The following is a 576,716-nucleotide window of genomic DNA, read 5'->3' as shown; positions in this document are numbered from 1 at the left end:
TGGATGTGGCGTCTGGTGGTTCTCAAAAAGATACCAGCAAGAGCCTTTCGCTATGACATGGCTCCATATGCTTCGTGACATGACCTCGATAGCATGCCCAGTAAATGTAAATATGGTCCACCACTGAACAAGCAAAGAATGGAAGCCAAAAACATTTCTGCTCGGGATAATAGCACAAATACACTCATAAGAGTAGACTGCTACTTTTTTTTAATCGTTGCTTCTTTTCAGAAGGGGAAGAAAGGCGTATACAGCATGAGGTCGCATCTTCAGTTGCTGTTGCAGACTGCAAGAGCAGAGACTGTGTACACCATTTTTAACAAGATAAATGATGAAGTGAAGAAGCTGGGTACATTCATCGACAACACAATTGCCTAACTCAACCCTATCTCGCCTGCGCTCTCTGTCACTGTCTCAAGGTGTAATGTGCTGTAAAATGGAGCTTGCTTCACTAAGCCCCCTTTATTAGTTTTTCTTTTTATAGGGTGTGATTTGCACAAATAATTTCCTGGTCTCCATATGTTTGCTATGGGCCAGCAAGCGGGTTTTTCCCGCTCAAATTAGCACCCATACATCAGGGCACAGCTTTGATACTGTGCGTGACACCTTTTGTGTAGATGCACCTGAAGAGTTCTTTTGAAAACTACACAATCCATTTTTAACAAATTACAGTGACAAGAAGAGGGTATGTGAGCAAAGCCTTTGGGATTTGCTAGTTTCCTGAATTAATTTATCATAAAATAGCGATCTGATTTTCATTTATTTTACGAGACAAATGGAACATGCATCAGGTAATAGAACTATTACATGCAGGGTTTTATTCAGTGCGGCCTGTACACAGTCAGTGTTTGTCTACGTGTGTCATCGTAGTAAAATGAAGATACTGTTAAAAGGACACTTTTGAGTACTTTGCCAGGTGTTCATACTGTGAGATCTGGCTGTTAAGTACATAGTACTCATTGAGTAGTTATAGAAACGAGTGAATAGATTAAATATGAATTAGAATAATGGAATAAATTGTGTTTTATTAGCAAACTACTTTGTGACTTTACATTTGAAGATGGTTGATGATTGTTTTAAAGCCACTTTTATAAATCCAGGTCCTTCCAAAGGGTTCACTTACTTTTTCTTGCACTTGTAACTGATCATAGTTACTACATATGCCTGTCATAGATGATCAGCAGCCTGCTGGTGACTGTCGAGAGGCCATCTACAGTATATTGAATGATTAGGATTAGGCATTCCCCTGCTGCTCTGCGGTCCCTAACTGTAAAGTCTCAATGAACGTATGCATTTGGCATGCTGCATCTGGGCCTGTTGCGAACCACTTTGATCACATTTACACAATGACAGTCTTGCATGATCCTACTTTAAGCTGACAGTGCAGAGCCAGGCTCGCATGTAGCTACAGGGAAAAGGCCAGAGAAGAGATGTGGTTTGAATGAGGGCGGATTAGTGCAATGGATAGTGCGCAGTTCAAATGGATAGCGGTTGTGATCTTGAATTATGTATGTAAGTTGCTTGCATGCACCACAGCTGCTGCAGCTCCCCTACACTGATAGTGATGAAATGCAAAGTGACATCGACACAGGGAACGTGCGTGTTACTTAATTGTTTGGGTTTTTAGAAAAGGTAAACACCTGAGACTCTTACAGATGTAAAGATCATTTGGCACAAATGAGAATATGGATTTATTTTTTTTATTTTTTTTGACACGTGATAAAAAATGGGGTTGTTCAGAAAGGCAAGAGAGGGAAGAGTACAGAAGTAGAAGCAAGTTGAATGTCCTCGGACGTCCTTCAGGGATGTCATGGTCATGCCTTAATGGAACGGATATGTCCCTGTAAAAGCTTTCCCTCCACAGGGGCAGAGTAGGCCTCATAAACAGCTCAAGCAGCACTGACAGTGCTTCTGAAGAAAATGCTCACTTTCACTTTAGGGGGAAAGTTTTTATAGGAAGCTTCACAAATTCTGAAGATTTATTAGCTTAGAGCTTGTCCTCTCAGATACTCCATGTGTCAAAAACAGCACTGAGGGATTGATCCTCCTTTTGCTGGAATATCAGTGAAAGGAACTTTGTTTCAGAGGTCTGCCTGGATATTTTCCACTTTGCATGTTTATAGAATAACGGCCTGCTTCGCTTTGATTTGAAACGACCTTGTTCTCTTTAAAACATTCTGTCTTTGTCAAATGATGTGTTGCCCCCAAGCTCACTCTATAAGAATGAGAGGCTCTCTGCATCTGGGCCCATCTCCTGCATCCAGGCAGGGACTGTCTAATCTGGTCCAGCAGACACACAAACAAAATTAGCTTAATGTCCTTTTGTTTGGTGAACTCATCTACCAGCAAATGAAAGAGGGTATGTAAAGTGGTTTTAAACCCTTTCATTTTAAACAAGACACAACAGTCAGGATTACTCACAGTGCTGAGTAAAACTCATCTGCAATTAATGCTCGTAGTCATGATGCTCTTAACAAAATCAAGATTTACATCCATCCACATAAAGCATCCACCACAATGAAGCCAAGAAAATAGTAGAACAGTGAATTGTTTTCATCACTTGCTAACAGCAACAAAGCAGTTGGCGGTACTGGACGGGGAGCCTGTTGTCATGAGAACACACAGTGTAGGGTGGTGAGGAAATGAGGGAGCTCCATGGCTTCATTAGATGAAATAGCAGCAGGGTTTTATGTGGATATAACCAAGATTAATTGGATTCTAGTGATCTGCTCAAAATGTGACAGTGTCATGCAGAGTTACGAGCCCGGCTCTGTTTTAAAGCAAACATCCCACCCTCTTGACCCTCTTACACGACTGACAGGTATGTACTGAAGCAACAGCACAGTCCAAGTATTATCAGTTAGATGTTTTATCTGAATTACAGATTTTTTTTTTACTTCTTTATTTAAAAAACTGTTAGAGCATAAAAGAGAGACAATGCTTACAAGTACAGATTTATTTTTGAAGCACACACAGTAAAAATACATTCTGTGAGCTCAAATGTTGCACAAATAGTTCCTTAAAACAGAGGTGTCCAACATAAGGTACTGGGGCCAAAGGCTCCAAACTGGCCCAGTGGACAGCTTTAGAAATATTTTGAACTTTTAACGGTTTTCACAAGTTTTATAGCTTTTCCTAGTGAGCCATCCATACTGCACCAAATTACAAGGGCATTTTCTGTGATTTAATAAAAATGTTACACTGTAAATTTATAATTACATGATAGTTTGAGCAATGATCTACCAGAACCTTTTCTGTAACTTTTTATCATTTAGTTTCACTGGTCTGACCCACTTCACATCAAAGTGGGCTGTATGCAGCCTATGATGTAACATGAGTTTGACATCCACGCCTTAAAACTTCCAGTTGGGAGCAATCTTTGGGAGCCACTTCCTATTAATCCCATTGCACAGACATTACCTGTAATTCTGCCGAAGGTACATCCAGAGATACAACAAAAGGTCCTTAATGATAGGAATAAATCATACCAAAGGGCTATTACTTACACCAGCTTCTAAACAAAACAAAAAAACACGATTTATTTACATTTTTGCACACAAACTATCAATAATATATCAAAATTACAAGAAAACGATACTAAAAATTCTTCATGGTATCTTACTGGCACGCTGTTTTGCCCAGAAAAGATGGCACCTTTTCACAAATGCTAACAAAACATCAGGAGTGTTCCTGGAGAGCAACATCGAGGAAAAACTGCCAACTAGATGGGGAATACAAGTTTCCCTAGCAACCGGTGGTTGTATCACGTCCAATATGGTGGATAATTCTCAAGGACATTTGCACGATGTGTCATGTGAGAAATGCTCACAGAAAAATATTTTACTACAACTGAAATCTTCTTTTTCTTTCAGCTGCTCCTGAGGGACCTCCACAGTGGATCAGCTGCCTCCATCTCACTCTATCCTCAGCATCCTCTTCTGTCACACCAACCCTCTGCATGTCCTTCTTCACTAAATCCAAGAATCTACTGTGGTCTTCATCTTTATCCCCTGTCTGACAGCTCCATATTCAACAATCTTTGCCCAATATAGGCACTATGTCTCCTCTGCACATGTCCAAAACATCTTAATCTTGTCTTTCTAACTTTGTCTCCAAAATGACCTCAGCTATCCCTCTGAAACTGAAATAAAACCAGTACAAAGAGAGATTTAATTATGTCTGTTTTCCAAACGTCTTTTATCAACACATGGTGAAAATTTATTGAAAAAAAGTATACTCCAGAAAATGTAATTTTAAAAAAACCTTGAACTCCATAAATGGTAAATGGCCTGTATTTATATAGCGCTTTACTAGTCCCTAAGGACCCCAAAGCGCTTTACATATCCAGTCATCCACCCATTCACACACACATTCACACACTGGTGATGGCAGCTACATTGTAGCCACAGCCACCCTGGGGCGCACTGACAGAGGTGAGGCTGCCAGACACTGGCGCCACCGGGCCCTCTGACCACCACCAGTAGGCAACGGGTGAAGTGTCTCGCCCAAGGACACAATGACCGAGACTGTCCAAGCCGGTTCTGGTTTATCACACGAGTGACACCTGAAGTCCAGAGAGCGGGAGTTCTAACATTAATTTGTTAAATGAAATACATTTTCTGGCCCAACTTCTATGTACATGGACTGATTTAGGTGCACCTAACAGACACCTCATTATGTCTGAAAGCTTTTCCAGTATGTTAAAGATCATCTACTGTCATCTATCATGTTATACACTTTACTGGGTGCAACTCATCACATCATTACTCTGAGCCTAAAATATGCAGCAAGCAGTGTCTGCTAAAAGTAAAAATAATAATAATAATCACAAAAAAATCCCCCTCTTTGCACGCCACATTCGCCAAAACCTCCAGTGTCTCAAAAATATCAGTGAGGCTCTAATAGTATCTATCCCTTTATATTTGGAGATATTGCTATATGCTCGTCATGCACATAGCAGGGGTCTTAAAGGACTTGGCTGGAAAATCTTCAGTCCCCCCTGATAACAATAATCTGAACAGACTACAGCTACTGGAGCAAATAAACAATTAACCTCGACAGTCAAGCACAAGGCCATGCAGTCCCATCTGTTCTCAGAGTATCATCATCTTTTCTCACTTCTCTGCTTTTCCTTTTGTTTTTTGTTCTGCCCAGTAAAATGAACAAGTTCCAGCTTTTGAAATTAATTTTCTGAGTGAATAAATTTAATTTTTTCACCCAATTATAAAGTACAGTGCTCATGTATCCACACAGGCTTTGACATGAGTGATGTTAATACTAGATGAAGGTCCTCTTCGTGTCTTTACTACATTTTTTTTGAAGTGCATCAACTTTGTTATAGTTGTCCATAAACTTGCATTGGTTAGGATTTATTAATATTTCCAGTTATTATTGTTTATAGCAACAAGCATCTCAGCTGAGTCAGAATCTGGCCAGGTTAGAGGGGAAGAATAGAGGCGACTTTACCCAGGTTTGACTAAAAATGGAAAGAACTGCTGTGGTAGCTCGACTTTCTATTAAGTGGCATCAAGAGTTTCACATTTTGGAAACATTTCAGTCTTTACAGGAGGGACTGAACAACTCTGTTGAATCGTTTTGGTTTTCTGGTGGTGTATTTAAAAGAGCTTTTTTTTTCAATAAGATTGATGCTTGTGATTTTAAATGGATTAGCTTGATAAATATTGGCTTGCTTGCTACATGGACTTTTCATATAGTGTTATGACAAGGTCATAATATGACCTGCTATCCATCCATGCTTCCCATCCATCCACTGCTTGTCTAGTTCAGGGTCTAGAGCCTATCCCAGCAGTCACAGGCTCACAGGTTGCCAGGCTTATTATTACTTGTTTAGTAATATTTGGCAAGCAAAAATGCATCAACATAATGAGCTAAGATGAATATTAAACATTTTTACTGCCATTATTTTAGCATGCTGACATTAGCTAAACGTTCTACTGTACTATATAGCCTCACAGAGCTGCTAGCATGGTTGTAAACTCTTAAAGATTTTTTTTTTTGACCAGCAAGACAAAGTTTTATTCACTTCAGTCAACCCACAGAGCTCAACAGTGCTGTCATATAGTTAGAAAACTAATTTTGAGTGAAGTGTGATTAATATTTTGATGTGATTTTGCAGCTGTAAAACAGAAAAGTGTAGTTAGTGTAGTTTTTATTGCTACTTGAGAAATTTAACATGCCCTATATAAGTATACTGGAAATGCTGTCAGAATCTCAATTAATTATTTAATGAATCAATGATTAGCATACCTAATTAATTGTGATTTTCTTTTCCACACATAAATTAATAAATAAATGTTTTGACAGTTTTGTTTGTGTCTACCTAATCTGAATGTTAAAACAAAAATGATGCATTTTTACAGAGGAAGAGAAGTGTTTCTAAACAGCTGCCTGGAGCATGACTGATGCATATCCAAATGAGCTGCCTGATTACGAAGACCGTGATCCTTGTAGTTATAACTGTAGTGGCATTAGCTTGAGGGTCTTTTGCAGAGTGGATGTGTTGCAGCTTAGAAGAAATACACAACATTAAAAACAATGGCCCATATTCTGTCCTCAAAAGAAATATTAACGCAAGTCTTTATATAAACTCACCAGCCATTTCATTAGGTACACCTTGCAAGTTGGACCTCCTTTTGAGGTGAGAACTGGCTTAATTCTTGGTGGCACAGATTCAACAAGATGGTGGAAACGGTGCATACTGACGTGACAGTACCACACAGTTGTTGCACATTCATGATGTGAGCTCCACCACATCCAAAAGGAACAATACTGAGTTAGAAACCAGTTTGACATGATTTGAGCTTCGTGATAGCAGATTATCCTGCTGAAAGCAGCCATCAGAATATGGGTCCACGATATTAAGAGGTTAAAAATGGACCAACAAAATAGCCCCCACACTATTCCATCACAACAACCAGCCTGAGCCACTGATACAAGACAGGATGGATCCTTATTGTTTACACCAAATCATGACCCTGCCATTCAAATGTCAGCAACAACTGAGACTCACCAGACCAGACCAGACAATGTTTTTCCCAATCTTCAGTTATCCCGTTTTGGTAAGCCCATGCCAATTTTAGCCTCAGTTATGCAGTCTTACCTGCCAGGAGTTGCACCTGATGCGGCTATCTGCTCCTGCAGGCCACCTGCTCAAGAACCGGTGCTCCCTGGATATTTACCCTTTTTTTTTTTTTACTATTCTTTGTAAACTCTAGAGATAGTTATCCAGACTAATCCCAGTCAATCAGCTATTTCTGGAATAGCCAGACCAAGCAGTCTAACACACACAGCCATACTACATCTAAAATCACTTAAATAACCTTCATTCCCCATTCTGTTGTTCAGTTTGAACACTTGAACATCAGGTTGTCTCGACCATGTCTACATTTGCGTTAATGAGCGGTTGTACAGATGTACCTAAGGAACTGGCTGTGAGTCTAGAATGTGAATAATTTTAATAAGAGCAAAGAGTTTTTGAAAGAAAATACCAGTGAAGGAACTGTTTCACTTTCAGCTTGGTTGAAAAAGTTTGCTAGTCGCTCAAGAAAAAATAAAAAAGACAAGCTGTAATCTCTATATTGTTTCCAAGTGATCGCCATCATGGTGAATTTCTTCACTGATGGGGCCTTCGGTATGCTCGTCAAGTGGCACCACAGCTGTTTGATCTACACAGCGAGATAAAACAGATGCAGTTCCAATTATGCTTTTATGCAATTTCCAAAACGGCACTCAAAAGACATTTCAGTCTTTCATCCTCAACAGGTAAATTCAGACATTCTCCGCGTTTTAGTATGATTTGCAATTCATGTCGTCCTCTACAAGTAAGGCACAATCAGGCAAGAATAACCCAGCACTGATACGAAGCAACCACAGCAGTGTTACCATTTATTTCAATCATACTTTGTAGGTGGAGAAAGCCATGAATTTTTTATTCACCTCACATGTTTAGCTTGTCACAGTGTTCAACCAAATAATACTGGGAGCGTCAAAGTTCATTTAACATTGATTCAAAGAGTGGATAGTTAAAAGTGATGTGGTTTACACTGTGTGGTACTGGGGCACGGCAGCAGGAAATTCTGTGTTGACAAAGTGTGAGGAACTGCTGCAACAGTAGGGCAGGCAGGAAATTTCTTTGTGCCAGCTGCTAGGGTAATTAGTTCCTCGCTGAATTATGCATCAACAGAAGTGTCAAGTAGTGTTAGAATCAGGCAGGTACAGAAAGAGTGGATAGAGAAGAGGTGTCACAAAAACCTCATGAAACCTTGCATACCAGCAACCAATCATGTCAGACTGGACGGCCTGGAAAAGGAGTAACAGAGCAATAGTAGCACCCATGTGAAGATTTAGTGAAATGCATTTTCTCTCAATCTGAGCAATAAAAATCATTAAACTTCAACTGGAAATGAAATTCATTTTTCATCATTCAGTTGGGACATTTGAAGCTGTTGAAGGAAATCTACATAGTTTTCTTCAAACAGCTCACCAAGTGAAACTTATCTGGTCACGATGAAAGGAGAAGTGGTCTTTGGAAAATGATCAGAAATACTTCACAAACCATCGGAGGATATTATGGTAGCTATATCCATCTTTTATAGTGTGTGTTAGCCACACTAGGGGAACTAGACTAAAATTATTGCAACTGTGTGCACTGAAGTCTTGTTGTCTTTTAATGGTTACTTCAAAGATAGGGACCGGGGTTCTGACCACTCGTGGTTAGTTGCCATCTAAAATGGCAATAAAACTGCAATAAGACCAAGTCATTCTGCTATCACTCTGCAATTGAAAGAAGTCAAGTTTGAAATTATACACAGTCAGTTTGTGATATTACAGCAATGAACAAAAAGTCAAAAGTTCCTCCACAAATAGTGATGGATTTGTTGCAGGACAACGAGATGAATCACAGATGAGATTCATTGCAACATGGTAGCAATCTGCTAATGTTTATCAATTACGTGGCACTTATTTGCAAACCTGTGGCAGTCTGTCTGAGAGTGGTTGCAGTCAGTCTGAGACGGACCACAGCTGTTTATAGACCAGTTGCTTCGCGTGTGGCAACCTTTTTAAATGATCTTGTAATTAAAAAGTTTGAAGATTTTTTGACACTCAAACTCTGGACGACCAGTTGGTCACTGCAATTTCTTCCATGTATTGTACACTACTCTTTACTTTTCTTAAGAGTAATGCAGCACTCTAGATTACTTCATTACTCTCTGGAGACAGTTTTTTTTACACTTCTTGTTACAATACTTCAGTGTTTCTCCCTAACATGACTTCACAAAGTTTCCAGTTAACAATACAACATTTAGGCTACAGAGCCACGTGCCAATACAAATCCCGATCCTAATGAGGACATCTGCAAGTGATTCTTTTAGTGTTGAAGTAAAGCAAAGCCGACAACATAATGAAAAGTGTAACAACAGCCCAAAGACACTTGACAGTGATGGTATCGGAGAAACATGCGCAGGGCCGCAATGCTACATGTCTGACTGCTCATCACTGCCTTTTTTTTTTTCTGTAGAAGATCAGGTTCTAACTGATGGGCTCAGCTTGGCATAAAATCACCTTCATCATCACTCCAGGTTTCTTGCAAGCGTTGTGTTAGCATGCTCGCTGTGCAGATGCTTACAAAGAGCTGATGTTGTGCTTAGCAGTATAATGCAGTCGTTTCTGTCGTAGAAGCAGCTTACACATTACTTTTCAAAAGTCGTAGATCCCTCCACCGCTGTCAGCTGATCGGAGCGCAAGTGCGCTATCTTTGTCTTCGTTTTCATTCTATCCACCCTGCATGCAGCTAACTGAACTTTCATCATGCAAGAAACTTCTTAAATAAAGAAACATTACTAAGAAATGTGATGTTGTTAGAGTAACACATTACACATTGTGCATGTTACACTCAACATTGGTCACTAAACGTGAAAAATTCAATGCAATCACAACGAGGTAGCCAGTCTACTTTTAATCAATGGTGACTGAGTAATTAATATACCAAATGACATTTGCACATGCTGCAGCTATTTAGTTATTTAGCTAGTCAATGATATTAGCAATGCATTTTTTTCCTGTTGTATACAGGAAAAACATACATAAACAATATAACAGGGTATTATAGGACAAAAGAGCCACAGATCAGATTGGCAACTATCACCAATTTCAAGTGGATTTTTCCAGTGAACATTTTCAATTATCTTCAGCCTCTTCTCTCTCTGGGTTACATTTTGGCTTCACAATGAGTTGTTATTCAAATCCAGAAGTAATGTGCAAAAATATGTCCAGTTTTACCTTTTTGTATGAGCAATGGAGGCATGTACAAATAACTGCAGAATCATTTCAGTTACCACAGAATTCTAGGTGAATACAAATTGATGAAGATGAATATTTACTTAATGTATTTATTTAATTTGGTTTCTTTGAAGGCAAAACTCTGGCACAAAAAAACTAATAGATGAATAAAACTCTGAACATGGAGTTATATTCTCAGTGGGGTCATGTCCTGTCAAAACCTCTGTGCCTTCTGTCAGAAACTAAGCTATGGCTCTCTGAACATGCTGCACTGCAACTGTGTAAGTGTCAGTCACCTTGGGCTGGGATGCATTGGAAATCACAGAAGTGTGAATAGGAGGAGTCTCCCTTTGGCACAGAACACAGATGGCACAACATTAGAGCGCGCTTTGTGCATAGCCTTCTTATTCATTTTCCTTTTTTTCTTTTTTTCTCCCCGTGAATATCTGATGTTAACATTTAAAGCCTTAAAACACATCAAATCAAATTAATAATCCCACTCAACAGGATTATGTCTTAAGGTTTTATCACAAACAGCAGGAACAAATTGTTCAGTGCAACATCCATTCTGTGCTATCACATCCTATTGCTTGCTATACCATAGTACCAGGGTCTCTTTGCAGCCTAGTAATGTGTCTGCTGAAGTGGAGAGGAGTGATTGAATGGGATAACCTCAAAACTCAAGGACTGGGACTGCTATTAGCTGCTATACTCTCAGAGGAGAGGCATTTCAGTCACTGTCTGCTGAGTTTTTTCCTCAGAGCCAATACACAGACACTGACATGCGAATAGAAAGCACAGGCCCAGACACAATCAACATCGAACAAGCAATAGACAACAAATACTGAATAGATTTCAGCACAAAAAGAAATGTCTAACAAACACTGAATAAGCATGAGCAAACCCCCCCTCTCTGTTTGCTCCCAGTGGGTCATGCTTGTTGATCTAAAGCTAACCAGATCTGAGTTTAGGATAAATATATTCATGATTTCATTTCCATGCATGCTTCCAATTTAAACGCATTAAATATTTAAAGTATCCATGCAGTATCTGGATATGTGGCGTGTCAGTAATATTGAACTCTAACCTGGACTTTCTCGATACAAAATACTGAGACACGGTTACTCGTTCACAGCGCAGGATCTGAAATAACACACAGTACTGTATTGGCTTGGGATTGAACCAGACATCCATCACTTATTCAGCTGGTGACCTTTTTTTTCAGCTACTTGGCCACGATCAGCAACCAGCTGATTGAATTAGCCTTCTGTAAAACATAAACTATACAGACAGCCACATCTGTGACAGGTATTAGGAATGTGGATTATGAAACAAAATATAATATTTTATAGGATCTTAATATATCTGGACTTCTTGTATCACTAAAAGTAGATAGTATTCTTCCATTTCTCTGCTAATCAGTGTAAAAACTCTATTACAGCATCTTCTATTTTCCCTGTAGTAATTTCAGTAAATATAACTGTTGTGAAAGATTAATTACCTCCAACTCCAGCAAGATCAGCCCTGATTTATTTGCCACCTTTTGACATGCATATTGTAAGGTAACTTGGTGTGGCACAGTGGTGTGAAAATCCCCACTGTCACCTTGAATTTAGAGATACAGTAAGAGACACAGATCTTAAAAGTGTTACAGTGAGTATACTCAAATCTATTTATTGTAAAATTTGCTTGAGCAACAGAAGCTCCTTTAACCTGATGAGGAAAATCTAAAAATGTGAAAAAAAGAGTTACACATTACAGTTTGTAAAATTTGAATGGCAGGTCGGACTTTTAATTAACAGTAAGCCAGAACTGGACAAGGAAATTATTGCAATCATTGCATGTCTAGACTGCACAGGGCCCAAGCCCCTGGTTTGTGATGAGTGAGGAATCTGCGAAACTTTATCAGCGGCTCAAGTGATCATCTCTCAAAAAGGATTATCTACCATATTTGAATGATTTGTCTTTTCAGTTGTGAGTGATGTTTGGTTGTTTCTGTCATTGATTTTGAAACCAAACTCTATCTTAACTTGCAGAAGGTGTTTTAGTAGCTTACACTTCACAGCACAAACTCCAGTCTCTGGTGTGTTTATTATGCCTCACCATTCATCTTTATCACGTCTGTAATTTTCGGATGTCATACTTTTCCACTGAATAATTGTTGCCAGTAAAGTATTCCAAGCAGCAATTTTATTTCAATTTGGCAAACCGCATTGTTAATGTACTATTTAATTTAGCTTGAATGTTGACGTTAGTCCTGCAAATGGAGTGTGTTTGTAAGTAGAAATGGATTGGTAGGCAAAGTAAAGAGTTTCTGTGTGTAATCTTTACAGCAGGAATAAGGTATAAATTCCAGCTAAACATAAACACTATCACTTGGTCACTTGAACTAGGTCTTGTTTGTGTCATGAACCATGTAAGACAGTGCATATTTAACTTTAATCGTTACACCGGGTCCTGAGGAGTGCAGATTTTGCACAACGTGGATTTCGTGCCATCAACCACTGCCATTAGTTACAGCTGTACCATTACCTTGGTAATGTGTCTGAGGGCAGGTTTTGAGTTGAGGCTGCTCTGCTGTGCGTGGTAAGTTCAAAGAGGTGAGTGCAATGTAGTTGATGTCACTACAGTTTGGCGGTAAAAACTCACTCGAGGTTGAGATTTCCTGACATCTGAAATGGATCATTTTCATGAGGAAGCTCCAACACATACAACATAATGTGCACTCTTTTTTCAGATCTAAAATAGAAAATGCAATAATGCATTTAATGTAATGTAAGTGCTCTTCTGTTTTATCTCTCTGTTACAATTCAGTATGTTCTTTGTCAGTGATGAGTAATTTAACATGTGATTTTTTTTTATGTGCTTCTGCCTCTTACCATAGCTTCCCTTATTACTACAAAGTACCTAGAATTTAAGATAAAACTGCATTTAGTTTGTGTGTGTTAACTTTTGATTAATAATATTAATATTTTTCAAAAGGAATGAAAAAAGATATATACAGTACCGTACAGAGGTCTGGAACCACCCCTCAATTACTTATTTTTTTTATTTCCAAGGAGCTAAACTGTCTTGTAATTTTTAATATAGTCTTGAGCCAGAGTTGTCCAGGCTTTCTGAAGGTTTTTCAAAGGTTTCTGGGTACTGGCTGCTTTTTCACTCTGTCAGATACAGGTCCAGTCCGTAACAATGAACCAATTTTAAATTGTACCTTCAGGAACTTTGTCATTAGCAGCCTGTTTTAAAACACAAAATTTGAACTCAATTCTTCAGCGGAATCTTTGAAAAATGCCAAAGACACAAGTCTGGAAGGAATAAAATAGTATTTTTATACAAACAAGGTGACTCCAAAAGAGCTATTAGCCAAAAAGTGGCCAGCCTAGAAAACTCCAGAGCAGATAAACAGTATCTGAAAGTCAAGTCCTTAAGTAATAGGAAAAAAAATCAAGCCAACCTGTCACAGGACCTGAGAGATGTACCTTACCCTTCAGTTGATCCATCTGCTGTTCCCCAAAACCTCATCACAAATGGTCTCATTGGAGGGGTAGCTGTTAAGAAGATGAAGCTATTCTTAAGGAAGGGGAAAAAGGGGAAAAGGCTGAGATATGTCAAGAAGTGGACAGAAAATCAGTGGCAACAAGTCTTATGCAGTGATGAATCCAAATTAGATCAGAGAGTGTCTTCAAGGATCTGTGAAACACGCTGGTCATGGTTGGTGCTGCATTTCAGCCAGTGGTGTAAGGGTCAAAAACTGACTGAATTATTAATGCAGAAAAATAACATCAGATTTTGATCGACCATGTAACACCATCTGGAAAGCGCATTATTGAAGCAGTGTGGGATCACCGTGACAGAGAACAGAATAAAAGGCAGCCAACATCCAAAGAAGAGCTTTGAATGTCCTTCAGGAAGCACGGTGAACTATTCCTGAAGACTACTTAAAGGAGTTAAAAGAAAAACTTGTCTGAGAGAGTTCATGCCGTGTTCAAGAACGTTGACTTTCAAGTTAATCAGAATTGTACTAACTCTGCCTTATACACTGCATATCCATTTATCTTTGCACGATTTTCAATAAGTCATTGAACCTATTTCCTGTTTTTCTAGCAAAATATAAAGCAGCAGTGGGTCAGAACTTTTGTATAGTACTGCATATTTAACCAACAGATGTAATTGTGTCACCCAAACTATGTTATTATATTAGTATTCTGCCCTGTGCAAAACTGATTCTTTTTTATCTCCGCAGTTCCATATTATAACAGGACACAGTAGGGGTAACCTTTGGCAGCTATCAGCCACAATAGAGCTCTTTGCCATTTAACAGACGTGTAAACCAGATTACCTGATCATTTAGTCTTCATTGGACAGGCAGTCTGGCTTCTACTGTGTGCTCCTGTAGAGATCTCATTCTGTAAGTGTTAGCGCTGGGACAAGGTCCCAGAAAGACCTGAACGCCAGTGTTAATCTCTGCCTGGGCCCACAGCCCATCACTGGGGCCTGTAATCTAGCTGCGGTGATGTTGTTATCTTTACTGGAGAGTACTCAGCTGCAGCTATTGGCTTGTGCGTGCCGAGCCACTACAGGCTCCTTTTGCAGCTTTCTCCTTTGTTTGCTCTTTGCGAGTCCTTTGCACTTTATTTTAGTTCTATCATTTCCACCTTTATTTTCCTGGGGGGGTTAGTTAGCTGAAATGAAGAACAACTTTTACAACAAGTTTTGGTATAAAAATGTAGTTTTGTTCTCTGCTGTCTTGTAATGATTAACAGTTCTATTTAAAACCAAACCCAAACATTCTGATAGGTTTTCAAACTTCACTCAGGTAATCTCTGACACTTCAGGGATTTGGGAGAGTGATGATGCCAATCCAGCTCATCCAGACATCTCTGTGACTGAATATAGACCCAAAGGTCAAAGGGATGTTGCTTTTTTGTGGTTTTTTTTTAGTCTTTTTCACCTTTTTCATCAGACAAGGGATTCTCCATCATCAGCAGAGAGCCATTAAGGTGTCTCTTGCTTAATGGACTTGTCGGGAATCCATAGACAGGCTGAAGATAAATGGTAAATACTAAAAATGAAGATGGTTAGGTGTGGGAAGATGGCGCAGGGGGGTAGGGGGTTGTCCTGAGTCCACATTGATTCACTTGTCAAATAGTGGAGTCTAATCTCCTCTCCAACAACAAATTACTTCCACATCATCACTTCCATCAAAGCAATACTGAGCACATAAGAGAATGTCATATGCTGCATACTTGTTACTATGTACTTTAAAATATATAATACCTGAATGACATGTAGTAAAAGGCTGAGATTCAAGGCCATTAAACCAATGCCTGCACAGGTTTATGAATGAATGAGAAAGCAGAATAATAGCAGCAATACCAGCTGCCCAACACGGGCTGTTTCTCTTCTCTATTACATTTGAATAGATAAACCACTTCTCAGCAGATGTGGGAATCTCTTTTTGCTCCATGTAAAATGAATTAATGATTTGTTTGGAGTCTATGCTGTGGTGCTGTAAAAAATCTTTAAAGCATGCTTATTTTATTTAAAAACAACTCCAAGGATGTATGTGAGAAGATAAGGGAGTACGGCTTGGCAATGGCTTTTTATGACACTTACGGTCATCTGTGTAGTCGGTTCAGGCACAGAAATCAATATAGAATGCTTGAAATGACATTATTGCACTGAAATTTTAGATTTGCCTAGTCTATTACCTACTACTCCTATTTGAGGAACTCAGTGGCATTAGTATACACAGCTGCAAACTCTCTCCTCTATTCTGCTCTGTCTGCACACAGCATATTAGTGTGCATTTCAACAGGCTTTGCAATCTCATCTCCATTCATCTCTAACTCATCTCTGTTGAGACATGGTCGGTCTGTAATCTCATTTGATCATCTACAAATTCATTACACCGCCTTGCATTGGATCAAATATAGTGGATATAAGAGTACAAGATACAAGCGTATACTGTCAGGCAACTAGCTACTGTCCAAAAGCAAGGTGTCAAACCTGCTTTGCTGCCACACTTCACAACAACTATCAAACATATGTTAATTAACAGAATTGGACGGTACAAAAGAGCACGCGCTGCTGTCTCACTTGGCAACGTTACAAAACATTTCTAGCATTTGCTTATGTGGTGTGACACATTTCTCTAAAGCAAGGTTAGGTTGCCGTACATGTTGTTTTATGTCAGCTGCCAAATATAAGAAGTTAACAGCTTTTTAGTATCATCTGAATAACCTGGCTTCTCGCTCTCTCTCGTCTTTTTTGTTGTTGTCTGTTTGTTTGAAAGCTAAGCCTCACATTAAGTGTCATTTTATTTTCTTCCTTTGCAACATAATTTGGATGTTTACCACTTTAACAGCCTGGTGAATTAATAATGGTTTGGTATTCATTTTTTCCCCCTATTTCATCTCATTTTTAGTTAACAGCTTTTTTTCTGTATTTGAGCCTGTGTCACAGGCTTATAGTTCAAGCATAAATGGACCCAGCAGAGGCATAAAACTCAGAGTACTGTTCAGGTGGAAGACAGATATTAGCAAACAGAGAAGATAATGGCTGAACTTACCACCACGGTTCAGCAGCTTCTTGCCACCCATCAGATACCCAGAACAGTAGATTGTCATTCATTCTTTCTGTGTCTCGCAGTTTCATGTCAGAGGTCAAAGTCTAGTCACCACATCTCCATCACATGTGGCTGCAAATGTGCTATTCAAGTCTGTATAAAGCAGCACTATATGCATTCTGAGTTTGTCATATCAGCTCATACTGACTGCATTGAGTAGGGAAATGGATGAGAAATAGTCCTAAGCAAACAGTAGACAAGGGAGACATCACAACATACACTGATAAGTCATAATTTTGTCGTTGTTTTTCTGCTTCTCTGGTGCAGTAAGTGTGGAACACTTTTCAGAAACTTGCCCACAACACGAGTGGATGGGTTTTGGTTATTTAACATGTCTGTGAGTGAAGCTAAATATTACCTTTAACAATTAGGACTGCCTATTTTTCACTCTTTTATATGCCCTCTGCGTGGATAGCTGATTCTTTCTGTACTCCTTCCTTGCTACAGAATTGTAAGTTATTATTACTTCTTTAGTTATGTTTACCATTAGCTGACAAAGATGAGGATTTTTTTTAGAGCCTTTCATTGAGTAAAAGCAGTAAAACACAGCAGTAAAATTAAACTACCTCACTACACATCAACTGTATCTGTTTTTCAAATTGTACATAGTCCATCAGTATGATATGGATTCATATTACTGCTGCAGACATTACAAGGTTGTACTTTATATTCTGTTTAATGCCCAGCATCACATTCTCTGAAGTCATATGTTTGTAGTGGCAATCCCGTGACAGCTGCATATCTCAGAATAAACAGCTGTTAATGAGTTTAGGAAAAAGGGTATACACTTTGATTTAAAAAATAAAAATGAAAAAGAATTATTCAAATACATTAAAAACAAAAAAATCAAAGTTGAATTAAAATACTGGAGCACTGTGTGCCATGGTTAATATGGTTAGTATCTACTGGGGATTAAAATATTGATTAAAAAAAAGGTGAAATGTTTGTGAAATTGCTTCCTGAACTTGGTACAGTCATTCATTCAAGTGGTTTTTCATACATGCTAATCTGAAACTACTGGCTGATTTAACATCCCCTCTTCATCATCAAGGCTTTCCGTGCTAACTTGTTGAAGGAGTTATTAAAAGTGCTGCAGAAGCTCGTTACTAAAAAAAATCTGTTAAGAACATGAATGACAAAGAGCTTGTTTAATTGCTAATACTAGGTCAGTTAATACTGCGCCACAAATGTGCAGATGGTAACTGATCTCAGAGTAGCAAAAGCAGACCCAGTTGCAGGTTGTCAAGCATGCTATTCTCCCATTAATCTCCCATCAAAAACCAGAGAATTATCTACAATGCACATGTGCAAACAACCAGAAAAGTTGTTGGCCTCTCAGCACATGACCCATGGAACTGACCTACAAGACCTACAATCCTACAACCTACAATGATTTGAAGGGATGATGCAAACAAGTAACTTATTGGACTGTTTAAGATGGATGAGATAGGTCACTTTGGCTTAAATAGTCTATTTTTAGATTTTACTGGACAAACAGTGCTTTCCTTGCTTGCACTAATGGAATGCTGCTACAATCTGCATATGTTAACTCCTCATCATAAATTTATTGATGCATGTCAGACACAGCTCCTGTGGACAAAGTTGTCAACTACGCTTATTAATGGTTATACTGTCAGTGTGGGTATAACATGCTCTTGGTGTCAGTGGGACAGAGATAGTCAGTTCAGCTCCTATTCAGATTTCTTTTAGAGGCAGTCTTTTCCAAATCCTCTATTTGTGAGCCTTGATTTGAGCCTAAGTCATATGGGAATGTCATGCCCCACTTTGACTAATTTTGCATTGTAATTTTAAGTTTTTAATAATATGAGATGTTGACATATCGTTTCATGTTTACAAACAAGGGCACTGTAGCACTACACACTCGTTCAAACTCGTTCACACTCACGGCAAGCTATAATTTAAAATCCTTCATGGAGGATTGTGCATGGGTAAAGTTAGAAAGAAACCTCACAGGGGGTCACCAAGTCATTCAGGGTGAGAACTGGCTCTAGGTTTAAGTCACACTGGGTCAGAGATACTATACTAAAAGTCTCTGCAAAACAGAGATCATTAGTTAATTTCCAGCTTCATGTGTAGACATCTTCAGCCAGCAACTCCAGCTTGCACACTGGGAAAATGCAAATGTGTGCCTCTTAGCTTGCAAGGGCACTTGGAAGAAATATGAGATGGTCTGTTTGTGCTGTAGGTACATTTTAGCTGACAGGCCCAAATGGGCAAAAGCCAAAACCAATCAATAAATGTTCTTTTTCAGATTTCCTACAGTTTCCCTTATGAAAAACTTCACAGACTGGATTCATTTGCAGAGTACCACAAAGTTGAATGTGTGTGCCGGGATGGCTATCATAAATTTTAATTGCTATTGCTGCCAACTTTTAAGGGCCTGAAAGCACAACATCTACAGTAGATGATTATTGTGTAGGATAACAATGTTTCCACTAACTACTAATTCTAACCGCATAAGGCATTGTCTCAAGCTGACAGGACAATACTTTGACCTCAAAAGTTTTGTCGGCAAGTTTTCACCCTGTTGGAATCTGATAAGGCACATTTGGAGGAGTCTAATCTGTGTCTTTAAGAAATGACCATAATTTTGACTTTGTATTAGAAATATAGCTTCAGTTCTTCTTTTTTCAGCTTCCCTGTTTCCTTTAATACTTGTGCATTACTCACTGCAATACTCACTGTTGGCAGTGATGTCTATCATGATTGCATTGTTATAAATTTGCCTATATGTAAATTTAAATTGGAGAGGGTATGTGAAAATTGTCCTTTTTTCTAAAAGGGAAGAAGATTTTTATTAGTCAGAGGCTTGATGACTAAAATAAACCTAAAATGGGGTCAAAGCAAGTCCAAGTTTCCCTGTAGATCTGTTCCTCTTTGTGACAAATAAAACTAGAGGATGTTCACGCAAATTGTACAGATGGATGCAGCAATGTGCAACTTCTGAAATGGAATATCCTTGTAATTGAAAACATAAGTTATAGCCTTTCTTGCCTTTTCTGAAGCCAGAGAAGCCGTTTCATGGGAAGAATCACACTGGCAAAGATGGGGACATGGCTTTCGAATGTTCTGACTGTTCCAATCTAACAGATTAATGAGTCACACAGACCTATGCCAACTCTGCCCCAAGGAAAGGAGGACACATGATGCTCTATATCAATAAAAAGGACCTTTTTCCCTCATTCCACAGATGAAGCGAGATGGCCTGTGAATGGCTGTTTGCAAAAGGGCAAATTTATATTGAAGGTTAGCTCGGAATCTTTAAGTAAAGCTTGTAGTGGTTTTCCATATGTCACTGACTCATTCACGATTTCCATTTGAGCAAGCAATTTAATGTGTAACACAATAAATCTTTGCCAAAGCTGTTGAGACATTATTGAATCAGGAAAAAAAGAAGGGGGAAAAATGCAGCAACAACTAAATGTAATCAAACTAAAGAACCAAACATTATCTAGTTATACTGCTACTGTCAAATCTCATGATAACAGTAATAAGTAATTATGTTTCCAATTTTACCATTAATTAGTAATAGCAATGTTTCACTTACATTTCCACAGGCAAATACTGCAGGCCACAGTATCAACTTATTATATTCTTTATAACATAATTAGAATGATTTCAGATAACGCTCAACAGTAATGTTAGTTGGCATATAAAAATGAACTGTAAGTGTACAAGTGCAAGAAGTAATGAGGTAATGTGGAATCGACATTTTCAAAGATGTGCAATTAATGTAACACAATGGATATAAATAATGGTTACATACATAATCCCTATTTAAAGGTTGTAATATATTATTCACCCAGTGGTGCTACTCTGTACACTCTGATTTAAAACATCTGGTATATCTAGTGGAATTTTGGATGAAATTAAATGGAGCCAAACTTACATGTAAAATTCAAAATAGTTTAAAAAACACCAACCTGTTTTGCCCCTACAGTTATGCTTTCAACATGAAGCTGAATCTTTTGCCTCTAAGCTTAAAGGCTGCACATTTTAATGACCTGAGTTTGAGTTGGGAGTTTGAAAGCTTCTTGTTAACTGTCACAGACAGACATGTAGGGCATAAAAACATGAATATTTATATATATTGTATGACAACCATGTTTATGTCACTATTTCAAGCTCTCAAATCTCATATACTCTAAATGCCCAAATAACGCCCAAAACATCCAAACAAAGTGGGACGTTCATCCTGCAAACCTCCCATCTATGGCTCTTTAAGTCTAATAGATTAACTATTAACTCCAAGCATATATGGTGTTTTTGATGTCCCAGAAGACATAAATGAAACACGTTGCTAACTCATTGCTGAGTATTTTTGCTTTGAAACTTCAGTGTACCAATAAATACATGTCTAGACATACCATGGGAAACTATTGTTGTGGGCAGGGGCTAACTTGTGGAAGCTGGCTATAGGTAAAAGTGTTCATTTAATATTAACACCACATTTTAAACATATTTTGTTTATGTGCAGTATTTTCATTTAATTGAGAGAGTCTCTACTGCTACCCTGAGCCAGCCATATATTTATAGTATTAATTAGGCCAGTAACCACAAGCTAGCGAGACAACACAATAGACCATATAGCAGCAAAAATCAGCTGAAGATTCACAGACTGTAACCCATGTGTTTATTCTGTGTCTCTATTTTACCAGGGATATACAAAGGATTCATCCATGTTTTCAGTTCTAATAGAATACCAACACATTTGCATTGGTTACCTGTGGGTAGGTTACTGATCTGATACAGGTGTTAAATTAATAACCTGAACTCCACACTTAGAAGAAGAAACTGGGCATTTCTTTTACTTGTAAAGCAATATCAGGCTTGACTTAAACATTGCCTTTTGAACTCTGTAAAATATAACAAATGCAAGCAATAGCATCAGTTTACTGATTCTGTAAAATAATAAGAAATCTAATGGAACCAAAATAAAAAAAAGTCAAAACACGTACAACCCCAAATCCAAAAAAGTTGGGACTCTATATAAAATTCCAGTAAAAACAGATGGAAATTTGATAGGTTTTCTTTGTCTAAACTGAAAAAAATGTGCCATTAAAGTAAAAAATAAGATCATTTTGAATTTGATGGTAGTCTAAAAAAAAACTGGAACAGGGCTGCTGTTTTGCTTTTGTTTTGTTTTGTTTTTTTGTGTAGCATCTCTTCTTTTAAGAACAGTCCTTATATTCTGGGAACTGAGGAGACTAGCTGCTGGACTTTTGGGAGAGAAATGTCCTGATCTTGTTTGATATAGGATTCCAGCTGCTCATCAGTCTTGGATATATGTTTTCATATTTTTCTTTTCAAGACACACCAAATGTTTTCAGTTCAGTACTCCTCTACTGCAAAGTCATGCTGCTGTAATAGATGTGATATGCTTAGCATTAGTAGGTTTAGCATTGCATTGCTGAAATATGAACAGTTTTCCCTGAAAAGGACATCATCTGAATGGGAGCAAATGTTACTTTAAAACCTGTATTTACCTTTCAGCACAGATAGTGTCTTTGCAGATATGCACGGTTTTAACACCAGAGGTACTAAAGCATCCCCATACCACCAGAGATGCAGGATTTCAAACTGAGTATTGATAAGAACTCAGATTGTCCCTCTCCTCTGTTTTTTAATGTCCTTGTTTATCCAGGTAAAAATCTCACTGAGATTAAAAATCTCATTTCCAACAGAGACCTGGCAAGACAAATTTTGGCATGTCCCTGAGCACATGCAGTGAATTCCATGACAGGGATCATGCCTGTTTTTAATGAAGTCCAACCCAAGAATTCTATTTCTTTTGATCTCATTACGCACAATTTGTGGGCACAGTTTTTGTTGTTGTTTTTTTTTGCACTGATGACCCTCTTCCAATCTTTACTTCTCTGTTTGTCTATAGGTCCTCTGTAGGGCCCCAAACATGTTAAACCACAACTCCGTTCATTAGTAAACTCTTTTATATTATTTTACATGAACCATTGTTATAGCTTGGACATTCAATGTGTTATACTGGCAACTTCTAGCTCAAATAACTGTTTTCGAGCAGGATTTAAAAAATAAAAATCTTCAGAGACACCATTATACCTTAATCCAAATGTGCGGTAGGATTTCTCATGTGGCACTAAAAGTTGTCTCATTCTGTACCTCTTTGGAAAGCACTTTCAATAGAAACATCCTGATTGCTCTATTCAGCTGGTGGCAATTTTGCATCTCCTACTGAGAAGAGAGTTCAAACTCTGGTAACACTGAGCCATCAGTTTTTAATAATATTATGAGGCATTCTTTAAGGACTGGAAACCACTCTTGATTCTGCAGGATCTGCCTACTATACAAGTGCTGGCTGGGATTTTATTAGTTTTTTTTTTCATCTTAGAGAAAGAAAGGGAGAGAAAAATTTGCATGAGCAGAAATATTAAATACTTAAAAATCAAGAAATCATGGAGGAAAATATCTCGTTGCCTCAAAACCTGGATCGAGCGAGCCTTGAGAAAATCATCATTTATTGATGTCTGCTCTGCAAATATATATAAGTCCAGCAAAGATTTGCGTAATGCAAGCATTAAGAATGGACTATGCCACCACATTAGCCTTACAAAGCAAACACAATTCTTCACAGAAATTGTGGGACAAAATAGAGGGCGTCTGTTTGGTTGTTTATTACAAGAATAATGAAATTCCATGGATGTCACATGACTGAATGTAATTTTTATGATTTTATCCTGACTTGAAAACAATAAATGGGCTCTGGAGTGCATTAATAGAAACTCTGAAACAACTGTCAGTGTCATCTTTTATCAACATGAACGGACTCATTTCGCCATGCGGGGAGAAAAGTAATTATGACTCTTAATTGAAACTGGCAGTGAATTATAGTGAGGGGAGGGGGTTGAAATGGTTTCCTATGCATGAAGTGGAGAAAATAACTGACTGTGTTATCAGACTTAAATCAGAGCTCCAACAAACCTATATTGAAGACACAGTGTGCATGCTGGCATTCCCATTGGAAAGCATTAAATCAAAGAGAAGGTTTTGGTGACGTGAACTCTCTTAATCTGTGCATTTACATCCCAATTTGAGCAGTAAGTTTTCAGGTAATGCAGGTTCAAAATAAGATTTCAAAATCCAGTTGAAAGTGACAAATTTATCAAAATTACTGCATAAGTGTCAAATGAATAACAAACTTTTACAAACAACAAAATGAGTAAAATATCTAAATATCTGTTTGTGTGTGATGAGGTTTACCCTGAGATCCCAGTAAGTAATAACAGAATTAATGGGCAAGATATTGAGAAGGTACCTCTTTGAAATCAAGCTTAGCTAGGAAGGGAAAAAAATCACCACACTTTAACACAACAAAACAAAAATATAAGATGAATAAAATGAATGAAATAGAAGAAATTTAAATTAACCCTCTCAAGGCAGGCGTTGCAGATTTGCAACAAGTAAAAGCTAACAACCTGATTACCCCACATACATATTTTATGAGTTTTTTTTACTCAGAAGTACCACTGCAGGTATTCTTTTGTGCATTAGCAACAAAAACTTAATTTGAGCCTGAGAGGGTTAAAAAGAAAACAAAGATGAATATTATGAGGTTAAATGGTATATACAGGTAGTTTCAGAAGGAGCATCGTCTCTCTGGTTGTCAGTTAGGACATGACATGACATCTGTGATTGACAGCTCTGATGTGTCCGCTGACAGACAACACAGCTTGAGGGTATGAAATAAAAGGAGTCTGCCTCTGTAAAAATTGTTGAAGATCACGCGATTCCACCGGGGACTAATCAGACTGAAAAGTCAACTTTAAAAAATGGCAGTCATAGTTAATAAGCAGAAAATCAAAGTTTTCAAAATGTCATGAACTTCGGACGAATCAGTAAAAATAGTTTTAGGGAAGTTATTTTCCACCATTTATTTAGGATGAATATGAAAGGCCTCCTTTTAGCAAATAATAGTGGTATTCCTCTAAAAAAAAACTGAACCTAATTAATGTATGTCTATGAATCTATGACACAAACTATCTGTGACTGGTATTCAGGGCTTTTGTGGTATCAATTCTTTTTTTTCATGGTTTTAGTGAGATATGTGGTGCAAATGGCCACTGCTTTGGTGTTTTGTGCAGCAGTTTGCATCAATCACTCTATATCAGTGCTGTCATCCCATTTCATGTGACCAGACTGATAGCAGCTTGCACCAAAACAAACAAGCATAGGCTGTCATAGTGAAGCAGTTTAAGGAACTTCAGATAGTCTGACTTCAACAACCTAGATATTTTTTTCAGGAATTTATTGCAAACCCCACCAAAAATTAGAAGACTTAACATTTGTCACTATTTTAAGTCACATTATGTCATACTAATATTATGTATTTAAATGCTAAACATGATATAAAAAAATTTATTTTTTCAGTTATTTTGTCTGGACTGACTAACCCAGTGACAACTCACATGAGGTGACTTTAGCAGAATTAAATGAAATGAAAAAGTATTACTGTTATCTTCTGACTGACCTTACAAATGATTTGTTGTGTCAGTGAATTCTAAATCTGTTTTGAAGGTAATTCCACAGCTGCTCAGGAAAATACTTGTTTGGGAGGGGAGGAATTTTAGTCATCTTTTATAAAGCCTCATGAATCTATCAGGGGGAAAAAGTTTATTTTAAAACATTTTATCATTGAGATGAAAAAGGTCAGGGCTGTTGGCAGGATCGTATTACTCGGGAAATACGTGCTGCTGTGCTGAATCTGAAACTTGCATTAGTTTGCATGTCTGCATTAAGAATCTGGAGAAAGGTCTGAGCTACAGGATGAGACTCCTAACAAGAGCTGTCTAGCAATGTAAAATAAATACCTGTTTCTACTTACTGATTTCATATGGAAGATTTTCCTCAAGAGGAATATGCGTGCTTCTTTAAAAAAACATATTAAACAAGGGCAGAAGTACACCACCAGCAGAATGTTGACAAAAAAACTAGAAGTTATGTAGTTGTCATGGCATCTTTTTGAAAAAGTAGTTGTGTCTTTGGCTCCAAATGACCTTTATAACTGTAATATTTATACTATCCTAAGTATGCTTTACCATAAAAATATGCTTTAAAGTAGTAGCAATGTATTCACAAATATATGATATGTTTGGCTGATGTATTTCTGAATACATAGAGTACTTAAAAAGTATCTGCTCATATCAGCCTTACTGACTGTCACGGTTCTGGGTCATTTTGACCCAACATTTTGAGTTTCTTATGTTTTGATTTATTTTTGAATGATGGATTGTTTTTTGTTTCTCTGGTGCTTTGTTGATTATTATGATAAATCTATGTTTCAGTTATTCTGGTATATTTCTGTATTATGATTAATGTTCTGGTTGTATTTTGTCATTTTGCAGGTTTAGTTCAGAGTCTAGTCTGTCTAGTCCAGGGGTGGGCAACTCCAGGCCTCGAGGGCCTGTGTCCCTGCAGGTTTTAGATGTGTCCTTGAACCAACACAGCTGATTTAAATGGCTAAATTTGCTCCTCAACATGTCCTGCAGTTCTCCAGAGGCCTGGTAACGAACTAATCATGTGATTCAGGTGTGTTGACCCAAGGTAAGATCTAAAACCTGCAGGACACCGGCCCTCGAGGCCTGGAATTGCGCACCTCTGGTCTAGTCCGTGTCTTAGTTAAGTGTGTCTTGTTTCCTGTTGTACTTCGAAGGTTCATGTTCATGTCTGATGTCACTGTTTCTAGCTTTGCTCCCCCAGTTTTGTTAGGTCTCATTCCTCCCAGCTGTGTTCCCCTTCTGTCTCTAATTCCTTGATGACTTCCTCAGTGTATTTAAGCCCAGTGTTTCTTTGTGTCAGTGTCGTACCCTCAGGTCCTGCCTGTGCGTTTCCGTTTTCAGCGTTCATTGTTCTGTTTATGTTTTGTTTCTTACCAGCAATAAAGCTGAGGTTTTTTGAGTTGAAATCCTGTCTCCACGAGTCCTGAATTTGGATCCTCACCTCCGCCTGCCCGCACACAGAGCTCTGACACTGACAGATATTCAATTGAATTCAATTTTATTTATACAGCAGCAAATCACAACAACAGTTGCCTCAAGGCAGTTTATATTGTAAGGTAGACCCTATGATATCATATCTGATATCAATAAATCAGCAGTGTTATAGCTTAAACTATATTTTAAACATTTGATATATGAAATTTACAGCAATCATTATAAAGATTCAAACTTTCTAACCTTTTTATGCAATTTGGAGAAGGTCAAGCAGATGGTTGGATTAATTTTGAGACAGAATGACCCTCTGGCTGGAAATGTTATTAATATATATATTTAACATTTAGCCAGTAATAGAACTTTAGACAACTTAAGTAACTAACTGTTTAACCATCTAACCATTTAGATTTGCTTGAATTAATTTCTATATTCTAGACATTGATTGATTGATCCACAGTGATGTAGGAGAACGCTCTGTTTTACTGATGTTGGACCTGGCTTCTGCCTTTTTTTTTTTTACATTATACTCAACCTTTCTGTGTCTGCTTTTAAATACAGTTCCTCTTCTCATGACTACAAAGTGCCCCAAGGTTCTGTTTTGGGGCTCATATTGTTTCTTCAAAATCTGCTCTTTACCTCTTCAGATTATTTTGAACACTTTTAAGGACATTTCACTGCATGTCTTTTTTTCTCCCCGTTAAATTCAGGTTCTGCTTTTGACTTACAGAGCAATTCATGGACATACACACAGATCAGTGAAGTTTCACATCTTTACATCTCCAGCAGGGCCCTGAGGTTATGTGATCAGGGCTTGCTGGCTGTGAACCAAAGGAGACAGAGCTTTTGTAACAGTGGCCCCCAGACTCAGAAACACTCACCCCCTGAACCTTAGAACTGTGGACTTGGTGGTCTCTTTTAAAAAGCAGATAAAAACTCATCTTTTTTACCTTGTTCCGGTTACCTTTTAAAAAAATGTTTTTTACTTTTTGGTTGTGAAGCACAAGTGTGTTATATAAATAACATTTTACTTAGTTACTTTAGATTGATTTTCTGAAGGGACACAAGTGCTTAAACACAAGTCTACTTTGAGTTGCCCAAAATGTAGCTATAAACTGATAATAATAATAATAATAATAATAATAATAATGATGATGATGATGAAAAAATAAGGACCCAGACAACATGAGATGAAAGCCAAAGCACATGTTTGTATTGGAGTGTGCTTGCGTGTAAGTGGATATGAGAGAACTGGACAACATCAAAGCAGTCAGTAGAAACAGTAAGTGACTGCAGGAAAGTGTATAAAGAGAGAAAGAGGATGTGTGGTGAGTGTTAAAGGTGTTACATACAACATTCAGAAGCCTTGAATGTCACAGTGGATCACCTGCATGTCAAAGCATGACAAAACACCTTGCCTTTGTGTTTCATTTACAAGCTGAAAACAAGAAAAGGAAAAAAAGTCTAGTCACAACCATTAGCCTGATCCTACTATGTAAAATGCATTAAATGGCCAGGAGAAGCTAGAGTAAGATGACACATCTTTGTCTTGACAGTATTTGCTATTGTTTTGATACTCTCCTCTGTTGTGTTTCACCATTATGTGTGGTCTGCTTGTATGTGTCTGCTCCACGAAGCAGAGGAAATGTACACAGTGAAACTGAGCAAAGAGCAAACCAGCAGTTGACATGCTCAAACTGAATGAAACAAGTGCATATACCAGATTTCTTGAACAACATAAGCACTGACTGTGATACTCTGCTAATGCAACATTATTCCATTACAGTTAGGTGACAAAGAAAATACACCTGTAACATAGGTTGTATGTTACAGGTGGGGAGCCATCCAGCCTACTCTACTCCCCCCAAGACCAGCCAACCTGTGGACCACGTTGAAGCACCGGGTGAGTCAGGCGTTGGTATCTTTCATGTGGTGGAGTCACTGCACTGGGGCATGATCTGAACAATGGGTGAATGGGCGTCCCAGGAGATAATAATGAAGAAAGACAACTTCCCACTGGATTACCAGGCACTCTTTTTTACAGTTCTGTACCTGGTTTAATGCTCCAACAGTTTCTGGATGATATACACCAGTTAAGGGGGTTGACCCCTCTTTACCGCTGGGACAACAGCCCCCTGCACCTCTGCTTGAAGCATCAGCCTGCACGATAAAAGTGAGTGAAAAGTCATCAGTGTGGAGCTACACAAAACTATAGGGCTACACAAAGCGTTGTGTGACTTTTCTATTGCATAGAAAAGCATAGCACCTAATTCCATCACCCAGGGATGAGTCTCAAAATGCTGCTCTATGAGTTGGGCAGGGGCAAGAATATATCTGCAAAACACTGTTGCACTGCACCAACATCTGCTCTCTGGGCTGGAGTGAGGTAGCCATTACAGTGGCGTGAGGATGAAATAGGTGAATGGGCATGTCAGGCCGTAACCCATCTCAATCCTTAACCAGGCTCACCAGAGAAGCAGATTCAGCCTCCCTCTAGGCTTTTAAGAAGATGAGGTGATATATCTTTGTTGCTCTAACTCTGTCCACTGCACCATTTCATAGTCAACACTTGCTGTGTGACCACCAAGGGTCTTTGCCACTTGGCGAGTAATTGAGCTGGATGAAAGGAGCAATGCAAGCACTTCATCTAGCCCCTACAGATCCTGCTAACATTCCTGGGCCTGGAGCAAATTCTGTCATGATAACCTCCCCAATGTGTGCATCTTTGTTCTCAGGTCCAGAATGTACTGGATTTTATTCTTACCTGGGCTTGGACCTTCCTGCCAATTGTCTTTCATTACTTCCAACATCCCCCCTACAGCTTTCTGCTGAACCGCAACTCAGAGAGTGAAACTCCTGTTGAAGTCTAGGGCATCTCTTGCACTGCAAACATAGAGGGTCCAGCCAGCAATCCCAAATGCTTCATCCTCATGAACCATGGACTTTCAAGTCTTCAGCTCAGCAGCTCCACCCACCTATCAGTCTAGACGGTGGTCCAAACAGATTTAATGCCCAGCAATTCATACGATTCTTTTAGTGTGCAAGATATGGATGAGGTTCCCTGGTCATACAGTATCTCTTTTGGAATGCCGACTCGGGAGATGACCTAAAACGGCACTTGCGCAGTACTTGTTGCACAGCGCCATTACCTCGAGATATCAAGTTGCATAGATCATCAGAAGTAATACAAAGCAATATCCCCATGAAGTCCATGTCAATGTGTTGAAATGGGACCACCATCAGTGGTAACACAACAGTGCTCTTGGAATGGCTGGCTGCTCACCAGCTGACATTCTGGGCAGGATATGCACAACTGGCACACATCCTACTAGATGCACTGCATCACCACTCTCCTACAACTGAAACAGACCACACTCTGTCACAACATGCTTTTTCAAGTCTAGGGCTTCATGCCCTTATTAGGTCAAAAATACAAGCTCATAAATACTACAAGTAACACATGACATATTACACTGTCATTATTTGGTTAGGGATTAACACCCTCTCCAAACAAACTGCAGAAGCAGAGTATGAAAAATTAAATGCACCGCTAATGCTTGAATAGGAATTAAGATTGTAAATAATGTTAAAGTTAATGACAGTACAGTTAGAAAAAAAACTAAACAAGAATATCTTGTTTGGAAGGAAAAAAGGGAAAAGCCTATTGTCTCTGAAAAGCACTTAGGTTTGGTAAGTTTATTCTGAACAAACCACAACACTTCTTGAACACTGTCCCTGGACAGATAAGAGAAAAATTGAGATATTGGGGCATAATACACAGCACCTTGTTTGGTGGAAAGCAAACACAGCATGTCCGCATAAACACCTCATACCAACTGTCAAACATAGTGGTGGAAGGTTGAAAACAAAACCAGGAGACTGATTCTTCAGAAAGGAAAGAACTGTTACAGATAAGATGATGGAGAAGAAGAATTGTTTAAACTAGAGGACCTTGAGTCTGCTGACAAAAACTGAACAACTATTGTTTTGCTGCACTAGACTTGCTCTCAACTGAATTTCTTTTCACCATTACGTTCCTGACAAGATGCACTTGAAGATTTCGCAAACATTTTTACTTATATTTGAGAAAAAAAGGAATATCTAAGTTCAAACTAATCCCACGAATTTCCGATCAAGCAAATTGCATGCAATAAATAATCGAAAACCTACGTTATATAACCCAATATCATGGTGGTGAAGGCCATAATGTGATTCACATGATTTCTTTGACTCCTTTGCTTTTTTCTCCTAGGCTTAACTTGCCCTGCATTCCCAGAGCTTCCATATACAACCAAATCATCCATACACGGCCCACTCCTTTCCTGAACTTACAAAAACCACATTGTACCTCCATATATTGTGAAATTGATCAAATTCAGTGATTATCACCTGTAGAGGATTAAAGATCCTTCAATGTTTGGATTCCTAAAAGAGTTAATTTTAAGTAACAAGATGTGTAAAAGTGACCTTCAAGACTTTATTAATGAAACTGCTGTCACGAAAGAGCGATTTGTACTGCATCATAGCAAAGACACATACACTTTTTTTTACTCTTTTGGGTTAAGGGTTTATGCTGGAAGATTTGTAAGAACTGATGTCTGACATGGCTTTTAATAGATTTAGCTCCACATAATTCAGCAAAGCTGTGCAAAGACACCCATTTCTTTTTTGAGAACTTGAATGGTGCCAAGTTTGACTTCTTTCCCATTTTACTTCACAGCTGGTACAACAGAAAATGCATATTTTTCTCAGTGGAATGTAGTTGACTCATGTAATGCACAAAGATGCCATCAAAGCCTGTTTGGTTGGGATTCAAAGGGATAGACAGACCCCCCGTGGGAAGCGAAGTCATATGGGAGAAAAGTTAGGCAGCGCCTTTGAAGCCTGAGTAAATGAGGCGCTTTTGCTCATCTGGGGAGTGGAAGAGGGAATCGGCAAGAGGATGCCTGTGATGCAGACAGACATACCTGAAGATGGATCATTTTATAGCAAGGACAAGTGCCATGTCACTTTAACAGCTTCTAGATCCAACAACTCCTGTAGACTCTGAGGTGCAGAGGTGAAGTGAATTGTACAACAGCAGTGGTTTGAGTGAATAGTTTCATGTTCTTTCAAGCAACATTAAATCAAGAACAAGCGAAACAGAAAGCAAAACGGTGCAAGCAGTGAAATATATCTACATTGCTGTACAGATTTTCTGATTTGACAATCTCTAACATTTCTTTTTTAAAAAAAAACAAACAAAAAAAAAAACATTCCAATGTAAAACTGGAAATGTTACCCACTGGTTGTAATGTATTACTATGGCATTCCACATACAATATTTTTCTTTGGGGCTGTCTAGGGCTGTGGTGTAAATTGGCACTTTGAACACCAGGGTGCATGGTAGCAAGCTGCATCTTCACAATAAAAATATGCTGGCCAGACTGCAAGCAGCTTTAGTGTTAATATAATGCCGCCGTGTGGGGATTTATCACCCTAATTGACTGACATTTAGACTTTTTTGTCACTCTGTTGAATTAAACCGCCTCTCTTCGTCATCTCATTACATTTTCACACAGACTGACATTTGTTTGACACCTTGTACATTATGCACTTGGCAACTCTACTGTGATGTCAGTATGAAGAGTTCACACAGGTACTAAATTACTTACAGTTTTATAAAAGAAGCTGTGTTAGAGCTGCACATGACCTTTTAATATTCAGTTCTAACATAAAAGCTCATTTTGTGGCAGGAAGTCAAAACTTACACAAAGAAAGGTTCACTCTGATTAGGACTGTGAACTATTCAGACATACACAAAAAATGACACATTTCTGAAGCTGGTGAAAACAGATGTGGAACACAGCTCACCTGTTAATTAATCCGTGGCATATTGAAGCATGGCTTTTCTAGAAAGTCTTTTGATCTGAGTTTGATTCATAATGAGACTGCTAATCTCGGGTTGCAAAGAATCGTAATATAGAATAATTAGTGACTTCAACAGAAAACATCACTTTACAAATTTACAAAACCATTTAAAATTCATAACAATATTTAGGCTTATGTCAACTAAATATTCAATTTACAGCAAAAACACTTTGTGTTCCCCACTCTTATTTTCGTGGATCTTTTCCAGTGGGACAAATTATCACTTCTTTTTTGTTGAGGGTATAAACTGTGAGATTTATAAGAACTGTTCAGCTCTATTCTATTTATACAGAGCTAAATCACAACAACAGTCGATTCAAGGCACTTTTGTGTCTTGCATGGGTTTTACCACATTTACCTGCATACATTTCAGCAAAACTGTACCAAGATATGGATCTTCTCTAATGGGGTAAATTAGGACTTTCTCATATTACTCTGCTCGATGAGTTGTCTCTTTCCTTACACCAAATGTCACACGGCTGACATTTGGTGTAATTAATTCCAGTTGAGTTTTCTATTTCTGACCAAGCTGTGTCGAACGAAAGCAGGATGGTGCCATTTTATCACCTCTCACTAGCACCTCCTGTTTGAAAGGCAGAGCAGTAGGTTGACAAACAACACTAAACTCTTTATGAGGGGCAATCTACAAAACTCAACCAAGGCTATGTTTGCATCTAGAAATGAGCTTTCACTTGAGACAATAAAGCCATTATAAAGATTATTTTCATTGGTGCTCATCGGAAGTAGACACTGCTGGGGCTATAAACCCAGTGTATGCCATAACCAATCCTTTAAGCCAGCGGTCCCCAACCTTTTTTGCGCCACGGACCGGTTTATGCCCGACAATATTTTCACGGACCGGCCTTTAAGGTGTCGCGGATAAATACAACAAAATAAAACTAGTACCGGTACCGAAAAAAAGAAGATTTATTCATAGCACACGTGAAAAGACCCAGGAAAACCGAGTTAACGATAAAAACGATAACAAAATAACGCTGAAAACCGATAAAAACCCTGAAAACCATACATTTCACACCTGAGCCTCAACTCTCGCGGCCCGGTACCAAACGACTCATGGACCGGTACCGGTCCGGGGCCCGGGGGTTGGGAACCGCTGCTTTAAGCCGTCACTGGCCAAAATAGCAGTTCGTAAATTCATCACGTAAACACTGGTTTTTAACACAAAGAGACAAGGAATACCCCCCAAAAGATTTATGGATATATAACCACAGAAACAGTACAAAGGTGTTGGCAGTTTAGCTGCACCTGAAATAACTTGACTGAAACAAAAGGCTCAAATAATCAGATTACTAGTTAACAATTGAATGACAATGCCTGAGTTTCATGAAGCAAACCTATTGCTTAAATGAGCTTAAACCATGTTGTGATTACCCCAAAAAAGCAAATAAATTAATAAATAAAGCAAAGGCAGAAATAAAGGACACAGGAGAAAGAGAGATGGAGGGCACCGGAAGAACATCAAGCTATCTAGAGTGGCTGAGCTGTAATTTACTTGAGAGACGACAGGCAAGATACAAGCAGAAGTCCCAGACTGATAGCTTCTGGTTATGAGGGGGGTGGAACATCAGTTATCTGGTGGCTAAGTGACAGAGCGTGTTGATTGTACACAACACAGCCACAACTCTTCAAAGAGGAATGCCAGGTCTTAAATCAAAGAAAATCCCTGTCGTTTTTCTTTTGCCCTCCTTGGCAATCTATTTCTTTTTAATATTTCTTCACACGCATACACTCCACCCCTGTATGTTGGCTTGTTTCACACTTTACAAATGATGAGACAAGAACTTTGGCCAGCTCTACTGCACGATGCATTTTTAAACTCCACATGAAATATGTACGATAAGACTGTTTACAACTCACGCCAGACTCAAGCTGCAGAATAATGACAGCGTCGTAAGCCGCATGAGCAAATAGGTAATGTGCACTTATTACAATTTAGTGTACGCTGTTTTCACATGACTACATTAACTTTCAGTCCTCCAGAAACGAGACTTTGAAAGACGTTTTTTGAATAAGCACTCATGAGTAAGCTACGATATCAAACAAAAGCCAGTGTTAACCCAACAGCTACATAGCAGCAGGCAGCAGCTCCCACAGCTGAAGGCTTGAATTGGATTGTCAGTACAGACTTGAAGGAGCAGCAGAGGGCCTCAAGCAGCAATTATCAGACTGGCAGCTGCTGATAACTGCCACCAGACAAAACAGGACCGTGAAATATTACCCCTCTACCCTCAGCTCCCCCCCCCCCCATTTTCACATCGTCCAGTGCACAAAACCTTTGCTTCCACTCCTGGAGCAGACCGAGTAAATGTGCTCTCCCAGGCTTCCCTTTGATGTGACATCAACCTGCTTAAGCTCTGTCTTAATCCAAAATGTTGACAACAAAGTCCAGACATGTGAAGAACAAACGCTACCTTTTACAGTTGGTTTTAAAACCACATCCAGCAAAGATTTAGACAGCTTTATGTAATTTAAAATGCCACAACAGTAGCAAAAAGGTGAGCTGTTCCAATACCATGCAGTGACACTTAATCATAAGCTCAATCATGAAAAAAACTTTTTTTAATTAAAAAAAATTATAAGCAATAACAAAGATCTTAGACAGAAAGTCAGCATTTTATTTTTGAGCGATCAAAACTAATACAGTCCTCATATTTTATGAAAGCACAATAATGTGGATGGCACTGTAAATACTTAGGTGCTTTAGTTTAGAGAGTAGTTTAGAGTTTAGAGATGAGATTATTATATACAAGTAAGTTAGATTTTAACGGTCTGTTGCTCATGGTGCTTGCACAATACTGCATGGGTACAGCTGAAACACACATCCACAATGCTGTAAAGCTGCCTAACCAATTCATTGCAAATGCTAATACCTATCAGGGCTCTAGACTAAGTTTTTGCCATGGGCGTACCGGTACGCCTAACTTTAAAAAGCTAACTTTAAAAAGTTAGGCGTACCGGCACAAAAGTTAGGCGCACACAAATTTTATAATAATTTATATAATATGTGTTTTTCTGGATACACTGTGCTTTTTCAGCATTCAAAGATTGATGACACCGTGTCAGAGCACTGGCTATGAATTTCAGAAGGATCAGGCCTTAACTTAACAGAAAAGTTAGCAATAGTTCTTTTCCTATTACAGCTACATCCACTTCTGTCGTGCCTAGGCTGCTCACTAGGGCTGGGTATCATCACTGATTTCTATAATCCATTCGATTCCGGTTTTCAAAGTCCCGATTCGATTCAACTTAGCCTCAGACAGTCAGAAATATTATAATTCTGGTCATTTATCAGTACTGACTTCATCAGAATTGTGAACATCACAGCAGATGCCTTTGTGTGAAAGTAACTGAGAATAAAACACAGAAAAACATGAAGGAGATTTTCCTGGTCTGGCTTTTTATAGCAGATAACCTTAAAAATATTCTACAATGTTCTGCATATAAAGTTTAAATTTCTTCAGTATTGAACAACAGAAAAAATAGGCTTTCTTGTCCGAGGTCATTTAAGTGAAAAAAAGAAAAAGAAAAGAAAAAGACAGCAGCCGACAGCGCTGTAAACAACGGTAGACTGGTGGGTAATAAGCGAATGAATAATACAGAAAACAGAGATTGGAGACGGGAAACTGTTCTTGAAGTACAGAGAGAGATAGAGAGAGAGCTAGCTGTGCATGAAGTGTGATTTTAATAGTCGTGGAAGCAAAACAGCAAAATTCATGACGACATTGATCAAATGTGAAGCGCAGTTTGCTGCTTCTTTTGCTGCTGGCTCGGTGAATTGTGGTTGGAGAGAGACAAAACCTGCAGCTCAGAATCAGCACAAAAAGACGTAATCACAGCGCGGACCGGACGCATCAGAATCGCTAAGCTCCGACAGCGTGTCCCTCTACGGGCCGTTGGGTGAGAAAGCCGAGAAAGACAAAGTTGATTCTGATGCGTCGGTTCCGCTCCGTGTTTACGTCTTTGTGTGGAATCCGTGTACCTGCTCTCATTTGCTGTTTGGTTGTTGTTGAAATGGTTTTGTGAGCTTTGATCTGAGAATCTGGCGTTTCTGGCAAAACACAGTTATATTTAAAAGTCGATTCAGGATTTAATGAATTGATATCGCTTTATTCAAGCTACTCACCTCCCTCTTCCACCTGCACTTTCAACTGGACCACGGCCAATCAGAGAGGTCCCGCCCCTTACTATCTCTGATTGGTTTAGTCCACGATAGGGGCATAATGTGTGTCTGTTGTTGACCACAGGGAAGGTTGCAGATTTTTTATTTTTTTTTGCTACCCGAACAGTTGGTCGCACAGGTGCAACCAAATATTTTTTTTTAGTCGCACCACTGAAAAATTTGGTCGCATTTGCGACCAAATTGGTTGCACTCTAGAGCCCTGCCCAATGTTCAGAACAAAAAAGAGAGCATCGTGCAGTAGAGCTGGCCAGAGTTTTTGTCTCATCATTTGTAAAGTGTGAAACAAGCCAACATACAGGGGTGGAGTGTATGCGTGTGAAGAAATATTAAGGAGAAATAGATTGCCAAGGAGGGCAAAAGAAAAACGACAGGGATTTTCTTTGATTTAAGACCTGGCGTTCCAAAGTGTTAGGCTAGTGTTAATTCCAGTGACGGGAACTCTTAATGCTTCAGCATACCAAGACTTTTCATGCTCCCAACTTTGTACGACCAGTTTGGGGATGGTCCCTTCCCATTCCAACCTGACTGCACATCAGTGCACAAAGCAAGGTCCATAAAGACAACAGTGAGCGAGTTTGGTCGCCTGCACAGACTCCTGACCTCAACCCAGAAGAATACCTTTGGGATTAAAATTAGAGTGGAGACTGCAAGCGAGGTCTTCTTGTTCAGCATCGGTGTCTGACCTCACAATTGCACTTCTGGAAAAATGGTAAACAAACATAAACACACTCCTAAACCTTGTGCACAGCCTTTCCAGAATAGTCGAAGCTGTTGTAGCTGCAAAAGATGGGCTGTGTCACAAGTTCGAAAATGTTGAGGAATGAAACAAACCAACAGAGGCCCAGGAGAGTGCAATCAAACAATGAGTTTATTAAAACACACGCAGGAGAAGTATGCCGCATCACGTCAGCACACGTCTCCTGCTAAGAATACACTTGAAAATGATTTTATAACATCAGGGTTAACGCCCCTTCTTGCGTCGATTACAGATCAAATACATCGATTACAGTAAAAGGTACAAAAACAGACACAGAAGTTCCTCTTTCTATAACACCTTCCATACATGGCAATAAATTTCAAGCCTAGATGGTCTCTAAGGGCTGGTCCTTTTCTTAACTGGTCTTCTGTCATCTGTTACTAAGTAAACTGAAATGCAGTTAGAAGCTAAATGAATTTCGGGCCTTTGGCCTGGCAGGCTTCTGGATTATATGTGTGTTGTAAGTGTGTATGCTGTCTATCCTTCTCTGCTCCAAGTCACCTACACAATAGATTGTGAAGACATAGCGCTTCACAAAGCTTAAAACCTTCTTTAATAGACTGAGCATCAACACTGAATGAGCACAAACATGCAATGTGTATAAAATAATCATAGCTGCACCTGTAATAAAAAGGTTAACATGGTGGCAATAGCTTTAATAAACATCTTTAATGCAATATCAAGGCTGTAGGATATATTATCAATGCAATGTTAATAATGCAGGTTATATTCTAGCAGTAAAATAATTTCTGTATCTCCACAGCTGACATTATATTAAACCCTGTGGATTAAGAATGAGATGTCAGTCAAGTGAAGGCAGACGAGCAAATACCTTTGGCAAGACAAGTAAACAGATTCAGCTTTTTTTTCCCTATTCAAACTAATATTTCTGTTGCTACTGTTGCACCCAAAACGTCTTCCTATTTTCTACTCTTTAATCCAGCGGTCCCCAACCCCCGGGCCTCGGACCGGTACCGGTCCGTGAGTCGTTTGGTACCGGGCCGCGAGAGTTGAGGCTCAGGTGTGAAATGTATGGTTTTCAGGGTTTTTATCGGTTTTCAGCGTTATTTTGTTATCGTTTTTATCGTTAACTCTGTTTTCCTGGGTCTTTTCACGTGTGCTATGAATAAATCTTCTTTTTTTCGGTACCGGTACTAGTTTTATTTTGTTGTATTTATCCGCGACACCTTAAAGGCCAGTCCGTGAAAATATTGTCGGGCATAAACCGGTCCGTGGCGCAAAAAAGGTTGGGGACCGCTGGCTTAAAGGATTGGTTATGGCATATACTGGGTTTATAGCCCCAGCAGTGTCTACTTCCGATGAGCACCAATGAAAATAATCTTTATAATGGCTTTATTGTCTCAAGTGAAAGCTCATTTCTAGATGCAAACATAGCCTTGGTTGAGTTTTGTAGATTGCCCCTCATAAAGAGTTTAGTGTTGTTTGTCAACCTACTGCTCTGCCTTTCAAACAGGAGGTGCTAGTGAGAGGTGATAAAATGGCACCATCCTGCTTTCGTTCGACACAGCTGGGTCAGAAATAGAAAACTCAACTGGAATTAATTACACCAAATGTCAGCCGTTGAGGCTCAGGTGTGAAATGTATGGTTTTCAGGGTTTTTATCGGTTTTCAGCGTTATTTTGTTATCGTTTTGATCGTTAACTCGGTTTTCCTGGGTCTTTTCACGTTTGTTGTGAATAAATCTTCTTTTTATCGGTACCGGTACTAGTTTTATTTTGTTGTATTTATCCGCGACACCTTAAAGGCTGGTCCGTGAAAATATTGTCGGGCATAAACCGGTCCGTGGCGCAAAAAAAGGTTGGGGAACACTGCTTTAATCCATTAATTCTAATAATTTAAAGTAAGACTTTAAATTAACTAACTAGCTATTCTAGTCAGCATATAATGTGTCTTCACTGAACTTTGACTCTCACTGCATTAAAGGGGCTCCTTGAGAGTGCTGCTTGTTGGCGCCAGAACAAAGGATATCTTTGCTGTCCATAAATGTGAGGTGCATTCATACTAAGTCTATGTTAGCGATGGTGCTGACAAAGGAATGCAGCTTTGACAGATAAAAGATAAGGAAACAAAAAACTTGAAAGGTATTCAAGTTAAAGGACCACATCAGCTGTTGATAGGCATGCCTTGCATATATACTGTATACCTAATTAGTAGTCAAAGTCACTATCAGAGAAAAAGAGCAGATCTTCCATCCAAACCAAATTCAGGAGAGTTGCTCTGACTCCAACAGTCATTATCCCTGGATTTGAAGTTAATTGAACAAAACTTTCCCTTATCTTTAATTTAAAATGAATTGGGTTAGAAGAACTAAAGGCACTGATAAGCTCTGAAGGTGACCTTTCCTCGTCCCATCACCAAAACGATCCTTTCTTTCTTTCTGCCCACTGTATGACTTTGGAACAGTGATAGGAACAAATATTCTGAGCAACAAGCTGTTCTCCAGTAGATATTCAAGACATCATCTACGCCAGGGGTCACCAACACGGTGCCCGCGGGCACCAGGTCGCCCGCAAGGACCACATGAGTCGCCCACGGGCTTGTTCTAAAAATAGCTCACAAGTAAGCTGCATCTATTTTTATTTTTTCTTGCTATTTTTTTAAATCACAATTGCATTGGTGTTAATTTGTTAGAGATAATATATAAAAAAAATGTTTATTATTAAATATTAGATCATGATCTAATATTTAGTGCTAGCTGGTCTCCACGGAAACAGTTGCCGTGAAGACCAGCAAAGGCAAAGGTGAGGAGATGAGGAAAACATGGCGGAAAAAAGGAAGAAAACATATAATTTTCACAGTGAATGGGAGGAAGAGTTCTTTTTCACCACTGTGAAAGATTCATGTGTGTGTCTCATTTGCGGGGCAACTGTGGCAACGGCAAAGCGGCACAACGTGGAGAGACATTTCCAAACGTGTCACACAAGCTACCATGCTAACTACCCAAAGGGCAGCACACTGCGAGCGGAAAAGGCCCGCGAATTAAAGGCAGGTTTGAGCAAACAGCAGTCTTTTTTCACGAGACCGGTGAAAAACTCTCAAAAAGCAACCGAAGCCTCATTTAGAGCTACACATTTCATGATTAAGAAAAAGAAGGCATTTTTAGACGGGGAGGTTTTCAAAGAAGCAATGATGATAATTGCAAAAACTGTGCTTAAAGACGAGAAATATGGAATATGTAATCTCCACTCTCTCCGATGTCCAGCTGGGGGCAACTACAATTGTTAGAAGAGTGTCGGCTATGTCCGGGAACTTGGCCGATCAGTTGGATCAGGATCTGGCAAAGTGCAGTTGGTTTAGCATCCAGTGTGACGAGTCCGTTGACAGCAGCAGTACAGCACAACTGATGGTCTTTATCCGGATGGTATTTGATGGTTTCTCCACAAAAGAAGAACTTCTGACACTACTGCCGCTAAAGACAACTACGAAGGGAGTTGACATCTATAACGCGGTGAAGGAGTTTTTCGCGAAGAAAAAGGTACCGTTGGAAAAGCTGGTATCAGTGACTACCGACGGGGCTCCTGCTATGATCGACCGACATACGGGATTCATCGCTCACTGTAAAGGTGACACAGAGTTCCCAAACTTCATGCATTACCACTGCATCATTCACCAGCAGGCGTTATGCGCAAAGGTGATCGGCTTCGAGCACGTCATGACTCCTGTCGTGAAGATCATAAACAGCATCCGCTCCAGAGCTAAACAGCACAGAACATTCAAGGTGCTATTGGAGGAGCTGTCAGCTGAATATGGTGACCAGTGTTGCCAACTCCTCAGTAAGGAAAATCGCTATTGGTTGTCCTAAAAGTCGCTAGAAGTCGCTAAATGACGTCATCGCCTAATTTGCATAATTGGTCATGCTAATCTAATTGTAACCTAGTTGTTGGAGAGAGAAATAACATCGTGGAAGAGACATAAAGTGAGTAAAAAACGTCCTAAATGCATTTAGAGTTTATTTAGAACTACAAATTACATTTCTTTTAGCAATTATTGTTTTTTTTAATGTCACAATTCCAACCCTGCTCCTTTACCCGGGCTTGGACCGGCAAAAATGACCCGAAATAGGCACTCTGGTGGAGTTACTTTGTATGTGTGTTTACAAGTAGTTTTAAACCTTGTGATCCACAAAACAGCATAAGAGTAAAAGAGTAAAAGAAGAACTGACTGCGTTACAGCACCCGCTGCTTGTTGAGAGTAAAAGCGATACGCGCTTTCACGTCTTTTTTTAGCGACTTTTTTTCTAAAAAAAGTCGCTAAGGGGTCTGAAAACTCGCTAAATATAGCGACAAAGTCGCTAAGTTGGCAACACTGATGGTGACCTGCTACTACATACGGAAATCCGGTGGCTCAGCAGGGGACGGGTTTTGCTTCGTTTTTTGTCACTTTTGGGTGAAATCAAGGAGTTCATGCAATCCAAAGGGGAAGACACATCTCTGCGGGAAGACACATCTCTGCTGGAGGACACTGAGTGGACACTTGACCTTGCGTTTTTAACAGACATTACTGGGAAACTGAACCATTTGAACTGTGAGCTGCAAGGCAAAGGTAAGACTGTTGCTGACATGATAAGTGCTTTAAATGGATTTAAAGCCCAGATGAGCATTTTCTCTGTGCATTTACAGAGAAAAAAGGTGCTGCACTTTCCCTCTGTGCAGATGGTGCTGAAAGACAATGCTTCTGCATCTGAAACTTTTGACAAAGTTGTAGAAAAGTCAAAGGAGCTTGCAAAGAAAAGCGTCTGGACTTCTTTAAGTTTACTTGAAGACGTTTCACCTCTCATCCGAGAAGCTTCTTCAGTTCTAAGGTCGAATGGTGGAGAGTCCCAGATATAAACCTAGTGGGAGTATCCCCCCACAGAGGGACAAAAGGACCCCCTGATGATCTTCTAATCGCCTGAGCCAAGGTGTGAAACTGGGTGTGGGTCCCAATCAGCCAGAGTTTCAGGTGTGTTCATTGTGAAACCTGGCCCCACCTTATCATGCGAATTCCTGAGGTCAGATGGCCCAGGATGTGAGTGGGCGTTAAGGCGTCTGGGAAGGGATCTCAAAACTGGATTATAGATGGCAGAGAGTTGGTGTCGTAAACCCCCGCCTCTGTTCAAAGATGGTCGCTCACAGTGGACATAGATGGCTTCTTTCACTCCTCTTTCAAACCATCTGTCCTCTCTGTCCAAAATGTGAACATTGGCATCCTCGAAAGAGTGTCCTTTATCCTTAAGATGCAGATGGACTGCTGAGTCTTGTCCTGTGGAGGTGGCTCTTCTGTGTTGTGCCATGCGCTTGTGAAGTGGCTGTTTGGTCTCTCCAATGTAGAGGTCTGGGCATTCCTCGCTGCACTGTACAGCATACACCACATTGTTAAGTCTGTGTTTTGGCGTTTTGTCTTTCAGATGAACCAGTTTTTGTCTGAGCGTGTTGCTGGGTCTGAAATGCACCGGGATGTCATGCTTGGAGAAAACTCTCCTAAGTTTTTCTGATACACCGGCTACATAGGGGATGACAATGTTGTTGCGTCTGTCCTTCTTATCCTCCCTCGTTGGTGTCTGGTCTTCTTTTCTGTGCCTCTTTGCTGACTTTAAGAACGCCCATTTAGGATAGCCGCACGTTTTGAGTGCTTCCTTTACATGTGTGTGTTCCTTCTTTTTTCCTTCAGGCTTAGAGGGAACATGTTCTGCCCGGTGGTGTAGGGTCCTAATTACTCCAAGTTTGTGTTCCAAAGGGTGATGGGAGTCAAAGAGGAGGTACTGGTCCGTGTGTGTGGGCTTCCGGTAAACTTCGATGTTGAGTTTGCCGTTCTCTTCAATGTGCACAGCGCAGTCCAGGAAAGGCAAACAGTTGTCCTTTGTGTCTTCCCTGGTGAACTTGATGTTTTTATCCACAGCGTTAATGTGTGCAGTGAAGGATTCCACTTCTTGTGTCTTGATTTTGACCCAGGTGTCGTCCACATATCTGTACCAGTGGCTGGGTACTCTTCCTTTGAAAGAGCCAAGAGCCTTCCTTTCCACTTCCTCCATGTAAAGGTTGGCTACAATAGGTGACACGGGGGAGCCCATGGCACAGCCATGTTTTTGTCTGTAAAAGCCTTCGTTGTATTTGAAATATGTAGTGGTGAGGCAGAGGTCTAACAGTGTGCAAATCTGATCGGGTGTGAAGTTGGTCCTGTCCTCCAAGGAGCTGTCTTCTTGTAGTCGTTTTCTGACAGTCTCCACGGCCTCCGTGGTGGGTATGCAAGTGAAGAGAGAGACTACATCAAAGGACACCATGGTTTCATCTGGATCCAGGGTAAGTTTCTGGACCTTGTCGGTGAAGTCGGTGGAGTTCTTGATGTGGTGTGGGGTGTTCCCCACAAGAGGAGCAAGGATGGTAGCAAGGTGTTTAGCAATGTTATAAGTGGCTGAGTTTATGCTACTGACTATGGGTCTGAGTGGGACAGCTTCCTTGTGGATTTTAGGAAGTCCGTAGATGCAGGGTATGGCATCCCCTGGGTAAAGGCGGTGATATGTAAGGCGGTCAATAATTTTGTCCTTTTCAAAGTCTTGAAGGCAAACTATAACTTTCTTTTTGTAGCTGCTTGTGGGGTCTCGCTTTAAGGCTTCGTAGGTATTGTTGTCACTGAGGAGAGTAGTGATCTTTGTATGGTAATCTGTAGTGTTTAGGACCACGGTGCATCTTCCCTTATCAGCTGGTAAAACAGTGATGTTGTGGTCTTTGCTCAGGGAAGCGACGGCCTTCTTTTCCTGTATTGTGAGGTTGGATGGAGGGACTTTGGCACTGGAGAGCGTGGCTGAGACTTTCATCCTGATTTGCTCTGCTTCTGTCTGTGATAATTTATTAATCCGTATGGCAGATTCTATGGCTGTGATGAGGTCCACTATGGGCAACTGTTGTGGAGAAATGGCAAAATTGAGTCCTTTGGCTAATAGTCCCACTAGGTTTATATCTGGGACTCTCCACCATTTGACCTTAGAACTGAAGAAGCTTCTCGGATGAGAGGTGAAACGTCTTCAAGTAAACTTAAAGAAGTCCAGACGCTTTTCTTTGCAAGCTCCTTTGACTACGATGACCTGGATGACTGAGAACCTTCACAGACAAAGTTGTAGAAAAGTACACTCAAGTCATAAACCGACTTGGTCAAGAGTTTGAGAACAGGTTTTGTGACCTTGATCAGCTTGAGCCATGTGTCTCATTTGTTTCCAATCCTTTCATGAATGTGGACACAACATGCATTGCTGAGCAACTAAGTTCAATGTTCAGCTTGGATGCTGGACAGGTGGAAATCGAAATTGTAATATTGCAAAATGATGTCCACCTCAAAGCCTATCAGGGTGCACCAAACTTTTGGTGCCTTGTTGACACAGAAAAGTACAGTGGTGTATGCACAGCAGCTATGAAGGTTGCCAGCCTGTTTGGTTCAACCTATCTTTGTGAATCAGCCTTTTCTGACATGAACTTCATCAAGAACAAACACAGAACACGCCTCTCTGATGCACATCTGCAAGACTCACTCAGAGTTGCAGTGTCAAGTTATACCCCAGATTACAACACACTGGTGAACAGCATGCAATGCCAGGTTTCCCACTAACAGACAAAGAAAGCCATATTAGATGTTCTCAGTGGCAACATTAGTGTCATGTCAAAGTTGAATTTAATTATTGAAAAACAAATGTGTTTGTTAAGTGTAACATGTGACAATTTGCTTTAAAATGCTGCCAATTTGGTGAAAAGTTCTGTAAAATTTGAAAGTTGATTTTTGTATGTTACATACATACAAAAATAATGTATGTAACAGTGCATGATTTGTTAAAATTTGTTAGTGGTAAGTGAAAATGTTGTAGAAGTGATCACTTCGAAATGTAAATACTTGCAGAGATTTATAGAAATAAAGCGTTGCATATTGATATTTATGTTTCCTACCTTGTTTCCTACTTGCATTCTTTATAATTATGGTGAAAAATAATTAACATAATTAGTGTCTGTACATAGATGAATATCATTAATTATTAATGATAACACATAATTAAGTTAAACTGAGGAAATTTGTTATTTGAGAAGTGTGTGTCAAACTGGTAGCCCTTCACATTAATCGGTACCCAAGAAGTAGCTCTCACTTTCAAAAAGGTTGGTGACCCCTGATCTACGCAGTCACATTCCTGGACTTGATGAGAGAGGTGCTGCTTCTGGTGCATGTAAATATAAATAATAATACAAAAACTCTGCACATGTAAATTTTGGTATTTTGTTTTTAAAAACCTCCTGAAGCTGCAGTTGGTTTCTAGATGACAGAATTACCCAGAATGCACTCAGCAGACCTAGAATTTCAGACCTGAGATATGGCAAGCCACACTCACGATTTCTGCTGATGTTGCTACTTTTAATCACATTTCCACATCTCCTGGCCTCTGCATCTACATGAGACATTGTAATCACTTTCCTCTTTGGTTTACAAAATGACCTATGACATTCCCAGAGACCTCACACCCTCATCTACCTTTAATCACCTGGATTTTCCAACTACTTTCTTCTCTGGTTCCAGTTTTTCTAATAACTCGATTAATATATTTCTGAGTATATGACTCTGCATTCCAGACACTATTTGTATCCACTTCTGTCTGAAAGCTTGTAGCTTCCTGCTTCCTATGAGCCTTGAATATATACATTTATGTATGTAGTGTGTGCATTTATTTTATCTTCATCCCTGGAGTCCTTATTTTCCTATTTATATGATCTATAAGATTTTGATTTGCTATATATCTATATCTGCTATATCTATGGGTTTATATTGTGTGTGATTCTTTCAGCTAAACTCACTCCCCTTTTTCTTTCTGTTTTTTTAAGAGAAAACAAATACTGCAAATATAGTTCAAACAAACTGGAATACCAACCATAATTACTTTTGTCTCTGTGTGTCTGTCTGAGGGGGGGCACGAGAACTCAATTTTGAAATGTTACTACCACTCAGAGAAACAGAGTTGCACATGTAGCCTAAATACCTTTGGTCTAACAGACCTTGATATAGTTCAAATAACTTTGAGTGTGAGAACAATAAAAATAATCACAAAGGGCCATGGCTGTTTTGAAAAAATAATTTAAGATGGAATTATTAAAATTGTATCCAGGGAACAACATCAGATCATCAGCTTGGAGAGGGACAGAGTACATGGAGGCACTTAAATAGTAATTACTGTCAGAAGTACTCCTCTGGTGATGCTGTTGAAGATTTGTAAGGCCTTTTCTGATGAGGTCAGGTCCTTATTATAATTGGTTGTTTTGCTAAAGTATACACAGCTGCAATGCAACAACAGGAATAATAATTAATATACTAAAGATTATTAAGGGTGCACTTCAAAATCAGCAGGACCAAAGTCCTTGAATAAATCAGACAAATAGTCAGCATACAATTAAAGTGTTTTTGTCTCATTAAAGAATCAAAACGGCTCTATTATCTAAGTTTACTGACATCTTAAACATGAGAAATGGCAACCATTCAGAGTAGCTGTGTTGCAACTTATTTAAAAGTATTTAGGTCCAGGCTGTGTTGTAAATTGCAATTCCAGTCATCCAAACTATAATTTGCAGGAAACTAATTTCCAATCATGGATCCCAAATCATCTACTTTAAACGGTCCACAAATGCCTCTTCACATCTTACACTCGATTATTTTTTTTGCTGCTTAGTCAAAAAACAAACAATGTTGATATAGAGAAAGACGTTTTTCTTTTAAAATTTTCACATTTTTCAAGTCAAGGGTAGATGCCATTTTGATTAACATAGCGGTTAATTGTGGTGTCTTATGTTACAATTCTTTATAATGTTATTTCGTGGCGAAACAAACCTGGCTATAGTAATTTAATGTTGGTTCATGTCGCAGTTATGTTTGCGTTTTAGGCAACATTAAGTTGAATCATAATTCAAGCACACAGACCGTCACGCTCGCAGTCTGATGACGAAAATTACATCACTTGCACAAGGCCCATCCTTGACAATTTTGACTAATTTATGAAATTTAACTGCCTGTAGTGGCACACCGCAAATATAATGTGAAGTAACATCAGATTTTGCCGTCTTCAGTCCTCATTAAATCGAAACCCGTCATCTGTGGTAATTCAGTTTGTGATTCTATTCATCATTATACAATATATTTCCTCAGTGGATGATTATACCAATTTCTGTAATATGTTGGAGCTTTACTTCTGAAAACTTAGATGTGAACATCACAGTGAGCACTGAGCATAATGATGTAGTTTGATCCCATGGGCTAACAATGCAAGTTGGAGTCTAAGCACACGTGGTGCTGAATGGGAAACCTCTTTCAACTGTACATTACTTGCACTGACATGATAAACTGTGTCACTGCTTGTGGGGCCTTACTTGTGAATATATTCATCTGTAAATCAAGTTTTCTGGCTTATTTTAATGTATATATTTTCTAAATAATGTTGAACGTGATTCCCTGATTTTTAAAATTCTGATCAAACGTTCACTACTTGTTTTCTCGTGAGATGCATACCACACCGACTTATACCGACTAATTAAGAGGCTCGTGGTGATAAGGCACGTATATCAGGTATTGCTAATCTAAGAAGAGTTACATGGTAAAAAAACAAAAATGTGTTTCTTATTTAGTTACAACATATGTTCTGCTATTACTTGGGTAACTTCTGAATAGTGCCAATCAGAAGCTAAACTTTGGATTTAATATAAAGCTCTCTTCATTACATAAGGCTAAAACATTAGTAAACAGTGAACAGTAAAGGCTTTAACATAACCTGACATAATCAGATCTGATTTATAATGTCGACATTCACACGTTACCCTCACGTACAACAATGAATGGACTCCTAGTGTTTGGAGCAGAACATGCAAATATGTTATATTTATGCATATGTGGTTATGTGGTTGCTAATGTATTCTCCATAGAAATCCTGTAAGTGTCAAATGAAGTTTACTGTGATTTGACTGTTTTTGAGAAAACACTTCCCTTACAACAATGCCTTGGTTCCCTGTGTTGCAAACGGTTATACGATATTATAAACTTTCAAAAATTATAAACCAATTAAGTCTGAAAATGTTTACGGAGTTCCAGTTTATTCACATACAACAAATTAACACGTTTCCAAAATCAGTGCTAAGAAGAGTTTTAAATAGTAAGGGAATAAAGTAAACATAACAGCAGAACTGGAAAAATGGAAATCATTAATGTGTAATTGTGTATTACATACATGCAAATGCCTAAAATGTAGCCAAATGGGAAACTATAGAGAGCTGACCATTGTTTGATTGTGGCTAGGAAAAATAAGTGAAAAAGTAAAACTATTAAAACCCAGTGTGATGGCTGCAGTTACAGCCACACAGTGGTAACATCTACCGAACATCAGTGTTACAATAGAAGCATACATGTTGCACACTTGGATTAAAATGAATTGAAACCAGTGTGGCTTTGTGAGTTCGCCTTTACTGCATCTGCAAATATATACATTGACATAGCACAACGTTACACACTTTTGCAGTCTCACACAACTCTTATAGGCGCACTGCCTTATGGGTAGTCTTTAAACTCAAATCACTAATATTTCTTACAGTGTAACAATGAAATAAACATAAACAAAAGATAGTGTGATCCACCAGTCTATATCTGCTGTGATTACAGCCCGGTACAGGTATAAATCCACAAAAGTGCCACGAGGTTTCCGCACAAACTAATGAATCAGATCTAGCTGCTAATCGTTAGCATCACGGCTAATTCACATCGCGACCAATAACTTATATACTAATGACACATAGTGGGGATTAACGGCAAACTTTCCCACATTCTCTGCAACCCCGTGTACTCATCTGTAGATACATTTTAAGTTATTTACCATCTTGTATCTGCTTACCTGCAAATATATACATTGACATAGCACAACGTTACACACTTTTGCAGTCTCACACAACTCTTATAGGCGCACTGCCTTATGGGTAGTGGCTGGCCTTATTTACTCCCGCTAGAGCTGCTCATTTTAGGGGATACTCCCTCTTGTGGTGTAACGGAGGAATAACTACGCTTCCTGCACTATGTCATTTTTGGAGACTGGGGCACACATTATTTTACCACAATCAAAGAAAATACATATTTGAACAATCAGACCATTTAACTAACTATAATATTGTAACTAAAGATTATGGGGGGTGTCCTGTTTTGTCCACAATGTCTTTCTTGTCCTTACATACACATAACACTAGACTTACATTTTTCTTTCTTTAAATATAGGGTTTAATTTACAGGGTTATAAAATCACATAATACTGTATTCTACAACAAGTGTGCACATTTTAGTTTAGACTGTTATGTATGTATGATTTAATCTTTCTTTGTTTTCTGAGTTACCTCAGCTGCTGCTGCTGCTCCCAGTCCCTTTGTTGATGAGCTAAGAGGTGAGACCTGCAAATTGGGTCATACCACAACTCTGGATCATGGGGGGGGGGGGGGATGGAATTTGTTATGTTAGTTTCAGTTAGGTTTTTGTCTGTTTTTTGTTGGCTGATCAGCCACTTTCCTTTCCATTTAACTTTCCTCTTTGTGAGTTTAGGTAGGTCAGTTTATCTGAGTTAGTAGTAGTGTTTGTTGTCAGCTTTTAAGTACAGTTACTATTACTTTGACCTTACTTCTGACCTCTATGGCCCCAAGATTGAGGTTTTTCCTGTATAATTTAACCAAGTTTGTTTTTTGGGTTAAATAAAACCCCCTATTTTTGGGCTTTAACCTGTGCCCGACTTTCATTCACCGCTGGGTCCATCACACCCAGTGAATCAAGTTTAAGAAAGATGCAGTGATTTGCAAAACACCTCTATAAAAGCTGAAGTTTTGGCAGTTTGCTGATCTGGAGCATTCAGGTATGTGTTAACGCAATGCTGCAATCTTCACAGGAGTGGATGCCCCAACAAATTCACCATAATGTTAGATTGCAATGGTCAAAGAAACTATGAAAAACCTAAGGACTATACCTTCAACTCTACAAACTAAAGTTACAGTGCTGTATCTTAAAGTTTGTGATAATACAATTAGACAGATCAAGTATGGCTCGTTTGGAGGGGTTGCAGGAAGAAACCATCTTCTCTTTAAAAAGAACACAGCATATCACCACGAACACTGTCAGGCACAATGACGGAGGTACCTTGTAGCCATTGATTAGACCAAGTAAAGTATCCTAGAGTCAAATAAGCCACCACCTCTGTTCAATGTTGGTAATTCATAGCCGACATAGATGTCCTCCTTTAATCCTCTTTCAAACCACCTGTCATCTCAGTCAGGAATGTGAATATTGGCATCTTTTGTCCTTCAGATGCAGATGTACAGCTGAGTCTTGCCCTCTTGAGGTGGCTCTTCTGTGTGTTTGTGGAGTTGCTGTTTAGTTTTTTCTGTGTAGAGGTCTCAGCCCTCCTCACTGCACTGCAGACCATGCTGTTTAGCTTTGTCTTCAGAGTTTTCTCCTTGGGATCAACCACTTTTCAACCAAGGTGTTAATGGGTCTGAAGTGTGACTCTTGGAGAAAATCCAAGAGTTTCTCTGACAAACCTGCTACAAAAGAGATGATCATGTTGTTCTGCCTATCATTTTGTTCACCAGGGATTCACTATCATTTGATTTTTAGGACAGAAAAACCTCTGCAAATGTAAAACAAGTCAAGCTGCCTCCTTTTTTTCCACGTTATTAAGAATAATATTAAGAAGAAAGATAATTCCTTTAGTAAAGGAGATACTAGTAAAGCAGATTAAATATTACAGGACTGGTTTCTTTTCTAAAAATGTCCATAATATTTTTGCTCTGGATGATAAATTATTTTCATTATTAGATGAGTGAACAAACACCATTTAAGTATTATCTAAATATCAGGGAATTAATCAATGACTTGATTTAATTTCCAGTGCTCATCAGTCGTTGATTTGTGTTTCAATGAGCATCAAGCCAGGTGAAATCAATTTATGAATGTCATAGTGATTGGTAATACCACTGAGGCATGATGACTCATGAGTGAAAGGCAGCTAATCCTCATTTTCTTTTGCTGGAAGCTTAATGGAGCTCTTCTCTAATTCTATTTTCATTATGACTGGCTCATTTTTCCACATGTCTCATTCTCTAAATTTTATTTGGTTTTCCTACACATTGACTTTCATTTTTCCTCTTCACCTTGATTCTGAGTCAAGTCATCCACTGGAGGATTAGATTATAGATTAGATTATATTGTATCAGCACTATGTATTAACGCTTTTTGATGCCAACATTTTTAAATTTCTGCAATCTGTTCTAATTTCTCTACAGGCTTCAAAGAACTAAGCATTTTCACATTTCTGAACCCATAGAAAAACTCCAAGAAGTTAACTGATGACATAAACTATGATAAAAATCAATAACTGTCTCCATGTTATAATCAACAAGAAGGAAAATGCCTCCAAAAGTCACTCATGTTTATGAGTTAGTTTTGAGAGCCCCTGATCGTGTTTTAGTGTAGTTATTCTCTTGTTTATGGAGAAGTTTTCCTCGGGCACTTTGCTTTCATTCTCATGTGGCATCATTAGCTGAGTAGATATCCCTAGTGTAAACCAGAGAGTGGAAGACTGAATTTAAGTGAGAAAGAGAGACCTTACTGTCACTGTCCCATAGCTGCTTATGAGAGAGTGGGGGCAGGGAAAAAAAATCTTTACGGCTGAGGACTGTACAGTAAAGTCTTCATTGATATCTGTTACACTCTGAGAAAAGGCTAAGAAATGATGAGTAACAGCATAATTTCAAGGTAACAAAAATGAGTCAAGCAAGGTAGACTATGAAACAAAACAAGGTTTTATTAAAAACTTTAACATCAATAGGTCACTATGCATAACAGCCTAAAGTAAAAGGAAAAACACCAGAAAGCATTCAGCTCATTGAAAAGGAAATATTTAAAAATGGTCCAAAGAAAAAAAGATGCTCCTCTGTCAGAAGGAAATGACAGCTACTCACTAATAGTGCAACACACCACTGAAGCTGGAACACTAGCACACACTTTACAATGAGGAGACATTTTTGACACAGCCAGAGCAGGCCCACAGGGAGACTTGGCGGCGCTTCTCCCCAGCTTTTATACTGCAGTGTTGATTGCTGAGTGGAGCCAGCTGTGCACAGGAGAAAGGGGCTGCACCTGAGTCAGTGAGGGAGGACGACCCACCCGCAGAAAACACAATAGGCCTGCTAGGCTGGTGACATTATTGGATGAATTATAGTCAGCGAGACTAATCCAGGGGGAGCATGGTGGTGTGGTGGTTCTTGCTGTGAGGTGATGGTGAGAAGTTCCTATGTTTGAATCCACTGGGTTGTTGGAACCGCTCTGTTGGGAGTCTGCATACTCTCCTGGTCTCTGCATGGGTACTCCAGCTTCCTCCCATGGTCCAAAGACATGCATACTAGGCTAAAGTTAGGCTCCAGCCCAACCACCTTAAACTGGTTTAGCAGAAAAAAATGGCTGGAGACTAATGCAGTTCTTACACTGTAAAACCTGACAAGTTAAGTTAACTCAAATGATTTGGGGAAACTGATTGCACCAATTGATTCAAGTTTTATAACTTAAACAGTTTTGGGTTATTTAAGTACTTTATTAGAGTCCCGAGAACCCAAAGCAAATATGATAATGTAACTCAAATGCATTATGTTTATTTACTCATTGTTTTTAGTATGTTTTAACTTAAACCATTAAATTTGTTGTACTAAGATGCTGTATTTATTCAAACTTATTTAAAGTGTTACATGCTCATATTCAAATTAAGTTAAATTAACTTAAATAGTTGTATTTAAACAACTTAATCCAATTGGGGAAACCGATTGCACCAAATGGTTCAAGTAATATTAACACAAAACCAAGCTATTGTTCTTTCCATTCAGTTTTTATTAACTTTAACTGAAGAGAAAATACAGAATGAATACAACCATACTTTGAGTCATAACCTATGACTGCTAAAGCCATTATCAAATAACAAATAATTAGGCATTTTAAAACATGCGCTTTTAGGGAATTTTGAATGTTTTTTGTAGCATTTTGAAAATCAATTAAATATACAAAACACAAATTTAGTAATGTAGACCTGCTACATAGGTGTACATCATATAAAAAACAATAGTCTAGATGCAATTAGAGCCATAACAATCACAATTTTAAGTAACATTTAGTATAATAATGAAATCACATGCACTACAGCAATGCAACTATAGAAAACAGCTGAACTAACAAAAAATATTCTCAAAAGTATTTGTGGCTTCTCAACAGTTTTGCCCAGACCTCAAATCAAGTGAACTGGCACTCATCACACAATTAAAAAATAAAGCTTGAAAGTATACTGTACATATTGACTAATTATCAGCTATCTTCCAAAAGATTTCCATGTAACTAAAATGTGTTTTTAGAAATAAGCTTAAGATTACACATTATGTAAAGATTTTTTTCAATCACAAACAAAACGTCAAATATGGATTGTCTCCTTATTCTTAGCTTTCTCCACATTGCCTTTTAGAAAGCTAATTACCCTGAACAAATAAAACTATTGAAGCCATTCACAGATAACTGAAAAAGCACAAATATAGTGACCAGTGAAAAACAAACATCATCTACACAAGCTCATTTTTTAGTGTCTGCAATTTTGGTTTTAGTTGCTTTCTCTCATCGTCTAGCTTCAGCAACACTACTTGAATGAACTCAAAAAAGCCAGTACACTTCTCAGGATAGCTCAGATGCAGAGCATAGATTAGCCCAAACAAACACACCAGGGCATCAGTCCATGAGTGATGAGTCATAACAACCTGATCTTCAAGTACTATGAACACTTGGCGTGGTGAGAAAGGAACTCCTCCAGGCACCTCCTCTTCATCGACATCAGCAACCAGAGCAATTGTGGCTTCATAGAACTCAATTTCCTCCTATAATACAGAGTGCACAATTATTCATCTGTAATATCTCTGTTAAAAGTATAAATACAAATGGTCAAGCACCTTTCTTCAGTTTTTCAAATTCTATATATCATAACATGTTTTAAATTGACAGTGAAGGTTCATTTTTCATTCATCCAGTCAAATCAAGGATGAAAGAAGTTTATAAGTCATTCAACTTCACGTCTTCAACTTTCAACCCAAGTCCAGATGACTTATAAACTCCTTTCAACCTTTTTTAAATTCAAATGTGCAAATTATTGTAATACCCAAGTACCTTGCATGTTTTGAAAATCTCTGAAGAATCCTCCTTGAGGTACATTGGTAGGCCGGCCAGAGCTGCTGTTCTAGTTGCATAGATGTCGTTTTTGTCCTAAAAAAAATAAATAAATAAAATAAATGTGTATATATATATATATATATATATAAACATAACAATGGCAACTGCCAAGCAAGCAGAATAATAATTAGTATTTTTAAATACCTGTTTTCCATATGCCAACAAAAGCTGCTCCATCCTTTCACCGACCCGTCCAGTTTTCCTCTTTTTGTAAAGTCCAATCAGCTGAGGAGCATAATCATCCAGTGCAGCATAAAACACATGTGGCAGATTCTGATTGGTGATCCGATGAAATTCAAAGTAGAGCTGAGAAGAATTCCAAAAATATTCTAAGCAAAACACAGCATACTATATGAACAGCAAATGTTATATACATAGTTGTACTTACCTGTGTCTCATGAAAGAGTGCTGGCCATCTGTCCTTGAGCTCTGATACAGGAGGAGAAGTGGTGACAATCTCTTCACGCCGGAGTGCAAAAGTGCGCATCATATGCTGATGAATGAGAGGGATGTCTCTTTCTGCTGAGGTCTTCTTGAACTCCTCAACCATCTCAAGTCTTCTGGTTTCCAGAGACTCCCTTGTTTCTCCAGAAGGATAAGAAGGAAGGAAGTTGACCTCACCTCTCCTAGGTCTTTTAATATTGGCCCTTGGTGAAGCTCCATCTGGGTTTGTTCTGCTGCGCTTTCCAGCATTCACAGCAACATCCATGATGCCAGCTTTAGCCAACTTCTTTCTTTGGTTTCCCATTTTATATCTCAGGCTATTCTTCCACCCTTCCCACCCAGTGTCAGAATTCCTCTCTTTCAGACAGGGATGTTTTCTAACTAAAGCTTCTGCAGCCTTGCCAATTTGTGTTGTACTAGGGTATGCTTTTAGTTTGTAGATTTCTTCCCCCATTGTCTCAAGTATGTTGTGTTTTTGATCTCGTGTCAGTGTAATTACTTTCCCATCTTTATCAAATGCTGCATTACCCTCTCTTAATACATGTTCCACTTCATAAGAAAATGGCGGAACAATAAAAACTTCTGGCCATCTACTAATACGCTCTGGTGAATCTATGGTATCAGTGCTATCAGTCTGAAGGATTGTGTCATCAGTGCTCGTTGAAATCCGGTCTAGCTCAACTAACCTGACAACTTTAACAGATGCTATAGCTGGCAGGTCTTCTATTTTAACCAAATTACACAAGGCATTATCAAAATCTGGGTCATGAAACTGAAGCCGAAAGTCAAAAGTAAAATTTAGCCTAGATTTGATCTCATCTATGAGGGCTTGCACACTGTTTGGACGAGATGGCAAAATAAGTTTTTCAGCGTTATCCTTATCAAGGATGACCCTTAGCTTCAATATTCCTGTTGCCTCCATCTGAATTTGTTATTTCTGTAACAGACAGGTTTCACATATTATAGTGGTATTTTAATGCATGTTTGTGTTTACAGTTATTTACAAAATATTAATTGTGCAAAAATATAAAAACATTTATGTGAATACAAAAAAACTGAATAGATGAATTACCTTTGCATTGGTTCACAAATTGGTGGAATCAGCTGATGTCTCAGTTCTGTTTCTTTAGTCAGACACTGGAATGAAATGGTTTGTTGTTAGAATGAGTTCATTTGCTATCTTGTAAGCAACATGCGGCATGTGGTCAGACAGTTGGCACAGAGATTTTACACTGTGACGGAGACCCCTCTGTTGATTCTCTGCTACTTCATATGAACGCAAGTGCTCAACATAATAAGTGTCATAGTCTTTCAAGAGAAAATAAATGTTGTTTCTGATGAGCAGTACATTAAGAATCTCTTTGAACTCTGGCAATGCAGCATAAGCACCTGTGCATACAAACATGCCAATTGCAAAGTTTGTGCCATTAATTGTAACCTTTTTTGTTGCATATATTGTGTCACTGTCAGCAATACCTGAAATAAATAATTGTGTATCTGCAGGTAATGATGAAATGTACAAAGACTCCATTTTGGATGTTTGCACAGGTGGTTTGAAAAACGTTGATGAGGAAAAATAAAATGCCATCATGCTCTGATGTCTCTCTGCCAAAGTTTTTAGTACATTTTTGTAGTTGTGAGTGTCATGAATTATTTTTTTGAAAACCTTATGCTTTCCCTCAAATCTCATTGTCCAAAGATGAACTAAGGGACCAAAGCACTTTATTAAGTGTGGGTAATGCTCGATGTAATGATGCTTTGGCCTGAATCGAACATTAGGAAACACTTCCTGAAAGAGTTGTCTGTGATCTAATATTTTACAGGCCATGTACTGAATGGTCTCGTCACTAAAAGTATGAGACATGGCAAGCTGAACTACGTCCTTTAAATCCATTAGCACTTCCCAAAAAGTGTCTCTTTCTGGAACTTTGGAGCCAATGAGAAGAGGCAACAGTCTAAGAAAGGCATGATTTTCATGCCCGTTCCCACCAATGGTCCCTCGCCTGGCAAAATTTGAGGGTATTGGATGAGGGCGATCAACTTTGTCAGAATGTTGGTAGGGAAAGCGCAGAATTGCTCTGTTTAAGTCTTCTAAGGTAAAATATCTCTTAGAAATCAAACCTTTTAAACAATGTGCCAACTCCACTGGAACGACACCTTCAAACAGGTCGTGTAGGAGGTCAGGTGGGAAGCCTGTGACAGGATGGAAGAAAGAGAGATGGTCAGAAAGAACACAGGGGTTTTTAACACCATAGTTTTCCTCAATGTCATCATTCTGAAGCTCTTGCACAAGATTATCATGAGCATCTTTTGTTCTCATTACATAATTCCCTGTAACAGCATTTTCTGTTTGGGTGGCATGACAAAACCTACAGAAATATGTAGACCTGAAACTCTCATTGAAACCAGCAAGTCCATGGGCAGCAAGGTTGTCTGCCACAACAGAGTAGACAGTGCCTTTAAGACATTCACCAAGAGTCTCAATGTAGACACCTACTTCTTCAAGAGTTTTCAGATCATTTAAGAGTGGTGACAACATTTCCTTATACCCAAACGTGCGTACATCATTGGAATTGCACAGCAGAGCAAGCTGAGTGCAGTGTAGAGCAGAACGAGATTTAACTGGAAAGTTTGCCAGTGTCCAATAAACTGCAAAGACTTTATGTATTTTCTTTGAGGTACCAAGTGGGTTTGCGATTTCAAAATCATCCACATAAAGTATTATTGACAATTTCTGTCCCTCTTGTGACAGTAGAACATTTTCCTGGTAGTAGGATCCATCACAAAATGACATGAAATGTCCAGGAATCTGTGTGGGTGCTTGTTTAATTTCTTCAAGCACATCATTTTTTTTTAACAACAATTTCAAAGATGTGAGAATAGGCACATACATATAAGTGTGCTTTGACGATTCAATTAAATACTCCACAGGTTTGACATATGGAAAATTTGCTTCGTAATATGATTTCCTCCTCTTTGCTGTAGATAGTGGTCCTTCAGATGTGACACATTTATGTAAAACATTACTATCAGAAACTGCCTGACAAATCTCATCCACCAGTTTGTCCGTATATGTACAGTTGTGCTTTTTCAGTATATCTACAACTGATTTTCTAACCAGAGGTACTGATAACAAAAACAACTGATCAATATGCTCAATAATCTCCTGTGTTGCTCTCTGGGACACATGGAGAATGGTCTGCATTTTCAAGAAAAATCCAGCCAGATTGTATTGCAACTGCTCTTCTAAACCCTCAATTCCACTGATTTCACTGGTGGATGCCACTTGATTGTCATCTGATGACTCTATTGAATCAAGTTGCATGTCATCTTTTTGTTCTACATTTATAACACTTTGCACAATGCCTTCATTGTAACTTGTTGAATTTTGGTGGTCTCTGCATTTGTGGGCATTGAAGGTTGAGTATACATTGGTTTTAAAATTGCAGTTCTTGAAAGGACATGGAACAGTTTCTTTTCGTTTTAAATGCCCCCTCAGATGGATAAACATTTGGCTTTCAATAAATGGCTGCTTAAAATTACACACAGGGCAACAAAATCCATAATTATTCAAATCTAGATGAGAACCGTCTTTTCTTTGTGTGGGAGTGTGCATTCTTGACATGTGTATCTTTAATGAATTAAATGTACTAAATGTACACATGCATGTGTTGTAGAGACAGGGTAAGGGTGAAATTGTGGAGTACTGACCATGGTTGAGCCGATAATGCTTCAACAACATGACTTTTATCGCAGTAGAAAAACTACACAACTTGCAATTCCACATTTTGATGCAAAATCGTTTTAAAATCACCTTTACTGGCTGTCTTTAGTGCAGTGCTGGATGATCTCTCGGCATGCTACTGCTCCTTCAATCGTCAGACTGTAATAACACAAAAGCCATGAGGACAGAAAGCTAGCAGAACAGTTTTTACTTTTAGACTTTTACTTCACTTAAAAACAGTCAACCTGGATAACACAAGCTTTGAAAACAGTAAGATTTATTCTTGCACTACAGTTCATTTTCAATTCAGGTTGGTCAACTACTCTATATGTTATAAAATAATAAAGCAATTTTACACAAGTGAAGTACACAATAGGCTAACCCTTGTAAAGTACAGAGTCAGAAACGTTTAGGTTTGGTGCAGTGCAGCTTTGAAAAGGTAAATTATTTCACGACTAAAATGCCACTAACCATCATATTTAAAATTTGTGAAGGCGAACTTGTCCAGTAAACTCTTAAAATGAACACTAAATAAATCTTCTACTATTTTCACTGTGTCAAAAGTAGGCTACATTTGAACTTGATAAAGTTCAGAGTCAGAAAAGCCTAAACACTGATTTTACCAAAAGTTTAGTGCCATGCAGTTTGCAAAAATTTGACTACTTACCAACTATTTGATTGAAACAAGCCACCAACCGTTAATTTTTTAAATTGTGAAGGCAGACTCCATACAGCGCTAGGCGGGAATTGTGTGCTGGCAAGCTAAGTTACGAGCTACTACAACAAAGTAGTCTGATAAATTGCAACAAAGTACAACTAAAACAAAGCAGTCTGATAAATGTACGTTTTGTATGCTAGAAGTAAGCATTAACAAAAAAACATAAAAATAATGTTTATCTTGTACTTTCCACTCTTGCAAAATTTCTCTTGACCAGACTTGTGTCTCATGGCCGACAAGTCCAGGCAAAACGCTGGGGGCGGGGCTGTGGATGATGACTAATACAAATGAATTAGCACAACTTAAACAGTTTAAAGCAACAGTACTTAAAACATTACTAAAACGTCATGTGTACTTATTACAATAAAGTTATTATATCATATGTATACTTTTGGGTCTACCTAACACACTTCATGAAAGTTACTTTAACTATTTTTCAGAACTGAGTAAGAACAACTTACTTCTTTTAGTAAGATGCACTGTTGGGTTTTACAGTGTAGGAAATTAAAATTGTTGTGACATTTTAAGATGGCTGTGCAGTGGAAGTGAAAGAAAGAGGCAAAGAACCCAGCTGTGAGCAGCATTTCCTTTCAGTTTTCAGATGAGTCCACATTTACAAAATAAAATTTGTCACCTTTTATTGTTATTTGGTCCTCCCTGCTTTAGTCTAAGTAGTGAGCTTAATGAATGCAACCTTAAGCACATATATATCTACAGTGGTCTTCAAATGTGTGAGAGCACGTGAGAATATGTCCATCTAGCAACTAAAGATGTTTTTTAAATTTTCTAATACTTTACACATTTTTACATCACCTTTTTACATGTTCTGCCTGAAATGCTGCATTTGCTACATTTAGATCTGAACTAACTCATTATTCAGCTGTAGATGAGCAACACAGGAAGCAGTGGGTAAGTTTGGGTAGCTCAGTTTGGGCCATTAGCTACTGGATCCAAGCACATATCACAACTGGAAATATCCCCTCCATAGCAAATATTTTGACCAGTGTATATGAAACCTTTTTGCTTTCATCGTGTGTTTTTCCCCTCTTCTTATGAGGCCAGCTGCCCAGTGGAATTAGAACCAATCCACAAATATAATCAAACAGTATATGAGCGACTTTGGTCTTTGCGATGCATTGCGCTCCCTTCACCCCATCAGTAAGGAATATACTTTTTTCTCACATGTTCATCACTCCTACTCTCGTCTGGATTATTTTTTGGTCAGTAGCTCACTGCTGAGTGACATTTCAGACACTGAGATTCACCCTATAGCTGTCAGCGATCATGCTCCTGTATCTTTAACGAACAAGAATAATACTACGCCAAGTAAAAACTGGAGATTTAATACATTGCTGCTTAAAGATGAAGACTTTATTAAATATTTTAAAAAAGAGTGGACTTCATATTTAGACTATAATGACACTCCCGGAACATCAGCTTCTGTTCTATGGGAAGCAGGGAAAGCTGTGATGAGATGTAAAATAATTTCTTTCTCATCACATAAAAAGAAAGAAGAAAACAAAAATATTCAGGAATTAGAAAAAAACATCAAATCCCTAGAGGAAGCCTACGCGTCCCACCAAGATCAGGAAACATTGAACAAAATACGCAAAACAAAACTAGAATTAAATGAGATAATTGATAAAAAAAACAAAATTCTTAGTACAAAGACTACGCTTACAAAATTATGAACATGGTAAGAAATCCGGTCAATTTCTAGCAAACCAGGTAAAAATAAATAAAGAAAAAACAACTATATGTGCTGTTCAAGATTCATCTGGGAACACAGTATATGACCCGAAACAAATAAACAACATTTTCAGGGATTTCTATAAAAGATTGTATTCACCACAAATAAACCCATCTAAAAAGGAAATTGATCAGTTTTTAGACAACATAACTCTTCCAAAATTATTAGACACTCAAGCAATGGCACTGGATTCGCCACTGACATCAGGTGAACTCCAGGAAGCCCTGATAAGTATGCCCAATAATAAGGCTCCAGGTCCAGACGGCTTTCCTGCAGAATTCTACAAAGAATTCTGGACGATTCTAGCACCAGTTTTTTACAGAACGATGTTGGAAATCAAAGAAAAGGGCAGACTTCCATCAAATATGAATTCTGCAAACATTAATCTCCTGCTAAAACCAGGCAAAGACCCTGTATATCCTTCAAGCTATCGTCCAATATCCCTTATAAATGTAGACCTTAAAATAATCTACAAAGCTCTCTCAAAGAGACTGGAGAAAATAACCCCCCTCTTAATTCATCCTGACCAAACTGGTTTCATAAAAGGTAGGCACACTGGAAATTTCTATTTGCAACTTTACACAAATTTGGTTTTGGATCCTCTTTCATTAACTGGTTAAAAATATTATATAATTCCCCAACAGCTTGTGTCAAAACAAATGACCAAAAATCCTCCAGCTTCTGTCTCCTGAGGGGCACCAGGCAGGGATGCCCACTCTCCCCTTCACTGTTTGCAATTTTTATTGAACCACTAGCAGCAGCAATTAGACAGAATTCAGTAATTAAGGGCATAAAATGCAAGAACGTGGAACATAAAATCAGCCTTTATGCGGATGATGTGTTACTTTTTCTCCAAAACTCACAAACCAATATCTCTGGGGTGATTGAATTGATAAACTCTTTTGCAAGAATATCAGATTACTCAATTAACTGGTCAAAATCTACAGTCCTTCCGATTAATTGCTCCTTCCACAATTCTTCTTCTACACCACTGCAATCGGGAAATATAAAATATTTAGGTATTAATGTTTCTCCCAAGCTTGCAGATCTAACTAAATTAAACCATATCCCACTTTTAAAGAAAGTAGAAGGTGATCTGGCTAGGTGGAAATGTCTACCCATATCACTCATGGGAAGGGTTGCCGCTATAAAAATGATGGTCTTACCACAAATAAATTATTTATTCTCAATGATCCCAACTAAACCACCACAAGATTGGTTCAGATCTCTAGATTCATTCATGTCCAAGTTCCTTTGGAAAAATAAACCTCCACGTATAAGCTTAAAAACACTACAAAAGACCAAGGATAAAGGAGGATTAGAACTACCTAAAACTTTCAGCACTACTTCTTAGCCAACAGGCTTCAATTTATCTCAGGATGGCTAAAACATACCCTCTTAGATGTAGAACAAGATGCTAGATGTAGAACAAGCACTTTGCAATAATCTAGAGATTTCAGACCTACCATTTATCAGCTCAAACATCCAACGACATGAATGCTTCAAAAGCGTCAGCACATCACACCACATCAGATCAATTGCTCTGGGCTCCTTTGATCAGCTCCATCACCTAGCGGGGGTGGGGGGTCATAGTTTGGTCCCACCTTCGCTGTTGTGATTGGTGTGGGGGTAGGTACAGGCTTAGGGTGTCGGGGGGTTCCCCAGGAGCATCTTCCTTGGAGGGCTCAACCTGGGGTTGCGGTCATGGCCTATTAAGGGCTCTGTTGGCTCTTAGGTGACGGTTTCCTCGTGGCTGCGTGCAGCGGGGCTAGGGGAGGGTCTGTGCTGACGGACGTGGGTTACTGACCTGGTAGCCTGGCTGCCCCGGGGTGGGTCCGGGACAGGTGTGGGGTTGTGGGGGTTTTCCGTCTCCGGGCTGGGGCCCTGGCTGGGCCTCGGGGGCTTGGGTCCTGGTTGGTGTGTTGCCGGGGTTGTGGGCGGGTGGGTGTATGGGGGCCCAGCCCTGGCGCAGGGTGCCGCCAGTGCATCGAGCCACCTGGGGGGCTCTTTGACTGGTGGGGGAGGTTGTTACATCTTGCAGGAGCTCTCCTCTCTTCAGGAACTCACTCTGCAGGAGGGGGAGATACAGGAGAGGTGGGGGAAGATCTCAGCCTGGGCGTCTATTGTCTCATGTAGTCTGGAAGAAGAGTGGATGACGGGGTGGGTGCAGTTTTCTCTGTGGTGGGGTCGGGTGGGCTGTCCCGGGCTCTGTGGGGCCAGGCGGCGCTGCTGTACTGGGCCCCGGTCCGGATGGGCCTGGGCCCCCTTTCCCTGGCGGGTTGCGGAGTATGGGGGTGCCTACTGGGGTCAGCGGGGGAGCTGGCCCCAGGGAGGGGTCACTTCCTTCCCTCCCCATCTCCAGCTGCCTCCCTCTTCCCGCTCCACCACAATCACCCACACATGCAGGGCCTTGGGGTAAAGGTGTGTCACCAGGGTGCAGGGGAGGCATCCCCCCCCCTCTGTCCCCTTCTGGCTGCCTGTGCCTCAATTTTATCTCACAACTTAGACATTCACATTACTCACACTCTCATAACACATACATATAGGATCTTGGGGGTGGGCACGCTACACGGACTCCAAATTACCATCAGGGTGTACAACCTCACCCCTGGCGTCGTTGCCCACCTCTCAATTTTAAATACACATAGACATTGAGGGCTATCAGGAGGGGCTATGCGCTTACCTGCTGCTCTCTGGCAGGTAGCTCCATGTCCTCCTGGGTTTTAAATGCACCTTAGAACACACATGCATCAACACTACATATGAGCGGGCGGAGGGAGGTTTGGAGTCTTCTCACACACCCGTTCTCTGCGGCCTGCTGGCGCGGGGTGGCTAGGAGGAGGAGTTGGCCATCCGACTGGGGTCTGGAGTGTGGGGCCTCCCTGCTGCTGCGGAGTCGGGGCGGTCTGCATCTCCCCACCGCAGGGAAAAGGGTAACACCACCTGGGTCTGGGTGCAGTTCCCCCCTCCAGGGGCAAGGGTACCTAGACCCGGGGCTCTCCCCCCACCACTTCCCCTGCCAGTGGCAGACACCCTCAGACATCGGTGCGTTGGTGGGTCTTTGTGTCTGGGGATGGGCGTCCAGGTACACATCGGCTCACTCCTTGGTGGCTGCTTATCGGGGCCTGGAGCCTGGGGCTCGCTCGGGCCACTTCAGGGGTGGGGTGCCCTCGGCCTGGGGCTCGGTCACTCTGGCGCAGCTGGCTGCCGGCGGAGATCCAGGGTATGTCACTGCAACCCCCCCCCCCCCGGCTTATGCTCCGCGGCTGCTGAGTGACCCCTCATCTGGGACTCTCGTCAGCTCTTTCTGGGATAGTGGCGTGGCTGCCCCTCTGTTGGTCTTCCTTGGTCTCTTGTGTTCTGAGGGCCTCTGGATGTCTGGAGTTTTGATCTCCTCCATACCTGCTTCATGCCCTGGTGGACGGGGCTGTGGCTCCCCACACCCTCTTACAGATCATTACATGTAGGGACCTTTTAAAAACAAGCGCGTTCATGCTCACAGGTGTACACACGGGTGCTCACACACACAAACTACACCCTTTTTGGCTCCTTCCTTAAAGCACACTGTGCGCTGTCGATCTTACGTGCTGCACAATAATGTTTAACATTTAGTATTTACTGTTATATTCCCATAGATCATCATGATGTTGTTTATTCTATTGCTCTAGTCTTCTTCTGCTTGTTTTCTTTTTTCTTTCTCAACGTGATCCAAGAAAAGAAAAAGAGAAAAAAAAAAGGACACAAAGACAAAGGTGATGAAGCAGATTTTCATTGTCTTTTCTCTCTATCTCTTTTCTCCTTTTTCTTTCCCTCTCCTTCTGTTAACTTTCTTCTGAACTGTTCTTCTTGTTTTTCTTTCCCGTCACCGAGTCCAGTCTGGCCTGATTACAATAACTTAGAATAAAAATAACTAATAAAGATCAAATAAACTATGACAATCATGTGGACCAGTATAGCAAAAAGCCCACTTGGGAAAGTAAATCTGTTGGGCATTTTTCTTGGCCTTCAGACAATAATTCTGATTGCTACAGTGCCAGACAGGACACACAAAAAAAAAAGAAAAAAAAAGGAATTAGAACCAATGCAAACCAAACATGGCCTTGGTTCAGTTACCTCCTCTGCTTACTGTCTAGTTACAGATGACGTTGAAGTATGTTGGTCAGAATAATAATAAGTTTAAACTCCTGTGGTTGTTTAAAATGCGTAAATAAAAGAAAAGACATGCTGTTGTGTCACAATTGATCTGATTTCCATTGCTCTTTAAACAACAGGACTCAGTTTGATCTATTTATTGCTGTTTTCAACATTTAGCTTCTCCGCAGAACAAATAGATGCATTTTAAAAAATATGTTTTTTCTTTTCAAACCATGTTAAAATCTGACATCTGTTTTAGCTTTAGCTGTGTCTGCTGTAGCATCTTTCCAAGTGGAAGTGCTTTTTGGGACTCTCATTTGGAACTTCTTTTTTTTTTTTTTTTTTTTTAAATATATACACAAGAGTATGATTTGTGTCTGCTATGACAGTGTCGCATTACATTTAGGCAGATAGAAGATAACAGTTTCAGCACAACACTAAACAAAACAACATCCAGGCAACACTGCGGTGGCTTTCAAAAAAGTTTCTGTCCAGCAAAAGCTCAAAGAACATCCGTGGCAAGACCTGAACATGTCATTTCACAGATGCTTCCTATCCAATTGCAAACTGACATATTTCAAATATAAGGAGTGCTTCTAATACTTGGATGGAAATCCTTTCCGGTCAATCACGATGTTAACTCTAGAAAACTCAAGGCAGGTTTCTTTTCTCGACATGATCTGCTAGGCCTTTCCTGCAGTCACCGTGTAGCTTATTTGTGTCTTTCTGGATTCAGTTTTGTATTTAATAACTGAAACTGTGCTCTGTTCATTCGAGATCAAGTGGAAAAAAAATTTTCAGAAAGCTTTGGGTCACTATTTATTTGCAATATGAAGTGATTTCCAACCACTTTTGCCTGAATCTGACCAGAGAACAGCCCGTTTCACAGTTCATCCTGCAGCTTCGAACAGCAGCCGTATCATCAATAAACACTAGCAGCCAGTCTCTGCTTTGGATCCTAAACTGCATCTCTCTTTCTCCATACTTTTTATTTCCAGATTATTTGCTTTTCTCTAGCGGTAGCTCGCCTCTCCAAATGTTATTTCTTGGGTCCTTCGGCTCATGGTTAACGTTGTTTTCTCCTTGGTTCCAGTCGGTCTCAGGTCTCGCTAAGTATTCATCACCTGTGTGTCTGACTCAGCTAGTTGCTCGTCCATTTTGCTTTTCACCCAGCCATTCATGTCTGGACTTGGCCTCTTTCTCTCCACCCACCTGCTTGCTCTCCTAGACTGCATCCCTCTCTGGACTTAAAGGCAACCTCTGGATTCACTCTGCTCCAACAACTTTTATTCCTGGAAATCTCACCTGGCTACCCCTCCCTGGGAATCCCTCGTCTCCATGCACAAGTGTCTCAACTCATTCCTTCCGTCTTCAAACAGTATAATCATAACTGCCTCCTCTGGACCTGTGATGATGATAATACTACTTTTCACTTTCCTAGTGATGACTCTCTTTGAGACTTCAGTCTTCCCCTTGTTTACTAGTTGCTCCATGATCCCGTTTCGATTACATTTTTGTGTTTAAGCTGTTTTGAGTCTGCATTTGGTCCAAGGTTGTATTTGTGGCCCTCTGGGCCCATAGATAATTTTTTTTGGTCTCCCTCCCAAACATCAAACATCTGCTGTCCAGGCAAAAAATGTTTGGAGGTGTCAGTGGGCAAAAATTCTCATTTTAAATTCAGGACCAAAATAGGTTTATGGATTATATTCTTTTAATCTACCTCCAGCTGTACCACTTCATATCTCAAGCAAAAGGATATTTGGAGCAAAAAAATTGCATAGAAAACAATATATACACATACAAAACTTGTATTTGGTATATGAAAGGTTTCGAATGTGTTTGTTTGTGTGTGTTTAAATGTGTATGATTGTACAGCACTATACTGAATGATGCAGTTTCACAGTATAACAGCAAATTCTCTAAGCTGTGGACTGTCCCATAAGACTGTCGAAGTGAAATAACAAGTAAAATGCACGCGCACATACAATGTCCCTGCTGCTTGTGAAAAATCACAGTCGATGAGTCAACATTGTTTCCGGTATTTTTATTCTCAGTCAGAATTCAGCTTACCTGCTGTAGCTGGTTTTATGCTGGTAAGACGTGCTGTGGTCCTCTTTCTCTCTCATGTTTAATGTAACAATAGAACATTAATAATGTATTGTGGCTGCTATTTCTTTTTCTTTTTTTAAACTATTATTAAAACCTGAGTTTTTACCTCAATTGTGGTGGGTTATATTTTGTTTGTTTGTTTGTTTGTTTTTTTTGTTAAACCAGCTCCAGATAATGAGTGTATTAACTTTTCCCTTAGATGTGCATTATGTGTTAAATTGTTATTTATAATATTCCTGTGTGCTTTTATGGGAGAGCTGCATTGAAGGAACAGTAAAAAAAACAGAGAAATGAGCTCTATATCTAATCAGAGGAGTATACTATGAAGGGAGTTCAACAAAGTCAGGCTTGTGTTAGCTGGCTCAGGAAAACCTGAGCCAGCTAACACAAAGATAACGGGTACCATAACAATGGTTATATCAACTTTTTCTGCAAAGCCGGGCTTTCTGCTTTATGCTCTGCATGCTCACATAAAAAAGGGCATTTCATGCATTTTGACTTTTTTTTTTGTACAAAATGCCTACTCCAATCAGATATGATCAAATGATGATCATCAAATTGTGATAAGAACATAAAAACACAAAAGTAAAACACTGTTCCAAATAGGAAAAGAGGCTATTGCTGCAGAACATTGCCAATCTTGGGCTTTATTTCACCTATGAATAAATGTTTATTTAAAGTAGAAGGTGAAACATTTAAAGAAAATTATTAAGTGAGGGCACAGTTGCTGTAACCGAAGTTCTTGCCTTCAAATTAGCTGCTAGTATACAACATTGTTTGTTTTTTTTTTGTTTGTTTTGTTTGTTTTCTTTTCTTTTTTTTTTTCCAAATATATACTTTAACACTCAGGAATGATAAGTTCAGCCCTAATTAATTATTTTGATCACTTTTCATCATTTATGACTATATGGATTTAAAAACATTTTATTTATTTATTTTTACATATGCGAGTGATTAGTTTGGTTAAGACAGAACATTTAAAGATGCTCATGTTAATGTAATTTATACATGACATTAAAGTCTGTTAACTTATGGAAGGTGTTTATTAAAGTATATGATAAAACTCAAAACATGCACAGCTACAGCAGGTGTATATTTTCAAAATTTAATTGAAGGATGTTGTACCTAAAATGGAGAGAATGTTGTCTCCAGGAGTTTAGCTGATTTGATTTAGAGCGGCAAGGTATGGTGGGTGTGTTCCGGTTAAAGAACACGGAGGCAGCTTCCAAGTTTAGGAGATTTATTCAGCTGTGGTCTATAGTAACGATACATAAAGCAACTATCAGTACAGCACACATAAAACATTCAACAATCCCAGACATTATTCTAGCACAGAGATAGCACAAGGAACTGTATTCAACACTCACATCTATAACAACTTCAACAATTACACAAGATTTATGATTAGCATTAACTATCTTAGTAGCTTACATAGCGTATTAGCATAGGATAACATTAGCATAGTCACGAGGGAACAAATACACACAATAGCATCTGACATACACAACATCATGTAAACAGAACCCACCTTCTGGCATTCACACACAGCAATAAACCAAAACCCATGAGATACTGGTGAGAGGACACAAGGAAAAAATGCTGGCTATCAGCAGCTACAAAGGAAGACTAGCAGCACATGGCACAGAGTGGTGCATTCAAGGAGTGTCAGCATAGATATGGTGAGTTCAATGACGTAGAACATATCAATTTACACAGCGCAAACACTATCTATAAACAAACCACAACACTTCAACCAAGCAAATAACGTGTAAACAGTGGGCTTTCTAACAGTACCTTTATTTAGACTTAGAATAAAATAGACATTGATATAATAACTGGTTTTTATAACACAAACATTTCAAGCAAAAATTAAAGGAGAGGTCAAACAGCTATTCAGCTAGTTAAAAATTGAATAATATGTCATCTTCCTGTATCGATTTTACATCAATATATCAATCAATGGCAGTGCTATTAAAACATGTGTAACTAATCTTTGTTAGCTGACATTTCTTGCCAGAGATATGGTTACTGGTATTGATCTTTATAATCTTCTGTAAGTGAAGCAACATCTAAAAGACCTTCTAAGGTCAGCATGAACAGTGTGTTTGATGATTCACATCTCCAAAATTGGATTTATAAAGGAATAATTTCTTCATAAGACAAAGGTCTTAGCTAAGGCCACTGTCTTAATACAGAGATCATACAAATGTGCAATTTATGGACCTCAGCAATATTACTGTGCAAGACTCATAATTGCAGAAGTGCTGTGATTTTTTTATTTTTTTATTTTTTTTTTAAGAAAACAAATTGCATTTACCTGCATTTAAAACAAATATCAAATGTAAAACTCCTGAAATCCCATCTGTAGTAATGAAATTTAGTTTGAGCTTTGCCAGTTTCACAAAAGATAAATGTTCTCTTGATATTGCTTGATATAGTAATTTGGCTGTTCAAATATTTGGGACTTCTTTCTCATATATTTTCAATTCATAATTAATAATGTTTCAAAGGGGACAAAAGGCCAGCACAAAGACTTTCTTGCTATAGAGCTATGCTCCTCTTGTTGCTTGGTCTTTTTCAGTTTTGTTTACTTCTCTTCAGTCCATCTTAAATAAGCTCGAGCCTTGTGATGACACCCACGTTTCTGTTTCTTATTAATTATACTAGTACATTTGTGTTTGCATGATGTAGATTTGCATTTGTGAATGCAGTGATGAATTATGTTCGCTGACAATGGCCTGTTGAAGTGCTCCTGGGCCTATGCAGTGAATCACGTCTGTTTTTAATGCAGTTCTTCTTCGTGGGGGCTTGAAGATCGTAGCCATTCAGTACTGTTTGGATCCTTGTATAAGAACATTTTTCCAGATTCATTGAATCTTTCAATATAATTAGATATCTTTTGCTTTTGTTACCTATTTTATTCAAATATGTTGCTGCATTTTGTCATTATATTTCTGTCTTTCAAATAAAATGTAGATTTAATGAATTGTAAAATTTTAAATTTTGTCTTTATATTTTGTAGTGCCCATATTTGTAAATGCAGTTGTATAACTCACATTATATAGTTTACCTGCCAGAGTATTGTTCTGACCTTACCAGTGATTCATGAAAACTTCTCAGTCTGAAGCAGATTGGCAACAGGAGGTGAAGACCACACCGGTCGCCTTTCCTACCAAACAAGACCAGGAAACTGAGGCTATGGGTTTCACAAGTTCACCAAAACTGGACAACAGAAAACATCTTGAGTCTTGATTTGTGACATTCAGCTGCGAGGGTCAGAATTTGGTATAAAGACCATGAAACCATGAATCCAACCCTTCTATCAACAGTGGTGATGTAATTGTGTGAGGGATACTATCATGTCAGTATTGCCCAAAATCTCTGAACGTACCTTGTTGAGTCGATGTGAAGGTAAACGAGGCCAAACCCAATACTAACAAGCTGTGCCTAATGAAGTGGCCAGTGATAATATATACTGTATATTATTGCTTTTGCTCTCCTATTTTGATGTAAATGCTTTTCAAATAAAAAGAACTGTAGACAGTTACATGTGCATTTTTTACTTGCATATGGAGCAGTTAGCTCGCTTATCTACCACATTTTTCTTTTAAAGGAGAAACGTCTTGTATTTGCTCAACATCCTGTAATCCTGATTTCAGTGTTTAGGCCAGAATATGAATAAAACCTGATAAGTGAAATAGAGCTGCCATTTATGAGTTTCCTTCAGAAGCTGTCTCTCCACACAGCTCGGAAAGCCCCAATGCCTACAAACATAGCCAACACATAAATCATGTTTCTGATGCATTAACTGTCAGTCACTGAACAAACTCTTTTGTGCTTATTGTCAAAAAAGGCTTTGCCTACATGGACTGTCTTAACACATTTCATGGTTCAGATATGAATAATAATTGCTGTGGCCAGATCAGCACTCCTGAACAAATGAAGAATGAATGAATGAAGCAGCTCTATTATTAAAGGGCTGTTAAATTTAAATCATTGAATCCGGAGCCACCACTAATACTGGACTACACCTTAGTGTCTGTTATGTAAATTGCCACTTTTTTCATGTTTAATCTGTTGATGATCAGCTGCCACTGTAATATTATTCCGTGTTAATTAGTTAATTCTCTGAAGGTTTAAATGTGCAATGTCCTTGAATGTGTTTTGTTCGCCTTTTGTCAGTGGCCAGCCGAGTGGCCCAAGACGAAGCTTCTCTGGCACTAAAATAGAAAAAGAGGAATACAGCAAACAACAACCAAACAAAAAAGTGTTGGCTTTTCTTTTTTCCTGTCTTTTTTCTTAAAATTATAAAAACACACAGCCAAACATTTCTTTTTCTTTTGTTAGTGGCCCTAATCCTTTTCTCTGCTCATATCATTTAGGCCTTTGTGGGGTCATTACAATATTTACAGAAACATGTGACTTGATTTCCCATAAACTGTACCGTATGTACCATTTAATGAAAAATCCACTTGTGATGATACGATAGTCATTATGAGACTCGGCTAAACTCAGAAGCATCGTTCATATGACTGGAAAGAGCAGAGAACATAATAAACATTTTTGCTTATAAAAATGCTTAAATATCATTTAATCGTTTATTTGATCAGCTTGCAATACTAACAAAGCACATGCAGTCTAACCTTTACTCCAATAATACCAATAATCCAGTCATCTCTTGGCCTTTACTAAACCATTGCAACTGTGTAAGAAAACCTGTCTACTAACCTCAAGGAATTCACTAAGTGGTATCTGCACTGGAGGGATGTATTAGCAGCATTTTCATGTAGTGGACTGTGTCAGGGGAAACGGCAAAGCTTTTTGCACATAAAATGCACTGCTCCACAGGGAACGAAGGAAAAAAGACAAAACAAAACAGAGAAACAAGCAGCCATGAGCAGGGCGGAGTCCCTTGAATTAAAATGAAGTCAGTCTACTTAAAAGACAACAGACCAGAAAAAGAAATGGAAAACTGATATTTATGTTGGCTGTCAGTTAACAAGAAAACCATCATTTGTAGGGTAGGTGTTGTACTAAAGGCTGCTTGCACAGGTATTCACAATAGGTTTAAGATTTATAACATCACTAGAGAGGCAAATTAAGCCGATCCGTTAGTGTACATACACTGTATTTGTTTTATAAAATTTAAGCTAAAAAAAACTCAGTTAATGGAAGAATATAATTGATATATTTATTTAAACAACAAAAAAGACAGATATCAGTCTTTGTAAAAGGTAACCGTGCTTTTATGTTAGAATTCAATGGTGATGCTTATTAAAAGGCCAATTAGAATAATAATGAAAATGGCGAGCACTGATTGCATTATTACAGTACATTTTAGTCATTCCATGCACCCATGTCCATCTGCTCATCTCCATGTTCGGGGGGTAAATATGGAGATGAACAGATGGATGTGGACACATGGGAGTTTATCAATAGTTCTCACTTAGACCTTCACCCCAGCCACCTTTTACACTCTGGCAACAATAGGCCAAAGATGACTAAATAGACTAATCAATCAACAGCTCAAAGTGACATTTTGCCTTTTCTGTACCCTCGCCGCTGTAATTTATCTATTCGTACTTCTGTCGCTCTCACCACACAAGGCTGCAGACAGCCAAGAAGCTGAGGATATTGAGGTTTTGGGACAGGTCTGCCAGTATCTCATCTACCCTTGTTTTCCTTTCTTCCTTTATTGACACAACATACAAAAATGCCCTTTCTCTGCCAGACTCCCCCCTCCTCTTTTCTATTTCTCCCCCACTTGCTTTCACTGAGGCCTAATTACATGGTGGACAGAGTAATCGATACAGGAGAGACTGAAAGTCCCCAGCAGGCAGCGTGAGGACCCTCTTAACTCCCTTCAGTCGACCCATACTTACACTTGTACACTAGCAAGTCATCTTGAGTTTTTGCAGACATTAGACCCAGCCTTGCCTATTCCCATAGTGCACTACATGACGCTTAAACAGAGGAAGTGCATTACACTTTACCCCCGGGCACAGAAAATACACATCTAATGGGGGAAAAATTGTGTTGGGGCGGGGGCTGTTTACGTCATGTTCTTAATTTGTTGTTGCAATTTGCTGAACCCAGAACTTGTGATGAGCCACATTTATTTGTCATGTTATATTCTATAAATGCAAGTTCACAAAATAGTAATCAAACGAACTTCACTGTGTAAAACTTGGTGAAATGAGTCTGTGTTTAGAATAGATATGCGTGAGTGACAAGGCCAGAAGCTTAAGTAACTAAATTAACCAGTCCTTTTCTTTATAGCCAAACTCCCCAAACTGATTGCTTCTATTGACAATGGATCATTAAATGAGAAAACTTTGTCTAATGGCATTTATTTATTTTTCCTTTATAAAATACATTTTAAAAGGAGAATTTCATTAACATGAAGACATGTTTAACATTTCCAAGTCCAGTCTGAAAATATATAAAAAAAGAGAAATGTATGTGCGAAGGACAGTGTTAATTGAAACTGTAATATTTTCAGCATTATAACACATATTAGAAATGCCATTAATTAGCCGTCTTTGTAAAATACTTTTTGCTTCCATGGCAAAGCAACTCGGCCTTGTTTTTACAAGCGCACCTCTAATTAACTCAGGATGACCTTTAATGCAGGCAGAATTTCAATAACAGTCATTTCAAACAAGAAGCTTTAAAAAGTGAAGCGTGATATGCTAAATTTTGGGTAGCAAGGACAGAGAAGAGTATTGTTTTACAGGGCAGGGAAACCTGGTAGCTTCAAATAAATTCACTTGGATACGATCACAAATGTTGTTTCAAGTCTATATGAATCTAACTGTGATGATGTGTGCAACAGCTCATGGTAGGATTTCGTCAGATTATTTGTTATAATGCCCTATCTATAATATTTCACTTTTATGGCTGTAGTGTGACACAGATGTGGGGCATTACGCAGCCGTTATCTCATGAAATTAATGCTTCAAGATACTCAGATACATACGATTATGTGTCTAATTGATTTAGAGCAGGATATATAATACTGTCTCACTGATGTATCGCAGATTACATAATGCGGGATCAGTAATTAATTTTACTGCTGCAGGTTTTAGCCCATGTTGCCATAGAAACTTCAGCCACACTGATTTGCTTTTTTTCTTTTGACTTTTTGTGGTTCCTGTGGTCTATAAAAGTGTTGCCAAGCTAATGTTTTGTACCCATATCTCAAAAGACTGTACAAATGAGGCTGGTGGGGATATCAATAGTTTCCAGTGATTTGGTAACAATCAAAAGCAATGTGTGTACCAAGTTTATGACAAAATTCATCCAGTAAAAAGGACATCCACAATATCGAAAGAAAAAAAACATGCTGTCATATTATAGTTAAAAAAAACACAACAAAACAGGGAGCTGAGACAAAAGAAAAGGCGAAATGCTGGACATGGAGGCTGACAGAAACTGGATCATCCTGAAAGACTTTTTTTTCCCCTCTGGTGTCTAAAACTGGTGTTATTCCTACAATCATTGTTCTGCTTTTCGAAAGGAGTACGACAGTTTTTACTGCAATGAGTGGGGTGTGAAGTAGACACAATGGAGCATAATGATTAGTGATTAGGTTAGCTGGGAAGTTGGCTTGGATACCGATCCCTAATAGAGCTAACACAAAATTTTCTATAATCCTTAAATGTAATTATCCTTAAAAGCAAAAGTAGGGGGTCAGATTCAGCTTACCAGACCAAACTCAACACTGTGGAAGCACATGCCACTAAAAAACAAATATGTGACCTTTTCATGTCCGTGTTGATCGCAACAGCGTTAGGAAGAATAATGACTAGCCAACAAGGCCTTCTCACTGGGGGATCCTCAGGATATGGAGGTTTTTTGAACTTTAAAATTCTTTATGACACCCCAAACCTGTAATTCATAAAACAGAGAAGGCGCACCCCCAAAGCAGGCACACTCTCCGTTTTGTGTTCAAATGCTAATTGTTTGTGAAACAGCCAATCACTAGCTATGATATGATGAGAAATAATCCAGTTTTAACCGGTTTCTTCTGCGATAATATCGGCCCAATTCATCAATGTCTCTTTGTCTATTTTTGGCTCGAGTGATTCCAGTTTTTCATCTCAGTAAATCATTGATAGTAAACCCCTTCCTTCTCATTTGGCTCTCTCCCAGCCCTGGCTTTGTTGTGGGCACATCTTGAAGGCTTAACGTGGGTGTTCTGACACTACAGGATGAGAAGAGAGCACAAAGCCAGAGCTAATTAAAGTAGGCAAACTTCAGCAGCCTTGTCTCACTCTCATTGACCTTTATCAAAACACTGGCATTCATGTCGGGCAAATGCTGGCACATTCCAGCGAATGCAGTGCAGGGGAAGGGGTAAACAAACACAGGCTCATTAGATTGCAACAGAGACCATCCTATCACCCTGGCAATCTTGTGATACTTAACACACATGCAAACACACTCACCCACTAGGAATTTTAGGATGTAGATGGGTTAATGGAACCACCACTGAAGCCTGTAAATTAGAAGTCACATTTCACGTCGCCTGATACAAACAACAAAAAGTAATCAAACAGCTTGAAGTGCTTAATCATATATCATTCATGGCTGAAAAGCTTGTTACTACAAATAATTATTTTTTGCTTCAAATGTTACAAAGACGATCACTGATTTGACACAATCACTGCGTTGCAGACCATTCACGTCCTACCTTAGTTATCGGACAAAATGTAACCCCCTACTTTTTAAAGAGATGCCTTCAAGTTGGACTGGTTTGATAGGCACTTCTTAATTACCATACAGTCAAAGTGTTCCCACAAAATCTCAATAGGATTGAGATCCAGTGCCTGAGCTGGGCACTCCATTATAGATAGAAAACCAGCTGACAATTTCTATCCAAGTAGCTCTTGCATAGTTTGGAGCTGTGCTTTGGGTCATTGTCTTGCTGTAAGAGGAAATTGGCTCCAATTAAGCGCCCTCCACAGGGTATGGCATGGCTTTGCAAAACGGAGTGATAGTCTCATTCGTTGTAACTGTGCCTAGAATGTAAGAATCCTAGAGTCGCCTCTTTGCTGACATTGATACTTCTTTTTCCTGGCAGCATTTAATCAGGCTGCCAGTTTAGCGCTTGAGAGGCATACGTTTCTCAAAGTAGAGATTGATGTTCTCTTGCACATCTTTGCTTTTTGTTCTGGTTGGAGCCATTTGGTGATGTTCAGTGTTGTATTCAGAGATGGGCAGTAACATGTTACTGTAATCCGATTATTTTTGTCAAGTAAAGAGTAAAGTAAGGGACTACTATTGCAAAAAGGTAATTAGATTACTGTTACTTTCCCGTAAGCACACTGCGTTACTGCGTTACTAAACTAACTACCATGATTTTTTTTGCAAGTGTCTCATGACAATGACGTAACCACCATCACAATAAACTAGCTAACAATAGATAACAGTAGATACTTTTTTAATTTCACCTGTTGAGAATGAAAAAAGAAAACAAGCAGAAGAAAACGAGCAATAGAATAAACAACATCACGATGATATATGGGAATATAACTGTAAATACTAAATATTAAACATTATTGTGCAGCACGTAAGATCGACAGCGCACAGTGTGCTTTGAGGTAGGAGCCAAAAAGGGTGTCGTTTGTGTGTGTGAGCACCCGTGTGTACACCTGTGAGCATGAACGCTCTTGTTTTTAAAAGGTTCCTTCCGCCGGCAGCCAGCTGCGCCAGAGTGACCGAGCCCCAGGCCGAGAGGCCGAGGGCACCCCACCCCCGAAGTGGCCCGAGCGAGCCCCAGGCTCCAGGCCCCGATAAGCAGCCACCCCGACACACCTGCGCCAGGGCAAACCTCCGCCTGCCCCACTCCTGCTATACAGGTGAAAATAGAGCAACAGGACCGCTGAGTCTTTGATTTTATTTATTTTCTGCTGTGTTTTACGTGCATCTATTTGAAAGAGTGAGTGTAAACACAAAAAAACATTTTATTTTATATGCTGGAATGTGCAGAAAATAGGTTTAAATGTTAAACAAATTTCTTCCAGTCAGAGAATGTTGCATATAATTTAATGTTTGCATTTTAAAAAATTAAAACTAATAAAACAAGTTTTAAGCAGTGGGGGACTGTTGTTGTTGTTGTGATTATTGTTATTATTATTTGGGGTCTGTGTCGTCTACTGTTCTCTGTCCACATTGGTATGTAGGGCGTGTGGGTGTGTGTGTGTTTGCTTCTCCCTCTCTCTCCCCGGTCCTCGGGGATGTTTTACGGAAGTGCGCGCCGTGGGAAAGGCGTTACCTGGCGACTGTCGTCATCGGGAGTCCCTCCTCACTGTTGCCGGCCCACCTGCAGCTGATTACCTGCTCAGCTGTTGGTAATCATCCCCCCCTGACTAGACAGAGGTATTTAACCTGGGCTCACGGCGACAGTCGACGTGGGATTATTACTCCTAACTGGTATAGTCTGTGCTAGACGTGTGTTCTTGGTATTCGGCTAGCTTGTGGCTAATTGTGGATTTTCCTTCTTCCTCCAGGAGAGTCGAGTGAAGAAGCGAGTTGGGGAGCACACATACTAACGGAGTTACAGCACGGGACGCACTGGGAGCAAGGGACGAGCACTATTGGCAAATTGCACTTTTGAGTGAATTGTTGGACTTACCTGTCGGTTTCACTGTAAATAAAGTGCACTGTGGCATCGCAGAGTCCTGCGTTTTGGGTCCTATTTTCCTCATCCCATGACAGATTGTGCAGAAAAAGTAGACTTGGGCTGAAAAATCTATCGCTTTATTACCTATTCAGGGTGTAAATCCTGTTTTAAAAAGTAACTAATTACTTTTGAAAATAAGTAATCAGTAAAGTAACGGGATTACTTTTTTAAGTAATCAGTAACTAATTACTGATTACTTTTTTCAGTAACTTGACCAACACTAGTTGTATGGAATGCAAGTTTTTCAAAACTAAATGATTACAAAAAATGTTTAAAATGTGTCACAACTTAGGAGCAAATTACTTTTTTTTTTCCTTTTACAAGGGTTTTAAGAACAGTAAGTATGTTTTATTAATTGGCCAAAGAATTCAAGTCAGTGAGCAACCATGCACAAAAGCACGGCCCTGGAAGTGACTGAAGTGGAAGAAAAATAATCAGTGTTATTTATTTCTAATAGTGTTCCGGTTGAAAAAATATTGACTGGGGAGTTTGGAAGGACAAGGAAAAATCAAAATAAAATCAATAATGGAGCTAGGAGAGGGTTCAAACACCAAGCTACCACCAGCAACTTAAACAAATATATGAATAATGTAATGACATTACCTGTAACATTAACATCATAACCACAAACTCCTCTGTACCCTACGGCCTATCTTGATGCGTACCTCCCTGAAATATAACTACACATCAGGTCGACGCCACCCACGACTATTGTGATCGGCCTTTTCAGCATGACAGATTCTTCTGGTGCTTTTTGGCTACTTTTACACCTTCATCATTAAATTCATCAGTGAGAGAATAACAATGATTGTTTCAGTGGCACTGAAAAAAACTGACAACTGAAAGTGGAGACCCAGGAGTGAAAAAAGTCTCAGCATTTTCTCTTCTCCGGCTGGCTCTGGATGTGAATTAATTAAATAACCACACACAAGCATAAATTCCGGCAATGACGTTGGCTACTTACGTAGGTTACATCTTAGGCTCTGCAAAGATCACCTGCAGAAGCTTGAATGTGGCCTAACAGCATATTGATAATGTATATTTTTTCTGTGATATCTCATGCTGAGACTGGACTACATTATGTTCTTCACCACAGATTAAAAAATGTTGCATGTGTTCAACAATAATAGTCCTTTACCTAAACATTTTAAAAATATATATTTGCACTTAACTCATTCGTGAGAATCCCTTTCATGTCACAGTTAAGACCTGGATGGCAACATATGTATTCATAACTTCGCTGTTAGCTAGCAGGTTTCACTAACATTCTTATCACTGCTTAGACAACAAATAAGACAAATAGCAACAAGCACATGAATCATTATATGAAGGGGAAAAAATCGATTCCTTTGGCTTGAAAAAAATCAAATGTTTGCCATGCCAAGCTATGATGTAGTATTGCACCATATTGCATTGAAAACAGTTGGACCCCAGACTGAGCATACAGCAAAACAAGTACACACAGAATTTTTTGCCTACTGGCATGCCAGTCCAAAAAAAATAGAGATAAACACACATAAGTCTCTATGACAGTGCTTTGTTTTATTGAACAGTGGGTAATCCATGAGGACAGAATATTCTGGTGCACATTTAAAGTGTTTTGTACGGAGCCCCGGAGGGGACATGGGAGAAAAAAAAATTAAGACGGAGTTTTGCGAGATCTCGCAAAACTAACTCGGGATCTCGCAAAAGTTTTGCGAGATCTCGCAAAACAAACTCGGGATCTCGCAAAACTTTTGCGAGCTCTCGCAAAACAAACTCGGGATCTCGCAAAACAAACTCGGGATCTCGCAAAACAAACTCGGGATCTCGCAAAACTTTTGCGAGCTCTCGCAAAACAAACTCGGGATCTCGCAAAACTTTTGCGAGATCTTGCAAAAGTTTTAGCCGCATTCTTCCCGTTAGCTCGAAGCTAACGGGAGGTCGAGACCTACTACAGCCGGGAGGAACACTGCTTTCCCGGCACATCGTGCCTCGACCTCCCGGTTGGCTTCGAGCCGGCGTCCGAAGAATGCGGCTAAAAGTTTTGCGAGATCTCGCAAAAGTTTTGCGAGATCCCGAGTTTGTTTTGCGAGAGCTCGCAAAAGTTTTGCGAGATCCCGAGTTTTGCGAGATCCCGAGTTAGTTTTGCGAGATCTCGCAAAAGTCCGTCTTAATTTTTTTTTCCTCCCATGTCCCCTGCGGGGCTCCGTAGTTTTGCACCCTCAGACAGATAAATGTACCTGCAGCAACAAGAATCTATGCAAATTAGAATACTACATCCCATATTTATGTTTAGAAATTAAACTCAGTGCAACAAGTTGAATATTGCATGACCGTGTTGTACTAATGCAATTATCCATCCATTTTCCACATCCTAACCCCTCTGTGGGATCATGGGGTGCTGGAGCATCCTGCAGAGTTAAACATAAATAAACATAGTCCTGTGGGCAATTTAGAATCTCAGATTCACCTGACCTGCATGATTGAACAGCTGGAGAATATGGGAACACCCAGAGGAAATGCACGTAAATACCAGGGACATGTAAAGTCCACCCTGAATAATCCCAGTCAAACCTGATTGTTTTTAAACCATGGAGCATTCTTGCTGTGAGGCTAACCACAGAGAAGAATGTCGTGTAGATATGATTAATGCTGTCGAAACGTAATTTATACTGAATTGCCCACACTGAATATCAAAATAATAAAGGAGGCAGCTCAGAGGGATATATTAGACCTATTTATTTTGCTAGTGTTTTTTGTTTTGGTAATGTCATTAGTTAATCCAAATAACTGGAGATATTAGCATGGCCAAAATATAACAGAGCTGTTTAAAGAAATGGGGAAAATATATATATATGCAGTAGGTGCAGTGTTGGGAAGGTTACTTTTAAAATGTATTCCACTACAGATTACAGAATACATGCCCCATAATGTATTTTTTAACATATTCCGTTACGTTTCTCAACTACAGTAACATATTCTGAACACTTTGGATTACTTAATATATTATCATGCTTTTTACAACTACATGCAAGTATTATTGCTGTGTGATTTATTACTATTACTGAAGACTACTCACCATACCAATACCAACTAGATTTCTTAATATAAATGAGTAACAGTAGGTTGGACATTAGGTAAGGCTGCACTTTTTGCAGCGATCTCGTATAGAAAACTATTCCGCGAGTATATATAACAGACCACGGCGCCGAACCTTAGTAAAGGGACCTCTGGCTATAAACGGTAAATGTAACGGAATACAGTTATATTTTGTATTTTAAATACGTAAAGCCGGTACATGTATTCCACTACTCCCCAACACTGAGTAGGTGGAGATATTTGGTTATTTTATGGTAACACAAACAACTCTTGTTAATGAAATGAGTCACTCATGGGTGTATTTTTTAATTTACTTGAGGAAAAAGTCCCAGGAGTGCAGAGTCTGACAGAAGGAAACGGTGTGTGCATGTTCCTTCTCATTGAGTTCAGGCAGCTGAGGGAATGAGTTACAGCACAGCCTTTCACCTGCATTGTTCCCTCCGCACCTTCGCCTAGACGTCACTCTGACCTCAGCCAGCAATAACTGAAGAGATAACTCACTCAAAACTTTGTGTCACTGAGTTTGAGTCATTCTTTTCAAGCTCCGGAGGTGGCATTTCCAACAATATGTGAGCATTTCAGGAATGGTTATTTTCTGCCTCCTTGTTGCTGTGCATTCGCTCATTTACCAATGTTCTTGGTTAAACTCTGTCAGCTCACATCTTTGGATGAGCTAAACTTTGTTTAAAAAATGGTAACATGTTGATAACGTTCCTCTCATGGGTTATAATTATGGACAACTCTTGTCTTGTCAACATCTTTGCAGGCCTGTATAGTAATATTTTGTGTTCTTTAATGTAAAACATTGATCATTTTAAGATGTACCACTTACTTATTTGTAAGATCACCCTTTAAAATGTTATAAACAAACTAAACGGCACTCACCCACAAAGTGACAGCAGAAGAAATAGAAAAACAGAAAGAGGAAATTAAACGAAAGCCAGATGGAGACACAGCATTACATGTACTTACCAGCCACTTTGTTCAACTGCATGCTAACACAAATATCAGTATAAAATATTAATATAGCAGCAACTGAACACGTTTAGACATGTAGACATGGTCAAGATGATCCGCTGAAGTTCAAAACGAACATCAGAATGGGGAAGAAAGGTGATTTAAGCAACTCTGAATTTTGGGATAGCCTTTAGTGTCAGGCAGGCTGGAGTATTTCTGAAATCGCTGAAGGTGCTTTATATTGTACGGAAAAGACCCTAATACAGCGATAACCTCAACAATCAGACAACCTCCAATGAGCAAGCACTTGGTGACAGTGAGAAGGAAAAACTCCCTTTTAACAGGAAGAAACCTCTGGCAGAACCAACGTCAGGGAAGGGCAGACATCTGCCATGAGCAGTTGGGGGTAAGGGAAACAGGACAAAATACGATTGAGCATTTTTTAAAATGAAGACCTGTAGCGATCGACTCTGGAGACAGTTACTGAATTCTGCTTCTGCCTCAGCATCTGCTGAACCCGCGCTGTGATTTTTACATGCCCTACTGCGCGAGTTAATGTCATTCCCCATCAATTCCACTTTCTTATAACATCACTACTGTGGAATATTTGGTAGTGAGGAAATTTCTGGACTTGATACACAGAAGGCATCCTTTCACAGAACCATCATGTAATTCACTGAGCTCCTGAGAGCGACCCATTCATTCATAAATGTTTGTAGAAGCAACCTGCATACTTAGAAACTCATTGGAAGACCTAAGTTCAATGATTTGGATGGGTGAGTGTGTGTGTGTGTGTATATATATGTATATATATATGTATATATATATATATATATATATATATATATATATATATATATATATACATATATATACTGGTGTGGTGGTGTTCTTTTGGCTCCTCTGCTGTTATTATGTTGCTGCTATACTGCTACCTATCTCGGCAACAAGATCCATAGCCTGAACATTCGTCCATGACAGGCTTATGTCAAAACTATAAATTATTCCTTTCAGATTTGTTTCTATACTGCTGGATTTGATTGATTTAAAGTGTTTTGCTAGCCCGAGAACCAGACAAATCTGAAAGCTCATGTTTCATTTGTTCTGGCACAATGCGTTTGGCTCAGCTCCTGTTCAAACAGATTTCCACATGCCACTTTTTCCATACCAATTTGATCACAACAGCTTATCTATGGGAAACGTTAATATCAATCAGTATATTTGCATGTGTTTTTCTGTCAGAACTACTTCACGTGTTTTGGTAGTCCTGTTAGTATAAAGTTGTATGGGGAAGCACTGTATTATGAACATGCTGAATATTTAAACTGAGAGGTTTCAGACTACTTTGCGTTTGGGCATATGCTGACTAGTATTAAACTTCTTTAAACGTAGTCCTGAAAGTGCTGTAATGTAAGTGGGAGCTATTCAGTGTTGCTTTTTATTTAAATAGGAAACCTTTTGTAGCTTGAAATTATAGTGAGCAAATCATTGATATTTTCTTCTTGAGAGCAAATGTTCACATTACATCCATACAGGAAGGTTTTGAACCGAGGAAGCTTTTAAGCAAGCTTTTAGACAGAGCCAGCATGTCTCTTTGTGTTCCCCATCAAGCTGACAGGAATTCAATAATTCCAGGGTCTCATTAAGTATCGGCAATTTACCGGGTGTAACATGTCTGACGCACATCTGCAGTGAGAACCCCCTTGCACACCAAGTCTGGAGTGCAGCACAATCTGCAGCAGTACCAGCAGTTATTGTTCATGCAGCACCTCACTCTGGTGCCCAGTGCTTCACAATTCTTATTCAGAGAGAGACCTTCTCACAGCTACTGCGCCTGCAATCCCTTTACTTCGCCGCTGACAAAAAAAAGAGAGGAAATCAATGAAACCAAGGATCAATAAGACTCTTCCACTACCAAGGCTATCTTCTTCTTTTTTAAATGATTATGTAAAGTTCAATAGTGAACATATCTGCAATCTGACATTAATTCTCCCCATTGTCGTCTGGAAGGGTACAAACCAAAGCGTATACTAAATACCTGATGGTGTGTTTTGCAGGTATTTTTCTTGATACATCACCTGTATAACAGTAACAGATTTATGCACTTTTTAAGTAATTTGACGTTTAGTGAAACTGCCGTTTGAGCCCCTGATATTCAGACCAGGCATCTTCAAAGTCTGTGATAAGAGAACAAACTGCAGGGGAAAAAATTAGATAAGTTAGTTCAAAATTCTACAGGGTCATATGTTTGTTTTACATGAAGTTTTGTGGACGAGCTTTTATTTTAGAATTATCATGTTACCAATATATCACACTACTTTATTTTAAGACACACACACACAGTATCTGTCTGCTGTGAGTCAACCTTCACAGGTCAAAATTCCTACTTCTTCACTAACATTATCTTGCACTCCTTTTTATCTCCATTGTAGCCCGGCATAGCATTCGTAACTCTTATCTCAGTTACGCAGTGAAAGACGATGTTGTGTCAAAGCTGACTTTATTCGGCTGAAAAAGAAGAAAGGGGAAGATTGAACCGATATTGTTAAAAAATAAATCACATCGTTGCGAGAATAAACCAGAAGCAATACACAAGTCATATAACCCCACATAATGACGCACACAATGATGTAAATTAAGAAACAATAACTCGTGTCCGTGCTTCCATCAGTACGTACGGCTTCTGGCTGCAGTTTTGGGATCCCTTTGTGATCTCACAGAAATAACTTGTTATAGTTATCAATGGACAACATTTTTAGCTTCACCTGATTCACCTAATTAAAGACCTAATCTGTCACACTTTGACAGCATATTCACATTTGTAAGCAAAGAGTTTGTTGTATGTATAAAATCTAAACTAAAATCATGTACTCGTTCACTTTAACTGAATTTGCACTACAGTAGCTTTTGAACCGTATGCTGAGATATCTGTGCACTTTGATCACATTTTTAACATTTCAGCAATGGCTAAAGGAGTCATCAACTGCTAAGATTTACCTCAAAATCCTTATGTTGCAAGGTTTTGAACATTATTCCAGTTATGTTGTTTTCATATTTTAATTATTTTGGATGTGTCATATGGTTTCCAGTGTTTGTATGGCAAAGAGTGTGAAGCTTTAGCTGGAAACACTCCACAGTCAGGATTGCTGTTTGTTTAGGACTGTTGTGCAGTGTACAGGGCATTTGAATGCATCAAAAATGATATTTTCTTTTAAACTGTAATGTTAATATTCTTTCTTCAACTTTCTGAAAAAAATAACTAGGCCATTTAGAATTTGATACTTTTTTTTTTTTTTACTTCGGTATATTGTTCTGCTACAACACACACAAAGACACACACACACACACACACACCATTAGTATAAATGACCCCACTTAAGTTGAGGTTAATTGTTAGTTTGCATATTTGATTAGTAAAGCCATCTAATCATTTTACAGTGTAGGGTAGGTTGTACAAAAATAATCTTGAAAATTAGCCATTAATAATTTAAATAGTTCAGCATTTTGGGATTCACTGAAAAGTTAGAAAGACTGAAGCTTCTGCGTCAGCCAGCTTAGCCGAGCACACAGACTAGAAACAACCTATCAAATCTTAAAATGCTCATTGAGCCAAGACTGTCTCTGGCTGAGGTTTTTGTTCAGATGTGAGAATGAAATCAGGAAATCATAAAAGAATAGGATGTAGCATGTTAAACCGATACCCCTGAAACCACAATTTGTGTCCACGCTTGAAGTCTGTATGTGCATTTAGAGGCTTTTTTGAAAGTGATCACGAATTTACCATTTTTAAATGGGAGTAGTCATTTTAAGTGTATGGCTTCCTACCTCTTTTCCCTAATGTCCTCTTAGTATGAGTTTGGGGGTGTCCAAATTCATGGGCTGCATCCTCCCGAGGCTGCATTTGTAGGCCGATTACGTCACAGCAACGCGACGAAGGCTGTCCAAATTCATGGACTCCTCTGAATGCAGCCGACAAATGCGTCCTCCTTTTCCCCGAATTTGAAGGATGGGTCGGGTGTGTCCTTCATGGCCCACCATATGCCAGAATTCATAGCGCGGCTCAGCTAATTCCAGTTTTCAACAATGGCGGTTTTTAATTTTAAGTTTTTAATATTACTCTTATTACTCTTTCTGGGTCACAAAATAAACTTTTAATATATTTTCAGGCGAGAATGTAGCTCTGTAAACTTAAAATATCTGCTCGGTTTATCAAGATATCACATATTTGCAAAAGTGCTCCAATGTTTACGGAGACGTCTGTTATCCACCAGCTCGAGAGCTAGCTGGGAGCTTGAGGGTCACTAGAGCCGCCGAGAACAGCAAACTCCCAGCACATCATTTTCAGATCACTGCGGTCTTTCGCTACTCAGGTTAAACGTAATATATAAGTCACTTAGACAACCTAAAAATGTTGTTGTTTGGCTTTTTTCAGTATTTTATTTGTTCGTGAGTGAATCGGTTTGGCTGAGATTAAAGTTATTAGATTAGATTAGATAAAATAAAACTTTATTAATCCCCTGGGTGGTTTTCACACAGCTGAATAAACGTCAAACAGAAAAATGATTAAACAGAATTATGAGATTGTCGAGAATTGACACCAGTGTCCTGTTATATTTTAGATAGCAAGGAGCAGACGGCTGAGTTTATTAAACTCCACCGAGACAGCGGTGACGCAAATCTGAAGGCTAGACCGTCCAATTTCACAGCCGTTTACTTCCGGCCTACCCGACCTTCTGAGGACCCGGCCCACGTAGACCATGAAGGCCGGGTCCTCAGGAGGATTCAGCCCATGAATTTGGACACGACTTTTGTCAGCCTTGTGTGATGCATTAAGTTGAGGGTTTTTTTTTTTCATAGGCCTTGAATTAGGTAGATCTGGTGTGTATAATTACAGTTTAATTTGGAAGCACATTACTCTTTATTCCTTCAAAGTTAGAATAACATTTAATGCCAAAGTAACAGTTATCAAAAGTGCCCTATAACACTCTCCCATAATTATATTTTCTACAATGCTTAAAGTCCAGCCATTGTGAACTGAAAAGACACTGTGTAATTTTTTCAGCTTTTATCCCTCAGGGGACTGACTACTTCCCGTGTCTCCTCAGAAAAGCTGTAAAAAGATATGGCAAGAGGTGATTGATTGAATAATCCGTTGCGCCTCTTATCTGAGCTTACTTCATCACTCCATCCAGCCTCCGAAGATAAATCTTCATATCTCCTCACACTAAAAGATGGGTTACAGGTGAAAACAGGACTTCTGATTCTATCTTCAAACCTCTCTCTGTTTCTTTTTAACTTGTCACCCTGGTTTGATTTTCCAGCTGTTAGCCCCTTTTTCCTACATTAAATGGCCTCGTGCAGAGGTTGATTTTTTTCTCATTATGGACATCGAGGGCAGACCATACAAATCAATGTTCGACTCCTCACTTTAACCTTGGGATGTCATTAGTGTCTGCACATAAAAGCTAAGCTTGACTTGAGCTAATTTAGCTAAATGAGGATATGTCCCAGCTGAGATAAAAAGATGAAGGGGAGCCTTAGCAGCATGACATTTCTACCTACATGAATGACTATAGACTCATTCTAAAACACATGAGGCTAAGGGGCAGATGTGACATTCATGATTTGTAACCTTTTTATGCCTTAGTGCTGTATTATGTAAAAATATATAATATAATATATATGTATTGATATGAATGTCACTAAAAATTATTTTCATAAATTCAAATTTTATTTGTCACACACACACAACCATACACAGATTTACACAGTAAATGTAAAAATAGATGCATATGATTTATCAACAGTAATGGATAAACAAAACAGATTTTGTGGTAAATAATCTATTTTAATAACATTTATGTTAAGTTAGCATTAGCACCATAAAGTGGTAAATGAACTGTTTGGTTGAGCACTTTAAAAAATTAAACATTTAATTTCATTGTTTTAATGCTGTCAAGTCACATACATCTGCTCAGTAAGTCCTCTAACACTATCGTATATCAAAAAAATCAAACCTTCCTACCTTAGTTTAATCAAAGACACTTAAAATATGTTGGATGGTTTTTTGGTTTTTGACTTCCTGGTTGGGAGAGGGATAAGAAGAACCAACCGTTTACATTCATAGTGACATCTGGTGGATTTCTTTCAGCATTGCATACCTTAACCAAGTGGCAGATATGGCTCACTTAGGTGTAGTGAAGTTAGGCACTCTTCTTATTGAAATATAGTGACTCAAACTATGCTCGACCATTTGGTTAAGCAGGTTGTTAAAAGCTGAAACACCTTAGGGATTAATTGAGAAGTCAGTGGTGACAATCTCACCCTTGGGGACCAATTTAAAGTGCACAAGCTGATGAATGTTGAAAATTAAAACAAGCATTCTTCCAGACTTGCTTTTCTTCGTGTTATTTTTTCAACTGTTCACTTTAAGGGTCACCACAGTAGATCAGCTGCCTCCATCTCACTGTATCCCAAGTATCCTTTTCTAGCATGATAATCCTCTGCAGTATTTGTATAGTGAAATCTAAATGGAGAAATCAGCTAAAAGCATTTTTTATTCCAAACAGTAAGAAAGCTTCTCGCGTGCCTGTTTGTATCCATTCTTTAAATAGTTTTTTGGCTTTGGCAGTTGTCTCTGGAAGCAGGTTAAACGCTGCTTGTCTACAGGCCACTGGAATCTGTATGGGGGCCAGTGTTATGATGGAAGTGCTTGTGTCACAATAACAGTGGAGTTTGTCATGCTGAAAGAGCAGCAGGCCTTTCGCTGGCCTCAAATCAGTTATATCTGTGCATTGTATAGAAACAGAGCTATTATTAATCGCCAAAAGAGCCCTTTTTACCATGATAACATTTGAGTTTTCTCTTACTAGCTTCTTTTGCCAACATGTGTGAGATATAGAGGAGTTATAGGAATTATAAATACTAAGCTTTCAGAATAGTATTTATTAGACATCACTTGGTTGAATGAAGGTACAAAGTTAATACACCACCTTTTATTTTTTTTTATACCACTAGATACTGATGTTTAGCAATGTCCCAAAGTGCGTAAATTTAATTGATTCCACTGTGATGTTTTTATCTTAGAAATATGTTTAGTATACTTGAAATCAGTGTGTAGGCCTGTTTTCTGGGATCATTAAAGCTGTTTATTCAGAGATACCTGATCAAAGTACAGCCACAACAAACATTAGATTTTATAGAATATGATGCATTACTGTAGATTAAACAGAATACTAAATATTGAAAATGAACCTGAAATATCAGCAGCATGAAGATTGATCCTTATAACACTAATGGGGAAAATCTTTCTCCAGATAAGTACTTTTACTTGGCCCATAATGCAGTTTTATGTATATTTAGGTGTTTTCATAATGTTTTATTGGTAGTTTGGCTAAAGGAGTGGTTCTGAAAAAGTCATCCAACACTTGTCATTGCAGCTAATAGGAAATGTTTAGATGATAAACACAGAAGTAACTGTAATTTACAAATTTTCTACCAGGAAGGAGTGAAGAAAGGTGAAGAGTCCAGCATAAAACATTACGAATATTTGGTAGGGGTGAATGGATGTCATCTAGTTGCCTTTGTGTAAAGTCACCGCATGCCACTGATGTACAATATATGTGCCTTTGTATACAACGTGCATGTATGTGTCATTTTTATGCTATATGTTTTGGTGTATACTTATTTAAATGTGTGAATGTTGTATTTTAAATAAAAGTGCTGTAATTGTGCTAAACAGGTGTGATTTTAATCAGTACTTTACACAAAATAGCTTTGGCTCATTGTGAATTCTGTATGTCTGTATTGTGTATTTATCCACGGAGCTCCTTTTTCTGCTTAGTAACACTGTGGTAGTTAAAAGTGAAATTCCTAATTCTGGATAAATAACACAATAAATCAATATATTAAATAGCAGAATATATTTGTTTCCCCACATTACAAATAGAAAACAGAATAAATGTAACTAAATCTTTGTTTTGTTTTATGGGTTTACCTAATAAGATGGCTCAGATTATGTAAATCCATTTAAAGGAAAAAACATATATCAATGTCACAGTGCGTTTTGATTAAAAACAAATGAACTTAAAACTGATTTTGAGTTCATTTAAATATCGCAGATGTTATTTGACTGCATTTATTTGCAGTGTAACAATATGCTTGGAAAGTATAAATCAACATCTAAAAATCTGTAAATCACATTTGCATCATGGGTGTTTGTTTCGATTTGATTCATACAAACTGTGTCAAACACATCTTATTAGTTTTAAAATAGTGTTCCTACCTAAATGTGTTGATAGTTCTGCAAGAATTTTACCAACATTTTCAAAGGTGCTGCAGTGAAGACCCGAAAGGAAACCTCTATTATAACAGATGAGCCATTTTAAGGTAAAGCAACCAGTAGTAACTAGTAGCCACAGCGTCAGTTTCCTACACATGTAAAACATACTCACCACACAATCACTGTAGCTAAAATGATAATATAAAATTAGATTTGTGTGTGTAAAAAAGGATGCTCTGATTAGCATTGAAGTGATTTGGAAAAAGAGATATTCAGGCAAATGTGTATTACATGTGTATTACACAGAAAAAACTAAAAAACTTTCAACAGTTGTATCCATTGTATCAATTCAGGAATGTCCACTTCCCTAAATTTATGTTTTAATCTGCTGATTAAAAACACAAAATGTACCCAATATAAGCAGCCTGACCAGAAGACATTCACACTCCCACACATGCTCACTCACAGATATTATCACCCCACATAATGAGATGCCTTTCTTCATTTAAATGGTTTGAATGTTTACTTGTAGAGGGTTTTTTGTCACCCATATCCATCACTGATCCATCTCTATTTGATATGTGCATCTGGGTAATCTTGAATCCAGCTGGGGTGCCAATTGTTCTTATTATTATTCTGTGCAGAGATATTCTTTATGCCACCGCCAGATCTGTTCATCACATGGGTGAGCTCCTCCAGCCTGCTTCTTGGCAGAGACTATAATTACAGCCAGAGCAAGTCTTGATCAGAATAATAGGAAATTAAATATTTTAAGAGGAAGGATACCCGCTCTTTAAAGTCTTAATCAATTTTATAGATATTGTCAGGGAATTAAATGAGAGAGATAAAATTAGCATTTTCCAACTCTATCACAGAAAGCCCTCGTTCTCTACAGCCATACTCTAAATACGGAATCACAAATTTAGAAATGATTTCCGATGTAAATGTCTCCATTAAATTAATAGATTTTGCTCTGAAGCAGAAGGTTGCTGCAGGTTTCAAAATCTGTGCATTCATTTTATAAGAAAGGAAAAGCAGAGTATAACCTTCTCAGCTCCTGTGCAAATTCTGAAAACATGCAATTGGGGCCCAAAGGCATATCATGTATGCCCCAAAAAGCGATTTATGCCATAGAGGATTGTCACTAGCTCAGCTGGTTTCTTTTCTTTTCATGTATCATTGTCAACAACAGCATTAAGAGCGCCTATGTTTTCATATTCTTGAGAATGGCTTGTCAGGAAAATGCCAATGAAAATGTGCAGAGAAGTAATCTTCTGAGAGAAGGAAATATAAATAAAGGAACAAACAGTGGACTTTATGAGACTCTGAAAGGAATTGGCGAAGTGTGATGTCAAAACAAAAGAGAATAATTGTGTGTACTTGGCATGAATAGAATTTAGCAATGGTATGTGTATTGTGATTGACTTAAATGCTTGCTGGTGGTATGGATGTGACTTTAGAGTGTTTATGAGAGCATAACTCATGGCTGTGCTTTTATTGTACTCATTCCTGACTAAAATTACCTGCATTGCGTGCATTTCAAAGACTTTTGTGTCACAAAGCTCACACTAAGAGAAGAATTGGAGAAATGAGGGTTATATTGCATTTACAGGTATAATCAGATATGTTTTCAAAGACTCACATGTGAGTATTTTGAGCTTTTGTCTAGATAGGACAGCAATGATGAAAAGTTAACAAAGAAAGTGCAGTGAATTACTGAAAATAGCTAAACAAATAGTTGTCTAATCAAAGGTGTTTTAGTGGTTTATTTAATTGCTATGAATAATGTCAAAGCAAATGAGGCAGTGGAGTCAACTGGTGTACATGATGATCTATACCAGGGGTCGGCAACCTTTCTGATGACGAGTGCCGTCTAAAATTTCCTCAGAAGTCAGTGTGCCATATGATTGCATTAGCAATAAATCTAATAATGCTCTATATTAACAGTTACACACTATATAGAACCACTTTATAGAATTATATTTGTTCGCAGATGTTGGCAGCTATCAGCGAATAGTTATCAGCTATTTTGAAACAAAAAAAAGACACTTTTTATCAATAACAAGAACTCCATAACAGCAAATGAACTGTACAACAGAAAATACAAATGCTATTTGTGGTCTCCTCACAACAATGATAAGAAAAATAAACTGGGCCAATATGGCATGTTTTTTAATACACATGTTAATGTGATCTCTGGTCTCCTACTCAGAGACACAGGTCTCCGAGTGTCCAGCATTCAGACGGCTGACACTCTTCGTGTGAGAGAAAATCTGCTCACACAGATATGTAGAGCAAAATACTGTCAATAAGGCCTCTGCAATGTTCTGAAGACAGTTAAACTTGTCAGGTAGTGATGTCCAGCAGGTGAAAATGAAAGCTCCATGAACACGCACAGCTGTGGATTCCAGCTGCTTCGGTGTTGCATTAACTGGCATTAACTCAGCCAGTTAATACAAGACAAATCTAGCTGCTCATTAAAGATTTCTGGTTTGATCAGAAAATAAAACATTGGTTCATACACCTGAAAGTCCCAAAAACGCATTGTGAATTCTGTCTCGAGTCTACGGATATATCCGTGTATTTCCGTGGTGCTGATGCTGAGCAGACAGCTCCTGAAGCATTTGAAGTGTCGGAATGTGGAACGCTAACAACGTCCCTCTCACCAGTAGGCTAAGTTATTTTTAGCCAATTACAAGTTGAATCTGGTAGTTGGGGTTGTTAGCTAAAATACCGTCATTAAGAAGAGGCACAACTAATGTGTCTATGCGAGCTAATTTGCACCTTTTTAATGCACCTTCTCAGATTAATTCACTGCGTGTCGTGCCCAGGGCTGGACTGGGACAAAATATTGGCCCGGGCATTTAGACTAGAGACCGGCCCACCAGGTATTACAGGAAAAGCCATAAAGCCTTTGAAGGAAAACAAATGCTGTTGTGACAGTGATGTACACTGTCTTGTTGGTATATATATGATTTCTATTCATTTTACGTCAGATGAAAACTTTGGTTGTAAGCTTCAGATAATTATTTAATAACAGCCAGACCTTTTAAATGAGAATAAGAAAGTATTTCTTTGTGCCCCCCTTTCCCTGTTAATGCCCTACCTGGCCCCCCTGGCAAAACTTTGCTAGATCCACCCCTGCACAGTTACTTAGAAAAGGATCCTGGTATTATTTGTCTCTCAGAAATAGTTCATAACTTCCCTTCAACTCATTCATGTCACCTAAAAGGTAAACCTGTTTCTCCATCACCTGTTCAGCTCTGATGATTCAGTAAGGACATCTCCTGGTTTCATCTTCGTGTTTCCCTCTCACCAGATAACCAAAACGATATCATGACCAGCAGCTTTTACAGCTGTGGCTCCAGCAAACCTCAGCTGATACTAGAAATTAATATTAAATAAATTCTAACAACAGCTTATCAAGCCTAAACATGCTGCTGTTGTTTAGCGCGACATCCGGCGGTTTCCTCTTTCTGGCACAAAGTGGGCGATAAATAAACAAGAGAGAAAAGCCGATCAGCTGATCACTGATCAGTTTCATGATTGAAGTAGAAACAGGAGAGAGAGGGGGAGAGAATGAGAAAAGAAGAGGCAGCTGTGCAGCGTAACGACAGAATAACTCCAGCTTTGTGTCTTTTTTTTCATTCTAGCTGAAGTACGGGACAAAGTGTGTTCCTTTTCAGCTCAATACGAAACGCGTGATATTTTCTCTGAATACGAGACGATTCCGTCTTTTTACGGGACGGTTGGCAACTCTACTAACTAACCTTATGAATGAAATAAAGTTCACTATCAGTAACATCATAGCACCCACCCAGCTGTATAGAAACTCTGTCATGCTAGCTAATACGCAGTACGAGTTATTGTAACTGACTGTAAAAAGTCAGCACAACGAAAATAAACTCCACCTAAACTTGGTTTATATCTGACCCACAGAGACTGCAGGTCATAGCTTCTTACCTGAAGTTCAGTTCACCTGACACTCGGACCGGTGCTGCCTCGGGTCTCTGCTCCTCTTGCCTCCCCTTTCCCTCATCCACCTGCTGGCCTCCACCACTTGATAATGTTACTGAATCTGTGGAAGCTCAGCCATAGCCACCATCAAACAACTGAGTTATTTTTACACTCCGGCCAGCATCTGGCCAATCCACCACCTCTCATTGTTTATACCGTTACAAAAAAAATACCGTTTATACCGTTACATTTGCTCGGCCCACCGAGCAAATGCCCGGTATGCCCGATGGCCAGTCCAGCTATGGTCGTGCCATCAGTTAACCCTTCGCGTGCCAGCTGTGGCATGCGTGCCTAGGGTTGCCGACCCCTGATCTATACAGTGCTTAGCTCCAAAAAGGAGGGATCATTTGACAGGTAAGAACTATCGCAATGAGCCTTTTTAAATGTATTCTTATCCTAAATATATCTTATTTTTTTCTATTGGTTGGTTTTGGCCAACTTGTTGTAGCCAGAGCTAGAATGTTAGATTTTTACAAGCCGTAAAAAATAAAAATTGTATCCACTTATCCAAGTTGTTGCTAATACATTTCATGTCTATGCCAGCGTCATAATATCCTGTTAAGACAGAGAATCTGTCACAAGATGCAGGAGGGACTCAGGCGCAGACTGAAATCACAGAGATACGTTTGTTTATTTAACACTCCTCATGCACAGTTTACAGGTGAGGGAAAAGGGGTCCAGTGTCACCAGAGTTCACGAACGGATCAGGAAAGTGAAAAGATTTCTCCATGCGGTTAGCTTTCTCCACAAGGAATCATCTCCCTTGTTCTCGCCATACAAAGTCAACACACTCACGTAAAAGTCCCAGCAATAGATCTTCAGCCTGGCCACGCAGAATCTATGCAGAAGAACAGGAGAATCAACATTCGAAAATACTCAAGGGAAACTCGAAAATGTTGCTGAGCTGGAGTTACACTGACTGGGTTACACAATAATCCAGTGAATGAGGTACTCCCAGCTGCTGCCTTAAGTAGTGAGCTTGAGTGAACGAAGAATCTGAGCTGATCACTTGCAGGTCCGAGGGCCAGAGGCGGGAGTCCGCAATGAACTCTGCCCAGGCAGTGCGTGGTACGCGAGAGAGGAAAAATAAACAAAACATATGTAGCCACACTGGACCAGTGACTCCTTGAGTGATCATGATTCAATAAAAAAGGCATGTGACACCTTAATGGAAACATTTTAAAATAATAATAAATATAGAATAGGTAGGAAGTTACTACCACAAGTTAGTATCATCATATGTTCCTAAATTTATACACCACTATATAGCAGTTTAAAGAATATACTGTCTTTAATGCTGTTTAAGCTACATTATTTACATAGGTTTTGTGGAGATGTAGCAAAAAGTTTCAGTTGTGATCGGACAAAAAAACAACTTTTCTACATCAGTCAGTTTTGTAATTTGTTTATATAGATTGTATTTGATTCGAGAGGATCCATCTTTCCATCATTAAGGCTCACTGGGACATGTGGTAGAGTAGCTGATATAGGGTAGTGTTTACCCCTTAATTTTAAAGCCCTTGATTTGATTATTAACATAATCAGTGCCCCCAAATTGCTCTGTAAGGCAGTGTTCAAATAGGCTTTATTCTTTCCAAAACTGCATCCCCCTAATCTTTTGTAGTAGCGCAGCACTTTTCATAACACATTTAAGTTCTATATTTAGCTTAAAATAAATTTAACCATTTGAAAAAAGCAGACTATCTCTGTTTGATTTATGCCACAGGCCTGTCTGAGTATGAGAAAATTGGACAATTTAACAAATCTCTAAAACACATGCCTTCCTCTTAGGAATGATTGTGTTCATACTATTGATTCTTGCATAGGGCTCAATGAACCTAAATGGATGACATTTTTTACCCTCAACTGCTACCTGCCTATTTAATATGTGTGCAAATGTGGTTCCACGACTAAATTCATTTTCCTTACTGATCTACCTTTCCCATAGCGCGTGACATGCAGAGGGGAGGTGATGAAACGACCTCACTGGATAAACTGATAAATAATAGCCATGGTTTCTCAGCTCATTTCCTTTGATTGACTCAAGCTCACACTTAAAAGGAAATGAACCTGGGCAGGAGTGACAAGCCTATTCAGCATAATGCATTGTGGTCTTCCTAAGACTTCAAATTTGTGCTTGCTGTCTGGAAAAACCACCATCCTCTGCCATAGGAGTGGTTAATGAAGTGTGTTCCTGGGCCCTGGTTGGCAGTTTGACGAAACCGCAGAATGGGGCAATCCTCTTCTCTTCCCTAAAGAAAGGACACGGGAGTAAGATGGCTGTGAATTGCCAGATTTTTCTTCCTGTCAGGAATAGATACGTGGAGGCAACCAACCTTAACCCTGCAGCTGTTTAATTGTCACTCCTTCCTATGCTTGGAAAACAAGAAATCTCTGATGTATGAAACTGTTTAACGTGATCCTAAAAATCTGCTTCTTAAACAAGATGAAGGAGAATTCTGTGTTAGAATTCATTAACCGGCTTTAGTTGAATCCTCTTTTTGGATTGGCAAAATAATTTCAATCATGTTTAGAGTATTTCTAAATGATTGCCCTTTCAATGTCTGCTCTCCTGAGGTTTACTTAGGGGGGTATAAATACTCAGAGAAGAGCTGTGCTTTCTACATACTTCATCATTAGTTGCTGTTTTATTGGTGTATCTTCAACAGAATAGAAAGTTAAGTCTTTGTTTTAATGCACTGGCTTACTGAGGCATGTAAAAGTAATTTCTGCATTAATCCAGGAGAGAAGAGAATTTAGGCTGATAAGAAGCAATCCTACTGGCCCACAGGGTAACAAAGTCTTTTTTTTTCTCTAAGAAATGCTGCGACAAGACAACTCAGTTGACCTTGTGTTAGCAATATTGGAAGATTTATACGTACTATTTATGCTACTTGCACTAGAAAAGGCATTTAGAATGCTACTTGCAATTAAAGGAATCTGCGCATGCCCATATCAGCATACCAATAACATGTGTTATCATTTATAGGACACAATTGAGCAATGCATAGGTGACTACAGATATCAAACTTCTGCTTTTAGGGAATACACAGACCAGCACAATGTGAATTCCCCGACTAGTTGGCAAGTGATTGGTGGAACTTTCTGGGTGTTGTCAAGTGAAATTGGCCACAAAGAGGGAACCAAAAACCTCCTTGTTATTGTTTCTAAGCCTCTGTGACAAAGTACACATACTTCATTACTGTATTTAAGAAGAATTTTCAAGTATCTGTATATGAGTATTTATTTTTCTGACAACTTTTTACTTTTACTCCCAACATTTTAACACAAAAATCAGTATTTCCACTCATTCTACAGGGTGGGCCATTTATATGGATACACCGTAATAAAATGGGAATGGTTCGTGATATTAAAGTCCTGTTTGTGGCACATTAGTATATGTGAGGGGGCAAACTCCTCAAGATGGGTGGTGACCATGGTGGCCATTTAGAAGTCGGCCATCTTGGATACAACTTTTGTTTTTTCAATAGGAAGAGGGCCATGTGACACATCAAACTTATTGGTAATGTCACAAGAAAAACAATGGTGTGGTGTCAATCACCCAGGCTTATCAGATACAAAAACATGTAAAAGGCAATAGCACATTTGTAGTGCTATACCCAGGTGTTAATGTGGGGCAGAATAATCCTGAATGATCCGGAAGAGCGTTTTTTGGGGCCAGATGTCCTTAAGTTGTGGTTGCGACACTTCCCCATCTAGCTAGTGCTACAGAAAAGGAGCCAGGATAAAAGGAGGAGCATTTTAAGTGGCAGGTAATTTCAAAGGCAACCTTTCTAAGAGCTCAACGAACCTCAGCAAGCACACAAACTGTCCCTGTGCAGCTTGTCACGCAGTGTGTTGCTAGCTAAAGGTACAGCTGTTGTATTTCCCAGGGAGAGAAAAGAGTGTTGGATAACTTCACTCAGAGATGGAGAAAGAGGAAATGAAGAAGCGAGGTTAGATTTAAAGGTAAAGACTGCTCAGTGACATTTGTTAAACAGGAAAATTACATGTAATGTCCTCATTTTTAACTCGGGTATTGGATCTGTATATAAAGTGAAGTAATGTTTTTTGATATTGTGAAACATCCTGCAAAACAAACTGAGATATAACAATTCTGTGTTATTCAAAAGGTTGAAAATACTCAGCTGTTTAGTGTAGGATAAACATGTTAGCTTGCTATACTGTGCTAATTTCACAGTAAAGCTCTGCAATGGACTGGTGCACAGTGGCTGTGAAATAAATATCAGTTTGAGATGATGATGCTTAGATTCATTTACTGATTTCAGCCTTTATAGTAGCTGTATACTGTCTAGTATAAAGACAGTACACTGTCAGTCTAGGGAATGGAAATCATTTTTAAAACAACAAGTATCTGTACTTCTACTTAATTAAAAAATGTCTGTATTTTCGCCACCTCTAGACTGGGGCCTTCAACACCAATTTCAATAACTGTAGCTGAACTATCCAAACTGACATCCAGTAGACCCAATGTCCTATTTTTTGCCTTTAGCTAAACATAATCCCAACTCATTTTGCACCTCTAGTCCTAAATGTCGCTACATTCCTTTTTCCTAAATAATCTTGAGCTCACAAAACGGGCCCTCAGCAACCATCAGACAGCTCAAGATTAAGAGTTAGAGAGACTGTCCATGATATTAATACGCTTAATCATATATTTTGATGTGTGAGCAGTGCAAACGTTGCCACTCATTATTCTTAAGAATCTCACTAAAGAGTGACAGAGAATTAAAATGCAACTGTTGCAATAAATACAAACTACTGTAGAGTAAATGAACCACCGATTTTATTCCTGGAAGCTTATCTTTGTCCTGCCTCTTCACTTTTACATTATCCCGAGTTAATAAAAACACTCTGCTATTCTATAGCGTCGGCCGTTATCATATACACCCTTACTTAGTACCTTTAGTCACTAGTGCTTTAACCTCTTGGTGAGAAGAAAGTACAGTAAACTGCTCTTCTGGTGAAGCTACTGACACCAAAATGACATAGTTTGTTTTGCCTGTTTTACAAATAAGCATAAAAAAATACTATTTGGCAGTTAGTTGAACAACATTAAACCAGCATGAAGTAGTAGTTGCCTGATGTTAGTCTTGACAGTAACATGCTGTTTGATGTACAAAGAGTTGAAGTGCTCTAATGATAATGCTGTGGTTCCATTGAATGGCTGTCATTGTCCTCATGGTCACGGTCTTGCTTGTGCTTCACAACAGCAACCACCAGATGAATGCTATTTCAGCTATGCTGGCTTTAGTGGCCCTGAAAGGATCCAGGATCAACTAATCTCTGATTTTACTGAATCCTACACTAAAGCTTATATGGGAAAACAATCAAACAAACAACAAAGCAAACCAAAAGAAAATCAGTGTTCACTGAATTCTAAAAGACTTAATTAACTCATAACATTACTAACAAGTAACAACATAGAATAAACAACAAGTTAATTTGTGTTCCCTTAGATTCTATCACAGTGTGATATTAACTTCCAATGGTTTTAAAGAAACACTGGGTCACCAACATTTATTTATTTAAAATTGTGTAACAAATCTGTTTTTACTAAACAGATATAAAGAATAAAGAATAAGTTTAGAGAACTATGGCCAGTATGTAGAGAAAAATATCTGATTGTATTGCCTTTTATACTCCCTTGTACTCAATGAGAATTTCTCCAGCAAGGTGCATTCAGCAATTCTGTTGAAAAACTACTTCATCTAACTGTTTAATGAAGTGAATGACAAGAAATCTTTAAGCACAAGAACAACAGAGTTCAGTGGCCATTAATCACTGATTCTGTGTGAGTGTGTGTGCCTGGCTGGCCCCTTATGACTACACTCCAGTTACACTGCTGCCATGGGGATGTATTCGAATCGTAACCATAGCACACTACTATAAAAATCTTCAAATACTGTTATAAGAGTTTTGCTGTTTTTTAAAAGAAAATCGAAATCCCCGTGTTTGCAGGGTAACAGAAATGAGTTTATTTTGTTATAATCTACCCTGAAACACAATATACATCATATGTGCGCAATTTTTAAAAACCATATTATTGCCTATATTTTTATCAGCACGGCCACTGTTGGTGTGACAACTACTATCTTGAATCCAGTGCATATACACTTCACAATGCTAATGCATCGACTGACAGTGGTAATATCTTACAGATTACTGTCATTTATAACTAGTTAAAAAACAATTTTTTTTGCCACCCATATAGTAGGTATACTACATGTACAATAAACTTAATTGATATAAATAAATGTCACTAAACAATCAAATTGGAAGTTACATTTAAACCTGTACTCAAATGCAATTCATGTTTTCAAGGCGATTTTTCTACTTTGGGAGAGTTTGGCCTGTATTCAGTAAGAAGCCTGTTTATGTCAATAGCAGCGACAATCCCTAATGATAAGGCCAAGAAACTGCCATAAAATGCCAGGATTACTATTTGTGATCAGCAGGTGTGTCAACATTCTCATCTTATCAGGCCATTTCACACCAGCTTGCACTCCAATGAATATTATTCCACATTATCATATGCTTTACAGATATTGGCCAGTGATATAGATGCTCCTTTGTAATTCCCTTTCCAGCACATACAGATCTCATGAACCAAGATTAGCTGTCTTAAAATTCACTGTTCAGTAAAGTCTGGAATAAATTTAGACTGAATCGCGTTCAGTTTTGATTAAACCTTGTAAAGGTCCAAGAAACACAGACTGGCACAAAGTGATTTTTTTTTAAAAGGCAGTAATGATGCACTTTGGTACAAAAATAAGCCTGTTCAGTTTTATAATGTCAAAAGCATTAGTTGTGTGATTTTTAAAGCTGAAAAATATGGAACTATATGGCATTCTCCACAGATGATTGATACCTATTTGCTGATATGACCAGGGCAAAGGTTTAATGCCTGTGAGGACTCTTTTATCAGGATCCATTATTTAACAGAAATATGAACAAATTAGATAAAAACACACTCTTATGCACACATGATTGCAAATTAATGCTGAAAGTAAACAACTGCTTGCATTTTTGCTTATGCATATGGCATGGTAATCATGAAGGATTCAGATAACAGCAGCTGAAGACTCGGAAGAGGAAAGTCAATCTTTCATCCTTCGTAAGAGAAGGAGTCTTGGACTGCTTCAGAGGATCTTTTGTGATCTACTGACCCAACCTTTCAAGAGAGATTGCACAAATTGTTGGGAGATGCTGGACTAGCATCGGGAGATCAGGAAAACAGCTTGTATGGGATTCAGTGTGAAACAAGATACTCTAAAAATATGTAAAAGCTGTTGTTTTACATATACATTTAAACTAGAATCATAAAGGAGCTAGTTGACACCAGTGCACGTGGTTAGTATTCTTTGAAGCTGTGTGTTTTATTCATAATAAATGACATGGATAATGAGACTAAATCTTTTAGATTTGATAGCTGAAAAAAGTGTTGAAGCCACGTAATTTTTCTGCACATGATCTAGTCCATGTGTGTGTTTCTTGGGAAATTTAACATTCTCGGAAACCGATTTTCCATCCTTTTAGTCCCAGGACTTTTTGATTTCCACTGCAGTAGAAAGACCTGCAAAGATCCAGCAAATTAGTCCAATGAAGCATGAAGAAGCAACAGCTGTTTCTCCACATAATATTTGGTGAGAATTTCAGCACTTTTAGAAAAAGAAAAAAACTCATCCCCTGAACAGGAAGGTTTATTTTTGCTGTGTGATGTATAATATTTATTTGAACATAAGTTAGACCTTGGTGCCTGTGGTGAAAATGTGGCTTTAATGACTCATGTGCAGACACCAGCATTTGGAATGCAGACATTTCAAAGTATTGGAAATCTATTACACACTTTTTGCTTTTCCAAGGTTTGTAATACTAAAGAATACTGTTGCACTAGTACTGATGTCTTGGTGCAATATTAAGACCATAACTGACTCTTGACTGGTGATGGGGTTCACACAGGTAAAAGTGGCGTCGTTTTAACAACCATATAATCCAGGTATTAGAGATACATTTTCAATAGAAGGACATTACAAAGTTCCCTTTCTACCCTGTTGCACAGGAGCCAAGAAATCTTCACACAGAATCAGAAAGTTGGATTAATAAAACACATGTTTGTTAATCTAATTTCACACTTTGGAACGCTTGTCAACTGTGGAAAAGAAATAAGTATTTTTTTAAATACAGAAAATGCAAAAAGAATAGCAAGAATCAGAAATCCATTGATTCAGTAATCCCCGGATCTTATGTCAATAAGGAGAGAGGCAATTTGTTCCAGGCTGTTTGGCCAGGCTTTAAAATCTCGCTTTTAATCAGATTTTTGGCATGTTAATGCATTTCTCATGCATCTTCAGTAGGGTCATTATGTAAGAGTCAATACAATCAGTAATCTCATCCAAGCTGTACATGTGACCAGCTCTTTGTGGTCCACACTCCTACGTTTCATTAATTCCTCTGAAATGAAATTCAGAGTTGCAGTGTCCTTTTCCCTCTCTCCTAATCCAATAACTGTAATGATACAGATTTCTAAATTCAATCAGCTTTAATCTCGGGGATACAGATGCTCTCAATAGGGAGAGAAAAATGGTCCCAGCTGGTGAGTGGTGAAAACCTTATGAAAAAAAAGTAGCTACTTTAGAGAGATGAGGACTTCTGTGTGTTGGATACATTTACTAAAAAGACAAGTTGCGACTTTTTTATTTATTTTTTTAACAATTTCTTTTTTCTGCCCACTGTGCATGATTCCAGCTGCTTCACTGTTTATCAGTAAAGTTAAAAGATTGTTTTAAAAGACAAAAGGTGAATTGTTGATGTCAAACTGGTCATCCAAAACCACACACTTGTTGCTTTACTCTCATAATCAGCTTAACTGAACGCAAGCTATTGCAGCATAAGAAAACGTGATCAATAAAGGATACAAAACAGATTCAGACTCCAAACAAGTCAGTGTTTTCTGTGAAATGGAAATGCAGAATTTCACATTGTTTTGAGGCATAATTGGTAATACTTTCATCTCATTTAAAACCTGATATTGCTTCTGTCCTCCAGGTGTTTCTGTTTAATGATGGCTGAACAGGCCAGAGATTTTGGGCATCTACATACAGGAGACCAGAAGAGTCACATGGATCAAAATAAAGAATTCTGAATTGTGCAATAAAATATGCATTTGTAAATCCATTTACAAATAATTTTTATTGTATATATTTAAAGATTATTATTTAATAATTCAGTTAAAAAAACACTAGTCATAAATACATTCTTCAAAACAAATTATTAATCCATTAAAAATACTTCACAAAGTTCACAAAAAAGAATTAAACTCAATAAAAACAGTTTTGTAGGGTTCTGTTAAAATCACACAAGCATCTGACCACATCTGGCATATATGGTTCTATTTTATACAGTACACTGTTGAAATTATAAACTATATATATTTGATAAAATATGGCAAGTTTGTGTTGTGCTGCAAGATAAACCCTGTTCAAAGGTAATCCTTAGTTTTTATACATACAAGGCCCAACTAAAAGTAGAAATTAAAAAAGAAAACAACAAACGAGTTTAGGAGTTACGAGGACGATTTGTAATCGGTTATAGAACTAACACTCGTGAAAGGGGTCAGTTTCATTTATATTGCAAGAACCTTCGTTTTCTCTCAGCTTCAGTGAGCATTTCAGATTCTAACACTGATTCAATCAACAGAAAAGTCGATTGAATTCAACTGTACACAATGGTTTTCAGTGGAAAAACATTTTATCATTCATCTGTGAGACTGAAGAAGTTACTTGGATGAGTGATAAAACAATTTTCCACGGAAAAAAAAAGGCGAGAGGAACTAAACTTTTGGGCATATCCTTGCTTGTAATTCATCCATCAAGAGGTTTTTTAATATATATACTTTTTTCAGTTGGCGTTTCTCTTATTTTCAGCCTTAGCAGCAGTTCTCAGAAGAAAACCAGTGTAAACTTTCTGTCAATCAACAGAAAAAAAGATGATTGAGCCAGCTGCTATTCTTGGGAGTTGAAGACTAAAACTGAACTCATACAGTGAACTCATGTTAGAGTGGACATCATAAGATGATAAGACGATGATATGATATGTGTATAAAAAAGAAAAACACTTTTCATATAAATAACACACACTATTTATATGAATAATTTACTCTTCTTAAATATAACTCATAAAACAAGTAAAATCACAAATGTGTACAAGTTACAGACTTCCTTCTTCGTAAATTTACACAACTCCTTCTGAGTGATTTTGTGTTTTAAAGGAGAAAGAAATTAGGAGGTAAAGTCGATGACGCAGAGTCAGTCATCACTGAGGCAATCTCTCCTGCGTAAGTCCAGGCGCTGATTTTCCTGTGTGGGTGTCTGATGCCACAAAGCTGACTCAGAGCCGTAACATCCTCCATGACTATGGTATGGAACAGATGTGGGTGTGTCCTCATCTCCCAGAGGAGTCCCAAGATGTTGTCAACACACAAAAATCATTTGAAAATGTAAACATCAACCAAAATATCAGCAGTGATTTAATAACTTTATCACTTCTGTCAAAATGATTTTCATTTACTGTATATATCACAGCATTTAGGGCGTTTATAAGCAAGGCATACAGAGAAAAGTACCAAACTGGATAAATGCTTTCATTATGCATATTTTATATTAATAATTAAATTTCATTATCTGTATCTTTACCAGACATTTGACTGGGTGTAGGTACTGTAGGTGCAGTGGATGCTTAAATTATACTCATTGGAATATACTGGAAAGTCAATGCTTAGATTTAGCATACTGTGTTAAGAGGCTGGGATTTGATGAATTCATAAAACATCCAAGTTTTGTGTATTAATTTTCAAATTGCATTAATAAACACAGCAAGCATGTAAAAAATAAAAGTGAACGTGGACCTTGATCATCATCTATGTCCAGTCAAGAATGAATGTGTGCACGCTCATATTTAACTAAATGAACTTAAATCAATAGTGTCATCTCCAGGTTCTGCAGAGGGCAGTAATATAAGGAATGAAAGAACTGACAGCTATTATTTTAATCACCTTGTCCCAATTCTTTTAACACTAACTAACAGAAAGTAATGTGGTAACATCTGGACTGATGTGTTTACAGACATCATTTTAATCGTGTTTAAAGGCTGTAGGTTGCAGCCACTGGTCTAACACTGTGTATGAATGTAACAGGGCTCAGTGCTGCTTCTAATAGTCTGAGCTGCTTCAAGCTTTATTTGTGAATACTTTAGCTTCCTAAAAGGGTAGCTAGCTTGTACTGCTGCAATGTAATATTTTCAAAAGTAACATGATCTTAAAAGAGCAGGGCTATATGCAGTGATGCTAGCGTTAGCCATGTTAGCATGTTACCTTCAACAAGTGGCCAGTCCAGGTACACAGACGTATACTTGGAGGTTCAGCTCTCCATTTCACTGAGACCCTTCATACTGCATATATCCATGTTTGACAGAGTGTAAATACTGAAGCTGAATGGTCTTTATACAAACCCACACACTTCTTAGCGGTGCAAAGCTATAGGCACAAACCTCAGTGTAGAAAAATCCAGGCATGCAGCCTGTGCCTGTCTAACCAATCAGGGAGCTCCTTACATTGCACTGGATGGCTAATTTGCATGGCTAATTTGCATTGCTTCACGATTTCGGAATATGACAGCTAATCCCAAAGCTAATTCATTTCGGAATATGACAGCTAATCCCAAAGCTAATTCATTTGCTAATATATTAGCTAATCCGCGAGCTAACAGGAAAGGTTAATGGAGGGAGGAAATATGGATTTTCAAGGAGTTAAATGGCCATTTTAAATGTCAGAAATATTTTTTGAAATTAGGTTCTTTTTATCCAATAGCATCTCATTCTTTTTTTATGATTTGAAGTATTGATTAATGGTTATTAACTCAATTTATAATACTGATTCATAAAAAGTTTTTTTTATTATTAAATTATTACATAATAAATTACTTTAGTAATTTTTAAATAAATAAAATATATTTTTTAATTATTAAATGAATTCACAAATGCATATTTTGCTGTACAATTACTATATATAAATATATAAATTGCACAGATTTCTTTATTTCGATGTCTCTTCTGGTCCCTCATATCTACATACCGGCTCAGTAGTTTTGCTCCACATGTGAGGAGACTTCCTTATTCATAAGTCACTCTGATGAAGTGTCAAAAAGAGGTCACTCAGTGGGGGTGTCTTGCAGGATATAATGACTCAGCATCTATGTGACAAACCAATGACCTGCAAAGATCTCCTTTGCACAATTAGACACTGCACAGTTAGAGTGGTTCTACTTACATCCTTTACACAAATAAAGTGCCCCATAAAGACATGATTGTAACAGTGACTGTTACAGCCAGCATCAATGATGCTAAATTAAATTGCGTCATCCCTAATTTCATCATATATCTTTATCTATCATACTTACCCCCCAACATCCTCTTACAGATGAAGTTTTACCATCCAAGGAAACAAAAAAAAAACACCTGTGTCCATGTGCAGGACCTGATAGTGAATTATATACCTTGCATGGTATTCCAAATATAATGTAAAAACAGGAGTTTTTAATGATAAAGAGAATTAAAAGTCTTACAAGACTAGCTCAAGCAAGAAGCAACAATCTTTGTCTTACAAGATTATAGTCACCTAAAAAGATGCACCTGTTTGCTTTTCACAGATAATCTGTTTTACTCTTTTTCTATATGTGAAAGAGCAAGCATGTGGTTTCTGGCCTATGGGATAGCTAATCAGTCTGATTATATGATGACGGAGGTAATGCCAACCAAGTATCCAGTCTAAGAAATAATACGGTGATATAAAGGTGTTATTACACTACATGCATGGAAAGGTCTGTGTTGATCTTTACTGACAGATAAACAGCACTCCTCAGATATTTGAGGACAGTAATGTGCATGTTTACAAGAACACAGCTGTTAACTGATGAGTTGAGATTACTATTAATAAAAAATGTGAAAAGGTCAGGTAGTCAAGTTTATTTAAAATTTATTTAAGATTTTCTACTCAATATTAAAACAATTGTTAGCAACAAACCACAAATTTTTCACAAATGTTGTTGACTGGTTTTCTTCTTGTTTCTTGCCTCTTTCTTGAAAATGCCTTATACTCAAATAGCACTTTTATTTCCTCTTTGCATTTTCTCTGTTCTTTTTTTCCATGTTAATCGTTTCCCTTTACTGTACTGTTCTCAGATATGTGTTTCTCTTTCCACAGTTGTCTGAGACCTCATCATTATGGGATCACTGTTGCTGCTGCTGTTTTGGAAAAACTGTTTTACTTGCCTCTAACTTCCAGTTACTGGTTTGTTCTGTGAAAAGAGGGCTGCACACAGTTGTATCAAATCCGCAAAGGCTGAGGCTCCAGACACTGTGTTAACTAGTTTGGATTAGAGGTTTTCCATCTCTTTGAACAGATATCTGCATATTAATATGTTTTTGGTAACAGAAGCTCTTTGGTTTCCATCTGCAGACCACCTGTCTGAGTTCTATTGACCAATCACATCTGAGAAGACTTTTCTTGCATACAGGGTTAACCATCAGTGTAAGAGGCAAAATAGGCATTAAATTAGGCAACGAACCATGAAGTATGGTCTCAAAACACCAGTGCTTTTTCTGTGCCTTCAAAATTTATCTGCATTTGTAAGGACTCGGGATGTCTATAATGGGTTATTCATTATCAGAGCCCAGAGTTGGGAACTTATTGGGTATTTTTTAATGATGCATTCGTTTCGACAGATGATAAGGTGGCATTTGTTAACATGACAGCACATTAGCTCAGTGGTTAACTTTCAAACCTCACATGCCCCATCTGTGTTTGAATCCAGGGCTTTCTGTGGAGTTTGATGTTTTACGTGTACTTGTGCACCTCTAGTTTTCAAAACAATGCCCATGTAAGCGCACGCCATAGACTGTATATAAAAGATGGCCACCACAACATCTTCCATTGGTTCGTGAACTTTACATTTTAAACCTTTGATTTTAGCTTTTCTGTCTGCACATCTGTATCTTTAAACCTCGACATGCCCGTGGATAGAAAAGAGGATGCAGTGATAAGTTCACAGTTTCCTATAGTGCTTAAACTGCTCTGACAAATCTCACATTCAGAGATGTTTGGTTCAGAGTATACATTTCAGTTGCTAAGTGATTTTGTGCCAAGAGAATTTAAGAAATATGAACAGGTGGATTAGAGTATTTGGTAAAATGGAAAGTGTTTTTTTTTTTTTTCATATCAACACCATCTGTCCCACTGGTTACATTTTTCATGTCTGAGAAGTATGTGACATTTCAAAACCTTAACCTTAAAAGTCTGGATGCTGTGAGTCATGGTTCCTGAGATCCAGTTACATTAAAAAAAGAGATGCAGCAGCGGGGAAAGAAGAATGGATACAGAAACAAATTTAAAAAAAAGAAAACTGAGAGTAAAGCTTAACAAAAATAATAGGTTACTGAATTTTTTCTAAGAAATAACTTTTTTTAGTGTTCAGTTTGTTTTTGAACTTTGCAGTTGGATTACTCTCAGAAAGTGAGCTATTATTATTAATGAAACCAAAAGCTTTCTTATCTTATTGGTGCATGGCCCAGAAAGCTTAAACCTCTATTAATCTTGAATGCACTATCTCCTTTTTCTGCTTCGTCTGTCATCACAGTACCCACGCGATGCTGTAACCTCAACAGTTTTTGGTAAACCTTGAATCCTGCAGTGACATAGTCCATTCTCCGTGACATTTTTTTTTTCTCTTGTAAAATTGAGGAGAGAAAAGATGAGTTCCAGCGACCAGGTTTGGGTTCAAATAACATTCTTTAGACCAGTGCAACTTTAAATGTACTTTTTCAAATTATGTTGTTAATGTGGTAAGTCATGTGTCGTAATTTAATAACAATCTAGTTCCAAAATGTTTACTGGGATGTATGTAGTGGTAGCTTTATTGTAACGTATTTAAGACAGCTATAACTTTGAAAATGAATAGTAGTGTGCATATAAATAAAAACAATAATTTTTAAAAAAAAATAGCAATATATGACCAAAATGCTAAAAGTCATTGAAGTGGCTTTACCCACCAGTTATCTGCACCCCATCACCAGTCAGGCCTACTCGTATCCTTATACAACCTTAAACTTTTCAGTGTCTCAGATACACGTAAATGCTTTTGGGATTTTGGGGAAACAGTGCAATAAAAAAAAAATGTTTGATGCTTTCAAAGGAAGGTGGAAGGATAACAATGCAATTTCACACCTTTATTGCTTTTCACTTTGCTTTTGTGTGAGATTACCGGTCACATGAAACACCCAAGACAGCGTCTCACCGATGAATTAAAAGACTGATTGCACGAGAATTGCACCAGACACGAGGCTTGAAATTCTTGTGCGTGGCTTGCCTTGTGTCGGAAAAAAAAGAACATGCATCAGGCATGCTTGGTGCAGAATGCATTAGCAATGTCTACTCTTTAGGGTCACAAGGGCTATAGATTTAGCGGGCCGCCACCACAATCAGGAGCGCACATCTGCACTGAGCTCTTTGTATTTTCATACACGTCAACTCCTATGAAAAGGAGAAAAAACTACCCTCCAGTAGAGGTGTAAATATATTACAACAACTCCTGCTGAGACAAGCATCAACAGAAAAATGTTATCATGTTTGTTCATCACATTCATAAGATGGAATTCTAAGCTATGCCTGACCTTTTCTTTACTGTTTTCTGCTACTGAGCAGGGTTTTTTTTTTTTGTGGTTATTTTTTCATTTTTCAACTTTTATGTGCCTCACTGAGAACAACCTGTAGTGCTAGCATGCCTGTAATTTACACACCAGCAATTACACTCTGCTCTGTTACCAGTGTCCAGCAGTACAGTGTTTTCAGTAGTTATTGTCATGGAGGACATTCATCGTTAGAATTTTTGGTTTATTATATCAGCTTAACTGTCAAAACAAATATTTAGCTTTCACTCAGAGAACTCAAAAATAGTATGAAATGCTATTTCCATTACAATATAAAATACAGTAAACGACGTCATGTACAGTGGACTTTTAATATACAGGCATAAAAAAGTGAATGTGAGCTACTTGATGAAATAGTTTGATAGGGTACATTGAATTGCTGCTTGATAAATGGGCATTAAACACCCCTGGATCCGGATTCAGTTTGATCTACTAATAACAACTAAAGTGACAGCCCCTGATTAGCCGTATTCACGATCTTTACGCTTGATCCGCTGCAATAATTCAATAAAAAAAATCGATTTTAAGATCAGCCTGTAAGCTACACACTCGTATACACACGGTTAGTTTGCTTTAAAGACATCACTTCGTGTGTCTAAACCATCCTTGACCGCTTCTGCGCGTCGATTAATCAAGCGCATCAGTTTCACGAGGTTTAGCTCCAAAGTTGCGTGTGCCATAAATGTCCGTGGATGCTTGTGTTCGCAGAGGCGCTGTCCACGATACTGCATTCAGCCCCTCCCCGGTAGACATCACGGAGAGACACGTGATACTCTCTGTCTGTGGCTCCTGACAGTCGCTGGATAAGCTCAACAGGGAAACCAGATTGCACCTTCTCTTCCACAAAGATAACTGGATTTTCGCCCCGCGCTTCTTCCCACTAACCACATCGTGGGTTTGATTTTTCTTTTTTTTTTGTAGTTCTGTTGTGTTTTTATTAGCAGAAAATACATTTGGAGGACTGAATATTTAAGGTAATTTTTAAACCTGTGAGATTTTTTTTAGGAGTTAGAGTGAAAGTGGACTCGTCTTTCTCGCTCTCTCTCCTAACCCCCCCCCCCCCCCCCTTTCTCTCTCTCCGCTCTCTCTCTCTCTGTCTTTCTGGCTGATGCTGCGATTCACTTGAAAGCAGATCTTGATGTGAAGGTTTCGCTAAAGAGGATTTGGAGCATTGGATTTCAAAGAGACAAAATATGGACAGTGCTGGTTTAAAGGAGCTCAGTCCGCGGCGCCTTGCATGAAATCGCGTTTCTTCTCTTGTGACAACTATTAAGGGTCCCGTAGAAGTAAAGGTGCACGCGCAAAGGTAATAACAGCGCCTCATATTGTTTACCAAAGAATTGTTGTAGTTGTGAGCGACTCGATAAAAATGCCGCATGGACATAAAATAACACACTTATTATAGTGAGCCCGTTGCAGCTGCCGTGCATGGCAAATGTCAGGATATGGGGCATATTATTGATGAGATGATGACGGCGAAAAGGCAAAATACGTCAGTTCAGACGAGGATTATGCTATCTAATAGTTTAAGCATGATCATTAACACACCGTACTGATCTTCATCACAGTTTCAGTCTATTGATAAGATGCTCCAGTCTGTGGAAAGTGCAGGCAAGTAAATCAGATCTACAGCGGTGCAGCGGTTAGAGTGCAGTGGTTAGTGTCTTTCCCCCCCTTCATCTTCTTTACTTGAAATGCAAACTAATTGCGGACCTTTGGAATCGACTAGCTATTTTTTATTTTTGTTTTATTGCATTATTCTGCTCATTTTGGTATTTGAAGGAAAAGCGGGATCTGGCTCAAAGTCCATGTGAAAAATAGGGACAAAGCACATAGTATGAAGAGCATTTTCTGGGTTCTGACTGAGACCCAGTGGAAGCCCGGCTGGTATGACTTACACAGACCGACCATTGTGCATCAAATGACGCACTTTTTCCTCTTGTTAGGGCTTCAAATGAGAACTGGACGGGGGGAGCCTATATCGGAATGCTGCTGATAAAACGATTGCAGAAGTTTTAACGCGTACAAGCAAAAGTAATACTCTCATTAAGAGAAAGAAAAAACGACGTAAGGCAGCTATTTTCTTATTTGCGTGACCGAGATTTTCTTTATAATTTGTTTTATTAATGCCGACCGCTGGGCGTGATTTCTTTCTATCTTTTTTTCTTTAGATCACAAATTATAGTTTACTCGTATTTCTTTTTCTCTTTAGATTGCGTGACTATTTCATTATGAAAGGACTGCATTTTAACGAGAATATTACAGATATTGTTTTCCTACTTGGTCATTAAGATCAAATAATGTGTCTATTCTCTGATATTGTCAAGAGCTGCCGTTTGCTTCCTGGAAAGCCCTAGTGATCTTAATCTAATGACATAGCTTGTGTTTGTTGTAACAAAGGCCTCACTGGATATAAGTCCCTGACTAGCTGTGCTTTTTGCCTTATCACAGCATTAATACTGGTTTTTGATTAAGGCTTTGACCAAAGTGGATTTGGACATGGATACGGTGAAATACTGATGCTACATTAAATTTGCTTTTCTTTTGCAGAGAGCTTTGAGTCTGGGGACTGCCTTGACAGACAGACTGCTTCTTTTGCTGAGCTTATCAGCCAACGTGGCTCCATATGGCATTTTTTTCTCTTTGCTACAGAGAATGCAGGGTGAAAAGCCCTGAGCAAGGCTTCCAGTTACCCGCCAAAGAATGTTGGCATGATCATGAAGATTAAAGCTGCCATTTCAACTCAAGTGAAACCGTGCACACACTAACTGGCACCAGAAGGGACTGTTCCGTAATTACATAAATCAGACCGAGTGTGCCCAGTGGATATTTGAATCTCTGTCCCTTTGCTCTAAATAACCATGGCAGAGAGGACCTTTAAACAGTTCAAACTATTTTGGCGACAACAGTGAGAGGTTTGGCCAGTGGCCTGGACAGTATGAGGTAATGGTGTTTGCTCCAGGATACAAGTGTTGGCCTGTTGATATGCAAACATATTAGAGTTGTAGCATTTAATCTTTTGTCTTACAATGCATCAGTTTACACTTGTATGTCCATGTAGACAGTCAGTTACATGCCAGTCTACTATCTCACAGTCAACCCAGCTTATTTTTTTCCCCTTAAGCTAAAGTCCTTATAAGTACATTGAATTCTGTAAGTCCTAACTACAGCCCACATAATTTGAAATCAAACAATGATTTCACCAAAGCCACATGTTGCCCATATTATATGGGTTGGGCTGCTCATTTGTTGCTTTGTAGAAATAGGCACTTGTCTAGAATTTACAGGTGCCGAGGGTCAGTGGGCTAGATTTCCAGTGTGGAATGCATGTTGCGAAAGTGAAATGAGCTTCAACATGAAAACAAGGAGTTCCCATGGGCTGCTAGTTTACTTTGATGATGAGGGATTTTGTGACTTTCTAGAGCTCCTCATACTGAATGGTAAACTCAGCCTTCGATTCTCCATCTTCTGTGCGGAGCCTGCGACTGTTGTATCTGACACAGCGGTCAATGACAGCCAATGGCACACAGTCACTATAAGGAGAAACTTTAAGAACACTACCCTAATGGTGGACAATGAGATAAAGTGGGTGGAGGTGAAGTCTAAAAGACGGGATATGACTGTTTTCAGCCATTTGTTTGTTGGTGGAATACCACCGGAATTACGATCTGTTGCACTACGTCTGACATCGGCTGCGGTCAAGGATCAGCTGCCTTTTACTGGATGGATAACAGACATAAAGGTCAACAACACGGAGTCTGTAATGATTAACAGTGAGGGTGTCTTAAATGACCTCTGTGGTACAGCCAACATGTGTCTAAATGGAGGAGTCTGCAGTTTAATTAACAACGAGCCAACGTGCGACTGTTCTCGGACAGGCTTCCAAGGAAAGGACTGCAGTGAAGGTAAGGCTTTGATTTAATCTGAATCATACATTCAGTACAAAGTGTCCAGTGTAGCCTTTACAGTCAACAGGAAGTTATTCATAATTTGGCTGTTTCAATTACTATCCTCCATAAAATCACGCATTCCCTTCCTCTATTTGGCTAAAGCCATATGTTTTCCTTAGTCATATGATGTGTGCCATTGATCTGCAATACAGCTGTTTGGAAAGACTGAATCTCCTGCTAGGCCTCATTAGCAAAACATTCTGGTGTTCTTCATCCCCAAAGGTGTCTGCCATTCTTATCAAATAGGTCTTTAGGGATTAGTTGACCTATGAAAGATCTCCAATGACATACTTTTCAAATGGAAGAGCAGGGGTAATCATCTATGTGCCTGATTGAGTAAACAGGAATGACATCATTGAATGCATACAGTATAAATCTTTCCAGTGATGAGAGTATATTCGATCTAGTATCTAATTATTGTATCCATATGATTTTTTTGAGAAAACACAAAATAAAATTGCAAATGTGAAATAACTGAATTATGACCTTTAGCAGAACCATGTGCAAAATGTATTTATTAATACTAACTGCTAAAAAGTCAACAGGATAATGAAGGAGAATAAAAAAGGTTTTGAGAACGTGCAAACTGATAGACAAAGAGAACACAGGGTTCTTTGAGGTAGCGAGAATACTATCACTCTGTCTAGTCTGTAAGGAAAATATATGAGTGTTCAGAGTATTTAGTGCAATGCTTCCCACAGGTTGGCAGCTTATTGTGATGCTGAGGGGGAGGATGCTTGCTGGTCAGTCAATGGGGGAGGGATTTTAACTGTTTTAAATGTTATTCGTCATGCTCAGTTAAATACAGATGAATCTGAACCTATTTTAACCTATTTTAAATATGGTAATGACGCTCACGTCTAATTTACAATAGATTTCATAAGATCATGTATCTTTATTCAGACACATAAATCTTTTATTAATAATGAGCTTATTAAGGCACTACTGGAAAACTTACTACTGCCACATAAGATATTCTCATCAAATTGCAAACATAACATCTTCATATAGCACCATGCTTTGTGAACAATGTTTTATTTTTCCCTTTAATCGGGTCTTGTAGATGTTGTAGATGGTGTTAATTAAACAAGAAGTAGTACAGCCTTTCACTAACCACATGCACCGACACATTGAATAATTGCTGTAGTTCACTAACAGGCATTTAAGTGTAAATGTTATTTAGTCTACTTTAAAGCCATGACAAGTAGTGTTGGCTGTGTTGCTGTGCTGCAGAAAGAAAATACAAATAGATCCACAATTAGAATGCGACAGTGAATATCTTTAAATATGTCATTATTGTTCCATTTTCTGCTTCTTTCAGAGCAGACTACAGTCTATAACCAAAATTCTTTGATTGTAACAGTGTCATTATGTATTGCTGTAATTTTAATTAATTTTTCTTCTTTTTTTTGCAGTATTGTAAATTACATTTCAGTACATAGGTAGATTTTTTTTTTTATTTATTTAAAAATGAATCCAAAAGAAGCATCTATTCAGGGAATCTCTCATTTGGGTTTATTAATGTGTCTTTGACCATTTTTCTTGCTACTGCGCCAAAAAGAGCTGTGAATTCAAATAGCTTTATTATTTCAGTTTCCCTAAGCTGACGAAAAGCTAGCGATTGTGTGCAGCCATATTTTTTTCTCATTTCATGCTGGATGCAGCCTGACAAAAGGCCCGTCTCGGGGAAAGCTGGGATTCTTTTATACAAAATGCATGGGCACTGATTAAATCTTAAAGTTATTATCTTATCACAGGATACAACTCTTTAACAACAAAAGTAATACATTAGCAAATTAGAAATTACGTTCATAAATTTAGTTTAGCCTTGATACTATCTCTGAAGTTCAAATTTATTGGTATTTATTGGAAGAGTTGATTTATAAAACTCCCAACACACAACATTTGTAAGGCTAATGTGTAATTTGCCAGATTTTTGGAATTTTGGGACTTGGAAGTTCTATACATGGAGACTTCAAATGCGGTATTTTAGAATCCCTGCAAAACAAATCATTAAATATCTTTAAAAACAAAAACAATAGTTTATATAAATTAAAAATGATGATGAACCCACTTGATTCTACCTTAAGGATTCATTCGTAATCTAACATTCCTTGATCTATGTGGTTAAATTACAGATTCATATTCCAGTGTTTAGGGATTAAATAATTACTTTAAAACTGTGTTTGATAATTTTATACAATACATCTATATTTTCTTTGTGTGTGTGTGTGTGTGTGTGTGTGTGTGTGTGTGTAAGTGTCTCATTAGTCGAGAATTCGGGGGAAGAGATTTTAATATGCACAGCAGGGTGGCTACTGGTGTTAATAGTTTTATACACATGCAATAGCTACTTGTTTGTGTTGTTTATTTTTATATGAGCTGCATGAGCGATGAGCAGCCATTATCGAAAGATGTTTGTGTATTAAGTATATCGCAGCAGTAGCAATCAGAGTGATTATAGTGATAAGTTGAAAGCTTCCTAATAATGAAAAATCCTTAAAAATATGTTGTACATACAGCCATACAGGGGCTTTGATGGGGTGAACATAGTCTAATAAGTGTGTCTCTATCTTAGAGGGGAAAATATCTAAAGGAAAAACTAAAAGCTGAAAGCGAAAACTCTTTGATTTGATAGATGGCTACTAATTTTCAAATTTTAATTGCAGAGCAGGGATAATAACAAATAACTTATTAAATTCATGAGTTGTCCTGAATGGAGAATTTGCTATTCCCTTCAATGTAATCCCTTTGAGCAGCTAATTCTGACCACTTGCTTGTTCATCTCCGAGTCATGCTTGACCTCGCTCACTGTGTCAAAGTTGCAACACTGAAAAGTACATTTAATTTTAGGGAGAAAGAAGCAGATGTTTGAGCCAAACGTTCTCCCTGAGATGTGTCAGCGTGCTGCAGCATAATCTAGGCAGTTATAGGCAGTCCTACCTTGGGTAGCAAATTTACAGCAAACAAAGAAACTGACAATTGTCTTTCAGTGGTCCTGACTTGATTCTCCTTTTGAGGACTTGGTGACTGAAGTCTTTTCCTTTGAAGACTGTCTTTATTTTATTCTGGATAATAACGAGCGACCCCACTGTTGTCACCAGTGATGTTGGATACTGTTTGTTTGATATTTGCTCTCCTTGATAGTTTGAGGTTCATGGTGAAATTGCAAATATACACTAACAAGCCCTTCCACCAAGTGCTCTAAGCCAGAGCACCGGAAGCAGTGCATCACTGCACAAGGAGACAACCTTGAAGGGGATGGCAGGGTATCGCATTTGCTTTTTATAGGCAATGTCTCAAAACTTTATAACCCACAGTGTATATTCGTGCTGCAAGTTACTGAACTGAAGCCCTGAAGTTACAAGCACACACCATTTATTAAAAAGTATAGTTTATCATTTTATGATTATAACAATGACTTTAAAAGGCTTTTTTCAAGAGCAGATGCACAACATCATCAGGTAAATATATTGTCTATAGTGAATCCATTGATCTGGTACTATATAGTGGTGGCAACACAGAGGGTTACATGGAAGCCAGATACCAAGCCACAGCCAGCCCATGGTTACTCCACCAATCTTACCTTAATGACACGATTAGATATCAGTCACACAGGGCTTGAGACCAGTTGATGTGAATTCACTGACTGGTTAATAAGTGGTTTTTGGAGGTTGCTAGCTGTTTCTGGATGAAATTGGTTGCAAAGAGAGTGCTACACCAAAAACCTCCTTGCGGTTGCTGTGATCACCCATTATTTGGATGTAAGATGCCGACTTATCTGCAAATACTCTGCATTTACTCCTTGAACAGTAGTAAAACTTGAGACAGTGTGAGGCAAACGTCCCTTCAACTTTTTTTTTTGTCTTGCAACCGAAACATTTCAAACGGTGAAAAGTTTACTGAAAGGTGTTCCATTTTCAGTTTGCATCTCATGATTTCCAAGTGTTTGCAAACGAATCCATTGTCCTCTGTGCAAGCTGCTAGCGACTACAGAAGCCTGCTACTAGCCAAAGCAGTCACAGGGAGGTTTTTGTTGAGGCAGTTAATGCTCCTGACTATCAACAGCCTTCAGTGAACACTTGCCAAAAGTCAGTGGAATACACATTTTCCCTAGCAACAGGTGGTTACCATGTGGTCTAGTTCTGCATAAATATGGTTTTAACAATCATTTCTTAGTGATTGTCAGTAACCACCTGCATCCAGTCAGGGAATACACATTTTTGCCTTGTGACCAGTGGTTGCCAGATGGTCGCCAATTGGTTTTTAAGTCTCTGTGAATGGGGTTTTGCATAAATATATATACACTGCTTTAATATACCTACTCATAAGCATTTAATGATTTAATTAGTGCTAGATTTATTAAATCTGTGAAATTTGAAGGACTCTGGGGTTTCGCAGGTCTATAAACAACAAATAATTGCATAAAACAAACAATACTTATTTGGACTTCTTACAAAGCACATTTAAGCAATAAATATTTAAATAGTGAAAACACATCATTATAATAATAATTTAGGTAGTATTGATGGAAATAGATGCAAGGTCCACGTTTTATCTAACGCCGCCTTGTCCCTATGCAGACTTTGTCACAGGTACATCCTTTCATAGAGAAAACCTCTGAAAACCCTCAAGGCAAACCTCTACCATCACCATGACCGGCTGTCAAGCATTCCACAATGAGATTGGAACACCTGGATTTCTCCTGATGCCTTTAATGGCTAATCTGCATTTAACTAACACACTTTCTAGTTATACTGGCAAAAATTTACCAAACAGTTTATAATGACTCATTCCGCAGATCTAGCCTCAGTTTTCATTTAGAGTTATGTTTCTGGCTAACCATCAAATAGAGGAAATTGTTCTGTTTTATGTTCACAGGTTACTTTGTTTTCTGTTTGCTTCTGAGCAAGTACTGGTTTCAGCATAGCTTTTATACCAGTTCCCTGCAGCTGTTGAGAGCCAAAGTGAGATAAGTAAAACTGACTTAAAACATTAAAGGTGTGGTCTGCGGACCTTATGGGCTTGGCTAGTAACTATATGTGAGGTCATCATTTTAAATGATTTTTTTAAATTTATGCATTATTGTTTCATTTTAAATATCAAAATTTGATTAGGCCAGCTATAATACTTTATAAATAATAACAGATTATTCAGTCTCAAGAAGCTCTAAAGTAAAATAACTGACTTCTACATTTCCCTCACATATGAGTTCAAGAGCTAAAAATGTTAGCTTTTGATGTATCACATCAAGAGGAAAAAACCCAACAAAATCCCACAAAACAAGCAAAAAAACAAAATCTCCCTTTACCTTAAAAGTCTAAATATCAGGTTTGCCTCAAAAAAAGGATTATTTGACATTTACTATCTGATAGCTAAACTACTGTTGGTCCATGCTGACCTCATTTTATATTAACCGTAAGCACACTTACATAGCACACTTACATATAACACTTGATAATACTAACTGCAGTGAAAAATGACTGTAGTGCTTCAGGTTTAACTCCTACTATCAACTGCGCTGAAACTCTATGAACTTGTGTTACTTAAGTCCCTCTGAAATAAAGATTGCTGCACTGTACCTTTGCAGAATAGTATGTTTTGTGGCAAGTACAGAGAATGTTTCCCAGCCATATTAAACACATATGCTTTCTTTCTTGCTTCCTCACCATTCTGAGTTTTAGTGAGGAGGTAAGTCAAAACCACAGCAGAAAATGTGTGCAAGATCTTTATTTATTTATTTAGTTTTTAAATCACACCAGAGATTTAAAATAGTTTTTGAAGCTAGTGTTCTACTGTACTAAAAACACTTCTGGGGAAAAAAAATCCACACACACAGAAATAAAAGTGCATACACTAACATATCGAAATTTGTTCTTAAAGCTTCTGCAAATTTACCTATTGTGCATACATGGATTTATCTATAAAGTACATTGAAGTTTAAAATTTACCCTTCCATTAAATAATCTAAAAGCTGTTGTATTACTTTGATCAGATGAAAGGATTATAGGATTTGCCACCGGACCTGTCAACTCTCCTCTGTCCAACCACAAGTGTGCACATAACTCTCTCTCTCCTGCTCTCTTTCTCCTCGGTCTCTCTCACTCCAATTCACACACTTACAAATGCACACACGCACACAAACACAAATCCCTTTGATCGGTTGAAACAATTATTTAAATGCACTTTTCGATGGTCAGTATGCCCTTTTTGTTTCTCATTAAAGAAATAACATAGATGCATTGCATAGCTCCATATTTTATCCTGATAAAATGGAATCATGTTGTTTATCTCATCGTGCATTAACCAACCATAAATCTCCCCTGGTACAAAAAAAAAGAAAGAAAAAAAGTAGGGCAGACCCCAAGTAAGACTGCACAGCATTTTGTTTGTCACTTTGTGTATTATGTAATTTAAAAGATAAGTCACATTATCCGGGTACAGTGAGTAACTGTGATTGCCTTGCACTTTCATATTGTGATTTTAGCTGATAGCATTGCTTCTGGGCTTCTAGGTGAAAATATAGTTAGACATCCTTGAAACTAATGTCACTTATAGGACAAACAGTCACAAAACATAAGCGCATTTATTAAGCTTCTATTACGTGATGGCGCAGTACCAAAAATGACTGTAGCCTACAGTAACTGAAATAATGTCAAACCTATTTTGACTTTTGAACAATCATCAACTGTGACGGTTTTAATTCACCAAAACAAGAGTGTCAAAACAGATTTGTGCATTACTGATTCATTACAGAAGGAAAGTACTGCAACACAACACACGCAGGAGATACACTATTCACATGCTCATTTAGGTAGAATGAACATGTGAACAATATGTTTTGCTTGCTTGTTTTTTTTATCCATGTCACACTCTTTGTAGCTCTTTTTTTTACCTTAAAATTGAATCCTGGTTATTAGTATTTCAGCTTCCAGGTTCATCCCCTAGATATAACTTGGATAGACATGGCAGTGGCAGTGAAACCTTTCCTGGCAATCTTCCCACAGGTAATAGTGTGATCCCAGTCTGTCTGCAGCCACTGAAAATAGCTCAACGTTACTTGTGTTTATAATACTGTATCAGCTCTAATGAACTGTCTGTGCTGATCTGGAAAGTTTAATTATCAACATAACGTCTAATTAAAATGAGTACAGTTTCCTTCAGTCGATTGAATCACAGGTTAATTTATATGAAATGCATATTTGTGCATTATTTGAACCTTTTTTTAATGAAAAAAAAATGACACTGGTTCTGGGACTAGATCTGTCTTATGCTCGTTTATGCCATATTATTGTCTACTAAAATATCCAAGAAAGATTTCAGATGTGCGGCTCTATCCCGTGGTTACACCAGAGGTTGTGTTTTGCATAACATATGACAGTTGTGACTATCACCTGCTGTAACGTCACTGGGAATAAGCTCTTGTGGTGCATGTGAATGTCTACAGTTGAGATTCTTGCCCGAGACTTTAGAACAGTTTGTGTTTGTTATTGCAGTCCTAATGTAATTACAGTGTTTGCTTTGGTTGATTGCACTGGTGAATAATGCATCGATATGGCACAGCCATTTGCAGAGGGTTGACCCATTCAGCAGAGAAGAAGCAGCAGCAGTTGTGTCTTTGGCAAAGAGACAAAGACAATGAGTTTTATCAACAACTTTTTACCCTTTAATTAGATTTGGATGTATAGGCACCTTGGATTGGTGATAAACACAATGTAAGCTACTAAAGAGTTGGTCTGGTCTGTCATTGAGTCTATACTACTTGAAGTTGGATAGGCTTCTGTGTTTTGGTGCTGAGCAATATTTTAGTGTAAAATCTGGCTGCCCTCTATGCCAGGCCCACTGTGGCAGCAGGTAGGGCAGCTTTTTAACACTATCTATTTGCTTCTGGATGAGGAACTCAATAAATTCACAGTGAAGTTTCTGTTTGTTTTACACTTTGGCTTTTCGCCTAAAGCCCGTACTGCATACTTTGAGCCAAGTTGTATCCTCTTGAAAAAAATTAACATTTTGAAAGCAACAGTGGAGTGGAGAAGTCCATATGGCAATAATGGGTAACTTGATTGAAAACTAGCATGTTATTGAGTATTTAACAATAATGCAGAGGTACACTGCACAATAAATCAGTGAGACCAGAAGATTGTAGTGGTAGAAAATGCAAATGTGCAAATTATGATTAAAGACTTGGTGATACCTTCATTGTTTTTGGGCATGTCCAGACAGAGTTCAGTTCAATATACTTGTTTACACAATACTGCCTTAATGTGGCAAATATCTTCATTTGACATCAATTGAGTTTTGATCAGCTTTAAACAACAACAGCGATTCATTCACATCTATGCGCAGATAGGTGCGTATGAGAATTTATGACGAGCCATACAAAAATACTTTTAAATGCAAATGGAAAATATAAGTAAGCAAATATAATGTATTCAAAAAGAAGCTTGCGTTTGAGACTATAAAAGCAGCACTATCATTTGATCAGTTGATTTATATTAATGGCCCCAATGTGAAAATGCGGTTTAAGAATTCAGCAGCTTTTCTCATGTTCACATTTAATATAGATTTCATAGGAAGATGAATTTGTAATTTGAGTGATCACTCCCTTTCGGGCATGTCTGTCATTGCTTAAAAAAACAACATCAAAAAAAACCCCAACATGTGACTGTACTGTATCTCTGAAAGTGTCATTTTGTCTAGAGGCCTCCTGCAGCTTCACTCAGACAAAAGCAGATTAATAGTATACTGCTGTCTCTGACTCCAAAGACAGATATCGGGATCAAAAGATTAGAGGGATTTTCCCGTAGGATTTTTGCCTTGTTTAAATACATTTGCTCCTGACTGTCAAAGGGTGTTTGTGAAATTCGTTGACACCAAACTCCTCCTTTAACGGGATTCATCCTACAGCACAAATAAACACATTCAAATTTCCATGTCACACACACAGACACCCACACATGCAAACTTGTGTTTAACTGAGCTACACCACATGTTTCTTACAGGAGCATATTAAGCTGGCATATGGAAGTTACAGTATATAAAATGCATAACATATTGCTGTTCTGTTGACATGCAATCACTACCCTGATTATGCAATATTATCTCATATGTGTATGAGATCTTGCAGATATGAGGTGTTCCACACACATATATTTTTTTCCTTATTTTCACCACTGGAGATCTTTTAATACCTCGATGTAAAAATATACTTCAGTTTCCATAATACAATTCATAGCATTTTCTATATAGTCTGGATGACTTGAGCACCCTTAAACAGATATAGAACCAGAAGGGTACTTCTGCCTCTCCCGAGGCCATATACCCTGTCCCACGGTTTTAAAATAAGTGAGCCCAGACAGACAGACAGACAGACAGACAGACAGAGAGAGAGAGGCAAAACTGATCACATATCTCTGCCTTGGTTCTCACCTTCATGCAGGAATAAAACTGCTTAGAAGCAAAACTCTTTAGATTCCAGACCGTAGATGATATTTTCACTTTGAACATAATTTACCTTTGATGCTGCTGGTTGGGTGTCGTCAGTCATGAGCGGCGGCTGAAATGCTAAAAACAAGGCAAAAGTGCTGTGCCGTAATTTGAAATCCATCACTCCGGCGATAGAGGGAAGACAAATCAGTTTTCAGGGAGAGTTTTCATCACTTCCCAAAAGAGAGTAAAGGTTGCACAAATGAACCCATCTTTATGGTAATCCAGTCTACATCATGTGTAGAAGTTCAAGAGGCAGTCTGCATAATGTTTAAAACGTCTTCTTGAGTCCAAAAAAACAAACAAACAAAATGTAATATGAACTACAAATTAAATAAAAATGGGATTCAAATGGTAACTCAGTCAGAACAGATCACTGGTTTACACTTTCACTTCGTGACATTTTTGTATAGTTTTGTCTTTTTTTGCCACTTATAATGGAAAAGGATGTAGCTTAATGTTAACAGTACTAAGAGCTTAGCTGTGGTTAATGCTCAGTGCACTTTATTAATGTTTTTTTTTTCTAACTTTAGCTTAAGAGCCACTCTTCAGATAGGGATTTGCCACACGTCAACAGTGGCAGCTGCGGCAACTAGTTTCTTTAAGCAACTGCTGTGCACATTTTCTTAGAACAGATGCGTAGTGAGCGTTGGCATATCTCGCTTCAGCATGAAGCTATGAGCCCTGTCGCAATAAGTTACAAATATGCTGAGCCTATATACATACAAACTTGAAGTTTACATTAATTTCTTAATTCCTCTGCTTGGACTAATACTCCTGCATCAAAAAAAAAAAGATTGACTCTACATCTGTAATGCTATCCTAGATATCTTCTACCCTGGGATTAAGGTTATTAGAATTCTGTATAAGCAGCTCTGATTATCCTCTTGGATCATTCCAGTCCACAAGATGTAAAAGAATTGAGAGACCCCTGAGCACATCTGCTCGCACAATCCTCTCTTTTCGTCTGTCTCTTTGGAAATATCTGAATTGGACTATATTATCCACCTGCCATCTGCCTGAAGTAAATATGCAGCTAGGCACAATACATCACAATTTGATTGATTAGGTTCTTTTCAAAATGTTACCATTTCGGGAAATTTTCCTCCTCACTGTCTTACAAAGGGTTTGATAACAACACCATCACCCCTCTTGTATCAGCCCAGTAAAGAATATGGTACATCCAGCAGCTACTTAGATTATAGGTCAAACACTGGAATTAGGTTAGCCTGGCTGTATCCAGTGGCACCAAAATCTGTCTGCTTTTATATTTTAAGCTCCTAAAGTTTGTCCGATGTATTTGTGCTCTCTTGTGCCTCCTTCAAGTGCCGTGTACGTTCCCTGACTGTAAGAAGGTGTTATATGACATATTGCAGAGAAGGCATGTCTTAAATGGTACCAAACACTGACAACAAAGTGTAAAATAAAGTGTAAATATAATATGTCTTAAAAGTGTGAAAATATAAGTCCAATGTGGGAATCAAAATCTAACCTCTTAGGCAAAGGTTAATGTCACTCCTGCCAACTTTTGCCTTCAAAGATATCAGTGAATTAACAGATTATATGTTTTGGCTATTTTGAGTTAAAGGGTTAAATGTACTATTTAACCTATTCTGGTCTCTGCCTGTGTTGAGGTGCCCAGTGTCAGCGGGGCGATACAATAAAAAGGTAATATGAACAGATCCTTGCCTGGAAAGCATGCATGTGCCTTGCGAGCATCTGAGATAGTGAAGATATAAATTAGCAACAGCAGAAATATCCACAGCTGTGGGCGCTATCAATTTCCATCAGAGTAGCTGGTCACTCTGCCCGTTTCCTCTCTCTCCACACTTACTGTTGCTTGAGAAGGATAATGGGGTAGAGGGTAAGCCGTGTAATGCCACTAACACTCCTCTGGTAGAAAGATGCATTAGGCTTGGCTATGCTACTAAGAGATGAGCCTTCACTTACATTCATTATTCTTGATTTGGTCTAAATTGTAATTTAACAACAAATTGATCCTGTGGTAGTGCTGACCTTTGCTGCAAGGCTTTTACATTTTCCCTTAAAATGCCTGCGTGACGAGGGATTTTAGAACAGCCTTCCTGCTACTATTTTTCAAATTGACAACTGCGCATTGGGCCGGGAATGGATTTGGTGTGTTTTGTTCTCTGTTATTGGATATGTGGTGATGACATTTAGAGACGAATTTAGGGAGATTTCATAGCTTTTCGTGTTATGTATTGAATGCGTCGAAGCATTTGAGCAATTTTACACATTCACTTTACTAGTCGAGAGAAGTATTAGTCAACAAAAACAGTTGTATAATATGTTCTGAGGCTCTGGAAGGAGATTTGAAAAGAAAAATAAATAAATAAAACTCCCTATTCTACTCTTAAATATTTATCATACACTTGTTTTGGATGTGAAAGAGGTAGAGTTGTCACAGTACTAGAATTTTAAACTCGATATTGATGCCCAAGAAAAATACTCAATAATCATTTTCAATATTATGTGGGGAAAAACAATATTTACGTTATCTAAGCTAGTGCTGTGCCTCTAGGGGGACTTGGCACCATGTTTTTAACTAGAGTTGGTAAGCTAGGCTGCCACTGTTTCTGTCTAGTTGCTGGTACACATTTCTCTGCTTCTTGTCTGGGTTGTCTGGGACTTTAAAAGAAATGTAACACTTTTTAGACACAAATAACTGTGTTATCCTGTTAAATTAATACTGTCTATTAATGTTGGGCATTATTAAGATGGGCAGGACTCACTTGCTGCCTGACATTTGGTGCCTAGCTCCCATTTTAGCGTTTTAGTCATAGCTGCTAGCGGCTTCCTTAATAATAACAGATGGAGCTATAGGAAAACTTTTAAAAGTTAAACAGCTACTGTTAAAGTTTGGGCAGGTCAGGTTAACATTTGTGATAACTGTTTAATACTAATTAATCAATACAATAATGTTGTTCAAACTCACCTCTCAGTATTCCTTATAAACTCCTGTTTAGCGCTAACTAGTGAGGGCGAGGCTGTGTGTGTGTGTGTGTGTCTGCCTGTCTGCAGAGTTGTGGGAAGTTTTGTGTCAACAGGAGGAGGCGAAGATGTCACTGTTGGTATTAGAGCTGGGCGATATAAGATTTTTTCATATCACGATATGTTTTTTTCATTTCAGGCGATAACGATATATATCACGATATAAGCCAAATAACTATATTTGTAAGATTTAAATGTGCCGTTGCTCACAAGTAAAATGTGAAATAATCAGCAGCTTGTTTTGATTTAAATATTTATTTCCCATAATAAGTTCAACAGGGTAGATGTACTTAAGGAACATGAGACTTTTTCAGATAAATAAAGGCAAATATTGCAAACTACACAAAAGGCAGCCGCTAAAGCATTTAAGTTTCAAAATAGAACAAACAAAACAGGCTACTAAATTGTCAATTCCACTTAGAAACAAAATATTAATTCTAAAAATAAATCTTAGTTTGTGTTACAGAAGAACAGACAAAATTGACTAACTTTTTGAAATTCTCAATCTCTCCTTGTTGTATAGCTTAGCTTTTCAAACAGTTTTAACAGTTACTTTAGTCTGACAAAAGCCGAATGACGAATTAGCGCTTCCAGTCAGAGATTGAGCATGCACCACTTTATTGTATTTCCAGACTTGCTTTTGGCACAATTTACAGTGCGCGCTACTCTGTTTTTTGTCAGACTTGAAATAGCCGAAATACCTTCACACTACAGAACTTCTATGGCTCTTCCGTTTGACAATCTCTCCGGCATTGGAACCATCATCTGTTTTCTCTTCGGTCACGCTCTCGGTTGATTTTTCTCTAGTCGGCACACTCATTTCCTCCATTACCCGGGCGGCACGGCGGCTGGCTGCTTCCCAAACAAATACACATGTGCGGCTTGGCACTTGTGCTGTACGTAACAAGTCACGTGACGTGACGCTGCGGCTGTGATTGGTTCGGCTCTGCGCTACTTAATTTGGATTGGCTGTTCTTTTTGTTTTTTAAGAGGACAAGAGCGGCGAGGTCTATTGCAATAGTTAGTTTTTTTCTATCGAGAAAAAGTTATTTCGCAATACATATCGTTATCGTTCTATCGCCCAGCTCTAGTTGGTATCAATACTATTGCAAATGAGTATAATACTACAGTAATTTTTTAATATCGATGGGTATCTCTCTATAGATTTTGACAACCCTAGAGAGAAAAGGCCGTTTATGTAGTACTACAATAAATGGGAACTGTGGGAGCTCAGACACAAAGGTCTGTGAACTACTTGAAGAGGTACTCAGGAAAATCCTATTCAGTCCAAATGGCATCTCTCAAGAATAGTAGATAGTGAACAGAAACCTGTCTTTATTTGTGGTCATGCCCCATCGTAACTTCCAATGTTGGCAGTCAGTGAGTGAGCTCTGGGATTGACACTTTTCACTCTTCTTGTACTGAGTAGCCAACATGCTGAACTTTAGACTGTTGCAGTTTACTGGCATGACATTTGATAGTTCATAATTTTTATATATAGCATTTTTGGGCAGTTGTTTTTTTTTTAAAAAAAAGCAAACATTTGACAGTTAAAGTTCTCTGTGTCTTTGTTAAATGATGTACAAATACCCACAGAATTTTCAGCTATGAGACTTTTTCAGTTTCAGGTTTTCCACAGTGAATATTTGCAGCTGACCTACTTTTTCAAAGCAAAACTGGCACGATAAACTACTTCTTTTTGTGGATATGTAAAATGGAACTGAACGGCTTCATTATGAAATCTTGCGTTCTTAATAATTCATCTTACTGAACTTTATTTAACATATTACTTTATTTAATCACGCTGATGGTATACTTTAGATATTTTACATAATGCTCTTATTTTAGTGACTCTGTCACATCATAACTGACCGCTCTACCCAGTACGCCCAATATTGCGAGACAGAACTGTGTTACATAAATAATGACTGCATGAAATATAAATGCAGATCACTGTGGTGTCATAAAGCAACAGTATTCCGACTTTCACATTTTATTTAGCTGTGATTGTGCATAGTCTTTAGGGCAATTTAGGGCAAATAATATTATTTATTTTCCTGCTGTGGATCATGGTAACAGCAGACTAAATACAGACAAGGAGGTGTGTGGGGGTTGTCAGCATAAGAGCGAGGGCATGCAGTTGAACCTTTACTCAGCCTTCACAATTATGTCTTTATAAGCAGGATCTAGCACTACAATAATGGTTGTTGATTATTATGTCTTTGCAAAGCAGAGAAAAGACACAAAACTGAAAGCCTTTGTAAATTTCTGTGTATTTTGCTTAGTAAGCCAAAGGGATTCCTTAATCATCCTTAATGAGTCCTTAATCATACGTGCAATCTAAAAAAGTCAAAGACAGAAAACATTAAAATGCTGTTTTTCAAAAATATAGTATCCATTTAACAGGTGCACTTCATACAAAGCTAAAACACTGCAATGCTGATGACTGTAAGCACAGATGACAAAAAGCTGATTCAGGCAGACATGATCTTATAAAATTGTCAAATGGCAGAGAAAATGAATTATATCTATTGCTGGATGCTGGGTCTAGTGAATGTGACACATGGTCCTTTATGTGAAGTGCATTGTCACTGAGATCCTGCCAAGACTACTCAGCCAACTGCATCCAGACACACTGTAGAGACACGAGTGCCTTAATGACATTTTGTGCAGCTAGATGACGGCACCTTGTGCGTTGAAACAGTGGACAGAGCATTGTTCGTTTTCCTTTCTATATGCCTCACTTTATATTTAATCAGCTGTCACAGTTTTGAGTTCACAGTCAGGAGGGTAAGGATTCTGTAAAGGGTCAGAATAATGTCTGCAGGAGGCAACGAGAAGAAGAAAATCAATTTATAGATTTATGTCCAATCCTTGTTGCTGTTATCCTCCAGATGTTTTATTCAGTGAGGCATTAACTTGAATAGTAATGTAATTATTTTCCATGAGCCATACACCATGTGCATGATCAACAGCGTAAGACCATCAGCAATGCTGATCGTATGATAGACAGTTGAGTGCATTTTGGTGTAGTGTTACCAGCACAATAGCACAGGGATCACTTTGTCAAGGGGATTAAATGGATTTACGTCTCTGGATTAGAATGTAACCAGCTGGGTACATTTGTGAAAGAAAGTTTGCGTGTGTGTTTGTGTGTGTGTGTCAGAGAGAGGCAAAACATGGCATCTTTTAATGGTTTCTGTCAGCTAATACTGAAGTTAAAGGGAAACTTCTTTTCTACTAAGCACCTTAAGAAACACTGGATCCCCCTTCATGCTTACTAAAGATTTGATTCATTAACTTTGCTCAAACCTTTGGACCAAATTTGCTATGAATAGCTGTTAGACTTGCTCCCAGTATTCAAATCCAGATGTGGTTTAGAATTACATGAGGATAACGTGCTCACATCAGATTTAATATAAGAATATGAAATGCATGCCTCTCAAGCTTTACTTGTGCAATAACTATTAATAATTATTTCTCGAAATCATTTCTTAATTTGATTGTGAACATCATCATTAGAGGAAGGGAATCACTATAATAGTGTTAATTGTGCAGTAACCCCACAGGCTGCACAATCTTTTACAAGCTATCAAAAAAGCAGTCCTCCTGCATAGATCACTCACCGAATTTAAATGTAATGCAACAAAGACTGCTATCACTGTATTGCACACCGCAGTGAGTCAATTATTAGTTACCTGTTAGTTATTGTGGCAAAATGTTTCAGTCAATGTTGGTCTTTGGGGTCTTGACATCAGCCAGTGTTCTTGTTTCTTTCACTTTTCTCATGCAGCTTCATGCTTGCCTTGTCAGAATGCTTTTTTTCAGCAGCCTGCTTCTCATTTTCAAGCAACGTTTTTTGTCAACATACTGCATGCGTGTATATTTTTTAAAGATCGGCTCTTTTCACAGAGGCCACTGTGACATGTCAGCAGAGTAAACACAGATGTAATTGATAAAACGATGGCCCCGTTTAGTGCGCCTCAGCCATTTGTTTGAGCTCTGGCCCATCTGGTTGGAACCGGTCCATAATTAATTTGATTAATTACACCTGTGTTTAGCCTGCGACGGTCCGATCAAAAAGGCCCCTCTGAAAATGGCCTATAGAATCTCATTTATCTAAATGTCCTGTATTTTCTTAAATTTGGAAAGCTTTATCCACATCTGGCTACATTTTAAACACAATCAAACCATTGTAAGGCAAATGCACAGTTCAGTACTGAAGGACAAGGATAAATGAGGCTCTAGTATGAGTTATACATATAATCAAAAATATTTCAAATTCCATCAAATGAAATCAATCTAAATTTTTACCAAAACTGATGTGGTCGTATTATACAACGAGTGAACTGTTTAATTGTGATAATTTGGATTGATTTTGTGTGCATGGTGTCTGATTTGGAATGGGAACCAGTGGTGATGGTAAGTTTGGGTCAAAATAAATCTGGGCAAGAAACCATATTAAAGAGGTAGGAGTTTATTTAGCAGCGGTCCCTATTTGGTCGCATGGTTATTGTAACTGGATTGATCACACAACCATGTTTCTTTGTCTTCTATATATATATATACATTGCATGTTGGTGTTTTCATGATTTTTGGTTAATTTTTTTAATCCAAAGTTAAAAGTCTAATAATTGTGTTCTCATCACATTTTTTTATTTTCTATATTTATTTATTAGATCATTTTGTATCTATCTGGTGTTACATTTTAATGATCAAATATTAAATACTATTGCTATGTATCAGTGATGAATAGTACTGCTGACTGATTATATATTATTATTCTTTTCATAGGAAATGTGTGGGTCCTTACGCATCCTTATGTGATTATTTTTGCATGTTTCCAGTCAAATCATTTTGTTAAACTCATTTATTTCCTTGCTGTTAGCATGTTTTCTGCACTTGTTTGCTATTAGTTTGCTAGCATATACTTCTTCACCTATATCTTTCATTTGAGACCGATTTCACATGTCAGTTTTGGGTTTTTTTGTTTTGTTTTTTTCACTTCCACAAAACTCACATTGTTTGCCAAAAATTAGTGTTAGGAGAATTTCATCCGGGAGGCAATCTCCTTTTGTATTGCCCATATGTGGTCACTGGTCATTGCCTTCACTACTGTGACCAATTCACCTGAATAAGTGACACGAGACTCCACTGCCGGTTCGGAAACCTCAGAGGCATTGCTTTACTGCAGCCGGCTCAATTTATTTAGGTTATTTTCTGTTGCAGCGTATTTCATCACATGCACCGGCTTTTCAGTCAAGAAAAACAAACTAGATTTCACTGAGCTGCTGGAGTAAATAGTTGTTGATACGAAAAGTTGCAGTTCATCATTTAAAAAAAAAACCATCAAATAAAAAAAGTAAAGATTTAACAAGCTTAACAGAACACTATGAAACCGCCTTAAGTTTCAATATAATGGACTTGCTTGATAGAATTAAATTCTTTGAAGTTGTTTCAAATGTTCAAAAGTTCACTCACAGCTCTGTCCTGTATTCCAGGTCAATGCACGGACAAAAACACGTGTACGTGCTTTAGCGTTTCCCCTGCAGGGGTTACAATAGGTCACTTGCATGTGATGTTTAATGCCTTGCATGGTGATGACATGCAATGGCCAGTACTAGTCTGCATGCTGCTTAATGAATATCTTCCTCTTTTTCTCTTTGCCTGTCTGTGCTTCCAGAAGACAACTATAATGAAGGTGGGTATTGTAATTGAAACTGGTTCTATTTTTTTCTAACACATTGTTATGGCTAAGGCTTCTCAGTGTTTTATAAGGGTAACAGTATCGCTGTTACTGGAGTGGTAAGTCTGATTAATTAAATTTTCTCTGTTATTTCTGGGTATTCAAAGAATACTCGTATATCACCATAGCCTTCACAGCCAAGACATTTAAAAATGTATATTAAACGGATCTAAGGGCGTTAAAGGGTCAGTAAAATATCTTATTTAAATGGGTACAAGCACCGATATTAGCATGTCCATTTATTACTCATATCACAGTGATTCTTTTTGCATGAGATTGCAAAGATTAGATTTTTTTTATATGTAGTTTTGGAGAATGGGATTGGATATCCTTTTTAGTTGAAGACCTACCCAGAGGGTTAACTGTGAATACTTGTACAGCAATTCTGTGCCTGCTTTGATTGCCTCATTTAATCAATAGTCTACTTTAGGACCATGTGAATCAGATCTGATACTAGTACGGGCTAGTAGCACCAAATTATTAATCTAAGAAACACTGACAAAAGAAAGATTGAAGCAATTATTGAGCGCAATATTGGCTAAAAAAAATGTTTTTTAATAAATTCATTAAAGATGCACATTTAATAAAGTAAATGCAGATTTTTGTTGACTGAAATCTTTGTTCGTGGTTATCACAGCTCAGAATTTATTTGGTTGAATCTTGTTGGTAAGTATATTGTAATAAAAAGGAAAAGGGCATCTTAATTTATTCCATGCAGACTTTTAACACAATGAAAGCTTCCTTTTTATTAAGCAAGGCTGGTCATGTTGTTTGTATTGAGATTAATTTTAAAATGAGTATTTGAGATGTGAAGCTGAAAGGCTAAGCAGAACACACGATTTATAACAGAAAACTGCGTCAGAAGACATCTTCATCTTTTTTACCCGTATGATTTTGTTTGAATATGAATCAAATATTAGCTGAACGCAGGTCTATATTTGAATAGCGATTGCTCTTTAAGGGTGGTAGGCGGAATGATGATCTTAGAGCACAAAGATCAGCCTGAATTTAAATTTCTGAATTATATCTAGTAAGTGGATGATGATGATGCATTGCAACCTGCTTCGGTTGACTAAATGCTCATCTTGCTGACCCTGTCTATGCATCCTCCTATTTCTCTCCTTCCCACTTTTTCCCTATCCACACTCCTCAAGTAACACAGACATCTGCTCTGAAAGAGATGCCTGCGTGTCAGTGTCACACAGCTTCCCATGATCCCTTGTTCTCTGCTGACTGTGCTCTTGTTTTCCTTTAAGGTCTGGCACACCTGATGATGGGCGACCAAGGTATGAGCTCTGTTCCTTTTTCCAGCGATTCCCCCATTTGTCCCTCTTGCTCCCATTGTGCTCAGAAGTGTGTGTGCGTGCCTGTAACTCTTATTTAACATCCAGGCTTGAAGCTTCAGATATGGGCTGTCAATTCACTTATACTGACTGACCTGGCTAATTTTCACTCTCTCAGTGACTTTTTTTTCCTCCCCATCTTTTCAAGCTCATTTAGCTTTCTATTCACGACTCTGCTGTGTCGCCATTTGTTTCCATCTTTCTTTCTTTTTAATTATTCTAATTTACTTCATGTTCTTTTGTTTACTGGGAATGTGGTTAGAGTAACGAGACACTTCCATCAGCGTCATTTGAATGTAATGCATGGTGGTGGTAAATGGCTTACTGAAATTTTAAGCTAATCTTCATCTGTCCTCGCTCCTGTAATGCATGTAACGATTGTCTGCACAGAGTCTGTCCATTCTGTTTTTGTGATCCTGCACATCTTTATTATGTAGCACAGATAGAATGAGAAGTTTTGGTTTTATTTTTCATCATTATGCCCATTACAGTTACACATTTCCTCTCTTCTGATTGCACATATTTGTAGTCATCAAGCCTCTTGCTCCTGTCCTCTGTCCTTTTCCGACGTGACCATGACACTTATTCGTGTCTCCTCTCCTTTTGTTCTCCCTTTTTGTCTGGAATATGCTTTCTTCATGGACATTTCATCAAATTTCATAGGTAAAAGTAAAGGTACTACCCTTTTAATTCTGAGTTTTCATTGAACTAAGCTAGCCATGTTTGTGACATTATATACTCATGCTGAATGAAGTATATAAAGTCATTGGCATTTTTGAAACTTGCTTTTTCAACCATTAATGAAAGCTTTTCAAGGTAGGTGCCACTTTCACTTCGTGTTCACACTTTTAAGCTGCGCCATTTGTTCCTTTCTGCTTGTGCATGGGGATCATAAACAAGTCTCACATGGGCATATGAACACACTAGTTTCTGTCGTAGTTCCAGTACACCACCACCACCACCACCACTGGGGTAACTACAAGCTTTCTGTTCAAATCATGATTTTCGGGGTTGTGGGTGAGGCTTGATCATAGTGTTGTGGGCCTCCCATCCTGGCTGTGATCCTCACCTCTTCTCCCTGTGGGGTAAGTAGACTTCTGATCTTTCCCATTTGACTCTCCTCCTCAGGGCAGAGAGGGGAAGCTTGGCTTCTAAGGTCCCTACTGAGCATTCAAGGTAAAACTTTGATTCTTTCAAGTTGAAGTAAAGCTGGAAGTTATATAAGTCCTCTTCAGCTTACATCAGTGTAATGCAGTTTAATGTTTGCTAATTAGAAAATAATGTTTAATAATACTTTATAACTCAATTGAAACATAATAAAGACTGATTTTGACAATCAGTCTTTCCTTTTGCATTCTGAAAATACATTTTTTCTTGCTTTTGCTTGACTTTTGTCTTAAAATTGACTGTGTTATTCGTTCTGATTGTAGAAATTCCTTGCAAATTAGTTTGGAGCATTTTTGTTTCTTAAGACCAAATAGAAAAATATCACGATAATGCTGTCTCTTATCATGTACTTGTGAAGCATCATCTAAACAGGTAAGTCTTCCAAGTGACCTTTAGACACACAGTGTGAGGAATTATGTTGTTGGATTTTGTGCTATCAAATGCCATGCTACTAAAGCTGCAGTGCTATTTGTGACCAAACACACATACACACACAAACACACCATGTTCTTATTACAAGGAAAGATATTGCATTGGCTTAAATTCAATTTGTGGACAATTACCTTAAGCCAAACCACAATCCCCACTTGCCTTAACTTAACCTTCAACTAAGTCGTCATAATAAAATGTATAGATTATGTTATGGACGCACATACTCACACAAATAAAACCCACTGTCCATGCTAAATACAGACATTGATTTTTCCATCCGCTAAGGTAAGTCTTTGTGTTTTATTTTCGGTTTTGAAGATGGATGCATACAAATTTGACATACATGCAACATATATTCACTATATTTTTTGTTAATAATAAATCTAGCTCTGTAGGTGACTTCAAAACATTTTTCTAAAATTATGCAAAAAAAAAAGCATCATGTGCATGTACATATAAGGAATTGCGTATGTAGAAGGTTAGTCGATTGCACAAAAATAAAACCCTTTGAGGTATTACGCACTTGATACTGAATTGTGTATAGTGTACAGTATGAGGCTTCTGATACTTTGGTTTTATTACACTGTACCACACACTCAGCTTGGACGTGGCAGAAGGAAAGCCACGGGGAGAGATTGAGATAATGCTGATGAGGCACAAATCTGCCATACGTGGAACACTGCTTCTAATTTGGGCCATGGTTAGCTGTCCCCCGTGTTGTACAGTGTGAAACATAGTCAATCCTTTTACATGCTGTGTGGTAAATCTAAGAACGAGCACAGAGCGACAGTGCATTCACTGTCTGCTATAAGCTTGTGAGAATATTGTGCATTATGTTGTCCCTCCCACCCCTTCCTCCCAAGGTGCTGCTGTGTCATGTTAACTGCTTTATACCCCGTTTCATGGGCAGCCGTTTGAGAATGGGCTTGTGAATGTGCACTGCTTTCAGCTGGTACACTGCCACCGGATTCCTGAAACCTTGTTTCCATCTAGCTCTAGCGAGCAGGGCATGCCGTAGGATAAGTCATAATACACTGACCTACAAATCACCAGGGTATTTAATTGCACTCATCACAATAAACTGCCATGTGCAGCTTAAGAGAAACTGCAGGCTGTGCAGACAGGCTTACAGGTACAACTGTGCTATTTCTAAATTAGTATACTTCTAATGTAATTGCTTTCAGTTTCTGAACATGGAAATGTCTCTTCTCATTGTAGTGTTCACATGCCACAGGTTTTCTGTAAAGTGAGAAAGCGAATCCCTCTGGTAGCTGCCTTGTACATATTGTGCTACATTTTAAATGTCAAATTAAATGGATATTTAAAATACTCTACTATATTACAGAAGCCTGACTCACCCCGGACTTTTAACTGAGTGTCATAGACGTGTAAAGATGACACATTTCTTCAAATAGTAACTTTTGGAGTCACCTCATAGTGTTTTGTTTGATACATGTGAGGTGACTTATAAGATGAATATCAAATTATCAAAAGCGATAATTTCACAGCCATTACCGGAGTTAACAGAGTGTAGATATGATTCATGTCCTCACCCAGTGAAGTTGCCCATTGCTTGGTGGTATTTATAGCAACGACTTTAGAGTTGAACAAAGATTTGCAAGTGTTTTGGATAAATGCTGTGAATCATAAATGGAAAAAAGCCACACGAGACAGAAAAAACTCAAGACAGAAATTTTGCATGTCAAAACCAACATCATAAACGCTAGAGAGGTGCATTAGCTAAATTCAATTCTAGTACCCCATCTAATCTCGCAATCTAGGAACATTTGATAAAAGAATATCTGTATTATTATCAGTATTTTCCAGTAATAGATATAGCTCAAAAGTAGCATATAGTGCTATAAGAGTGTGTTCAGGTCAATAAAAACGGTGCCTCAATTTTTCTGTTTAATTTAACCATCCATTTATTTTAACACAAGTGCTTATTTAGAGTTATTATTGAGAGTTTGACAGTTTCTATAGCTGCAAATGCTGTAAGAGCCTATTATCAAATATGAAGAGGTCAAAGCTTGCATTCGTATGAGGGTATCCATGCTGTGTTTGTGTAAATGCAGAGTGCACAAGAAAACTCTGAAAATGTGGGTGGTTAAGGTGGACTTGGGAATGGCGTGCATGTAATTTACAGACCCCAGCATCGCTAATGCTCCCTCAATGACAGCTGTGTTTGGGAATTATTTAATTACCAAATGCATAAAATCCTAAAACGAACGTTTTGAGTGTAGGAGCGCATTTCAAAAGCACGTGTGTATGAACGCGAGACATCAGTACTGAAAAGAGAAGTTGGGACTCTGAGACAAACTGATGTGTACTTGGGTGTGGATCGTTGAGGACACCGTGAGCGCAGGCCAGTGAAAAATTGGGCAAAAATGCCCAAAGTCGGAAACATGATACAAATTACAGCTAGTATATGCAAAATTATTATTTAATTCTTTTTTTTATTGTCAAATTTGTCAGAAGCTTCAATAAACCCTCCAGTTTAAAGAAGTTGAATCTTCTAGGAATGAATTCATTATTTAGGCTTTACAGGGTTAAGAAATTTGTTTGTAGCATCAATCTCACATCTCAAACTCAACTCATTTTTTAATAATCTTTAGCCATCAAAATAAAATGTTTTGTAATGGATTTTGAAATCCTTCGTTGCCTAACCATGGCTGTCATTTTTACTTCTGGCATCACAATGGCCAGTGTAGCAGCATGTGAAAACAAGGCGGACGAGTGGAATATGTTTGTTGTTGTTTTTTGATCAGGGCCTGCTTAGGGGTTGGGATGGTTATATCTTCCACATTTCTTCTGTCCTTACAGTAAAGTTGTCAGTTTTGTGAGATGACAGGCAAAATTTGCCCATTGTCAACATATTTGTACAGCACACATATAAATGAACAGGTATAGATCAGTTAGATATAGCTACAATTATATTATTCCAGTGATGCCTGAAATGTGTCCTGGGGACCCTGGTGGGTCATCGAGGTACTGCAGGTAAGCAGCAGTAATAACAGAAATTCAGTTTGAAATTACCCAAAGTCTGTACAGTTATATTATTATTTTATTAATATAAAAAGTGATTTTTTTTTGTTTTTGTATTGAAGTTTGTAGCGGCAGGTGGGTCACATATTGACTTTAACACTTTAACTGCTTATGACTCGGTAGCATTAGCAATTTATACAAAACAGTCTATGTTGTTTATGTTGTTTTTAACACAGTTTTTAAGGAACTACATAACGTACTCTTGTAGTTTGACTAGAATGAAGATTTAAGATTGCATGTGCCGCACTTAATTTGTGTTAGCACTAATGGGATAGCTTGTCTACCAGGTTATGTTAATGGTGACATGAATCCAGCTCCGATCCACACAAACATATATATTGTTCAGGATACCTAGTCATCGCATTTAAACATACTGAATACCTCAAGCATCATTTACAATGTACAGGCTTAATCTTAAAAATGGGCATATTTTAGCCCTAACCCATGATCTGTTTCTAAACCTAATCAGGTCGATTTGCTGCGCAACCATAACCATTAGTTTTTGGTGCATACACTAATTAGTCACTAAAAGCAAGCAAAAATAAATTATTATTGAATGAAATCACATATCTATGTTTTACTGAAACTAAAACGCAGATAACAAAATAAACCAAAATGCTAAATACAAATCTCAGAAAATCTCCTTGCAAACCTACCAGCATCTTAAGCCACTGCTACCCCTGGCTGTCATCATGTCAGATGCCAGCAGCTTTGACAAGCAGCTTTGGCAGTATGACATGATATTTTGGGATGAGAGCACAAATATTCATAATCATGCATCAAACTATAAAGTAAGCATTTGTTCTTGAGTTTATATTTGTTATAATGTATGATAGTGTTGACGGAATCATAAGAAAGGCAGGCATGATGAAAAACAATAATATTCAGCGTTATGAACCAAAGGCAATTTAATGCATTATATACTTTCTTATCGTGGCTACAATCAGAATCCATGTGTGTGACAGTGTTGCAATAGAAAGCAACAAATACTTTTTAGATAACATGGAGCAGCATGTCAGAGTGCAGAAATTGTCAAGACTTTTGTGCCTTCTTTATCTGACAGGTTACACGATATCATGCGGTGTGTGTTGAATCAACAACAGATGTTGCCTTTGTAAGTTCACATGAAACCTGGAAGAGTGTCTGTGAAATTCCTTTAGCTCTACTGACAGGATTAGTTTCTTAGACATTAGGTATACAATATCTGTGGCAGTTTTTCTTTTCTTGCTGAATAGACACTAACTTCAAAAATAAGAAAAGCAGGTATACTTTAGTAAAGGTGGCCCTGAGTGTTCATTTCTGAAGGTCTTGATTCATACTTCTCCTGGAGGCCACACTTAAAGTTAATAACACCTTACAGTAAGTGGTCATCGTAATTTCTCATCATGTGAAATGTCAGTGGAAGTGTTATTTGGGATGCGGACTCAGAATTTTCAACAAAGCGCAACTATGTTTGTCTGTAGGTCTTTGCATTTATATATAGCATCACCATCTGGTCTGAAAACCCCAGTCAGAGCCTGACTGAAGCTTATGCTGCATACAAATCACTAGCTCTTTCTTCCAGGCAATGTAAAGTATGCACATTTGAAATTAATTAACTGTATATCTGTATTACACTGTGCTCATTTAAAAAAATTTACAGCTTCTGCAACATTGTTCATGTATTTGCTTAAGTGTTTTAGCATTAACTTTGTAAGCTCAAGCAAATATCCCTGTTGACTAACCCAGATTCCAAAGCTTATCCACTAGCACAGTAAATAAACTATAAGAGGAAGCACGCTTGGTTGAGGGTTCTAGTAGCTGCAGGCAAAAGAGCCCTGGGGGCCGACGACCCACGTGTGCAACTGTTCTATGGAAAAAGAAGTGAGCGACCACTGCAGAGACAGCATAAAGTGGCAGCATGTACTGTATATGCACTGAGTCAAGAGGATGTAACTAGAATTCTGTCAAAACTATTTTCACACATACAGTGTCATCACTCAAGTTTTCTCATAACAACAGTGTGAAAACATGATTAATGCTAGCGGGAGGGTGAGCTAAATGAGTTAAGTATCATCATAATAATTCATTAGTAAGCTATGACAGTATACCTATGTATGTGTTTTTTTCTTTTTTTGCACAAGCAGGTGATGTTCTTTGATTAGAGATTCACAGAACAAATACTGTGCTGTATGTAAATGACCAGGTCATCTTAGAAATAATTAGGTAAAATATGTTTTCAAATCCTCCAATAAACAATGGGGAAAAGTTTACAGTGCTAATTGTTAGCACTGATGCCTCACATCAAAAAGATCCTGGGTTCAAAACCACCATCTGGATGAGGCCTTTCTGTGTGGACTTTGCATGTTTTCCCTGTGTTTTCGTTGGTTCTCTCCGTCTACTCCCGCTTCCTCCCACGATTCCAACACATGCAGTTAGTGCGGTTAGGTTAGCCGGTGATTACAATTGCCTATAGGTTTGAATTTAAAGGAGAATGGTTGTGCTAGCCCTGTCACAGACTGACTACCTGTCCGGAGTGTACCCTGCCTCTTGCCCTGTGGCAGCTGGGACAGGGAAGGGAATGGACGGTCGGTTGGACAGTCAGTTAACAAAACAACAACTACTACATTGCATACATTTTAAAATTAGAGGTAATGGGCAGTAGACAAAAAAAAACATAAAACATAATAATAATAATAATAATTTAATAAATACATTCTTGTAAAAGTAAAACCATCCACATCTGCCTGCTATATCTGCAGTCTCTCTCACTTAACTGTAATTAAGTTTAAAGCCACACTTTGTTAGTAAGGTGCATCTATTATTGACTGTGATGTTAATTAATGCCGATGCTAGGTATAGCTATTAATAAACGTGTGTGAACTAAAATGTAACGATGTAAACAATTTTCTTTCATTTTCTTCTTGAATTTAAATGGACTAGGTACGTTGTTACACTTAGATTTTGTATATACTGTGTTCTCTACACTTAGAGCTTATTTTTGCATGCAAATATAACTGTCTAGACTGTCTGGACTGTCTAGTTTACCTATTATATACACCAACGGTCATCTGTGTTTGTTAAAACCAAGATAATTGCACGTGATGTGTCACAGAAATGGTTTTTACAGCAACCAAGTTGGGGAAACTGACTTTGCACTACAGAGAAAAAGGCCTATAATTGCCTCAAGTGAGATTTGTGTATCTTGACATGGCAGATTGGCAACAGTGCACTAAAGCTCCACAGATTAGTACATTACCACAGATTCTCTTCCTGAAGGGAAGGTTGGAAGAGGAAGAGTAAAGGACCTAAAGCAGGCATAGAGAATGAGCACAAGAAAATGGGCAATGCGAGAGGGCTACTATATGAAAAGAAGAAGCGTGACAAAGTGAGATTGGAAAACAGAGACATGAGACTTTCATAGCATTTGAAAAATATAATGATCAAGGAAAGAAATTGAAGAAGGATCTCTTCCTTTTAAACAAAATTCCATTTCATTATTTTGAGTATATATAATACTTCCATACATCAGACCTGCTTACCTGATTTGCTGACAGACAAGCAGTAGCTTGTCTTCAAGTCACGGAATTGGAATGTGGGAGCATTTTCTCACGTCTCATGCTGATCGTGAATCATAACAAAATCCCAAAGTAGACTTTGAAATAATAGTTATCAGTACGTTTCCCAACAAATATTTACTATAAAAAATGACAAGCATAAATTTCCCTGACCTAAAGAAAGGGTGACATAGAATGTAAAATAAAAAGGTTGGATCAATATGGACAAGGCTCATCTGGCTCCCCAGGTAGAGTGGAAGGAGATCTGCTCCCGATCAATAACGCTGGTCGATGCCGGTGAGAGACTGTAGTGATGAAAAACTCTATTTCTTGGCCCCCAGAAGGAAGTGGATGAATCGTAGCAGAAAATAGATTAAAGGTAGATACCTATACTTCAGCTGTAGACTTTGAAATGCATCCTTTGCGTGGTGGCTTGTTTAGTTGTGTTTTAGCCTTTAGATCTTGGATGATGGGCTTTTTACTGGCCTTCACTGATGGAACGCTGCCAAGTGTTGTTAGAATGTACTGTAAATGGTTTAAAATTACATTTATCCTTGCAGTAGGTACTGTGAAATGAGACCTGCCTAAGTTCTACAAGTTTATAGAGTAATGTGTTGTACTGTGGTGCTGCTTTGTGTTGGTGATTTATGATAGCATAAACCATTGGCTTAACCACCTTCAATGAGATTGCTACCCCACCCCGAACACTTCATTCATCTTCTCCTTTTTACACTTTAAACCCAGAATGTTTCCTTCCAGATGTGTTAAAGACAAAGGATGACTCACTTATATAGAATCACTCTTACAGAATGACATCTTCATGTGTTTTTCTAAGATAAATGTATATGTATTCTCTTTCCATTGGCATTATAGTCATTTAAAGTATGATATCTATGGAAATAAACACAGATGTGATGGCCAATCCCTGATAATGAGAGTTTTGTGTCAAGACTCTGACCAGCTATCTGATCATTGACATACATTTAACCAACACCACATCTGGTGAAAGTGAAAGTGATGGCCTTATCACTAAAATAATCTTTCATTTAAGTAAACTTTTTATGTGGACGCCCTCCTTTTCACCTATTTCACCGATTACTTTTTTAAGTAACGAGTAAAGTTACTATTGCAAAAAGGGTCATTAGATTACTGTTACTTTCCCGTAAGCACGCTGCGTTACTGCGTTACTAAAGCCGTGAGTTTTTTGCGAGAACGTCTCATGACAATGACGTAAGCGAGTGCGACGTTCATGACAACAGCTGTGTGCAGATCAACAATGGATAATATATCGAGTGCGGGAGAGAGTATGAGTGTTCAGCGTTTAAAGCGTGGAGGTACTGACCTTACTTTGAGTTTGATTCCGTAAAAAGTGAGAAAAACATTAGCGTCCGCTGTACAGTGCGTGGGAAGAAAACGTCTTTTTACAGCAAAAAAACCACTAAACTTCCGAGCAAGCACCGAGTGCGCTGCCACGGAATCTTCCACTGACCGCTGCTGCACACCTGCACCAGGGCAAACATCCGCCTGGCCCATTCCTGCTAAACAGGTGAAAATAGAGCAACAGGACCACTGAGTGTTTGATTTTATTTATTTTCTGCTGTGTTTCACTTGCATTTATTTGAAAGAGTGAGTGTAAACACACAAAAACCTATTTTATTTTATGTGCTGGAATGTGCAGAAAATAGGTTTAAATGTTAAACACATTTCTTCCAGTCAGAGAATGTTGCATATAATTTAATTTTTGCTAGATGCATAAAGTGAAAAGATTAAAACTAATAAAACAAGTTTTAAAAAGAGACTTTTCCATTTGATTACATTTTGTATGATTGATTATGCAGAAAAAGTAGAATTGGCTGAAAGATCTATTGCTTTATCACCTATAAAGCAATAGCAATAGGGGATAAATCATGTTTTATCCCCTAGGGGAACTAGTTACTTTTTAGTTCCCCTAAAAGTAACTAAGTAACTAATTACTTTTGGAAATAAGTAATCAGTAAAGTAATGGGATTACTTTTTGGGGGAAGTAATCCGTAATTAGTTACTGATTACTTTTTTCAAGTAACCTGACCAACACTGGCCATCATTACATTATATACATTTTCCTGAGGAGGCTCTTTAAAGCTCTCTTTAAAGCTAAACAGATCTGCCTTCTTTCAATTATTTATTCGTTTAATTAATGAATAAAATGTAAACTTTAATTAGGACTCGAGAGCTTTCACGTGATTGTTACAACATTGACTGAATATTTTTGTCTAGCTGACCAAACCGAAAGTAGATGCCTTTTCAGTGATGCATTGCAAGGAAATGGCAAGGCTCCCTGTGGGAAATTGAATAGTCCATTTCCAATTGAGTGTGCCCTGGAAAATCCATGGGGGTCAGTGGCAATTTGTCTCAGAAGGTCTACACTGAGAGTCATTATGCTCAAGACCAACATGTCCCGAGGGACAAAACCATTCTTTAGAGGGAGAATTGTATTCCCTTTTGATAAATATAAAATATTTCCTTTCTCTTTTTGTGCTTTGTCTTCAAAATCTGTAAGATTTTTTCCCCATTCAAAAAAGAAACCTGCATGGCAGTGTAATGAGCACAATGGAACACTTTTTACTATCATAGTGAAGCAGTTTCTCATTAACCTCCGTTTCTGAGTACCCCATCTTTGTTGAACAAGTTGCTCATGTCCCTTGTATAATTATAAACAAAGTCCTATATCTATGCCACTCCAGTGAAGCTCAGATTACAAGTGTCATGAATTTTAATGGACACAATGTGCTGCGATCAATCATTATAGTTTGCTTATGCTTTCAGCTGGAGGAGAGTGACTTTTAGACAAATGTTTCCTGTTAGGCAAACCTCTGATTTCTTTTTTCTTTGTTGCTGCCATGCAACCTAATTTCCATTCATACCTGATAGTTAGCCACTTGTGGTTTTGTGATGGAGGATCAGAATAATGACTTCCGTTGAGAATGCCGTTAAAGACTGCACATGCATATATGATGATCAGTGCTAATTGACTGCTAAAAGGTAAGCTAGAACGGGGTTACTTTTGGTCATATTAACAAAGCAACTCTTCATTAATGAGAGAGTGCTGGGGTTTTTCATTCCAATTAATTTTGTTATCGTAAATTCAATTGAAAGCAATATTATTGGTCATTAATTATATTGAAACATTTATGGATGAGATAAAATTAATTAACTACCTCAGAAAATATTCCACAACCTTTCTCTGTTTTACTGCATTTCCAAGTAAAACACTAGAATGAACTGTAAATATACGATTTAATATTTATTCATAGTGTTCAGGAAATGAGCAACTTATACAAAATATCTATCTTTTACTTTGACATTTATGTCATAAAGCCAAAAAAAAAAAATCACAATAATCTTACTTCTTAATGGCACGTGATGAAGACATGTTGTTTACAACATGTTTACACCTTTTTTTATTCCTATTCAGACATTTCAGACCTTTTAAGTAATTATTCAGTTCTGTAATGTCTTTAAATACTCTCTCAGAGATTTGTAACAAAGTAGCGTTGAATGATTACTATGTTCAGAAATATCTTTTTTTGCTTTTACTGCTGATGCTTGTCTAAGTAATGCTTTTCACTTGGGGGGAAGTACATGCATTTGCTTCTGTGCTATTCATTTGCCCTTCTCTTTCATTTCCTGCTATGCCTTTTTTTCCTCTGTGGTTCTTGGATTCAAATCACCTGTGCTTTGCCCACATGTCCTCAGAGAGACAAAGAGAGAAAGAGAGAGAGAGAGTTTACACGGCTGCACTTGATCCAGCTCTATCAATGAGAGTCTAGTTATCAGTGCATTTTTATTTGGTTTGTGGATGAGAGCCATCTCAGAGAAACATCAAAATGGCATCACTACTCCTGTTTTTCATTTAATTTTTGTTTTAGAAAGTTAAGAGGAGCATGATGATACTCAGCAATGAATGTAGCTCATAAAATTGGGCCTTAAAAGAACAGAAAAATACATTTTATATCAGCTGACTTGTTTTTATTTTATTTTTTAAGTTATTGTTTTCCCTGTAATTAGATCTGTCCTCTTTTCCTGAAACCTCACAGTGAAAGTGATTGTAAATATACATGTACATGCTTGAAAAATAGAATGATCACTTTGTTTAAAAAAAAAATCACATGGCTTTAGCATTAGCATTTTGAGCATTATACAGATTAGTACATGTCCATGGTACAATATTGTTTGACCTTTTTGTGCTGTTGGCAAACATATGTAAACTGAATATAGTAAAAAAAAAAATAGAAGTGGTAGAAGTTGTTTATATGCTAAAAATAAGTCATTTAACCATTGCTAGGTGGTTTCTAGGCATGTGTTGGCACCATAATATATCATGCCCAGTTTTCTGTATATATTAACTAGAAGTTATTGTTGTGAAATTGAAAAAATTTGATACTTTGAGAAGGTGTTATAGGTGCATAAATTTCAAAAACTGGCGTTATTTGCACGTAGATGGATCCTAGATGGCATGATAATATCAAAATATCTGATATAGACAAAAACCTTTAATGGCTTAAGATGTATCTTTGTTGCAGTCTGGTTTTGCACCTCTTAATAGTTTAAGAGGATTTCACAGACAAATTAAAAAACGTACAGACAAAGCTTCTTCTTCTTCTTCTTATCATTATCATCATCATCATCATTATTATTATTATTATTATTATTATTATTCTACAGTCAGAAGTAAGCATGGATCGTACTTGTATGTACACAAAAATAAAAAACACTTCTGACTTTTAAGGATGACTGGACCCAAGACTGTTGAACTCAGATTATATTAATGCATGACCTCCTTGCTACAAACTAAAGGTTCAGTCCTATATATTTATTTTATTATTTTGTATATTATAGTATACTTTATTATATTGTTTTTGAAGTGTTAGGGTGAAAATCTAAAAGTATTTGCCTTCTCTTTTATTAAAAGAATGGAGAGCAACAAGTGTATCACATTATAGAAGCTGTGTCTTTATGAGTTAAAACTGTTGGTTTCCCTCTAGTGGCATTCACACCTCTCATAAATTATAGAATAAACTCGTGGTTTCATTTGCAGTTATTCCCTTTAGTGCACTAATAACCTATCACGTTTCTTTGTGATCTCAGTTTTAGTGATAAGTGCGTTTGTACAGGCTGAAATTTCCCACAACAATTAAGCTATGAAAGGAAGGATTATATTACACAATCTCAGTTGTATGTCTGTACATTGCAACAAAAGACTAGAAAAATAAGAGCTTAAATCAAGTTTTTTTTTATAGTTTTAAATAGAACTGACCAATTTTACCTTTTATTAATGCTTAATATTGCTCATGTTTCTTGATACGCTGTGCTGTTGTAGTAGGATTGCTTTAGATGGCCTTGCTGTAGTAATTCACTCCCTGTGAAGGTCACAGGGGAGCTGCCAAAATGTCCATGTTCTCATGAACGTGCTAAAGCTCCCAAAGATTAAAGTGGTTGTCTGAATAAACCCATGCTACACCATTACTTTTCAGTTTTGTTCACAGTCAGTTGTTATTTATCCTTGGACTTTATCATTTTGAGTTTATGGGACTAGATTTTTACATTACTGGGACTCAAAGTAGCAACACAGCAAGTCTTTAAATTTACCCTGAAAAGTAAAATAGCATTTGTGGATGGCATCAACTTTGAGATTATCCAGATACAAACAAGGCTAATCATTGAAAATCCATTATTTCAGGTAACACTTTAATCTCTCATAGACCGACTTTTGTGTGACAAACACTTAATTTGCTTTGAGTGCAGCAGATTGTACACTGATGTTTATCATATTTCTTCTATTATGTGGGAAATCATTATCCCTGAGCTCTGCTAAAAAGGGTTTTTTTTGGCATTGTTCTGAAGTGTAGAGTGCTCGACAAGCGCTGCAGTTAGTGCCTGTTAGTTTCACTGCGGTTTTGTAATCACAGGCAAGATTTCACATAAAAATACTATGACATAGTGAGGGTGTGTCACAGGGCCATCCTATCCTAGCATAATTGAGATCACACACATTTTTCCTGCGTGCTAAATTAATATCTGGCTTTCAGGATGTTCACTTCACCCACAGGAAATTAAAAAGCAAAGTTTAATACAAGTTGTCTGCAAAACCACAGAAAGCCAGGGTAATGTTAAAAAAAATCTCCCTTTCACATTCTCTGTCAGTCTTCTCCCCATGTTAAGTATAAACAGACAATAATTTATTCCTGCATAAATCAAGTTTTTAGTTAGCAAGTTAATGTAGATCTTGCATATCTGATTAAACTAATGCCATACTGAACAAAGATCAATGCAGTTTGTGCAAATGCTAGTATAGCTCTATATACATTTGACATACTGTAGCTACACTGTTTTGTTTTCAATTGTTAAATTATAAATGATGATGCTACATCAAGTCAGAATATGTCTTTAGTTTTACATGTTTTCTGTCTTTGAAATAGAAGTAATAAAAGTATGACCATATTTGAAGATCACTTGGCCTGATTGGTAATAAATATATATAATAAACCAATGACTAAATAAATAAGAGGCCGGTCATGTCATGTATTAAACATTCTTGCATGTGCATCCAAGAAAAAGTGAAAGTAATTTATGCACAATAGCACAAATGGTTTGATAATTACCGTATTATGTTAGGAACCCCAAGCAATGTGTGAAAATATATTTTCATATAGTGTAATACACTGTGCTAGAACACAAAAAGAAACATAACTTTAAAATAAATTTAGTAATATTGTTGCTATTCTGCGTGGAGTTCAAGGGGCTAAGCCTATAATGTGCAGATATATGCACATGATGTAAAAACATCTTGGAAAATTGTAAATATTTAAACATTATAAACAACATAATAAGTATAAAGTTTAAAAAATGAAAGTTGGTGTCAAAACATTCATCACATATTTGTGTAGGTATTGACTGAATGTCTTAAATTGGTTGAGTTATATTTGCACCATTATCTGTGATTGTCATTGTCATGTTTCTAAGAGAATAATGCATGTAGCATTTAACAGAGTAAGAGCTGCATTTGCTGTTAAGGTGTAATTCAGAGGCTATGTCAGTGACTAAAATAGGCTTGCAGATAAGAGCTAAGGATGCCTTGCACATCATTAAGTGTGAAATATAACAACACGCCCCTGAGCTGCCTACTGTTCCCCTAGAGAGACGACAGCTAGATAGGGCTCCACACAATAATGGCTTAGAGAGCCACAGACCTACCTTGCTCACATTGCTTCATCTTAAAGCTGCTTTGATGGAAAGTATTGCAGCACAACACTACATGAAGCTTCTTGTAACAAAAGTAGAGAATCCTCAAATGCTGTTTCACCTCGGGTCCGGTAAAGCTGCGATAAACCTGACGGAGTCCTGATTGGCTTCCTGTTCCACCTGATGGTATGTCTACAGAGAAAATCTTTTAGTCAACTATCTGAGGGAACAGAAATACTTCTCTTTTAATCAACTTGGCCCTATACACATTCAGCATTTCACTCCCACTCTGTGCCTCTAAGCGTGACCCAAAGTGTATTTTTACACTCTAAGTCTATTTTCCTGCATTTTACGTGTGTAACTACAGTGATTGTGTATTGGGCTCTGAGTGCTTTTAAAACATGGGTGACCTACAATTCAGTACTGCGTCTGAAAGCATCCTGTGTAAACGCAGACAGAGCACCGAAGCAGCTGCTGCTGCTCTGATAACATGCTGCTCGCATTACGCCTCCAGTATAGACACGGTGTAAATATCTTCTTATACAGGTACAGCAATGCATGAGCCTTGAGCCTACCTTGAAGCAGATTATCAGCAAAATTATTTCCAAGTACTCCTTGAAAAAAGAGAAAAGAAACATTGCATTGGCTAGAAAATTGATGTTTATCCTCTAAAAGGCAGGATTTCATGCATCTGTGCTCCATCTTTCCTTTTCACTCTTATTTGTGTGAAAGGCCTGAGTACTTTGTTGTGAAATGGCATGCTTATTTCAGAGGTACGGTGCGTTTGGCTTTAAATGTTGGCAAGGCGGCATCATTGTCATTTTGTCAGCTTTTAAATATAATCAAATTCTACCTCAGTGAGTCATTTCATTACACACTTGGAACAGTGAAGTAATTAGCTGCAATATAACACATTATCAACAGCAAACAGCCCAAAGACTTTAATTTACTATATACGTGCAGCATCTGTGTTCTCTGTCATGATACACGTAACCCATCTGCACAATTTTACACAAAGACTCATTCATGTCATAGGACCCCTCATAGTCATGCATTACAAAACAAATCAAGAACATACAACAACAACGGACCAAACAAGATAAGCAAGAAACTAAATGCTATTTATGTTGACATCACTGTTTTCCAATCTTTCCAGTATCCCTCCCACTGCAGCACCCTAGGGATCTTCAGATGGGTAAAAACAAGTCTCCTAACATTGTGGTTTTTCAGACTGCTGACAAGCTTTTCTCTGGTTATTAAATCCATTTCTCACTGTCAGTGGAGCTGGAGTAGCTTAGATTTAAATGACAAGATGCTGGTGCTCCTACTGCTCTGGGACCAGTATATACACCGAGGGCCTCAGAGTCCGCACTGTTCATTGTCTCAGGACTGATGCACTGTGGGATTATTGAGAACTAAAGTTCTCGAGGATTTTTTTTTTTCTTTTTAAAGTGACGTTAGGGTTTATAAATGATTTGCCACAAGTAATTCTCCACTTGTGACACAAAAATGTCAAAATGTTTGGATTATGATTTCCTTGCAGTGACAATATTGTCGTTAATTAGCTGATGACAAGCATCATTTTCAATTACAGAGTTCCCATAATAGGGTGCCATGCTAGTGGCTACTCTACAGGGGAGTGTTAGACAATTAAATTTAATGCAAGCTGCATCAGAGAGCCATTGGACTGTAATGAAAGTGGACTGACACCAGTGTGTTTGGCTGTTTGATAAAGAACACACAGCCAAATTGTGGATCATTTTGAGGTTTTACTGTGAAGTAGATCGCTGACGGATTCAGCAACTGACCAAAAGTTATTTGGCCCAGATTTCTTGTAAAACTCTGATAAAGATGACTCAACAAGATTGTAGGTTTTTGACAGTGTCAGTGCACAATGACAAGCACAAAGATATCCAACAAAATAACAAAGAAAAAAAAAGCCAAAATTTGTTAAGGGTTTCCATATTAAACAACCATTTATTGTATGTTTATACAGTCAATGAATATTTCAAATTAAGATCCAATCTCAAGGTTTTTTCAGCATGAACCCAAGTGTTTGCCTTGCATTGTACCCGAGCATAATTTTCACCTTCCCCACTCCCCTTCGAGTCTTCACTCACAGAACACTTAAAGCTTAGTTTATGATCATTGCATTTGTTGTTATGTAGCCAACTGTGACGTAACCAAAGCCCTGCAGCCTTTTAAAATGATGCTTCAGGTTCCCCGGTGGCCGCTGTAGTTAAACATGATAGGTGTCGCCGCAAAGAAATAAAAGCTCTGCGTCAGTGCTGGTATAGGAATAGAAAAAGTTGAAAAAGGAAACAAAGCTATTGATTAGTCTTCTCCAGGAAATGTCATCTTTTCAAACTGCAGCATCTCCGTCTGTATAATGTGAGAATCTCTGAGCTCCTGTGCTGATCTATCATTGAAATGATGGTAAAAGATAGTTCACTTATGTCTTCAACCCCGGCATACCGTATGTGCCAGGTTACAAAAAATTGAGATGTGCCCAGCCAGTCAAAAGGACGTTCAAATGAGTACTTAACACAGCTATTTGCAGGATGCCTGTGTTTTGCAGAAATATTAGGTCCTGTGCTTGGCCATGAGCCACCTCTTCAAGCAGGCCAGGCCACAGTACTCAGTGATCACACTAGTCAAACAAACTGGACTTTGGGGGTCAAATGTGCTCAGACATGATATGCATTGAATTGTGTGATTACACTTTTAGAGTGGATCAGTTGATGGACTGTTCTCATTATCAACCTATTTTTATGCCCGTCCATTTTTCTGCAGTGTTTTTAGTAGCCCTTGCATTTTTGCCTCGAGTACAAAGCAGAAGCTCTCATTTAAATTTGCAAAAGCAGTTTTCTAATCTGTAAAAATTTAAACATTTTAAAAATGTTTTTGTCAAGGACAGCATCGGTCCACGTGATTTAATTGTACCTAAATGAAAAATAACAACACTGAAACCACCACGAACAATAAAACCATTTCACGTTTACTTTCTAGCATGCAAACATAATTAAAGTAACACACACACATATTCACACACACACTAACCCCGCAGTCAGAGATTGATAAGAGGAGAAGTAAGCTGACAAAGGATTTCTAGTATCAGAATGATTGTTATGAACTTTATCTTGAGTCTTATTTGAGAAACAAATGGCCCTGTCATCAAGAACACACCATCTATAATTCTTTGTCCCTTTTATCCATAAACAGTTATTCTGCCTATGCCGGCCTTGGTGCCAGAAGATAAATAAGGGGAATTAATTTATGTCAGGATGACAGGAAAGCACTGCTCTGTTTGGCAGGAAAAACAGAGCAGAGAGTGTTATTAATGACTCGATGTGTGGACTGCAAGGACCACAGTCGCTCAAAAGGAGGTCAGAAGAGAGGGAGGCGAGCCGGGGGGACAGGGAGGATGGAAACAGGGTGCTAACGCAAGAATAAAGGGAATATTCAGTAAAGTGGCAGATGAACTGAGGAAACCAATCGTTGGGATGTTAGAACACCCACCACCACTCGGTACTCTTGCTTGTCCTAGTTTTTAATGTCACCAGCCTTGCACCAATCCTCACCATGCAGTGGTGCAATGTAAATAATAGGCTTTATAGTGCTGACTGGGGAGGCATTGTGTCGAGGCAGCAGTCAGGTCTGTGGAGCCGTGATCTGACCACTTAAACGCAAAACTGTTACTTTTTTGGCCTCGTACAGAACATAATTCATAACTTTGTGTGGAAATTGCCTGTGAAAATTATTCCTCATTAGAGTTCGTTATCAGCCAACAATTGTCATGTCGTTTGCGATATTAATTGGCAATTAGATTCCGTCACAGTTCTGTGTATTCCATCAGTGATCATTTGACTGAGAAATTCACGACTGCGCCTTCTCCTCTTTTAAAACTAATTACAATACTATGAATTCTGGGATTTTACAGTGATGCATTCTTTTCTGTGGCAACGTTAAAACAGTTTTGGTTATTTCATATTTAGAATTCCTGTTTTTGATTGTTTCCGGGGTTTTTGTGTCTTTCTCTTGCTGGTTTTAAGTTGGTGGAGCTTAACGAGAAAAACAGGTATTTCTGTAAAGTTGATCTTTAGGAATCTCAAAACAAACTCAGATTTAAATTTTTTTTTTTTTTGATTTTCTGTAATTATCACATGACTCAATGTCCCAACCACAGCATTAAAATTCTGATTTGTAATATCCATACCTAGACTGAAATTTAAAATACAGCTTAAAATAAACAGTTTAGAAGCTGGTGTAATGAAAGCCATTCATTATTGATTTTTAAAACTTACTAGGAGTCACACGGTCACTGAGGATGCTAGGAATCCAGTTTTCTAGGCATTAATATATAAAATAAAATTGAATATTGAAAATATAATGTGTTTATACACCTCTTTGCATTCAATTATTAGTTATTATTAACTTCTGGCTCTCTTCCACAGCATGTCTTTGTCCTGTCTTCCTCCCCTCACCCCAACCGGTCGTGGCATATGGCCGACCCTCCCTAAGCCTGGTTCTGCTGTAGGTTGCTTCCTGTTAAAAGGGAGTTTTTCCTTCCATCTGTCACCAAAGCTCTTGCTCATAAGAGGCAGTGTTGGGAAGGTTACTTTTAAAATGTATTCCACTACAGATTACAGAATACATGCCCCAAAATGTATTTTGTAATGTATTCCGTTACGTTACTCAATGAGAGTAACGTATTCTGAATACTTTGGATTGCTTAATATATTATCATGCTTTTTACAACTACATGAATGTACTATTGCTGTGTGATTTATTACTATTACTGGAGGTAAAGGGACCTCTGGCTAATACGTTGGGTTCCGTGTTGGGAATTAACATTTAGGATTATCATTAGATGTCAGTCAAGTTTTGAATTGGTATTTGTTTTTTTTATATATATATATCATCCCTTTTCATTTTCATCTGTTTTAATAACAGTGATCTAGAAGTCAGTCACAGTGGTCAAAAAGCAGGTAAAATACAGTTCTGCATTTGTTATAAAGAACGATAAAAGTGAAGTAACCAGAATAGTATTATTCCCTTTAATATTAAACAGGATAGAGCAGGGAATAATGCAATGTAAGACCATGTGTTAATTACCAGAAAGTAATTGTCATTTCTATGCAATGGAAAAGACTAATCCAGTCAAATTTCTTTTCCTCAAAGCAATAATGTTTTCACTAATGATGTCCATTTGCACCGCTGCTAAAGTAAGAGGTTGGATTCCATTAGTGATACAAAGTATCACTAAGTTCACAGGTAGTCTACAAATTGCGGCTTGTGTGTTGTTATTTAGATGACCGGAGATTGAACAGCTACACTAAATGTTGAAAATGGGATATTCACATTTGTTTTTGTTTATTTTTTTTCATGTAGTATATTTCTAATATCAAAATGCTTGCGGTAATAGTGTTGCAATCAACTGTAAACGGAGGCTTTTACTGTGTCCCTGTTACTGTGGTTACCCACATTAGCTACAAGCTGAAAAAGCATTAATTAGACAGGTGAACACAGTTTCACTTACATGTAGTTGTTGTTCATGCCACGCTTTTTAGTCAGTGCATGTTCTTAACAAGTGCCTCATGTGTAAACCACGTCTTTATGACTCACGTATGGAGCAGTTTCAAAATGATCACCTAGTGCACAGAAAATAACAGCGGTGGTAGTTATTTAAATTGTTTTTAAAAATGAAATATATGTTATATTTTCTTCCTAACAACACTGTTTAGCTACAGAACAGAAACTACCATCTTATGGTCCAGTAGTCTAAAATTGTAAACGCATGAGCCTGCGCTCTGCTAATCCTTGTTAGCTTTCAACAGCATCAGTATACCATAGTTACATGTTTGTCTGGCTGAAAAGGTACACACAAGTTTGCAAGAATCCCTTCCAAAAGTTACATTTCCTGTGAAAAACAACAAACGCTGCACCTTATTCAAAACATAGATACTGTGGGTATTAATAATAGATGTTTTGCGAACAAAAAAAGGGTCATCTGTACATGTATCTTTACAGTTTGCATTTTTAAACACCACCTAGTGTCTCTTCAGGGGCAACTGATGTAAGCAAGCATGAGTCACTGCTGGTATAAGAAACGCTGAGACACTGAAGCATCGCTGCTGTAAAATTAGTGTTTTGTTTCACTAAAAAACAAAGCACATGTAAGAAAATAAAAAACGTTTTTGCAAAAACAATATATACCCTAAGACCCCCAAGATGTCAACACTGACTAAGACCATGGAGTGAAGATGAGTTTAAATCAGGAACATTTGGGAAAAAGAGATGATGCAAATATTTATTTTTTCCACATGGTTCTTTAACAAGGAGGTAAACAATCAACAAGACATTCACTGATTCCATGTCAAATACACAAAAGGGATTTGGTAAATAGAGGTTTTTAAAGGATTTTATTTGTCCTGGAACTGCGGCACAAAGTTAGCTGTGGTATACACACACACAATCTCTTTTATCGATGCTAACAGCAGACTCGTCTTATCTTGCTGTAGCAATTTAACTGTCTTTGTATCTTTTGAAATCAGATTGTGGTTGCCTGTAATTTTATTTTGCATTGTCTCTCTTTACCATGCAATAACAACTATTTATTTTGGTTTTGCCAGCATTGAATTTACTCTGGCTTTCTTTTGGAAGGGGGTTATCAGTAGCTTTCATTCTGAGTACAGTGCAGAAATGTAAACAGACCTTTAGCTAATATAGGAAAAACCTAAAGCAGCTGGTCAAACAAACTTGTAATTCTAAATCTGTGTGCTAGTTGTTGTCAAGTATTTGATGTTTTGGGGTTGGTTTTTTTTTTTGTATTTTCTACCCGAGAGACATTTAAATAACTCTCTTTTGACTCTTTTATGCATAAACTGCACAATGAGGGGTGTCTAAACAATTACAGGAAAGATAAGCTTTTAGAGTCTGTCACTGAAATTAATTCTGCTACACTTGTATTAAGTGCTATAAGTGTGGAAACCACTTTGCTAATTGTGCATGGCAGTGTGTGATATGCTTTTTACAATATAAAGGTCAAGCACGCACTTCACATTTGTCGCTGTGCGTGGGTGCGTGCTTGAGGATACCATCTCCGTAGCCTCTTCAGCCATGGAGAATAGCCACACGGAGAATACAAAGTGGCTTACAAAAGCTTGGCTGACCTCACACACATCTGGCAAACATGCATGTGATAGAGGCTTTTTGTGCCTTTGTTCCAAAGTATGAAAGATTGTTTGCGAACACAAACGTGTGACTGACTTACACAAATACGGAACAAATTTGTTAAAGTTAACAAGACTGAACAGTTATTTGCAGACATGACCGCATTTGTTTCCGAACAGAAGAATCTGTATAGTAAAAGTGCAGCCGAGACAGGCTGTGCATGTTTGTGTGTTCACAATGATCTGACAACAGGCACACAGTTTACATACCCGAGATTGCAGGGGTCTTGACAAACATGCGATTACTCCTCAGTAATTAGCTTGTTGGCATCCCTGTGGTTAAAAACAAGGGTGGTAATTATGATGAGGAGGTCTTGGGACTGCTGTCTGCTTCTCTTCCAAAGACACAACTCACCGGGGGATAAGACAATGAGACAGGAACAGGAGGGCATAGAGAAAGAAGGAGGGTGGCATGTGTTGACTGTGTCCGTGCTGTCACAGAAGACAAAACAACTTTGTAATTGCCATGCAAGAAGACTAGACATAGGACACAGATGCAGGAATTATGCAACTGAAAGTATAAAAAAGAAAGTAACCTTTTAAAAGCTGTTTAGTATTTAGTTAGGATGCTGAAAATAATAATAATTTAAACTAATGTGGATTCCAGAATAGACCCAAAATTACAGAAATTCAGTGCAGTTGGAATACTTTTGTTTGTATATTACCCTTTGAATACACTTTTTTTGTTGTGTATGTGAGTTGGATTAATGGCTCACAGTGTCCAGCAGGCTGTGTGGAGCATAGATGTTCTGTCAAAGTCAGAGGGCCAGAGGTTCACTGGGGGCAGATGAAGATCCATCACAGGCTTGACTATTGCTGGTTGGACCACTAGGCCACCCCTGAACCCAGAAGGCCCTATTTGCTGCAGTTGCTTGGCAACCCTTGCTGTAATTAGTCCTGAGATGTAGCGCCTCAAGTCAGATACCCAGTCTTCACTGCTAGGTCAGACTGCAGTAGGAGCAGAGCCACACCTACACAGGCTCCAGCAACTGAAGTGAATTTATATTAGAGCACTAGGGATATTGTCAGCATATGAGCACATGAATCAAGTTCCCTAAATGGCTGTAAAAACAATTTCCTTTTATTAACTTATAAAAAATGTCATTATAAGATTTATATGTGGATAATATACAATAATACACTACATTGCCACAGTTGTGACATGTGACAGAAATGTTTGAAAGAATCTAGAGGCCATGTTGTCCAGACGGGAATTAACTCATGATTGGAAGGGCAAATGAGAAATTAGCTTAAAATAAATTACTATTTCGAGGTTGCTGTGATTTGCATTCCCTAATAGAGGGAAACAGTAACATATTCTTCAAAGAGTATAAATACATCTTTCTGCATGCACATGGAATTGATATTAATCCTTTTGTGTGAGATAGGGACTGCAGAGAGGAAGCAAGAGAGGAGAAAAAAACACACATTAGCCGAGTGAAATGCTAAACATCACTCAACGACTGCCATGTAAAAGTGCAGCGTAAGGACTGCAGCACTCATGCTACATTGCATTTTGTCTTTTTTGTTTGTTTGAGATGTTGGTGACAGTGTCTGGCACTAATTGATACTTCACACAGGAAGCAATGATAGATATGTAGGTAGTCTTGCCAACAGTAATACCAAGTGTTATTAGAAATTAATTTAAAAGCTCAAAGTATCATTACAAGAGTCTGTTATAGCTCAAAATGTATAGTGATGCCTGACACTGCAGATTTCTGCAGTAGTGGCTTTGTTATTGACATTGACTTGTTGGCTTCAGTAAGATGGTATTTAATGCAATTTATAATAGCAACAACTTTGCATTTGTATAGCCAAAGTTACAGTGGCTATATAAATGGTTATTAGACTATTAAAGCAGCTGCTTTGACTGGTAGAGAGAGAGAGAGAGAGAGAGGTCAGAGAGTCATTGAGAAACACTTCACCCTGTTCTGCCAGCTTGTTTTCCATTAGTTTCTATTTTTGAATTGAGAGATTTTTAATTGCACTTTTTTTATACAGGAAGCTTTTGTTTATTAATCTAAATGTGCATCTGATGAAAAGTATAATCCTAGATTTTGTGTAATTCAGCAAAAATATACCAACTATCATAGTTGACTATCAAACTAACACCCATCCATCCATTCAGCCAATCATAGTGGTGCACCCTGGACAAGGCCAACACAAAGAGACCTAAATAAAGGAGACGTATCTTAGCACTATGGAAGAAAGCTGTACCCAGAACAAATCATCGCAAGCAGAAGGAGGATGACAGCTTACATACCTGTGGTGGTATTGGGAGAGAGAGCAGTGGATTTTTTGATCAGATTGTTTAGCACAATCTTGGAAAGTGAGATGATGGCTGAAGAGTGAAGAAAAAGTGTACTGGTACCAGTTTTCAAGAAGGCGGGTGATGTAGTAAGTATAGAGGGATAAAACTGAGCAGCAGTATGACGTTATGCTGAGAAATAGTACTAGAGATGTGACATTTGCTTTGAGAGTGATGATAGAGAAGTATAGCGAAAGAATGTCCTTATGCATGCTCAATCCTTCAGGTAAGGAAATTGCAGAAAGTTGATACTGCTCATTCAGAAGACTGAAGAAGTCACTTGGATGAAAGGTTTCTGCCAATGAAAACGTTATATCCGGATAAACAGAATCAACTTTACAGAGAAAGGAGTTGCACTGTGACTTTGTGGATCTAGAGAAAGCATAAGATAGGGTGCCAAGAAGTGTGGTACTGCTTGAGGAAGTCAGGAGTGGCTGAGAAGTACGTGAGGCTAGCGCAGGACATGTATGAAAACAGGGAATCAGTGCTGGGGTGAACAATAGGAGTGACAGATGGGTTCAAGGTGGGGGTAGCATCTGCAACTGGAATCAACTTGTTTGCAGTGAAGGTGGCCAGGTTAACAGTTGAGGTTATGCAGGAGTCTCTGTGAACTATGATGTTTGCAGATGACATTGTGGTCTATAGTGAGAGTAGGAAGCAGGTGCATACCTCTTTTCTTCAGAGGTATGCACTGAAGAAAAGACGAATCAAAGTCAGTAGAAGCAAGGCAGAATACGTGTGTGAATGACAGGAAGACAGGTTTAGCAGTGAAGCTAGAAGAAGTAGACGCAATGAAGGTTAGATGAGTTTGGGATACTTGGGATAAACCATTCAAAATGTCAGAGGTGATTTATGACAGAAGAACAACAGCAAGTGTAACAAAGAAGGTTTACAAGTAAGACTGGTCATGATATGTGGTTTGGAGATGGTCTCACTAACAAAAAGCCAGGAGGCAGAGCTGTTAGAGGGGATGTTGCTCAGATTTTCACTAAGAGTGACCAGGAAGGGATTAAAATAGGTACATCAGAGGGTTTGTAGGCAAAGTTGGAGAGGCAAGGCTGAGATGGTTTGGACATGTGCAGAGGAGGGATAGTGGATGTTGAAGATGGAATTGCTAGGCAAAGAGGAGGTTTAAGGATGAAGGGGGACATGCAACGGATTGGTGTGACAGGAAATGCTAGGGATAGGCTAAGATGGAAGTAGATGATTTACTGTGGTAAGGCCTAAAGGGAGCAACCAGCTAGGGAGGGAGCTAGACATAATATACCTGTTATACCATAAAAATAGGTGCTCTATGAAAATGGGGAAAATTCTGTATAAAGCTGAGGGTAAATGATGATTTGGACCCCTTGCACATTATACAAAGTGATTTGATCCACTTACTGTAAAATAAAAAATAATGATTGAAGCACCTTTAATGTACCACATAGCCAAACTAATGTACCCGTGCACTGCAAGCTTAATTTTGAAAGGTCGTTAAACACTGAAAGGCGTCTTTAAGGCATTGATGTGTCTTTTTTCCCAGTTCATAGATGGATAACAAGTCATTGACATGGGTTTGTTTGGTAGTAATTCATGACCTGTGACCCATACTGGTGGACCATAAAACCTTAGCAAAGTATCGGGAGGTCAGCCCTGGCTCCATAAATTCTAAGACCAACCATCAGCATTCTCACATAGAGCTGCAATAAAGAAGACACAGCTCATAAAACAGGCCCAGTGGGATAAAAATATTCTTCCCCCATTGATGTTTAAACTATCAATTTTAGATATGACTTGTTGTCCTGTGGCATTGAAATATTCAGTTAGCGTCAGCTTTATTTTTCTCTGCAGAGAGACGCTTGCAGTTTTTTCTGCACCAGCTTTTTGAAAATCATTGTCAGTATACTCGCATAATGTTAACAATACATCTTTTATCTTGTTTTTTTTTAAGTGTGACCTTCACTAAGAATTCCATTAGCAATAGATTAGATAAAGAAGTCAGGTCCCCTGACTTGACTGCTGCGCACTGTTGTTTTTACAGTACATTACTTTCTTGTGGCCTTGTGGCTTTTCAATGTGGTATTGATATCACAAGATGCTTTCTATTTTTAACTCCTTAAAGAGACATTAAACAGATTTCCCACAGTGTCCATGAGTACAGGGCTCTGTGTGACATGAACACTGTGACCCATATCTCTTCGGAAGTGTTACTGTATCACATGGGGAGTTTTGACATTTCCCCATGTGTTCTATTTACTTCATTTTTTTCTGTAAGGCGCGCTCTTGACAGTTCTGCCTTCTTGTTATTTCAGAGCTTTGCGGGATTCTGCTTGAGTCACTTTTTTCCCTTTTCTTTTCTTTTTAAAAGCCCACTTTCTGACAGCCCACATCCTCAAACGTCCTTATGAATTGCTCGTCCACTGGCGAACAGTGACAATGAAAACTCCATACGGAATAGATTTATGAGGGCCGAACCTTAATAAAGGGTGACCCTGAAAACCACATCTGCCATTAAGCTCCATGTCTCCATAATTTACAGCTTGGACTATCTGGGCATGTTCTCAATACTCTTCACTTCAGCGCTTTACATTTTCATTTATATACGGTGTCTGTTTGGTTTGATTGATTGCCCATTAAAAATGTAAGGGTCAAAAATAGACTTGCGGGTTGGATTGTTGATTTATTGCCACGTTGAATTAGGATGTACATTTTAAATCACTGATACCAATGAAAGCTGACTAATTAAAAAAAATCCTAATGGTTCTATTTTACCAAAATATAGAAAATCTGCATTGTTAGGGGTTTATCTTATCTTGTTTCCCTTCTATATTCATTGAGCCCCTTCATATTCCCCTTTGATTTCCCCACTAATGACATACATTAAGAAAAAGCGAAAAACAATGTTTCAGCCATGTCAGTTAAATAGGGGAGAATGTTCTGTAATTCAGAGAGTGTGTTTGTTTCCTGCGGTCCCTGTGGTCTACACCTCCCTGGTGGCTTGCCTGCGGTAACAAAGGCACCAGTGTGGCTCCTATTCCATGTTAGTCCCCTGAGGAGCTTCTTCTAATGAGCTACATACAGTATCCACAGTGAAGTTGGTGCTTTTACCTTGATTTGGGATTTCTCTTCTCTGCGTCTACAGCAAAGTCCTGAGGGTTACACTGACTATAGAAATTGCCATTAGTGCATACATAATGTCATAAATAAAACTTTAGTTTAACATCAGGAAGCATCTTCCTGGAGGTATGCATATGGACTGAAATTAATTATGTGTTTGCTTGATTTAAGCATTTTTTATTGCACAGTTATGTGGGGGTGGTTCAATGAAGTGGAAAGGATCTGCAGATATGGGTACGTTTTGAAGGTGCAGACAACAGCCTTGATACACTGTACTGTAAATCAGTGAAGCATCTGGCTTTCTATAGTAGATCGTTGGTGATAACCTGGTGCAGTTATGCTGCACGCTGGGTATTTAAAGCATTTTCTTGAGATTAGGAAAATATATTGATAATGATATAATGAAATTTGATAATAGATAAAGAGAATACCAACAAGGCCAAATTGCAGGTCAATGACAAAACAAAAACTAGTTATGAATGCATACATATACATATATATCGTCTAAGCATGAGAAATTGTAAATAAATAAATGATATTAATAACATTGCATCCTGTAGAGGTTCGTGAATACTGTTCTTTTGTAATACCCATATCGCTGAGTGCTCTTTTGATTTTTTTCCTCTATGCTGTGGTGAGAAGCTCTTATCTCCACTGCACCATAACCTTCCCCAGAGTGGTCACCAACTAATATACTCACTTGGGTTTAGTCCAGGATAAAGACCTCTGCTCTCCAACTCTCTTGGTGACCACAGGTATACAAAAACAGAGCACTATCGCTCTGCCAGCTCAGCCAGTAAATGGAGAAGACCATTGTAGTGAAGCTTTTAGCCGGCTTCCTGGGGAGTCCTGTCGCCAATGACATTTCTAAATGGACAAACAGAGCAGTCAGGGAGACAGGGGCACTTACACTTCAATTTCTCTTTGTTACCTTTGGGTTTGTTTGTTAAATGCTTCTTTCTACACGGGGAAAAAAATATGTATTGTTTTTTTATTTTTCTCTCAACTTACCGCTTTTTCTAATACGGATCGCTAAAGGTTTATTTCCCTACGTTTATTTTCTCAAATAGGGAAACGAATAAATAATACTCACTTCATTCAGATACAGTTATTCTTTTTTGACCTACTTATTCAAACTTGAATAAATATACAATGAGGATACAGATTATAAAATAAAATAATCGTTTAAGAATTTATGCAGCTGTGCAATAAAGAAGAATTTATTGCACAGCTGAATCTTAATTTGTGCAAATAGTCTCTATTTCACCAAATCTCATAAAGAAACATTTTTTTAAATTCATTTGAGCAGTAGAAAAAATGTTAGTGTGGAGCTGCACCACCGAAAGGCTTTGATATGTGAATAAGTAACAGGTGCATGATAAGCCGACAGAATCTGCATTCAGGTCAGCTGTCCATCCATCCATCCATCCATCCATCACAGGGGCAAGACACAGGCTATAGCCTGGACAGCTCACCACTGCTCAGGGCTAGTCAGAGATCCATTAATTACTATTTTTAATCTCCTAATATGAAATAGCCACATGCAAACTTACCACAGCAAATAAATAAATAAAAAAAAATCATTGTAATCTGTTTATAAGTCAGCAATTGGCAAAACCTGTGCCAGTCCAAGATTCAGTCACATATTTTAGTAACTACTTCTGAGTCTTTAGAGTCTGCTATACTGAAGCAGAAGTGACAAGCAGGCTACACTGGTCTAGTGAGATCATGTCTTTGAAATGTATAGTCAGTGAAGATCGAGCTGTCAATCATCTGTCATACAGTCTACTTGATAACTTTGTTTAAATATTAACTCATGGGTTTGCCTTACCAAAGCTAATGGAGAGTAATTGCTAAGTCTCTTCTTCCAAGCTGCAACCACATGCATAGTTCATTCATAGTAAATCAAATATTATACTACATTATAAGATTAGGCATCTACAGTGAAGAAAAAGCATGAAGGACTATGATTCAATCATTAACTGCATTATCTGTGACTGACCTTTATATTAGTCCCTATTCTCTTTCATATATACCACTAAGATAAGTAGCTGATATATGTATGCACATATTTGTGTGTATATGTATGCATTTTACCATCTATCTTTTAATGTGTGACTAGCGCCTTTGGTCTGCCACGGGGTGTCTTCGCTTTGATGGTATCCTTTTGATTTTGGTGTTTATGATGTTTATCCTCTCTCATATCCACTTCCTGTGCCGATGGATAACAGGGAAAAATATCGGGACGATTATGGGAAGTGAACCAGCAAAGTAATAATCTCCTTATGAATAATAAATTTACCTAATGGTCTGTAGTATCACTGCATATATACACTGGATGACTGGAAACGTAGTGATGGAAAAAGACAAAATGGGATTTACCTGAAACCTTTCCCATGTACACCCTGAAGTGTTGAAAACAGGAAGTGCAGGACTTTTATGTGTGTTATATGCATTTATTTCTGAAGTGCACCGGATACTATAATGATGTCTCTAACTAAAAAATCTCTCGAATATGTCGGTTCTACATCTTAGTGCTATGCCCTTTCCTGCTGATTGTGACTTTTTTTTAATGGTGTGATCATTACCTACTAATAGCTAGAGCTCATGTTGTTTAATTATCATCTAACCGCATTGCTACTTCAGATATTAAAACAGGGAATTGATGGCAAAGAAGAAGGTGAACCTGACATGTCAAACTGTCTGGCGGCCTGCCATGTTGATTGCTGAATAATGCACAGCCAAACCCTGGCTATGTGCTAGAGAAGCACCAGACAGTAGCTCCACTAGCATGCGCTGCTCTGAATAAAATATAGCTGCTCTGCTCTGCTCCGAGTGTGAGTGGATTTTCAAAAGAAGGACATTCACTGAAATCACTTTTGGGACATTGTTTATGTTTGTGACCAGCAGGACACAGCACTTTTTTTGCATGGCTGAACTCCCGTACATTGCAGCATTGGAATCAAATGGCACAGATTGAAATGATGGTTATTGGCCTGAGTAGCCTTCCATGCATGACCGTCCCACAGACTTTTAGTTGCTGATTAATCTGACGTGTTGAAAGACAGTGGTGTCAATGTTTGATTCTACTCGTGTTATCTGTAATGTAGCTAAAGCTCTCAATGGGCTGACAAGATTAGAATGCATTACTGTCAGAAAGCAGGGTGCCCTGGGGCTGCACCGAGCTCGTGGAGTGTTAATGACTCAGACTATGCCTCACTAGTGCAGGGCATGTGCTGACAATCCAACTAGCCACTTGCATCCCAATCAGTTTGGTCTGTTGCAAGAAACACAAAGAATGACAGCTTATTAAACCTGATTGATGGAATGCCATATGTGAAACATTGTTACTATGGGCCATATAACATTTACAGTCACTTATGGCCCTATTGATTGACCATTAGTGATTTGAGATCTAAGATAGATATCATGAGAAAGGTCCGTAGTATGAGTGCTGAAGTGCATCCTATTATGTATGTGTGTTTGAGGCTACTGGGACCTTTTCTGATGCCATTCAGGTACAGGTGCATGACAGCTATTTGTTATAATGAACAAAAAAAGAAATTGTTAACTTTTTGTTACTTGTTTATCTGGTTTTCTTTTAAATGACATCTGAGCGTGTGCTTTTTTTTTCAACTCCAGCCAGACATAATGATGGATGAAGGAAGAATATTGAGCATGTGCAAATGAGGAAAAATAGTTTATGTTGCATAGTTAAGCAAGCGTGTTTTCAGTATTTGCATAAGCATTAGTGAATATGTGCTTATTTTTTCTATTTTGTTTTGGTAGATCCTGTTGACTTTGATGGAATAATTGAAAGGGTCACTCTCTCAGAATTTATTTTTCTGAAAATGATGTCTCATTTCTGCCTTTTATCCTGTCAGTTGTTCCAATACGAGCTGCTTAAATTGCTACATGTTATATTTTTACATTATTTGTAATGTTATAGACAAGTCTTTGTAGAATCACATAACAAGATGTCATTTTCACTGTTCCTATTTACTTCAATTACCATTTTCTATGTATCTACCTCATATGTCTATGCCTATATTTAATCTCTACATGCATCTGTTTTGGGCAGGGAAATATCCTGTTTTTTTATCAAGTCGAGGACGAAGTGTGAATCCTTGAGGATCAGGAGATGGGGAATTAGATCATTCATGCTCAGGTCTCTAATAAGCGCCCTAGGGTAAATTAATATCCAATTAATAGGGACTGCTCTTTTAATAAGGTGAGCAAGAAATGCTGCAAGAGGGAAAATCCTGAAATCCCACATAATGTATATCTTTTCAAAAATGTCAGCCCTCTGACTTTAGTGCTTGATGGTTTGATTTCCGCTTTTCTCTACTGGCTTGCGTAGACATGAGGCACTGGATTTTAAAAGGTCCCTACTGCACCCTCCTGTGTATGAGAAATCCAATACTGTAGACTTTATTTAGTGTTTTTTATTGACCTGCACCTTACACATGAAGCTGGCTTTTTTTTTTTTTTTTTTTTTTTTTTTGCTACAGCATCAATAAGTCATCTGCATGTCTCCATTGGACTTGATGATTTAAATGGTTTTGATATATTTGCAACTCTGAGATTTTTTTAGAGTGTATGGTGGTGACACAGATGTTGTTTAGTTCACTAGTATAGTCTCTGAAAATGGCAACCTCAATAAGCTATTTGCAGCTTTTACACTCAGCATAAAAGATACTGTTGCCAGAGAGATAACGCTTCTGTGGGTGACCCACATTAGACTGCCAGTTATGGTGTGTGGGACAGATCATCGCAAGTCCATAGCCAGTATTGGGAAAAAAACTAGAGTCTTTTTGACTATGACTATGAACTGAATCTTTCATTTAAACACCCACGCACAAATTCTATAGGGATCCAACTGTGGCAGAAGATATTTTATTGTTATACTGTCAAAAAACAATCCTGAGGAAATGTGTTCATGCTGTAATTATGCTACGGTAAATGTTTGGTCATGCTGAGTGACAAACATAACTTCTATAGGTTTAAACTACAGTCATTGTCATTATTATCCAGACAGTGTCATTCAAAAATAAAATATTTTAGGTGATATTTTAATATTTGTTGATCATTTACCAGAAAAAAAAGTTGCTTTAACGGTTTCATTTCTGTACACATCACATGGTTTGTCCCTGCATAATTTGCTGTAACAAAATTAATAACCTTCTCATACATGATTCTCATGTTAAAATACATGATCACAAGAGTCATAACAAAATGATCAGCAGTGGTAAATATTGATATGATTCTGGAAAATTATATAACGTTAACCTGTTACAGAATCCAGAAAGAAAACCATAAATGAAGGTAACATTTTCTATAAAACAATTTAAAAATTAACAGCATTGCCAAATATCTTTGATAGGTGAGCCTATAATGAACTTTATTTACTCCTATATTATTATGTAGCTGTATAACAATCAAAGCCAAATCATCAAGTTACAGACGATTTAGCACGAATGGAAAATGAAGCAGCTCGAGCTTTTTATTTTTTTACAGCCATTCTTCATTTTCTTCTTCTTTTCTTCTTTCTTTCTGTCTCTCTGTTCTCTCTCTTTCCCTTCTTTAGCTCCTCTTGTCAGTGACACACACCTGTTTTCAGATGAGTGTTGAAACAGTAATGAAGAAGAGCTAAGAGATTTTTGCGATGTAGAAAGAGAATAAACTTTTTTTTCCCTTTGTCAAACAAATAAACAAATTAATAATAATAATTCAACTGAAATATTCCCTGAATACTCTTTTCTTTGTTTGTGAGTTGCAGCAGGCCCTCCAGTAGTGATAGGAGCCTGGCTCCTTTATTTAGACCAAGCCAACGTTTCAGGTCATAAATGCACTGTGATGGTGTGCTGCTATAGCTTATTAGCTTATATGGTATCTCACTAAAGTTCTCAACAGCTTTTTGATAATTCTACAGTTTTAATAAACTTTCTTTCCGTCTTGAATGAGACCATCAACTGTACATAGACTGCTGGGCATACACCCAGAATTTCCATTGGATAACCCAGCCCATATTATAAATACATGACGGTCACATTATGCAGAGTATTAGTGCAATACGTTTATCTTTTGCTTCTAAATTTTTTATTGCTTTTAAAATGACATTTCCAGTATGTCTTTCTTTATTTTAACATAATTATCAGTGATATTTACACCAACTTCACACATGTGATTTTAAATGTCTACAGGGAGTGCAGAATTATTAGGCAAGTTGTATTTTTGAGGAATAATTTTATTATTGAACAACAGCCATGTTCTCAATGAACCCAAAAAACTCATTAATATCAAAGCTGAATGTTTTTGGAAGTAGTTTTTAGTTTGTTTTTAGTTTTAGCTATTTTAGGGGGATATCTGTGTGTGCAGGTGACTATTACTGTGCATAATTATTAGGCAACTTAACAAAAAACAAATATATACCCATTTCAATTATTTATTTTTACCAGTGAAACCAATATAACATCTCCACATTCACAAATATACATTTCTGACATTCAAAAACAAAACAAAAACAAATCAGCGACCAATATAGCCACCTTTCTTTGCAAGGACACTCAAAAGCCTGCCATCCATGGATTCTGTCAGTGTTTTGATCTGTTCACCATCAACATTGCGTGCAGCAGCAACCACAGCCTCCCAGACACTGTTCAGAGAGGTGTACTGTTTTCCCTCCTTGTAAATCTCACATTTGATGATGGACCACAGGTTCTCAATGGGGTTCAGATCAGGTGAACAAGGAGGCCATGTCATTAGTTTTTCTTCTTTTATACCCTTTCTTGCCAGCCACGCTGTGGAGTACTTGGACGTGTGTGATGGAGCATTGTCCTGCATGAAAATCATGTTTTTCTTGAAGGATGCAGACTTCTTCCTGTACCACTGCTTGAAGAAGGTGTCTTCCAGAAACTGGCAGTAGGACTGGGAGTTGAGCTTGACTCCATCCTCAACCCGAAAAGGCCCCACAAGCTCATCTTTGATGATACCAGCCCAAACCAGTACTCCACCTCCACCTTGCTGGCGTCTGAGTCGGACTGGAGCTCTCTGCCCTTTACCAATCCAGCCACGGGCCCATCCATCTGGCCCATCAAGACTCACTCTCATTTCATCAGTCCATAAAACCTTAGAAAAATCAGTCTTGAGATATTTCTTGGCCCAGTCTTGACGTTTCAGCTTGTGTGTCTTGTTCAGTGGTGGTCGTCTTTCAGCCTTTCTTACCTTGGCCATGTCTCTGAGTATTGCACACCTTGTGCTTTTGGGCACTCCAGTGATGTTGCAGCTCTGAAATATGGCCAAACTGGTGACAAGTGGCATCTTGGCAGCTGCACGCTTGACTTTTCTCAGTTCATGGGCAGTTATTTTGAGCCTTGGTTTTTCCACACACTTCTTGCGACCCTGTTGACTATTTTGAATGAAACGCTTGATTGTTCGATGATCACGCTTCAGAAGCTTTGCAATTTTGAGGCTGCTGCATCCCTCTGCAAGATATCTCACTATTTTTGACTTTTCTGAGCCTGTCAAGTCCTTCTTTTGACCCATTTTGCCAAAGGAAAGGACGTTGCCTAATAATTATGCACACCTGATATAGGGTGTTGATGTCATTAGACCACACCCCTTCTCATTACAGAGATGCACATCACCTAATATGCTTAATTGGTAGTAGGCTTTCGAGCCTATACAGCTTGGAGTAAGACAACATGCATGAAGAGGATGATGTGGACAAAATACTCATTTGCCTAATAATTCTGCACTCCCTGTAGTGTTCTTCACCAGCCTTTTCTTCAGTTTGATGTAGCTATAAATAATGATGTGTTTTCTATTGTTAGTCAGAGTCTACAAATCACAGATAGATAAAATTATTATTCTGCATACATTTGACACCTGTTTCCACTCGTACACTCTTAAAGGTTTATGCAAAAAAAATTCTTGACACACACTGTGTAATGTTCAGCATTAAACTGGCATAGCCTCAATGTGCAATATTTCATGGCCTCCCACTACATATGCTTCCACTGTCAGAATCATCCTAAAAATGCAGTCAGCCCGAGGAAGTGGTAGATAATATTAAATACTGCAAGGAACCAGGAAAACCCCTGTTGATTTTTATGGCCTGCAAACTCACCTTGAAGCAGGAGGAAATGTACTCGTTGCTGAACTCTGGCAGAGAGCAGAGCAGTGGGGCTATAGGTGATTTGACGCTGTGGGAAAAACACAGAAATGACTGTGGAGTGGCAGAAAGAAGGGGAAAAACAAGGTATTTGAGGTATTCAACAGAATGTTAAAATAGCTCATTAGAAAATATACATTACATCTAGGATCTGATTTATATGGACTAAATCATGCAGAAAAAAATGGAGGCAAGGTTGTTTGTAGTTGCTAATGTAACCCGGGCTAGTTTTTACATGCAGTGCAGTATGTGACAAAATGTAATAGGTTGTGTGTATGATCTGTTAGATCTGTTAGGTCACATGGGACAACTGCTTCACTCTAATATACTGAATACAGTGAAGTGCCAGCTTTTGTACATTTGTTAACAAGTTCAGGGTTAATTAAATTAGCGATGAATGCCTTTTATCTGATACCACTAGCAACAAAAGAAAAGGCCAGTTGTATGTCATATAGGCAGGTCTCATTGCTGTATACTGAAATATGCATTAAGATTTCAGTTTGCATTCACCTTGAGCATGCACTATTACTGCATCATGTGATACATAGTCCACTGTTGTTGCACTATTCCCCTGATCTACAGGTGGTGATATTGTGCAACATATGCAACAATATGTCAACAACGACAAGGTAGAAGACAGGGCAAGCCATGATATCTGTTGTGGAAGTTAAATTGCTTTTTTTTTTTTTTTTTTAGGTATAACTTATGTTGGAAGTTGGAAAATATGATAAACTTTCCCTAGTATCACTAATATATTTCCTTTCTATAAATTTTAAAGGCTGGGTTTTCTGTTGACTGTGATCCTAAGCCTAATGCTTTTATAAATGTAACCATATTTAGCATTACTCAAACATGCTTGCAACTTTTTTTCTGTTATTAGACTCAGCAGGGATTTCCCGGTCCATCACAACTGTTCTCTTTGACTCCTTGTCAACCACCACAGTGTCTGGTTGGTTAGCCAGCAGATGCTTGTCTGCTTGAAGTCCCTCTGGATCTTAGCTCTGCTGTTCTCAACTACTTTTAGCGTTGTGTCCCAATTTGGGAGTTCTTATACATACTCAGTATATGTTTCTGCATACTGTACTGCGCAAACCACTTGGTTATGCATCTCAGGAGTATCTTTGCAAGGCTTGCATCTTGGATCCTATCTGCTGCGGTTAACACTTACCTACAATTGTTTTTCAGGACAGTTCACAGAGGAAATTGTTTCCATTAATAAAAAAATCATCTGAACTTTCTGGATTAATTCATAAAAAGGTAGCCTGGTTACTTATCTGAAAAATCTTACTAGGCTTAAACCAGTAAGACTTACATATTACTTTAAACAAAGAGTCTAAACTGGTGAGTGAGATCATGTCTCCTTCACTTCTGGGATAAAGCTCGATGTCTTCTGTGAGTAGGAGGTCACTCCTCTTGTTGGCTTTTATCTAAACCCAGTGTTTGCAATGAGGCGCCATAGGTTTATGCAGAACAGGGCATCATGGTGGTATATGTAGCACTTACTGGGTGCGGTTTTGCTTTTTAATAGCAACGAGGTCTTGTTAAATCCTGTGGTAAATCCTCCATGGACCTCTTAACTATAGTAGATGTTCAGCGTTGACGTTGCATTGAAGGTAAAAATTCTGAGAGGAAGAAATCTCGATTAAAAAAAAGGTACAAGCAGATTTAATCTTATTTTATTATATAATGCAACGTGTGACAACTGTGCGTTGTTCTTATAAAACTTCTTTTTTTTTAGTTTTTTAATAAATGTTTGCCACCTCCAAAAAATGTTGATTTTCTTTTTTGTATAGCAAAATGCTGCATGTGCAGTCCACTGATGAGAGCAGGATGGGACAGAGCCCGGGGGGGATAGATTAATGAGAACAGAAAAAGGACAAAGAGAGAATATGCATGGGTGCATTTGCTTGTGTGACAGAAGATGGTTGTCAGTGTGAGAAGACAGCTGCTAATGCACACACAGTTGTGTACCAGATGAAGGTGACATTCGCCCTGCAGGGCATCAACAGGTGTTTATGGAACAGATATGAGAGTATTTCTTAATCCTCTCGAGAGACAGATGAGGTAAAACAGGTAAACTGTGTTTCTTCCATGTAAATAGAAAATACAAAAACATTGAGAGTGCTTGGAAAAGCAAAATTTGAACATGAACTTCATAATTGCTGTTTGATCTAGGCGGACGTTCATTCGTTCATTTACGACAGCAGAACTTTTGGCGCATTCGAATTGGCACTCTGTCATCTTGATAGACAGCAGCAGCATCGGATGTGCTCATGAACTGTTCTCTTCAGACTTCAGACTGTTTGCTTCTCTCTGTAAACAGAGTGGAGCGTCACACTGAGCAAACAGCAGCGGCAGCTTCTTTAGACACTGCAGTCTGCAGGTGAGACAGCAGAGGCCAAACAGTTTGAGGAAGCCATTTGACAGAGTAAGACTTTTTAAAATGATAATTAGTGATGTACACTTAGAGGAGATACAGGAAAAAAGACTTCTGGTGATGTTTATTCAGCAAAACATCATTTCAAACAGTGACTAGAAATTTTATTAATCATTCTTTAGACTTTTGCTTGTGGTAAGTCTTCAGACTATAGCACTGGAAACACTATAAAGAGGCCCCTAATTAAATGTATAAATACATGTATGCATTTTGACTAGTCAAATGAGGGCCCAAGCAAGTTACTTATTCACAACCCTAAGCTTATCAACATTAATTCTTGAAATACTGCACTAACTGTCCAACCATTACACAAACACCACACCACAGAATTATGCTGGAAGGCCAGATGGGCAATCCTTACACAGTCTGACAGTAAGCTCGCCATGGCACACACGATGAGACGGAAATATCATTTACATGCAGATCCAATGCCCTAGTCCCGCCTATGACTGCATGCGATGTGATGGATAAGGCATTTAAAGCTGAATGCTTCAAGTCAGTGCCCAGGATTATTGTATAAGATCCTTTCGCAGCAGCAAAGTGTTGAATCTGGCAACAGTGTTGAGAGAATCACAGCTAACCATGTGCTTCTCAATAACAGAGGATTAATATGACACGCATACAGTAATGCTTTTGTGTTCTGGAGAAGTTTCAGTTTTATTTATTCAGAAACTTCCGTCAGATAGCGACGAAAGCTTATTTGAAGTAAACTGTAACAAATTGCTTGGCATTATATTGTTGTGTATTGCACTGAGACCGGGCTGAATTGAATCATATCAAACTAGCTGCCTCGAATATATGAGGTGCTCTGTATTATGGAGTGTGCATTAGGGTGCATATTGAATCTGTCACAGAAGGAGATGTGCGGCGCGCCAGAAGGGAATTAGCCTGTTGTCCAAAATCTTATCCTGACATCTGAATGCTGCTGATGAAGATGAAAACGTTTCCAGTAGCTCTCTTCCTGCAGAATAGCTCACAGATTAGCTTCTTCAGCAACAGAAAAGAGTCACACTCAAACTATAAATGGGTCCATTTATCCAGCGCTTCACTTACCTTGAACATTATTATCAAAATCACAAGAAATTACTATGATTTTCTTTTACACTATGACTTGTAGATGAGCTACAAAGTGAGGGGATTACCTTTTGATGTCTGGTCCAACTCTAGCTGTCTCATACAGTGAGTTTGTACAACACCCAAATGTTATATTATCTTGTTTTAACATGTTTGTAGGCTGTACTGAATCCAGGTTTCAATGGATTACACTTTCAGAGAAGTGACTCATGTACAGTATGTCAGATATAACACTGCATTGCATATAAACCATCAAAGGATGTGTATTGTGTTAGGGAAATTGAGCTAATAGAAAAGGTTAATGTCAAAAACAGCACAATAAGTCAGGCATAGACTGCATTCATCTGTTTCATTTCTTAGACTAATCTCTCCCAAGCTGCCTTTTTTTGGCTTATAGCATTGTTTGCTGCTATTACAGCAACACCATGGCAACATACCACGGGAGGGCAAAACTGCCCTTAACATATTGTCCATTGAAGGATAGTCATAGCATTGATCTTTTAGTTATAGGGACCACCACAGAGAAATATCTGCAAGACTCTTCTAGTTTCAGGTACTTCCCTTACCTTTTATTATTTTCCCATCCTCCATGCCTGCCTCCTCTTTTTACCTCTTCAGGTGTCAGCATTACCGTGTAGTGAGATTCTTTCTTTTGCCCACTGGCATAATGAATCACATGGCATGGCGCTAGTTGGTGGGGTCTTGTCTCCTCTCAGCTGCCTGAGGAGCCATGTCAGATTGATGTACTAGTCACCTAGAGACTCCCTCGCATTGTGATTAGAGCAGCCAACCGTCCACCTCGACTATGGAGGGGCACACCACAGGATGGTTATGCATTCCTTCTCTCTCTCTCACACACACACACACACAAGCACACACAGACTTAAATAGCAAAGGTGATGCAGAAGTCACACGAGCTTTGTCACAGGGCTTCAGTATGTTTGTGCCCCCAGCTATGTTTCCTGATGTTAAGCCACTCATTAAGCTCAAACCCATTCCCCTTGAACACAGCATGCTCCCAGCCATATTTTTTAATTAGTTTATTTAGCCTTCCTTGTGACTCAAGGATGAGACTGGCCTCCTCTAGCACTTGGCTATTCTTTTACTTAACTCTACAGGGGATGGTGGTCTGGCAGGATTTCAAATGACAAGCGTACTAAAGACAAAGGTGACTCAGCGATTCAGACATACAGTAGTGTTGGTGGTAAGGCTGAAATGATCTGGTTGCTGGGTAGCTGGACTGAAACCAAAGCAGATTTGAAGACATAGACAAAGGGCAAACTAATTACACATTTGATCATTTTCTTGTATTTACAAAAGACATAAGTGCTCAGTATCTCTGCCAATCCTTATCTTAATCCTGTGTATGCATTATTTCCTCCTGACATTTTACACTTTTGTGCATGATTCCTCATGACCTTCCTACTTTCAGTGTAATGTTGCAGTTCTTTATGAGCTTTGACTGTTTTTCAGTGGGTTCAAGTTTGTCATCTGTTAAGGTCACGTTTGCATTTAAAAGGCATAACACAGTAAAGATACTCAATCCTGAAGGTAGCCCGCAGCTTAGAAATCATCGCTGTGGCACATTATATATCAGGTGCTGTCAGACAATAGCCAGATGTTCTCTGCTGTTGCTGTTGTTCAACATCATAAGCAGAGATGGGCAGTAATGCTACAAGTAACACGTTACTGTAATCCGATTACTTTTTACAAGTAAAGGGATTACTATTGCAAAAAAGGTAATTCGATTACTGTTACTTTCCCGTGAGCATGCTGCGTTACTGCGTTACTAAAACCGTGATTTTTTTGCGAGAGTGTCTCATGACAGTGACGTAAGTGAGTGCGACATTCTTGGCAACAGCTGTGTGCAGATCAACAATGGATAGTATAACGAGTGCGGGAGAGAGTATGAGCGTGTAGCGTTTAAAGCGTGGAAGTACTGACCTTACTTTGAGTTTGATTCTGTAAAAAGTGACAAAAACATTAGCGCCCGCTGTTCGAAGAAAACGTATTTTTACAGCGAAAAAAAACCCCCTAAACTTCTGCACAAGCTCCGAGTGCGCTGCCACAGGAATGTGAAATTCACAGAGAAACTCCCGGATTCTTCCACTGACATGACGGCTGCGACACACCTGCACCAGGGCAAACCTCCGCCTCCTGCTAAACAAGTGAAAATAGAGCAACAGGGCCGCTGATTCTTTGATTTTATTTATTTTCTGCTGTGTTTTACTCATTTTTGTGAGTGTAAACACAAAAAACTATTTTATTTTATTTTATATGCTGGAGTTGTGCAGAAAATAGGTTTAAATGTTAAACAAATTTCTTCCAGTCGGAGAATGTTGCATATCATTTAATTTTTGTTTTAAAAGATTAAAACTAACAAAGCAAGTTTTAAAAAGAGACTTTTTCATATATGATGGATTATACAGAAAAAAAAAAGTAGAATTGGGATTGAAGCGATTGAAGATCTATCGCTTCATTACCTGTTCAGGGTGTAAATCATGTTTTTAAAAAGTAACTAAGTAACTAATTACTTTAAAAATAAGTAATCAGTAAAGTAACTGGATTACTTTAGCGGGGAAGTAATCAGTAATTAGTTACTGATTACTTTTTACAAGCGACTTGACCAACACTGATCATAAGTCAAGAAAAGGTTTCCAGGGAGAACTTTGCCTTCTATTTCGCAGTTATTAATTTTATCAAGGCAGGTAATTTAACCAAAGCAGCAGCTGCAATCAAAATAAATAAATACAAATGAAGTAAAAAGCATAAAAGTTGTTCCCAAATTCAGATGGTCTGCCAAAAACCCTATTGTGTGACCTTGCTGTCTGATGATTGTATGAATGTTGTTTTCATTCCCATTCAACATTTCCACAACAGAGTTTAATATCTTTTGAAAAGTGAAATTGTTTACATGTTACCTTGCAGTCATATTCATCGTTTTGTTGCTGGCTTGTCTTTCTTCTGTTCTTGACTGACAGCACAACAATGCACATTATTTCCAGCATTATCATTCATGCCCTGTGTCTGCAGGGGTGATTAAAAAAAAAAAAAAAAGAATTGCTATATGCATAGCAGTACTAGGTGGTCACAAACTCCAGTGTTCTTTTAATAAGAAATTGTGATTGGTTCATTTTGTGTTTCCGTGGCCATTTCCATCAAAGGCTTTCTACAGGAAACCAAGGGCTTCCATTACAAGTGACCAGTCACAACCTGTACAGTGCAAAACGTACACTCTGTAAGCGAAACAGCTGATGGATTTGGAAAAGCGACAAAAAAGAAAGAAACAAATCTCATACACCATCACGAGAAGGTATAACAATGGGAAATGTATAAACATGGTGTGAAGTAATAGCTATACGTGCTGTAAAACTGACTATTTTCACACACAAGCTGTATATTTCTGTCACGGACTGCGATGGCAGACCGTGGAGTTGTAGTGAGAAGCGGACCCAAGCGCAGGACTCTGATAGTGAAGATCAATGAAGTTTATTTTACAGTATATGGAAAAACACAACTACGTACAAAGTTTCAGCACTGTGGCTCCCGTGGCAATTCCTCCGTGAATCCCCACCCACACAGTGCAAATGTCCATGAAAGTGAATAACGACAACTCCCAAACCCCAGTTCCAAACCGTGACTTCCCTCCGTGAAAATAAACGCACTCCCCTCGTGACTCCTGGTGGCACACAGACAACACAGCTCAGCAGGATACTCACTATACCAAGGTCTTTCACACACATTCAGTTGACAGCTGTCCTTAACAGGTTTGACGTTTAAGAATCCCGCGCTGACTGGAGCTTAGCCACACTCTTAAATAGGCCGCTCCTAACGAGAATAATCCACTACAGCTGGCTGCAGGTGACGAGCGACAGGTGTGGCTGCCTCCAGTGCAGGAACACTTCCGGGGTCGCGATCCCTCTGGCGTCCAAAACATTTGGAAGTGCGAACATACATAACACACACACAGGGAGACAGAGAAACAGGAGAGAGGCAACAACCAAAACACTACACACGGAAAAATAAACAGCCCTAGGTCCCTAGTTCCAGGCCATGACGATTACTTTATACCCACAAGGCAATTATAATTTAGAAAAACTAAATTTATAATTTAGAAATTTTAAGTTATATCTAATTTCTTTATAACAACGTAGAAATAATAGTATTAGCAGTAGTATTTCTTTTGCTTGTAGATGCAACAAATTATGACAATGTTAGGCATATGTACAAGATGTTTCGCATAGCTGCTGGTTGTTGTAGTCCTTTATTTGGTTTTGATAGACATTAAGGCACAGGCCAGCCAAGAGGCTGCTCTGGGTGAGTAGGTGTGTGTAGTCCCCCTCCTTTCTCCTCCTGTCAGCAACACGCTGAGATGGCACTTTCCCTGCAGACAGAGGGATTGAAGGGATACAAAGTGCAAATCAGCTCCCTATCTCAGCTGGCAAGGGTTCATCTATCTGTCCATCACTCTAGTCTACAAGCGATCTGCCTCTATTTATTCATAAATCCCTTTCACTCTTTATTCATTGCAGCCATTTTGTTTCACAAGGTCTTTGCTGAGGCTTAGACGTGCCGGCACACAGACACACACACACACGCACGCATGCACCTTTTAAGCGTCAGTATAGGATTGCATCTCAGCCGTGGCATTTGCTGAAATTACTCACTGTGCTAAGTAAAGGATGTGATGCAGACTGATGATATGAGAGGAAATAGGGAAATAAATACCAAAAAGGAATCTCCCCGAGTCTTACCGGTGTTAAAGTGCTCCATATCATTATTCAGCAGAGAGGAAAAACAGCATGCCAATTTAAAAGCCCTGTTTATGGACTTCCATCAATTTTATGGCTTCATTTACTATCTGCAATTGAGGTCTGTGACAAGCTGTAAGGGAGCATGACCAGACATAGGACTATGGGGAGCTGTCCTCTTTCTGAATCAAAATAGAGACTGTAAAAACTAACAGACTGTACACAACTATACAAGAAAGTAAATTAGATGGGTTTTTTGCAGAGGTATATTCTTATTCTTTGGTGTCTTTTTTTAAACTCTCTTTTTAACTCGTAAAGTATTTTTGCAGTTTACAGGTGATTTTCTTTATTGTGAAATACAGCAGCAGTATTTCACTCGGATGAGATGTCACATTGTATGATGTACAAGTATTAGATAGGGACTTGTTGCAAGGCGCGGCACGTTGTTTTACAGTTCAGTTTTACCCTGTCAGCAACCTTTTGATATCACAGCTGTTTGTTTTAGCTACGAGAAGGATCTTTGGCCTTGTATGACACGAGAGAATATTTTCTCAGCCATCACTGGCCTGGGCTGGTCATGTCAGCTCAATATTTGGTATGGAATACTCTCTGAACTATAACACTCAACCAGTTGAATGGCTGCCTTTTTGTCTCTTTGCAGTTTGCTTTTTTCCTCGTGTGCATTCTCTTTGCCTCTGTCTGCCTTCATTTATTCTGTTTTTATAGCTGCCAGGCTGCCCTCTTCTCTTTAAGCCCTATTCACTGCACTGACAGTAAGCTGTAGTCTGCTAGGCTGCTGGGATGGCCTGCATGCTAAGCTAGGAGGGAATGGTGAGAACTGAGGCCAAGGCTAACTCGGATGACCTTGCGACTGGAGGCGCAGACAGCTTTCACATAGCCGGAGAGAGACCGGAAGGACAGACGCATTCATCACATTTTCATAAGCCTCTGAGAGCATTGCCATTTAAATCATACTGACCAATGAGCAATGACTTTTAAAGACTTTTGTCATGAGAGACAGCTGGACCTCATTTGCAGTATTTTGCATTATTCTGTGCTGATTTTTCCTCCGCTCTCCTTGATCTCTTATTCTTCACACTAGCGGCTGAGCCTCTGCTGCGAGTAATGACGTTCCTCCCCCTGGCACAACATCACAGAGTCGATCTCTTTTGGAGGATCTGGGGAAAAGCTTGTGCACCCACTACCTTGTATGAAAAAATTCTCTCTGAAAAACATGAATCTGATCTGTAATTGGCCACCACCGTCACAGCAGCCCTGTTTTATGAGCGGGCGTATGATGGAAAGATTGACTTGCTAAACTCATGTCGCATGATCTAATCACATGGTTGTGTAAATAAGCACGGGGGAGGCGCACAGCAAGGACCACCTTGCTCTCAGCAGGGCAAGATTGATCATCTTTTGTTCAATTTTGTAAGGTATTATAATCTTATGTAATGACAGTCTTAGAGAGTGCTTATTTTCTTAACAGGAGTCTTCCCAAAAATTGTATTAATATTATATAATTTATACACAGTGCAGGGTTTAATGCTTAAAGCATGGACTTGTATGTGAATCTGACTTAACCAACAGCTGCTGATATTTTCAGGCTAAATTGCTCAGCTTGTTTGCTGGAAAGTTGGGGAAAAATGCACATAGAAATCCTTCAGAGTTCTTCATTTCTGCTTTTGATAGCTGCTGAAAATGACTGTACTTTGTTGGGACCAACTAAAGCGCTGTTTGAACTTTCAGCTTTGCATTCCCGTCATCGATGTGTAAGACAAAGCAAACGGGTTGCCTTTGCAGTTGCTTGTATAGAGCTTTGATCTTCCTTCATGTAATAAACTAGAAGTAATGTGCACATCATCACAGCTTAAAAACTGTAGAATGCTGTGCAACTTATATTTTTTACCTCATGTGAACTGCAATGGTATAACTGCAGGTGTTAAGCAAGTATGCATAAAACAGCATTTTTTTCCATGTCCATTTCAAATGCTTCAGTACTTTAGTCCAGTAATAATTGTATTACAGCGTTATAAACAAATGTCAGTGAAGTGTAACACACTCCAAAGTAACACATTACACCTAGCAGTGTGCAGAAGAGAAAGTTTGAAGGACAGAGAGACACTTTACAGTATATTTAAATAATAGACAATTCAATCACTGGACACTATTTTTTATATGAGCAAGAAGAGCGTAAATTACTGAGAACAATGGAGGGATTTTCTTTATCCACAGCTGTAAGCACAAACAGATGTAGGCTATTGTGAAAGAATAGGTTTGTAATGGCAAAGATAAGTAAGATAAGCATCTGGGGGAGAAACTGTAAAATATTTATCAGCCTAGTTTTTAACTTTGCATGTTTGATGCTGCTGAAAGGCATTAGCATCCTTCCGGCAGACCGGCAGCTGAACTGACCGAGTCTTGCCCCATATTTCAATTATTGTCCTCCAGATATATTTGTCCATGAGGCCAGCTGAAAGGAAGCAGGACAATTAAATTTACAGTAAGGAACACACTATAAATCTTTCATAAGTGCTGAAATGCACTTTAAATTATCTGGGTCTCTTATAAAAGCCTTTTTTTGATTCAATATCCATCACAAAGTCTCTCCTGGCACTCTATCATAACAGATTGTTCAAGCAGGCCTGTAAATGCTAATTTGCGGAGGGGGCGGGGGTTCAGCGTGTGCTTGGACCCCACTAAAATCTGCTCTTAAGTCACCAAACTAAATCACGGTCACTACTTTTGTGGTGGAATGAATCAAGATAATGGGAAACACAGATCCAGGCTGTCAACTCCGAGGCCATTTTTATGGCTTAAGAACTATTAGACATTGGTTTGGTGTCACTCCTGCTTGACAGACTGCCACCCTGAGGTCACAGGAGAAGGACAATCTTAGCTTCCAAAAAAAGGAGCCGCAGACAGCAACGGGAGCAGAATTTCCACAAATGACTTATTGCCTCTGGCTTTGTATCCCTCGGCTCTCTAAATTTGTTGAAACTGCTTGGCTATTTTAATCTCCGTAAGCATTGTAGTAAATGAGGGCAGACGTCAGTGTGGATTGCCTCCGTAACAGTGCAGAGCTGATAGCTGCTGGTGTGGGTCATTTGGATGTGAAGTCATGCCCTTCATCATGCCTGAGTGCCAACCCATCATGCCCTCTGTGATTATTGCTTCTGCACTTTGCCTGAGGTTCCTGAGGGGAGACAGTTGTCAACAATGTTTGTCATTGTCTGTAAAACACTGCATCTCAGTTCTGTGTGCGTTCATCCAAATTATTTGTTTGGCTCAGGGTCAATCCCAGTGCTGAAAGTTTCTTTTCATTTTGAAAAGGTGCTATTATAAGGTCTCAACCTTCATTGAAGATGGAACAGGCAGTTTTCTGTTTGAAAATGTAAAACGGTATTTAAGCCTTTGTAGACTTTGACATGTGCTTCATTTCAACTTTATAGTAAAATGACAGTGACTATTTTGATGATTATAGAAAAAAATATGTGAAACTCAGGAACACAGATTTGGTTTAGTTTTGGTATAGTTTTCCATCCATTCATCCCTTTTTTTAATCCAAGTCAGGGTCCCAGCGGGGGCTAGAGCCTACCCCATGTGTCACAGGGTGAGAGGCGGGTACACCCTGAACAGGCCACCAGTCTGTCGCAGAGCTAACACATAGAGAAAGGCAACCATTCACACCTACAGCCAACTTAAAATCACCAATGAACCTAATCTCACACGTCTTTGGATCGTGAGAGGAAGCCAGCGTACCCGGTGAGAACCCACACGGACATGGGGAAAACAAACTACCCAGTACCAAAGCAAAGACACACAAAATTAGCAACAGCCCGGTGGACATGGTCCACTTTTAAGCTATTGAGCTTATATTCATCAGGTGGAGACAACTCCAAATGATTTCTAATGTTGCTTCTTGCTTGTGCTTCTGATCTTGTAGATGTGTAAACAAGTAATGATGCATTAACAGTGTTGCCATCTCAACTCAAAAGGTATTGTGTGCAGCGCTTGTTTTCACTGGCTTTCAATTTCAGCTATCCTATTGCATAATTATTTTCCTGTATAGTTTTCTTTCACTGTTCTCTGATTAAGGGCCAAAGTAAAAGCATGCATTTAAACCTGCACAGATTTTAATGGCCCGGGCCGTGTCACATCCAAGCACCTTCTAATCCATCAGCAGCCTTGGCAAAGCACAGGCCCTGAAACTGCCAAACTCTTTTCCGATGACTGACATGTTAACTATAAAAATTTGCAACCACAAATCAGACATGAAGTTTGAACTTTGTCCTTTAAACTTTCTGGGCTTTTTCCCCCCTTTTTCAATACTGTGGTGTGAATGCACTTCGGCCACTGCACAAGCTCATTGACAGCTAAAGCCAGTAAATAACTACCTACATGGATTGATTACCATTGTATCCCATCCATCTCTGCCAAGGCCCCATTGAGAAGAAATCAATACAGTATTCAACATGCATCACTCATATACTATAACTATCAACTAATTGAGTTAGAGGGGACAAAAACAACACATCTATCACCAAGGAAGTCGAGTTCCCTTTGTTTCTTTTTGCGCCTGTACTTAGGTGTTTGATTTTTTTTCTCCCCTCTCCTCTTTGGAGTATTACTTCACCCTTGGTTCCTTTCCGCGTTTGAGGTTTCTGAACTAGAAGCAGTTTAGATTTGCAGTCCAGTGAGATAGTGCCAGGCAGCTTCCAGAGGTTAATGCGGTGTGCTGGCTGTGGGTGCATGGCATCGGTATGGCTGAGTGAACATCACGTTAAAGCACAGCGATGCTAAACTCTGCCTCTCCAACGCACAGCACAGACCACAAATTGGCCTTCTCGCATGAGAACACAAAGGGGGATACAATTGTAAGTAAACAATGCAAAAGACAGATGAGGAGATAAGCTATTATTGTTGTTGTGTTCAGAATCACCTCCAAGCCCTGCGCCTGTAATACCTGAGCAAAGTGAACTCATTTCTTCTTCAAGGGTAGTAAAGAGATAGAGAGTAGCTGGGCGGTTAGACGTCAGAGGGTCGTGGGTGTTAGCTGGCAGAAAATGCAAGCCTCCGTTTGATCCCTGTGGCTCAGCTCCATCTGGCTATGTGCTGACCATGTTAGTGGACAACTGCCACTGCCTCATGGCAACGCAACACTGGCTCATGTATTATAGAAAATAACGTCTTATCTTTTAGTGAATCGGCTCTGTCTTATTAGACACATTGTGTGCTAGCATAGCCAGAATAGCCTGCCAGCAGGGTATTAGCTGTTTAGCTCTACACACTCTTCAGCAGATTATGATTATTTAAAAGCCAGAACACCATGTAGCCGAGTCACTTTGTTATACATATAATCGTTCCACTATGTGCAGATCGTAATAGTAAACTTTTCCATGCTGTTTCAATGCGACTTATTAGATATTAAGCATCAGGGTGTCAAAGAGTAATATTTTTATTGCTGTTACTGGTCGAAAGTAGACAATAACATGATAGTAACGCTGTATAGCAGTATCAGTCTTACTAGGTAATTGCAGAGAAATTATAAGTGAAGGACTTCAGAAGTCAAGAAAGTTTATTGAAGTGTTCTGTGACAGTTAATATAGTGGTTGTCCTTCCCAAGTCCCAAATGAATCAGTGAGATGGGAAACATATCAGCCAATCATGTTTTTACATTGAGACATGCACACAGTAGACTAGCGTGGTGGCCAGAATCTCTTGTTATTGTGTTGAATATATGGATAAGTATGGTTGCTTCTGGTGTTGTGTCCCATATCAATACAGCTAGTTGGAATTAAACCTAACTTTGGGGCAAAGCTACCAAGTATTTTTGTTGTTGTTGTCTTTAATTAGTTTTGACCTTATTAAGTTATGGTTCTTTTCTCATTCATTTAGTTAGGGGTTTTGGTCTTATTAACTCAAAGTAACCGCGGCTCAGGGCGATCGTAGTTCAAGAGTTGGGAGTTCGCCTTGTAATCGGAAGGTTGCTGGTTCGAGCCCCGGCTTGGACAGTCTCGGTCATTGTGTCCTTGGGCAAGACACTTCACCCGTTGCCTACTGGTGGTGGTCAGAGGGCCCGGTGGCGCCAGTGTCCGGCAGCCTCGCCTCTGTCAGTGCGCCCCAGGGTGGCTGTGGCTACAATGTAGCTTGCCATCACCAGTGTGTGAATGTGTGTGTGAATGGGTGAATGACAGGATGTGTAGAGCGCTTTGGGGTCCTTAAGGACTAGTAAAAGCGCTATATAAATACAGACCATTTACCATAATGCGCGTGCCAAGTATCAAGGCTTCTAGGAGAACCTCCGTGAGCAAGCAGCCACTCCAGACAGGTTAAGGTTATAAAGCTGTGTGCTGAAATGAGCAAAGGTACTTTTTTCATTACATATCAATTTTCATTTGCAAGAAGAAAAATATGTCAAATCTTCTTGCAAAATCCACATAGTCCCACTTTAATATTTTTTGTGCAGTGATTTTGAACGGTGAAACTTTTAAAGTTTTCCTTCGTTCTGGTTCCAATGGACAACTTCCAGCCATTTTCTGTGCCCATGGCAGACTGTTAATCTAGTTATTTTCCACTGTAATCCTATTCTTATCTCACTCACAGCTTCTTTATCATATTATCTGAATTCAGCTAAGTTCTCACCTGATTTTCGTGTGTATTTGGAGAAGACCATATGCTATCTTACTCTCATTCCTGAACAAAACGTCCACAGTTGCGAAAGATGTTAAGTGATCTTCCGTGCTAGGGGTAAGCAACCTCCTGCATCCATCCTGTTACAAACGGTGACGTGCCACGCTGATAGCCTTAATGAGCAGTGCCGTGTGCTCCCAGCCATCCCATAATGAAATTTGCTCAAGGCGGAACAGACCGGAGAGGCTTGGCAGAACATTGGGGCATATGGCGGAAACAGCCGTGATTTCCATGGCAGGTGGCTGGATACTGCAGATAGGTAAAAGGCTCAGTCACCCAGAGCTATGGCCCTGATGAAGAGTACTTGAAAGAATCTCCAGAAAGTAACACATGAACATGATCTTTTCACCGTTGTTTCTGACAGAAAGCCAGCTTTCATTAGTGAGTAAGTATATAGTAGCGGCATTATTATACAGCAGGAATGGTTGGATTATATCTATTTATTGTCTTTATCATTTGCAAGGAAAATGGAAGACATTTACGGAGCTTTGTACTTGCAATGAAACACTGGGCCAGAGTGAGCGAGTTTTACGAGGAGCGGAGGAACAACATGATTTAAAGAGGGGAACTAAAATGATTAAGAGTCTACACTGTCCCCTGTTTCTCTTTGTCTCATACGTATTTCTTGAAGACGCATAAAGAAGCACATGCAAGCTGGGGACCTTGTTAGGGGTGTTTCACCACCCTCTAGAGCACACTTCAGAGGAAGACAAAAAGCACCATGTTCTTTTAATTAATTTGTACATTTCCAGGCTTTTATTGTGCAGTGCTGTAGAGATGGAGTCCTTCCCTCTTGAGAAGCATCAGTAGAAACATAGGATCACAAGCACAAATGTGCACATTTTTTTTGTTCTTTTGTAGAATGTGCATTTTGCATACTGTATCTATGTCAGCCTTTGTATATTTATTTGTTACAGCAGAAGGAATAAAATGGAATTAGGCTATGTATGTTAAGAATTATTCCTTTGTTTTTAAACTGCTGAAACAAGGAAATCCCATTAAGTCCCAAGTCTATTCCAGGATAGCACTGTATTAGTTCAGAGCAGACGAGTAAACAGAAACTACACGTGCACAGACTGGAGACAGAGTATTTCTGTAACTTACAGCAAATAATAGCTTTTGTCTTGGCTCAACGAAAGGTTTGTGAAGCTCCCCAAACATCCTCTCATCTTTCCACAATGAAGGACAAATTATTTTTAAAAGTTCAAATGAACTACAATCTAAAGAAAACAACATAAATATTAATGGACTGTCCTAATCCTGCTTACACCTTTTCAAATAACACCTAAGATAAACTTGCAAATAGTTTTTGGAGAGTAAAAATCTAAAAAGCTTTTTAGTTGAATTGATTGAAGACAAGCATTAGTACTTGCTGAAGTTCTTATATTTACTTTACACTACAACAAACCAAGGAATCTCACAGAGCCTCTTTTATCTCTTTATTTGATTAATTAGATAAATTACTTTGAAATCAGTGTTTATACTAACAAGCTAATTACAACGTGTTAGTCTAAACTGTTGCATGTTCAAGTCTCAATCAGATGTATTGAGCTGGATCTGGAAACAAGCACTGACAGTTCACTTTAGCCTTGGGTTGAGTTCAGGGACAGACACAGCCAACAAAAGAAGAATTCAGGAATGGTACAAGTATAGATAAAGATGTTAAAAGTGGAGGAACAAAAGAAGACACACTTGAAATAGGAAACAAACCGATAAAAGTACAAACTCCAATCTACTTCAGCCCAGGGGATAGGATAAATTGGACTCTGAAACATCATATCGCTGTTGGATGAGTCACTCTGATGGATGTGAACCCCCCACTGATCAATTCATAGGACTGACAGGATTGACAGTGACCAGAGAAAAGAGCTGTAACACAGTCAATACTTCTCACGGTATTGCTGCATTGTGATGACTGCTCTCACCTATCACACGCATTTATCCCCATGGTGTAGCTGTTGCTGTTTCCGACAGAATGCAAAACAGAACGTCTGTGCAGACGCTACGGAGCAGATCTATTTGTCACTGATTTGAAGGCTTAGGGGGGCAAAATGCAGGATCATCTTTTTTTTCTATCCTTCTTTGGTGTTTTCACTCCTGATAGAGGCTGATCTTTATCACGCTGCCGTAGCCTTGACTTGTGTCACCGTAACTGGTTACATTCTCCCTCATCACTCAGGCCTGTTGACACCAGAGTGGCAGCTCCACTACCCATTATGAAATGACCTTGGTCTAGTGTCAGTAGGGCCATAGCGCTGCTGAAACAGTAACACCCCAAAGTGAGTAATTTTCTCTCCATAGGTCAGCAACTTTGCCGGCGGACAATCTCCCCCTGTAGATAAAGGCGGTGAGGGGGTCTTGCCGCTAGCAATTGTTAAGGTGATGGAAAGGGGGAGGAGGGTCGGCCATATAGGACAACGCTCTGTGAGCAAACCTTACTGAGGACAGCGGTGTCAATGTAATTAGAGCAATGGACTGATCTGATTAAGCAGACTCCAAAACCAGGGAATAGATTAACCATAGTGCAACTGCATTTTGCAATGCGATCCCTTACAGGGCTGTTTAATTAGTCTATACATTTATTTATCCTCTTACCAGAGTGGATTTCATTAAAGCCCCTGGAGGGCTATTTGATTTGATGCTGAGCAGTAAAGAGGGACCATGATTCCCCATCACCTGCTAAGTGAAGAAAATATGCTTCAGCCTTTGTTTGTAGTGCAGCTTTATTGGGGTGTATTAGCCTTAGAAAAGATGCAGTGACAGTATGAATACTTATCTGACACCCTGCTTTTACCTGTGTTTCATCTGCACTGTTATGGAGTGCTTGGCTCTGGTTCGCCACTGCTAAGGATACATAAGTGTGATCTTACTCATTGCTTGGAGGCTCTGTGTGGGACACAAAGAAGAATGTATTGTCTTTGCTTGCACAAATAGCCCTCAATACAGTGCTGGCTCTACAACAGGCAACTTGTAAGAGGATGTCTGTGAAATGCATAGAGCATGTCCTGAGGAAAATCTGTCTGTGAATGTCTCACTGCGGCGTCACACAGAAGAAACCAAAGCCTATGAAGTATCTAAAGGATACATTTGGGAAAGTTGATGCCCAGCGTAGTGACAAAGAAAATGTTTGGGAAGCCACTACTATATCTTTGTGTGACAACACTGGAAATCAAAAACAAGCAAAACTGGAAAAGCTCTAAATGTAGCAGTGGAAGTTGAAAATTGCCATTCTTTGGCCAACAAGAACAACCAGAACGCCGGTGCTGCTGGTGACCTTGCCCAGCAGCTTGATGAGGTGATGCTGTGATCCTGTCAAGCTTCACTGACCTGCAGCGATTTGTTCACTGGAGCACATTTTTAAACGGGCTATGACGCTGCTCAATGTGCTATGATATGTTGTTTCACCACGGGGAAGCTCGTGCACATAGTCTATTGGGAAACCTCTGTTGTCTGAACATTAAAACTCGGATCACAAAGTACAATTAAGAAAAAAAAAAAAGAAAAAAGAAAAGCTTCCCACGAAACCCAACTGCAGGGCACTCTGTTCCCGTTTTCTTGTCTGAGTAATAAAGAGTGGAGGTGATGTGCCGAGAAGATTTGGTTTAGGTTCAGGATACATTTATCTCAAGTGCCCCTCACTGCACCTGAAAAACTGGTCGTGACAGACAGGCCACTTCGCCAGTGTCAGACTATTGAAAGGCATGAATGAACAATCTGATTTCATTGTGCTGACTTTGGAACTGAAAGAACAAAAAAGTATACTGGCTGCTGCTGTAAGACACGATGCTGCTACCACAGAGACATGTAGTTTCTTTAGACACAGGGTCTTTACAAAAGAATATAAAACTTTTACACTCATACATGATTTGGTAAAACATGGCTTGGTGGAAATATTTTATTTGGTTCCTCCTGAAAGGCTAATGTTACATATTACATTGAAACATGTGGGATAGCTGGTGTTGTATTTGGATCTCATAGTCATAGTCAAGCTCTTGTTTTTGGCAGCTCGTGAAATCCAAAACTGTTTCCGCCAAGACTGATTAAGTACTTTTACTTTTGTTGGATGTCTAAGTGTACTTGACATACAGTAGGGAAACATATAGAGCAATACACATATGTAGTACATATCTAGAGCTAGATTTTTTTTTTGTACTACTCATAATAAAGTTTTTACCAAAAACGATTAGAATATCCAAATGGCAGATAACAATAGTGTAATTCCTTCTTTGTGTGATAAATATTCCATCCAAGGACATACTTAAGCTTTGTGTCTTAATACTGAAGTTGATGTGTGTATTGTCTGGGAAATGAGGGATGAGCAGCGAGGATAAGGATAAGAAAGTGTCTTTCCTGATGTGTCTGGGTGTCTGCTCACTATCAAGGATTCATGGAGTGTGTGACAGAGAGTGGATCTCAGTGGTGAGAGCTGGGAAGACAAGAGCCGCTCTGTACAGAAATCATCCTGAGACACACTGGCAATGTAATTAGCACATGAATTATTTCTGTACAATGACATGCTTCAGCGCCTCTTGACTTTGCTCTTGTCTGAGGAATGCCTCCATGTATATGGCCCAAATTAGACATCTGCCAAATGCCGGTCCTTTACAGTCAGACGCTTCTTTTCTTGCTCCAGTAATCAAAAGTGGACAGTAACCTCTGCAGCTCTCTCACAGCATGCACTTTGGGTCTGTGCTGGCAACCTTGACAAGGTTACATCCAAACTGAGCAGCTTGTTAAAGCGCGCACGGCGAAGATTTATAGCTGCTAGCACATTTCAAATATTGCCCATTCAGACAGAAATCTGCTATCAAATGTTACTACACACCTGTCTGCAGCTCATTGGTTCTCTAGTAAACATTCAGATATTATCATCAGGTATGATAAATTATTGCAGATGGGCTCATTACATTTTTTTAAAGGGGGAAAAATGTTTGTGCTCTTCTGGCCTATAACTAAATAAATGTATAGTTAAATGAAGTGCTAACTATACATTAATATCCAAATGCTTCTCTTTTAATGAGGATATTGATCCCCCATCTCTCCAAGGCTTACATTATTATTCTCTGGATTTACACTGTATGAATGGATTGGCCTTTGTAGATTAGTATTCAGCACGTTGCGCTCCTCCTTCACTGTAATGCTGTTGTGATTCTGTAATAGGCCGAAAGCAAATGAGAGTCTTGGAGCTAAAGTGTGCTGTTCTGTACGTGTGCTCATACAGTGTTTGTTTGACTGAGCGCACGGATATTCATTTTGCATTTGCCTGTCTCTGAGTCTTTTATTTTATTCTTTTTCCCCCCTCGTTTTTTAAAGTCCTGTTAGATTCTGTTGCCTCATGATGCCTCTTGCCATTTTGAAACCTTAAGAACTAGGAAGCCTTCAACACTTTTAGCCGTCCGTTGCTCTGTGCATTGGATAAAAACAGAGTTCGGTACCATCAAGAGATTTTCTACCTTGTCTCTCACCAGCACCATTAAGTCTTCAAGATGGAGCTTTTTCAGGGGGTGAGATATCTCTTAAGCTCACTCCACATAAATGTTCTTGTTGAGGGAATGTGCCAAAACATCTAATGTAATGGTTCACTTCCCGACTGTAACTCCCCCCATTTTTTTCTTCTTAGCCTCAGACATATGAGGATCTATTTTGTCATGACTTTCCTTGAAAAAAGATACAAAATGTGATAAATATCACATTTATCCTATTTTTTTTTTTTTTTGCAAAAATCAATGACATCATGATTCATGGGGACACAGGTTGTTCTGGATAATTGCTTTTTTGTTGTTGTTGTTGCTCTTTTTTGGTTTTCCCAGTGGAATATCTTAAAGGCATCATAAGAGAGGAGATGAGCTCTTATTGTGGTCAGTTTTAAATAAGAAATATTTTCTCAGACTTTCTCTGTCTGACTTTCTGCTGAGAGGAAATTGCAGTTTGTGATGTGGGAGTTGCAGGAGTCAGTGTTGTTATTAGAATTTAATCCAGTTTATGTGTCAAAGGTATTGAGGAAAAGATATTCTTTAGTGTTGTCTTTCTGAGGTGTGCGTGCGCCTGTATCATTTCCATTAGCTGGTGGATGTCTGTTTTCATGCCTTGCAGGAATGTGTGCACAGGTGTGTGCATCATCAAAGGTGCGATGCCAGTTGTGGATGAGGCAGCTTTGTGTCCTCATGGGACCAGATACCAGAGGAGGGCAGCGCGTGCACCTGACTGACACGCTGCCAATTAGAGTGAACAGACATTGACTCTGTGTGTGATTTGGCTGACAGACTGTGAAATGGTTGCTTGACTCTCTGCTATTGGGAAAAAATGTAAAAGATTTCACCGACTACTTTCTAGCACTCTGAAAACACACACATACTATACATCAGCATGAAGTCATATTCCCTTTTCATCTGCATCACATTTCATGCTTTATTAGAGGGCTGAGAAAAATAGTAGCTGTAAAAAAACAAAAACAGGATGAAGTTTTGACCTTCATTTCAGCTTCATGCCAGCAGCTGCAGTGAACACAAATCTGCAAAGAGCATTCTTGTAAGCTAATAGCTTTTGCTTTGAGCTCACCTCCTTGTATCACTCATCCATTAATCACAATGTACAATTTACTTGTACTTAAGATAGATTCAGGGTGAGGTGAGGCCTTTATAATTGTATTATGCTTGAAGTTTATTGTTTGCAATGGTATATATTTTATAAATGCCACCCAGTATGTTTACCACTAGAATAACTCAGTCCCTGCTTTTCACTACACTTGTACAAAAAGAGAAAGAGATCTTGCATGACTCTTTGCTTGCAGAAAATGAGCTACATGTTATATAATAAGTGCCTAATTGACACCTGATTCTGTCCTTAATGACATGAGCGGCAAAGCCAATTATAAGTAAATTTACTATGGGCAAAGTGTTTCTGCGGACTCATGCTAGGGAAGGGGACTCTCTCTAAGCCCAGCACGACATCCATCATACTGTGAATCTAAATGACACTATATGTTAAGCTCACACAGTATGGTGTCTGAGGGAACTTAGTGTGTGGATGTGTAAGCTCACACAGATTTGCACATGCTGGCTTTGTCAGTTAAATGTCTGATAATATTTAACACAGCTAATTGAGGCTTTTCTCTCTCTTTGATGGCACTCAAAACGATCACCAAGTGAAAAAAATACCTTGTAGAAATTGTATTTACATTGCTGACTTAAAAATGAAAATAACACAAGTCAAAAAATATCCTCAAAGAACTCTTATGGGTTATTTGAGTGATGTCTACCTTGGGAGTGGCGAGCAGTTACATTTTTTTACTTCAGTCTTTTGAACTGTGTGATAATCATGTAATAAAATATATTCTCAAAGAATGTAGCACTTCAGAAACTCTTATATCTGTCATGCGGTAAGAGGCTTAAGCCAGCTTGATGACACTAACTTCCTAACATTTTAATAGGATGCCAGACACTAACTTCTGTATCATTTTAATAGGCTGCCAATCAAGCAAGGAAACAGCAAGCGAATGAAAACAGAGTCAAATCCAGTGTCAGTCACCGAGCTTTGCCACAGACAATTAAACTACTTTGGTCTCCACATTGCACGGCTTTGGTATCCTTTTTCGATGGCGCAGCTAGACCCTAAAATTCCACAGGTGCTTCTTTGGAAGTGCATCTTTTCTGAACTCGCTCTGAACCTGAAAAGACTGAGCATTACACACCGAGCTCGTTTTACTTCAGCTTGTTACCGAGAGCTGAAAACGAGTATTTATAGTGGTGTGAGGAAGGTGGGTGAAATCTCTGACAGGGAAACAGTGGTGTCGAGTTTCATGCTATAGTCACAGTTAATGCTGAGGGCTGTCATGAAGAAGATGACACAATTGGAGTTGGGCAACCGTAATTGCTGTGTCTGTTTGAGCAATTCGAAACCTTCTCTACAGGCCCATAAAATTAGTATGAGTCTTGCTTGCTATGTGTCATCTTTCATTTAGTCTCTTTTGACTCTGGAGGACACTCATTATTTGTCATTAATAATGATATCGGCTGTATCGTTTAAAAGCCGTTTGAGTAAAATGTGTTTTCTACTCCCACGTTTCAACTTTTCTGCCATTCTTTCACCTTTACTTTTGACAAATTTATTTTGTACACAATCAGGTCAAAAGTTTCAGTGACTAGATTAATTTGCACTTAAAATCAAAGCTTTGCCTATCGTTCATTTCATGGGTAATTTTTCTCATATGCTGCCAAGCCTGTTTCAGACTGTTGTGTCATGATTTGATGTTGACAGGGAATGTGCTCCCCTGGGTGCGAGCTAATTTAAAAAGCAGCCATAGTGTAGCAGTTGCCAGATTATGTGTCAGAGCAAAGTGACTGATGAGGAGCCTCCTGGTCGCTCGGTCACATGCTGGCAATGTTGTACATATGACGTGCTCCAGCTTGTAAGCCCCTTGGTGCTTCATAATAAATGAGTGATTTGGTTCTACATAGTCAACTTCAATTAAGATTGAATGATACTTTAGAGGCAGTTACGCGGCCTTTACTGTTTTTCCCAGTGAAGCATACCTTGATTTTTGTGGTCGTGCCATGCAGCGCCAACTCTGCTCACGCCTTTTGTAATTTAATTTGAGTGACGGACACTTGCATTGCTTCCATCAATATGAGTAGTTAGTTCTGCACCATATATGCACAAATGTGATGTGACCATAGAGAACGAGATGCCTGAATGGCTGTTAGTTAGCTGCTGTTGATTAAAAGTTGTTTTTTTTGCAGGGACGAGGACAGTTGTACGTTTGAAAGAGATCACAGGATTATGAGAGTGCTGAAGCACAATTATTTTTGTCACAGGTCTTAGATCTCTGACGGATCCAAGAAAAGAAAGCTAAACACGACGTTTAAAATATCCTGCTAATGGAGGTTTTTGCAGTTTCTAAATGTAGTGTAAAATGGGTTTTGGTGAAGGCACCAATATGATGTTGTCTTTTAAAAAAGTGGGATGAATGATGCAGAAAAACACACTGTGACAAGTTTTTACCTTTGTGTCTATTTATGGCCTTTCCCTAGGAGCTTTCTGTTCACTCTTTTCATGTCTTTTTCTGTCCTCTGTTTTCTGAAAAACACTAAAGAAGCTGGCTCTAATTCTTGTTCTCATTCAGTGTTATGACTCAAGGGCATTGATGTGCCAGCAGCTAGCTGTAGTTTGATTGACCGTAGTCTGTAGGTCTGCCCAGAGAGACAAATGGGCTATGCCCAAATACCCAGGAGAAGCAGCAACAAAATAGCACCTTTCTTCATTATTATTGGGGACACTCTTTGCATAAAACAGTCTAATATTGTGACCTATGTCGTAAGTCATCAGCGTTGGGGTTTCTAATAGAAAAATCAAAGTAATAAACGTGACTCCATTTTTTTATGTTATTCATCTGTTACTTTTTTTTTTTTACATTATATTACTCCACAACATGGCTTGAGATGCATTACCACATAATAACTAGTAAACAATGTAAATCTTAGGCTACATGCCCACACACTGGCACAAATCTTTATCCAAATGAAGGGCGCGCACGCGCACACACACACACACACACACACACACACACACACACACACACACACACACACACACACAAACAAATCTTTTTATTGTATTTTTAGTATAACCAGAAAGCTGAAAGCAGTGTTGGTAAAAACCAGCCCAAAGAGCATTTCACATAAAAATGCTGTGTGTTAGTAGCAGTGGATCATTGTTTCTGGCCTGGACACAGTTTGCACTTTACTGTCACAACCTTGTCCTGTCACACAGTAAAAACTTATGTAATGCTCATATCTTCATTCTTCAAAAGTTTTATATTTAGCTGCAGTTTTTTTTCCCGTCCAAACTAACTAAACTTAGCCCAATGTTGTGCAAGTGCAGGATAAAGTTCTTCTATCTGCCCATGGATGAAAGAGCTTATGTAACCCCAATGACATAACTGTGATTAGTAACTTTAGCGTTTTCCAGGTTACCTGAAAGATCTTTAAACACTGCAGCTTTCACTAGCCCAGCAAGGTATTAATCACCACAGCGCCACAAATCTAATTAGCATATCATTACAGACATACTATGTTGAAGCTTTCCCAGTCAGTATTTCTCAGTGCTTTTTACAGCAAAATAAGACACCTTTAATAAAACTATATTTGACCACAAAGCTTGGTTTACCTATAAATCAGCTGGAAATGGGAAAATGAAATCTTGACTCAAGTGTGTGGATGTTTCTGTCTAGGCTTTTCACATAAATATTGGATATTGCAATATATCATAAAGATATAGCAGCATCAATTATCAGACATGTAAGCTAGCCCAAAAACATACATATGTTTACATCTGAGTAACCCAGTTTGGAATGTAAACACCACAGAAGTTGCACATCCTCTGGCCCTGAAGCTCCCTCTGGGCCCGGCCCCCAAACGTTGTAAATTCTAAGCAATGCCTCTGCTATACACACACAATTCATTCTCCATTGGTTAGGGGAATTAACTCTGACTTGAAGGCATGGGGATGTGTGGAGAGAGAAATGAGAATGACCCTAAACTATTGGCTCTATTTGTTATGTGGTCACTGAGCTTGTGAAGCAGGGATGGGTGGATTTAGTGAAGAGGGTAGAGTTCTCTCATTTTCACTGATAGGGAGCGCAGACATAGAGGGAATGACCAAAGAGTGGTGAGATCCAGTCAGCTTCAATTATGGCCCCTTGTAGTTTTCCCAGAGGTGCACTATAGCACGTTTAAGGGGAAATCAATGAGGTGACAAATTGTTGTGGACAGCAACCCCTTTCATTTCTTACATTGTTGCATCCATGACTGGTTGGTACACAAAGCATATGTGTGTGTGTTAATTTGTGTGTTTGTGTGTGTCTGTGTTTGTTTGGCAAGCATATATAAATGTGCAGCCCCATTTATGATAATTGAATGCTTTGCTCCATTTGTTTTTTGGTGCTTTATTTTCTGCTAGTAGCTTTAATGGCTTGTTATCTGTCTAAACCTTTTTTAAATGCTTTCTAATAGGTTTTCACATGCATCACCCACTGATGCCCAATGTCACTTTGTTTTCTTTTTGTCTCAGAATGTTAAGGTTTTTCTCAAGGATGTTTTTGCTATGCCAAATCATATAATAAAATATTATAGAAATCAGTCACTTTGCTGATAGCCCGACGGCCGAGGAGTGCTCTTTTGCTCTTAACAAATCTAGAGCTCTTGGTCATTTGTAAATTTTGATATAAATTTTGATATTAATACCATACCAATGTGTCATTCTTTAACTGCAGTTAGCAATCTCTGTTATTTAGAAGATTTAATAATTTTTGCTGGCACTCTTTGGTCATATTGTTGCTCTTCGGTTTTTGAGTTCCATTAGTCTTTGTCAGTAATTGCTCTAACTGTGCAATCGTCTTCCTATCTAAGGTGTGTGAGCAGGTTTTAATAGCTGATGACCAATGTTGGGGTTGTTACTGAGAATTATTTGTTACATAATACAGTAGATTAAAAAATGTGTTACTATCTTACTATTGTGTCAGATAATTACCAGTTGACAATATAAACCATTGGCTATAGTTCCACAACAGAAAACCCTATTGTATGAGAACATACATACAAAACTTCATTTAGTGTTTGAACACAAAGCTGTATATGCAAAGTAAAGTTGGAAACTAGGCAAAGAGACTTCAGAGCAATCACTACTGTAACACATACACGTGTACAGTAGCTACAATGTTATAAATCCGACTGCTCATCACTGACCCCGTTACTGATTGAAGATCAGGCTCTGGCTGCTTGGTTATGGTTGGAAGACAAGTTTTACTTCACTCTGGGTTTTTTGGTAACTTTTTGTTTGTGCATGCTAACTGTGCTGATGCTTGGATCTTGTGATAGCAGCTAAATTCAGTTGCTGGTGTTTGAGATACAATTTGCACTTAATTGCCCATAACTGGGCTCTTGTCCTTTCATTCAATAAAAAAAGTAACCAGTGCACAGTAAAAAAGAAAAGGCATGTTTGATATTTTTCTTACCTATCTTCTTATCATTTTCTTACTACAGTATAATGATCGTAGATTATGTATGGATACATGTCTGCCTTTACGCTATCTCCTCCTTTTGATGGGTGGGCCAGTCTGAAGAAAACTTTGCACGATCACACATACAAGGATTAATAACATATATATGTTTGTAAGAGAAATTTATCATAAATCACAATTCTTTGAGTTTTTTATATCAGATTTAGTTCATCATCCCTCTGGAAATGCAATCTTACATTCTCCGTTAGCATATATTTTACGTGTCATCTTCAACTTACGTCGCCCTTGCATAATGGTCACCAAAACTTGTGCGTGCTACAGAGTTTTTTAGCAAGAATTGGCAAAAAACACTTTTTCGTAGTGCAGATAATTGAAGAATCTTATAATTAACAAAATGTAATGACCAAGCACACTGCTGTAGCACTACTGATGACAACAAAGCATTTTACACATTTAATTTACATTTTCAGACATTGGTTATTTTTTCTTTTTTTTTATTATAGTAGTAATGTTCTAGGATGTTTTCATGCCTTATTGTTACATACAGGAGTGCCTACATGTAGGCGCTCCTGTATGTAAGTTATTTCATGTATGTAAGTTATTTCTGATATTGCAGATGTACCAAAAAATAGTGTTGTTGTAGACCTCCAATCTTAATCACAGAAAAATATAGTGATATATAACTTGCAACTGTTATCAGGTATGTCAGTTGAATCCTTAATCATCCGCTTGCCTTAATCTAAGTCTAATTACCTCCGAAGGATATTACAATAGTGACATCTGTACAAGGTAAGAAATTAGTGCCTGGGATTCTCTGCCTGCATTCCTTTGGCTATGGTGGATTCTGGTTGGTCATTGGAATGTTAAATAAATATGTCTCTTTTTATACCTTCATTTACAATCTAATTTCAGTGTATTTATTATCAATTCAACATTTTGAGGCTTTTATTTGCATATTTTTTCACACCTTTCCAACAGGCACCCAAGAGAGCATTATATTAATGAAACACATTTCTCTTTCCCTTGTCTCTGCAGGAAAAGAAGAGTTTGTCGCAACCTTCAAAGGATCTGAGTTCTTCTGCTACGACTTGTCCTTGAACCCGATTCAAAGCAGCAGTGATGAAATCACATTGTCATTCAAAACCCTACAGAGGAATGGACTGATGCTGCACACGGGAAAATCAGCTGATTACGTCAACCTGGCTCTGAAAAATGGGGCGGTCTCACTCGTCATTAATTTGGGGTCTGGAGCCTTTGAAGCTCTTGTGGAGCCAGTCAATGGGAAATTTAATGACAATGATTGGCATGATGTCAAAGTAACAAGGAATCTACGTCAGGTAACAGTACAGAGGGTGATATGGAGACTCAGTAAATAAATTAAAACAAATGCACTTAAATCATTACCATCATACAATACATTATTTTTCCCAGACATTGTAATTGAATTGCTAAATTTAATCATGATGGTTTCTGGTGAAGAGTGAAACAAAACCACGAGGGAGCAGGGACATCTCGATATGAATCAGGGCCTGTGTAAAGTTACAGTTTAAATCAACCCTAACTTTTAAAAAGAAAGGTTATAATGACATTTTACCTTTGTTGTAGCTATGCAAAGTTTCTAGAGTCATTTACGTATCAACATGTGCAAAGTAAGACACAATACTGTTTTTGATGTCAAGGGAAAACAAATTTAACTGAACTCAAATTTCAGGGTAGTACGTACAGTATAGTCTGTATTAACAAAAATTATAATATTTGAAAAAAAAAGGGGAGAAAAGGTACAAAAACATTTGAGTGCTTATGTTTGTACAGTTGTGATATTGGTCATTATGAATCTGTTGTATTTAAGCATTCAAATGAACTTGCTAGCACACTGTACTTTTTACTAATATAAAAGAAAACCTTTATGTAGAGCATAGGTAAACCTAGAGTTAGACTTTAAAGCACCAAAATCAAATTCCAGCACAGGCAAATCCCTCTTACAAGATTTATAGACTTTAATGGGCTTTGCTTTATGGTTTTGATTCACCTCCGTATACTCCTAAGAAAGAGGGGAGTGACTTTACATGAGTTTTAGGAATTTGATTTCTTATAAAAATCCTGTTTGGCCTCTTAACACCAAAGGGTGGTACAACTCCTGCAGTGTTGCAGGATATCAGCAGAACAAATTCTAACCTGGTTATGAGATGAGGATATTAATAAGCACAGCGTTTTTGCTTAACAAATATGTAAATAATCCACCTGGCAAGTGCAGATCATGCTGGCCGGAGTAAATCAGCAGAGGTCTGTTAGTGTTTGTTGTGCTGATTCACAGCAGGCCAGCATACACTAAATTGGGTCAGGATGTAGCTCTCTGCAAGAGGCTGTTCATCCTTGAGGATGATTGGAGGGCCCATCAGTTGGACCCATGACCAACCTGAAGAGACAGAAGAGTTGTTGAGGCACAACACTGGCATGCTGTCGGTGGCTTTCACCAGTAACTGAATGCTCAGTTTCAGCTGATGTAAGGGTCACCTGTTGGTTAAACTTTCGCTTTCCTTGAGACTAAAGGTTGCTACAGCATGGGTTTCAACAATCTACCCTCTGGGTTTATTACAATAGCACATGTAATTTCCTCCAGTTCTCTAGGGCCTGACTAGTTGCAGGTGGCTGAATCAGCAGCATGGCATTTGGGATAGAACCCCAGGTGACAGACCTTTGCTACAGGTGTCTTGTGTGCAAAGAAGTACCCACATACCAACTAGGCAGAAGACCTTTAGCCCTATAGATCATAATTAATCATTTCAAGAGTAAGTGGATTCAGCTTCTGGGTGCATCTCGACTTGTAGGTACAACAGCTGCTGTGACAAGACAGCTGGAACTTTGCTTCCAGTTCATTGGATATTGTTTCGTAAATACACACAGGCTCTGCTAGATGATTTGGAAACATTAATCACTCTCACTGGGCCCTAACCCCAACATTATCTAGGTTTAGGAAAGCAGAAAGCTAATAATACCATACTGCGGCATTTGTCTCTGCAAAGGAAACATGGGAATGTGAAATTATTATACAGGTCTTTCAAGCTGAATACCGTAAACCCCTCACCTAATTAATCAAGCTAATTTGCACTGTCAAATTCAAGAAGAGTCCCATAACCCTGGATACATTGCAAACGTTTCAAAACTACTTGTTTCGTTTGCATGGGGCTGCAGGCTTTCGGACCAATGCTTGCCTCAGGGTGATGTACGTTAAGTGTTACCCATGTGCCTGTAGTTGACACGTAGAGACAGTCCTGCACTATATTGATAACTACCCAAAAACGTGGTCGGTTTTGTGGAGCAACAGTAGCAGACTTAAGTGTTAGAAGTGTTAATGCCAACATACAGATCCTAGCACTACAGGACGTTACAGTGGAGTAAGGTTGTGTTCTGGAAGGGTCGTTGAACTGAATGTGTGATGAGAAAATATGTAGATAAATATAAAGATACTTTGTGATGTTCCTACTGTGGGGCTGATTGTACTAGAACATAAAATAATTTTTAGATGAAACAGGTTATTTTTAATTATCTTAACTATATTATCTTAGAATACAATCTTTAAAATAAAAAAGCAGTTGTGCATTAATTTTTGCATAATTCAGTCAGGTTAAGAATTATTTTTGTTATGTACTGATATGTAAAACCTTAGAATTATAAGAGGGAGTACTTTTTCACATGACTGCAGTTTACACCCAAAAATCTCTAGATTTGTTCCTGCTCATTTTGTGGGAAATGTTTATCTTCACCTCAGTACCACAGCTTCTTTTTGCATAATCAGCCAATTGATTATTGACAAACCTAAAGATCTGGCCAGCTTGAACATTCACTGCATTCAAACTGTAAAGAAAACAAAGCATATTGAGTGCATGCTCTGCGGGGGAATCAAAATTGCCATCCTCCATATTCTGTGTCAGGGTCTCCTTTGCTTTGTCTCATTGCAGTAAAGTGATCCTAAAGTTCATCAATAAGACCAAACGGAGGTAAAGTATTGTATGAGCGGTGGGAAGTCTGATACACTGGATTGGTCTCAAGCCTAAAACCAAGTACAAAAGAAGACGAATCCTAATATCAATAGCAACAATAATGATAATAATAATAAAGTTTTAGAAATGGCCTTGGGAATTTTCTTAAGAGGGTCAACTGATGTGCTTTAGGCATTCTTTCGTATGAGCCATGTCTGTCAATCATAACCTTTTGTCGGGACTTGGGTAAGGACGTTTTTTTTTCTGCTACTCAACAGTCTAGTCACATACAGAAAATGGTGCAAAAAAAAAAAAAACCCACCATGAAGGAAATCAGGGAGTTACTGGTTGAGCACTTGCACCTCTTGTGCATTCTTGTTATTTCCTTGGTCTGCTTTTTTCTTGTTAAACTTATTTTGCCCTTTTTTCTCTATGTTACTAACATGCTTTGGAAACAAACTAACATCATTCATGGAATGTTTCATTCCACTACTAACCAGTATGGTTTTTTGCCGTTTGACAATGTACTAACAGTATTGACCATCATATATTATTTGAGTAACAATCGTTATTCTGTTCACAGTTTTTAATTTCCTTTCTCCCCCCTTTTCCACAAAGCACTCAGGCATTGGACACGCTATGGTAAACAAACTACATTGTTCGGTAGATATCATTCTAATTGTTTCTTAGTTTGGGTTTGCCGTGTGTTTCTTTCCTTTCCTTTTTTTTTTTTTTTTTTTTACTGTAGACGTCATTTACAAAAAAAAAAGGAAATTGCGGTTGGTACTCTTCTGCTTACTTTTCAAAACCTTTTTCTTGGTTCATTCATTGGTTTCTCCTCTTTATTTCACTTGTTTCCTGTCCAATTCTGTTTGATCCACCTTTTTAGGAGCATCATTTCGAGCCTTTTGCATCAAGCTGTGGTTAATAATGAGGACCCTCTCCTGTCTGGCTGGCCTGATGCTCTTTGGCTCAGCCAGTTGTATCCCCCATTCACTTTGCATGGCATGCACTTTTGACTACCTGTTGCATATGCCACACTGCCCATTTGTCGACGTGAAAGTGACGGTTGAGCTGTGTTTGTCATTTTGTCTTGGGTGTTTTTCTGATTTCTCTTTGTGGTTTTTACAGTGTCCATCGGCTTGTGCATGCATCTGACACTGTGGCAAGTGTCGAAATACTGATTCTGTATCCCAATCAGGAAAATTGGGAGATTTTTCTTTTTGTGTGCGTGACAACAAAAAGAAAAGACAAATGCATGCATGTCTTCTTTTGTCTCTTACCCTCAGTCATTGTCCTTTAATAAAAGGTATTTGTGCTTTTCATAGCATGTGCTCCCTTTCTAACCTAGTGGCACGTTCTGGTTTCTTTTGTAGAAACGTCTGCTGGACATACTAATATGGAATAATAATAAATAATAACTAACCTAGATAACATTTTACTAACACCATTTTTGTGTCTGCTAAAATACTTTTATGTTGCAGTAGCAGCAATACTAACACTGTAGTATGGGCAGTTGACTAACTCTCTAACTAGAATAGTGTTCCTTTTAAGTCTTGCAGTCGTCCTAACTAATCAAACTGGACAAAATAATAATCAACAAAAACAAGAAAAAAGACAAGCAAACAAACAAACAAACAGACATGAAAATGGGTTTCAGAAAAAAAAAGAAACATGTAGGGAACTCTGACCTAGATTACAAGAAAAAAGGCTATAACATTATAGTAGGCTGTCTGAGTATAGCGTGTCCTTTCCCTCTGCTTTGTTGTTTAGGTAACAATATCCGTCGACGGGATTCTGACCACCACAGGATATACGCAAGAAGACTACACCATGCTAGGCTCTGATGACTTTTTCTATGTCGGAGGGAGCCCTAGCACAGCCGACCTGCCTGGATCTCCAGTTAGCAACAACTTCATGGGCTGCCTCAGGGAGGTAAACACCACTTCTGTGTGAACTCTGAGGCTGGTGGGTGTGCAGGATATGACTGGCTTCACCTTAGGACTCCAAAACAGACCCTCCCACCCACAAGCTGGCCCTATTTCATCCTTAACACCCTGAGTTTGTTTCTCCTCTTTTCCTCACTCTCACTGACACAAACTTTCTCTGACTCAAAATTTTTTGCCTCTTCTGCCCCCTCAGTGCACATGCGACGCTCTACACACATGCACACACAACTATGCTGGGCGCACCACACACCCACACGTATAGAGGTCTGTCTTGGAGTGGAATTTACCTCGGGCTTCACGTGGCTGTCAGCTGCACTTCAAAGCGGAGCGGTGATCCTGAGATCAGGGAGTGGAATTTTTATGAGGAGCACCTGACACGCTTAACACCTCACTATTGTTGGGGAGTGTGCTCTATCAGATTTTATCTTAGCCTAATTGTTTAAAGAATAACATTTTTTCTCTATGCTCGGTATCTGTGGAGGGCTTTCCTAAATGTAACTTAATAGTGCTTGAAAAGCGGGAGCGAAACAAGAAAATAGATAGAGAAATGTACATTAGTTATACGCTCTGGGATGCATTGAATTCAGCACATCCCTGGCCTCCACAGTGCAATGGGCCATTTGAATACTTAATACTGTTTCTCACTCACCCCTTTATGTCTGTATGCTTATAGTGTAATTTTACATTTTATTATAAAATGCAGGAGTTTTTCTAACCAATAAATATGGACTGTTAGGGAATGTTCACAAGCTTATTAAAAGTGTGTTTTTAAGGGAACTTTTTTAGTTAAATACATGTCTTGCAGGTGCTGCAGATGCTACAACAACAGGGGTGGAATTGGTTCACCCCATTTATGGTCATCCACCCCACTGAATTACTCTCTGTCCTCTTGCCAAGCCTGCCCTCACTGTCCTGAGATCCATGTATTGAACTGCTCAAAAACTTTTAAATATGCTGCAGAGCTGCGATAGGGCCTACAAGAAGAGAGACAGAGGGGATTTTCAGTATTTTATTTGCTCATGGGATCATTTAATATTCCTTATTTAGTTTTACCAGACAAATGCAAATGTCAATATCAAATAAAAAGAGATTAAGCCCGCATGATCTAAAGTCCATAGTTAGTTCCATCTACTTGACTTTGATTTTTTTTTCTGACATTTTTAGTACGTTGACAAGCTCTTTGCATCCTCTCATCCAGGCTGTTGAATTAAACAAAAAGGCCCGTCTCAGGTCAGCTTCAGAGTGTGTTGTGATAGAATATGTGTGGTGGTTTAACAGCATACGCTGTGGGACCTGATTGATAACATGTCTCCAAGTGGCATGTTGCAGCATTTGTGTGCAGATTCCAGTCTGAGTTGCCACGCCTGCCTGTTAGTTCTGATGGCAAAACAAACTGTGGTGCAGTAATAGCTCAGTTGTCACAGCCCTAGTTTGATGACAAATTAGTGCAGCACTACGAGTGCAGCACCAGTTGTAGCTCAGACCAAAGCTCCTTCGATGCTGAAAGGTGCCCTTTGTCTTGACTATAAAAAATTGATTTGGGTTTATTGGCTGTATCTGTTGCACCTTTGTCTGCATGAGTCAAGTTCAACGGACAGAGAGGCTGTAATTTATTCCTTTACTTTTTTGAGGTGATGTTTTTTTCCATTTCTTTTTCTATAATCCCTAAAACACTACATTTTGGTTTAGTCTCACGTTGGGATCACCTGGCCGTCTTAGGATCTTCATCAAGATGAAGATCCACGGCAGTGTGACTTTCGAGTGCGAGAATGTGGCCACTGTAGATCTGAGAGGCCTGAGTGAATATACACGTATAGTCTCTCTCTCTCTCTCTCTCTCACCGTATATATTTAAATATACTTTATATATATATATATATATATATATGTATGTGTGTGTGTGTGTGTGTGTGTGTGAAGAAAATATAGTTTCCTGGTTTGATTTCCTCACAGTTAAGTGCATAATAAACTAAGCCTTGGCTTATCTAACTCTGAAGCACCGCTATGAGCTCCATCCACCTGAACAGTTAGACACAGTAGATCTGACTTGGTGATAAACATAATGCTCCATGCAAATACAATCCCATCGGACATGTCCCCATTTTCAGGTGAACGCTTAGCATGACAGCAAATAAAAAACATGGCTAGTGTTTTCCACAGCTGTAACTCATTTGATTTGACCCACTGGAAGCAACAGACATATACAATTACAACTCTTTTGTTATATAAATGTGCGTGCTATTGCAGTAAAAGAGCTATCTATTACTTGCTAACATTATCCTCCAATTAGCAGTATTAGAGCAGCGTGAAAGAGATCATCAGCTGTGCGCTTGACATCTAGAGGTGGCTGTTAAATAGTAGTTCCCCTTTTATCTCTCTTCCTGATGAAGTTTAACATCTTTATGTTTAAAGCCTTTGTTGTCCTCTAAATCTTAGCTTTGTACGAGTATGTCAAGTGTGTCTGGTGAAAAATATAACGGCTCCATTGATGTTTTGATGCAAAATGTTGACATTCACGGAAATGTTAATTAGTTGGAAATTGGATGAAACTAGACATAGGGATCCTAGCTGCTGCTTACAGCTGCTTAGTAGATACTCTTTCATTGTGGGGATTGGATAATGACGGGGTTAGAGCTGTCTTCATTTTTTTTGGACTGTCGCTAATTACAGTGGAACCTACACAGACATATTCTACACAAACTGTAGACCTTAATCAATATTTTGAGTATTCATGAGAAACTTGCTTAAGTGAATTTAATACGCCTCTTCTTGCATTTCAGTGAATGAGAATAAATCAGGCGATTAAGATGAGCTTCATACACAAATGGAGTTTACTAGTTAGACAAACAACAGTAAATAAAAATGAGCAAATTAGAAAATGTACTGTTGCTGTATCATGTATGATAATGAAGCTCATCCATCAGTAAATTTGGTATTTTAATGACATTTAATGGGCTGCTACTCTTTCACTTCTGTACCTTAGCTCTATATCATCTCAAAGGTCACAGTACTAATACATTTGATTTATTTAAGCCTCCTGTTTTATAGTGTCTGAGAACAGTAGCTGAAATTGACATAAATGTTTGGGTTTTTTTTTGATTTACAAATTTCCAACAGTATGTATGGGATAATGGATGCCGGAGCTTGCATGATAAAACACTGCACTAATTTCTTCTTTAGAAAGGCATATCCATCATCTGACCACTCTTATTCTAATCAAACACTCCAACAGGGACTTTAAATCAGCATTTTGCACCACACTTGCAATCAAGTCACTAGTTTAGATTTATCACTCTTCATCTCACATGTCACACCGACTCCCGGGAGATAATGCTGGATAAAATCATTTTCTCCAAACCATTGTCACAGTTGTTTGTCATGTTCAGGTTGTCTCTTGACGGTAGAGCTAAAAGCCAAAATGCATCTCCCACCTATTTACACTTCACCCACTATTCACTTGTTGTGAAGGCTTCAAATGGGTGCAGAGAAAGCAGGATGATGTCTGTGACATTTGGTACCCTGTGGACACAGCTCGTCACGTATAGGTGCAGTGTGACAAAGATTACCAATAGCTGAGGCATGCGATCCTTGCTTATGACACCGTGTCGTGGGATGAAATATCACATGGACATCATGGTGTTTAATTATGCATATTTACATTCCCCATTATATTTATATTCTGCAAACCGATCTTTGATTTGCAGAATATGACTAAAACCTTTTTTTTATTGTGTTCCGTTTCAGGTTGTATACAAAAACAATGACGTGAGACTTGAGTTGTCCAGGCTGGCCAAGCAGGGTGATCCCAAGATGAAGATCCACGGCACTGTGGCCTTCAAGTGTGAGAACGTGGCCACTCTAGATCCCATCACTTTTGAGACGCCTGAGTCTTACATCATCCTGAACAAGTGGAATGCTAAAAAGACAGGCTCCATCTCCTTTGACTTCCGCACCACTGAGCCCAACGGCCTTCTCCTTTTCAGCCATGGCAAACTCAAGCAGCAACCAAAGGATTCAAAGAGTCCTCAAACTCTTAAAGTGGACTTCTTTGCTATCGAGATGCTGGATGGCCATCTGTACTTGCTGCTGGACATGGGCTCGGGAACCACAAAGACCAAGGCAGTCAACAAGAAGGTCAATGACGGCGAGTGGTACCATGTTGACTTCCAGCGAGATGGAAGATCAGGTAACTTTTTAAAAAATCGTTAGCAACATACAATATTTAGACGAATAGCATGCAAGAAACAGTAATAAACAATAAAAGGCACCTGTTGCTGCATCTGTCGCTACTATGAGAGTGCAATACATTTAAATGTAAAAAAAATATGCAACATGGCAAAAAATGACCACTTAAACTGAACTGATGTACTTTATATCAACAAAATATATTAGGTTGCGTGACTACTACTTGACTTCCTATCATGTAGGTGAAAAGGATCTGTAGGCTTAACAATAGTGTTTTCACAGCAGTAGTTTACACCTTCCACATGTCCTGACTTGAAGTACTGTAGCAGTGATGCATTTCTCAGCAGTTTATTTCCTTCGTAGCGCAGACAGTGACCATCTCCGATCGAGATTTCTTAAATAATAGTGCCATAAAAGCAAAATACAATACTTCAGAAGGCTTGAAATTATACAGAGACATGCCACCACACTCCTTTGTGTTTTCATACACATACAAACAAACACCCACATTACATGCAGTTCAGTAGCCCAGCAATCAAACACAGTTTTAATTTTGTGTGTTGTTGTCCTCCAAGGCACCAGAAATGTGCAAAAAGTATGGTGATGAAGTAATCCTCAATATGACTGACTAGTTTAGCCTTCAACATATAAAGTGCGATCAAGAAACACCCATAAAAATCAAAAATACATACTACCTAGCTTAAATTTTCCTCTTCACTTTGTAGAAGTCCCATTACAACCATGAACTGTGGCATCATGTCACTGTGTGCCGGCATACTGACATCACAGGAAGATTTCGGTATCATCAGCGCAACCTTTGTTAGCCACCTATTTACTTACTACGTTCGGTTCTTTCCACTTTCTGAAAATGAAAGTTCAAGTTGAGGGATCACTGTTTCAACACACTGGTGCCGATATAACGTGCATCAAAGAGTTTCAGGTACAACAGGACAGAATGAGACTCCTGCAGAGCGATCTAAAAATAGCAGCAACGCTCAAAATACTTTGGTGGTGAATAAGAAAACTGCCTTGAAGGGGAGATCAGATTTTTATGAGCCAATTCCCAGAACCCTTTGATCACACTGTGTACGGTACAACGCAGAATTCAGAAGAAACTTTAAGAAGGAGCTCTTTAAACGATTTTACTGACATAAAATTATTTTCATGGGGTCATGGACTTGTTTTCTGAAAAACTGAATTATTCATTATTGTACCAGAGTTGGTTCACCACTGAAACTTGAATATTTCTCCACACACTGCCTGCCCTTCCACTTGTTATAATTATTTTTACATATTTATTATAAAATCCAATTGAATAGTGATAACCCAACTTCAGATAGTGGCTACGTGTCACGATTCCAGACACATATTTGCAACAAAATAACTTTGTCCCCTCTCACAATGTGTCCTCTAAGCCCCGGGTCGCCCTGCACTGGTCCCTGTTGATTTGCTTATCTAAGCAGCAATTTGTTAGTGTGAGCTTAGAGCCAAGCCCTTGCAATGTCATGCTGCAAATTAGATATACCCCTTGACCATGTTTTCCACTCCATCTCAAGAGGTGGAAATTAGATTAACTGTTTCATTACCCCCCTAAGCAAGTCTGGGTTGTAGTTCCAAATTGAGCTAGATACAATGTTAAAATAGTGACAGCTTTCACACATTCAGCTCCATTAGTCATTGACAGGTTTGTAAAATTAGCTCCAATACTCTGTTTGAGGTGACACAATACAGGCATACGCTGTAATAAACATTACTGAGTGGCTTCTATTGAATTCACTGGGAGAAGAAAGCTGTGGGTACCTTCTCAGATGACATAAATCCAAAACATTTAGTTGCGGTGCGCCGCACTATAAACAACATTGTCTTGCTAAATTAAATTTTTTTTCATTATGTGTGTAGTAACCTCTGATCATCCTCCCCCATGCAGTGCACACATGTACACACGAACACGGGCACACAGAACCTCGAGCTCTCTCATTGAGCTCTCCACTCACTGTTCTCTCTGTCTACCCTGCCTAAGTTTCCATGGAAACAGGAGGGGGTCTCTCCCAGGACTGAGACAGTTACTGCACAGTGCTGTGCTGAGCTGTGCACTAATGACATTTCAGAATAACTTTTCTTTCTTTTCTCAAGTCCTGCGGATCAACACTTACGTACCGGCCTGTAGAGAGGATGTATAAAGGTCTCACCAATATGACGACTTCCCTTGTGATACGAATAACAACATGGCGAGGATGCTTTAGATACGTGCACACAGTGGCTTCAAATTGTGAAGCTTTTTTCCAATTTATTTATTTATTTCTTACATCCAGGTTTCTATGATCTGTACAAAGCACTGCTGCTTATGGTGTGTAATGGGTTGGATACCACTCCTGAAATGTATATATTATAATCTCTATATATGTATTAACAATTGTGAATCAAAAATAAATGTGCACAATAAATCTCAATTAAAGCTATAATCAAATAAAACAATCATCGTCCTCAACTACAATAGAAAACCTGCAAGAATAAGTAGGTAGGTAGGGAGGGAGGTTGTTCCATCGATCAGGAGCTGCCACCTAAAAAGCTCTGTCACCTCTATTTTTGAGCGAGTAACATCCAAGAGTGGTGAGTTTGTAGACCTCAGTGCTCTGGTAGGAATGTAGGCCTGTAAAAGTTCCGTTAAGCATGATGGCACCAAACCTTTGAGCCTCTTAAAAGAAAGTAATAACATTTTAAACTGGATCCTGAAATGGACTGGAAGCCAGTGTAGGCAGGCCACTACAGGTGTGATGTGATCACACTGCTTCTTTTTACTGGCATTTAGCCACGAGGTTGCATATTTCAGAACAACTCTCTTGGTTACTGCTCTCTTCAGACCACTCTGGGCTACTATAGAAACAGAGCAGCGCTACATGTTGGGCTCCATGGATGACACTCTTTCTTTGTAATGGGCTCATTCTGAGCCCAGAGTTGTCAGACGATTGCTCGCATAAAATGTTGCAGCATAATCTGTCACTGAGGCTGCTAGTGGTGGCCCGTGGTATTATTTTATGCAGCTCATGAGAGCACAGAGGATTCTGTACATTTCATTCATCCACAGTTCATGTCATACTGTGATATAGCAGTATGGTTCCAGCCATTATACCATTATTATCAGAGCTAATTTAACACTGCTGAAAATGATTATTAATCCTACAATCTAGTTCTCTTAATTGAACCCTTTAAATTGTACACACGAGTCCTTCAAGGTAATTTTCAAAAACAACATAGAAGAATTCACCAGTCCCCCGAGAGCATGACTCATCAAACATATGGTATTCTTGGCTTTTCATCTGTGTGTCAGATGTTTTATTAATACACACCACCAAGCACATCACTCATAACAAAAGTGCAACACAACAGCCAGACATAATTATCCGCAGCCCAGTCCTCCGTGTGCAACACTTCCTGCAGCTGTAACAATGGTGGATAATGATCCCTGCCCTATTTAGTTTAGGCAGCTCTTTCTACAGGAAGCAAGCCTGCAAATGGACTCTGGCTCTCAGACAGCATCTTCTAACCCTCAATGCATTAGAGACGCTAAGAGACACTCTGCTTTTAAGTGAGGGCTTCTGGGCCGCAAGTGCTGTGGGTCACTCATCAGAGACATTACACGGACATTGCTGTGTTGTAGCCACACTTCCTGCTAGGGCACACGTGGCGCTACTTCACACACAAACATGCACACGTACACCAAACAAACAGAAGCAGGCACGCACACTCTTATAGATAACATATTCCCTATCCTCACAACCCACTCACGAGCTTCTTTTTCTACAGAGAATCCAATCACAGGGAGAGATTCGGCCGTATCGCCCTAACTGGATTGTAGTAATCCCCTGTCTGACATGTTTTGGGGATGTGTGAGTGGGGTTAGGGGACATCATGCCAAGTTGAGCCTGGCTGCTGATGCAAAAAGTGTGAGAGAGATCTGAGCTGTCATTTGGACCCCTGCCTTCAGGTTTGATGATGGAGTACCACTTACAGGTCAGCCCACAGAGAGGGATAGAGAGAGTAATGTGGTCAGCGCTTTTAAGTTGGCTAGACTGCTGATTTTTGTCGTCATCATTCAGTCACATTTTAGCCCTCTGTATCAGTTTGATCATCTCGTTTGTAATTTCTGTACTCATTTTTCAGGACACTGTTTACCGCTGTGTTCCCACTGCTTTCTTATCTGTCATCATATACACCCCCCATCCTCTTTCCAGGCTTCTTTATCTCCATGTTCTCATCTTGTTCTGTATCTCCTCCTCTTTAATGTTAGCATTCACAAGACACACCCCCTCCTGATATCAAAATAATAGTGTTCAAAACATAAGTAGTCCTGCAGTGTGTATATGCCCTGCTGTTAGGGTAGTCGTCCAACATTACATAGATCCACTCTGCTTTCACATATTCTTTACAGGAGATTGAGAAGTAAATACATCACTCTCACATGATGCCCAGGAGATGTAGATATCTTTCTTCTTCTTCTTCTGCATCAATTTAGACAGATATTCTTTCTTCGTTCTTTATGACTGTAATAAGACTTAAGTGTAGATATCATGAGGTTTAAAGCATCCAATAACTCGATGATGACTTTAACAGTATCACTTTATATTTTACTTTCAAAGAGCAAGGCTTTCTTGTAATTTTTAAAAATGGTCAGACTTTTTGAAACTCTTTCCAAATTTTTCATTGGACATTACCTGCTTTTTCACTCATTCTCAGTCCAGTTCAAGTACCAGCCTCTTTTCAGAGGAATTTCTATTTGTTAAGCCACTTTTACACTGGCCTACGATCTTATTAAAGCGTAAACAAAGACACCAAACTCAAAGGATGGACCGGTGTTGTGTGTGCCAAATTTTAAATTGTATCTTTAGGCATTTTGTTACTGGCAGCGTCTTACAAAAATGTATCATTTGTTCTTATTTCTTTAGTGAATTTGTAGTTGAAAAATGCCAAAGATAACACAGTGTGACAGGTATAAAATAGTATTTTGGCACCAACACCAAAAAGCTATTTGCCAAAAACCTGGCATATTTTGGCATGTGCAGGGTGTCCTTAAAAAAGTTGAGGAAATTGAACAAGTGGAGAACAAAAGAGGAAAGCTTACAAAAAAACTATCTACAGCGGATAAATATTTATCTGAAAGCAATGTGAAACCATAAGAAATGGGAAAAATACAGATCTGACACAGAACCTGAGAAATGCACCTGGACCATCATTTGATTCATCTACTGTTCACTGGAAAAATTAGAAAAGAGTGGCTCTCAAGAAGGGAAGGGAAACAGGAAGAAATTACTGCCAAATTACACAAGAATTGAACTGAAAATCAGCGGCAACAGGTTTACACCAAAGTTGACACTTTTAGTTGTTGTCAGCACATATGAGATCAGGAGAGATGCCCAACAGTGAGTGTCTGCACCCATCTGTAAAAGACGGTGGAGGCTCTGTCATGGTTTGGGGCTTTTCAGTCAGTGGTGTTGGGGATCAAAATTGATTAAATGAGGAAGATAGAAAAGTACCATCAGACTTTAATCCACCGCACAGTATCTGATTGGCAACAGCATCATTTTTCAACATGATCAACGATCTTAAACACATTGCCAAAGCAGTAAAAGCACACCTGGTTAGAAAAGCAAAGAATGGAACATAATGAGTCATGGATTTACCTCAAAGAAGAGCTTTGTATGTCCTTTAGGAAACACGGAGATGGCAAAATATAAAGAAATGAAGGGTGGCTCAAGAATTTTGCACACTACTTCATTCACGAAAGTAATTTTGCAAACCAGTTCCTTCAAATGCCTGTCACAGTGTGGGATCTGACAAAAAAAAAAGTGTTTGCGTGTGTGGATACTTCTCTCGCCATTCACGCTGACCACACTGATGTTCATTCTTCAGCCGGGCACCTGCTCTACTCAGAGAAAAGTTTCCTCGCTAATGAGTTTGATGTAGTGAGCTCGTTAGCTATAACCTGAAGGGAGCTGTTCTGGCTGCATGACGGGTGGCCTATGCCAAGTGTGCAAAGCTTGGAAGTCTCAACAGCTGTGGCTGGAGAGAGCAGGGGCAGTGGGTGGCGGCAGGAAAGTGCAGGAACAGATGCCTGGGGCCAAGACCCTGAGAAAAGAGCTGGAACATGTTAGTGGGACCCGGTTAATCATTGTGCACTAGGTCCTTAGCTGTCTCTCTCAAACAATTTTGCAAAAAGGCTGGCTCACCTTGGCTATGAAGATCATACATGAACAAGTGTGTTATTAGCATAGGGAGTGATTTTTAACATTTTTTTGTTATGTGAAAAGATGCTTCTGAGAAAAAAGGCTTTGATAGAAAAAATAGAAATGCAGATATTTATTATATGTATAATTAATTGTGATATGTACATTCATGCATGCTAATGGTAGCTGTAATGAAATGTGAAATGCCCCATTTAATATCTAATGTGTCTCTAAAAAGTGCCAAGCAGCCCTGCTGAAATTCAAGTATGGCTTAGGGCTTGTTTCCCCAACATAAACACTTTGACTAGAAAAGTAACTTAAAAGCTACACTTCTCTCCCACATACAGTACAAGCATTACAGCTTTGCCATTTAGCCCATGGCAATCAACTATTAGTTCCTTCATATCTGCCATGGCATGCATCTGCCACTCAAAATGCAAATTTTGACTCTATGGCAATTTTATTTTTAAGCATCCATCCGGGCAGTGGCCTGTGTGGATCCTCAGTGCCACGGTATATAGATTACTGGACGAGGATGCGGGCAGTGGAGGCAGCCACCATTAATTAAAGTCCACAATGGTTCCTGCACTGAGAGTAACAGATCCATATACAAATTAATCACCCGGTCTGAGTCCCACAGTAAGGCCTTCCTTTTCCACAGCTTTACAGTCCAGTCATGTCCGCTGTTGTTTACCGTGCTCCAGATCGAGAATTAAACCTGAATGAGAGTGATAAATCATGTTGGGAAACACACATGCTCTCATTGCAGGTTTATGTGTTTGAGAGGCAAACAGAAGGAGAGACAGGGTGGCGGGGGGGGTCGGAGCCTCCAGTCCGTTAATCAAGATCAAAAAGATGGTTACGATGTTTTTTTGGGAAGGGTGGCTAAAATGATAGAGGGGGCAACTATTTTTCTTTTCCTCACTAGTTTCTTTATGACCACTTCTTTATAGATAAAGGAGATTTATTATGGCAAACCCAAGGAAAATGGAGAGGATACTCTTAGGAATCCCAGATTAAACTACTAATAGACTAGCTGCCCTGTGATTAATGCGTCTTATGATCTCTCATCAGTCATTCTAAATGAAGAAAATCCTGACCCTGTCCAGATGGATAACACTAATTAAGTTAATTTCTTCATCAAAACATTTTCAAATGGGTCTTCTTTGCATCTTTGTGGTCCTGTAGGACACACAGTGCCTTTTGGAGGCTAAATGTTTACTTACCTCAAAGTAGGTGTAGCAAAACAATAACTTATTCTTCCTGTATCTTCATTTTTAGGTACCATCTCCATCAACACCCTCCGCACTGCCTACACAGCCCCTGGAGAAAGTGAGATCCTGGACTTGGATGACAACCTGTACCTCGGGGGTTTACCGGAGAATAGAAGGGGGTTGGTGTTCCCCACCGAGGTGTGGACTGCACTGCTCAACTATGGCTACGTAGGCTGCATTCGAGATTTATTTATTGACGGACAGAGTAAAGATGTCAGACGGCTGGCTGAGATCCAGAAAGCTGCCGGGGTCAAGCCCTCCTGCTCTAAAGAGCCTCCCAAACAGTGCTTGAGCAACCCCTGCCAAAACAATGGGATCTGTAGAGAAGGCTGGAATCGCTACGTGTGTGACTGTTCTGGGACTGGATACTTGGGTCGTTCCTGCGAAAGAGGTAAAACTTTGTCTCATTTTGTCTACCCAGCTGTTAGACTGCTTATAATTTCTTTCTCTTAGGCGTAATCTTTGCCAGTGTAAAATGTTGATGATGCTGCACAGCGACCTCACCATGCATTATCTTCTGATGTAGGGATGGGATCATAAAAGTGTGAATATAATTTACATCAAAGAAAAGCGGGAAAAGATTGGTTTAATTATATCCGCCATGGATGTAGTATTCTTTGTCTTTCAAGTTCACGTTGAACAGTGTCAACACACAAAAGCCTGCAGGTGGTCTTTTTGTTATCCAGGCTTATGGTTGAACATCGCCAGCTCTCTAACAGCAGGTTGGTGGTAATTTAAGGCAGGAGAGAAATTGCGGGAGGAGACCGACAGCAACAGAGAAGCAGGCAAAATGAGTCAGGATACGGAGGGTTGATGTTCGACTATGTTGAGTGGCAGGTGACTGATGCACCACCGAGACACTGCTGGTCACGTCCACCATGCACACTTGCCTGTAAATTGGCTGTCTTCTGCTAACCATTTGCCTCATCAAACCACTCGCTCATGACCAGACCTGGTGCAGAATACTTATCCTTCTGTCCTCCAGAGAAGAGAAATAGGGGAAGTGAGTGTCACACCGTGAAACCTTAGGCCTCTATGTCTGACTTACCCCTGATTCTGCAGGAATTTTTCATTTATAGCTGGTCACTTAGAAATTAAAAGAACACTTTTTGTTCTGAACTTTCTGACTAGTGTTTCAAGTTGATAGGGTCGCAAATTATACTAAAAAAATGAATAGTCACATATTTGTCTGATAAAAAGCTATAATTGCTTGAACTTAGCCCTGAGAAAATCTTCCAGAACTGCCCTTAGTACTCTAAAGCAGATTCTTTTCTTCCTGTTTTAGTATTTTGCTGTATTTCTGCAGCTAGCTGAAAGCAACGAAGTACAAGAAATTTTTCTGTGCTATAAAATGTATGAAGAGAATTTCAGGTGTATCTTTAAGGAATTGTGAGATTAAACATTTCTGCATGATCAGCTTTAATTTGCTGATCTTTTTGATCAATGTACTTTCCTTTTATCCACACAGTGAGACTAAGTGAATACATTTTTCCAATTTATAGTTCTTTTATTAAGGAGAACTGCAATATTAACTTTATTAACAGTTGTACATTTTGATTTAATTAATTAGTTATTTAAATTCAGTAAGAAATCATAGGATATTTCCATATTGGTTGAGTGAATTCATAGCTATATACATATAATCATCACAGATTCTAACCTGAAGCAGTAGACTATATATTGGCGTGTTAAGGGATTTATATTGCTGCAGCATGCATAGTTCTGAAATCTCAATGGTGCAATAGTAGCAAATGCATGAAAGCATTTAACATATGCATAATCAAGGCAAATGTCAAAAAAGTGCCCAAGCATGTGACACTGTTATCACAGCGTGATGCATCTTCGCCGAAACAGGAACAGGTTCTCTCATCTGAAAAAAAAGAAAAAAATCCGCTGCGGTTAGAATGCACCACGTCCCACACAGTTACATGTGTCAGCTCCACACGTGCTTTTGCTATTCCTCTGTGCTGAAGTCACTTGCTTCATGAAACAGTATTACCAAAAGTAAAGGGATGTTGTATAGTTGGAACTCTGTTTAGTGTGTGTTTTAAACGGATCTATTGTGAAATGTAAAGTTATCTGAAGAGTCACAGCTTGTCTTTTTTAACCATAACTTGTATGTGGATAGTGTTTATCTGTTGTTTTCTCTCTAACCTCTACTTGTTAGTCTTCTTAGGGCAGATGCACCAAATGTTACGGTGATGCAATGCTTCTAGAAGCAGTATAAACATTTCTATGGTATTTTAAGAAGTGCAGCATCGATAGAAATGACACAAAGTGTGCCAGTGTTTGTAAAAAATAAAAAGTATCAGGAGCAACATGTTTCATCCAAGCCCCACCATTCAAAGGCTACATGGCAAAGGTTCCTGACCTGGTTCCTGTAGTTTTCTTGCTTTGGCTTTGTGATAAATGCTTCCAGTCCATGACGACTTAATTATGAACACTGTTTACACATTAAAACTGACTGGGAAATGAATAAGGCATCAGAAATTAGTCAAGTAGTCAAAAGAAAATTTGGAGTAGTCATTTAAAAACCTTAATTTTGAAAGAAAAGGCAACTATATGTTTCTTTTAGTTTTTTTTTTTTTAAATTCTTTTAATATTGACCCAGTCTTCTAGCAATCGTCTGACTCAGGAAGGCAATTTCTGGTGTGAGTCTTGCCACTGGAGTGGGGAGGGAGTAAGTTATTATGTCCACAAACCAACCACCCCCCATCCCCTGCCTTCCCACCTACATATACACACACACACACACACACACACACACACACACACAAAACCTTGAGTATAAATGGATGACGCTGATTTATAACTCCAACTGCACTTTAGAGATGCTAATGATACTGATGGAAATCTGGCAAATGGCACAAAAACAAAATGATACAAAAGCACATGACACTGTTGTGAAATGAGGCTTGTTTAGTCATGAACGTCTTGAAAGTATGTGGCACGTGTTGCGATGCAGTGTTTTAGTTAGTTCTGAGGCAGGAAATTAATATTTGATTTAAAAAAGGGAGCAAAAAAATAAGCAGAAATAATATGTAGTGTAAAAGAAAATAAGTCAATTTCCATATCTGATGAATGTGTCAGTGAGGCTTGTCTCCGCGCTGCTTTGATTTTCCACATGTGCACGTCGGTTTTAGCTAATGAGTTGACAGGAATTAGGACACAGTACATGAGGGAGGTGGAGTGGGCAAGGGATACAGATCGTTTCTCTTCAGGAAGATAATTACTTATTCAGAGAGCGTTCTTGGGTCCAAAGATATAATCCAGCCTGACTTTGCTCTGAAAACAAAAACAAAAAGCTGAAACAGTTCCACATTAAGAGACTGCGTGTTGCAAAGATTTCCTCCACCGTGACCTTCTGTACTCTCTTTGAACACCAGAGCCGTGTTCTGGGGTCTCGGCTTCTCTGTCCAACTCTCATTTTCTGGCTGTCTCTGCACTTGTGTATGAGACAGGCATTAGCGAGAGTGTGAGTGGGAGCAGTGGTACAGAGGATGGGCTCTGGCGTGCTGCCAGCTGTTTTGAATGCTCCAGATTGCCTCTGCACTGGTAGGATGAAGCAGGCACCAGCAGGCCGAGGAGCTGTCAAAAGAATTACCCCAGCTCTCACTTATCCATGCATGGTGTACCACCCGGTGGCAAAATACAGCTACTGCATATGGCAGAGGAGGAGGACGACGACAAGTGAAAGGAGCAGGAGGTGGATCTTCGGAACACAGCCACGGAGCTATTCGCCCTATTTTGAGACATTTTAATTAAGCAGACAAAGCAATTTTCCCCCCTTGCATCCCAAATGTCTTCCCCTTCATTGTTCCTCCAGTTGCTAATTAGCCCAAATATTAGTCTTGCAGTGTGAGGCTAAAGCAGCCTCCCAGATGGTGTGGTAGGTGTGTTGTAGTACATGCACATATTCCCTAATGAGATTTGACATGCTGGATTCCAGCACTGACAGCACCTGCATCATCTCACAGTGGCTGCAGCTGAACGTGTGCTTCAACATACCCGCAATGGATAAGCTCGGTGCTGAAGATCAGTGTACAGATCGATACATGAGTCTGCTCATTGTACACCAGACATACCTAACAACTTGCTGATTTGCAGTGTAGAGGCTTTGCACTGTGCTTTTACCAATACGACAGTGATGCTATTAGTTCAAAATATATATTTAAAAAAAACTGTATAAAATATAGCAGCCTTACAGCTTCAGGGTACTCTTAAGGGATATATCATTAAGTAGAGCCTTGAGTCTACTGCAGTATATTATTGCCAGCATGTACTAAAGGTGTCTAATACCTTGCTCCAGAGCATATTGCACAACAATACAATGCATTAACTACTTATGTAAATTAGTGTAAATAAAGAAAAACTCTGTTCTTTGAGAACATTTATTGCTTTTCAGAGCATAAAGCCATTTGCCATCGGTCCAAAGCAAAAGCCAAGAGGTGCAGAATGCTATTGCATAATTGAGAAAAGCCCTTAAAGAAGAATATGGCTGAGTGTTAGCATTAAAGCATGTTTTAGCCGTGCCCTTTGACAGCACACTGTGTTAGTCACCATTCAGCACACTTGAATCTAGTCATAATTAGAGAGAACCGGTTGTCCCGCGCCCTTAAGCGATGGACATACATGTGTAGAAAAGTGAAAAACATGGAAGAAGCGTGACTGTACGAGCGCTGGGGGTCCATTTTTTCGAGGAAAATGTTGAGGAATAGCTCTGGCTGAAAGATTTTGATAGCGCAGGATAGACCTTGAGAGATGAGCTAATTGTCCTAACATTCTCAACCGGCTGAAAGATTTTGATAGCGATTGAATGCAAAGCTGTACTACTTGTAGCTTCCATTTCATAATGCACGAGCTGAAGTTGCATATTATCCCAATCTCAGCTGATCTATTTTCCATCTTCGCTCTCATTTCATAGCTCAGATAATGTTGCCGTATGGTCACAGGGCAGCAGATGTGAAGCTGGCCCATGATGCTGCTTCCTCTCTGTGCATACACAGAACATTGTTTCCCTGTCTGAAGAAATCCACTCAGCTTGTAACTTGTTTCCACACTTTTAATAGCCAGTGTGTCTCTTTCGTGGATTGTCTATACTTGGGTTCAAAGACGGCTGCGGTGAAGAAGACATGAGCTGCCTTGAATTATTTATGATATCTCTGAGCCATTTCCTCCTGTTTATTATGGATGTTGAACACAAATTTTCCAAAAGCCTTTTGGCAGTTGTTTTCTGGCAATTTTTGAATTGGGTTGAGTCTGGTGCCCCGATACTGTGGGACATCACAATCCTGTGACATGCAGCTGACAGCTCAGCCTTCCTGCAGAGTCTGCTCTCCTCGGGGGGAGAAAGCAGGAAGAACTGTGTGCCTGTCTGCCATTACCCCACCCCTTGTTAGTAGTACAGGCTTGTTTGTTACTTCTCTGAAAGTGCCCCAACGCCCCCTCAAATCGCTACTTGTTTTCTTGTGAAAATCAGAAAACAATGTTGCATTGAGCTTTACAAGACAGAAAATGAATGCTTGGTTTAGTTTGGTATGCTCCATCTCCCCTCTGACAGCCTCCTGTTGGGTTGGCACAGACAGAAGCTCCGGCTTCAGTCCTCTCAATTTATTTTGATATTAAACATGGGAGTGCCATTAAAAATGACTCGGCTTGCAGGATTGGATTTTTGACAGGTCCTCACTTTGCATTAGGTAATGATTCCCTCACATGTCATCCTCCATTTTTTCCATATCTGTATTCTGGAGCTTTCTTATTTATGACATTTTAGATAGTCCTTTATATGAATTTCAGCAAAGGTGACATCTTGGATAAAATGCAATATTTACTCCAGTTGTGATTAATTTTATCCTCCTATCCAGTGTGGGGAAAAAAGCTGAAGATTATGCAGATGAGGGAAATGTGAAATGTCTTTCTTTTATAAGGGAGCTTGCATAGGTTACATTTAGCAAATGATTCATTTTTCTTCACCCTTAAGGAGACACAATGCTTTACAATTTAAAGGAATATATTAACAAGTTCTCAGCATCATCGCTGCATGTGTTTAGTCTTTAATGTGTTGTTTCGTGCAAGCATAATGGATCTTGTTTCAGAGCGAGGTGCTAGTTCTTTAGCAAGAATTCTATACAGGTCAGCACTCTGAGCTGCCACTCATTGTGCAGCAGTAATACATTTTTGCCATGCACCTAAACAACAGACAGTTGCTGTTAATGGACACTACAAAGCATAATTAAACACTGAGGGAGAATTTTTTTTAAAAAGTTCAGATACTTTTCCTGCAAGTATCGGGACCAGGTGCAAGGTGGTATAACAGTGACACATTTTTCAAGTATTCGAGAAGCTTGAACAGTTTCTCCGCTTTTTCCCTGGCATTGGCTAACAGTTTCCAAATGTAGCTCTTTGCTTTAGCTGCCTGGCAGGAAGCAGACAGTTTAGCAGTGGGAGCTCGTTTGTCACACGCCCCTGTCATCTGCATCATACCCCAGGAGGGCGTGGAGAAATTGGATTTGGGTGAGGAATGTGACGGAGTTATCCCAGGGGATGGATGTGACATTGGCTCTGTGTGACGAGGAAGTGGTGATGAGGTGGTTTGTGTACACTGGTACCCTATCACCCACAACAGTCTCCATCTCCCGTCCCTCAGTCTCACCTTATATCTGTCTGGCTCAACTCTGCAGCTGCAGTAATGGCTTTGTTATTGGGTTATGGTTTAGTTACACTACCGGAAATGTTGTTACAACCTCCTGCCAGCGTTAAACAATCTCCCCAGCATTTCTCCAGACGACCCGCTTAATGCTTTGAGTAAATGCAGTCACCCTGAGCAGAAGCTCGATATTCAAGGTCCATATACTATTACAATTCTGTCATCATTAGTGTTTTTTCCCCTCGGTCAATACCAATTTCTCCTTTCATGGTTTGCCACTATTACATTGCAAATACAAAATACTTGTGGATGCCACTTGTTATGTAGGAGAACTTGGACTTTGAGTTTCTTTTATTTGTTTGTCATGAAGGCTTCATTTCACCTTGGACTGTGTTTTTTAAGCTTAATTATTATCCAAACATGTACTTGCCACTGACTCTGTGATCGAGTCCACCAGCTGAATTGGCACGGGGAAGACAGGAGTCAGTCTTTTGGAGAGAGTTTGGCTTGCTGTCAGCTGTAGTACACAGCAAAATGCGACGCCAGACTTTGACAAGTCTTTACACACTGCTTTTGGGTGACATATCTGGGCACATGCCATTTAACAGTCACTTACTCAGCAAGTTTTTATATTGTATTTATATTTCTAAGAGACTAATTTTAGGATTCATCAGCAGTCAAAATGACTCAGTGTTTCTGCTGTCTGTGAGGCAAGGTAGCTCTAAAAAACCAAAAAAGCTCCCGTCTAAGAAATAGACCCAGACACGCTGACCGTACATGTCTCTGTTCTGTTGAGTTATATGGTGTATTCATTCGTCTTTTACATGACTGGATATTATTACATTTAATGCACTTGTTTCATCAAAACTGAAAGTCGCGACATTAATTAATATCCGCAATAAGGGCATCATTTTAAGCTGAGCTGACAGGCCCGGTCATTGCATTACCATAAAACTGTTACGGTCTATTTTACCAATCACATATCTTTTTTTCTCTCTGCAGAAGCGACCATCCTCAGCTACGATGGCAGCAAGTTTATGAAGGTCCAGCTACCGGTGGTGATGCACACAGAAGCTGAGGACGTGTCTTTGCGGTTCCGCTCCCAGCGAGCCTATGGCATCCTAATAGCCACCACATCTCGGGACTCTGCTGACGCTCTGCGAATTGAGTTGGAGAGCGGCCGCGTCCGGCTGACTGTCAACTTAGGTAATGCCTTGGATGTACACACGCTGCGGCAGATAAGTCAAATTAAGCTAGAAACCGCTTTTAAGGGAACATAGCCATATACATACTCCTGCTCTCCCACACACACTCGGAGCAATTGGTCTTCATTTTATATATATATTGAATAGAAAGAGATGGTGTAAAGACTTTCAATGGGAAGACTCTGCGGCTCTTTGCTCACTGCCAGTCGAGCACACGGCCAGCAATGCCCAGCAGGGAATGCTCACTGCGTGTACCGTCAACAGACTCAGATCATCTTAAAATGTGCAGCTTACAGTGCAGACGCTGCTGTATTCTGTATTTCCAGTTATAATTCATACCAGGAAGCTAATAATTCTTCTGAGGATGGGGGCATTTATAATATTTAGTCATTGCCTAATGTGAAGCAGTCCTTATTTGGGGCCAATAAATACCCTGCACACTTGTTCTTTAATCACTTTATTTAGAAACACTTTTATCATTGTGGGAGGAATGCATGGTCGTGCATGAATATGCGGCTGTCTTAAATGAGTACAAAAAAAGACACCCTCCACCCCTTCCTCTCGCGTGCCTACAGCAAAAACGGAAAACTGAGGACAAATGAAAGAAACACATTTCGTTTTTTTTGTGTGCGCGAATGTGTGTACATGTGCTTATTTGCTCAGAAAAGAATCCAATGATGCCTGTGAAAAGTTTGATATCTCTCAAACAGAGCCTCGGCGCACAAATGATAGCCATCTATTTCTCCTTTCCACTGGCTAAACAGAAATGGGCTCCCTAAGCGGAGCCGTTTAGCGGTGCATGCAAAGTAGACAGCCTGTGTCTGCTGTCAACCACAAGGAAGCATGTGTCCCACCATGGAAGACAACAGCGCCACACACTGACAGCGCTGACAAGTCATATTACTGCGACTACAAAAAGATGCCCTCTGATGAAAACAACAGGCTACGGAGTTTTGTTTTCTTTTGGATTATCTTTGACACATTTCAGGATTTTTTTTTTAGTTTGTCTGTCAGGTTCAGTCCTCGATGCCTGTCTTCCTTGTCCTTCCTTCAAAAAAGCAGAGCATTCCCTGTAAGGGTAGGCTCGTGTTGGTCTCTGGCTGTTTGCGACCACTTTTCTGCTGCGGTTGACAACACATGACAAGCAGGGCCAAATGGGAAGCAGGGGAGGGAGTTCGATCTGGGTCACCTTTCTTAGAGCTCGACACAAACTTAGCCTTAAGAAAGAAAAGAAGCGAAGCAGAATTCAGGAACAGTAGTGGGAGTAAAGTAAGATTAGCTGGGTATTTAGTACAGGAACGCCAAGTTAAGTTGTCACAGTAGAATCAAGATAATTATTTCTTGTTACCGTCAAAGAAAACAGCTGTGTAGTGTAGACTAAAGAAGAGCATTTAGATATTTTACTTAATAAAAATGATCCACATCCCAATTTAAAATACTAAAATCAATCCGGTGAAGAAGACTTCATTTAATATCCGCATCGAAAAATGCACTTATACAGAATGGATGTTTTAAGTATGCTACCACGTGAAATATGAATGTATGAATCGCATATACAGCACTAGAATAGAGTAATAGAGTAGAAATGAATCTGCTTTATATGATACAAGGTGGTTTTGTATAACCTGACTAGATTTTTATTATCACTAAAATGTGCATGAAATAAAAAAAACATGTTAAATGGCTCTCAGTGGAATAGATGTTATTTTATTGTGTTATTATCATTAGTGCAACATCATTCAGCATCATAATATTGGCTAAGGTGGAGCTAATTTTACTTGCTTACTAAAAAGTGGAATATTTTGAAGTAGGGAAACGGGATACAAAAGTAAAGTATCTCAAACTGAGCTTAGGAAGCACTCGAGTACATATAATTAATGACTGTTTTTTCCCTGCTGTTGGAGAAATAAGAATACCATTTAATTTTGAATTTTATCTCATTGATATTAGTTAAAGATGTAACATTGATAAGTCATGTAACAAAGTAGCAAAAAGGGACAGTGCTTTAAAGTTGTCTTGCACGGGAGACACATGGGGAGAGAGTTGGTATACCTTCCAGTTGGCCCTGCATGACCCTGACCAAAATCTGAGGCTCTCATAAGAAAATAATATTAAAAAAGAGAAAGAATTTATCTTGGTGTATGTAAAACATATCTCATGAATAAACATAGCACTGCCATGTAACATCAATTCTAATGGTTAGGTGAAAAATGTGTTCCTCTAAGAGGCCACACTGCAGCACTTTCACAAGTTTGCTGTGCATTAGATCATGTTTGAGAGCATCAGATGAAGGACAGTGTCCGTGTGTGTGTCCCCAGAGGGGTGGACTGTATGCTTTAATGATGTCTGCAGCTGTAACGTTGAAAGATGAATTTATCTCTCATCTATTCTTCCCCATCTAGATTGTATCAGGATTAACTGTACCTCCAGTAAGTTACTGTTCGCCTTTTCTCTTCTTCTTCTCTTAACTCTTAACTGTCCTTTCAGTCCCTAGAAGTGTTGTTTATAGACATGCTTGCTTTATATTTTGCAACTGTTAAAAAAAAACGTAGCTATGATGTTAAAAAACATACTGAAATCTGACTCGCCCCTTGCATTGACATTGTGTGTCATCATACCAAATTCCAGCTGTTGGAAAATAAGAAATTCCTGGAGGGATGGAGGGAGGCTTGAATTAATTACAAACCCAAATATAATAGTCAGCTGTGATTCTACACACTGGGTTGTTTCTAATTAATGAACCTTTTCACTCACTGACATAAAACACGAGGCAGGTATTTTGCACGATTTCTCAGTCTTCTCCTTGCTTTCTTTTTTTTCTTTCTTCTTCTGCGTTTCACGGCGGTTGCAAATTGATGAGGCCATTCAAAGCACAGAGGAAATACAGAGTGTGATTTTATTATTCTCATTAACCTGCCTCACAGAGCAGAAAGAAGGGGATGGAGAGGGAGGGAGAGAGAGCAGATCTTGTTTGTGGGATTCGCTTTGGATGTGTGTGCGTGTTTGTGTATGTGTGCGCTTGAACAAAGAGGTTACATTGCAATATTTTGGGAGGTAAATATCCTTGACATTTATTATTCAGGAACAGTGATGAATTAATAATTACTTCTCTGGATCGTAATACACCTTTTTTTTTTCCTGTTTAATGATTCTGAAGTGGCAGACACTCTTGGTATCGGCACATAACAACAGAAATACCCAAGTTTAAGCTCCATAACAGTGTGCTGGAGACTGCCATATACTGTATAGAAGGACAAACTGTTCTCTGAAACCAAGAGTGTTAGGTCTCTTTGTGTGTGTTTGTGTGTGTGTGCGTGTGTGTTACAGTAGCTGAAGGTCATTGACTGATGAAGAAGTGGAGACTTACACAACAAAACGCCTCTGCACAGAATCACATGATGTGACCTCTAGACATGCTTCTGTGAGCCAGCCCTTCTTAACACCTTTCTAAATGCTAAATAGCATTGTTTGTGCATCTTCAGTGCATCCCTTGTTTGTGTATGCAAATAAATAGCTCTAAGCTCTAATTCCCCCAATCCACTGCTTTAAAAGGTCATTCTTGGTTTAGTGCGAAGACATAATCATCAGCTGTTATGCTAATATTTGCGTTTTTGATTTATTTCTCGTTTTCCTCTCAGTCTGAAATATTCTTAACACTCTATTAATATTCATCAGTGTATTTTTTTTAACATTGTAAATGTACAAATCTTTTGAGATCTATGCATCATGTAAAATTGAGCAGGGAAGGATAATCCTTTAAACTGTGGAACTGCTTAGTGCTAGAAAGCAAAGAGCCATATGGCAGGTAAAATGGTTAATGTAGTTGTTAGCTAAATAAATAATGTAAGCTAAAGCATGTACAATGTTAATCTGAATTCATTTGGGTTTTTTTATGTTCCCTATTCTTTTTAAAATAATAGTGCCATATGTGCAGATTAAAGCAATGCTTATATTGGCATATAAGCTGTAAATGTGCTTAAGCTTCGAAGAAAAGTAGTTTGATTTTGTTAATGTAACGTTATGCTAAAGGCAAAATGTTTGAGTAAAAGAAAAAGAACAAGACGGGGGACAGCAAGCCTTCCTTTAATAGAGCCAGACCTGATTGTGTCACAGGAAAATGTTTAATTGAAGTTCTTGGAAAGAACTTTGCTAAGCCGGTGCGTTTCCACTTATGAAGAGTTAGCATTTAATTCAATTTTTTTTTTTCGCTTGTTATTTTTGTCCCCTTTTTTTCTATGTTAATTAATGTGTCTTGTCAGGCGCTGCGGCTCCGGTCAGCTTAGTGGATGAAGAATTTCAACACCGACTCAAAGAACACATCACTGTCAATTAGGGACCTAGGCTCCCTGGGGCTGCCCAGAGCTGTCTGAAGAAAACACTGCCACTTCGACTTAAACAGTATTAACAGGCACTGAGTGACAACAAGCTGAAAATATGAACTAGAAATATCTTGTGACAGATTGGCTTTTTTGGTCTGTGAGTCCGCTCTTCTATTATTTATTAGCTTGGACTGCAGAAAAGTCACAGTTTAGACCAGGATATGGTGATGAGGGCACCTTAGCGTAATGTGGTCATTCACTTCTGATCTTCTTTAGCAGCATTGCAAGGTACTTTTTCCTCTTGTTAGTCACAACGTTAGTCTTTGTTGTGGCTAATTTAATTTAAATGAGGAGATTGTTAAACACAGATGCGACACCTGTTTTCTTGTTAGAAATCATCATATGTTGGAGAGTGATGTAAGGGGAGCATGCATGCATGCATCCTGCATTCTCAGCCAAATGACTCGCACTAATTTCTGGCATCTACATTCAGAAAAGTAATCAAACTACTTCATTATAGCTCAGCTCTCATCTTACCATAAAGAATAGGAATTTCAACTAGAGTTTAATGATATTCACTTATATTTTATGCTCAGAAAGGTAAAAGGGGGGTATAAATCTGGCAACAAGTAAAGGCAGAGCTGTTCAGGAGGACTTTGGGAACAATAATAGTGTAAATGAATTAATCTGAAAATAAAAAGAGGGCTATATAAAATTACTGGAGTGCGTAGTGTAGTGTTTTCTAAGAAAAGCAACAAGCCTCACATTCTTATTAATTTATTCGCTGCAATATTCTTTAAGTTAAGCTGCTAATTTTAATAAAGTTCTTGCAGGATTCCATAGCTTCTTAAATTAAGGGAAATAACTAATATCCTTTGAAATTAACAGTGTAATAGGGACTTTTCTGTCATGGGAGGAAGTACTTACTATGACATGATTATCCATGTCATTTATTGCTAAACAGTGCTAGTCTCAGTAACGTCGTGGCAATTTGAGCCTTTCAGTATTTAGCAGTTTAACATGAATTCGAAAACAAATCATTTATCATTTTAATAATGTTTCACCTCTGCTTGTACAAAAGCATTTTCACTGTAGCATTGTTGTTACTGCAGCAAAGTGCTGGTTAGATAGCAGGTTCTGTAGCGAGGTATCCTGCTAAAGCTTTCCCTGTCGTGTTGATCTGGTTTTGATATCTCTGTTGATGGTAATCCGGTGTAGTGGCCTGCTGCTTGGTCAGTGACTTCCTCTTTCCCCCACCTATGTGAGTCACAGTGTCGGGGCATGCAGCACCAGTGTCCGAGCTGTCATCCAGCCTGTCAGAGCTGACTGACCGGATAATCACATCTTCTCATGCTGCCCTGTGCCACACTTCTTCACTGTTCCCTTGGGTCTAAAGTCAGTGAGGCAAGGAGAGATCACTGTAGATCCATCACTTTAGATAGATCACCGCCTGTGAGGGCACTAGAGAGCGCTGACTGGACTAAAAGCCCCTTAATGTCTGGCCAGCAGCTGTTGGTTTGGACCACAGATTGTACTAAAGGCAGAAAACAAAACAGGTCCAGCAGTAGTAAATGCTATGCAGGATTGTGCTTTTTGATATGACTGACCTCTTTTCCTCTTGCCTTTCTTTTCTTCTTGGAGAGCAGCAAGAACAGAATGATAGAAGGCAAAGATCAAGCACGCTTTCAAGTCCAACTCCATCCCATTATTTCATATCTCTCCTTCTTAATCCCTCGCCGGTCGTCTGGTCTCAAGCCTGCCCCGGTGTTTGGTGCTTACAGAGCAGAACTGTGTCTCAGATTGAGTGTGTCCCAGTACTTTGGAACCCTCAGATTTGCATACGCATTGCAATGGAGCTTTGAAGATTGCAGAAAAGCAGGAAATAAATAGCCATAAATGGTTCAGGCGAATGAACCTGGAACCCATCTGAAATGCACCGAGCAGTATAGGCAAGCTGTCCAGAGCCTAGGGGTTTTAATACCGTCACTGTGGCACAACCTCATTGGGCTATTTTTTTGGTTATGTGTGCCCGGCAGGGGAACATCAGAGCTGTATAGCAATTCAAGATGATCTAAGAAAGGCTGTATGAAAAAATAATATGCTGCCCTAGTTGGACCAATGTTGGAATTTCCTAATGGAGAAATGTATCCTGGAGAGACGTGTTATTCTTCTGATAAGATCACAGAGATTTGGTGCAGTTTCTCTCATTTTAGCTCTGATTCTTAATCTCTCCTTGAGTTTCTGGCACAGGGGTTCTCTACAAACCCATTAATGACTGCAAGCAATAACACATATGACATGCTATCATATAATATGCTGATTTCAGGACTGGATGACAAAATAATCAGAATATTTAAAATGTTCAAGTGATATTATTAGTAAGCAACGTGTTTCTAAAGACAGTTAGGAAGATGTGTAAAATATACGTTTTAAACAGAATTTCATGCACATGATGTTTCTAATAGATGGAAAGTCTGGATGTTGCATTCATAAATGTGTATTTTACCCCTGTATCATTTGCTTGCGTCATCACCCTCTGTTAATAAGCTGGGTGGCTCTTCTCAGAAGTCAGCAGATGTGACATTTCTGATTTTCAAAAATAATTTTGGAAAATATTGGACTCATCACACAGCTTCACCTCACTCCACCATAAATGAGCTTTGGCTGACTGAAGGTGTCGTGTGTCCATATTTGCATTAGTTGTTATAGAAATAACCTTTTTAGGTGTAGTTTGTGTCTGCTCCAGTATTTCTAAAATGTGATGCTAGCATCAAACACTTTAAAATTATATACAGCTTTGTGCTAAAATCTTTAGTCGCCCCTCATTTCTTTATATTTTTTTGAAGTGTACGATCACTTTGAAACATGAGCAAACATACATAGAAATATAATTTGGAGTTTGTACAATTCTAGCAAGCTTGAAAGTCAGTATTTGCTATGATCACCTTTATTTTTCAACGCAGCCTGAACTCTCTTAGGCAAGCTTTCTTGTAATTTCTTTGAGTAGATTTCAAGAAATATTCTCCAGGCTTCTTGAAGGACATTCAAAGCTCTTCTTTGGATGTTAGCTGCGTTTTTGTTCTGTTCTGTGATTCAATGTTGAATCTGGGCTCTGGGGACGCCAATCCATTACTGATAGTGTTCCACTGTGTGTTTTCCTATCCAGATATGCTTTACTGCATTGGCAGTGTATTTAAGATTATTGTCATGCTGAAAGGTCATTGCCAATCATGTTCTTTTCAAGATGGTTTTGCATAGTGGATCAAAATGTACTTATCTAAACACTAGGGGTGCAACGATACACAAAATTCACGGTTCGGTTCGGTTCGATACTTTGGTGTCACGGTTCGATATTTTTTCGATACAAAAAAATGTTCATGCTTTTTTAATTTGTCATTTATTAAAATTATAGATATATATTTTAACTCAAACGTACAGTTTTTAAATTTAATGTTGCTGAAACAACAGAGTAATAAAAAATAAATCTATCTGATTGAGAAATCACTCATCTTTGGAAAAGAGAGTTTATTACAGAGAAATGGCTCTTTCCAAAATAAAAGCTATACTATACGCTTCTTCTGGGCTATATTCTCAGCAGCATATTAAACATATCAGGTCCCCATAAGGAGAATCATGTGCTAACGGCTGTCTAAATGACTCGGGTAAAGTTTGTAGCATGCGTGCTTGTTGTTTTTGTCTGCTTCCACTTGTCTTTGCACTAGGATGATGTTGGAGTAAATGTGCAGTCATATTCATTGTGTTCCCACTAGTGCTGTCAGCCTTAATCTGAAATGATGTTAACGCCACAACAGGGCAAATCTCCGTTAACGAGCTACCGCGGATCGCCCCGTGCATGGGGCTGGACGGCCAACACGTTAACGAGCTAACTGCGCTAATGTACTAGTTCCCACCCATGTAATTGAGCATTGCGTGGCACATCCGACATACTGTTTTACTTTTGTCCATGACGCGCTTACCTTCAGGGTCATACGTCACATGAAGACCAAAATAGTTCCAAACGCCAGATCTGAATGAGGGTGGGGGAGGTTCAATTTGCCATGTTGCAACGAGCTTAGCTTCTGTCTTGCTAGCTTGCGCTGCGCTCAGTGGATCTGCGCTCGACAGTGCAGCCTAGGCGGAGTAGTCGAACGCAGATCCACTGAGCTCTCAACACAGACAGCATCGTCCGAAGGAAAGTTGATAAAATAAATTTAAAAATTTGTATTGTTCGATACATATGCGTACAGAACCGAAAGCACTGTATCGAACGGTTCAATATCGATACAAGTATTGTTGCACCCCTACTAAACACCACTGGCTAAAATGCAGCTGAAGCCATGACCAAGCCTCCACCGTGTTTTACAAATTGGCAAACAGTAGATCTGTTGAAGGGCCAGATGCATCTCTCTGATCCTGTGTCAGGTCTTTGCTGGATTTTTTTTCTTAAGGACATTCTTTTCAGATCTGCTATAGATAATATTTCAGGTCTGACACGTTTCCTTTTATCCCTTACTTGTCCAGTGTCCAGTGTTCTCAAGATAAACTGTGCACCATGCTGAGAGTTATTAGCAAAAAGCTTTTCAAGAATCACCTTGGTGTTGCAAAAATGTTTTATTTGTGACATTTTTGGTAAATTCAGTTAAACAAATGGTTTGTGTTTTTGAAATACGCTTGTTTTTTTGTTTTTTAGGAGGGGGGCTTTTCGATGCTGGTTTCACAATTCAGTTTTAAGTGGCTCCAGAAAATGTTAAGACACAAGGACTGAACTGAAAATAAATTTTTAAAAAAGAGAAACTTTGAAAGACCTTTAAAAAATCTGGAGAACCATTGCTCAAGACTGCATTAAACAATTACAGGAAAGTCTGGCTCCTTGGAAGTAAAATATATTAACATGATAGGTGGCTCAAAACTTTTTCACAGTCCTGTGTATTTAAGGACGAATGTGATACAATTTCTCAGTTTCAAAATTCAGTTAAATACAAGTTTTGAATGTGTAAATCCTTGCAAGGCAGATTTGCAGCACTATAGGAAACAGCATTTATTGATTTAATAAAGTGGATTCATTAGCTTTTTTAAATGGCATCTGTGCAGTTTCAGTAACCTTCTCCATTTTCCAGAGCATCAATTATTTCAAAGGGTGCTGATAAAAAGCACATTCTGTATTTCCTGTTTTTGTACGATTAGCACGAGGGCTAAAATGGTCTGTTCTGTTGTTTTGTATTTTATTTGATCCTTTTTTTCTCTGCTCGCCGCCAACCACAATGCTTCCATTATGCAGGTGTTTCTTTTTGCATCACTATTTCATTTTATGTGGTGGACATGAGGGAAATCAAATATTGGCCTGCACTGTTGTAGGTAAACAAGATGGAGAGTGATACTGGGTTGTTAAGTGCCTGTCCGGTCATAGCCTTTTGGTAGTTATTTGCTGCCACCAAGTGGCATGATAGGAATTTTAAAAAATCTCAAAAGGAAGAAGACATCAGTCGTATAGAAAGGTTATATTTGTGTCTCCATTTAACTCAAAGCTCACACATTATGCATTCACAGAAAACACTTGTTTGAATATATTACAGCATCTGATTATGGCCTCCCTCCTATTGGTTCAAAGAAAATAGTGTTCAGGGAGAATTCAGAATTTTGATGCTTTATCTAATGGTGCGATCAGTGCTGCAAATGCAAGTCAAAATGTGTTTTTATGGACCATTAACTATGTTTACCTTAATGTTTTCTTCCTCTGTCCAACTACTTCATCCATTCACACTTTCTTCCTTTTGATCTCCCTCTTTCTTATTCTACTTTTATCAACCTCTCTGTTATGGATGTGTGTATGTGTGTCTGTATTAAGTGTGTGTGTTAACCGCTGTTTGGACTGTCCTGCAGGCAAAGGTCCAGAGACTATTTTTGCGGGTCAGAATCTGAACGATAATGAGTGGCACACAGTACGTGTGTTCAGGAGGGGCAAGAATTTGAAACTGACCGTAGATGATCTTCCACCTGTGGAAGGTACCTCTCATCCTCTTTTTATTTGATGTAATGTAGTAGTTTTTTGAATATGTAAACTTAAATAATCCATAACATGCTTTGCTGATCAGGAAAAAGGGTTTGATCATTTTTCTATATAGAATAAAACCTTTTTTAAAAAAAAACCATTTAAGATAAAATGTTGCTGTTTGCAAAGGAAAGTAAAATTTTCTCTATTTTTCTTTTTTTTCACCTTGTTGTTGTTCTTTGGTGCTACATAAATTAAATAAGATTGAATTGAAACAAATGATTTACGCACCACCTAACAAGTGAAAGATCCCTGGTTCGGTCCCAGGAGAAGACTCTAATCTCCTGGGGGCTGCATGAAAAGGGGCATCTGGTGGAGGTTTTTTTTTCCTTAAAGACAATAATTGTGAAGCCATTCTTTAATTTCTTTTCAGAGAGGATTTAAAGTGGATCCTTTAATTGCAAAGCAGCGCCCATTTAACTGTCAGATATCCCCAATAACACCCTCTCTCCCCTTCCCACTTCTGCCGATCAAAGGTCAAATGGCAGGTGACCACACCCAGCTGGAGTTCCATAACATTGAGACGGGCATTGTGACAGAGAAGCGCTTCATGTCCATGGTGCCCTCCAACTTCATTGGCCACCTCCAGAGCCTCTCCTTCAATGGCATGGCCTACATAGACCTCTGTAAAAATGGTGACATTGATTACTGTGAGCTCAATGCAATGATTGGCTTCAAGAACATCATTGCTGACCCTGTCACCTTCAAGTCACGCTCCAGCTATGTGACTCTCACTACTCTGCAGGCCTACTACTCCATGCACCTTTTTTTTCAGTTCAAAACCACCTCCTCGGACGGCCTCATCCTGTATAACAGTGGCGATGGAAATGACTTCATTGTGGTGGAGCTGGTTAAAGGGTAAGTGGAGACTTTGCAGCATTCATTCTGTCAAAGAAAAGTGCTTTGCCTGTAATATATCTTGTTTTGTACCCAGTAGACTTGACTGTTTGATGTCACTGGTGTTTTTTTGTGACGGTTTACACCAAACCTTCACTCAGACACATTAAAAAAAATATGCCTGACATTTTTGCTTTGCTGTTGTTGCTGTCAGTGCAACAGTTGTTATAAAAGTCTCCTTTTTACACATTCTTACATTTGTACAGCAGACCTACCTGCCAACAGGTGCAAAGTCCAGCAAATACTGACAGCAAAAACCATTAAACTGTGCCTATCCAGTTTTATACCAGTGTAGGTGATGTTTATTTAGGCAGTAATCTCCATAAAAATGGATTATGATTTTAATAATGCACCCCTTCCTACACAGGACAGTTTCCAAACAGAAAAGAATTCTTGACAGCTTTTTTTTTTTATGCCTTTACTTCAAATTCTTCTCTTATCACCTCTACGCCAGAATATTTACTGAAAGAGCTGTCGGCTATTGCTGTTCTTTTTAATCTTCATGAAGGCAGAGCAAATACCCAACATAAAAGAGAATCGACTACACACTTATTGCAGCTATAGAATAACCTTCTTTAAAGTAATGCCGCAAGTTAGGCTTTCCCGCGTGCTAAACATTGACGCCATATTTTTTAATTAAAAACGAGCGTGCGAATCTCAAATTGACTGTAAAGCAAATAATTAAAGGATGATTTGCTCAGCGCTGTTCATTGCCCTTTGTTGTTTATTCTACCTGCCAATTATTAACTTCCACTTTTTCAAACTCTTGTATATTTATGTTTTCAAACACACAGCCACCAACAGCGACATTTCAGTATAAAATATATTTATATACTTTTAAAATTATTTGTATCAATGTTGTTAATGTTACAGTCTACTCTAATAAACAGTCTATGTAAAGCACAAGATGAAAAAGCTTTGTATAATTCATGTAGAACACATCTGATATTAGCTGATAGTTAAATATCTTCCTCCAGTTACCTACACTATGTGTCTGACCTGGGGAATGGAGCCCACCTGATCAAAGGCAACTCTAACAAACCCCTGAACGACAACCACTGGCACAATGTTATAATCTCCAGGGACACCAACAACCTCCACACTGTCAAGATTGACACCAAGATTACCACGCAGACAACAACAGGAGCCAAAAACCTGGACCTGAAGGGTATGTACACATACACTCTCTGCAACAGGGCTAGAACGAAATACATTTCTATCCCTGCAGGTACAGTCCATGAATTTCACCTCTAAAGCTAATTATTGGACCTCAGGGTAACTGTGTGCCTTTTGAGAGCCAAAAAGGTATATATATGAAAAAGGGTAATATTTGCAATGTAATATCAGGTCAAATGCAATGGGGATATGGGCAAAAATGTAATGTTTTAATATTTTATTCTTCATTTTAATAACATGATAAGTTTTATTCAATATATATTAGTCCAAAGGACAGCAGTGTCATCTCTCAGCTACAATTTTCTATTTTTGCGAGGATGGTTCTGAGCTGGTTTCTGTTGGATGCAGGTGCAGATATGAAATAGATGAAGCACCGAATAACCTCTGTGACTAGAAATGTGCTATGCAAATGGTAGCCCATTCCCAAATTTATAATTAAATAATAATCAAGTCATTAACCTTAGTTAACTTCTTTTTTATGTCTGTTATTGGCTCTTTTACTCCTTATACTAAGGTAGAAAATTATCCCCAGAGACCATATAGGTACCAATAGGGATGCCTTTCAAGGGTACACCAACAGCACCTTAGAGCATCCCTTCCCTGGTGTGAACCTGTTGTACACCTAATAGGATAAGGGTATCTTATTTCCTGAGAGTGCACTACAGTGTATTTCTTACATTAAATTGAGGCAGCAGTGACCTGGGTTTGTGAATGAAGGTTTGCACCAGCAGGGTAGACCCAGCAGGGGTGTGTAGGAACAATGCTTGGCTCTTACTCATTAGCACCACTTAGGTACCCTTGAGCAAGAATTCCACATTAATCTGTTCTACAGCTGCCATTAACAATGTGCATATGTTCATAAAAACAAGGCCATTTGTGCTCAGCAGACCAACCTTGAATTAAAGTTATTTTAAAGAATTATCATTTAATAACATAAAACAGCTTGTAAGGACATTGGGGTAATTGGTGTACTACCTTGAAGAGTGTTGTAATTTTCCTTATCTGAAATTGTTAATGAAACAGCACAAACATGAAAGATGACAAATGTCTGGCTTGGACATGACCACAAAAAAAAGCCACCCACAAAAAAACATTTAAATCAAGACAATTAGAAAAGGTCTCCAAAGCTAGACATAATTAACCTCATGTACTTTTTCACTTGAATAAAATAAATCACGCAACTGTTACTAATGCCTGGCATGTTCACTTTAAACGCAGTTTAAAAAGCCATCCAAAATATTTGATAATGTTTTTTATGTTCACTAGGGGTCAGTATTGTCATATTTCTCATGTCCTTACAGGTAACCTGTATATTGGAGGGGTGGCTAAGGAGATGTACAAGGAGCTGCCCAAACTGGTGCATGCCAAGGAGGGTTTTCAAGGTTGTCTGGCATCAATGGATCTGAACGGGCGGCTCCCAGACTTGATGTCAGATGCCCTGGACTGTGTGGGACAAATAGAGAGAGGATGCGAAGGTCAGTAGTCTGTCAACCCAATAAGTGAACGCAGTGGGTCGATGATGATAAATCACTGTCAAGCTCAGTCAGTCCAAACTCAGGTATAAATTCAGTTGTTTTTCCCTCTTTATTCAATCTTTTTCCCCTTATTTTCACAAAACCATCTTAAGGGGTCATTGCAGCGCCACGCAAAGCTGCTCAGTATTCCCATTCTCCTACTTGTCCAAGACGAAGACACACTCGTTGAGAAGCACACCCACCGAGGCACCCACACTGGCAACCTGTGGCACATAATTTAACATCCATTAAATGTGTTAGTATTCTGTTAGAATGCATCAAACTCCGACGCTCCTCCACGGGCAATCATTTCTGTTTCACTTGGCCATAATCTGCTTATTCTCTCTGCCATTTTTGTACTGCGAGTGTTATTTCCGATTTTACCCCCATTCTGTTTTGCTCTATGTATACTTGCTGGATCTGAGAGTTTGCCAGAAGCAATCCTTTTGAATTATGTATGAATCCTTTGTTGCATGCATAAATATCATTTGCCCAGTCTAATATGTGCACCATATCCAGAGACAATATTAGATTTATTTTCCAGCGTCAGTCACTTAGTTTAATTTCACAATTCATCCGCTCTTTTTCTATCGAGTGTGCAGCTTCTGATCTTTTTGTGTTTTGACATTACAAATGTAATCAAATTCATCTCCCCGTGCAGGTCTGTCAAACTTGTTGTTTTCTTTTTTTTTCCTCCTACACAGACTCAATTGAGACTCCCAATGGAAATGTTAACACATTTATTAGATTGTGATGGTGGAGTCGCCGTATAACATATAGCTACTTATATTAAAAGTTAGTAATGAATAATGAAACATTCTGGGTGTTTGGGTTTTTTTGTTTGTTTTTTAACAAGTTATCTAAATTTTCCTGAAAAAGAACGCCCGCTTCCTTTAATAGCAGCAATTTCTTGGTATTACTTTATGCTGCTGAAGCCATTTTTGGTTCGTTGCTTTAACAGTTTAGCTTAACCTAGCCTTCATTATACAGTATAATTTTTCCACCTCTGGCTCCTTCTGAAGACAAAGATCCTTCCCTTTGTCTCTCCTTCTTCAGCACTCTGTGTTTTGCTACTCCATCTCTGACATCTTGCCGCTTTTACTAACAGCTGGTATACTTTGCCTTTTCCTTTCCTATTATTTTGCTGACAAAAGTTGCATTGATGAAAGCTGACTTGCAAGGTAGATAGCTTTGTCTGTCTGATAAAGAGTCTGAAGTCTCTCCCCGTGTGCATCTACAACATATCTACCCTCTAACTATCACTACCTCCACAATTTCCACGTCTCAATACAAGATAACTGCCTAGTGTTGCCATTCAACCACCAACTATGTGGAATGGCCTTAAGTCCCATAGGAATACAAGTCTCATTATAATCTTGTATCAGAGTCTATGGGGCTTATGTGTGGATTTGCACTCACATATTGGATGTTGTTTATTGGAACTTTTATTTCCACTGTGGGGTTTTTGATGTTCCCTGATATACATATAAGGGAATTTCTGAGCATGCCTTTTAATGGTTTGAAGAACAAAAATGTATCCTGCATGGATTTCCTCTTAAAATATTCAACTTTTGATCTTAAAGTTGGTCATTGTAATGTCTTACCTATCATTAATCTTATTAAGCCCAGTGTTTCCTATTGTTGTATTCTCACTGTCTCTGGCACTCTATTTCTATTTTGTAAGTAGGAGGTGTTCCAAGCAACAGGACTGACTCTTTCAAGATTTAACACTTACATAAACAGTGAAATATGGCGTGAAACAAACAGAACCACTGGCCAGTAACTAAAGCCAAATACACTTTGAAGTATATGAAGCGCTATTAATGTTATCTGAAACTGTTTTAGGGTTTTGGGGACACAATTTGGGCATTGTTATGGGAATAAAGTAGGTTTTTACTACTCCAGGGAAAACCTTTCAAGAGAGGCACCGAACTGTGCAAAATTCTTCTGCCATCCCTCATTCCTCTATTTTTTTCTTCCATGGAGACAGTGTTTCTTATATTTTTTTCAGTGATCTGAAGCAATACTTCTCTGAGCTTTCTGAATGTCTTCCAACATTTTTCTTTAGATATTGGCTGTCCATTTTTAGGACAATGTGTTTGTTTAATAAGCAACTTTGCACTGACATATGAATCATTCAAGCATGATACAGTTGTGTAGTTTGGTCTACACGTAACTGACTACTTAGCAAGTAATTTGTATCTTTAGACACTTCATTACTAGCGTCCAAAAACATATCATTTGCTCCCTGTTTCTTTAGTTGCATTTATTAAAAACACCAACGATAAGATGTTTTTGCACTAACAAAGGAAATTCCTAAAGAGCTATTAGCCAAAACCTATCACATCTCAGCATGGTGTGCAGTTGGTCCTCAAAAAAGTGGAGGAAACTGGATAAGCGGAGGACAAAAAAAGAAGTGTCAGGACTAAAAAACTGTTTATAGTAGATGAACAGTATCTGAAAGTAATGTCCATTTGACATAGCTAAGAAACTCCAGCAAAGATGTGAAAGATCCATCTGATCCATCTACTGTTCACTGAAGACTGATCAGAAATGGTTTCAGTGGAGTAGTACCTGTCAAGAAGTCATCTTAAGGAAGGGAAACAGGGAGAACAGGTGTGCCGAATTACACACAAAAAGGACTGAGAATCAGTTGCAATGTGTCTGATAAATCCAAATTTGACATTTTTGGTTCAAGTCATCATCATTGGAGGATGGAGGAGTTTAGAAGAGAGATACAACAGTGAGTGTCTGCAACAATCTGTAAAACATGGTGGAGGTTTTGCCATATTCTGACGCTACATTTCAGCCAGTGGTGTTTGCGATCTAGTCAAAACTGATGAAATTCTAATGAAACTCAGAAAAGTGCCATGAGATTTTGAACCACCGTTCAATGCCATTTGGAAAATGCCTGACTGGCAACATTTTCATTTTTCGGCACGACAATGATCCCAAACACACTGCCAGTGAATTACTGAAGCAGTGTGGGATCATCTCGACAGAGAACAAAATAAAAGGCAGCCAGCATCTAAAGAAGAGCTTTGAATGTCCTTCAAGAAGCCTGGAGAACTATTCATGAAGACTGCTTAAAGAAATAAAATGAAAGCTCACCAAAAGAGTTTAGGCTGTGCTGAAGAATAAAGTTGGTCGTACCAAATATCGACTTTAAAGTTTGTTAGAATGGTGCAACTTATGTTTTTGCCTTATATGCTTTATTTCCAGGTATGTTTGCATATGTTTCAATAAATCACTTTTTCCCAGCAAAATCTGGAAATGAAAAGTGGCTTGAGACTCTTGCTCAATTCTGTGAATGTAGTGTAGTAGAAATTCTAGATAAATGCACCATTATGTGGATAAAATGAGGGAACGCTGCAAAGTTCTGCACTCCCAAATTAGATAATAGAAGCCAGGTTGTCTGTTGAGGGCCTCCACAGAGGCAAACTCACAAAGACAAATCATTGGACTCCAAACACAATCAGACCTTCCCAAAAGGTCAAGCTCACTAAATCTGCTGCATCTACCATAAAAAGGTCCCTCACAAATATTTCATCAGATTTTATTTTTAAAACATGTTAATACATATTTATTTATTAGTGTTAGAAATGAACGTCACCGTTTTCTCAGCTGGGATTCATGCTCTGCTACATCAGCAGAAGTCAGATGAATTGGAATTCTTAAGATGAATAATTATGTTAATTGTTTGAAATTATTCTAAGTATGCCATAACACATCTGTTTACTTCAATCATAAGTGAGTCAGAAATGAGGATGAATTGCAGATGTGATTTATTAGGGATATTATAAAAGATTTAATAGGCAGTATAATATATTATGTACAATGTAGCGAGAGGAAGTTTTTTGCATTCAGAGAAATATTTGACAAAAGCAATCAGGAATTCATTTCTTTTTTCATGTTGCTGAATGCCCTCTGCTTTCCCCCCCCTGCATTATTCAGCCTTGAGCAGGGTACAGCAAATGCTGAAACTATTAACCAGTTACCATAGCTACTCTTGAATCAGAAAAGGAGCTACTGTGGCTCCAATACATGAAAAAAATGTGTAAGAATGCGATTGCCATTCTGCAATTTTCCTGTTTTTTCAATCTCTCATGAGTAAATAAATAAAAAAACAGCAACAAAAAATAGCCCTCCTCAGTGCATTGATTATAACTAAACTATTAAAAAGTGCTCATTTTGTTCCGATTGTATGTCATGAATCATAAATATAGATCCTGACATTGATAATACTGTTAATGTGTAAACTTGCTAGAGTAACGTAGTCTAAATACAGATTGTTAGAAATTACAATGTCTCATAAAATACAACATTTACACATTAACACTTGGCTTCACACTCACATTTTAACACAAATTGTACTAACGGGGAGTCACGCAAACATAATAGCCTCGCAATGGACCTTTTTTTCCATATCAGGTAAACACAGGTGCTGCTGATGTCATGGAGAACGGTTCTGTTGTTTTTAGGTAATTATTGCTTAATTAATGTGATTACCAACACCTGTGCTTGCCTACTCTTTCATGTCAAAGTGGCTGCTGTGAAAAAAGTGTCTGTAGAGGCCACACAGCTGTATGCTTCTGGAGAATGAATACACTGGTGGTAAAATGGAAATAATCCACAAGCATGAAGATTAAACACTTTCACAGGAAGCACCAATACAGTGCAGTTTAAAAGTACACGGACCTCTGCACCTTAAGAAATGAGCGTCCTTGCCCTGCGGTGGCATTCACAGCTGGAGATGTTGTGCATTGTAGTTTATCAGACACACGACGGTTAGGTATAGCACACTGAGCTCATTGACAGGTGATGATTCGGAGAAAAAATAGAATTGAGTGGATTAAATTGCTGTTATGCATTAAATGTGACTATACGGAATAAAATAATTAAATTACTAATGGAAGTCTAACTCAAGCGTTAAAATTATTTACATTTTTATCATTTTTGGTTGTGTGTGTTTGCCGAATACAGTTGAGTTCGCTGCCTTTTATCGCAGGGTTTGTACACAGCTAATATTCTATGTTATTTTGTGTGTGCTTTAATATTTAATTTCACTCTAGAGTCCATAGGTATTTATTAGTATTAAAAAAATTGTCCTCACCAGATAGCTGTTTGTCTCCATATTCAGGTCCCAGCACTACCTGCCAGGAGGACTCATGTGCCAACCAAGGTGTGTGTCTTCAGCAGTGGGAGGGCTTCAGCTGTGACTGCAGCATGACGACATTTGGAGGACCGCTGTGTAATGACGGTAGGATTCCACCTTTACTTGTTCTCAAAGCTTAAAATCCCTCTAGTTCTTATTTGAAAGTCAGAAAAGAACAAAGCCATCATTACTTGTTGGCACGCTTTTTTTAAGCCCCCCAATACTATGATGATGTTTTATTTTTCACCATTTCATTTCCTTGTGTGAGTCACACAAAAATAAAAAAGCCCTGTACACATTTCACAGTATTAGACAGATAATTCATTCCATCTGTTAACCTATTTGAACGCGGCCAAGAAAATCTTGGTATTAGACATTTAAAGGTGGGTGTTATCATTAACAGGAGCGCCATTTTTATCCCTTGCTTTCACACAGCGTTCAGACTCAGGCTCATTATTGTTTCCTGTTTCTGTTCTATATTTGTGTCCTCACGAAGCACGTCGTTTGCCAGAAACTTGGTGTACTTGTTTTGTAAACTCTCTGGGTTTGTAAACCGTGCTGGGTACTATAACTAGTGACTGATATGTCAAAACGCGGTTAGAATGAATCTCGGCACAGTATTTCCGTAGCTCGGCTTTGAATAGGTTGTCTTTCACTGAGGGCGGCGACAGCTGTTGCAGCTTGGCAGGGCAGAAACTTTGACACATAGCATTTGACAGTTCGGTTAAAGCTCATTAAAATTTGAGATTTGTACCACTAGAGGGAGCAACGCACATTGTGTTCTGATAAATAAAACATCAACAACAAGCTAAAGACGTAAACAAATACATCATGAGCTGAAAACAAATAACAGCGCTTGTTATTTATTGCAATTGTACTGGAACGCATTCATACATCAGCATTACCCCAAATAATGCATTTGCAACCCATAAACGCTCGTATGCCCACCCATTAAAACTTTATCTGAGCCCCATGATGTGATTTAAAGTTCCATGTTATTAATCTCTCTTAAAGATGCTTAAATGGACTTTTGGTTTTGTGCTCATTAATGTTAAGGTTTCAAGCGAACAAGGGTAATGTCTCCTCCACCTTTTGAAAATTGGGCTACTTCCTTATGCAAAACATGCATAAGGGATTTTTGTTTGGTCATTATTTTCTTCTGCAGCAGTTCACACAGCAAGAGGTGAATGAGCAAAGTGCTGGAGTGCATTAAGGAGAGAGGAACGGAGTGGGCACTCTGGAGATGACACAAAAGCAGAGGAGAGAGCACCATAAATGTTAATGCATTCTGTTTCACTTCTAGCTGCTTGATAAGACCCCTGTCTTTTGTTATCAACTGAAAGTGTTAATAGATTCTCATGCAGCCCTATACCTCCAACATATCTGCAGCCAGAGATAAGACTAAAAGGATTCTTCTGTCCATGATATGTTTGAGTATAAGCTCGCTGTGAACCTGCGCCTCCTTTGCTTGTTCTGTTCTACCTTCCATTCTTCGGGCCGTGTTTGGATCAACAGAGGAAGTAGGGCTGTGCTGGGGGCATATTTCTGCCGGTGAACTCCGTGTGAACCTAACTTGTGCGTTAAAAGGAAAAGAAATCCAGCTTGGAACGTTATTTTTTCTCCTTTTCTTCTGTCATACATATTCATCCTGTTCTGACCCACAGAGCTCATTGACAACATTGGGAGCAGGAAGACTCATGGGGCATGTTTGCATATATTATATCGGAGCAGAACTGCTCTACCTAAGTCTAGTTACTGTAGCTAGTCTCATTATTCCTACTGACCTGACAAAGCAATGGGATGGATGAATGTGTACATCCAAGGGATTTAATATGTAACCACAAAAACATACTTTCCAAGAAATTTCTTTCACTACAGATGAACTGAGCTAGTTCTCAGAATAGCGACGCAAGAGAGCCCGGGTCTGCTGAAGGAAATATCTGTGAGTGAGAAAAATGAAGCCTGAGATGGTCGGGTTTTATCTCTGTTGATGGATTGTCATGGGGATATATAGAAGGGGGGAGGGGGGGCGCAAAAAGAAGGATAGCAGCATTTCTGAAGAACACATCACTTTTTTTTACCTGATATATTTGCATAAGCTGAAATGCAGGCAATTTACAACAAAGCACTGGGCCTCTGTGTAAGCCACTTACTTGGGGAGCTATGTGCATTTCTAGATATTTCTCCAATCTTGCCTTATCGCAAGGAAGGGAAAAAAATCACCTAACAGCTCCTGGCCCCATAATATTCAGCCAGGGTGAATTGTACATGTGTGACAGCATAATACCACAATGTTTAGTTTCTAAATATTTAGCTTACAAGCTGAAAATAAGCATCATTTTGATCCCAATACTTTGTGCTTTTGTTGTTCATTAACTTTTTCATTACTCATTGTAATCATTTTTAAGAATAAAATAAATTTTTATTTATTTATTCTGAAGTTTTTCAGCTATTAAATGCAAAAAAAGGTTTTTTATTGTAAAACTGAAAACTGGAAGATAAACCAAGCTATTAAACAGTGGTTTTATACAATTTAATTAAAGTTACAATGCATCTCTTGGGCTTGTCCATAAAAATTTTTACTTTTTGACTTAGACATGCTGCTTTACAGCAGACTGATTTGTTGTACTGTAACTGGTACGATTGTATCTATCCTACGAAAACGTCCATCCCTCTGAAGCTGCACATAGAAGTGGAAATATCAGTCACTTGGCATAATTTTTAAGCAAATGAAAGACATCAATAGTGGCAACACTGATGTCTTAGTTGGCAATCTTACATTCTTATATTTGAAGGGTGTTTTAGTCCCATTTAGGATGGCATTGTGTATCAAATTGATTCAAATTGGTTCTTAAGATTTGAATCACTAAGATGTCTGAAAGCTTTGCTAACACTGAATGTGTGGCTTGTATTGACATCATACATGCAGCACTTTTTTTCACAGTATAGCATCATTTCTTGGCTGTGCTTTCAGTGTTTTATGATAAAAGTATTTCAGCTTCAGAACAGCTCTGTACCTTTCGCTTCTGAATGATGGGAAAGATGATGAAAACTCTCTTCAGATCTTCTCTTTATCGTCTCCCAAACACTGATGTGCCAGTATTTTCTTTTTTCCCTTTCTTTTCTTTTCTTTTTTTTTGAATGAACTGTGGACATAATGCCTTAGAATTGTATTTATAGAACAAATTATGACGACTGGATACCTACAGTCGGTGTAAAAAAAATAAAATAAAAAAATAATCAAAGCGATGCTTTCGAAGATGAATCAGATTCCTCTCAGAAAGTCATCCATGCAAAATGAGTTATGATGGCTGTGAATGGTGTTAAGCATGCATTTGGTCTTATTACTACAAACTGTTTTGGTTGCCAGCAGGAATGAAATGGCATTTGGAACATATTTTCTTAAGTGACCCTGACAGAAGAGCCAGACTGCATGTATCTGTGTGTGGTGAAGTCATCGGGGGCGTTCTGCACGTTCAAACAGATGCAGATAAGCAGCCAAAGAAAAAGATTGTAAGAACTTTTTTTAAAGGCTTGAGCGTGAGTCTTCTTTGTAATGGGATTTTTTGGGATAATGCTCTCGTTTCAGTTCAGAAGCCGGTTTAGTGTGTGTATGCGTGTGTGGGTGGGACTTAAAACTTTAGTCTGGAACTCCTGAGGAAGTGTGCCTGTAGTGGTCAAGCATCTGAGGGTAATGTACAGAGACAAATAGATTGGTGCTTGTTGTTTAGCTAAAGTGGGTTGTGGAGAGGATACAGCAAGGGGTATGCCTGGCCTTCACGTGATTTCCATCTTGCTTGGTTGCTCTTCTACTCTGTCCTGTAGCCAGAGCTATTAGTGCCATGTCAATATTGTATCAACAATGGAGACTGTATGTGGGTCTAGTCTCCATTGTCTCTGCCCAAGGGGCAAAGAGAACCCCCCACCCTCCTCATTTGAGCTGTAATGTGTCTAAGTCAGTGCTCGTTCTTGTGCCTTTGTAGCTAGAGAATAGTCTGTCTGGGCCCCAAGCGTGCCACCGGATTGGTCGGATTTTATTTTGAGCACATGCAAAAGTAAAAGTATCCTGTTTTTGTTACATGCTCCTCCTTCATATTGTCTAAAGGCAGCTTCTTTGCAGCACGCACAAACTCACACACTGTCTCTGAGGTGTTGCATCACTCTACAGTACAAAAGCAAGAATTCAAATAAATATTTCAAAAAGTCTTTCAAGGTTACAATGAAAGAAATGTAAGAAAAATCATAAAATGAAAGAAACTAGCCTGTAAGTTTTGTTGGGATTCTCTAGTGTTGCACATTTCATAGTTATATTAGTCAGCCACAGCACGAGGGATTTACATGAACAGTCTCTTCTAAATCTTCAAGAAAATTCCTGAAATTGTTTTGTTCTTTAAACAGCGCTCTTTCGGAGCAGTTGTGTTTGTTTTTAAGATTTGTCATGCAGATAAACACACATAGTCAGAAAGCACCACAGACAGTTTGCCCTGTTCCTTTGTGCTGGCATGCAGGAATTATACCACTTAGTTTTATTCCAATCGATACAAGGGGACACCCAGTCCAGCAGTGGGGCCAGGGGGATATGAGGTACTGGAGTTAACAGCCTGCTGTCACATGGAAGTAATTTTATCTTTGCCCTGGATGTGTCTTTTAATGCAACTCAGAGAAACAAATCTATGGGTCTGAAAATATTTGGGCTTCATCTGTATTGAACGCTTGGCCTAGCTTTGAACAGCCATTGTGCCCCGAGATATAATAGAGGCAGTCTTAAGTGCCTCTGTGTATTCACTTGGGTAGCCATCCGCTCAAATGTGCATGCATGCTTGCAGGAAGTATAGCACAAACAATTGATCGGTTGTAAGGCAGCAGGAGGCTTTTCAAAAGTTAGAATAATAAAAGACAAATCTGAGTTTTTAATGGGGAACAAATCTTTATACATAAGAAATAAAAGGATACATGCTTATATTTACAAATATTACTGGATTTGATCCATTTTTAGCAGTTTTAGCATTTTATGAGCTGCACCTTATTTTGTGCTGCTGTAACAGGTGAGTTTCCTCCAGTGTGGCATTAATAAAGTCTATATTAATATTTACGGATCAACAAAGTTTAATTATGATGTATATATCTATACATTACCAATGGTTTATAACAGCAATTTATTAGAGGAATTGTGGGTGTACTCACCTGCTCAACCTATCTTTCCCTAACGAATAAATCTGCTTGTATTTGATTTTTCTATCATGAAATCCAACAATGAACAATGATCCTACTTTATAAGTGGTCTCTGCATTAGAGCTCCCAGAGCTACTGGCTCCGTTCTTGTATAAAATACCTATTAAAACACATCACTGAGCCTGTTTTACTGGGGAATGTCTTTTCTTTACTCAGACACTTTAGTGTTACTGTAGTTTATCGCTGTATTCAATCATAGACGCCCAGTGCTCACTAGAACAGTAAATATGCATTAATCCAAAACTGAAAATGTGTTATTTACGATCTTTTTCCATCTGCAATATTTACAGGTGTGACCTGCTGATAATAAATCAGCTTGGCTGAGTGCCTGAGGTAGAATCTGGAACATGTAAATATATAGAGGCAAACATGTTTTATGGAGCTGTTAAGCTATTGAGTGGAGCAGCCCAGTAGTTTAGTATTATGAAGCGAGTACCTAATTCAAATGATGTGAAATGATGTTTTGTCTAGATGGACCCATTACATTGTAAACTGTACAAGAGGATGGCGATCTTCATCTACACACATCCCATACCTGCTGTTCCCAGATGGACACTAAGACGGTGTGCTGCTACAGATTTCTATCACATCCTATCAGTCTCAAAGAGGCTCTGCTGTTTTGTCCTATTTTCGTGTTCTTTTTTTAATTTTCAATTATTCGTCCTCCACCTCCAATTCAGTTCGAGTGGTCACTATCTGGCCTGATTATTTTCAGTAATTTTCTATGGTGATTGAGTATCTGCATTTAAATGGGTTTCTGTGCCAGGAAGCAGTTGCCATATGTGGATAAAGGCTGTTGGCATGGAAACTAGGTCTCCTTTCCTCCCACCCTGGATGCTGTAACTTGTCTGTAACTTTGCCCAAGCAATGAGATCTCTGCAGGAAGTGGTGTAGAATAACTAACATCTTTTAGCTAGCTTGGGAGAATTTTGAAGGCTTAAATATCTGGTTTAAATTCATATACATGACTTAATACTTCACTTGATTTATGGATAAACAAAGGATACAGCTGTGAGGCTGCATGTTACTAACTTAGTATGTGATGCAGACGCATGCTGGCACAGTGACATTAAAATGTAGGAGCAGGAGTGCTAGACATATGTCAGATTGCTTCATAAACCCATCCTGCTGTTCATATGTTGTAATAAAGTTCTGGTGTGTCCCTCCACCACATAGACCTCTGTATTCTGAACAGTTTTTTTGAGTGTGTCAGTGAACAGTATGTGGTGCAACCAAAGCGGAGCACAAGCAGTCCACACATTTAGTTGTCTTTCAACATAATCTATGTTCTAATCACAACCTCATCTAGAACTCATTGCAGTGCAGTGGTGAGAACCTAATCTTTGAGGTGGTTTTTATTAATCGCTAGCCCACAGGGGCATGTTGACAGGAAATAAGGACTTGTTCTTTCTCCACAACACAATACTAATTAAAGCGTTGATACAGAGTATCAGCTAAACTATCCTGCTGGGTGATACACTGACACTGTGAATATTCCCTTCTCTCATAAACACAGGCTATTGAACATGACACCCAGGGGGACTGTGGCAAAACGTGAAGACATCCCTGGGAAAAAAAAAAAAAAAGTTTGCTTACTTGTTCTATTTAAAAACTTTTGATGACTTCTATAACCATTCTTTAAAGGATTTCACAGTCAGATGTCATTTAATTGAAGAAGAAAAAAAAATACTTTAACTCGGTAAATTGCTCTTTGAGACACTGATGGATGTTGTATTTAAATTCACATTAAGAAAAAAGTCATTGGAGCAATTGGCTATAGTTATATATACATATATACACACTCACTCACACACAAGAGAAAGTTCAGAGCTAACATAGGTACACAAGCAGACACACACACACACACACACACACACATATATAAAAAAAACCCACCCATCTCGCCCCTGCGGGCGGTTTATCCTTCAAGCTCGGGTCCTCTACCAGAGGCCTGGGAGCTTGAGGGTCCTGCGCAGTATCTTAGCTGTTCCTAGGATACATATATATACATATATATATATATATATATACATATATATATATATATACATACATATACATACATATATATATATATATATATATACATATACATACATATACATACATATACATACACACATATATATATATATATATATATATATATATATATATATATATATATACACACACACATATATATATATATATATATATATATATATATATATATATATATATATATATATATTAATTTTAGGCAGTTTTGGAAACTTTGCCTTTGGGAATTGTATACATACTACCTTTAGTTTTAGATGAGCCAAAATGTTGGAGGGGTTGTCCACATTTCTCAATGCTACATGAATAAAAAAAAATTTAAATCTAAAAAAACACCCAACAAAAAATCTAAACCGTGGAGAAAGTGTTGACTGTGTTTAGAGTTAGTTTAACAGGGACGTTGATGTGTTTTTCCATAGGAAAAAAGACAAATTAAAAACAAAAATAAAATCTCCCGGTTACTCTCCTTCACTTACATTTGGGCTTCACTTTTCCTCACTTCTAATTTGAAGTAATCCAGTCACTGAGATAGCACGAGGAAAAAGAGGTGTGCATAAAGTACGGCATCTCTTCCTCGGAGCTTCTCATTTTTAAAAAAAAACAAACAAAAAAACTATTTTTTTCTTATTCTGCAAGAATATTCTATTTTGTTCTTATCGCTGTTGCATTGTCGGGGTGACCTACTGAAATTTATATTGAGCATCATAATGGTGAAGAAAGGTTACTTACGTGACTTTGAAGGTGGGATGGTTGTTGGTGTCAGACAGCTGCTCTGAGTATTTCAGAAACTGCTGATATCTCAAGAGATTTCAGTTAAAGATTCAAAAACAGAGAAAATATCCCATGAGCAGCAGTTCTCTGGGCTTTGAGCCGATAAGTTTTGCAGAAGAGCATCTCTGAAAGACACATTCAGATGGATGGATCAGGATTACATGTAAACAACATAGATCCATTGTGGCTTGTATCAACAGTTCAGGCTGGTGATAGTAGTGTAATGGTGTGAGGGATGGTTTCTACCCAATTATTGTTGCTGACTATGTCCATTCCTTTATGACCAAAGCACCATGTTACAAATCTCAGATCTTCCCAAACTGTTTTTTTAACATGACTATGAGTTCACTGTACTGAAATGGGTCTTGCATTCAGAAAATCTTAATTTCAATCACTAGAGCACCTCTGGGGTGTGGTGGAGTGAGAGATTCACATAATGGATTTGCAAGAGTAAACCTGTGTGATGCTGTCTCATCAATATGGACTTAATCTGTGAAGAATGTTTCCAGCACCTTGTTGTGTCTATGCCAAAAGAATTAAGGCAGTTCTGAAGGCAAACAGGGGTAACTTGGTAATGACAAGGTGTAACTCATAAAATGTCCATTGAGTCCACTTCATAGTTTCATAGTATAGTATATTGGCTTTTGGTAACCTTTCACAGTGGCTTTACTGCCTTTTTATGTCATTTACTTCATGTACCCTGCAGCAACACATTGAAATTTCCCATTGTTTTAATTCAATTCAATTCAATTCAATTCAATTTTATTTATATAGCGCCAAATCACAACAAAAGTCGCCTCAAGGCGCTTCATAGATACAGAGAAAAACCCAACAATCATATGACCCCCTATGAGCAAGCACTTTGGCGACAGTGGGAAGGAAAAACTCCCTTTTAACAGGAAGAAACCTCCGGCAGAACCAGGCTCAGGGAGGGGCGGCCATCTGCTGCGACCGGTTGGGGTGAGAGAAGGAAGACAGGATAAAAGACATGCTGTGGAAGAGAGACAGAGGTTAATAACAGATATGATTCAATGCAGAGAGGTCTATTAATACATAGTGAGTGAGAAAGGTGACTGGAAAGGAAAAACTCAATGCATCATGGGAATCCCCCGGCAGCCTACGTCTATTGCAGCATAACTAAGGGAGGATTCAGGGTCACCTGGTCCAGCCCTAACTATATGCTTTAGCAAAAAGGAAAGTTTTAAGCCTAATCTTAAAAGTAGAGATAGTTTCTGTCTCCCGAATCCAAACTGGAAGCTGGTTCCACAGAAGAGGGGCCTGAAAACTGAAGGCTCTGCCTCCCATTCTACTTTTAAATACTCTAGGAACAACAAGTAGGCCTGCAGAGCGAGAGCGAAGTGCTCTAATAGGGTGATATGGTACTACAAGGTCATTAAGATAAGATGGGGCCTGATTATTTAAGACCTTGTATGTGAGGAGCAGGATTTTGAATTCAATTCTGGATTTAACAGGAAGCCAATGAAGGGAAGCCAAAACAGGAGAAATATGCTCTCTCCTTCTAGTCCCTGTCAGTACTCTTCCTGCAGCATTTTGGATTAGCTGAAGGCTTTTCAGTGAGTTTTTTGGACATCCTGATAATAATGAATTACAGTAGTCCAGCCTGGAAGTAATAAATGCATGAACTAGTTTTTCAGCGTCACTCTGAGACAGGATATTTCTAATTTTAGAGATGTTGCGCAAATGGAAGAAAGCAGTCTTACATATTTGTTTAATATGTGCGTTGAAGGACATGTCCTGGTCAAAAATGACTCCAAGGTTCCTCACAGCGTTACTGGAGGCCAAGGTAATGCCATCCAGAGTATGAATCTGGTTAGATACCATATTTCTAAGATTTTCAGGGCCGAGTACAATAACCTCAGTTTTATCTGAATTAAGAAGCAGAAAGTTAGCGGCCATCCAGGTCTTTATGTCTTTAAGACATTCCTGCAGTTTAACTAATTGGTGTGTGTTATCTGGCTTCATGGACAGATAGAGCTGGGTGTCATCTGCATAGCAGTGAAAATGTATGCTATGTCTTCTAATGATGCTGCCTAAGGGAAGCATGTATAATGTAAACAGAATTGGTCCTAGCACTGAACCCTGTGGAACTCCATAATTAACCTCAGTGGGTGAAGAGGACTCTCCATTTACATGCACAAATTGGAGTCTATTAGATAGATATGATACAAACCACTGCAGTGCAGTACCTGTAATACCTACAGCATGTTCTAATCGCTCTAATAGGATATTATGGTCGACAGTATCGAACGCTGCACTGAGGTCTAGCAGGACAAGCACAGAGATGAGTCCACTGTCAGAGGCCATAAGAAGATCATTTGTAACCTTCACTAAAGCTGTTTCTGTGCTGTGATGAGCTCTGAAACCTGACTGAAACTCTTCAAATAAACCATTCCTCTGCAGATGATCTGTTAGCTGTTTGACAACTACTCTTTCAAGGATTTTTGATATGAAAGGAAGGTTGGAGATTGGCCTATAATTAGCTAAGACTGCTGGGTCTAGAGATGGCTTTTTGAGTAAAGGTTTAACCACAGCCAGCTTGAAGGCCTGTGGTACATAGCCGATTATTAGAGATAGGTTGATCATATTTAAGATCGAAGAATTAATCAATGGCAGGACTTCTTTGAGCAGTTTTGTAGGAATGGGGTCTAAAAGACACGTTGATGGTTTGGAGGAAGTAATTATTGAAGTTAACTCAGAAAGATCAATTGGAGAAAAAGAGTCTAACTTAACATCAATGGTACTAAGAGTAGCTGTAGATAATATTACTTCTGTGGGATGATTACTGGTAATTTTTTCTCTAATGATAAAAATTTTATTTGTGAAGAAGTTCATGAAGTCATTACTAGTTAACGTTAAAGGGATGGTTGGCTCAACAGAGCTCTGACTCTTTGTCAGCCTGGCTACAGTGCTGAAGAGAAACCTGGGGTTGTTCTTATTTTCTTCAATCAGTGATGAATAGTAAGATGTTCTGGCTTTGCGGAGGGCTTTTTTATAAAGCAGCAAACTATTTCTCCAGGCTAAATGATGATCCTCTAAATTTGTGACACGCCATTTCCTCTCCAGATTACGAGTCATCTGCTTTAGGGTACGTGTTTGAGAATTATACCACGGAGTCAGGTACTTCTGATTAGAGACCTTAGTTTTCACTGGAGCTACAGTATCCAGAGTCGTACGTAGTGAGGAGGTGAAATTATTAACAAGATAATCAACCTCTGTTGGGGTAGCGTTCAGATAGCTGCTCTGCTCTGTGTTGGTACAGGGCATTGAAGATGATAACAGTGGGTGGATTATATTCTTAAACTTAGTTACAGCGCTTTCAGAAAGACATCTACTTTGATAAAGTCTCCTCTCCACCGCTGTGTAATCAATTATTGTAAATGTAAATGTTATCAGGAAATGATCAGACAGGAGAGGGTTTTCAGGAAACACTGTTAAATGTTCAGTTTCTATGCCATATGTTAAAACAAGATCTAGAGTGTGATTAAAGTGGTGGGTGGGTTCTTTTACATTTTGAGAGAAGCCAATTGAGTCTAATAACAGACTAAATGCCATGTTGAGGCTGTCATTTTTAGCATCTACATGGATGTTAAAATCACCCACAATAATTATTTTATTTGAGCTCAGAATTAGATTAGATATAAAGTCTGAGAAATCAGACAGAAACTCTGTGTAAGGCCCAGGTGGACGATAGATGATAACAAGTAAGACTGGTTTCTGAGTTTCACAGCTGGGGTGGACAATGTTAAGCATCAGGTTTTCAAATGAATTAAAAGTCTGTCTTGGTCTTTCATTAATTAATAGGCTGGTGTGAAAAATTGCTGCCACACCGCCCCCTCGGCCTGTGCTTCGAGGTTTCTGGTAGTTAGAATGACTCGGGGGTGTTGATTCATTTAAACTAACATAATCATCCTGCTGCAACCAGGTTTCTGTAAGGCAGAGTAAATCAATTTGTTGATCAATTATTAAGTCATGTACTAACAGAGACTTGGAGGAGAGAGACCTAATATTTAATAATCCACATTTCACTGTTTTACTCTTTGGTTCAGATGTGGATACTGTATTGTTCTTTCTTTTTGATTGTTTATGTTTAAGTTGTTTGTTGCTGGTTTTTAGTTTGTTTTTTGTCTTTTTGGAAGCTGACACAGTCTCTATGGAGATGGGTTTTTGGGGGGGTAGCAGGAGGAGAGAAGCTGCAGAGAGGCGTGTAAGACTGCAACTCTGCTTCCTGGTCCCAACTCTGGATAGTCATATTTTGGGGGGTTTAATAAATTTGTCCATATTTCTAGAAATGAGAGCTGCTCCATCCAAAGTGGGATGGATGCCGTCTCTCCTAACAAGACCAGGTTTCCTCCAGAAGGTTTGCCAATTATCTATGAAGCCCACATCGTTTCTGGGACACCACTCAGACAGCCAGCAATTTAAGGAGAACATGCGGCTAAACATGTCACTCCTGGTCTGATTGGGGAGGGGACCAGAGAAAACTACAGAGTCCGACATTGTTTTAGCAAAGTTGCACATCGATTCAATATTGATTTTAGTGACCTCCGATTGGCGTAACCGGGTGTCATTACTGCCGACGTGAATTATGATTTTACTGAATTTACGTTTACCCTTAGCCAGCAGTTTTAAATTTCCTTCAATGTCGCCTGCTCTGGCCCCTGGAAGACAATTGACTATGGTTGCCGGTGTCTCTAGCTTCACATGTCTGAGAACAGAATCACCAATTACCAGAGTTTGACCCCCGGCGGGTGTGTCACCGAGTGGGGAAAAACGGTTAGACACATGAACGGGTTGGTGGTGTACCTGGGGCTTCTGTTTAGGACTATGCTTCCTCCTCACCGTGACCCAGCCGCCCTCTTTCCCCAGCTGCTTGGGGTCTGCCGGGGAACAGCTAGCGGGGCCTACGCTATCTTCGGCTGCACCAGCTACAGGGGCCTGGCTAGCTACGGGTGAATGAAGGGTGCGAAGCCGAGTCTCCAATTCAGTAATCCTGGCCTCCAGAGCTGCAAATATGCTACATTTGTTACAGATATCATTACTGCTAAAGGAGGCCGAGGAGTAACTAAACATCTGACACAATAAGCAAGAAAGTGCAGGAGGGACAGGTGAAGTAGCCATGGTGCTAACGAGTCGGCTACGAGCTAAGCTAAGCTAGCGAAACAGTACAGAGACAGTGAGTGAATACTTTGGCTATAAATTAGGTAGTGAGTACACAGAAAGTGTGCTTCGGATGAAGCACGTGAAGATTATACTATGAAAGAAGAATGTATTTAAAAGTTGTTAATTAAATTGCTAAGCAAATAAGCTACTCAGAAACACCACTGTGTTTGAGCAGGAACAGGAAGTGATACTCTACCGCAGAGCGAGCGAACACCAAGTGACAGCGCCACCTTTTTTTTTTTACATTTTGTTTAAATAAACATTTTTTTACTTATTTTTTTAACATAAAAGAAATGTTGATTTCATACATTACAGGTCGTGTACTATTCCTGCAGTATAGCCACAAGAGCATCTAGAGCTTGTAAAATGCTGTCACAAAGCAAATGAATAACCTTGTCTCAAGAGGTAGTTTGCCAGCCATCTCCATAGCAAACAAACAACTGTTTAGTATGTCTGAGCATTGTTGTTCTTTCCAAGTAATAACAATATGCACAAAGGTCTTAGACAATGCAGGTGCTCCTCTCTCTAGGGGAACGTAAATAGAACTTCAGTTTGAATTGTCCTTGAACTAAGCTAACTTCCAAAAGGTTTAACACACAAAGGACAGATTTTATGTGTAGCACTAATCAAATCCTGTCTTATCTGTAGACAGCAAGGGTGGAAAGCACACACAGATCAGTCACTGCCTTAGCCAAAGTGAGAACCAGCGATAGAGCTGTCCTGTGTGAATGGTTTAGAGAGGAACCCTGGTTAATGGGCTTGAAATATATTTGAGAGACCGGCCGTTTGGTGTAAGAGGCTGCCACCTCACTGTATAAAAGAAACTGTAGTAAAGGCTAGTCGGAAATGGACTTTGCTTGTTATAGAATTTCTGCAATCCATATGAAATAAAAGCGTTCTACTATACTGAAGCATTTGAAATGAACAGGATGTTTACTAAAAATGTAGAGAAGGCACGAGGCCAATTCTAAATCTCCATTTTTTGTAGGCACACAAAATAAATTCAGAGATGCCTGCAGTGCCTCTCTGTGCAGACAGTTGAAGCCACAGCCTCTCATTTCTGTATGTGACATGCTTTTTATGAGTATACATTACATTTTCTGCTTCAGGCCATTGGCTATTGATACACTTGGACATGAATGGCTTTCCATATGCTGGAAGGGACAGTGCTGGTTTTGCTTCCCACTGAATTTGTTCCCTGCATGTACTGTTATCACAGCAGAAAATGCAAGCATGTCTTGTCATTACAGGTTTTCTTCACTCAAGTTGTTAAATAACTTTGGTCTTACTGTCAAGGCTGGCTGTGTAGCAGGCAGAATTTGGACCAAAACGCAGGACTCAGAACCTAAATTTAAACCTAAAGACTTTAATGCAGAACTTAAACAAAGTGCAATGCAACTTTCAAAAAAATAAAAATAAATAAATAATAATAAAGGCCCACCAACTGCAAGAAAAAACACAACCATAAGTGAGAACCCAACAAAGACCAGATGCAAATTAAATGGAGGGTCTAAATACACATGAGGAGATTAGGGCAGGGTGGAGACACCTGGGAACACAGCTGAACAGAATCAAACTAGTGAGACAGGGGAAGTAAAACTGAACACAACATGCACAAGACAAGCGAATATCAGAATAAACAACACTGAAGTAACAACACTGAGCTTAGGACCAAGACGTGAACTTCACACGGGGACAGGAGATAAACAAACATGGAGACATGACTGACTTCGAAGATAAAAAGTAATCAATTAAAACCATAACTAAATATTAAACAACCTAATGAGGAAAACAGACTGGAAGCAAAGGGAAACTCAGTAGCACATAAAAACAATATAATACTGAGAGGACTAGATAAAGAGCTATATGAGCAAATCATGAGCTGAAAGAAAACTGAAAACATCGCAAAACTCAAAACCTTGAGTCAGTGACCCATGGACCATAACACTTATTGTGCACTTTGACTTACAGGGAGCACTTAATTGCATTTTAAAATACATTAGTGTTTATTTTGTGTTTATTTTGATAGCATTTTGATGTTGGTATCGAAACCTATCATTCTCTGCGCAATGGATTTAATTTGGCCAATTACTTTGGTTGATACCACCATCAAAAGTTCACTTTTTTACCAAATAGACTGAGCTGGGAACCTTCTGGGGACTAATGTGACACTAAGCAACTGTTGCAAAGTAAAGGCACTGAGTCTCTAATGTAATATTTCATAGAAATTGTGCATTTTCTTGCTATTTTTCAACACTTGTTAGCCAGTAAGAACAGCCCAGTACATTCTGCACACTGTGCCATGAACAGAAAAAGCTTTGAGTATGAAATTTCTTTCTGGAGTGAAGTACAGTCTTTGAATTGTGTGCCATAAGGTGAGAGCCCCATGAGACAGCACAAACCCCTCATTTACCAGCTTATTCACTTGTTGTTGAATGATTTCATGTTATTTGAAAGACTTCAAATGCTGAAAGAATGGAAGAACACGGTAATAGATACTCAAACTGTACGACCTTACATGTCAAGTCGTTGAAGATGAATAGGTTTTCAAGTGCCTTTGAAAAAATAGAATACTGGAAAAAACATGTAGTAATATTTATCATTGATTAAACTTTTTGTATGGAGGAAATGCTTTCATCATACAACTGTATCTAGATGAATTCTCGTCTGACCATTGGCAGTGGCTGCAGACTGCCTTGGTAGTTTTGATAATACTGTAAAAAACAGAATGAAATGAATGCACGGTAGTTCACCTGTAAAACAAGAGCAGATTGTTTCCTTTATTTGTAGTTTTACTCTCAAAGGAAGGAGTTTCATTCAAAGGCAGGCAAGTAGCTTTTGAGAAAAATGAAAAACTGTGTAAAATCTAAAAAAAAACCCAAAATTAAAGGCAGTGATTTGCAAATCTCATAAATCCATATTTTATCCACAATAGAACATAGAAAATGTTTCAAATTAATAATTTTTAAGACATATATTAAACATTTGATGGCAGCAAAAAAAGTTGGAACTGGGTCATGTTTCCTGCTGTGTCACATCTTATTGTAATAACAGTCTGCAAACCACTGGGAACTGAGGAGACCAGCAACTGGAGTTTTGGAATAGCAGTGTTGTCCCATTCACTTCTCATATAGGATTCTAGCTACTCAACAGTCCCTGGTCTTTTTCGTCTTATTGTTCATTTCATGATACTCCAAATGTTTTAGTTAGTGAAAGGTCAGGATCAGGACTATTCTATTACAAAGCCATGCTGCTCTAATGGATGCAGTTTAATATTATCTTGCTGAAATGCGAAAGGTCTTCCCAGAAAACCATCTTATCTGGATAAGAGCATAATATTGCTCTGTATAAACCTTTCAGCACTGATGTTGTCTTTTGGATGTGCAAGGTGCCAATTCCGCAGGTACTAATGCATCAGCATACCATTAGAAATACAGACTTTTGAACTGAGCAGTGATAAGAAGCAAGATGCCCCCTCTCCTCTTTGGTTTAGATGATGCGGGGTTCATTTTGATTTTTCTGACCACAGCTTTCTGCTTTGCCCCAGTCCGTTTAAAATGATCTTGTGCTCTAAGAAGATGACGTCTGAGCATCATGTTCACATATGGCTTTTTCTTCGCATGACTTAACTTTAACCTGCATTTGTGAAGGAAAGATGAACTGTGTTCACTGATGATGACTTTTGGAAGCATTCCATAGCCCATTTAGTGTCTTCACAATTTTTGCATTGAGTAACATTATTCTGAGATTGTTTTATAAGATTAGCACTACATCACTACATACTGTTTTTATTTACATTTTACACAGTACCCAACATTTTCAGAATTAGGTTTCTATTTATAAATACTTTCATATTCAGGAAAAGCCTTTTTTTTAAGTGTGATCATTATTCCTTTGTTGCCCCAGTTAGTTTCAGCTTAGCGCAAATGTTCATTAACAAAGTAGCTATGGACTTCTGAAAGGAGGCGCTGCCTGTCCTTGACCTGCACGACGAAGCACTCTGAGAAGGGAACTGATCTACTTCTGATGAATTTAAGGAAAGACAGACAGACAGAGACAGACAGGGCACCCTCAGTGGCCCCACTGTATCTTGGGAGCTGTCAGAGGAGATAGAGAAAACGCGTCCAGAAAAGCTGTCGACCTGTGACCCCTTTCTCTCTTACTGACAGTTAGAATTTGGTTTTTGCATTCTCAGACGCATCATCATCCCACATGCAGACACACTCACTGAAACAGACATAAATGTGTACGTACATACCCACACACAGCCTCTATTTATACTTACGCACAAGGAATTCTGAATGTTATTTCCTGCATGCTTGATCTTAATGTGTATTTAAATGGTTTTATGGAAATGAATAACAGTGTTGTGCCAGCGTTTATGCATTAGGAGGGCTGTGTGTGTGTGGCGGGGGTTACCATTTGGTCACATCAGGCAGAATCCAGTGAGTAAAAGGAGCAAAAGCACACTATTGGCTATACAAACAAGTCGGTGTGCGATGAAAAACAAAATTCAATCTGTTGTCTGTGTAGTTTGGGGTGCTCTAGTCTTGGTAATGGGATGTGCATTAACGTGCACACGTTTGAATTTGTTCAGTATTTGTAGGGGCGCATTCTTACCGCGAAAGGAATAAACAGTAGCATTATTTGACTGTAATTGCCACGGCGCATTAATGGTGACAAAGTGTGGTGCAGAGCAATTTCTGCATAATGTTGAAGATTTTACAGCTAGATATTTCCTTATTCAACTCAATATAGTGCCACTTCTTACACACACACCACCAAAAACTGTAAAAAAAAAAAAAGGTGCAGTATTTAAAAATGAAGCCAAAAGTGTCAACGCTATCTCTCCAAAAAGGCTTTTAAACTTTTTTTTACTTCATTTAGCAGCTCCGTTAAATTAATTATTATGTTTAAGTGAATTGAAAGAAAATTAGCGTGAGGAGGAATGAGAATTAATGTGGAGTTTGGTTTCTTTGTTTTTGCTCTAAGTGAGAATGAAGCCGTTCCATTACACCACCATGCAGTGCCATTTGCAGATTTGATTTTGCGACACTAAATGTGCATTATTTCCTATTAGCGGGCTGTTTTATCAGCTTGAGTGCTGTTATTTATGTTGCCTTCACAGCTTGCATAATGAACAGCGTGTGCAGCACAAATCTCTCGTGTGGTTGGTGATGTTTGCTGCATTTTACATAAACAGTTGTATTTACAGATTTCTTTTCCTAGGCTTACATGCATACGTATGCTGTTTATACCATATCACAACCACTTTTGTGTTAGCCAATGAGAAATACTGTCGATCCTCAATAAAAGAGGACTTTTGGGATTGGTTTAGATGTAATTCTATACGGCTTTCCAGCACCAGCATCTGAGAGAGATGCTAAGAAGCAAATGAATGGGAAATGACCAGTTAATGCTTGTATGACGTGTTAGGGTCTGAGTTTACACTCCTCTGTTATATACAGTTGAGCGATCTGATAGACAGGAACCCCGGTGTAACATATTCCGCTAACGTATTGGCACCCCGGCTGTGTCGAAATACTGTACAGCTCGTATGTTTGTATTGAGTGTTGACTCCCTGTGTCTGTCTGCTCTTATCATGTCACATCTCGTGATGACTAAGACTAAGACGCCGTGTTTCTATTTCTGTACACTTGCACGCATTAGCATCAGAGCATTGTCTGCTCCTCTGTCCCTCTCTCTCTCTGTGGTGTTCGGATGAGTAATGACACGTTTGATATTCGCGGAAAACTCTCAGTTGTAAAGAGTTCAGGTTTCATTTTGCATGTCAGCGTTTGAAGAGACTATTAACGTTGTATACCTTTGTGTTGGTGACAAAACAAAGGGTGTTACTTTTTTGCTACAGTAATTGTTCTCTTTTTGCGGATCGCTCTAGAAATTTGAGTTGCGGCTGCTCGCAGGCGGTTGCTCTCATGGTCACCGTTGCTTTACATCCTGGTGGGAGGATCAGATTTTTACAATTACCATTTCTCACTTGTCATCCTTTTAATACACGGTGCACTGTAATCTCCTCACCAGTGCACCTGGTATACCCTGGAGAAATGGGTCTCCAAACACTCTCATTTGTTGGGACACATATGTTGCTGAGCCTGACACAGATGTGTCACTCCAGCACACAACAGGTATACCTGCTTCATGCATGACTTGGCCTGCATGCTCAATCAAGCAACAAAAGCATCTAACAGACTCGTGTGTGTGCCTAGAAAACAATGTGCAAGGTGTTGGGATGCTGCACCTTTGGGAATTCGATGAATGTGCTGATCTGATTAAAATAATACACCGTTAGATTTTTATTCCCCTTCCCCTCTAATAGCAACAGTAAACATAATAGTAGCACTTGAGAAGGAGAAACATTGTTGTCAAAGTGGCTGTAAGTGTCTGACCCTCTCTCTAAAGGGTCTCTCCGTGTGTGATAAAGTGTTGCCTGATGGCTCTTTAACTGATTTAGAGGCCCTGCTCCAGTCGGGTCAGGTACTCTTAGACCACCCATCTGCTGCTGTCCCTGCGGTTTTCCTCCAGTCCTCCAAAAAGTCATCTCATCAGCTCAGTCCACACTGGTTGCAGCCTTAAGTGAGTAACATGGGCTATTCTGTGCTCTGTGCTTGTTCTCTTCTAGCGTTTCACTCTCCGAGGGATTATTACACCCAAGCCAAATTTCTCATCCTGTCACTGAAAAATCAGCCACAATCTTTCACATGATTTCTCCTTTATTTCCCGTCTTTTTTTCTTCCAAAATAATTTTCTGTGGCTTTAAAAAGCAAACAAAATAGACAAACAAACAAAAGAAAATCGGAGTGATGTTGATTCAAAAGGGGAAATATGCTCAGAGCATCGCATGCATCTGAGACACAATCCTCTGGGTCTTAAATAGAAACAAAGGCAAGCTGTTTTTGGGTCTCTGTTAAGGAGACATCTCGCTAACAGGAGCTGGAGTCAGAACACAATAGTAAATAATAAAGAAAAGCTCTCTTTAATGGTGGAAGCTTTCTTGTGGAATAGGATTTTCTCATTTTGTGGCGAACACACTATGGTACAATCATCTGGTTAAAGCAGCTGAGATCTGTAAATTAGTTTACCTCATGGGCTCAGGTGTTTGCTTTTGTGCAGGCAGAAGGAATTTAGTACTAAATGTTTCACCTCAAGCTGGATGCATGGCCTCCTTGCGCCTCATACTTTAATGATCCCACACATGAACAGATCAAAGGGCAACCTGCAGAACAATTAACTGACGCCCTAATAGAGGACGATCTTGAAGCAAAGAATCAGAATTTCAAATTTATAGCTCTTAAAGTTTGGATCTGGAGCAATATGATGCATTTGGTGAGGCTTTCAGCAATATTTCTATTATTGAATTTATTGAATCTTGCTGATTGATGAGACTCTGCTGTTCTGCTCGATTCATCAAACATAAGCTGCTGGCTTGGAAAAACCCACACAGCTTTGGTGCACTTTAGAATTTCACCACTTGGGGGCACAAATGAACAAGTAAGTAATGATAAACGTGCTAAAAGTATCACTGCTCACTGCTGATGCCATTAATTTTAGCCGCTGCGATATTAACACTGCGTTTCCATTAAATAACACTTGTATTTACCCTGATATTTAGCTTCTCAAATGAAGCTTCCCCTTTTGTTTCTTTGCAAAAGTTTGCAGTTAAGGACACACTAAGTCAGGTTGTTGTCCTTGGCAAGCAGCCCTGATAGATTGCCTTATTAGGTGTAATTATGCAGATTGCACTGCTGATAATTATAAAAGTGTAAACACATTCAGCAGGAACATTCCTTTTCACCATTGCAAATGAGAACAGAGGAGAGGTTCCATGCTGCCTACTTTTTAGCACCAGGTGGCTGCACCACGTTATTGAGATTCTACAAGGTGAGAGCAACACAGTTGCCTAATATGTGCAGCATCTGTTTTGTATTTCAGTTGCTTTTTACTACTACATAGGAACACAGCGTTAGTTAGAAGAGAGAGAAATGAGGTATCCTCATCTGTCCTCCTTCCAGATGGCAGATCATAGTTTTCTTAGAGTTTAATGTTGTAACAGTATGTGCCTGCTCTTATTGTTCTTCCTACATTTAAATTCAGATGATAGCAGCCATGCTTTAAAGGTGAGTATTCAACTCTCTGCATGTATTTCTACTAAAAACTGATTATACGAAATATTCAGGGAAATTGGAAAGGGCATATTATCCTCTGTGTCACACTGGCTAAGTTGGCTTTCTTTGGGCATGAAATGCCTGTGTATTCCCTGTAAACCGTAAAGATCAGCTCAGCAGTGCTTGCAGATTTTTTTTTCCCCCCTCAGCTTAGAACACTGCGTTTCGAAGAGAAGGATGTTGAATAGCCAGTGTGCAAACAGAAGCAGGCACACTGCAGCTGAGCCTTGTGCTCTCCAATCCTGAACTCTGAACACTGAGCACACTTCCCAGCTGAACCGGATTGTGTTTATCAGCAGGGCTTTTATGTCCACATGTTCTCTACATTCCTGTAACCCTGCTGCACTGCGATCAGCCTTCCCGCTCTTGTGAGAAATGGTCTTTTATTAGCAGGCAAGGCAGACTTGCCCGGATTCAGCACCCTCTCTGTGGACAGTTCTCGACCGCGGGCTCTGGCATTGTGCGTGCTTTGTTTACATACGTGTGTGTCTGTGTGTCGCTGTGTGTCTGAGTGTTCGTACTTATGGGTGCTCATATGTTCGTGTGTGTGTTTGAGAGAGTTCCTTAAAGTATATGAGCTGCAGCATCATCACTCTTCTGCAGTAGGTTTTCTTGAGCAATGGAGAGGCGAGGATTAGGCTGGACTGCTTCTTTCCATTTTTTTTTTTTTTTTGAAATCCAGACGACTATTGTCACAAAACTTCCCTAAATTCGCAGACAATGAAAGTGAACGGGGAAGACACACACATAAAAAGGGGATCAGGAGGAGTGGGAGGAATGCTGAAGGATGAGATGATAAAAGTAGAAAACGAAACGAGTCTAGCCTGTCCCACGTTCTCGTTTTTTTTTTCTTTTTTTTAACCGCTGAAGAGTGTTCACACGGGAGAGTGGATTGAGAAAGACTGAAAAGAGAGAGTAGACTGTGAAAGGAATAAGGGCTGGAGGACATAGCTCCAAATCCTGCTATTCTGCCTAAATAGGCTCTTCCTCTGCAATGCACTCAGACTCCAGTGATTCGCTATGTGAATGCTGCCCATTTGCATAGCCACTCTCCCTCTTGCTTCCTGGCTGGCTGTTGAGGCTCCCCCCTCCCTCCGTCCTTCTCCTCCCTCTCCTCCTCCTCTCTCCCTTCTTCCTCTTGCGCACATCTTCTGGAACGGCGGTGCCGATGCTGGCTGTGTGTGAGTGTGTGTTCCTGCCCAGGGCTGCTCGTTCAGGTACCGGCGTTGCTATCGCTTGGTCTCACTGAGAACAGATATCTCTAGATGGGGAACGGGTGCGCTACTTGGCACAACTTACAGGTACAATCACGCAGTCTACTGCACGCTGCTGCAGCTGTCCAACACATGCAAATGAGACTCGGATTTAACTATGGTCCCATTCCTCTGGACAACCTTTGAGACCACTGGAGGAGGAAAAAGAGGGAAACTCAGAATGTCTGTTTTGATTTTCTGAAGAAAATCACTTTGCACAGAGGCTGTCAATCTCTTCTTAAGTAGGCTCTCTTCTTTCCCTGGCATTTTCATTTTTTGGAATATTAACAGTTTTTTTTTTATTTCAATGGGAAGATGCTTCTAATTTTGTGAGTGCTTAATAGAGGGATAAGGGGAGAAACAGAGAAAACAAGGGAACTAGGGGAATTGGAGCAAGCTGGGATTTCTCCATTGCTGTTTGAGGTTGCCCTAATTTCTTGTGAATGTTTTTGATTGTTTTTCTATGATGATTTTTAATACTTCTTTACCTACCTGGGTGCTGCTGCGGATTTCTTAACTCACTGGAGAACAGCAAGAAGCATTTTTCCCTCACGACCAACAATTTGTGCGGTGTCCCTTTTGCTTTTTCGGTCCTTTTTATTTGGCTTTTTTAAATGATTGTTTATTTCCCTGTGGATCTGTGTCAGTGTCTCTGGCCATAGTGAGATTTGGCAAGGTGAGAAGTATGGGGCTGTGAGGCTCGCTGAAGTTCCACCTTGATCTGAAGCCTCATCTGGCCACTCAGGGAAGATGTTCAGAGGCTGGAGGACACAGTTTGCTCCCCTGAGGCCTGTTGCACAGCCCCGAAACTGGAATTCAGCTTCAGTCACCCATCTGGCCTTGTGGATCATTGCCCTGGGCTTTGTGGCAGGGTCAGAACCAGGTGCTGTGGAGAGTCTCCACCACATTCACCTCTCCAATGGAAACAAGCGCCACCATATTGTGCCTATTGCTATCCACAGATCTCCTGCATCCCTAAGAGCAGGGCACAGTAAGTATTTTCTTATCCTACCATTAATGCAATCCCTAGGTAATGTGATTTCTCAAGCAGTCCATCATTGGTGTTTACTTTTAACAGTCTGTGCTTACTCCTTGTTACATTTTACTGCCAATGCAATTTCAGGTATTACTTATATGGTATTGTCTTTTTTCTTTTTTTTAATACCTAAAAATCCCAAAAGATGTGTATTCAGCTCTGTACGACAGGGCGAGTCTAGCTTAGACCCATCCCCTTTTCTGTCTCAGCAAAGTGCCCTCCATGTCTGAGATTAGCCATATCCCTATCTCCAGATGCTCCACTGTGTCCAGATTAGCCAGGATTATAACGCTATGGCGCTCCATGTTGCCCCTGGGTGTTCGGAATAGACAAAGATGAGTTGCCTTCAGCTCTGTGGGACGTCGAGCTGTTCCTGGCCCCTGCCCTGCGTGGAGTATCGATGAGGCCCCTTTGCCCATTGGGGCGAGAATGATCATGATCCAAGCATCTGAAAAGGGGAAAGAAAGCAGGGAGAATATGAGGAATTATATAACCTCATGCCAACTATTCATGCTAGACTGCAGTGTGCTTGTCTCGGTACAGTATTTGTGGTGAGGGTTTTAAGAATGCTGCAGCTTTTTGTTTTCTTTTTCCCTGTTTGGCTGTACTTGTTTTCAATTTGCTCTGTCACTTTCACTCAAGGTCCTGAGATATGTTAAAGATCGAGGCAAATGATACTTGGAATAAAAAGTACTGCTTTTTTTTTTTTTCTTAGTTATCATACTGCCCTGGCATTTTTGAGTGACGTAATCACTACTGGTGTAACACTGACGTAATGCTGAAGTACCCTGGATATCACAGACCTTGTTTAACAATGCACAACAAATGTCTACAGGAACGTTGTGCTTTCTCTGATATTCAAGTTTAGCATTACGAGCTTTTGAATCATGAGTTACAACTCTGTTACATAGCTGAATTGGTGTAATGAGGACGTATTTATTGGCGCAATGTAGAAGCAAGGCTGGATCCTGGCTCACTGGGCACAGATAGACCTGCCTGAACAAGGGAGTCAGTGCTCCTCAGTGATGATGAGGGAGCTGGGAGGTTTGCTGGCCTACTGAGACAACAAGAGAGGCAATTAGGCCACTCTGCCATGACCTGTCTGTGCCGGACAACACTCAGCTTGCCTCCTGCTCTCCCTAAGGACCTTGGGGGGGGGGGGGGGGGGGGGGGGCATGTGTTGCCTCCAGACAGATTCCATGACTTAATATAACAGTTAGTGCAAATGCTTCCTCACGTTGTGATTACCGATGAGAGTCTGAGGGATGCCGATAAAAAAAAAAAAGTCTTCTCACTAACATGATTGCTGATTTTGGTTGATCAGCACAGAGGGTGCATTAATGCAAACTGGGAGGCGTGCTGTTCAACATAGTACCTTGCTCCAGGACAAACCATGCTGTTGTAAAGCCCCAGCACTGTTGTCTAATGCTGTGACAGAATTGGTTTAATTTTCATGGGGCTTGTTCTTTAGACAGAGTGTCAATTAAGCAAGTGCAGCTCACTCTTTTCAGTAAAACCGAGACAAAGGGTGTTTTTAACTCTTTTTGCTTCATACTGTATTTGTAATTTCCATGTATTAACATAAAAGGGATTCTTCTGATGTATTTCCCCCACCCATCTGTCTCGCTCTGTCTCTCATATCTTTGTTAATGTTAAAATCTAATCCTATTTAGAATACTTATGTAACTGTACCTGCCTTTCGCTCTTATTGTCACAGTGCATTTAACATTGTCTCAAGTGATTAGGCCAAGCAAAGCTAATAGAGTGCTGACAATTAGTTCAGTATGCAAACTATCTCCGTTTCTGTGGCACGAACATTCACTTTTTCCACTTAATACAAAGCTATATTTAGTAACTCGAGCTGCCCCTATGGTGGGCTAGCCATTCATGTGTCCCAAATTTTCTGACAATATGAGCTCACAATTCCAGCAATTTCATAGGAAAAGTCACATTGCAGTCTCCCTCTCTCTCTCTCTCTCTCTCTCTCTCTCTCTCTCTCTCTCTCTCTATATATATATATATATATATATATATCTATATATATATATACATATATAGATATAGATATAGATATATATAGATATAGATATAGATATGTATCCGAGTACTACTGTAAGAGCAAACATCTTTTGTTCCTTTTGTATTGAACTTGAGTGTCATTGATTTATGTGGAAAGAAGAAGAAAATTACCATGGTCAGGATGTATGAAATTGAGTTGGAGTGTGATGCATTGTTTGTTTAGGGCTAGCCGTAATGAGGTTCAGACAGTATCAACTCTGAGTAGCAGACATACCATTCATCACGGATACACTCCCAGAGGTGATAGTCTTCTTTCCCAGAGATGGGTACTTTACTCGATACGTTGGATAACTAGGTTATCATGTTTTCTTTTGGACCAGTTGTTGAGAGTGAGTAGCTGATCTGACCAGTGGGAAAAGAGTTTATTGTGGTAAAACTAGGAATCAGTGGTCAATAGGAAAACTGACTTCTTGGCCATTTTTGCATCTAACTTTTATTGATGAATGACAGTTCCAATTTGTGCCGTGTCTGCCATATCCTCATTTGCTTACTTTGCCTATGCTGTTTATATATTTGCCATCCTGTCAGAGTCGTAGCCCATACATTTAGTCAGGGTGGAGTCAACCTTCACTTTCTTGATGAGTATGCGTTGTACTTAGACGTCTGAGACCTCACCTAACACTCGTTCAATCAACAGTACCAGGAGTTTTAGCATTTCAAAGCTTGATGGTTTTATCAAAGTGGGTGAAGCAATTTAAGTGATTAAAATCAATTTGAATGCTCTCCAGCTTCAGAGCTAAGGGTTGAAGGGATTAGAAGCACTGTTCTTCTGCGCTGGCACTGCTGCACAGAGCAAATGAATGGAAAAACAGAGAGAAAGAGAGAGAGAAGAAATAAAAGAAGAGCCATTGTAAAGAACAACAGACACGAAGAAAGTGAAGAAAGAAAGAAAACGAGCGCGAGGAGGGAGAAAGTTGATGGTGTCTGGTGTTGTCTCGCTGCCGGTGTGTTGTGAGCTTGTATAATATAATTACTCCCATGTCTCTGAGCTGATGTCATTCTGCGATAGTGCAAGGATGACAGTATCTTTGCTTCTCTGAGGCAGAAGAGATGATAGCTGCCCTGATAGGGATCTGAGTACATGTTCCTCTGCTCTAGTGGGAGCATAGGCAGTTATTGACCTGCGAATGAGAGAGCGAAGATTGCAGTCTTTTCATTCTCCTCCTCTTCTGATGTATGAGAACAAAAACACTCTTTTTATCTATATGTGCTTTAAGTCTTGAACCTACTTGCATCTTGTGTTACTCGTTTGCTCTCTTTCTCGATTATTCCCTTGTGTCCTTTCTTCCAACGCTTTGCTCTTTATATCTGTTTGACCACTCTGCCTAACCCACCCCCAGCTCCCTCGTTGGTCTGCAGAGTCCATCCGAGCAGACAGAGTGGGCAGCCTTTTGTGCCTGCAGTGGTCTGTGTGGTTTCGGTGGTGACCAGGCTATGGTTGGCATGAAGGGAAATGAGACCTGACTGTGCGTGCGGTAGGCAGCGAGAGGTCGGCTGAGTAATGTGTCCGGTTTCGGATTAGAGACTTGGAAGATGGAGAAGGAGAGAGAGAAAAAGAGACCCCCTCAGTTAACTCAAGGGTATGTCTGTTCCCCTCGCATGCTTAGGTCCTGGATGAGTTTGAGTCAGTGAGCTCTTTACCCAGAAGGCACATTGTGATTCATCATCAACAGCATCTTTTTCTTCACATCTCCCTATTTCTTGTTCATCCTGTCTGTTTTCACCTCTGGCTTTCTATTTCTAAAGGTAATTTTGGAAAATGAAAAGGACCAGATGAGTAGTTGGCGTGTCACTGTTCACTGCTGGTGTTTATCTATGGAAAATAAAACAAACATGATATAGAAAACTAAATGTTTGGCACAGAAATTGATAAAATGGATAAAACATATAATTGTGACATTTTCCAGTCTGCACATACGCATTTTGACAGTAAAATATCACCATTGGTTGGTTATAGATGTGTCAAAATGTTAGCAAGCTACTAATACCAATCTAGCTACTAGCATAGTTAACTGTCACAGGTGTGTGCAGTGGGCCTAAAAAATTATGGAAACACGTGAAAGAAGCCTTTAATCCAATAAAATGGGAGTGCTAACACACACTATTAAATTGTCAGTGTGCACAACCTGGAACATGTCAAGCACTAGCAACACACAACTAGCTTACCTAGCATACCAGGATAGCTTGTTAGCTCTGAAATTTGGCGGGAATTCAGACTGCCAAATAATGGCAGGTCTCTGCGGCGCTACATTTGCTACTAATATATAATGAGTTAGTGTGAGTATGTAAAACTCTCTGCTCAACAAAAAGGAAGGAAGCACCCCCTTGTGGGGCTATTAAAAATGTGCTTTATAAGTTTATTGTTTACTGAGCTGAATTCTCAAGGTGAAAGACTATTAAATAAACACAATCTAGCAAAAAAAATAAATTAAAGCCACCATCAAAAATACAATGGGTGATGAAATCATCGGATTACAAATAGCCGATATATTTATCCAGTAGCACAAAGTATAGTGCAACAATAACGGGCTGAAACAGGCCTATGAAACCACAGGGATTGATTATATTATTTGAAGCATTTTCGTGTGGACATGAGAAGAACATTAATTATTTAAAATGATCAGCACAATTTTCAGATGTATTATAGGGATAAAAGTGTAAAAGATGGTAAGTTACATCATTCTTTTAGGATGCTTGAAATAGCGTTGTTTCCACATTACCATTTCTGAGCTATTGCAGACTACTGGCTAGCATTAACTGCTAACGGAAGACAGCGAGTGTGGAGGAGTGATGCAGCTGTAGAGCAGGTCAAGGTGTTAAAGATGCAAATGAAGCAGCTTATATGGTTCCCTTCATTCTGTTCTGATTGACTCTTTAAATGCCTATCCATTTCCTAGGGGGGGAGACACAAGAAAGGGAAAAAATAAGAAACGGGAATAAATAAAGCCAAGATCAAGAATGCAAAAGCCCACTTTTTTTATTATCTAATCTGAATTGAGTTCAGTCACCCCAGAGAAACCTCATTCTCTGTCATCATAATGAGGCAGCAGCTATCTCTATGCCAGTCAAGCCCGCATATACACACACATGCACTCAGATATGCACGCTGCATACACTTCTCACACAAAGAGTAACCTTCTACAAAATCGTCTTTCATCTCTTTGATCACTTCGAATCACTGTCACAACCAAGTGCGAATGTGGGTAGTTAAAGCGATATGCAAATGTACACATGGGAAAACCTTCATTTATAAAGTGTATCATATCATTGATTAGATCATTAAATGCCATTGATGTAAAGTAGTTTCAACTGTACACCAATAACTCCCTTATTAATGGACTAATTAGTCGTGGATGTTGAAATCTTCCAACCTGTGCATCCACAACCACATGAGATGTTGCGGAGGATGGGTTTTTCTGGAAGTCAGCATTCAGAAGTCAAAATTGCCACTGATCATTACATTGATTTTTTTTTTTTACTTCGAAGTATAACTTAACTTTTACACAGTTCATTTGGTAGAAAATCACCCTTTGCTTCCTTTGTGTGGGTGGATTGATTGACAACATTCAAATTATCCTTAGCTTACCACATCATTACCTAATAACTTTAATGTCACGTATGCTGACTTAAAGATAGCCTCAAATAAGAAAACCAAATGAATGGCTGCCCTGTGTCACAATAGGAGACCGCCGTAAGAACCAGCCATGTCATAACTATTCTTCTTTTTACAATTTACAATTGCTCACCTGCAGCAGAGTGGCAACAGAAAGAAAGCTGCCCCCTAATCCACTCTAATAGGATTGTGTGGGATTTCACCTTCCTCATTGCTCCTTCCATCTCTTAGAGCCTCGGGCCTGCTGGCAAGGGCTGATAAAAACACGCCTGCCTAACACCTAAGTGCAAGCTAATATTAGCATATATTTTGCACCGCAGTGTAGAAATACAATGCATACCCACGCATATTTTTTTTCTCTCTGTTTACATATTTATTTGTTGGTAGATACATGCAATGGTGTGAGATAGATAGCTCTCTTATGTAGGTGCTTCTACATTGGCTGTTGATAAGGGGGAGGCAGAGCTGTATGTACATCTCAAACACAGTATGCTGCACGACCAAACTCCCTCTCAGCCATCGACACATGCGTTGTTTATTTCTGGCGGTCTGTTTCTCCTGATCTTTTCCAGATTAATTTTATTGTGCGGCATCATTTCCATAAGATATGCATCTAATTAAATAATATCGCTCCACTTAGTGAGCTTACTTACAAAGTTAGACTACTCAGTAACAGGAAAAGCAGATGTTTAATCCTGCAATTAAGGCCAAGGCGTGCTCGCTGTCTCATGGGTGCAGCTTACAAAAAGAGTAAACAGTAAAAAAAAAGCCGAGGCAGTGTCATGCAGGGACGACATAAAAATCAGATACATTAACATCTGAAATAGGAATGATTTGATCTGTGATCTGTTTAAAAACCAGCAGCGCTTTTTTTACCCAAATATTTAACATTGCACTTTACTTCATTGGCAGATTTATGGATGCACGTTGTGTCTTGTTTGTACCAAATCAAACATGTTCAACAGTATCTGGTAGTGTTCACGATCCACTTACAAAGTGTGAGATGTACTGCACATACACATTGCCCCGAGCTAAACCGTGCCTTGAAAAATAGTAAAGGCTTTGGAGAATGTTGATGTTTTATGTGCAGATGCAGAGATGTTTATTAAACATCTCTATAAAAACCCTATTGCGGCACGCTCATTTTGTAATTATGTAGGTTTACATTATTGCTCATTTGCATTCATGGAGCGGCGCTAAAGTTGGAATATGCTCAGTAGTGCACAGTAGCTCTGTCTGCTCTTAAAGCAATTTTCTTGTAAGAGAAGTATTTGTGCTGATGCAGTTTGGGCTGCATATGGTGATGGACCGCCAGAGTTGTCTCTAGTCTCAGATCAGAGCTTTGGCCCCGGACTCTGTTTTCTGCCTCACTTCCACTGTGTAATTATCCCCCACACTTGTCTTTTTCAGTAATTAGAACTGCAGTCATACTTCACATCTGCTGGCTCCCTAATAGAGAAGACAACAGCTTCTAGAGACCATTTGGAAGCTGTGATGTTTGGTGCATGCTACCACACAGACACACTGAAACTAAATAATGCACTGATGTCTGATGGCACACAATCAGTCAAACAGGCTTTTAACCGGGAATGAAAAAGCTGAAAATCGACTGATGCTCGAGTTTCCTTAAGTCTGACTTTGATATGTCTGTTGGCTGGCGAACAAATTAAACACTGGATGCAGAAAAATCTAATCAACAAATTGCTGGCAATCAAAATGGCTGACCTGAAAGCAGAGAAAGGGAGCATTGTGTCTGAGGAGCAAATGAGGCAAGTGATGATGAGAGAGTAAATTAGAAGCTGTCGATACTGTGAGACACTTCTATCAGAGCCAAGGCTGTTGGCGGGGGAGGCAGATATGCAGCTGGTCAGGGTAACAAAGGGCCCGTTTGGTGTATTGCTCCATTAAGACACTGGGTCTTGTCAGCTCTGCCTGGATGGGCCATTCTGCTCCACAAGGCAGGGGCTCATGTATCACTTAGGACTTAGGGGAAGTGAGGTTGGCAGAGGAGGGGAGCAGAAGGGTGTGAGTGACACTGGTCGACTGAGCATTCATGGCATAATGTTAGCAGCCCAAGGGGTAGAATTTTACCTCTACCCTGAATTGATGGTCCTCTGCCATGAAGAGCGAGGGCGGGTTTGTATGGCTACCCTAGGGCCCCGTCATGATGAGGTGAAGGCTTATCTCTTCAGAGCAATATGAAGATAAAATATGGTGAAGTGCTGCTCTGGTAAGAAGGAAGGGGAGATTTCTTGTAGATTTTTAGAGTTTGTGTCAAGGTAGAAACAGTTTAGAGCTGTTGAAATGATGTCAGAGTCTGACTAAATACAATATCGACACGTGGCACACGTGCCAAATGAGTTATTAGTCCCTTATATTTATAATTTTTCCCATGAAATTCCTCAATAGTTTGTCTTTGCTGTGTAAAATAGAAACTAACAAGCTAATAATTAGGATTCAAGGAGTGTCAGTTTGTCACTGTTGGTTTCAGTTGCACTCAAATTAATTTGATGACCCACATTCTCTTCTAAATATTACCAGGTGTGGTGTTTGTAGACCCAGTACCATATATCTACCATATAGCTATAATTGGGTTCCATTATAGCTATATGGTACCAAGTTTGGTTAGTGACTCTCTAGAAAAATGTGAACTCCTTCACTGGTTGATGAGTAGTTGCTTTGCGAAGTCGGTCACAGAGAGGATACTGCAACAAGAACGCTGTGACGGCTTTGATGATTAGCAGATTCACTATGAATCTGACCCTCTATGCTTCGTATGCACAGGGGGGCAGATTGTTGGGGTTTTCTCTGTTGTTAGGTCTTCACCTTACAATATATACTTCCTTTGTGGTTTGTGTGCTTTTGCATTTTGCTATTAGCTGGTGTTCTCTTAAGTACGTTTGACCTCTCGGGCCACCGTACAACCCTGCTTTCAAATCGTTATTTTCATGATTCTCTCTCCGTTTCCCTTCCCTCTTTCCTCTTTGCTGTGGTCGCTTTGTACTGTACTCGCCTTGAGGTCTGGCTTAAGTGCTACTCTCTCCTCATGTTTATTAGGTTCTGTTGCTCCTATGATTTTGGAGCCTGCATCTCATACCCTCTAATAAGGATGACCAATCATGGGGGCAAGCAGCAATGCCCCACTTTTAGTCTCCACTTAATTTAATTACATCAAATTAGCAAAGCAGAGAGGGGATGGTGGTGGTGGAGGGGGAGGCTTAATCCTTTGCAGCTTATGAAGGCAGGTTGGACACTTTCAGCTGTCCTATGTGGAATAGCTGCTTTGGGATTGTCTTCATTAGAAGGAGCTTAAGGCTCATAGGTCACTGGATATTGTTAAAATAATACTGTCAAAATTGACTAATTAGAATATGTGCCTAGTCTAGTCTAAAGACTAAGATGGCTGCGTTAGGACTTTCTTATGTATCCTGGTATTATATCTTTTTTGTTTTTTGCCTTAGACCCACTTGTAATTTGTCAAACAATTTTAAGTGTGAAAAAAGGTGCATTTATTATCATCAATAAAACATCAGAACGTCAGATTTGCTGTTACTGCAGTACTCTAATGCCTGTAAGCAGTAAAGTATGCTGTATCAGCATAGGTCAATATTATATCTCAATCCCAAATAGTAGATATAAGTGAATCCGCTATTGGCCAGTGGTGAAGATTAGTCTCTGGGCAATGAACTGTAAAAGTTTATATCGACCGTGCTGTATATATGCCAATGTGCCCAGACTTATTAAGCCAACACAAAATAAGCAGGCAGTCTGTACTCTGGGTTGATTTAGCACCTCTGTCCTCTCTGCTTTCTGCTGACTGCAAAGAGAATAGCTTAGCTCCAGTCTTCTGATAAAGACTGAAGGAAGGATTTATCACTTATAAAAGAAGACAAAAAAAGACGAATCGTTGAAAGAAGCAGAGCGGAGTGTGTGCAGTATGCAGTTTCCCTTTACAGGAGTGCGGCAGTTATAGCCTGGCAGATTGTTCAACAACCACTTCATGCAAACGCAATAAATGTTTTGGCTCTACACTAGCAAAACTGGAGTAAATTGATTAGGTGTCCTTGCTGTGCTATAATCCAGTGGTGTTTTTATCTGGCTGAGCAAATCTTAGCTAATCATGTTAAAATTAGAAATGGTCGCATTGAAAGTTGGTTTTGCTGTTGTTTCAGTTGTGCCTTGTGCAGGATTGTGCCTGCTTCAGCCTATGATGGAATCTTTTCACATGCCTGCTGATTCTGTTCTAACTGTCTATCCTATTATAAGGGAGGCAGTTGTTTGTGCTGAGAGAGGATTAAGACAAGTCAACAATCCATAGTCTTTTTAGTCTCCCAAAGGGCTGCTCACACACCAGTGAAGATAGAGAAAGGTTTTTTTCCAGGATCAAGGCTTGAGAGCGAGGTTTAAATTGTTGAAAGGACCTTGCTATTCCGCAATGGAACAATGAACAGATACCGAAATAGAGATAGAGGTTGCGGTTGGCCACAGGCATCTCGTTGCATCCAGTGTACCTCCTTTTCCAGTTCTCAGTGTCCATCTGAATTTCCTTCACTTCTCCCCGAAAGACAGACAACTTGAGGCTGTGCTGTAACTGCCCACTCTGAATAATTGGAAAAACAATTGCTCTCGTTTTTTCAGACTTCCTTTTGTTCACTGCACTTGATTTTCGCCAACACAGAGAAGCTGCCAGTCAAAGGTGACAGGCAATTAATCACCTTACATGCCAAAGTTACATCAAGCACAAAGATGATACATGACAGGAGGGTCTGTTTCCTGCTTGTGTCTTTTTTTTCCTTTCTTCTTTGAGTCTTTGTAATGCAATTTAAAAAATATGTTCTAACTAAAAGATTTTTCCTGTAATTACTGTATATAGTTTTTGTAGTCTAAGAATATACTCTGACTAATTCAGCAAAGACAAAGCCCATACAGCAAAAATATATCAACAACGACACTGTTAAATTAGTCTGTAGCACCTAAAAACATCACCTAATCCGTTATACGGCAATGGCTACATTCACACCATGAAATGCTTCTATAAAACACAAACCTTTTGTGTGAGGTAAAATTTTGGTATACTGCAAGTAGTAAAATAAGAAGAAAAAAGTGGAAAATGTTTTTGTTTGCATTGCAGACAAAAGGTTAAGCAAAAGCTATCTTGCCTGTATCGCTTTAATATGAGGGAAATAAGCTTGACATGAGAAGGCATCTGCCATTCTTGCCTTTGAGTAAAAATTCTTTGTTTTTTATGATATTTTCATTTCATTTGTGTGAAAAACCTATAGGAGATTAGAGTAAACTGTCTTTTGTCTCTGCATTTGTGGATGTCGACAGGGAAAATACTACACTAGTGGTAGATGTGGTTTGGCCACTCATCAGAGCAGAGTGTGTTCTGACAAATCTGATGTACAGTACAAAAGGGATTCACGGAAAAAAAGCTCTCTCAAGAGAAAACTCATGTCCTTGTGCAAAAGGTCCAAAATTGCCCAAAGCAAATTTATGGCACTAAATTTAATTATCGTTGGAAGAGATAGTATTGGGATATTGTGCTGTTCTGGTGCTAAAAGCTTCATTGCAGAATGAAAGAAATGGTTCAATGACATTAGGTGAAGAACCAATTGAACTAGCAGGGAGCTCCAGGGATAGTGTGGCTGGGAGAAACATGCATCCACCACTATGTTTCTTTTTTTTTCACTGTACAGCTACACCTGGAGTGGGGAAAAAAGCACATTTTTGCTGTCAGATTATCCTAAAAAATTACCTTACATACCTGTAGAAGAACTCGGTAAATGTATGAATAGGATCTCATCCATACATGCACTGTGCACATGACTTAATAAAGTAGAAATGTGACTGCAGTATCTCACACACCACTGTTGGTACGGACTCAGAAGGTGTGTAGGACAAGAAACCACCATGGTTCCTCTCCTCTAGAGCAGTTAAGTTCACAGCGTGTCACCAGAACAGCAAACAGCCACAGACAAGAAAAACCTTGACAGAAATGCCACCTTGCCAACACAAAGGCCCACAATGCACCAGCAGGAGAACATAGTGCTTACATTATATGAGTACCCACAGAGACATCTTCTGATATACATCAGCTAGGTTTTGCATTTACACCAGATGCAACAAATAATAAATAGTAGGAAGGAAATAGGTGCAAAAATACATAAATATACACACTGATAGTGGTGTAATAGGAACAGTCACTGCTGGAGCTCAACAGACAAAGAAAAAATCGATACAGTAATTTAAAATCGACAAAAGAATAACATAAAGCCTTTACAGTGGTGTAAAAAAGAGATTACATAAACATGAAGCAAGATTTTGGATTCAAATGTAACTGAAATATAAAAAAAACAAATGTTTATTTATTCAAATAATACATGATTAAAGAAATGATGCTTGGTATAAACTCAAGTAATTTTCATTTAACCAGATTCCATTAAATTTCACATTTTGCTTTGTACTTATGTAACAAAATTACATGGAAAATTTACATGTCATTAAATTAAAATGTCAGCAGGATATATATTTATATACATAAGAAAACACTGTTGTTGTCACCAAAATCAGACAAATAAAAAATGTTACAGATTACTAACAGTAATAATAAATAATATATATAAAAATAATAAGTGTAAAGCAACAGTTCCTTCAATAAATACACTTGTAACAGAATTTTGTTACCGTAAAACATTCCAAATGAATGGTACTCTTCTTTCATTACACAAAAACTGATCCACATTCACTTAAATAACAGGAAGTGACTGTAGAAACGAAAAGATTGCCTTACACAGCCTTCATAATAGCACCCGCATGAAGCCAAAGAATAAATGTTAAAGGTCCTTAATACTAATGCTGTGACCAGTATATCTTTGTCCAGCTGAAGTAAACAAGTCAGGCAAATAGGAAAAAAAATATAATTGTAGTTCAGACACATAATCCGTTGACATTTAAATCACTTCTTCTGTTCACATCACAAGAGCTCTTTAATAATATTTGATACATTTTGTCTGCTGCTATAAATAAAATAATACCGTGGATAAAACAAGAATCGATTGACTGATAGATACGAGGTATTGGCATCATTATTTTGGATCATGGAGTGTGATGTGCCATTTAATTATACACTGAGTCCGTGTGAATGGTGCCCCTACTCGACTGTCTTTGCAATTCGCAGCTTTGTAATTGCTGCCAAGTTAGAACATGCAGCTGAAAAGATATTTAATTAGCTATGCTTTTGAAAGGTTCTGTTCATAACCTCACAGTCTATTTACCACTTCATCTCCTCAACTACTAGACCATTTAATTGTCCTAAAAGGTAAAATAGAGTGAGAGAAAAGGAGATCAGAAGGGGGCTTGTTGTCTCACAGTTTTCCTGCACGGCACTAAATCTTCAGGAGCATTGATCAGAGATAGGGCCTTTACCAGATCCCGATAGTGTCGGATTGGCTAAAAGTGTCCTCATAAATCGTGGTAATGATTTCTGTGAAAACTGAAATGGTAAACCAATACACATCATTAAGCTTCTTTTAATAGCACTCCTCCCAGGAGGGTGAGCACACCCAAAAAATAGATATCTATTTTTATGAATAAATGATGTAACAGATGTTAAACAAAAACAAAACAAAAAAAAACTTTCTTCCTTTGGGATTCCATGCAAGGGATGCACAAAAAAATATCAAAAATCAGAATTTCAAACAGCTACACTATATTCCAAATCTGAGGTAATCTATTTTTGCACGCCAGTCATTACGGGAATCCATCGCAGCAAACAGAGAGAAACGCTAGTGTTTGGTCCTGACAGAAAGCAGATCTATAATGTCATCTCTCCTTTTTCGTATTTCCATCACAACTATGTAATTATGATTGGATTCCTCCCTCGTTTCTCGGCAGAGGTGGTAATATGAGGCGCCTTGTGATGGCAGTGTTGGAGGTTAGAGGAAAGACAGTCTGCTGGCCTGACCTTAGCCTAACAGTGTAGTCAAACACACTGCCTGCTTTGCGTATCCACTCCTCCCACATCTGCTACACTAAGGCACACAGCCAGGATGCTTTGGTTTGCTCACACCTGTCTCTTCTTATGACACTGCATCACTTTCTGAACATACAGAGCCTATAGGACAGTTTGCTATATGCTGCTACCTCTTTACAGTGGAAATAGATGAAGACATTGCGAAGCCACAGCCAAGAGGGCCTTAACACACACACACACACACACACACACAGGCCATGTTTGCTATTCTACAGTCTACTATCCCACACACCTCTTAGGCCAAATGCAGGAGAACTCCTGGGATGGTGCTACATTTTTAATGAAAGCAGAGTGTTTGATCTGCCAATGTTTATCTTCTTTGATGTTAACTGACACAGTAGAGAGCAGCCAGCTCTCAATGTAGTCCAACACGAGGACAGATTAATTCATTATCCTTTAACAGTGGAAGATTGCGGTTGAGGAGTTCATCCTGGAGGTCTGGTCGAGGATCCGTAGCAGCCTTGAGTAAGACCTCCAGAAACACCGTCTCTGCGTTTCTGCAGCGTGACCCCTCTGGGGAAAGGACTACAAATGTCAGAGAAGCATGCATTAATGCTTCTGGGGATAGGTAAAACAAGAAAATCTTAATTACATTCAGTTTCACAGATCTTGTATTGTGCATAGCTTCACCTCTGTTGCACCTGTACCTTGTACTTTCATTTTTTATTTATTTATTTTTTCATTAAACAGTGGGTGAATAGGGAATAAACTGAAACTCTTGTCAAATTAAAGAGACAACAAACGGGAAGAATATCCAGGACACCACTGTATCTAATGACTACAACAGATCCATATCAGCTCCGGTGTCCCAGGAGAGAACACAAATAACAAATATGGAGCCAGTGCATAATTACTCCCCAGCACTGGAGTTACAGAGGCATGTGTCTGCTGATTTCATGCCATTGCACAACTGTGTAGGTGTGCATTAGCCATGTTTCTTCGTGTATCTTAATCCTCAACAGTCCCCCAAGGACTTCCCAGTAGTTTTACATGCTTGTAAGGATTTAACACTGCTTCAACACATATTGGCAACCTTATTATCTGCATGTTGGTTTCGGAACCACTCAGCTGTTAGTTTTGTCGACCTTTGGTACCATGATTCGAGTGTTTCTTAGCTTAAAAGCACTTCTTTTCCCCCCTCTTTTTTTCTATCTTTTTTTTTTTTTAACAGTACCGGTAAATAAGCTCTTAGTGGGAGAAAGTGGGTGTCAGATCATATGAATAGACTGAGGGGGAATTAGATGCTTAAGGGCCCGATGAGTTCCAGCACTGACATGGTTTAAAAGCACTTAATTATAATAAGCTGGAACGTTCAGCGAGTGTTAGGTGGCTTGGGGGAAACGGAGACGGTGACAACAGTCCAGCACGAGCTACACGGAATCGAAGATTACTCTGTGACTGGGCCAACATCAGATATGCATTAGTGAAACAAGAAGAGCTTTTTCAGTGGTAGCCGCCAGACTTCATGAAAAAGAAATGCAGCCCGCCTTGCAAATACATCACACATAATGTCTTTCCCTTTGTAGAAGTCATCAAGCTTCATAACGCTTTTTCCATTAGGAGAACAAAAAATGCTTACAGTGTTATATCATTAAGTTTTACAAATGCGAGTTATGCTTTATGAAAACAATAAATCCTGCCATAGATCTTGATGTCCCAACCTCGTTGGTTAATCACATTATTGTTAATTAATGATGCAATTCTTTTTAGCTAATGGTTGACAGTGTGTATTGACTCAAACGAGGGGATGAAATTGGAAAACGGGACTTGAGAGCAGACTGATGCACTTTAATCGCTGCACTATGAAGCAGAGCTAGGAAAAAGTAAACAACAGGATCTATAAAGAATATGCAAAATGTATCGATGGTTTTATAACCTCGTGAACTGGTTTACAAGAAAATATCGGAATTACAGTCAGAATGATTTATTATCTATTGTTCAGGCTAAGGCTGTTTAACTCCCTGCCCCTCTGAATATTAACATACTCTGCCTCGCTCGCACTCTCTCCCGGCTTCTCCTTCTCTTTCACACTTCCACATGTAAATGCTTCGCACACTAACAGAGCTCCTCGTCTAATTTTTCACTAAGATAGCAGTTTTTATGCTAATCTGACAGCTGCATTTATTTGCGGGCTTTCTCGCTGCCGTTGATTTCCCAATCACATGCCCTATTTGTTCACAATTGTGCACACGTAACCAAGTTTGTTCACAACCTTACTGTGTTTGCGTCCTGCAAAGAAAGAAAAAAAAAACCATGGATCATAACACTGTCTTAATCTCAAAACATGAGGATGACAGTAAACGTGAACAGAATCCCACAGAATTAGCTGAGATGGACTCATTTCGAAGCATCAGTTTGACTAGGTCACCGGCTTAACGCTGCACAGCACTTTCTCACTGAATAGCTAAGTAATTAGAAGCACTCTTCCATCTACTAGGTCATGTTTGAACCCTTTTATGCAGCCGCTAAAGACAACAAGGTAATGCAGCACGACAGGAAATGGCTGGTTTGGAGGTCACAAGAAGGGCATAATTGGACCAGCCAGTCAATAATGTTGCTATCTCCATCTGCCTTTGAGGCTGCTAATGAAGCATGAGAGATGGGGAGGTGCCCATTTGGCATGCTGGCTACCTGTGAACCGGGGGACACGGCCACACATTCTCTTGCATTCACTCGTATCTCTTCCCTCTAGAGGTGAAATGGGCAGTAGCGGTAAAACTGAGTGACTGTGCAGGATTGTGAGGAAATCGGAACCAGTACCTGCCTCCCTCGTTTTCGCTGAACGTTCTCCTACTCATGAATTGACACGAGTGTACTTCAGACGGGGCTGAGAGCCGTTCAAGAGTGATATGTTGCTCATTGCTTTGCAGAATCATCGCTCTGCACAATAAAACACTCCAGACTGACGGTGCTCTGTACACACGGCATTGATGCCGGCTTTACTGTGTTAATAATGTTTGCGTGTTGACAGTCAGTGAGTCACGCCTGATAGACGGATGAAAGAAGAAACACACTATTAACATCTTTAATTCTGGTCTTATCTCTTTCAGCGGGAACAACATACATATTTGGACGAGACGGTGGACTGATCACATACACGTGGCCACCAAATGACCGTCCTAGCACGAGGGCAGACCGACTAGCCATTGGCTTCAGCACACATCTGAAGGATGCTGTCCTGGTGAGGGTGGATAGCTCCTCTGGTCTTGGAGACTTCTTGAAGCTCCACATTGTAAGTCAACAATATGTTTTTTTCTATGTTTTCAGAGCAAAAGTACACATTTACAGCATTTTCACATTAATGGTCACTAAGACATCAATCCATCTATCGATCCATATGTTTTCTTCAGCTGGAGGTATCCCAGCTGTCACAGGGCGAAACCTAGCTTGCTAAAACCTACTTTTTTTTAAATTGGCTTCTTACTGAAGTGGGATCCTACATGAACATGATGAAGGGCTTTTGACTGCAATCTTGTAACTGTTTCCTGGGGCCTAAATGGGGATTGGGGATTAATTGTGTTGAAGTTAAGAACCTCTAAAGAAGTGTGTAGTTGTGTACAGCTAACAGTAGGTTAATGCGTGTGATAAAAAGGAGCCCACGCTTGCTCACCTCGCCTCTGAGTGTGACAGCTGCAGAAACAGAGGCAAATGAAGGGTCAGTTCTATACAGTGCATAGCTGACCTGGACATAATTCTGCTGGCTAGCACATGACCTTCCTATCACAAGCACCCACTTACTGACAGTAATGCTGATGCTGGCCAGGAGCATACAGGAACATTGCTCACACGTACACACATGTGAAAGCTACACACCAACAACCCACAAGAAAACATGAAATTGGTCTTGAAGTTTGTCTCAACCCCAGCTGCCCACACACTGAGATTCACACTTACAGTAAGCAAACTGTGACATAAGCACGCCTATCCCGAGGACATAGAGAAGCAATGATGTTGTTTTTTAGAGAGGCCCCGTAGTTGCTGTGCTTGGACATGGGTTATTTTCTGTTTTGTCTGGTTTTTGTTTTTTGTTGTTACATTTTTCTCCCCAAGCTTTGGGGACAAATGGTTTTTAGCCCCTAGTCCAGAAGAAGCTGTCCAGTTTAAAATGATGTAAGGTATATAATGCAGACCGTTCATCACTAAATGCCATATAGGGACAGAAACAAGATGTTCAAAAGGACGTATATTAAAATATGGTTAAGGTGTAGATGTGCTCACTTGGATGTGCAAATGCTCTCCCACAGTCCTCACGTCTTCTGCTGCTTTCTGAGCACCTTTTCTCATGCAGCAGAGACATACTGTATCAGACTGGGTAAAACAGGAGAAATCTCCACTATAATTTAAACGATGAAAATATCTTTGGACCCCTAAGACATAGAAATCTACCCACTAACTTGCACATCATTTTTGCTAACTTATTTGTGTTATTTCTGTCAAAATGTTTTCCAATTTAAATACAATGAGTGGTACGTCTATTTAGTACGGTGGCCTGAGAGAACAAATTCACTGCAACTTAAGAACACACCACCAAATAGAAAAATGCTGCAAAAGCATACAAAACACAACAGAATATGTGTAAACCACAAAGGAAGTGGGAAAAAAACACAAGGAAAGTGTTTTTGGAGAGAAAATAATGTGAAGAAACAGCTGTGAAAGTGACAGAAACTAAAACATGTGAAGGATCGCGCTGAAAAACGAGCAAAAAGAAACAGAGGGTTCACCCGTGTTGTGAGGGGAAAAAAAGATGTGTGGTGGTGTGGGTTTTAATCATACGATCCATGTGTGTGAAGGTTCTCAGTCATCCAGGTTATCGTAGTCTAAGGAGCTGCGAAACTGTGAACGACCATCTTTGAACAGAGGGCGGGGCTTACGACACCAACTGTCTGCCATCTATAATCCATTTTTGAGATCCCTTCCCAGACGCCTTGACGGTCACTCACATCCTGGGCCATTTGATCTCAGTAAATCACATGATAAGGTGGGGCTAGGCTTCACAATGGGTTCACCTGAAACCTTGGCTGATTGTGACCCACACCTGTTTTCACCCCTTGGCTTGTGTGATTAGGTAGAGGATCAATAGGGGGTCCACGACCCTCTTGGGGACATTCCCACAGGGCCTAAAATCTGGGACTCTCCCCCATTTTCTCTTAGAACTAAAGAAGCTTCTCGGATGAGAGGTGAAACGTCTTCAAGAAACCTAAAGACGTCCAGATGCTTTTCTTTCCAAGTGCCTTAGACTACATATGATCATATATTACTGTATAATTCATACAAAGTGTATGTTAGCTTGTGACTTGTGACACGTTACTGTTTGACCTCTCAGGGCCACCGTAACTTGGGACCTTTAGGCTACAGGTTAAAATAATGTAACACTTTGGACTTACTAGAAATTTCCAGCATGTTATAAGCCCTTAATACACGTGTGCGCCAAGCTGTGCATTACAACATTCCTCTTCCTGGCACTGGAGGAAATGCACAAAGGTGCATTTTCTGCCGAAAGACAAAGGTCACATCTTGTGGAAACACAAGACGACAGCGTCAGCGTGTATGCCAGGTTTCAGATTCGCTGTGAACGAGTGATGAATGCTAGAGGTTATAGGCTTGAGCCTCACTGACAAGCGAGGTGACAGAGGGGAGTCTCACATTGTATAACAAGACAGGAAGATCATGCAGCTTACAAAAAGATGCATACACATCCTCCTCGTGGAAGAGTGTACCAATCCAATGACATTTTACAGGGAGAAATTGTTTATAACGCATGTACATACAGCAGGGGCAGTGGCTTGTGAGAATCCCCTCTCCTCTCGCATCAGCAGTCACTCTGAAAGCTCATTTGTTTATTTCTGCACATTTCATTAGATGAGCGTGAGAGAAAAATAGCTTTAAAGAGAGGAAGGAGGCATGAACAGGGTGACTTAAGACATGCTTTTGATTTTGTGACATGACAAACATAAAAGCAGTAAATAACTTGTAGCGTTTACAGGTTTTTATAATTTAAACTGCAACGTGACCATAGGGTTTTGTCAAATGTTAATTACGAATAAAAAAAAACTACATGTTTTTAACATGTCAGTTTAAACTTAAAATTAGCCAATAAATCTGTCTCTGAAAGACTTGTTGAATAGCATTGTGATATAGGTCTATTTCCTTAGTTCTGAAACGCAGCCAAATGAAAGAATAGCAGAAAATTAAATCACGACATATTAAAAAAAGATACATCTTATGAAACAAACCATCTAGACGCTTCTGTCATCTCCTTATTAATTACAGAGGAAGGGACGTGTTTTACAGTGCTCCATTAAACACAATGAACTGTGCAAAATTGCCACTTTGATGCTTTTCTTCACAAGAATAGCAGCACTCAGCGTGTCACCTACAAAACCCTTAACTAGTTGAACTGCACCCTTAGTGGATCAGGCTGTAAAATGAAACAATATTGCAATATATTGGCCATTCCCAACAGTATCCCTCTCGCTCCTTTCAGTTACCTCAGCTCCTGAGCAGAAATGTCTTCGGAGGAGTGTATCTTCAGCTGTATGAGATGGGATTAGACCAGATTTCAGTATTTACCCCCCTCCTGCTCCATCCTCTACATCCCCCACCCTTCCTAATCTCCTGCTCCCATTTCATGATGACAGGAAACCCAGCGGGGCTTGAAGGACGCCATCTCAGCTCACGCTCGCAAGAGGGAATTTTCTGAGTAAAATGTGGAGACTATGATTTAAATGCACCTCAAAGGAGGTGTGATCCCTCCCCCGCCTCGCCTTTTCCAATGCAGATAAAGACAATGACTGTGAAGTCAGCGAACCATCAAATGTACGACAATCACTTTCCTCGGGCTTATTACTGCAGCGCACGTGGAAGAGGGACTAGATTCATAATAATGTTCTTGCCGTCTCACCAATTACGATGATACTCCACAATCCCTTTCACGTTTTCTAAGGTGAAGTGTATTCATGAGACTACAAGAACAAGTATCCCACATGGATGTAAGTCTTCTCTGTACATGATAGTGTGGCTTGGAAAAGAAGCCATGTATATAATTAATTGCGCTGTAGCTGAAAGTCAAATCCACACAATGACATTATGCAAAACAGGGAGTTACGGATGTAATGATCCTTGGTGGGTCTATTCAGCGGTGTAATCCACACAGAAGAGGAATTGGGACAAAGTTTATAAGATATGGGTATGGAATACTTTTCTCTGTTAAACAGTTTACTGTGCAATGGCTGTGAAATTTCAGCACAGAATACTAAAGCGAGTGAGCATTTTACTTTTACGCTGTCAAGGAAGTGCCATTTATTTTTCTGCACAAACAAGGGGTGTTGGTGTCTGTTATTGGAAATCCATCTGAACATTTTTAGGAAACCATTTACTCTGAAGCTTTGCAGTAGCGTTTTTTCTTTTTTGTTTTTTTTTGTTGTTGTCAATGAGCAGCGGTGACACCGACTATCAGAGGCTCTCCTCAGTCTCAGGCAGGGCCCCGAGGGGCCCACTCAGCTTGTTTTGTGCTGGCACTCAATCTCAGTGTAGGGGTTGGGGACTATTCCAAGTGCTTTCTTCTTTTCCTACTTCTAATTGCATGCATCGCTTTAAAAAAAATAAACAGGCAATGAAGGCACGCTGGCTAAGACGGCAACACTGTGAAGTTAATATATTCCACGGAGCAGAGAGGATGGTGGAGAAATAATGACTTCTCTAGTGGAGCATTGCTCCCTTCGGTCCTCCTTTAGCTGACTACCAGAAAGGGGGTTCTTCCTCTGATGGAAGACACCTTTAATTGCAGTTTCAACTCCTGCTCTCTACCCTATTAATCATGTAAAATGGCTTGAGAAGAGAGACTACCTTGCACACTGTCTGAGCATCTCAGTTTCGAGTGGGAAAACGTCAACTTTTATATGTTCTTTTGGAGTTCACATTACTTATAAAGTTCTGATTATTCACAATCGTGTGCTTCATTAGATGAACACTGCACTTTCACATTCGGTGCTATGAGATTGTTACCTGGGAGAGGTGCTGCAGGTCTCAGGAGAGAGCCTGTGTCACGCTATTCCCCATGCTCCTATTAAAACACATGTCCAGGGAAGGGATCTTATTCTCATCCACAGTCGTGTTAAGGTCTCACACCCAGTAATTACCTCGCTATGTGCAGACATAGAACACAGCCGCATGCAATACCCCCAGGATTTCTGTGTATACAGCCTTCCTGCATTGCTTCCCCAGTCAGTGCATATCAATAATTAGCAACTGAGCAACTGATAGTTGGACCAACTGGAAATGGAGAAGAAATGAACACGCTCATGTCAACTTGTGTGCAGGCGTGTGCGATTCCATGTCCAGCTAAAGGTTTTAAAATCATTTTCATATGTTGGATGCTTTTAGTGTTTGAACAGCCTTTACTTTAACTGTTGTTGCCATGGCAACTATTCCAATATAGTCTACTGGACTTAGCTCCGTGGTGAAAATGTTCATTTTAAGCTGATTTAAAGTTAAATAGATTACATTATTTCAAATGTAAAACTGCAGTATACCATTTCTGTTATTTAAAATGCACAAATGCAAACTATACATGCATGCAGTGCTTCTTTGTAACTTTACATAAAATCAAGACTTTATATAATAGATGTTGCCACCAAGATTCCCCCCGTTGCTCTGCACATCTCCAATTCGAAGCCTCGGTGCTTCTTATTCACTAACACTAGGAAACAAGATGCATCCTCGGCTGTGAATCACACAACAGTAGATTTTCGCTCACTGGAGCACAGAGTTATTGGATGTGATGTACTATTTTACATTTTTTATTTTTAAAAATAATTTCTTTTGAAATGCTCCTCAAGGCGTCAACATCACAAATGCGGTTGACAGGTCCTCCTCAAATTGGAGGAGGTGAAGTCTGGCAGACAGCTGCCTGCTACACACACCTGTGTCTGCATGCAGCTGCCAGTCAACACCGCTAACTTTAAGCCTTAAGAAAGTTTGGATGAGTTAAGAAGTAAAACAAAAAGAAAAGAAAGACAAGCTATGAAGACCATTTTTGATGGTTTTCCTTTTTTCCTCCCTTTTAAAGTAAAAGCAGAATGAATGAGCCTTTGAGGTCCAGATTTTACTCCCATGTCACATATAACGTCATAATCGACTTACTTTTGGATGATGCCTCAAGTGGTTACTGAAGGAACTGCATTTTCCCCGAATAAAATCTGTAAAATTACAAAAAACGTCATCCAAATACAGATGCGTTTCCCATGACATTATTCATCATTTAACTGTCATGCTCCAACAAGCAGAGGGTAGGAGAAAACACATTCATCACAAGCGATTTTGCTTCCCACGGTTTGTGCTGACACGAGTCACTCTTAATTCTACAGTTACCCCGCCTCCCTGGGACAACATCTTAAGACAGCCTTAGCTGCCAACCTGCTCCACATTAATCAGAATCAGCAAAAACCAACGGAGCGTGTAATTTGAGGATCATCAGCGCAATGCGACAGATGGCAAAAGGCCAAAGTTTTCTTTTCAGCCTGCTTGACCACCTTTTTTTTCAAGATACATTCCGTTTTATGTTGTGGAGGTTTCCCTGCATTCCCACTACTCCTATTTATGGGATCTTGTAATAAAAGCCTGAATAGCAGGAATCACAGAATCAGCCCTCACAGCCTAGCTCCTGTCCTTGCTTTCCCTTTGTGTGACCAAGTGTCAGTGAAACCAGAACTGCCATTTGCTTGTCAGTATGTTTGGCAGGTTGCAGCGCAGTCTGTGGCGAAGCTAGGCTAATGGCACTGTAATAGTGAATTAACTGCTGACTGTAATGAGGAGATAGCACTCAAAGGAATGAAATGAATCATTTACTGCTGATTCACTCTCCCCAACATGAATGGGGAGGAGACGGCAGTAAGAAAGTGCAATGCCTAATAACCCAGGCGCTGCATATATTTAGCATGCAGATTTTGAGCCTTAATTGTTAAAGTGGCGATGAGCAGTGTTATTAGTATGGTAATACGCTGGTAAATATGGCATTGATTTTATGTTGGCTGTGACCGATTGTAGCAAAAGGATGTACGCGAGAGCGAATGGCCCCCTATCTCTTTTAGTCATAGACGGGACATCCACTCTGCTCGGATGATGTACCTGACCTCAAAGAATCAAATCTCATCATCTCCATATTGAGAAGAGACAGCGCTAGAATTGCCATTACTCATCTTTCAATTCCAATCATTTCTCAATTTGTTCAAGCTCTTTGCCACTACAAAGCCAAGTGGTCCATGAAGAGGAATGAATGTGTGTGTGTGTGTGTGTGAGAGAGAGACAGAGAGCGAGCGAGGGGAAGATCTGTGTGTATGTGTATTTGAGAGGGCAGGACAATAATGTGTCTTCACTTTTATTAGTGTAACAAATCACAGCGAGCACAGCTTTTCATCCTCAAAGCTGTACATCAATATGTTCTAGGCTTGCCTCATACAGAACAATATTGCCATGGCTAACATGGGGTAAATTTGATTTCATCGTCAATGTTACACTGTTAGGCATGTTCGCTTTTTGGGGAGTTACAAGGTTAGAAGTGTCAACATTGTGTTTGTTTTTATCTGTTTGAAACATTTTTTGATTGGCTCAGCTATTCTCCAAAGTTCTCGCTGAGCACATTTGTGCAGAGCGCTCAGGCTGCTTAGCCTCAAACGTTGCTCAGATTTTAAGATTCTAACTTAGTTTAAAAATAATTTAAAAAGAAACTAAAAGGCAGACCTCAGTATGCTAAAGCATGAGTTTTTGTGTGTGTGTTTTGTTTCTTTTTTTGGAGTGCCACAGCATGGAGTCACCATAGTTGTTGACTTCTGACACAGCTGCCCCGGGCCTCGGGGTGAGATAACAATAGCCTTCTCTTTCTTGCTCCATTACAGTGAGCTGTAGCTCAGCGTCCCCAAACTATCACATGTAGAGCTTATTTTTATGAGGAAGTACATTGTTATTCTTTGAATGCTGATTGCCTCGTTACAAGTAAATCATCGAATATAATCTGAACAGTAACAGATGATGAAGCATAAATAGGGATAGTGTGAATAAATCTAAATAACTGTAGCACTGCATTAGTGTCTTCTAGTTTTTTCCCCCCTTTTTGACAAGCAATGTAAAACTCTCTGAGGAATGACTTAACATGGAGTGAGAATAGCTGTTTTCTGTTGTCATTACACTTGTGCTAGTGGCTGTATGATTTCATTGTTAGAACTTCGTTAAACAAAAAGCAAGGCAAATTAAAGCTTCAAGTCAAGGGAAATGTATTTCTTGAAGCATACGCAAGCATGTTTGTATGCGCTTTTAGAGATGTTGCCACACTTGCGCTGCGCGCCCCTTTAAGTCTACTTATGTTAACCGAGGTTGAAGCACAAGTAAGGCAATTTGGACCGGGCCAAGTCTAAAATTACTTATACAATTACTTACACATATCCCTGGCAAAGACAAATCTTCTCTGCTAATTATTCCGTAATTGTTGTTGGTGCCCTGTTGTTGATGGCTTCCATGGTGCTTTGTGTGGGGCTGCATAGAATATTTAACAGACAGCTCGCCTTGTTCCGGTCAACTTAATTACCTTTTTTTTTTCACTGCGGCACTGTTCTTCTCGCCAGCCTGTTGTGTTTTCACACACATAAATATAATACACATATAAGCATGTTGTTTTTAATTATGTGCTGCTGTGGGAACATTTTGCAGCATGGCACAGTAGGCAGAGCGGCGTGTGCTATTAGTGGTTTAGCTCAGATAACTGTAGCCTTGAATTATTGTATTCCCCTTTCCATTTCATATCATTTTGTTTGAATATCTTGTATGTGCCAGGAACACGAAAATTATCCTCCTTTGTTACAGTTTGCTTTCACCAGTAAGTCGCACAGGCTCATAAAACATTTAGAGTGAATGAGCAGCAGGAAGCTATAGATTGAAACAGATCTTTTGGACGTATGGAAATCAGCATAAATGAAACCAAACTTGACTGGGGTTAGTGTGGTGGGGGAACCGTATCCGCTCTTAAAATGTCTCAGACTTCTGAGGGAGCAACCACATAGTCAGCAGAAACACTCATCTTCCTCTTGCCCCCTGTTTTCATTTATGAATAATGGATTTAGTGGCCCTTCCTATATCCTCTATTGCTGCCGGTCAATATTACTAAAGACTAACCTGGAAACACAGCTATTGTAATTTCAGGTGTATATGCCGAGGAGCACTTGACATTCAAGTTAAATATTGCAAGACGGATGTGTATTTTCTTCATTGGTATTGCTTTTGGGGCAGACTGTCTGGCCACTACCTTCTATTGTCTTCCAGCTATAAGAGTGTAATGTTGAAGACAGGAATTCTAAGTGAGCCTCTGGTCATAGATAGTTTATACCACAGCCTCATCAAAGGAAAATTTGTATGTGTGCGTGTGTCTGTATGCGCGCGCGTGTGAATGAATATCATTCTCGGCTGCCTCCCTGCTATAATAAGAGCTGCTGTGCAGTGAGGGCTGCTGGTGCGAGAGCAAACAATCCATGACGTGTCAGCAGCCTACATGTGCAGCGCACCTCATACAGGGAGATCAAACAGACAGGCACATGTTGTTCCTTTGTCCTCTTCCATCCCTCAGGTAAGCGCACGAGGTTGAGCAGGGCACCCCTGGATTTGTCGCCTCATTCTGCTCAGTTTATCAGCCATGCAGCGTGCCTTACCTCGGGAGAAAAGACAGACACTGCGCAGAGAGAAGGCTGGGATTTGTTTATGTTGCAGTAAATGTTGCACTATCGAAGAGGTGCTAAACTTTATGACCTGTTTTGCGGGTCTTCTAAGTAGTTGGTATGAGTGATGATTTGGTTTGCTTTTTCCCAGAAGGGCGAAGCAAACACCTTGACAACAGTAATTAAAAGTGTATGTGAGGCCTAAATCATTTTCTTCTCTCCTTCTCCTCCCTTCACTTGGCCTAATAAATCAGTTATGCTTGAAGTGTCTCCCTCTCCTTAACTCTTTATTTCACTTGCGCATTTTGTGAAATAGCCCTGTGTCTGACAAGGAGGTGTTATAAAAGATGTAGAAAATTGTTGTGGGAATTCTATGTCTCTGCTGGATCCAGACTGCGCTTAACACTTGAAGTCAAAGCTTTAATATGGCTTCAGCACAGAAGCATTACAACATCTGATCAGGTATAAAGCTAAAGCATTTAAAGTGTATACACTATAGCTGAGAGTTACTATGAATTATGTTTTGTAATTGATCTTCTAATTGTGGTATGAGATCCATCCATCCAGCCATTTTCCTTTGTTATCCTATTCAGAGTTGTTAGAGGTTTGGATCTGGGAGAAAAAACAAAAAGAAGGCGCTGTCAGCCCTCTTTAGAATACAAACATAACATGTTTATCACAAGGCCAGTTGAGGAGAAAAACCCAGTGAGCTGGAGATGTCACCCAAGTGATGCCTCAGAGTACAAAGCGTAAAAAAAAGTCACCCAAATCAATGCCATATCCATCTATGCCCACTCTTTAACCCATGTAGTCATTTCTGTGGCAATTAAAGGCCAGAATGCTGTTGTTATTTATATGAAAATGTAACTGCTATTGAGTGCCAGTGTCGCCCACCACGCTTCTTTAGTCAGTAGCAGCACAAATCAATGGCCAGCCAGTCAGCCAGTCTGTGTGTGTTTGTTTTTAAATCCATAAACATCCACTCAATAAACTCGCAAACCTTGGTCATTGCAGCCATTATTATGGTATTTCCAAGCTGGAAGTAATTGTATAATCATTACCACTTCATGAAATCGTAATAGGTGCTGCAGATTAGAGACAAAGTAATGGCATGAGCCAGGAACTTGTGACTCCATCACTATTAAACAGATGGCAATGAAAAGTTTCTTTGTGTCCACACGCAGCACAGGCCAAGACCTTTTTTTATAGTTTGCTTTCATCCATTACATCTGTAATGTTTAGCCTTGTTAGTCTGGCAGCAGCCACACACACATTTTACATGTCATTAACAACCACAGCTCACATTAAAAAGGCACACAGCGATGCATTTTTAAAGAATGTGGCCGCTCGCTGTCTCTGTTATTATCAAAAATTTAAGCTGCGCAGTTGCCTTGGAAAACATGTCACCGCTTGTGTCCGAAGTGTAGGGTTGACATTTTATAAAAGGTTTGATATCTCTTAGCCCCACTGGGGATTTCCTAGCACACCCTGGGAAGAGGAGAAGGCAGTGGCGGGAGGAAAGAAGCAGCAGCGAACCTAGTCACACATCCGGCCTTATCGGCCTGTCGTATTATTTCACCACAAAGAACCACAGAGGCCTTATCTCGCAGCCATCTTCCCGATAAGGTCTGTTGCAGCAAACAAAAATAAAAGACAAAAAGGAGGGTGTGAGAGAACAAAATAACAAAAGCGGAGCAATGTTCCTTCGATGTGTTGGTCTTTTATTACCTTTTCCCTGCAAGATGACTGATAAAAAGCCAAAGACAATGAAGGAAGGAAAGAGGGAAGATAAGTGGAGCAAAAAGAAAGGATGAAAAACTGAAAAGATAAAGAATAAGGACTGTGTCAGGAAAAGCCTGATGTTGGCGCAGGGGGGATGAAGGGGATAAGATGAAACAAGGGAGGTAGAAGGATTAAGTCTGAAAAAGGACTCGAGTGCACATACACAAGCCACGAGCTCTCATCCTAGACTACGCTTTGCGCTTTACAACATCTACTGACAGGTTGTCAGATGCAGGTCGCTCATAAACTCAGCGACTGTTGTTGTATCTGACACTCTTACACGTATGTGCGCGCATGTAGGAGTGTGTGTCCTCCTCGCTGTCGGTAGTTATGTGAAACGTGTCACTGTATCATCATCATAGCCAGGGATTCATGCGAGATCTAAACGTGCGCACACACCAACAATGGGAGATGAGGCATGTTACTGCTGCACAGACATGACTTCATTTTTTTTCATAGGTCTTTACTTAAGTAGATGATAGAGCAGTTAACAGCATGAGTGAGCAAAACAGTTCAGGAGCAGCATCTTATACCAGCTTACTCATATCTCCCTGCCTCAGCTCAGAGTTTTTCAGTTTTATACAGATACAGAAGTCCAGTTAATTCTAATGCACAGTATTAATCATGATGGCAGCAGTACCCACCACTCTTCTCTGATCACTTCTTCTGTTATGAACCACGACTACGGGGTAAAGCTGAGTCAGGAACGGCCCGGATCAGTACTCGTAGCATATGGCGAGAGCTGCGTCGGCGCGGTTGTTGTGACACATTGTTGGAACGGTTACAGTGTGAAAGGACTTCACTACACTTCAGTGCCCAGTGTCCTTTGTGACCGCCATGATAATGGGTACTTGTTTAACTTTCACAAAGACAACGACTACATTGACAGAAAAGACCTTCAGTAAAGCCTGGCCAGTTTTTAGAAAGTCTGTTTAACTGCCCAGACTTGGGTGTCGAACACTCTTGTCCCAAATTTCTAAAACTTGGTAGCAGCACAACTAATTTCAGTGCGCACACGGGGCTTTTCATTCACTGACGCATTTTGCAACATGCTGTTTGAATCGCTGCAATTTAATTTTGTTTACTTGTCAGATATAATTGCTCTCACTGAAATTTCATGGATTCTCTCACCACTCTCTAAATTGTTGTGAAATTCAAATGTACTATTTCCCGCTTGCTGGAAATTGAAAATATTTGCTCCTGCTGCTCCAGTGTGCTAATCACGGTCAGCTGGCTTTCCATGAGCCTTTACCTAAGGGCTATGGTCTTTAAAAAACTATTAATTATTCTCCCACAAAACGCTACGTCCAGATGAACAGAATCAACTTTTGGAGATATTAATTATGTATTTGCACACAATTAATAGCAGCCCACTGACTCCAAGGTCCTGACTCAGATCTGAAAGTTTATCAGCTTGGTTTCTAAATATGATATGAATAAACTTTGGTTGCGTTTCAGTCCCCATGAAACCTGGATTTATTTTTTGCAGGAATGCTGATCACCTGCTCTAAAACTGCTCAGCAGCTCTGAAGGCCTGGAATTTTCAGCACGCACCTAAAAGTCAGAGTTAGAGCTGGCTGTGAAGGACAGATCCCATGGCAGCGTTTACGCATGTATAGTGTGAACAAGTGTGTGTGTGTGGGTGTTTGTGTTCGCGCGTGCCCTTGTGTGTGAATTGTTCAATAAAGTCATCACAGGCCTCATAAAGAAAGCTGCCATTTACAGCATGGCACAAAGGTCAAGGAGCTGAGCCTGATGAAATCATGCTGGAGAAAAGGCTTTCCCGCTGCCAGCCCGTGAAAGAAAAGAGATGTGCGGAAAAGCAGGAGGAAAAAAAATGAAGGGAGGACATGAACACAACAGAAATGAGGAGCAATGTAAGATAAGTAATGGGAGAGATAAAAATTGTGTTTAACTTTTACAGATGAATGAAATGTTTCACAAAACACAGATCGAACTGAGATCTTGCGTGACCACTTAGACTAATGATTCATGATGCATCCAAACAGTAGCTGAAAGGGCCAGTGTGAACAGACAGTCTGATAATGTAGATCTAATTATAACTCCCAGAGTGGGACCAGAGCGTATGTCTCTTCCGACATGCACACACACCGGGCATGGCCACGTCCTTATGAGCGCCAGCAGTGTTACCAGGCCTGGTCAGCAGGAAGCTTTAAAAATAGTATGCAGTATACTTACTATATATCCTAGGGCTGTATAACGATTCCGCTTCCTTGAACCTTAAATTGTTAATGTAAGCTGTATCACGAAATGCGGTTAATGAAGACAGCAACAGAGGGAGGAGGGAGTCATCAAGCTCCAGTGTTTGAGAGAACCCCAGTTCTGTGTTTGGGGACTGAAAGTGTTGCCAGATTGGCAGCTGAACCTCATACCTTTGATGAAACACTGGAACTGGTGAGGAAGAGCTGACAGACACATTCCCTTTGGCCAAGTTCTGTCTTTTTTTCTGCTGCTCTATTGTCTGACTTTGTCAGATCTGTGAATTTTTGTGTTTGTGTGTCTAAGAATGCGAGAGAAAAGGGAGAAAGAAATGGGAGAAGGCAATAGAGACAAGCCATGTGTGTCTGCTCCTGTGTGTGTGTGTGTGTGTTCTGGGTGAGCAGTCATCTGATGAACTGGCTTGCCACGGCCGAGGGTTGTGAGCTCCCCAGCCGGTGAGATCCTGTTGTTGTGTTGGTTAACAATGCTCTTCCTCGGCACCACAACTCACAGAGCAGCAGTCAGAGGTTGGCAGACCCTAATGGAAACGTCATCTTCCAGATAAAAGATGGTCAAGCTTTGATGAGAGGGGGAGTTATGGGAAGTGTATAATAAAAGAACCATTTCCAATCGGTTCCAAAGCCAATTTAAGAGCACTGAATGAAGACAGACGCTGTCATAGACAAACTGAAAAGCCGACAGTCACTCATAGCTGCTCCCCAGTTTGTCAGGTAGAGGGACCTTTCAATATACTTCTCCATATTCCTGCCTTGAATCAGACAGGCAGTAACTCATACCTGAAGCTGGATTTGAGAATTAAAAGTCTGGCGTGCACTTTCATCATTTTTTTCCTCCAAGTTTTCCCTCAGACTCAGCTGTGATGCCGCAGTCATGCTGTGAATATTTTCTGACTGATGCAGTGCTTATAGAAAATAACACACCCTGTTTTTCTAAGCCAGGTGGTATCACTTACGGCGAGAGTTAGTGATAATTGTTGAAAAAGCAAGCAGCGCTTGAAATTGCAAAATGTACTGTAAATAGAAATGTGATATTATTTGCCTCCGCTGTATCAGGTCCTGTTGCTGGGTTCAGAATAGTGCTGCTTATTGTGTGGCCGCTATGGCAAAAAAAAAGCTCTTACCGACACTGGAAACTTCACCAAATGCTGAAATATTGCAGGCAGTTTCACGGCACAGAAAATATCTGTTCTGCTACCCTTAAAATACTGACTGGGAGTAAATAGAGAGGAATACAGACCCAGTGGTGCTGCAGGACAAAGAAGCACCGCTTCCTTCCGAGTACAAAGAATAAAACAAGCGCATTTTGACCTGCTGTATTGTGTTACTGGATGCTGCAATGGGCGAGGTGTTTGACACTTGTGGCTAACAAACACACACGCACGCACTCACAAAAACACCCCATGTATCCTACCGTAGTTGTTGTTATACTGTTTATTTATTGCTCGGAAACACCCACATCTGGTTATGTAATTTCTTGACTCTCCGGCTTGGCCGAAAAAAATGTGGGTGTTTTTATAAAAATTCTGCCTGACGTTGGGCCCAGCAGTGACACCAGCACCAATCACACACAGAAAAAATGGTACCTCTTGGCTTCTCTTATCTAAACCTGTCCCATTCGTCACTTTTCGCACCCCACCATCTTTTCTCAGTCCACTGCGAGCCAGAGAAGGTGTGGAATATCAAATCAAAATATTCACTGTCACAGCTAACGCATGTTAATGGGTGGCATCCAACAAAAGGAGAAAAATGATTTTGGTAATACAATCAGTAAAAACAAGCACAACACCTATTTCTCCCTGTGCCCAGGATAATCGTATGTGTTAATGCGAGCGCTAACAAAGCTGATCTTTTGAAGGTGCTTATGCTGTCTGTGTATACGTGCACATATGTAACGCTAGAAACCTTCGCTTTAGTACTATTCTCTGCAAGATGCACAGGAAGTGCTCGCAGACACGCCCCTTTTGAAGGCATTGAAGTAACTAGAAGGGTTTTTTTTCAGTAAAATTGATTCATTTTTCGGTCAAAACGGACATTTCACATGAAAGGATTATAAAAGCATCAGCTGGCTGACTCGCTGCTATGCTGCGTTCCTGCAACGCAAACCATACGATGCTTTACTTCACCGAGGTAAATGCAAGGAATTTACCATTCATCGTGCGCAGCGTGTTACAACCAACTACGCTGAGGTGGTGGCTCAATCTTCAGTGAGTTGTGAAATTGTCTTTCTTAGCATGCACTCTCATTCTTTCAATTTGTGCTCACTCTGAAATGCCCCAACTTCTCAGACATGACAAGCTCATTTTTTTCTATTATCTCCCCTTTTTATCTTTTATTCTGGTCTTGATTTTCCCTATTTGTTGAATCCTTTTGATAGTTACTGTCATCCAGTCAAGCCGACTGAGTTTGTCACGGGGAGAGAGAGAGAAAGAGAGATGTTTGCGTTAGCTCAGTATACAGGTGAAGTGATGATAAGCCTACTTGAATTGACTTGAATAGTTTTACCTTTACTGCTCTCTGTGATGGTGACAGGGGCATGGAGGAGGGGCGGTGGAGGGGGGAGGCGGGTGCTGCATCACTGCCATTCCCCCATCCCCTTAATGCTACGGCAAACAATGGAAGAGTCGTATTGTTCTACTAACGTGTGAGAGTCACAACAGAGACAAAACAGAGTTGTTTTCATCAGCTTTCTCTGTTGCTTGTCTTCTTTTCACGTTCTCCACTGGCGCATATGGTGCAATCTGATAACTGAATTCCAACTTTGTTTCTCTTTCCTTTTCCCATCTGTGCTTCTACAGTATCCGTCTTTATCTCTCTCTGGAACTATTAGGAGATTAATCAGGCTGTCTTGGCTCTTCCTAAACGCGCTCTGCTGATGGGGCTCTTCCACAGGAGAGACTGGTGGGTGGGTGGCAGCCATTAGAACATGGTAGCACTTTGATCTGCTGGGCGGATTTACAAAATTGCACTTTCTGCTCCTTGTCGAGGGGTGAAAAAGTAGAAATGTGAAACAGGGAGGTGTGAGGTGATGTTTTTTTACAGCCAGTTTCAATGTAAATCATGGTCCCCGGGCTCCTTTTTTTCTTCTCCCTCAGAACAACATAATTTTAATGTTGGTAGACCTCCACGAGCCAAATCCTTTTTTTTAGTACTTTTCAGCAGCAATCCAACTTTGACCTTTATCATTTCTCAAATCTTTAAGCTTCCTCTACGAGGCACAGAGAAGATGAATCCAGCTCAAAGGAGTACGTCTTCTCTAACTCTTGTCTCACCCCACACACCTTGCTGTGTCAACTCGGTTTAATTAGCAGGAGCGATAGCGACCTGTAGTGAATTATTTTTTGTAATTATACAATTTTACCACTTCTACAAATAAGATCGGTGTTTATAGGCTAGATGAAGAGCCAGCGAGCAAGGAATCTCTCACTCGAGAGGGTGAATCAACGTGCAGCTGCTGAAAGGAGAAAATTAAATCCAATTTCCATTACCATGATAAAGTGATTACATCACATCTGAAAGAGCCCTGTAGCAAAGTATGGGAATCTAAGCACATGCATGTGCCTTGAGCATCCAATGACAGAGATGCACGTCTCTGTGAAAATCAAGTGTCCCACACACATTCTTGCCTCTTCCTCTCTTTCTCTTGCATGCACACACACACACACACACAAATCCGTGTCCACATGCACACAGAGCTATAGAGTCTATTGACCCATCACGTGGATTAATATTTGGTAGAGTTAACTTGCATTTCCTCTCACCATAACAAGGCTCCACTGTTTCCCTTTTGCTTGGATATCCAGACTTCGTGGCCACGTTACACCTGGGTGGCTCTGCTAATAGAAGCATTTTATCGGACTCGTATGCAGGAAGCCTGGCTACACCATCCCTTTTTATTATTCATATATCCCCATTTTCAGATTCCATGCTCATTTTAGCCCCATGACCCCCTCCATCTTTCTGCTGCACATGCACCTACTCATGCTCTTCTGCGTGCTCCAGTATGCGCTCAACAGGACATTTATATGAGCACAACTGGGTACACAGATGCAGTCAGTGGTGCCACTTACTGTCTATGGCACAGAAAATCAATGTAAACCACCTTTAGTCTAAAATGTGTCTTCAAGGGTATAACACACAGTCACAGCTTCCATTACACGTACATATGTGGTTTTTAAATTGTAATTGTGATTAATGTAATCACCATTAACAAACCTGATATTATATTTGTAGCTTTTTGAAACATAAAAGTACACTGTTCCAAAAAACAGTAATGTCAAAGTATTTTACTGTATATTTTACAGTTTTGTACTGTCTTTCTAGAATATCATGAAATTTACATAAGTAGACTGTGATTTTACATGTCAAAGGTAAAATAACATAACATCACTGTACATATAGTAAAACACAATTTACTTGTTTTTTAAATATATTTTTTTGTACATATGCATATTTAGATTGTAAAAATACATTCAAAAATGTATCATAATTTCACAAATATTTGTCTGTTATGTGAGAGAATGATCTGTTAAATCCAAATGTAATACTATGGAAATATATATAAAATGATCAAAAATTTATGAGAATAATCAATAATTAAAGGAGTATTTGAATTATAATTGTGCTGAAAATTTCATGTCATCTAGGTCTGATTCAATAATTCAGAGGTCACAAGTGAAAATATAATTAATAGGAATAAAAACTAAAAAAACATATAAAATATTGCACGGCCACGCTGTGCTAATTATATATTTAAAAAAATAAATGTAGAGGTAGGAATTGCAATTAATATAAATCTCAAAGTATTCACAACATTCCTGAACAGAAATAGGCCTCTGCACCTGGGGTGAGGGTGTGGCCATGAAAGCAATGTGACATGCCATTGGATGTTGGGACACATAATAACATGACGCTAAGCATCGGCCAATGAATGTGAACTAACAACCACAAGGTCGCGGGTATGGCTGCACTGTAGGAAAAACTCCTAATATAAAAGTATTTTACTGTGCATTTTACAGTTTTGTTCTGTTCTTCTAGAATATCATTAAAGTTACGCAAATAGACTGTGATTTCACATTTCAAATGTAAATTAACGTTAAATCACTGTAATGTAATAAAACATAATTTTCATGATCATTAAATGTATCTGTCTGTACATATGCATATTTAGATTGTTAAAATACATTCACAAATGTATCACGATTTCACAAATATCTGTCCGTTATTTGAAAGATCGAACTGTTGAATTCAAATGTAATGCTATGGAAAAGTATATAAAATGATTCCTATGAGCTTGTGTTACATCATATAAGTATTATTATCATTGCTGTTTAGGGCGATCGTGGCTCAAGAGTTGGCAGTTTGCCTTGTGCTCAGAAGGTTGCCGGTTCGAGCCCCGACTTGGCCACTCTCTGTATTGTGTCCGTGGTCAAGACTCTTCACCTACTGGTGATGGCCAGAGGGGCCGATGATGCAATATGGCAGCCTCGCCTCTGTCAGTCTGTCCCAGGGCATACATTATTATTTAAACCAACTGTTAACTGTATATTTCTGTACATTTACGTATTATGATTCATATTGCCACATTCATTGACCTTTTTTATAGGTAATTTCATTGTTTGATCACGTTAAAATGTTCCTAATTTAATGTCTAAAAGCACTTGGAAAAGGCAGAATCCCATGTAAAATTAGCGCAACAAACTCTATTTTCATTACTGAAAATAACTGTATTTTCATGAGAAAGTTATTTTCTGTTATTTTACGGTAGTATTTTGGCGCCCAAGCTGCCGGAATATTACTGTTTTTTTAAGATTTGTTTTTTTTCCTATTTATAGATAATTTCATTGTTTAATCACATTAACGTGTTCCTAATTTAATGTTTAAAATCACTTGCAAAGGCAAGATCCCATGTAAAATTAGCGCAACAAGCTGTATTGTCATTACTGGAAATAACCGTATTTTTATGAGGGAGTTATTTTCTGTTATTTTACGGTAGTATTTTGACGCCCCAGCTGCCGGAATATTACCGTTTTTTTAAGATGTTTTTTGTAACAGTGTAGTGAATGTGAGCAGGCATTTAGGGGTGTTTTTCATTGAAAGCACTTCCACTAAAATGCTTCTAATTGTCTAAATGATTTCCAGGGCACAAAATGGTTGATGCTACTTCAGACTTACTGTGGAGATAAGTCTTTTTGTCAGTACAATGCAGTGATCTGAAAATCTTTTCCACTTTGTACTCATGATTTGAATTGGCATCCTCAAAAACTGCGATAAAAAAACACAAAACAGTCCATTCCCTAATAGCTTCTGGCAAAGAAACATTGCTTTGAATAGCATTGGGGAAACAGTTCCTGGTTTCCTATTTACACAGTAAATATTGTTGGAGCTATTCAACCACATGCAATATCACAAAGAAGAATTCATTTGAAAAACTGCTAGATTTAGGAATATAAGGGTTTTGATTGAGTGTGTTTTCATACGTGCGCATACACTGGCATCAAAGCGCCGGTGAGTGGGAAGGGTTATATCAGGACCACCACGGATCATTACACATTAAAACGCAGCAGCTGTAAGTCAGCCTGTTTAGCCTATCAAAACCTGCGTGGTGACTACACAAACCTCTGTCCCAGCCTCTGCGTGTTTGTGTGTGTCTCTGAAACAGCTGGATGAAACGTCTGATGCTCCATTGCCAAATGTCACAAGTGGTCCATCCTTCTGGGAAAATAAATTGGCTCTCTCTTAAGCAGAAAGTAGTCGACAGGAGCTGCAGCATATGGTGAGAATCGGACAACTGAAGACGACAGCTTCTCCTCCATTTTAGCTTTTCTCATTATGATCTGGACAGCACCTTGATGATGAATGTGCCTTTGTGTGGAATTCTGTTTGTGGATAAGACAGCTTTGGGGAACTCGTGAATCTTTAATGGGAGCTGGAGTGTAGTCCTTGGCATGTTTTCTTTCTCTTCAGGCGTTGTTTAACGTCTTTTACCTGAGACCAGACAACTGGGACTCTAGATTTGTTACAGGTTTATGTTGACTCATCAGGTCAGCACAGAAGCAATGTCCAACATCAAACAGTGGATTGAGTTAAAAGCTAACTAGTGTGTTATCATACTTACAATGACAATAGCACATTAGCACCTTTTCCTGAGCTATACTTTTTACCATGTTAAATGAGCTAGTACATGCCCATGCTGGCCTGTTCGTGTTGCTGTCCATGAAATAGAAATGATATGATGCTTTTATAAAGTGTATTATGTGCATGATTAGGTGGTTTGTAGGTAATGTTGTGACTTTATGATATATTGCATATATTTACAGTTTGTAAATATTAATGAGACGTCATTGTCATGAAATCAAAACAAGAAGCTGCTTTTAGAAGTTGTTCTGGGTCCTTAAAGGAATAAAAACCCGATGTCATTTTAGTAAGTTCCTGTGGTGGTTGCCAAGCAACCTAAAGGCATAGCAGGAGTTTTAAGGATATAATTTAGATGTTATTGTGGTGAAATAAAAATGATATGGTGATTTTATAAGGTGTTATTGGTGCTAAAAAGAAATCATGTTAGCCTGTTGCTATGTGGTTGCTGGGCAAAATGATGGCATCATTACATCTGATATAGATAAAAACTTTCTGGAGTATACGATGTAACTGGGTGGCAAGTTGGTTGCTCAACTTCTGATCACATGGGATGAGTTGGCATCCAAAGAAACAAGCACATACAAAGACTTTTAGTTATAGTAAGATTATTTTGCATTTTAGCTCACTACTTACCACTTACTGCATATAGCAGATGAGAATTTACTATATTACCCGTAAATTGAAAGCTGCAAAAACACAATAGTCATGATAATTCTTTTTGAATTGAACCAGAATATAATTTCTGAATTTAACAAGTATTTATTCCATTGTTGCAATTGATATTTTTATATCGAAATATGTTGAGTAGTAGTTGAGTAGTTTTGTAATTTAGCTAAATTCCATTCATTAACCAAAATGTACATAATATTGTCAAACCTTTTATGTTTTCTGTATTTTGCTATGTTTCAGGCTCAATGGATTTTTATATAATATACCCCAATGAAAATGCTAAAAAATTACTGTTTGTTGGTTATTGAAAATAATAGCCTGAAATATTTATCTTATGCAAAAGAAAATATGCAGACCAATATAACACTGGCAATTAACAAAATGATTGGAGTGCATCTTTGCCTAATTGAACTGATTGCACATAATTAGGAAAGACACACATCTGTAAACATAAGGTGCCTTGAGCTAATAGTAGATGTCAGACTGAAAATCAAGCCATGAAGATCAGAGTTTGTCCACAGACTTGCAGGACGATATTGTGTCAAAGCCCTGATCTGGAAAGATATATAAGAAATGGTAGAATATTAGCTTTCAGTATTCCCAAATAATAATTATAGCTTACCTACATGTGGGTCCACTGTCCAGTGTTCACATTGAATCAACAGGAAATTTCCTTTGTGGCAGTAAGAGAATCCCACAGAAGGGAAACTACTAGCTTAGCGCTCCACAAATGTAGCTTTTTTGGTATATTGACCAGATAGAAGCCGTTCCTCAATAAAAGGCCGATGATAGCACTCTGGGAACCAAAAGACACCTAAACACGTATCTGACCAAAAAAAGAAAAAAGCCTCTGGCCTGATGACTCAAAGATTCATCGATCTGGCTACAAATTCCCAAAGACGTGAGGAAGCCAGCAGTGAGGATCACTTCATTAATACCATCCCTACAGTCAAACTCAGTGGTGCAGTCTTCATTTTGTGGGGATGTTTTTCTTTGAAGGAGGCTGGGAAACTAGTCAGGACAAAAGGAAAGATACATGGGGAAAAATGCTGAAGAATCCTGGGTGAATACATTTACATTAGACTGGAGTGGACTTACAGAGTCTGGATCTCAGTGTAATTTCTGGAGAAGCTTCAATGGTACCGACACTCAACATCCAAGTTGGTTGAGCTCAAGACAGTTCCATTGTTTTCCATTTATTTGATAATCATGTACTAATTGATCTTAACATTTATATAGCTTATTTGACAATTACCTTTATGCTTAACCACTACACAAACGACATCTAAAACCCACTCGTATCACATGTGGCATCAGAAAATGTGATGCCAAATGTGAACAATTTAGTGCCATTGCTAAAATTAGTAAACACAATTAGAGCCCATGCTTTACTTGGTATATTTTCATCACTTTAAGCGGTCAGTAAATATCATACCTAAGACTTCAACAGTGTCTGTTTTCTTGACACTAAAATCTTCAGAGGAACACCACTTCTCTTTTTTTCCCTCTTCCCCTCCCTTTGTCCGACTCACATTCTGTCTTTCATGATACAATATGGGTGAAGCTCCTCCATCAAAGCTTTTCACGCTGAGATGGCCCTTGTGCCATCACCTTACCAGTGAGACTGTGATTGGATCGAATGTATCTGCTTTTTCCACCTACTAAAGCCATTGTAGCGTTGGGTTCAAGAGCATATTCCTTTTTCATATGGTGGGCAAGACTGTGACCAGTAAAATTAGCCTTTTCTGCAGTGTCTGGGATTGTGATTACACAGCCTAAGGAAACGAGAAAGAAAAAACCCTCCAAAAATAGATTTGAGTCTCTATCTTCTAACTGTGCAGAGTCGGCTGTATTTTGCTGTGCAATACCATGAAAGTGCATTCACACTCTCCTGTATGTTTCAGGCTAGAATATTTACATTACTTGGGTCCTGCTGATTAGTGTTTTAGCCACTGATTAGAAATCAAGTGTAGAAATCAAGTCTACGTTCTAATGTATGCCCGACATAAAATAGAGTTTGGAAACTTTGCTCTGTGGTACTTTTTTCACATCCAGTGTCTTTTCTGCTGGCCATCAGCTGGGCCTGACACAATGTCAAGGCAAGGTAACACTGGGAAACACCCAACAGTAAGATAAAGACGTGCTTGGACTGAAAGAAATGGGTCCGTTTACTCAACGTTCCCTAGTGTTAAATCTGTATACGTGGAAGAAAATAGCAGTACACACTTGTGTACTTGTGCTTATGAGCATCATGGGGTGTGCTGTTTGGATAGAAATAGAGAGAAGAAGACTGATGGCACAGGGAAAGATGTATGCTTGGCTGGAGAAGTTAATAAAATTGAAGCTGTGTTATGATGAATAAGGAAAGGGCCATAAAAGAGAATGTATGTAGTGAATCTCCCTGGCGAGCAGTGCTGAACAGCCTGGTGAGCGCACCCAGGGGAAGGCTTTTTAATCTGCAGCCCTCCCCAACACTCTGCACTGCACAGGGAAATGGGCCCACATTCTGTTTGAGCTTTAATATGAGATATGGCAACTGTGAGCTGGACATAGAGAGGAAGAAAAGGGTAAAGGCACAGCGAAATAACAGAGAATTAGGAGGATGAAATTAACGGGAGGGCGGTGGAGTATGCTGCCATGTAAAATACACATTTATCATTAATGGTGTTAAATAACCACACGGGAATTATATCTTACGTGGGAGGTCAGCGGATGCATTACTGATACATACCCCTCTCCCCCTGTGGTAATAGAACAGGCTTCTACTTACCAGCACCTGACTGATTAGGTCAGACATTGCCAATCCTTTCATATTAAAGACCCAGCCACGCTGTAGCATGCAGCTGTTGTTTTAGAGAAAGCACTGAGATACAAAACAACATGACTATGAGAAAGCGAAAATGTTCTAATTTATACACCATGTGGAAAATGTTAGCATCCTATTATACGTAGTCACAACACCACAGACACACTATATCTACTTAAAAAGATAATGGGATTTTCAAGTCTCTGTTTTGTAGTATGTTGTTGTAAAACACTTGATTACTGTTACACCTACTGCACCTTTTCAGTATAAAACTTTAATCTCCCAGATTTCCAAGTTGAATGCATAACGCATAAAAGAGCTTTAGCTGGGAAGAGAAAAGAGTGCAGTTTCTTTCTAAAAAGCCAGTCCTCATGTAGTGATGCCATGTAATGGCTTGTTCATATGAGTTAAACTGTTAGCACAAAGTGTATAGCTGTTGAATTATTATCCTTTTTTTTTTTTAAAGTTTTGGCTTAAAACATTCTCTGTCAGCAGGACACAGTTGGTAATTATAATTCTTGTAATAAAACATGTATGCCACATCTGTTCTTTAATTTCAACGGTTTTTATTTTGTTTCCGTCTTGTGTACAGTGTGACGTTCAGAAGCCTCCAGTTCTGATATCTAATTTCCAGCCAGACGAATCTGGCTCTTTGTGAGCAGTTATGTATTTGAATGACAATATGTCTGACTTGTTTCCTGTTGCTGGAAACCAAGTCTGGTGAAAGGCAGAAAGAATGGTGGGGTCTTTGTGAGTGCAGCCGTGGCAGCTGTTCATTTTTCGCCTGACTTGCTTTCAGAGAAGCCAGTTACCTTGCTGATGATAAATGCCTCTGTACGCTGAGCTGTCTCAGAACTCCAGCAGACTTTAAACCCTGACAGCCGGCACAGCCTCAGCCCCACAACCTCAGGCCTTCAACCTCGGCCTGTCCTTCAGCGCAACAAATCAATGACAATCTTTACTCACTCTGGCCAGTGGATACTTCAGCCACAGCTGCCTACCCAATAAGCCTACTTAGTGATATGGGAGGTAATGCTCATGTGTATTGACAGGTGAGACCTCCATGGCAGTGTGATGTCCTAGGGACCATCACCGAGGCAACGTGTGTAGCTGAGAGGTAGAGTAATGAGGTGTGATGGGGAGATACTGGAATGGCTGTGGTTACTATCCGTGTGCGGACACGATGTAATCACTGATGGAGTGATTAGGGCGACTTTATACCGTCAGTCCAGCTGGTTCCCTATAGACCAGCTACTGCTGTTAGTCTTAATGCCTTGAGTTCCTTTTCTCTTTAGCGCCTATCTAAGTCCACTCTATACTTTTCACCTTCTGTCTTCTCTGTAATCGAGTTTTTCATCCTCCCAGCCTCGCTTTGATGTGCCTTCCTCTTTTACTGTCTAATTCACTCCTCTCATTCACTCCGGTCTCTCCTTCCCGCTCTATCGTCTACTTCTCCCGCTCTCCATCACCAGTCACTCCCTGTGAGTCGGCACTGGGGCAGGAGATTAATGATGGTCGAAAAGCTTTGGCAGTGTCTGATTTTCTATTATCAAAACTGAACTGCCTCAGCAGGGATGTATTTTATCTTTCGATGTGGTCGTGATGGCAGGTGGAATTGCTCTGTTATCACTGGATTGAATGTGTATATTATACAAAAGGGGAGAAAAAAAACATCCATTATGCATCAAATAAAAAATATTGGAAAACTACAAAAACACAAGTTATGGAGCTAATGTGGACACATTTTTTTAATTTATTTTTAAGAAGGCTTTGAAAAGTGTAGCTTTTCTCCTTATTCATACTATTGCTAGTCTCGAGCACCAGTCTTAGCAACAGTTTAATACCATCCCCTGTGATGTCAGCAGACTTATTTATTCATTTAGACAGCATACTTCAATAAAGCTGTGATAAGTGTTCACTGTTTTGGACTTTGAGCCAATGCGTGGGACTAAATATCTGCAAATCTATGCCTTTGCAATTTCAGTTTTTTATGGAAGTGTCTCTTTTTTCTACAAGTGCAGTGTTTTCCGGTATGCACAATTTTACCTTGGCACGAACACAAAGAATGATTTGACGAGGTAGTGCAACAAACACGAGTGGGGAAAAAAATGTTCATGTATGTAGGGAAATCTGTGGTAGAAGGAAATGCTAAACCCAGCTTATTTATGACCTTGTTTTCACTTTGCATATTTATTAAAGCACACTGTCATCCTGACGCTCTTGCTCCAGAGCTGCACAGGTCATCTATTTGAGCAAATGAATTATGGAAGAGGACTCTAAGCAGGTGATATCAGTACATTGTCATGGCAACTATTTTTTGTAAACTTGCAGTGCTGTCTCACCGTGTGCAAATGTGCACCCACCCTTGTTAGCATGGTAGTCCTATTAGTGTTACAACTTTGTCTTAATTATAGATTTCCCCCATCCTGCAAGGGACAACCAAGGCTTGTAAAGCTTGCATAGGTGGCTACTTCAGCACGAGGAGTGTACGTCACAGGTCTGTCCTTGTCTGTTTTTGAAGTTCCATATGCCTCCGAGGTAGAGGAAACTGTCAAGGGGAGACTAAGAAACATGGAAAATGGGATTGAAAAAGGAAGAGGAGACTTGAGTAGGAGGCCAAAATCGAGGAAAAGCAGAGGGAGAAGTGGGAAATAGGACATCGGGAAAATTGAAGCAAAGTGATACAGCAAAGCACGGGGAAAAGAATAAGAGCCTCAGGCTGAGAGGCACCAGCCCAAGTATCATAGTCAATTAACATCCCAGCCCAGCACTAATTCTCAGTCTATTTCAGACCATTAATTATGTGCACCATCAGTTCCAGCTCACTTGGCCTGACACAAGTCTACATCACATTGCCTTGGCCCCTACGGATCATGTTTTACTAGAGAAATAGCTGCAGTTTACATATTCATGATGAAACAGAGATAAAAATTGTATGGATCAAGGCTTCTCTGATGACTCTCATTGAAAAGAAAGATTAGGACATTTTTCTATCTATGTGAATGTTTCTAAGTTGCGACCATATCACAAGTTTTAAGTTTACATTTCCAATAACAAGGCTACTTTATATACAGTGTATTACCGTTCACCTCGGTGCTCCAGGTGAGTTATTTCAAATGTAAAACAGGCCAGAATAGTTTGCTTAAACGAGCAGGGCTACAGTACATGTTTGTGTGGTACCTTGAGGTTAGAGGAGTCAAATCATGTTCTGTCAGCAGGCTGAATTGTTTTCCTTCCCTCTGGACAGGCAATTTCTGTGTGCAGAAATTAGGTTAACAGTGGATAAAAAAATGGTATCAGCAAATTACCGCTTGCTGCAACTTCTGGAGAGGCCAAATCAAAAGTACTGGCCATTCTCTTTGACAGGTTTAAGGTGCACTGCAGTAACACCTGACTGCCCTGTTCTAATTTCACTATCAGCAAGAGCAGCTCCTTTATGTGCTGTAACCGGTAGACTAGAAAACATTCAGCCACTGCCCAGAAAACAGGCCACCAATTTCACTAAAGCTAGATGGAATGCAGGGTTGCAAACTGGTAAACAAATACTAATAGCAAAACTACCCAGGCTTTGGTGAGTTTTACACTCCTTGAGTAGTTAAAAGTTGCAATTGTTGGTGAGCATGTCAGAAAGCAGTTAAAGAATGACCTAAAAGGCCAGGAGCAAGGTGACCTTGTCTCATTAGAAGGTGCTAAATCATCTCAGAAATCAACAACTGCACCCAAAGAATCACACACTTTTCTCCTTCCATCAGTTTCATGTTGATGGAGCCCACGAATGAGCCTGCCTTAATCAATCCACACTCATTTGAGCAAATGTAATTGGCTTCCTCACAGCGCAACAATTAAAACGTGTCAATACCTCATCTAGTTAACCAATTAATCGCTACACACTGCTCCGTAGTTACAAAGCCAAGCCCCTCCAAAAATAATCAATTGATGGATATCAAATGACCAACAAGGACTGTGAAGATGAATGAGCCCCTGGCATAAACAGCCATATCCCAAGGGGCAAAGCTGCTTCAGTTCATCCTAGTAGCTACCGCTGCATATACAGCGTCAATTGATCATAGCTGCAGATAATTTGCCAGAGACTTAAACACAAAGTAGCTGTTTAAAAGGGTGGTAGATCATTGTGAAACCTTGTCTGTTTTTGCACTCTTTTTCCATAGCCAGCCAGTATATACTACACGCTGTGGCATCTTTATATAGAAAGGGAAGGGAAATAGAGACAAGGCTGCATCAAAACACAGAGAGCTAAGATGAAAGTGCCTGGTCAGCTCCACAGAGATGACAAACATCCAAGTATCTGTCACTAGTCTCTACTTGTCATCACCTTCCACAGCGGCTGTCAGCACCACTGTCATTGTGCTCATTGGCAGATTCTCAACCCACACCATTTATCCCTGAGCAGGTGCTCCGTACTGCACTCGGAGTAAATGACAAGTGAGAATAATTGCATGTAATCCGGAAATTGAGTGGGTTGGATGAGCTTTTTTTTTAACCTCCTCGAATCTTTAGATATACAGTTGTGTCATTACATTGTTGATTGAGATAATTAGGATCAATTTAAATCAGTGCTGATTGCAATGGGAGTTTGTTAAACTGGAGAGAGAAAAGAAAAAGGAAAACACTGCTGCTGCATTTTTTTTAAATGTAAAAAAGTACTTTAGTTCAAAACTGACTCAGATGGCTTATAATGATGGCTCCTGGCTAGACGTGTCACCTTTTTGTGTTGCCCTAACCGACATTTTTTTAACACCATAATGCCAGTCTGCCATTGGAGAAAAGGGGGAAGATGAATTTTAAATTCTTGCAATGTGTGCAGAAGAAACTGGCAGGTGTTGATGGCTGTTCATTCAGCTAGTGAAAACACAACAATGGAAATTACGTCCTTAGTTTTAGCACCTATAAATATTCAAAAAGAACAAAATTTTACCTGTAAAAAATAAAAGAAATCTCAGGATTTTCCAAGATCTTCTCAAGTTATTATTTATTGTACATCTGTTCTTTAAAAAAACACACTACTTCATTAATTTATGGTAAAATAGTTTTTATGGGAACCTATTGCTGTCTTTAGTGATCGCTCAGCTGTGAATTACATATCATACCCCATCTCCAACCTGAGTTCTGGTCAGGTTATTGTTGCCTAACAATCTTCCACAGTATATATCAACATTCATCAGCAGAAAGATGCTGGGTCAGTTTTGCTCCGAAATAGCTGCTGGACCTGGGGATAAAGACAATGATCCCTTATGTCTTTAGTGTGCTCTGTGTAAGTATCAGACTCCCTTGTGTTTTCAGACCATGTGGCCAGCAGCAGACAGCCATTTGAGGACTGTCTGAGAAAAACAAGACAAAAACAGCTATTCAGTAAATATCCTATTTGCTGCAGAAATCACACATTGCCACATTGCCTCCCCTCCCATTAATTTGATTGTGTTTGTTTGTTTTTGTTTATTTGTACCTAATCCGGTTTCTCTAAATATATATAGTAGCACAGAATTGCCCTGTACTGTAGTTTGGAATGAATATTAAAGGAGTTTTTGCTTATTATTTGATAATTATTCTTTTTTACTTTTATTTTCCTTCTTATGAAGGAATACTTTCTGTTTTTCTGCTAGCAAGTTGTGTTCTCTGCTTAAACTGAACAGAATAAATTGATTAGAGTGCACCGATTAGATATAATGGCAAACAGGGAGGCTCGATCCTGTGTCACCAACACACCAACGCTATCTTTGTGTTTTCTCCTCGGCCTCCCTAATTGTAGCACACAGCCCCACCCGCAGCCAATCCCTATCCACACTCTTTGTCCAAAAAAATGAGGCCAGGGAGTCACTGCAACAGTGTTCGCAATTACATTTTAAAAATACTGCAAACGCATTTATGCTCCTCCCTTGTCTGAAGTATCTAGGACAAGGTTCATTCCTTTGAGGTTTAAGTGAAGCGTAAGGCATGTTCTAACTTAATACGTCTTGTTCCAGACATTTATGATGAACTTGCTTCAGTTCAGGGAGAGGAAAATTAGTCTGAGCTAAGAAATTACCGGACATGAATAAGCGACAGAACACAGAGAGACTTTTTTATCAGTCGTGTTGGAATCAAAGAGAAGCAGGAGCGGGTTTGAGGCGGGGGGAGGATCCACAATAGCACACGGGTGATGGGGAATAATGTTGAAGAAGTTGGAAAAAAAAAGTCATCCATGAAATTGCTTGTTGCATCCTTTAAAACCTCTTGATTGATGGTGGCAATTTTAAAGCTTGGCAGTTTCCCAGTTCTGTGGAAGTATTAGAAACAAGTACTCCGGGGTGCTCTTAAAGGAAAAATGCACCTTAAAACACTTTAACAAAAATAAGTTAAATGACATCTATTGGCAATATACATTCTTTGTTCAGTTTTATTGTTTGATAGTGTGTTTTTATTATTCCTACTAGAAACTATCCCAATATTACAGTTGCTCACTACAGCTGTGTGTAGTGTTAGAACAAATAAAATGTAAAAATAAAAATTCAGAAAGCTTTCAATTAGAAACAACAGCTGTGGAATTGATTTTTAGGTTTGATATTAGATATTGTATATAGATTAAAAATAGTAATTTATTAATATTTGTACACCGGGGAAAAAAATGATTAAGTCTACAATTTCTACGTTCGAAAAAAAAAAAACCCTCTTTATAGCTTTTATGTACAAAAATTTAAGGAGTGATTCACACTAAATAATAAATCAGAGTTAATAATTTCCTAATTTATTCAACAGTAACGTCTGCTGTAGGAAACCTTAAATGAATGCTATATAAACAGATGACGAGTAAAATAGCAAAAATATTGTTTTTCAGTGTAATTTTTAACAAATGTGACTTTTCGTATTGGAAAATGACAAATATAATGTGTGATAAGCTATTTCCTTAATGTTACCTAATTATAATGTCTATAATATAGAGACTTAACTCTAGAAAGGCTTGAGCTGTTATTTGAAAAACAAAAGTGCTCTATTCTGTGTTATGGACTCAAAAAAAAAAAAATGAAATACCCAACAAGTAGCTTGATAAGTCTGGAGCATTTAAACATAATTCTCTAATTACAACCAGAAAGCAGTCATAAATAACTTTAACAACACCAGATGAATATTACAAACAGTATATTCAGTGTCAAAGTTCCACCTTTTATTGATGTGTTCACAGCTCAGTAAAAGGCTGGTGCCGCTTCTGTTTCTGATAGCGTTCTAAAAGTAGCAAGTCCTAAGTTTAATTTGCGCTGTTGGTGTAGCAGGCAAGCATGTCTATTTCCTGGTGCCAAATGTAAGATAGCTTCAAAGTAGCAGTTAATGGTGGTGCTGAAAATTGTTGGACTTCATCCACTGCTCTAAATCCGACAACATACTAGTCTCATTTAGAGGTGACTACGGTGGAACTTGTGCAGTATGGAGGCTTTGAGGTTGTTTCCATCACTTAATGTTATTTTTTGTTTACAGATCCTCAATTAAAAAAAACAACAACACGTTTTTCCTTCATGAAAATAGAAATCTTATGTTAGTTTCAGGGTACTTAGAAAAAATAAATGTCCTAGGTTATAGGCTCCAAAACCTAGTTCTTCCCCTTCACCCTACAACCACAAGAGTACATTTTTACCACATAATTAACTTAATTCAAGAATCTCAAAGGGCTTGTAAGCTCTAACCAATAGGCTAGCAGCTGATAACTGAATTCATTAATTGCCATTTTCTCACAGAGCTTAAGAAATAAATAATTGGACTTTTTTTTAATAATTGGAATTGGATTTGCAACAGGCCCGTATAACAAAAGCCCAAATATTGTGACAAGCTTTCCTTTGCAAGCACTGCTTTGAGCATGTCTTTATCTGAATAACTGTGGACAAGAATGCAAAGCATTACCAAACAAAGAGATCTTAACCGTTTGGTTGTAATTGCATTGTCTCTGTGTTTTGTGCGCGCTGGGTAGCAATGTATTTTCTGCTTCCCTTTCGTCGGCTGCGATGGAAACATTACAGTTTCCCATATGAATTCTCTCTGCAAACATGTCACAGCATTATCCCAGTTCCATAGTTAGTAGCTCCTGCTCACTAGTCCCATGCATTCTTCATCCATTGTAATTTCCCCTGTGCAACATTTTCATTGCATCAAAAAAAGAGAGAGAAAATATAGATTAGAAATAGAATGTATTAGCATTTCAGGCTAATTGAAAGTACATGTGTACTGGTTTCAGAATTACATAAGGCTTCCAGCTGCCTGTTTCATGAAGGCAAGGTGTAAGGAAAGAAAATGCAGGTGAAAGGATTTGTGTGTATCAAACCATACCAAGCACTGATTTAGGTTTGGTTCTGTAGAAGTTGATCCACAGTGTTCAGCATTATATTAGTTATAATTATAAATTTGTCACACCTTTTCTGTTCGCTACAGTCAAAAACAAAAAGAGAAAGATTGTTTTGCTTTTTTTTTCTTAATAAACTCTTTTCTCAGTAGGAGAGTTCATAGAAGTGAGATTAATTCAAACTGTGACATGGCATTTTAATTAAAGTAAAAAAAATATATATATAATAAAGGTGGATATGTTACAAATATATCAGGAGCTAATGTGGTTTGACATGTTTAGCAACATTTACCTACAACAATTACTATGACTTTTATGCCTACAAAATAAACAAAGACCAAAGAGATGTTTTGCTTAATTTTAAGCCTTTTTGCATTTAATTTTTCAAATCATAAATTACATTTTCCCACTGAATCTTTACATCTCTCACTAACAGCAAGCGAATGTGCCCCGATTGCAACCTTGCCACTTCACACTGGGAGTCGGGTTATTTTAGTCCACCAGTGTGACCGTTATAAGGACAGACTCAAGCTTTTCTCGTTGTATTAGTTCCACTTGGGTTTTCTATCTTGAACAGACCCAAACGTGGAGCTATGAGAAAACTGAGAATCATTTTGAAAGTTTTATGGCGCTTCATAGCGAGAATGATTTTCAGCTGTCCCAAGAAAATAGTCATCAGCTGCACCTTTTTCCCACTTTCATCTCCATTGTGCCACATTTACAAATTCATGAAATCTAGTGACACATGCAGTGTTCTATAAATTAATGGGGGCAATTATGGAAATGTGACACGCTTTAACCAAACTGTGTTGAAAATTGCATTCTGGATTACTGAGGTGAGATATGTGTGACACCTTTTACGAGATTAGCAAACCTGTCACATAATTGCAAGAAGAGTGCGTACGGTGAGAAAACATGGTGGAACAGATCTCAGTAGAAAAAGAAAGGCTTGCACATTAATGAGAAATCATCTCATTATAACTGCAAACCTTCCTCAGTAAGAACCTTCTAAATTATAACACCGTCTCCAAAGTATTGTAAGACTTATACAATCCACAAATTTGATTTTGCAACAGCATCACAGAAAAAAGAGAATAAACTCTGTTGTTTTTGCTCTCCTGAAAAAAACAATTTGAGTGGAGTTCAAAAAAAAAGTTTTGTGGCTCCAAATTTTGCGACTTAAGGGTCATTCGGGCCATATGCTCCATAATGACAGTCATCTGCCCCTAGTTTTACTTGACTTATACTTTTAAAACAACTTACCATTCTTCCCAGATGTGCACTTAATAATATTAGCCAGAAAGCCATGCGGTATGAATTGTACAGACGAAGTGAGCCGGACTGTGCTCAGGGGCACGCAGGAAGTCCTGACGGAGAGGACAGAGATGAAGGTCAATTCACACTGACTGCGCGCCAGCTGTCATAAGTGGACAGACAGGAGAATCACCTGAAACCTGAATTGATTTCTTTGAGTGAGAGAGAACGAAATTTCAGATATCTGTTGACCTCCCTTGATGGAATGCGTCACGAGAGGCCAAAGATGGAGTGAGAGAAAGAGCTCAGACAGACAGCAAATGTCATTTAAGTAAAAGACAAGCAGTGCCTTTTGAAAAGTGCACTGGCTAACTTCTTCCAACTGATTGCACAGTCTATAATCTCCAATAAATCATGAAAAAATGATAATTTTTTACATGTTTCTTTGGTGCATTTGACAAAAAATTGCGGCTGTATTGTGTCGAAGCTTTAACCGAATGTTTTCAGATTCCCTTGTAATTGTACAATAGCCTTATGTCTCCTGCTACTCTCTCAGCACGCACCTTTCAGCCACTGCTAGAGCCGGCTTGATGATTTATTAACTTAGTTTTTTGCGAAGCTATCCCACAGAAACCGGCTTGATAGAGACTCCTAGCAATGGAAACAATTTCAAGCCAACTTCACAGATAATTAGGCACTTTAGCTGGCGGACTTGATTTTGAAAAAAACACAATTTCCAGCAAATGCAGTTATACCTCACCACACTGGTGATTCTTTAAGGCAGTGGTTAAATGAAGGGGGAGGAGAACCTTGCAGAACGACTTTGTTTCAAGTTTTAGAAGCTATCTAAGAGCATTTACTCCACTGGCTTACATTAAGCTTAGATATAGGCTTCCAAATGTTATCTTCAAGCCTTTAGGAAGTGTATCCACAGTTAGTGGAGATAATAAGAAGGATATATATTCTTACCTACACCTTTTTTTATACAGAAAGCTCTGTTATAAATATATACTGTAAATTGGTATGCCTGTGAGGCCATGCAGGTGGTTAACACACTTTTTTCCTTATTATGCCAGGCACGGTGGTATACTATATCCTTTTTGTTTAAATTATGCATAGCTGTAGTTCCTTATCAAGGCAGTTAAATATTTTTAATGCACTGCGCCTCTTAATTTCATCTACACTGGTGATTTATTGTTAAGTGTGGTGCAGTGGTATTTAGATGTAAGGAGGACAGAAAATCAGATTCCTGCATTTGGTTTAAGGTGAAGTAGTGTAAATGTAAACGGTGAGGCCCAGTGTCTTAGCTTTCACACACACAGCTGATAAACATAATGAAAATACAGAAAATCACACAGTATGCATCATGCGTTGTCAATAAATGTCATTTTTTTTTAATTTCTTGATTTTATTATTGACTTTGTGTATAAAATATGATTACCAGATAATAATATCTGATTAATAGACTTATAATTGTTTAAATTGTTTCCATTTGGGGATATTAATGTGTGATTGGTAGTGTCAATCATGTTTTTATCACTATATTAGCAGCTGCACATCAGGCTATTTGTGCAAATAGAAATAAATACTCTAAAGATAGATAAAGATAGATATAAGGTGTGTGTGTGTGTGTTTCTGTAAGAGAGAGTCAAAGAGGTTTTCACAAGATCAAAGCATAAAATAAAATTGAATATGCAGGCCCGACTGGAGACAATTGCTTTGCTACAGTCCATAACGTCATTAAATTGTTTGAGATATTAGGAAGTTAATGTATCATACGGTGCTTCTACCAGGATAAAATCTCCTTTTTGTATGTGTGTATTTACAGCACTTTCTTTTTTGTGAAGTCACAGCACTAAAAAAATAATGTATGTCATTCAATATACACTTGTTTGTGTGTCTGTATATGTTGGATCCATAAAAGCAGGTATATCATTGAATTATTGCATAATCTAAAGTATATGGACCACATGCTTTAAGGAAAAAAATCCATTTTCTATCTCCTAATTATTCCATTACTTGTGTAATTTCATTAACCAAGCTTTGAGAAGAAAAAAAAAAGAAAAAAGGGAGAAGCCAAGACTCAGAGGTAATTAAAAGATAAGGTGAACAGTACAGGCTGCCTGCCTTAGCTGCATTAAGACATTTAGCTTCTACATTAAGAGCGTAATAGCCCCTCAGCATGTGTACACACATCTGACACAGCGAGGGAATGACGGAGGTGCTCTCCCACCTGCCAGCGGAGCCCTCGTAGACATGTGCACTGAAGGGAGATGTGTTGCAGTGCCGTGGCGTCAGACTTGTGAGATATAAAATGTGACGGGTGCACAATGCTTGTCATCGTGAATGACTCATAAACAAGCTAAACATTAGGGTGGCTTACACCGCGGTGTTCATTTTTGCCGAGATGGGAGAGGAGGCCCAACACCATCTCAAGTATCACTTCTCACTCGCGTTCTGTTTACGTGGGTCGGGGAAATAAACTCACTTCAGTAAACTATTTCAAACGTCAGCGGATCATTCTGCTTGATCCTCAGGCAGATTATGAGCAACACACTATATTCTTTCACTGGGAATATTAATGGGAAAATATGGTTTATTTATTTATTGATGTATTATTTATGAGAACACTGTTACCAAGACCGCTAAGTAAGTTTTATCTAAGCCGCCATTAAGGTAGTTTTATTCACTTTCTCATATATCTGTTCAAATGTGGTTTTGTTGACATACTTAAGAAGAAGAATTATGCTTCTCCGTGCTACTGAAAATTTGAGAAAAAATAACGATAAAAATGAGTCGGTCTGCAGAGTGTTTTGCAGCTTTATGGTTAGTACTGCAAGAATCTCGGTGGTGGTAAAATGAGGGCAGATGGGGAGTTTTAACAAGAAACTGACACCCTGAGTATTTCTGAAGCTATTCCACCACCCTCCAGCTGAAAGGATGAGAAGCATAAAAAAGAGCAGATTATAGGAGAATGGTGGATCAACTTCATCAGTTAATTAAACTCTATTGCAGCTTGATGAGCAATTAATCAAGGCGGCGTGCCGAGTGTCAGGCAGGGCTGAGTTCTTCGGATGTGAGATGTGTGCACCGTACAGTATGTTCCCAAGGGGAGCAGCCCTGTGGGGAGCAGCACTTACCAAGTGAGCCGCCCCAAAATTTTGCAGGGTGTAATGGGTTGAGTTTATGTAAGCAGCTATCAATCACTATCTGACATAAGCCTGCACCCTATTAGAGCACCAGGATTAGGCTCCTCTCATTGCTGAACTAAACTGAGAAACTGCTTGTCTGAGTTGATCGAATTTTAAGAAATGCTGAAATGTAATGCATTATTATTATTTCGGGAAAAAAAATAATAGTGGCGTTAAAGCAAATCCTCAGAAGGCGGAGGCAATAACAGTCAAAGTTAATTACTTTAATATGGGAGACACCATGTCAAAAAGGCTCTCCATTTACTCAGCTTGAATACTCAAGCTCTTATCTTTTATCTGACATTTGACTTCCAAAATCTCATGGTGTGGTTTCTGTCCTTTGTCTTCCACTCGCTTTCATCTATCCCTTCATCTCTTTCAAGGCTTTTTTTTATGCTATGGGAAATTTGAGTTGGCAGTTTGTGACTAAATGCAGTAAATTTATTAACAAGACCATGGGGAGCATTAGAAGTCAATTGAAGGAGGCTATTAAAAGAAGGATTTTAATTGGGTTGGTCGGTCCATTAAAACATTTTTTCTGTCTCTCTTTTTCTAAGAGCAATGACACTAAAAAAACTCCAGAATTAGTCTGTTGAGTGCGTGCTCGCCCCTTTGAAATGAAAAACTCTAGGTTCATGTTAGATTTCACACTATATGCAAGTGCTTAAAATGAAGTAATATCCACATTAGCGAGAGGTCTTGTATGTCCTGTCTCTCTAGCTACATTTAGCTCTGCTGAGGGCCTGCAGTCTCTATGACTCTTGCTGAATTCTTTCAAGAGGATGCAATGCAGGACAGATTACAACTACCACAAGATTTGAGTACTAACAAGTGTATAAAGATCATCCCCACACCCATTGAGTTCTAAAAAAACCCCGAGACAAGCTGGCGTCGCTGTTGCCATCTAGATTTCTTTTTTTTTTTTCTCGGTTGGTGTTTAGGCCTGCAAGCAGTCAGTAAATTGTTTTGCTACTGTAGCTTTAATGCATTAGATTATATAATCTGTTGAAATTACATTACAAAGCATACAATTGTCCTAGTTTTGGTAACGTGGTGTGACACATTACAAATGGTTTTAATTGCACTTTAGCTCCTGGCTCTTGAGACACGCTCTACTCATTCTGCACTTTAAGGCATCTGGGCTCTGTAAGAGTGTGTGTTTGTGTGTGTGTGTGTGTGTGTGTGTGTGAGCGCACTGGTATGGGTGGGGAGTGGGGTCTTAAAAAAGCAGTTTGTGCATATGGGCACGTTAGGGATGCAGTGTAGTATTGGCTATGCTGACTGGATAATGACATGCAGAGTGCTGTGCTGCTACAGTAGGTTGAGCCTCCAACCAGATGCTCCTTTCACTGCAGCTCCTAAGCATAGAGAGAGAAGCTGCACCAACATACGCTCTCATCTTAGCTGGATTAAGCAGTAGGATTCAGGGACTTCGATCATGAACTGTAACAGAGCTTATTAGAATTGATAGGCATCACGTGAATCAATCATGTGAAGGAGTCTGCGGCTAAGCTGGATAAAACTTCCTTTGAGACTTTTGCTTGATTTTTCTGCTCTTATGTTTTTTTAAGTCACTGTAAAGATGCCAGTGTTCAAGCACTGATTCAGTCTAACAAAGGGCTCACAATCAGTCATATCATTCAGGACTGAATGTGTTTGTGCGATGGATGAATGGGTGAATGAAATAAATAGCATACTGCATGTTTATTGTACTTTAAAAAACCAGATGTCAGCATCGTGCAGAGGGCATCAGCCGGCACACAGCATATGCAGCTCAAGGGAAAACTTAACAAATAACCCTATAATTGCCTGAAGTGATTTTTTTGACACAATAAAAGACACAATGCACATATTTGTGTTTTATTTTTTGTTTCTTTTTTTTTCGAAGACTGCAACTTCCAGGAGTGATACCACATCCGAGAAAAACACATATGTTGTGTTGATACGGCTGCCAGTGCAATAATCCAAACAGCCATACAGTAATCTGCTTTACGGTCAACCCAGCAGGTCTTGTAGTTTAATAAATAGACACTAAATTATATTAAACATTGTATATGCAGAGCTAACAAAAGTTCCAATAAGCACGTTTTGAAAAGTACACCTGATGAGCCCTTTATGAGAAAAGCTATGCTAACGACTTCATTCATAGTTTCATTGTGTTTTCTTAGTCCATACTGATGTACAATGAAAAATTTCAGCTGATACTTTTTTTAAAATATTTTTTCTTTTTACTGGATTCTCATAGCACTACTCATTTATAAAGTAGTTAGTGTTAATTCATTATAAAAAGTGAAAGTGCTTAAAGAATTATAGGCCACTGGCCTGATTGTCTTATAAAAATCACAACTCTCTACCTTTCCTGAAACCACCTGCTCTAATTTCGCTACAGTCCCTTTGCAATACTGTACACAACAATGTTTACTGATTACTAAAAAAGAAAGTGTTTTTTGTGTTCTTCTCTTTTCAGGAGAAAGGAAACATTGCCGTTGTATTTAATGTCGGTACAGATGACATTAATATTGAGGAGACGTCAAAGTTTGTAAATGATGGAAAGTACCATATAGTGAAGTTTACGAGGAGTGGGGGTAATGCCACTCTGCAGGTGGATGACCTGCCAGTCATTGAGCGCTACCCCACAGGTGAGTCACCCACTTTGCCTTTAATTACATCTGCCGCCTCCTAGAGGCGATAAAATGACCCAGATATTATCAAGCAAGCTATTAAAGCCTTATCTGTTAGGATGTTCTTATGTTGACTTGGCATGTGCTTTAATTGCTTTTTATGTTTCGGTTTCCAGCAGCTTTTGAGAGTAAACACCAGTGTTGTTGAGTTGTCTTTTCACTAAATCTTTGATCTTTGTGGTGCATCAATCTGATACACCCCAGGGCTGATAGACTCCTATATGTCTGCCTACAAGTGCAACCACCCAACCTGTCTACATGTCTGCATTACATCCCCCATATACCTAATTGTCAATGCACAGTGTATACTCACAGTAACCCAAATCATTAGACAATCCACAGACAAATTACCAGTTTTTTGTGGCAAGTAATTGTGTGCGGTTTCAGTATTTATGTGTCTGCCAATATAGCAGATTGATCGAATTAAGGTCACCGGGGAGACGGACCTGTAATAACACTGTCAAAGTAAATCTGTTGCTTGCTCACAATTAAATACCAGATGATCAGCTTCATTACAGCATCTTGTTTAGCCATAAAAATACACTTTGATATTAATAATTTTCACAGCATACACTACAATTACTCACAGACTAAAAGCAAGCCGGATTAATTTTCCTGGCCAGTAGTGTTACTAATAATTTAAATTGTGTAACACTTCTCATAAACACAGTTTACATGACAGTAGAGGATGAATTTGGTAATTATTGCCCTGTGTAATAGGCATTTAGTAACTGAAAAAGAGTAATGTATTTTAGTAGTTTAACATTATAAGACTGGAATAGTTTTGCTGGCACTTTCTTTTATAGTTTACTGGTTACTGATGATGTAATATGCTGTGGACTCAATGTTGTGAGGGAATCTTTTGATCGATTGGGGAAAAACAAAGCAATCTCTGTGTCAACACATTTGTGAGAGGAAATCTATAGTAATCTAACTCAGCAACAACTCAACAACACTGGTATATTTGTGTAGAATGTATGCAGAATGTAGAGTAGAATATACAGATATTAATGCTTCTGCCTGTGTTGTTGAACTTGATGACATTTTTAACTTGTTAAAGGCTTTGACAAAAGCTATAGATGAATAAAGGAGTGCGTAAATGACTGTTGAGAATGCAAACAGCAAAATTACTGTATGGACACGTGTAGTGGTTTTTTGTTGTTGTTGTTGTTTTCTTATTTGTTTTTTTTCCCATGAGAGAAAAAACTGCAGCACTAAATGCAAAACATTTGTTAGATTTTGAGCACGCATAAAATGAGTGGGCAACCAGACAAACAGAAGACAAATTGAACCTGTCGCTCCTCTTTTGCATAATGTTTGGTGACCTTTTTTAGCTTTGACCAGTGCATTCATCCAAATGAAAGATGGTTTTTATGACTTGGACTCAACCCTCCCTGCTTGCCTCAGGTGGAAAAGAGAAACTAATGGCTTTTGACATGTTGTGGATAGGGCCGAATATACAGCAGGGTTAAATTCCCGCATCCCGTCTCAGTCTTCAAACGACAAACACCCGCAGACCAGCGAAAGCCTGATGATACATACTCATACTCATGTCATGCACATAAATTCAAAGAAGTTGGCGAAAACAACTTGTTGTTGTTGTTGTTGTAGTATACATCAGTGGTGATATTATACAGACAAAGGTTTGCTGCTATGCATTTTTCAACAATGTACATTACATTACAACACATATTTGGTAGTAGAAAGTCATGCAGTACTGCAGAAAATGCAGAAAAGCTTAAGAATGATACAAGACTGTCCTGTTATGCTAAGTGATGAGTTATAACTGCTGCAGGGAAAAGTGACCTATCTCATCCCCACCAATCATGCGTCAGTGACAATGCCAAGTCCAGCTACCTTATTAAGCTCGTTGCAGACTAATTACATCTAATCACAATTACTGCGCAGTTCCTCCCTGCACCCCCAGCACACAAAGCTATTATTCTCTCAGCTCGCCTGTAGTTTGATTAGTATCCATGTATGCCTCTAACGCACTCATAATAGCAGCCCTCAGCCACTCTTAGGCCACTCACAGATCAACAATGATTATAATAAGAGTAGACAGCAAAGATAAAAATGATGGCTAGAGAGTGAGAAAGATAGAGAGGAGGAGTTTATAGGGGAGGGAGCGATCGTTCTTAAAGCAAGGAAATAATTGCTTCGCCAGAGCCTCTATTGCTGCCCTGGTAATCTCATTAAAAAGTCTCGTACTGCATACTTATGGGTCATTAAAAGTCTTTAGTACAATTATTAGAATCTAAAATGCAAAATACACACGCAGGCACACAACTAGGCGACTATTTGTTGTAGTTTAGCTCTCCTTCTTTTATCCTGTCCCTGCCTTCATTCTGCACCACACACAAAAGGCTCAGCAGCAACAAAAAAAAAGAAAAAAAAAATCAGCCCCTTCTCCTGAGCCTTGGCCATGGAAGTAATACCATCACAATGGTGCTGCCAGGCCCGCAGGGTACAGTCCAGTGTCCTATCGGAGCACCCAATGAACACACGCTGCACACAAAGATAATGGAGAAGTCCCTGGCCTTATTCTTTTACTGTTATCAGAGCGTGGTGCACTTACAGAGCTCACCATCTCTCACTCCACTCTCCCGAGCTCCGAGTTCGCTCTTTTCCTGTCCTTTTTACCTCTATCTGTCCACGTCTGCCTCCGTGTCGATCTCACCCCCTGTCCTCTTTTTCCCGCTTGTGGTGTGGAGTCTGATTTATGGGATACAAGGGAAGGATGGTTAGCTTTATCCATCAAAGCTCCGTCCTATCTGCTCTGGTTTTACCTTTGTTCTATCCGTGAGCTTATTGAGCCTATTGTGCAAGCTCTCAACACCGAGGATATTTAAAAAATAGCGCAGTTAGAGAAAAGGGAGGGCAGAATAATAAAAATAATAGTGAGATTTGGGTAGGTTCCTCCTTTTTTTTTTTTCTTTTTTAATTCTCCCGGCTCCATGAACAGAGGAAGCATTTGCATATTTGTTCATTTAATGTGGTGAGTGTCCTAGGGCTTGTAATGAGATAAAGCTCCCACCTTATCTGACCACTTTATTAACAAAAAAAAAAGAATACAAGCGAGCGAGGGTAAAGCAGGTTGGTTGGGATGGCTCAGCTGAATCACTGCTGTCTGGCAGAGGAGATAAGCCAGGCTGTCCCACACCAAACCAAATCACCACTCAGCAGCAGTCACAGGCGCCGCTCACAGGCAGGATGAATGGGCTCTGTTGCTGCATCAAAGCCCAGGGGATAGCATTGTTTAACACTTCGGTGTCCCACAGTGGGAATCAATACACGATCAGACCTTGATTATATGCACACTTAATTAACCTCAGTATAAGGATAGACTCAGTGTGCCATGGGGTACGTAGCCAAACAGATAAAGCGCAGCCGTCTTTGAAAATGGAGCATGTTTTTGCACAAAAGTAGAGGATTTTGGCACAGTGGCACGCTGTGTGTGAGGATAAGTGTGCATGAATATGTGTGCGTGCTTCTTGGGTATCTATGCGCCTGGAGCTGACACTCCTCTGTGCCTTTCTATTAGCTTCCTCGCATACTTCTTTAACAAACTGTCATCTTTGCGCTAAAACTCTGACACCAACATGTAAGCCTATACTAAAACTATTTTTTGAATAAAGCTTAGAATACATCAAAAACACGTCATACTGCAACTATCAAGTAACTTATATAACATAGTTAGAAATGAGCATTAATCAATGAACATCATTTAAAAAAGGAAGGTATTTCTCTTTTTCACTCTAAACTCAGATGTCCTCGCTGTCCTCGCAACAGCTGTAGGATAAATGTTCTCCAGGGCCCCGTTTGATGCTGACCTCTCCTCAGATTAGGCGGCAGAGTAGCAGGGAATGGAGAGGTGACATAACCAACACCCCATGACTAAGAAATGGAGATGACAGGAATTGACAAAGCCCTCAAATGTTCCATTGCAACAGCAATGAAGAATTATTCATTAATTTATCACATTCAAAATGATAGGAAGCACAGCTGTGTCTGCGTTTGTGCACGCTTGACTCAACAAATGCGCTATTTACTCCTGCTTGAGTGACGTATGCTAAAAACTGCACTACACGACTTCTCGAGGAGCTCATTAAGTCCTCTTTTTTAAGTGAAACAAGTTGAGTAGTCACAGTTAAGTTTCACAAGAAATGACAAATTGAAGTTGACATGCATTTGCAAGTTTCCAAGTTTAAAAGACTTTTTGTTAAGAAAAATGTAGAAAAAGTGCAGAAACTTGATGTATGTGCTCTACAAGAGAGTTTGTCCATTACAAACTTCATCTTCCTTCCTAAACCAGTCCTATCAAATGTTACCCATTACCTTCCTGTGTGGGTTTGCTGTAATCTGGACTGTATCTGTCCAATCAGCATAAAGGAAAAGTGTTGCTAAATCTTCTTCACAATGCTATGTGCTCCACCCAGGCACGGTCATCCGCAACCAAATTTCATTAGGGGTATAGATAAGATTCAAACTGGGTTTTTTTCTTGTTTAGCTGGTCTTCAACAGTAATTCAAGCTGATGTGATTAAAAAATATATTTTTATGTATGCTCTTACTTATAAGATCTTTTATTAGAAGAGGTGTGCGTCTTTTACAAGGTTACCTCCTTTTCTTAGCAAACCTCTCCTCTAAGAAGCTATTCTCCGCCGAATCATTGTTAGCTACTGGATCTTTTATCTGCCAGAACTGAATTAATATAGTTGATGGGACAAACATTGTCAATCTGCCAGAAGAATGGGGCTGACTGAATTCAATCTCAGCAGACAATACCAGGGGAAAAGCACTCAGAGACAGTGCCACTTTGCTGAAAGTCTTCTGTTCTGGAGAGGTTATTGGCCTTGACAAAAGGGTGATGCAGAGTTTGCCCTCATTAATGCCAAAGTGCCCCTCCGATACAGAGAGTCGTTTTTTGTAGCTCTTCTTTCTTATTTATGTCACTTATTTGACTTTATGCTCTAAAAACACTTGACTGTCATTGAAACACATGTATGCGACGCTACACTCGGTCAAGCTTGTGACTTTTTCTTCTTTATGACTTGTAGCTTTTGTCAAAGCCATGTTCTTGAAGGTTTACAGTGTATGTATCTACTTTGTCTTCTGATTTCTCTCTGATTAGAAGCGTTAGAGAATTTACTGTTAGGTTTTATATGGCAAATAGTTTATTATTACTTGTCAATTAGTGTTTTTATAAATGGGGTGGGCATTTGTAATATGTGAAAGTTAAATGGTTCTCTCCTTTAAACCATAAACGGTTTATTTAATAATAAATTCAAATGATGTTCCTTTTTGAAGCTGTATAAATGTAACTAGTTTAAAAGTCAGATAAAAACAGAGGGAAATTATAAATGGGGATGGAAATATTGGGTAAAGATATTGTAATGGATGTATAAATTTGTGATTTTGGTTGGTTTTTAACATAGGTTTATTAACTTAGATGAAACATTTACATGCTAGTCCTCTTATTTTCAATTAATATAGGCCTAATTTGTTGGTTAAAATTAAAATAAAAAGAGTGACGTTTGGTCAAATAATGTTTTAGTTAATACTGTTTTTTTAAACATACAAAACGTTTTTAAATATAAAAACCTTGTGCAGTTGTATAGCTCTAGCATTAAGTATGGATATTTAACCTTTGACCTTACAGATTGTAACCAATGAAATGTCTCTTTAAACTTTAAAGGCAACAATGATAACGAACGCCTGGCGATTGCTAGACAGCGAATCCCATACCGACTTGGTCGAGTAGTTGACGAATGGCTACTCGACAAAGGTAAAAAACCTGATTAAAATTTTAAATAAAATAATTTGATCATAACCAAGTTGTAGCATTATTTTGTAAATAATAAACCTTAAAAATAAATGTTCAGTAAAACTTTAAAATTAAAATGATTTGAACAGTTAAATTTAGTTTTTTTTATAATAATGTATTCATTTTATAGATGTAAGCTTTTTTTAATACGTGTTTATTGTCAACTTACGGTTAAAGGGACTGTAAATATGAATATAAATCCACTTACTGAAGTAATATCAGCATTTTTAAAATGTCTATAAATTCATGTCGCTTTTTGCTGTAAACATAAATTACAAATTAAAAGTTCTACATCAGTTGTTCATTCGTTGCTGAGTGTTATTTTGAAACACTTTTGAAACATGCATTTACAGTACAGCACATTACTTTAGTGTCATTTGATCTATTTTGATTAAACTGTTAGCAAAGATAAATAGTGTGCAATATCAATTGGCATCAGCATTTTGAGTCCCTTTAACATATATTGTAAATATATATACATATATATATATATATATATATGCAGGACTTTAGATCAAGGAACTGTAATATAAAACAAGCTGAGTGCATGCTTTGTTTTTTTGTTTCAATTTTCTTTTTTTTTCTTCTTGTAGTTAAATACCTAATTTCTATCTTCACTCAATGTGAAATTAGCGTTCTGCTTTTTTTATATTAATTCTTTTTTTTTCAGTTTTCCATTGAAATTGTGTCATAAAAAGTTCTGTTTTAAATTTCATTTCTTTCCAACCATTTTTGTTTTTGTTTGTTTGTTTTAATTTGGTTGCTTTTGCTAAAAGGATGAACAATAACAGTGAAGTGTCTCTTGCCTCCTGTGAGAACCTTCCAGTCCACTTCTCACAGACTGTAGCCACACATGAAGCTTTCTTGTTTTTCTTCTTTTTTTCATGCTTTCAAGGTCCATAAATGCTAAAATTTGAAGAAAAACTGAAAGATAACTTAGTTACATATATCTTTTTATCTTTGTTATCCAATTTTGTTCAGTTTTATTTCCAGGCAATTTCCTGCAAACAAATGATCCATTTAGTCCTTTCAAGAGTATGTTATCATATGTTTTATGTAGTTAAATCTATTGCATTCCCATAACAGTGCTACTTTTTCTTAATCTTTTTTTCCATGCCATTCCAGATTAGACTGACCTTTTAGCAAAGCTACATTGATTTTCTATATCCTGTGTTTTTACTTTATGTTTTTCTTTTCATAGGCATCTCATCGTTTAACTACAATAAATTAACAGGGTTTGCTCTACAACCCGTAATTTATTGTTCTCATTAGCCACTGGGCAAAAAAATCAGTCTTTCTGTTCTTTTATCTTGCTTTGTAAAAGTGGCCGAGTCCACAGTTCAACATTCTTGTATATATGTAACATTGTTTTCCCGCAGGGCGACAGCTTACAATCTTCAACAGCCAAACCACTATACAGATTGGGGGCTGGGAGCGAGATCGCAGTCGATCCTTTCAGGGCCAGCTTTCAGGCCTCTACTATAATGGCTTGAAGGTCTTCAACATGGCCGCAGAGGGGGATCCCAATATAAGGATCCAAGGCAGTGTGCGGCTTGTGGGGGAGTCACCCTCCTCTATCACCCCGCAGTCAAGTACCACAGCCAATCGCTCAGAGACATCCACATCCATCATGGAGATCACCACCACCACAGCGTCCAGCAGGAGAGTAAAGCTGACAACACCACGAGAGCCTCAGCAAGTAAGATCTCTTTTAAATAATTCTTTTTCAAGTCACTTCTTTTCCATGTCTATACTCTGTTTGATCCTTATTGTAATGCTCTCAATGCAAAGTAATGCATATCAAGTTAAGCGCATCCTGGATTAATATAATACGTTTCATCGTGACAGCCACGTGAAGAATGCTCCGTTTTATTCCGTCCGTCATGCCTTTTTTTCTCCTTGAGGCCTCCGCCCTAAAAACTGAGGGAAAATAAGCACATTGTTTCACAATTGGGAGCTGCAACACACTGTTGAGCATTGCTCCTGTTTGCAATCAGATATGGCCCCATGAGGTGTGTCTGTGTTACAGTGATAACCATCATCGAGGTCCTCCATCATCTTTATCGGTCCTGCATGAGTGGTGCAGCATCTGCTGGAGCATATTACTTCTCAGATGTCACAATGTGGGACTAAACAATGCAACGCGAAATATGTGTCCTATCCAATGGAGTGGTGATCAGACCATTCTTGCATAGTCTCTGCCAAAAACAGAAGACATTGCATTTTAAACGCCTCACAATACATCAGCAGCCATGAATTGGAAATGAAAAACACTTGAAAAATGAACTGTCATGCCTTTTAGAATACTTTTACAATTCTTTCACTCACTATCCACATCATCAAGTATTCACGTCATATTTATGAATTTTAATTCACTCAAATAGTTTTGTGTTTTCTTATGACCGCTGCATTCTTTGTGCATTACCTTACACTTGAATAAAATTAGAGTACAGATCTGTATACCCAAATAAAATAAACAAATTGGGATAATATTTACTATACATTAGTTGTGTAGTACTCGTATTTTTTCTACAACCTTGCCAAGTATATTTTGTGAATGATTGGTGTGACTGTGTAATTATTTTATCAAAGGGCAATCCATTCACTCGTAATTTGAAATTTCAGTTGGCTAGCTGTGGCCCTTTTCATCTTGTGTTTTCCTAGCTGTAAGCTGAGCAGATTGATGCTGTGGGGATCCCCAAGAAGTCTTATCCTATTATTAGTATTATGCACAAGCTGCAAAACAAAACACGGACTAACATTTAAAAAACTAAGATGGACATAGTCTAGGATTGAATGATATACAGTGAAGACAGCTATTTGCTCTATTTATTGTCACAAATTATGTACTGTATATTTTCCTAATGTAAGTAAGAAAGTGTGAGTGTGCCTGTTTTGCAAAGCTCTCTGCCCCTAACTGGTGGATTCTGTCCCACGGGCCCAGTTTTGCTCATGTGTTATAGAGGTTTTAAAAATGTAAATTGGGAATTTAAGTCTTCTCCTTTAAATTGGACTGAATTTAAAAGCCATGTCAGTGATTCTGGAAGACCTGCTTAATTGACAATACATGTTACTATATATTCTCATATAGGTCATTAAAAGGAAGAGTTGCAGTGGCTGTATTTCTTTTTCACAGCATAAACAAGACTGGAATGTTGGAAATGCTTTCATGTTTTGTTGGTACAAAACTAAACTAGAAGCAGCGTGACCCAGGGGACGGTTTCAAGTTGTATAAACAATCAAAAGCCAGCCTCACCTCACTAATTGGAGAAATGTGCTTAAACTGAGCCAAAGCTACTCTGTGATAGTTTTCAAAATTAATTGGGCATTTTACATTATATTAAACGCTCACAGCAAAAAAAGAAAAGGGGGGTTGGGTGGAACATGAACTGAATGCATGCAAAGTTAAAGTGATTGTCAAAATTTCAAATAATTTGAGGGTCACATGTATTAAAAGCATGCATAGCTGCTGTAAGCTAAAACATCCCTTAGATCAGAGCTGTTACAAATATATTTTAAAATAATTTTTGGATTAGTCGCGTTGGGTACAGGGAGATCATAGCATCCCGAGGAGTGGTGGATTTAACTTCACTGAAAAATCTTCACACAAATGATTTGATTTTAATTCCTCTTTGTATAACTTGTCTGTCTTCACAGTTTCACTGAGACAACAGTTAATAGACGCATGCCTCGGTCTATTTTAAAAGAAAACGCCTGAGTGCCTTCGCAGTGTAACAGTGATGACTTTCATTGTTAAAAAGAAACCCATTTAATTAATTTTCACATTAGGCCTATTGTTGTCTTCATCTAAAAATTAGTGTGAAAACGCCTTTAACCTTTAACGTTGATGCATCTGTGAAAGCAAAATTAAGCTCTTTACCGCAAAATATCAGCTATATTTAATCAAACAGCAAATTAAAATATCACGCTTTTCTGTAACGTTAGCAGACTACTAAACCCACTGCTCATTTTATGAAATGACAGACTCCTACAGATAACATGCACCTTACCTTCAACTTAGCACAGTAAAGATTATACATTACCTCTTGTCACCTAACTCTCTCTGACCTGAGACCGGCATAATAGTTTGTGCAAGGGTCCGCAGTTGCTGACAAATAATACAATCATAAATATTGATCCGCGTGGAATGGCTTTCTCTCGGACTCAGCATGGTTCCTGAACCGTTGCAATAGCATGTAATGCAGGTGAAATATCAGACAATAGACTATAATTATATCCCAGCTCCATGCGGTGATATAAATTGCCACCAAGGAACCAAGAGATTGGCAGAAAGGAATAGCCTTGATAGGATGGATGCCCCTTTTTTCCTAGGCCTTTTCATCTGGAGTTAAAAAAGGTGATTTAAAGGACCATGACAAATTAGAAGTATAGCAAATTACAAAGAGAGGCATTATGTGGAAGGCATCTGGAAACATAGATAACTGACATTATACTATTTTGTTAATGGGATTCTGCTTTACTGTTTTTATCAATAACAATTAACCTTGTGGAAAGTAGATGTATAGTTATTATTGTTGAGCAGTGTCCAGATCATCTTATTGTTATTGTTTTAAAAGTATACAGTATGCCTGCAAGGCTTAAGGTTGATTAGTGGTGATGCATATTCATATTTAGAAACAGGCATTGTATCATCGTGTTATGCCTCAAGCTCACCTTTAAAGTGGTAAAGAAGGACTGGAAGTAAGAAAATAGTCAAGTCAACTAAAGAGCGGTTCAGCGATGTAGGTGGAGAGATGAATGAGGCATGCAAAAATGTGTGCATTGGGAGATGTCAACGCGTTCGGTTTGATTCAATGTGACAGCCTTCCTATGGCGAGCTCCTGCGGTACGACATTACTGTCTCAGGACACTACAGTAAAAAGAGATGGTGCATTCACTGTCCTTTCTGTTGAATAGTCAGCATTTATTCATTGTCCAGCTGTTCCATCTCCCCTCTGATGTCGAATGCAATTCACCGAATGCTTTTATATCCTAAGAGCCTCACATTACTGGGACACATACATTTTTAGTATGGCAGGTCCCAGTGGGTATAAAATGGCTAACGCAGGCAGTGGCAGTATCAGGCTATAACCACTGAACCTCGGTGAAAAAAGTGCTCCGGAAAATGCCGGCCAGACTGTCAAAAGGAGCAGTTGGATCCAAAATATTAAGAAAAACATATCTGAGACCTTTTATACACATGCCTAGTGATGCGAAGTGATGACTCAAACCACAAAAAAAACAGCGTAGTTAGATTTGTAAGTGGCTGCAACCTACAGCACTAAATTTCTTAAGAAAGTAGCAGCAATAGCCTTCATAATGTAACTTAGGATGGTGCAATTCATCCAGTCTTTTATTATTTGACTGGATTGTTAATAAATGGCCACAGCTTAAAAATGTGAATTAAACTAATCAATGGTCAAAACTATTTATTAACTTTTTTTTTTCTAAAAGAAAGAAAACAGTCTGTTTTGACTTTCTCCAAGAGAGCTCAACAGGGTTAGGGTTATCACTATAATGTCTTATGCTTACCTCATATGGTCGTTCATACTCAATACCTGCCTAATAAAGAGAATGTCTGTATTCGGCCATGCAGCCCTGCTGTGCACATGTTTTTTAATTTGGTAGTTGTTTTGATCTGTGTTGTTCAGCACTTTGGTCTGCCTGGTGTGTTCTTAAAGTGCTATACAAATAAACGATGATGATGATGATGATGATGTTGTGAAAATTCAAGCACAGTGAAACCTTTCAGTGACATCGGCTCTGCAGACTTAGGGTGTGTCTTCTTGCCTCGGCCTGGTTACTTCCTAGGGGGAAGATCCTGCCAGTCGTCATTATAATAATGATTTTAAAGGGTCTGTCTTCTCAGGTGCCCTATCAAAAATGCTTGACTGGGGTTATATGGTGATTGAATGCCAAAGGCCTTGACTTATGGGTAACATTACATTATAGTCATTCTTCTCAAGTCACTGGGTGTCCACTCTTGCTTTATTAACACGGCGTCTTAGAGCACACTGGCATAATCAGGAAAGAAGTTCACCATGGGAAAAAAAGCTGATGAGTCAGAATTGTTATTTTAATTGTGATACAAATTTTACATCTACCTAAAACATAATTGGATTAATAAAAAATTTAGGGCCACTCCAGTACAAAAGAACCAGATATGATCTTGTTTTTATTTTGATCATACGATCAATCTGACGAGCTTTCCCGACCAAGATATTAAACGCTTGGGTGTCAGATTGTGGCTTGTGAGGGGAATGGAGCTGATTGTAAGCACTGGACTGTCGTGTTTTGATAAAGTGTCTGCTCCCTGCAGTGGTGCCTGGTAACATCCAATTAAACAGTAATGAACTTGTGTAAGCATTCACAAACAACGGCACAGCTTTCACTTGTCAGATTTGAACTATTTTAAATCCATCTTCATTTTTGTCCCACTCAGTCCCCTAACCCTTTCCACCAATTACTGAACAGAGCTGAACTTTGTGTAAATTGAAAAAAAGAGATATAGTGTGTGTGTGTGTGCGTATGTTTTTATATGTACTGATGTCCTTTTGACCCCAAGCTGCCCACCCACAGAGGTCTAAAGGTAAAACTAGCAGCCAATGGTCAGGCACTGCTCAGTGTTTGTAAATTAGATCTTTTCAGTATCATCTCCTCCTTAATAAAAACATTTAAATATGTTTGATGGCAGTTTGGGATATAACAGCATCTTAAATAAGAAATAATTATTTGTACTTAGTTAATGCTTCATTCAAACCACTGAGTACCGAATGCTATTTACCTACCAGCTCCAAAAAGAAAAGAATAGAAAAAAGAACAAAGGGGGGAAACAAAAAGATAAATACTGCTATCTACCAGAGCCATTGAGTGCTTGTGACAGTGATGGATCCTCACCTGCACCGCTCTGTATTATCAACCCTGGCCAGTGCATATGTATATAAATCTCTGAAGCTTTCCTAGTGTGGGGCTGCCATCCACCATCCACCAATGTTGTCCACCAGCAACATCCTCCAGAGTTGGTAATGGCTGCAGGGGAGACACAAGGACACAATCTTCCAGCAGAAATATGTACAGTTCAAAGCCATGTTACACATATGTGACCTTCAGTTTGGTATAAAGAACCTCTAGTTTCTTTCTATTGGTTTTACATATGGTGATTCAATTTTCTGAAGCTTGTTTTTTCCTTTCGCATACGTTAGAGGAGAAAACGTAAAAGGTTCATAATAATATAAGTAGGACACACTGTCTGGCATCCATGATTATAAGAACTAATTTTGTGTCAGGCCATACGGGAGATGTTAAGCTTTTCCCCTAAAGAAATGAAAACTTTTACCTAATGATGGCGCTAAAAGAAAACTCACAGGATTGCTCAAGTCATTTAAATTTCTGCTCTAGGGACCTTTAATATCAGATATGGGAAAACCTTACAGAAACATAGCAGTAATTTTGGATGTCATATGACATTTCAAGCTTGCTATGTTTCTTTCATAACCTTTTTGCATTGTACAATTTCAGTTTTATAGCTTGTTGCTGGTGAAAAATCAAGAAATGCAGATTATAGCCTGTTCCTAGGGAGAATGAATGGCCAGTATGTCACATCATTGCCACCAAATAGCCAATTGCCCCCACTATTTCTGAATTAACCCTGGGTGAGGTGGGTGTAATGGCCATTCAGAGGAAGCGAGGAACATTCAAAACACATTGTGTGGGCCATTTCATTTGCACTCACAGCACATGGTTCAGTTCCAGCTGAACTGGCTTATAGTGGCTCTGTTTATCTTGGTCCCTGAGACAAGGGGCCAAAACCTGACCTCGCTATAATTCTCAGGGATAATCGAAGATTTGACATGCTGCACTGCTACACCTTTAGTGCGGTGTTTGGCTACCTTCTTGCCTCCCTTGCTGACTCTCACAGAACACACTATAATAACCTTAGTGTCACAAAAATCTTGCGGTGAAAAATCTTCTGTAACTTTCTACTCAATGACTGCTCAGTCTGCACCTTCTTTTATTTAATTAACATCCTTGCGCTATGTGTCTTTATTGTGTTTTTTACTACCTCACCGCGTGGTTTATATTGGTGGGAATAATTGTTTTACAAATTGAGGCTAGAATAAGTCTTTAAAGCCAAGATTTAAGACTAATCACGCATGTGTCCCTATTCAGACAGAAGTCTGGAGTTTGATTGAGATTGTGCTTCTTTAATTATCCTGCAAATGATGCTAAATCTTGTTCTTCTGTCTTCATTTAGTTTGAGATACATGATAACTGCCTTCACATTTTTTATATAAATTCGAATAAGTCTCTATAAATCTTAATATGGGTATCATTCTGAATCAATTGTCTGAAATTTGTCATCAGTAGTTCAATTGCACAGTTTCATGTTACAGCTCCCATCCCAGTTTAAGATCATAAATGTCCAGTTAACGGCGATGAAAAAGTATTTCACTGTGTAGCCTTTTTTTTTTTTCTCAGTGCACTAATGAAGCTGATGTGGCACCAGTATTAAAATTAAACTTTTTTAGGTCACTTACCACTCTTTTTTTTTTGGTCTTTTATAACAAAGAATAAACAACATGAGCCATAACAAGCTGTCACTTGGAGCTTCCCATAACCAGAAACAGTTGCTGTTCTTTTGATGGAGAAGACGGAGGTGGAACATCATGTCTGGGCATTTCTTAAGAGAAGAATTGCAGCTGTGTAGAATTTGATTACTGCTCACTGCTCAGTGGAAAACATGACTTGTATTACACTGAAACAGACTTCATTGCACTATGAAAACACTATATACTGCTATAATGTTACTGTTGCTGTTTCATTTCTTTCCATAACAACTTCCAACTATTCTTGCATATAGTAAGTACATTTTACTTATATAGCACACTTCAAACCAACGTGCTATACAATACAAGCAAAAAATAAATAGTAAAAATAAATAAAGTTTTCCTAATATTCTCTCCACATAGAGTTTCAAAGATCAGCAGTTTCTGAAAGCTTGACAAAAAAGCTTTTGTCTTCAGCTTAGACCTGAAGACAGTCACAGTTGATGCTTGTCTCAGGTCACTTGGGAGATTATTCCAGAGTCTCGGAATAACGACAGCGCAAGTACAAAATGGTTTTGTACAGTGATTGGGAAGCAGACATTAAGGATCTATCAAAAATTGTGTATGGATGCACATATTTACCACATTTGCAGGTGCAAGTGCATTCATGACTTTAAATACAATCAGTGCCACTTTATATTAGATTCGCTAATGCACGGGGAGCTAGTGCAAGGCTGCTAATACTAGAGTTCACTTTTACATTTTACATAGCATGAATAACTTGTATGTAACTATAACGTGAATATATTTGTATTAATATAACTTAATATAACATGTTTAAACTGAGTTTGGTATGTCCTCTTAAGCAGTGCTAAAGTTAAGGTTTAGTAACACACTCAACAAGTGGGAATAGAATAATAGAAAAAAAGCAGAGCCTGTAAAAACAGAGCCTTTACTTAGAGATTATTACATTTGTATAGTCAAAGTAGGTAATCAGTCCATTTACCTGTTATGAAATCAGCCATTTTGCTTTTTATGCTGGCCGTCTTCTCTAAAAGGGATGTGGTCATCAGTTGTCTCTCGCAGGTTACGGAGCAGCACACGCTGACAACAGCATAGTAAGTTTGCTTTTGATTGACGGGTTTTCACAGTGCAACTACTGTAAAATGAATGTCACTGATGTCAAACATGGGATATTATTTATTTTTTAAGCTACATTTCTTTAAGCACTAGTAAATTCATACAACAGATACTTAAAAATTCATGCAGCTTTTTTTCAAACAGATGTAGGGATGTTACACATGTGGATCCACTGCCAATGGATCATATACATATATAAATGTAAATAAAGCATCATTACAGTATCAGATAGATATTACGCGTGACTTTTTCACAAAAATTCAGCTCATTGAAGTTTTAAATCTTTATGAAAAGTAATTACATCTTCACACAATATACCTAATCAGAGCCTGTTTCTCTCTTTTATTGATATTTCGAGACTGGGTAGACACAAATGGGAAGTTACTGATTTGTAAAATAATTACATTTTTTTCTATCTAGTTTCCTTTTCATATTTGTATCGGGAATTGTTTGTCACTTTCTTAACCAAGTGGAACTGTTTCCTTCAACTCATCTAGAGGCAGATCTCATTGTAAAATGAAAGCCAGCCAACCCTTTTTCCCCCCTTAAATTTTGCATTTGTGCGCTTTTCAATTAGAAAAACAGACACATGCATAGAGAACTGAGAGGTTACTAAGGAAACAGAGGATATTCTCCATTAATAAACGAGAGTGATTATTCAGCAACAGTGCAGCCATGTTGGATGAGTCTTATTTCATTCCAGATATTAAACCAAACTGTCTCATGGACCTACAAACATACTGCAGTGTTTAGTGTGAGTGTCAGCGCCCTGTAAGGTTGTGTTCAATTATTCAGAGAAAGAAAACATCCTCGGGATAAGATTTCCCCTGCAATGCAGATATATGGGATTGACCGTCATGCTACCGAGATACTATAAGCTTGAGGATAAAGTAATAGGTATCAAAGATCTTACTTCACTGACAGGTGCGCTATTGATTTTTCTAAGTTTATTATCTTTTCTATATCTTATTTTTTTTTTTTAATCCTGCTACCACCACCTGCTATGGAATAAAAGGAAAAGCACTAGTGGATAATACAACTCCAATGATTTCACGAGAGCAGAATTAGGTTGAACACGTGATGTGGAGATGGACAGCTCTCCTCTGCAGCACTTGTTTGTGTTCCTGACCTCCCCCACCTTCTCCCTAAAGTCAGTTGCCTGTTGTTTTTTGGTGGTCCTGGAGTGCGCTGCCCCAGACCCCATCATGCTTTTGTGCCCACCCAGTGCTGACAGATGGCACAGAAGGTAACGCCGTGGACCTGCAGTGGCCCGAGCCCCGTGACGTTCACTCCCAGCAACAGACCATATCCATCATCTCACGCTCACCAGGGGCTATTATAGAAACTGCCCTTCAACATTGTGTTGTAGAGTCCATGTGACTCACTGATCCAGTCCACCTTATCGGGGGTACATGCCAGCTTGTCGACACGTGTTGGCTTGATTTGATGAATGCTTGTATTATTCGAGAGCTGACAGCAGAGACAGGCTCGACTGCACCAGGAAGACGATCGTCACATTAGCCAGCTGAGACAGGACATGGCGTCTTCCTTTGATGATTTATTTGGAATTTGTTTTTTTTCTAAAGTTGTTTCAGCCAAGTTTATCATCGTGCCGTTATTAAAAGACTGAAAAAAAGAAAGCATGTTTACTTTTGCAGGTTTCACACTACTGCCAGCAGTGCTGAGAAATACAGATTGTTCCACTAAGACAGTTTGGATGACAAGAATGAAACCTACGCAGTGTGAATGTCGTCTCTGTTGTTTGTTAAAGGCTGGCTCTTGTGACAGCTTTACAGCTTGTTTTATAGACCACATTGTTGTCTCTTAGGACCTTTGCTTTTATGATTTGTATACAGAATATAGTCCTAGGCAAACTGTTGTACACAAGAGACAAATTTGTCCTACAGCGTGTTGGCCCCACCTGCAAGATTCGGAGATCAGCTGGTTACATTAACATTCATGAACACGAGCTCTGTGCCAACTGCTCGTTGAGCTATGCTGAGCTCCCTCTATTTTTAAAAGTCATTTTACTCAAAAGTAAATAGAAAGTGTTCGGCACAAACTGGCTCGCGCATCCATAAAGCCTTTTTATTAATGAATGCAAGTAGTGCAAGTCAAATTTGACATTTTCATTCTCACCGAAGAGAAATCACATGCTTCCTCTGTCCTCGGATGAAGCCAGTAAATTATCCTTTCGGGTGTATAAAACAAATGCAGTGTACCTCAAACTTGATAACAGTTTGGTAATTGAGTTTGGTAATTGTACAGCTACAGCGAGCGTTAGATTAGCATCATACTATATACATTTCAATTTCAAGATGGCTAGCTGTGTTCAGGGAGCAGCCATCTTGGCACTTGATAAGTACGATAAAGGCAGTTTAGGGATGGACTGGAACACAATATGAAGTAATATCATTACCAGATTAAATTAAGATAAAACTAATTCCAGATGGTAGAGAAATAAAATAAAGATCGCTGCATGCCTGCAGATAAAGCCTTTTAGCTTGTCACACAAGTGGACATGAGACAAAGGGCAATGGAGAATGGAGAAATTGGTTCGGGAAGGAGGTAAATTCATTTGAAGTAAGAGTTTAACATTTTTGAAAACTAGATTTGTTTGTTTTCTTTGAGAGAGTAAGATCAGAAGATTGATAATACTCTTGTGTATGTAAAAGAAACTCAAAGCTAAATACCATAAATGGGGGGAAAAAAGACCAATCTTGGATGTTTTAATCTGCACAAAAGAAGATGTGATGTTCTGTGTGAGTTGTTCTCGACAAAGTGCAATAACTACCACAGAAGTGCTTTTACATTTCCATTACGCTATGATATCTTTTGATAGACTCGAGATATTTGTTCCCCTTTGTGTGCAGTCATTGTGCAAACTATAAAGTCTTTACAGGCCGAGAGCTGCAGGAAATGACAGGTCAAGTAAAAATAAATTGATAATTTATTAAGAGAAAATCTAGCCATTAATTGCAGTCCTGAACTCTGGCACAACAGCATTGCTGCAGGGATGGATTAGTGATGAAAAATCAATTGCGCTTGTGATTTATGTGATCATAAACGATTTCCACCTGATTTTTATTGCAGTGTGGTTTTTGTTTCCTTTGTGCCGAACGAGAGCCTCGCTCATTAGCTTGTAGCGCTCGCGCTCGCCCCTTTGTGAATGACAAATCCCCACCTGGAGTACAAGAATCAGATTATGGTGATGCTCTCTGGGAGCTACAGGTGACCTGGTGTGCTGTTGTAGGGCAAAGCTGCTCTTCCTCCTTCCTCATGTCATGTTTTTGCAAACGTTACACTTGGGAATTAGACCTCAGTACATTCATCTCAGCAATGATGGCATCTATATTAGGATGACAAATTTGTTCCTGTCACCTCACGAGGGACTGGGACTGCATGTCAAGATGCAGGTAAAGTCAGGAAGGCAGTGATTTGTGGCCAAGCTGCGTATCTCTTCCCACTCCTGCACTCGCTTTCTCAAAACACGCACAGGCACACGCTTAGTTTTGCCATCTATTTTTAGACTTTGAGGAAAACATGAAAACGAAGAATTGTATGGTCTCTTCGGATTGAAACAAACTACGTTCCCCACAATCACAAGCATTTGTGGTTAGCATTTAGATAGAAAGCACCGTGATTACAAGCCATTCTCTGGTAATTGTTATGCTTCCCTTATTCCTCAGCTTATCCTTAGTGTATGATATTCCTCCTGGGCAGTTCCCTGCTCTCAGGCCAGATTACTACCAAGGCGAGGTAGAGACACGCACAGAGCTCCAGATTCGATTTCAGATAACGAAAATATCAGGGCATCCAGAGGGAAAAATGCTTCAGTGCAGACAGATTTCATTTATCTGAGAAGTGTGAAAGCAAGGATAAGGGGGAGGCACAAAGTCAACCATGTAATATACTTCTATGGAGCTCTGTTTATGCATAGGCAAGAGAAAGAAGAAATGAGAGAACATGAGGGGGGAGCGTAGGAGGCAGATAGCAGCAGATAGTGTCTTATGAATATCATATTAAGATTTTATCATTTAGAGCATGTAGCTAACAGAAGGCATCCAGCCTTCTCCCGTGTAATCGGCTCGGAGCTGTCTACTACATGGCAGCGGCTCAATATGCGCTCTCTCAGCGCTGTGAGTTGACTACAGGCATCCGTCCATATTGTGTGCACATTATTTATACGTCTCCAGTAATAAAAAACAAGCACCATGTTTAATTGGAATCAAAATATCAACTGTTTATCGTACATCGTGCAGAATGTCTGATGTTGTCTGGGGGGATGAATTAGGCACCAGTCACACATGGTTCACTCTGAGTCAGTGACTGACATGGTGAGAGTGTGACGCAGACACTGACTGGGAAATGGACTTCATGTCTCCTCCCACGCAGCCACAACTTTCCTGGTTCTTTTTGGTGGCTGAGCCATATCACGCGCTGCGGTAAGTTCTGAGGGCCGTGCAGATGACTGTTTCTGGAAAATAAGCAGAACGGGGTCCTTGGGGGTGGGGGTGGGGGGGGCTTGAGGAATATCTACAAAGCTGTGCCTTCAAGCAGCCACATTAAAAGGAGTCATCTCACCGCAGTGTTCTCGGGTCCCTGAGAGGGAGTATGTTTAATGAGGGCAGAGGCATGTGTACATTTTAAAGCAGCTCTGTAATTACTTCATACCTACACTGTCTTGTACTGTACACCTTTACACTTTACGCATTAGCTCCTTCGTGTTCCTGCACATCACTCTCGTAAATGCAGCCTGTATTTTACACAGCAGAAGCTGTTGTAGTTCTATAGACCGAACTCCAAGTTCACCTGCCACTGCTCGCTTATTCATTGCTTTTCTAGTAGCTAAATATGTCCATCCCCCCTGACTGTCCTTATGCAATGAGAACACTAACATGCATGCCTTAATAATAACCAAATAAAAGTTTTTAAATCCCTATTCCGAGTTCATCTTAACTGAGAATATGTGCACGTCTCCGTGTGACGCTGTACTCGTGTTTCCACACTGCATGCTGTGGATGCACCAGGAGGGTGAAGCTGCCTCCCAGCATCTTGTTCAGTTGTCTGGGATGCAGCGTTGTAAGCCTTGAGGAAGATGTATGGCAAGACAGGAACATGTGGGTACCAGGGGAGGAGACGGGAGAGCCTCTGACCACTCTTTTTTTAATGACACTCCCTTACTCAGCCCGAGGTCCAGTTGCAGCAGCAGCTGCTCCGTTTTAAATAAAGCAAAGCCTTTCTCTCAGAAATGCACAGCGTCTCAAAACAGAGCAAGGAAAGACAGCTGACCACCACGGTCAATTTTTACATTATGGAATATACAACAAATCAAAGCCATAGTTAAAAAGTCCTGTAAGGTTATTTTATTTTTACAAATCTTGTTCGCATTTAAAAGAATTATAAAAGTCATTGCATAAAGTCTCTATTTACTGCTCATCACTTACAATTACACGATGTGACGCTTTGATTCTGTGTTCATTAAATTAGGTGATGTTAAAAAAGTCAGAATTGCTTTTAAGGGCAGTTTTGTTTAGCATAAAATTATGATGGGATATATTTTTAAAATTAACTTTTGCCTAAAAACTTTAATGAATTGTATATTTTTATATCCATTTTGTACATCGAAAAACAGCTCACTTTTTCCTTAGGTATTTGTTCTCTTTTGTTCATCACTGTACTGTGAGGCACGGTGGCAAACTGTGGCATCACCACGTAACCCTTGTGTCAGCGCCTTTCTTAAATAGCTGTTAAAGAGAAAGCAAAGGGATCAAGATGTCAGGAACACGGTGTTCAGAATTTATACAGTACCTATCCCACCAGTGTTTGCTGCAATAGTGATAATGCCATTCCATTGTCTTTCAGCCTTGCGAGTCTGCATCTGTGTGAGTCCACGAGGTTGACAGCTTGGCAGGCCAGCAGTAGGAAGAGTGTGGGCGAAGGCCAGGCAATACACTGAGCTGAACTCACAGTCTGAGAGGCCCACACGCCTTCATTATTCAGTTGGAATCTATTGAGCATCTGGGACTAAATTATTCATCAACATCGACCTAGTTCCAGGGTGCTAAGTTAGATACTTGGATGTCATCAGGCGTTCTGATAAGACTTGCTGCTGCAGTGTGATATCTGCCATGGGTAAATACAGAGTATGTGCCTGGATCACAAAGAGTACTAGCCATTACTTGAGTTTTATACTGTGTAGTTTTGAACAACTGAGCCTTTAGGTGCGTTGGGCTCAATGTAAGAATGGGGAGTAATTTCTTCATCCCATTTCTAACTACGAGGCCTTTCTATCTGCTGTCCCGTCGCCTTCTTCCACCTCTTTCACTGCGCCGCTAATGATGTGTTGCTGCAAGACTGAAGCTTAGGACAACAAACTCCTCCCAATTAGTCTGTGCACACAACAACTCTGGTCAGTTATGGACCCTAGCAGGCCATTGTCAGTGTAAAGCATGTCAGCGTGAGCACGGGAAATAATTGCACATTGTTGTGAGCAGGATCATGCAGACAGTACTGATTTCAGATTCTTTAGGATACGCTTTTTGTTTGTATACACTAAAGGAGCGGTCCCAAAACCTTTTATGCACCACCGACCGGTTTATGTCCGACAATTTATGTCCGGCCTTTACGGTGTCGCGGATAAATACAACAAAATAAAACCAGTAGCAGTACCAAAAAAAGAAGAAAAAAAGACCCAGGGAAACCGAGTTAATGATAAAAACGATTAAAAAAAACAAAATGCTGAAAACCGATAAAAACCCTGAAAACCATAAATTTCACACCCGAGCCTCAATTCTCGCGGCCCGGTACCAAATGACTCAAGGACTGTGGCCCGGGGGTTAAGTGTCTACTGTACTGATTGAGGCTTTCGTCTTTTAAACATTGTGTGATGCTTTGTGTTTGATTTTATTTAACTATACATTTAATCCTCACCCCCCCCAAAAAATAGTTTGTGATCATTCTTGGCTTCTCTGGCTTTTTATTAGCACTATTCATGTGCAGTTAAGCAGGTTTTAAAAACCTCACAGTGTATGCTACAGCCTATGGGCTCACAGTACATATTCAGATATATATATTCATAAAACAGTCACTTTTGGGTCGACTATGAGTTCAGTGTGGACATTAATGTTATGAAATTAACTTTTTTTTATTTAGAGTAATCCAACACCTGCAGCAGTGTATTAATCTCATGCTGTTGATGGGCTCACCTCAGATGTTCTTTGACTGAAATTTGGTCTTTTTTTGGAGTCTACTTCCTGCTACATGATGCTACATGAATTTTTGCTGAGAATAATTTATTAGCCTTGCAATAGCTCTGTAGCTAGCCACCAGGTACCACGATGTAGCCTTAAAAACAGGCTTTAAATTTTCAAAATCTAATCTAATTTCCTGCTAAATTCCAACTCTGCTGAGTGTAAATCCTCTTTTGTAATTTTAAACTTTATTGTAATACTTGGAAGAACAGCCGTACTGATCATTCTTCTGGGGCTGAAAGAATCGGGACTATATTTAACTCAGTGGTTCTTCAGTGTTTGTTTGATTTTTGGGAAATGAAATGCCATTTGAACCTTAATAATGCCAGATTTATCAAGTAGAAAACCTCGGTATGATTATTATTAGTTATTAGTAGATGTCACAATTGAAAGAAATAAGTGTGGTATGAGCAATAAGTATGGTAGCAGTCAAAATAAAAATAAAAATAATTACAATGGCAAGAAGAACAATCTGACTGCTGTGCTATTATTCCCTGTGTGCTTCTCTTGCATGTAAGTCACAACAAGTGAGTACGTCTATGTATTTAAAAAGCAAGGGCTAACATCAAATGTCAATGCCTCACAAGAATGCTCATAAAACTCTTTATGACATATTCTAAAACAGCTGGTGTGCTTTGCAAAGCTTCCCAAGTGGGGCTCCTTTGGGGAGTTTTCCTACTGAGATGTCATTGGAAATCCTCCAATGGTTGTTGAAGGGGGATGGGATAAAGCATGTCACCCCTAAGAGACACCCCCCCCCCCCTTCCCCCCCCCCCCCCTTCCCCTCTTTAACAGTTTGGTACCAAGCTGCTGATTTGACTGAAAATATGAAGAAAAAAAATCATCCTGCAGTTTCATGAAAAAATATTGTGGTAGTCTTTCTATATTTCAACTAAGTGAAGGTTAAAAAAGATGAAATTCATGTTTTGCATTATACTGATGTTCTCAAAATATGAAGCTCAATCTTTTCTAATCTGAAAAATATTAAAACCTACTTTGTTGGGATAAAAGACTGGATTAGAATAAAGTGTTCTTATTAAGTAGTATGACAAAAACTAGAAGAAGTATTGTCGGGTAGAGAGAATTGCACACAATCCACCTCTGCTGTCAGTGCTTTCTTTCTTGTATGGTCTTATCTGAAAATAGTGACAGCCCATGGGAACTGTTATTCAGTAGGTTGCTTGCATCTAATGGATCGCATGCAATATGAGCACGAAGGAACAGATGTAGGCGAAGATTAGTTATGAGGGAAAATCTGCAGGTTTCTGTGCAGTTTAACAAACAGCAAAGCTTTTGTGTGTAATGATTATGTGTAGCAAAGCAGTTTTCTCTGATATTTTAATCAAGATAAAAATTTGTTTTTGGCATTCTGGGGTAAAAAAAGAAAGTATTTGGATTAAGACCAGATCTTAATAAGCAACAGATTACGGACACTCAGTAACAAATATCAGGTTTATTTTTGCAACAGAATTTAAATGTAAAAAACAAAAGGGAGAGAGAAAGATTTGCAAAATAAGAGCTTATAATGGGAAGGAAAAAAAAGTTACTGGGGAAAATACTGAAAAACAGAAAGGGAACAGAAAACAGCAAGCATCCTCAGTGGAATACATTACCAGGACAGCGGAGGCATGCTTTGGATAAACCCTTCAGATGCCTTCAGTGTCCTCCTGACTTTCAGCTTGTCTCCAAAGAGACATGTTGTGTGCCAGAGAGCATTCATCAAATTAGACCAGAAAGAAAACAATGTGAAAACCCGCAGCTCTCCCTCGAGACGTGCCGACAGGTTATCACAGAGAAGGTGTCTCTTGCTCTCCAGCACTGGGGCAGCAGCACACAGCAGCCTCCCTGAAGAGCAGCCCTCCCCTCCGTCCCTCCCACCCTCTCTTTCTCTCCACACAGGCTGGGATTAAGAGGGAGAAAACAGGAATTCAATTTAGATGTGTACAAATATAGAAAGGCAACCTACTCCATATAGTAGTTTTTAGAGATTGGGATTATACACCATAGTGAAGTTGAAGGAACAGAAAAAGTTAGTGTTTGTGTGGTTGTAAATAACTAGAGGTCCTGCGGAACAAGACTGCTGACCAAGCTTTAGAAAGCACATGCAGAGCACGGCTCGGCTTGGACATCTCATTAAGGTGGACCGTTATCAATCCTCAAAGATCGAAAACCGGCATGACGCTGCTAAAGAAGGCACCAACGGCTGAGTCAGTTTGGAATTTCCTGGTCCGCATCCTCTTTGATGGTTCAATCAGTGCATGAGCCAAGGTCAGTCGATAGCTTTACTTCTCTGAAAGCTTTAGCAAGATGTATTTGTGTATAAAACTTCCAGCGGCACCTAAGGCAGTGGAAATGGCACTGCACTTACAAACGATCAACATTTTCATACACTTTGGTATGAACACTACAGGCAGGTTTCTCTTGACAGTGTTTCTCTTTCTTCCTCTTTTTGTGTTTTTTGTGGTCCCAACTGTCTCCCCAGGTTTTCTTAGTACATCTCATAGAAGTGTGCGCTCTGCTGCTCTGAGCAGAGGCAGATAAATGAGCTGTGCTGTAGGTTCACCGTGGCTTCAGCACTTTACCGCTAGATTAATGATGCCTTCCAAGCCCCGAGCCTTTGCTTTTAGCATTTTAGAAGTACCTTCATAAAGTGAACTACAGGCACATCTTGTTTATACGCTTATCTATTGGGCATCTTTCCTTTGGGCATGATGCTGTTTGCATCAGTACACCTGACACTCCTGAGCTAATGAACCCCTTCCCGAAGCCCACAGTGTTTCTAGAAATCTTCAGACGAAGATGCCATTTCGACGAGGAAACCCACAGTAGCATTATTTTGAACTCAAAATCCTCGAATGGTCAAAATAATCACAGGGATACCCATATCCATTAGATATGGGAACAAATAAAATAAAATACTGACATTTCAGTTTGGGCTTTTTTTTGGGCTTCTCAGCCAGGCTACCTGTCAGTTTTCATCACAGTGGCTAAATTGCATGTAAGCCCCTCACATAGCCCGCATTGAATTGTCACGGGTGAAAAAGAAGGCAAGCATTGGTGGAGGACACCATAAATTGCTAATGTTATTGGATTTCAACCAGGTCATGACCACATCAAAATGTTGACCTACACACTAATCCTGGATGGCAGACTGATGCTCAGTAACATGTGAATTTATTTCAGTTTTGATTCAGAGCCATACGTCACATCCAGCACACACAAGATTCATTGAAAAAAAAATGGATGTGGCTTATACATCCTCCTGGCTGTCCTTGGAGGGTCAGTTGTTATTTTTAAGTCTAAATCAGACTTTGTTCATTTGCGGACCCTTTAGTGACATGCCCAAAAAGTTACAAACAAAAGAAAAGACACCATGTCATCAAAAAACTGGCTTTCTGTCTTTAAGATTAGTTTGTAATGGAAATCTAAACAACCTTGTGTTTTTGTGGATTTCACTGTGATGATGTAGTTTAAGCCCCCTTTATATATCCTTCTAGCCTGAATGAGGAGACAGAGACGTATAAATATGAACGGGCATACACCTCCGCTTAGGTTATCCTATGGGGAGTTAACCTACATCTAGTACACCCACATTACATCGCTTCCTCCTCCTTGGTTTCAAATAAACCTAAAGGACAGAGCGAAAGGAGAAAAAAGGATGTGAACAGTAGAGAAAGAGAGTGGTGAGGTGGGAAGAGAGAGGCAGTATTGATTCCTTGATTCCCGTACCTCTGCCAGTGAGTGCAGAGTGTCAAGATCTCCCGCCAGGAAAAACAAATCACAAGGCTGAAGTGATGGATGTGGCACTCCAGGATCCGGCGGTTTTGCCATCTGGATGGCCGACACTGTATATCAGCCTCATGCGCAGCAAATTAAATTTACATTTGGACGGCTTCCCCGGGCCTCACCCAACACAGATGCACCAAAAGCAGCCCTCCGCCACAACTTCCTTAATGGGTTTGATCTATCATTTCCGGGTCTATTATGTAAAGATGATGTTGGTCCATGTTCAGAATGTCAAAACGATGTTACAGTCGCAATAGAATCACATTATGCGCAGCCAAATGGATGTTAAGCAAAATGACATCACCTTTAATTTCCTTAACATGAGTCGATACTAATCCAACTTGCCGAAATATTTTGATGCGCATTAGAACATCGGTGAAATAAGAGAGCAAATTCGATAAAAGCCAAAGTCTGTCTTCATTTTTAGGACCCTGATTCATTCCTCGCCCATTTTTTTCCCTTTGTCTGGTTTGTCACCGTCACACATGCAAACCCCTGCAGTATGAACAAAGTAAGGCTTGTCAGGAAGTACACTTAAAGGCTTAAAATTATTAGTGCAAAAAGAATAAGTGAGGATGTAATGCCACATATAAAAGAGAAGGTTTTTCTGCTTAGCAGCACACCACAAAGAAAAAAATCTAACCTGGCCCTGAAGATGCCGCCATGCCTAAATGAAATGACCTTTAACGCCGAGCTGATCAAATGGCCTGAAGCAAGACTATAAAAGAACATTGCAGTATAATGTTTTACAGTGTACTTTTTTTCTGGTCTATTGTTTGCCCTTTCCCATTTTCCTGGACGGTAAAATGTATCGTGTTTGGCAGGTGAGGAAGTGCGCTGAAAGCAGTCTGAAATGGATTTGATATAAGAGTCGATGTGGCAGCAGATGCCACGATTTGGTTTATTTTGGATCCTTATTTTGTAAAAAGAGATACTGAATTGCTTTGAAAGAAAGAAGAAGAAAATATTGATTTAAGCCTCTGTTGAGCTGGCTTTTGTTTTCCTATGTCCTTTTTGTTTTTTAAGCTTTCATGGCTGGTTGTCCTCTAAATGTCAGAGGTGTTTTGTGATGGCTCTCAGCAATCGCTTGAAGGGCTATGCAAAGCTACACAATGAAAAGCAAATTGAGCATGTGAGTCGACAGTTGTGCCGTGAACTTCAGCCCCCACTGTTCCCCAATAATCTGATCTCATTTATGTAAAGACGGCGCTTCCTGGAAAGCAGCGTAGCAGCTGCTACAGCGCCGGGGAGCTCGTGCCTGTGTTGACAGATGATTTCAGCAGTCCAAAAGTTTAGTTTAGCCACTTGTATTCACATCTCAACTGCCTGGCTCTCTTTAACCTAACCTAACTTGAGTGGGAGTCCTCTCAGCCCATCGATGCAGCTAAGTATTCCGTGCCCTCACCACTCCTCTGTGTTATTCTCTCTTTTCAGACAACTGACGACTTGCTGGTGGCATCAGCCGAGTGTCCAAGCGATGACGAGGACATTGATCCCTGTGAGCCGAGCTCAGGTGGGTTAGGTTAGTCATCTCTTTTTTTATTCTACTTCTCTCTGGGTGTGTCAGTGTGTCTTTGTGTGTAACAGTTCACCCCCACCAGGGCACTCGAGGCTAACGCGTAGTGTTTAAATGAGAAGATTGGAGTTTAGTTAAAGCTTAAACACTTCTCAGAGGCTGACTGCGTGATACAGCAAGCTGCAGGCAGTCTGTTGGGTCGGGCAGCTCCATTTCTATACAGTAGCTCTTTCAGTAGTTTGTTGGAATCTAAATTATAAATGCAGTAAAATTACTGGTTTTTATTCATGCTGATTAATGTTTTAAGGCATTTTAATGTAACTAGCTTATTTGAATAGATTCAGGGTAGAGATCTATCACTGTCTGACCTTGGAAGGTTAAACATTTTGAGAAAGAGATGGTATTTGTTTGTTTTTTGCTACAAGTTTGGTAGGACACATTCACATTTATTTGTTACACTCAGTAGATTTAGTCAGAATGAATAGAGGATCATCTGGCACTATTACTTAGAACTTGTTTAAGTTTTTTTTCAGTTGTTGCTGTTTTTTGTGTGGGTTTTGTTTGCTTGTTTGTTTGTTTGACGATTGTACTTCATCGTGTCCTGATCTGTGTTTTTTTTTTTTTTTAATTGATTCAAAAGCCTGATAATTGTTGGTCCATCCATCAACATTAACCCACCTAAATTAAATGTTCGGAACAATGCTCTCAAAGAACCTCGTGCCCAAATAAAACTCTGCCTTTTTGCGTCAATCCAGCCGCTGTTACTGTGCTTTCATTTAATTTCTTCATCGGCTCACGGCGTCTGTTAATAAACTCAAAAAACAAAAACAAAAAAGGCCACACACACGCACACAGTTGTGATTATCAGACCTGCAGGGCTCCAGCACGTGAAATCAAAGTGGGTAAACCCAGAGAGTTGGGGAAGGCTGATTTTTACAGGTGTGCAAAGAGTCCCCACTGTTGTTAATTAAATTCTACAGTGGGCAGTGGGAGTTCATCCTGTTGTTTCTCATGCAGTACTGCTCACAATGGCTGCACATAACCACCCTCAGAGTTTGTGATTGAGGCACATGTCATGTGTTGCTCTTCATAAAATAAACAAACACATTTTAGCTTTGGGTTCTGACCGTGTGTGTTGAAGAGCCCCGATAAGTGTAAAACAATAATCATAAAAAAAAAGGTACCACTTATTGTTCTCCCTGAAATTGAAAATGCTCCTCCCAAGCTTTACTCAGACAAATATTATAAATGTGTTTGCTCCCTGCAATGCTAGCAAACTTTTAATCTCTTACCTCACCACACATGGAGGGCAATTAAGCGTAACCTTTGAATGGAAAGATTTTCAAATGCATTCTGAAGTGATGAGAAGCACAGAGAACAATTAAGTCCAGACCCAAGGCCCCACGCTCCATCTAAATGTGCTATCGATCAGAATGTGGTCATAAAACGTCCACTAAATTAATGTGTGCCCCACAGCAAAGACTATCAACTTTTCTAGTCTGTCCCTCTTCCTGTTCCTTTGGTTTTCTACTAGCGAGATTAGCTTTTACCTCGCTTTTCTCCTGCAATACATCAGAGCGATATTCCGATTGGGCAGCATCACAGCAGGTCCTTCCAGGGAACACTGTATCTGCTGCTTCTGAAAAAATACACAGGAGATTGAGCTGTGTACTGATTCACACTCGCATTATGATATTCTGTGACAAGGGCATCTGCCAAAACATCAATTGCATACTGTGTGATGCTTAGGGACACACCCTCCCAGTGCAGAGTATCCCTCTTCTTCTGTGATCACTGAAGGGGATTTGACACCAGAGCTGTGGGCTCCCAGGGTGGCAGCTGTCTAACACCGTATCCTGATTAATATCTACATTCAGAACAATTCACACGCTCTGCCAAGCACATGCCACATCTCCGACAGGGCTGCTGTGCATAAAGAACTGGATACACTGTTGCTGATAAAGTGCTACTTACTCATATTACTGTTCAGCCAGCTCCTTTTAATGACGCCAATAATATATAATTTTTCATGCAACACCTTGACAGCCTCTTCTGTCTGGCATCTCCAAAGGAGTGGCCAGATGCGCATACATTTGATATCTCTCTGTCTTCACAGCGCATGTATGCATACAGCAGGATAATGTTGGTGTATAAGTGATCTACAGAGGTCGAGCTTTGAAAAACACTATTATGCAAGCTATCTGTGGTCCAAGGTCAGCTCTAGATCATCCTGCATCTTACTGGAGTCTTGTCCCACAGCAGTCTCTGTCAGTTGTTGAATGACATGAATCAGGTAAACTTACTTATTGCCGAGCTTTATTACTGTTACTTCCGGAAACCATGGAAAGCCATCGCTACCAGCAGAGCTTATCGCCCAGCAGGACTCGGATTAGATCATACTGCACCAAATTGAATCCTCCCCCCTGCTTCTTGAAACCACAGAGGAATACACAAGCCCGTGATGCTGCAGCTCATCTGATCTGTAATAGGAGGATGCTTTGGGACCATGCTTGTACTGGGTAGCCAGTCTCACACAGCTGAATGTCAGCATAATCCATCTGTCTATGTGATACCTGTTTTTCCGACTTCTTAGAAAGAAAAGTAACAAAACTATCCATAAAGATAAAAAATCCAATTCTCTCATATGTAAATATTGTGTGAATGCTGACGTTTAGCAAAAATTTCCTTCATTTCTTGCGAGAAAATCTTTTAAAGACTGACACAAAGGGTTCTAATTATTTGCTGAAAACACAGATGCAGGTGGGAAAATATTCTCTTGAACAGCGTAGAAAGCTGCCACTGATTATTCTGCACCAAGTTTTCATGGTGAAAGTTAATGAAAGAGGTTGTTGCTGAGCTACATGAAGTCAGATGAAACGGATGTCTCTTACCTACTAGCTCCAGTTCATTGGCACCATGCAGGCTGTTGATGGAGGGCAGCTGCTGCAGAGTGACCCATATCCAAGGTTGCATGATTACATGCTGGAGCTGCCTTTGTTCCTCATTTTTCCTCCTCTGAGAGAACAATCCATGTTTAAAATTAGCAGCTGTTTAAAATTAGTTAAATTCTTGTTACGAGATTTGATAGGATTGTTTTACCCGTACCACCTTTTGGTTGAAAGCAAGTAAAGCAAAGTTTGTGCACTGTGTAAAATGTAATAAAAAACTGAATGCAATGATTTGCAAATCTGATAAACCCATATTTTATTCACAATAGGGTATGGCAAACATATTGAATGGTTAAAGTGAGAAATCTTCCTTCTTTATGAGAAATATTAGCTCATTTTGAATTTCATGGCAGCTAGATATCTCAAGTGAGCGGGGCTGGGGGACCAACAAAAGGCTGGAAATGTTCTCTTGAGTAGTAAAAAAAACAGCTGGAGAAAAATTTTGTAGTTAATTAGATTTTTTGTCAACAGGTCAGTAACATGATTGGCTTTCTTAAGGAGGCAGATTTTCTCCAATCTATAAAAACCAATATCTACAATAATAATAATTCTGAATAATATACATCAGTAAAGTAAATAATTAAAACTAAGGGTTAAAGCCGACCATCAACATTGGATGCCCATGATCTTCAGTCCCTCAAGCACCGCATTAAAAATCGACATGATTTTGTCACAGAAATCAATACATGGGTTTAGGAACAAATCCATGAATCGTAGTTCGCCATTGTTAAACACAGTTGTTTGTGCTATCCATAAACACAGGTTAAAGCTTTGTCATACAGAAAAGAAGTCATATATGAACACCATCCAGAAATGCTGCCATTTTCTCCGGGTCTGCTTGCACATCTGGAAAAGACTTAACAATACAGGTTTTAGAGACATGCGTGTCTGTCAATATATGCTCCCATCCAGACCATGTCTTATTCAGGGAAGGCCTTACATATTTTATCAAGTGGATTCTCAGACTATATACTGCATCTATTACAACAGCGTGGCTTCACAGCAGAAGAGTCCAGCAGCTGGACTGTCCTGCCTGCAGCCCAGATCTTTCATCATTTTAAAACATTTGGCACATCATGAAATGAAAAATTCAGCAAAGAAGATCCAGGACTGTTGAGCAGCTGGAATCTTGAATCAGACAAAATGAGGCTGCCATCAAATCCAAAATAACCTCTCTTCACGTCATTACCTACTGGCTTTTTTTTTGTTTGTTTGTTTGTTTGTTTTTTACATTTTACATTAATCCAACTTTTTTGGAATTGGAGACATGCATGTTGAGAAATTGATAATGTAAAATGTTTGACATATAGCATTTAAAATATATTTTTTAAGTAAAGGGGTGTGAGGATTAATCCTAATTTCAAATTAAATAGGTTAACTGCACTTGTAATAGAGCCAGATTACAACATAAGTCTGTGTTCTATGTCAGCACAGTAAATATTGAAGACAATGCTCACAGCAAGCCGTTGTACCCTAACTTAAAGGCAGGTGGAAACATCTAGCTTGTTGGTAAAAAAAATTCTTTGTTTCAATTTTAGATTATTCTTCTGTTTCCAATCTGAACCTATCTAAGCTAACTGGCTGTCAAATGTAGCATTATACTTTGGGAAGTATGTTTATTATTACACAAAATAGCTGTTACATATTAAGCTACAATTGGCTGTTTTCTTCATGCAGCTTTAAGCGTACGACCCAATAAAATCTAACTATTCCTTAGTGGCCCATAGAAATCAATACCAGCTTTGAAATTGACTCCCTTAATTATTACTTGAGAACAAAGCCCCCACTCCATACCTCATAATAAATAAATGATGGAGGAAAACATGAGGAAGTTTCTCTTACACCTGACAGAATACACAATGTTTCCTCTGAAGTTAGGATTCTCTGATCCCTGACTTCTAATGTTTTTTTTTCCTTTCTTTTGAGAGAGCGCACAAAAGTAGACGGACATATCCAAACATCCAAACACTCGACGCCTCAGCTGGATGTTTATCTTTTATACCCGTGCACCTTTATTTTTCCACCATTATACCGTCATTAATTATGCAACATGCAATCATGTGAAATGTGATTTGTATGAAAGAGAAAAGCCCCCCCCCCCCTCAACATTATCTAGGTTCACACCATCAGCCTCAGTGAGACTTGTGGTATGTGCAGACCTTTGCATTTCACACATAATCTTTGAGTGCTTTTATTCTCTGCTAGAAATAGCCTTTTGCTGCACATTGCCCATAGGCAGGTTAAGGTTAATCATCTCTAGTTTCCTCTTCTCTCTATGCGTGCTCATCTTTTTTTTTTTTTTTTTATCCTCAAGCATTCTGCAGTGACATTAGCCGCTGCTAATGTGTTTGACATTTTGTTTTAATAGATTTAATTTATGGTTGGGGAAACAATACATAGAGTAAACCAATAAATCAAACGGTAAATGAATACTCTCTTTAACCCCATGGCAATGACTGGAATGCACCCAGACAGGAGGAAAAAAATTAGAGTAAATTATTGTTTTAAAAGTAGCTGTGAGATTAATGAAACATTAAGAGCACTGTGCTGGCTTAAGAGGTCACTGCCCACATTTAATAGGTTATTCAATCATACCCAGCTGGAACTCTGTGTGTGTTCATTTCTCCCTTTGCTGAATACAGTGTCATGCACCTTGCATGCCAGACTGCCACTAGCAGAGATGGTTTAACTAATGGGAAAAAAAGGCCTTTTTTCGAAACCGGAGGCCTATTGAACGTGGCCGTAGCTCACAGCCGGGAACAACGCCGATGACCTTCAAGCATCACGTCTACTCTTTTTGCCAACATGTTGCTGTTATTTTCCTATAGTCTGCTACTTTCTGCAGACAGCCTTATGGAATTTTACCATTTTTGTTTTTCTTGCACTCTTTCACTGCGGATTATGCCATTCAAGTCTTCTCTCTACATCCTATTTTAAATGAAGTGTGTTCTGAGAGAAAACAGGATTTCACACTTACTGTCAGTCTTTCTCTTTACTGATCCCACCGTATTTATATTTTCAATTACTTTTATTTTTTTTTTCACCGTTCATCTTTCTGGTGTGCTGACATTGATGATAACACATTGTGTCTGTTTATGAGTCTAAGTAGGGCATGAAAGACTTTGCTAACCAAGAAAAGAAAAGTTGCTCAGTTAAAGGCCAGTTATTGAAATAGTAAAAGCAACTAAGACATTACAAATATTAATAAAAAATGTACCAGTCTGGAAAATGCATGTAAAGATTACCTCATCTTTACATGCATTTGATATTTTTGTTGACCTGCTATCTAACAACTGTATGACTTAATCTGACTAAAGGTGGTCATTAAGTTGTTGTGGGGATAAGAAATAGTCTCTAGTAAAACATATGTACAGTTTTCTGAAAAAAGTTTTTCCTCCACTTCCTGATTTCTTATTTCAAGTTTAAGATCTTCAGAGATTTTTGAACATTTGAAAGATAACAAAGATAACCCAAGTAAATACAAAATGCAGTTTTTAAATGGTGATTTGATTTATTAATGGGAAAAGTACACTAATGCCACATTTGACTGATGTTCTTGTTTATAGCAGGTGTAGCAGGAAGTAAACCGTCCAAATAGTTGAGCTTTTGTCTCGCCACTCTACAGAATATTTTGCCAAAAAAAATTTGGCAAATGAGCCTTTGTGTCCTTTTTTAGTCAGCAGTGGTTTTCACCTTGAATCTCTCCCATGGATTTCATTTTTTGCCTAGTCTTGTTCATATTGTTGAATCATGAACTCTGACCTTAATTGAGGTGTCAGGCCTGCGTTCTTTTATGATTTCCTGGATGAGTCATTAATGTGCTCTAGCAGTAATTTTGCTAGGTAATTTTGGCAGGTAGGTGAACCTTCCCACTCCTGGGAAGTGAGTTGCTTTTTGAGATCTTTCAGCCCATCTCACTATTATTTAAATGATTTCGTGATTCAGCAGATCTGACAGTTATCAGTCCTGGGTGTGGCTAGTGAGAATGAACTCTTCTGTCCAACAATGTGGTTAATCACAGTTTTTGTACACACAGTTGTCATAGCAGCTTGTGTCAACATATTTAAAGCTGTTTGTGTTATCATCATGAAACAAAATACAGGTATGAACACAATGACACAATGTTACCTAGCTATAGAGCCATAAGTAAGTAGGTATAGAGGCCGAGACCTCATAGCCTGACACTATAGAACTCTACCTCTCTAATCAAGAGATGAACTCCAGACTTGTGACATTAAAGCTGAGTAAGCTTAGTCGTCTTCTTTCATCTTGCCTTTTTAGTGGAATCCCTCTTGGCAAAGGCTTAAACTGCATCATACCTTTTAGTGGGGTTAAATCAAACACCTTTTTAATAATTCTCACTTCATTTCATGCTCACTCAGCTCTCAGTTCATCATCCACCATCAGCGTGCGCAGAGCCACTTCAGACTCATATATGCAAGCTGTCATGAGGCATACTGCCAGCATGTCACAAGTACAGGGTGGCTTGCATCACTTCTTGAGGACACTCCGATAATTAAAGAGGCAAGAGGGATTTAATAAATGTTTTGGCTCTGCTGCAGTTGATACAGTGACCTGTCTGCAAAATGATCCCCGGCTATATGACAACTCTGACAGCTCATGATTATAGCTGGATATGTGAAGTAAGAAGATGGTATAACACTAATCTGGCTGAATAACAGCAGCGTGACACTGAGCATGCCAATAGCTGTAAGCCTGGTTGATCTGAAGGCAAACCTGCAGCCACACCTCCCTAAGCCCTCAACGATGCATGATGTGTTGCTGATGTTGTCAGCTGTTGCAGTTTGCGGATGGCCAAATTTACACAAAATCTCTTTTCGCTAGTTTCTTGATAAAAAAAAAAATTACTGCATTCTTTGATTCATTTCCATTGAAGCATTAACACAGCCTTGCCATTGTGCATCCGCTTAGAAAAAAAGCTTTATCCTTGTCTACCCTGCACAACCCTTTAAAGCCATTAGCAACAAAAGCTAATGAAAGGTCAAGCCCAGCCTGTCTGTTCAATATATTCTGAATAATCTTGGTTGCTCCATTACCTCTCAACAAGTCTTACAGACACCTGAAGTAAACCCACCCCCTGCTGTGCTTTTCCTTCATCTATGGCCCCCATCAACCTGCCCTGTTGCAAATTACCAAACAAATGAACCCTTTCGCTGGAGACAAATGAGGAAAAATAGTCTTTGAAGAGGACCATTTATTCAAATCCCACCTGACAGTGCAAAATCTCTGATCCCATTTCTCTCCTTGAGCGCATGTGGCACAAAGAAGTCAGGCAAAGAGAAGTAGAATCACATCAGGCATTTCTCCGGCTTTTAAATGACATTTTCCTATGCGTCAGTGCTAATATCTTCAAGAGGCAAGCTCATATATCCATACTGAAGGATGCAGGCAGAATTAAGAGAAGAGATGCAATCAAATAAAGCCCGAAGAAAAGCATCAAAGTCTTCAAAGTCGCTTTGCACTGTTTATTAACACTGCACGGCAAAGTGCAGTGTCTTAGCCAGGCTGTTTCTTTTCTTCCACTAAAACTCATGTATCAAGGTCACATATAAAATCTTTGCTTCTTTGTTCAGTTTTTATTTTATTTATTTACTTTTTTGTGCATCTCCTCTCGAGAACTCTCTGGTGAAAGCGAATGATTTGTGACTAAATAACTAGAACATTAACTGTTGTCCTTGTAAATAAAACAGCAAAGACTTTATGATGGTCTGGATATGAGACTGAACTATAAGTCTTGCTCTGGGATGAGACGTAGAGGAGAGAGTTATTCTGGCAGCTTTTACCCAACTGCAATCCTTCAAAAGTTAACCCCCCTGAGTTTACCTCCATCGCTTCACAAGCACACCCCTGCAATGCTGCCATGAAGCTAGACACACTTTAAGGTCATTTTCCCCATGTCTAATTTTACCCTTGGGTGCGCTCGAGTAGAGCTCATAAGAGCAGCCATCATTTTAAACACTTGTTTCAGTCGCTATTTCTTTCTCAGTTTATGTGCCTTCATTCTGAGATGATGGAGTGCCAATGAACAGACAGGCAGATGCATTTTGACTGAGGTCCTTTTGGGGTTTTCTCAATGGCCTTGGGTCTGGGACATTACTTTATCTGAACTCCACTTGAGTTCAGGCACACTGTAGCCGGGCAGGGGCACAGTCAGGCACATGGGTAACAAATGAGCTGCATCACTGTGTTAAAGGCAGTCTAGTGGACTGTGTAAGATCCCATCAGGTGGCTATTTGATAGACAGTGCTGAGACTAAAGGTGAAATAAAGAGCTACTGTAAATGCTAATCGCTTTAGACAAAACATGGTTGTGTCAGCACTGTGCTAAATTTAGTGCTAACCTTTGACTTAATGGTCAGCTCTCTGCACCATAAAAGTATTGAGTTCTTATGAGCTGTAAGAGTGGCGCCAACAGATCAGAAGTAAATTTTAAATACTGCGCAGAGCACCCAGAATTTAGGAACATAAACATACCGCAGTCATGGAGGGTGAAGGGGAATTTAAGCTAGCATTTTTCTTCATATTATAATCTTTATTATAAAATTAAAGGAGAATTATGGCTGTATGTCCCGATCCCAAAAAATGAAGGCCAACAATTATTTTATTATTTCTTTGGGCCATTTTAATTCATTTATGTAGTTTTTTTTTTTTTCACTTAGTTTCATTTTTTGGGGGGGCTGTTGTAGCCCTCCATAGAAAGATTTCCATTAATGTTGAAATAAATGAGTAGCTCATTTAACCCACTTATTTTACTTTTTCAGTGATGAAAGACGGATTGTGGTCAGTTAATTGAGAGCTTTCCAATGTAAAGTTGCTGTGTGAGCTCAGCCTGTGGGAAGCCAATCAACAGATCCTGGCAAGAGGAAATAACAAAGCCTAGAGCTGGAGGTGTTAGATCACACAAGGAAGAACAGCGCGCCATGATACTTTTGGCACATGGTTCACTCCTGATGTAGCAGTCTGAGGCTGCCTCCCTCCCGAACCAGCCGGGGTCTCATATAAAACTCTAGAGTGCCACATCAAGACCTCTATCCTCCATCAACCTGCTATGTCATCTACACTTTTGACTTTTTTGACCCTGAACAAAGGATAGATAGCACATATGAAAGTAACTCACCGTTAATGCCCATGCGATGGTTTGCTTGGGACGAGCCGTGTCAACCGGTGGCTTTTGCCCACAAGGCGAGAGCATTCTTCACACCTGTCTGCAAGGATAAGTGGGCTTGTCACAAGCAGAGCTAATCTGTTGCAACGCTCAGTCACATTCAATCCCCCCATTGGTACTCTCTGCTTGTCCTTGAATGTCGGATAGCATTGGAAGCATACTTGGGCCACTGATCAGTCTAACCATGCTGGAAAACATGTCAATGAAGAGGAGCAGCATCTTTGCGTCTGATAGACAGCTTGGGGAACTTTTGCCCTTTACAGTTTACACTTTTTTGTGCCCTTTAGTCCAATATTTTCCTAAAATAGACATACCTGATAGAGGTTGATCACGAGCAAATAGAACACCATTCGAAGTCATTGTTTGTCTGAGAATTCAACTGTCACTCAAGAGGAGATATGGGAGTAATCAAAAAGTGCTTTATTTCCAAAGCCATCGACAATGAGTAAAGGCACAAGAGAGAGAACAATGATGAGAACTAGCAGAGACATAAGGAGAGCTGTATTATAGCTTGGATAGCATTCAGAAAATGAAGTGGGTTTGCTGATGTGCTATCACTCTCATATTCACAGGAGGATCCCTGGTAGTAGGATGCTTTCAGTGTTATAAAACACCGACATCACTGTGTAACAATAGTCAAAGAAATATGTAGAAGAAGAACAAGAATAGTTTGCAGATAGGTCAATGCAAAGTAAATCCACCCCCCAACCCCCATTTTATTGTTAGGCTTGTCCAACAGCATCGATAATAATCCCATTTAGAGTTACTGCGTACGATTGGTTTCTCCTTCACTGAATTCTTTTTCAGTGTCCTATTTGCTAATGCTCACAGAAGTACATTGTCTGTCATTAAATAAGGGTCTGATAAGATAAGAAGAGGTGATTATGACAAACTTCAACACAATAAAACTCTGCTATCCTTTTTATTTTCCTTTTGATGTAAAATCGTTGCTCTGCGCTGTATTCTTGAATAGGAAGAGTTACTTATGTGGAAATATTTCTGTGAAGGATTGAAATTATGAAGACACAGTGTTGCAGTTTCTGTTTTAGAATAACATTTCTTTCTAAAGTTGGTTTGAATGTATTAAAGATAATGCATGCATTTTATTTCTTAAACCAAAATATAAAAAAATAAATAAGTGAAGACAGTAGGACGACAAAGTAGGACATGAAGGACAGCACACGTATGATCAATTTCAAACTCTTTTCTCGAGTTTATTATACATTATATATTACGTTCTAAAAATAACCCGCACTAGGTGAAATCCGCGAAGTAGCCAAGTTTATTTTTTACAATTATTGTAGATGTTTTAAGGCTGTAAAACCCCTCACTACACACTTCATACAGTTTTCTCAGACAGGCATGAACATTTTCACACTTTTCTCTCTTGTTTAAACACTCTCAAAGTTCAAACCTTAGTAGAAAAATAAGTCCAGTATCATAGAATGAAACCAAAGATCAAACCATGTGACGCAGATGTCTCTGTGTCAATCAGGACACAGAGCACAATGCGCAATTTTAAAAAAAAAAACAACAAAAAAAAAACGAAGCATGCAAAATTGCACAAAAAAAATCCGCAAAACAGCGAGGCCGCGAAAAGTGAACCGCGTTATAGCGAGGGACCACTGTATTTAAATCTTTTTTAAGAATTGTACTTGCCAAAGAATTGAATATCTCGTGATGTTCTGATCAATATTGCCATTGCTGTTCATGTGAGCATAAATGGCAACTAATATAAGCATCTGTAATGTTTCAATGTATAATTACTTCTCATTAGAAAGTATCAGTATATCATCTTTAAATGACATTGTGAGCTCTTCATCTAATAGTTACAGTGACGTGTAAAATATGAATAAAAGACATAAATAAACATAGAAAAACATCAGTGAGAAGCAAACTTCTACTTTTCGGCTTACATGTTTGTACCCTGGGACATTGCGCACACCGCTCCCTTTCTGACTGCTCTGAAAAGCTGACAATGGACCTGCAGATCGGAAAAAGTTACTGTTGTTCTGAAACACTCTCTGTATTTTGTAGTGTTTTGCAAAGATCTGAGAACTTGAATGATCCACTTTTGTTTGTAGCGAGGACTTACCCCAGTTCTGAATCAGCTGCAGCTGTCTGTTCCACTTTTAGAGGGACCTTTTCAGAAGTTTGAAATGCACACTTGCCCCGTGCTGCTTTTACTTTATTGCCTTTATTACCTTTGAAATTTAAATGCGAGGTTATACAATAGCGACAATGAAAACCTACAGTAGGAATAAATGTGAACTGACTACTTTACCATTTGCATTACGTAACAAACTGGCCCCTTATATCAACACATATGATTCTGTGTGTTACAGCATAGTCACTGCATCATTTCATAAGTGCTGCAAGAAGCAGCAACAAAGTGGAAAATCTGCAAAGCTTGCTAAAAAAAAAAACCAAAAAACTGCCCAGTCAACACAGAGGAGCCATTTGAGCCCTTCATCTCCACACATCTATGTTTGTTTCTGTTATTGTTAGTTTGTCCACTGGAAATACAAACAGAAACTTAACATCTTCTCATCAAGATCACTACGATCTAAACACAGCTGTAAATCCCTGAGATATTTTCTCCCGATCCAGTCTAAACAGAGTGCTTTCATTTCCAAATGTTAGCATTAAGTGTTTGGATTTCACAATTGCAACAAAGAGGGGCTTAGCCAGAAATGATGACTGCTACAAAAACACACAGAGAGATGTGCCAGGAGGACTGAATGATATCGGGGAGGGGGGGACTGACATGTTTTCAAAATAGCACCACCAAAGAAGTCGAGACAGCCTTTGGCAAAAATCTGCTGATTCAATTGAAGAATTGTTTCTTTCTGAAAGATTTATTTTCAGAGACTGTGAGACAGTCATGCTGCTCGGATGAATGCTGAATGTTGGAAGTATGGCTTGTTCATTCATGACTATGCTGTAAAGCATGTAATGAGTTGTGAGTTTCCCTGCGATTGATTAACACATTAGTCGTCTTGTCAGTATTACTGACATTTGAATTTAGAAAAAGACCACTGTCTTTTTTTTTCTATATATCCATCCATCTGTGTTGTTATGGGCGAAGTGGCGCCTGTCTTAGTTATCGTAGCTTATAAAAAAATTCCCATATTCCCAGTATAACATTTAGATTAGTCCTCTATAGGCAGAGGAGAAGGTATATATCAAGTGCTATATTGAAGTCTACAAAACATCCCTGGCTCTTTTGAAGGTTCTTCTTAGGGTTGCATTTCATTGTAACTTCTTTGGTAATTTTGTGACTGTCAGACCATGTAAAGTGTTGCCTTTAAAATATGCTCGGGGTATTTGTGTCTTATTTAACAGTCAGAGTCGTTTTGAAGTCTTTTGGCCATCACAATGGGATATTAAATGCTTAAAGTGTCAGATCACGCTGCAGAAAGACATTCGCTGGGACCCCTTATCTTTGCCATTATATGCCATTTCAATCTATTGTGCTCTATTCATTGTCTGACTGCACGCTTTTCTATTTGATGGGAAAGCCATTTAAGCCAGCATGTACTTTGAAAATCGTCAGTCTTGATGTCTATTATATTTGGGATATTCATTTGTACATGCAGATAGGAAAATGCATGCTCTCATTCATTACACCAATACGGTCAAAGTAATGATGAAACATAAAACATGGCTTTTTTGTAGTAATCTTGTTTTTTTGTCTTGCAGCCAATCCCACTGGTGCTGGACCAAAGGGTTACCCAGGAACACAGGAGGTCTTCCGGGAGTCGAGCAGTACTACGGGGATGGTGGTCGGCATCGTAGCAGCAGCGGCGCTGTGCATTCTCATCCTGCTTTATGCTATGTATAAATACCGGAACAGAGACGAAGGCTCCTACCATGTAGACGAGAGTCGTAACTACATCAGCAACTCGGCACAGTCCAACGGAACCGTGGTCAAAGAGAAACAGGTCAACACAGCGAAAACCTCGAGCAAGAACAAGAAGAACAAGGACAAGGAGTACTATGTGTGATTGTCAAAGCTCTGGTCTTTGTCAGGCCAACGTAAACATTTATCAAAAAGACAAATCAGGACTTGTGTAATATAACAACAAATACAAACATTATTTAGTCATTTTTCCCCCCATAAGACATTGCTCTGAAAAGCTGAAAAAAAAAACATGGTAAATAAAAAAAATTAAAAAATAACTTTCTTCAGTCTTAAACGCTGGACAGAAAGTACTGAGGTTAAAAGACTGGAGGAAAAATGGGTCTGCCAACAATTAAAAATGAACTAAATACATATCTAACATGTCAGCAAAACACCATTAACCCATCTGTGACTTGTTCTTTGGCCACGATAATGTGATCGAACTCCTGTGTTTCCGGAGGAGCACAGATGCACTTTGCAAATGGAGTGACAGCATAGCAGACTTAACGTTCCATTTACATTGCCTGTGTTTGTGTTGCTGGGACTTTTTCTAGGTAAAATGGCACAATGCATAAATAAATACATACATTAAAATACGCCAAACATTTATGAAGAGGATGAAGAGGAGTTAAAAAAAAAAATCAATCACATGACATTTAAGTCAGAGACGAGGAATCAGCCAAAAGTCCTCACGGTAGAGGCAGAGATGGCCTGCAAAGACTATTACCTGGCAGGCAGGGCTGCTGCAGTGCAAAGATGAGAACAGATGGCAGCTTCTCTTGAAGACTTTGGTTTAAAAGAATATGTGAGTTGTGCCAGGAAGAAATCTGGAGGCCTTCGTATTCACGTTGTGTGAACTCAAAGGAGAGACTTCGCTCAGAATCCCGCAGATGTCTCAACGGTGATCATTCAGGAGCCATGCACGCAAAATTATCTTATTACAGTACATATGTTTATATACAATACAACCACATCTATATGTGCTTTCTGGACTGTGACAAAGTGGTGTTTTATAGCCTGTTGTATAGATGATGCAAACTATAACTGCTCCTCAGCCGTTTTGGAATAAAACCTTTAAAAAAAGGACAAAAAGAAGACATAAATGTTATTAAGTGTTGCTAGACATAGAAGATTTTATGAGGACATCTGCATTTTGTTTTTGTTTTTTCAGTTGGATAATAATTTGAATCTCTCCCTGTTTTTACATGTGTTCCTATATAGTTTTTATACAAATTCCAACCTGGACCAGTAATAGCCTAACCTGAAACCTGCACAAGCTGTTGATAGCGGAGAGGTGTGACAACTTGTGTGGCTCTCTTTTAAGGATCCTGGTAGAATCACTGCCTTCCTGCTCAATCCTGACTTACATGAGTGAGAATGAAGACCTAGAATATGAGTGTTGATGATGATGATGATGGATGATGCCAGTGATAAAGATAAATTAACTTGCTGTGTGTGTGTGTTTTCCAAGTGGTATTATAAGATTGTCCAGTGTGCGCTTGGGCTGACACAAAACCCAGAGGAGAATAGCTCAAATAAGTCTCCATTTCAACTGTTCTGTGTTTGTTCTGTCATTCTGTCAGTCAATTCTGCTTTCCAGAGACCTGTACTTGGAATGAGTATGAGGAAAAATGACCATGAACTATAAATGATGATCATGAATTCTCTTTGTTTGCTCCTCTTTTTATTTCTTCAAGCATTTCATGTTCAGTTGAACTTCTTCTTGTACTCCACATCAAAATGAGTCATAAAAATGAGGGTTTTTGGTTTTTTTTGAAAAATCTAATGAATAAAATATGACTGAAGTGAACTTAAAACCAGACTATGGATAAAATGTGTCAGAGCTACATGCAGGTATTATGACTTTCATTTTGTCATCAGGCAAGCACTCTTTACATCATTAAATGAGTGCTACACCGACTGGACTGCTAGAACACTGTCTACTCATGACGGACGGCCTTTTAAAACTTTTGTTCCTCTTATCTTGATCCTTGTCAAATCCGGGGAGGGGGCGACATTACTCACAATCCAACTCAGGTGTGTTATAGTAGGAGTTGCTAATGTCGCCATATTCAAGCAGAAATGACTCAGTGGCTATTTGATCTAGTAAGCTCCCTTCTATCTAAATATGCACCGATTGTTTTTCAGTTTGACATTTGCAGTCAACTCTGAGTCAAGGGCATCCATTGTTATTTATCAGCTACAAAAAGCTGGCAGCAACCGCCAGCTTGAAGAATTCACCAATGCAGAAGTACTAAAAAATGCAGGATCTAAGTTTCTACATTATATTGCCAAAATTATATTGCCTTCACGCACATATGAACTTGAGTGACATCCCATTCTAATCTATAGGGTTTAATGTTAGCCCACCCTCTGCAGCTATAACAGCTTTAACTCTTCTGGGAATGCTTTCCAAAAGGTTTAGGAGTGTGTTTACGAGAATTTTTGACCATTCTTCTAGAAGCACATTTTTGAGGTCAGACACAAGAAGACCTTGCTCACAGTCTCCACTCAAATTAATCCCAGAGGTGTTTTGTCGGGTTGAGTTCAGGACTGTGCAGGCTAGTCAAGTTCTTCCACACCAAACTTGCTAATCCTTTATGGACCTTGCTTTGTGCACTGGTCTGCAGTCATGTTGGAACAGTGAGGGGGCCATCCCCAAACTTTCACGCTCACTCAAAGTTGGGAGCATGAACTAGAACTAATGGGCCGAGCCCAACTCCTGAAAACAACCCCACACCACAATCCCCCCCTCCACCAAACTTTACACTTGCAGAGTGCAGTCAGACAAGTACGGTTTCCATCTGGAAATGGCCAAACCCAGACTCATCCATTGGATTGCCAGATGGAGAAGTGTGATTTGACACTCTAGAGAACACATCTCCACTGCTCTACTGTCCAGTGGTGTCGTAGGTTACGGCATCCGATGCTTTGCATTGTGCTTGGTGATGCAAGACTTGGAGGCAGCTGTTCACAAATGGAAACCCATTCCATGAAGGTCACATGGAGGTCTTTTTAGTACCTGCTCGGCTGAGGTTCCAAGCAAGCTGAGTGGATCTACAATTGTGACATCAACAGAATGCATACCACCGATTGGCCAGTAAATAGCATTGCTTGATGATTCCTTCTCCCAAACCACATTTTTTAAACCTGGCAGTGAGAAAAATTACAGCACAAAAACCATCACTGAGTCTCTTTGTCATGCTAGTCTCCGAGTATGACAAAGCCATAGAACGAGCAGCAAGTAGACCTTCCCCTCGATGTCTTCCATTATTGTGTTGTGTTTGTGTCACATACAAATTACATCCTGGACTTTTATAGAGGTTGTACTCAATAGTAATGGAAAATGACAGAAACCGAGTAGAGTCAAGTCGAGTCAAGCTGGGTAAGTACTAGTGGAAAAGAAACTTAGGACCTCCCCAGTTCAAGTCACTAAGCTTAACCTCTGGTGCCTTCTGAAGCGATGTGCTTACAAATATTATGACCTCTTGTGTAGTTAGATGTACTAGCAGTGCTTTCTAACACTTCGTTTGTTGTCAGACTCGTTGCAGAAAGTGTCACCACGTCCATCTTCAAATGCTGCTTAGCACTTATTTTGAAGAGTTATCAAAATTAACTTTAGACTCGATGTTCATCAAGACATAAAATGAACTGCATGTATAGAATCACCAACATTTAAAAAAGTTGCAACAAAATAAAGTTTAAAATGTAATACATTTATATTGTTTGCATTGTAGAAGCCTTGCTTCCTCCACCACAGCTATGATGGTGGTGGAATATATATTATATTTTAGGATTATGTGAGTGACACATCTCTCTCTTTTAATATCTCTGATGTTACTTAGTAATAATAGTTATTGGCAGATATGCAGGGTTTTTTTCCCACATTTGACTTGTCACATTTTTCTCAGTATGCAGCCGTATGTCTGCAAGGCTCTAAACAGATTTTGTTATGTAAAATTGGTGGAACTACTCTTCAAGCAGGAGGCTATTTGTGCGTTTCATGACTGATAGTAAATGATGAAAAAGAACCTGTGAATGTGACACATCCGTGCTTGCAGGTTTAAAAAAGCTGAATAGTAAAATAGACCTGAAAAAAGTCAGATGTGATCCCTGAAAGTATGTTGAACCCACACTATTTGCTGCTTTTAAACAGACCTGAACTACTTTAGTTATCTGTGTATAAACTGCGCATTGCTCATCAGATAAGGTGCCAACTCTCTTGCTTGGTTAAATTAAATCACAATGAAAAATCCACCCCAAAGTAATAGGTTAACAATCTTGACACTGGAGCATCGTTTTAGTTCCTGTACTCCACAAGGGCATGAACAGAGACAAAGGTTATTGAAAGTGCCACTTTTGAGATTTCACAGGATATTTCCTGTGAAAGCACAAAGGTGTGACAGACACTGAGCTGGATTTAAATCCTTTCAACAAATAGTTTCCTCAAGAGAGTCCTCCCCACTGTCATAGCTCTTTATCAGCTGCTCAAGAAGCTATCTAATGTGATAGTGTGTAATGTGATGATACTGATTTCCAGATTGAACTTTGTCTTTTTGGTTGGCTAATGCTTGCCCGAAGACACTTAGGCAGGGTATGTGGTGATGTCATACTCCTGCTTAAATTTAGAGTTAAACAAGTTTAGTAGCTCGAGTTAAATACATACCAGATGTTGTTGTTAGGAGATAACAAGCAAGTCAGAAAGTTAAAATATGGGGAAAGTCAGCTTCAAAACATAACTGACATGAAATATTTGCTAATATTCACAGAAATAAAGGAGAAACAAATGAATTGTTAAAAGTATTAATAAAACATCCACTTAACTTCTCCGCGGGGACTGCATAGATGTGGTTGTTCTCAGATGTGACTGACAGACTCAAGTGTTGGTAAAATTTGATTAGTACAAGGTTACATGTGACATCTTTTTCAAGTCAGTGAGAAGAGTGCAGACAAAAAAAAAACACAGCGACAAATATCGCTCATGTGAAATAACCAAAACTCATCTGAATATGACAAATTAATACTCTACCCATTTGATAGTCCCTTGATAGTAAAAACTCAGAAAAGGAAAATGAACCTATTTTCTGATCACTTACCAAAGCAGAGCGTTTGGAGCAGGTTATTGCTTCTGTCAGCTGAATGACCGGTGAAAAGTGGTGCACTGTTAAAGTGCATAACATGCACGACTTCTGACAAAATACTGCATAACCCTTGTGGACTTGTTGTCACATTGTTAAAGGATAACGCAGTGCATAACCGTCACTGTAAAATTAGAAAATTAACAGGAAATTGACACGTCATACATAACACAAGCAGCATCTTCGCTTCTGCTGATTTCTACTGGGGTCCGTTTATGGGTCATTCACACATTGGTGTCACTTGAGAGTGACTGCGGTCTCACACTGGTTGTGGCATGTGCTGGTCAACGGATTCACATCAATGAAAGTGTGAATTGTTGTGATATTGCATGGGAGAACATGCCTGGGCAGTAGTTGCACTTGCTAATAGCGGTTTTGTAGAACAAACACAACCCCACCTGCTCCGATATCCAAGGATGGTTGGTTGAAATTCACGTGGTGTTTTTCATTTTTCAAACATTTTTTTGTTATTTTTGCTTGTTTTAATGTGTTCGCTTTAAGCTGTTTTCGTCCACAAAACAGAATCATGCTGCTGGGTTTTTATGCTACACATGAAATTACTAAGTTATTCATTCAGCATCTTCAAATGCAACTGTATCCTAGAGGCTGCAAGGAGATTCTTCCATGATTTGCCTCCTCATAAGTTTAGGTGTGATCGTTACTTATGCAAGCAGCATTTTAAGGTACCGTGTTAGCATCTGTATCCTGTACTAACACTAAAACACAGATGATGACTCCTATGTAGCTGTAACAAGTCCAATGCTGCTGTATTGAATTTTTTCACTTAGAAGTCACTCACTTTAGAGTTACAGTACAGTCTGCTTTGTTAAGCACAACAGTGCTCTTTATCCAGCAGGGAGGCTGGTGATATTCTGGTCCCTGCTAATCGATACCAGAGCCTTCCTTTGTTGAATGACTGGGCTGCAAGGGGTGATTTTTCACTGGAAAAGGCTGCAAAGCTGCTCAACCTAAGTCTTTTCTCCTCTGCTCCTGCTTCTTGTTGGTGCAGTTAGCTCTGTTAGGGACCGACACTGGCACATTTAACCACTTAGCTTCCAACTGTCTTTATGTCTTAAATTTCCCTTTTGAGTGGCTCATCAACAACTTTTCTTGATCTCCTGCAGTATTACACTATTGTCTCTCCACCTTTAGATACGCCGTCTGCTGTTTCAGTGTTACTGAGCCGTGACAGTGAAGTGCTGAGCTTTGTTGTTCGTCTCTTATTACTCATGCTCTGTTGAACTACAAATAAGCATGCATGTTTAGTGAATTCAACCTATGATCTCAGCGGGGATTGTTGAGTCATTCTATGAAAAATCAATCAGTGCCTCCCACCTGACCCCCTCAAAATAAGCACTTTTCAAAATTTTGCACAAAAACTTTGCATATTTCCTGAAGACATCTCAAAGTTTCCCTCCATACTTTGATTTTTTTATACAGAACCTTGAAGACTACAGGGATGGGTTTAAATTTTTTTCTTTTTTCTTTGCATTATTTTTTTGCACATTTTTGAGCCTAAAGCCAGACTCAGGTTTGTATCAAAACTTTGAATAGGAAAACAGATCCAGTTTTTATACCCGTGACATAGAGTAACAGCATTGACGTTTTATGTTCCCTGATAAATCAATTTTGAAAACTTTAAAATATTCATTTTGGGTAAACTTTCAAAGGTCATATCACCATGTGGGATAGGTGGGCGGTCAAATCAGGTTGGAGCATGATTTTCATTTTTCTTTTCTTTTCATTTCATTTAATAATTTTTCTAAAGGCTCAGTCACACTGAAGTAATATTAGGACAGTAACTTATTTGCAACCAAAGGCCTTTACACATCAGATACATAAAATCCCTGTAAACATTTTGCATGTCAAATTTTTAGGACACATTCTCAATCCAGCCGTTCAGACTGACAGCTCAATTTTTATGGTTGAATTTTGAACATTTATTTTTCAAATCAACAGCTCAAACTGCTCCAGTGATAACCTGAAATATGTATAAAAGCTGTCGTGATACAGCTTCAGCTCCTGGATCAAACCATGAAATTATTCCTGCTGCTTCCTTCTCATCACAACTGGATGAACTCAGAATCTCAGTATTTAGAAACATCAGGACCAGCTCATCATCGCTTGATGTCGACCTCACGGAATGTTTTCTTGAGGACAAGTTTTTGCAAAAATGCAATGCGTTTGATGTGTTACACAGTAAGTATTTGGAATATGTGGAATTTTTTTGTGCTTTTTCAATGGGATATTGTGTCAGCAACTGACTGTTAGTGGTCCCTGTCTTTGCAGCAACTATTTCAAAGGCACTGATTATTTACTACAAGTTTACTGCACATAGTCATGCAGTGTCTAATCAGAGCTTTCCCTTGCGTGACTGCAACATAATGTAATTATAATTTTGACGCTCGCAAATGTGGCTGAGAAACGGAGACACAATATTCATATTCAGGTTTTATATGGACATGTCACAAAATTACATTTACAGCAATGAAGAAGTTTTTCAAACTCTTTGCAGTCTGAGCACAAAGAAACGTTCTCTGGACCAGTGGATGCTCTCCTTGTAAATTCTCGCTTCACTGCATGTTTCGGCAATTTTATTTTGGAATAAGACGGCAGCTCCCTTTTACTTCCTTTACTACATTTTAAGGGGCTAATTCCAGCTGCTGTGACTCCTGTGTTCACTGCAGTGTCCTCATCTGCCGGCTCATACTGACTCATCCATCCAGTGCACCTATCCAGTCTTTGAAATGAATGTATGTGTGGGAATGAAATGAGGGAAAACAGAAGGAGGGTATTACTGTCTGTTGGTTTAGTTTGAAATTAGAGCTTAATGTAGCTCATGTAAATATGCATTTGCTGAGACGCCAGTTCATCTCTTCCTTTTTTTTCACTTTTTTTCTGTGTTTGTTGGTGGAAAACTCTGCTGCTTCTGTGTGAATAAGGCACAGCGAAGAGTGGAGGAGAGACGGGTGATCCTTTTTCATTTTATGAACCAGATTTACTGAGTTAGTAAAGGTCTAAAGAAAAAAACTGAAAAACAAGAGCCGACCAAACGTTATTACTTAATACTGTCAGCTGATTTCCATCCACTTATGGTAACTAATTATGGAAAGCTAAATCTTTCATCAGTATCTGTAAAGAAGGCTCACACTGGTATAGCAGACTTTATTCTCTTCATGAAGGAAGTGGGAAATAAACCCCCCAGCATATCTTTCCCTCTCTTCCTCCTCTTCTTCTCTCTCTTTCACCACCAGCAGCAGGCTTCTCGTCTTTTTTCTATTTGCCTGTGGGCCACACACTATGCATTATGGAGAGCCAATAGCTCTGCTTTAATGAGTGCATGTTAAGCCCAGCAGCTATGGTATTGGTTATTGGCGATCTCACAGGGGGACTATAGAACTACTGGACTATGGAGACGATTATCCAACCCTATCTGCCTCCCTCTGTTAGCAGGGTTACTGTGCATTCTGCATCCTTTTATACCATGCCATGCATCAGCATATTAGTCATAGCTTTTGGTAATCTTAGATGATAGGCGGTGCACTGCTTTTGTCCTATCTCAGCAAGCACAAGATGTTTTCAAAATAAAATTTGGAAACCCGCATTTCACCTTGAGATGAACTGGTGAAATCATACTTATCAGTATAGTCAGTGAAGACTATAAGTCAGTCAAATGTCATTTTTAAATCCCTCAAATCCCACTTTGTATTGCAGGATTATAAGCAGAAAGTAGTGCAGTAGTGCTATAGACAGTGTTCACTTCTCGAATGAGGATACTGGACTGCTCTACAATACAGCATCAGCCTGAAACAGCACCATCACAGAGAAAATCATGCAGGTTTCTTCAACAACGCCATAATAGCTGATCGCTTAAAGTGAAAAAGACTTGGGAAAGAAGGATAGAGTTAGAGGGTACTTTACGGTCTCCTTGACTGTTTTCACAATTATTGCACAAGAAACCAGCGAATCTATACGTTGATAAATATTGTAGCATCTCTCTGTATACAATGTAGTATATCATCAAGAGGACAGGGCGGGATTCTGTTAGAGTGCTTAAAGGTCAAGACGATCATGGTTAATGCATGCTCAGCTGCTGGGATGCTGGAAGGGAGCATCGCTTTTTGTCAGTAAGAAGGAGTTCAGGGTCTTTATATTTGTGGAACATGTTGAAATTATTTTTCTTAGAAGTGAGGGGTTAAAAAAAAGGTTAAAAATTTAAACATGTTGTATTTGCATTGTTTTGTTTCAAAACCTCCTGTGCGTGCATCCCAAAGGCCTACAAAACAAGATGAGTGCCTTTTCTGACCTTCCTTTTAACATCACTGTGGCCAACATGGGATCCATTTTAACGCAATGAAAGGAAACGCAAAAAGTTGACGGGAACTGGCATTCCCATGCATGATGTTCCCCCATGCAAACAATATAAATGCCTACTTATCACAACATAGCAGTAGTCAAATATCCAAAAAGACAACAGGTTTAAATATCTGATAATTGATTCAGACAGGGTTTGTGTCTAAACTGCATTATAGATGCAAATTGTTTGTTTTAAGTTATATCAGTTATATTGATATAATTGTTGTTTTCCTTAATTTGCGCTCAGTGGTTTGACACTTCTGTTCTTTCTCGGTAGCCAGCCACTCACTCAAGCCTTTACCCTCTTGAAATTCACTGTATATGCTGTACACAAACAAAGGGAATAATTAAATAACAACTATGAGCTCACGGGTTTATTTCAGCATGCATAGTCTATGGCAATGAACAAAAAAAAAATGTTGGTGAGGTATTTTTAGCAACGTGCTTATCCTGTTGTCTCATCCTCCCTCCCCTGCATCCTCACGCTCACACACAATGTCTTTGTCCCTGTCTTTTGCATTCATCTTATGCCATCTCACCCCCCTCACTCAGGCTCCTTGCTTCTATCTCAGCTGGATATACCAGACGTCCCTCTAATTCGACACGCTAATGTAATTCCCTTTCTCTATAATCATCCATTTTCCCGTTTTCATGCCCTCTCCCCGAACTTGAGACACGTCTCATGGATTCTATTTCACAGCAGTACACCAGACTACATCAGCTTCCATTTCATTTATTCAGTATTTGTTTAGAAACCCCATGCTGGTCTGCTATGAATCAACATTGCTTAATAGAGGCAACTCTCTCTGACCAGGTTAAAATAGATATAATTACGCATGGATCTGAAATGATAATAAATCTGACTGAAACAAAAATGAATTGGAGTTCAAATAGCAAAAGTGTTTAGTCTCACAAGATTACAGAGGAAGATTCATCTTACAGGCAGGTAGGATCTAAAAACACAGCACTCGCTCAGAGCACTCGGCGCATCTGTAAACACCCATTTAGGAAGGCTGCGTAACTCCACAACCATTTGTAGCTATCCATAATACTCGAAACTCTGTTGTTTTTTGTAATGGAATAGTAGGCACTCACATTCTGGTTTAAAAGATAATATTACAGATTTAGTGCCCATTTGAATTTTTATAATGATCGGTGTCACTCCCATTGCTTATCATTGTTTTAATGACATATGCCATCCCATACAAGAGGCATTTCCTTAAATATTTGGTGCTTGAATTTTAGTCATGCTTCTAATTTATTATGTAATGACTAACTTATTAAACTGTAATGATAAAATTTAAGACAGTAATTATAAAATTGCTATTTTGCGCATTGCAGCTTCAGCACTGTATCCAGCCCATTTTCTTTAGCTGCTTGAAACATGTTGGCTGGCTTACTGAGAAAGCTGTATTGACTTGGAAAGTGAATGAGAGGTGCGTCCCTGTGTAACCTCCAACGTGACTGAGCACTGGATGATTCTGCTAAGGAAAGAGGGAAGATCAGAGGAGCAGAACACTGACATCAGGCACAAACATTTGCCTCCAAAGGCAAACATGAATATGAAAGTGAATTGTTTACAGATAGTTATTTCGGCTGTGATGCATTTTTGCGGAATGAATGAGACAGAGTGCTCTAACCTGGTTAAACATGCATCTGCATGCATGTAGAGTCCTACAATAGAATACAATGTGATATTTTGCATTGCATTTTGTATGGAAATGATGCAGAATAGCGCTTACTGTTTCACAGATTTGTCTAACAGGACCTGTGCTTTAATTTAAAGCTGATATAATGAAAGGTATTTAAACCGAGCCTCGCTGTGGTGCTTGCGTTAAATTATTATACGTTAACGAGAGCAGGTACAAAATTACAACCGACCCCTGCATTTATATTTGAAAGCGAAAATGGAAAATGAGAGTCAGAGACAACTGTTACATGTGAAAATAAATGGGAAGAGAGGAAATTACAGGACCGTTCTTTTCATGTATGTCACAATTTTAGCACACAAGCTCCACGTTCCCTTCTAGGAGGAACCTAGAGTGTAACATATGACTGAAGTGCAAATGAGAATAAGTGAAAAATTGTAACTCAGATTTCCTGGCAATCTCAGCACCACCTTCATCCTGACAGCACCGGTCCTCTGGTGGAGAGGTTAAGGTTGGAGCTCCAGGCCAAACCCAGCAGTCGAGAGCCCACCCTCAGGAGAGAGAGTCAACATGGCAAGGGCACCAAACACATTCAGGATGCATAGGTGCCATTCATCATGGTTGACAACTCCACTCTCAGTGCCATTTGGGTTTATTACCGGTACATTTCTCCCCACATAATGATGTTTTCCTTAGCACTTGTCCTCTGAGACTGACTTCAATGAAAAACTGCAGTGGAAACATAAAGGTGACAGTTTTTCCCCCCCCTCCATCCCTTTTATATGAAGTTTGCTTCGTCTGACTGTTAAGGACATGGAAATGAAACAAAGCGAAAAGTGGAGTTTTCTAACTTTTGGCTATAAGTTTGAGAACATTCAGTACCTGAGGATTTAGGCATATCAGCTTCCATGCAGCAGGGACTTAATGCCTGCAGACGTTGGTATTTAGACCTCACTCGTATTTGGGGAAACAAATTCTTTCAGGGAGAGGCTGGGGTTTTCCCCAAATGGATGCATGCTCAAAATTTTGATCCACAATAATAACTTTGCACTAGTAGTTAATTATTCCAAAAGTACATCTACTAGCGCATCTCAGAAAAATGTAAATATCACGAATTATTATGCTTGTTCTTTATCGGAATTTAATTACAAAAGATAAGCTGTTATGTGTTTTATATTTATTACATGTAAAGTGAAATATTCAAGCCTTTATTTTAATTTTGATTATTATGGCTTATAGGCCATGAAAATCAGTTTTAGTGTCAAGTTTCTGAAAGTAATGTTCATTTATAGACTCAATACTTGGTTGGGGCTCATTTACCACAAATCAACTAATCTGTTAATGCCTCATTGCATGGAGACGATCAGCTTGTGGCACTGCTGAGGTGTTACTGAGGCCTAGGTTGGTTTTTAATGGCCTTCAGAATGTCAGGATTTTGGGTGGTCTGCTTCCTCTTGGCAATATTTCATAGATTCTCTGTTGGGTTCAGGTCAGGCTAATCTGCTTGGTTGGCCAAGCACAGTAATATCATGGACAGCAAACCATTTGGTAGTAGTTCTGTCACTCTGGCAGCATGCTACATCCAGCTGAAAAAGGAAATCAACATCTCCATAAATGAAGCTTTTCAGCAGATGGAAGTTTAAAGTTCTCAAAATTCTCCCGAATGCAGGAACTTCATAGTGGACTTCAAACACCTCGGATTCTGCGCCTCTCTTCTCTTCCTCCAAACTCTAGGACTGAATTTTCAAATGAAATGCAAAATTGACTTTCAAAAGGGCTTTGCACAACACTCCTATTCTTCTTCTCCTCAGCCCAGCGAAGACACTTTCTGACTTGCTTCTGGTTTAGGAGTGGCTTGACATTAGAATGCCAAAGTCCGCTCCTTATGACGTTCTCCCAAGATCTCGAATCAACTTTTCTTGATTACCCTCTCAAGGCTGCACTCATCCTTGTTGCTTGTGCACTTTTTCCAGTCAACTTCCATTAATCTGAATCCACACAGCACTCGATAAACACCCAGCCTTTTCAGAAGTGGCCTCCTGTGGTTTACCCTCTTCTTCCTTTGTGGAAGGTGTCGAAGAACATCAACTGGACAACTGAGAGTGAAAATGTGAAGTGAAAATGAAATATTGTGGAGGTATGTAATAACGACAGGAGAGGTCTCAGTGTCTCACTCCAACTTTATTAACTGACTCTCAGAATTTCACATATAGTAAGCGCCAAAATCTCCACCCCAGCACTTCCCTTTAACTTGGGTGTGAGTGGAGCCACCTGGTGGTCCGCCACACATACCCCCCCTGAACACACAGTTAGGTCTCTATTCAGTCCAGGACCCTGGGCCTAAGCAAACGACCCGAACGACTGAACCTGGGAGGGAGAGAACAGGCAGAGGAAGGTCCATCCTGTGAATGAGGCTGGTGAAGGCGAGCAGGAAAGGCAGGAGGAGGCTCAAACGCCGGTGGTCCGGGGGTAGTCCGGGGGGGAAAACCAGAGTCTGTCAACGCCATCGAAGGAGGGCGGCCACGGCGAGGGGCCTGGGCCGGCACTACATCACTGTCCGGAAGAACATGTGCAGGTTTAAGTCTGTCAACACACACAGTCTCCCTTCGACCCCCAAAATCCAAAACAAAATGTTTCTGGCCCGGTTCGATAACCCTGAATGGGCCGTCATACAGCGGCCGCAGCGGTGTCCTGTGGGCATCGTGCCTGACAAAAACAAACTTAGCAGTCTCTAAAGTCTTTGGAACAAAAGTGTCAGGCACGCAATGGTGCACCGGACCAGGAACCCGAAGCGAGTGCAAAAGCGGGTTGAGAGATAGCACCGATGGATCGAAGCAGGGAGGAGGATTTTCGGGCAAGAATTCTCCAGGCACGCGGAGGGGCTGACCAAACACTAGCTCAGCTGGGGAAGCGCCGAGATCCTCCTTAACCGCAGAGCGCAGCCCAAGCAAAACCCACGGGAGGCGGTCAACCCAATTGCCATCCTTTAAGGAGGCGCGAAAAGCAGCCTTAAGCGACCGGTGGAACCGTTCACACATCCCATTAGCTTGCGGGTTGTATGCTGTTGTGCGGTGGACTTTAGCCCCCAGTCCATCAGCCATGGCCGACCAAAGCTCGGAAATGAACTGGGGGCCTCTGTCTGACGTAATGTCCGCGGGTGCGTAAAACCTTGTGACTGCGGCAGAGGACCCACCAGATCGACGTGCACATGATCGAAACGTTTGCCGGGTATGAAGAACGGCTCCAGGGGCGCCTTGGTGTGTTTATGAACCTTCGCACGCTGGCAGGGAATGCACGCCGACGCCCATTCCCTAACAGATTTGCGAAGGCCTGGCCAAACAAATTTAGAGCTGACCAGTTTAACAGAGGCCCGGACCCCCGGATGAGAGAGAGCATGTACCGAGTCAAAAACTTGACGACGCCAGGAAACGGGAACCACTGGGCGAGGGCGGCCGGTGGAAACGTCACAGACGAGGAGGGGACCACCGTCCTGCACGGGTCTGTCCTCCAGTATGAGGCCCGTCTGGGTGGATTTAAGCGCGAGGATGTCCGGGTCACCGCTCTGATCGGCAGCCATGGCAGAGTAGTCTATGCCGAGAAAGACGGGAGAAACCAGCGCACGGGACAAACAGTCAGCCACATGATTGGATTTACCAGCCACGTGCCGAATGTCCGTGGTAAACTCAGAAATGGCTGCCAACTGGCGCTGCTGGCGTGCACTCCATGGATCAGAAACCTTGGACATGGCAAACGTCAAGGGTTTGTGGTCCACATATGCGGTAAAGTGACGACCCTCGAGAAAAAAACGGAAATGACGAGTCGCCAGGTGGAGCGCCAGTAGCTCCCTGTCAAAAACGCTGTAATTGCGTTCGCTGTCACGCAGCGTACGGCTGAAAAAGGCGAGCGGTTGCCAGACACCCGAGATTCGCTGTTCCAGCACCGCACCCACCGCTATGTCCGACGCATCGGTGGTCAACGCAATCGGCGCTGAAGGGGATGGGTGGGCCAGAAGGGCAGCATTAGCTAACGCTGACTTAGCATCAGAAAACGCTTGGATGCTTTCCGGAAACCAGTCAACGGAGTCATTAGCTTTCTTACCTTTTAACGCCCCATAAAGGGGCTTCAGCAGATGTGCCGCTCTGGGGAGAAAATGGTTGTAAAAATTCACCATCCCCAAAAATTCCTGCAGTGCCTTAACATTCGTGGAACGCGGAAATTCCGAAACAGCTCGGACTTTGTCAGGCAACGGAACCGCGCCCTCGGCGGAAATACGGTGCCCAAGGAAATCGAGAACCTGCAACCCAAACTGGCATTTAGACGGATTAATAATCAGTCCATGCTCCGCCAAACGCTGAAAAACCTGACGCAGATGGAACATGTGCTGCTCCTTCGAGCTGCTGGCCACCAGTATATCATCAAGATATACAAAAACAAAGGGCAGCCCGCACAAGACCGAGTCCATCAACCGCTGGAAGGTTTGGGCGGCACCTTTCAGGCCAAACGGCATGCGCAGAAACTCGAAAAGGCCGAAAGGTGTAATTACGGCGGTTTTGGGGACATCCTCCGCGCGCACGGGAACCTGGTGATATCCCCGTACCAAATCGATCTTCGAAAAAACCGAGGTCCCCGCAAGATGGGCGGAAAAATCTTGGATGTGGGGAATGGGATAACGATCGTTCTCTGTGACATTATTAAGACGGCGGAAATCTCCACAAGGTCGCCACCGACCATCAGATTTAGGCACCATGTGTAACGGGGAAGCCCAGGCACTATTCGAACGCTGCACGATGCCCAGACGCTCCATGGTGGCAAATTCTTCCCGAGCGACAGCCAGTTTGGCAGGGTCGAGGCGGCGCGCGCGAACACCGGGGGCCCTACTGTAGTTATGTAATGCTCCACCCCATGCTTCGTCACCGTGCTCGAGAAAGTGGGGACAGTGAGTTAGGGAAACTCAGAAAGCAAACACTGAAAAACGTCACCCGAATCTACTGAGTTAGCATGCACCACGGGCTGAGCACCCCGAGTCAAACAGGGTAATGAGGAAAATGACACACCATCAATTAAACGTCTGTTAGCAACATCAACCAGCAGTCCGTGAGCACAAAGAAAATCAGCGCCTATTATAGGCACAGAGCTAGCAGCAACAACAAAGTTCCACTGAAAGTCACGGTCATGAAAGCAAACAGTCACCAACCTTTCACCGAAGGTTTTGATGGGAGAGCCATTAGCCGCTGTTAGCAATGGCCCGCAGCCCTCAGCTAGCCTGTCCGAGCCAGCCGGGGGAAGAAGGCTCTTCTGTGAGCCGGAGTCCACCAGGAAACGCCTCCCCGAGCGTGAGTCCTCTAAGAAAAGCAGCCTTTCCTTGTTGCCAGCGGTCGCGGCTGCTACAGAGCGCTGACATGCCCGTTTCCCTGGGTCTGGAAACTGCAAGGCGGGAGACAGCGCCGTGCCTTCGCTCCAAAACGCTGGTGATAAAAGCAAAGCCCTTTTCCGCGGTGCCGCCGTGCAGCGATTCCGGCCACCGTGGACGAGTCGGAGGGCCCCTGGAGCGTCGGTGAGGGGGCGGGGGAAAACGCTGGTGAGTCCTGAACAATCGCCTGGACGCCGAAACTCCTGGTAGCCAGGAAGATGCGATCCGCCTCTTCCGCAAGGGAGCGGTAATCCTTCGTGGCCAACAGCGGGGAGTTGGCAAGGCCAGCGCGCACTGGAGCCGGCAGCTGTTGGAGAAAGAGGTGGGTGAAGAGAAATCCTCCGTCATCCGCGCCCAGCAAGGACAGCATGCTCTCCATGAGCTCGAGAGCGGTGCTGTCGCCCAGGCCCGCGAGGGAAAGGAGTTTCTCGGCCCGCTCAGCATCAGAGAGAGAGTAACGCCGCAGCAGCAGTGCCTTGAGGGTGGCGTACTTGCCTTGGGCTGGGGGGTCCCGGAGGAGAGTCATCACGCGGCGGGTTGACAGCGGGTCAAGTGAGGCTACCACATGGTGGTATTTAGTGTCGTCGGCTGAAACTCCACGAAGAGCAAGCTGAGCTTCTACGTGCACGAACCATAAAGGAGGATCGTGAAGCCAAAAATCCGGCAATTTAAGCGCCACAGCAAACGCAGCCATCGGCGGAGGTGAAAGTCTGGCGGCAGCCGATGCTTCCAGGCCGGAGCTGGCTTCGTTGTCGAGCCTTTGCATGTTCGCTACAGGGGTCACCAATGTGGAGGTATGTAATAACGACAGGAGAGGTCTCAGTGTCTCACTCCAACTTTATTAACTGACTCTCAGAATTTCACATATAGTAAGCGCCAAAATCTCCACCCCAGCACTTCCCTTCAACTTGGGTGTGAGTGGAGCCACCTGGTGGTCCGCCACAATATTTTATTAATTTAAGATTTAAAAAAAAACATCAAATTGAAAAGCTTCTAATATTTCATTTGATATATAATGAATATATAATATGTGAAAGTTTACCTTTATGAATTAAATCATCAATAAAAAGTATTTTTTGAGCTGCACTGATGCTGTATGTGGCAGTAAACTATTGTCACTAGCCTTGAACTGTCCACATTACTTTTATCTGCTCCCAGGATTTGATCTTCAGTCAATGTCTCCTTCCCTGAAATACTTTTCTGTTTAGCTTCTGGCTGTATGTGACTTGATTAAAGTTATATTAATATATTGCTATTGAATGATGTGCGCTATACTAGATACACATAACAATATTCACCAGAGTTCACTTGTTTGCTTTTATGAGGTTTCGTGATGGAACAACAGGCACAAACCACACTTCTAAAATCCAATATTAAATAAACTTTATTTGAGCTTTTGCAGGTAGGGGGAGGAAGCAGAAGTATCTTGAACAGCCTTGACACTGACTGACACATATTTTATTGCCTGGGGAGAACTAAGGTTACTGTTAATGGAAAAAGGGTTATATCTGTTTGCCGTTATGATCAGTGTCTAATATTTGAATATTTGTGAACAAATAGCCTGCAGCTTGATAATAGCTCACATTAACCTGACATTTGCCACGCTGAATCTGAAACTTAAGTCTGGAATTGAGCTACTGCAAATCCTCTTTGCTACACTGGAAACCCTCTCTCCAGCCGCTTAACAGCTGTTTATTAAAGCAAATATCTAATCAGCCAATCACATGGCGGGGGTTCAGTGCATGGAGGGATATAGAGATAATCAATAGGTTCTGCTGAAGTTTGAACCAAGCATCACAATGAGGAAGAAAAGTGAAGTAATTACATGGCATAGCTGTTGGTGCCAAACATGCTGGCTTGATTATTTCAGGGTTTGAGAGTTTAAACAGAGTGGTTGGGAAAAAAATACAGTGAGATTTCTGTGGGGGAAAATGCTGCAGTGAAGGCAAAGGTCAGAGAGGAATAGCTAGAGTGGTTCCAACAGCAACTCATATAGCCACTCGTTACACCCAAGGTTTGCAGGGGGAAAAAAGTTGCCTAAAAACAGGGGACTGAAGCTACACTGGGGTGCAGGTCCATGAAAATTGGATAATGGACGATTTCACAAACATTGCCTGGTCTGAAGAGTCTTGATTCCTGCTGTGACATTCAGATTGCCAGGTGGGAATCCGGAGTAAACAACATGAAAACATTGGAATGTTCTGCATCCAGTGCGCTGAGGTGCTTTTCTTATTCTTTATTCTTTTTCTCTGGCAGACTAAGCCCCCTTCTTACCAGCTGAGTATCATTTAAATGGCACAGCCTGCCTGAGTATTGTTTCTGACCATGCTTATGCCTTTGTAACCACAGTACACCCATTCTTTAACGGCTGCTTTCGGCAGGATAACACACCATGTCAGGACAGTTCATACCATCTCTGACTGGTTCCCTGACAATGAATTCTTTGTACTGAACTGGTCTGCCTGCTCCACAGATCCAAATCCAAAAGAGCACCTGTGGGGTGTCTGGAAAGGGAAAATTGCATCATAAAGAGCTACCCTAAAATCTGGCAATGACTGTTTCCAGAAACCTGTTGAACTGTCATGTACAGTTAAAATATTCTTAGAGACTAAAGGGTGTTCAAATCACTGGTCAATGTATGCCGATGTTTATTACAGAGTGTTAAGTGTAGGTATAAAAAAAAAAAGGTGTTCGTCTGTGGAAAAAGAGACGAAACTCTGATGTGTGTAGTTTCAACAAGCATGATCTGCATTCACGCATCATTCTTGGTTATTTGGGCTATTATTTACACCACACCTGCTTTCACACGCTTTCATTATTCCTTCGAGACTCACATCTCTGCGACGGACCCCCATCACATCTCCACCTGCTCGCCGTCACCCAGACAACCTCAGCTAAGTTTTCCCTGTCCTGCCCTACTTTCTACAACTGATGAGACCCCACTGTGTTGTCCAGCTTGCAGTCTAATACTTTAAATTCTGTACTTCAATAAAGTAGATTAAAGTCTTTCAATTGAAATGCTATTTTTAAACATTTTAAAGCAGTGCCACAGTGGTGTCATAATAGAATATTATCATGTGGGCAATAGCTGATGTTGAATAAATGTGACGTATGTTACAACAAGGCTTTATTTAAAGCATTTTTCTTTTGCTGGAATAAAATACAATGAGGCTCGAGTTTAAACAGAAGTTTTCCTGAGTGGTTTATGTGATGCACATAAGTTCTTTCCCTCTCAAAATGGAAAGTCTTCCCTCATTTGAGGCGGAATTGCTTTTTAATTATTTGTGATGTTCCATGAAATTTCAGCTCTCCGGAAAATAAAGTGCAGCACAGGTCATGATGCAGATAGACTCATCCTGCATATCTATTGTCTTATCTGAAGAGCATATGCACTTTGTCTTTGACAGCCGACTGCTAATCATAGCCTTAGAGGACGGATCTCATTAGCACAAGGCACATTCCCTTTTGCCTGTGAGATGGAGTCGATCATTATCTTTGTTGTGTTGGTGATGATGGTGGCGGTAGTGATAACGATGAAGATGAGGAACAAGTGATTGATTTGTGCCAACGGGTACGATCTTTGTACTTCGAATTAAATATGTTCTTTTCAATGAAATTCATTTTCGGCTTCTGGGAACCATCACAATGCTGAAATCAATATTTAATATCCTTGGATCAATGTGACGTGGGGTTTTATTTTGCATCAGTTCTTTTAGTATTTCTGAGCAATAATGTGCAATAGTAAAAGATTAAGAAAAGTACTGATATTGTGAATGCGTTGTACAGTTGAGATTATGTCTGTCCTTTCCTTGATGACAGGTCTTCAAAGATTTTCTCTAGAGAATAGCCTTTGATTTGCGCATGATGGTGGAATTGTGGTATGCAATAAAATAATAATAAAAATATTTCCTTTCCATTTTCTTTCCAAGTCTGTAAAGAGAGTCGTTTCTTTCTTCTATTTTCTTTTCTGAATGCAGAGCTTCTCAAAGTTTCAATAACTGACTGCCAACTTAAGAGAGCCAGCATATGCCAATTTAAGGGTGACGTAGGAAAACTGCCCACATCAAATCCTTAGTTAGTGTTTATGATGTTTGCTCAGAGGTTACTTGATATTTATAGCAATTCATTCAAATATTTTTCTTTTTTTCAGTCTCTTTTTTTTCCCCCCGCTGATTTCAAGTTTTTGCTTTTAATCTTTTGTGAGTTTGTAACTAAAATCCCATATTTGATGTTATTAGGAAGATTTTGGTTGACATGTTGGGATTCCCATACTTCCAGCCACCACGGGGAGGCAGGAGCCTATCCTAGGTGTCATAGGGTGAGAGGCCAGGTACAGCCTGGACAAGCCGCCAGTTTGTTGTATTGCTAACAGATAACCGTTCACTCTCACAAACACATCTATGGTTATTTTATGATCACCAATTAACCTGACCAAAGGAGACAGAGAGAACCCACGTAAACAGCATGTAAATTCCACACAGGAAATGTGGGGAGAGTGGATTTGAACCTCTTGCTGTGGGGTGACAATGCTAACCACCATGACACCAAAACATTAAGTTCATTATAAGCCCTGTCTCATGACAGTGACCCTCCTTGCCCTCCCATCTTTTGTCGATCATGTATTTATTGACCCCTTTTAAACTTAATTTTAATGATTCATTTAATATATATCAGGGGAAAAATGTTAATATCTTCTATTGATGGTTATTTTTAATTTCTTGGTTTGTGACTAAGATTTGTCAAACCATGTTGTTTTTCCTCTCTTACCTTCAATAAATATATTAAATTAAACAAAACAAAACACAATCTGAAACTTGAGAAAGTAAAATCGTTATTTTCAAGAGGTAAAAAATTGGCTGCTTCAAGTTTATCGTTTTATTAAAGTCACTTGTGTGCAGCTGAGTAGCAGGAGTGAGGAGGAATGTGCAGCGATTGATCTACAAAATTATTTAGTCTGATTAATGCTTATTTGGAGGTCCAGAGTTTGACTGGAACACAAAGCCATCGCACAAAACATTGCAAGTGCTGTTTCAGTTGACAGGTTTGAAAGTATTTCTGTTTATTGTTTGCAAATAGGAGAGGACCTCATAGGTGTCCCCTTAACCCTGTAGGGGTGCAACCCCTGCTTGGCCATACACAGACCAGATGCTTTCTGGTGTTGCTGGTTTGGTACAAAACTGTATATAATATGTTGAGGAAAAAAGAAGGTAAATTACCTCCTTTGAACACAATACTTAAAATAAATGTGTCATGCACTGCTTCTTAGTATGGGAGTGCTGGAAGGGAAGAAGGCATGGAGGGAGCTGGGATGGGCTGGTGATGATATACCCACAAGTTCAAATGAAATCAAAGGTCTTGCTTCCTGTGGGGATTTTTTCCTTTCCTTTCCTTTTCTTTCTGTTTTTTTATTGTCCGGGACAAGGTCAAAATCTAATATTTATCTTGTGAAGGAAGTGTATACTTGTGCTTGTTGCCTTCATAATTGAGTCATCACTGCCGGAAAATATAAAAGCAAGGCCATTTTTCTATCCGCGGTTTAATAGGCTGCTCTGCTGCTCTCACCCTGTCTTGAAAATAAGCAGTGCATAGCACAGACATACTGTCAACATTGCACTAAGTCACCATAATTATAGCAAGGTCTCCCCTGTTCACAAGTACACCCTCATGTGACTGCAGTTATCTTTGCTTCAGTCAGCTGCACTGTATGCACAGAACCACAGATCAGTGAATGGGACACTGACTCTTTCACTCCAGTGATTGTAGTAGAGTGTTATTTTATGAAAACAAGGCTTACAGCTCAGATAGAAATCTCTATAAACAGATATGATTGTGTAGAATATATAGGCAAGAATTTGTGGCACAAGAAGCTTTTGCAATCCATTCGTAGCCTAAGCAGTATTATATTAATTTTCTTTGAGTACACGCAGACAAGCAGTCCTCATGGAGAGCAAAAGAAGAAATCATCGACTGAAAACCAATCTCAAAATTGTCTAATGATAAGCTTTTGTATTCATAGTGGGACAGTTAAACAAGTAGTGAATGGGGAAGAGCTGCCTGTTATCATTTACCAAAGAATAACTGGGTGCTATCACTCTGTTTTCCTGACAATTCATTGGTTTGAAGAATCAGAATTATGACCTAATATATAAGTTAGTAGTTTAATGGCATTTCCTCTATCTTAACCTCCTAGGACCTGCCGTCCACATATGTGGACATCACATTTTGGGTTATTTAGACCAAAATACTCATCCATCCAATCCAAAATGAGTTCGAAAGTCTGAAATTTGTTGTCAGGTTTCTGTGCATTGTTTCATTTGAATTACATGATGGGAAACCAGTGTTTTAACACTCACAGTCTCATGGCTGCTGGACAGTATCAAGAACTCTCTATTTTAATATGCCAAGTTGCAGAAATCTACCCTTATTGGCATTTTAATGGCTCCACATCCCATTAATAGCCAGACTGGCTGCATCAATGGTTTCAAGAACAAGAGCCCAATCCAAAGAAATTACTCAGTAGACCTGGAGCAGATATCATTCTGACTATGGACGGCTTTTGCCAGATCTGTGACAGAGAAGGCCAAAAACACGTTTGTTAATTAATCATTTTATAGTTTTGATGTTTACTGTAACACTGTAAATAGTTCAATTCAATCACAACAACAGTAAAGACTCTACAATAATAGAGAGCAAGCACTTGGAAAGAAAAACTCCTTTTTAACAGGAAGAAATCTCCAACAGAACCCGGGTCAGGGAGGGGCAGCCTCAGGGGTGATGGGAGGAAGACGGGCGAGATGACTAAAACAGCTGTTTATAAGCACCAAACAAAGGAAAAATAAAAACATATATTTAATGGTTTTCTTCTTTGTAAGCTACATATTGATTGTATAAAACAACGTAATCAGTTAATCAGGCACTATTAGCGTCTTTCTTAATAATCTAGGCGGCTAATATGTGTTTCCATGTCAAATGTGTTAATAATGCTGGTTTAAATGATTTCCTGTGATTGTTGGCTTAAAATAAAATATCTCCCTCTGTTGTTACTATAGCTTACTGCAACTAACACCTGCATGTTCATTTCATGCTTTAGAGAGGCCAAATGTGAAATGGACATGGGTTTATTACACATTTTGATACTGGGCTGTGTTCCCAAAATCTGTATAGATGTTGATAATCCGATCATAATAGGCAGTTTGTATAGTAAATTTCATCGAGATTATTGTCTTGGAGGAATTAAGTAAAAGGCATACATATATGTGCTGCAATCATTTTAGTAAAGTTAATCTGCCGACAGTTTATGTCTGTGGGTTTGGATGCTAACCTAATCTCTAAGGTTTATAAGTAATAAACTTTTAACCACATATCTGTAGTGGATGAGTTTGCCTGTCAGTCTAAGCAATTTCCAAGAAAACATTTTCTAGACAAATTAAAACAGTGGCACAGAGGTGCCACAGCAAGGAGGTCCTGAGTTCAATTCCACCGTCAGGCTGGGGTCTTTCTGTGTGGAGTTTACATGTTCTCCTCGTGTTTGCGTGGGTTCTTTCCAGGTACTCTGGCTTCCTCCCACAGACCAAAGACATGCAGGTAGTGGCGACAGGTGAATTGGTTACTCTAAATTGCCCATAGGTGTGTGATGTGAGTGTGACTGGTTGTCTCTGTCTATGTGTTAGCCCTGTGACAGACTGGCGACCTGTCCAGGGAGTACGCTGCCTCTCAGCTGGGATAGGCTCCATCGGCCCTGAAAAAGGATAAGCAAAAAAGAATGGATGGATGGAAATTAGTTTAAATAAATGAGACTATGTGAGGTGTGGCACAAGACTAGAAATGCATGCATTATTTCCTAATTTATGACATTAGAATTGAGGTGACTCAGTTACATAAATAAACAGGAATGGCAGTAGAAAAATCCGTCAGTGACATTTGCAGATTTCCTCTGGTCTACACCTAAGAAGAGAGCTGAATTTTAATGTGAAGTACAGGAAAGCGACAACAACACTGGCCCAAATATGTAAAGGCAAGTGAGACAATAAAACAGAAGGGAAAAAGTAAACACATGGCAGACAGACAGCTCAAAAAATGTAAAACCAGAAAAGCTTTCCCCCCCCCGTAGCTCCTGCTTCTTCCGCAGATGAGGTGGCTTCTTTATGGATGCTGGTTACATTAGCCTCAGGCTAGAAGCTGTTTCATTGCAGACAGCCCATCAAGATGAGTGACAACTGTGGGGGTGGGAACTTGACCAGCTGAGAAGGAGGAGGCCAGGACTAACAATACATTTTCTACCTCAAAGTGAAAACTTGCATATTGTAGCTACAACTCAGAAGTCACTGGCAAGAAAAGGGAAAGTGGGAAAGAAATCTTACAGACTGTTGGATAGAAAAATGTTGCTTTGGTTCTCTTCATACAGTAGAGTCTGTAACATTAATTTTGATTTATGAATTCATTAATGACACATCCTTTACAGAAATCAACTGCATTTGATTGAGTCAGTGGCTGTCATTAATGGCTTTGGTTAATGTACCATTCTGCTCCCAGTCTATGTGGAGAGCACTTGAGTTGTGTAACAGCCTGAAGAGAAAGCTGCAAATCAGAGGAAATCTGTGGCTGAGTCCGTCAAGGATCTCACCTACGTTTGAAGCTGGTGTCACAAGAGACGAGTTATTTGAAGAAAAGGCCAGTTGGTTGCTTTCTATCCTTTATGGGGTTTTTTGGAGATCAATAGCTTTGCACCAACTTTTGTAAGACTTGCTATTGATCCTTTACCACCTCCCTGCTCTTGTACTGAGATGGTTGCTCTGGCTGAGAGTCAGTAAAGCACATTGCATGTTTGTTTTCAGCTCAAGGACACTTTGCTTCATTTCCCTCTTCTGCTGTATGAAAGTCACATCTACACTACAAAGATAAGACTGCAAGTGCAGTGAGGGGTTTGCACCTTTATGACACGTACATGCAGATTTCAATTGTGAGTGTTATTAGTGTTATTTGAGCACAACAGGGTGCCAATATTCTTCGTGTCAGCCAGAGAAAGCAAAAAGTCAGACGAGAGTTGTTTCATAATAGTCTTGTTAACTTCTTCTATGAAACATTTGTGCACACAAGGCCCTACAATAAAGAGACGCCTCTTCCTCTCTTTGGCTTTTTTGCAAGTTCACTTGATGTGGATGAAGCCTTATCGGCCTCAGTCTCACCTTTACACATGCTGACATCAGTGAGCTACCTCTGATATTGACCTACAGAAGCAGATAACTGCAAAGGAGCAACAATAAATTGCCTCTTGTGTGGAGAACTAACTTGTTTATATCTGTTGGGCTCTCTGTGGTGTTTGGGGACAAGATGGTAAGTAGTGTGTGTGTTTGTGTCTGTGTGTGTGTGTATTGCACAGATGGGCTGTTGGGGTCACTGTGCAATTTAGCAAGTCGCCAACTGGAGCCAGGAAAAACAAAGAAGGGGAGATAGAAAACAAAGTGGAGACAGGAAATGCTGTCTTAGCGTTTTTCTGTTGCTGTAATTTACATTTTTTGCCAAAACAGAAGCTGAGAGGATGTCAACAACACTGACAGCTGTTTGGGTGACAGATTCTCCAGAGAAAAAAAAAATATATATATTATAACAGAAAGGGAGATAGCGCTACATCTTATCATGCAGCATAGCAGCCCCGTCGCATTTACAGTATATCAGAGTCTACAGTGTAATGGAGTGCTGTGTTTGCAAAGAGGACACTGTGGCGCTCACTTATTACTTCTCATCATAGTAGTGCATTGCTGAGCAATTAAAAAGCCATCAACTGGCTCCCAACTAATTACCTACAGAGTCATCTAACCTTGTTGTTGATATTAAATAAAGTACTTGTCTGTAAAATGAGGTGAACAGAGCAAAAGCATATTGTCATGCTTTATGCCAGAGACTGGACCTGGACCATATGCTGTCCTTTGTTACAACACTGTCATTATCGTGATACAAATTATGTTTGTAGAAAGGGAGAGGAAATGAGCTCATTTAAACACAATACATAATGAAGTGAGGTTTTTTTTTTTTCAGTTTGCAGTACACAACAGTAACGGAGGACAATGCAGGACTGAAATGAAATGTGTCGGTGACGCATAGCTGAGGTCAGATGTGCGTGAATGAGATGTGATCGAAGCAAACTGAGTTCCAGGAAATTATAAATATAACATGTGGAGATGCTACTCGTCATTCAGGCAAATGTTGCTCTTTTTTTTTTTTACATAAATTTGGGTGACTTGTGTGAATCTTTTATGGGAAAAGAATCTCCTCTTCTCCCAACATGAGGAGTGGAGGAGTTTAAAGTGACACAATGTGAATGTTTTATTATATAAGTCCAAGATGTGAAACTAGCAAATAACTAAAAAAAATTCGTTAGATCACACAGGTTAAAATTTGAGGAATTATAACAGATACTCTCACAATTTTCCACGAATCATTCAAGCATTAAAAAGGTACCTAATTCAAGATATCATCTGTTGTTGTGTCTACAATTAACTGACAATATAGCAAAGAACTCAAAGAACCTATTTTAAATCATATCTTTTGTTACTACTGAACAGTCTGTCATAAAACACATGGCTTGATAACTTGATGGCTGAATCTATGAAAAATGCCAAAGGTAACACAGTTTTTGCATCAACAAGGTGATTCCTAAAGATTTATTAGCTGAAAACCTGTCATATCACAACACTGTGTGTAGTGTGTCCTTTAAATAATTGAGTACAACTGTACAAGGAGAGGACAAAAGAAGAAGTAGCAGAGCTAAAATGAAGACAAAGGAAAGATGAATAGTATGTGAAAGTCATATCTGAAAGAAAGTGCAGGACCTGACAGATGCATATGGCCCTTCTGTTGATCCATCCATTGTTCACTGAAGCCTTATTAGAAATGGTCTCAGTGGAAGGGTGATGGTCAAGAAGCCATTCATAAAGAAGGGAAACAGAGAGAAGAGGCTGACGAATGCCAAATAACATGATAACTGGGCTAAAAGTATGTGGCAAAGGGTTTTAGGGATAAATCCAAATATGAAATTTCTTCAATTTGTTGACATGTTCGGAGTAAGTCAGGAGAGAAGTAAAACAGTGAGTGTGGGGCTGTATATGAGCCAGTGGTGTTGAGGATCGAATTGTGAATGCAGAAAAGTATCATCAGATTTTGGTCCACCATTCAGTACCATCTGGAAAGCGTCTGATTGACAATGGCGTCATTTTTCTGCTCGAGAATGACCTCCAAACACGTTGCCAATTCAGTAAAAGCATATCTGGACAGAAAAACACATAAATACAACACTGTCAGTCATGGATTGTCCTCCCCAGAGCCCAACATCAACTTTATTGAAGCAGTGTGGGATCATCTTGACAGAGAACAAAACAAAAAGCAGCCAACACCCAAAGTAGAGCTCTGAATGTCCTTCAAGAAGCCCAGAGAACTATTTTAGGAGATTACTCAAGGGAAAAAATATGTAAAGGCAAGTGAGTTAATCTTATTTAGACTCACACTCTCTTAGACCGTGTTGTTTTTTCTTCAAAACTGTCTAAGAGAGCTTAGACAGTGTTGAAGAAAAAACAAAACATGGCCATACCATTCAAGCTCATAAGAATTGCACAAAGTCTGTTTTTGTCTTGTATACTCTTTTTCCATAGCAAAATACAAAGAATGAGGGCTGTCTCAAGACTTTTGCACAGTGTTGTGTATTAGGATTTGATCTAGGATAACAAAAAACAAAATAGTCCCTACTACTATGCAATCCTTCACAAAGAAGGAGATTGGTTAGTGTGATTTCTTTTCTTTTTTTTAATGCAGTCATGCCTGAGGATGTAACAGAAGTGTTACATGAATAATGTAAATGTAATTTGCTGCTTTCAAGAGCTAAAAAGACTGTAATTTTGAGATGAGGAATTACGAGTGAGCAATAAATTCAAACATGTCAAAATTGTATGAGTAACCATTTTTTAAAGCAAACCTGATCAGGCTCTGGATCTTCGACTTGTTTTAGAATGGGTTGACTATTTATTTAGAAAATGACAGTAGTGCTACAGTTGCTTAAAGTGGAAATAAATTCACTGTGAGCGGGCCTTTTAAGATAACCTACTGCAGGCCACCTTGTTGTTCATCTAAGCCTATCAGGGGTTCCTCTGATGAAACCAATTTCTTATGAAGAATTACACCCCGTTTACCAGCTGTGAGACAAATCTGGGTTCCATTTTCCCCTTGATGAAATTCTCCTGTTGTGCATAGATTTATTAATTATTTTCACAGTTCAAAATCAATGCGTAGGCTCAAACACAAAATCACCATTAAACCAAAGCAAATGGGAAAGCTAGACTTGTGTGCTTTGCCTCAACTACTGAGGCTCATGAGCACCTGGTGCAAAAGTACCGCCTTTCTTCACCAAGTGTTGTTGCTTGTTTGTTTCTTTTTTTCATCCTTCTGGGGTCCGTTCTTCGTACCTCGCTAAGTAAGTTAGCTGGATTTGATTGTTGACGATTTCGCGTGATCTTGGATCGTTCGGTTCTCCGAAGCTCATCCGGGACTTGCTGTCATAGCAACAGATCCGTAAGCTTAAACCTGCTTGGGAGCAGGCTTATTTTATGTAAACAGGATTAGATCGCGGCCACTCAGGTATGTCCGCTTCATTTATACGAAAGCAACAGCGATATTTTTCCACTGTTTTTCCATAAATAAATATTATCAATGTAACTAAAGATAATGCAGTATTTGATTCTTTTATTGATTTCATACAGATACATACAGGTCATTTCCTAAAAAAAAGGGAAATGTACTATTAATCATTCTATTTCGTGTATTTGATTATTCCAGATGTAATTCATATTTTAGAGTAGTAATAGTAAATTACTTCGTGTAATCAAGATGAGAGACCACGGCTATAAAAGCGAAGGTGGATTTGGGAAGTCTGTCGCAGCCATGTCCTGTCCGTTTGTACGCGAGCAACCCATTGCGGAAGGTGCAAGATTGATAAGGAGAGTTTTCAGAATTCAGCGTATATTGCGGGATAGACAGGATCCTTTAGCTCAGCGCGACAGTGTGCTCATAGAGAGATATCGATTTTCCCGTGAGGGTATTATTTACTTAACCAACTAGTTGACGAGGGGGTGCAGAATCACCACCTGTCTTTTTTTGCTCTGCCCTTTTCTTGGTTGCTGTTATAAACAAACAAACAGATTATTTCAGGGTCTCTTTTCAAGAGACTAAAAGCAATATAAGTGATAAATATTACCATTCTGTAAAATATTCTTATATTTCACTTTTACTTGTTCCCATGTTGTAGTGGGTCCTGTTGTGGCTCTAATGTGAAAGAGGATATAATGTAATATAATATAATAAATTTACCCTACCGCCTACTGGTGTTGGCCAGAGGGGCCGGTGGCGCGATATGGCAGCCTCGCTTCTGTCAGTCTGCCCCAGGGCAGCTGTGGCTACAACCATAGCTTGCCTCCACCAGTGTGTGAATGTGAGAGTGAATGAATAGTGTCATTGTAAAGCGCTTTGGGTGCCTTGAAAAGCGCTATATGAATCCAATCCATTATTATTATTGTTGTTATTAAATTACTTGTGAGTTTAATTTGTCAGCAACTTTCTGCCAGCCCTCTCTCCTTGCTTTTGCAGCCTTTGCAGTGTTCCCTTGCGTTTTAATTAAACTCTGAAACTCCTAAAATCCCTCAATCAAGAGTTCTTGCTCTGCTGCCGAAAAATACTGAGCGCGCTCCTTCGACATTTTCGCCGACCAATCAAAGGGTTGCCGATCAATGTTTCTACTATCGATGCGTAGCCCCTTTTAAGCCACCCAGTGATCTCACATTACTTCATCCAGCTGTACTAATCGTCAACAACAGGTGTGTTCGGAGAACCGGAATAGCGAGCTTAAAGTTGGCGCGATGATTTGATCTTGGATGTGTCATTTGATCTTGGATGTAGTAAGCGAGGTACGAAGAACGGACCCCTGGTGAGACAGTGTTAGCCCTATTTTTGTGTCACCTCCTTTTAAAGCCCCAACGCTCCATTGAGAGGCAGAGTGCTGATGGAGCAGCCATGTCCTCGCTGCTGTTGGCCAGCAGAATTAGTTTAGTTCCACTGAATAATGAAGTAGAATGTGTACCCACTGTTCTAATTAAAACCCCTGGTCATTCATCTGTCTAATAGATACAATGCCTTCCAGGATAATTTTGTCCCAAATGTACAATTCCAGACTGTGTTCTCTGCGCTTTGAGCCTCTGCTGAGCAAAACGGCTCTGTGCCAGACATGCAATACGGTATACTTCTTGTCACACTGTCTCTCACACCCACTTGCAAGCATATGGTCATTTACACACATGCAAATAACTCACAGCATCTGCTGCCACTATCTTAGCTACTAAACACATTAAAATGTCAGGATTTAAAACTGACCATTCACTGGGATCCTTGCCCGAATGTTTCTGAACAGCTTAGCAAGGATAACCATAACTCTATCTTTATGTGTATTATGTGTTTTTTTTACCTTTTCAGAAGCATATTGACTGTGCTTATTTGATCTAATATAGGCCAGAAATTTAAGGATGTTTAGCTGACAACCTTACTCGGCATTAAGCCTGTGAGCCAAACGGCATGCCATCAGCAAGATTAGCATTGTAAAAAAAATACCTGTTCAAACCTACGGGAGTCAAAATGCTGCTGTACACGATTTTACAGTCATTGCATGCTATACAGTCATTTGGTTTTCAGCTATTGTTGCCTCAGAAACTCCAGCCAGAAGACCTTTTGTCTTGTCAGGTTGAAGAAGAAGAAAAATATACAAAGCAACAAAGCATAAATGTAACCTCTGTGTTGCTTTTACAAGCTCGTTTCTCTACAGTTACCCAGTTATGTTGTGAGAAATGAAATTCTAATCCCATTTTTGTGCGTAATACCTCTTCAGCTTTTGGCCTGACACAATCAAAGTGCTTTTTTGTGATCCTTTTGCATCATTCTTATTTTAAAGGGCTCAGTCAGAAAAGCAAGTCAGTCAGATGCAGAATTTTCAAGCACTCTTCTGAGCTAACATTAACAGAAGCTTCAATAGAGTCGTCTGTTCTGCTGACAACACTGATGGTTTTTTCTATAGGCTTCAGAATTCTGTTCTTTTGTGTGAATTAGAAACTGTATTGTTTCGAAAATTACAACAATTTCCTGGTGGTAATTTTGCCTCTGTTATTTTAAACTTTATATGCACTGCCAGAAAGGAATAGTTATATGGACTTGAGCATGGTGTGGTGTTGGAGGATTAGTGAAATATCGACTGGAGACATACACCAGTTACAGCGAATAATATTTTGTTTTGCCTGCTAATATCTACCTAATGCACAACACACCATACTCGAGCTACACACCTTTATCCCAACATTAGAAAGAAGATGATTTAGGTGCACGCTCTAAGCTTTTGGGGTTATGCTTTTAATCCGTTAACAGACAGACAGATTATTTTTCTTTTACAATAAATACGCTTTTCTGTTCGCTACGCTACATTTGAGATAGAGAAATACTACCTGCTGTTATTTAGTCCTGCTTTCACAGGGCCAGAAAAAATTTGAATAGGAACACATTTTCAGCTACATGGTGACAACACTGATACTTTCCTGGAGGAAGTGAATGTAAAAATATACCAGAATATATATTAAAAAAATATCAGGGAGGCATTATGTGGAAATATGTATCTGTGAATACAAAGATGCCACATGGGTGGACTCTCCGATGAAATGAAAGCAGGGCGATGTCCTTTGAAATGAATTATTTGTATTGAATTTAAATTGTGTATTTTTATAGCATCTGATTTAGCGAAGAGGAGATGGTGAAGTTTGTAAAAGTCAGCAGAGTGGTAGGAATAATCTGACACCTTAAGTGATATTTTGTGTCTGCGCTGCAAGGAATCAGGATAATTCTTTTGGATTTGCTTATTTTTGGTCTTTTTTCCTTTCACGGCCCCTCGTCTCCCTTCATTCTCTGAAATCAGTGGTTCTCAAGCTATTTCTGCCACGACCCATTTTAGAAGCTCTCGTGTTTGTCTTCATTAACAATAAAAGAGGATCCAAGGTGGATTTTACTTAAAGTTGAGCTCAGTGACATCAGCAGTTTGGTTATTGTCTCTAAAAGAAAAATCATAATCTTTCACTTTAATTTTCATTAAATAGAGAAGAAGTCAAGATTGCACATGCACAGGTACATCAACCACTGTTGTTTTCAAAATAAAATCTTACTGTAAGATGATGATTTTTGTTTTTTATTTTTTCAATAGGTGACAACTCTGGGCTCCAGTTAGGCCAAAACTGTGTTAATCATTCAGCATGAATGATGCTTTCACAGATGCACACATGTGCAAGTTATCCACACCATGTACACTACTGCAACCCCATACCACCACACATGCATGCTTGTTAATTATACGCCGATATCTAGCAGCTTTGATTGACAGGATTATGATTTCATGCACATGCACATTTGCAATTTCATCATGGACCTTAAACATGCACAGAGAGCAAATATCAGCAAATATCAATAAAAATGACCCGACTTTCATTTGGAGGATCATCATCGGTTCTGAGTGTTGGATCTCCTTTTTCAAAAATCAGGCTGAAGTGGAAGAATCCAAGCAGAAACATGTAATCAGTTGCAAATTTTAGATTTTTCCCAGCATCCACGTGATTGTGCCCTGAGAATTTGTTCCTCAGTCAGAATGTCAACTGACTTTGAATGCAATGTCCACAAACAAGCTGAACTCTAACCCTTGCTATTGTGTGCATGCTCACAGGTACACAGAGGAACAATCTAAAAATAACACAAACATTGAAAACAGTGTAGAGGTACACATTGAATGCCTTAGAGTGGAGAGGAGAAAGATTTGAAGCAAGTTTTTGCTTTTAATAGGCAGAAAGTTTTAATTGCAACTTGCATATAGTGTTTTGGTGGCATGGTAGAGTTTTTAACTTGCCTGTGTCAGTGCAGCTGTGTTTACTGACACTGAAGATCGTGACCTTTTAATATTGATTTAATTTACTGTGGGGTTTTGGGGTTTTTTTGTTTTGTTTTTTTGAAAAAACAAGTAACATTTTTCAGTTTCCACATTTGGTAATTTGAATGATTCTATTTTCAGTTCAATTTGATTTTATTTCTTTAGCACCAAATCACAACAGTAGTTGCTTCACAAAGCTTCATATTGTTAGGTAAACACCCTTCAGTATCAGAAAGAAAGAAAGAAAGAAAGAAAGAAAGAAAGAAAGAAAGAAAGAAAGAAACATAAACCCAACAATCACACTGCTCACACAGGCATTTGGCAACAGTGTGAAGGAAAAACTTCTTTTTAACAGGAAGAAACCTCCTGCAGAAACAGGCTCAGACCACTTGGGCATGAGAGGAAAGACAAGAGAGCAAAGGGAGACAGGATAAAAGATACACTGTAGGAACGAGAGTCAAAGTTTAATAATTGCTGATGGTTAAATGCAGTAGTGGTGTGTAAACACACAGGAAGTGAAAAGACATGAGCGAAGAAGAAATGCTCAGTGCATCATGCGAAGGCCCCTCAGCAGCCTCACCCTATTACAGCATAACTAAGAGATAGTCTAGAGTCACCTGATCCAGGCCAAAGTATATGCATTATTAAAAAGGAAAGTTTTAAGTTGATAAGAGCCTAAAGAAAGTAGCAACAGTGTCTGTCTCTTAAATCCAAACTGGGAGCTGTTTACAGAGATGAAGGGTCTGATAGCTGAGGGCTCTGTCTCCCATTCTACTTTTAAAACTCTAGGAAACACCAGAAACCAGCAGTCTGAGAGCTCTGTATGATAGGACCTGATCATTCAAGATTTCATTGCTTCCTGGTTTCTGTTCATAGAATTTTGTAGATTCAGCTGTATTAAATGCCATACAGTGCATATATGTCTAATAAGAAAGATACATTTCATACAATATATTTCTCGAGAAACCGAGATAACACTTTGCGATGTAATTACGATGGATGATCATGTCCGGAGTAAGCCAGAATAAGAGAAAAACTTTAAAGCAGGGATTCCCATTGAGATTTCAACATTGTGGATCATTACAGTCCACCTTGTTTTATCTCTGGTTTTATGTTCATTCCACTGCAGCAATATAATGAAGTTCTACGTGAATTAAAGTACCCTTGTTAATTTGTGGCACCAACAACAAATGAAAGTAATGTATGCCACACTTTATGCAAAATAATAAAGCAAAACAGAAGTGCATGAGATGGCAGCTGTTAGCCATTAAGTACCTATTTATGGCAAACCTTAGAGCTCCAGAAGGACTTATTTGCATGTATTTGTTTCACCAGACTGGAATCAGTCCTCCAGTTATAATAGAGGGCTAGCTGTATATCATTTCTAATAGATAAATTAGTGCACATCTTGCTTCACCTGGTTGCAGTATGTCTCTGTATGAAGCATCTACAGCACTTGCTCCACATTTACAGCAATATAATGAGATGCAAGGACTGTAATAATGCAATTACCTGTCTAAGACAGCAGTGCCTTTTATAGCTTGAAATTTGTGCAGGAAACCATTTCAGTTGGCTAAAATGCCATCACAGAGACTTTATTATTGTCCCCGAGAGACTCCATATGTCTGTTTTACGGGCAAAGGAGCAACAAGAGCTGCTGTTCCCATCTTATTATATTAGTGGGCGAAAAACTTTGGAAAAAACTAATTTTACCTACTGTGCCAAAGTAATTAAACATCTACAAACGTCTGATTGTGTTTACCAATAAAATAAAATAGGAAAATTGTAAAATCAAAACATGCATGCTCTATTTGTGATTATATATAGCTCAAACATGTAAGGAACACTTTAATGAGGGAAAATATCATGCTGCATATCTATACTGTTATGTTTAGGGATGAAAAGATGTCACATGAAAAGATGTCATATTATTTGATGGGAATGAAAATTATCAACCTACAGATGGCTGACTGAAAATCTTGAAAAACTTTGCCAAAATTTCACTGCAACAGCTCAAACTGATGCTCGGTTGTTTGTGTGGCCTGCACATGTATGCATCCCTGACAACGCTGGGGCCGAGGAGATGAGATGATGGATGGTGTCCTTGGGGGTCTCCTCCCAGATGTGGACCAGGGCATCACCAAGCTCCTGGAGTTGGATGGACTGAACCATAATGTTCCAGAGGAGTTCTACTGGTTTTAGATCAGCATGAGGTCCGGTCAGTGGTATCAGTTCTCATCCTCATTCTCATCCTCAAGAAACTGCCTGTATACTCTCGTGAAATGAGCATTGTCATGCACTAGGAGGAACCCAGCACCCAGTGCACCAGTGTAGGGTCTGACAATGAGTCCAAGGATTTCATCCTGATGAAAGTTTAGTGAAGTTTAGATGAAAGTTCAGGTGTAAGGAAGATCTGTATTCACTCATCTGTCTGCTTTCCCAGGTGTTTGTGGTATCACCAGGATTTCATTCTGCTGTGATGCACCATCGGAGTCTAATCACCAAAGCAGCTGAAACTGATTAACAACCCCCCTCTGCTACCTAACTGAACAGATCAGTATCACAGCAGTTTAACTGACTCGATGCTCTGATTAAAATGGTTCCTTTATTATTATTTTTTTGAGCAGTGTATATACCTATATGAGTTCTTATTAACTTATACACACTGATGAAACAATACATGTTGAACAGCTAGTACTAAGAGCTTAGAGCACAGGTATTGCTGTTGTCTGCTTTTTTGTTTGTTTTTTTGAGTTGACTTTATTCACTTGGTGTGACAGAGGAGGATGCCCAGGATAGGGTGATGTGGAGAAAGATGATCCGCTGTGGCATCTCCTGAAGGAGGCAGCCGAAAGCAGAAGACTTTATTCACCCCACTGGTGAATCTTTTCTTTGTGTACCATTAAAGGGAATAAAAATAATCTTTGTTTATTCCTGCTAATAAAAAAAAAACAGTGTAACAGTTTAAATATAGCAGCATTACTTTAACTTCCTTGCAACAAATAATTTGCTCACAGTCTATATAAACCCTTTAAAATGTAATTTCAATTAAAAAAAATATTGCAATATAACATTGCAGCACAAAAGCACCTACCTACTGTGCCAACACAAAAACAAGAGACTCCTGTCCCAGTTGTTTCAGCTTGAAGCTTGTTCAGTCGATACAAGTGGGGGAGTAGTAATAAAATAATTAGCTCACTGAATCAAAATTTATGGATAGAAGTAGTGCATCACTGCCTAATGAAAGCTGCTCAAGCGTTCGATTCATTGGTTAGTTACTAAGAACTTGTCGGGTTGTTATGAAAGTTTTCTGAATTGGATTAAAGGGTTACTGCTCTCACTGATTTGATTCATCATTAGGCCTAGCACAACCAGCAACTTTTGTTTAAGTGGTCAGTAAGAAATACTTGGTGGGAACCAGCGAGACCCAATTTCTTTCTAATTATTTGCTCAGCTGTGCCTGTATCAAATAACGCAGCTGCGAGCTGGATGGATTTAAAACACAACTTAAAATTCCACGGATGCTCTTGCAAATATTAACATGCGGCACGTGAGAACGAATATTCAGCATATTGAAAGTAACACCTGTCAGTCATAGATATGCCTACAGATAACTCTTTCTAACCAGTCTATGTTTAACGCCACTGCTCAAATACTCCAAAGTGTCCAATTACCCATGATGCATCTCATGTCTTTCATCATTTAAATGTCACTGTATTATAAGCAATGCTCATGTTGATGTGTACTCATAAATCACCTGTAGCCAGCGGTGGCCTAAAATCTAACATGCTGTTAAGGGGTTAGGTAGAAACTCATCCATAATTTCCCAGGATGCCGGGTGAGCAGTCTGAGCAAGGGAGGTTGCTCCTGCTAAAATGCCCCACGCTACAGGGGGCACATGTTTACTGACAGGCCCACAGAGGCTGCGAACAATCACCTGCTACCACGCGTTCCTTTAGGGGCCGTGCTGTTACATTAATGCATGGGTCTTCATCTCATTATTCATAGCTGCTTGACTCCAGGGGAAAACTGTTGGGAAGGAGGCACTACACTAGCAAATGGATACTGGGTCATCTTTAGCATTCCAGGTGGTACGAAGCCAAAGGGAACATGGCCCATAGAGAGGGCACTATAGCTTTGTGTCATGCAAAATGGGGAGCAGGTTTAATATAGCCTAAAATGTACTGATCGCAATATCCTGAAGCCCTTTTATGTGGTTGCCTTATCAGTTTGACTTTACTTTGACTAAGTAAGTAAGTTGGTTTGTGTGATTGCTGTTTAACCTACTAATTCGGGTTGTTGAACAATTGAGTCTATGTGTGTCAATTTGATGGTCTTTCTCTTATTGGGACTTTAATGTTGTATCGCCATTGAATAGACTGATCTAGAACATTAGTTTTGCCCAAAGGTTAGACGTGTGGAAAGGAACTCACTCAGCCAAGAGTAGCTTTTTTCTCCATAACATGAATGAAGCTCGTTTAATAGTCCTGCAGTTAACCCCCTGTGGAGCCTACACCACAGTAAGCTGCATTACCTTTTGCACATATACTCGTGTGCAGGTGTGCCTGTATTGCTCTGCCTCATGACTCAAAGTGAGCTGATCTGTCAGAACAATGACTTTTACTGAAATGCAGAAGAGAAGATGGTTTCAAGACCTCTGCAAATGAGAAAACATTAGCATTACACTGTGAGCAATCTAGTTACAATTACATTTTGTGGAATTAAGGTATTGTTCTCATGCCAATCAGCACACTGTTTATACAACATACTAGTACCAAGCAAACCAATTGTAGTTTTTGATGCCACGTTTAGTTTCCTTTCGCAGAAGATGAATGCCGGGCTAAGATACAGGTATGGTAATATTTGTTGCATGGCTACACCGGAGCTGAACTGTACTATAAAGAAAGCTTCAGATTAAAGGATGGTGTTTCCGTACTTTGTTTCCAGTATCTAACCTTTGCTGGTTGGAAATATCTGGATGCATTAGAAAAAGGAGAAACTGTGCTGCACAAGCTTATCAGGATACTTGGAAGGAGGATTAACATGTCAATCCAGTATAGGGGGACAAAAGAGGGAACTCATAGTGGCCTTATCTCTACACACGAGAGCATAAGGATTAAATGAGTACACACTGTGCCACCAAATTATAGGTTGGCTGCTCGTTTGAACTATAATATCTCATTATCCATTTCTACAAGCATTAAGTACAGTATTTGCAAGGTACGCAAGGCACAGTGTGTTGTGCTGAGCAACAAAACCAAAGCAATAAGTGTGCAGCTAATTATCTATCCTTTGAAGTAATTAGTAAAATTGAGAAATTGCTGCCGAGTAATGGATTAAAATTTCCTTGCAACTTACCAAATGAGTTGCAAAAACTGTGAAGCTCCAACTTTAAATCAAACGCAGTTACAATTGACTGGACTGTGGCTGAATGATTGAAGACTGCATCCCCTGTGTGTCCTGAAAAAGTTCCCTCTTTGCAACATCAAAGTAGAAACTATGAAAAATAAGCTTATAGGCACGGAAAAAGAAACAGGAAAGGGGAATCAGGTTGAATATAACGTCCATACCCTGCTGCTCCAGCTTCGTTGATATTATATGAGTAGACTGAAGACTTCAAAGGAACGCTGTGTCCAATTGATGCCGCAGATTCCTGGGAATTACGCTGAACTTGCAACTGGGATCAGCAAATTAAGGGAAGAAAGAAATAATCATTCCATCTGGCTTTTTATTCCTCACGTCTTTCTTTAATCTGCTTTGTCATTTCTTACAGTTGTTTTCTTCTTCTTCTTCTTCTTCTTCTTTTTTTAAATCTCAGGTGGTCACATGGTGTCAGTGGAGCCTGATGACGTGCCAACTGTTGTTATGTTTAACTAAAAATTAGCCTGAAGCATCATGTGCAAACACAGAGGTGGATTTTGCTTCTTTTTGTGGTAGAATTTAAAATATTCATAACTGATACACAGTACTTTTTGGCTCTGCAAAAGGGAAGGAACAGAAAGTGCACAAAGGTCTCTAGCTTCCTCAAAAGATGGTGTGAAATTGAAAAAGAACTCTATATTCTGAAAAGACATCCATAAATCACAGCAACAAGTTAGCAGAAAATTCAAAGAGTGGATTGAATCAATTCTTAAGCTCTGCAAACAAAACACCCACTACACAAAGTATATATGTCTGAGGCAGCCACCAGCATGGCACGACGTGATAAAAAACTTTGATTTTCTTCCTAAAAATTCTGTTATTTACCTTAGGTTTTTCCCCCGTTTGCCTGCTCACGGTTTCTTCTCAAGTAATTCTCCAGATTTTATATTGACAAAAAGATCTTTTATGTCTATTTATATCAGGTGCTCCTTTTCGGTTCTCATTTTTAAGACGTTTGTTTTGTGTTACTCGAGGTGTGAGCGCAAGAAAACAAATGTGCCTGCACTTACACGACGATACAAACGCTGTGTTTTCCTACTTCACAAGGAAACACTCAAGGACACGCAGCACTTCCAAGCCAGTGAGGAAATCCCAGTGCAGCTTCAAGGGAAAAGTTTCTGACAGGTTTATTTGGGGACCTGCATGCGAGCCCAGTGGTTCCTAAGAACTGCTTAATACAAGATTGTTAGAGAACGTGGTTGAACTCTTTGACGCCAAGTCTGGAGCCAAGAAAAGCCAGGCCCTCGGAGATAAGAACGAAGCAGTTTGATAGCGGTGAATATTTTAGCACATGACATCAAGATAATTCTTTTTATCTGTCTCTCTCTTTTAACCGTGGACAGAATCCATTTAGGAAGTGTACCCCCTCAAAGTCTTCTTGATGGCATCAAAGTCAAAGTTTGGGCTAATGGTTTTGCTTGGCACAAAGTGCATCTCCCTGCTGAGGTATTCTGCACTTTCATCTGTCTTTTGTATGAGTGGCCTGCCTCTAAACTGTCTGAGCACTCTGCCTTTTGTCCTCTGGATTTATAAGTGCTTTTAAAGGCCTCTTGAAAACAGGTGTGCTTTTTAAGGTAGTTAGACAATTAAAGAGATGAGAGCAGAGCATATATTTACCTTAAAAATAGAATGTGCTTAACATGTATAATTGGCCCTGTGTGAGGTTGGCTGTTTAAATATGCAACACTTACACAAATGAGTGTCACCACAAGAGGAACGCAGCGTGAGGTATAACAAAAAGCCTCCAGCAATCTCTTCACCTTTTTCCTAATAACTGTGATCAGGGTATTAAGCTAAATATGGTTTTACTTTGTTGTCCAAAAACCGCAACACCTTAAAAATGATATTAATCATGTCACTGGGTTCATTTGGGACTGTAGTCAGTTTTTAATGTTTGTTTGCTTGTTTCCTGAGGCTGTTAGCTTTAAAGCATCATTAAATATTTTAGTTTCAATGCTTTAAAGCCAAGTGTGTCATATCTGATAAATGAGTTTGGGGAGTTTTTGAGACTTCAGCGTTATCAGTGAGAGTTTTCATCGCCCTGAAAAATCCAAATAAATTGCACAATACATTTTAAAGGAATAAACTGCAAAAATAATGACTGAAAAATCATTAAAAATCTGATACCAATTTAAACTCATACATATGCAAGTTAATATTTATTTTATCTTTTATTTTTTTGTCTGAAGGTTCACTAAACCAAAAAGAAATTCTGGCAAATATTTCATGGTTCAAGCTTTAAAGAGTTAGAGCAGACATTTAACAAAAGGACTAATGATTGTGTTCGTAGAAAATGTAAAAAGCAGAGAATAAAATCATGATGTTTGGGCTTTGTTGTGACTTTTGTGGGGCTTTAAGATTGGAAATCTAGATTTCTTAATATTTGAGCTATTCTACGTTCTGATTCATTTTCCTTAGTTTTCAATTGGTTATCATTTGATTTCCTTTTTATCCGCTATCCTGCACAATTTCTTAGTTCCATGTACTTTAATAGTATTTTATTGGACTCTGGTATTCTGTTCTTCCAATTCCCGTTGGGTATTAGTTTAGTTACACTTGTTAGTGTTTGTGTGTCAAGTTTCCTGTATGCTGCAACTCGTTTAGGCCCAGATTCATTAAAGAGGCACAACAGGAAGTGAGCACAATCCCAAAATAGCACTCAAAGGTGTGATTAGTTTTATGGGTGATTTACTGGAATGTTTTCTACACACAGGCACATTCAGTTCATTTCAATATCAGCGCTAAATGACGGTAAATCGGTTTGCGATCAGTTTGCGCGGTTCATTTAAATAGTGTAGAGGAAGAAACTCTAAAAAATGCGTATGCAGAAGCGCCTGTCTGAATTCCCACCTCTTACAATGTTGTCACTCAGCTCTCTTTGTAAATGCCAACATCACTTTCCTTTTCTTAAGTCAAAACCCAGTTTTTGCTGGTGTAAAATGTCAGTAAATCTGTCCCTTAATCATTTTCTGTTTTATTTTGCAGTCTTTTGTCCCTTGCATCTTGTGTTGGTTTTATTTCCTATCCATCATTTTGGGACTATCTTCAATTTTGTCCGTGTCCATTTCCCCTGATTATTCCCATGTGTCTGTCAGAGCCCTAACAATCGTATGTTTCCTTTTTTACTTAGTTTTTACTTAGTTGGTCATCTTTATGTGTTCCCAGCTTGTTAAATTTCAGTTTTGCTTTGTTTATTATATTCACTTCATGAAATTTGTGTTTTGGATCTCCAGGCCTACATTTGGATCCATATCCTCACAATTGTTGGCATTTTAAAAATATCTTTCTCATTTTATTGGTGATGTTTTTTCATAGATTTCTTTATTTGAACTTAAATTCAGTTTTATTATTCATCACTATAATGTGCATTATTCCACTTAATTTCAGGTGGTGCACTTTACATTTTTATTTTACTACATGTACTCAGCAAATGTTTTTACAGTTTTGTTTTATAAGTAATTAAAAAGAGGAATAGACGCATAGTTACACTCACGGGCTTCTTTATGATCCACACCTTGCCAGTACTGGGTTGGACTTCCTTTTGTCTTCAGGACCGCATTATTTCCTTTTAAGTGGGTGCTGGAAACCTTTGAGACATTTTGCCACGGTAGCGTCACACAGCTGCTGCAGATTTGTCAGCTGCACATCCATGATGAAAATCTACCACCACATCCCAAAGGTGCTGTATTGGATTGAGCTCTGGTGACTGTGGAGGCCATATGAGTACACTGAACTCACAGCCATTTTAAAGGAACAACTCTGAAAGGATTTGAGCTTTGGGACAGGGTGCATTATCCTGCTGAGAGCAGCCATCAGAAGATGGACACACTGTGGTTGTAGGGGGGTCGGCATGGTCAGCAACAATAGGTAGTTGAACAATGATCAGTTGGTACTTAAGGACCCTAAGATTGCCAGGAAAATCCCTCCTTTACACTATTACACCACCAGCAGCCTAAACCTTTGATCCAAGGCGGGATGGATCCATGCTTTCATGTTGTTTCCGCTAAATTCTCGATGTCACTGCAGAAATCAAGACTCATCAAGCGAGGTAACGTTTTCCAGTCTTCTGTTGTCCAATTTAGGTCAGCCTGTGTGAACTATAGCCTCAGTTTCCTATTTTTGGCCAGCAGGAATAAGACCCAGTGTGGTCTTCTGATGATGTATCCCATCTGCTTCAAGGCTTAATTTGTTCTCTGTTCAGAGATGGTTGTAACGAGTTGTTATTTGAGTTGCTGTTGCTTTTCTATCAGCTCAAAGCAGTCTTTCTTTTCTCCTCTGACCTCTGGCATCAACAAGGCGTTTTCAGCCAGCGAACTGCTGCTCACTGGATATGTTCTCTTTTTCGAATTAACAGTCTGAGCAGCTAGTCTAGTGTTCGCTTTCCTTTCTTAATCCATTAATCAACTTACATCCCCTTGCTTTGTGAGTTGTGGCTCTTTGCAAACAACCCAAACCCTACATTGGGAACAGCTGGACACTGCTGTAAATAAAGAAGTTAGAAATCTCTCTCTGCCTCAAGAAACATCAAAATGTTAGTAACACGATATGATGCTGTTGTGTAAATGTGTAATTTTACAGAAGAATAACTTTTATGAGCATAATTATATTGTTGCATCGGCAATTATATTAAAACAAAGAATCTTGGTGCTTTTTCTTTACATTTCTTTACATTTTCTTGCTCCCATGTAGCGTAATTTGATCACTAGACGTGGCGATTATTACACTGAGCATGTGAATGAATGAATGAATGAATATCTTTATTCGAGCAACCGAATAATAATAAAGTTATTGTAATGTACAATTGTAATATACAATTACACACACAATAAAAAACAAAAACAAAAAAAAAAACAAGTTTAGCTCGAAAAGGAGTGGGATGAAGACAAGCTTTTTAACTCCCACCCCTACAATCTTATCTGAGTTTTAAATTTTGTAGTTACGCAGTACATTTAAATATTTGTGACATACAATTACAATTATAAAATTATCACATTGTCATAATTACAACATACAGTAGTGTAAATACTAAGCATCAGTAATACAGTCTTTGTTACCACCGTTGAGTATCACAGTCATCACCATCATGGTCATTACATCCTCTCCATATATTATTTATATTTTAGCTATGAAAATATCAATGAAGTTTGCTTCCATTGTATAGTAGTAACTTTATCAATTTTACTTTTGAGAATTAATTCTGGTCTACTGTTTCCTAATAATGGAGATAGCAGTAATAACAACAGCATAAGACAATATCAACAGTGTCCATTTCAACTCTACAAGATAATTGTTTATATAAGTATTTGTTGTTAGCATTCTATATATAAACAAAGAAGAAAGAAAGAGAAAGAGAGAGAAGAAAAAAAAAAATCATACAAGGAATATATTGTTATTTACTATCCTGGATAAACAATCACACGCTCGATTCCTCTTTGTACCTTGACAATATACATTTTTTGTACCTCAATTTAAACAGATGAATATTTGGACATTGCTTGAGCTCTACATCCAATCTGTTCCAAAGTTTCACTCCACACACAGACACACACAAACTTTTCCTGGTGGTTCTAACTATCTGCCTTTTAAAGTTACTACATCCCCTCAAATTATAACCTCCTTCTTTATGTGTAAAGAGCTTTTGGATATTTTCTGGCAGTATACCCTTATTTGCCTTATATAGTAGTTGAGCAGTCGAGAATTCAACTAAATCAATCAATTTTAATAGTTTTGACTGCAAAAACAAAATATTAGTGTGACTATAATATCCTACCTTATACATTATTCTTATAGCACATTTTTGTAGTATAACCAGGTGATGCAGAGAACTTTTGTAATTATTGCCCCACACCTCTACACAATAAGTCAAGTATGGTAGGACTAGTACACAGTATAGCAAATATGACTAATTTTAATAACTTTGATACATTAAATATGTCGTTTATATAAAGGTTAAATAGAGTTGGTCCCAGAACTGATCCTTGTGGCACTCCACAGCTAATGCCCAAATACCCCGATTCAAACTCGCCCATCTTCACATACTGCTGTCTCTCAGTCAAATAACTTTGGATCCGTTTCAAAGCCACTCCCCTAATACCATATCTGTCTAATTTTTTAAATAATCTGCTATGCATGTAAATGTTCAATTGAATTTTAGCTATATAGCGCCAAATCACAACAACAGTCACCTCAAGGTGCTTTATACTGTAAGGTATGCTAAAATAATAGGTACAATAATAGGTTATATCCCTGGTATTGTGACAGATATGTCTTTTCTTTCTTTTTCTCATTTCATGGCTCTTTGGTGACTTTGGGGTGTTGTGATATACCTTGAAGCACTAACGGGCTGTATCTGAGCTCACTTTTAGGAAAATCAGAAAGAAGACCAGACTCATGGAAGCCGTTCATCGCTTGTGGAGAATACTTCACCACAGAGGTGGACGCATACAGATCTGAATTCTACAGACAACAGCTTTAAGAAAGGTGCAGCACTCAAGGCCATCAGTCTGAAAGCACTCATTTCAGTCTAAGATGTTGCAAGTGAGACAGCTTGGCAGATCAATACTACATTTCCTCTGTGCAGGGACTTAACAAATATTCTCAGAGGATCACAGGGGGACGACTCTGCATTGGATTGATGCAGTGCAGGTGATTTGTCTGACAGTAAGGGTGAGCATGTATATCCACAGTTCCAGCCATAGAACTTCGGGTGTCGTGTCTGCAAATGTCAGCATAATATTGTTTGAGTAATGAATACCAGCGAAGGAACACTTTAATGCCTCTCAGACAAAAACGCTGCTGCATCTCCACAGCATGAGCGGGTAGTGTGTAGGGCTTTAATCCACTTCCACAGACTGCTGTAAGACTCACGAACAGGTAGGCAACAGCTCCAGATTAGTGAGCAGCTATTTGAAAATATAAACTATCCCTTTAAATAGGAAAACACATATCATCTACCCATGAGCAGAGCCATGCTCTATTTTTATCATATTATCATAAAAAGTCGGAGGGTAAAGATTAATGTCTGTTCAAGGTGGAAGAAATGTGCTTTACGAATGAATATATATTGGGCACAAAGCGGAAAGGCTATCAAATATTCAGGTGTGATAATCTTCCAGGAAGCTGTTTAAATTACATCTTCCAATTTATCTGTCTCTTTCTTCATGTTTTGTGATTTATAAGTATCACAATTGTTAATCAGGTCACGTTCCCCCCTTTCTCTCTCTCTCCTCTGCTCAGCCAGTTACAAAAGAAATGTAATCCAATATCTGAAAATCCGATTTAATGAACCTTTTCTGTGCTCAGTCCAGAAGACTGGGATGTAGATTACTGTAATGAAAAAGAAGATAGAGCTTACTTTGAGGGAGCATCACCAAAAATGCAGATGATGGCTTGAAAGCTGTTAAAGTGAGTTTAATTTATCACGGTCTATTACAGCATGTACAAGCTTTCATGATCAAGGCAATGACCCGTTTTTCCAAACAACTACACAGCATGCGGTTCGAACGTGGGAGTGAAAATGTATTGGGCTTGATTTCTCAAGCAGTGGAGAAATTTCTACCGCGAGTTCTGCTGTAATAACATGCAATCTACAATCTGATCTGTCTCTGCATGATTTGCATTTCTGCTCGGTTTTACTCTCCCCCCTCTTTTAGTGTTAATTTTGCATAGAGTACATGCGCCGCGATTTACATCCGCTGATATTTCAATATTCATAATTCAGAAAGACACTTATTTAACACAGATTTTTATATTTGAAAATTATAAGGGGACTCAGGGGAGATATTAACTCTGTGCTGCTGAAAATAAAGACTCATTGTCAAAGGCGTCATCCTCGCACCACTTGTCCCCCTACTTTTGTTTTTAATGGGGGTCGTTAAAGGTGAAGGGTTTCTTCCTGTGAGTCTGCTCTGAATGCTGCGGTTTCTATTAAAAAAAAATTCATCTTCTTGCCTCGCAGGTTATGAACCGTGCCATTTAAGTACTTTTTGGTGTCTCTGACAAATTTCTACAACTCGTATGTCTTTGATTCCTTAAAAATTTCCCTGATAGTCAGAGTCACTTCATGTGCGATACTAGGCGTTGTCTCCAGCTGCATTTTTTCTTCCATTTCCTTCCTTAGTTCAAGTATACTTCTAAGATTTCCCTCTACCCACTTCGGAATTTTAAGCTAGAAGTTGTATCAAGTACTGAAGCATGTTCTCTCATTGCTCGGAGGGCTCCTGAACTACTGCTATGGTTTGCTTTAAGATTTAAGTTCACCTTGATAATGCCCTTCCTTCAGGTCTTGAGCACAGACTGTATATAAAAGATGGATGTAGCCCTCAGGTCTGAAAAGTTAAATCAAAAGTGAAGCTAATGTGGAAGTGATTCGTTTTTTCTTTCTTCCCTTCTCAAGGCCAGCAGCGTGTGACTAGTCTGGATGGAAAAAGAAGTACAGAAGTCGGTGAGAATGTAATGCTACGACTCATTCGACCTCTATAAATTCTCTCCTGATTAACTGAGGATCTCACTTGTTAGGTTGAAATCTTACTGAATGCAACATGATGATTATTAAGTCCTGTTGGTTCCATTTAAGCATCGGTAGATGATAAAGCAACATATAATTTAAAGCAGGCCTATGAAATAATTACTCATGTGTGCAGTGTGGCCTTTTGTTCTTAGATCTGTTTCTCATTCAGTGCACTTTGTTTCAAAATGCCAAGATGAAGCCAGAACTTTCTTAACCAGTGGGGTAAGTTATGGTAGCCTATAGATAGATCTTTTTTTTCTTTCTTAGGAGGAGGCGGAACTTGAGGTGGCAGAGTTTAAGGTGCTAGAAGGGACAGGGACATTAGAAATGAGTATATCAGGCTGAATAGTTGAAAGTTACAGACACCAGGCTAAAATGGTTGGGACATATACAGAGGCAAGGGTAAAAGGATACTGAAGATGGATCTGAGAAGAAGAGAGACACAAGGAGAAGAAAAAGACCATAGAGAAGGTTTATTGATGTGAGTTACCTTCTTCAGTTTAGCCTAACATTATTCAGGAAGAGCAGGAGGCTGAAACAAGTGAAAGGTCTTGCCAATAAATGGACCCACATTACAGTCAACAGCAGAAGGGAGCATTGTTTTGCCAGACAACACACTGCTGTATTAACAGTGGAAAAACCACAGGTGGTACCGCCCTCATACACAAACACACACACACAGTAGTGCCTGCTCATGTGTTTTTGCTCACTGTAATGCACAGATACAGCGTTACACTGATAAATAACACAGGGATTGCTGATGTTCTCCTCTGGAGAGATGCTTGCTACCCATCAGTGACTAATGACACTGTGGTGCTGTACTCACCTGCAGTCTTTGAACCTCGTTCTGACAGTTATTAACTTTGCTAAGTGCCCCTCTCCCCTCCCCTCGCCCACCACGCCCACCCCCCAATCTTCCCCAGCTACTACTGCTTTGTTTAATTGTCTTCTCTGGATTACATGATGTAATAGTATTCATTCACTCTCTTGTCCATTCACCTTCCTGAAATAGTTAAATATCTTATAAACTTATAGAATCAGCACATCACAACCCCACCCAAAACAAAGACTGTGGGTTCAGTGGGAGTGTGTTCATTTCAGTGTGCTCATTAACCTTTTTTTTTTTTTTTTACATTATTGTTTAATATTTAATGTTTGAGGATCCTATATTGTTGCTTAAGGTGTACTACAACAACAGGTTTTCTTGTTTTGTGCAGACATGACCAAAAGAAAAACACTTTTTGTGTTAAACCAGAAATTACACTCGAAATGGCTACTTTTCTGCAATTGGGTCCACCTAGGGGCCATTAAAATTTTCACCTCCTTGGTTCACTGAGTCACACTGAAAGCCACACACCTGAGAAAATAACAAAACACATTTGCTTTCACCTCTGAAAGCAAAAAAGCCTGCTATTGTGTTTTGCAAAGTTCCATTAGGGTGTAATATATGGCTATAAACTGGGATATAAATATACACTTTGGTGAAAAATGTTCAAAATGGCCAAAATATGATTTCAAACCAGTGTAGCTGACATTTTCTGTGTGTGTGTGTGTGTGTGTGTGTGTGTGTGTGTGTATATATATATATATATATATATATGAACATGATGTGTTTGCCATGTCTGTTAGATCACCCTTCTTTTATGTCATCTCTGACTTTGTGGTTTGATATTAAACACTCCAGAGCATGGTGTCAAGGATCTATTTTAATTGTATTTGTATAACTTTTGTATAACTATGTCTTGCTTTTATGTGAAAAGAAACTCACACATCTTGGAAGCCAGCTGTACTTGTTTTATAAAACCTGCCGTGTGTGAGGTTTTTCTCTCTTGTGCTGTAATGCGGCGTAAACGGCAGAATTTCCTCTTTAGATGCTGTTTTAAAGCCCCCTCGAGTAACACTGTAAAAGAACAATAGCACCTCAGAGTTTATGAAGGAATTTTACTCAAATGTCCTTACTTGTGTGAGGCTTAAGATTTTTATATATATATATACACACACACACATATCTGTTCTGGAAGTCTGTGTTAGCAGTGACTCACCATGAAATGGTTGCCAACAATTTCTAAGCACGGCTCCACTTGCCTGACTACATTTTTAAATTATTTTTTTCGCATCCAGGCACATGTACAGTTCTGGAATATAGTTGATTCTAAGGAGACTCAGTGCGTTTCTGATAGCTCTGCTCTTACTCATGCAGCCATACGCACTCTGTTTGCCTTTTTCACCCAGAGTCTCTCCACAATTGCTGGAATATTAGCAAAGTCCCCACACCAGCTGCTAGGTGATAGCCTAGCAACCTCTTCAAGAAAACAAAGTCAAAACCTCAGTGTAAAAGCGCAATTTAAATCTGTCAGGCCAGAGCATGCATGTAATGTTTACTTTTTATGAGTATTTCTCTTTTTTTAGACGAATTTGCATAGTGCTGGCATTTTGCCTTAAAAAAATGAAATATGATTAAACTCAACCTAGCCTAGTCATCATAGAGCTAAGTCTCTGTTGTCTTCACACTTTATTATCTTTTTTTCTTCAGTCACCTTTAGATCCAACCTAATGTGTGTGTCACGGGAGCCCTGAGGCTATTGCATGAACTAGGACCCAAAAGCAGATTCAAGCACAGGAGGCAATGGTAAGGTTTCAACTAGTTTATTTCACTTTAGCACAGGAGTTAATTAATGACAACACAAGCAGGGACTCTTGGCAAGAAGGCATGTAGGTCTGAATTGGCGGGGGGAGCATGAACGGGTCTGAGGGAGGTGGATGGACAGGTGAGCTCCTTGAGTGGTGAGTGATGGTATTGACTCCAACCTTGTTTTCCAGAGATTCACAAGAGACGGTGGCAGGAGGACAGGCAGGTGGAGATTGCAAATGGTGCTGACCTAAGTGGTGAAACATATGGCAACAACAACGTTGTTGTAGAGACCTGCGTCCAGAATATCCAGAGCTACGGGTAGTGGGATGTTGGAGTACGAGACAACCGGATGCACAGGGAAGAAAAGCTAAGTACGAGTCTTATACAAGAGACATGAAACGAAGAGGCCTGTTACTAACATGAGGTTAGTTGACAAACTGGCAAACGAGAGATGAGAACACTGATCTTAAATACCGTCTGCCAATTGCTTGTGGACACAGAACAGGTGAGCTGAGCAGGTGACATGATGACGGCTCCACACCCGGGGGGATACCAGGGACACCGGAAAAACACTGGAGCTCACCTGGACCATGATAGTGCATTCCCGGTCAAAATTTCTTACTGGAATGACTCCTTGAGTCAGTTTTCCTCCTTGGAAAGTCACCAAAGCAGCAATCCCAACTCAATTCAAGATGGCAGGAGTAAAACTGTAAAACTTGATATCTATAGTGCTACTGTTGTGGTCTACCCATGAAGGTGCTGCGGCAGTGAACACGCTCAACTTGGGAGTGAGTGACGTCACTCCCGGGTCCCATATGCTGCAAAAGGCAGAACCTTGCTGGTTTTGGTTAAGGGATCATCTTCAGGGCTTAAAAGTGAAGTCACTGTTAGGGTGGGGAAAACTACCTCAAATAGCCACACAATGCCGGCTACAAAACCATGTCACGCAGAGAGGATAAAAGATGGACTACCACAGACTCAGACTTCTCATCTTCTCATTTCTCTCACCCATGTTCTATAATACAGCCTCAAGCTGAGTATTTTTGGCATTGCCATCTTGGTGTTTTTAAATTGGATTTATGGGGTGAAGATGACTGAAAAAGCATGCTCATTGGCTAACATCTTGTGAATGACAGCGGTTTGCTAATGAGGATATCCTCAATAATCTTTTTTGACTCCTAGAATGACCATAATTCACTTAATAGACTTAATGAATATATAAAGTCATCATCAAATTATATTACTGAGGTCCCAAAGAAATGTATCTGAGTAAATATTGGGAAAAGATTTTCATTTACAAAGTCTATCCTCATAGACTCACAGGACAGCCAATCATTTGAGAGCTGACTTAAATTAAGAGTGTCCTTAAGGAAAACGTGCAAAATGGCTTTATTTGAGGAAGAAAATGAGCTGAGACAGTGCACCAAGGCTCAGCATAGAGACAGATATTTTAATATTGTAGCTACTCTAATGGAGCCCAACACTAAAAACACTCTAACTAGCTAGAAATAGCACAATATGTTTTACAATAGGCTTTATAATGGTGGTGGCTGCTTTGATTGATAGGTAGGTGCCAGCTTGGACCCAGCAGTCCAACCAGATTTATTGAACTGGTTTTCTTGACCATGTGAAATACCTGTTGGAACATTTTTAATCATTTTATGTGATGAATTGTGCGTTTTGATTTGCAGTTAACTGTAGTAACAAACCATGCAAAGAAATAAGTTTGCTAGCTTTTGCTGACATCTCTGCAAATCAAAATGGCGACAGCCTTATTTCTATGACTGAGGTTTCAAAATGCAAGACCACAAACCAATGGGTGACATCACAGCGGCCACACCAGTTCTTTATATAGATATTATGATTTTGCTCCTGAAGTAATGAAGGTCTGAAAATAGCAACGTTGCCTGTCCAGCATCTATCCAGTTATTTTGTCTACTGGTGCGTAATAAGCCTCATGCGTTTGAAAGCTGCACACTCACTTTAACTCTTGATTAGAAGTCATTTATTTTAAACAAAGGAGTCGTACATTTATTTAATATTTAGATTAATCATATTTAATAGTGTAGTAGTATTTATGCTATACAAGAAAGGTAAATGGCAGCTCGACACTTAGCAACGGCCATGCTTTATAAATATTCTTTCATTTTAATTAGTCTCATATCACACGAACAGTTGTGTAGTTGTTTAGCTGTGAACAATATTAAGATAATGATGTTATTGTTAAATTCATTACCACAACAAATATAAAGCATTCTCATGCAAATGTTCTAGATATGGTTTTGTTCTTCTACGTGATACAGCACGTGTAAAGAGACAACACAACGGGTCATTTCCTGTAGCTGATAGTTGACTGCTTGGATATTTGTGCAATGAACCAACTATTTCTTAAAATTTATTTTAGGCTTTATACTTTAGTGTTAACCTTTGACCCAGGGAGCACCACATCAGCATCTTCACGCTCATAAGAACCCATGGTGGATGATTCCAGCAAGGTCAGTCTTTTTCAATTATTGATCTCTCTGTAGATCAGTGCCACTGACCAATAAAATGTAAAGTCAAGGACTGCCTAATCCAATCACTGCCAGCCAAAGGGACTATATCACTTCCCGCATCAAAGGGCTTTATGATTTGGAACCAATCGACTTGGTTGTGATGCTGTAAAACATGGTGGATTGCTCACATATCGTCAGCATCAGGGCTTCATGATTAAGATGTGCAGTTCAGCTACTGGATTAAGAGAGGACTGGGACAGACTGGGATTTAATATGAGAGCTTCAGAATTTCCTTTTGAGTTAGAGAGAGACAATTGCAGGCCAAATATATAAGACAAATGAACAAAAATAAATACCTAAGCTAATATTTATTGCACCTACAGGGTAATAAATATGTTGAAGGTCAGTTAAATGCTCAACCATTCATTTTCATTCATTCAACATTTATTGGGAACACCTGCATGACTAACTGCACAGGACAGATATGGGTATAAAGAAGAGAGAGGCAGAAAAAAAACAGCAAAGATAGACCAGAGTGAAAAAACACATGAAACCGTTGATTTCGGGAAGATGTTATTCTCCAGCCAACAGGGAGCATGAGTTGCCTAGATACGTGTTGCAGGAAAGTTTGTAAACTGTTTCACAGTCTTTGGTGACCTGACAGCTGATCCCTTCTGGTTTGACAATCTCCCCACATCACTTGATTTTCCACTTTAGGCTTGACACTGTTTTGACTCCATAGAGTGTTTAAATCTGATACTGGGGACTTTAATTTTTACATCATATGTAGTCTTTTCCTTTTTGTTTTTTTTTTGGGTTTTTTTTAATGAAACTACATTCCATAAAAGCAAATGTCACAATTTTCAGTTATGATAGTTGCTAAATGTCTTACCACATGACTTAAAAAATACTGACATTTGGCACAACTATGACACTGGTGATCCCTTGTTTTTTTACCCAAAAGCCAGCCTACAAAGCTCATTACATTTCCATCAGCTTCTGTTGTCTAGTTTTGTTTTGCTATAAATTATCAAATGCTAACATGCTAATTGAAAGTTTTAAAGAGGAAAAACATATTTAAAAATTATTAACAAAAGACAGATGAGTAAAAATGACCTAAAATTTATTTGATTCTGTATCCAAAATATATGATCAGTACGGGAAGAACAGAAAAGCACATATTCTTCCAATATGGCTAGTGTTGTGCTAGCCACGTTAAGCTAGCTTAGTTGCTTTTGCTGGTTAATGCGTTTGCAGCCATTTGTTACCAAGGAAAAACAGGTACAAGCAATTAGTTTTAATTATTGGACTCAAATGTGTAAATCCTAATGTCGTATATAAATTTCAGTGTACACGATACAGAAAGAGGTGAAACCGCTGCAAAGGGCTTATTGAACACATGAGAAATATGAGGTTTCAAAAGGTTTATTTTATATTGTTTTTGAAGTTTAAAGTTGCTGTCTTGTTTATTATATATATATTGTATAGTTTTCTGTCAGAAAATATTACATGGAATAAGTGTTTCATACTGAAAGAGTACACTGTAACAAGTAAAGCAGGCATGTCCAAAGTCCGGCCTGGGGGCCAATCACGGCCCTAGGTCAGATTTCATATGGCCCCTCGCTCCTACTTTTAAAATGTATTATTTATGGCCCGCCAACACAAACAGAATTTAAAAAGTGTCATTTCTCTCTTCGCCTCATGGTAGCAGCACCAGTAAGTCCCATTTAAAATGAACCTGAGATAGTAACATTCAGCAGCTTCAGCGGATCTTTACATTATTTTACTCTCCAAACGTGAATGAAAAGCAGACTATTTTGTTAAGGCTTGAACACCTGATCACCATAATGTTAATTCTTGTGTTATTGAAAATAAAATGTTAAAAAATGTTTATGCTTCAAAAAAAGATGAGGATTATTGGCCCCTCGGTGATTTTCCATTAATAAACATGGCACTCTTATAAAAAAGTTAGGACACCCCTGCAGTGTAAAGACTGAGGCTTATGTACAGTACACTACATATAAGCACGGCTCTTCTGTACTTGTTTAATTTAATATACTTTTTTGGGTAAAATGCTCTTATTTATGATGTTATCCTTGCATATTGTACTCAGTTTATTACAGATAACTTAAGTATAGAGTTTCTAAAAATGAAAGGTACTGTAGTTGCTCTGTTTGGCTCTGTTGGTTTTCACTGCTCAAACTCACCCATTCACTCTCAGCTACGGTTTCTGCTCCAGCCGTTCAAAAATGCATTGCTTCCTCAACTATCTTTATAGCTCTCTCTACAAATCTACAAATCCTGTTTACACTGGATTGAAGATGGGTGTCACGGTTATATACATTATTCACACCTGCATAGGTTCTGTGTGTGTGTTTGTGTGTACCTTTGCAGCATAGTTGCACAGATCTTCGTGTCACTGTCTACCCCCTGCATGTGAATATGGAAACATTTTTTAAAGCATGCCATTGTCAGACACCATCGGTACAAGCATGAAATTGACTCAACACAAAACTAAACTTTTCCAGGTAATAGAGTTTTATAATATTAGTATTGAACAGAACAGCTTGGGATGATTTTCATTTGCACAATGATAACACAGTTTTGTTCCTCACAGTGAAACACTGGCTGCTACATTGCTGTAACTCCCTTTTGTCTCTTGGCGTTGTTTATACAAAGGTGGCATTCAGGAGTCAAATTAATACTGCCGCTCAGTGTTCATCATTTATAATGAGCAGTATAATCACCCAATTACATTCATAATAGTCTGTACTGATTTCCAATTTACCAGGATATAAATTCTTCTCAAGGTTTTATAACTTTTGAGAGGGAGGCTATCAGTAGGTCAGATAGCAGGAAAATGAACTCACAAATTGAAATTCAGTTTTAAAGATATTGTATCTGTTCATCTAAAATAAGTAGAAAACAACAAATCTAAATAAAAGGTGTTGTACTTGGACTAAATGCACTAGTCCCCACTTTCCCTCAGGCTTTTAGTATTTATATACATTATCTTTAATACATGTATAGAACTGTGCAAAAGTCTTGAGTTATCCCTAATTTCTATTAAATGGGAAATAGCTGCATGCACATTGAAACACAGAATAATGGTAAAAACATACTATATCATTCTAACAAGCTTGAAAGTCAATATTAGATATTACAACCTTTCTCCTTCAGCACAGCCTGAACTCTCTTAGCTTATTTGCATATTCTTTAAATAGCATTCAGGAATAGTTTTCCAGGCTTTTTGAAGGACAATCAAAGCTCTTCTTTGGATGTTGGCTTCTTTTTGTTCTGTTCTCTGTGTAGATGATTCCACACTGTTTCAATAATGTTGAGGTCTGAGCTCTGGGGAGGCCAGTCCATGACTGATGGAGCTCCATTGTGATTCTCTATCCAGGTATATGTTACTACATTGGCAGTCCTTGAAGTCACTACCAATCAAATGCTTTCCAGATGGCACTGCATATCAGATTTTGCATGTTGGATTAAATTTTTTTTTACACGACTTTCAAATGCTGTTCATGTCCTTTAGACACCTTTTAGGCCTTCTACTCTATCTTTTGTCTTCCACTTGTGCTATTTCTCTAAATTTTTTAAAAATTCTTTGTGAACCATGCCAAGATATGCCACGTTTTCAGTCGATAGCTCTTTTGGAATCACCTTGCTCCTTGCAAAATACTATGCCAGTCAAGCTGTGTTATCCTTGGGATTTTTGTAGCTCCAGCTTAAGAAATAGGAACAAATTGCATTTTAGTGACACGCTGCTAGTAGAAAAGTGCCTTAAGATACAGTTTAAAATGTTTTCTTTTCTAAGCTATTTGTATGCACACCATTAAGAGCAAAAAAACAAACAAAAAAAACAAACCCCAATGTCTAAAGAAAAACTTAGAAAAGGCAACCAGAAAGTGCTGCTCAAGGCTCCTTAAAAAATTACAAAAAAGTTTGACTCCTTGGAAGCATAATATAAAGAAATTAGGGATGACTCAAGAATTTTGCACAGTACTGTAGATATTTTCAGATAATTTATTTCAGTGTCTTACCAAACAGAGACTTTAAAAACCCATCCTACTCCAGTAAAAAAAAAAAAAAATCAATCAATAACTAAATAGAACTAAAAAACAAAGACGCAAGAGTTGCTTCACAGCAGATGGCTTAGCTCATCTGGAAAATCAAATGTTTTTTTTCTCCTTGCCTGCAGTATTTCACAGATAATATGATTACTTGACTTTCCCTGCCCTGATTTTTTTTGTTCAAATCATTTTTATGTAACAAACATACTGTAACAAAGGACTAACAAAAAGCAAGCAGACACAAACAAAAATCTATGGTGGAATTATAAATCAAATAAGTATTCAGTTCACTACTGAGTTCTACAAAACATATGGTAAAATATAGGTGGTAGTTTTGTTAGGTTAATAAATATCTTTGCAGAAAATTCTCCAAATATAAGGTGTCATCTTAGAGAATAGAAGTTTGATAGAGATGGGATCAATATGGATAATACACAAAACACAAAACTATACCCTCACAGTCTCTTTATCAGGTATGCCTGTTCAACTGTTTCTTAACAAAAATCTCTCATTTGCCAATTCCACCAGCATTCAGATGGTCAGGGTAAGAATTTAGTATAAAAAACATGAAAGCATGGATCTCTCTTATCTTGTTTCAACTGTTCAGGCCGGTGATGGTGTAATGGTGTGGGGGATATGTACTTGGCACTTAGATCTCAATCCACTGGAAAACCTTTAAAATGTGCTGGACGGATCTGCAGCGGCCGTGTGACGCTATCATGTCAATATAAACCAAAATCGATGAGCATCTGTCCCATGAATAATCAAGGCAGTTCTGTCTGATGTAATGGTATTAGAAGTGTATATTCAAATGAATTATGGTTTAGGTTTAGCAGCTGACTCACATTTGGGTAGAACTGTCAAATTTAATGAGGCACCAAACTCCTCAAATCATTTTTCTTACCCTAAAAATCAAAATGTCATAAATAAATGTTTTTGACATGGTAATATTGCCTTGTTACTATGTTACAATGACAAAGACACATATTATAGTCCCTATTATGCTCCCGTACCCCAACAATCACCTTCTTACTTCTGCATTCACCACTGTCCACTGAGCATAATGAACACTGATTAGTTTGATTTATTGTAAACATATTTGCCATTATTGCACTTGCTTCCTGGGACTGTTAGTACAAAGAGGTCCGTGCCATGGAGAATACATCTTTTGTTCCACTATAAAATTTCTAAGGGGTACTATGTATACACTGTACATTTTTGCACTAAAAGTGTAAACACTCGCGCTGTAGGAGGTGATTCTGGACACGGCTTTGCTCTCTTTCAACTCATGTGGGAAATAACGGGCTCTTTGACTGCTAAATGCTCCACTGTGTTCATGAACTTTGTCCGTCTGTGGTTTCATGCTGGGTAGTAGGCAGCAGTTTACAGTGAAAAATAAATACACTGTCTGCCTACTACCCACAGCCTGGAAACAATGCTGATGAAAGCAAAAAAAAAAAAAGAGAAGCTACTTTCTACAACTCATCATGTTTTCATTAAAGAAAACAAAAGAGAGAACATGAGCATACTTATATCTATTTTTCTATCATTTAGGTATTACAATAATACACCCCTGTAGATTGTAGCACATTAAAATAGAAGAATAACTGGGTGAAGAAACAGCTAAAATGCATAACAGTACATTCAACCTTTTATTGGAGTCTAATACTTCAACTATTCTTGTATGAATACATTGCTGAGAAACTTTTTTTCAAACGAGTCAAGAATAATCTGCTGTTGCAAGTCAAGCAGCCTTCCTGGGAGGGAGGACTGATGGAACAGTGAGAGGTGGTGTCAAGCCCACAGAGATTTAAAAAAGTTTATACTCCAGCAAATATGACTCTGTGCAGGTTTTTCTTGAATTTCCGACTGACTCCGAAGAACATACATCACAAAGTGTGTTTGTGTGTGAGGGTGTTGCTTGATTTTGCTCTCAGACCTTTCGGTAGCATGCTTGTTTGTTGGACAGTTTCATGATTCAGAGAGGTCTGCAAGTAGAAGCAAGAGGCAGAAATGCACTAAAGCTGCTGTTTCTGTTGTAAATGTCAAAGACTTTGTTGGCCATGTTTGCATTTATTTTCTATCTGAGACGTCTTAATTGCCTGATCAGTAGCTTAAAGCGCATTTAACACCATTGCAGCTACTGTTTTATCCTTATAATAATAATAATAATAATAATAATAATAATGGATTGCATTTATATAGCGCTTTTCGGGGCCCTCAAAGCGCTTTACAATTCCACTATTTATTCACTCTCACATTCACACACTGGTGGAGGCAAGCTACAGTTGTAGCCACAGCTGCCCTGGGGCAGACTGACATGTAAAATGCTTTTGCTAGAAAGACATAAGAAACAGAAGTGAAATGTGAATAAAATAGCTGCTGTGTGCTTGTTAGTGAGGTTATACAATATACGTGACCCTTCTGGGTAAGGAGTAAATGGAAAAAATAAATAAAAAATGGTCTCGTTTGGCACTTTTCAGTTTCCAGAACCCAATTTAGGTTGTGCTGTGCAAAAGCAGTATCTAAGAAATCACATCTAAGCATACCCATACCCCATGATTATCCTTTGAAAGGATCATTTTATTGTATAGGTCCATTTGTAGATAAACAGTGTTATGACCAGTAGAAAATGAAAAGACTCAACAGATACACTCAAATTTCCCTTTAGTTGACATCGACAATGTATTTGTTGGCTGTAAATGGTTCTCTGGACCATTAGGAAAGGTTTCATTTATACTGCCTAGGGGTTTGCACGAGACCCAGATACGCTTAATGATACACCCAAACTGCACTTCATGCTGTGAGTTTTAAAGCCGTCTCCAACAAGAAAATTGGGGTTTTAGTTATTACTCATGTCCTCCTTCACTCGCATCTCTCTGGCCAGAGCAGCAGACAAAGAACACTACAGCTATGAAATGATGAAATGGAGCATGACTTTTGACATGGCAAGAGGGGGTGAGTGGAAACCTTGGAGTAGGGGGCTAAGGGTGGAAGCGAAGCAAGATTTAATCCACTGAAATTGGGTTAATGTACTATGAAGTGTCCCCTGCACAACTCATGTGCACTGAGATGCCAAATTTGCACAGAATCTATTTAGAAGTGTTGTTCTGGATGTGGGTAGTGACAAAGAATTGAGTCAAGCAGGAGAAAAAGAAGAAGGAACCCCCCTCTGTGAACCTCTGTGTGTCACATATAGAGACAATCACTGCTGTGAGTCAGCTTTTGATATGGAGGGGGGGCAAAATGGATACGGGGATATGCGAGCAGTTTATGGCTCTGACCTGAATGTAAATGGGTTTTCTAAAGGCTCTCTGTTAAAAATGTTTTCTGTCAGCTGCATGTTTACATTTAGTTTGTACATTTCAGCGTGCCCTCAGAGTGGGAATGAAAGGTGTGCTTGAATAGTGAGATTGATGCCCCACTAGCAGCTACACTCCCACATACTGACCTGATTTTTTTCCAACCATGATAGCGTGTCTAGCATTGTTACCAGCCCCTCCCTTCCCCCCCCCTACCTCCACTTTATGCTCCTGTCCCATATTCTTCACCAGCCATGACAGCGAGGAGGGGATTGCTTTCACCTTGTGATTTTGTCTTTCTGTCAGTGTGTGTGTGTCATCATGGCAAGAATTTGGACTGGAGATAGCTACTGTAACAGGAACTCAAACAAAGGCAGATACGAGTACTGTGGCAGGTGTTTATGTTTCTTTCTGTGTGATTGTCTGCATGTGGACAGATTGGGTCAACGCCATATCCGATTCACGTGTATTTATATGGCGCCGAATCACAGCACCAGTCACCTCAAGGTGCTTTATATTATAAGGTAAAGACATTAAAATAAGACAGAGAAAACCCCAACAACCTCCTATGAGCAAGCACTCGGCAACAGTGGGAAGGAAAAACTCCCTTTTAACGTGAGGTGACACAGACTGACAAATTTTACAGCTGTGAAAATTAAGGTTAAATTATTTATTTGTCTTTTTAACTGTTTATATATTTGCATTGGGTGGCGCAGTGGGATAGTGGTTAGCAGTGTTGCCTAATAAGACATCCATGGGTCTGAATCTGAGACCTTTCTGTGGGGTAGAATCTGCATGTGTTCTGTGTGGGTACTCAGGTTCCTCCTACAGTCCAAAGACATGTATATTAGGGTGACTGGTGATTTAAATTAAATGAATGAGAGCCTATCTCTCCATGTCAGCCCTGTGATAGAGCGGCCGCCTGTCCTCTCAGCTAGGATAAGCTTCACAGACTCAACAATCCTTGGAATCTCATGTCTCTTTCTCTCTATGCACGTCTACTGTACGTTACCTCCATACACAGATGTCACTTAATCACTTTGAACTCTTAGCATTTCAGTCTAAGACCTTTGGGCAACTTCTGTGTTCAGACAAGGTTTCCAATAATGTTGGCTGGGACTCCTGAAATTCAAACTTCCAAATCCAATATAAGGGAGGGTTTAGGTGTAACAAGAGTACAATAAACTTTAACAGCATCCAGGAATAGAAATACTGTGCTGCGGATGTGCAAGCTGTGAACAGCGCTTTTCTTTTTCCCTTACCCTGTGATCTTAAGTCATGAGTATAATCCTAAATTACTAATACGCTACAATTGCTGCTGATGTCAGAACAGTTAAAATAATTGTTTAAGCATTTGCTAATGATTTTGGGAGCTTTAGAAAGGCTAGAAAAGGAGATTAATCTCCAAATTCTGTGGGAAAAAAGGAATACAGCACCAGTTTTATTATGGCCCCATGAATGTAAGTGAAATGCAAAGAAATCCAAAGGTTAAAAGGCTTGTTGCTTTTTACAGAGTTAAAGTTGCTAAACTACTACTAGATGCACCGGTGTTAAGAGGGATTTTGGCAAACCGCCTCTTGAGAATATGATGTCGAAAATGATTACGGTAGCGGAATTTGAGATCTCATTATGTGGGTATACCAGTGAATGTCTGAGCTTGCAGAAGGACCTAAGTGTGAGACCCACAATATGTTTAGCTGGTTTAGAAACTGAAGGTCAAAGTAAAACCAGCTCTAAATATTGCATTTCTGCTGGTGAGGGGTGAAGCACTACATTATTCTTTTTGTAAATGCAGCCAACCAAGCTGAGCAATTAGGATGAACATAGTCGCTCTACAAGAACACAGGAAGTAGATTGCGTATTTTCTTGACTAGAAAAGTTGTGGTTAAGCTTTATCCTGAGTAGCAGAAAATTCAGACTTTTAAAATACTTTTCCAGTCTGTGTTTCTGTTATTGCTATGCAATTTCCACTGATTGATGGCTAAGAAGTGTATCATTGACTGGTGATTGGAGGGTTGACAATTGCAGGCTGAGGTGGCCACAGTGGGTCAGACTGCTGAGGGAAACAAAATCAAATATTCTCAAACAGCCAAGTGGGAGTTTGATCAAAGAACATTGGCAGACAGATTTAGAATATATTGAAAATTGGCCAATTACTCTGTTTACATGTACACATATAGCCTATGGCATGCACGTGTTGTGCATTTTACAGATTATTAGATTTGCAATAATCTCTGCAGTGCAGGTATGTGAATTTTGATAGTTGACAGAGAACACAAGGAAAATGAGCCATCTTTCCATAACTCCATTAAGTGTTGCTGTAATGAGGAATCTCTGAGATATATTTCTTCAGATCCATTTGCCAAGTGTGAAACTCGTTTATCACCGAGATGCCTCCATGTAAAATAATACAAATAGCACAAAAAATGTAAATAAGAGAAGATTAATTAAATTGAGTGTAAATGTGCCAACATATCACCAATCTTTTTTTTATGAAGCGGTGGCATTTCCTTGAAAAACAAAGAAAAACAAAGAGTAATAAAGCCACAGTGTTAAAACATAAAACTCCAGTGCAATTAGACTTTGAGCACAAGCAAACAGAGTTTTTCATTTGGGTTCATTTTCTCATTTGAAACAATTAGCTCACATTATAAGTCGATCTAAAACAACACTGCTTTTGTTTTGTGCTAAAAATTAATTTGATTTGCAGCCAATTTTACATGTTGGGGTATTTAAAAAAAGAGAGAGAAACAAAAACATCCTTCTCCACCCTTCCCCTTGCCTTTGTAAAACTGTACAATGAAGGGAGCCTCAAACAAATCGGCAAATGTAGCAATGTCACCACCATACAGTTACCTAGCCACTGTCTAGGCTCTGCTACTCAACAGGTAAGTTATTCATATTTGTACCTGCGATCTGACACAGGAGCACCAGATCCAGTATGTGTTTCAAAGTTATGATGGACAAGTAACTCCCTGTAAGACACAGTTAAGCATAGGGATGGGTATCGAAACCCGGTTCTTGTTGAGAACCGGTTCCCACTGTTTCAATTCCTTGGTATTGTTTGCCATTTTTGCAAACGATTCCCTTATCGATTCCAGTCGCCCCGAATGATGTCACCACGTTGCGGAGCATCATTTACCTGGCAGGAAACACGGCGCCTAAGTGGCTCAAACGCTCAAAAGTTTGATTATACTTTACGAGAACGGATGACAGCAGGGCAACTTGCAATACTTGAAAAGTAGATATTTCATTTAAGGGAGGAAACACTACGAATATGGAAAAGCATTTGCTCACAAAACACACGATAACCTTAAATGAATGTCGTGTTTTTAATTCCGCTCCGGACTCGTGAATCTCAACCCAGCAGCAGCGGTAACGTTTGCACGTCCTCTCCCGTTAATGCGGCAGGTAAATAATCAACTAACAGTGCATATTATGTTAGCGCGATCTGCCTTATTACAAAACCTGCCATTACTGTGCATTTAGGTGACCATGATGAGAGAGACAGACAGAGTCTGGCTGGCTCAGATGCTGGCAGTTCTTGCTGCAGTCTACCGTTAGCGTCTCCTTTCAGGCCAGGATAGACGAATGTCACCGAGCAGTGACTAAGTTTGTGGTCAAAGGCTTGAACCCATTTGCCACAGCAGATGCCCCGATTTTCGGTAAGTGAATGTGTTTAATTGTAGGCAGGGACATTACTGGATATTCTTGTGTAATTGCTACAGAATAATTTATGTTATACTTTGTTATTGCTACAGAAGAATATTTATTTTATTATTTTACATTTACAATTTTTTTTCCTGGGGACCCTGTGACACCCCATTGAAGAGCCATAGGCTTTGGATCTCTTAAGATCTCACTGTTGGGTTTGTAAGGCCATGTTACTCCTAAATTTCTATCTTGTTCAAAGAGAAGATATAAAACAAAGTTCTAAGCTAATCGACCTTAGTGTTCTCCTTTTTTTAAAAAGAATCGATAAGAGAATCGAATCGTTAAACAGAACCGAAAATGGAATCGGAATCGTGAAAATCTTATCAATACCCATCCCTAGTTAAGCATGACCTGCTGGTTTTTAAACTGAACACGGTTCAGATTAAATGATACTAGATTTTTATTGTGTGCTAGAGAAGTGTAACTATGCTATTAGCCATAATGGGAAGTGACTACATTTTTACAGCCATCAATTTTCAGTAATGGAAGAGAAGTCTACAGTAGGTCGCTAGTATCACACGGTGCATTTCTGTATATCTGAATTGCTTCACAAGCTTCAATGCAACGCGTTACTGTAGTAAATTGAGTAGTTACATTACAGTTAAAACTATCTTGTTACTTGTGTTACAATCGATAGGGGGGAAAAAATGCATGGTTGTTTCTCATCCTTTTTTTTCTTCCTGTGCAACAATCAGCTGATTTTAGTTTATGTGGAGAAAGAAAGGGGATAACGGTGGAGCACTCTTTAGCTTTTGAGGAGTGGAGACATGAAAATCACTTTTATTTTCATTATTGAAAAGCATCTGCACAGACAACCTACTAGCACAAAGCTAGACAAGAACCCAGAGCAATGTTCAGCCAGATTGTATGCAGACCCCACCCCAGCAGAAGAGCCTGATCTTCAACAGGTAACAAAGGCAGTGTTGAGGAGTCAGGTTTGCAGCATCGCAGTCTCCATTACTACCTGTGCATGCTTCTACAGCAGAATCGTAGTGGCGGTAACTGGTTTTCAGCTTGTTAGTGTTGTCGGTTTTCTGTTCATATGCAGAAACTGAAATAAAGATTACATGTGTGTCCTGATCAGGAAAGAGATACATGTCGGTGTGTGGAACTGTAGACCAAGGTTTATATTGTTAACTGCAAATTATGTTCAAGTGACAAAGATTTTCTGGTCAATTTACAGAGTAATGGAAAAGTAATCTGATGATTTGTGAAACGAGTTACTTACTGCATTACTTTATAGAGTAATAATGATTAATGTGTACTTTTTTTTTCTTTGACGTAACAGCTCCAACACCACTGAAAAAGAGAGTTGTAAATAGCAGATACAGAGTCTGCATTTATTCAGAGTCACTGATCTACAGTATGTGACTTTAACTGTTTTGGGGGTGTTTTGCTGCAAAAACGCAGGCGCATTATATGGCAGAAAACAAAGGTACGTGACTGGACCAACAGAACGGGCTGAAGCTCAAACAAGAAGACAAGAGGAGCTCTAAAGGAAAACTTAACATTATACTCATTGCTGATATGAAAATATTGATTCAGGCTGCTTTAGAATCCATGCAGGTTGCAGAGAAACCTCACAAGTACTTAAAATGACTCAAGGGTTCCGCATGCAACAAAGCTGCATAATGGAGATATCTTTATGAAGGAAGAAAACAATGGCGCTGTCATCCTTTTTTAATGTCTGTCTTTCTTCCTGCAGCCCTATCTCGCTCTCTCTCTTTCCAGCTCTGTCATTCAGCCAGCAGCAGCCTCCCCCCAACTGTGTTGATAACAACCTCTGCAAATAACCCCGCAGAAAAACACATTGTCCTTGATCCAATATTGCAACATCCTGTCTGCTCAAAGGCATTAGTTCATTTCTGGGAGACTTGGTTACTAAAAAAGAAATGGAGATTATAGGATGTTTTAACAATCCGTTGATATGTTTCACACCAACCTTGGATTTCTCTTAACTCGGAGGTGGAACCTCACACTTCATCAGAGTGTAAGGTTGAGACACTGAACATGCTGGTGAAGCTTCCACCATTTTATTTTTCAAGGAGAGGGGGAACACACTCTCACCTCCAGTTTGGTTGAAAAGTGGCTTTTTTTCTTTCTTTCTTTCTTTTTTTTTTTAACTTGGCTGCTGAAGTGTTTGTAAAAAGCAATGTTTAAAGTCAGTGCAATCAGAGGGAGAAGATGAAGTTAGTAGCAAGTCATCATGCGTTTCAGCACTAAATCTGCGAAAATTAACAGTGATTTTCAGAGACACGTTTGCGGCGGAGGGGAACGGACCGCTGTGACAGTGATTATGAGATATATGTTGCTAAAATTTTAAATCATGATGTAAAACATACTGTGCGTCTCAATATCAGATGTCGCACATAGTTTGCTAATTGTTCCATTACTAATGTACTGTAAATTAGCGAGCCAATGAGCTGAGATGACATTTAAATACACTGATAACGACTTACATCACTGTCACAAATGCACAGTTGGGCTCTACAGTTGGCTCTGCAGCACTGCTCAGTTAATCTATTTCGTAGCGTTCTTCTTCTCTCACTTTTCTCCACATGCTGTCTTTTTAGTCATTTGATATCTTTTTTTTTATTTGTTTTATCAGTTTACAAAGCAATAGTGCCTTAGCTGCAGGCCTGAGCAGGAGAAGCTCCTCGCTATGTCAACAGTGCAGCTGTTCTCTGAACTATGACATCTCTTTTTTCTTCGGCAGTCTCCCCTCTGTTTTTTCATTTTTCACCTGTATTTTTTTTTTCAGTGCCACCTGCACTCATATTATAGTTACTCCCCTGATAGCTACCCTGTAAAATCAGCCTTCAAATGTTACAGCAGTTCAGCGGTAAGAACTGAATTTAATGTTTATTCAGGGCATTTCTGCAACGACTTCATTCACTTTACTCGCCGGTCTTTTTGGAAGTAGATAATGTCTGTTGATAATAATCATTACAAATGTTGATAAAGCTCCAATTAAACGTAATCTTTTAATAGTCATCATGTTATCTGCCCTCTCTGTGTTTTACCCTGTTGACCGCTGTGCAATTAGACACATACACAGTGATTTAATAATAACGAGAGTCGTTTATTCTGAGAGGGTCCTGAAATATTCTGTTGGTTTTGTTGGCACTTTTTTATTTTTGTCACATCTAAAGTTTCACACAGTTAAGAGTCTGTGAGAGATTTTCTGTATCCTTACTTGACAAGTGTAAAAGACTTAGCACATACAGGAGAGGGAGACAAACATTTTCATCCTTGACAGGTAAGAAGCGTCAAAATCACTCAGATGAAGGCATCACTGAGACACAGATTTGTATAACTGATTTTTTATTTAAGAGAGGATGGGAGTGAAAAGGACATGAATGGTGTAGCAGGACTTTTGGTGTTCAGTCCCATGATTGCGCTGCCCACATATAAAACACTTTCAAACCAACAATATACTTGATATTGTCTGCGTTTTACTGCAAGTGCCTGAGATCTCTCCAGAGATGCAGAGAGTTTATTACATGTTGCTGACAGGTGGCGTGTGAGTCCAAGCGCTCCTGTTTTCCATCACCACCTGACACCTATCTGTGAAGATGTCTTATAGTTCTCTGGGGGAAGGATGCATAAAACTTCACAGCAAAGCAGAGCAGAGGTTTAAATTTTGAGGAGAATAAAAAGTGATGATGCACAAACAGAAAACGTCCATAAAATGCTACATGCTTCGGAAGGAGAACAAGATATCAGTGGTAGAGGATGCAGTGATGGCACTGCAATTACAATGTGTCACTTCTGTTTGACAATAAATAAATGACTATCTAGCCGGCGCTTTCATCCATTTTTAGGTAGGCATCAATCTTTTTCAGTTACAAAATAAAAGCTGATCAAATGCAAAGTTTCCAATCAAAACCAAATTGAAAATGCTAACGTATTTTAAATATGGTGTCTTGTAGAAGACTGTATATTTTACAGTCCACATAAAAAAGGTTTGTTTGCAACCATTCTTCACACTTAAAAACATACTATAGTGATGTGACTGTCATGCCCTATTAAAAATAAAATACCCCAAGCACATCTCCCCACACTCAGCTAAGCTCCACTCAAATTCCCTTGCTCAATATATCTATATAGATATATATAGATATATATAGATATATATAGATATATATATATATTGCAAATTAGCACAAGTTTTAAGCTGAAACCTGATTAAGAGGCATTTCTCAGTTATGAAAGATTAAATGACTAAAATCATGTGAAAATATCAACAGATCAAAGGGAGAGCTTTAGTTTGATGGTAGCTAAAACTGTCAGTTGTGGATGAGCCAATGGAGAAGGAAGAATGTGAAACTCTTGCCAAAAAAAAAACCTCCAGCAAAAAGACATTTCTCAAAGGGTAAGTATCAAATCATTTCAGAAGTCAGAAGCTTTAGGTCTAAACATCATGGTCAAAGGAAAAGAAAATAACTGTAAAATTTGTTGAAGGAAAATAATGCAGGCTCATTCTTACAAATGTCAATAAATGGTGGTGTAATATTTTGCAAACAGCGACAGCTCCAGTGGTTCCTCTAACTTTTCTCTGGTGAAGCCAGAACCATGGTTTCTTTCATCCCTTGTCATTCTTTGTTGTAGCAGACATTATGCCAGCTTATTATACTGCAGTGTTGTCAACCTCCATGTCAAAACAAGAGATTTTTCTATTGTTACTGTGCTTATGTGACGATCGCATGTTTGTTGTGTTGTGACTGAATAAACTGGTGAAAGGTACAGAAAATAAATATTTTTCCAGTCGACCACTATTCCCCTAATCCTGGCTGCACACTGCAGATCCACCATGATGCAAACAGCCTGACACCCTCCATGTCGACTTGCAGTGAAGCTGTACTAACTCGTGACCCCTCGTGACTGGTCATGGCTGTGCTTTGAATATGAGTTACTTCTGCCTAATAAGAAGCGAAGCTCTAGCCATTAAACTCTTGGTGCTAAAAGCTCATGTAAGTATGCTGTTTTTGTCACCATGACGATAACAGTACCAACATATTAACATGTTGATGTTGAAGCAGGTAATTTAGCAAGTTTGTTTTAGGACTAGCATACTGAATATCACTGAACAGCTGCAATAAAAGCACAGCTGAGGTTGATGGAGATCTCATAGTTTTTAAGGAACTTTAAAAGTATTTAAAAGAAGCATTTTTAGTGGTTAATCATCTAAAATTAATAAAGTTAATATTGTCAGCACGTGTTACATGTAAGTAGGTGTGAGTGATAAAGTGTCACAGACATCGATGCAACCAGACCTCTTCTTGTAACCAGATGATTGGTCTTCTTCTGCCATTAGAAAGAATGCAGGCATGAGGCACTGCCGCACTGGCATCACTCTTAGGGCCCCGTGTCCATCTTTTTTATACAGTCTATGGCAGGGTGTCATTTAGGTTCTGGGGCTACACACAGCACAGTTTCTTTAAGTCTATAGAAGTCCATTCTGAAAATATTCACCTGAGCCATAGGCCTGATTAAAGAAATAGAAAGGAGCCAAAATCATAACCCCAAATGAAAGACACTTCTCAACCCACTCCCTAAGAATAAATACACACAAGACACTATTTCTTTTTGAATTATTTTTTCTCATTTAACTTGAGGATCCATTTTTAGAAAAAATGATGAGCAGTGGAAATGAAAATTTTCACAGTGGAAAGGCACAAAAAAAGACTTAATAACTACTAACTTGAGTGCAATTTTCAAACTTTGGAGAGCTATTTCGTTTGGTAAACTGGACACTGCATGCTGTGCTGCATGTTTAAAACCCGTGGTTTATCTCATAGACTTTATCTTCAATTCAATTCAATTTTATTTATACAGCGCAAAATCACAACAACAGTCACCTCAAGGCCCTTAATATTGTAAGGTAGACCCTACAATAATACATACAGAGAAAAACCAAACAATCATATGACCCCCTATGAGCAAGCACTTTGGCGACAGTGGGAAGGAAAAACTCCCTTTTAACAGGAAGAAACTTCCGGCAGAACCAGGCTCAGGGAGGGGCGGGGCCATCTGCTGCGACCGGATGGGGAGAGAGAAAGAAGACAGGATAAAAGACATGCTGTGGAAGAGAGACAGAGATTAATAACACATATGATGCAATGCAGAGAGGCACAGATCTTCTAGGATGCATTAATAAAGATTTCATGGGAATTTTAGAGTGACACAAAAAAGCCACAGAGTCAGACAATGTGATGTCGTCCATAAATAAATGCATACTTTTAAAAATCATTTTGTAACCCAATAAGATCCACTCAGACTGGGGGAATGGTGCCTAAATGCATGCTGTATTCTTTTGATTAGATTTATTTACTTATTTATGTTTGTGTATTTTTCCCTTCATCATTACCAAACCAAGCCTGTCAGCTGTCTTGTTTGTCTGGTGAACATTATAAATAATCATACACCACATAAATCACTGCATCCCCCACCACTGCCAGCCAGCCCTTACACTCCTGTTAAAAATATTCACTTTTAGGTAATTGGTTTAGTCAGCTGGGCACACTCTCACTATTAATATAATAAAAGAAGCAGGTTTTAACCACTAGGAGATAAGATAAGCTTTTTTTGGCAGCACTTTCATAAAAACAAAGTATTCATTTTTAACCAAACGCACCATTTAAGTCACGAGTTCTCGAGCTGCAGACGACTGAATCTAACCATCAAATGAACAGTCGCAGAGGCCCAGAGCAGATATTAACCAGTGCATCACATCTCTACGTGCTTACGTGCTGATGCAACCGTTTTCCTAATCTGCTTACAGTGTCGAAAAGCAGCCGTGATTGTGGAGATATTTACAAGGACGCATCTCTGTGCAGTCGAGCTGCTTAGAGATTTTTGTCACTTGAACTCTCTGCATCACCCCGGCATACTATTAAGCAGTGAATTCCCTTAAGAGATCAATATCAATTTAGACACCACTCCTCATGAGTTATTAGTCACGAAAGCCCCCGATGCCTCTTTTTGCTAATCACAGGTTTTTGGCCTTGAGTGGGCCTGTGGTTGGATTCTGTATATGGTAAATGTAATTAGCATATATAGTAATAGTGTGCTCCCAATAGAGGGTTGTAACTTTGATTGAATATGAGGTCTTGAGATGGTGCTGCGCTGTTTCTATAAGCTCAACTTCCACGAGACATGTGGAAATCTCTACAAACTGACATCTTCGTATGAATATGCATTGATCCAAAGGCAAGCAATGAGATTTTAAGACCTGGAAGCTTTCTGATTTACATATGCTGTCAATTTTCAGTCAGAGTTGTATTGACCATTCTCATTTATCAATCATATTAGCACATGTGCTGAAAATGCAACTTCTACACTATCATCTAGGGTTTGATTTAAACTTGTAACTTTTTAATGTAATTGTTACATTTCTGCCTTTGTAAACAGTCTCCGATGGAAAGTCTTGGCGTGAACACTCATCCCAAAGCATGAGCTGTTGTCATATGACACCAGGCTCAGTTATGTGGTGACTCAGTTGCTGGCTGTCCACTCCCTCGTTTTGTACCTGCCACTGCATTAACAAACCCATGACTGAATCAGTGGATATCCTTGAATGCACATGCTGCCTTCACTGTGACTCCCCGCCGCTGCGCGGTACAGTGTGATTTTTATGTCTTCGTCCAGTTTGACATCTCATCCTTTTCTTTTCTCCCTCTTCAGCGATAAAACGGCCTCAGCCCTTCATCGTACTGTCGACTGTATTTTGCTGTCTATCTGTCAAGGAGACAACTCCCTCCCTGAGACACTGTCATTGGTAATTATGGCCCGAGATAAACTCTGCTGGAACAGCTGGAGCCAGCCTCCAACATACACCACCAAGGTCAAGCTCTGAAGGTAACGCAACAGAAATGGGCCACTTGAGGACTGTAAAGTTGAGCGTTCATGTGCCGGGATTTTTTTGTTCCCCAATAGGTTTTTAATTTTACTTCATGGCATTCTTTATGACGCAACCTTTGATGAACGCTACTTTTTATTGTCAAATTTCCTGCTCATCTGTCCCTCAACATCTCTATTAGCTGTGTTGTAAGAGTTTTATGAAGCTTCAGGTGAACAACTGTAATCAGTTTGATGGAGGATATTTGGCTCAGAAGTCAGCCAGAGACTGTGCTTTACAATGCTGGAGCTGCACAGCAGAGTTGGGAGCTGTAACTCCTGCCTATGGCTGACAGATAAAGTGAGCAGGCAGTAAATAATAGGGAGCACCAGAAGACCTTGGAGGTGGCCCCTGAACTAATTTAACATCTCCTCTTCTGAATTTGAATTAGACTCTAATCCACGACTGCTTTTTCAAATCGCAAAAATATGCTCCCATCGCTGCTGTACTTCAAGTCAGAGACAGAACGCGTGGGTCAGTGGTCACCGCCATGCTGCACACGTTGCACAATAAGAATAAAGCGAGGAATAAGATACTCCATCACCGATTTTGATTCATTGGAAGGACTCTTGGTAGTATTAAATATTTATAGGATGAGGCTTTCTTTCAATAACTACAAAAACGTCTCTGTCATCAGTCTTTGTCATTTGTCGAGTGCTCACTTTCACTTTGGAGGAACAAGGAACTTGGGCATATAGATTTCTATCTGAAATCAGTAGGAGAGAAGTAGAAATCAATAACAGGATTCGTTTCCGGCAACATTTAGAAAGAAAGAGTGAGTCGCAGCAGCCAGACATCTAGCAGAAGCAGAGACGGAAACAAAGTACAGAAATAATCTGTCTCCTTCTGTTTATGTGTTTCTGTCCCCTTCATTTCAGCATGCTCACTAAACAGAATATGACCGTTCCCCCTGAGATACGTATCGAACGAAACTCGCTATTCATTTAATTTCCCGGGAATTTGATGCAACCAGCACGCCAGGAGGAAATCATGCCTTCTTTTACTCCCGAGTTTCCAGTGCAGGCACTATATTTCAAACATTTTATGTATTTCATTGACAGAAATCAGAACGCAAACTAATTTACTTTGAAAAGACAAATTGTTAGAAAAGGAGGCAGTTTGGCATCACAACATTTATAGCTCCACCAAATCTCTACTGCTGAGAGCTCTGAACTATGAGGCATTTAAGCAGTCCACAAAGTTGTCATGAGTGAAACTTGGGATGTAAGGCGCTTCCTGTCATGAAGGTAAAAAGTTAGAGCGTTCCGGCTTCTGCTGTTTTAATTGCAGCAGTTTGTGGAAGCAGAAAGCTAAATTGCTGGAATAGCCTTTTAAGGTTTTAAATTACCATTAACTGTTATGAACATCTTTACACTGCGTATCATGTTGCACAGTTGATACCTTCAGTCTATCATTGTCTGAAATTATCTCTGCACCCAGTTCCTTTGCGGCTGCTCCAGATTTAATAGAAAAAGCCAGCCTTTTCAGATTCACCTTGTAATTGCACAGCAAGAACAGATGCTATATTTTGTTTTCACTTCATGTCAGAATTGAAATGAGAGTAAATGTTCAAATTATCCCCGAACATGTAGAAATAATCTGAGGCAACAATTCATCTAAACATTAAGACACTGTAAAATCTGCTGGAATAAAACACGTTACAGCGCTGTGTGCCGATCCTTTGTCTTCCTTTTTTTTGTATATGTATTTCTTTAGCTTTGAGGTGCACGAGTAAAACGCCGGTGCTGCTGTGATGAGCAGTGTGACCTTTGATGCCTGACACGAAAGACAGTGACATGTAATGGGGCTGCGCTGGTGTTATTATGGCAAAGAAAGCATTTCTGAGTGTTTCAGATGGCCCGTGGGGAGACGGAGAGAGGACAGTTGATGTTAGTATCCCAAGCCACCTGCTGCCTGATGTGCTGCAAGGAGTCCAGCGAATCCCTCCTCTAATGAAATTTGACATAGTGGTGATGACAGGTGCCATGACAGCACTCTGCCAAGATACAGTGGAAGGGGAAGGGAACATGAATTCTTATAAGTTACCACACCTGTGCATCGATGCTCCAGCGTTCCAAGGTGAGCGAGCGCGTGTGATGGAAGTGCTGGTGATTTCTAAACCGACAGGTGATACATCATTCAGCAGCGGGTCCGCAGAGGTATACTCTCAGCAGAATAATGACAGGTGTGATGACAGTCGCACATCTGAATAATCGTGTGGCATTAATGTATGAGTGTTGAATGGACCTTGACCTAATGTAGTTTATACCTTGTAGATTGAGGTTAAAATTGTGCTCTAGACACCAGAGAGCTGTCTGTTTTGAATGTTAGATTTGTATTGTTTATTGTCATTTATGCTTAGAAATATTTAACCATATATGCTTAGAGGTGTATAATCGATTGTGTAGTGATAGGATGTGTGATCCTTAATAGTCTGCAAAGGCTTTGTGTGCATTCCAGAGTGTTCTGGCATTCACACCTACATCCTGGGAGCATGGGAGAGGTCGTACCTTGTCTTATTGTTTTATGGTAGGATAAACGTAGCTATGTCAGTTTTAGGCTAAGAGCCTTTTGTTTAGATGGACCGCTAGACTCCTGGCACCAGCTTTGGGGAGTCTTCACAGGGTCACATCTTGACCCCACACACACACACACACACATACTTACACAACGCACAGGCAAGGTACTCTTTGTTTGTATGTAGACGGCATATGTTAATGAACCTATGTATATTCATGTAACCTCAATAAAAGAACAATGTTACGGGGGAGCGGACGAGAGCAACTGGGGTCAAGCGAAGGGACGGCGTTTGCCCAGTTCTCCCCCGTGCACGAGAAACATAAAGAACTTTGCCTACTCATGTCTTGCTTTGCTGTGTAATTAAATTGTCCTTAACGTTCCAGCGAATAGGTTTATGCTACAAACCTATCAACAACTCTATATAAATATATTTTCTAATGAAAAAAAAAAAAATCTCAAAGTAACCGCATGTAGACACGGTTTGACGTTCAAACCCAGCATCAGAATGGGGAAGTGCTTTCAAATGTGGCTTTGTTGTTGGTGCAGTTTTTAGTTTGAAAAACTGCTGATAATGGTCCCATAAAAGAGAAAATATTCAACAAGCAGCAAAAGTGAAAACGTGTGGTGATCTCAGATGTCAGAGGAGAATGGTCAGAGAATCAGCTCAACAGTGACTCAAATAACCAGCTGTTACAATCAAGCTATGAAGAAGAGCATTTATGAAAACACAGCATGTTGAACCTTGAAGCAGATGGGCTACAACACCAAAAGAGCACACCTGGTGCCGAGTTTGTCAGCTAAGTACAGGAAACTGAGGCTACAGCCTCACCAGAATCGCTCAACAGAAGATGAGAAGACTATTGCCTGGTCTGACGAGTCTCGATTTTTGATAAAACAAGGTGAAAGCATGCATCTGCCTTGCCATGCCATGTCACAAATCTCAAACCGAATTCTTGAACATGACAGTGAGTACTGAAAGGGTATCCACAGTTGCCAGATCTCAATAGAGCAATTTTGTGGTGGTGATATGATGCTACCATGTCAGTATGTTGACAGTGCATCAAAGCATTAAGGTAGTTCTGAAGGTAAAAAGTAATCCAACATGGTAACTTTACAGCTAATAATGTGTTCGGTGAGTTCATATGAATATTAATCACTTCCTAAACTCCATGAACAGCAACTACAAATACAGTTCATTTATTCATCCATGTAGGAATTTTGCAGTTAGGACTCCTAACTGACCTGAAACATGCCTTTATAGCTATCAAATATTCTACCAGCTGTTGAGGACACGAATGGCGATCAATGGTGGTTAATTGAAGTAGTCAGTTGAGACCACGAACAGAACCATCTGTTGTTTAGTATGGTGACTACAGAAAGATGAAGAAGTGACTTTTAGACAGAATGGAAACACACTGACAACTTACTTTGAGTTATCACAGTGAAAGAGCCCGACAATTTTTAACCCACCACATTACATTTATGCACGTCCTGTGAGCCAAGAATTGCACAAGCCCTGAAAACTCTTACATCACACGCAGCAAATGACCAACCTTAAATCTCTTGTTCCTCTCTACACAGTTTTTGTAATATATACATGAGCTCAACAGCTGCTCAGCATACACTGCAGCACCCTGAGATTCAGCAGTGAGAATGACAGTTTCAACATGCCACTATTAAAAAGGTACTCGGTTTAAACAGTAATGTATTCACAGTATCCGCTGAGTAGTAGTGACAGCCTTCAGTAACATCAGATCTACACATGAGACAGGAGGAAATGTGAATCTGGGCCAACTCTGGAAATTAATTCTGGATGTAACACTGTCTAATGCCACAATATTTAGTTCCCAGACAAGACACGCACTTTAATGACTCATGCAGTGTATTATCTGAAGTTAATCCAAGAATAATTTAACTTTTTTAAACTTTTCTTTTTGGGCAACATTATCTTAGCAATTCTCAAAGATCTCAAAGTTTTTTCCTATTTTGTTATCGTTTTAACATGAAAAATTTATACTTTTCTCTTCTTTTTTTTAACTTTCAGTTCAGCATTCCAAATTCTAACCTTAAATTTCTTTCATTGTTAATGTGAAATGATTTTTATTCATAATATCTCATGGATGCTTAATAATGTTGCAAGTGTTCTGCATGTTTTATCCTCCCCGCTGCATTTGATTTGAACCTCTGCTGAAGGGCGCTGAGTACTTTTAGAGCCGACTGCTGTTGTCCTGTGGTGTGATTACGTGCCACAAGAATGAGTTTAGAGACTAATCCTGGAAAAACATGAGGCAATTCTGCAGACTCTCTTAACGTAGTCACCAACAATACTAGATTTTCAGCTGTAGACGCATCAGAGTTGGAGGCGATGCATTCTTTAAATGGGACATTTCTTGTTTTCTTTTTTTTTTTTTTAGTATTTTCTTTTATAAGTTGAGCTTGTAGTTTATTTTGAAGCTTTTGTACATTAAAAGAAACTACCCCTGTATGCTTCAGAATACCTTTTTTTATTGGTGTAATCGTGTATCTGTTTTGCCTCAAAGATTCTTGAATTGTTTGATTACATTATGTCGTTAAATAAAAGCGTTTTTAAAAGGGCTTTAAAAGCCTAAACACTACATTCACATCAGCTAATCGAGTTTGATTTCCCTCTTTCACTATTTAACTGTTTTCTCCAGAAATCTGAAACATTTGCAGCTTTGACACGTTTACATTGCAAGGTTAACTTATGCACGCATGAACGCACACATGTACATAATGAATATGACAGTGATGGACAGGAAAGGAAAGCACTAAAAACGGCTTGTTTTAAATTTCCTTTAGCATCCTTTCTTTTTAGAGGAGGTGTCGAAGTGAAGGGAACTAATTAAACTAATGTGAGCTATGGTCTGCTGCAGATGTCTAAGCATTTAAGCAATGAATACAATAAAGTGGAATAACAATAGCTTCTGTATGAAATAATACATACAATTATTATGTTTAATAGCAGATAACATAGCTCAATAAATTGATGTCTTAATTAATTTATCTCAATTAATAGCGAGCTCGCAGCAAACTCAGCATATTTTCTTTCACTGATGTGATTAGTGGCATGCAATACTAGCAAGTTAATTTGTGAATCTAGTACACGCAGAAGATCAGTGGCACCCCGGCTAACGTCTGTCTCTTAATATGCATTCCACCGGAGAAATGCTGAAAACTAAAACCCCTCTTCCTCCATTTTAACACCGTTTTCAATCCAGCTGCAAAAATTGCTTCATACATAATACATCAACTTTTGGTTATTTATTCATTACAACGGTTAGCATCGTTACAAATACATACTTTTTATGCAGTCCTCAGCCTCCAGTTCCTTTTTCTCTGAGTCTTCGCTGTGGCACAGGCTGACTTGGAGAACTCTTCCCCCCCCCTGTTAGATCTTGATTTATCTTTTTCAGTTTATGCATCACGCACTTCTTCCGATGAATGATGTATAGTGTTTTATCTTCCTGGAAAAGGAGCAATAACCATGTTAATAACATCTAAAATTCTGATAAACACAGGAAAAGTGGCAAGCATACAGTCAAATTGAAACTGGCATGGCTCTAGGCCTGGCACTGTTTGTCTGGCAGTTGGTCGATCCCCCACTCTGATTCATGCTGAAATGTCTTAACAACTGCTGCGCAAGACTGAATACCGTAAAAGCTTTAAGCTGCAGCCTTTTCCTCTAGTATCACCACTGGTCAAAAATTTGAAAATCGTGATGGACTGACACAATATTTGGTTCCACAAAACCTTTTAGTAATCCTCCTACCTGATCTCTTGGCTAATGCTTCTGTTTTTAGCAAAAATGTCTTAAAAACTATGGCTGCTGGATGGAAACCTATGAAAAGTAGCACACACATTGTTGACTGACTTTTGATCTAATGCCCTTCTCAGGTCAAGTTTTTTGTTATGCCTTCAAAACTAATGATATTCTAATCTGTTTAGCCATGATTAGCAAATGTTTGCATGCTAACGTGCTAAAACTGTGAACATAAGCATTATGGCTGCTAAACATCAGCATCTTGCTTTGCCTGCATTGTCATTGGAAACATGCTGGTGTTAACATTTAGTTAATACAGCCTCACTATGCTGCTGTATACGCTGGTGCAATGTTAAAAAACACTAATCCATCCTTCCAACCATCCATTCTCTTCCATTTATCCAATTCAGGGTCGTGAGGTGGGGGCTGGAGCCTATCCCAGCTGTCACAGGGTGAGAAGCAGGGTACACCCTTAACAGGTAGTCTACTACAAGGCTGAAACGCTGATCCATGCATGATAAATTAAGATCTGGTACATTTCAGGAAACTCAGTTAAAATAACTGAGTCAGAGCGTGGAATTCATTATTCTGAGCCCTCTGTCTGGAAATTGTTTTTATTTGCTTTGAGTGCATATCAATTTGTTCACTCAAGCTTGAGTGTTAAAAATGAATTATGATGATAAAGCTTTAACTTAACAGATACGTCAAGGAATCTCTGTATGTGTGTGTCTTTTCTCTTAGTCATCCCATCCCTTCAAATCTGAAGGCTGCATTTTGGGGAACAGAGTAAGTAAGTGGTGCATGGAATCTGAAGTTCTTCTAATGGGCGACAGTCTCATTTTTCTCACTCCTGACTAGATTTTTTGCTTGGTTATGCGCAAAGTTACACTTTTAATGAGTAAACAAACTGCAGAGAACCAGACAAACAAACATCATCAAGTTCAGAACCTTGTGAAACGTGTTGCATTGGGCGGTTTCTGTACAGCAAGTCTTCCCACCTCCTTGTGCTTTAATCATCTCCTGTCTAGACTTCTGCAACCAGCTCTGAACGAGCCTCAGAGCCTCTCAACCATCCTGCTGCCGTTTCACAAATTCAAAACCACAGTGTCAAACAAAAGTCTTAAGGGTCTTGTGTTTTCTTTTTACCATCCTTCTTATTGCCTCTGTGCAAACTGTGCTGGCTCCACACAGAAGGAAGGACACTCTGACTCCTGCCAGTGCTGCAGTCACACTCGCCGCTAAATCATACCCTCTCTCACAAATCTCTCTTCCCTCTATGCTGCTCTAATATGCATTTATCAAAACCACAACAAAAGAAATATATACCTTCCCTGTTAGCTGCTCTTATTTTCCTAGACCCTTTCTCGCAGGCATATTGTCAGGGCACAAGGCATGCTGGGTTATCAAATTGAAGCTGATGCTTTTAAATTTGCTGAGGATATGAGCATTAGTACTGATGTACTTCAAATAAAGGTGATAAAGTAAATGTCACCCACACAAATCTGGAGGTATTTTTATCATTTCCTCCAAGTCAGGACTTCACTGATGTTGTTGATCATTAATGGCGCAGTTGACGCTTGAAGGTGACCCTGTGCGAGCTCAAACTGGGGAACATGTCTCTTTAATAACTGTCAAGGCTCTTCCAAATAGGAAACACAGCTCCAAGTCGATCACTTTGTGTTTGTATTTACCCTCTTTGACTGCCAGGCAGAGTAAATATTTTATTTTGACAATTTTCTAATTCTCCTTTCCACAATAGCAAGCTGCTATTGCAGCGAAATTTTGCTGCTACAAGCAATTATGGCTAAAGGGGCTCCACAAGCTGGGCTTAGTGAACTATTGTTAGAAGCATCAATCCCTTCAAGAATATGAGATTTAATGCATGAGAGGTGAGACTTTTCATTCCACTCTACTGCAATGAAACTTTGTCCAGTGTATTTGTCTGGGACTAAGGTATTGTGTTTGCTGTCATGACAATTTATTCCTGCCCAGCCTCATTTAAATTGTGCCGAAGATAGCATGCCTAACCGCACAATGCTGTATTTAATTTTGTCCTATATTTGGGCCACTATTTTTTCATGAATACATGCATTTATTACAAACAATGTTGGAATTGTGTCCCTTATTTTATATTTAACTATTGCCGTGTTCAAAAAAGCGAAAATGTCTACAAATGAGAGAAAACAAACCCAAAAGGTTCCATGTTGAGGACTACTTAGGGAGGTCATCTGTTTGTCCTTTGGAGGATAGTATCTGCAAAGGATAATAACTATGTCTGCTCAACAGCATAACAGATCACACTTTGTTCATAGCAGCATCCCGACCCATGCTAGCGTGGGTGCAGTTACATGGAAAGTAGCACAGAGTTTTAATCCAGAGAGTTGGGACTAAACAGTACTGTGCAAACTCATTCTCTTTTCTTCATATACATATATAGATATATTTTTCAGCCACTTAACACTGACTTATAGATCATTCAAGCATAAAAAAGCACCTAAGTCAAAGCATGAACCAGTGTTGTGTCTACACATAACACACAATTTAGGAAATACTTCATTTTAAATTCTGCCTTTTGGTATTTTTTTACTAGCAGCCTGTCACAAAGGCACAGTTTGTTCATGTGTCTTTAGTTTAATCCATAAAACACCCTGAACATAGTGCAGCTTGAAAGGCATAAAATAGTATTTTTGCACCAACAAGGTGATTCTCAAAAAGCTATTAGCCAAAAACTTGGCATATCTCAGTATGGTGTGCAGTGGGTACTTAAAATATTTGAGGAAACAGGAGACGTGGAAAAGAAGTAACAAGCATAAAAAGCTATCTATAGCAGACAAACAATATGAAAGTCACGTCCTTAAGAAATATAAGAAAATCCAGCAAAGACCTGACACAGGACCTGAGAGATGCAGCTGGCTCTTGAGTTGATCCTTCTATTGTTTGCTGAAGAAATACTCTCAGTTGAACTATGTCTGTCAAGAAGCCACTCTTTAGGAAGGGAAAAGGGGAGAAAAGGCTGAGGTATGTAAGATTTTACAAAAACTGGACTGAAAATCTTTTGGAGTGATGAATCCCAGTTTGAAATGTGGGGTTCAAACTGTAGTCAATATGCACAGAGATGGTCAGGACAGCCCGCAATGACCATCTATAGCCATCTCTATCATGGTATAGAAGGCAGCCAACGTCCAAAGAAGAGCTTTAAATGTCCTTCAAGAAGCCTGGAAGACTATTCCTGAGGAGCACTTAAAGGAATTACAAGAAAGTTGCCTATGAGAGTTCAGGCTGTGTAACAAATAAAAATACTTGTGCCAAATATTGACATTCAAGTTCATTAGATTTACAATAAACTCTGTTTTCATCTAAATATTTCCATGTGCGTTTGCACTTGTTTTAATGAACTACAGCATCTATTTCCCTTTTTTTCTGAAATGTGGGGTTGCTCAAGACTTTTGCAGAGCATTATATTGAATATTTACACACAAAACAGTAAAAAGGACACACAGGCACAGATGTGCTGTTCAAAAGTTGGGTTTTATTTTACCTCACAATATCCCCAAAATTGCATTCACTATAAATAGGAATATAATTACGTTATTTCAAGAAATGAAATTTGAAAATGGAAAGCGGGCCTGTAAAAGAGGTCAAAAAGAGAGTGCTATTTAAAAAAGTGATAAACCAACTTAACAGAATGAGTGAGAACTCAACCATAATCTACCAGAACAAACTGTTATAAATACAAAGAAATAAGATCACAATAAATGAACTCACCACAAGGTATCCCAGCAGGTGGTTCAGTCTATATTTTTAGACCTTTGTGGTTAAGCCTCGCTCCACCTTCAGCCTGCTCAGCCTCCTCTTTTGTCTAACTGAAAAGGACTGGATGAGCACACAGGTAACTACAAAGCTAGGAAAAAGTTAGAAAAAACTTTTATAAATCAGTGGTAAAACAATCTAAACCAAATGTGCCCACCATAGTTTAAATCACAGTTTAAATTCATGAAATTTGTTCAAACAAATGAGCCAGGTTAATTCAACCAAAGCAGTCTAGCTGTATACCAATTCCAATTACTCCAGTGAAAGCAACTAAATTAAGTTAAATGTGGTAGCGATGTGGGATAGACTGTGGAACCATAAACCCGTATGTCTGATTGATGAGTTGAGTGTAGAGTGGGTGTATATTACCAAATTGTTATTTCGGGTGGTTGGTTGTGGATATGGCTATCACAGTAATATAGCTGAAATGATAGGAGTATAAAAAAAGAAAAAATTACTATAATCTCCTGCGATCCCACTGAAACATGCCGGCAGAGTTTCATCCTAATCTTTTTGTTTAAAATTTAAAAATGCCTTCAAATGCCAGTTCAGTATTTTTCTTTTTTTCACATTTTGCCTGGCCATTGAAGCCTCAAATGGTAATATGACATTGGCGACCCTTCAGGTACTGCTGTGGTCATTATTATGCAGTGTACCTTACATGTGGCCACAGACTTTGACTGTGTCTAACATTAGTCGTGCTTTTTATGCTCTGTGCTGATTAGAGTTAAGGTTACAGTTCTTGCCATTGAATCTATCCACAAGTATTAGCATTTCTTTTTAAATTACAGGAAGAAACCCCTGAATTCAGGACATATCTGAATTTAGAGAGACAAAAGGGAGATTAGGAGGTCACACATGCCACAGCTCAGTGTTTTGAAATATTTCAGGGTTTAATTTTATTTTATTTTACTCCTAAATATTTTTAGTTGATCCAGATCAGTCAAAAAGTGTTCAAGGAAAATCTGGCAAATTAGTATGTTTTTAAATATTGTATATTAAGATACATATACTCACCCCCTTCTTTAATAACCAGGTTGAATTTGATTTTGCCTTCAAAATTTCTATGATACTTCATGGCAAGACATTCCTCAGAGATTATCATCCATACTAACATGATGGCAACAATGAGTGATAAGTGAATGAAATGAGTGACTATGGAGGCTGTTTGCGTACAGTGACCTCACTGTCATGTTTAGGAAACCAGTTTGAGATGATTTCAGCTGTGTGACACGGCAAGCCTGCTGGAAACAGTCACCAGAGGATGGGTTCACTGTCCTAAAAGGACGGACATGGTAAACCATTACTCAAGTAGGCTGGGGTGTTTAAAGGTTTAAAGGTGGATCAGTGCTTTCATGTTGTTTACACTAAACTTCTGACCCTAACATCTGAATATTTCTGCTGAAGTCAAGACTCTTTAGACCAGGAAACATTTTTCCAATCTTCTATTCTCCAGTTTCAGTAATCCCATGTCAATTGTAGTTTAATTTGCTTGTTTTGCAAGGGTGAGCTTCTTCTTCTGTTGCCCAAGGTTCAGGTTATTGTTGCCTCCCTATTGGCCTGAAGGAGCCTTACCATTCTCTGATATCTGGCATCACAAAGGCATTTTTGAGAAGAGAACTGCCACTCACTAGATATTTTCTCCTTTTTATGTCATTCTCTCTAAACCCTTGAGATGGTTCTGTGGGAAAATTCCAGCAGATTAGCAGTTTCTGAAATATTAAAACCAGCCCATCTGGCACCAACAGTCATGCCACGTTCAAAGTCACTTAAATCGTCTTTCTTCACCACCGTCCTTAGTTTGAACTTCAGCAGGTTGTCTAGACCATGTCTACATGCCTAAATTCATTGGGTTTCTACCATGTGTTTGGCTGATTACAAACCAGCATTAACAACCAGCTGAACAGGTGTACCTAATCCAGTCATTAAGTGATGACGTGACGAATCCTACTTCCGGGCCTAAAGTAGTCTGCGTTTAATATGGCTTTTGTGTTGTTAACATGTTTAATGTTTTGTATTTTCTTCTATTTAATCTCAAAAAGCTCCTAAAACAGTCAGTGATCACTGTTGACCTCCCTCGGCTTTTATTACCGCTAATCATTTATTTAAGCTCAGTTTTTAAAACCTTAGGATGTAACTACAGCCCAGCCCATGCAGCAGTATATGAATGACTAACCTCGTATTGTGGATGGATTATCTCAGTTGTTCTCCTGGCTGAAGTTTGGTCCTTTTACAGCATCCTGCCATGCGATTACATTTGTTCCTGACCACCGAGAACACTCACGTTAACTTTTATCGAGTGGAAAAAAAAGTTAGCTTGTTTATATTATGCTAACATAGCTGTGTCGCTAGCGGTCACGTAGCACATCATTATATACCAGCTAGCCAAACTTCAGTAACCCTACAAACGTCACTGCTGTTTAGTTTTCTGTCTTCATTTATGTTGGAAGTGATAACAGAGCTGTAAGTTTTAATTTGTTTCCAAAACCCCGCAGTCAGGACATGCTATATTGTATTTAGATAGAAGCTAGCGAGCTAACTTCCTGCTAACTTCTAACGCCGTTAAATGTCATAAATTCCATTTTCATGGATGCCTGGATGTTAAACTCAATTGTTACACCTGGTAGAGCAGAACGCTGATCATTTTATTAAAGATGAAAGACTTTAGACAGTTTTTCAACTCTCAGTAATGCCATAGTGATCGTTTGATATATGGACCTGCAGCGGAGTTTAGGCCCAGACACGGCTAGTGACGTCAGACTGAACGACCGGATAAAGTAACTGTGTGTGTGTGTGTGTGTCCCATGCATTTTATAAATGCTTGCATGTACATGTGCATTTCAAAGGCAGCTTCACAAAGACAAATGAAATGTTACTCTGTGATGTCTCCTTCATATTGCTTTGACTAAGTAATAAAGCCCAATTGTCATTTAATGACTCCTGTATAGTAATCTGCTCATTGTGGAACTTCAGGCTTGCAAACAAATGCCTTGCCAGTATTAAACAATATTCTCTCGTTGCATTCTCACATATATTACAGGAAGAACTCTGTGACACAAATTGATATTAGACTCAAATTAGACTCACCAAAGCTACGACACAGCATGAAAAGGATGTTTTCCATTCCTTAATCTGCATTGTTTGTGACTATTAAGGTCATGCATATTTATAAGAGCCCCGAAGTAATGAGAATGCCTGCATTTATCTTGTTACTGTCATTTTACAATGGTTGCCAGTCTCTGTGCAAAGAAGCATCCATGTGGCATTCCATTTCAGCTCAAACCCTGCAAAGGAGCTGACCCCTAAAATGAGACCGCTGCTCATAAGGTGTGATTGCTGAGATGAGGTGAAGAATAGATGGACAGAGATTTCTTGGCATATTAGTATTTGATGTGAAATGAGCAACCAATAGGCAGAAGTTTATAACAGAGCATGAATAATTTCAAAGTGTAGTGAATGATAGAGCATGTAGGTCTCATGGGAAGCGCTGTTCTCGTATCATTGTTTATCTCTAGATTGTCAAGGGACCAGTTTACTCCTCCTCTTGAAGTGATTGATTAAGGAACGCCTTTGACAGTTTGATGGGAGCTTGAGTGATGGGCATGCCCGAACTGTATCCTGCCTGTCACGGTGAAATGAATTGTCCATCCCATCAAAGATCACCTTTGATCTCGCTGGTGGAGATCATGGAAGACCACAAGGAGGGGGCTCAGGTGAAAAAAAGCACCAGATAATGTTTCAGTTCATGTTAAAAAAAAACACTCTCACACACACACACACCTTGTTGGCAGTTAATCTCTTTCCTCTGTGGAACTGGTCAAGGATTTTTACTAGAAATTTTCACTTGATATATTTTTGTGGGCACTTTTGCATGATCTTGCGAGACTAACAATCAATCTGCTTTGCTGTCACAAGTAAACAAGGCTGTGCAGATGTGTCAAATTTTGAATCAATCAGCAGAGAGCTTGGCTTCTGTAACTTTCGAGTTCAGTGCAAATGTGTAATCAAAAAAAGATTTAGAAGTTTAAGTGTTTAAGTTTCCTAGCAGACTTAAACATGATTATCAAAAAGACAAATATGTGCTGTTGTTTTGTGTTTTTTCCCCCCTCATTGCAGCCTCTTGCATGACTGTTTGTTAATAACAAACACAGGGAGTAGGGTAAGCCCGGATGGCTCCCTTAATGTGTAAACACGGTGGTGTTTGGAAGGCCTATGGATATGGCCCCGCTTAAAAGAGAAGCAGCAAAGCATCCAGGTGGTGCGAAAGGAGAACACTTAGCAACTCCTCCAGGAATTTGGGTTCAGTTTCATGGGTCTACAACAATAAGTGGGAGGGCTGATACGGAGCAGATCTTGGTCACTGCTAGCATCTCTCACTCCTGCTGGGTGGTTTCACTCTCCCTGAGAGAGTTTCTGCTCTGGCAATTCAGGAGTATTGTTAACACAAGCACTGAGGAGGAAGTGTGCCAACTTGCTGTCGAGGAGAAAAAAAGAAGCAACATCAGAACCTCATAGCTGCCTGCAAACAGGACTCCTTTTTAATCTATACTGCTGTAATCAGATATCACGTCATATATCATGTGGTGGTGGGATACAACAAGAATGGTTCGCAGTCTTTATGCTTCAAAAAAGGTGATACACAATGCCATTGTTTAATTGATCAAAACTCTGATAAATGGCAATGCAAAAGCACTTACTAGTAATAACTCAAACTAAATGCACTTTTGTATGACTTTACATTGCTTTTGTTCACTGAGGTTTATGCATTTGTGCATGCACAGGTCTGTTAAGGACCCACTACAGCATGTGAGTCAGGATGAGGTCTGGACTGGGTCATAGCGTTTATTTATCACCCTTTCATCTCTGTGATTGAAACTTGGTATTTGTAAAATGTGGTGCTTTGCATTATATCCAAACATCTCAAGAAAATTGTTCCAGAGGTCTTGTGGTTTGTTCTCATGCAACTTTGCAAACCTAAGCTGTGCTGTCAGGTTCCTTTTAATTAGAATAAGCTTTCTTCTGACAACCCTTCTGTCTTTTTCTAATTGTACTTTCTAACTGTAACATTTAACATGCTAACTGAGACCTGCAGAGTCTGAGCTCCCCTTTTTTTTGCCCTTTTTCTGTGTACTGGAGTCTGGCCTTGGGGTGAATTATTGGAGTCCACTCCTGTGAAGACTAATGAGTGTCTTATGTGTTTTCCACTTGTGAATGATCTGTCTCGCTGTAGAACGATGGACTTAAATATGTTTATAAATTACATTTTAAGCCTTCACAGATTGTCAGGCAGCAACAATTGCTTGTTTAAGATCAATGCTCGTGTTTTTCCTAGAGCATTCACACCTGAATGCTCCAGACCAGCAAACTACCAACATTTCTGCTTTTATAGATGCTTATTTATTATTTATTATTTAAGTGCATTTGATAATCTGCACCTGGCTCCTTCTTACTCTTTTAATTTCTGTGCAAGCAGCTTATTTTTTTTTAACACAATGTTTCTTCATAAATGACGACTCTGTGTTATATGTCATATGTTGTTGATTATCTGAGATTCTAAAACCTTAGCTCTGAAAGGGGGCACTTTCTTTTTAAGGTGACTATAAGAACAGCTTTGCTAAGACTGAAAACAGACTAGACACTTAAAAAAGGCTTGTGTTATTGTTATTATGTGCACCATATTTTGCACGGTCTGATAAACCAATTTGATTACATTTTTCACTTTATCTGGGTCAGTGTGTGTTAAAACATTTGCATATGCAAGTGCATAAACAACACTTCTTGAAACAGAAGATGCAATTTATGGTTAGGTGTGTTCTGGAAGCACAGCTCACATATTAAAGGCTGATATTGTTTTTGTTGTGTTTTTTGAGGTTTTTTTTTTTTAACTTCAGCCTTGAGATCATCACTATCATTCTATAGCACATTAAAATAAGACCTATCAATATGTTTTAATCTCAAATTAACTGATCATTTTATTTCATGACAGGTGATGTCTAGTTGTTTCAATTAACTGTAGCAATCGTTCATAAGCATCAAACCTGGATCCATTTCATGGTTAGAAAATAGACAATGAGCTGGAATAATAACAAATGTTTAACATTAAATGTAATAATGTTGTGCTGCCTGAAGAAAAGGGTCCTTTTAACAAATGCTGTGTGTTCAAGTCACTGTCATGTAAGACTGAAAATCTAGTTCATTCAAAAATAGGTCAGTGGTTTTAGCCACTTATCCCTGAACTTTGCTAACTTCATGAGGTAAGGCTCATTAACATTTAAACACAAGCTACAGAAGAGGTGCAGATTTTACATTTACTTCTGGCCAGCAGACTTTAAGGTTACAGCACTATATGAGTGAGTCGCGTTTGCTAATTCCTTTCACAGATGAAAGTTGAGCGACTCTCACCTTGCAAGTCTATGTGGCAGCAGTTTCTTTGTAAATATATGTAAATGTCATGGTAAGTCCTGCCTGTTTTTCATTCCTCCACTCTGTGAGATTGAGTGGGCACAATCTATCATTACCTGAGATACCGACTAACAGCACTGATGTACCACTACAAGACCCTTTGTATTTTTAGGCAATTTGTTGAACTCCAATTCCAAATCCAAAAAACGCTCTATAAAATTTAAATAAAAACAGAATTCAATGATTTTCAAGTACCAAAAACCCATAATTTATTCACAATAGAACACCGAAAGCATATCAAATGTTTAAAATAAGACATTTTACTGTTTCATGAAAAATTTGCCTATTATGAATTTGATGACAGCATGTCTCAATAAAGTTGAGACAGGAGCAACAAAATGCTGGTAAGTAAGTGACACTAAAAATAAAACAGCTGGAGGAACATCTTGCAGTCAATTAGATTAACTGTCAACAAGTCAGTTACATGATTGGGTATAAAAAGAACATCTTAGACTGGCAGAGTTTGTCAGAAGTAAAGATGAGCAGAGCTTTAACAATCCGTAAAATTACTGTGTCTACAATTTCAGAATTATGTTCCTCAACTTAAAATTGTGAAGACTTTGAATATCTCTTCTGCAGTCTATATAATCATCAAAAGATTTATGTGGATAATCTGGAAAAAATCTCTGTGTGCAAGAGCGGAGCCAAAAATAAATACTGGATACCTGGGAAGTTTGGACCCTGAGGCAGCACTGAGATTTAAAAAACAAACAAAAAAACCTGGAATGATTCTGTCATGGGAAACATTGCATGGGCTCAGGAACATTTCCAGAAATCATCATCTGTTCACAAATGCTGGTTAAAGCTCTTTCATGCAAAGAAGAAGCCATATGTGAATATCATCCAGACAACATGGCCATCTTCTCTGGGCCAAAGCTCATTTAAAATGGATTGAAGCAACATGTAGGAATGTTCAATTGTGAAAAGAATTGAAACTTGAAATTCTTTTTGAAAAAACATGAACCCCGAACCAAAGAGCATAGGGACCATACCATCTATAGGTACTAATCCATGATCATACCGGTGGATTAGTGCCTACAGAATTGGCAAGTTGCACATGGAAAGTCGCCATCAATGCTGGAAGATTTATGCAGGTTTTAGATCCATACAATCTTCCATCCAGACCTCTCTGTCAGGAAAGGTTTTGCATATTTTAAAAAGACAAATTGCATCTATTACAATAGAAAACCTTCATAGTAGAAGAGTCTGGGTGCTGAAACAGTGACTGTTGAGCAGTTACAATCTTACATCAGACAAGAATCAGAAAACTTTCCTCTCCCGGAAGTTTTGAAAAGTCTTATTTTTCAGACATTTTCACTGACTGGTATTAAAAGAAGATGGGAGGTTACATGGTGGCAAACATGGCCTTGTCAAACCTTTTTTTATTTTTCTTCCTCTGTTTAAAAATCTGATATGTTTTCTAGGTTCTATTTAAGACTTGCAAATTTTTGTATTTTAATTTTATTTCCATTTTACGCAGTATCCCAACTTTTTGAATTTAAGATTGTACCTTTATTAGGAAAATTTTCATTTTACAGTGTGACATTTGTCCCGTCAGGCTCTGCTGGAGGAGTGGGAGTGGGGAGGGAGTTTCTCCTTCCCACTCTTGCCAAGTGCTTGTTCAGGGTCGTCTGATTTGGGGGGTTTTCTCTGTTATTGTAGAGTCTTTACAGTACAATTTAAAGCGCCCTGAAGTCACTGTTGTGGGGATTTGGCCCTAAATAAAATAAAACTGAATTGAATTAAAAATTGAAAATGCCATATATTACCTGGATTATTAGAGGCAAGCCACAGGTGATGACTTACTTTGGTATTCTTACTGTAAACAAGTGTGATCCAATCAAAGGCAAAATAAAATGTCCATTCTGGGGAAGAATGACAATTGCAGCATATTACTGATGTAAAGCAGATGGGATTTAGATGCATGCAATGCTAAGAGAAAAAAAATAAGGCACCATATACCAGTGATTGTCATGCACTACACCATTGACTGGATGAGAAGTTAGCTCTTGATGTGCTCAGAAACATCCTAGATTTCTTGCTGAAGCATCTTTTTCACTCTTTTAAACAACTTTACATTTGAGGTTTTGCATGTTGTAAAATTTTCATATTTTCCCATTTCAAAGAATGCCTTTCAGGTCGTTATAATACAGTCAGTTCACCTGGCCATGCAGCATCCAGCTGGGTTTTATGTGTATCTGGGAGGAGAAAGCAATATTCATGATTGATGACTTCCCAGCGAAGAAAAAAAATCTGAAAAATCTTACATGTCTTGTGGCTACACTGCATTACAATGCGGACTATTGAGACTACTGCTGGTGTAAAGAACTCAAACAGTATGTCATTTTGGTCTTCACTGGATAGCTCGGTCTGTGATTACTGGATAGCTGCATGTCAGTGAAAAATAAGGGAAGGATGTTGCTTTTTTTATGTTTGCTGCTCACTAAAGGCAACATCAGATTTATATTTTTATTACATCTAATATAACCTATATTTCTATTGTACATGTAGTGCCATCTAATTTGGGGGAATCCTGTTTTTTGTTTTTTTCAACTATATCTCTTACTATCCCCAGTCCAATGAGGCCACGGAGAGGGATTGACCGCCATTGTTCCTCTTTAGGTCTCTCTAAGGTATCCTTTCTTCGCGTGATTGGAACCAGCATGAAGTTAGAGGTAAGGACTTGTGCTAATGTATTAAATGTACAATTATATATACTACAGTTGCACAGAGACCTCCCTTCTCTTTGATTTGTGCAAACTGGACTGTTTGGATAAATCTACTTGCATCCTTCAGTCTCTCAACATAACAGAAACATACTGCAGCAAATATGGCATATTTAGATGTTACCAGGTTACCAACAGTTTTCAACAGTTAGACAGCTCTGGTGTAACTGTAGCCCAAATATTGCAAGCTCTATGTGTGTGTGTGTGTGTGTGTGTGTGTGTGTGTGTGTGTGTGTGTGTGTGTGTGTGAGTGTGTGTGTCCATGAATGTTGCAGGATTTGCTTTTGTTTTGAGCTCCAAGAATTAAGAAGGTTTCTTGGCTTTATTTCAGACCACAGCAGCTTGTGTCTCCATATTTGTCTCAATAACTCCTTTTAAGCACCTGCTGCTATGTGTTGTTTTCCCCTCATTATGGGCAAATTACTGCTCTGTCTTTGTTTTGTATGAAATAGTGCACCTAATGTAAATCAGCAAACAGCCCGAGGCCCCTACCCACTTGAGCCCAAGTTTATCTTCCTGTCAATCACATTTAATTGGATCAACAACAAAAGGACACAGACAATTTATGAATCATTTTATGGAACCAGGCTAAATCAAAAGGACAGCCACATTTCATGCGCACACGGATGTCCACATGGAAGCTTGTGCGCACAATTATGCATGAAAGAAAAAAAAAAAAAAGAATGGGGTATATACTGTAGTATGCACAGGCTGAATGTGCTGCTAGTATGCACTCCTAACTGTACTGTAGTGCTTTGTGTCAAAAAAAAAAAATCCTTCATGTTTCTCAAAGCATTATATGACCTAAAATGCTGCAACAGTGTCAACAACTCAAGGCTCATGAAGGTTTCAAATGGCTCTTATAAGGTCAACAAAATAATTAGGTATTTCAGAATACTATAATGCCATGGGCTCTTGTGCACCTTTTTGGTCCACTTGTTTTCCTTTTTAAAGGTTGCATCATGTTTTAACATCTGGATAAAATGCAAAGTAAAGAGATTTTCTGGAGCCTTATATGTAACAGAACCAGAACAGCTTTTGCACAGCTGCTTGTGAATCAGCCCATTGACACAATTTGTGAACTGAATGAATTTCTGGCAACTGCTGAACACATTTTGGGACCAAACAATGTCTGCAAGATGCACTTAGGGGAAGTGTAGTGTGATATGTCGTGTGAAGCTGTGTGGTTTTTCTGTTATTTTATATTCAATTAAAGGTGGAAAGTTATATGAGAACACAACACAAGCCAAATTTAAAATCATCCCTGTGGTGGCACTTTAACAAAGGAGAATTACACCCCACTGGTACCTTGTCAGACATCTTCACAGCTACAGCATATGTAAATCCTAGAAGTGAAGCAGTGTCTGTCATAGCTGTCAAAACACTATTCTGTAGAGACTTCATTCAGTGCAGGGATGAAAAACATACCTTGTACTGACACTTTTGTTATTGTCATCTATTGTAAATACGCTGAAACATGTCAAAGGCAATAGGCACTTATTCAGCACCCAATTGTAACAAGTCCATTGCCTACATCCTTCAAAATAAATTCGTTTTACAAGTGTTGCATCAGCAAACACCAGCTATATTGCTGTTGTTGCTTTCAAAACCCAGTTGTGCCCTCACTATACCTCTTTAAGGATGCTGTAAAGCAGAGTCAGATGCTAACCTGTTTTAGGTGCATCCAGAATCGTATGTCTTCCTGAACCACATCAAGGAGGCATATTCTACCCGTAGCTTTCATTCCTCTAGGTCTATTTTTAAGTGAAGAGTTTCCATGGTAACCTGGGGTGCCGGTATTGCTTGTTGAAAGTGGTTTTTGAGGTCTAGCCACAGAGTTGGAATTGAATAAAAAAAGAAAGAAGCAGAAACAACAACCTTACCTCCAATCTTTTTAGCTGCATAGTCGGCGACGACATAAAAAGAAAAATGTTTGAACTGCTGTAGGAGATATTCAGTAAGGGGAGGTGAGGATACCAAACTGTTGCTTGATAGATGCAAGGAAGGACTTGGCAGCCTTTATGAGCTGGAAAGCATCTCAACTCCACCGTTTACCTTCGGGCCATTTTCTAAAGCAGGCTCAACTATTTGTAACAATGTGCAAAGATGACTTCATGCTCGCAATTTGAAGGGCATTACAAACTGACCCAGACTTGTGGTTAACATTAATGAGTGTGTTGTGTTTGAGACAAAAACAGTCCATTGATAATCAACCACTGAAGCACAGAGGTGCACTTACAAGTCTTCTTCTTCAAAGCTTGAGGATGAAAGTGTTTGTGGAGTAATGTGATCGTGAACAAAAATTGGCCAGAGAAAGGACAACGGCACCGATTATTATGACTGTCTTCAGTGCCAGTCTCATAATGAAAGGATGACACTTGAAAACATGATGCACAAAGATGTGAGAAACTAACCAGAAATAACTATAATTATTATTTTTTTTTTTTCTTTTAGGAGCTATGTACACAATACATTAATTACATAAAAGGTAATGACGCTTTGTACCGGATTTAGCTGCAGGCTGGGAAGGTAAAAAAAACAAACAGTGCTGTTAAAAATGGATCATCAAAACTCTGATTCAAAACCTCACACATTTAGACCCTCCCCTAATCCCACTGAGCTGTCTTCTTGTTTGTGTGACAGCACTTCTATCATAATGCTGACAAAGCAATGATAACTGTAAGACTGATGTGTTAAGTTTACCGTGCAACAATTGGAATGGAATCATTTGGACAAAAATAATAATAATATTACTTGTCTGTGTGCATAGAGAAGACCTTATGTGGACTTCCTCTCACAACCACTTACAAACCATATTAGTTGCTCATAAAAGCGTTTAATTCCCTCTTTGCAATAATCTATACTGCTCATACAGTAGGAAACAGTGTGACGCGACCTCTATTGGTGAGGCCTCTCGGCATCCATCCGTTTAGTGATGGATGTCGTACCACTTTTGACCAGGGAGATGATGTTGGGGTTTCAACCATATTTGCTGGGGAGCAGCTCTGAACCAGAGTCACAGCTGGTAATTGATCAATCATTAGCCCTTTTTTGCACACCCTCATAATATCACACCATAATGAGTAGTTGCGAATGTGGCAGGAGCAGTAATAAGAAAACTGGGAAAAAAGAAAAGAAAAAAAGAACAACAATGCCACCTGGGGAATAGCACCCCAGGAAATGTTAACGTAATGAACCTTAATTATATTACCAGATGATAGCAAAAGCACACAGACTCGTTACTGAAAAGGCAGAGGTGTGACACATTAATTTCAATAGTTTATTTGACAAATCAATAAATACAAAATGAGACTGGAACTGCAACAACAGAAGAAAAAAGAACAAAGAACAGCAATAATTAAAATATTTCTTTCTTGTATTTCTTTAAATATACAATCACAATACTAAAATGATTAAAACCAGCAACCCATGTAGACTAACAAATGAATACAATTAGCTTTAGGCTCGTGGGGATATAATCTACTCTGACAAGTGCCCAGCGGTGCTACCAACTCTACTCAGACATGTCTCACTGCAAATCTCACTGCAAACTAAAATGATGTCCTTTATACTTGAATTCTGGTGTGGAGAGGGAACCTACAAGTGCCAAACTGCACCTTAAAGGAAAACTCCACCCACATATAAACACGAAGCATGGCATTAAATAACACTCTCACATTGTATGTGCTCCCCCGTGCATCCAAAACAAGCTCTGACCCACTGAGGCACTAATTCCAGAAGACCTCTGAAAGTGTTTGTGGTATCAGGATCCAAGATGTAGTATATCCTGTCTTCTGATTTAAGAGGCAGGGCCTACATACACTTGCTTTTCCAGCATATCCCACAGAAATGAATGGATTAAGTCAGGAGGGATCTAAAGACCAAGACAACACCTCAACTCTTAGTCGTGTCCTTTAAACCATTCCTAAACAGTTTTTGCATGATGCCATCAGGAAATATGAGCGTAGAGCACAGGTGTATAGTGTTTGCAGCTATGTTGCAAACATAGCTGTACGAGTACAAGTCAAAGAAAAATAGACTCCAATGCCAGGACCCGAGGTTTTCTTGTACAGTGTAACACAGCTTTGCCATCGCTAAAGTAAGTTCTATCAATCATACTCCTCTGTGAGACAGCAGGCCAATCTTAGCTCCAAACAAGCATCAGTGAGTCTTGCTGGGTAGATGTGACCAGATCAATCAGAATATCCATAATATTGATAGAAACGTTGGCATCGATACCAGCAGCAGTGGGCAGCAGGTGAGCAGCAACAGGTAGGATTCCAGCTCCAGAAAATTCAGAGGAATGAACAGATTAACGACTGTTGATGATTGTTCAACTTGAAAAGATCTGCAAGGTATGATTGTTTGCAATGATTATTATTATTATGATTACAATGTGTGTTTTCCGTAATCTATTACTGTTTATTTACTATGTAGGACTGTTTTGGAAAGGTCGGGGTGCGCTGGTGATTCTCTTGTATGTCAACTTAATAGTATAAAAACAAAAATGCACTATGAAAAATGCAAGAACCTTCTGAACCATTTTGTGCTGAATGTCACATTTATTTCAAAAAAGATTTTCAGAAATATGTGAAAAGCTAAAAGGTGTGTTCAGTTGTTTTAATTTCATTATTGTGGAAAGTGAAAATCACTGTGGTGAATAAAATGTGTTCAGAACGACCAGACTGATGATGATTCTACTCAAAAACCATAACACGCTGCTCCCCTATAGAAACTATAGACTGCATTTATAGGTTAAAAGTATTGGTATTGCTATCGACAATTCTGGCCCCGTATTTACTTGGTATTGGATCAATACCAAAATTTGCAGTACCAAACAACAAAAGCTTTTTGGTCTTGAACTTGTAGGGACTAAACTAACCACTATATACAGTGGCTTGCAAAAGTATTCGGCCCCCTTGAACTTTTCCACATTTTTCCACATTACAGCCACAAACATGAATCAATTTTATTGGAATTCCATGTTAAAGACCAATACAAAGTGGTGTAGACGTGAAAAGTGGAACCAAAATCATACATGATTCCAAACATTTTTTACAAATAAATAACTGAAAAGTGGGGTGTGTGTAATTATTCAGCCCCCTGAGTCAATGCTTTGTAGAACCACCTTTAGTGGTTCTACAAAGCTGCCAGTCCTTTAGTCTATGTCTCTACCAGCTTTGCACATCTAGAGACTGAAATTCTTGCCCATTCTTCTTTGCAAAACAGCTCCAGCTCAGTCAGATTAGATGGACAGCGTTTGTGAACAGCAGTTTTCAGATCTTGCCACAGATTCTCGATTGGATTTAGATCTGGACTTTGACTGGGCCGTTCTAACACATGGATATGTTTTGTTTTAAACCATTCCATTGTTGCCCTGGCTTTATGTTTTGGGTCGTTGTCCTGCTCCGCCCCAGTCTCAAGTCTTTTGCAGACTCCAAGAGGTTTTCTTCCAAGATTGCCCTGTATTTGGCTCCATCCATCTTCCCATCAACTCTGACCAGCTTCCCTGTCCCTGCTGAAGAGAAGCACCCCCAGAGCATGATGCTGCCACCACCATATTTGACAGTGGGGATGGTGTGTTCAGAGTGATGTGCAGTGTTAGTTTTCCGCCACACATAGCGTTTTGCATTTTGGCCAAAAAGTTCCATTTTGGTCTCATCTGACCAGAGAACCTTCTTCCACATGTTTGCTGTGTCCCCCACATGGCTTATGGCAAACTGCAAACGGGACATCTTATGGTTGAACAGTGCTCCGTGGGATGTTCAAGGCTTGGGAAATCTTTTTGTAGCCTAAGCCTGCTTTAAATTTCTCAATAACTTTATCCCTGACCTGTCTGGTGTGTTCTTTGGACTTCATGGTGTTGTTGCTCCCAATATTCTCTTAGACAACCTCTGAGGCTGTCACAGAACAGCTGTATTTGTACTGACATTAGATTACACACAGGTGCACTCTATTTAGTCAGTAGCACTCATCAGGCAATGTCTATGGGCAACTGACTGCACTCAGACCAAAGGGGGCTGAATAATTATGCACACCCCACTTTTCAGTTATTTATTTGTAAAAAATGTTTAGAATCATGTATGATTTTGGTTCCACTTCTCACGTGTACACCACTTTGTATTGGTCTTTCATGTGGAATTCCAATAAAATTGATTCATGTTTGTGGCTGTAATGTGACAAAATGTGGAAAAGTTCAAGGGGGCCGAATACTTTTGCAAGCCACTGTACAAGGAACAGCCCACAAGACCTGCCGCAGTGAAGATGCTGTGGTTTAATATAAGGCTCTATGCTTTATGAAAAGCAGTCCAAACATTCAATTCCCCTATTTAAAGGACTTAAAATTAGATCCAAATTATACCTTAACCATGCACATGGAAATATTCCTCATATCCAGCGAATGGACTGACATGTGTGAACGCATAACTGTATCCAGACAGCAGTGCATCTCCTCCTATATGGTATAAAAGGCCACCGCTTATCTGAGACATCCATTTGTTTATTTAAAAAGCAGATAGATCAGAATGCTATAGAAGTCTAAAGTTACAGTAGTTTAGTCCTCCAAGAACTTCATTCAACATAAGTACTGTGCATTTTTTAAAATAATATTAAATAAATTATGGTTTCTTTTAAAGCCGGCATATCACAGCTTTTTATGCTGCTTCCATCCTATTTAGATCATCCTCACAACGGCAGCTTTCTGAAAGCATATTGTGTATTCAGTGCTTCTCCTAGAATCCAGTGTAGCCTTTTTTTGCCACTGTTATATTTAGTCAAAGAGCATTATGACTCATGGCCATTGTTCAGCTTTTCTGCACCTCTTGTATTGCTAATCTGGCCAGTTGTGATTGTCCTGTGATTGTCCTGCTACAGTGAGCGAGTCAGTTTTCAGGTGTGGATTTATAATGTTTTGTTCTTCTCTTGGTAATCTTATCTTCGCTCTTCTTTTTGTTCTCTTCCCTGTTTGTCTCCTCTGCTCCCCACCAGCCTCACAAAGGCGAGAGTATTAATCAAAGGAACTGTGTCTCCCCATTCCCTCCTAATAAGTAGAGAGTGAATGCATGGCTGCCTCCATCACAAATAGCAATGAGACCTTAGACTCCATTACCACGGGTTTGTTAATTCATGAAGTGGGTTTCTTCTGCCCCCTCCCTTTAGAGGTTTCCGCTTATGCCCTCTTTCCTTATTCTCCTTGATTTTTTTTTATATACCTTCACACTTGCCTCTAACTTCACAGTCATATTCGAAGCAGAAAAGCATTGTTTCATTTGAGAGAGCTTTCAGTTCAAACTCTGTCCCACTTCATAATTCACCATCGAACAAGGTTCAAGTTATTTCTGGACATGCAGGAATAACACAGACGCAATCATGACACTTTCAGATTCTGCTACGGACTAATGGATTTGTCTAAATGGCACGAGGAGGAAGACTAGCATTATTCAAAGACATTTAGTCTCTGAACTACTTCTTTTTATCTTTTAAAGTTCCTCTGTCCCCGATACATCGATAACGAGAGAAACAGGCTCACTTAACTGTGGATCCTGTCCTGTTGTATAGTTGGTAAACCGTTTCTGAATATATCTAAACTTGGTTTAAATTATTCTTCTAATCCCATTGAAATATTATCATGATTATTATTATTACTGTCACTATATTTATTCTACTGTTTCAGCATAATTGACATTTTAGAGGGCAAAGAGTTAAAATGTACACTAAAGAGCAAACTGAAGCAAATGTTCTAGCACTGCTATTGTTCATGCATGCTTATTATATACCTCATTTATATGCAGTAGCACTTTCTGGTCAATAATAACCTTTTGCTCACATTGTTACATGAGAAGTAAAAGATGGTATGGTCTTAAATATAAAGAAATAGCTAATTTAGCTTAACATAAAGACTGGGAAGCGTGACAACATACAAGTACATTTAATATCTCAAATTAAAATGGCATACCATGATAAGGCTGTGTCTTTAATCATTTAATCATGTAATGCATGCAAAATGTCAAACTTCCTTCGAGGCAGAGTCAAATATTTTAACCCACTCTTTAATAAAAAACTCCTCCAATGCCAGCTGAAAGACATTACTTACACACTAAAGTGGCTTTTTTTCCATATAATACCTTTATATAATTAAACTATTAATTATACATCTGCTATGTCGGTGATCTGTGTAAAAAGTGCATGTGAAGCTCAGTAATATTGCTTAGACAGTTGAGCCGGCTTCTCTCGGTGCAGCAATTTTGTCTACCTGCAGCCCGTGGACATTGAGCCTAAACCTTCCTGCTGTCACTGACATAGACTGAGAACCCCACTAATATTTGCAGAGCTCATTTGCACTCTGTGTGGCACATGAAATTGCCATTGACTGCAATCTTGCAAGCACTCAATGGCCTCACATCGACAGAGCTTGTTAAAACCGCACCATGAATAAGTCCTAGGATAGGGACACATGCCTCAGGGGAGTCCAAGATGGCTAACAAGCACATTAGGAATGGCAACTATGTAGTGCTCATTGTTTACACCCACACTCAAGGCACAGATGCGCATTCACACCAACACATGAGCCTTAAACTAAAACACTGAAGAGAAATAGAATGGAAGTGTGCGGCGAGTAAAATTAGCTTATTAAGCAAAACACTTTACGCAGGCTACAGCCTCTAAGTTGAGGATCACGCTCAAGTACAAGTGCCAACAAAAGATCAGGTAGTAAGGATAATGATTGTAAAGTGGTTTTGGGGTAGCAATTAGCTGTCAGCGATTGCAATAACGGCTGTTTGTCTTGTCTGATGGCCTATAACAAAAGAAAATCCTCCTCATCCAGTTTCCTCTCTCCACTTCTATTCCTCTGCACTCCTCCTCTGCACTCTGATGCATTGCCAGAAAATCAGATTTCTCACATGGGCAACTCTTCTCCTGCTAAGAGATTATTTCAATGGAGAAAAAATAAAAAATAAATAAATAAACAGACTTCCCCCGCAAGGCATGATCACAGGCCAAATGATCCACTCGGAGATTGTGGCTTTAAAAATGAATAATGCATATGTTCACAGTTAAATTATATCTATCTTACAAAATGGAGGGAAAGAAATCCCCTTGCTGCCAATCTGAAATGTGTAAAACCATTGAGACATTTAATAATACATGTTATTGCCTGGACAAAAAAAAGAAATCCTAATGTGCAGTTATAGCAGGGGACACAAGAACATGGCAGATTAGATATTTAGAAAGAGGAGTCCTGCAGGTTTTGTTTGTGACCTGCTGTTAGCTAAAAAAAAAGAAAAAAACATTAAATGTGATGAGTAAAAATCTTTCCTGTGAAGAATGGAAATAAGCATCTGGAGCTGAGCTATAATTGTGCTTTAAATATATTTAGGTTTGACTGTGTGTATGGACCATTGCTACGTTGCTAACAAAGGACGGTAGTGCATTAAACAGGATAAGTAATCTGAAATTTACTTCAAAGTAAATCAGAGGACATTTTAATGAACGCACACAAGCTACAAAGCAGCCAAAAATAAATTGGGAGATTATTTTTCATCCCTGACTCCTGGATCCTGATGTTTTTAATTAGTGCCTGCGCTCGAAGATATTGTACTTGCAACTCGAGTCCTCCCTGCAGGAATTTTATTCATCAACATCTGCCCTGACTCCAGTATTAATTAAATAAAGTCTTAAATTATCAACAAGCCAGTTAAAGTATCTTACAATAAAAACCCCAGGTGATGGTGTAGTTTTGTACTCCAAAGACTTTTACAAATTCCTCACAGCGCTGAAGGATTCTTTTTAAGTTGCAGGTCTTTCCAAAAGTCAAGAGTGCAGGTTAAACAATGTCTTTCATCAATTAAGATCTTATGCGCTTATAGTGTGTAGGAAAACATTTCCTTGGGTAATGAAAAGCAAACATTTTGGGTACCAGCCCAGTGATTCTTTTTGGCTGGCATCCTGCCCTATTTCCATTAATCCCCACTGAAATTTTGGCAGGTGAGGATAATTTGGCACAGTCGCGGTATGAATGGTAACAACAAGGAGAACGCAGGAGAGGAAATTATTCTCACAAGTCATCATGAGGAGTCAGCAGTGGGATCCCAACACCTGAGTGGCATTATTTTTCCAGTGTTGAAAACACATTACTTAATTATTTTTGCTGGAAATACAGCAAAATAATTTTTTCCCTCTTATCAAGTCCAATTTCTTCATCTTTCTGCCCACTGGACAGGGCTAGCAGTGATGAAAGGCAGTGATTTACTTAGTCACAGGTTAGTCTTGGGAAAAAATCGACTATTTTTATTAATAACCTGTTAATATAGTTGATATTTTTGCTTGACTCGTTAATGCTTTGCTGTTCAACATGAGTAATCAGTATGTGAATAATGTATGTCTTTGAATTTTTGTCATAAAAAACAAGAATGGTAAATGAGCCACAATTATATAGCAAAGATGTTACTGGTTCGGCAAAGCTTTTGGCAATGTTTTCTCATCACACACGCACACACACCAGTAGGACCAGCTTGGAATTCAGTGTCCTCCCCAACGACTCATCAACACATGAAGACATTGGGGACAGAATTGCCAATTCTGGGATTATTGGACAACCTGCTTTATCACCTGAGCCATGTGACCATTTGAAGCTGTTTCAGTGAGTAGGATCAATGCCCTGTCTGAGCAGCATAGCTTGGAAAAGCCCTCGTCCTCCCAGCACCTCTTCTTTCATCTGGATCAGTGGTTTTTGTTTAAAATATTTGCTGTTTTTGACGTACCAATTTCATTCACTTACTCCACACTGTGATTGGCCAGGTGTTTGGAGATGATGAAGGAGCACACTGTGTCCCACTGTTTAGGATCTGCTGTTTGCCTACCTGTTTATGTCATTTATGTTTACAGACAAATCCAATATCTTGATATTTCCTTGGACACAATGTTAAAAATGTCTCTATCCGGCTGAACCATTACAGTGGAAATGAAAAAAACGCCACCCAAAATCTTGCTATCTTGAATGTACTCATGTACACAACCTCTTGAGAAAGACTCCACTTCAAAGCACTAACTGGTTAAATACAGTAAAATAAAGACAATTAATCAGAACAGAAGATCTGAATCTGGACACTGGAGACAAAGCAGTAATACAATGGATGTTTACTATCACATATAATTGTGCAGCAGTATAATCACGCACAAAATAAAGCTATTGTTTGCTATTGTAAAAGAAATACATGAAATGGAAAAGCTTACCTTTTTCCTAAGACTTTGTACAGATAATTTTAGAATTGGTTAAAATGGCTGTTACACATGAAAGCTAGTTTTACATAGAGAGAAAAGAGATTGTTAATCTTTCCTCTTGGTGACCATCCACAGGTGTCTGAGTTGACCTCTCTTTTATTGCTTTGACTAATGATAAAAATAACTGTTATCATGTATTATCCCTAGTGATCTGTTTTGTTCTGCTCTCTTTGTGCTTGTTTGCTTTCTTGACTATCAATTTTCCACTTATCCAATTCAAGGTTCCAGGGGGAGTTGAGGCTATCACACCCTGGACATGGTGCCAGTCTGTAGGCCTAATACAGAGAGATAAATAAGCATTCACATTAAACACCTACAGTCAATTTACAGACCTCAGTTAACATAACCCTGTGCATGTCATTGGACTGCGAGATGAAGCCAGAATACCCAGAAAAAACCCACAGAGTCATGGTGAGATCATGGAAACATCACACAGACTGCATTCAAAGGCAACAGTGGTAACCACTGTGCCGCCTGTTTAAATGTTTTTCCATACAAAATTATGAAAAATAAAGTTATAAAGATAAAAATCAAAATAGCCCAAGTTTCTACAAGAGCGTTATTCAGACAGACAAAGTTCAGATATCAAGTGTGCTTAACAGGGTGTTTTAATTGTTGTTAACTTTAAGCTAGTTGTTGATGGTCTGTAACTGCCATGCTGTTTCTATTCAAGAGTTCAATACAGAAAATGTGGAGGTGCTAAAAGGCAACAGCTTTTTTTACTAATTTTTGTATGAAAAAAGTTATTCTTTGCGACCCTATTTTCTTGTCCAAACTACTCTGCGTTTATTAAGGCTGTTGTGTTTTTAACATGTAGCCACCACATAGCACATAATTATATCATATACCAGCTAGCCCAACTTCAGTAACTCTACAAACATCACTGCTGTTAAGTTTTCTGTCTTCATTTATGTCAAACGTGAGAGCAGAGCTGTGCGTTTTCATTTTTTCAGAAATTCCTCAGCCAGAACATGCTATATCATCTTTAGATGGAAACTAGCAAGCTAACTTCCTGCTAATTTCAACCTCCGTTAAACTTCATAAATTCTGTTTTCATGGATGCCTGGATGTTAAACTTAATTGTTACATATGTAAAGCAGCAATGCTGATCATTTTATTAAAGATGAAAGAATTTAGACAGTTTGTAACTTTCAGTGATGGCGCAGTGTTCTTCTCACTTTGGGACCTGAAGCGGAGTTTGGACCCACTAATGAGGTTGGACTTGAAGACCGGAGGTGTACATTGCATCTATGTTGTTGATGTTACGTGTACATGTGTGAATTTTAATTATAATTTTTTCATTCAATGGAATACGTTAGCATTCATATCTGTAAATCAGTTTTCATGAAACACTAATAGGACCTTTAATTGATTACTTTGTATTATACAGCCAATATGTAGCTTGTAAAGAAGAATGGCAATAAATATATGCCTTTATAATTTATTTGTTTGGTATTTATAAACATTTTTTTGCCATCTCACTATATACAGTGATGTAATGAAGATCAAAAGAATAACATGATAAATTAACATGTCTGTGTTTTCACACATGATTAACGAGAACAAGCACCTCAGGCCTGGCGAGAACGGTTTTCGCTAGTGTAAGTTAAAAATTGAGATTTCAGTTTGCAAAAGATAAAAGTTTTAAAGTTAAAAAGAAAGCCAAATAAAGAGACAATTATCTTAATTAGTTTTTCTACGGATGCATTTCAGAGTGAAATTATTTCCAGTAACTGCAGCCAGCGTAAAAGGGCAGGGGGGACCAGCCAGACCGCCTGCCAAAACAGACCATTAACAGCTCGTACACTGATCAAACCCACATCCCTATTATCTCAACCAGCCTCTTCATTTCTCATGCAGAGCCATGTGAATTGTCACTCATATCTGCCATCTTTAAGCCACTCATCTTTATTCAACTGATCTGATTACACTTTGCATTTTCAATTAATTCTTCAACCCAGAGAGAGGACGGAGAAGAATCTGATTTTCAGACTGAGTTTGAAATGTGGACTGATTGTAAATGAAGTAACAAGTGCTGGATGCATGGAAAAAAGCCAGAGATACTGCAGTCCACAATTCAGGATGATCACATCTGGAGCTCCTCCAAGTGCCCTGGGGGTGTCGCTAAGAGGAGCGCCACAACCCGGCTCCGCCAGAAGCAGCGACGGGAGAGAGCGTTTAAGAAAGAAAGAAAGTGGAACAGAGAGAGAGAAAATTGGCTGGCAGGGGCTGATTTGTACTGTTGAGCAGCTGTTCCTTGCAGAGCTTCCTGTTTTATCAGCCCTCAAAGAGATACTCTGTCATATCCAAAACAGTTCACAGGCATTCAGCTTCCTTATAGAATGTTTATCTGTCACTCAAAATACTAATTCAATTTAAGGAGACAAAATAGACTCCCCCCGAAAAATCTGCAATGTTCAATCAAAGTAAAGACATGGGTCAGATGTGCTTTTTGGATCTGTTTGAATACCTTGTGAGGACACCGAGTGTGAGGTTAGAGGCAGGGAGCAGGCAGAAATAGCACCGAGCTCAGGGCATGTAGAGCATTGTGTGTGTGCAAGAGGTGATGTGGAAAAGGGGTCTTTCTGGAGGCACAGACGACGATGCCTCATTTGGATGCAGTTAATTAGAAAGGTTGATTGATTTGATGGCACTAGCGAGGCGGGACAGCAAATTCACTGGTCTGTGAAGGAGTCCATGCTCAGGTCGATATTTACGCCTTCCAGGGAAGCTTTAATAACAATATTAGAGGCTTTATGAAGGAACCCAGTCTTCCTTTTTGTGCTTCTTCCTCTAGACGCCGTCTTCGCATGATTACACAAATCCTTTACAAACAAAATTCTCTTTGCTCTCTCCATGATGCCCCTCCATGTACGTGGTGAAATGCTGTGGCGACTTGTGTTGACAGTACTTACTTGTATCACAGAGCAGTGATTTTTATAGATAGTGACACAAAAGTAAGTCATTTTAATGAAATGCTGTTTATGACGCACAGCATTTGGAGAGGATGTGAGCACTTCTGATGATGATACACTACATTTATCTTTATTTATTACTTTGAGACTGGCTTGTGTGTTAAAGCCAGATTCCTGTTGAGCTGCTCTGCTCCGAGTCCATACATTCTTTACTTCGCATTAATTAGGCTGTTTGGATCCATTTCTCTCTTATATTTTCACACTTTCTAATTATATTTTCCCCCTACCCCATGACATTTGGTTATTGCACATATGGAAACATGAGCAACCCCTACATTACATTTCTGTTTATTAAAAAAACTCATAACTCTTATTTGTTTATTTTTTAAAGTTCAGCCCAGATCAAATTTTTAAAATACATTTGTTTTGAAGAGAGAACTAGAAAATTTCGGAGCCCTTGGGTTTATCAACTTTCCAAGCAGCTGCGAGCAACAATGCAATAGTTGAAAGACTTTCTGTGTGTTGTTCGGAAGGACGTAAAATACCAAGCCTCGGGAGAACCATAACTGAATTCAGTTGCTGTGTATTAGCTGCCTTTGGAAGAAAGCAGTGAAATGTTGCTGAACTGTCTTATTGGTAGAGACACTGTACCAAGAGGGGGGATACTAATTTTGAAAATTCATTTTTAAACTGTGTTACCTTACGCTTATATTTTGCAGATGGATATTTTCACACAAGAAAAGTTTAATATTCACGTGGATCCAAAAGTTTAGATGGACAGACAGGTATGTATTTATGTAAGCTCTGTCTCACGCACGCGCAAGCGCACACACACTGCCAACAATAAAAGTCGATCATTTTCTTGACATTCAAATTAAAACTAAGCGTCCCCCAGAGGATTGTATTACCGGAGTGGTGCGTGCTTATGACAGCTTCATCACAATCCTATGAAATGCAGACCAGGCCAGAGGGACACTATTGTTTAGCCCCAAACCATTACCAGCAATTCTCTCCTATAAATCACACCTTGCTTTCTCTCACTCTGTTTTTTTCATTCTGTGTCTGGTGCTTTATTAATGTTTGCACCCTTCATGCTTGACTGAACAAGATGAACCTCAGACTTCTGGTAAGATCCAAGCACCTTGTCATGTAGAACTGATTTAGCTTTGTTGCATTAGGATCTACTATCTGACAGCGACTAAAACTATCGGCAGGTACACTGTACAGTCATGTGAAGACGATTTTGTTTCACAGGATTCTGTGCAGTGTGTGAAAAACTAAGAGCACCCCATGGTTCAATGAGTTGTTAGGGTCATTTTCAGAATCATTTTCTGTAGAACAACCTGTCACATTGCTGTGGAGGACTTTCAGCCCACTGTTCTTTACGGTGTTGCTTCAGTTTGCAGGCATTCATTTATGCACGTTTATTAGTTTGAAGCCTGGACTTTGGGCCATTGTAACACTTTGATTCTTAATCTTTTTCAGTCTTTATGTTGAAGGTGTGCTTGGAATAGTTGCTCTCTTGCGTCACCCAGTTTGGGTCAAGCTGTTGGACAAATGGCCTCACATTTGACGATAGCAGTGTTTCCCAACCAGTGTGCCGCGGCCATGAGAAATGATCAGGTGTGACGTGGAAGATTATCCGGTTCCACCTGATTAGTAGATCGGAGTGACCAATCGCTTAGACCAAACAATTAGATTCTCTTCCACTAGAGGGCGGTACAACTACTTGCTCTAAATAAATGGGTTGCCAACTGCCAGTAAAACATAACAGTCATGCTATGAGATGCAGTGTGTAAAAGCAATAGATAAATATTTGAAATGAAAAAGTAGTCAATCTGACCTGGGTCCTGGGGAAAATTCCGGCCCAGAAGAAGGCCCTAGCATGATCAGTGGTCAGAAGAAAGCAAAAAAGGAATATTGGGGATAAACCGAGCCAATTCCACTATACCTGGTGCACGGGGGAAAATTATGAAGCTGCTTTTTGTGACATTTTTGTTTGGCGGTGTGCCGTGTGATTTTTCTAATGTGAAATATGTGCTCCAAAAGGTTGGGAAACACTGGACTATAGAATACTTTGGTAGTCAGAGGAGTTCATGGCCAACTGATTGCCTAGGTAATGTGGTTGCAAAACAGGCCCAAATCATCACCTCCTCCACCACCATGGCAACGGTTTGTGTGAAGTGTTTGTGATGCTGTGTTTGGTTTGGTTTTTGACAAAGATTTGCACTGTCCATTATAGCGAAAGCTCTCAACATTGGTCTTGTCTGCCCAAAGGTCTTTATTCAGACAAAACTTTGCAAACTTAAGCTGTGGTGCCATGTTCTTTTAGAGAGAAAAGGTTTTCTCTCAGAAACCCTCCCAAACAAGCCATTCTTGTTCAGTCTTTTTCTAGTTGTACTGTCATGAACATTAACATTTATTGTGCTAACAGAGCCCTGTAGATGTAGCTGTTTATCCATCCATCCAACCATCTTCTCCCGCTTATCCGAGGCCAGGTCATGTGGGCAGCAGCCTAAGCAGAGAAGCTCAGACTTCACTCTCCTCAGCCACCTCCTCCAGCTTGTTTGGGGCAACACCAAGGCCTTCCCAGGCCAGCCGAGAGATGAAATCTCTCCAGCGTGTCCTGGGTCTGCCCTGGGGCCTCCTCCAGGTGCGACATGCCCAGATCACCTCACCCAGGAAGCGCCCAAGAGGCATCCTTGTCAGATGCCTGAACCACCTCAACTGGCTCCTTTCGATGTGGAGGAGCAGCGGCTCTCTCTGAGGCCAGCCACCCTTTGGAGGAAGCTCATTTCCGCAGCTGTAGCTGTTTAGTTTTCTGAAATTTCTCTGAACATTGCTCAGTCTAAATTTGCTGGGACATCCACTCCTGGGAGTATGTTTAACACACACCTGAATGCTTCAGACCAGCAAAGTGCCAAAACCTGCGCTTTTATAGAGGTGGTTGTAAGACTTGCAGATAATCAGCTATTCAAATGTATTTGTTTAGCATCACAGGGCTGCTACTTTCCCTCGTAATTTCTGGGGAAGGAAGAGTTCTGTAAAAATATTTTCTCAGGAAAAATGTTTGTGTTCTCATTTTTATTTTGTTCATTTCATTTTCTACATTTATCACATTTAGCAGAGCGCGTAACTCTTTGAAAAGTCACTTTTCACCTTGCCACTGAGACAGAAACTATTGTTCACAAACTGAATATTGCAATGAAAACAAACGAGTAAAGGTGAGAAAGGTTTAGCTTTAAGCTCATGACGCTCATTAACGAAATCATCTGTTAAGAGATTTAATTTGTCATTACTGCATCATAAAAAAAAGCTTAATAATTCTATTTTTTTATTTCTTTTTTGTGTTTATTTTTGCTATTGGTACAGGGAAAGAGGGCAGAGGTATATCCAACAGTGTAATACAGATAATGTAAAATTTCCTGGCAGGGCGGCGCTTTGCTTATCTACCATATGGGATCATGAAAGGATTCTGAAGCTCTATGAGACTGAGATAACAGACTTTGCAATAATGAGCTGCTGTTTAATCAAGAGGTGCATCTTGCCTCACGTGGATCGCTAAGCCGCTGAATGTTTACATGATTAATGAATAATATCAGTATCTGCAATAGGCACTGAAGGGGGCAACCTCAGTGTCAAATTCCTGCTGCAGTTCAAGGATTCTGAACTTCAGCGGAATTCACATTTTATTTCTCTGGTGAGACCATTAAAAATAGAGTCTCTGCTTGTGGATGAAAGCGCACACCTCATGCTTCTCATAATCTATTAATCCATTTAGAATGTGTCAGAAACCCCATTCTCAACCTCTATATATTTCGGCTTGTACATGTTTTGTATTTGTTATTTGGGACAAAAATAGAGCCTTTAAAACCCCTTGTTTATTAATGCAGTTATATTTAGTTATATTGCCTCAAAAAAAAAAAAATTCTTTCTAAAAAGCATTGTTTAGCTTAGGTCACTCAACCAGGTGAGAGCCAAAGTCAACATGATGACCATTTAAAAGTGCTGATGAGATTCTGGCATTCTATATAGGCATGCATTTTGATTGGTTTCTTATTCTTGATGTGGCTGTGACCTTTCAAGTTAATCAGAGTAGAATTGGGTGTGTGTGTATGTTGGGGGGGAGAGCCACATGACGCTGTGGGATGTATTGACTGTTTTCAGCAGATGGTAAGAGCCATTTCAAATCCCGGTGGATGCTAAAAGGCCCCTACACCACCCTTTGTTCCCCCGAACATTTCCACATACACACTTTTGGAGCTGATGCCATAAAAATCAATCTTGCCATGACAGTGCGTCCCGTAGCAGCAAGGGGCCTAAATTTATTGGTCTAAATTAAGATCTGACCCAACACCTTTCTCTCAGAGGAGACAGGAAGTAGTGCAATTTGGACAGAAAACGGTGTGCGCTAATGTTGGCAAAATTAAGGTTTTCCAATGGAGCACAACAATATATATTGCCAACTGATATGGGAATTCACTGTTCGAATTCTCAAGTATAATATTAACCTCTGCCCAATAAACTACATATTGGTAAAACTTGGGGTTAAGATTTATTGTGTATCATCTTGTTTTAACATATTGAATAGACTAACATGTTAAAAATCTTTGTACGTCTCCAGCCTTAATACTTTGATTTGCAAGCGGGATTAGGCCATGTTATATCACATTAAGTACACAAAATGCTAGCAAAGTGCTAGCAAACAGTTTCCTTTATTACCTTATTCCACAAAGTCACTCTTTGTCCAAATGTGACTCTCTTTGATATGAATCTCTATCAGATGTACCTTGTAAATATAATTTTCTTTCTTGTGAAGTAATTTATGGTTTATGCTTCAGTGTGCTTTTCACAACCACTATCATATGTTATTTAGTGCAATTTACCTCTCCTCATTATTATAAAGTGTCAGTGTCCTTGATGTGCAAAAGCCATACCAAAAAAACTTTTTAATGAAAGCACTTAGAAGGGTGTGATTCTCTTTAAAATCTACTATTTGTTTACTGGTATCAATATGCTTAATGAGCTGGAAAATAACCTGCATTCAAATGGCAGCAGTTGGTGTCCAGCTTTTCCTTTGTGGCGGTGAAAAGTGATTCAAAATTGCTCAATTCAAAGGGAGTGCTGCAATCAGAGCAAAACTAACCTCCTTATTGTGCTTCCAAGCTGTCATCTCCACCAAAGGGGCTTCAAAAACTATTTGCCGTCTCTTAGAAACCATCTAGTTAGGACAGAGCTTGTGTGGAGGTGTCCTGGATCAAAGATGTGCAGAGGTCCAAATAAAACAGAGCACAGACAAGGACCAGACAAAGTTAACAATTCTATCTTTGTGCTGAGAATCTATCTACTATCACATTAATGGTAAATATTTGATATTTTATTTGAGAACAACAGGAAGCTGTTCACTGATCTCTTCTCCCTCATGGGTACAATACCATCTGCAGTGTTTAGCTCCTGTTTTATTAATGTACTGTACTAAGGCTTTGGGTTCAACATAAAGAATGTGAATAATGTCCAGTGGGCTGCTGATGTTTCAGCTCACAGAAAAGGCGATGCATTATTAATTTTGCTTCCACCATGCTGATTTTGCAGCCGACACTGGAAATATGGTCCCTTTACATGTTAATACACTTCTAGTGAATGGTGACAGCATTTCATTTCATTAATAACATCGCACTTAACTCAAAATTGTGTGTTTTCTTTCCTCCTGCCCGTGAGGTCAGATATCAGGGTCAGCTTTACTACAGCATCCTTGAAGCTAAACGAGCTTTAATGTGTAGCTCAAAGATACAGGGGCGCAACAGAAGCACCTTAAATCTAGATCTTTTTGGGCCAAAAAGGGAGTCACATAATACATTTTGGCCCTGGAGCTACTTTTACTGAAAGCACGGTAACCTCTGCTTTTCATTATTCTCAAAGTCTCACAAAAACTTTGATGCCAGCTTTTTTTCCATATTTTATTAAGTTGTATTGGGCTCTTTTCATTGAACCTTGCTAGCTTCACCTGGTCTCCCTCCCAAGCTCCCCCCTATCACACATAAAATGAAACAAATAAATAATGATGCTCACACACTGCATAAAGTTCATAAAGTAAGGAAAAGAAGACTCCTTCCACTATTTCATAATACTGTTAACTTTAGGCTCGCATCCAACACGGGTCAGCTTTCAAATGCTCCATTTATTTTCCCATTGAGAAACTGATGCTCCATTAGCTTTACAAAAAGAATAACAATTTTCTCTTGTTCCCTCCTTACATAGAAGGCAGGAGCCTCCTGAACCTGAACAGCAGATGTCAGAAAACGTTTTCAGGTGCATATATGCTTCGCTGGCCTCCTCACACCTGTGCAATAGTATCTTCACTCTGGCAAGTCATTCAATCTGTACTCCCTGTAGGGCTAATTAAGCCAATAATTCCAAGCCCTCTTCATGTGTTCTCCTTCATTCAGCTCTAGCCTGCAGCCTGGGTTTTTCTAGCTCTTCGGCAAATCTGGTTTATGAAGTGGAGTAAAAAGGAAAGCAAAGTAAAAAAAAAAAGAAAAAGACAGAAAGAAAACCCTGAGGGGCAGGTAATGGACGTCCTCAGACACTTGTTATGATAGATGTCAGCGATAGCAGACCCCGGTCCCACCCCTGCATACTGGTTTTTCCAGAGCAGCAGCTCAGCAGGTAAGCAGGAGCAGGTGAAACCCTGCCTGTCTGTGGGTTACTCCTCCTCTGATGCACAGATGACCAGTGCAGCGTGAGGAAAAAGCCCAGAAGGAGCTCAGACAGTAAAAGTAGCATTAGATACTCCCACCTACTCATGCACTGTGACTGCTACTGCCCTTGAAACATGGAATAGATTAAAATATGTATCAGCACATATTGGTAAGACAATCACTCTGCCTCCTCCCGTTTCGATTTCTTAGTTTTCCTTTTCAGGAAGCATCGACAGATTCTCAGATCACTTCACATTGACATTTCAAGGGGATGATACGTATCAAGGCATCAGTATTAGTGTGATAGCATGAATGGTATCCACTGCCAACAAAGTCTCAGGCTGGATCCCAGTCCATCAGGCCATGAAATATTCATCCATAATTCCAAAATGTCTGTCATGAACACTGTACAACATCGCCCTGCTTGAATTCTGGAGCACAGTAAAATGGAGCCATACCATTGTAAGTTATGAAATATTTTTTCACACACTGGATTGGTAAATGTGTTTTACACTGTTTAGGATGCAGGGTAGCCATAGAAGTGTGTAAGAATAGAGCCTCATTGCCTCAGTATCTTGTTTCCTGATAAGGCAGAGCTGTCACAGTCGCACACTGTGTGCAGCAACATGTTTCTGTTGCAAACAGCTCTGAATTCAAGCCAAATCCCTCGACTACCTGCCATCAGACATGGTACAGTTACCACAGGCCGCAGATATCCGCTTCTTTAGCACCCATTAGCAAGCAGACAAGGATTTATCAGTAATGTCAGGGAGGCATTAGCAGACCTAATGAAATTTCACGTTGTTCTTCAAGCAATATTATCCCTGTGACCCCACTCTATTCACTACAGCAAGGTTTAACTACTGAATGTCAAACAGCTAGCTAAGCCTGTGGCATCAATCTGGGTTGTGTTTCTTTTTTCTTTTTTTTTCTTATCCATGCTTATTTGGATTTGTGTTCCTCTCAGAATAATAGAAAATAATGACAACCCCCCAGCCCCTTTCAGTCTGAGGTGGGCTGCAAGTTAATGACATTGGGCCATGTTGCGCTTGGCTGCATCCCCACACATAATTATGGTGTGATTGTCACAAAAATCACACTCACCACAATAGCTGCTGTAAATCCCCCTCCCCTATCTTTAGTGTGCTGGGACTCCAACCATAACTGCCCTGAAATGAGTAATTAAAATTTTGCTTTATAATGATAGGTGCAGCCTGGAAATTAATTGCCATGGCTAAAATACAAATTCTGTTTTTATATGAGATCACCTGAAGTAAGAAAAGTCATAATACTTAGGTGAACTGCTTGCCCACTCGCTGTGTTTATTGGTCTAAAATCATAATGTTTTTAAATGTGTGGCTGCATGAATGAGTGAGCGGAGAAGGGGAAACCCCGTTAGCATGGCTATTAGCTTCATAAACTATAAATGTGACACCATATAAAACATATAAATCTAGACTACATTTAATGAAACCTCCTTTCTTCTTTTATGGTTTTGTTTTTAGCTTTATTTGCTTTCTAATACCTCCAATAAAGCATAATCGCGTACCTCTCATTTCTTCCTTACTTCCTCAACATGTGCAAATATAAAAAGAGATACAGAATATAAGACAAAAACCATTGTAGTGAGCTGGAAAGTCAATGACCACATGTATCCTTCAACAGAGCCTGAACTCTCTTAGGCACCTTTCTTGTAATTTCTTTAAGTAGTCTTCAGGAATAGTTCTCGAGCTTCTTGAAGGACATTCAAAGCCCTTCTTTGGATGCTGGCTGCCTTTTATTCTGGTCTCTGTCAAAATGATCCCATCACTGCTTCAATAATATTGACTTCAGCGCTCTGGGGAGACCAATCCATGACTGATGATGTTCCACACATATCCAAATATGCTTTTACTGCATTGGCAGTGTGTTTGGCATCACTGCCAGGCTGAAAAATTAAGCCTCTCATCGGAAATGACAGTGCTTGGGGGTTCTTTCTAGATCGTATTGCATGGTGGATTAAAATTTGCAATTTTCTGTGTTTTGATAATACCCTCAGTTTTGACAACATTTCCATTGCCACTGGCTGAAATGCAGCTCAAAACCATGACAGAACCTCCATCGTGTTTTACAGGTGGCTTTTGAGCCTTTTCTCCCTGTTTCTTCCTTAAGAATTGCTTCTTGAATGACACTACTGAGACCAGTTGTGATAGGGCTTCAGTGAACACTAATTGCATCAAAGAATGGGCTGGTTGCATGATGTCCTGTGCTTGAATGATTTATAGGCCACAGGACATGACGATTTCTTAACTGCATGATTTTGAGATACTATTAATCTGCTGTAGATATTTTATTTTTTAGACTGCCATGTCTTTTTTTGTCCTCCATGTTTCCTCACATTTCTTTAAGGACACAGCATGCCACGATATGCAAAAACACTATTTGATGCTTGTCAAACTGTGATATCTTAGGCATTTTTATCAATGAAATTAAAGAAGTGGGAATAAATTGTACTTTTGTGACACGCTAGTAACAAAATGCCAAAAGATACCATTCAAAATCGGTGATTTACTAAGTTATATGTGCAGACACAACAATGGTTCATTCTGTGTTTACTGGTTAAGTGACTCAGTAAACAAAGAAAACTTTGTAATACCTCAAGAAATCCTGGAGAACTGTTGCTCAAGATCATTTTAATTGTAAGAATTACAGTTCGCTCTAACAATTTGGTTCCTCCTGATGTTGAGTCTGTGGCCGTAGCAATAGTTGGAACACTGAAATTAACTAAATAAGTTTGTCTAAAATGTGGCAGTCGACACAAAACAGCAAACAAGTCAAATAAAAAGTCTTTTCTCTCAAATCAGTAACAGTGACCCAAAAGTGAGAAAATTTGCTGAATTAGCCACCACCAGTAAAAGTAAATAGCCTACAATGGAGTCTAAGGCTCAGAGCGGACACCTCATTACATTTGAATCAGACATCTCGAAATCAGTCACATCAAAGCAAATACATTATAACATGGAGATGTGCAGAAGCTAGTTGAACAGGGTCACAGCGACGGTCTTAAATATAATGTAGAGGAAAACACAAGTAATTAGAACTCTGAGCAGTCTGATACTGAACTTTGCAATGAAAGGTTTTCCAGCATGTTGTTTCTCTGTGTCTTAAATTGGGCTTCCCAAAGGAGCTGCCATTGCACCACACTGGGACAGCTTATGAGTAGTGGGGAGCTACATCGCAGACTTGGCAAATTATGAAACCAGGACACACACACATACACACACTCTCATGTCCTGCTTTTCCCTCCTGTAGACCTCTCCTGGGACCTACCTCCAAGTTCAGGTGGTTAGTCGTCATGGTAACTGCAGTGAATGAGGGCTATTTGCATTGTTTCTGCTTTCATCTCTAAAACCATGTCATTATCCATACAGTACAGGTACTCGTGTTTATTTGCCTGCTCCAGCCTGCCTGATTGTCAGTCTATTTGTCTGTCCGCCTGCTTGTCTATCTTCTTCAGTCAGCATCTGCCTTACTTCTCCTCTGCTGTCTTTTCTCTGCAGTCAGTCTGTGCACTAGGTATCACCTTCCATTCCAGCTAAGGTGATGAGGTGGTAATAGTGGGGTAGTAAGGTGGAAGAGGGACAGTAATAACATGGAAATAGCAAAGTATTACCTCCTAATTACCTAGTAGTGTCAAAATGATTATCTTTTATCATAAGTAGTTACAGCTGAGAAATATTACACTGAAATTAATGAAATTACAGTTACCCAGCTCATATAGTCGTGTATTAATTGTTTCCAATATATTGATATACCATTACTAATTGGGTTTGCCTCCTGGGCATACAGTTGTTTCCACATTATTACATTATTATTACAGTTTCTGACCTGTTAGTGCCCACTTATATAAATTTAAAACTAATATTACTTTGCAATAACCAGTGTTGATACAAGATCATTACTTGGTAATTTCTTGCATATTACTTTGGTAATTAGCTGGCTTTAACCAGCTATTTTCATATTATTACCCTCTTTCTTCCACCTTATTGCCCCACTAATATTACCAAGCTATAGTGTAACTGTGCACTATTCCTTACATTGTGCATTTACCAGACCTGCATCTTGATATGGTGCACAGCTGGAATGTGGCATGCGTCTTTATCCACACTCTTTGTTCTGTACTCATTAATTCATAAATCAACAAGCCGTACAAGCATACATCCTCATCTGAACTATTTATTTACACACCTGAGAGGTTTCACACAAAAGCTAGACATAAACATGTAGCTGTATCATGCAGATGAGCATTCATATTACATGTAAAATGTCCAAGGACGAAGGTTTGACGACACTAATCACATGTGTTCTGAGGAACACCCAAGTTGTGAGGACCACTTCTGACATCTGCTGGCCATGATGTGAACATCATTTTTTAAAGTAAAACAAACTGACCAGTGATGGCAAGAAGCCAAACAAGCGATGACGGTTGACTTATTCACTAATTAATTTTTACCAAGAAGGCACTTATCTACAATTTGTCATCATAAACTATGAACATGTAGAACTAGAGGTAACTATTTCTTATATTTTGTTTATTACAAAAGCAGCAGCATCCCTGACTATGCAATTATGACTCAAATCTGCTTGAAATTCAAAGCAGAGAAGAGCACAAAATTACATCAGGCCAACCTGCAGCCCACCAACGATTTCTGCGACAAACTGTTAAAAAGTACACGGTGATTAAATTCAAATGCTAAGGTTGTCTCCTGAGAGATGTCTTTCCTTTAAAAAAGCAAAAACCTGCTCCTCCACTCACTGCTCACAGCTGCAGTAATTGGAAAGAATTTTTAAGCAATGAAAAACACTTTTTTTTTTCCCCCCTGCCTGTTTCTCTTTCACTGTGCCACTTCTAAATGGCTTGGTATCAACATTAAAGTGCAGTTACTGCATATACAAACACCTGTCAGAAAATGTGCATTATGGTACAAATATGTGAGGATATGTCCTGAGAGACTTGCCTCTATAAGCTAATATATATATATATATCTGAGAAGAAAGAAAGGGGGCTTTCACAGAAGGATATATAAAGGGCCCTGCATTCAGCTGCGTTTCATTGTGAGTATGGATATAGCCTAAGCCCGTTTTTCACAACAAGCCGAAGAGCTCGTTGCTGAATTCACACATCCATATCCAATTGCTCAGTGTTTTGTCCACACCAATTTCCACCTCTCTGCGGCACGGTTCATTTCAGAACAGCGCTGCATTCTGAAGTCATTGTTTGTGAAATAGACAATTTTACCTGTAAATGTTTTGTTTTGACGAGCAAACATCAAGCCAGAACAGCCAAGCAAGATAGACTCCAACAGAGGAATAATGAGCCTTTTTCCTTAAACGGGATCCTTTGTAGTATGCATTGGCACTTAGGTATAAAGAAAACAATCACATATTTATGTAGAAAAAGAATCTGTAAATGCAATTTTGACAATATAGTCACTATCCTGCAGAGAGTTGTTTGCTACAGTAATAGTGTTCGTGTTTTGCAGGCCATGAATCCAAAACAATGCGCTAAAAGACGCTAAACAGGCCCTGTTCAAATGAGAGTTATTTATATTTGAGTCCCTGTGCATATGAAAATACTGACTAGTAGAGTTTTAACAATTATTTTGTGACATTAGAAGGGGGCAAAAGTGAAGTTAATTAAATTCATTATACTTTTTGAAGAAAAATAAAATTCTGTTCTGTTTTCTCATATAAGATTCCTTCAACCCGCAGTTCAAGACAGGGGAGTCATGGATCCTAAAGCTAAAGCTCAAAATAAGCTACAGAGTGGACGCCGCAACCAGCATGTGAGGATATGATGGGCGCTGGAGAAACATGTGCTGGCACTGAAAGCTTAATCCATCTTATCGATGACAGGTCGGTGTCTCCGTGGAAGCCATACGATCGATTGCACTTGATCCGCTTAAATATCAGGAGTGCTGACATCCCTCTCATCTCCGTGTCTCACCCAATCAGGATTGATTGCGGCACTTCCACAGTCCTCCATGGACAAGTGACTGGCATTAGTTCCTCATGTTTAATATTGATGATACTACACACTGATCCCCTAACAGCTGTCTGCTGTGCTGGGGAGAGGCTTAAAAAAAATCACTGATTATACAGTGATCTCTCATTCAATACCAGTTTTCTAATTATTCACTCACCTACTTACTCTGAAATGCAACTGATAAATGCATTTTTTATTTATTATTTTAAATTAATATATATATCAATTGGCGTACATGTAAATAAGAGCGTAAGGAAGAATTACTGAAATGCGTGCAGAATTTGGATTATAAAAATCAGTTCATATAATTTAAGAAAATAGAGGAAATCAAATATAATGTTTCTGAGAGGCTGAGATGAGAGTTTTGTAGGCAAATCAAAGGAACGTGTTGACAAAATGCAGTCAAATTGTAATGCAGTGGTTGGGTTCAAATAAATAGTTTAAACCATTAATTTAAAAAAAAATCTCTCAAACAGTAAAGCTCACAAAAATTCACCAAGGATGTTGATTTAATTCAGGTCTGATGTGCTGCCGAGTGGACATTAAGGAGTTCAATGTATTCCTTGCTTTTATGTATTACATTCTCGTCTTTGAAAGAAGAACAAAACAGAAGTGCTCTCAAAAATTAAGCATGGCCGTCACACGTGAATCAAACAAAATATGTGAAGGACACTGTCAGTGCTGTGTGAAAGAGTTGTTGGCATTGGAGATTTACAACACTCAAGAATCTCGATGGTGTAAACCAGGGGTGTCCAATCCCAGTCCTCGAGAGCTACTGTCCTGCAGGTTTTAGATGCATCCTTGTTTTGACACACCTGAATCAAATGAATGGCTTGTTATCAGGCCTTTGCCAAACTTGATGGCATGCTGAAGAGGTAATCAAACCATTAGGGATGCATCTAAAAACTGCAGGACAGTAGCTCTCGAGGACTAGGATTGGGCACCCCTGGTGTAAACCATTGCATCTTGGAAAAAAATTTTCTTGAACGTCTGACCTGTTTTGTGAGATAGCAAGTTGAGATGATTTTTAATTATTATCACAAGTTAGAAAGCTATTTATATAAAGTGACATGCAGTATCAGGCTATTATTCTATTTTATTTATATAGTGCCAAATCACAAAAACAGGCATCTCAATACACCTTATTGTAAGACAAAGACCTCATAATAATAGAGAGAAAATCCAAACAATCAGATAAACCCGTATGAGCAAGCAGCTGGCGACAGTGAGAAAAAAAACCTCCCTTTTAACAGGAAGAAATCTCAGACAGGCTCTGGGAGGGACAGCCATCTGCCCTGGGGGTGAGGGGAGGGGAAGAGAGCCAGAGTTTAACAATAACTAATGATTAAAGGCAATGTGGTGTATAAACACATAGTAAAAAATAATGAGTGAAGAAGAAACAAGTGCATCATGGGAAGCCCCCACCAGCCTAGGCCTATTGCAACATAACAAAGGCAGGGTTCAGGGTCACCTTATCCAGCCTTAACGATAAGCTTTATCAAAAAGGAAAGTTTTAGGCCTAATCTTAGAAGTAGAGAGTCTCTGTTTCTCACACCCAAACTGGGAGCTGGTTCCACAGAAGAGGGGCCTGAAAACTGAAGGCTCTTTAGAAACTCTAGGAACAGAAATAAACCTCCAGTCTGAGAGCAAAGGGCTCTATTGGGGTGATAGAGTACTATGAGGTCTTTAAAACAAGACAGAACTTAATTATTCAAGACGTATGTGAGGAGAAGAATTTTCTTTCTAGTCTCTGTAATTAGTGAATGTATCATTCTGAAAGCTTTTCAGCTTGATAATAATGAAGGACAATGGTCCAGCTGAGAAGTAATAAATGCACAAACTAGTTTATCGGCATCACTCTGAGACAGAATTTGCAGAACACTGCAAAATGCAAGAAAGCAGCCCTTCTTATTTGTTAAATATGCACATTGAAAAACATATCTTGGTCAAAAATACACAGTGTTGCTAAAGGCCAAGGTAAGGATTTCCAGAGTAAGTATCTGGTTAGACACCATGTTTCTAAGACTTTTAGTTGCACACCTCAGTTTTATTGAGCAAACAGGAAATCCGATGTCTTCCAGGCTTTTATGTCTTTAAGACATGTCCGTAATTTAACTAATTGGTGAATTTTATCTGACTTCATGGACAGATAAAGCTGGGTATCATCTCCACAGCAACATAAATTATATGCATTCTAATAATATTGCCTAAGGTAAGTATGTAGAGTGTAAATAGAAATGGTCCCAGCACAGAACCCTGTGGGACTCCAAAAGTAACCTATTGTGTGTAGAAGACTCCCAATTTACCATGAACAAATTGGAATCTATTAGATATGATCTAAACCACTGCAGTCCAGTATATTTATTACTTAGAGCATGCTATAATATCTGTGGTGTAGTGATCAGTGGTATTGAATGCTGCACTAACTGACTACTACTATCAGAGAAGAACTTTCACAATGAACATTTTTGCAAGCCAAATATAGAAAACACGTAAGCGTATGAAAACATTGTGCAAACCCGTGTTAATCATTGTCTAGAAAATCCATCATCACAACCTTAAGTTTAGAACTGCATGACAAGATGACATCTCAGACACCAGCAAGGAAGGCACAATGAAATTTGGTACCTCACATTCAACCACCACATCTAGCAGTTCGATGTAATTGGTCCTTCCTGTTACACATCTTGTCGCCAATATTCAGACTGTCAGGGAAAAAATAATAATAATAATGTTTTGTTCTTTTGTTGTAGATGCATTTTAATCTGCAGAGCTACACAGACTCTATCCTGTGCTGCTTCACAAAAAAGCCACCTCGTGTTTTGCCATGTGAGCAAATTAAATTGGAAGTAGTGACAGCCGGGTGCTCCGTTTCCATTAATAAAGCTCTGATATGGTGTAAAGGGAGTGCATGCATCTACTGTGAATTTCTTGCTGGCAGTCTGAATTCAGCGCAGAAATGGTGGAGTCCTCTGCTACCTTAAGAAACCCCTTATAGAGAGATTCTTATTTTAAGTAAAGTTTGAATCGCTGTTGCAGAGAGCCCAAATAGTATCAAAAACAAGCATTAACAGCATGGAACGGATATGTCTTAAGGATTATAACTACATTATCCTTTCCACACACCACAGAAAATGTCCTAATTTGTGATCTGCTTTGTGTGAATGCTCTATCCTGAGGGACTTGCTGATGGCTCTCTGAACTGTTTGGTGGTGTCTTATATTTGTTAAATACAAAGCACCTGCTCGGTGTCCTCACGGGGCCTCCTAACAAAGTCATTGACCTTTTCTCTGACATCGACTGTATTTCAGTTCAGAGAACACTCAAACAGCCGAAGCTGCAGCTCAGGAGATGTGGGCTGTGTGCCGTGATTAACACTCTTCCCTCCCAATCTCTGACAACCACAAGGGCCACTCTCCTCGCGTGATACACTTCTTCTGAAATTGAATCCTCTAGTTTTTTTCTTGGTTTTGATGTAATCGCACTTGGTACCACCGCTTCTCACGGGCCACCAATTTTTTTTTTCCATTTCCAGCAATAAAGTATTATGTGTTAGCTGACTTCAGCAGCAGCTCCTAAAATGGGTTTGGTGGTTTTCAGGTCAGTACGGGTATTCATCAGAGCTGTTCCCTGCTGAGGATGTAATGATCAAAGTTTGTGTGCCACAGACTTAGCACAATTTACAGTACTCCCATGTGCCCTTGCACATCACTCTGCATGGCGCTCAGCTTATCGTGGTTCAGACCAATTATATGACCCGATGACGAGAATGCAACTGCTGTTCTGTACCAGTGGTTTACCAAATAAATAAGTGCTTAATGACCCTCTCACTCCCCCTTTTCAACTTAATTAGGGGGGGAACAGATTTGTTGGATGGATGACTCTACAGCAACAGACTGTGAATCTGAAACAGGGGACTGCCAGCCCTCCATTCATTGTGCGTATTGTTGAGTGCAGCTGCTTGATTGCTACCCAAGCCACTTAACTATAGCTGACCACCAGCAGGCCCAGCTGTGTGGCTTCAGCCATTTTAACATCCTGCTGCAGCACATTTGGAGGGAAACAGTTAAAACGGTCATGCAACTAATTTTGGTGGCTAATGTGTCTCTGTAATGATGTGCTTATATATGTGCGCGTGTTTCGCTGATGGATAACTATTAAATATATCTCTCACTGCTTTTTATCTTTTACAACAAATAAGGGAGAGTAAATGATGAGTCACTACAGTACAGTAAATCTCCATCTGATTGGTCTACAGATGACAAAAAGAGAGAGAAAAAGCAAAGCTCAAAATTCAGCAGTTTGAATTGAACGTGTAACACCGTAATGTGGGTATGGCCGGTGATAATCACCTATTTAACCTTTGATTTTAAAAGAAACTTAGAAGGGACATGTATTGATTTCTTTGGTCAATAATTTAAAACCCCAAATGTAATAATAAGATTGTTCCCTACTGGATTCACATCTTGGCTGTCGACCTACCCAGAGGCTAACTTACCATCATAACTGGTTTCATAGGAATTGATTTATATTTTAAATAAGTACCTATCTGTATATCTGTTCTGTATATAATAGAGAAATGATTAACAACACCCCAAAACACAATACTTTCCATACGGTTCACATAGTCCTGATGGTCATCTTCAGTTTTATTTGACTGAATCATTGTCTGTTAAGCTGTATGTCTGTGATGTTCAAGGACTTTATTTCAAATTTTTCCTTCTGCATTTTGTGGAGTCGAATGAAATTCTGTCGTGAATGCAAATATTTGTGAGATTTAAGTTACGTAAGGTTGACATGCATTAAACATGACACTGAAACAAACACAAATGTGGATCATAACATCACATCGCAGAGGGATGATGAAATGAACTAAGTATATACAAAATTCAACAGACCTGGGATTTATAATAAATTGATGTAACAATTTTGTTGCAGTTTCGTTTAGATTGACCCACCCGTTAAGGAGAAGATAGGCTTCATACAGATAAACATGCATATGTATGCTATCATCATTACGGTTGATCATGCAGTAGATTATTTTATCAACTTTTATAACCAGTTTATTACTTTTTTTCAAAACTGCCTAAATGCTAAAAGGGAAAATGTCAATAGCTCTCTAAATCGTAAAAAATTGTTTGCCTGCTTTGAAAACCAAGCCAACTGTGCCCACAATTGTTATTAAAGTCATTCCCTTAGCTTTACATATCTCAAGACCCCTAAGAAAGACAGTAAAATAACCCCTCCCTCTCATACATCAGCAAAAGCCTTGTAAGTTTAATGATTAACACAGCAGAGGCCAAAAACAACCAGAATCTGAGAATAAAAGGAAGAAGATTAGCGTGCCTCAAGTGATGGTAGCTTCCACTCATTCTCCATGCTGAGGCAATTACGATCTTATTCAGCGACAGCTGGCTGGATGGACTTCTTTGTTTTTGTGCTTCTGTATAATGAAGAGTCTTATGTGACTCCTGTTGAAAATGCATCCTGTCCATGGTTTGACATCATTATGTTTTTCTTATCCCTGTCCTTTCATGCAAAGTTTGCCTTTCTGGTGCTTGCATCTGTAAATATTTTTTGCCATATGGTCTAAACCGCTGCTTTACAATAGGGTCTAAAGTAGCTACCAACAAACTAGTAACAAAGTAACAAATCAACTAACAACTGATCAGCCTGTCTTTTCCCTCATGTTTCCCTGGGATTATAAAATGTTACATAATGAGCCACATCTCATTAAAGTAGTAGCATTTCAAATATTTTCATTTTTAATGATCCCCAGCTGTTTCTGTGTCTTTATGGCGATGGCAGCTGTCCCCTGAAAGCAGTACGTGATGCTGTCTTATTAACAGACACGAGTATCTGTGAAAGGCAGTGAATGGAAGTGATGTACCTGCTAACCTCTTTTTAGAAATGAGCCTCTGCCAACACCTTTCAAAAAGCCGAGTATTCCTTACGGCTAATAAATGGTGGTAAACGTCCAGGGTCAGACTTGCCCGCAGAGCTCAGATTGTGTCCAGCAGGTACAGAGAGTGCTGTCCTCAGACATCCAGTAGAAAATGAGTAATAAGGAGTATTTTGAACACTCAAGTAGTTTATTAGGTTTGTAGAGCTGCTGAGCAGCAGACATATCGGTCCTTCAGTTAGGACTGTCCATAGTGCACCACGACACTTCTTCCTGATAAGTCTCACAGCATCACCGAAAAAGGTGTGTTAAGATGTGTTTATCCATTCAAATATTGCCAAGGGCCGGGCACTAGTCCAAGTCTCTCGCTCTCTAACACACAGCCTCAGCCAATCGCACCGCTGTTGTTGCAGTCCAGCTGGCAATGAAAGGGATGCTTTGAAGTTGGTAGAGGCCAAAAAATCTGCTGGAATTGCATGAAGGGTAGCGGTTATGAGTGCTTCTGCCAGTAGTAAAAATACTTTAGCTACTATGCTTGAGATAACGTTGAAACAGTTGGAACAAAGAGCTTTAAATGACTATAACTAAGATCTTTTTTTTTCTTCTTTTTTGTGTAGCCTCATAGTTTAGTTCTTTTTTTTACTTCATGAGTGGGAAGTTTGTACACTTATTACTGATTATCACACAGACAAATTAAATACAGAGGACATTTGTGTCTCTGTGTATCAACATTTCAGCAGCAAAAAAAGTACCATGTTCATATTTTGCCTCTTTAAATGAGACTTGCGACATTCAGCACTCATTCAGCAATATTAAACATGCAGTATAATGATCACTGATTGCAAATTGGTACCAATTATTTCATCAGACACTTTCCATTCTAGAAAAAAATATGTAATTAACATAAAAATGTACATGAAAACCACTTTTGGACTTTTGTCTACTCCATTTGTATAAAATGCGTAATTAGGCCACAATAACCAGACGATTGCACTAACATGTGACGAGACAATGGGGAAAATAATATTCTTACCACCAGATTTCGCTGTAAAGAAGTCTAGCATCAAATATCTTTTGCTCACTTGCCAAAGCTGTAAAAATCGTCATGCACATAAATCAAACAAGACCTAAAAAACAAAAAGATTTCTCTACATCTGTTGGTCCCTGGACATTATAATTTGAGCTTGCTGGCCTCCACCGAGCCTGTAACCAGGCCTGTGTCCCATTTTCACAACACTGATTATTCTTTAGCTTCGGATCAGAATGAATCAGTGATCAAAGACCAGCTGGCTTTTCACAGTTGGAATCCTGAGCTCGATCCTAGATATGAAAGAGAATTGCTCTCTGACACCTGTTGATCTAACTAAAGAACTACAGCTGCGTCTAACAAGAACTATTGATTTGGTAAGTGCGTCAAACAATGCAGCTCATGATAAAATGTCATAGAAAAGATGGCAGTATGCTAGTGCGAGAGCCTTCTGGGAATTTTGGGGGTCGTGCAGAAATAAAGAACCTTTTGTGTTGAAATACTTTCTCTGTTGGCTTGACAGTGAACCCAACTCTTGTCCTGTTTGGTTGCAGAAGGGTTAACTCTCTTAATGCAATATCTGTGATGCATTTCAGATGTCCAAGGACCCGTGAATTCCTGCCCTGATAAGCTGTCAAGAGCATTGCCCTGTCTACAAATTGTGTATGAATGTGTGTGTCTATGCACGCGCGCGCGTGTGTGTGTGTAGTGGGGGAATTGAGAGAGCGAACGGACAGCCTCAAGGTTATATGCTATTAAAAACAAGACTGCATAAATTCCGCCTAATAATTCATAATAATAACCCCCCGTTTGTTGGTTGCTTGTTTATCCCACATTCATTAACATGCCAGCCTCATGGTGCTCATACTGCAAAACGTCTTAGGAGTGGGAGTGAGCAAAAATGATTAGAGGGCATATGGAAATGATTATAACCTGCTGAAGTGGAAGCATCCCAGATCCACAACACTCATATACATACCCTTATGAACAGTGAGGATTAAGTAAGTCGATTAGTAAGTAGTCCTTCGTGAAAGTGTACATTGTATATGTGTGTGCGCTGTGGGTTGTGGGTGTGGGACTGTGTCACTGTCTGCGCTTCATTACGCTCAACTATCTTGGCTCTCTTTCAGTCTCCTTGGCCATCACTTCCTTGTTCATGATCTGAGAGACTCCTGCGGTGCCCTTGAGTTTAGAGCCTTGGTTTTTCCTGTTTGAAGCCAAAAACAGGAATTCTTGTCCCCCAAGTTCTTTCTAAATATCACTTTGCCTTTGCTTATATATTGAGTAAATACCAAAAATGCACCTTTTGAATGCACCGTAAAGTAGCAAAATTACAAATGACAGTAATGCTATAATCAGAGTAATTGCCGGAAGAGTGAGGCATTTTTCTTACTGTTTCAAAGCAGAAGACAAACAGTCAAACTTAACCAAAGACCATGAAACCTGTGTTGTTTTGCAAGTTCAGGAAGTACAAAATAATATGACCCTCTATCATAATTCTGTTAATTAATTAACTTTTTTTTTTTAACACAGGAGAGTGCAATGATCTGATGAAGTTAAAACTGATGATCAGAATCAGGAGGAAAGGTGATTTAAGTGGCGTTGAACATGTCATGGCTGTTGTACTGCTCTACTGATCTAATGGGATTTTCCCTCAGAATGATCTTTACAGTTTACAGAGAAGGGATTGAAAAAGTATCAAGTGAGCAGCAGGTTTCTGGGAGGAAATGCCTGATTCATGCCAGAGGTCAGAGGAGAATGGCCAGACTGCTTTGAGCTGCTTAGTAAGGCAGAAGTGACTCAAATAACTACTTGTTACAACAAAGATATGCAGAAGAGCATGTCTGCAGCAGCCCAGTTTGAAACAGATGAGCTACAGCAGCGGAAGACCATACCAGGTGCTAGGTCTATCAGGTAAAAACAGGAAACTGAGGTTACAGTTTGCAAAACAAAGTTGGATAACAGAAGGTCTGAGAAATGCTACCTGGTCTGATATTTCTCAATTTCTGCTGCTACATTTGGATGATAGATGGATCCATCCTCCCTTGTATCAACAGGTCAGGGTGGTTGTGTAATGTTGTGGGGGATAGTTACTCGGTGCACTTAGTACCAGTTAAGCATTATTAAATGTCAGTCAATTCAAGTATTGTTGCTGACCATGTCTATTCCTTTATGACTATAGTGTACAAATATTGTGGTGGGAGAGGGATAATGCACCATGTCACCGGCTTAAAAAGCTCAGATCATCGCAAGGGACTTTCACATACAACTGCACCATTACGTTCTTTTCTATGGTTTCTACCGTGTAATAATGGTTTCCTCTTGCATCGCGCAAAGTGCAGCAGGCTGGGGGGCACTTGTGCATGCCACAGTCAAAGTTAAACTCTAAGGGTTGCACTGTTCTCAGGACAGTGGAATGTATATTCATGCATCTAACAGAAATACAGAACGACAGGAAGCAGGAGCGCATAATAAACAGAAAGACCATGAGCAGCCAGAACAAGTGACGTAGTCCAGGCAGAGCATGAAGGCCAGTGCAAAACGAATTTTGGACTCTTTGCTCAACCTAGCAGTCATTGAAGTGCACGCCACTCTTTATGTGACTTCTGGGTTTCTTGAACATGACACTGAGTTCACTGTACTCAAATGGTCTCCACAGTCACCAGATCTAAATCTAAGAGAGCACTTTTGAGATGTGGTGGGAGGGAAGATTCGCATCACAGGTGTGCAGCAGAAAAACACTGTGTGATGCTATCGAGTCAATAATGATCCAAATCTCTGAGGAACGTTTCCAGCATCTTGTTGAATCTGTGCCACAAAGAATTAAAGTAGTTCTGAGGGCAAAAGAGGTTCCAATTCGGTACAAGCTAGGTGAACCTAATAAAGTGGCCAGTAAGTGTATATGCTGTTACAAGTGTGGAACTTTATATTAAACATGGCCAAGGTTTTAAAGAATAAGGTCAACATATGTCCATGTAGTCCCTCTGCATGCATAGTTTATGATTAAAACTGATCTAAACATTCCCCTTCAGATGGGTTTCTCCACTATTGTCACTCTACGATGATAAAGAAAGGAAAATTCTAACTATGGCCACAGTTTGCAGGAGCCAGTAAATCAGAAGAAATTCGAGCTGAACATTCATACAGTGGATGAACCGAGGGGCTGCACTAACGCCCAGTATAAAATAAGTAAGGATTATTTTCAACTATGAATTAAGCATACTCCAGCAGAATCCAACAAGAACATGCTGACAAAAAATATGCAGGAAGTGAACAAGTCTCGCTCTGTTTTGGATTTGATTTTAAAATTTGTCCAGTGTAAAGGTGACAGGAAATGAGGAAGGAGAAAGTAGCAATGCAATGAATCAAAGGTCACCAGCCAGATTTGAACCCATTACATTGTGGATACATGTTCTGCATCTTAAATCCCCAATGAATTCCAAACAATTCATCGTCACCTGCTGTATCAAGAGGCCGGAATATTAATGTATCCCTAGTCAGTTTCCTCATTAAAAATGTCACAGGCTCCAAATCTATGCTCAGACTGAAGATCAGTTAAGCAACAGCACACACATATATTCACAAAAGTATGTAACCTGAAGTCCCCGTGCAACTCTGCTGACTGAATGCAGAAGCTAAATGACCAAAAGGAAAGAAGTGGGTTTCAACCTTGAGTGTAGGAATTTAGGAAAGTCAAAACATAGTGGATAGTGAACTGCTGTGCATAGCCTCAGAGGTAGAGCAAGTAATTTTGTTAGGCTATTTATTAGAAAATAAGGATGTTGCACTCTTGCATAAATGTACATTGATTAGTGTGATGTTTATGTATACTGTATATGGCCAGAGACCAGCTACATAGGTAGTAGGCCTTATAAGTTACTTTTAATTTAAAGATCTGAAATAGCTCCTTCAAACTATATAAGGCCATTTAACATTGGTGCCATATATCATCTCTTTCTCATTATGTCTCCTCCTCCTCCCTCATTGCCACCTAATCCTCTTCTTCCTCACTTCAAGCCTCATGTCCTGAACTGAAGTCAGAGCTCTCAGAGCCCGTCCATCTGTAGATTAGACATGTGACCATAAACAGTTTGATTACATTCTCACATCGTAAAATAATTTATTCGCTAAGTGTCTGATTCGAACAGTGTTAGATTAATTTCAAAGAATGTTGCACGAACACTGGCTAACGTCAGCTAACAGTGCCAAACAGCAGCACTTAGTAAGAGAAAAGTTAAAGATACTTTCAACATTTCACATCAGTATCGCTGTCATCAGACAGGAGTTAGATTCACTGACACAACGACTCATATTGGACTCCTTTCACAAAGTTTTACACCTTCCTAAAGAGTAAATAGACCTGGATATTCAGCAATATTGACAGCTGAGGTAAACAGCAAGCAGCCAGGCCACACTGTCCACAGATTTGTTTGTCCTACTGCGGACACCGTAGTTAGGATTATGCACTTGATTTGCAGCTGACTGCAATCTGCAACCTACTGACATCTAGTGGTGAGATTTTAAAAACTGCACCTTTAACTTTATTATAGGGTCTCCTGTGGTTAATTTTGATGAAACAACTGTCTGTCTGAAAACTATCAAGCACTGAATAATAATTAATATTAATAAAACTGTTTTAAAGTTAAGTTATTCAGAAAAGTCTGAACTCTGCTATTTAAAAGAAAACATGAGTTTTAGATGAAATTAGTTTCTGCAAAGTAGCAAAGCTTACCTCTTGAGGAAAGCAGTTAGGATGGTCAAAGGAGCTGCAGCAGCACACAGCACTGACATAGCTGTATCAGCAGAGTAATAACGACTGCAATGAGCGGAGAATATTAGCAGTGCTGAGCGCCTGGATGTTATTAGCTGCGTTTGGAAACCCCCATTCAATTTCAGAGATGTAAGTCTGTTCGGTCTGACAGTGATGGAAAGAAGTCATTCTCCTTCTTCACTCCTGAGCTGCAGCTACAGTGAGGAATAAGACAAAAGGCACTCTCAGAACACACTCAGTGCCAATTACCTCAAATGCCACACTGATGTGTGTTCACTCTTGAACTTTCTCACTGAAAATGTCACTTTATGTGGAAATAGCAAGTAAACAGCATTTGACACCGATTGCTGCTTTTGCCACTTTCAGTAATGACTGCAGCCTTGTTCCGTCTCAGCCCAGATGGGCTTCACTGCTGCTTGTGCACGTCTATGTTGCGCCGTTACTCATTGCTATGTATTTTTACATTTTGCTTTATATTGCGTTCTATTGTTTCGTGCTAGCTGCTGCTAAACTGCGTCACTTTATGTCGAGCCATCGTTGTGTTCTTGCACTTTCTTTTTGTTCTCTGGTAACCAGCAGGATGCTGACAGGTCAACAGCCTCCCAACCAAAGATAAAAAAAAGAGTCATGTCTCTAAAAAAGAGGCCTCAAGCAGCAGTGAGAGAGCAAGCGGTGGCTGCAGCAGACTATGTGATCACGTTTACAATGGCGCTTGAAAAACTGTATAGCCTGTAGACTTTTCTATATTTCTGCATAAATATGATCTAACACATCATTGTGGTTTTAATTCCGAGTACAAAGAGAACATGAAACAATAATACTCATCCTTTTTTTTATTTATGAAATGTCTGCAAAAGCATGAACTTTTGCTTTCACTGTCTGTTTGTGCAGCAATAAGGGCGAATTTAGATTTTCTTCATGGATCAGTATCCTGACATTTTTCTGTAGAATTTGCTGTTAAACAGGTCCAAACAAAGACAATGAAGCTTGCTGTGTGCGTAAGTTCTGTAAAGCTATAATCACTCATCTTCCGGCTTTCCTTGGTGTTTGAGTTGCTAGCCTGATCTTTACATCACATGCACTTTATACCAGGCTGTCAAACTCAGTTCTGTTTCCCCAATCATTTTCTTACCCAGTGAGCCCTTGTCCGAGTGCTCTTCTGTCCCTCTGCCTTTCAGACTCTCATGCATGTGACCCATTTCCTCCTGGTCAGTTAGACATCTTCAACCAAGTGTTCCCATTAACGACAAACTCTTTCCTTGAAATGAATTCCAAATGATTTTTCCATGTTTAACTACCACCATATTGTTTCACATATGGAATAAGGGTGGCAGATACCTACTCCACCAAAGGGAGTAGCTCTGTATGTTTGATGTGGCAGAATTTTTAACACCAGACGCCCTTCCTGACACAAAGGGATTTGTGTTTCCAGCTGGAATTGAACCAGCAACTCCTGACTTGCCAAGCAAATGTGTAACTCACAACACCATAGAGACACACACAGATGGGAAAAGGGTCTTCTGTTGAAATGGGTTGTTTCTTTTCTCTAAACAGAGCTGTGCCTATTTAAACTACAAAATAAATAAATAAATAAAAAATTTCTATTTTGGTCTCATTCACAGCCTTCTGTCTTTTTCATGTGATATTTAACAAACTGCAAAGGAGCAGCTGTGTTCTTTTTGAAGAGCAGTGGCTTTCTTCTTCCAGCCCTGCATGTAGACCATTGTTACTCACTGTACTGCTGATGTTGGTTTACATGTCTCCTTTGTTATAATTCCTGCAGAGGTTAGCTGTGGATCGGAATTTCCTCTATTAGTTCAGAATCTGTCTGACTGTGGGTTTTTGGTACTGAAGCTCTTTTTACTTTTTTCCACCCTGGTGAGTATCAGCAGCTCCTTTGTAGTGCCACAATTCACATCCTCTGACATGCGTTGTGAAGAGCAGGCTTTGATAGAGGCCTGTTGTCCTGCTGTTTAAATAAAAACATTGTGCCCACTCAGACCTGAAAGTCAATTTACTAATGGAAAAATCTGCGGTTTTACTTTCAAATCAACTGCCAGTCCAAAAGGTTCACATACGTTTGCTAGGTTATTCAGTTTCTCTGTAACTGAATAACCAAGCCTAATATTTTGTCTTTTACCTCGTTTGCTAAATTGGATGTTCTCTATCGACTTTTCTGACTTGCATTAATATCTGATGAAAAGACGTATTTATTTTAATTTTTAAAATGGCTCTCCGACTGTTAATTAAACAGTCTATTACAATAATAATGTGTCTGTCCAATGCAAATCCTTTCATTTGTACATGTCCATGTGGCACACTATGTCTATTATGTGCTTACTAGTGCAGGTACATGAATTTAAATGAGGTAGAGTGTGTCAAATTGTCGTTGTGTGAGTGCATCTACTGTCTGTTGACACTATATTTGTATATATAAAGAAAATTACAGCTTAACAGGGATGGGGCCTGAAGAGACCCAGAGGGCTCGCTCATTATGAGCACATTGCATTCAAATGCAAAAATACTCTATTACATTTATGTCAGTACAGTAAGAAAAATACACTTTGAGAGTAACAGTACACAGTGCAGTACTAGAGTAAAAAGTCCAGTGTCCTTACCGCAAAAATATGTAGTATGAACAAATACAATTAGGCTTTACCAGCATGGTTTCCAAAAAGGAGGCGTGCCAGTGTTAGCCTCTCCAGCTATTCTGATAAACCCAATAAAGCAGGCAAAGGTCTGGCCATTAAAGCATAGCTAAAGCCCTGAAAAGCAGCTTTAATCTAACAATTGACTCAGTGTAGCTATTAGAAGACACGCAATTGCCTATTTGCAAAATTCTCTGTAATTTCTAAATTATGTCTGTACACTTTTTCCAGAAAGTTTCTCCCTGCTGTGTGTGACCTTCTTGGTGTGAAGTGATTCACAGCATGGTGGTTAGCATGAAGATGTGGGCAGAATCAAGTCCACTTGCATAAATTAGTCCAGCTCCCTCCCTGTCATATTTTTTTTCAACAGGGTTAGTGGTGCTTGACCCTGTTCTCAGTCGATAGGCTTGCAGAGAATGCAAGAGTCTTGATAAACAGTGCTGGGCAGTAACCTCTCGAGGGATGTGCATGTGTGAGTGCGGTTTTCACACACAGAAACCGCTGCTGCTCTGCTGACATGGGTCACAGTGGCAGGTTGGAGAAGCAGGATGAGAAAGACGTAACTGGGGTCAGGGTCACTGACAGCAGAGGAGAGTCAGCTAACAGTGTTGGTGACACAAGGGTTTTTGTTTGACACGCTAGCATAAATGGGATTTGGGATAGCTGCTGTGTTATTCTGTGCAAGGTGCTGTAAAAGTCCATTTGTGTAGTAAGAGTTGTAATGCATTTAGCTGTATTTAGCCATTGCATTTAACTCTCCATCTCCCAGGTTGACGTGCCACCCAGTGAAAAGCGTTTACAAAGGGTAAAACAAACAGAAGCATCCTGCTTAAGAAATCATCGATCCTGCAAATGGATCCTGAGTTTGGACAACCGTGTCATACTTGTTACAGTTTATAACCAACCAAGACACTTTACTATAGAAAACCTCGGGTATCTCATATTTCCTGTTCAGAAGTGTATGAGTCAATATAAAATTACTTAATGCCAAAGTGTGCACAATCACAGCTTGAGCAGAGTTGACTACCCATCAAATTTGATTTTTGTATTTTTTCCACCCTTCATTATGTGTAAATGAAAGCCAGTGGTCCCGGCACTATTTACAGTTTCACTGAAAGTGTGTTATGTTGCCTTCAAGTAAGTTTGAACTCATATATTTTTAATTCTCCTCAGATAAATTGCATTCAAGCTGTGTAGCCTGATTACTTTTACTGGGTACATCTCTACAATCGAAGTACATATTAATACAACAGCTCTGCCACATATTCGGTTCCATACCTCTTTATATACACACTCACAGACATTGTGTTGGGTAAACCTTACTAGTACAGGTGCTGGAAACATTCCTCAGAGATTTTGGTCCATATTGACATGCCGGCTCCGCACAGTTGCTGTGGATTTGTTGGCTGTACATCCATGATGTGAATCTTCCAATCCCCACCACTTCCCAAAGGTGCTCTGTTGGATTAATATCTGTATAACTGTGGAGGTCATTTCAGTACAGTAAACTCGCTGTCATGTTTGAGAAACCAGTCTGAGATTATTTGAGCTTTGTGAGGATGTGTGTTACTCTGCTGGAAGCAGCTATCACTAATGTGTACACTGCTGTTGTGGCATAGTCAGCAACAATACTCAGGTATGTTTAAATAATGTGCAGTTGGTACTAGTGTATAGATAGATTGTTTGGTTTGTGTCATTAAAATTTGCACTGTGGGATACTTCACAGTTCATCATGCTACTTCTATCAGCAATCACATCATCAATAAACACTAGTAAACTGGTTCCACTACCAGCCATACATGCTCATGCCATACCTTTGTCTTCACGATGTCAGATGACGTGGTTTGGCTCAGATCGTGAGCTGTCTCTCTAATTTTTCATACTTTTGTCTTTCCCATCATTCCTTAGTTTAATTTGTCCAGTTTCCAGAACTATGCTGGCTCCAGGTCGAATCAGTGATTTCCACTTTGTTGTAAACCTTTTGTATTTCATGAAGGTGTCTCTCTTGTAGACTTTCACAGTGATACACCTGCTTCCTCAATAATGCTCTTTTTCTTATCCATGAAAACACTTCTGGCATTATGCACACTGAGTGTCTTCTGTGGTCTTTCAGGGTGTTTCATGTTGCTGAGCTGGTCAATACATTCATTCTTTTTAACAATGCACTTTTAAATTTTTCCTGTCTGTCTGATAGGTTTGTTTGGGTTTTTCAGCCTAATGATGACCTCCACGACAGCCACTAACTTCTCTTTCACCCTCAAATTTAAAAATACAAGAAAAGCTATGAAATACAAGTTCATCACTTTGAATAAATTTCCAGTGTTATATCTGCTTTATTTATCGAGAAATAACAAGGTGCCTTACCTGGACATGAAATTGCGTGTCAGTCAGTTTTCCCATTAATGAAGTCTGCACTCTGATCACATATGGATTAATTTGATTTATAATCGTCTGTGGTATCATACAGAGGAAAAACTGCAAGAACTGAGTCTTTGCATTTAAAGAGGACAGCGTAGAACATGCTGCATGCTCCATTTCCACATTTATCATTCAAAATTCTATTAAATAAGTGCCAATACACTCTAAACATGTGTTTTACAGGTCGTTATTATACTTTACATTAAAGTTTGGCAGTGGGCGCTGATTCTCCCATTAACACGTTTGAATTTGAGGTTTCAAAAAGGAGTTTTTCCTTCCCACTGTCGCCAAATGCTCGCTCATAGGGGGTCGTTTGATTGTTGGGGTTTCTCTGTATACTTGTACGGTCTTCACCTTTAGATGACTGCTCCTGTTATTGTATAAATGCAGAATTTTAATGTTGCAGGGGTCCAGTGGGTGTGTGTGCCTGTGTGACTGAGTGAAAAAGAGAGAGAAATCTTTTAATAATATTTTGAGTGAACACAATTTTTTTTAATTTTTAAAAGGAAGACGGAGATAAAGAAACCTTTACATTAGCCTGGCTCACGACAGAAAACCCAAATGTCATCGTCCCCGCGCTGTTATAAACGGATTAGTTCGACACGAGTGGCAGCGTGACTTCACCGCATCACTTTTAATGCTAACATTTGTCAGAGCTTTTACGATCCCCCACCCACTAAACGTCACATCTCTGTGGCTGGGGCTGTTAAACACAGTTTCGCCTGTGCTTTACTTTGTTGGGTCTTCCACGCGGACAGTAAGTCGCAATTAAAAGCGCACCTGAAGTAAGCAGTGGATCCTGAAGCTCGCTAAAAGCGCACATTATTTAGCCTTTCTTCCCTTTGTACCAGCATGAAAGTGTGCAGCGCGGTGTTTGATCTTCAGCTGTGAGAAAATTCAACAGAGTTTATACATATTGCTTAAATCCCGTGGTGAGTAGCCCGGTGTCACACATGGCTCTCCGGGCGGTCTGGCTACTGTTCGCGCTGTCCGGTGTCCTGAATGCGCGCTCCTGCTGCGCTTATACCTGTCCGGCCATCTGCCGGTGCACCGCCGACTCGTTTCAGTGCAGCAAAGAGACTCAGCTGGCCTCCCGCACAGGACCAACATCCGTGCTTCGACTGTAAGTAACCCAACTTTATGCTCTAGCGTCCACGCGAGTCTAAAATCACTGTAATCCACCTGCAGAGGGTCTGTGGCGTTTCATGTGACCCCACCAGTGCCATTATACTACTTTATTAACTTTTTTCCTCTTTTTTTGAGACTTATTGGCTCTGACCTCTCACTTACTTGCATATCTTCCCCTTACTGTTACTGTAATATTTCTCCAAGGACTTGTTTATAATGGGTGTAATTTTGAAGGATAACCTAAAGAGACAGTTTTGTGTTTTCTCATTTTCTTTTATACTTAGCCATATAAAATGTGGATTTAACTGCCAATGACTTTTGCAGAAGGCTCACTCATCTGCCCTTGAAAAGAGTTCCCTCTCACGCCTTCAAGGAGTTGATCAACATTACAATAATGTAAGTTTTTTTCCCTCTCATACAGAGGTATTATAGGTGGGCAAATTTATGTACTTTACTTAATGAAGGACTAGAGCAGTATTAGTTCTACAGGACAATTACATCCATCTTTTTTTTTCTTTTTCTTTTTACTTCAAAATTACTCAAATGCTTTTTGCTTGGAAATAAAGATAGAATAATTATGATGTGTTTAATCCTTTGATCATTTCTTTATCAGGTAATCAACAGATGTTGTCATGTTTACCAGGTTAATGGAGGCTAATTTGGAAAAAAATTAACATCTTTTTGTTATTTCCTAATATAACTGCTTCACTTTGATCTGTTGTTGTTGAGTTTACTACATGTACCACACTCATTTAAAAAATCAGCACAAGTAATTACATTAAATTTTCCCATGTAAGTTTTTTTTACATAAATACAATGTAAAATGTGTAATGTATAATTTATTTATAACATTTATTGGAGTATGATCAAATGAAAGTTTACACTAAGCACATTTTCCTTAGAGATTAAGTATTTGAATAAATAAACCTTTGATTTTATATGTTTCAGTTACATTTTACTCAAAATTATTGCCTCGTGTTTATTGAGAGTGAAAACCTTTGAGGGAAGAGATCAGTCTTTTCAGCAACCTCTAAGCTAAAGGGTTCATTCACCACATGCTCATATCATGTGGCCCCATGCGTATTATCCTAATGTCCTGTTTTCATCAAAGGTAGATGCTTTAATGTAGTACAAAACAGATCCCAGTTTAGTGCAAAAGAACCATGCATCTCTTGTTCGTGTCAAAGTGCATCCATCTACTATTATGCTGTAAAAATTGAATCTGAATGGGAGGAAAAACCCTTTGATGTATAAAAACAACATAAGAGCAAAAAGTACAGTTTGCATACACAAAGATGAGAGTTTTTTAACACGATCTGTAGAGACAAATCAAAGATAGCTGCTTGGCCAGCGTAAATGTAGACATGTTCTGGCGCTGGTAAAAGGTAAAATAAAAATACCCAAAGGAAATAAATTTCCAAGCAACATTTATTTCAGCAATAAATCATGTAAACTTCCCAGACAGGACAAATCAAATATTCTACTAATATCCCAGCTGTAACTTGAGACCTACCTGCCCAAAAGTGCAAACAAATGGCACTACAAGTATAGTCACGCCCTATTTCAGAAATACTGCAATCACTTCACCTGTGTGCCATGCACTGAAGTGGCACAAGCAAACACAAAAAACAATTAAAGAAGAACTCCATCCTCACAAGACACCGTCCCAATCATTTACATCTAAAAGCCTGCACACCTGGGGGGACTTACAAAAACAAAACTACAACTAAATTTAAAAAGAAGGAGAGCTGGAGACAGTCGATAACAGCTTTAAAACAGAAAAAAGTTATCAATTTAAAAAAATAAATAATGCAATATGTAATAAAAACAGTGTAAAATAAAGTGGTAAAACGTCAGCTATACCTACGACACCGATCAGTTTCCTCATGCACAGTAGATCCAGATCTGTATAAATTCAACCATAAAAAGTTGCACCTACAACGCTAAATAATCCAGCTCTAGAAAAAACAACCAAAATCTCTTACCACAAATCATACCCACTCACACCAGAGGGAGTTCATCCACAGGTGACAGCACAGGGTGCCCAGAAATATAAGAGGGGGGGGGGGGGGTAATGAAATTTGCCAACAACAAAACAAAACAGTAGACAACTAACCAAAGAAGTTTTTTATTCTAAAAGAGAACAGCAGGTTCTAACGGGTATACTTACTTTTTCTCCAGAAGAATATTTGTTTGCTGACTGAAAAAGCTCATATATACCACCTTTACTGGTATGATCTGTCGAAGATACTCAAATGTTTATTAAAAATCATTTAACTGGGTTTAACTTGCTTTTTCCTAAAGCTGTGCATATAGGTGGGTATAGAAGAATAGAGGTTCTGATGTCTGCTACAGAGGTGGGAATTTATTTCCCATCAGTCGGGGCTCAACTTGATCATATTTACAGCTAGACACTCAGTCTTAAAACCGTAGCATTATCCCGAGTTGTTCACAGACTGAGCTTTATTATTTATTTCACAACAGTCTGATGAGTAAGTAAAAAACATTTTTAGCTGCTAATGAGAGCGCTCAGTGGGTGAGCCGGCTGGTGTTGAGGGCGTTTGACTTTGCTCTGCTGCTCAGGGACAAGCCTTATCGGTCTCAGATACATAAAGTACTCGCATGTGATAGGTTCATGTTCAGTTTAACCTCCATCGCAAAATACTGTAGTCTTCGGTGATAAAATAAATTTGAGACTGAACGAAGTTAGTCGTAAAAGCTGTCAAAACCCGTGTCAAGGTGGAATGACACGAGGACCTGCTCGTCCTTTGTCACCGATGACGCATCCTTGAAATCACAGCACCACTTCATGTAGATGATCATGCGCAGAGGCCTTTTTTTCAGAGCTGTAAGCAGTAATTACAACACTATACATAATGCAATCAGGAGAGGGGATAAAAGAAAACAAATAATATGCGGTACAGATGGAGTCCTTTAATTGTTTCTCGACTAGAAATGGAAGCCGAGCGACGTTATTTTAAGAAAAGCACAGGCTGATTACAGTAGGGCCGCAGAGGAAAACGATGATTGCAAAAGGAAGATGGAGAGCGTCTCGTAAAAAGAAGTCAGCCATCAGAAAACAAAGTGTTCAAGGACAAATCGGGAAGACTTGTTGACTTTGTTTGTCTCGGAACGCTTTTGTTTTGTCCTGCTTTTTAAAGATCTTCACTTAGTCTTCCTGGCCTAGATGCATCACTGATGTATGTCTGAAGCTCTTGGTGGTAATTCTGTTTTGCCCTATCAATCATCTCTGTCCCATTTCTAACGCAACAAGCACTTGTGTCACTTTGCATAACTAAAAATATTGTTAATATGTCAATGGACGTAGAGCCTTTCTTGTGTGTGTGCTACAGTGAGATCTCCCAGAGCGACTGCATCACACATATACAGACACACGCCTTCCTCTCCCTCTACAGCCTGGCACAAATGTAAGTCACACTTTACCCTCCACCACATGTCCCATTCAAACACGATGAAAGCAATTACTCATTTGAGCAGCTGGTAAATGATTTGCATTTCCTTTAGGTTTCACGGGATTAGTCTGTCATTATAAAGCGACGTGTTTAATCCTTGACTTTTTGAGCAGCTGACGTATGAATGAGGGGTTTTTTTTTCCATGCTTGTTTGTTGACAGCCACTGACAAGAAAATTGTGATTACTGATATGTTTCCTGTAGCTCAGTGCAGAATATCAACAGCCTGAGATTTATTGAAAAAGGCGCCTTCACTGACCTGCCCAAGCTGGAATATTTGTAAGTCGCTTGATTTTTATGTGCACATTTCATATAAAATTAGCAGGTGGTTAAATATGAACCAGACATGGGATTCATATCATTGCTGAGTTTACCTGTTAAAGTCTGTGCCTGTTTGTGTTGCAGCAAGTGATGCTCCCTCACTGTGTAATACCATAAATGCACAATTAGCAAATGACTTAATGCTGCAAACTAGGAAGAGAGCCGATGAGATACTATAATGTTACATAAATGTTATTGATAAAAACAATTGTGATTTAGTGAGCAGAGCAACTCACAAAGAGGCAGCAGAATAATGGTGTGTAGCTCTTACTTATTTCATGTTGAAAGTGATACACAAATGTTACCAAGCCTTAATTAGAAGTGACATGGGTGCTAGTTCAGGTGTGAGGACTGTTAAGATTAAGGAAGAGTGCAGTTATCAACAGTATAAATCAAATTAATTAATGTGAATTCACAGATGACTGACTATGAAACCAACAACACCACAGATCCCATACCTAAGAACTTCATATGACTCTACAGTACTGTGAAAAAGTCTCATGCCACCCCTTTTCTTTATATTTTGCTTCCAAGGAGCCAGACTGTCTTGTATTTTTTTTAAAGTAGTCTTGAGCAATAGTTCTACAATCATTCAAAATATTTTTTAACCAACAAAGTGATTCCCAAAGTGGCAGGCCTAAAAATATATCTATAGCCAATGAATGGTATTTGAAAGTCGTGTCCTCACAAAATATGAAAAAATTCAGCAAAGCCCAGACACAGGATCAGAGAAATGCATCTGATCCATCTACTGTTCACTCAAGCCTCATCAGAAATGGTCTTAGTGAAGGAGTAGCTGTTGAGGAGTCGTTCATAAAGAAGGAGAAAAGGTTGAGATGTGCCAAATTATGCAAGAACTGGAATGAAAGTCATTTGCAACAGGTCTAATGGAGTGATGCATTCAAATTTGAAATTTCTGGTTCAGATTGTTGTCAGTATGTACATAAGAGGTCTGGAGAGAGATACAACAGCGAGTATCTACAGCCATCTGTAAAATATGGTGGAGGCTCTGCCATGATTCTGGGCCACATATCAGCCAGTGGTGTTGGAGGGCTTGCCAAAATTGATGGACTTATAAACACAGAAAAGTACCATCTGGAAAGCATTTGATTGGCAACAGCTTGATTTTTGAGCATGACGATAATCCCAAGCACACTGCCAATGCAGTAAAAGCATACCTGAACAGAGAAATACACAGTGGAACAGCATCAGTCAAGATTTGGCCTCCCCGGAGCCTGGACACCAACATGACTGAAGTAGTTTGGGATCACCTTGACAGAAAACAGAACAAAAGACAGCATCCAAAGGAGAGTTTTGAATGTCCTTTTTGAAGACTACTTAAAGAAATTACAAGAAGACAGTTCAGGCTTGAAGAATAAAGGTGGTCATACCCGATACTGACTTTCAAGCTCATTAGAACTGTGCAAACTCTGTTTTTTCCTTACATTCTGTATTTGTATGTTTGCACATGCCTCTACAATTCACTGCACCTAGAAAGAAAACGGGTGGCTCAAGACTTTGCATGGCACTGTACATTTTCCGGGTACTTTAATATAAACTTTATAGAAAGTTGAGACTGTTGGATGTTGAATCCAATGACTCAATGACCAGGCATTTTTTTTGTTTTGATTTGGGGAGGGGCTGAACAGCTGCTGGTTAGATTGACACACTCATGTTTGCCTCAGAATGATACTATGTTGATCCTGTTGCAATTAGCAAAATCATAATGCCTAAATCCATGAGAAAATATCTAATAATGCTCCCTATTGACTGATCTGCACCTTCGTTGCATCCTAATTAGCAAATGTTAGCCTCCAAACCAGCTTTGCTAAGATTCTGCACATGGTAAACATTGTACCTGTTTGCATTGTGTATAAGCGCAGCCTTGCATACATGTAGGTAAACACCTACACACAGGTTGAAGGCTCAACCGAAGCAGAATCAACATTTGCACAACAAATAAGAAGAAAAATAATCCACTTGACCGACTGCAGACTCCTACAGAAGCACATTCACATTCACTCCTACAGGATCACAGAACAAACTAAAATAGGTTGCACAAAAAAAAACAATATGTTGTGTTAACGGCACTGTTAACGCTGAAAATAATTCTACTGTAGACCAATTTAAAAAGTTGTGTTTCAAGGAAGGCAGGAAGAAAAGTTTGATCTTTGTTCAGTCCCGATGACTTCCAAGCAGCAGTCAGATGATTGTTTTGTTTGTCATGGTGGGTGACCAGGCTTCTGAGACATAATCCAAATATTACTGTCCGAACAGGCAACTGCAAGTCCTGTGTAAGTGCTGGCAGGTTGATAAACACAGGACTGAATTTGTATCCAGATCAGACTATTTACTGTGACAGGAAAATATTGTTATTCACAAGGCAGCACAGGATATAGAATATAAAGCTTTTCTAGCAGTATAGTGGGAAACTACACAAGCTTTGTTTGTCACTTCCTGCGTAAATGTCAATTTATTGAGGTTATAAGCTAGGGGGGGTTGGGAGGGTAGAAAACGTTGCTGCTGTCAGTGAGAAACAGAATTATGGCTAAGAGGTGAACAAGACACTAAAATCCACTATTGACTAGGGAAGGAAATAATAGTCTTTCACTTCAACTTCTTCAATTTTATGAAATCATTTGGGGGGGGGTCCCCTTAATTGCAAATACTTCTCTTTGTAAGTCTGAACATAATACAGCTGCACTGATATTAGAGCATTTGTCTATATTGTTCATACATCCCTACTTTGTAATTTTGGGTTTTTTATGATTGTGACACTTTCTTGTTACCTACAAACCACCATTATACTTGTGTTTTTTTAATCTTGAAGCTCTCATGACCTCTATTATGCTTTGCTATTGCTATTCTATCCAATATGAAGTCACTCTGGAGATATTTTTCATTTATTTGGCATTCACTGCCGCAAATTAAATGCAAGGAAACTTGTCAAAGGTCATGGACAGAAAGTGATATGTTTTCTAGAAGAGTCTTCTGAAATGTTGCAACTCTTCCTCCCTCCCACCCTGTCTTTTTTTTTTTTTTTTTTTGCTTTGAAGATTTCCTCTTATCTGCTCACGATCATCTGTGTTTGTCATCACAGGAGCATCTCTAACACGGGCATTGCACACTTCCCAGACTTCACAACCATCTCTTCCCTGTCGCCAAATATTATCCTGTAAGTAATCCTGTTTAAAGAAATAGTGCGTTTCCAAACTGGATTAGCGTCTTTCTGCATGCTGCAAAACCGCAGGTGCTTCACGTCATTAGCTCTGTTTGTTCTGTTTTACTTTTATTCCGTCGATATCGCGATGCCACCAACCCTGTAACAAATCCTTCAACTCTGTCACACTTCATCATACTGCTCTCGTTTTTCTTCTTCTTCTTCTTCTTCTATGAATATACATATTTTTTTTCTAACTGATAATTAAACCCAACAGCCTGAGTGAGCGTTATCTTCTCTGTGTGCAGAGACATGGCAGACAATATGGAGCTTGACATCATTCCTGCCAATTCCTTCCACGGTATCACAGAGGAGTATGTTGACATGTGAGTAAGGGAACTAAAGTCCTTTTTTTTCCCCACATCAAAGCTAAAAGGAACTATTTGTTACTATTTTCTAGGAATGTTTCTTGATGCATATTTATAAGTCTCTGAAATTTCATGTTCATTTATCTGACCTTGGTGATTGGTGCTTCTGACACCTAAATAAATTCAAAACGTTGTGTCCTTGACAGGAACCTGGTTAGAAATGGCTTCAAGGAAATAAAATCGCACGCATTCAATGGGACAAAGCTCAACACGCTGTAAGCATCATCAATATTTAAGCAAACAAAAACACCTGAGCTTGACAGTACGCTGTTGGGGAGTGCAATGTTTAGATTGAGGCCTTTCCTTTCCCCCCCAATCATGAAAACTGAATGTACCAGTGAACAAACACAATGTAAGACTAAACAAAGATTACATTCCTTTGTTTTCTTTGTCCCAGTAATGCTGAATGTTGTTGTTGATGAGATATGCGCAGGCACCCTTATTATAAACCCAATGCTCATCACTGTCAGTGTGAAGCTGAGCAAACAAAAAGTTTTGTTTCGGAAAGTTTTCGCTCAGTGTTGCGTGCATTATACTGTTTCTTTGTCTTTTGTAGAGTTTTGAGAGACAACTGGTATCTCCGTAACATTCAAGAAGATGTCTTTGAAGGAGCCACAGGTCCAACTGTTCTGTAAGTAATTTGAGTTCATGAAACTCCCCACAAGTGGATTGGTAGTGACAGTTCCACACAAAATTATCTCCATAGACTGCAGCTCATCTCAGCCTGAAAGTGTCTTTCAGTGCATTGTTTTGATGTCTTGTTTTAATATATCAATTCAGCTTTATTTATATGGTGCCCAATCACAACAATAGTCGCTTTATATTGTTGGGTAAAGACCCTACTGTACTTTAATAGAAAGAAAACTCCAAGAATCAGACAACCCCCTATTAGCAAGCACTTGGTGACAGTGGGAAGGAAAAACTCCTTGTTAACAGGAAGAAAGCTTCCGCAGAACCAGGCTCAGGGAGGGGCAGTCAACTGTTTCAGCTGTTTGGGGTAAGCCGAGGAAGACGCAATAAAAGACAGGGTCACTTGATCCAGCCCTTACTATATGAAAATTTTAAGCCTAATCTTGAAAGCAGAGGGGGCGTCTGTCTCCCAAATCCAAACTGGGAGATGGTTTCACAGAAGAGGGCCCTGAAAGCTGAAGGCTCTGCCTCCCATTCTAGCAGTCAGGGAGAAGCGCTCTATTCGAGTGACATAGTGCTATGACATCTTTAAAAATAAATCACAATATTAATATCACCACTTTTACTTTATTTTCAGTCATTTTTTTCTTTTTTAGACATGATTAAGCAGAGAAGTAGCAATTTAGCATGCAATCCATTTATGTTTGATGTTGCTATTCATCATCACATGGCTAATTTGATGTATTTTATACACCATTTTGCAGTTTAAGCTGCAAGTTGCAACTGGATGTACAACAATCATGTGCAAAGAAGTCCCCTCTCCCTGTGGAAAATACTGAAATTGCATAAAAACCTCAAAAATTGCACTTGAGTTAGTGTATTTACTTTTCAATGCTGTGTTCAATCAACAGAATTAAAGAGAGTTAAAGTGATTATATTTCAGCTAGGTCACAAAGCGAGATTGATATTCATAACAGTGCTTATTTTATTGTATAAACATTAGAGTAGTGACAGTCTGTCTGTGTAAACAACCAACAAGGCAGGCAGGACTGCTGAATACTGATTAGCAAGCAAATAGCTCAATCTGCGGTGCATGCAGCTTGCAAGGTCTCTGATTGCAACCAACTGTGGTTGATGTTTAAAAAAAGAACTTTCTTTTGAGTAAGTGCTTGTAATATTCACTCACACAGGAACTAATTAAAGGTCTCCTTTTTTCATGATTTTTGGATCTTTTGGGTTCTATAGATGTAATAAATATTTGGGTAAAGGTAATGCAGTCAAATGAATGACGGGAAGGAGATCCTGAATGTCTTTTTGCTAAAGATAAAAATGTATTCAGACAGTAATTGCAACCTCTATTCTCATATAAAGTTGCTTTCTCGTGAAAGCGCATCTCTTCAGAGGCAGCATGATTTACTCGTTGGCTGATAAATATGAAAATGAATTAGGGCTTTTTTGCCACAGTCTCCAGAACTCTGTGAACACCTGTGGATGATTCATTGAATTTGCCAGAAAGCATGTCTTCCACTGTCTACATCAACAAACAGCTTCTCTTGGATCGAGTTGCTTTGTAGCCCTCGGCAGAGTTTAAATGACCCATGAAAGACAATGAGACAGACGAAAGCTTTTCTAGTGCCTGCTAGTAGTTCAATGAATTTTAATCATAGTTGTTTTACTAATCATCGTTGAAATGTATGTCTGCATTCTCTCCGTGTTTGCCTTTCAGAGATGTTTCCTCCACGGCTCTGAGGTCTCTCCCCCCTAATGGATTGAGGCAGGTTAAATTTCTGAAAGCCAGCCATGCCTATGCTCTAAAGAGCCTCCCTCCACTGGAAAGTCTAGCTGAACTGCTGGAAGCGGAGCTCACGTACCCGAGCCACTGCTGCGCCTTCCACACATGGCGGCGGAAACAAAGGTAACCGACAGATGCTCCCAGAGATTCAACAAATCCATTCACATCTGCATAAACAGTCGAAAGCTCTGTCCAGTGAATACAGACCATCAGTAGGTGGATCATTTGCACTTGAGTTTGTTGATATTTTGAGGGGTTTAACCATTTTATTCCTTTCTCTTCTTTAGGGAAAGTGCCTTAAAGAACTTGACAAAGTTTTGTGATCTGATGAATACAGAAATGTAAGTTTTTCCCTAGTCACTTGGAGACTTTCTATTTTGTGTCTTAAACCTTGATCTTACTGGTTGCTACACATTTTTGTATGTGAAGATGCTCCCTTAATATGCCATCAGCCCAATTAAGCCAGTGTGCTTTATTTTTTAAAAACAGTCCAAGTCTGGGAAGAAGAACAACAGCAACAGCTTGCTTCTGTTCTCCCAGAAATGTCCCGATTATACAGTTGGTGGTCAGAGGTTTACAGGCACTCATCATGGGTGAATACAGCATAGAATAGAATAAAATAGAATAATAGCCCTTTATTGTCATTGTACAACAAAATTTTGTTTTTTTGTTTTGTTCTTTTTGTTTTTAAGAATAGAATATGATGGTTGTTTTGGACTTTTAATTATTTCTTTCAACTGTTCCTTTTCCAAGGTTAAATGATTCTACAGCATACATATTTAATGACTTAAAAAAATAATAATTTGGTGCACAAGTTTGAGCATTTGAGAAAATCCAAAATAAATTAAAAGGGTCAAAAGTATATATACACAGGCTCAATACATAAATACTCCCACCTAAATCTTTAAACAAGTGTTGCCGATTGTTTTACAATGTCTTTTAACCTGACAAGGCTAATTAACTTATTGTTAGTAATCATGATCGACTCCAACTGGTCATTTTTCTTTGCCAGCATAAAAATAATTTGACAGCACTCAATAGATTGACCAATACTGAGAACAAAGGGAATGTCCTAAGAATTTCCCTTTGTTCTAAGTTCATGAGTTCAAACTATTGTACGTAAATACAAGTTATTCAGATGTGTCACTGTTTTGCCAAAGTCTGGAAGAAAATCCAAAATGTCACCCTCAAATGAAAGGAAACTGATTAGGATGTTCAGGAACAACTCAGAAACCAACAAGGCTCAGGCCGACCATGAACTTGAAACTCTGAAAACACTGGAACACCAGTGTCACTCTCCACAGTCAAGCAAGTTTCACATCACCACAAACACAGAGTGTGTCGAACAAGGAAAAAATCAGCACTTTCAAGGTTGGCTGAAATTTGTAGCCAAATGCCTTCTAGACAGGTTTGTAATCAGATGGGACCATCTGTCCACAATGACAAGACGTATGTTTGGAGTACTAAAGGTGAAGGTTTCAAACCTAAGAACACCGCAGTAACTGTCAAACGTGGTGATGGTAGCATCACACTCTGGAGCCATTCAGCATCCCTTCAAATCAACAGCTAGATGGTTGAAACATGGACAGAATTGGGTATCCCAACAGGACAACAATCCCAAACGCACATCAAAACAGGTTTTTGAATCGATAAAACAGGCTAACGATACGTTTCTGAAATGGCATTCCCAAAGCCCTGACCACAGCCCTATTGAAAATATGTGGACTATGCTTAAAAGACAGACAGCTATTATTTCGGGTGTATGTATATACTCTGGGTGGATTAGAGAAAATCCTGTCATTAAAGATGTATGCTGTTCAATCATTCCACTCTGGCAAAATTACCATGATATTCACACCCACAATGAGTGTATGTAAACTTCTGATCCCAACTGTACCACACGTACTGTCTCTAAGCACATTTATGTCTGTTATTCTAGGATTTTGATGCTAATTTTAACATGTGTATTCTTCAGAGATCCGACTGCTGATGACACGAGTCTTATCAATGACATCAACTTTCAGTATCCAGACCTGGAATTTGACTGTCTTAGCAACACATTTGTCAAATGCTCCCCAAAGCCAGATGCTTTTAATCCTTGCGAGGACCTACTGGGCTTTTCCTTCCTGCGCTGTCTCACCTGGATCATTACGGTTTTCGCTGTGGCCGGTAACCTGGCTGTTTTGGTCATCCTGCTAATTGGCCACCATAAGCTCACAGTCTCCAGATTTCTCATGTGTAATCTGGCCTTCGCCGACCTGTGCATGGGGCTTTATCTCATCCTAATTGCCTTCATGGACTACCATTCCCGTCATGAGTACTACAATCATGCCACAGACTGGCAGACCGGTCCTGGATGTGGCATAGCAGGGTTTCTGACTGTGTTTGCCAGCGAGCTATCGGTATACACGTTGACTGTGATTAGTCTTGAACGCTGGCATACCATTACCAATGCCATGCATGTCAACAAGAGGCTGCGCATGCATCATGTCACAGCCATAATGGTAGGAGGCTGGGCTTTCTCTCTGCTGGTTGCCCTGCTCCCTCTTGTGGGGGTCAGTAGTTACAGCAAAGTGAGCATCTGTCTGCCCATGGATATCGACACACTCGGCGCTCAGGTTTATGTGGTGGCTGTGCTCATTCTCAATGTTGTTGCTTTCCTGGTGGTTTGTTACTGTTACATATGCATATATCTCAGTGTTCACAACCCAGAGCACTCCACCCGGCGTGGAGACACCAAGATTGCCAAGCGCATGGCTGTGCTCATTTTCACTGACTTTCTCTGCATGGCACCGATCTCTTTCTTCGCTATCTCTGCAGCCCTGCATATGCCCCTCATAACTGTGTCTCACTCGAAAATCCTGCTCATTCTCTTCTATCCTATCAACTCCCTCTGCAATCCTTTCTTGTACACCATCTTCACACAAGCTTTCAGGAAAGACGTGTGTCTGCTGCTGAGTCGCTGTGGCTGCTGCAATTCCCACGCTGACTTCTACAGGTCACAGACTCTGGGTTCACACCTGACTTGTACCCAGAAAATGTCCAAAAGAGAACCTCACTCACTCGGCTTTTATGCCTATCACATCAAGATGAAGGGCTGCTTTCTAAATAAGGGAACCACATGACCAACCACATTCACAACTGCGTGATGCACTGAAAGGCAACATCTGCCGCCTTACTAAAAATGTAGCATTTCTTCATAATGTAGATCTCATGAAAAGATTGTCAGTTGTGTGCATGGCAAGCGTCAGATCAAATTTGATCATGTTTAGTTTGCAAACTAAAAACTGCATCAGAGAAACATAACAGGTGCTGCAGCCTTCATTTCTGAAAATGTATTATGGTACATTAAAGAAGACAGATGGAGCACGGATGGCAAAATAAGCTAATTTATTTTTATTAAAGCTACTCTATATTTAATTATATTAAAAATGAAAAATATTTATTGTTTGCTTTCTATAAGACTGAGGTTTCAAGTTATTAGAAAGTAATTAAATGAAGACTGATTTTGTCAGAGATGAGTTTTGGTGCCACCTTTTGGTTTGTTGTACTCAGGACAGATTTGGATTGGAAAGTTAAAAGACTGCACACATGCAGGAGCAACTCAGTTGAACCTAGAGCCAAGACCAAATAAATGGTACTTATATTTAACCTCCCAAGACCCGAACTCTTCCACTGCATGCATTTTTAATTTCTCTTTGATATTTGGGCATATTGGGACCCGATGAATGTAAAAACAAAGAATTACCAGATTTTTTTTTTTAACCTTATTGTTTTTAAGAAAAATAAGAGCCAAATATGAGGCTATTCGTTTAAAATTTCGATAGAACAGTAGCAGTATAATGTCCTCGTAAATGGATATCAGGCCCCTGTAGAGCAAAATTCAGTAATTTGGTCTAAATAACCCAAAATGTGATGTCCACATATGTGGACGCCAGGTCCTAGGAGGTTAATACGTAAAATTATTTTACAATCGTTTAAATCATGTGAAAAATGTGTGCTTTTCTAAAATCTTTTTCATTTTTTCTTGATTTAGCAACAACTGTTACGCCTACTAGTCAAGAATATTAAATGTCAGATCACCCTTTCTGTTCATGTTTTAAGAAAACTTGAATATGTTTCTTAATCTGGCTTTTATGACTGAATCAATCAATGGTACACAAATGTGTTTTTGTTATAATCATTGCAAACTTTCCTGTATATTTTTTCCACTTTGTATTTCTTTCTGATATTTTACATGATTTAAAAAAGAAAGAAAATAAATAAATACTGGACTTGTCTTTTTTTTTTTAACCACTACTATGAATTTTAACCACTTCATGTTAGATTGTAAGAGTATGGGCTTTGTAATATATGCCTATGAGCAATCTTTTCTCTGAGTCTGAAAAAAGAAAACAAACAAAAAACAGTCTTCCAAAATTCTGTTTCCTCATCTTGTTGTACATAATCTGTTGTTAATTTAAAAAAAAAAAAATAAAAAAAAAAATAATACAATTGCTTAAAAATAATAATAATAAAAAAAATGTGTCACCGGCTTTGAAGTGGTTTTCACAGAAAGAAGAGGGCTCATTAAACGCAGCACAACAGTACAGGTCAGTATATTTGGAGCATAATTAAAGAGACGTGACAATGTTTGAAAACCAAACAGCACGTTTGTTATCCTCAAACAATCATTGGAGGTCAAATAAAAGGTTTACTCTGCTTGTAAAGAATATTTTCACAAAGTGCAATACAACATAAATCCATGCTGTTTGACTCAGTAAACAGTATTTATAAGGAAAGCTTTATACAACTGGATGATATAAGTGACTTGTAGCATTGCTCTGATGATTATCACCAATCTGGCACAGTAGTCACAAACTGCTCTGTGAGCCACATTACTACAACTAAGAATTTTAAATTCATTTTTAAATGATAGTTTCTCTTTCCCTGATCTGTTCAGGGGGACTAAGGTTCATTACCACTCTGCTTCCCCAACTGCTTTCGAAAACACGTAGTCCCTGCCACCGTAGCACATCACTCCGTCCTTCAGGTGAAACTTCCAACGGTTCTTACTGCGGTGAATCTGCAAATGCAAAAGCAGTGAGTACAATATTCAGTTAAAATTCAGCACTGGGCTTTGATGAGGTGAAAATAATGGCTAATAAAAAGACAGCAGTTCTTACTTTGTCATACTGGCAAACAATGACATTGTCAGTGTCAAAAAGGTCCGGGATGTCTTGCTCAATCACATCGTCACCTGAATTCAGAGGGTCCTAATCAACAGAGTGCGCAATGGAGGAAACAAATAGTCAAGTTATGCAATCAAGATATGCTCTTCGGAAAACCACCTGCAAAAATATAACTGAAAAATGTAATTTTAGGGAGAAATGCACGAATCTACTGGAGCTCTCCAAAGAAAGTTTTCTTTTAATGGAAAGAAATAAGCCATGACTCGTGAAAATGCATTTCAAACTCACTCTCTCACCTCCTCCTCTATGTTAGCAAGTTCATCTGCACCTTCACCGTCGCTGCTGGAGGAGATGCTGTTGCCATCACTGCTTTCATTTCCTTCCTGCAGGGCCTTCATGGCCTCTGCATTGATTATACCCAGAAAGTCATTCTCTTCCAGGGGAACCTCCTCTTCCTCCTCGAGGTCAGAGTTGCCTGCAGGCCCATCGAGCTGAACGATGTCTGAGAACTGGCTGTAGCTGTAGTCCAGATCCAACTGAGCATGAATTGCAAGAAGAAACATCACAGTTATGAATTCAGAGAAATCAAACTTATAAAAGGGAGCAACTGTCCTAATAAAATGACTATTGCTTCAGTAATTTAATATCAGAAACATAAAATGTCTCAAATTGACAGCACAGCAATCTGTTTTGTACCGCTAAGGAATTTAAGATTTGAATGCAGACTACGTTGATGATTTTGAAGCTTTGGGGAGAGGCTGATAAACTTGATGCTACCTGAATCCAGATGTTAAAATACAAGGTAAACCATTATTTCAAATTAAGGAAAATGGCACTCCAAAATCTGTCTTTTAAAAGTTCAAAATATTGATCAGATCTACCAGAAAAACATTTTTTTGAGTCTCTCTTGTGGGTCAAGCATCCTAAATACTACAACTGTTACAGCCCTCTCCAGCTTACAAACAGCTATATCTTATAAACTTTTCACCACTTTATTAAATCACTTAAAGTGCTCCTAAGAGTCTGATATTTTGTACACATTCCCCCCTTTTTGATTTAATGTGGCAGTACTTTGTGCCAGCCCATTAAATGTTACATAAAAACAGCATAAAGCTGCAGCTGTAGTCAAGCCTATATGCCTTATCCAGCATACAGAGTGATGAGTGCAGTTCCCAAAATGTAGAACTACTCTTTAGACAATACACATCCACACTTCAATGACCTGATCTTTTCTATGCCTTAAAGTGATATTTGCTATATTAGACTGAGAATTCTTTCCAAATTACCCCAAGAGTCGCTTCAGACTGGCTGTCAGACTCCACAGGAGCTAGCTTCCATGCCCTTTCTGCTTTTTCTCTCTCCTCCTCAATAACTTCTTTCAGGATGTCATCAATGTCTCTGCTCTGAGCCATCTGTGCCAGAGCCTCCTCTCTTCTGATCTGGTAGTCTAATAACTGAGTGCAAGGTGAGGTGGTCGTGCTGAGGTTGGGTTGTGGATTTGGCTCATTTTCTTCCTGTGGGAAATCTGGCTCTGTAGACTGCAGGGGAAGGCTGCCCTCCTTACTGGAGGGTAAAATGGTCTTTGGCTGTGTGACAGACTGAGCTGGAACAGAGGATGTTTCTACCTCGTGGGGAGCAATAGGATTTGGTGGGATTGCAGTGGGCTGGGGGGCAGAAGCCTCCCTCCATTCAGTGACTTTCTGCATGGCTTGGGTTGCAGGCTGCTGACCCACTGGGGCCTGCGTAACCACAACAGGAACATTGACCTTGTAAAGTTGACCTTAGTGAGGTGATACAAAAGAGTGAAATGTTATTTTGAGAAGCTTGGCCAAGCTGGAAATAAAAACTGATTTAAGCTGTAAAGTCATTCCATACCAGAGGCTGTTTGTAGAGTGACTCCTGCTGGTATCTGCACGGGGTAAGCCAATCCAGCAGGGAGGGAAAAGGTAGCAAGTGTCTCTGAATTGTTCTGAAATAAAACATTATGTTGTGAGGAAAATACAATACTAAGTATATTAAATAGCAGCTTTTGTACAATCACCTCCAAAATATAGACTTAATAATTATACACTGTGAGTCTTATCTTTTGAAGTAACTAACGAATACTGAGGTTTGCCTCATTATAAAACCACCTGCAGTTGTGGTCAAAAGTTTACCAACACTCATCATGGGCATAAATATAGTAATTCAGGGCTTTCAGTGATTTCTATGAACTGTTCTTTTTCCAGGTTAGATGATTGAACAGCAGGGTCGCACACAGGGTCCAGCAAAACAGTCCCAGAGCATGATACCACCACCACCACGCTTGACAGCTCACATGGAGTTCTTAGGAGTTCTATCTGACTGTGACAGTTTGGGTCTTCTTTCAGGCCTTGGAAAAGTGGTGATGCATCCAGGTAACTTGTATTTGCGTACAGTTGTTTGAACTGATGATCTTGGAATCTGAGGTTGTTGAGAAACAGCTCCAGGAGACCTTCAGACTTTCCCCATCTTGTGTAAATCTACAGTTCTCTTTTTTAGATCTTTACCGAGTTCCTTGGACTTTTCTGAGAATTTGTCAGTGGAGTGGAAATCATTTCAATACTCGAAAAGAGGAACTGTGATAACTAATGAGAAGGGTTTTTTTGGTTTTCAAATTTAGACATAAAATCAAAGAATTCAGCTTAAGAAAAATAACAATTCAATCATTACAATTTAGATACATTACATTAATACAACTTTACTATGAAACACCAAACATGTCATCCAAATGAGAAAACTATATTCAGAGGCTGTAAACTAAAAATATTTTAGGGTGTGTCTGCAGAATCATGTTATAAAAAGGTGGAGATAGGCAGCGGAAGAACAAGCTAAATATTGGTGCCAGTATGATTGACTTCTTTCATGGTGCAAGATAAGACCTTGGAGGACTGCCTTTCTGAGTGCCTTTCAAGTCATGTGCATCCCTCATGCAAATAATTATTACACGTTATGGAGGTGATGTAAATCTCAATCACACTTGCCTTGACCGGGAAGCTGGGGATATTCTGATTTCCAGGGATGACAACTGAGGCTGAAAGAAATATTACCAAAAAAGTGAGTAATTTTGGCTATTGTGTACATATTAGACAAAAAGCCATTCAAATTAAATTTATTGTGCTTTGTCTTCATTTAAGATCCCCCCCCCCCCCTACCTGTAATATTCAAGGCACAAAGCTTGCAGCTGTATTAATTACAAGAAGAGTGAAGGGGCTTCTTTTGTTGGTGAGCAATTTAAGCTTACCGGTGAGCTCTTGATCACTCTGAGTGTAGCTGGCAGGAAGCTGGAGCACAAAGTTGGATGGGTTGGTGTTTTTCCTTAAGCCTTCCATTGCTTTTGACTGCATCACTTTTGACTCCCAGAGCTGAACAGCAGAAGACACAGCAGTATGTCTTCCAGGTATGGTGCACACTCCCTCACTAGATGGATTAACTTTGCTGTCACTGACAACTTGAGTCAAGAGTGCATTATATTTATGCTTTTAGGAAATAATAAATAGCAGTAGTAGTGCAGGGTTATTTAAACTCACATGTCTTAAATCATCCAGGACGCGGTCTTCAACTCCTTCATCCAAGAAGAGCTCTCTCACGCTGTCAATCACGTCATCGATTATGGACAAGTAGAGCTTGGCCTGAAGTTGTTTACGAAAGAGCAAGTCAGAAGGTGTCGGTGGTTAAAAATCCTTCACAGAAACTAGTTATGGATGTTTTCATAACAAGTCAAAAGCGATTTAAACACTGTTTTCTGTGCCTCAGTGCTGGAATATATAGACCCGAGGTGGTTTTCTAAGCATGTCAACGCCACTCTTCAATCCGGGTGACATAAACAGGCGAGATAAATCTGCCATTTGCCATAAAAAAAGCACTATTGCACATCTTACTGAGCATCCCTGCAGATATAGTCAAGTAAAACAATATTATGAGCAGGCTTCTTATTGGACAAAAACCTAGCTGATCTTACTGCCTTTTGTTTGTTGAGCGCATTAATCTAACTTACAGTTTTGCGATCAGTTCGACCCGATTAACTAAAACGGTTCCGTTTCTTACCACTGGGCCTGTGTCGGTCAGCATCCTTGGAGAATGACTGGGGAACTTTCACACTAGACTTCTACCCATTTGGAAACATAATAGACAATTAACTGTGATTAAGTCGCATTGTTTTACACGAGGCATACACGCGCAGGTGACCGCAATCAGCATCAGGCGCGCAGACAGGTGCGTTAGCACGTGAGGTTTCTTTTTTGTTTTTCCCAGGAGGGGAAAGTGATTGATTTAAAAATGTGATTTCAGTTTCTTGCTTCAAACAAGATGAAGGTTCAGGTCTTCCTAAGTGCACTTGTCATATTAGAGGTTTATTTCAGTGGAGGTTTGGGTTGAGGGGCTGGTGGCTGCTGGACCTCAAATAGCATGTTTTATGGCAACAACTCTAAAATCTAAGCACACAAGTCCTGTGATCTAAGATTAAATGGGAGAGGTGACTTAACTTGTCAGCAGTCCCTTAAATATCCCTGTCCAGCACTAATAACCTCTTCTTTCTCTAGTTTCCTGGTTACTTTCAGTAGAAAAGTTACACAGTGCTGGGAAATCAGTGCACTTTTCCTGATCCCAGGAGTGCACAATGCCGGTAGTTAAAAATATTCCACCCTTTACAAAACACTGTTTGAACTTGGTGTTCAATAGATTCAGAGCAGCAGCGGGAGCCGTGACCCCTGCTTCTTGCAAGTTGTCTGTTTTGGCGATGCTGGGACTCTTTCAACACTGTTGGTTGACAGCTCTGATGAGGATGAGAGCGATGCAGCTGAAAAGCAGCAACACGAGACACCCTTGTGGATACTGCAGTTGCTGGAAGTAAACAGGCGGTTTAGCTGTCACTTCACTACAAAGCTACTGTGGACTCACATAGAGCCCTCACCTGAACTGTAAGAAAATAAAGGCCCTGTTTCCACATTGATATGAGGCAGTGCTGCATTAGCTCTCCGATGAGCTTTTTTTTTTTACCTTAGACAAAGAAAGTATGGGGTAATTTAAACTTGAGACTGGATTTATTCAGTGGAAAACCTCTATTCAGGCAGGCAGTGTTGTGACGGTTAAACAATGCTCAGTTGGTACTAAGGGATCCAAAGTGTGCCAATGAAATAAAAACATACCATGACACCACAAACACCTCCTCTGCACCCATGCAGACTCTTCAGACCATGCAAAGTTTTTCCAATCTTCTGTTGAACCTGTGAAAATTGTACTCTCAACTTCCTGTCCTTAGCTGACAGGAGAAGTACCTGGTATGGTCTTCTGCGGTCATCCACTAATTGCAAGGAGCTTGGTAGTTTGATCCGTGGCTGATCCAGTGTGAGATACTTAAGCCCAAGTCGTTCTCCACATGTTCATCAGCATGTGAATGAGCTTAATAAAATGGGTGGATGATATAAAGTGTTTTGAAGCACAGGCAAAGTAGAAAAGCACAGTTTAAGATCCAGTCCATTCACCATTCTTCTGCACACCTTGGTTGTAAATAGTTGTTAATTTAGATGCTGTTGCCTTCTTATCAAAGAATGGGGCAATTCTTCCTTGACCTGTGGTATCAACAAACCATATTGACCCAGGGAACTGCCACTCACTTTTTTAGACCATTTCTATGAACTCCAGAGATGGTTTTATAGAAAAATCTCACTAGATCAGCGGTTTGTGAACTATTCAGAGCAGCTCGTCTGGCACCAACAACCGTACCACATTCAAAGTCACATAAATCACCTTGCTTAGTGTGAACATGCCTCAGCACACTGAGTTGCTGTCATGTGATTGGCTTAGACATTTGCATTAAGGAGTTGAACAATTGTACCTAACAAAGAGAGTGTATATTTTAAGACTATACTTAAGAGTTATGATTGTCAGTGACAAAATTTGTAAAAAAAAAAACAAAAAACAAACAAACTGGACTTTAAGTGTTGCTGAAGGGCAGTAAAACTCATTTTACTGATTTAAGAAGAACACGTTTTCTTTTATAGAGGGAGAGACTTAATAGATTGCATGTTGAGGCATTGGTTGAGAATGACTCATAAACACAGATGCCCTTATAAAACATACTGCACAATAAAACACCAGCAGTGTAGTGAAACAATACTGAAACTTACTGACTTCTCTCTGTCTGTACCGGCGTTCTGAGCAACTTCATGCAGCTGCCTGCAGCAGTTTATCATGCCCTACAAATCACACGTCTCAGCAAAAGCCTGCAGTGATGGGAAGCATTTAATTTTCACACTGTTTTGAATCTTAGTGAGGTGCAGGTTTATAACTGCTCTGCCCCCGTGTTGAGTAAATTACCAAGTGTGGAGAAAAAACGAGTGCGAGATAACAGCTGTGAAAGAAGTACTACCATGACTCATTTTGGTTTAATTGCTTTTTCTTTTTTACTTTTGATGTATATAATATCCAGCTTAAGCCAGGTACTTCATACATAAAAGTTATCAGTAAACACCTTTTTGTTCAGTATGGCCCTTCACCCCTTTTTTTTTTTATTATCATATATAAACCCGATTCACAACCCAGAGAGCAGAAAGATACAGAATTGATTTGTTTAAATAAAATTACAGTCCTCCAACACAACACAACCTCAGTATAAAGTCAAAGGGTCCGCTCAAGATAAACAATACTTTTGTTGCTTGAGACAAAAAGAAATCTCACTTTATATATTATCAGTACCCAATATATGCTGTGATGTTACCTAAACATCACCATTCTTTAAACACAACAATCCAACATTTTCGTGCCATTTCCACAAAGATTTTGTAAAAAATAAAAAAAATTCAAAGTGTGCCAACTTTAAATATAGATGGACAACACAGTAGCACCACCCGTAGCATCGGTTGATATTTAACCTCTCTCTAAAGTAATGATCTCAAAAGGCCATTACTTAAGTTGCTTATATTACACAATGTGTTTGGCGTGCATTTATTAATAGATGTTGATAATTCTGGAGGACAGTGCAGATATTGCAGATACAAGCGTAATCGTATAAGCTGTAAATCTCATACAATTTATAAATCTATTAAATGTAAAGTGCTAGGTATAAGGACTGTGTTAAATTGTTTATTAGGGCTAAACAAGTTCAGTCTCAGTTAAAGGATATAAAAATCATAGAACCTCCATCAGAAATGCTACCAAGCTGCATCATTTTATGAATTCTAAAACCAGATATAAGCAGAAAGTCTCGCTTCACCCTGTTATTTTTAATATCCCTTCACCTTTAAGAAGATTTTGAAAATCATTTTAGACCAAAGGAATAACTTCCTCTACTAAGTGTCTTTAATCATCATTGCGTCATACAGCCAGACTGCCTCTGTAACTCTGTTTCAATCCATTTCTTTTCCACTTCCACCTAAAAAAAGAAAGAAAGAAAAAAGTTAGTTCCAATAAATTAAAAAAAAAAAAATCTATCCACAATTAAGCACAGATGAAGATATTTTTCCGTTGAAGCATCTCACCTGACAGTGATAGCGCGTCCAACTGGTCACATGTTTCTGCGGCTGGATGTCATTCACAGTGCCCAAGGATTTAACCCTGGTCTGTGACACAACCGCGCCCACAATTTCACATTCCATTGTGACAAAAGGGTACCAGTCATTTGGGATCTCCTGATCAGATCCCAGCTCCAGTTTGCAGGAAAACGAGTGGGGATGATCCAAGGCTGCAAAGCAGGAAAGAAAGGTCACTTGCAGCTGTCGTCTTACATCGCAGCACGACAAACATACTGTGCATAGGCAGAAGGAGGCAAGAGTAAAAAGCAGTATGAGAAAAGGATGTGTAAGGCTAAATGTTAAGGGGGACCTATCATGCTCCTCATTATTTCTGTCACTTATGTACTGTTACAGCAGTCTCAGATTAAACATGGCTACACTTTCAAATAATGAGGTCAATGTATGTGTAAAGCTTCAGACTGCACCAAATACTCTTTTTAACTGGTGTCATGTCTCTTGTCTCACAGAGCCCTGGCTGTGGACATTAAAGTTAAAGCTGCTGTTCAAACCTTCTGTTTACAAGGAGCAGCCAATCATAAGAAAGCTAGCTAAAAGGGTCGGAAACAGCATGTTTCAGACTTTGCACCAATGAAGCATGTAATCACAGAAAACTATTCAAATTGAGAGAGCTTAAAACTATATACAGCTGGAAAAGTGCAACAGGTTCCTTTTTGACCTGTCATAAGCGTTACCCATATTCTTTGCAGGCAGTCTGTCGATCCTCCACACGATCGCCGAATATACATTCTCGTACTTGACGGTGCCGATCGACACCTGCATGACAGGCTGTGAATCTGCAGCGGTGACTGAGCCCAAGCAGGCATTTCTGTTCATGCGGGCCTTTAAAGACCTCTGTCGCAGTAAGGCCACCGTCTGTGTCACTTTGACCCAGTCGCCTGGCACCGGAACGCGGATCACAACATTCTCACACAGCGGGTAGTGAGTGTCAGACTCCCTCATGCAAGAAAGGAATGTGGTTGACATGTTGAGAAAGGCCTGGAGCTCCACGTAGGCACCTTGAACCGTTACCGTAGCTTTGATTGAGAAGGGAATTTCAGTGCAACCTAGGACCCTTGTTTTGTAGCGCATCAGCTCCACTCTGCATGCATCAGGAGGCAAAAACTTGATCAGTCGCGACCTCTGAAACTCCGTCTCGTTCACGCATTTGTGGAAATGGTAGCCTGCAATCTCCATCCAGAGTTCACTGCCCTCCTCTGAGCCATAGCTGGAGTCAAAGTGCAGCAACCCGAGGTCATTAAGGGCAAGAAAACAGTCTCCTAGTCCATTCAGAAAAGCAAGACAGTGAATCTGGGTGAAGGCTGTTTGCTCCATTACGCCCCCACACTTATCTAGCTGTATCCAGATGTGATCGGTGATCTGCAGCGACAGCTCCTGTTCCTCGTAGTGCCGCCTCTGCTGGTGGGGGACACTCAGTTTGAAGACCTCCTCCTCCATGGAGACCACCAGGTCCTCGATCTCATCGTGCACCGTGGAGCCAAACTTGAGGAGCTGCTCTACCTCAGCTTCGTGACTAACCTCGAACTTTGGGTGAAAGCGCTTCTTTTCTGTGTAGGAGAAATGTTCCACCTTGACTGTGAGGACTTTGCGGGGCTCGCTGTAGCTTTCCAGTTTAAGATCCGAGAGCCTGCAGTGAGGGAGAAGCTGAAATTCTTTGAATGGCTTCTCAAGCCCTTTCTCATAGAACATCTGTAGCACACCTCCCGGCAACAAGCGGAGATAGATCGGTCCCCACTGACGCGAGGACATGCGGTTCTTTTTTTCAGGAATCCTGAGCATGATAGACCAACCGTCTCTCTTCTGACTACGAAACAAACCGCGAGGTGCAAACTGAGATGTACCTTCACTTAACACCTCACTTTTGCAACTTAGCCGCCTCTGCCCTTCTTTGTCTGTCTCTGTCTGGCTGTCGGTTTTTGTATGTAGGCCTTCCAGTTTGTTGCAAACAACAGAGAAGGAAAGCTGGTCACGCTGAGGCTCACTGCCATCTTTGGTCCGTATAAAGAAACGTGGAAGGCTGTTGTCCGATTCAGAGTCTGAGGAGGAGCTACCCGCATCCGTATTTAGTCTAGGTCCATCCCAGAATGGGTTAAAGTGTCCTGAATTACCCTTGAAAGAAGGGAAAGGGCTTGGCCCATCTGATGTTTGATTCAGGGCCTGTGGTGCAGGAGAGAAAACAGAGGTGGTAACTGGGCTGGAAAAACTCCTTGAGAAGTCCTTCTTGTCCCATGTTTTGGAGTAAAATGGTGACGCGCTGCTAGGAACCCCACCTTCAGGAGTGCTAAACGGTGTGCTACATGGTACACAGGAACTTCCGCTAAGACTTGAGTGACTTTGAGGCGATTCCAGGGAACTACTAAAGCTCCAGGAAGTATCTTTGATTGGAGGAAGCACTAATTTCAGGCCGTTGGGACGCGGCACTGATGCTTTGATAAGTCCTGGGGACTGCAGAGGCTTCTGAGGTGACGAGAGCGGTGTGCTGTCATCTTCAAACGTGACCCAGTTTGAGTGATTTGTGGAGCACATGGCCAAAGAGGTCTGCAGACCGGTTCAAAACGACAGCTCCTCCTTTGTTGGATTAACTGTCCCCGAATTCAAAAGTCTTCTTCTCTGTTAGAAGAAAAAGAAAGAGAAGAATGAGACACTATTGACCGAAGTTCAAATGTAAAACTAATTTAGATCAAATCTCTAAAGTCAGCTCCCATCTCAAAGCACGAACAACTGAAACCTTTGCTATCGGTACAAGAGAGAGCCCTCGAGGACATAAATAAAACATGTCTTTAAAAGTACTCCATCAAAGCTTAATCAACACCTGACCCGGAACAAGTTCATTTCTGTTTTCTCCATTACAATTACCTAAGGTTCGCTGACGTGACAGCTGAATAAGCATTCTGCAGCCCAGTGTTGGCGAAGAGGGAGTCGAGTTTCTCACACCACAGATTTATTTTTTTTATAGACATTTATTAACTGAAAACTCTCAGAAGTAATTCCATCATAGAACATGAAAACTCATTCCCGGAGTTTTATCTTTTAGCTATAAAGATGAGGGCTAAAGGAATGGTGACAGGAGACTGCAGGGAATTCTTGCACTGACAGATTCGTCTTTACACCGGTAATTATAACAGGGATTTCATGCATGTTTATGCAACTTTAATAAACTCACTCACTCACTCTCACACATAGACCACCTCCTTCATTTAGATCAGTTGTGCAAGCAATACAAGAAATGATACAGTCTTTATTCTTCTAACAATATCCCAATACAAAGTGTCAGCCTGAGAAATGGGTGAAGAAATCTGTTCTTCTTAGTCAAAATAGCAAGACTTTGGAAAGCTGTCGATGCAAACCAAACACTGCATCGCAGTTTCTCAAAGGATTTTTAGAATCTCTCTCTCTCTGTAGCTCAGAATTTTTTTTAAATGCATAGAGGATAAAGCAAAAGACTTCAGAGATGTGGCAGTTCAAAGCTGCTGCAATGTAAAAAGGTGTATTTTAGACCTGCCGTGCTGTCTAAATATTTCAAAGCCAGCGTGCTCCAAATTGCGTGGGAGAAAAGTTAGCCATGGCAGAAAAAGTCCAGCCTCGTTAAAAAACCATGAGGTCAGATGAGAGAAGCAGGTACACTGGGGCTCATCTAGTTCCACACGAGGCCTCAAAAAGGGACAAAGTGTGCATGGCATCTTTATGGTGGATGGTATTTTAATATATGAATGAGATATTGAAAAAGTATGGCGATATTGCTAAACAGGAATGACGTTCAGGCTAATCTGCCAGCGGTTAGAGAGTAAACATGTTTTAATCTTTATACGATCTCGCAGTTAATTTTCCAGCTACTCAATCACAATCTGCCTTTTGATGTGCTAGCAGTTCAGCTCTCAGTAATATCCGGCTCAGTGAAGCCCCCTTACAAAATACAGACGCTTCATCTTCCCATAAAAAAAAAAGGGGGACAGAAAGCCTCAATTACAGGCTCCCTCCGCGCTCCAAGATGCAGCCATGACTTGCATGGAGGAGACATTGAGTGGAAAGTTCCTCTTGCTACAAATAAACAGGGAAGTGTGTGCATGAGTAACGGAGGGTGTTCTGATTCAGAGGAGTGGACTGACAACTCTTCAGTCAAACAGTGAAGAACATCTTTCTAATGAGAGGATGTTTGCGAGGTTTTACGCAGACGTTTCCACGAGCTCATCCGTCTCTCCAACTTATAGAATCCATCTGCTTCGATTCACAGAGGAGGAGGAAATCTCCACAGGGGGTTACTGACAGTCTTTCAAACTCATTTCCAAGCCAGCCATCTCTTCCTGGGCTCTCCGGCAGGCAATACAGAAATGAGACTCTGCTAAATCAACAGAGGACAAAAGAATACATTCCACACATTCCTCTGGGACAAGCCGCTTTGCACACAGGAAATAGCAGGCTGCTGTATTCGTGTGAACTGACAACAAATATTATCTTAATGTCAGTTTATCACACTTCAAAAATCCACCAGTTCTACAGGTCGTAAATTTGGATTGGTCTGATTATTTATTACTGCCAAAGCGCAGTGAAAAGAAAGAGACTGGGGATTAAGAGAGCCTTATGAAACTAATTATGTACTTTAAAACATAAAAACAAGTCGGAACTACCATGAGGATTTTTACACTGATTTATTATTGTCTCAAGACTTAAGATGACCTCATCAGATTTCTACCAGCTAAAAACCAATGCAAAGTTAAGACCTGTAATTCTGCAGGGCAACGTCAGGCTCCCTGTACAGGTTGGTTTGCATTTAAATTACAGCCCTGCAGTTATGACAAACAGCCAGGAAAGACCATCCGGCTTCTCAAGTTTATCATTACTGATCATTACTGTAGTTATTTAAATTGCTTGCTAAACCAAGGGTAGGCAAAAAAAAAAAAAAAAAGTTGCACACCTCACAGACATTAACAAGGTCTAATGCTGCTTAACCACAGCTATTTGGCCTCGCTAGTTGTTGAAAATGTAAGCTTTAAAAGGCGCCAGTCGTGCAGAGCATTTTGATATTGGTTTTTTCAAAGCTGCATGGGAGGATGAATACACGCGCTAACAGATCAGCTGGCAGATAGTGGAAAAATTAAGCATGGAGCATGAGAACATGCAATCCACAAAGGGGAACAGCCATGAAACTACTGAAAATAGTATTGCTTATATGGTTAATTACTGATAAATGATGACTGAGTGGAAAGTCTTGTGGTTCAACAATAAAACTGCTGAATTTGGAAAAAAAAATAAAACACACACAGATACAGACACACACACACACACACACACACACACACACACACACCAGGGCTTGAACTCAGCAGACAGATGCTTCCTGATTAAAGAAGACACTTTCCTGCTGGATTCTCTGGCCACTTCCTGTACATTCACACCACAGCCTGGAATATTTTTCCTTCGAAATAAAACGTGTATATATAAATAAACAAAATAAGACACACTTTAAAATGAGAGGGCAGGCTGCTACCATTGTAACCACAATGAGAGCATGGACTAGTGCAGAGCTGAAAATGTGATGACCCATTTCCAGTGGCAGCAGTGGCATCGTGTGCAAAGTGAGCTCCCATTAACACAAAGCACAGGAGCGAGTGTGGGTGCCGCAGCTCTTTTTGTCTCCTCACACGTTGAATGAATCGGTGTTATGTTAGTTATACACTTTAATCCCGGGATTCCCTGCCGCATTTATTGTGGAGATTTGTTCCAGTTCAGACAAGCATGACTGGGAACAGAATGAGGAGGAATGAATGGGGGGATGTTTGTGGATGTGGTTTACTCACTTAATTATGCTTTCCTTTCATCTGGAATGAAGGGATAAACTATTATAAACTTGTGCTTAAAGTATGAAAACAAATAATAGAATAAATTAAAATGTATAGATATTAGTTCTAGTACACAGGGGGTTTAAGCTGCAGTCTCTAGGACAGGGTTGACAAACATAAGCCCCACAGGCCAGAATTAGCCTGGGAAAGACTCAAATCCATCCCACTGAACTGCTTTGGAAAATGTAAAAGACAGCATAAATTTTGAACTTTTTTTTTTTTTTTTACTGCATTTTCATTGGTTTTACAGCTTTTCCTACTGATAATGACCCCCTCCATTACTCCTAAGTAATGAATAAACCACTCAATAAAGGAAAAACCCCATTTTTCCCCCACAATCTACTATAGAAATTTCACAGTGAGTCCACAAGGAAACAAATACTGTGAATTAACAAAAACTTTCTGAGCAAAAGCAACCAAAACCTTTTATTTAATTTTACACCTTCATTTCTTACACGTAAGCCCAAAAAGACATGCTAACAGATCCCTTTCATTACCTAGAGCAGCATTTTTTTTCCTCAATCTGGCATGTCCTGTTTAAACTGCTCTTCTTATTCTTACATTAAAATATCTCAGAGATTAAATGTATAGTTAAACAGTTTCTTTCCCCTTCAAATCAAAGTGGGCTGTATGTGGCTTACATTGTAAAATGAGTTGGAAATCCCTCTACCAAGTACATTTCACTTGTCCAAATTCCTTTAAATGCATTTATTTTTATAAATTGTACTTATGTAACAAAATTAAACGGGAAGATTTACATGTAATCAAAATACTTGTAAAATGAGTTTAACATTCCTGCTGTAGCAGCTTTGATTGCTACTAGAGGCTGTTATCTAATGTTAGTAGACTATGATTGGGCTACTTTACTGTCCTTATGACTCTCGCACTGGTCTCTTCACTGCTAAAGTGGCTACAGTCCAGCAAAAGTTACAAAATCCCACATTTAGCCGTATTAAAAGTTTCCTGTTAAAAAAAGGCTACACATTTCCTATTAATGTCATCTACATGCGCAGATAAACTGTATGCCTCCTGTTAAATCACACTTATTTGATACACTGTTTCATTGTCACACCCAGCGCGCGTTCAGTTGGCTGCCAGACACAAACACTAGTTGCTGGAAAACAACATTTCTTTTCGTCCCATGGCAACTCAAGACTGGACACACAAAACAGTACCAAGCATGCTGTCATCCACAACAGAGCCAGGCCCGCGTCCCGGACAGAGGCCCAATCCTGGGATAAAGCTCCGCGCCTTTTGTTTTGACGCACGAGCTCGAAGGAGTAAAGTTGTCACCCTGAGTTTACTTTTATCGTGCTCTGGCTTTGCGCACTTTTAAGTGAGCACCACACGCGCCAGTCACTCTCGACCGAGCGACGACACGACAGCACACCGGGTCGACACTTACAAAAAAAGAGTACACTAAAACAGTTTATATGGTTTTTACAACGTGACCTGAACTAAACACAGCTCCCTGAGTGCAAGCGAAAAGGAAAACATACTCACAAACTTAGCAGCAGCAGCAACAGTGACTAATTCAGGCCATGACTTTTTGTTGCTTTGTTTTTTTTTTTTTGTTTGTTTTTTGACGGACACGTCTGAATTCCGACGTCGGCCCGGTCCTGATCAAAATGGCAGAGTGTAAATCCTGGGAGTTTGCACAGCCTAGCGCTTCCCCCTCCCGAGTTCAGACTGATGGTTGTCCTCCGACGGGACACTGTGGGATTGAACACAGCAGTGCTGCGTTCACTGCGGTGGGACACATCAGAACATTGGCTATTTCTGGACATACGTTAACTTACTAAGTTCATGTTTCGACAAATTAATTTTAATATGCTCACTCAGTAACTATCAGAGTTCAGATACGGTTGACAATGTTTCAAAGCTAACCATAAACACAGCACTCAACTGCCACATTTATATGAAGTGTGTCATTACAACCTTTGGCCTTGTGGTAGCGTTTATTCAGTTTAGCAAAAGATTAAATTAAATTAATTTTAAAAAACAAGAAAAGACAAGTGGATCATTATCTCATCACACAAAAAAAAGAGAATCTCGTCTGCCCTTTCACCGCTGTTTACAAAACAAAAGCACGTAAAAACTTAAGTTGTATAAAACACACAACTTCAAGCAGGGTGTTTAAATCGCCTAACTTTACAGTAATGTAAATGCCTTTGGTATTATGTATAGTAATTCTGCAGCCTATACAAATTTCTTATTAGAGCTACTGTACTCTTCAGTCATGTACCAAGAGTACTTGAAAGCATCGCGAATTTCTATAAAACGACACGTTTTTCCTTTCAAAACAAGTGACGGCATCAGAAACTGCTCTTCTAGTCCCCACATGTCCGTGCCTCATTTCCCAGTAGTTTGGGTGTGTTAGCGGCTGCTTTTTCGCCTTTTTAAATTATACACAACTTACAATTCCCAGTCTCCCTCACCCCCCATAAACGCAGCAGGTAAAGTTAGGTCAATTTTAGGAGTGATTAATAACCAAGTGACTCTAAATACATGACACATTTATGTTTTGAGCAAGCTCTTTATTTTGCGTCACATATTTGATGTGTGCTTTTCAACAAGTTACAATGTGAGAATACAAGTTTCTTGCTTTTTTAAAATATGTTTAGAGGGCGTTGGCAAACCTGTCAGATCAAAGATCTGCTGGTCTGCTGGCAGCTGTAGACTGGCAAACAAAAGGATTTAAATGAACTGCTCACAATCACTTCTGGGCTTTTCTTCCTTTTACCTCATGTAAGTACAATTTTAGTGTAAACTTTAACTGCCCTCTGCCATGACTCAAAAGTTTTCTGAGCACCAGTTCCAGTGTGGGCCGATCCCTCTGCGATACATCTCTGTATTGTAGCCTTAGATGAGACACACACTAAACTAGCCACAGATGTCAGTTTGTAAAATTTGTGGAAAATAAAAGTTTTGTAACCTCTGAATAAATGCCTCTTGTATATAGGCCTATATCATTTTTTTTACTCATTGTACAGTACAATTACATCATGATTTTAAATGAGGTTATATTCACATAAACCCTTTTTTATCCACACGTCGTACAACGTCGAGAGACTGCCGTTCCCCGCCAGGCTTCTGAGTGCACATCCGCACTTACTTTGGTGATAAAAATGACTTGTTACAGCATAATTTCACAGAGATAAATTGACATCATTTCACAAGCTCCAACTTGTCCGTCCCTTCCCATTAAAGTAAACACAGTTAATCAGTGCTTCGAGGCAGACATCTTTTCTTTCCTCCACTGCTAGACGACTGAAGATTTCTTAAAAATGAGGAATGAATTTAAGCACATCTTTGTTATGGTTGGGATTTTAAAGCCCTTCTTTTCAGAAGCTTGTGTTATATGCTAGTGTCAGAAGGGACGTGGGGGCATTATTATCTCAAATTTGATCTAAGAAACAAAAAAAAAGGTAGTTGTAAAACACTACTTACGTTGTAAAGCCTGGTGCTACAGTCACACGAGGACACAACAGTCTAAGCGCGCGCACACACACACACGTACTGTTACAGATAAGCAATAAAAATGCACAGTTCCACCGTCTCTCATACGCACATTAAGCTGGACGACTACACGCACTGATTAACAGGGTTTGGTCTTCAAGTCTTGACTTCAGTGAGTATTAAAAACTTCAGCTGCTGCAGCTGTTTATCTTCTTCTGCTCCTTCTGTTGGGAAAGCAGCGTGGTTTGACACAGAGGTCAAGCAGTAACTTCTGGTCCAGTTTTGGAAAGCTTTTGTTTTTTAGCAAATTGTTTTGTTTCATGTACTTCTGTGACGAGGAAAAGGGGGGAAGGAAAAACAAAGCATTTTCAGTCAAATGTGTTTGAGCCTCCAAACAGTTTTGTACTGCCTGCAAGTGGAGGGACTGCAGGCTCAGGTGGTTATCCTGTGGTTTGGTGACAGTGTTGGTACCAAGACGCTGCAGGGAGGCTCCGAAGTTCAGGTTTTCTCCCAGGATGCCTTTATAGTGGCGTCAAATGGAGCTTGAGCTTTGAGGAGCAGCACTAGCGGCCTTTGTTCTTTTTGGCATTTCCCTAAAGAATAAACACACACACACAAAAAAGTGAGCTCAGTCCTCTAAACTCAAAGCAAGCCATATCCAGGGTTGGTGCAAAAAGCTAACGCTCTGTGTTGCATTTCAGTGCAGTGACTAAGACAGACAAAATTCGTATTCCGTTTCAAAAACTGCAAAACATGCTGAGGCTGGTGTGCTGGCCTTCAAGAGAAAAATCGCCACCTTTAGATCACAAACATGCCGGGTCCTGAAACTTCCCAGCATGCAGCCATCCGTGTGCGCACATGCAGGGGCATGCATGTTTTTTCTTCTTTTTTAAAAAACAGCCCTCTCCTTTACTGCGCCTGTAGCTTAATGGCTTTTTCAGACGTCTGCGGCAGGTGCTTTTCCCATTAAACCTCGCAACAACCGCAATGCCACCGCTGACCTCCCACTTCACCTCATAACTGAGAAACTTTACAATGTCACACTTCACTAGCGGCTGATCCTTCACACTCCACGTGGCCGTATCACTTCTCTTTCGAGATTTGGAGGGACAGGGTGGTGGTACGGTTTGGTCTGTAAATGTTCAACGAGGAATTACAGTCAGCTTTATTCACGTGCCAAACACATTTGCTTCGCTGACATGAACGCTCACTTTCGTAGAGATCAGGTGAGGGATTTCCACTGCGGAATATTCCACTTGTTTACCTTAAAAAACTCCTGTATGTTTTGGGTCACTGTCCATGTGTAGCGTGAAGCACCATCCAATCAACTCTGCTTCATCTGTGTGAACCTGAGCAGAGAGTATAGCTCGATACACTCCGTAATCCACCCAGCTGTTTCTACCTTCTGTCACATCACCAATAAACCATAGTGACCCATCGTTACTGTAAGCCGAGCGTGACCACACCATCACACATTAATGCTTTGAATTATGAGCTGATCCCAGCCCGCCCCGTTACATTCTTCTCCCCGTAATTCTGCTACAAGTTGATTTTAGCTTCATCTGTCCAAAGAATATTGTTCCTGAGCTGGTCGGCCTTTTATAGATGTGTTTTGGCAGTCTAATCTGCACCTTCTACTGTTGTGGCTAATCACCGGTTTGCTCCTTGTGGTGAACCCTTTTACTCTCATTATGGCAGACTTTGAAAACGATACGCCTACCTCCTGGAAGAGTGTTTTTCACTCAGCAGGATGTTTAAAGGGTTTTTTCCTCTGCTTATGGAAATGATCCTGTGATCATCCACCATTTAACCTCTCAAAAATATATCAAACTGTTTATTCGGCTGGTGGATTTGTGTTGTTTTCTCATTGTAACGATGACCTTCTTCACTTGGACCAGCTGACGTTGACCACACATTTTTGGGTTCACAGAAAAGTGCAAATGCCAGCGTGAACTAGAATCAACTCCAGAACTTTAACTTGCTTAATTAATGCCAAATTGAATGTATATACGCAAGCAAAGTCTACACATTAATGTTGTTGCGTTGACATACGCATTCAAATGATATCACCGCCCAAACATTTCAGAAACCTAACTGGAGACTGGCAGTACCTCACAGCTGAAAGCAAACCCTGAGAGGGAACCAAAATTTTAAAAATCAAATATTGCAAAAGAAGCTGGAATTCAAAAGGTTATACCTTGCTGCCCATTTTGAGCGTGTCGATTTCCTCTCGCTGCTTGCTCAAAGTCTCGTTCATGCTGCACAGATGGTCGCTCATCATGCTAAGCTGGTCTTCGTAGCTCCTCTTAGTCGTAGCCAGCTCATCCTGCGTGTCAGGCCCAAACAGTTACAAAGTGAATGCTTTTTGACTTGAAAGGACGCTAATGTTTACGCTTTATGCTATAACTGGAAGCTCTTTGGCAGTGCATCATACCTGCAAGCGTGTGATATTCTGATTAGCCAGTTTGACCTCCTCACTGAAAGTCTCCCGCGACTTCTCTGCAATGGCTAATCTCTTAGCCAAAGCTCGACACTACAAAGGGAAAGAGAAAAGTAAACAACTTGCTGTGCCCTGATGATTTTAAAGCATGTCTGGCATGCTTTACAGATCGGTTTCAAAAGCTGCAATAACAGGAGGGATTTCTTTGAAAAGTAGGTATATTTAAGAAGAGTATCAAAGTTGCAGGAAATCCACAATATTAGTCTCTGCTGCTAAACCGCCACGTCTAACTCGACATCAGGCGCATTTCTGTTGCTATAATGCCAAACTAAGGCAAGTGACAGTAACTTTAACAAGTCATTTACATCGAGGGTAAGACACAAAATATTACTTAAAATATTTAGTGTCGGTTTTTCAGTGGAGATGGTAATAACCCCGACTCGAGAACCATTTTCAAAGCACAAAGAGAATATGTACTTGTAAGGCAAACTAACGGTCTTTCTTACGACACACAGTTACTTTGATAAACAACTTTCAGTAAGATCTTCACCTCAGAGTGAAAGTGCACAGCTTTGCTATCTGAAATCTGGAGTTGGGTGGTGAGCTCTCCTACTCTGGCCATGTAGTGGCTCTTTATCAGCTGCTCCCTAGACTCCTCGTCTCCCACCTGCAAAGTCAGACACAACATCAAGCTACACAAGATTTTGTTGTCCTTGGAGGGAGCATTATTAGATGGGTACAAGTTCTGCACTTAAATATTTTGATCAGATGTACGGACACTCACTTGCTCATCTGTAGGTGTTGTGCACAACATTCCAACCTGGTGACAAAAAAAAGAAACGAAAAGTAAGACAGATGTAAAATATATAAGAAAAAACCAAAAAACCAAAAAACAGACATGCAGGATATAGCTACTAACTACAACACACGTGTTACAGCTACTTGAAACAAACATTATGAGAGCAATCTCAGCACTGAATAACAACAGCATTCTCCTACTCTGCCACATCAGCTCTTGGACGTCTGTGTTTTATTAACCGGCTTAGTGTGGAAGCCAGAAGAAAACAACAATAATACTCCCTTTGTTGAAACAAATCAGTGCCAAGGACACAAAATTTCCCCTGCAAAGTGAAAGCAAACAGCAGACTGAGCGGTCACGGAGAAGTACCAGGCTCGTGCACAGCGTCGGCTCTTTTCCTGCAGCTTTCAGTTCTGCCGCTGCTTCTTCGTGGCCCCGCGTGAGTGTGCCGGCTGCAGCCGTTTGCGAGTTCGGACTTCCCCCGAGAGCTGCTGCTAGCTGCGCTTCCAGTTCCGCAATGCGCTGGTTCTCCTTTTCCAGCCGCACCTTCCCTAACTGGGCCTCCAGCAGCCAGTGCTCCTTCTCCTGCTCCAGACGAGCAATCTTCTCTTGGCTCTGCTGCACCTGCAGGAGGCCAATGGGGAGAAGGAGAGAAGTGGACAGTGAGCTTGTGGATACGGAAATGAGCAAAGGTTAGGAGTTGTAAGAAGGAAACTATATAATAATCCTCACTGGGTTTTATTATATGGCTTCGCACTTTGATAAAGTGACACATTTACGTGAAACACTGGGCACTTTAAAAAGTAAAACATCAACAGCTTTGCTAGCTGTCCACACCTCAGATAATACATGACACGACTGTGTTAAGACAGGACAGTTTTTTTCTCTACTTTTATCACTAATTTATCCATATCTCTGTATTTTTACCTGCTGAGTGAGACCTTCTCTGCTCTCAGTGGAGCTGGTTAGTATGCGACGGTTTGACAGGGCTTCTCTGTACGGAACAGACTGGGGCTTGGCCTAAATGGGTGAATAAAACATTTATTTTAGTCATTTATTTATCATTTTAAAAAATCCATGTAATATTTATAAAGAATTTGAATTCTGCAGAAGCAGGCTTAAAATAATACTCAAATTGATTAAAAAGTATATTATGAAATATAAAAATAACGTAAAAGCAGATCAAAACATTTATAAGATGTAAAATGTAGATATGAGACTCTCTGAGAAAGACTTTCTTAATGTTTTTGAAAAGATATTACAAATCAGTGTTTTTAATCTCACTAAGCACACTGATCTAAAGTCTGTGAGCTGTAAGTTGAAAGGCTTCAGTGTTTCCTACTGATTCAAATCCTGTTTGTGGTTGGGAGACGTGTGTGTGCATATATGTGCTTCATTTCGCCCCCCCCTCTGCATACATTTTATTTGCCAAGTACTCTGTAACAAGTAAATAACTCAGCAATATAATCAGCTGCTGCTCCGATGAGGGTTTCTCCTGCGAATCAACTCCACTGTTTTGGACTGCAGCTGGTGACGGTAGCCCTCGCTCTGCTCTGCAAGTCAGCGCAGAGGAGCGTGAACCAGTTCTCCACCTGCTGCAGGTGTCGATTAAAGCGGCCCTCCAACTCAGGGCGGCTCTCCAGGGCACGTGAGGAGGCGGGGACTACTGCTCCTGTGCTGCCAGCTGCAGTACAAGACGGAGGAGCTGCACTCCGAACGCAAGTCAAGATCCCCTTTTGGGAAGCGGCTAAATGATATTAAGCACTTGCAACAGTCCAACCAGTAGGAAAAACATGAAATATGAATTTAAAGGCATAATCAATACTAAAAGTAGTTGAAAGCCAGAACCTGTCAGCCAGCCCAAGTAAAGTCTATTTAAGGGAAAAGGGAATAAAGTGGGGAATAGCATGCTACACACACTAACCTTTTTGACAGCTTGGATATAGGCTGTTGCCTTCTTTTTGTTGGCCAGCATACTCTCTGCTTGCACGGGGTTAAGAGCTGCCGTGCTGCCTCTCGGACTGTAGCCCGATGATGTGAAGAAGTCCAAGTTGTTGCTGAAGAAGGTGGCAATCTGCAGCAAGTTACAGCGACATCACGTGTCAGATCTCTCAAACAAAACGGATATCTCTGCAGCTTCCTCGGCTGAAGAAACCCTGACACTCAGCGTTCTGTTTACCCTGAGATTAGCTGCTGTGTTTACAGCAGAGAGCCAATTCCACCACCAAGTGTTGAGGAAGATAAATGTTGGAGCAATTAATCCTCTGCCTGCTTGCAAAATGCAGCTCACTCCACATGTCGTGGGCTGTGCTGCAACCCAGTGGAGTGTCATCCAATCGGCACACACACACTTCAGCCGACAATTCGCTCGATTCACAAAAATCATTCATCCCCGTGCTCTTGCTGGGGAGCAGCTGTACAGACTGCAATTTGGACTGTGTCTTTCAATGTTTAACCGCTGCCCACCTGAGTCCCGCACTTCTGTGCTCTTCCATTTGTGGCAATTTACCAATGTGACCCAGTTGCAGAGACAACTCACTGCTACTTACAATTACGCCTTTATGTATTGAAGCTAAACATGCACTACAGGAGATATAAACCTGGCTGCTGCCTGCCCCCTGTTGGCCATACCTTGCCGGTGCAGCTAGTTAAAGAACCCAGAGATCCCAGGAGGCACTCCGTGGTGGTACAGAGCTTTTGGGTGACGGTGGGGAGCTCCCGCTCAATGACGGCCTTCTGGTTGTAATGCTTTGACATCTCTGGACACACAAGGAGCAAAAAAGAACAGCAGGATTTGCTTTATGTTCCAAATTTAACTTAATAAACGTGGCTCAATCAGTGCCTCGCTCCCTGACCGGTGTTTTTTTTTTTTAACAATAACCAACAGATTTTCACAATATTCTCATACACTAAAACTGCAGGATTTGAGTGAACATTTAACTAAAATACCCAAACAAAGGCGCTTGTTACAGAAACCCATTCTCACAGCTAATTGCCTACAAAAGTGACTCTTCTCCAAAGAGCAAAAAATTACGCTTCCGTCTGCTGATTCATTTGAATAAACTTTACACTGAACCTTCTGGATATTTAGTCCTTAAAAAGCTGCTTTTGCTGTACTATTTATGAATGAAGTACATAAAGAAATCTTCATGCCGTGTACGAAAACAGATCCACCCACCTTTAATGGCATCATGAAGACTGTGCAGGCAGGCGGCCAGCTGGGTGAAGACGGCTGACGTGTTGCTCTGTGGCATGGCATCCTGCCGAACACCTGAGACACATCACGCACATTCGTCAGACATGTCTGCTCGTCACTTCATAAACCCTCTGCTGTATTTACATATTACCAAATTCCTCTATTCCTTCAGGAAAAACAGCATTTAAATGAATATGTATGTATATAATTATTCTGGCACAGTACTGACTGAGAGCTTTTAGACAAAAAGAGCTCAAATGCTGTGTGATAACCTACTGGGTAAGGCCAAAAGGTTAATGTAGTTCTGCAGTTTCTCAAACACAGATGTCACTCGCTTGATGTCACTCTGCAGCTCCTGGTTTTTCGCACTAAGGGCAGCAGTACAAAGAGGTGCCTCGCACTCTTCTTCGAGGCTGAAAGCAGAAGACACCCATCATAATAGCCTCCTCCACTCTATTTGTCTATCTCACACACGTGTACACACACACACACACTGCTGACCTTTTTAACTGGTAGGGAAGAATCTTTTGGAGAAAGTGGGTGTATGACGAGAAGTTGTCAGCGAAATTTTTCAGCTTGACCACAGTTTCCTTTCATTCAAAACAGAAAAGCACAATTAGTGTCAATTTGTTTTCTGTCTCTAAACAAACATATGACCTCCACACCCTCCATCCAAAACGTACCAGTACTGTGACAGTGTCCTCTGTGATGCTTTGGTATAACTGGAGAAAGCTGTCCTCCAGGGGGCGCACATAGGCTGCATTCTCATGCAGATACTGAGAAAACTGGGTTAAGAGAAGGAACATACATTAAACGAAATGCGCCTCCTTATGTGGCACCAATAAGGCTAGTATAGTTAACTACAACTAGATGTGAAAAGTCTTTGTTAGTTTGGTAAAAAATTATTGCAACTTGCTAGATGAGACACTGATGGATGTGTTTACTGACACCTTGTATGTTTGCAAGACTGCTTTTTTATTGTAATACCTAGACTGATTTTCATAAAATCTTGCCTCTGACATACACCCTCAATAAAATAATCATTAAAAAGTCATTAAAAAAAAAAAACTAATAAAAACTCAACTAAAACTAAACATTTTCAATCAATGAGAACTAAACTGAAACAAAGGAACCCACTCGGGAAACCGACTGAATTAAAATAAAAAGTCAAAATGAAATAAAAAATAAGAGCTGATTAGAAAATGCAAAACTATAATGGCTTTGAACACCAGCATGCATTGTATTTGACAGAATGCCTGTACCTTCCCTGTATGGCTGCCTCACCTTCTGGTTCAGAGGGGAGATGGTCTCAATAGAGGAGTCCAGGGGGTAGATGTGTACTCTCTGCTCTGTGTAGGAGTGGACGTTCAACAGAGCAGCCACCAAATCCTGGATGAAGCTCATGGCCTGGCCTGCCACATCCCGGGCCTTCAGCTGAAAGGCGGCACAGTTCACAGATCGCTACTTTACTACCCTTTCTACCTAAAGGCAACTCAGTGTGTTATCGCTACATTGCTGTACAGGTAATATTTTTAAAGGTGGTTACTTGAGATGTGAATCTGTACTTGCAATACACCCGAATGTGTTTGTTTTCTCACTTACCTGGTGCCTTCGATTGTGTGATGGCACGTTTAGGCTGTTGTAGTCACTAAATTCTGCAGAGATGGAGGAGAAAAAAAAGAAGCATGTAAACTAGAGCAGAACTTCAACCCCCGCAATGAACTTTTATTAACTTTGCAAACACAGTTTAATTGGTTGCGTTGGCGCAGTGTTACAGTCGTGTGTAGCGTTACAGTGCTTACTCCAGGGTAGCGTGTAGTTATACTATCACTGACAAGGATGGAAATGTTCTCAAATAGTACCAGATACTCACTGGTGTCATTAAAGGGCACTTTCTCCTGGATAACACTGCTGCTTTGTTTCACCTGTCTGTTCAGCTCCGACTGGCACCGCCTCAGCTGCTGCTGGCTGCAGAGGGAGATCGAAGAAGTGTTGAGCTGCTCCCAACATGCATTTCAAGTTTGTGTAATTCAGTTTAAAAATGCAATGTGCAGAAATGTGTACTGCAAGATTTGCATCATGGCTCTACGAAAATGTATTATGTACATATCTTGTATTTGTCAAAGTCAGTTTAACACTCACATTGATACGGTTACTTACAGTTACTATGCTGAACAATGTTATAGAAGAATTAAATCATTCAAACTACGAATAAAATGTATATTTACCAGTCTTCTGTTCGCATTCTGCACTCTTTTGCTTCTCGTTCCAGAGTTTGTGCTTTCACCTGTAAAAACAGGGGGAAAAAATCATTTTTTTAAAAATTAAATGTTATCAAAATTGGCAATTGTGTGAACAACTTCAATGTTTCTCCCGCTGAGCCCTTACCTCTAAACGTGCTTTGTCACTCTGCAGCCGCTCGATCGTTTCTGCATACTTTGTGGTGAGCCCGTCCACAACGCCCTGGTGCTGCTCTGCATCCTTCTCCAGCTTTTCTAGTCGCTCCCTCAGCTCAGCCTCCGTCTTCCTGTGCCGCTCGTCTGCTTCGTAAAACTGACAAAGACACAGCAGGAAGCACAGCTGTCACATACGTGACCTCCCCTCGTATCCAGACACATTCACTGTAAAATTTGTATTTTAAACATGCACTCTAAGCACCGCGTGGCTGCCTACTTGGATGTGAAGTCGCTCATTTTCTTCTATCTTTTTCTGCAGGTCCTCATCAAAAACACTCTGGGTTTGCAGGCCGTGCTGTGAAGGAGAGTCTCCTTTACTCTGGAGGAGATTGGGGGGGCTATTAACTATCAACTTGTCAGACAAACATTACTGTGTAACTACCATAACTTTAAGACCACTACAAAAAAATAAATAAATATATGCTGCTCCCTCTAGTCCACCGTGTAGCCACTCCCGCATTTCCCCCTTTCCCCTCATGTTCACCTTCCCCTTTTTGCCCTTAGCTTCACTAGCAGCCAGCTCCTCTTGTAGCAGCTCCACCCTCTTGGCCAGCTGCTGGTTCCTGAAACTGAGACTGTCCATCTCCTGCTCCTGCTTCCTCAGACTCTGGTCTCTCTGCTTCAGCTGCTCCTAATGGCAGAAAGAAAGTAATGACTTTGATGAATAACACATGCAAGCAAATCACAGCCTTTAAAACAACATGAAGTCATTCTGTTGTCATTGTGCGACAGCAACATAACTCATGGTAACACTGCAACAAGTACAGGTCAGACTTGGTGATCACATTTGGTTTGCAAATATGAAAAACAGAGTTGCTTACAATGTCATTTCAATGCTTGCTTTCTCAATACTTTGCTTTCTTTTTTAAATATACATCATTGTACCTTTAGTGAGGCAGAGTTGGCCTGTTCATCCACAACCCCCTTCTTCAGCACTTGGTTCTGGGCACGTAGCTGTGAAGTACACACACACAGAGGAAAAAAAACATTCAGATGTAAAAAGTACAAACTGCTGTTTGAGATGCAAATGCAATTTTAAAATAAAGAGTACACGGCAAATCTCTGCTCAATAATTATGTGTAGTTTTGACTTTTTATTCAATTCTATGTAGACAAGATCAGAGCAGGTGATCAAATAATAGTCTCCGCTGCAATTTTGCCTCCTAATGACTCCAAAAACAAGAAAATTGAGATGAATCCATTAGTGTGTTTCAGTGTTGCTCTCATTTTGCCTTCTGTTATAAATCATGTGACTTTTACCGTTCTCTATAAGCCCAAAATATTACGTTTGAGATAAATATGAAGAAGAAAGTAATGAGTTATGAGTACTGACCAACTGTGATTACTGGAGAAACCCGAACTCAGTGCTTTTTACTGTATGATCAGTAGCCTCTAAAGACATGCTTATTACAGCAAGAGTCTGTGCAACAATCACACAGTCAGCATTTCCTGAGGATCATACACTGTTTGGCTGCTGGTGGGGAGGAGCAGAGTGGAACAGGAAACAGCTATAACGCTCCCGGAGCTGTCAGCTGACACAGAAACAAAGGCCACACAGGCTTTACTGTCACTAAACTGTTTAACCATTAAACAATAGTTTACATCCTTTGAACACCGCTTATTTCTAATGCAGCATGCAAGACATTTTCCCACGCAGCCTAAGGAAAATGCACCAAACAAAGCATTAAAGCTACACACAGGCTGATAATGACACCTGTGTGTGTAGCCTCGGCGGCTAGCCTACATCTGTGATAATCTACCTTATTCCAGGTGAACTGTATTAGTTTCTGCTATACCCAACAAAGTAGGTTCTATGGTCTAAGTTATGTGTATGTCTTTGACAAGCTGATCTGCTTCACTTCACTTCACTAATCATAAATATCTCAGGTGTTGTTTTCCATTGAGTTCAAGTTCACGCAAGGCAGAAAACACCGGGTAGCTGACGCTGATAGCTCACTGACAGGTTCTGTGTAGTAGCCTTGTTAGCACTAACAGGTAAGATCGTTAGCCGTAAACAGAGGCGGTGTTTTACCTTTGAATACTCCTGTGCCAGTTTGCTGTATTTTGTCTGCAGGTCTGTAACGTTAGCCATGGCGACGCTATCTAGTCGCCAACCGGTGGTGCTAGGAAACGTTAATCCTCAGTAGCCGGGCTGGCCAAAGGCTGTCCGGTTAGCTTAGTATGTAGTTCACGGTGTCAGTTACTTGCAAGGTTGACGTCGGACACGGTGAGCTGTAACCTGGCTAACTCAGGTCGGTTAGCTCACTGGTAAAATTTCTTAATCCAACAAGGCTTCTTCCGCTACCTGTGAGAACTGACCTCGGGTACATTGTGACAGTAGGTCTGTCATCAGTCCCGGAAAATAAAACGGACAGTGGTCAACAGTTCATTTCCCAAAACACGTGTTTATTCCGATCTAACAGTAATGTCCCCTTTTTTTCAAGTTAGCACCAGTAACGCCGACAGAGCCTGTTAGCTAAGCGAAGAGGCTATGTAGCAAAACAAACCCCGACGAGGAGCGACACATGTATGTGGTTTTATCTGACAGGAGCCAGTGACCCGCGGCGCCCGCAAATCCTATTAGAGAGTAAAGGTAGCGGCTGCTCGGCTAGCAAAACAGCCCTAAATCCCCATGCATTTGAAGGAATACTTTCATTTTCTAGCTAACCCGCAAAATCCTCCTGAAGTCTGAGCCAACAAGAGAGGCGAGCACCGAGGTCAAAGTGCAGAAAACAGAGAAGAAGGGAGAAGGAGAAAGCAGGGCGCCACCTAGCGTTTGAAGAGATAGATAGATAGATAGATAGATAGATAGATAGATAGATAGATAGATAGATAGATAGATAGATATCATTTACTTACTGTCATTTAAATTGTAGCACACTGTATTGTTATTTTTTCTTTTCTTTTTGTTATGAAGTATATATTTGAATGACTTTTAATTTGATTATAGCTCTTCAAAGATTTTCTCAGTCATTTCACACTCCATTGATTAAACTAGACTTCTATAGTGAAAAGTATTGATGACGAAGGAGCATGCAGGCAAATGAATTAGTTGTACTTCCTGACCTTACTTCCTGTCAGCTCGCAAAATGACTGTGAACCAGTTGACATCAACAATGCAACAGTATGTTTTTTTTGGTGTCTTAAAAAGTAATTAGCTGGTGCAGCAGCTTTTTAAATTATGTTTAGCAAGAAAAGTGAAAAAAAGTGGTGCTGGAAAGAGGAAGGAGACAGAGAACAGAATCAGCATACTGCCAGTTCTTTGGCTATCAGCAGCTGATCACATAACCCGAATGATGAAACTGTATTTGGCGTTTTTGTAAAGGACTAAAATATTGTTACTTCTCAAACATTGAAATTAGATACTCTTACTATAATACTGTGTGTGTGGCATGTCTGGAAGTTGGTCCTCTGAAAATGATGAGGAATTCTAGAAATGAGTCTCCCAATCCAATCAGTTTGTGAAGACCTGTGGCTAATGGGCTTGTCTTCTTTGCTCTGTGCTTATATACATCAGAGTTGTCGTTATGTTACTTTACCAAGCCGTTTAAATCTGATTGGGGTGTGTGGTAGTCTAGTTGAGAAAGATGGTGTGAGTTTATAGCAAAAACCTAAATAAAAGTGTTTATTTCCCTGATGTTTGACTTCAGCTGTTGTCCATGGAGCTGATCAAAAGCTGGAATTGATACCAGTGGTTATTGCTTTATGTATGTGGGAGTATGTTTGAGTGAAAGAGGGAGAGAAGTTATGATTCTTCTGATACATCGTGGCACTAAGGGCCCCAAAAATATCTGCCCTGGAGCTAGCACAGGGTTGTTACACCTATGTAGGTAGGTAAATGTAGTATGTTTAAACCACCTTTCTCTTCAATTCAATTCAATTTTACTTATATAGTGCCAAACCACAGCAACAATTGTCTTAAAGCTCTTTATGTTGTAAAGTAGAGACCGTACAATAATACAGAGAAATCCCCAACAATCAGACAAACCCATATGAACAAGCAGTTGGTGACAGTGAGAACGAAAACTCCCTTGTAACAGGAAGAGACCTCGGTCAGAAACAGTAGAGGGGCAGCCATGTATAGCAACTGGTTGGGGTGATGGAAGGAAGACAGGACAAAAGACACGCTGTGGAAGAGAGCCAGAGTTTAATAATAACTAATGATTAAATTCAGAATGGTGTGTAACTGTAAGCTTTCATTTATAAGGGTACAAATGTGTATTTAAGTGTATTTTCTTTTTAAATATCATTTATTTCAATAGGATACATTTCCTTTCTCCCTACAGTAGCCTACACACAGACACTTTCCATTATTAAGACATCCTTTCCTCTCCTCTTAGCTTTCCCATTAGGAGACCTAATGCCATTTACAATAAAAATGATGTGATAAATTATTTACTGCTCGGTTTTGCTTTGTTTTGGTTTTTTCCCAGCTCCGTGTGTGTCGCATTAACAGAAACAAGGTCAGAAATCACAAGCGGGTTGTAGCACTGTCAAGGATGTGATTTCCCCCCTTAAAACGCACATGACCTCATTTAGACTAGAAGTGAAATGACATGTTGCTAATGCACCCATCATTGCGCAAATCCTACACGATTAATTTCACCTAATCCATAATAATCTCTTTTAGATTTTCGGCTGCATACTATTTCTTTATTTTCCTCTGCCGTCATCTCCGCCATCAGTGATCTTAAATGTATGTATACGGCCACAAACACAAACTCTCTCACACGCACACCACACCACAGCCAGTGGCTCCAGCATTGTCTGGTTGCCTGGCAACTGTCAGCGTGGCGTGGTTGCTAGGGGCGTGTGGGAGAGGGGAAGGGGAGGTGATGCTGCTCTGATTTCCAGCTGAATTGAGGCAGTCAGTAGGGAGAAGTCCCCCCTCCTTCCAATATCCCCATCCCCTCCCCTTCCCCATCGACACACAGGACTCTATTGAACAATAGAGCTGTGCCAGTGGGCCTGAGGCTAGTCAGACAAGCCCTTGTTCAGGGTCACACTGTGTTCATCCCACAGTCCTCCATGACTAATTAACTTACAGCAAAGAGTGTCGTTAGCACATCTGATGATGCATCCATCACTGGCGCAGCCCTGGAATTTACATTAATGCGAGGTGCACTTCTGGCAGCCGGCCATTTAAAAAAAAGAAAAAAGGAAAAAAAAAAAAAACATGAAGGAGAAGACAGAAAGGGAAAGTGTCATGGTGCTGCCACACTTAGTGCTGAGCAAAGCCTGTGCAGTCAAAAGAAACTGCTGGACTTGGTGGGAAATATCTCCCAGCTGTAGCACTGTTATGTGAAAACCGAGAACCACAGAGTCAAGGATCGCTGATCTTGTGGCTTTCGCAGCAGGTGACAAGATCGATCCAAAAAATTCTTACAGACAAAAAAGAAAGAAGGAAAAAAAGAAAAAAAAAAATCAACCAAAAAAACCCACTCAGGCAAAAAAAAAAACCGCTCAAGTCAAGCCCCATTTTCCACAAAGAAACCAAAAGATGCACACGGCGATAAACAAGAACAGGTTTTTATTAATATTTTTGTAATACCATATATAATGCAATTGCATATCTTTGGCGAAAATAAATCTTATAAACATTTTATCAACAGAGGTTAGCATACAAAAACCAAAAAGGTGTGTCGGTCCAATGGACATGGCAGACAACTGACACAAACTCATACTGGGTTGGCAGCTTTGTCAAATGCAAGAAAAAAAAAAATGCTCAGCACACCCATAAGAAATTAGGAAATGCAACAGAATCACATAATTAATATTTAATAACAGCTGTTGAGCAATAAGGGAACTGGGTTTGGAATTGTGCAAGTCCTGGGACCCAGAAATGTTTTGGTAGCTCACCCACAGATCGACTCGACTGGCTCGGTGTCACCTTGAGACAAACATTTCTTTTATTTCTCAAGTGCTACAGAAAGGATGAGGGTGATTTTTTTTTTATTCCTTTTATCTCCACCAGCCTCTCCAAAACTTCTCTGCGGCTGTCCCGACACTCAAGAGTAGGTCTGAAAACTACACAGCAGCTGCTTGAAGACTGAGTAACTCAGATCCAGTTTTACAGTGATATTCAAAAACATTCAATAACAAAACCTGGAAGCATGAGTTATGGGGTGGCAGTACTTTTATAAAAGAGTCTTACAGCTAATCTTCAGTTTCTTTGACTACTTAAGTCATAATACCTAAACAAAACCATATGATTAAATGAGCCCAGAAGAACTTGGGGTGCGCATGGGGTGGTGTGTGTGTGTGTGTGTGTGTGTGTGTGTAGGGGGGGGGGGGGGAGATTGGGTGCATCAATCTTAAATTTATCTACACCCCAGCTGTACATCGATTTGGCAACAAAAAAAGGTTTCAGGATCAATGTTAATTAACTGTTTTCTATCCAACCTAACAAAAAGCAAAACAAAAACATCAAGAAAACCTGGCAGTCATGGTTAAATTGAAAACACACCCGCTCTAAAGACAACAGACATTGGCAAAATACTTAATCACTGTAACAAGACAGAAAAAAAGGGGGGAAAAAAAGGTGTGTTGCTGAAAATAAACAAGGAGAAAAACAAAAATACTTATTAAAGGAAGTTCACAGAATGAAGGGAAAAAAAATTACTGTGCCTAGTCATTTATTTTAAATAACCAGTGTCTGATGCATTCGGAAAAAAAAATCCCATAAATTAAAGTCATAAATAAGGTGATGATTAATGAACAACAATTTGTTCTTTTTTTTCTTCACAGCTAAACAAGACCAGTGTATGCACTCAGTTATCAGCTGAGAACTGCGGCTTAGTCTGCAAAGAGCAGTTCCCACTCAAAAGCGACAAATGTAAACCAAAAGGTTATGTCACCGTACTGACCAGAGTCATCGCCCGTTTCCTGATTCAAAAACTCCAGATCACAATTACAGTGTGGCAGTAGGAGGGGTTTATAGATATTAACAAAAAAACCAAAGCAGCCAGTTTGCAGTTTTGCATCAGTGGCACGACACAATGTTTGGCACCGACCATGCACGCTATACTACCAGTCACACCATGTGATCCAGTACAGTGGGGGGGGGGGAATACATTTTCCAGCTTGTTATCCTAGCACTCATCTATGCTACTGTTGACTGTACGCTGCTTCTATTTGGGTTTTTTTTGTTTGTTTGTTTGTTTTTTAAAAAACAGAAAACTGTGGCCTTCTATGCAAGTGGCTCGCAACTTCCCCTCAGAGAACCGCGTGCAATCAACTGACAATAAACACTCCATTTCACAGCTTGAGAAGAGAACGTGCACTTCCTTATTTTGTTCTAGGAGGAAGAGCAAGGACGAAAAACTAGCAGCCAGCCAAAACCGAGGGAACAGCACAGAGCACAAACAAGCGTCTTCAGCATCTCGCCTGCGAGCAACTGCGTGTACAGAGTTGACTTCTTTGTGACTATACTGTCCCCCTTCTTGTTATTTACATTTGGATGCTCTATGCTGTGGGTCTCAGAACAGAAAAAAAAATCCAAAACAAAAAACACACACACACCTTCCTTCAAGATGTGAATTAACTTGGCCACAAGATCAGCCAACTCAAAATTACCTGTATAACTTAGTAATTATCTAAAGTCCAAGGTATCATAAACAAGGCCAGAGATATAATCAAACTGCAAATCCAAATACTGGCGTGAGACGTGGCGGTCATTTACCATCCGCTCCTTTTCCCCCCTCGCCTCACTATTAGCCAACTCTGCATTCAGAAAGCCCAAAAGCAAGCAGAGCACCGAGCAGCTCTTACAGTACAGCAGTAGCAGGGAGATGTGTCATTATGATAGTACATTATATTCGTCATATTTGTCAGTAGAAGGATTTAAAAAAATTTTTTAAACTCTTTTTCTCGTGACTGTCATCCAAGGGTCCAGCTGATGTCGGCATGCACTGTGATACACACATGTGTACGTGCACACAAAAAATAAAATTTATGGAGGATAACCTATGAACACGCAGCGAACACCTGGCAAAACAAGGCAGATGTTCCCTTTGCATAGGTTGTCGCCAAACATGAGAAAAGATGTCCCATCAGCAGTGGATTGGGAAGAAAACAAACAGAAAGAAAACAGCTGTGCTGTAATGGCTGCGCAAAATCAAGCAAAGTCCTAGCTAACTTTGCAACTCAATTTGGCAGTGGCAGAGTAATACTATATCCACATTTTGCTAATCCTGAAAACGAGACGCGGCTCGCGTGTAGTAAGTTTATCGCATAACGAGATCATAATACTACTCCGTTCATTCGCTTAATTGTAAAGTTTAACTAGCATACTTGACTGACAAATGCCACCATGGAATAATGTCAGAAAGTTAAGGTTGAGGATTAATTATTGCATCTCTTTCTTTTTTCTTCTACAAGAGCAGGAACTCCTTTCCAAACAGTGGTAATTTTTTTTTCCTTTAGCACAAAACCAACAAAAAAGGAAAAATAAAAGGAGAAAATGTCAACACCAGGAGGTTAGATTTCATCTGTTACAAACATGCACTCGTTCGCTTCATAAATAGATTCACTTGGAAGAGGATACGGGTTTGAAGAGGAAGCATGCAACGCTTTGAGTTATAAAACCAGCTTTCAGCTTTTTTTTGTTTTATTTATTTTTTTCTTCTTGTGTCACTTTTTGTCTTTGAGAGGAAACTTCTTGAATCACAGTCCTCTAATCCAACAGAAAGCAGGCAGGTCGTTTTGGATAGGTATCTTGATGGTTCTCCATAAGCCCAAACACCCACCCTCAAAAGTTACCCCCGAGTTACTGTATATGGCTTTGTTCTCCTGTGTGAACGATACTATTGCCATTTGTTTTGTTGGACAGAGATACTCCCAAACAAACAAACAAACCAAAAAAAAAAAAGGAAAAGAAAAAAGGCTCAAAATGGCCAGTGAACGATCAGATTAGGAGAAGGAGGCACACTGGGACACAGGGGGTCAGAGGTTAGGGTTTCACTGGGTCCAGGGTCTTATGGGGGTAAAAGAAAATTCATTTCCTGCTAAGTTTTGTGCTCTTGACAGTGCGTTTGGAGCCCTCCGTGCAGCTGCGTATACCGGCGAGGTGCAGCAAGGAGCCGGCGGCTTCCTTCAGCTCCTCGTCCAGCTCTGGCTTGACTTCACGTCGCGCCCTCTTGCTAAGGGGCCACTTGACGGCGAGCGGACGGCGAGAAGTCTGGTGAACGCCCCTCTCATCCCAGAGGTCGGAGTCCTCGTCGCTGTGGAAACCCTCGCTGCCGGCGCGGCGAGACTGCCTACGTTCGCAGCCGCCTTCGTCCAGGGAGGAAAGAGAAGAAGAGGAGGAGCGAGAGGAGCAGCGTTGCAGGGCTGCGCTGCTGTAGTTGTGGTCCTGTTTTGGATCGCTGCTCACCAAGACAGAGTCGGGCCGAGAGAGGTCTAGAGGGCTGTCAGAATTGCCTGAGGAGAGGATGAAAGCCTGATAAGTGACCGTTCAGTGCATGAGGATGTCTTGTTACAGAGAGATAAATGACTGGTTTGAAATAAGATTTCTGAAAAAAAGAAAAAAAAACGACACCATCATTAAGACACTCGGGGGCTTTAACTTGTTTTGTTTACAAGTTTAAAGCAGAACTAAGATTTGTGTAGGACCAGCCGTGAAAACATAGTTTTAAAATAGCTTGCTGCATGAATGTGAAAGCAGAATTAAAACTCGTGGGGGAAAAACAAAAAAAAGTAAAACTTTAATGATTCTGTGGGAACCTTTGCAAGAAGAAAAATAAACTTTGCATTGAGAAAATAAATCAAAATCTAAACTAGAGATTTTAAAATTAACTGTGATTTCAATAAATACACCTTAACAAATACATGAAATTATTTGTTATGGTATTTTTTGCCCTGTTGAAAGATCAAGCACTAAAATCACTTTCTAAAGCTGTCTTGCTATACATTTTAAAGAAAAAAAAAGCCTGAGCTAGAGGTTCAGTTGAGTTTGTTCATTGTTTGTTATAGACAAACAATGAACTAATAACACAAACAGCTGTATGTTGAAGTCTGTAATGTCCAGGTTTCACTCCTATTTATTAAACAGATCCTTTTTCTGTTGTAATGGAAGAATTCTCATCCTCAGCCCACCTCCCCCGGGTCTGTTCTTGATCCTTTTTTATTCCCCATCTACATGCTTCCATTGGGTCAGGTAATCCATAAATAAAGCGTTTTCCCCGTCATGTATGTAGATAATACACAGTTGTTTGTTCTACTAAGTATCAACATAAATACAATCTCAAATCTTAAGAAGTCTCTCTGACGTTAAATCATAGATGTCACAATACAGGAACTATGTTCCCTGTCATTACCTGTAAAATCCAGAATTTAATTTAAAAGCCTTCTACTCACATCTAAAATCTTGAATAATCAGACCTGATTATATCTTAATGACGTCTTAGTACCTTACGATCCTAACAGAGCACTTTGCTCTCAGACTGCTGACTTGCTTGCGTTTGCTAGAGTTTCTAAAGAGCCTATGACAGTTTGGGAGACAGACACTATCTCTACTTTTAGGATCAGGCTTGAAACTTTCCTCTTTTTTTTTTTTTTTAAAACTTATAGTTCAGGTTGGATCAGGTGACCCTAGCCCACCCATAGTTATGCTGCAGTAGAACCAGGCAGCTGGGGGCTTCCCATGATTCCCATGTGTTTCTTCTTCACTTCCCATTTGTACACCACTATTGCATTTAATCATTCTGAATTATTCAACACTGGCCCTCTTTCTTAGTGCCCTCTGCTCTCTTAATATTGCAGGATCTTTACCTTACAATACCTTACAATATAAAGAGCCTTGAATCCCAAAATCCTGCTTTCTACAATTAAGAAACGTTACAAAAGTTTACACAATTTTTTGTTTCCATCTCAAGCGGCCTTTGAAAAAGTCATCCATGCCACCATCTCATCATGTTTAGACTACTGTAATTCCCTCAACTCGGGTCTCAGCCAAAGGTTCATCTCCCGCCCCAAGCTTGTTCAAAATTCAGCTGCCAGATTCTTAACAAAATCAAAGAGACCAGACTACATCACTCCTATCCTGGCTACACTGCACTGGCTTCCTGTAGGATACTGAATTGATTTTAAAAACTTATTCATTACTTTTAAAGCCTTACCCAGGCTTGCTCCTACCTACATCAGATTTCGAAAGACTTTATGAACCAAGCTGCTGGTTATGCTCTTCAGGTCAGAGCCTCCTAACCTGCCCTATAGCCTGCGTCATTACAAAAAGAAATCAAAATTTTCTGATTTCCTCTCACAATGTTGAACTATTTACCAGAGGAACTTACCAAAAGTATATCCAATTTTAAATCACTTCTCAGAACTTATTTTTACAGAAAGCCTTTTTAAAATTTAACAAAAACCCTTATTCTTCATCTACCTTTTCTTTATATACAAATGTTTTTACCTTTTGATTCCTAACTTTAGCCCATCTGAAACACACTGACATGACCTAAAGAGGACCCTTCAATCAAGACATCTTGGAGATTGCTTCATTGCTAATTTTTCATTACTAAGTGTGTAAAGTGTGAACTACAACTATTTGTGTGGTTTTAGTTTGGTGAGATTTTGTCTGTCTATTACTGCAGCTTAGATGAAGATAAAAAAACCACATTGTCTATCATTAGACAAAGCAGATATTCTGATGATTCAAAGACATTCAAACTTCTTCTTGCAGCTGTGTACATCAGAATTGAACACACACAACATCAAAGAAAATTTAAGCAATGACGGGTGGTATGTCAGGGGTTGGACACAAAGCTAAAAGAAGAGGTGAAAGTATGGCTACTTGTAGGTTGTCTTACATGGGTCAACGTGGTGCCCAGGGGCAGAGTTTAAGAGCATCATGGCAGTGGCAGCATCAATGTCAGACTCTGGAAGAGGAGAGAACATGCACGATGGTCAGTCCTACGGTGTGAAAGCATGGTAGCATGACATCCCTACTAGGACTGGCTTGACCGACTGGGCTCCATTATTTTTAAGCTACACACTCGGCGATCCAATCAGTGCTTACTGAACGCACGGGATATGCAGAGGACTCGCAAAAACAAATCAGAGTAAATATAAGCCCATGATTTTCAGAATGCATCTGATCTCATGAGACCTGACAAAGTGTCTGAAAGCCTCACAGCTCACTTCTAGGGCTCTAAATTATTAATGATTACAGTGAGACTGAGTGCTCGATACTGAGCACCAGCAGAACCTCTGCTTGTCGTCAAGGTTACAAATCCAAGATGCGGTGGGGGGGGGGGGGGGGGGGGGGGAGCTGTCAACATTATGGTCAACATGAGGTATCAATGACTTGAAAGCAACAAATCAAACCAAGAGCTGAGCATAAAAGCACAGTGATGCTGAATGTTCTGGGACTGAAATGTGCAAAGGCAACATAATCAAAACAGTGCACAAACACAAGCTAACAAAACTGCACTACACATCTGCACATTGCTGGGCAAACAGCTTACAAATACGAAAACTTTGATCAATTTGCTTTTCTCTCACCTTTAAATGAGCAACCTTGTAGAAAGAGATGACGAGGGGGTGAGGAGGCACTGCAGAAAGTAAACAAAGGACACCAAGAGTCAGATGATACGTTTGAAGAGAAGACAGAAAAGCCAAAGTCTGCCCTTTCAAAACTGTGGTTTTATTAAGAATTAGTTATCAAATAATTACAAATGACTACAAACTTGTTAAGATAAAATATTTCCTCAGCTTAAAAAAAAGTGATTTCAAAGTCAGGAGAAAAAAATCATATATCTGGCTGTTCCTTATGGTATACCTCCAAATGTTTCACAATAAAAGCAGAAGATATGGGTTCTGTCTACTAAAATGCTATGGTGGTGTATATGAAACTGTTACATGAGCGTTTGTACTGTAGCTTCCCAGAAGCGTGAGTATTGGGGAAGTTCTGGGTTTGCAGAAGCTTCTGGGCATTATCATGTTTCTGTCAAAATGAATTGTTCTCAGTTTTTCCCCATTATGTTTACGGTTCAATTGCTCGTCTTATGTGTTAGTTACATTTAGCAAAGCTGTGGCATTGTGACCATAGGGAGGAGCTGGTTTGATATACATATGAGTGTGAGGAGAATAATGCTCTTCTTGTTGTTAAACTAACAACAGAGAGTTTCAAACTGTTGTGCTCCTACCTGTCACGGGTGAGTCATCACTCACCATGGTACACTAAGTGTATTGCTGTAAGTCTAAAGGAGCTAATGGAAGCATATTGGAGTTGGTATGTGACCAAGCTCACTTTTTCTAATCATACTGAAAGCCAATCGCTAATACAAGCCTGCTCTAAATAAAGTTCAGGTATTTCCTTTTATGTCCAAAACAAATCCCTGCAAAATATATTTGAGACATAATAATTCCCTTGACCATCATAAGCAACAAATTGAATTGAATGATTAAAGTGATGACCGCTCACCTGGGTGGGGAGGCGGGTGGTGTGCAGAAGGCATGTGCGGCTGGGAAGTGCTGCTTCTTAAGAGCTTGAATTAGGTTGGGGCGGTACTCAGGGTCAACACACCAGAGCGACCCTTTTCCATTGGCCTGTAGGACAAAGCAGGGACAGTCAAATCTCTAAACCCCTGTTACAAAGTAATGAAGCTGCCAGAAAGTTCACATAAGAAACTGTGAGCTCAAATCTGATTTACAATAAATCTAAGTGGAAAACAAGGATTCAAGAGCCTTACAGTTTTTTGAGATGTTTGTCATAGGTGCTGTTATAATAACTATTATTACAATAAATTAGTTATCCAATAATATTTCATTAAAATTAAATTGAAAGGCACCCTGTGGAGTTCACTTTTTTTTTTTTTTTTTTTTTTTTAAATTCAGCATTTCACAGCAGAGGTCGGGGGGAGGTGATCTGTTGATGTTGCACAATAAAAACCCTGTCATATGATCTTCTTTTCAGAGGATTTAACGATGGCGTCTTATCCTGTTGCCCAAACATTCCCAGTCCCCATGAACTAAGCAAAAGCTGTTACGTCATTTATTTTGTTCAACGCAAGAGAACAAAACTGACAAAAGAAAAGCAGCAGGCAGAACATTATCCTGAAAGAAACACCAAAAATACAGTATGTTCGGTCTGGCTTTTCAGAAAAAAAATCCAAATAAATAAATAGAAATCAGAGCGAAAACAGGCTATAAAGGTTTGCGAGTTAGGTCTTTAGTCAAAATAACATGCTTTGTCACTTTGTACGAGTAAATATTTGATCACATGAGTTCAATTAAAACTGTAAGTAATGAACACAATTTTAATTTTGAATCACTGAAGCCTTACAAACAATTTGCATGCAATTCCCACCTTAGCAAATTTTACATAATCATTATTTTAATGGAAGCTTTGTTCATATTTCTGTTTGGTAGCTCACAATCCTTTTCACCGCTTTGCTGCAGAACAGTGTGGCCATGTATCCCACATGTGGCTGGTATGTGTATCCTCATGCAAGATGTAAACAAAACAGGGCCCGCAACTAGTGGAGATAATGATCCACAGGGTACCTTTAAAGACTTAATGAGGACTTGAAAATCAATTTGGGTGATCTGTACAGCTGAGTAATTGCACAAAACTACAAATGACAAGATCATCATTTATCAGGGGAAAAAGTCAAGTGTGACTCAAACCTTTTAGAGATTAGTCACTGTGGAAATGCACTTCATTTCCAAATCACTTTTCAATTATAAGCTTCACAGCACCTTTTAGACACAACACGCTCAAATGGCAACATTGAAAAAATGATGAGAATTCCTGAAATGTTTCACTGTCAGAGCTGGTGGGACTATAGTGACCGCAGCAATGATTCAAATTTCATTACAGTCCCACAGTGAAAAATAGCAAATACCAAACTTTGCAATATAAACGCTTTTACAATGAGAGGAAATTTTTACTCAACAGCTCCCTGTGAAGAATAATTGTATCTGCTGGTGATGTGTGTGTCACTTTATCTGATGGTGGCGTATTCTTGCCCAGTCTGGGAGAATAGAGCGAGGAGAATAACCTTGACTCAGATTACCAACCAGCCCTGATGCAGGAAGAAGGAAATGTCTCCATAGCAACGGAAACCACCAGCCAGTGTCATGTGAAACTGGTGCTAGTGTCTCAGCAGACGGAGGGCTCATGCTATGCACCTGCATGCTAAGCGGACTATACTGCATCGTATTGCTACACGCCGAGCGCAAACTGCCATTCCCACCCTAGATAGGCAAATATCAGGTTTTAGCCAGATACAGCCATGACATGGGGCTTCAAACCACATCCTCTTCACAATGTTAAAATCTCATGATACACAGACTTCTTGGGTGTTTAGAGGGTATTGTGCCACCGCCACTGTTTACCGTTACACAGAAGAATCCAGGAATCTACTTCTCCACACTTTTTACACACACACACACACACACACACACCCTTTCAGACTAAACCGTAATAACAGCCGTTAGTGAGTAAATTCACAGCTTTACTAACTTTTCAAATTCACAGACATGTGTGCACACTACATGCAGTATGTGTTCTTCCCTTTGTTACAAGCATGTGAACATGAGTAGGCCAGCTTCTCTTTTTTTTGCCACTTGTTGTTTGTTGCCACTACTTGTAGAAACACAAGCTACCATAAATGATGTGTATGTCTGCCAGGACCAGGTAGACAAAGATTGTTCTTTGTGCACTTTCAGGACTTAAGGTCGCGTTTGCTTCCTTTGTGCAGTGTGGGTTCAGACTGTGGGAGGATTCTCTCTAGCTGCACTACCTTGAAGTGTTTCTAAAGATATTGTCCTATCTCGGTGTGCGGTGTTTGCATATCCTCTGGAGGAGGAGGATCTTTGACCTTGACTGGATTCCACCCTTATCATAGCCGAGTCAGAGTTCTGTGCAGCTGTGTGTCACATGAGCCATGTGGCAGCTTCACACTCTAGCACACTGTTTGCTAACAGTGCTAAACAAAGCCACTGTAACTGTAAATGTCACATCATCAAACAGATGCATGCTGACAACTACAGAAGGATAACTGTAAATCTAAGTGAAGTGCATAAAAGTTTGAAGTCACTTTGAGACTTACCTTTCCCAAGCTCCTTTCGACTTTGCGAAAGCATTTGTTCAGGGACAAGTTGTGACGAACTGAGTTCTTCCAGCCAGTGGGAGCGTTGGAGAAATACGGGAAGTGCTCGAGTATCCAGCCGTAGATTTCTTTGACAGGCAACGACTTGCTGGGAGACTGCTCGATGGCCATGTAGATGAGCAGGGAAAATGAGAAAGGTGGTTTCGACTTCATCGAATCCCTCTCCCTGCCTCTGTTGTGTGATGAAGATGAGGAGGACGACGGGCCCTGGTTCGAGCCGTAGTCTCCTTCTATGTCAAAGAGGGGGCTGCCGCTCGTCTGAGCTTCGGGGCCCCCGAGAGTAAAGTTCTGAAGCAGGTTCTCGTGGAGCCAGTTGAGGTTAGTGAGCTCCTCATCCTCGGTGCCTCCGGTACGATCCACGCTAGTTGCCAGCGGACTGGACGCGCACTCCGCCTCGGGCAGCGTTCCTACACCGCAGACACCTCTGAGCCCTGCCCGCTCCTCTTGCATACCCGGAATTTCCGTTTTCTTATCTGGTGACATCCCAATAATTGGACCCATTAAATCAAAGAGGTCTGGAGAGAAAGGAAAAAGAAGGTTGTTAATATCAAGCAGCAAAGACAAGACCAAAAAAGGTAAATTTAAAAAACAAATTACCATCAAAAAAGGAAGATTTCAAAGTAATTTAAAAGCAAAGTTTGCAGTATGAAATAATTCAAAGTGACATTTTGGAAGGATGTGCTCTTCCAAGTGTTGGCCTTGTTTTCTTAAGTTTCCCTGGGGGCACACCTCCTGTTGCTGTCGGCCTCTATTGCAATTCATGGCCCTCTCACTGCTCCTCTCCTCCATCCCTGCCGAGGACCAAGAGGCTCTCAGCCCCCCTCCTCCTCCTCCTCTCGACTCCACGTGAGGACATCCTCTCAAGTAAGTGAACTGACTTAAGGCTCCACTCCTCAACGCCTACCTCGTTTCAGACAAGACCCAGCTGCTCGTTATGTGTAAATGAGCATGAAACCAGCCAGCGACTGCAGGAATAAGTGCAAGGACTCCATCTTACAGATTGGATAGCTCTTACGGACCGAAATACATTCAGCCAGGATCAAGTCTGCATTTGTCGCATGGCATATTAAGTTGTGTAAAGAGGCTACAAGCCTAAGAGTTGTCAGTCATTTAGGAGCACGGGGAAATGCCAGAGCACTCTATCATTAACAAAATGAACCTGAGTACACTTATCAATACTTTTTAACATGAGCTCTGAAGAGGCCTTTTATCTTAAACACCAGAGTTCCTGTCGCAGTTTAAGTTGAAGCTCGAGTGAGAAATGATCTGGGCTACAGACAAACCTACATTACTGGAAATTTAAACTAAGCATCACATTATCTGAAAATAAATTTTGCCCCCATAAAATACAAGCAGCGGTTTGTGTGCAGTACTTATTGTGATTTGGTATTATGTGAATAATGTTGAATCGAACTGCTTGTTGAGGCCAAGAGCACAAAGAGATCACTCCGGGTCTCAGCTCACAACAAGCTTTATGTCCTGGGTGTCACCATGACAACCCTGCCATCCCTTCAATTAAGAGCAGAAATCCCACAAGCAAGAATCTATAAGAAAAATAATTAACCCACCCTGAGCTGACTCTGGCACATTCAAATCACTGAAAAGAAAGCCTCTGAAAAGAAATGCTTCTACTGAGGTCTACAGCATGTCCCGATTCTGGGAAGGTCTAGGATGTTCTGGATCTGGACTTTGATGGGAATTAGACTGGACGGTCAGAGAGGTAAAGTCGCAGCGTGGTGGTGGATGGGCATGCCTTTTCATTTCTCTGATAAGAACTGGGTCAAACTCATGTGTTTGCACAGTGGCAAAGACAGGAGTGGGAGTGTACGCGCACACAAACATACACACAAATCAGTTTGTCAAACCCAGTCAGTGTGGACAGGAGGGGGGAAAAAGAGGCATTAGTGCATTTACAAAATGACCTTTAAACTCTCAATAAGAGGATAAACCTATAGCAGATGGATACTATTCTGGTTATGGCCCCAATTCTCTCCTTTTGGCCATGACTGTGACCCTCTCTTTTGGGGCTCAAAAAAGAAGAAAAGTCTAGCCTTCCAAATGGACATTTGGAAGCTAGGGCTAGGTGTTCGAGCCAAGGAGGGGAACTAGGCCTAGACGTCTGATTTCTTACACAATAAAAGTGTGCATTTCAGTGTATGTGTATATATTCCTGTTATAACAGCACATTGTCTTAGATTTATCATGCATTCTGGCTTTCAGTTTTCTTTCCCCGGGTAGTGGATATTCCAGCGCAGCTGAATTGCTCTAGTGCATCACATAAACTTCTGCGATTTAAATTACAGATAAAAAAGAAGCAAGTCAATAAGTTTTCCAGGCCAAAGGCAAAGTGTCAGGCAGCATCAACCCAGAAAGAGATAACAATAAGGAAAAGACTTTTCTGAAAGGACCGAGCGTGACAGAAGGTTTGACAGAGAGACCTAGACCTGTGAGAAAGACAGAGAGAGAGGCAAGTGAGGCTTAGAGGTAGTAAGGTAGGCTGTGCAAGGCATCTTCAATCTCGGGTGAATCACAGCTCTCAGCAAAGCAAAGTTATTAAATATGTCAGCAGGCAAGAAAGAAATGAAGAAGCAGAGAGACAAGTACACATGTTCAGAAGAAAATATTATTTATGCTTCCTAAAAGCATTACAGACTATGTTTATACTGACTTTATTCTCTCAGGATAAGCTCTTTGGGACATATCATCTTAAAATACATTTAGCTGTGTTTGGGCCAAATATCTTGTTCATTTAGACAAATTAGGTGAACGGCAACAATTTGGGGCAGATTTTTTAGCAGATTCTCAATATTTACGTATGTTCTTATGTAGGAGTGATAGAAAGGATACTTGGGGATTTCATGACAAGAAACCCAGTCTTTTTAAAATGTAGTTAAATGGAAAACAGCCTGCTGATCAACAACTAAGCCCTTTTTTGTGAGTATAAATATATAGGTCACAGGAGGGAAGAAGTCAGCAAAGGTGTGGCAAAAAAAAAAAAAGATACGTCGGCTCATTTGACTAAAAGGTGTGGCCACATTATATGCCACAGTTGGTTGTAAACCCTTAATAGCCCGATTCTGTTTTATGTCAGAGAGACATGAAGAAGATGTAATATAGCTAAAGTGTCAGATCAGGGATTAACATTAAAGCACAACAGAGCTTCACCTCAGTTCTTCTTCCAAAACTTGACCTCTCAGCTGGGCCTCTGGGCGCCAAAGAGAGCTTATCCTCTTTTAAATAGCTCCTCCTGATGACTTGCCATTTGAATATCAACAGAGGCACGGTGGACGGATGAGAAGGCTGTCGTGCATCCAGCCAAACACAGGAAGTGTTTTACCATGACTGCAGCTGGTCAATTACCACTGCTGCTGCAATGATTGCAGTTATCATTGCTCTTATGAAAAGGCATCAAAGAGAGGCGGCTGGGAATCCACTGAATAATGGGACAGTAGTATGTAAAGAGCAGAGAGGGGAGAGGGAGCTAATAAGCCAGACTGGCCTGTTGACTGCTACTCATCCTTGAAAATACACCAAAGCTGCAATGGCGCTGACCTGATGGCTCATCTGCAAGTTAAAATAGCCGTGCGATCCGCCAGCCTCATCATATTCATGTGCAAACAGGCAGGCTAACAGCAGGTGCCAAGGCACATTTTTCTCCCCTTTCAAATTGCTCTTTTATCCTGTTAAGCACTTAGCCCATTCATAAATACACAAAGACATATGGAGATAGCTTTAAGTGGGAAATCAAACCGTTGAGATGTCAGATATGTACAGGGGAATTTAAAGGAGATGATAGTGGCATTAAAATACAGAGATACTGCTTTGAGATGTTTTCTGGGAGCGAATCTCACAATTAGGACTCAGTTGCCACGGCAGCCAATGCTGTAAGGGAAGCAATTGTGCTCATGTCTGTGCATGAAGAGAGGGCTAATGTGGGGGAGATCAATACAGGCGGAAAATGCTGAGAGCAGCAGTCTGCTGCTGTTCTCCACAAACCTGTCTGACAAAGAGCGGCGAGAAAGGCCACTGCCAACCTGGATGTCACGGCACTACTGACTAAGAGCTATTAAGGCCTACTTCATATAACACAGAAATTATGCTCCCAAAAAATCTGTTTTGTTAAGCAAACTGCTTTCATATGATTCTCCTCTGCAAAACAAAAAGAAAAAGGAAAAACAACCTCTGTATACATAACAGCCTCGAGTTCATACGCTGACACCACACCCTATTCCAAAGAAACAAACCAGTTGACACAAACCAGTTACACCTCTACAACAGATACACAAAGGTGTGCCGCAAAGCCCCATTGTGATGGCTGTTATTCGAAACCCTAACTGATATTTAGGCAACTACCCAGTCTGGCTGGAGCTCTAAAAATGTGAATGAAACAAAAGGAGGGGGGACTGAGTTAGAGTGGGAGAAGCAGGCAGAGAGAGAGAGGCTGTTCCAGAGTGGGTTAGCCAAGTGGCCTGCTCTTTTATTTTACAAGGGTGGGGGTTAAACCGTGTCATAACAAATAAAGAATCTATTACTTTAAAAGGTAAATTAAGCTACTATTAAAGCACGCCCTAACGATACATTTCTGACTAAAACTTGTCAAAGACTTTAACGGATCTCCTCAGCGTCCGAGGTGAAAGCAAATGAAAAAGCTTGCACAAAGCATTACAACTGGCCCCACACTCTGCTCGCACAAAGGAGCAGTTGTTTTTGCTCTAGTCATGTTTCCGAAGTGCTCAGTATTCACCTCGCACTTTCAAACAGAGGACCGGGAGGGAAGGAAACACCTCCTGCCTGTTGAGGAAGTTCATTTTCAGACAACAAATTCAGACTTCACACAGAGACAGTTAGGCCCGCTATACAACAAAAACAGTGAAATCGAGCAGCACGAGGCTACAAGGTAGCGTCTATTGGAGCAACAGTATTTACTCGGCCAATCTATGAGTTCCATCTTCGTGTAGCTTACAGATAGCTGGCAAACACCCTGGCTGGACCTAACGTATCAACTAATGAAATCACTCAGGGAAAAACAAGCGATCAAAAGGACGGGCAATGGCTCGGTTCATGTTCGTCAGTGACACTAACCTCCTCCAACAACTTCAGAGTCAAACGCTCAAGACTGCACTTTGACTGTTAACAGAGGTGAGGCCTTCCAAAGTACATGCCAGTCCCTAGCCAACACTGAAACCTTATCTTTCCAGTCATGTGCCTGTAAGTTCAGCATACCGACACACACAACAACCTCAGTTCCTCTCAAATATTAAAAAAAAACAACAACAACAAAAAACAACTTCATGCTGTATGCTTGCAAACACAGCTCCACGGTCTTGTAGGAAACGGCTGAAATTAGAACGTTTCTATATTTGTCAAGGGTCAGTCCTTGAGTATGAGAAAACCTTCTATGTGCAGTAAAATACAACAGTGTTTGCAAATGAAACGCAGAAAACACCAAAAAAGCCCCACAGGGAACTCAAATGAGGAAAGACTTCTTTCCTGATTTTACAAAATAAATAAATAAAACATTATTGCGCTCTGACAAAACCATGATAGATATCCATGTCAACCACGAAGCTCCAGCAGAATGAAAATATTTACTGAATCTCCCCATTTGACTTAATCGACCAAAGCACACACACGTGGCAAACAAATATAAGCACACAGCTACTGAACTCTGCCTGCTCCATATATAAGAAGTTTTGAACCCTTCACTTAAAAAGCTGACCTCTTGCTTTATACATTACAGACTTTCTAAATTCTGCTTTCCATGTGTTGCTGTTTAACATCAAATTATAAATATGAAACATATGGTAACAGCAACAATAGTCACCAAGAGTTGTTTACTATCGACTCAGTGTTAAACTCTCTATTGTTATTAGGCAGTATTATAATAACTGCATCTTAATTAGTGCTGAACAGCCTCCTTATTCTGCCAATCATCACTTATTCAACCTTTTCCATTAGAGCACTGAATACCAACTACTTAAAATAGTCAGTGAAAAGTCACAAAATACTTGCTTTTTTCAGCAGCAGAGAAACTACTGAGTGTAATCATTTACCGTTTATTATAAACAATGAATATACATTCTTGATGGTGAAAGGGCATAGTAGAAATCTAGTTATTCCAATGCCGTTTACTTTTTGAGATGCAGCTTTTTGAAAGAGCAAAGATTTGGTCTAGTAATACAAGCTCATCAATTATTCTATGATTGAGTCATTTAAAGTACACGGCCCAGTATAAAATTCTTATTTAAAGGCGGTCAGTCTGTTTGACATTTATATTTGACTTTGTCCAAACACCTAAGCTACAGTTGTATAAATTCTGAGACACTTAAACTGACACTGATATATGATACTTAGTGAGGATTTACAGACAAGCTGGTAAGCCTGTGTTGTTGTTGTCGTACTGCTATCAATTAAATAAATCTTTTTATTTCTGCCTAGGCAAACGAGACAAAGAGCCACTGTGACAGAGGACACGGCCGTCCTTACCCCTTCCTTTCTCTCAATCAAGGAAACAGCCACATCAGTTGTTGCTTTCAGTGAGGCGGGTCCTAATGGGCTGTGTCTCGAGTCCACACAGTCAGAAATGAGACAGGCAAAGGAGCAGTCAGGGGGTGGGGGGCTGTAGAGGGAGGCGACTCACCATAGAGTCAATCAAGAGATGTAAAACAATAAGTGGAGTAGACAGAGGGGCACCGCGAGAAGGAGATAACCGCTGCCAGTATGCAACGTCTAAACAGACGCTTAAAGAGGGAAAAACTGATTTTCAGATCACGCAGAATCAACCTGTTTTGTCTTTTTGCCAGCTTGTGACATTAATTACAACACTGACGCCAGTTTGTAAAACAGCTGTGCCAAGCTCAGGGCATAAAAATAGATGCCATTTAGCTGCACGGTGAACTCTCAAGAGAGACTAAATGATGTGAAACATCGCAAAGAGCAGACAAGCTGATCACCCAAATAGGACAGAAAAAATAAATAATGACCAGGAAGGCCACAGGAGCGAGTGGGCGCGTGAGTGGAAACATGTCTTTTCAGGTGTTGACATTTACAACTCACTTCAGAGCTAGCCCCCTATGTTCGATTAGAAGAATGTGACAGACCCAAAACAACAACAACAACAACAACACACAGCATACTCCTGGGGATGCCCCTCCTTTATGACTAATCAGGGGCTCTGGTTAAGTGATCACTCAAGCTATCCATTACAAAACTGCATGAAGCATAAAGTCAGGCAGGCCACTGTCAACAGCCAGAGCTCAAGGTCACTGATTAGTGGCTAATCTCAAGTAATTATTTGTTTAATTGAACAAGTTAAAGTTGAAAAAAAAAATGGTCCAAAGAAGTAATTTGAAACTACTGGAGACTTACTTTAGGCTTTAAATCAATCAACAACAAAAAAAAATGCAGAACACCTGCTAAAATTTAGATATTCTATTTTCAAATGTGATTAAACTTTGCAATATGCACACAACAGCAGCATCGTGGTAACACAGTCACTTCAAGAAACCAAACTTCCTTATTCTGCCAGTTATCAGTTGTTCAGCTTTTTCCAATACAGCACCCGAGTACCAACTATTTAAAATGTTCAGTAAAAAGTCAAAGTACTTGGTAATGACAGGGATTGCAGAGAACAGTAGGTCACAAATCTCTGAGCACAAATCTATTAAGCCAATCCGTGAGAAACCAGCTTTACTCTGCGTTAAGCAATCCCCCCAAAAAAGTTGCTGCCGCGTGGGTCAGCTTTCGTAATGAATTCAAAAACCACAGCCGCTCGCATATCTATAGAGAACATGGTGGATTTTTCAGAGGACACAATCTTTCATCAGCTCCAGGTCAAAGTACACAACTCTGTGATAAGACCGATTACATGGCAACAGCAGCACTTTTAAACTGAGCGTGTTGTGTCACTCTTGTTTGGATAAAAGGTAACAGCCACATGACACAACAGGCCCAAGCCGTCTCCTTATTACTACATTCAATCGGTCATACTTAACACATTGGGATAATGGATGTAAGATTTTATTTGGCCGTGCGAAACTCAGTCAACAAAAAATGTGCTGCGGTGGTCTTTTCAGTGACGTTGCTTCATTGTTATACATCCTCTGACGAGGGTTTTCCTGTTCTCCCATCAGTACAGTAGACTCGAGCGACATTTACACCATTGTGGTTACCAAGTTGTGAAAATGAAGTGTGGAATTCTTGAGCGTATGCGTGGAGCTTGAGATACATTTGACACCCCTGCGTCTACTATTGTGCTCAGCTGGTGTAAAACAGCACCCCAAAAAGTGAATAAAACTGCTATTAGTGTAATCAAAAGATGGACTTGATACCTAACTATGTGACTATGAGGGCATCTATTAGACTGTCTTTTCGTTTGTTGCTATTTCATTAAATGACTATTTCATAGGCTGTCAAAACACCCACAGAGTTTACTGTCAGGAAGTTCAAGCAAAAGATTCCAAACAATGTCATGAACGAGTCGTCATGCAGTCAAGTTGTAAATTTCAGTTTCATATTGTCATCTCACGGGGATCTCACTCGTAAGTCTACCAGTTACCTTTTCAAACACAGCGTGCTGTTAGCAGACCCATTCAAAAAGAGCAGAAATAAGACTAAGTAGTCTCCTTCCCATTTCCCCTGTCTTTTGCCTCTTACAAAGCTTGTCTATGGTGTCAATTCCAACATCTCAAATAATCTTGTGATGGTGCATATATAAAGATAATTCAAAAGGTACTGACAGTGTTTTCGATCCCTGCAGACATGTAGCCATTTCACATTGCAATAACCACATCAGTGGGTTACAGCAGGTCTTATTTATAGTAATGAATGTCTATTCTCGGATCCAAAAGTGCTTACCCTTCAGAGGCTTCTGCACAAATACATACATGAGTGGATACATGTCGGTTTTACAAAGACACCAGATGGTTTGACCCCACAATATGACCACAAAGATTCTGGCATTAAAATAATGGCAGACTGACAACATCTGTTTCTTTTTTGTCTTCTTCTGTCCCTTAAGCTCCTGGTGTCTTTGTCTTCTATTTATCACCAGGGCTTTAACAACTGTCAGGCAAAGCGAAAGGAACAATGTCAGTCTACTTGTCTCTCCATCACATTTCCCCCCCTTCAAATATACGAATAAAACCTCAGTGCACATAATGAATTTTAGATGAGGTTTGTCCAGTCCAGTAAATGCAATGGTAACAGGCAGCAAGGTAGGAAACATCACACACAGACACCAGAAACAACACATGAAAGTATATAAAGGTCTATTCAACAGCAAAATATAAATTATAGCCAACTGCAGTAGGCAGAGATATTTTTCCTACAGTCTGACATTGTTTGTAGAGCACTCTGTATCTGGGACAATCTTGTGATAATCCATTACATCATGTGGCTAGCCAGTGTAGCCTCCAAACCTCTGGTGCCGTCGATATATATATATATATATATATATATATATTATGAAATATTCAACTATTTATAGCTATCAGGGAAGATGTGTCTGAACAGTATCAGGAGTAATAAGTCGCTCAATTTTTCTACCTACTACAGACTGACAAAACAGACGAAAGACGTTCAAAGAAACAATGAGACTCAAAATCGGTGGAAAGAATACGCTGAAAGTGCTGTTAGCACAGAAAACTGATATGCTCCGGAGCTACTAACAGGCACACAGAGCACTTAAAACACTTCACACTCACACACATACAAGCAACCACAAGTCAGACGCACAACGAGGAATACAAAGTTACGAGCAATTACGCGGAGTATTGCACAACATTTCCCGACACACGGGATTCGTTACGAAGGAACTTGTCTCCGTTTTAATTAGCCGTATTTTCACTAAGTTCACTAAATGTTACTAGCTTTAACTCACCGAGAAACAACCGTCAGGCAGAGCAGCGTTAGCAGCCGCTCGATAGGTCAGGGGAAGGCACATATATCGCCTAGCATTAGCATTACATTTTAACTGGAAGAGCAGAAAGGGATCTGTTTGAATGTTTCAAAACACTCTTTGGTGTTATAAGTAATATCCCTTTATGCTCTCCAAGACATAAGCCCGAAGAAGAGAGAAGTAACGTTAACATTAGCTAGCTGGCCACATGCTGTCGCTTGATCTGCCATGCTGGCTGGCTGCTCTAAGCAAAGTCACTTGACCACATTTACTTTTAGCTTGTTCGAAACACAGCCCGGATCCTGCCGAACACTTATTTAATTACAACCCACTTAAAAACAATCGGCTACTCACAATCATGCACGGCGTGCCTCGGTGCGGTGCGTTTAAAGACACGTATGCGCGCAGTTTATTCAGATGTCTTGTCTGTCTCACACACAATGTCAGAGATCAGATCAGCAGCTGCTTCCTCCATACACGCAGCGCGCAGATCACACAGCGCACGGCAACGCTACCAAACCCCTCGCCGTCGTCATGGCAACAGGTCCACTTCAGCCAATCAAAACTCCTCCCCTCCTATCTCCCCTGGCAACTGCCGCAGCGCTGGAACTCCGCGAACGCGCACGCCATCCAATTTTTATTTTTTTTTTTGTATCGTGCAATGTGCTTTCACTTCTATCACCAGCTGCACGTAATCTATAGGAAGTATTTTTAAAATATATTTATATATCTATGTAGTTTTCAAAACCAGATTTATTGAATTAAAATGTGCCATTTACAGTGAAGCAGCAATGGGATTAATAATTAATTTGTTAAAGTGTGGGAGCGAAATGAAACCGGACGGGTCCCGCACAAGCACTGCCGCGTTATTCAGGCTGCACAAACACCTCGGGGCGGAGAGAGAGGATGTGTCACCACACCCAGCTTCATGACGATAGCGGACCCTCAATGGGGCCCCTCCTAGAGTAAACGATGATACAAGGAGCTAATGTGACCCGTGGATACACAACACACACATGCTGGGTAATGCTTGAGTATACAGACAAAGCAAAGCAAAGAATTTGGAAGAAGAAGAAAAACGATAAGCATTTTATGTGCTTCTCTCCAGTGCAGAATCAAAGTGTTCCTCTGTGCATGTGTTAAAAGTCCAAATTTGCACGAAGCTGCTGTGCTTATGTACATGCCTGTGCTTATGTACTTTAGCAGCCCAAAGTGTGCTTCAGGAAGCCCGGCAGCTCGGTTTTGTATCTCTGGCTATCTGGTGAGTGCAGCTTTACTGGCCAACTGACTTCACACCAAGCTGTAACTTTCACATAACGGTGATACCTTTACTCATCCCAGCCACTCTGTTTCATAAGCATACATGAGTAGCTCTCTGTGGAATGATCTAATAGCCTCTCTATTTTTATTTATTTATTTTAATGTGCATAAAGCCAACCTGCCATGCAGGAGAGCTGTCAGTATGCACCGCTTTTACCTAACAAGCACAAGATCACTTGTTTGATCCCGGAGGAGACCACAGATCCCTTTCAGGTTGCAACAGGAAAGGCAAATCAATTGTTTTAAAAAATATCTGCCAAATCAAACATGCAGAGCTACCTGCTGTGGAAACCCCTTCTGAATAAGGGAGCAACCGAAAGTAGCTTCCACTCTCTTTTCTTCCTCTTCTTTAAACTGGACAAACAGGCTTGGTGGTGGCGTAACAGTGTTTTTGTGTCAAAATGAATACTTGTCTGACAGTAATGTGAGTCTTAATGTTTTTCAGTGTGTTGTTAATATATGGCATACACACACACACACACACACACACATATATATACATATAAACACACACACAAAAGCTGGAGAACATCATTTAATGCAAAAATTTCATTCATCCAGCAACAACAAAGGTGAAGTGATTTATCTGAATGTGATTATATTTATTCATTCATTCATTCATGCTTTGGAGTTTCTGCTCAGGTTACCGTGGCTTTGTTTTCTTGCGCACTGAGCTATTCTTAGGGCCGGTGAGCAGCACAGACTCTGCCCCATTTTTTTTTCCTTCCAGTACGACTCCTAGGGATGATGAAGTTGCAAAGCTAGCAAATGAGAGAGACGAGAACAAGATGCATTAATCACCACGGAAACAGCTGATTGAGGATGCCTTGAAAATACAGACCCATTAGTCTGTGTGTCTGCAATGGTGCTAATCTGATTGTATAACTGTTAGGCTAAAACAACACGCTAGCCCGGACCACCGTCAGAGATTTTCATAACTGTACTAGAGCATTTTCTGGACTATATAACAAGCGACTCAAGGAATTATCCTTTTTGTGAAAGGAAAGAATAACGCGCAAATGTGGGAGAAAGAATTGGGAAAACGGGGCTAAGAGCAGGTGAGAATGGTGACAGTAAACAATTCATTTTGCATCAAAAGGAACAGCAGGATTACAGACTATGAGAGGAGTTCATGTGAGGCAGTAAAAGTGGTGCTGATGAAGGGATGAACAATGAGGAAGCTAGCCTGTGATGAAGAGTGGTGGCCAAGCATGAATGAGGGTGCAGTGTGTCTTAGCAGCCAGCCCCATAGTGGCATAGTGGTCAGGAGGCCTGCTGCTTTAATGGTCCATAAATCTGTGTGGACTGGCTGGTCTGATGCCGCCCCTGTGAGACCCTCTCATGCGGAAAATGAATCACACCATTTTTAGGGATCGCAAGTGTGGAAGCTCTCACCCTCCCCTGCCCTACTGCCAGCGAGCCGATAAGAGCTGCTGCACACGCACAACACTCCATTTCAGCAGGTCTGGAGCTCATAAAACTCTATTAGTGACAACCTTTGTTTGTATGCCGCTCTTCATTCAATCTGCCGTCCTGCCTTTGTTGTTTTCTCCCTGTTTCCTTTTTTTTTTTTCTCATTACACCTAGTGTTGGTTTCTGGAGTGGGAACACAGATGCTGACACTTTAGCACACAGCCAGAAACGAGGTGTAAACTGTGAGGAGAAATCACATTCCAGAAGAAACTGCTTCCCTGTTACGAATGTCATCTCGATTTGCAATAATCCCTCCTTTTCGGTGCTTGTCTCTCTGCCCTATAAACATAATAAAGTTTGCATATGCATTCAAAGTATTCAGGTTTCTGTGTTGTTCCTTTTTTTTTCTATCAGCCGTGTGTCCTCACGTACATTTTCAGAATAGATGCTGCCATTTAATGTCAAGAAAAATGGATTCTGGGTTTCTTTGTGACATAAGGGACTGTGGTATTTCCAGAATATACACCATCATGTGCAATTTGGCAGATTGTGCCTTGGACAGCTGAGCACATTGCAGAGTGAACAATGTAAAGTCTCTGTTCCTGCTCTTTCTAGAGGATTTAAAGCTACACTAACAGACACCCAGCTCCCTTTGCTAATTAGTTTGGACCTCGTTTGAAATGTGAAGTGAAAGGGTCATCAAGAGAATTATGATGCACATTAAAGCGAATGAGACGTGCAGATGCATGTGTACACACAGCATTTAATTTCCCTAGATAAGTATGGTCAAAGTGCTAACCGGTTAAACAGGTAGTATTTGCATACTTTCCAGGACAAGAAGGGAACTGCAACCGTCTGTGAAGCTCCAGAGGCCAGCAGCGGTGTGGGACCACGCAGCAGAAATCCTACCAGTCCAGACCTCATTGCTCTAAATGGAGCAAACCAGTCTTAATGAAGTAGACTGCACAAAGCAAGCACCACAGATAGTGTTTTGTTTTGGTTTTTTTATCTTTTAGCATCACTCAATAAATATTCAGTGATTAAATTTAAGTGTTTGCAGCTCAAATTGTGTAAATTTAATTTGCAGACGGCTTCTGACTGTCAGCAGAGCAATCAGGCGTGGTCAACTTGTTCCAAATGCAACACTTTCTTTGTTCTTCAGGTTTGTTTCCCTAGGGGTTCTCGCAGCTATTGCCTGCAGTTATCCTCAACTGAAGAGTGTGTTTGCCTACACAAGCCTTTGTTTGACAATCCTTTCTCCTAACCGGGTCTTATGAATTGTGTCAGCAGTGTGCTGATTGTCCGTTATCTGTCAGCTGATAAGTGCCTCTTTTAATGCACAAGGCAATAAAATTCAACACGCGGGGCAGAGGAATGATCGTTTCAACAGTCAAACACATATGCTGTAATACTGTATTGAATCAGTCTATTTGTTCAGGTAAGACTGGGCAAATGCTTGTATGGACAGTCACAAATGTCCTAAATTTGTTCCAGTGGAGGATTAAGCATGCCAACATGAACAAAGGACAGTAGATGAAATTTTATAACAGCTTAATGAAAAAAAAAATAGATTCAGGTCTTTAGTGAGACACGTCAGTGTAGATAGCTCCTGATTAAATGATTATAACTTGTTTTTTACTTGTTGATTTTAACAATCTATCCTTAGTAAACATAGTGTTGTGCATTTGTAATAAAGGCAAGTCTCTCAACTTCTAATCAGGATCATACATACACAATTCTAGGGTTTGTTACAGTGGATCATCTGCCTCCATCCCACCCTACCCCTGTCACACCAAACCTCTGCATGTCCTCCTTCACTACCCCCCACCCCTTATAAAACAGACTCCTAAACGTATGCACATAATTTCAGCAAAAAGTCTCTCTGCTCGTCTGAAATGGTTGCTTAAAGAATCTACCACACCCACAAAATCTGATAAACATCCTATACATTATAATTGGGTTGGGAACTAATGGCTTGCTTACAATGTCGCTCCAATCTTGCACGAAACAATGGTAGCACATTGTTACAGTTGGTGAAAAGATGGTCAGATAAAGCCATGTGCGCACTCTATAAAGACTGGCGGTGATTTTGCCATGACAACTTCTTTTTAAAATTCAGGGGAGCTCAGGAAGTTTGTGATGAGAGCTAGGCTTTTTTTTTTTTAAAGAAATTGTAGTAGTTTCAAAGTAATACAAGTCAAAACAGATTGTCAGTAAAGTCAGTAGTTTAAATTTGTCACTCTAATATAAAGCGATTGCATTCTTCTGTTTCAGTTATCCATCACATGATTATAGCTTTAGGCAGACAATCAGTCATTTGTAAGTCATTACACGGGATAGAGTGACAGCTCTTTCTCGAGCTTGACTGTGACAATATCATTTGTATATAACTGGCAGCTTAGTTGTCACCAAGCACACAGTACTGAACTTTGGTCTTTCTCTTATTTCATTGCCTCCTTGCTATCTCTTTGCACTTTTAAGCACAGTAAAACGGCATGACTCCCTTATAAAGCTCTGCAAATTGCCCTGCTACAATACACCACATGCGGGGGCAATTAAATTAACCCATTGATCTCTGGCTGCTCTATTGCGGAGCTAAATTTTGTTATTCAGCCCTAATGACTGCTCCTCGAAGGCAAATGAACACTTGTAGTCAATTAACTGTGAAGCAAGAGGAGGATAAAGGGAAGACGGCCCACTCCTGACATGTCGTGTCCTACCAACAGTTTAAAATGGAGTTGTGACGTCTGTAAAAACATTCAGCTACCGTAAACAACGGCACAACACAAAAAGCGTTGTTGTTTGACACTCCCTTATCTTTTCACTGCATCTGGTCCTCCCCGCCTTGCCTTGGTCACAAGTGCACTTTATCTTGTGGGACAATAGTGGTCTTGTGCCCAGCAGTGCTGTCTGGCACTGCCAGCTCCATAGTGGGCTATGACACGTATGAGGGATCACTCATGTCCTTCCAGCAGTGTGCGTTGTGTTTTCTCATGTATACAAGCTACAAGAAGCAATTCCACCTGCTGCTTAGCAACATGAATCAGACCCTGTTAAAAATCACATTTGTGTTCACACTCAGGTTCAAAACTTACCCAATAAAACAAAACAACAATAAATATGAAGTCTGAACTTCTATGAAACCACCTTTGGGTCTAAATAGATTTTACACTTCCAATTCTCAAGAGAGCTGGTAAGCTACAAGCTGCAAGCTAACATATGCTACAGTAACACAGCTCTATAGCTTAAATAAATGGATCAAAAGTCTGGGCAAAAGTGTCGAGCGATCCCCTCATTTCTTTATATTTTGTTCCCACGGAGCCAGACTTACTTATAATTTGTAAAGTCTTCCAGGCTTTCTGAAGCTTTTTCAGTTATACAAAGAAGGCCAAAGCTTTGAATGTGTCAGCATGATGTGCAGTATGTTCTTCAAAAAAAAAAGCAGAATTTGGAATAAAGTGGAGGACAAAAGAAAACTATCTACAGCAGATAAACAGTATCTGAAAGTCATGCCCTTAAGCAATACAAAAAAAATCCAGCAAAGCCCTGACACACATGGCTGTTAAACAGTAATTCAGGGAAAGGAAGTATGGCAAGTTACACAAGAACTGAAATAAAAATCGGTGTCAACAGGTCTTATTTAGAAATGAATCCAAATTTGTAAGTTTTGATTCAAATTGTTGTCAATATGTAGAGAATGTACAACAGTGGGTGTTTAAAGCCATCTATGAAGCATGGTGGAGGCTCTGTCATGGTTTGGACCTACATGTTGTGGTTCTTGTCAAAATATATGAAATTATGAACACAGAAATGTACCATCAAATCTTGACTGACCATGCAATACCATCTGGTTGGCAATGGGTTAATTTTTCAGCTTGTCAATGATCCCTGAAACATATTGACAGAGAATTAAACAGAAGATGATCAACATCCAATAAAAAAGCTTTGAGTGTCGGAGTGTTGGAGAACTATACCTGAAGACTACTTGGTTTGGAAAGTTGAGGCTGTGTTGAAGAATAAAAGGTGGTCATACTAAATATTGACTTGTTAGAACTATGTAAACTCTACTTTTGCCTCATATACCGTATTTCTGTGGCTCTTTGCATATGTTTCAGTGTACCCATTTCCCATTTTACTAACTACAAAGAAATGAGTAGTGGCTCAAGACTTTTGCACAATACTTTAGATGGCTGAACGTGACACTAAAATTAGTGAACTGGCAAAACACTATTACTAAATGAATGAAAGCAATGGATTCAAGTGATCTATACATGACTGAAACCCTAAAACTGATAAGTTAATAACTAACAGAGCTAAAAGGTGTTTAATTCCATAAAGAAATATGAATTTAGAGATGAAACATAAAGTGAAATGCAGATGGGAAAATAGTTAGCAAGCAAAAAGAGAAATTTAGTTAACTGTGACCTTACGGTTAACTAAAGGTAATGAATCACTGGTTGAAACAAATACCTAAAATAAATGGATAATCTGTTTAAGTTGAAGAAGTAATTAATAAATGATGTACAAATCTGACATAGAAAGTGATAGACAGAAAAAAACAACTAAATGTAAGCCTCATATATGATGAAGAGATGAAAATTTTGCCAGCAGTACAAATAAACAACAAATGTGGCCAAATTGACTTAAACACTGACATGCACTATCACATCCACTTTTATAAAGTGTTTGAAACCAGTTCAGACGAGCACATTTTGAATATTTGAGTTCATCTGTCGACTGAACAGAAGGTTGGAAGCCACTGATTGTGTCCTTCCACTCTTGCCTCTGCAGTATACATTAAGAGAGAGTGTGACCTGATGCCTGAGGGGCAGCATATACCCCGCCTGGTCTTTGGGTAAGCCTGGTTGGGAGGCTGCGAGCGGGCGCACGGCTGTAGTGCAGAGAAAGTGGTGCAGTGGCTCTCTGTGCCTGGCTGAGCACTGGGTAATGAAGCGTGGCAGAGGAGAGAGGAAAGGAGCGTGTCTGGAGGCTAGGCATGGCCCTCGTGTTCCTATGCAACCAGGGCGGATGGCTAGGTGATGCAGGACCGCCTCTGTTCTGCTTACTTGTCATGCTGCTGCCACGCTTTCCTTCGTGCAATCTGGATAGTTGTGCTTTTCTCCCTCTTTTCCCCATCCTCCTTCTTTTCCGACATGTAAGTGTGCCACTGTCAAGCATCCTTCCTCAATTCCCCGTGGACGATGTGCAAAATGGCTCACATCTAATGAAATAACATTAATTGTAGCAGATTCAAGTATCACCCTGCGATTTCAAGTCAAATATTAGTGAAACAACATTTCTATTCAATATTCAAGTGTTATGTGAAATTATTTTATTTGTTCAAATTAGACCGTTTCTTCTCTTCCCTGTTTGCAAGACAGCCAGCTGCACTTGCCCTTTCAATCAAAGGTCTTGTGAGAACAGATGTGTTATTGTTTCAGAGGTGGTGTCTTTGCTGAGATACTCCCCAGAGGAAATGCCTTCTCTCACCCCACCCTCCTCAGCCTTTATATATATAAGTTCATATTGTGCATCGATGATTCTGTGTCAGCTCTGTAACTGACTGGCTGTTCAGACTTTAGCCGCGCTATTCCCCAGTGTTGGCTGGCATAAGCTCCAGCCCCCTCACAGGGTGAACAGGTATAGTAAGGATGAATGGATTAACTTGCCCCTTCCTCAGAACACAACCAATGCCTTATTAAAACCTAGTTCATACATCGTTAGCTTGACCTCCACTGAGCACCAAAGGGTTTACCCAGAATGGGATTTGAGTACTTCTAACTAGTACAGAAAAGAAGGGAAGACTTTTGTCAAACAGCCCTGTAGATTTGTAAGATATAGGCTTAGGTAATTCAATATATATATTTCCCATCAGACTTCAGCTTTCACTGACCAGTGTATAAATGGTTGTGTGAGTGGTTGGGAATGAAATGAAAGAAAATGTCAGTTTTACCACTTCTCCCTATGCTCCACTAGAAGTATGAAGCAGTATTTCCATTTCCTGCACACCATCCTTTCATGGTGGGACACCTTTCAGAAAGGATAATATTGATGAACTGGAAAGAGAGGACTGCTCTTCTACAAGACATTGGTTGGATGACTCTTAACCTGTTAGACTTAGAGAGAGCAGACGAATTATAAAAGTCTGGGATGGAGTAAGGACTTGCAGCTGGAACTGAGTGTTAACAAATCATTTTGTAAGTGCTTTACATACTTTTTGTTCAGTGGTTAAAAAGTCAAATTAAAAAAATTAAAAAACAGGAAGCAGATAAGCACAAAACGGCAAGTGAATTGCTTCAATGAATGAGCTTCATTGAAAAAAACCCCAAAACAACAAAAAAAATTTACAAAACTACAAAGGCAAAAATCTAATATGTTACCATCTATTGTGCAGTCACGTTTCCTGTGGGCAACAAGTGTGGATCTATTCTTAGCTGACGGCCCGGGCTTCAGCTCTTTCCGCTCCTGATTCTCATAGGTTGGACGGGACGAGGTGTGATTCAGTCATGCCAGGTCTGACTGTGTCAGCGTAGCCTGTGTCCAGCTGTAGAGACGGTGGGGCCCATCGACCATCTGTCCCCAACCAGCAGATAGAAGGCTCGGTCCCCAGAGCAGGGAGGAGGGGGCGGGGGGGTGCGTGCAGGATGAGGTCGGATGGGGGAATCAGCTTTGTGTTGCCATAAAGCTGTTTTTCCTCTCTCCTAGCAACGGGCTTCCATTTCCTTAGTTTTGGGCGGCGTGGTCCTGTTAGTTGGTGTGCACGGCCCCCTTGCTCACTCTCTCTCTCTGTCCTATTTATGGTAATGAGCCATCTGCCCTCTCTGTAACAGCCGCCCAAATAGATGGGAGGCTGGGGGGGAAAGGGAGGTGTGTGAGGGGTGGGTGGGTGGGGATCTCTGACAGACAGGCGTCTGAGACAAAGACGCTTATCCTGTTGTGTCTGCCTCTGCGCCTGCAGATGCCTTCAGACGTGGAGTGAGAATCAAGACAACATGTTCGGCGTGTTTTCAAGAGAGGCTGTGATGTGAAGAAGAGAGGTTATTTGAAACAAGGACTTAAACATAGACTAAGCAAGTGCACCTTATTGAGAAAATGACATAGTGAGACAGAGAGAGTGCTACCACCTGCAGGCTGGTTAAGTTGTTCAACAAAAAGAGCATTTGTAAAACCAGCACAGGGATGACCTATATCTGATCACACATGCACACAATGTTGGCCCACGAGGTGA

The 576,716-nt window shown here is 39.5% G+C and overlaps 8 protein-coding genes across 26 annotated transcripts; 3 read left to right on the top strand and 5 right to left on the bottom strand.

Moving 5' to 3' along the window:
• The first annotated feature begins 40,962 nt into the window (after positions 1-40,962).
• On the top strand, positions 40,963-42,480 carry LOC146374787 (general transcription factor II-I repeat domain-containing protein 2-like). Its single transcript, XM_084949234.1, has 3 exons — positions 40,963-41,514; positions 42,194-42,338; positions 42,449-42,480. The coding sequence occupies exons 1-3, from the start codon at positions 40,963-40,965 to the stop codon at positions 42,478-42,480; spliced, it is 729 nt and encodes a 242-aa protein (XP_084805360.1).
• Positions 42,481-53,734: 11,254 nt separating this feature from the next.
• Positions 53,735-61,388, bottom strand: LOC146374786 (uncharacterized). Its single transcript, XM_084949633.1, has 8 exons — positions 59,897-61,388; positions 59,320-59,388; positions 57,627-57,698; positions 56,578-56,642; positions 55,450-56,442; positions 55,206-55,367; positions 54,999-55,094; positions 53,735-54,712 (listed from the first exon to the last, which is right to left on the bottom strand). The coding sequence occupies exons 5-8, from the start codon at positions 56,425-56,427 to the stop codon at positions 54,404-54,406; spliced, it is 1,545 nt and encodes a 514-aa protein (XP_084805759.1). The 5' UTR covers positions 56,428-56,442; positions 56,578-56,642; positions 57,627-57,698; positions 59,320-59,388; positions 59,897-61,388; the 3' UTR covers positions 53,735-54,403.
• A 50,126-nt stretch (positions 61,389-111,514) lies between these two features.
• Positions 111,515-366,000, top strand: LOC146374785 (neurexin-1a-like). 14 transcript variants are annotated; one of them, XM_084949135.1, is made up of 23 exons: positions 111,515-111,717; positions 113,294-114,648; positions 132,878-132,892; positions 134,194-134,223; positions 135,409-135,456; positions 198,500-198,801; positions 202,063-202,086; positions 203,218-203,379; positions 207,137-207,578; positions 215,080-215,463; positions 222,721-222,924; positions 225,326-225,352; positions 233,123-233,245; positions 233,768-234,149; positions 235,166-235,356; positions 236,666-236,839; positions 242,019-242,138; positions 282,507-282,688; positions 322,021-322,192; positions 327,932-328,021; positions 329,440-329,759; positions 350,220-350,307; positions 364,137-366,000. In XM_084949135.1, the coding sequence occupies exons 2-23, from the start codon at positions 113,937-113,939 to the stop codon at positions 364,439-364,441; spliced, it is 4,497 nt and encodes a 1,498-aa protein (XP_084805261.1). In that variant the 5' UTR covers positions 111,515-111,717; positions 113,294-113,936; the 3' UTR covers positions 364,442-366,000. The 14 variants fall into 14 exon arrangements, with proteins under 14 accessions (XP_084805261.1, XP_084805262.1, XP_084805259.1 ...); XM_084949136.1 differs by having other exon boundaries at positions 132,875-132,892; positions 350,220-350,298; XM_084949133.1 differs by having other exon boundaries at positions 132,875-132,892.
• A 133,652-nt stretch (positions 366,001-499,652) lies between these two features.
• LOC146374784 (lutropin-choriogonadotropic hormone receptor-like) lies at positions 499,653-514,060 on the top strand. The gene is made up of 11 exons (XM_084948482.1): positions 499,653-500,030; positions 500,360-500,431; positions 503,389-503,463; positions 503,712-503,786; positions 506,929-507,003; positions 507,297-507,374; positions 507,563-507,631; positions 507,973-508,047; positions 509,773-509,961; positions 510,126-510,179; positions 511,814-514,060. Exons 1-11 carry the CDS (start codon positions 499,861-499,863, stop codon positions 512,961-512,963), a joined length of 2,082 nt encoding a protein of 693 aa, XP_084804608.1. The 5' UTR covers positions 499,653-499,860; the 3' UTR covers positions 512,964-514,060.
• A 46-nt stretch (positions 514,061-514,106) lies between these two features.
• gtf2a1l (general transcription factor IIA, 1-like) lies at positions 514,107-519,892 on the bottom strand. Of its 2 annotated transcripts, XM_084948483.1 has the most exons (9): positions 519,075-519,892; positions 518,558-518,659; positions 518,272-518,392; positions 518,012-518,061; positions 516,885-516,978; positions 516,296-516,789; positions 515,306-515,545; positions 515,004-515,093; positions 514,107-514,903 (listed from the first exon to the last, which is right to left on the bottom strand). In XM_084948483.1, exons 1-9 carry the CDS (start codon positions 519,096-519,098, stop codon positions 514,796-514,798), a joined length of 1,323 nt encoding a protein of 440 aa, XP_084804609.1. In that variant the 5' UTR covers positions 519,099-519,892; the 3' UTR covers positions 514,107-514,795. The 2 variants fall into 2 exon arrangements, with proteins under 2 accessions (XP_084804609.1, XP_084804610.1); XM_084948484.1 differs by lacking the exon at positions 519,075-519,892 and having other exon boundaries at positions 518,272-518,447.
• A 156-nt stretch (positions 519,893-520,048) lies between these two features.
• On the bottom strand, positions 520,049-530,165 carry ston1 (stonin 1). The gene is made up of 4 exons (XM_084948579.1): positions 529,897-530,165; positions 523,231-525,166; positions 522,506-522,708; positions 520,049-522,399 (listed from the first exon to the last, which is right to left on the bottom strand). The coding sequence occupies exons 2-4, from the start codon at positions 525,080-525,082 to the stop codon at positions 522,334-522,336; spliced, it is 2,121 nt and encodes a 706-aa protein (XP_084804705.1). The 5' UTR covers positions 525,083-525,166; positions 529,897-530,165; the 3' UTR covers positions 520,049-522,333.
• Positions 530,166-530,909: 744 nt separating this feature from the next.
• Positions 530,910-543,460, bottom strand: ppp1r21 (protein phosphatase 1, regulatory subunit 21). 2 transcript variants are annotated; one of them, XM_084948576.1, is made up of 22 exons: positions 542,775-543,460; positions 541,629-541,697; positions 541,228-541,374; positions 540,961-541,062; positions 540,676-540,840; positions 540,516-540,574; positions 540,161-540,255; positions 539,890-539,942; positions 539,572-539,721; positions 538,971-539,072; positions 538,789-538,877; positions 538,564-538,700; positions 538,270-538,362; positions 537,723-537,850; positions 537,016-537,165; positions 536,019-536,111; positions 535,461-535,715; positions 535,077-535,112; positions 534,843-534,959; positions 534,287-534,385; positions 534,050-534,178; positions 530,910-532,445 (listed from the first exon to the last, which is right to left on the bottom strand). In XM_084948576.1, exons 1-22 carry the CDS (start codon positions 542,832-542,834, stop codon positions 532,416-532,418), a joined length of 2,358 nt encoding a protein of 785 aa, XP_084804702.1. In that variant the 5' UTR covers positions 542,835-543,460; the 3' UTR covers positions 530,910-532,415. The 2 variants fall into 2 exon arrangements, with proteins under 2 accessions (XP_084804702.1, XP_084804703.1); XM_084948577.1 differs by having other exon boundaries at positions 540,961-541,038.
• A 2,795-nt stretch (positions 543,461-546,255) lies between these two features.
• foxn2a (forkhead box N2a) lies at positions 546,256-576,240 on the bottom strand. Of its 4 annotated transcripts, none has more exons than XM_084948539.1 (6): positions 575,869-576,240; positions 556,798-557,372; positions 554,166-554,290; positions 553,244-553,293; positions 552,550-552,618; positions 546,256-550,162 (listed from the first exon to the last, which is right to left on the bottom strand). In XM_084948539.1, exons 2-6 carry the CDS (start codon positions 557,356-557,358, stop codon positions 549,738-549,740), a joined length of 1,230 nt encoding a protein of 409 aa, XP_084804665.1. In that variant the 5' UTR covers positions 557,359-557,372; positions 575,869-576,240; the 3' UTR covers positions 546,256-549,737. The 4 variants fall into 4 exon arrangements, with proteins under 4 accessions (XP_084804665.1, XP_084804662.1, XP_084804664.1 ...); XM_084948536.1 differs by lacking the exon at positions 575,869-576,240 and adding an exon at positions 567,110-567,321; XM_084948538.1 differs by lacking the exon at positions 575,869-576,240 and adding an exon at positions 566,738-567,093.
• Between the last annotated feature and the right edge of the window lie 476 nt (positions 576,241-576,716).

The sequence above is a fragment of the Perissodus microlepis genome, chromosome 13 (assembly GCF_051167445.1).
Source record: "Perissodus microlepis isolate ML-2025 ecotype Zambia chromosome 13, ASM5116744v1, whole genome shotgun sequence".
NCBI classification, from domain to species: Eukaryota; Metazoa; Chordata; class Actinopteri; order Cichliformes; family Cichlidae; genus Perissodus; species Perissodus microlepis.
The sequence above is the reverse complement of the archived record's forward strand: the minus strand, read 5'-3'. Positions and strand labels throughout refer to the sequence as shown.

Excerpts from the sequence above, each read along its gene's own strand:
- LOC146374786 (XM_084949633.1), bottom strand. The coding sequence starts at position 56,427 with ATGGAGGCAACAGGAATATTGAAGCTAAGGGTCATCCTTGATAAGGAT. Across the intron at positions 55,095-55,205 it reads TGTTGGCATATGGAAAACAG|GACAAAAACGACATCTATGC; the intron begins GTATTTAAAAAT and ends TATTTTTTTTAG. Across the intron at positions 54,713-54,998 it reads AGATTTTCAAAACATGCAAG|GAGGAAATTGAGTTCTATGA; the intron begins GTACTTGGGTAT and ends TCTGTATTATAG.
- foxn2a (XM_084948539.1), bottom strand. The coding sequence starts at position 557,358 with ATGGGTCCAATTATTGGGATGTCACCAGATAAGAAAACGGAAATTCCG. Across the intron at positions 554,291-556,797 it reads TCGAAAGGAGCTTGGGAAAG|GCCAATGGAAAAGGGTCGCT; the intron begins GTAAGTCTCAAA and ends TTTGTCCTACAG. Across the intron at positions 553,294-554,165 it reads CCACCCGCCTCCCCACCCAG|TGCCTCCTCACCCCCTCGTC; the intron begins GTGAGCGGTCAT and ends TACTTTCTGCAG.
- ppp1r21 (XM_084948576.1), bottom strand. The coding sequence starts at position 542,834 with ATGGCTAACGTTACAGACCTGCAGACAAAATACAGCAAACTGGCACAG. Across the intron at positions 540,841-540,960 it reads ATGAGCGACTTCACATCCAA|TTTTACGAAGCAGACGAGCG; the intron begins GTAGGCAGCCAC and ends TGTCTTTGTCAG. Across the intron at positions 535,716-536,018 it reads GAGAAGGTCTCACTCAGCAG|GTGCAGCAGAGCCAAGAGAA; the intron begins GTAAAAATACAG and ends GGCCTCCTGCAG.
- ston1 (XM_084948579.1), bottom strand. The coding sequence starts at position 525,082 with ATGTGCTCCACAAATCACTCAAACTGGGTCACGTTTGAAGATGACAGC. Across the intron at positions 522,709-523,230 it reads ACTGCCTGCAAAGAATATGG|CCTTGGATCATCCCCACTCG; the intron begins GTAACGCTTATG and ends CCTGCTTTGCAG. Across the intron at positions 522,400-522,505 it reads GGACGCGCTATCACTGTCAG|GTGGAAGTGGAAAAGAAATG; the intron begins GTGAGATGCTTC and ends TTCTTTTTTTAG.
- gtf2a1l (XM_084948483.1), bottom strand. The coding sequence starts at position 519,098 with ATGCTGACCGACACAGGCCCAGTG. Across the intron at positions 518,393-518,557 it reads TCCTGGATGATTTAAGACAT|CTCTGGGAGTCAAAAGTGAT; the intron begins GTGAGTTTAAAT and ends TCTGCTGTTCAG. Across the intron at positions 514,904-515,003 it reads TTGTTTGCCAGTATGACAAA|ATTCACCGCAGTAAGAACCG; the intron begins GTAAGAACTGCT and ends TTGCATTTGCAG.
- LOC146374784 (XM_084948482.1), top strand. The coding sequence starts at position 499,861 with ATGGCTCTCCGGGCGGTCTGGCTACTGTTCGCGCTGTCCGGTGTCCTG. Across the intron at positions 507,632-507,972 it reads GGGACAAAGCTCAACACGCT|AGTTTTGAGAGACAACTGGT; the intron begins GTAAGCATCATC and ends TGTCTTTTGTAG. Across the intron at positions 510,180-511,813 it reads GATCTGATGAATACAGAAAT|AGATCCGACTGCTGATGACA; the intron begins GTAAGTTTTTCC and ends TGTATTCTTCAG.
- LOC146374785 (XM_084949133.1), top strand. The coding sequence starts at position 113,937 with ATGATTTCACCAAAGCCACATGTTGCCCATATTATATGGGTTGGGCTG. Across the intron at positions 135,457-198,499 it reads GTCCCTACTGAGCATTCAAG|GAAAAGAAGAGTTTGTCGCA; the intron begins GTAAAACTTTGA and ends TTGTCTCTGCAG. Across the intron at positions 203,380-207,136 it reads TCATGGGCTGCCTCAGGGAG|GTTGTATACAAAAACAATGA; the intron begins GTAAACACCACT and ends GTTCCGTTTCAG.
- LOC146374787 (XM_084949234.1), top strand. The coding sequence starts at position 40,963 with ATGGAATATGTAATCTCCACTCTCTCCGATGTCCAGCTGGGGGCAACT. Across the intron at positions 41,515-42,193 it reads AACAGCACAGAACATTCAAG|GAGTTCATGCAATCCAAAGG; the intron begins GTGCTATTGGAG and ends GGTGAAATCAAG. Across the intron at positions 42,339-42,448 it reads CTGTGAGCTGCAAGGCAAAG|ATGGTGCTGAAAGACAATGC; the intron begins GTAAGACTGTTG and ends CCCTCTGTGCAG.